The sequence below is a fragment of the Sus scrofa genome, chromosome X (genome assembly GCF_000003025.6).
Source record: "Sus scrofa isolate TJ Tabasco breed Duroc chromosome X, Sscrofa11.1, whole genome shotgun sequence".
NCBI classification, from domain to species: Eukaryota; Metazoa; Chordata; class Mammalia; order Artiodactyla; family Suidae; genus Sus; species Sus scrofa.
The window spans coordinates 3180565-3757280 of NC_010461.5; the positions used below are offsets into that span (position 1 = coordinate 3180565).

Sequence of the window (576716 nt, forward strand, 5' to 3'; positions counted from 1 at the left end):
GATTTTTAAGCCCTCTGTTCAGCCGTTCCTCTGTTAGGAGTAAAGGATGCATTAAAGGATCAGGAGAGAGGGAAGGGGATAGAAAGGAAATTGAGGCACAGTGTGGGAATGAGGCAGGATAAATAAGAGCAGGGTGGGTCAGTCTGGAAGAAAGGAGAAAATGCTTAGCTCTGGTTGGAAGGGTAGAAGATTTCATACTGACCAGAATTATCTTAATGAATTGTGTTCTTTGAAGTGGACATGTGGGGAGGAAGTTTTGTGGTCTGTGTGCAGAGTCAAGTTTGCTGCCCATCAGCTTAAGAGTAGGATCCATGTGTAGGTTGCAGGGCTTGAAGGTCAACCAGTAGGTCACAACAGATCTGAAAAAACAGGAGTAGAAGATACTAAAGAAGTCAAGTCTTTCAGGTAATGGAGAATTTCAGTGTCTTACCCATGGTGATTAGAATTTTATTAAGATCCTAATTTTATTAAGATTATGTGGAAGATAAGAAGGTGAGCCTGGAGAGAAGCTGGATATTAAAAGTGCATCAAAAGAGGAAAAGTCAACAATATGTGAAGTTTATATGCCACTGATAGCAGGCCAGGCATGTTAGGCTCAAGAAAAATATTATAACTTTAAACTGGTTTACAGGCATATCTCAGAGACATCAAGGGCTCAGTTCCAGACCTCTGCAATAAAGTGAATCACATAGATTTTTCTGGTTTCCCACTGAAAGTAAAAGTTTACACTAGACTGTAGTCTATTAAGTGTGAAACAGAATTACATGTAAAAAGTACATACTTTAACTTAAAAATTTATCATGTATATTTATATATAATAGAACTTTACTCAGCCATAAAAAAGAATGAAATGATGCCGTTTGCCAAAACTTGGATAGACCTAGAGATGATCATACTATGTGAAATAAGTCAGAAGGAGAAAGGGACATACCATATGATATCATTTATTGGTGGACTCTAAAATAGGACACAAAAGAAGTTATTTATTAAATAGAAACAGCCTCACAGACATAGAAAACAAGCTTATAGTTACCAAAGGGGAACAGGGTTGGGAGGAAAGAGGGAAAAGTTAGGAGTTTGGGATTAGCAGATACACACTATAAATACATATAAAAAATATATATATATGTCAAATCAGCAACAGGTGCTCATGTATAGCACAGGAAACTATATTCAATATGCTATAATAAACCATAATGGAATGAATATGAAAGAGAATATACATAATTTATATTCAAATCTATATATGAATTACTTTGCTGTACACCAGAAACTAACACATTTTAAATCAGCTATACTTGAATTAAAAAAAAAGAATAAAATAGGTAGGAATAAACGTATGCATGGAGGCAAAGACCTATACTTTGAAGATCATGATGCTGATGAAAGAAATCAAAGATGACACAAACAGATGGAAAGCTATACCATGCTATTAGATGGGAAGAATCAATATTGTTAAAATGACCATATACCTAAGGCAATCTGCAGATTCAGAGCAATCCCTGTCAAATTACCAATGGCACTTTTCACAGAACTAGAACAAATAATTTTAAAATGTGTATGGAAACACAAAAGACCCAATAGCCAAAACAATCCTGAGAAAGAAAGAGCTGGAAGAATCAGACTCCCTGCCTTAAGCCTATATGGCAAAGTTATAGTCATCAAAACTGTATGGTACTGGCAGAAAAATAGACACATGAATATGATTTTCTAGGGAACAAACAGCAACATATAATGTCAGATATATAATTGTAAAAGATTTTTAAAAACTTAGAGATGTCCAAAATGAGGGAAGAAAAAATATATATCAAATATAGAGACATTAAAGATTTACCAAAGATCTTACACATGTAATAGAATATTTGAAAATGATGAATTGGAGTATTATTTTTGCAAAAACAAAAATTATCAAAATTAACCCAAGAAGAAGTATAATTCTTAGAGTGATGACTCCAAAAGACTTTGAAAAGGTTGTCAAAAAATTGTCATAAAATGTAACAAGTTGTTCTAACTTTTGAAGAAGCATAGGATTCCTGTATAATTACAATTTTCCAGGAACAGAGGAAGAAACAGGAACATTAAAAGAACAAGGCCATACACTAAAAAAGGTAACATTCTTAGATCTATTTTTAACTCATTATTGTTTTTTATTTCTGATATCTAAAGACATACTGTGATCACCAGGCTGAGATCTGGGTGTAATTCACGGTGGCTTTGGCTGCCCTTGCCAGATGTGTGAATTTAGTTATGTGACTATCTGACTGTGAATTTTTCAGCGTTCTTTATGCTGAAAGAACCATGTCTAGATTAATTTCAACTTAAATTTTGATCTGTGGTTTAGAGTATCTTTCAATGATTACACAAAGATTCCATATTGCACAAAATAACATCATTACCATGTATGGTTTATTTCAGGAAGGCAAGGCAAGAAAGTGTTTTAAAATCCAACTATAACTTAATATACACATGACACATGGCAGAAAGAGCAAGAAGTTTTCTTTGTAACTTAGATAACTGGTTTTTTTGGTGGCTTTTTAGGATCATACCCATGACATATGGAAGTTCCTAGGCTAGGGGTCAAATCAGAGCCACAGCTGCTGGTCTACGCCACAGCCACAGCAACGCGGGATCCGAGCCACATCTGTGATCTACATCACAGCCCATGGCAATGCTGGATCCCCAACCCACTGAAGGCCAGAGATCGAGCCAGCATGCTCATGGGCTCGTGTTCACTACCACTGAGCCACAATGGGAACTGCATAAATTAGATAACATTAATAACTTTGATAAAACCCTATATTCATACCTAATAAATCTTCATAAAATAGCAAGAGAAAGAAACTCCCTAACATGATTAATAAAATATTTATTTCAGAGTTCTCTTTTGATGCAGCAGGTTAAGGATCCAGCATTGTCACGGCTGTGGCTTGGGTCACGGCTGTGGCATGGGTTCAATCCTTGGCCTGGGAATTTCCACATGCTGCAGGCACAGCCAAAAAAAAAAAAGTTTTTTTAAATTTTAAGAGATACTTATTTCAAAATACAGTCATGCTAAAGGTGAAACAGTAGACATTTTTCCTTAATGTCAATCAAGGATATGATAGGAATTCTCACTGTTGTGGTTTATGATTTTAGATAATGGGATACATTATATAGGAGAAGCAAAATCACTAAAAAATGAAGATGTTCTGATTTTTAACCAAAAGGCTGAACTTAAAATAATTAAAAGAGTTCCGTGTTTTATTAAAAACCGTGACTGTTAACTATTATAAAACAGAAATCAATGTTGCTTCTGTTCAACCATAACAGTTAGGAAACAATGTTAAAATGCCATTTGCACAATAACTACAAGAAGCGAGGAACAAAATTAATACATTTCTGGATCGACACAAGGAAAGAGGGATTTCCTAAACTCCGTTGGAGGACATAAAAAAACAGACCCAGTTTATTAAAATCCTTGACCAGACAGGAAGACAAAATCTGTGCAGGTTGAGGAAGACATTGTTACAAAGATGAATTCTACTGAAAGCGACTTAACACAAATTCCTTCAAAATATCAAAGTTTTCGCTTGAAGAAATGTTTTAAAATCCATGGGCAGAAATTACGTTGTGTAGATTATCGAATAAAATTTTGAACAATTAAGCAAGGAGACATGTTTAAAGCATTGATATTTTGCTAAGTTAAAATAATATGTAGAGAAATTCTTCACTGTCAAGGAGAGGGGTTATTAATTTCCTATATTCGCCTGCACAGATATAAAACAGAATATCAATAATGATGCAGATCTAAACTGACGGGGAAGAAATTCAGAATATATTAAGTAAGGACAAGAGGGAAAGTCCGATAGGGACGGTGTGATTTAACTTTTATACACACACGTGCGGAGCAAGTCAGAGAAAGATAAATACCATATGATATCACTTCTATGTGGAATCGAAAATATGACATACATGCACCTGTCTACAGAACAGAAACAGACTCACATAGAGAGCAGACTTGTGGTTGTCAAGGGGGAGGGAGTGAGATGGATGGGGAGTTTGGGATTAACAGATACGTACTACTATAAATAAAATAGATAAACAACAAGGGCTTACTGTATAGCACAGCAAACTACAGTCAATATATTGTAATAACGCAGAATGTAAAAGAATCCAAAATATATATATATATGAATAACTTATGCTATACACCTGAAACTAGCACATTATAAATCAACTATTGTTCAACAATATATATATGTATGTGTATGTATAAGTAAATACATATATACATTCCTATTTACACAGGGATAATTAAAAGTCTAGAAGGTTATATATGAAAATGTTATCAATGGTTATATTTGAGTGATGCCAAATAACTTAAAGTTTAATTGCTTCCTATTTGTTTCTCTTTGTCATATTTTCACTCATCATCATGGCAACAACTTAAAAAGAACTTTACCCATAAGAAAGAAGAGAATTTTAGGCAGTCTCTTTTCAATAGCCTCTTTTGTATCCAACATAGAAAGAAGACAAACAAGGTAAGAACTGATATGCGACCCCTGACTTTGCTAACTAGTTCTCTCTTGGATTTGTCATCATTAACAAGGAGAGAAGCCAGGCCAGAGGTGACATGCCCTTACAGTTTGCCAGACCTCACCACCTGCTAGAATCTGTTGGGAAAGGTGTGGGATGAAAGACAGGCTAGATTTCATTCTTTCCTCAGAGCGGCTGGTCATGTCTTCGTTTGTGGCAGGCAGGAAAGTGGTCGCCCCAAAGATGTTCAGGACCCGATGCCTAAAACATGTGACTATGCGATCTTACGTGGCAGAAGAGACTTTCCAGTTTGGATGACATTGGGGATCTTCAGCTGGGGCGGAGATCCAGGTGCTCTTTGTGTGATCACAAAGGTCTTATAAAGGGAAGCACGAGGCAAATGGATCATTCAAGGTCAGGAGTCGAAGGTGTGCTGCTGACTACGGAGATGAGGGACGGTGTCTCTGAGCTACAGGAGAGGAGCAGCCTTGACAAGCTGGGGAACACAAGGCACGAAATTCTCCCTTAGAACCTCCTGAAAGAACACAGTCTTTTTCTCCACGCCCTCCTCTGAAGGTAAATTGGTACAATCATGATGGAAGACAGTATGGAAGTTCCTCAGAAAAAGAAATATAGAACTACCATAGGAACCAGCCATCCCATTCCTGGGCATATAATCCAGAGAAAACTACAACTCAAAAGGATATGGGCACCCTTAGGTTGCAGCATTATTCACAAGAGCCAAGACATGGAAACAACCTAAATGTCCACTGACAGATGAATGGATTAAGAAGATGTGGTGTATATACACAATGGAATACTACTCAGCCATAAAAAGGAAATAATGTCATTTGCAGCAACATAGATGGAACTAGAGATTCTCATACGAAGTGAAGTATGTCAGGAAGAGAAAGACAAATACAATATGATATCACTTATACCTGGAATCTAAAATATGGCACAAATAAACCTACCTACAAAAGAAACGGACTCATAGACATATAGAGAACAGACTTGTGGTTGCCAAGGGGAGGAGAAGGGAGTGGGATGGACGGGGAGTTTGGGGTTCGTAGATGCAAACTATGACATTGAGAATGGATCAGCAAGGAGGTCCTGCTGTCCAGCACAGGGAACTCTATCCAGTCTCTTGGGATAGACCATGATGGGTGATAGTATGAGAAAAAGAATGTATGTTTATGTACGACTGGGTCACTTTGCTGCGTAGCAATGGGCTCAACACTGTAAGTCAACTATACCCTAATAAAAAACTAAATTTATTTATATATGTAATTACTCAATGAATTTTATTACATTTATAGTTGTACAACGATCATCACAACCCAATTTTACAGCATTGCAGCATCCCAAACTCCCAGCCCATCCTCCCACCCCCAAACATGGTCTCCTTTGGAAATCATAAGTTTTTCAAAGTCTGTGAGTCAGTATCTGTTCTGCAATGAAATTCACTGTGCCCTTTTTTTAGATTCCACATGTACGTGAGAGCATATGATGATGGTGTCTTGCTGTCTGACTAAAACTACATTAAAACTAAAATAAAACCGTAAAATTTTTTAAAAAGAATAGAAGATATTTAAAAAAAAAAAAAGAATGCTATCTTGTCAACACCTTGATTTTTAAGCCTGGTGAGACCTAGCATGTTGACTTCCAGAAACGTAAGATAATAAAATTGTGTTGTATTAAGCCGGTGAGATAGTCCATAGACTCTTTCTGTGTCCCTCTGAGCAAACGCCCCTCTCTGTAAAGGAAGACATGGGAAGGAATCAGTATTGATGAGGACTGGCTGTTTCCACATATCCATATAGATGGCACTGGACATGTCCTGACCAGTACGTCCTGACCGGCAAATTCCTAGATGTAATCCCCGCTTTGAAATCCCTGGGGCCAATCAACATAAGAATTGATTGTCCTTGATGGCGCTTTCAACCACATCGGATGTCTTAACTGAAAAGGGATTATGTGAGTACCCAAAGTGGTATGTCAGAATGGCTAACGTCACTTCATTTTAAGATGTAATCCAAGCTTATGCATCTTAAATGGTTACAAGTCCTCCATACTTTTCTTCTAGGAGCTTTTTCATTGATAGCTCCACAAATATATGCAAAGCAAGGGAAGGTTTCTCTTTATGCCTAAGCCATATCATTTCCTTTTTCCTTAATTTATTCTGCAATGCACATAAGCATGTATGCATAATTTGTATCATACAAGAGTAAGGAGAAAATTGAGAAAGTCTAATTGTAATTACTTCCTGCACACACATAAGAATACACTATGTAACCAATTGCTCATGCCATGATATAAAACAGTAGTTCTCAAAATGTGGTCTTTATTTTTGGGGGCTGCACCTGTGGCATGCTGAAGTTTCAGGGCCAGGGCTTGAACCTGGACCACAGCAGTGACTTGAGTCAGAGAAGTGACAATGACAAGTCCTTAACTATCAGGCCACCAGGGAACTCCCACAGACGGTGGTCTTCATATCAGCAAGATGAAAATGGTCCTGGGTACTTGTTAAAAAAGCAAATTCTCAGATCCTATCTCAGGTGTATTAAGTGGAAGCCAGAGAATCCCTAACAGCTGGACAGTGTGATTGCTTAAAAGATGCCAGAAAAGTGAAAATTAGTGCCAAGTCTTTGCTCAAGCCTCACACATATCCATATCCCAAAAATGGAAATCTCACTTGTCTTTATCCTTAAAAGTATATACTGAAATCTCACTTGTCTTTATCCTTAAAAGTATATATATTTAAAAAGTATATATATATATATATATTTAAATTTCATACATCACAGGTTATTTGCTTGATCTTTCCAATATTTTATGAAAAATAAAGGAAAATTAACTACTTAATAACGTCCTCAATCTAATTATCATTTCACAGATGTGACTATCAAATTTTTTACTTTTTATTATTATTATAGTTGATTTACAATGTTTCTTCAAGTTGTGTTTTTCATTTTTTTTCCTGTCTTGTGCTTACTGCCAACTGCTTGCAAAATATCATACACAATATGGGACTCACAGAAGCATGATTATATTTTCAAAGGGAAAAAATGATGGAGGACTTCCCTATTTTAAAGGGATTTTTAGTTATTTTCATTAATTTTTTTGGCTGTACCTGTGGCATTTTGAAATTCCCAGGCCAGGGAATCAAATTCAAACTGCAGCTGCAACCTATACCACAGCTGCAGCAACACCAGATCCATAATCCACTGTACTGGGCTGAGGATTGAACCCACACAGCCACAGAGGCAATGCTGGATCCTTAACCCTCTGTGCCACAGTGGGAACTCTTAGAGCTGTTTTTCAATTTTATTTATAAATTTAAATCACCCACAGATTAGGGAAGGATTCTGGATTTCATATGTTTTTGTTCTTAATCAGTTATCTTGTTTCAAAATGTCACTATTGTTTGCGAATGTGCTTTGTCTTATGTCTTTTATAACCGACCATTTGTTTTCTTTTCCTTTGCTTTTCCACGGCCAATCTGTTTCTTTTTCTTAATGCATCAGCTGTTCATTTGTTTTGTGTCAAAATAACCTTACTGCATCGTTCAGGTCTCAACATGCCTTGAGCTTCGAATTCATAAGATAATTGCAAAACTTCCACATCAATTTAGGGTGTCAGAATGTAACTAAAGAGTGTTTCAAAATTAGTCATGTTTTGTGACCATTCCTTTGAAGCCCTCATCTTGAATATTCTGCATGAGATAGGTAGATAAACTGGCACCTTAATTGAAGAAAACAGGTACCCATTTTACCATCAATTACAAATGAAGCTTTGCAGTGCATGTCTAAATTAGATGCAGAAGAAATAAAAGGATATGCAAGTTATTCATCACAACCACAAATCCTTTATTGCGAAGTCAGTGAGGAAAATTCAAAAACATTCATAAAAGCAGTGCCACCACATCTTGGCAGAGAAATATGTCCTGAAGATGTAACGTAGGATGTAATTAAGTCACCATACCCCTCACTTAAAAAGAAATACATTTAAAGAACTTAGGGATCCATGGTATTTTAAGGCCTTCCTATTAAGAAGTATCATACGGCAATCCCGTATCTGGAGGAAACTGTAATTTGAAAATGTCCATGCACCCCACTGTTCACTGCAGCCCTATTTCCAATAGCCAAGACATAGAAGCAACCTAAATGTCCATCCACAGAGGAATGGATAAAGAAGATGTGGTACGTACACACAATGGAATATTACTCAGCCATAAAAAAGGATAAAATCGTGCCATTGGCAGCAGCATGGGTGGACCTAGAGATTATTATACAAAGTGAAGGAAAACAGACAAAGACAAATATCATATGATATTGCTTATATGTGGAATCTAACAAAATGATACAAAAGAACATATTTACAAAACAGAAACAGACTCAAAGTGTTTGAAATCAAACTTATGGTTACCAAAGGTAAATGTGGGGAGAAGGGATGGATGAGCAGGTTTGGATTGGTATGTGCATACTGCTGTGTATAAAACAAATAATAAGACCTATTGCACAGCCCAGGGAAATCTGCTCAATATTCTATAACAACCCACATGGGAAAAGAATCTGAAAAAAAGTGGATATAGGTGTAACTGATTCACTTTGCCATACACCTGAAATTAACACAACATTTTATGTCAACAATATGCCAGTAAAATTTTTATTTTTAAAAAAGAAGCATGATTCTTGGACCAGTAATATTTTCACTACCCAGCAGCTTGCAGGAGTTGTAGGATCTGACGACTCACCTGCCATTTATTATAGAATCTGCATTTGGGCAAAGTTCCCAGGTGACTCAGGCACCCATTAAAACTGGAGAAGCATCATTTTAAGATGATATTCCCTGAAATATTAAAGATTGGGCGGATCCCATTCTGAAACATCTGACCAGCCCTTCTAGTCTGATAGGAACTGTCCTGCACATTAAATCATCCTCCTTGATGGGTGGTAGGGCATACGAGAATGGTGTCAGAGATGGGAGACCAATTTTGGATGTAAAGCTGCCACAACCACAAATCAAATGGATCTTTCTTTCTGAAGCCCATCCAGGAGAGTTCCCTCTTTGGAAATGTGAGGGGCTGAGTGGTTGTCCTCTTCTTTTTTGTTCTTCCTTTTATGGCTGCACCTGCAGCCTTTGGAAGCTCCCAGGCCAGAGAGTGAATTGGAGCTACTGCTGCCAGCCTATGCTGCAGCCGCAGTAATGCAGAATCTGAGCTACATCTGCGATCTGCACCACAGCATGCAGTAACGCCATATCCTTAACCCACTGAGCGAGGCCAGGGATCAAACCTGCATCCTTAAGGACACAATGCTGGGTTTTTAACTCATTGAGCCACAGTGGGAACTCTAGAGTTGTCATCTACCCTTGGTTACTTTCTGATCCAAAGCCATGGTATCCCTATTTACTTTTTTCCTCTTATTTTTAAGAAATGCAGGAAGAGGGAGCTCGATGGTGGCTCAGTGGGTTAAGGATCCAGTGTTGTCACTGCAGCAGCTTGGGTCGCTGCTGTGGTAAGGGTTTGATCCCTGGCCCTGGAACTTCCACATGCTGTGGGCATGGCCAAGAAAAGAGAGAAAGAAAGAAGGGTAGAAAGAGAATCTTCAAAGATTGTCATTCTCCCTATCTAATTTTGGCTCTTATAAACAAGTCTGTAACTCATTATCATTTTACCCTGTGTATGTTTCAAGTGGTAGGGGGGAAAATTGTATTTGTTATTATTTCTTAAGGAATATAAAATACTGTATCTAGGGAGTTACCATTCTGCATGAGGATGCGGGTTTGATCCTGGCCTTGCTCAGGGGGTTAAGGATCAGGTGTTGCCATGAGCTGTGGTGCAGGTTGCAAACACAGCTCGGATCCTGCATTGCTGTGGCTGTGGTGTAGATCTATAGCTGCCACTCTGATTTGACCCCTAGCCTGGGAACTCCCGTATGTCACAGGTGCAGCCCTAAAAAGAAAAAAAAAAAAAGACATGCATACGATGGTATCTATGTCCACAGTATATTGATAAATTATATACATAGCATGTAGATTTGTAGATTGATAAATATATATGATATATAAAGATACAGATATGACATATATTCCAACTAAAGAGATACAAGGCATAGCCGTCCATGTACCATATATATTCTCTATATCTCCATCATACACACACACACACACACACACACACACACATGTATCTCTCTATTCAATGTCATCTAGATCTAAATAGATAACTTGGCTGATACAGATATGGGAATACTTCTAGTCACAGTCATTACAGAGTTACCTACGATTGCAGGGATCTATTACAGAGCTCTGGCGACACCCTTGCCGAGCTGGTGAGCAGCCCCCATAAGGCTGGTGTTCCTGCCTCTGATGCTGGGGCAGGAAGTCCCCAGGGCAGCGGCAGGAAGGGAGGAGGCAAGCCCAGGGGGCGGGTGGGGAGCAGGCTGAGCCCACAAGCAGGGCCGGCTGACACAGGATGGACTGACCCTTGGCCTTACTGCTGCCTCTGACCCTGGTGAGGAGGGTTCCTGAGAACCCAGGGCCCCTCCTCAGGGGGCTAATGCATCCACACCTGCCCTGTGACGTGGAGAAGCTGAGGGGAAGGCAGGGAGGGTGGAGCTCGTGCAGACCCAGCCGCTGCCTCACACCAACACACAGTCAGCAGATGACCTGCAAGATGGGGGCTGCTTCCCTCCCACCCTCCTGACCCCAAGGATATTCTCCTTTGCAGTGATTCATACAGGAAGGGGATTTCTGGGAAGCGTAATTCAGCCAAGCCGAGCTGACATACTGCAAAGCCAACTCAGAGAAGGACATGGCTGAGGCTTCTATACCTAAATTTCAGTAGCGGCATCTTCAAATGCCCATAAAATTTCCCATGAATGAGACTGCATTTCCTAGTCTCCCACACAAATAGATGTGGCTTTTTGGTTCAGTTGTGACCAAGGAATAGAAGCAACGTATTACTCCTGGTTGATAGCTTTTGGAAATGAAGAGGGATGGGATTCTTCCTCTTTCTCTTCTTGTGTTCTGCTTTCTGGAATGAGTATGTGAGGGTTGGAGCCTCAGAAGCCATCTTAGTTCAGGAGGCATGGTGGAGGGGGGGCACAGGAAGAAGCCTGTGTTCTTTGGTGGTTCATATACCAAAGGGATGTCTGGGAAATGTAATTCAGCAGAGCCAAGGGGCCACATGACAGTGGTACATCTGCATTTTTCACTCTGATTTCTCTGCGTTCATGTAGCAGCAAGACCAGCACCTTGCCTCTTGAGATTGGAAAATTGGAACTTAGATAAACCCAAACTTCACCGAACTCTCGTCTACTCGAAAACCAAAACTGGCCTACATCTGGATGATGTTATTTTATAATGACTGCATTGGCATTAGAAAGATGCAAAGGAGGTGGCAGGACTCGCCTTCATAGGTAAAAGGATTCAAGGCAGAAAGTGGCTGGGTACGTAAAACCCTCCCCCTCGCTCTTCCCCTATTTAGATTATACCATCCTGGTTGGGAAACCTGGCCATTCTATCCTACACGCTTAGGGAACGCATGATAGGCACTCACTTTCAATCAATACACATTCCACTTCAACTGATACACATTCATGTTTAAAAAGCAGATCTTAGAAAATATATACACTCCAAAAGCAGATCTCAGAAACGGGGCTCTGTGGAATCTACCCAGTCTTTTGAGATTCCAGACAACTAACCTAATTCTTCCAGCAGATCATTTAACATTTCCTTTTTGACTACATGTTTATCTTTTACACACACACACACTGAACCTTTTTTCTTTTCCTTTTGTTACTGAGTAGCTGGAGGGCTGATAATTACTCTGTATATATTTAGCAGCAAGTATCATTACCATTGTGAATTAAAAATAAGATTAATGATTTAATTTCAATCTTGTCAGGATGACCCATTTAAAAAAAACACGGATGTGATATAATGCCATAAAAGATTTAAGCATAATTTATTGATAAAACCATTACAAGTGAAATGAGAGAGCTATTTGTCTACATAATGGTTCCTGAAATCACAGAGAGTACTTTCCCATTATTTTGCTGTAACATTTATAATTCCCTTTTAGATTTCGCATTTATTTTTTTTCTAACAACCACATGTGGTCTTTATTAAGCACCAGCCACTCTTCCAAAGGTCTTGCAAACAGTAGCTCCTTGAGGGCTCAGAATGGTCTTAAGAGGCTCGTCACTGTTCTCCCTACATTCTGCCTAAGAAGACGGAGGCATGGAGCGTCTGGGGAAGCTCCCCAGTGGAACACAGCAGGTCGGTTTGGGAACTAAGATACAAACCCATAGATTCGAGACCCTGACTCTAGCCTTATAAGCACTGCCTGACAGCACTTTTCCATTGCTGAAAAACCAAGGGGAACTTGCACTGAAGACAGTGGCAAATGTCCCTTTCATATGGGAAAGTAGCCAGGTGGCAAGATTCCTGGGGTTAAAAAAAATGGAGATCCTGCTGAGTGGTATTGAGAACTATGTCTAGATACTCATGTTGCAACAGAACAAAGGGTGGGGGAAAAAATGTAAATGTAATGTATACATGTAAGGGTAACTTGATCCCCTTGCTGTACAGTGGGAAAATAAAATTAAAAAAAAAAAAGAAAGAAAGAAAATGCTCTCAAATATGAAAAGTCAATATTCATCACAGTCAGATCAAATATCACAGAGATCTTCCCCTAACAAGGACTTATGTCATTTAGGTGAAGAAAGTCAACTTAGGACTTCTGCTTCTGGTGGAGAAGGAGAGGTACCTTCCCAAGAGAAATCGAAAGTAAAGCAATGGTTTTCAAGACATGGGATATCACTGAACAGTAACAGTGATTCCGGAAAGATGGAGGAGAAATGAGATGAGCTGCTGTATGAAGAGGGATGCTAAATCATGGTGCCTGGAGGGGGACCCAGACAGAACCCAGCAGCCTGCCTGTTTTGAGGCAATAGATCTGAGAGTTTCTAGAGAACAAGGCAATTAGAGTTGTCAGGGTAGTTTGCAGGAGATGATGAGAGCTGTAGAGGGAATCCCCTAAAGTTGCAGCATGCCCCCTTAGGTATTTAGCAGATGAGTAATCACTGCCTGCATATGGTCTACACATGTGGGTATATCCATCCAAAGGATTACACAGAACTCTGCTCACTGCTCACAGAGGACCACAAAGAGTGCTTGGCCCCATCGTTGGGAAGGCAAACATCTGATAACACCTGGAATGTTGTAGAGTGTTGAGGAAATCATTCACTGTAGCCCCATCAATGCTCAGCGTCTGCTGACCAAACCAGATCCGCCAGATGCAAAGAGATAAATCTGCTTCCATGTAGCTCAACTGCATTCCAGAAAAAGCCCAAGACTTTGACAGGGACACTTACCCAACTTCAACGTGGGAACATTCAGCATGGTCTATGTTCAAAGATTGGAGAAGGGGAAGCCTAGCAGAAGAAACTAGTCAACGTGAAATACCATTGACCCTGGACCAACAGTGGTTTGAATTTTTCAGAGCCACTTGTACATAGATCTTTTTTCTGTTACTTTTTTTTTTTTTTGATTTGAGTTTTATTGAGGTAGAGTTGATTTACAAGGTGGTGATACTTTCTGCTGTAAAACCAAGGGATTGATCCATTCTCTTTCAGAATCTTTTCCCACATAGATGATCACAGCATATTGGGTAGAGTTCTCTGTGATAGACCACAGGTCTCCACTGGCCAGTCATTCCATAGACCTCAGTGTGAATATGCTAATGCCAAGATTTTTTTTTTTTGCTTTTTTAAGGGCCACACCCAGGCCAGGGGTCGAATTGGAGCTGCAGCTGCCAGCCTACATCACAGCCACAGCAAGGTGGGATCCAAGCTATGCCTGTGACCCATACCACAGCTCATGGAAATGCCAGATCCTTAACCCACTGAGCAAGGCCAGGGATCAAACTCACATCCTCATGGATACTAGTCGGGCTTGTTTCCACTGAGCCACAATGGGAACACAACAAGATTTTTAAAAATAAATACTGGAGTACTATATGGTCTGTGGTTGGTTGCATCTGCAGAGGCAAAACCATGGGTATTTAGGGCAAACTATAAAGTTACAGGGGGCTATTCCAAATGCAACTGTCCCTAACCCCCTAAGTTCTTCAAAGGTCAACTGCATATACAGAGAAAAAAGAGCAGAAATGAACTATAGTACCATATCAAATATCCTAATACATGGGTGATTGGAATTGCCAAAGGAGAGGAAAGAGAAGAGGACTGAAAAATAATTTGAATGAATAATGGCCAGAAATTTTCAAGACTTTAAAAAAAAAGCTATAAGGCTATAGATGCAACAATCTCAACAAACTCTAAGTGTAAAAGATGAGAAAAAAATTTCCCAAGGCACATCATAATGAAATTGCTCAAAACGAATGATAGATATAAAGTTTTTACAAGTACCAGAAGAAAAGAAAATCATTTTGTACAGAGAGACAAAAATAACTTTAGATTTCTTCTCAGTAACAAACATATTTAAAGTACTTAAAAACAAACAAACAAAAGGAAAACAAAAATCATCTCATAGAATTCTATACCCAGCAAAAATATCTTTAAATCAAGCAACGGTGAAGAAAATGCATTTTCAGATATACAAAACTTGCAAGGATTCATGACCAGCACACCAGCACTATAATGAATGTCCAAAGAATTCCTTCAGGCAGAAGGAAAATGCATTTACATTCTGCATTTAAACAAGAGTGAAGAACACCGTGGTAGCTCCTTGATAAAGCCATCTATTTGTTCTTATTTTAATACCTTTAAAAATAATTGGTTTACTCAAAAATGACAGGAGTGTAATGGGAAATTTATAATGTACATGCAAAAGTAAAACATATGACAACAACAGTAAATGCTGTCACATACCACTGGAAAAATGAAATACACTGTCGGTCAAATTAATACCACAAGAACAGAAAGCTACAGACCAATATTCATCATAGAGTCAGAAATTCTAAATGCATATTTAGCAAGCTGTATTTAAGCTGTGTAATAAAGATAACATATCATGATGAAGGAGGATCATTCCAAGGATATAAGTTAACATTCAAAATCAATGTCATATTAAACAATTGAAAAAGAAAAAAGGATCACCTCGCTATTTGCAAAAAAAATTGTTGAAATTCACTATTTACTTTTAATCTAAAAGTTTGCTCAAAAAGTAAGAAAAGAAACACTCTCTCCACCCAATAGGTCACCTACATAAAATATATAAAACAAAGAATATTTTTTCTTTTGTCTTTTTAGGGCCACACCCAGGGTATATGGAAGTTCCTAGGCTAGGGTCAAATGGGAACTGCAGCTGCTGGCCTACACCACAGCCATAGCAATGCAGGGTCTGAGCCAGGTCTGAGACCTACACCACAGATGACAGCAACACAGGATCCTTAACCCAGAGCAAGGCCAGGGATGGAACCTGTGGCCTCATGGATACTAGCTGGGTTGTTAACCCTGAGATACAATGCAAATAGCATTCTTAATGGTGTGTTCTTCACCCCCCAAATTTCTGAGAGAATTTGAAAAAGCCGTAAATAAATGAAAAGATTAAATGTTCATAGGCTGGAAGCCTGTCGTACTGCCAAGATGTCAGTTCTCTTCAAATCACTTTAGAGACTGAACATAATCCTAGTCAAAAGCTCAGCAAGACTTTTTTCAGGCAAAATTAATCCACTTCTTCTAAAATTCACAATTAAATGTAATGAACCTAAAATAAAGAAATTTTTTTTAATTTGAAAAAGAAGAAACATTTGGAGTTCTCACATGAACTATAACTAATAGCATTCTTTTTCTTTTCTTTTTTTTTTTTTGTTTGTTTGTTTGTTTTGGGGGCCACTTTATGAACCATGTTGGAGTTCCTAGGCCAGGGATCAGATCCAAGCCACAGATGTGACTTAGGCTGCAGCTATGATGACACCAGATGTATGACCCACTGTGTGGGGCTGGGGATCAAACCTGTGTCCTGGTGCTGCATTGATACCATTGAACCTGTTGTGCCATAGCAGGGACTCCACGAACAGCATTCTTTTTTCTTCTTGCAGCTGCACCTAAAGCATATGGAAGTGCCTGGGCTAGGGGTTGTACTGGAGCTGCAGCTGTGACCAACAGCACAGCTTGCAGCAATGCTGGATTGATCCTTAACCTACTGATCAGGCCAGGGATTGAACCCAAATCCTCACAGAGGCAATGTTTGGGTCTTAACCTGCTGAGCCACAATGGGAACTCCACACCAATAGCATTCTTTTTTTAAAATGATTTTTATTTTTTCCATTATAGTTGGTTTATAGTGTCAGTTTTCTACTGCACACCTAAGTGACTCCATCACACATACGTACATACATTCTTTTTCTCACATTATCCTCCATCGTAAGTGACTAGATATAGTACCCTGTGCTACAGCAGGATCTCATTGCTTATCCATCCCAACTAATAGCATTCCTAATGGTGCATTCTTCACCCCTAAAATCAGAAATAAGCCAAGTATATCGGCTCTCAGCCCTTCTATTCACCACTGTACTAAAGATTCTAGCCAGTAAAATAGGAAAAAAAGTTTTTAAACCTCCAGATTAGAAAGAAAGAATTAAAACTGTATTTGCAGATGTTAAAATCATCTGTGTAGAAAATCTAATGGTATATATGCAGCTACTAGAACTATAATGTGCACTTAGCGTGCTTGTAAGTTAAAGAACCAGTATCTAAATTATATTTCTATATGCAATGAACACTCAAAAATTGAAATGAAGAAAACAATCCCAATTACAAGAATATCAAAAGTATGAAACCTTTGGAATAATTCTGAAAAAGATGTGCAAAGCCTGTGTGTTGAAAACTACCAAAAATAATTGCTGAGAGAATTTGAAAAAGCCCTGATTAAATGAAAAGGTTAAAATGTTCATGGGTTGGAAGACTATGTATTATCATGATGTTGAGTCTCTCCAAATCAGTCTTCAGATAGATTCAACACAATTCTAGTTGAAAGCCTAGAAGGATATTTTATGGTCAGAACTGGTAAACTTAGAGTTCCTATTGTGGCTCAGTGGATTAAGGACCCAGTGTTGTCTTTGTAAGGATGTGGGTTCGATCCCTGACCTCGCTCAGTGGGTTAAGAATTCAGCATTGCTGAAAGCTGCTGTATAGGTCATGGATGTGGCTCAGATCTTGTGTTGCTGTGGCTGTGGTGTAAGCTGGCAGCTACAGCTCTTATTCAACCCCTGGCCTGGGAACTTCCATATGTCACAGGTGTGGCCTTAAAAAGAAAAGACTAAAAAAAAATTGATAAACTTATTCTAAAATTCACCCATAAACTTAATGAACCTAGAATAACCAAAAAAAATTTTTTTTTTCAAAAAAGAACAACAAATTTAGGGGTCTCACGTGACCCGATTTCAAGACAAATTCAAGCTATACAAATCAAGACTGTAGAGTTCCCTGGTGGATCAGTGGGTTAAGGACCTGGTGTTGTCGCTGCCATGACTTAGGTTGGGGCTATGGCATGAGTTTGATCCCTGGTCTGGGAACTCCTGCATGCCACGGGCATGGCCAGGAAGAAGGAAGGAAGGAAGGAAAAAAGAAGGAAGGAAAGTTATATTGGCATTAAGATAGATGAATGGAATGGAATAAGAACTTGAGCAATGCATTCATATATGTACAGCAAACTTCCCTTCGCGCACACACACACACACACGTTAACTTGACTTTTGAGGGTTGTTAGGAAAAGTATTTGGGGCACCTGGCACCAGATGATCACTTGACTCCCACGTAGAGTACATGATCAATATTGCTTCCAGCTAAGCCTTTGTTCCTTCTCAACAAAGACTGTGATGACACTGTTTCTAACTGCTGGCAAATCCCACCTGCCGTCTGGGATGCTGACTAGCCCACATCTCTGTTTATCAGGGAGAAAACCAGGCTCGGGCAGTTCAGGATGATTCGAGGTTGTCCCTTCATTCCAATCCAGCCTGGAGATGACAGGCCAGAGGGCAGAAGAACACCCAAACTCAGTGGCACAGGTGGCCGAATTGGGTAAAAATAGAAACAGCTAAACTGTCTAAACTTAGACTGGCACCATAGAATACTTTGATTTAACCTGTCTTGGAATCTGCTGATGTAAGAAATTTCGGCTCCAACAGCATCTTTAACAAGAATGAAACTGGGAATGCTAATCATAGTTTATCTGTAAACATACACAACTGACAACGTGCTCTTTTATGCACTTACTGGTTTATCATACTCTGTAAAACGATTTTCTGATTTGCTAAGTCATACGCTTAAGAAGACTGACTTGCTTTTATAAATGCATTTTTTCTGATTCACCTACATGATACTCATACATTTTTTTCTTTTCTTCCTTTCTTTTTTTTTTCTGGCCACACGTGAGGCATATAGAAAGTACCAGGCTAAGGTTCGAATCTGAGTTATCCATGCTGGCCTACCCCACAGTCATAGCAATGCCAGATCTGAGCCACATCTGCAACCTAGGCCACAACCCACAGCAATGCCAGATCCTTAACTCACTGAGCAAGGCCATGGATTGAACCTGCATCCTCACGGATACTAGTCGGGTACTTAACCCAGTAAGGCACAATGAGAACTCCCAGTAATACATTTTAAAATGATGTGTGTAGATCAAATACACTTTATATCATTCTACAAAGGATATTAAGATTTATTTATAAGGAGTTCCCACTGTGGCTCAGTGGAAACAAATCTGACTAGCATCTATGAGGACGCAGGTCCCATCCCTGGACTCACTCCGTGGGTGAAGGATCCAGCGTTGCTGTGAGCTGTGGTGTAGGTCGCAGACATGGCTCAGATCTGGCCTTGCTGTGACTGTGGTGTAGGCTGGCAGCAGCAGCTCCAATTCAACCCCTAGCCTGGGAACCTCTGTATGCCGCAGGTGCAGCCCTAAAAAGACAAAAGATCAAAAAAAAAAAAAAAAGATTTATTTATAAAAAGAAGATATGCAATTCAATAGGTACAGACAACTTATTAATGATTTATATCCACCTGTAGTCTTTTCAGAATAAAATTGTTTCAACTTATTTGAAGAAAATTGAGAAGCCTAAAGAATAGGACAAAATAGGCCTCCTAGGTTTTTAAGGTCTATTTTTTTTTTTAAATCCTAAGATATTTTCTTTTTCCTCATAAATGTCTTTATAAAAAGAAAATATTTCAGGGTTTGATCAGTGGCTTTCCATTGGTCAGGATCTTCCTGTAATTATGCAGTCCTAATTACTGTCAACCAGAGATTTATCAGAAAGCTTTCCAGGAGTTCCCGTCGTAGTGCAGTGGTTAATGAATCCGACTAGGAACCATGAGGTTGCAGGTTCAATCCCTGGCCTTGCTCAGTGGGTTAAGGATCTGGCATTGCTGTGAACTGTGGTGTAGGTTGCAGACGCGGCTTGGATCCCTCATTGCTATGGCCCTGGTGGAGGCCGGTGGCTACAGCTCCGATTAGACCCCTAGCCTGGGAATCTCCATGTGTCACGGGAGCAGCCCTAGAAAAGGCAAAAAGACAAAAAAAAAAAAAAAAAAAAAAAGCTTTCAACATGCCATTGCTGGAACTATTAAAAATAAGCATTTGAACACCTTGGTTGCAAAGGAATTTTCAACAGTATTTCCTAACAATTCATTATCTATTATACCTATGGTAATAAACAATTGAGTGCTTTTAAGAGAGCATATGTTCCAGTAAAAACATACTCCAGATACCTCTTACACATGGAAAAATTCTTGCAAAATATCTGGTCTAGACATATGGGCTTCTTGGAGACAGAATGTTTTTGGCTAAAAATGTACTTCCCCAGTACAGTTCAGATGAGGTTATTACTGGATACACTAATACGTAAAAACCTGCAACAGGTGGCTGTGTGAGACGGCCTGTCCACACTCCTGAGATTGATTGGACATTAAACTCCTTGGTTTGGGGGTGCACTATAATATCAGCAAGTCTTACAATTCTCTATCAGGTTTTTGTGTGTTTTATAAAAGAGGACACTGAAGCATTTCTGTCTAAAACTTTAATGCCCACACTGTTCAATCACAGAGGAGAACATTTAACAGTCTGGGTCATGGTCATGAAAAAAAATCAAGGAAACCCTGAGCATTTTTTTTTTTTTGGCAACACCCACAGAAGGTGGAAGGTCCAGAGTCAGGGATCGAGCCTGCGCTGCAGTTATGACCTGCGTCACAGGTGAGGTGGCAACACTGGATCCTTAACCTGTTGTGTCTCCTGGGAACTTTTGTCCTGTTCATTTTTGCTGTGCAAATATAGAATATGGGTGTGCATATCCCCACAGAGGTCCACCAAACCTCGCAGGAGAAATGCAGTGGATGCATGGATTGGAGACTGCTTGGGTAAAGATACCTCTGAAAGATTTTATAAGAAGTCCCCAAGGCCAAGAGCAGCCCTGGATCTAAAGGGTCCCACCCATTCTGATTGTTTTCATTTAAAAAGCATGTTTTATTGCCTCAGTAGACTGCCTTGGGTAACATGGTCATTTTGACCATATTGATTCTTCTCATGAAGTCAGACAGAGAAAGACAAATACCATATGATATCACTTCTGTGTGGAATCTATACTGTGGCACAAATGAAGCTATCTACAAAGTAGAAACAGACTCACAGACAAAGAGAACAGACTTGTGGTTGTCAGGAGGACTGGGGGAGGGAGCGGGATGGACGGGGAGTTCGGGGTTACTGGATGCAAACTATGACATTGAGAATGGATAAGCAATGAGGTCCTGCTGTACAGCACAGGGAACTCTATATAATCTCTTTGGATAAACCATGATGGAAGATAATATAAAAAAGGGAATGTGTGTATGTATATATATGGAGAGAGAGAGAGAGAGAGTCACTTTGCTGACCAGAAGAAATTGCCACAGCATTATAAATCAACTACACGTTGATAAAACAATACATAAAAAAGCATGTTTTACCCTTTGCTGTACAGCTGACATGAACACAACATTGTCAGTCAACTATATGCCAATAACATTTTTTAATAATGATTTTTATTTTCTCCATTATAGCTGAGGTACACTGTTCTGTCAATTTTCCACTGCACAGCAAGGTGACCTAGTCACACGCACACATATGCATTCTTTTTTCTCACATTATCCTGCTCCATCGTAAGTGACCAGACATAGTTGCCAGTGCTACAGATATAAATAAAAAGTTAAAAGTATGGTTTATAGTGAAAAGAAAGCTCTGTGAGGGAAGTCTAGTCACACTGGATATTAGGGTTTAACAGCCAAGGCTTTGTTATGATGCTTATGTTCATTCAACTGGCACACAAAAAAAATGAATGATGTCATGGAACAGAATAGGTAGTAGGGAACAGACCGAATGCCATATAGAATTCTAGTATAGGATGAAGTTAGACCTCCAATCATGTGTGGGATGATGGATGTTTTGACGGATGGTGTTAGGACAAATGTCTGCAGGCCTTTGAAAGAAGATAAAAATGAGACTGATTTGGGGAGTTCCTGTTGTCATGCAGCAGGTTACAAACCTGACTACTGTCCATGAGGACGCAGGTTTGATCCCTGGCCCCGCTCAGTGGGTTAAGGATCTGGTGTTTCTGTGAGCTGTGGTGTATGTCACAGATGTGGCTCGGATCCCTCATTGCTGTGGCTGTGGGATGGCAGCTGCAGCTCCAATTTGACCCCTCCCCTGGGGACTTCCACATGCCGTGGGTGTGACCCTAAAAAGACAAAAAAAAAAAAAAAAGATTGATTTTGTACTCCAGATCCAAGAATGAATCCCTGAGGGGCCCAAAATCTAAATGTAAAGGAAATAAAGCCACATGAGAAATAGTGGGAAAGTTCTTTTATGACCTGGGTATAGGCAAATGGCTTTGGGGGGCAGAAGGGGAGGGCATGCTCATGGCATGTGGAAGTTCCCAGGCCAGGGATCCATTGAACCGATGCCAGAGCAGCAACTTGAGCCACAGCAGCCAGACAATGCCAGATCCTTAATCCTCTGAGCCACCAGGGAACTCCCAAGAGTCTGTGCTGTTCTGACAAGGGGACATAACTGAGGTGTGATTACCCTCTAAGAAGTGAAGGCCCAGTGGCACTGGATCCCCTTTACTGCAGGTTCCTTTCCCAAATTTCAAGTCAGACTTCGCATTGAGGGAGCCATCAGAAGTACGTCAGCATCATGTTCACGGAAGGATGATGGCAGTGCTGTCTCAGACGACCACCACCGTCATCAGAGCTGAATCAGTTTGTGGTCCTGTGTCTCAGTGTCACAACTGTGCCTCAGTTGTGTCTCCGCTTGTGGTCTTAACTGATCATCCCCAGAGCCTATGCCTGTCACTGTAGCCACCCTTCAGCTGGGTTCTCTCTCCCTTTTGTATGCATCGCTTGATGAAATATTGGTACATATGGTTAAACTTACCCAGGCAGGTAAGGTGACTTTTAAATGCTTGGTAGACCTCAAGGCAGGCCATGGGAGAACTGGATGGAGTGTTGGTGGGCAATACCCAGGCTTCCTAAAGAAAGAGAAAAAGAGAGACAAACTGGAATTAGAATTAGTCACACAGAAGAGGGAGAAAGGAGAGAGAGAGGAACTGGAATGGATCACATGGGAAAATTCTGTAACTATCAAATATTGCCCAGTCTATTTGGAGATGCACAAAGAATAGGGTAACTTAATTGTGTCACTTCTTTTTAAAAAATATTCTTTAGGCGTTCCCATCCTGGCTCAGTGGCAAGGAAACCAACTAGTATCCACGAGGATGAGGGTTTGGTCCCTGGCCCCGCTCAGTGGGTTAAGGATCGGGCATTGCCGTGAGCTGTGGCGTAGGTCACAGACATGGCTTGGATCTGGCATGGCTGTGGCTGTTGTGCAGGCTGGCAGCTGCAGCTCTGATTCAAGCCCTAGCCTGGGAACTTCTGTATGCTGCAGGTGCAACCCTAAAAAAGACAAAACAAAAAAACTTTTAATATTATAGTTGATTTACAATGTTCTGTCAATTTCTGCTGTACAGCAAAGTGACCCAGTCATACATATATATATACACATTCTTTTCCTCACATTGTCTTCTATCGTGTTCTATTGTAAGAGATTGGATATAGTTCCCTGTGCTGTACAGCAGGACAATTATCTCTCTGTTCAAGTATCTTCTCTCAAATATTATACTGGAAATAGCTGGCATCTCCTTTTCATGGCTTCTGCAACCATGACATTCCTCTTAGGGTATATGTTAGGGGATGGAGCAAGATTCCTTTGTGTCTTAGTTTTGTACTTTTTAGCTAAAATTCACAGGAGATGTGTTCCATTTTACATATGTGGATTTTCTCCCGAAATGCTGGGTATGCTTCGTGTTTGGACAAGCCTCATCTTTCAGAAAGAGAGAGACTGGAAGCTCAACCAATGGAACTGCCAACACCTGCCGCTGGCTGCAGGCAGGGATAGCCTTGCTCTTAGATGCTGTTGTTAGGGAAACCAGAAAACCAGAAGTGTGGGGTACAGCTTGCCAGACACTGCATCAGGTCAAGTACCACATGGAGTTCAGTAGAAATATTGCTGTCTCGGAATTTCCCGGGATTAGGATGACCTGGAGGCTTTTGCTACTTTTGCTTTTCTGCTTGGAGTGAGAATTTTCATCAACTACTTCTCAACTCCTGTCTTCTCTCCTTTTTGGAATAATTTTCTTTTTTAAAAAATTTCTATATTTATGTTTTTAAAATTAGTATAGTTGATTTATTACCGTGATGTGCCAATTTCTGCTGTACAGCATAGTGATCTGCTCATATATACACACATACACACACATTCTTTGTCTCATACTATGTGCCGTTGTGTTCCATCCCAAGGAACTGGATATAGTTCTGCACTGTACAGTAGCACCTCATTGCTTATCCACTCTAGATGTGAATTTTTAATCACTGTCACGAGCTAATCGGCACAGAAGGGCTCATCTAGAAACCAGGAAATGATTTGTGGATTGGACCAACAGAAAAGGCAGGCATGTGGCTCCCACAACCTCACACTCCTTTGCGCCACTCATCACCTAACCACCCACATGATTTCTAGAGCAAATTGCTAATGAATTCTCTGACCATGTGTGTGTGTGTGTGTGTGTGTGTGTGTGTGTGTGTGTAATTTTCATTTAGCTACATCTTTGCAAACAGCCTAGGCATAGTTTTGCAATTACAAACTTGATTTGAAAAATATCAATAAAAGGGAAAAGACCTTCCTAGGAGAGCAGTCATTAAGTGCATGCTTAGTGCACTCTTCTTTTAAAAAATTTTTTATTTCACTTTTATTAGAGTCTAGGTGATGTGCAATGTTGTGCCAGATTCTGCTATACAGCATAATGACCCAGTTATACATATATATACATTCCCTTTCTTATATTACCTTTCATCATAGTCTATCCAGAGACACTGGATAGAGTTCCCTGTGCTGTACAGCAGGATGTCCATTCTACTGCTACATAGTAGATTATCCATTCTAGATACAATAGTTTACAGTAACTTTGTTTCCTTTGATTTTCCTTCCTGTTCTTGGGCATTTTGTGAACACAGCTTCTAGGTTTAGACCCGTTTCTCCTGTGACCATTGTAAAATGTGGGTTTTTTGTTTGTTCACTTTTGTTTGGCCGTGACCGTGGCATGTGGAAGTTCTGGGACCAGGGATCGAACCTGCGCCACAGTGGCAACCCACGTTGCTGGATCTTTAATCCTCTGAGCCACCAAGGCTACTCAACAATGGAGTCTTGTTAGTGGATGATTATGCTGGGGTGGTAGCATTTGGGGCAGGGAATCTTAATTTTCCCTCCTTGTTTCCTTATTTTCCCTAGAGGGCCATGTCTTTAAGGGGACGTTATTTTGATTATTTCCCCAAAGCAATGCTGCATCACAGGTGCTACCCCTGTCCCCCTCACTTGGAAATCTGTTCCTGCCCATTCTGTGAGCCACCAACACTCGGGCTCAATATTTGGATGCTTACAATTTTCATAATTTATATAATATTTATATAAAATCTTTATTTTTTATTTTTTTGTCTTTTTGCCTTTTCTAGGGCTTCTCCTGCGGCATATGGAGGTTCCTAGGCTAGGGGTCCAATCAGAGCTGTAGCCACCGGCCTACGCCAGAGCCACAGCAACGTGAGATCCAAATCATGTCTGCAACCTACACCACAGCTCACAGCAATGCCGGATCCTTAACCCACTGAGCAAGGGCAGGGACCGAACCCGCAACCTCATGGTTCCTAGTCGGATTCGTTAACCACTGCGCCACGACGGGAACTCCTATATAAAATCTTTATGCAGTAGCTAATGTTCATATAAAATGTAACATCTTTGTGTTGTAACTGATACGATATTCACGTAAAACAGAAAGTTTACAATTTATGATTTAATGTTTATAACTACCTTGGGGGTTTTCAATCCATATACAGCGTGAAAATTTTTAATGGGAGGAGAGGTAACACACATCCCACTATCAAATTCTTTGGTAGGATCCTTGGGATTTTTTTTTTTTCATTGAAGAATTGATAGTAAAATCTCTTCCATTGTTGAAAACGGAACCTATCAGATGACACTGCTTGAATCAATAAAATTCATTTTTGATTCAAAACTGATAGAAAAGAATCTGTGAATTCAACTGGCATGAGATTAAGAGTATGCCGTTGCCTGGCTTTGGCAGGAGAGCCCGCAATATTTTAAGAAAATCAGAGTGATGTTGGTCCCACCCATTCTTTGAGAAAAGTGTGGAAGAAACAAACGTCTTTAAAAATAAGCAAATGTGGGGAGTCCCCGTGTGGCGCAGCAGGTTAAGTGTCTGCTGTGCTGTTGTCACTGCCAAGGCTCAGGTCACTGCTGAGGAATAGGTCCAGTCTGAGCCTGGAAACTACTGCATGCGGCACATGAGTCGCCACCCCCACCCCCCGCAAAAAAAGGTAAATTTGAAATGACTTCAAAGAAAGATCATTTGACTCTCAGCTATGATGGTGTAATAAAGTCTAATAGCATAACATGAGAAAAGCAGAATCAGGATTTTTCAAGTAAAACATTCCAGCAATATTTGGGTTCCAGTATTTTGACAACCGCCAACGATGGCAGTTGCCTATAAACTTAGAATCAACGTTGTCATAATATGCCATTGAAATTTTGTACTTTTTTTTTAACGAATTAGGAATGTGCGTTGCTATTATCTGAACAGAGAGCCAAATGTTCTTAACCCTATATTCTCCACAAGAAGGGCAAAGGCACGGCTGTGCCACAGAGACCCCTGGCCTCGGAGACTCACCTACAAGCAATGGGGTCTTTGCCTTCATGACTCTGGCTCATCAAATACATGGTATTCACGTCAATGGTCCTGCCTTATCCTGTCCCCATCGTAAGTCTCACATGCGGATTCCTCCCACCCTCCTCCACCGTCCCCACACCAACAGATTTCCCTACATCTGAATCCCAGAATGCTTTCCAAGTTCCCATCCCAGGGTGTGAACTCATACAATCCACAGCCTTGGAGGTACATACATTTAGAGTGAGTATCAGACCCAGCACAGGCATTTGAAGCATCTCATTAAATAACAAGTGGTGGCTTAGTATCCCAGAAGAAAAGATAAGTTTCTATGACTGCACGCCTTAACATTATAGAGTTGAGAACTCATCAGCTGTAGCATATGACTGCATGGAGGCATCTCTTACCCACTTTCAGGCGCTGTTTTATCCAGACCCCTGCTTTGCAGCATGGGGTCCAATTCATGGCTGTATCATAGTCACTCCCTCAGGAGACTTTCAGAGCTTTCAGGAAAACAAATACGGCAGATACAGATGTTGGAGAAGCAATCAATATTAACTTGAAGATGCAAGTGCTCTTATTTTGCAAGAAGTTGTGGATATGAAAGGTCCTTGTGACTTTTCCAGGTTTCTAAAATTATTCTTTGCTGAGAAAACTCTCTCAGACCAAGGCTGGGAAAGTCATTCTTTCATACCAACTCCCTCCCTCCATGTACCACTTCAACGAAATAATAGCTATAGGTAAAGCATGTGATTAGCCTAAGGATCATGCACCACCTCAACAAAATAATATCTATAGGTAAAGTGTGTCATTAGCCTAAGGACCATGCACCACCTCAACAGAATAATATCTATAGGTAAAGGGTGTGATTAGCCTAAGAGCCATGTACCACCTCAACAGAATAATATCTATAGGTAAAGCATGTGATTAGCCTAAGGACCACACACCACCTCAACAGAATAATATCTATAGGTAAAGGGTGTCATTAGCCTAAGGGCCATGCACCACCTCAACAAAATAATATCTATAGGTAAAGAGTGTGATTAGCCTAAGGGACATGCACCACCTCAACAAAGTAATATCTACAGGTAAAGTGTGTCATTAGCCTAAGGGACGTGTACCACCTCAACAAAATAATATCTATAGGTAAAGAGTATGATTAGCCTAAGGGTCATGCAGCGCCTGAACAAAATAATACCTGTAGGTAAAGTGTGTGATTAGCCTAGGGGAATGAGGGCCCATTACATTTGAAGATGATCTAAATGATTTGTAAGGCCTCTAGAGTTAACTGGCCATGCCCAGCTATGTTGTAGAAATAGAGGTGAATACATTATTGGGGGAGGAGGGTGGGGAATGGGGTTGCCATGTGAACCAAAGGCTTGAAATCATGTCAAGTCCAGGGTTCCTGAGCCAGGAAAGAAGGCATTTTTCTCCAATTAGTAATTCATCTCAACCAGCTTGCAGATGACTGCAAAAGAGATATTTAATTCACAGACCCTCTTTGCTTGGAGCGAGAACAATTACAGGGATAGAACAGACTTCAGGCAAGTGGATAAACCTGAGGTCTTATTCCTACTTCTGTATTTCTTACTGGAATTAAAAAAAAATTTTTTTTCCAGATAAACCATCTCATTTTATAACTCCATGCCCTCCCCACTTAGTTTCATCTTAACTGCCCATCTCCTTCCAATCCCTTTCCAGCCCCTGCTCTATCACCTTCCTCTGAAGTTTGGTTTTTGAACATCACCCCTCAGGGAAAACCTTGTGAACCTGCTCCAGACACAGCCAGATATGTCTCCCTTCTGATCCACACTTTGCTCTTGGTTTATGGTACACACTGTCCTGCCTTTTACTTTCAGATCTCTGTCATTCTGGGTGTGTGTGTGTGTGTGTGTGTGTGTGCATATGAGGAATACTTCTTTATGCCAGAAGACGAGATACAAAAGGAAAGAGAAAGCAGTAAACACTGGATTGAGGACTGCAAGGTGGTAGGATGGGGAACCAGATAATAGCATGTGGGTTATGTTTAAGCTTCTGTTTCTGTGTGGTTGCCTCGGTGATGCTTATAAACACACAGAGAAATGCATGAGCCATTTCTAGACTGTTGATGAAATCCTACTGACTATTGTGTCAAGATTTAGGTTTCTGTTGTTGGCTGTACCCACAGCACGTGGAGGCTCCTGGGCCAGGGACTGAACCCATGCTACAGCAGTGACAAAGCTGGATCCTTAACCACTAGGTCATCAGGGAACTCAAGACTCATGTTTGATGTATTTTTTAGAACCAAGGTCCAAATAGAAGGTGTTACATTTAATCATTATCTTCCTGTATTTTCTTTTTTCTTTTATTTTCTTTTCTATTCTTTCTGCCTGCCTGCCTTCCTACCTTCCTTGTAGTTTGTAGCTCTTGGGTTTATTTTCTCATGCAAAATCTAATTATTTTGAATTGCCTAAATAGCCTCCATAGTTTTTTTCTGGCCATGCAAACCAACATCAATTTACTTAGGAGTATAAAGTTGCAAAATAAAGGATTCAGCTAAATCATTGATAATAAGTAATATCTTTGCAAAAGGCGATTCTTTTATATAATGGTAAAAGAAGACACAGATGCGATGTGTCAAGTTAAAATTTAATTTCCATGTTCTTACTTAACTTTATGACCTTAAACTAATACTGTATTAATTTGTTAGTAATAAACAATCTTTAGATATTTGAACATTGCTGTGTTGACTATATGCCATTGATCAAAGCTCTTCAAGCACGTATGAGAAAATTCTTGGTTCTTGCATGAATGTGGGCTAACACCACATTTCCTCATCTGTGAAATGGGCATACTTTTAGTATCTACTTCATAAGGATATTGTAAAGATTAAAAGAAAGAGGACAGGAAATTCTAGAGAAAAACCTGACACATAGTGGAAACTGAAGAAAGGTCAGCTCTTATTCATGTGATTATTAAATGAATTTCTTCTGTTGTCATTTAACTGGAATTCTGGAGGGAGATACATGTCTACTTTGGCTCAGGGGTTGTAGTTACATTTGGTGCCACTCTCTTGGTCTCTCTTTTCTTGATGGTCACAACATGGCAGCTGTAGCTCCAGCAATCATGTCTCCATTCCAAACAGGAAAAAGGGAAAAGGGGAGCAGAGAAGGGAAAAGCCAGCCAAGTCCATTTTGGGTCAAGGCAACCTTGTGGACACCAAAGCAAGGTTTCCCACCTGAATTCCATTGCCTGGACCCATGACATGTGACATCACTGACCTTCAAGAGATGATGTACCATGGAGCTCTCTTGCAGTGGGAGATATTGCCACTCAGAACAAAGCATGAGGACCACTCAGGTGGATGCAAAGGACAATGAACGAATGATGGGCAGGCAGCTTTTAAGAGCTCCCCACCTTCCACACCTGTCTAACCAGGCTTGCTTTATCCTGTCCAGCTCGCTTTATCAGTCTCACTGAGGGGAAATCATAGACCAACTGCATTTTGTCCTCTTCATCCCCAAAGAACATGCTTTCTACAGCAAGCAGCCATTTGGGTCACATTGGTAGAACCATAAAATTATCAACATTTTCTGAGGTTCTTAGTACCTACGGAAGTGCCAGTTTATTTTGCAACTGAGTTTTCTTGACACCCAACCTACAGTCCATGCCCCTCTGCTGTGTTCCCTTGACGGTTTGTCCAATACAGTGGATTTATTTTTTGAACAGTCAGACACCTTCTTGACCCTCAGACTCAAAGGAGTGGGGTTTTATGTGCAAAATTTCATTTCTGAGAATACCTATTTGGCTTGAGTAATCTTTCTAAGAAGAATCTCAAACTATGAAAACATATGTATATCAGGACTTCCCATCGTGGCTCAGTGGAAACAAATCTGACTGGCATCCAAGAGGATGCAGGTTTGATCCCTGGCCTTGCTCAGTAGGTTAAAGATCCAGCGTTGCTGTGAGCTGTGGTATAGGTTGCAGACGTGGCTCTGGCTATGGTATAGGTTGTGGCTGTGGCTGTGGCTATGGCCAGCAGCTTCAGCTCTGATTCAACGCCTAGGCTGGGAACTTCCATATGCTGCAGCTGTGGCCCTAAAACGAAAAAAAAAAAAAGAAATATATGTATATCAATAAGTTCTTTGCCTAAAGTCAAGTGGAGGACACGCAAAGTTCTGCCTTGTATCACTATGAGGGACTCTGCAGAGTGTGAATTGTAGCCACCTCCAAAATATTAACTGTTTTAAATTAATTCTTCTGTCTTGGACAGAATTATGTCCTGAGTAGCGGATTTCTACTAGAAATCCAAGATTTAATAATTTAACCTATCTCCTTGTAAAATTGCTTTTACATACCACTTTTTAAATTTTAAATTTCACTTCATGTCAAAATGAGGGAGATATCCAGATAATTCAAAACTCAAAAAAGATATGAAATATGCCTTTTGATACTTCGCCCTCACACTTCGATTTTCTTCAGACAAGATTTGTATGCCTCCTTCCCGTGTTCACTTTATGCAAAGAAAAAAAAATGAATATATGATGCTTTTAACCTCTTTCCAACACAAAAGTTACTTTCTTATATGCATTACTTTATACCATGTTTTTGATCGAATACATCCTTAAGACTCTTTCTATGACTGTAAATTGGTGCAACCACTACGGAAAACAGCATGGAGCTTTCTCAGAAAACTAAGTAGAGAACTACCATGTGATGCAGCAGTTCCACGCCTGGGCATCTACCTATCCAGACAAAACTGCAGTGCAAAAAGATACACGCACCTTTTGTTCACTGAAGCATTTTCACAATAGCCAAGACATGGAAACAACCTAAATGTCCATTGATAGATGATTGGATTAAGAAGATGTGATATATACATATATGCAATGGAATATTGCTCAGCCATAAAAAAGAACAAAATCATACCATTTGAAGCAACATGGATGGAACTAGAGACTCTCCTACTAAGTGAATAAGTCAGAAAGAGAAAGACAAATACCATATGATATCAAATATATAGAATCTAAAATATGGCACACATGAACCTATCTACTGAACAGAAATTCACAGATATAGAGAACAGACTTGTGGTTGCCAAGAGGGAGGGGGAGGGTGTAGGATGGATGGGGAGTTTGGGGTTAGCAGATGTAAACTATGACATTTAGAATGGATAAGCAATGGGGTCCTTCCTTATACAGCACAGGGAACTCTATCCAATCTGTTGGGTTAGACCATGCAGGAAGACAGTATGAGAAAAAGAATATACATATATATATATATATATATATATATATATACACACACACACACACAATGGAATACTATTCAGCCATAAAAAAGAACAAAATCATGCCATTTGCAGCAACATGGATGGAACAGGAGACTCTCATACTAAGTGAAGTAAGCTGCTTATTTTTGTTTTTTGCCTTTTAGGGCTACACCTGCAGCATGTGGAAGTTCCCGGGCTAGGGGTTGATCTGGAGCACCAGAGCCCCAATAACATGGGCTCCAAAGCAAGTCTGCAACCTACACCACAGCTCATGGCAATACTAGATCCTTAGCCAACTGAGCAAAGCCAAAGATTGAACAGACATCCTCATGGATACTAGTTGGGTTTGTAACCCACAGAGCCCCAAAGGGAATGTCCCTCTTTGAGACAGTTTAAGCCCTCTCAATACGCTTATTTCCCGTCCTGTCACATTCCTCCCCCTAGCCATTAATTACTGCAACTTTCTTATGATCTTCTATGTGTTTTAAAGAGTGTTTGTCACCCCTTATCCAGAATTTCAATGTACTCTCCAGTAGGCATGTTGCTTTGGCATGAACACTCTGCCATATTGGTGAAACCAATAATCCTACATGTCTAAATAAAAACAAAAACAAATGGGACCTCATTAATCTTAAAAGATTTTGCGTAGCAAAGGAAACCATAAACAAAACAAAAAGACAACGCACAGAATGGGAGAAAACATTTGCAAATTAAGTGACTGACAGGGGATTAATCTCCAAAGTGTAAAAACTACACATGCAGCTCAATATCAAAAAAAAAAAAAAAAAAGGCAACACAATCAAAAAATGAGCAGAAGATTTAAGTAGACATTTCTCCAGAGAAGATATAGAGATATTAAAAAACCACATGTTCAAAAACCACATGTTTAGTGTCACTAGTAGTTAGAGAAATGCAAACGAAAATTGCTGTGAGGTATCACCTCACACCCTCCAAAATGGTCATCATAAAAAAATCAACAAATGATAGATGCTGGGAAAGGGTGTGGAAAAAAGAGAACCCTGTTTCCTTTCCTCGTGGGTGGGAATGTAAACTGGTGCAGCGACTACTGAAAACGGTATGGTGGTTCCTTAAAAAACTAAATATAGAAATACTTTATGATCCAGCAATCCCACTCCTGGGCACATATTTGCAGAAAACCATAATTTGAAAAGATACATGCACCCCAACGTTCATTGCAGCATTATTCATAGCCAAGACATGGAAGCAACCTAAATAGCCATCAACAGAGGAATGGAAAAAGAAGATATGGTACAGTGGGATATTACTCATCCATAAAATGAGTGAAATAATGCCATCTGCAGCAACTTGGGTGGACCAAGAAATTATCGCACTAAATAAAGTCAGTCAGACAGAGAAAGACAAATAGCACATGAGATCACTAATACGTGGACCCTTAACGAAACGTGATACACAAGAACTTAAAAAACAGAAATAGACTGAAAGATTTTGCACCCAAATTCATGGTTACCAAAGGGGAAATATGGGGCAGAAGGGACTGATTAGGAGTTTGGGATTATCATGTACACACGGCTATAGGGAACTCTACTCAGTACTGTGTAGTAACCTATGTGGGAAAAGAATCTGCAAAGGAACAGATAGGTGGATTTGTATAACTGAGTCACTTTGCCGTACGCCTGAAATTAACAACTTGGCAAGACAATTCTACTCCACTAAAATTTATTTTTACAAAATCCTACATCTCTTCCTTTCTGAGCATCATGTCTTACTCATCTTCTTGACTAAATGATGATGCCAGCAGCTGCTCAGGGGACTTCATTGACTGACTACACACTTTTTCTTATTTCTGTCTACTGGCAATGAGTTGTATGATTTTAACTGCACTGAAGTGTTTTATTTATATCCCAATTCCCTGCTCCAAACCTTAGTAGGCTCTTCCATTGTTTTATTACAGACCTACATTTTGGGATTTCTAGGTCTCTTCTAGTTTTTAATGTCTCTACTGAGACAGACGCATGTGGACCATTCCCCAGGGAGCAAATGGTTTTTTTCATCGGTCTGATTTAAGTAAGCTCTCTCAAAAAACCCTTTTCTAGCTCTCTTTGCCTTTGCTTATTTGATCCTTTTCTTCTATGAAAGGACTTCTCTTCCTCTTTATTTTGGAAGTAAATCCCAATCATTCTGCAAGTCCTTCTTTGTTGATAAGAGTTATTACTAATCCTACTGTGACCCCATACGAATCATAGCTCTGACCCCAATCATTCTGTGTAGGATTTACTGGCACTGGTCTGAAGAAACAGGTAAATGCTCTGGCTTTTTGTTTTTGTTGTTCATTGTTTTATGGGCATTTACTTCATTTCCCAATTAATTTAATTTGTAACCAAGATTTAAAAGCATGATCCATTCATCCCTAAGTGCTGAGCCTAATGTTTATTGTCCTTCATCAAAGAGCCACATAAGTCACACTTTAGGAAAGGTGTATTCACGTGGAGAGCCGACTTGGGGTTGCCAAGGGGGAGGGGGAAGGGAGTGGGATGGACGGGGAGTTTGGGGTTCGTAGATGCAAACTATGACATTGAGAATGGATCAGCCATGAGGTCCTGCTGTCCAGCACAGGGAACTCTATCCAATCTCTTGGGATAGACCAGGATGGAAGATAATATTAAAAAAAAAGAAGAATGTATATTGGTGTATGACTAAGTCACTTTGCAACAGAGTAGAAATTGGCAGAAATGGTCAATCAACTATAATTTAAAAAAGCATGGTCTATTTAAAGTAGATGTGAACTAATGTTCATTTACTTTTATTATTTTCTGAGAATGGAGAACACGACACTATGTCTTCAATTCACTGGAATCCTGCCTTCGAGGACTGGGGACCACCGGGTTCAGAGGCGACCCATGACTTGCAGCAAGGTGGCAGGGGTTGCGGTAAAACATTCGCCACACTCCCAAGTCTCTGATCTCCCCAAGACCATGTACTCATCCAGCTGACACACCATGTCTCTTTTCTCGTGGTTTCCCAGCTACCCTGCACTGCCTGTGGATTTCGTCAGAGCTGGACAAACATCCACCGAGCACCCAGCTGGGATCTTTGCAGGGAGGACTCCCGACACACAAAGGGAATCCCACCCCGAGGCTGGTCTTTTTGCCCCTTGGAATAGACGTTAGTTCCTCCCCTTCAGCTGACTTTGGTTGCATAATCCACTCTCCATTCAGTAGTTTAATATATCTAGTGACTAATAAATCTTTGTGTGTGTGTGTGTGTGTGTGTGTGTGTGTGCAGAGGGGCGTCTTTTGTCCTTTTAGGGTCACACCCACAGCATAGGGAGGTTCCCAGGCCAGAGGTCAAACTGGAGCTGCAGCCGCCAGCCTATGCCACAGGCACAGCAACTCGGGATCCAACATCTGTGACCTACATACACCACAGCTCATGGCAATGCCGGCTCCTGAACCCACTGTGCAAGGCCAGGGATCAAATTCATGTCCTCATGGATGCTAGTCAGGTTCATTACCACTGAGCCACAATGGGAACTCCTGTTTTTTTTTTGTTTTTTTTGTTTTTCAAATCTTCTGAAAAATAAACTTGACTTGGCATTTCCATTTTGGCTCAGCAGTAAAGAACCCCACTAGTATCCATGAGTTTGTGGGTTCGATCCCTGGCCTCACTCAGTGGGTTGAGGATCCAGTGTTGCTGTGCGCTGTGGCGCAGGATGCAGACACGGCTTGGATCCTGTGTTGCTGTGGTGTAGGCCAGCAGCTGCAGCTCCAATTAGCCCTCTAGCCTGGGAACTTCCATATGCCACAGGTGTGGCCCTAAAAAGCAAACAACAACAACAATAAAAAACAAAGCTTAGCTTGAATTTAAAATTTCTCTCTTTTTCCCATCAGAAGTTTGTTTTAGATGAGCCACTAAAGGATAAGTGGGTGATGGTGGTTCTGTTTTTCTGTCTCACCTTCTCTGCTATGTGGGGGCTGATTATTGTTTTGTTTTATATGGGACCTACAAGGAAGAAGAGGCTAGGTCTTTGCAAGCTCTTACTTGCTCATCACCGTCATACGCAGTTTTCTTGCTCTGTCTCTGCAATTAGCTGATTTCCAAGATAACCTTTTCTCCTGTGGACATCTCTGGGGGTTTTCACTAACTCCCTTTCCTCATGACAAAAGGCAGGTCTCTCTTGGTAGGATGGAGGCTCTGAAATCCCAGCTCCTGTTTCTGGAGGTCAAGGGTGGGCAGAGAGGCTGGCTCTGCAGGATGCCGCCTTGAGTATCACCTGCGTTAAAAGGACCGCAAGTCAACTCGGGTGCGTGGCGCTCACGTAGGTCCTGGCACGAGGGTCCTGGTGGCTCTGCCCTGGAGTTAGAGGGAAGGGAGAGAGGGCCCCCCACCTCCCTGGCAGGGCACTCGGCTGAACCTCACGGCACATTTTAAAATGCTCAGAGGACAGCCAAGTCTGCCAACTTCAGGGGATGAACATCAGGGCTGCAGAGGAGACAGGGGGCGTGCTATGAAAACAGAAATGGTCCTGATGGGAGCTTTTCTGTACCCTTGGGACAGTGCATGCGATAAAACGTAAAGACACGTAGGAGGAAAACTCAGACTCATAAAGAAAACATTATCTAGGTTATTTGGTTAATAAAAATGAATGCCACGTTTGACTTTCCAGTAAAAGAGAAAAGCCCACTGGTTCATTCAGAAAAGCAAAGATTACTCTGGAACGTGATGCTGTATTTTAAAAACTGGATATATATATATATATATATATATATATATATATATATATATATATATATAGTCTTTTTAGGGCTGCACCCGCAGCATATGGAAGTTCTCAGGCTCTGGGTCAAATTGGAGTTGCCGCTGCCAACCTACGCCACAGCCCCAGCCTCAGCCATGTGGGATCCAAGCCTCACCTGTGACCTACACCACACCTCCTGGCAATGCTGGATCCTTAACCCACTGAGCGAGGCCAGGGATTGAACCTGCAGCGTTATAGATATTCATCGGGCTTGTAACCCACTGAGCCACAACAGGAACTCCAAGATGGTGATATTAAAAAATGACTGACCAGGAGTTCCCGTCGTGGCGCAGTGGTTAACGAATCCGACTAGGAACCATGAGGTTGCGGGTTCGATCCCTGGCCTTGCTCAGTGGGTTAAATGATCCGGCGTTGCCGTGAGCTGTGGTGTAGGTCACAGACGCGGCTTGGATCCTGCCTGCATTGCTGTGGCTCTGGCATAGGCTGGCAGCTACAGCTCCGATTCGACCCCTAGCCTGGGAACCTCCATGTGCCACAGGAGAGGCCCAAAAAATGGCAAAAAAAAAAAAAAACACACACAAAAAAAGACTGACCACTTCATCCTTACAAAGAAACCACAGGCTACAAGGACATTGTGCTGCATCCTCAACAGACGCAGAAAATAAATACAGCATCCACAATAAACTTCACTGCCATGTGATGCCATTCAAGAAAATGTGCAAATAAACAGAGGCCAAGGAATTCTTGCTGTTGGAGAAATGTAGAAGGGGGAGGGGCGGGCGGCTACTTTTCTATTTAAGCCTCGTTAATTCTTCAGAATGGGTTTGATGGGAACTTGGGCAGGAGATACCGTGGAATTCTTTTTTTCTGAGAAGTAATTACAGTATTCTTTTCCCTGATACTGAAAAACAGCAGAGCTACATGCTTTAAGGAATGTGAAACACAACAGTATCCACATTCTATTTTGCAACTTGCAGATTCTAGGAGTTCTCTTGCAGCTCAATGGGCTAAGGATCCAGGGTGGTCACTGCAGGAGCTCAGGTCACTGCTGTGGCACAGGTTCAGTCCCTGGCCAAGGAATTTCCATTTGTGTGGACTTGGCCAAACAATAAATAAATAAATAAACTAAAGAAGACTAATTTGGGAGGGAGGTTGGGTGGAGGGAAAAGAGGCATTAGTCAAGCTGGTGAGACCCAAAGAATAAGAAAAAATATCATTAGCAATCTACATTCCTTCAGGAAGGTGAATATAACATAATGAACAAAATTCCCTGGTTCTACATCCTAAAACAGAGCCAAGAAGATAATGCATGCTTTGACTTTTATTACAAGAAGTTATTAACTCCATGCCATTTCTCAGAATATATTTGGTGTAGAGTTTGCCAGCTTTTTTCCTTTTTTTTTTTTTTTTTTTTGGCTGAGCCCACAGTATGTTCCTGAGTCAGGGATTGAACCCGTGCTGCAGCAGCGACCTGAGCCACTGGGGTAAGGGTGTTGGATCCTTAACTGCTAGGCCACCCGGGAACTCCAAAAGGTTGCTGACTTTTATCAACAGAAATCAAAGACTATATCTGCTTCACAGCAAGACATGCTTTGCAACATCCAGATGTGGAAATATGACCATTTTGGTGGAGGGGCATGCCCTGGGGATGGCAGGAGAGCACACGGACAAAACATGTTGACGGCAAGGTTGCAGCCACTGTGGGATGTGAGGCAGGCAGACCTGGGAACCACAGACTTCATGAATAGCCCCATGACAGAGAGTTGCACGGCCATTGTTTGCAGGGCACTCCTGAAGTGTCTTGTGTTGGAGCAAACCAGTTATTCGATGATGCAGGCAAAGGGCATCTCCGGAAAGGACAATCCTTCCCAACAACCCTTAGTGAATGTGAAGGAGACGGAGTTTTATGTAGTGAGTCAAAGAAAGGCAGAATGTTTAATTCTTCTCAACTTGGGAATGGCAGTTAAGGTTTTCTTTCTAGGTTGGAGGAACATGTCAATGATGTGAGAATCAAGGCGAAGTTCATGAAAGAGGAGTAAAGCTTCCCTACAGGTTTTTTTTTAACAACAGATATATTGATATGTAATTGACTCATCATAAAATTCACCCTTAAAGTATACAATTTACTGGAGTTTTTAAAAATTTTTTATTAGAGTGGATTTACAGCGTTCTTTCAGTTTCTTCTGTACAGCACACGGATCCAGCCATACATATATATACATTCTTCTTTTCCATAATATCTTACACCATGGTCTCACCCTTTGTTTCTTATCGTTCTTTCTTATCCACACTCTCGGCATGTGGAGGTTCCCAGGCTACGGGTCGAATTGGAGCTGTTGCCACAGCCATGGCAACACCAGATCCGAGCTGCGTCTGTGACCTACACCACAGCGCACCACACCACCAGATCCTTAACCCACTGAGTGAGGGCAGGGACTGAACCTGCGCCCTTATGGGTACTAGTCAGATGTGTTTACACTGAGCCACAATGGGTACTCCTGACCCTATCTTTTTAAAGAGAGACGTAACATCATTCAGTAGGAGGTAATTTTCCTAAAACAGCTCAACATGGGTTTAGCTAAATTTTTATTTATTTGTTTATTGTATTACTGTTTCTTGCTTTATTTTAGGGTCACACCTGCGGCATATGGAAGTTCCCAGACTAGGGGTTGCATCAGAGCTACAGCTGCCCGTCTACACCACAGTCACAGCAACATGGGATCCAAGCTGCATCTGTGACCCACACCACAGCTCACGGCAACGGCAATCCTTAACCCACTGAGTGAGGCCAGGGATCAAACCCGCATCGTCATGGATACAAGTCAGATTCATTTCCACGACACCACAACAGGAACTCCCTAGCTAAATTTTTAGAAACTTAGGAGGCACAAATTCTCCAAGGAGATCACAGTATGTTATGGATTGCTTTTATATGGTTAGATAACAAACATTTAAAATAGACCTCTTATTCTCCCGTGAATATGCTAATGTACATTAATGACTAATGCTGATACTGACAGCTAACTTTATATAGTGTTCACTGGGTGTCAGGCACAAATGCTTTACATACAAAAGAGAAACTCAGTTAATTGTCAAAAGCTCTAAGAGGCAAGTACTTTTTAATCACCATGATATAGATGCGGAAAGTGAGATGCAAAAGGTAACTGACTTGCCCAAGACCTCAAATCTTAAAAATGGTGAAACATGAAGCCAGCACTCCTAATCCTTATGCTATAATGTCCATACTATTTAATAGTTTCCTAATTACAATACAAAAAAGAAATACATGGAAAGAATATGTAATAATATGTATTTTCACCACATGACATAATGAAGTGATCCAAAGCTTTGGGGGGGGGGTAAATTGCTTGTGCCAGTGACTCAAATATCAGGAGCCATGTTGAATTCTTCTGAAATTCTGAATTCTTGGTACATTTTCAAACTACAATTTTTCCTCTAATTAAGTGATCCAAAGCCTTGGGGGGGGGTGTAAATTGCTTGTGCCAGTGACTCAAATATCAGGAGCTGTGTTGAATTCTTCTGAAATGTTTAACAATTCTTGGTACATTTTCAAACAAACTACAATTTTTCCTCTAATTACTTGGCAGATGTGTTCCTAGAAAATTCAGTGCCTATTATCACAGTGCAAAAGAAAAGACTCCTTGAGTTTAGATATAAAATGGAGTTAGGTTCTAGATTCAGATAATTACAGAGAATTTTTTTATGGAAATGAACATTTGGTGGAGTATTTTGAAGTTTGTGTGGGAAATGGCACAATTCTTTATTGTTTTTTTAAAAATTATGTTTGGTTTCAATATCCTGGACACCTCGGACCTTCTTATCATTCCTGGCTGCTGCTCCACCAAAGGACAGTAGTGACACTGAATTATTATAACAGGAATAATAACACAATCCTGAAACCATCACTGACGAGCTACTGTTCCCAGGATCCATGGCTACTATTCAGTTTATCTGGTTTTCTTGACTTCTTGCACTGGCTAGAACCTCAAGTACTATGTTGAATTAAGAATGGTTGTGTTGGGAGTTCCCGTCGTGGCGCAGTGGTTAACGAATCCAACTAGGAACCATGAGGTTGCGGGTTCAGTCCCTGCCCTTGCTCAGTGGGTTAACGATCCGGTGTTGCCGTGAGCTGTGGTGTAGGTTGCAGACGCGGCTCGGATCCCGAGTTGCTGTGGCTCTGGTGTAGGCCGGTGGCTATAGCTCCAATTAGACCCCTAGCCTGGGAACCTCCATATGCCATGGGAGCGGCCCAAGAAATAGCAACAACAACAACAACAAAAAGACAAAAGACAAAAGACAAAAAAAAAAAAAAAAAGAATGGTTGTGTTGTTCGCAGGTGCAGAGAGAAAACATTCAGTCTTTCACCGTTAAGGATGAGGTCTGTTGTAATTACTTAGGTTTTCAGGATGGCCTTGAACTCTGGAAATTCTAGGCAAAACATTGAGTGTAGGTACATTCTTCCTGGGGAGCAATCTGTAGCTTTCAGGTCCTTCTGAAATTGTAATTATCCCTATTCTTTCCCAAGCTGAGAACCACTGATCTTGAGGACGCCATGATATTGCAGACTATTTTTTTTCCCAATGCCCTTTTCACATGGGAACCATTCTTTCTGGTTGGCATGGGACACTCTCTGCAATGTTCAAAACTTGCCAGATGTGGCCCCTTGCCTCAGCATCATTCTCACCTTAGTAGCCATCGCAGATATTTATTTGCAGGCAGCTACGTCATTGCTCACCGCTGCTTTAAAATAAGCTAGGTAAGTGAAGTTAAGTCAGAAAGAGAAAGACAAAGACCACATGATATCACTCATGTCTGGAATCTAATATATGGCACAAAGGAACCTTTCCTCAGAAAAGAAAATCATGGACTTGGAGAACAGACTTGTGGTTGCCAAGGGGGAGGGAGAGGGAGTGGGATGGACTGGGAATCTGTGATGGAAAGTATAGGATCAAATTTCTCTTAACCTGGTCACTCCCAAATTCCCATTCCTTTCCTCCTCATTTCCTTTTTGTTTTCTAAAAAACCGTTTGTTAGCCATTTATAGAGACTCTCGAACACCTTTTCTCTGAGAGTCCCGTGGCATGTGGCATTTGCGTCATGACATTCATCCCTGACTATACGATTTTCAAACGTTCGTTTCATGTTTCACAATATTAACAAAGTATTTAATCCCTGCCTGAAAATTAAATCCATATTTCTTCTTGTACAACCAAGTGGCAGCTATTGAACCAGCTCCCCAGGTGCAAGACTAACGTGATCCCTCGCTGGGCATCACCACTACGTCCTGTCAAGCGTAATACATGCTTCCCGGCTGAAAGGTAGTTGCAAGAACCAAAGTAAAAGGTTGTATAGACAGTGAGATGTTGACACGAGGTCTGGTCTCCTCTCAGGGTGATGGAAGAAGGATAAAAGGAGTCAAATTTCAGAGCTTTGGTCTTTAGTAGGATGCTCTGTATAGGCAGATTTTTTTTTTTTTTTTGGCCACACCCATGGTAGGTAGAAGTTCCTGGGCCAGAGATGGAATCTGATCCACCGCAGGCACAACACTGGGTCCTTAACCCCCTGAGCCACCAGGGAACTCCTATGTATGAACACCTTGGAAAGAGAGATTCAAGTTGCCCTAGAGAGACTTTCCTCATGCAATGACTACTCAGGTCTACCCTAAAGTGTGCTGGGCTGGGAACATGAGGAGCCCTGGAAGTCAAGGTCGGGGCCAAGGTCACTATCTCAGCGACTTTGGGCAACGCCTTGGGCATCAGAGCCTGGGTTTCATGGACTTGTTTGCAAAAAGAAGTAGAGGCACCCTGCCTTTTGCCCAGTGTGAGAATAAAATAGAGAGGTAGGAATAAAAGCATAAAGTCAATTATAAAACCTTCTACAAGGATAAAGGTGAATGACTCCGTCATAATAATCATTATGAAATGGTGCTTTTTGGAGAATGGAAATGGATCTCTTTTAGATTCTGCCTTATCCTTTCTGTGTGGGGTTCAGTGCTACTATTGTACATTTTTCATTCATTCTCATGCTGATTGCTTCAGCTATCCTCTACAACTGTTAACAGGCGGGCAGGCTTCCAAGGCCCTCCAAAGGCACGCCTTCAGGATAACCATAAATCGACAGATATTTACTGAAATAATGAGTTCTAATTATGGATGTGAAATGGATTAAAAGACAAGAAGTATCTACCCAGCAGTGGATCAGATTAGTGAAAAAAAAAAATAGAGCTGTGGATACTCATTCTCATGATTTATTGCAAGGAGACATAAATCTGGGCTCTTAGGAGTTTAAACTATACATTTTGCACTTGATTTATAAAAACCTGCTCATAAATCCAGTTCAGCTTCTCATTGAGAAATCATTATTCTCAGCGTCAACGTCAACTAAGTATGAGGATTTATAAACCAGGAAAATATGTGTACAAAATGAACCCCAGGTTTTGAAATCATACCAATAAATCTTTTTTTTTTTTTTAAATCCTTTTTTAAAAAAACCAACAACAAATCCTTACCTTACCTTTGAGATGTAAGTGAAAGATTTAGAAGTCAGGACCTTAAATATACATGATTGCGGGACGTCTAATAAGCCATTACCTAATCTGCATTGAACACACTAGAATTTCAGAGTGGTAGCTATCAGGAATCACAGCATGAAGAGGAATTCTTTGAAAATTTTTTTTATTAAAGTATAGATGATTTACAAGGTTCCTTCAATTTCTGCTGTAGAGCAAATTAATCCATCATACATATACATACATTCTTTTTTCTTATACTTTCTTTCATCATGGTCTAGCCCAAGAGACTGGATAGAGTTCCCTGGGCTGGACAGCAGGACCCCATTGCTTATCCACTCTCAATGTCATAGTTTGCATCTACTGACCCCAAACTCCCCATCCATCCCCCTCCCTCCCCCTGCCCCTTGGCAACCACAAGTCTGTTCTCCACGTCTGCGGTCTGTTTCTGTTTTGTAGATAGGTTCATTTGTACCCTATTTTAGATTCCACATAGAATTGATATCATATGATATTTGTCTTTCCCTTTGACTTACTGCACTTAGTCTGAGAGTCTCTAGTTGCATCCATGTTGCTGCAAATGGCATTTATTCTTTTTTTCATGGCCAAGTAATTCCATTGTATATACGTACTACTTTTTCTTTATCCATTCATTTGTCAATGGACGTTTGAGTTGTTTCCATTTCTTGACTATTGTCAATAGTTCTGTTATGAACACAGGGGTGCTTTTGGAAGGAAAGTTTTGTTTGGATAGCTGACCAGGAGTGAGATTGCTGTATCATATGGTAGCTCTATATTTAATTTTCTGAGGGAGCATACTTTTAAGTGAATGTTTAAAGAGGTTTCTACTTTCAGGTGTTAGCAGGGTGAGAGATGCTATTCTGATCCATGGCACTCATCCTCTTCACGGGGCCAATACAGATACCTGCCAGCTGATGGAACTGGATACCAATAACAGTTCACACCTGGTCGCCTCTCTGGAGAATGACTCTTGGTTGAGACTAAGTTGTCCCCCACCCCCGCCCCCAGAAAGTTACCCTATCCCTACCCAGCCTGTAGAACTCTTGACTTCTGGGGGTCAGCAAGGGGCGGTTCTCCTTGCTCCAAAGCTGAGGGGTGCAGCTAGTATTCAAGGATTCGCCCCACATGGCATCAAATCAAGGCTCTGTTTCACCAGACACAGGTGCTTTCTCACTTCTCTGCACCTTCCATGCAGATTTTTTTCCTTGGAGAATCAATGGCGTTCAAATTCCTACGTTCAGGTTCTTCATCTAGGAAACCCAAGCCAAGACTCCAGTCATCTCTAACCCTTCTTTACCACCACCATTCCAATTCCCTTGGATCACAAACCCACACGGAAGGTAAACAAGATCCCCTCAGGAATTCCTTCCTTTCTCATGAAATTCCTTGGTCAGAGTCTCAATGGTATCTTCTTGATTTTCCATGTGGCGACTGCTCATACAAAATTCAGAGGTGATGGGATGGGCAATTATTGTCTTAAAAGGGATATTGATGTTTCTTTGGGTTTCTGTAGCTGAAGTCTTGGTAATTCGAGCTTTATGTCTCGGTATGTTTCAAGAAGGGTGGGGATGTCTCCACCCGAAAAGGAGGCTGCAAGGAGATAAGGACTTTCTGACTTCGAGAGCCCCAGGTCCCCATCACAACTTGGAACCATCGTCCAGAAGTGCATTAGGAGCACAAGATGTTCTGTAAGGAACACAAAGCACTCTGGGAGATGGCAAAAGCCTTTCCCATTATTGGGCCAACGATGATGAGAGTAGGAGCTGCTGCTGCTAATGTTGCTTAAATTATTCAGTACATAAAGAACGTTCCCGACAGGAGCTGCTTACACGGACCCAAGGCTCTTAGTGACTCTGTCTGGTGATGAACTGAGATGCCTCCAAAACCTTTCCTGAGCAATATCTGTATCGCTAGTGAGGGAAACAAGATCTACAGAGGAACTTCCATCATCCTCTTGGAGCTCCAAGGTGCAAAGTCACCAATTCTACAGAGGAGATTTGGTCCCGTGCCATGTAATAGCAAGAAGGGGTGTTGAAGGTATAGGGTGATGATTAATCTTCAATGCTCCATGCAACGTGGTGGATTTCTATGCCTCTTTGTAGCCTTGTGAGGCACCATCTGGCTCTTGGGGTAAAAGTAGAAACCAGGCGCCACTGCCAATAGTGCGTGATGGCTGGGAAAGGATCTCTGGACCATACTGCCTGGAATCGAATCTCTGTTTGGACCCAGCATGTCTTGCTTGGTATAGGACCTCAGGTAACTTGCATCTCTGGGTGTGTTAAAATGGGTGTAATGATACCTTCTGGTTCATGGCTGTTGTGAAGATTAAATGGCAATGCTCACAAGGGTAGCATGTGTAGAAAGCTCCCCGGAATGGAACACTCTATATAATCCTGTGCAAATACATTTTTAATGAATACAGTAATATAATTATTACACAAATATTATATGCACATATATCATTATACACTATATGCAATGCAATCTATAATGATAATGTTTGTAACATAAAATACATTATAAAAAGATAATAAATGTGGTATGCATTATAATGTAGTATGCATTTATTATAATATAGAATTATAGTATATATAGTATGCAATATAGAAGAGATTATATCTATATTGTGTTATATATTACATATTATAAGATAGTCTATATTACAATATACAGACGGGGCAGAGAGGGAGACTTATGTACAGACATATATATGGGTTGTATGTGTATAAATGGTGCATTCAGTTAAAAACATCAGCAACAAGCCTCTAACATGCTTCTTTTTCTTTTTTTTTTTTCTTTTTTTGCTATTTCTTGGGCCGCTCCCACGGCATATGGAGGTTCCCAGGCTAGGGGTCCAATCGGAGCCGTAGCCACCAGCCTACGCCAGAGCCACAGCGACGCGGGATTCCAGCTGCATCTGCAATCTACACCACAGCTCTCGGCAACGCCGGATTGTTAACCCACTGAGCAAGCGCAGGGACCGAACCCGCAACCTCATGGTTCCTAGTCGGATTCGTTAACCACTGCGCCACGACGGGAACTCCAACATGCTTCTTTTTCAAAGAATGATGACCTGACAATGGCCCATAAAGGATGGCATCCATTCCCTCTCATTGACCCAGGACATCTTGTGTTCTCTTTGTCAACATCCAATTTTATCCTACTTTACACAACATGAAATAGTTTCATCACCCCACCCAGAGAAAGGAAGAGAAAGCCCAGAATGGAAAGTCTGATCATGGGAAAGAAAGAAAGAGATTTAGCAAGAATAGAATGCTACCACGGCCAAGGACATAGGTTTGGTAAATGCAGGGAAAATTGGTACCTACACTCCTGCAACTGACTCTGTGAATGAAATCAGTGCATGCGTTTTAACATATGTCCAGGATCCCCAGGGACCCGGGTACTTAGAAAAAACTTCATATTTTCAAATAGGAAGATCTTTGCTATTTGTTGCTCATTACAGTGTTTGCTGATATACCAGAAATGACATTTGAACAGAAAAAGAACACAAAATGAATGAGAGGAAAATAAAGAAATAATTAATTGGATATTTGTCATGAAACTTGAAGCTTATGAGCAACCATGTCACAGGAGGAAACCAATGGATGCAGTTTTCCTCATGTCCTAAACAGATGGTTTTGAGAGGATAACATGAGCTGTGTGATCGTGTGGAAAGAGGCCATGCCGCTGGGGGAAGGGGGGTGAAATGGGTCTTGCAGCTGGTGCAGGGTGTGGAGGAGAGACTGGTATGGACAAACTTGCCATAGTTTCTTCCTGCCTTCTTTATGCTGAGTTTTTAAAACATAAAACTAGTGTGAAGTCCCCTGCATGCCATTTCATTTCCTTCCTTCTATTCCCACAAAACTCAGTTTGCTTTTAACAGTGTCTGGGATCACTGAATTGTCTTATCATTCTAACACATATGTGTGTGTGTGTCTATCATCTGTGTCCCGTTCTATCAACTATCTATCGTCTGTGTCTTTAACACTATCAGTCACCTATCATCTATATTTCTGCCTGGTTCTATATCTATCATCTTACTAGCTCTATCAATTATCTATCTATCTATCTATCCTTTGTTTAACGCAGTGAATTTTATTACATTTACAGTTGTACAATGATCATCACAACCCAATTTTACAGCATCTCCATTCCCAACCTCCAGCCCATTCCCCCATCCCACAACCTATCTCCTTTGGAAACCATACATGTATCAAAGTATATAAGTCAGTATCTGTTCTGCAAAGTTCATTGTGTTCTTTTTTTTAAATTCCACTTGTAAGTATGTGATGTTGATGTTTCACTAACTTCACTTGGCATGATCATTACGAGGTCCATCCATGTTGGTGAAAATGCCGTTATTTCTTTCTTTTTAAGGGCTGAGTAATATTCCATTGTGCAGATGTACCACATCTTCTTAATCCACTCCTCTGTCAATGGGCTATCATCTTGCTACATCCATCCATCCTCTCTCCAGAAGCGAACTACCCATTTTTAAAACTTAAGCAAATGGTGTCAGTCTGAAGGTCCCTTCTTTTATTCGCAATTCAACTTGAGACTTGATTCAGTTGATATTTGTAACACCAGCTTATTCATTTTAGTTATCATTAATTATCCCAGTGTGGGTGGTGTCTGATTTGTCATCATTATGAGCAAGAAACTATAAACACTCTTGTCCATACTCTGCACGTGGCCTGAGCTTCTGTGGAAGAGACAGCTGGCTGGAGGGGAGAGGGCATCTTCAACTCTGCAGATGCTCTGAGGAATCTTTCCAAAGTGCTCAGTCCACATACCCTCTAATAGTGTGGGGATCCCTTTGGCTTCATGATAGCCTCGATGCTTGAGACTATCTGACAAATGTTTGCCCAGACTAAGGGAGTCTTATTGTTTTATTTTAAATGATTTTTATTTTTTCCATGATAGCTGGTTTACAGTATTCTGTCAGTTTTCTACTGGACAGCAAAGTGACCCAGTCACAACATACATGTATACATTCTTTTTCTTACATTATCCTCCATCATGCTCCATCATAAGTGACTAGGCACAGTTCCCAGGGCTACACAGCAGGATCTCATTGCTTCTCCATTCCAAAGGCAATCATCTGCATCTATTAACCCCAGATTCCCAGTCCATCCCACTCCTTGCCTCTCCCCCTTGGCAACCACAAGTCTGTTCTCCAAGTCCATGATTTTCTTTTCTGAGGAAAGGTTCCTTTGTGCCATATATTAGATTCCAGACATGAGTGATATCATGTGGTATTTGTCTTTCTCTTTCTGACTTACCTCACTTATTATGAGTCTCTCATTCCATCCATGTTGCTGCAAATGGCATCATTTTGTTCTTTTTTATGGCTGAGTAGTATTCCATTGTGTTTATATATCACAACTTCTTAACCCATTCATCTGTCGATGGACATTTAGGTTGTTTCCATGTTTGGCTCTTGTGAATAGTGCTGCAATGAACATACGAGTGCATGTGTCTATTTCAAGGAAAGTTTTGTCTGGATACATGCCCAAGAGTGTGATTTCTGGGTCATACAGTAGTTCTGTATTTAGTTTTCTGAGGGATCTCCATACTGTTTTCCATAGTGGTTGTACTAATTTACATTCCCATCAACATTGTACGAGGTTTCCCTTTTCTTAAGGGAGTCTTATTGAGGTTTCAACTTGAATTTGTCTGTCCATAGTAATGGACATAAGATGTCATTGTGGAATTCATTTCCTCTTTTCTTTTTTCTTTTTCTTTTTAAGGCCACATCTGAAGCATATGCAAGTTCCCAGGCTAGGTGTCAAATTGGAGCTGCAGCTGCAGCCTATGCCACAGCCATGGCCACACCAGATCCGAGCTACATCTGTGACCTACCCTGAGGCTTGTGGCAATGCCAGATCCTTCACCCACTGAGCAAGGGCAGGAATCGAACCTGCATCTTTACGGATATTATATCAGGTCTTTAACCTGCTGAGCCACAAGGGGAACTCCCAATTTCCTATTTTCTATGGCGTTTTTCTCCACTTCTCCTTTTTTTGATTTGTGGAAATACATGCTTGTGTATACTTGTATGCATTTTTATAAATATGTATATCATTTACATAACATATATTCTTAAAGATATGAGTATATTATAATATATTCTGGATACTAATCAAAAACACTTGAGGTGAAGCCTTGACACATTCTTGGCTTTTCTCTCTACTGACAGTACATTTTTATTTTTAGAAATAGTAATCACCTTGGTGTTCAAATTAATTGTCTTTGTTTTAAAATAACTGGGTCTTTTCCTGTTTTAAGTTCAGGCAGGAATCCTCCATCACAATGCCACTAGACTGGCTTTCGTCTCTTTCTTGCACGGCGTGCCTAATCAGGCTTTTCCTATTATGCCTCTTACATAATGAAGCAGACGGGATGGCCATTTAAGATGATAACCAGTATTAAAAGCATGTTCTGTTGTTTTTCTGGGTTGAGCACTTTGGGCTATTTTTGGAAACGACTGCCCCATAAACACCCAGATCCTCATTATCACATTACACAGATATATCAGGATGTTTTCAAAGTACTTTTAAATCATTTTTATTCGTTATTACCCTGCACCCTCGCTTTTTAATTGGAAGGCATTGCCTCTCAGTACTAAATTCCTAATGAAGTCCCCAGATGCAACCTGCCCCCATCTTTTTTTTTTTTTTTTTAATAGCAAGCCGACACCATTTGAAGGAGGAATACATGCTTTTTAATGGTGTTGTTCATGTTGGTACAACTAGGAACCAATCCCTGGATCTCAGAAACATAAATTCCACCCAAGCTTGTTCTAGAGCTTTCTAAATGGGGGTTATTGCCTTTGACAAGTCTAGGTCTTGTGAAGCAAGCTTTAAAAAAAACTCCCTTTGCTAAGCCTGACGATGCTGTGGTGGAGTATAATGCAACACTACATGCTAGAGGATAGGACAGTCAGAGAAAGACACACTGGTCTGGATCCACTTAGACAAGGAGCTGAGAAGACTCAAAACCAGAGAGGGAGAGAGCAGACTGGTGGGTACCAGGGATGTGGGGAGGGGAAAAAGGGGAGTTAGGGTTTCACAGGCATACAGTTTCAGCTTTGGGACATGCGCATTCCAGAGAGCAGTGGTTGGGATGGTGGCTCAACAGGGTGGATGAACTTAGTACCGTTGAACCGTACAGTTAAAAAGTTACAATGGACATTTTTCAGTGAGGCTTATTTTCACCCCGACTGAAATGTGTTTCACTCCCTTTACAGCTGATCAACGCAGCGTCATCGTCCACAAGACAGTGTAGGTGAGCAAAGGAAGAAATGATACAGTCTATAGGCATAATTTCCACTGGCCGTTCCAGTATCTTTGTGCTTACTGCTGCTTGTTTGGATGGAAAACACACATGAAAGCAGGTCCCCATGCCAAGCTCTTTCCTAGGAGTGTTTTTCCTACCAAAATATATTCCACATGCAACATGGTGGACACTTATGGTGTGCCACATGAGCTTTCGATGTATTTCTATATCATAATGTGATGGCTACTGTAGCCATTGTTGGCATCTCTATCATGCTACATACTTATTTTTTTTCAAGATATTTTCTTGCTGTACAGCACAGGGAGCTGTGTCCAGTCTCTTGGGTTAGAAGATGATGGAAAATGGAAAAAAAAAAAAACAACAAAAAAAGAATGTGTGTGGGTGGCTGGATCACTTTGCTGTACAGCAGAAATTGAAGGAACATTGTGAATCAATTATGACTAAAAAAAGGCAGTTCGTGTGGACCTTCCTACACTGTAGGTGGGAATGTAAATTGGTCCAGCCACCATGGAGAACAGTATGAAGCTTTCATCTTTAAAAAACTAAAAATAGAGATATTATATGATCCAGCAACCCCACTCCCAGGCACTTATACAGAGAAAACCATAATTTGAAAAGATATGTGCACCCCAGTGTTCATGGCAACACTATTTATAACAGTCAAGACATGGAAGCCACCTAAGTGTCCATCAGCAGGGGAATAGATAAAGAATATGTTGTATGAACATACAATGGAGTACTACACAGCCATAAAAAGGAATGACATGACGCCCTTTGCCACAACATGGATGGATCTAGAGATTATTATACTAAGTGAAGGAAGTCAAAGACGAAATCGTATGACCTCACTTGTATGTAGTCTAAAAAAAATGATACAAATGAACTTGTACGTAGTCTAAAAAATGATACAAATGTTATTTACAAAACAGAAACAGACTCACAGACTTTGAAAACAAACTTACAGTTGGTTGCCAAAGGGGAAAGGTTGAGGGGTAGGATGGCTTGGGGATTTGAGGTTGGCATATGGACACTACTGTATAGGAAAAAGATGATCACCAGGGACCTGCTGTATAACACTGGGAATTCTATTCCATGTTCTGTGATAACCTACATGGGAATGGACATAGGTATACATATAACTGAATCACCTTGCTGTACAGCAGAAATTAACACTGTAAATCAACGCTGCTTCATTAAAATTAAAAACAGTACTTTCTGTGGCATAGTTATAGAGCGGTGCTTCAAGAAGCATAGACCAGGTAACGTGAAGACAGTCATTTGGGAGTTACTTCCTAAAAGGACAAGTTGGAGGAAAGAAAGGCACTGTAGCAATGTTCACAGCTGGCCAGCATTGTAGAGCTTTTCCACTCCACTTTCAGATTCCTGGCTGCTGAGTAGAGGGGAAAACAGGTTAATAACCACAAGAAGATTGTTGATCAGCAAAGAAGCTGAAGAGCTGGATCTCCTGACCTCAGGTTTACAACCTGCTCCACCTTCATCCTCAAGAAGCCAGTCACGCCTCTTCTGCCACGATATTGATCGATTTCTTGTATCTTTGATGAGATGACATTGGACATCACATCCATTATTTTTGTCCATAACATCAATGACGAGATTGAGCAGGACAAGTGTTCCCTAGCCTACTTTTTTTTTCTTTGATACACAATACTTAATTTGACGATGCTGATGGTCTCACACAGAAGGATGATTTTGGCAAGATGAGTTTGGGCTTGCTTTGCATGGGGCTTCCAAAAACTGCACGCAAGTGTCTGTGATACAAAAGGCACCTGTTCAGGGAGTTCCCCTTGTGGCGCAGGGGAAATGAATCCAGTTAGTATCCATGAGAATGTGGGTTCGATCCCTGACCTTGCTCAGTGGGTTAAGGATCCAGCATTGCCGTGAGCTGTGGGGTAGGTTGCAGATGTGGCTGAGATCCCAAGTGGCCGTGGCTGTGGCTGTGGTGGGGGCTGGCAGCTGCAGCTCCAACTTGACCCCCCAGCCTGGGGACTTCCATATGCCACGGGTACAACCCTAAGGAGCAAAACAACAACAATAAACAAACAAAAAAAAAAACTACCACAAAAACAAAATGTGCCTGTTCAACAATTGCTAAAATCTGCTGCTCGGCAGATGATCAAATGCAAGTTCATGATGGGAACCTGGCCACACGTTCTTTGCCTGGAAAAGTCCTTCTGAAGATCACATGGTATTGCGTACTGCCTGCTGTTTTTCCCTTTAAGTCCTGTTGTGTCCAGGACAATGTCCAAAAGACAGTGTACAGAGCTGCTCTGCCATCATGCATGTGCCAGCTGATCCCACACACCACATCCCTTTTATGAACATCTCAGAGCAAAGATGATTCTGTTCCCAGCAACTTCAATCCAACGGGTGCCTCCCTCAAAACTCCCAATGGAAGAGCATGCAGATTGGTAGCTGGGAAGCAGGGAAATGCAGTTGAATCAAACAAGGTCATGCATGTGAAACTATTCCATAAGCTGGAACCCGTGGACTTCCGTGACACTGAGGAGTAATGCTGTGACTACTATTAAAATCTCTACTTGAGAATAAAATAATGGCATTTGCAGCAACATGGATGCACTTGGAGATTCTCATGCCAAGTAGAGTAAGTCTGAGAGAGATGACTATATGAAACCACTGCTCTGTGGAATTTAAAATACGGCACAGGTGAACCTCTCTGCAGAACAGAAACAGACTCACAGAGGTAAAGAACAGACTTGTGGCTGCCAAGGGGGAGGGGGAGGAAGTGGGATGGACGGGGAGTGTGGGGTGAGTACATGCAAACCATGACACAGAGAATGGATAAGCAATGAGGTCCTGCTGTCCAGCACAGGGAACTCTATCCAGTCTCTTGGGAGAGACCAGGATGGAAGATAATATAAGAAACGGAATGGATCACTTTGCTGTACAGCAGAAATGGACTCAACACTGTAAATCAACTATACCCTAATAGAAAATAAAGTTAAAAAAAAGTATTGCCCTCAGACCACCCCCCTCCCCAACCCCAGGAGTGGGATGAATATTACACCCAGGTCACATATTATTTTGAGCATTTATACAGGAGGGCCAGTATCGGTGAATGATTACAAAGGCAGCCTCCAGATACATGAATGTGCTTTTTCTTTAGAGTCTATACACTTGGTGACAGAAAGAATTTCACTTGTGTTCTGCTCCAGAGGTAATTTCTCTCTTAAATCATTCCTAGTGAAGCGTTTTCGTTACACAGGAGTCAGTCATTTGGAGGAAACAATAATACCATTTACACAATTCTTATTAAGGTATCACCCTAATAAGTTTCTAAGAAAGATGATGGGTTAGGGGAAGGCGATTTCTAATTGCTCAGAAGCTCTTGAACTCCTGTGGGCTGCAAAGCATTGCTGCGTGTTCCACAAAGGGGCTCATGGAGACATTTCCTTCTGCTCTGGGTGCTCCAATTTTCAAACATTCTCCTATGTCTGTTGCTAAAACATCTTCTCTAGCCCAACCCTGTCATCCCCAGAAAGAGCGCCCGCAGGCAGTCACAAGAGGAATTAAAGAAGAAACCCCCGTCCAGAGAAGGCACATATGTTTGGCAAATGGCATCCATAGCGTCCAGGTAATGCATTTGGCCAGGCTGATGTGAAATCTGTGTGAACACAGTGTGAACACAGCCGACAGGAAGGTCCAACATCGAGGACATCCTTGTTTCCTCATTTGCCGAGAACTGGCTGTTTCGCTGAATGTGAAACAGCCCTGGGATCTGAACGAATCGTTTCTCCAGTGGTTATTTCCTCAGCGCATATGCTACATTGTAACACTGTGCTCTAAATAAATGTAACACACGATCTTAGGGCGCCAAGGTGTAACAGGAAGAAGGAAGCATCTATAGGAGAAGACCAAATTCTCTTCATCTGTTCCTATCCATGCCCCTACATGTGTTTTCCCACGTATAAAGGGGATGTTGGAAAGATGGGATCGTGGCTCTAAACATTTAACTTCGTCCCTTTGCTGTACAGCAGAAACTGGCCCAATATTGCAAATCAACTAGACTTTCATAAACAAAAATAAAGTTAAATAATTGCTTTGTTTAAGCTTGGGCAAGTGTCTTCAGAATAAAAGGCAGGGATGGATATGGAATACACTGACGGATAGGAAAGCCTTCGTGGTAGAATGATGGGAACTGAATGGGGTCTGAAAACAGAAAGAAAAGGGTGTTGGGAAGTGTGGTCCCAGCTCAGTTCAGTCCAAACCACCCAGGCAGAGACTGGATGCTGGGATGGATAATTTGATGGGTCAACATGAGGGGACCACAGGTGCCCAGGTACCTGGCTAAACGTTCACTCTAGGTGTGTCTGGGGGAGGTATTTCCAGAAGAGACGAGCATGGGAATCAGGGGGCCCTCCCCAGCATGGGAGGGCGTCACCCCCTCCCCATCCTTGAGAGCTGAGGAGAAGCAAAGGCAGAGGAATGATAAATGTTCTCTCTGCCCAAGTGGACCAACCTGCCACAATGGTCTTCTCCTACCCTCACTCTGGGCGTTACACCATCCACGTTGCTGGGTCTCAGGCTTTGCAACTCACTCATCTCTGGCTTGTGTCTATCCAGAGGACTGTCTTTTACCCAGAGGTGTCTGGTATAATTACTTCCAGGACCGTCACCCCACTTTTCATCCCTACAGCGCCTCCCCTATATTTTCTCCCTCACCTTGTGAACTCTCAGGGCACTCCCATCCCACAAAAGAAGGAATCCCATCCCACAATGAAAGCTACCTGCCCCCCTCAAGGCTCGAGAAGTCTGTCGTCCACTCAAGTCTTTGAAACGCTATTAAAAATAACAGCTCAGGGTTTTCCATATAATACCCAAGGCAGGACTTGTGGAAGGCTTTGCAGACAGTAGGGGATATGAAAAAGCAGAACCCACAGACCCTGCCCAGCAAGAACCTCCAACAAGGTATGCACGAGAGCTTGTCAACTGGATTTGATTCATGGAGTGATGGGAAAAGACATATCCCCCAGTGTTCACAGCAGCACTATTCACAATCGCCAAGACATGGAAACAACCTAAATGTCCATCGACAGAGGAATGGATAAAGGTGATGTGGTCCATATGCACAATGGAAAATGACTCAGCCATAGAATAGAATGAAATCATGCAATCAGGCCATTTGCATCAACACACCTGAACCTAGAAATGATCATACTGAGTGAACTGAGAAAGAGAAAGACAAATACCATATGATATCACTTATATGTGGCATCGAAGGTACGACACAGATAAATTTACTCGTAAAACAGAAACAGACTCACAAGCAAGGAGCGCAGACTTGTGGTTGCCCAGGGGGATGGACTGGGAGTTTGGGATTAGCAGGTGCAAACTACTGTGTATAGGACGGATACATAACAGGGTCCTACTGAAGAGCACAGGGAGCTATACTCAATATCCGGTGGTAAAGTGTAATGAAAAGAATACAGACATGCATGCATGCACAGGGAGCTATGTTCAATATCCTGTGATAAAGTGCAATGAAAAGAATACAGACATGCATGTAACTGAATCACTTTGCTGTACAGCAGAAATGAACACAACATTGTAAATCAACCATAATTTAAAAAGAAAAACAATCACCCATCAGCAGAACCTATGAGTCTCATCCCCGGTATAAAGATGTCTCTAAATTGCATCGTTTCTATGTATGTACGGCGGGCTTCTTAAGACCCAAACACCCCAACGCTCAAGGGCACAGGCCAGGAAGGGCAGAAGGACACCCCTGCATGTCCACTGTGTTTGATGGGCTTGCTCTTCAATCCAGCCTGTATCCTCATGTCTTGCTAGTCCTGCAGGTTGAGAGGGCCATTTTCATGGGAGGCTGGGGAGCTGAAGGAGGGAAAGATCCCTGCCTGGATGTACGGTCTCCTGAGAATTACAGAGTGTGTGTCTGTCAGTGTATGTCACACGTGCAAGGTGCACACAGCCACAGGGGTCCACTTAGAGTTCCACAGATGTGGCCTCGCCTCCCTGCGTAGTCTGCTCGGCACCTGTGTCTCCACCTGTTGGGAGCAGCTCCCACTCACCTGTGCCCTTGTCTTAGGCTTGTCGGCTGGTCCACCAGGCTTGTGCTCAGATGCACCTGCTCCATGGATGCTGAGATGGGGCTGAGAAGTGTCATAGAAACAGATATAAGTCAACAGAAAAGATTTATATATTTTATTTTGTCACCTCCCTTGAAACGTTCTTAGTCTGCTCTTTCCCGCTCATTTTCATTGTTGTCGTGGTGACTCTCTTTCGACTAACATTCCCTTTGGGGAAGAGACAGTTCCCCTACATACACACACACACACACACATACACACGCAGGAATCAGGCACAACCCAGGGCAATGTCCACCATGATTTTATTTATACTCACTGGTCCTCATTTCAAAAGTCCCTTTTACCAACCTTTCTCATCAATAAACAGCGTGCAATGCAGCCAACTTTTTATCCTCTCTATATTTATCTACATATTTTATTTTTAACAATTTTTAATCTTTAATGATGACTAATGAGCCTGTTAAGATACGAGTGGATATGGAGTCCCTTTCTGGCACAGCAGGTTAAGGATCCAGCATTGTCACCGCAAAAACTTGGATTGCAGCTGTGGTGTGGTTTGATCCCTGGCCTGGGAATTTCCGCATGCCACAGGCAGCCGCCCCCTGGCCCCCCCAAAAAAGGATATGATGGTGTGTAATTGAACATAAAGGTTGAAATATTTCCATTCTAGATCCCGACCCCACCCCCAGGATATTCTAGATATATCAGTTATTTCGTAAGGCTTCTTGTACATTCTATTTTCCAAGGCATTGTCCAGATGCCTATAGAAAACAGAGATAGTACCTGAGCAGAAACATTTTATTTTTTTCTAGGGCTGCACCTGTGGCATATGGAAGGTCCCAGGCTAGGAGGTGAATCGAAGCTGTAGCTGCTAGCCTACACCACAGCCACAGCAACGCGGGATGCAAGCCACATCTTCGACCTACACCGCAACTCACGGTAACACCGGATCCTTAACCCACGGAGCGAGGCCAGGGATCGAATGTGCATCTTCATGGATACTAGTCGGGTTTGTTAACCACAGAGCCACAACGGGAACTCCCAGGAACATTTAAAAAAATGTACTTTGGCATCTCACTAAATACACAGAGATTGAGTCCAATCTAAAAATAATGTGGTGGTAGTTTTCCTTTCTGTCCCTTTGTGACTCCATTGCTTTATAATTTTGAAGCCATTCTCACCAGTAACAAAAGGAGGAATTTTTTTGGTGCCATTGTTCGCTTTGCTTAAAACACCCTTTTATTCATTTAGTGTCTAAATAATTATGCAGGGCTCCGATGTGGAGGGCAGGGCATCTATCCAAAACAAGGCAACTGTTGGCCCCTCTTTGCCACCAGGGGCCTTTCTTTGCTTATCTAATCTTTTGGCACCAGTTAGCAGGACAGACCCTCTGAATGACTCCAGGCTTTCTGGAAAAACTGCCTCGCCACAGCCCAATTTCACTAGACCCCAGGCTGATGGGAGACCACAGGGGTCACCTGGGCTTCACGTGTGGGGGCCAAGCTCTCCTGATGCACAGGTGTGTGGAAAGATGCCCCAAAGCGGGGGTGTCACTCAAGCCTGAAATCAAGGCAGCTGGGGAAAATTAACTGGTCACTTGACATTTAGGAGATGATCTGGAGTATTGATCGGTCAACCAGCCTCGTAGAGAGACAGGTATTGATCCCGCAGGTGCTGATTGATTTTTCACCTGTCTTTCTCTTAAGACAAACAAACAAAAACAAAACTCGGCATCGAAATAACTTTGTCTCGTATGCAAATGATACACGCGTGAAAGACTGCCAGAGTGAAATGCTACGCGGAATTCCAATCCTTTGCATTTGTCGGATTGTTTCTTTGCTTTCTGTTTTTGCCTTTTTCTTTTTGCGGGCTGCACCTGCGGCATATGAAAGTTCCCAGGCTAGGGGTTGCATTGGAGCTGCAGCTGGGGTCTACAGCACAGTCATGGATGGCAACGCTGGATCCCAGCAGCATCTGTAAGTGTAACCTGTGCTGCTGCTTGCGGCAATGCTGGAGCCTTAACCGCGGAGCAGCCAGGGATGGAACGCACATCCTCAAAGAGATAATGTCAAGTCCTTAACCAGCTGAGCCACAACGGAAACTCCCTGCTTTATGTTTCTGAGGAGGAGGATCTGTGTTCAGGGCTGCAACTTCCCTCTCCTGGCAGGTTTGGGTTACATGGGGCAGGTGCTCACATAATTATCAAATGGAACCCCGGGCTGTCACATTCATGGCTCTGCCATACATTCCTAACAAGTAATACTTCTTCTCACCTTTCTCTGCTGACCACGGAATTCTTCTGTTGGATTCTGCCCTAATACGAGTCTCCAGGGACTAGAGCAGGTGCTTTCCAGAAGAAGGCAGTGGTGGGTGTTTCCAGAGGCTGGGTGGAGTGTCCTAATGCCGGTGTGGTTTCAGTGTGGAGGATGCAGCTTTCCTGAGGCGGACTTAATGGATCTCACGCCCCAGAGCACATCTGCCTCCTGGGGTCCCCTGGGCTCAGAACTGGGGCAGCCCCGTTGCCCCTGGAAACCCAGCTGGCGTCTGGACATCACAATGGGGTGTAGTGCCTGTTCCAGAGATCCTGTCCTGCTGGCGGGAGAGGAAAGGGCTGATGAGCACCAAACATTTCCAAGCTTCTCCACGAAGGAGAGGGCAGGTGAACTGGTATGTGCACAGTGCAAGCATGTGGTGAGATTTAAGACTCCAGGAGGAAGCAGGGGTGACGGGGTGCCCAGCAGGGTGGCAGTGGTATGCTGTAATCAGAACTGTGGGAACACTGCCCGTGTCAAGCTCAAGAAGGGCTCAGGGGTGAAAGGGGTGAGAGATGAATAGTTCATGAGTCTATCTGGGGAACCCAATGTTTTCATCCAGCTTCAGGGAGGGGAGAAGGGCATTCCAAGGATTCTAGGGGGCATTCTTGGCCAGGAAAAGGAGGCAATAAGAACCCTAAAAGCTGCAGGCACCCAACCCTGCATCTTTTTACAAACCCTAACAAACCTCAGTGGCGTCCAGTGGGTGAAGGGCTCTGAGGTTGCCCCTTATCTACTTCTTCTGAGGCCTGGGCTGATCACCACACAGCTCATTATCTCTAAAAGACAAAGGAATTCCACATTCAAGATTAAATCAAAACTCTTTTTTTTTTTTTTTTTTGGCCGCGCTTCCAGCATGCGGAGTTCCCCAACCTGGGCCACATCAGTGACCCAAGCCATAGCAGTGGCCAGATCCTTACCCCCCTGAGCCACCAGGGAACTCCTCAAAACCCTTTTAATCTCATTCATTCACTCTACTATACAGATGAACCTGATTCCGGAAGTTCCAGAAGCATTTTCACAGCCTGTAGGCAAAGCACATCACCTTGGCTTGGATCCCTACCCATGGGGGCGGGGGTGGGAGGCGTGGCTTACGCAGCCCCTGAGTAAATCCCCAGAGAGGCAGCGCATCTTCCGTGGATGCGCAGAAAGAGAAGGACGCACTCGCTCTCAGGCACTGAGTCGCCTGTGCTTCAAAGATCACGTTTGGCAAAGTGATTTGTTGCGCTGCCTGGCGTTTGAAGGATCCTGAATAGCTTCGTTTTATGGGGGAGGAGAGAGGGCAGCTTTCCTGGTCTCCCTGTTAAGCAGAGCGATCCTCAGGCTTTTAGATTTCTTACGGCCTCCTTTCTCCCCCAGCCAAGAATGGCCTCTGGAATCCTTTGAACGCCCTGCCAGTTGCAAAGGGCCCTCATTTTCATGGATGCACTTCAATGAGCCCATTCACGGCTTTCCCACAGCCCAGAATGCCATCCGGGCGCGCCTGCTCGGGTTTTGTGAGCTCTCGGTGCCAGGAAGAGAAGAGGCACAGGGCTCCTCTTGGCTCTGGATGGCATTCCTGGGCTGGTGTGTCATGGGTTTGAGACAGTGCCTGAAAGAGACTCCAAGGGAAAGCCTCACCGCCCTGTACCCCCCCCAAACAGAGTCCCTAACCCACCTTAGAAAGGAATTTTCTCTGAAAAATCTCACAGGATGGAGAAAGCCATTATTCCAGAGTTAGCACTGCTGAGCACAGTGGTGTTTACATGGAAAAGGAACCGCAACTTGTAAACATCCTCTGTCTCTTGCAATTTTATGTCCCAAATTATTGATGGAGAGGGTAGGGCCTTCATTGCATAACCAAGCCCACCTAGTCAAAAAAAAAAAAAAAAAAAAAAAAAAAAAAAAGCAATGTCTAGACTTTCCAAAAAATTATCCCTATGTTCATCAAGTCGTGGGAATGGGGGGAGCCTAGCATTTAAACCTTAGAGCCACCATTACTAGAAAAATAGCTTATTCATTCTTTTGATCATCCGAATGTGCTGTGCTCAGTGGCTAAGAGGGAACCACTGGTAAGGGGCACCCCCAGGGGACTTTGACAATGTCTGGGGACATTTTTCATTGTCTGACTGGGAAGGAGGAAAGGCCAGAGATGCAGCTAAACATCCTACGGTGCCCAGGACAGCCCATCACAGCAAAGATGTATCAGATCCCAAAGGCCAGGAGTGCTGAGCTGGAGACACCCTGAGGCTGGTGAAGGAAGATTCCTCAGTCTCTAGGAATCACTTTGACAGCTGACACTGAGAAATCGGAACTCAGTTTTTTTGTCTCTGTTGAGAAGAGTGTGATGCATGCAAAAGGAGGATCATCTAGAAATCCCTTGTAGTTAGTGGTTGGAGATGCAACAGGTACCTTTTAGTGCCTAACACATGGATAACTATGCAGGATTAGGGAAACTGCGTTTTCCGCCTAAATCCTCTCTGGACCCCTCCCCCATACCTCCACCCAGGGCAGAGCAAGCTGGACTAAAATCTGATCCCCTGAGGCTAATGCACACTTTGTCGTTTGCTCCGTTCTGCCACACCCCGTCTTTCTGTTATGTTCTTGTGGTTTGTGGGTACAGCTCTTCCCTGTGTTTTCTTGGTTGCTTTTGAACTTGTGTAATTTTAGCTGATACATGGATGCATTACTTATTGTAATTCTTCTGAGGGCTGATACTCTCCCCTCTTCCCAAAGTATCCCTGGACTGTTAACATGTTTCTAAACTTCTTGTCTCTATATGAAGAATTCTAGCACATCGTTTTGTATCTTGTTAGTGAGAGGTAGTATGGCTCCTTTAAAGCTCATAGACTTTTTTTTTTTTTTTCTTTTTAGGGCCGCACCTGTGGCATAAAGAGGTTTCCAGGCTAGGAGTCCAATCAGAGCTACAGCTACCAGCCACAGCCACAGCTATGCCAGGTCCAAGCCATGTCTGGATGGCCACAGCTCAGGGCAATGCCAGATCCTTTAACCCACTGAGCGAGGCCAGGGATCGAACCCTCAACCTCGTGGTTCCTAGTCGGATTCGTTTCCACTGCACCATGACGGGAACTCCTTATAAACGATTTTAACTTCACATATGATAGCACATTGCTACCTATTCCAGAAGGAGTGGGCGCTAATTGTTTAAGGCATTGCATCATTTCCTGGCTATGCCTATCAAGGAGTAACCTGTTGACACGTCATCCAAGGCCACATGAAATATGGCTGATGCACCTGTGTCATCCTTGACTGCTCTGACCTCTCCATGCACATCCTCTGTTGCACTGAGACTGGGGAAACTCACAAATAAATGAAGAAACAGTTCTTTCAGAATTTTCTGCTAACGTTCTCCCCCACAAAATGAGCTCACTCACCTGTCTTTACCCAGATGCTACATAGATTTGAGGTCCAACCCACGATCACTGCTTTCTGGTCTTCTGAGCTCTGGTGAGTTATATTCCCTTATGTGGCCCAGAGGATCACAAAATTTCAGTTGGAAAGCCTTTTACAAGCCATCTGCTTCTGTGACCGAGGAGGGCCCTATGGGGCTCCTGGGCACAAAAGGCTTTCTGTGTCCCCCATTTCTTGCTCTTGGGAAATGGGCCTCCTTCAGCCTCCATGGCTTTCCCTGAGTTTCAAGGGGCAGGTTCAGACAGGTGCTGGTCAGGGAAGGGAGGAGAGGCAGATTCTAGGAAGGAGCCATCAAAACACAATAGTGCAGCCTTGGGGCAAGATCCTGGTTCCCTCTCAAGGGATACACTTAATGACATAGGCATTTTTTCTTTTTTCTCTTTTTAGTCAAAGCTATAGCCACCAGCCTATATCCATAGCAATGCGGGATCTGAGCTGCGCCTGTGACCACCAGCTCTCGGCAATGCCGGATCCTTAACCCACTGAGTGAGGCCAAGAATCGAACCTGTGTCCTCATGGATCCTAGTCAGATTCACTAACCACTGAGCCACAATGGGCAGTCGTGACGTAGGCATCTTATACACCTAAGAGAAGAGTTATATTCCTTATGCTTCTTGTAGACATGAGGACTTTAAAACTGAACAGCTTGGAGCCCTTCCTTGGGCTTCTCCCTGGCTTTACTGTACCCTAAACACATCACCTGTGAGCTCAAGATCAGGCACCCTGAGCACAATGGCCTGTGGGTTGAAGATGACGAGCACATGATGTTTTTCAGGAACTTCCCTAGTTTGTTCTCATCTCTGATCAATATACCCTTTTCCCCAGGACTGGAATTCTAGGCGATAACCCAGGAGACCCCCACCAGGATCAGGCCAAGATATCCTGACAACCAGCTTCCATGACTAAGATTCCCCTAAGGAAAGAAGAACGCATGTTTGCCCCAATCCTTATTCTTATCTGAAATCTTGCTTTTCACCTTTTTACTATAAAATTCCCTAGTTCTTTCCAATGGGAGGCACAGTTTTTAAGGTCTTAGCCAGCTGTGTCCCCCTTTGCCTGGCAACGCCATAAAAGCTATTTTATTTCCTCCTTCACCCAAAACTCTCTGTGTTTCTGTTTAGCACTGGCAGACAGAGGCTGAGTTTCAGCAACACTTCTAGTCTTTCATTCAACGGGCGCAAGAAAACCCATCAAGACAATGTTACCCCATTGTCAAATATCAGGTTTCGTGTTGGTACCTTTCGTCCCAAGTTTATGTTCTGCTGCCCTGCTCAATGGCAGGGATGGTGTTGCATCTGTCTTCATATGCGGCTACATCGCAGTGAGCTGAGCATTTGATATGGGTGTGGATCCATCAGACACAGCGCACGTTTTTACATATGTGCTTTCTTCTTTTATGGGTGCTTCCTCGAGAAGGAAGTTACCTTACAAACCTCACGTGTTTAGAGGGATTTGGAAAGAAGTGGTGAATTTAGCCATCAAATGTCAAGTTCAAAGTGGGGATGCAAAAGAACTCTCTTTCCAACCAAGGCTTCTTTGTCTTGGCAAGCAGATTCATTTCTCCTGCTGTGGAAACCACCTTCATTTGCATCAACTTTTCCTTGTTTCCCAGAGGCAAACAGCTGGAAGCCACTGTCATCCTGAGATATACTTGCTTAAAAGCCTGCATCCCTTTTACAACCCCTCCCCAAATGATTCCCTTTCTCCCAAACCCAGCTACTTGCATTTTCCGTTCTGACCCTCATTGCTTCACTCAAAGGCATTTAGTGATGACTCATGTCCTTATTTCTAGAGCGTTGGGCTCCCTCTTGCCTAAGAGTTATCCTCTTAGATGACATGTGAGTTTTGACCCATTATCTTGTGGTCCTCATAGAGAATAGAGAATGTGTGACTCAGCTATGGTCCTTCTGGTGTCTCATTTTCTGTGTCTTATGTTTTGGTACTTGGGGCTGCTGAAAGCCTGAGAACTGGTCTGGGGGAATCGATGTTAATTCATCCAGAAATTTGAAAGTATTCTTTAGCTTCCTAAGGGACTATGGTTTCAGCTGATGCTCAGCCCAGCCTCCAGGCATCCTAGATTCCTACCTCACACACTCCAGATCTTCTCTCTCTTGAGGAGCCACAGGAAGGAGGTATGTGAATTTTCTCTTTCTGCTCATGATGGTTTGTTCAGTGGTACTCTTTCAAGAGCCTCAAAGCAGAACCAAGCTTTCAACAGCCACCCTCAGAGGGGTCACTGGGGAGTTACACGACCCCCATGCACATTATTATTCTAGAAATTTAGCTTGAGGTTAGGCAATTTAAAGTGCTTTTCAGTCATGTCATCTGCTGGTACATGGATGGACCTACAGATGATCATATATATCCAAGAAAGATGAAAATTCTAAAGGGAAAAGATAGATGCATCCCCATGTTCACTGCAGCCCTAGCCAAGAACAAGAGCCAAGACGTGGAAGCAACCTAAATATCCATTGATAGACAATGGATGAATAAGATGTGGTCCATATACACAGTGGAATATTACTCAGCCATCAAAAAGAATGAATTAATGCCATTTGCAGCAACATGGATGGACCTAGACATGAACATACTAAGTGAAGTCAGTCAGACAGAGAAAGACAAATATCATATGATATCACTTACACGTGGATCTAAAAATATGATGGAGTTCTCTTGTGGCCTAGGGGTTCAAGGATCCCTGGCCCAGGAACTTCCACATGCCATGGGCACGGCCAAAAAAATAAATAAATAAAAATAAAGAGAAAAATATGACCCAAACGAACTTATCTCTGAAACAAAAAGAGACTCTCAGATAGAGAATAGACTTGGGGTTGCCAACGGGGAGGTGGGTGGGGGAGGGATGGACTGGGAGTTTGGGGGTTGCAGATGTAAACTATTACACAGAGAAGGGAATTCAGTCTCCTATGGGAGAGCACAGGAGACTAACTTCAATATCCTGTGATAAACCATCATGGAAAAGAATAAAAAATAAATAAATCAATAAATAATGCTTTAGGAGGAGGAAAACCATTGAAAGTATGAACATTTGCAGCCAAACCTCACTCTGCTGGGAAGAAGTAGCCACAAAGATGCACGAATCCCCAGCAGCTAAGCTGTGTTCTCACCAGTCCTGCATACCTTGCTCACAGCACGTTAAAATGCATGGCTTGTAACCTCCCTGCAAACAGTTCCACCCAGGAGACACACTGCCACTGCTTGTCCCCTTCAGCTGTTGACAGAGACATGCCTAGGTGGATCGTTTATAAAAATACCAACAAATAGAGTGCATACAGATTCTACCAGGATGCTGGTTCCCTCCCGTGCCCTTCTCCACGGAAGGTACACCTGTGGACTCTTGCCTCCGTTCACACTCAGTGCCCCTTACACAAAGGCATCAACCATCTCTCTTAAATATTTCCTTTCCTTTTAGTGCGTGTTCACCACCTGAGACATGAGCGTCGCATTCGCAGGTGCAGGGATCCGAGACACACAAGGGATGAAGAAAAAGAACATGGCATGATGGCTCCCGATCTTGCTGGCTGAGCCCCCAGTTTAAAATATGCCTGCTGCTGACAGTCGAAAATGGGCTTTCATGACGAAGCTTCTTGGTCAGTTACATGGGCTCTCTTCTTTGTTCACTGGGTATAAAGTCCAGGTTGATAGTCTGTTCGTAGAGTGTCTCTTAAGTCTCGCTTTAAACAGGAGACACCAGAGCCTCTGTCAGAATTCTCCTCGTAGGTATTACACATGTGGAGTGGACTTAGGGAGGTGAGTGACAACAGAAAACCACACAGAAAGGCAACAGCCTGCCATCCCCAAGAACTCCGATGTAGGATATGCAGGGCTTGTTCCAGTTCACACAATACTGAATGAATTAAGGACTTTCCTTTCTCTGGAGAAAAAGACCCCCAAACCAGCTAGGGAAGTGACCTACTTCCTTGCCGTGAAAGACATGGAACTGAAAAGGTTCTGGTGACAAGGCCAAGACATAGGGTTTCTAGAAAATACACAACTGGACCCTAAAAACTTTACCTACCACACTATCGCTGTGGAATGAGCACCCCACAATTAGATGCCCCAACGTGATTTTTAAACTGATGCAGAACAGAGTAAATTCTGATTAAGTATGTCCTACGAAATTGCATGTACCCTGAGATGAAATAAACTGACCACCATGGTTAGTGAAGGCTATAGTTGTAAAGTAACTTGGAAAATATATGGAATAGGAGTTCCTGTTGTGGCTCAGTGGTAACGAACCTGACTAGTATCCATGAAGACGTGGGTTCGATCCCTGGCCTCACTCAGTGGGTTAAGGATTGGGTGTTGCCGTGAGCTGTGGTGTAGTTTGCAGACATGGCTCGCATCCTGCATTGCTGTGGCTCTGGCGTACGCCGGCGGCTACCGCCCCAATTAGACCCCTAGTCTGAGAACCTCCATATGCCGCAGGTGCAGCCCTAAAAACACACACACAAAAAAAATTGACAAAAAAATTTGCATTGACTTAAAAATCCATAAACAATTATATTACAATTGGTTCTTTTGGAAAGTATAATCATTTATTTTTCTCAAAATCCACCAATTGATCAAAGTCCAGTAATGGGATTTACCTACAATTACTAGCCTTGCTATTATTAGTATTCAACATCTACTTAGTGTTAAGAAAAATAGCCTAGAAAGCCATGCATTTTTCCTAGAAAAAAATTATTGTTAAAACAGCGTCACGGAATTTGGGGTTAATAGATGAAAAACTATAGACTTTGGAATGGAAAAGCAATGGGATCCTGCTGTACAGCACTGAGAACTATGTCTGGTCACTTGTGATGGAGCATGATCATGTGAGAACAAAGAATGTATATATGTATGTGTGACTGGGTCACCTTGCTGTGCAGGAGAAAATTGAGAGAATGCTGTAAATTAGCTCTAATGGAAAAAAATAAAAATCACTATTAAAAAAAGTCAGCTTCCTCAATCCATATAGAAGAGAGGGCAAATTAAAAGATTAAAATCCAATTTTCCACTCCCAACAAAAAAATGAATGGCTCAAAATAAAAAAAGCAGGAAACCGCTTACATAATAGAATAAATGAGTTGTAAAAATAGACAAAATAAATGTAAGTCATCATGGATTTGGGGTTGCATCTTCTCATATCTTCATTCTCAGAAGAGCAAAAGAAATAGCATTATTATCATAGAATATCCATTAATTAATTAAAGATCCAGAATCTACATAACTTAACAAAAGTTCAGAAAGACTGATTACCCCTTCTGTCTATTTATAATTACCCCGGAGTGCTTTTTAAAAATTTATTTAAAGTAGTTAAGCTTCTTGTCAGCCTCTTGGGTAATCTAAAGACAGATTAATCTTTCAATTACAAATATAAACATCTGTGTCAGGAGAAAAAACAACATTATAGTTTATGTGTTTCTTCTGTATTTAAGGTTAAGTAGAAGTCTATTTCTTTTTCTTTTTTTTTAAGAGCTGCACCTGTGGCATGTGGAAGTACCCAGGCTAGGGGTCAAATTGGAGCTACACCTGCCGGCCTTGTACCACAGCCACAGCAACGCAGGATCTGAGCCACATCTGTGACCTACACCACAGCTCACAGCAACACAGCATCCTTAACCGACTGAGCGAGGCCAGGGATTGAACCCTACATCTTCATGGATCCTAGTCAGGTTTGTTAATCGCTGAGCCACAAAGGGAACTCCTAGAAGTCTATTTCTTTTTTTTTTTTTTTTTTTTTTGTCTTTTTTTGTTGTTGTTGTTGTTGCTATTTCTTGGGCCGCTCCTGCGGCATATGGAGGTTCCCAGGCTAGGGGTCCAATCGGAGCTGTAGCCACCGGCCTGCGCCAGAGCCACAGAAACGCGGGATCCGAGCCGCGTCTGCAACCTACACCACAGCTCACGGCAACACCGGATCGTTAACCCACCGAGCAAGGGCAGGGATCGAACCCGCAACCTCATGGTTCCTAGTCGGATTCGTTAACCACTGCGCCACGACGGGAACTCCAGAAGTCTATTTCTATTTTGAGAACATTAGCGCCTTTTTAAAAACACGCCCAACTGAATTCAATCTTCCATGTAGTAAGATGATCTGTTAACAGAAACGAGAACCAGTTCCAAGAGGCAGCATTTTCCAAATCACATACTGAAAGAAGATGCCGTAAGCCACTCCCAAGACTGAGCGAAACCAGAGAGACTGGATATGGTAAAATGGAGATGAATGGATTTCTTGTGATCTACCATCTAATGGGTGAATACGACAGCAAACAGCTTCCCACACCAGTAGCCATATACCAAGAATTACTCGCAACAGTACGGAAAGGAGAAGCAAGCTGCCTGTGTGCATTGTAGGGAGAAAAAAATCTCACCCATAAACGCCTCTCTGTGTACAGCACAGGAGGTTGAAGTAGCTAAGAGGGACGCTTCCATAGGCTGACTCCTAGGACAGAAGAAGGAGCAGGTGCACTCTGCAGATTCCAGGTACCAGATATGGGTTGCTCCAACATCACTGAAAAAGCGATCCTGAGCCACTTCGGAGATGCTCCCTTCAGAAAGGCTCTTTATAAGTTGGTTGCTCCTTTTATTTTTCTGGATGTGCCCAGGGCATGTGGAAGTTCCCTGGCCAGGGATCGCACCTGTGCCACAGCAGCCACCTGAGCTGCTGCACAGACAATGCCTGATCCTTCACTAGCTAAGCCACCAGGGAACTCCCAAGTGCTCTTCAATAGTTATGGGGCTCATCTCACACTCATACAGGTCTGGGCTTACACTGAAAAGGAAATTTTAGAAGTGTTCAAAGATTTCCTTCATCCTTGCTGCTATCTGGCCAGGAGCACAACCTTAGCATGTTTACTGTCTGTCCAGCTCCCTTTTAGTCTGGAACGCCGATGTGTGTCTTTCAAGGTATTGTGTGAGATGTGAGGCAGTGATTCTTTTCTCAGGCTTTGGATTTCATTGCCTTTCTTTGCATCCATTAGGACCAGAAGCCAGTTCCAGCTTGCATGCTCAACAGTCTTAATCTGTTTACTCCTCAGACACACAACCAAGTTTCCTTTGCTCTGAAACATCTCACAGAGTGACCCTGAGCCTAGAGTCTCAAATGCAAATGTTGTAAAATTGGAGTGATCATCGAACAAGTAAAATCCACTGAGTTAAAAAAAAAAAAACTTAAAAAAATTATAGGTCTGTATTTCCAGATCTACTTTTGAATGGAAACAAAAAGTTACATCATAAAGTCAAAATTGAAACCATTTCATTTATTTTTTTGGCCACACCCGTGGCACGTGGAAGTTCCCGGGCCAGGGACCGAACACCAGCCACAGCAGTGACAATGCTGCATCTTTAACATGCTGAGCCATCAGAGAACTCGCACAAGTTTAAACAATTTTAAATGCAACTCAAGTACCTTTTAAAAGATGGGAGTTGCCATGAGGAAAAAATGGGTAAAGGGGACATAGTATCGAATTTTTCTTGCAATTGCATGTGAATTGGATTATTTATACACACACACACAGAAAAGCTTACATGAAGAAAAAAATAAAACAAAATACCATGAAGACTAATTCAACACTGTGAGCTGGGCGTTCTGTAACCTCTATCTTAGACCGATGTGTGAAAGGGTGGCTGGGGCCGAACTGCCAGAATATGATTGCTTTCTTTTTTGTGGCTATTGTGGACATACATTTGCTCTGGAAAATGACTGACCCCATGAAAGGTTTTAATGTTAAATCTGGCACAAAGAAGCTTATATTTGTAATGTATACCCATGCTGCCCTGAATGATACATTGTGTCTTGTAAGTTTCCCGACTGGTTTCTAAGGAGGCTTGTCAAAAGACATGCTATAATAGCCTTTTTTTCAACAAAAATGTGGACATTAAGCACGAAAATGAACTCAGGCTGTGGGGGGAGAAGCTACAAGAAACGCTTGTTGAGGCTTCAAAAACGCTTGTCCAAGCAAACCGTAGAATGAAACAAAACATCTAACTATATTTGAAATACTGACTTGGACATACAGCAAAATGAGGGAACCATGTTACCATGCCAAGGATACGCTTTTTTCTCTTTTTTTATGATTATTTTTTAAAGACAAATGCCATATGATACCACTTACATCTGGAATCTAATCTACGGCACAAAGAAAACAAATCATGGACTTGGAGAATAGACTTGCGGTTGCAAAGCAAATTTTGTTTTCTGTGATATATAGGTTACTTCCAGTAAGACACTTTTTTTTTTTTTTTGGTCTTTTTAGGGCTCTACCCACGTGGCATATGGAAGTTCCCAGACTAAGGGTCGAATCGGAGCTGTAGCTGCTGGCCTACACCACAGCCACAGCAATGAGGGATCCGAGCCGCGTCTGCCACCTCCACCACAGCTCACTGGATCCTTAACCCACTGAGCGAGGCCAGGGATCGAACCCACGTCCTCATGGATACAAGTCGGGTTGGTTAACCACTGGGTCCTGACGGATATTCCAGAGACATATTTAATCAAGTTGGCTGGTCTCTATGAGGAATTTCTGGACACCACTATTTTTTGAGATACTTTAAAATTTTTTTCCTAGACTCCACTTACAACGTTGTGCAAATTTCTGCTGTACAGCACAGTGATCCAGTCATGTGTATATATACATTCACTGAGATACATTTGTGGTTTTTTGTTTCTTTTTATAGTCTGTATTAGAGTATAGTTGATTTATAGTGTTGTGTCAATTTCCTCTGTACAGCAAAGTAACTTAGTTTTATATCTATATGTGTATAGATAGAGATAGAGATATATACATTCCATGGGATATTTTTTAAAATTTTTTTGTAGTTTTTTAAATCAGATCATAGTTGATTTACAGTATTGTGTCAATTTCTGCTGTCCTGCATAGTGACCCAGACATACTTGCACACAAACATATACAAAAGAATGAATACATACGCATTCTTTTTCTCCGATTAACTTACATCATGGCCTATCCCAAGAGATTGAATAGAGTTCCCTGTGGCGTTCAACAAGACCTCATTTTGATGTTCTAAGTTTCTTTGTAAACGTGTGTGTGTGGGGGGGTTCCAGAGTTTTCCCAATTGGGGTTTTGATGGTACGTACCTTCATGTGGAGACGAGAAGCGTGGTTTGATCAGTTCCCTTAGTTATGACTATGCTCTAGGCAATATGTTCTTATGAGTCAGTTTCTAATAAAAATGTGAGTATATGCAGTGAAAAGCACAGGGCAGTTTCAGAGGAGAGCACTTGCAAGCCGGCTGTACCAGCCCTTCGTGGGTTAAGATAAACTAGGTTTGGAGAAATCACACTAAGCTCACGGAGGATTTACCAGACCAGGCTCCCTAGTCTCATCAGCTCATTTAATTCTGTCTTCAATCCTGAGAGGCAAAGCTGGGTCTTCTATCTTCTCTCACTGAGAGGATGAAGAAACTGGGATTCAGATGGGTTATCCAGCTTTCCTAGACAGGATTCTGCATAGCAGGAATCGACCCCAAAGCTCGCAAATGCCTCAAAAAGCTGCCTAAAATTCCCTCACTTATTTCTTCATCTCTTTCTCTGTTAAAAAAAATTTTTTTTTCTACCTCCTTTCATCAAATGCTTTGGATCCAGGAATCTTTAGGAAGGTGTGGTCAACGTCGAATCACTAGAACTGTATGAGAGGTTACATTTACTCTTTTAAACCTGCAGGCAACTGTCTTCATTTATGTTGGAAAACGTGTCTTGTGAATGAAAGCACGAGGTCTGATTTCGCCTTTCAGAGCACTCATCCTGCTGGATCACTGAACTAAAAAAGAAAATATGAAATGGGGGAGTTCCCTGCATGGCTCAGTGGTTAATGAATCTGTCTAGTATCCCTAAGGATGCGGGTTCGATCCCTGGCCTTGCTCAGTGCGTTGAGCTGTGAAGGTCACAGATGTGGCTTAGATCCCGTGTTGCTGTGGCTGTGGTGTAGGCTGGCAGCTGCAGTTCTGATTGGACCCCTAGCCTGGGAACTTCCATGTGCTGTGGGTGTGGCCCTAAACAAACAAACAAATGAAATGGGATACGGGGAAAAGTTGATATGCAAACAGAGGGCATGTGCGGGAAACGGGCATTGCGTTTAGAGAACCTTTCTGTATGATGATGTTTCCCAAAAGAGATTTATTAGAACAAATTTTCTCAGAATTCTCTGTGGTAGAATGATCTATGGCCAAAGAAGTCTGCAAACCATTATGCATGATAACCGGATTCACAAGACACAATACTGTGCAAAATGCTAGTATGAAAAGCATGTGTTGCTCATGGAGCTCAATATCAAAAAAACAAACAAACCAAAAAAACCCCCCAAAAAAACCCATTCAAAAAAATGGGCAGATGATCCAAATAGATGTTTCTCAAAGGAGACATACAGATGGCCCCAAAGCACATGCTCAGCATCAGTAATGATTAGAGAAATGCAAATCACAACTCTAATCAGGTACCACCTCACGTTGGTCAGAACGGCCCTCATTAATAAGCCTGCAAATAACAAATCCTGGAGAGGGTGTGGAGAAAAGGGTGCTTTCCCACAGTGTTGGTGGGAATGTCAACTGATACGACCACGACGGAAAACAGTATGGAGGTTCTTCAAAGAACTGAAAATAGAACCACCATATGATCTAGAAATCCCACTCCTTGGGGGCACCTCCAGAAAAGATGAAAATTCTAATTGGAAAAGATCCATGCATTCGAATGTTCTCATTGCAGCACTACTTACAATACCCAAGACGTGGAGGCAACCTAAATGCCCATCAGCAGAGGAATGGATAAAGAAGGTGCGGTACATATATATGATGGAATATTACTCAGCCATCAAAAAGAAAGAAATTATGCCATTTCCAGCAGCATGGATGGACCTAGAGATTATCACACTACATGAAGTTAAGAAAAATATCCTATGATAGCACCTATTTGTGGAATCTAAAATGATACAAATGAACTTATTTACAAACAGAAACAGACAGATTTTTAAAAGAAACTTATGGTTGCCAAAGGGGAAATATGTGGGGGGGATAAGTTAGGAGTTTGGAATTTACAGATACACACAACTATAAATAAAAACAGATAATCAATGAGGAATTCCTGTAGAGCACAGAGAATCCTATTCAATATCTTATAATAACCTAGAATGGAAAAGAATATGGAAAATGTCAGAATGGCCATCATTAATTAATACGTCAGAAAATAGCAAATGCTGGAGAGAGGGTGGAGAAAAGGGAACCCTCCTGCACTGTTGGTGGGAGTGTAAACTGGTACAACCACTGTGGAAAACAGTATGGAGGTACCTCAGAAAACTAAATAAAGAACTACCATATGATCCAGCAGTCCCACTCTTGGGCATATATCCAGACAAAACTTTCCTTGAAAAGGATACATGCACGCACATGTTCACTGCAGCACTAGTCACAATAGCCAAGACATGGCAACAACCTAAATGTCCACTGACAGATGAATGGATTAGGAAGATGTGATATATATACACAATGGAATATTACTCAGCCAAAAAAAACCCAAAACAACACCATTTGCAGCAACATGGATGGAACTAGAGACTTCCCTACTAAGTGAAGTACGTCAGAAAGAGAAAGACAAATACCATATGATTTCACTTATACCTGGAATCTAATATACAGCACAAATGAAGCTTTCCACAGAAAAGAAAATCATGGACTTGGAGAAGAGACTTGTGGTTGCCAAGGGGGAGGAGGAGGAAGTGGGGTGGATGGGGATTTGGGGTTAATGGATGCAAACTATCGCCTTTGGAATGGATAAGCAATGAGATACTGCTGTATAGGACACCAGTCACTTGTGATGGAGAATGATAGAGGATAATGTGAGAAAAAGAATGTGTGTATATGTGTGACTGGGTCACTTTGCTGTACAGTAGAAAACTGACAGAACACTGTAAACCAACTATAACAGAAAAAAAATCATAAAGAATATAGAAAATAATATATAAATAAATATACATATGTAATATACATAGTATGTAATGGAATCACTTTGCTGTGCAGCAGAAAACTAATACAACTTTGTAAATCAACTAAACTTCAATCAAAAAAAAAAAAAGCAAACACACGTGTTGAACTGTAATTTAGTCTGTCTTCTCAACCTTTTTTAGCAAGGGGGACTACTTTTTGTGTTAGTTTACAAAGGTTGCTATAACAAAGGACCACAGACAGGGCGGCTTAAACCCCAGACGTTTTTTGTCTCACGGGTCCTGGAGGCTGGAATCTGCGATCCAGGTGTGGGCAGGGCTGGACCCTCCCAAGGCCTCTCTCCTGGGCGTGGAGACGTCCATCTGGCTCCCCGTGTCCTCACAGGGTAATCCCTCTGTTTGTGTCTGTGTCCTGATCTCTTCTTCTTCTAAAGACACCTGTCCTGTGGGATCAGGGCTTACCCTGATAACCTCATTTTACCCTAGGGACCTCTTTAAAGAGCCCATTTCCAAATGCAGTCATAATATGAGGTGCTGATCAGGATCTGAACATAGGACTTGGGAGACAGGGCATTGAATACGCCCAACCATAACAAATACCCACTAACAGTCTGGAAGAGGCACCCTGAGAACACTCTGTGTGTGCTGGTGTGTTAGGCAGTCAGACTGTCTTTGAAGCAGCTCTGCAAATGGTCTGCAGGGATCTGCCTTACCTCCATGCAATGCCAACTCTTCCTCTTGGACGTCATCTCCAAAAACATCAATAACATCCTGAATGGGTCCCAGAGCCTTCCCTTATCCAGGTGGTTACTTGTTCTTGATGCTTTATTTTCAAAAAAAAAAAAAAAGAAAAGAAAGAAAGAAAGAAAGAACAAAACGGATGCTTCAAACTGATCTTCTGTGTCATGTAACCTAAGAACCCACCCTCCAAGTCGTCACCGCAACACCGGCACTTGGCTTGTTAATTCACGACCACCACAGTCTCTGGGGTACCCGCTGCACGTTGATTCTTGTGATTATAACTCAAAAGATCTGTAAGTCCTGGAGTCTCTCAGGAGTATCAAAGGGAGAGGGATGCTTGAAGAGCAGCTCTGAATTAGGTACCCCTATTAAAGCAATTACGGGATCAACCATAAATCCAGCTGGATAAACTCCGCAAGAGAAAATCCTTTTAATGTCCCTTTACCTATAATGAGTTCACCAGCCTTCCTTCCTCCGGCTCGTATTTACCTGACGGAATGATGCTGAGAGCTGGCCAAGCTTGAAATTATCAAATGGAAACATTTCGTTCTGAAAATCCACAAGACTGAGTCTCAACAAAAACCCTTCTCTGGGAAATAACAGTCTGTCATTCAGAAATTATTGGTGATGATAAAAGCTGTCCAGATGGCTTATCCAGCCTACTTGCTGGTGGGCTAGTGTGGGCTGTGGGGGGTGGGCAGGGGTGGTAGATAAGGTGGAGAGAAAGAGGAAACCACTAAACCGTAGGAAATACTTGACAAGAAGAATGCTTTTCTGTTCACAAGGGCTATGAAAGCAAGTTAAGGACTGTCAACTCGTCTCTTCGTTCATAAGAATCAAAACAGGTGCCTGAAGGACTGCACAGAACACCTGAATCACTTCTCTCTGTTTTTAAACCTTTTCTTTTTCTTTTTTTTTTTTTTTTTTTTTTTTGGCTATGCCCATAGCATGTAGAAGATCCCGGGCTAGGGATCGAACCTATACCACAGCAGCAATCAGAGCCAAAGAATGAACATGTCTGATCCTTAACCCACTAAGCCACCAGGGAACTCCTTACCTGCCTTCTTAATGGACCCAAGAGGAGACCCTTGCCAGGAGAACCTGGATTTTTAAACCATTTTCCCTTTGTTTTCCAAAGAACAGTCTCACTCTATAAGCAGGTAAGCGCAGCATCAAGAGTATTTTACTTTTATTTCTTTCTTTTTCTTTCTTTCTTTCTTTCTTCCTTCCTTCCTTTCTTTCTTCTACACCACAGCCACAGCAATGTGGGATTCGAGCCACATCTGCGAACTATACCACAGCTCATGGCAACGCTGGATCCTTAACCCAATGAGCGAGACCAGGGATTGAACCCGCATCCTCATGGATACTAGTTGGGCTCGTTACCCCTGAGCCACAATGGGAACTCCATGTTTTCTTTTTTAATGCTTTCTACTGACGCATTAATACAAGAAGCTGAATGCCACGGTTTAGTCATGATTTTTCTATAAATTTAAGCCAATGGGCAAGCCTCAGAGGCTTCCAATATCAGGAAAGCAAATGTATGCTGCACAAATCTAGCATTCTGTTTACTGGAGAACAGAATATAATAGAAATCATGGAATGAAAAAAAATTCTCAAATCATTCAAAAGCCTCTATCATGGCGCCATTCGCTCCATTGGAGAGGTATAGGTCTATCATTTGTGTAGTCTGTCTGAATTAATGTGTAGGATTTCTCAAGCTGGAAAATAGTTAAAGCAACTCGTTGCTTGTTTATCCTTGAAAGAATATTTTCTTGCACAGAAGCAATCTGAAGCAGTGCAGAAGATCAGAAAAATATAGGTTGTCTGAGTGTTCTACAACTGGGGACAGAGCAACTGTATTAGGTACTCACTGTTGGAGTCAAAGGTGGGATGTTTTGTGATGTTGTGTATTAAAGGTATTTGCATGACTCACGTCTGTACCACTGGAAATGTCTCCTCCATCTTTTATTATCCAATCTCCTTTTCTTGTGTGTGTCCTGACCTCAACAGTTAGGAGAATGTACGTCTTTCCTTCATCTTCAAAGCCCTCTCTCTCTGACATACCTATTGTTATTTTCATTCTCATTCATTCCTTCATGTTTCCATCAGGTGTCCAGCTAACCTGCATCCATCCATTCACCCATCTATGTACAAAGCATTGATGAAGCATTGCCTTTGGGCTACAGATTTTTTAAAAAGTATTAGGGGAGTTCCCGTCATGGCGCAGCGGAAACGAATCAGACTAGGAACGATGAGGTTGCCGGTTCGACCCCTGGCCTCACTCAGTGGGTCCAAGATCTGGCATTGCAGTGAGCTGTGGTCTAGGTCACAGACGCAGTTCCGATCCTGGGTTGCTGTGGCTGTGGTGTAGGCTGGCAGCTATAGCTCCGATTGGACCCCTAGCCTGGGAACCTCCACGTGCTGCAGGTACAGCTCTAAAAAAATAAATAAATAAAATAAATAAATAAATAAATAAAAAGTATTGGGGAGAAACTCCTTCATTTGAGGACAGCGCTCATGTGCTGAGGGCTGAGAATGAAGTACTAAAAGGCAAAACCAAGCCAAACCAGCAATCCACAAGGAAAACCGTTCTTGCACCCATAGAGCATCCATCGGCAGTGCAAGGACCATGGTGATATTTTCTTCCCAAGTCCAAGACCCATTTTGACCTCCCTTGCTCAACTTAGGCGCTGAGATGGAAGAGTTCAGCTGTTGACTGCTACCCCTTCTCCCCCTCCCGTGGGTCTTCATCTCACAGTTCTCGGTCATTGAGTGTCTATGATGTGCCCGCCATAGATCAGTGTGCACGTCCCCAGTGGTTGTATCCATCAAAACCACAGGCTGTCTCCTAAGACACTGTCATCTGCAGGTTCCATGTTGCACAGCAGACCCCCGGAATGTCTTCATCTCACGTAACTGAAACTTTATACCTTCCGAATGGCCACTCTTCTTCAAGGACGTGATTTTAGATGCTGTCATGACATCATCTGGCTTGAGAGGAGAGGTAGCTTTCATGGGCTTTTAGAAGGTCCGTGAGGCCAGGTGATGGTGAAATGGGGGGAGGTCGTGCACCACAAAGAGACCTTCTGACAAAGCTTCTATCATCAAAGGATAAGACAGTACTGAGCATGTTGTGAAAACCAAATGCTTCTGTGCCTGCTCTGTAGAGCATGAAACATGAGGAAAAGTAGGAGCAAGGGTACAACTACTATGGAGAACAGTATGAAGTTTCCCTAAAAAACTAAATATAGCACGACCCCATGATCCAACATTCCCACTCCTGGGAATATATCTGGAGAAAACGATAATTGGAAAATGTACCTGTACCCCAATGTTGATTATAACATTGTTTACAATATCCAAGACAGGGAAACAACCCTGATGCCCACTGACAGAGGAATGGATAAAGAAGATGTGGTACATATGTACAATGGAATACGACTCAGCCATAAACAAGAATGAAATCATGCCTTTGCAGCAACATGGATGGACCTAGAGATGACCACACTAAATGGAGCCAGAGACAAATACCCTATGATATCACTCATATGTGGAATCTAATAAAAAATAATCCAATGGGAGTTCTTTACAAAGCAGAAGCACTCTCACAGATTTCAAAATCAAAGTTATGGTTACCAAAGGGAAAGGGTGGGAGCAAGAAATTAGGAGTTTGGGATTGAATATACACAGTATAATATATACATATAATTTAATATATATATTTTATATATGGAGAGAGAGAGGGAGAGAAAGAGAAGGTAATTAACAAGGACCTACTGTATAGCACAAGGAACTCTATTCAAAATTCTCTAATAATCTGTATGGGAAAAGAATCTAAGAATGGCTATATGTAGATGTATAACTGAATCACTTTGCTGTATACCTGAAACTAACACAACTGTGTAAGTCAACTATACTCCAATAATTTTTAAACAAACAAATGAAACAAACAAAGAGAAACAGGAGCCAATGAAACTCAGCCAGAAGTCGAAAAAGATCTTGAAGCACTGCCTGAGAACACTGCTGAGTCATGGGTGAGCTGTGTGACCTTGGACATGGCATGGAATAATTCCCTCAGTTTTCTCATCTGTATAGTGAGACAGCATTACGGTTTGGGGAAAGATGATATAAGAAACACACACGGTGTGTCATGTGTGATGATTCTGCACCTACATCTCAACATGGCTTGAATGCAGCCCTCATCAGACAGGAGACACTCCTGGCACAAACTGAAATCTTTGCCTTTTGAGTGTAAAAGGCACATCATGTTTGCTGATCTCAACACAGTGTGTGTTTACTGCAACTCTCCACGCAGTTCCATGGTTGCAGAATCTCTTCCAGGAGTTTCCGTAACAAGAGATATTTAAAATCACTCACCCTTTTCTCAGTTTCTCAAAGTTTAATCTTCACAGGGATCATAATAGAACACACCACGGTTTCCATGGAGATGGAAATCTTTTTTTTTTTCATGTTTCCATGCAATTAATCACATCGTATGTCTAAGAGCACACAAAGCATTATCTGGGGAACATAAGCAGGTGGATTCCAAAAGTGTCTTTTAAGATCTTCCTAACCAAGTGGCATCTATCATGCAGTGGTATCGAGACAGCCTCACCTTCGATTGTGCTAGGTGGTAAATAAAATCTATGGAGCACGAGCTGAAATTTGAACATGGACCACAGCCCATCAGCTGATGGCTTCCATTTAAAATATTTATTTATTCTCTTTTTTTTCTTCTTTTTTTTTTTTTTTTTGTCTTTTTAGGGCTGCGCCCATGGCACATGGAGGTTCCCAGGCTAGGAGTGGAACTGGAGCTGCAGCTGCAGGTCTACACCACAGCCATAGCAACCCCTGATCTGAGCCACACCTGCGATCCCTACCGCGGCTTGCGGCAACGCCGGATCCTTAACCAACTGAGCAAGGCCAGGGATCAAACCTTCATCTTCATGGATACTAGTTGGCTTCTTAACCTGATGAGCCCTTTGTAACTCCCTGTTTAAAAAATTTACAGAGTTGTTATTGTAAATGCAAATAATTCTAATTATTCTAAATTGAAAAACATTCATTGTTCTCAATGAAAAACCCTGGAGGGCTTCTACCAGAGATGAAAGATAAGCGTTTTTCTCTGGTACTAAAACTCAAATTTGGAAGAATGAGGTCCTACCTCTATCGGTCACTAACTGTATTTGGAATTTTCAGTGTGTCAACTTCACATCTTAAAATAAGGATATTCGACTAAGCTTGTCTTTGAGTTATTCATACCCTGAGATTTTTTTTTAGGCCTGTATTTTGGACCCTTTTAATTTATTTGCTAAATCAAATGGAAGCAAAAAAAATCAGCGTACTTCATGATAGACATTGCGTGGACCACACAGCGCAGTACTGTTTTTGGGTTTTTTTTTTTTTTTTGCCTTTTCTAGGGTCACTCTCATGGCACATGGAGGTTCCCAGACTAGGGGTTGAATCGGAGCTGTAGCCACCAGCCTACGCCAGAGCCACAGCAACGCGGGATTCGAGCCGCGTCTGCGACCTACACCACAGCTCCCGGCAACGCCGGATCCTTAACCCACTGAGCAAGGCCAGGGATGGAACCCGCCACCTCATGGTTCCTAGTCAGATTTGTTAACCACTGCACCATGACGGGAACTCCTACAGTATGTTTTTTGATAATTTGGTTTAAAATGCCTCATTATAAGCTGACACGATGGATTTGTATATGAAAATTAACTTGACTTGCTCTCTAATGCAGAAAGTTAGTGTTTTACATCTGGAATCAGAAATCTAGACCTATCCATGAAGGATATACTCCAAATGTCATCTTGGAATCTCTGTGAGAGGTTCCTTACTGATCATAAGATGGATTAGAGACCATTTTTCTCTGGTGATGGGTGGCGACAAGGTGAGCAGGTGCACGATGTGGTGAAGAGCATAACACCTCCTTTTCAAAGATGCTCACGTCCTAATTTCAGCACCTGTGAACACGTTACTTTACAGGAAAAGGGGAAATGAAGCTTACACATGGAATTTAAGTTGCTGATCCAGGGACCTTAACACTGGGAGATTCTCCTGGAGTGTCCACGTGGACTCAGGCATCGTAAAGATCTTTATGTGGAAGGAGGCAGAAGTGGTCAGTGTGGTGTCCCATGCTGGCTGCAGCTGTGGCCGCTGGCTTTGAAAGCAAAGGAAATGATCACTAGTCAAGCAATGTCGGCAGCCGCTCATGCTGGAAAGGGCACAGCTACACACAGTCCCCTAGAGCTCTGTCCACACCTTTATGTGAGCCCAGAGACACAGGCTGCATCTGCAACCTACAGATGTGCAAGCAAACGAAGTTTCAAGCCACCAAGCCTGTGGCAATGTGTCAGAGCAGCCGTAAAAGATGAACACTCAGAGCCAGCATGCCTGCTTTTGGGAGCCTGGCCAGCTTTGCGCTCCGTAACTCAAGAATGACGTTCCTGGTCTATAAGCCTATTAGTCTTATGTGCACCCCACGCAACACACACACACACACACACACACACACACAGCCGAAACTCAGCCTCTGTCCACTGGCGCCAGATAGAAACGTGAAGGAGAAAAAAAATAGCTTCACTGTTTTGCCAGGCAAAGGAGACCACAGCAGGCTGAGGCCCTAAAGACTGTACCCTCTCTTGGGAGACATTAGGAAGTCTTTTGTAGTTTGGGAGTAGAAGACAGCCACAGATAAGGATCATATTAAGCTTCATTCTTCTTCAGAGCTGGTATTTGGGGGCCCCAGGACTGATTCTGGTGGTCCTCCTCCCTGGCTTCCATTTGTTGGGGATTTTCGTCCTGCAGAAGAGCTCAAAGATATTGCTATGTGTATCCCTTGAGGAGGAACCAGGACCTACCCCCAGGCTGCACAATTGTGTCTGGATGGCTCCTCCCGGGTCTCTGCATGCCCTCCCTTCCCTGATCAGCACCGGTTGGCACCTGCCCTCTAAGGCCCAGGGAAGGTCCTGGAGCCTGAAGCTCATTCCCTCAAAACAAGACATAGGGACCACAGAAAGGCTTGTGTGTCCAGGAGCCCCAGAGGGCCCTGCTGGGTTTCACACAGTGACACACACAAACACACACCTCATGGAGAGACCTTACCTGAATCAGCCTAACGCTTGCCTAATCCCATCTCCAGCAGAATATCATTCTCTCTTGATGTGCATCATTTGTGCAAAGGCTTATGTCTGAAGACAGAAATTAGAACCTTTCTTGATTTCATCAAAATGTGCCTTGGGGGCTTATAAGTATTTGTACTGATGGCAGAGCCAATCTTCACTTGTGACTCAATGGGTCCAGAAAGTCCCGATATTTATCCAAAGCACCTGAGAATCACTAGACAGCTCCATTACCCTAGGTCAGGTGAGAAAAAGAAGGGGGGAAAAAAAAAAAGGAGAGAAAGGCTCTATATCTGACCATAATTAATTTAATGCAAATGAGCCTGTTCTGTTCATTATGTCAGTGCGATGGACGTATTTTTGCAAGCACTTAATGTGTAAAGGGGCATTCTGGAAATTGACAGTTTTCACTAATTTAGACTGACCTTCTCCATCCGTTAGGCCCCAGTCATGAATATTATATGTCACTAATTTGAAGCAATACTAATCAGCCCAGGGTCAATTAGACACATAATAGAACTCGCACGGACAGTCTTCTCATTATTGGGAATCAAATCCTCAGCTTTACTGAATGATAAATAGTGACAACGTGCATGCCGATTGGGTTAAGCCACGCTGAGATAATAGACATCATCTCACCATTTATTTAGAAAGCAATCTTCTATCTTCAATGTTTGAACTCCTTAATTGCTGGGGCTACCTTTTGCTTGCCATGGTATCTTTCTTTTTACAGCCTTACCTGTGGCACATGAACATTCCCAGGCGAGGGATCAAATCAGAGCTGCAGCTGCCCGCCTATGCCACAGCCCCAACACCACCAGATGTGAGCTGCACCTGTGACCTATGGCGCAGCTTGCGGCAACACCCAATCCTTCACCCACTGAACAAGGACGGGAATCAAACCCGCCTCCTCAGGGACACTAGTCGGATTCTCAACCCACTGACCACAACCAGAACTCCTGCTGTGGTGTCCTTCAAAATACCTATCCAGTGCCTTGGTTAGGGGAAATACTTAGATGGAATTCATCAAAAACACAGTGGTGCTTTCAGAATAGGAAGAGGGGCGTTCATGTGGTGGTGCAGCAGAAATGAATCTAACTAGTATCCATGAGGATGCAGGTTTGATCCCTGGTCCCTCTCAGTGAGTCAAGGATCTGGCATTGCCATGAGCTGTAGCTTGGATTGAACCCCTAGTCTGGGAACTTCCATATGCTGTAGGGGTGGCCCTAAGAAGGAAGGGAAGGGAAGGGAAGGCAAAAAGAAAGAAAGGAAAGAAAGAAGGAAAGAAAGAAGGAAGGAAGGAGAAAGAAAGGAAAAAGAAAGGAGGAAGGAAGGAAGACACAAGAATAAGATGCGTAAACAGATGAAAAATAATTGATGCATTGATGGGAGAGGGAAGAGGCAGGGAGGGGGTGCCTTTGGAGAAATATGATAAAGACTAAGAATGAATAACAAAGATGTATTCGAGATCCAACCTGATTCCAACGGTGTGATGACAAAGATTCAAGTTTGCCTATTAAGGGTCCGACCCGCCAGAGACACAGGTGTTTCTGAGATGTGTGTGTCCAAGGTGAAGAGATGAAAAAGAGGTGCTGGTACCCTCAGGCTGAGGCCAATCATGCTTCCGCCTCCAAATGTCACTCCTTTGTCACCCTAGGTCCCCTTCCAGGTTAGGGTGGCTCAAAGGACTAACTTGATTTTAACAGGCAGACTTCAGAGATACCACAGGTTCAACTCCAGACGGTTGGTGGTAAAGGAACACTGCAATACGGCAAGTCACTTGGCTGTTCTGGTTTCCCAGGGCACATAAAAGTTATGTGCACTCTCTGTTGTTGCCTGTTAAATACGCAATAGGATTACAGCTAAAACAACCCATGCACATAGCTTATTTTAAAAATACTTTATCACTTAAAAAAAAACCAAAACAATTACAATCCTAAGGTCCAAGATCACTGATCACAGGTCACCATAACAAATATAATAGTGGTGAAAACTTGTGAAATATTGAGAGAATTACCCAATGTGACACAGAGATGGGAAGTGGGCAAAGGGTGCCAAGAGACCGGCTGGAGGCAGGGTTGCCACACACCTTCGATGGGTAAAAAACGCAGACTCTGTGACTGTACTAAAAGGATGGCTGTATGTGCTCAAAACCAACAGCTGTGATTCTGAGAAGTAAGGACTAACCTCTGAGGATCTGTAAGAGAGGCGAAATCGCAATCATGAGAGGAGAGTCTATTGAATGAGAATTTCAGATACCATGCATTGATGTGAAAATGAACTCGGAAAAAAGAAACTTGAAACAAGCCAAAAAAAAAAAAAATTGGTGTTTACATTAGGAAATTCAGGAGTCATGAGTGGTTGTGTTTTCTGCTTTTTATTTTCTTTTCTGTACCCTTCTTTGTGTGTTTGTGTATATGTGTGTGTGTGAAAGTATTTTTTTAAAAACAATGTTTAAAGTATAGTTGATTTATAGTGTTGTGCCAATTTCTGCTGTACAGCACAGAGACGCAATCAGACACACACACACACACATATATATATATATATATACATTCTTTTTCTCATGCTATCTTCCATCATGTTCTGTCCCAAGAGACTGAATAGAGTTCCCTGTACTGTACGTTAGGACCTCACTGCTTATCCATTCTGAACATAATATTTTGCATCTACTCACCCCAAACTTCCCATTCATCCCACGTCCTCCTCCTCCCCCTTGGCAACCACAAGGCTGCTCTCTGGGTCTATGAGTCTGTTTCTGTTTCGTAGATAGGTTCATTTGTTCTATATTTTAGATTCCACATAGAAGTGATGTCACATGGTATTTGTCTCTTTCTGACTTCACTTAGTATGAGAATCTCTAGGTGCCTCCATGTTGCTTCAAATGGCAAGCTGTCATTCTTTTTTATGGCTGTGTAATATTCCACAGTGTATATGTAACCACATGGATTGGTATGCTGGCTACTGGCCTCCAAAATTCCTAAATGCATTTTGGCCTATATCTGAACTCTCCTAACTGTTCCATTGGTCTGTCTCTTTGTCTATTTGACAATCTCATGTGTTAATCACTGAGACTTTAAAATATTCTACAATAGTCCTTGAAAGTCTTTTCATCCGTCTCACTGTTGCTATTTTTCAAAAGTTTTCTAGTTATTCTTATTTGTTCCTTTTTCCATATGTTCTTTTAATTGGTTGTTCCTAGTCTATGCGAAAGTCATTTATTTTTATGCTGTATTTTGTATTCCACACTGAATTCCCAAATGGCACACAGGGAAAACAACATTGCCATTCATACCATAAGCAAAGGGCTCAACTCCTTACTCCCTGAGCAGCTCCTAGGAAGTGATCAGCATAAGACCAATAACCAGTTGATTGCAAATGGGGAAAGGATATGAATTGACTGTTCATAGAGGGAAAAAAAATACAGATGGATTTTTTTTTTTTTACAGATGGATTTTAAACAAGAGAAGGGATACTTGTTAAAATAATACAGTTACTAAATAACCAATTAGAAGTACACTGAAGATACTCTTTTCAATCTGTTAGGTGGGAAGAAGAGAGAGGTGGGCAAAGAGATGAGAAAGCAAAAACTGGCTACAGAACATTAATTACCAAGGGGCTATCATGTCTTTCTGGCATTCATGGGTTGGGGGCGGGGGTGCTGTCTTTCTGAATTTACCTGCACTCAACTTCCCAGAGCAACATACATGGTCAACAGCTCAACATAGACCTCCAGAAGCAATTGTAAGTTCTTGGAGGCTGGCTTCTTGTCTACAGACACCTCAGTGCCTTTAGAAAACCATTTCTGGGGAAGGGACACCATCCTGAGACCATGGTGGCTGGGACACATCCCATATTCCTACCACTTGAGGCTGTTTCTCTTCCTTTGATGGGGAGTGCGAGTGAAGCCTGATGTATGCAGAAAATCTGGATGTCTCTTAGCAGCTCATCCCTTTCAAGATGATGGTGTTTTCTCTTTTCCTTTTGCCAGGGATGGAGCTCCCAGGAGCAGAAGTATGGCCATGAAGAAAGGAGACTAGATGGGAAGAAGGGAGACCATTCTGAACTGTGTCACCATGAGGTAGGAGAAGCTGAGCAATTGGGAGAGAGGGGGCAGGATGACTCTCAAGGAGGACCCAACCAAAGTTTTGACAAAAATAGTTGTAACAAGTGATAGGAAGCAGGTAAGATAAAGTGGTGGGGGGAGAGAAAAGGTGTCGTGATCATGACCCCCTAGAGAGGTCATGGGGGTTGACTGTGGCTTTGAGATGACAGAGCAACCTCATTCAAAAGGCAGAGACCCAACCCAGGAATACGTTTGCTAGAACTGCACTATCCAATATGGTGGCCACTCATCACATGAAGTCATGAAGCACCTGAAATGTGGCGAGTCTGAACTAGAGGCATTGTAAGTACCAAAAACATACTGATTTCAAACGATGTAGAATACTTCCTTGGGTCATTTTTGAGGTGGATTACCTAGGTGGAGATAATACTTTGGATATACTGGGTTAAGGATGTTATCAATGTCATCTATCTTACCTACTTTTTTTTGGCTACACTTGGAACATGTGGAAGTTCCCAGGCCAGGGATCCAACCCTAGCCACAGCAATGACCTGAGTCACAGCAGTGACAATGCTGGATTCTTAACCATTGGGCCACCAGAGAACTCCATCATCTACATTTTTAAAATATGGCTACTGGAAAAGTTAAAGTGATCCATGGGACGTGTTTTGCATTTCCACTGGACAGCACTGTCCAATGCGACCCACATCAATTAATTCACTTCTCTCTTCAGCTCAGTTCCTCCTGGCATGGCATCTTATGAGGCGGGAACATGGTCTGGGTTCCCTTGGGTGTTTACAGATCCATCCCTAACTTTACCCTCTGAGCACCCTCTCTCCAAGCACCCTTTCTTTGTTCTCTATATAAGATAAGCAATGTCCTGTGTTCACTACATTTATACCTCTTAACTGAATCATGTGCTATTTCTCCCTTTCCATATAAAATATTTCCCTTTTGCTCAAAGCTCTATTTCAACATGCTTTCACCTGCTATACAACTGGCCCTTCTTGGAGTGAGAAAAGACTTGTTCTACGAGTTTCTAGTGTGGCGCCACATGATCGGCGGTATTTTGGGAGCATCGGGATACAGGTTTGACCCCTGGTCGCACACACCAAGTGGAGGGTCCAGTGCTGCTGCAGGTGTGGCACAGGTTGTAACTGCAGCTCAGAGATGATCCCTGGTCTGGGAACTCCATATGGCACGGCGTGGTTACCACCAAAAAAAAAAAAAAAAGTGTTCTAACATCCCTCCCTCCTTTCTCGGTTTAGAAGATTTGATCTCTCTCAAGACAAACTGATCCCTCCCCAAGCCACCCTGGGGAAAATTCCTTCTAAAGTCTTCTTCCTGGGCGAGCAAGATACGGTCATTGCTGTGTGACATGTTGCCAGCTCTCCACTTTTCTCACAGTTGGCCTCAGTCCAACCAGATCTACTTTCCATAAATGAAATGTTTTCCAAAATCCAGAAGACAGTGATTTAACACTTGGGCAGAACTGTCATGGACCAGTTTAAGGAGACTACAGAAGACTTTTTTTTTTTACATCTGGTATACCTAGAAATGGTGGACAAGGGTAGTTTTCAACATCTCAATATCTCAATCCACCCATTTGAACCTCTTCTTGGCCAGATCCAACCAATGGGAGTGTTTTAACCTCCCGGTGAAATGTAGATCTTAATTTAAATGTTCCCTCCAGAAGGTCCTTGTCTGACATAGAGAATTACTGTGAGACTTCGGTTTTAAACACGCATCTTTAAAACGTAATTAGTTGGCACACACGGCAGAGTGCTGAGAAAGCAGTAACCTGTAAAGAGAATCAGAGCTGACATTCTAAAACTTTGCAAATCACAATTAAGATCATCCAACAGAATAGGTCTCCTCCTTGCCTGATGTCTTAATCAGCTCCTGCTATCATAAAAAATACCATAGGCAATCCCCGTCACGGCTCAGTGGGTTATGAACCCATCTAGGATCCATGAGGATGCATGTTCGATCCCTGCTCTCGCTCACTGGATTAAGGATCTGGTGTTGCTGTGAGCTATGGTGTAGGTAACCGGTGCAGCTTGGATCCTGACTTGCTCATGGCTGTGGCACAGGCTGGCAGTTGAAGCTCCAAATTGACCCCTAGCCTGGCAACTTCCACATGCCTCAGGTGTGGCCATTAAAAAGACACACACACACACAAAGTACCATAGACCAGGTGGCTTAAACAACAGGCATTTGTTTCCCAGAGTTCTGGAGGAGAGATGTCCAAGATCATGGGGTGACAGACTTAGTTCCTGGCGAGGCCCCCTTCCTTGTTTGTACAGCTGCATGTTTGCTGTGTCCTCCCTCACAGGGTAGAGAAAGGCCTGTGGTATCTTCCTTATAAGGACCCTAATCCCCTCACAGGGACCCCACCCTCATAACCTCATCTAAAGCTAATTAAATCCCAAAGGCTCCACCTCCAAATACCATTCTGTTGGGGCATTAGGACATCAACGTACAAATCATGGGGTGGGAGACACAAACATTCAGTCCATAAAACCAGGGAAAGCGAGTGAGGACCGAGCCTATCTTACTTGTCAATTCTCTCTGAGGCAGTGTGAATAATGCCTGCTCCTCGCCCTGTAAAGTTGTCCATGTCTCTTTCCCAAGAATCTGAAAATACATCACCTCACAGAGCAAAAGGGATGCAGCAGATGTGATTAAGTTAAGAGCCTTGGGTCCGGGAGGCGTTCTTGCAATGTGCAGGTGGATCTTTATAAGAAAAATGCACAGGGGTCCAAGAAGGAGATGTGTTGGTTAGAATGATTCAGGGCCACAAGTGAAGGAATGCCGGCACATAAAACAGACCAATGGTAATAGGCATGTGTGAAATATTGTAAAGCAAAGGCAGAAACTACAGATGAGATGCTCATTGTGGGAAGAATAGGTGGGAAGGGCAGGATATAACATAGACCTTAAGAAAAGAATCTGAAAAGCTATATATGTGTGTCTATACATACATATTTATATACTTACATACGTATAACTGAATCACTTTGCTGTTCACCTGAAATTAACATGATATTATAAATCAACTTTACTTCAACTTTTTAAAAAGTTGGGGGAAAAAGTAGACCTTAAGACATAAAGAAGATACAACCACTGTGGAAGAGAGTAGGGTGGTTCCTCAGAAAACTAAATATAGAACTATCATATTATACAGCACTCTTACTCCTGGGCATGTATCTGGACAAAAGCTTCATTCAAAAAGATACATGCAGCACTATTCACAATAGCCAAGACATGGAAACAACCTAAATGTCTACTGACAGATGAATGGATTAAGAAGATGTGGCATATATACACAATGGAATACTACTCAACCATGAAAAAGAACAAAATAATACCACTTGCAGCAACATGGAGGCAACTAGAGTTTCTCAAACTAAGTGCAATCAGAAAGAGAAAGACAAATAACCATATGATATCACTTCTATGTGGAATCTAAAATATGGCACAAAGAAACCTATCTACAAAATAGAAACACACTCACAGACATAGAGATGAGACTTGTGGTTGCCAAGGAGGAGGAGGGAGGGAGTGGGATGGACGAAGAGCTCGGGGTTAGTAGATGCAACCTAAGACATTTAGAAAGGATCAGCAATGACATTCTGCTGTACAACACAGAGAACTCTATCCAATCACTTGTGATAGAAAATGTTAGAAGATAATATGAGAGAAACAATGTATCTGTATATATAACTGAGTCACTCTGCTGTACAGCAGAAATTTTGTACATCAACTATGATAAAACATTTCTTTAAAAAATAAAATGAAGTCAGATGTCCTGGAGGAAGAAAAAATAAAGGAGAAGTTGGTTTTACAAAAACTGACAGTCTAGATGGACAGAATGGAACGAGCAAACAGAACAAAGACAGTGTTTGAAGACATTCAGAAGAGGAATTAGTACAAGATGAAGCCAGGTTTGTCCGTGTCGGAACCATCAGCTGCGTATCCACTAACAATAAGCATGAGAACACCTAGGAACCACAGCACATGCTGTTGGTGTCACTGATGAGAACTGACTGTCCCTGCCCTGAGAAGGAGCGCTGCTGGCTGAGCGAATGCAGAGAGGTTAGAGCTTGAGTCTGCAGGGGAAGCAGGCGTGTGGAGAAAAGACCTTGGCACCACATGTGCTGCGAGGCACCTTTTTGCCATGAGGGCTTCCCACAGGTACAGCTCCTGAATGCCTGTTTCTGTCCGCTGAACAGATGTGCCTGTAGGGGGAACCCAGGGGAACGTCTTTTACTTCTGGCCAATTCCTCCATCTGCAGGGAGGATTTCAACTGTTTGCAACTTAGAATCCTATCCTTCTGTACTTCTACGTAAGGCAAATGTTGCTTCCGGTCTTATTCTTAATCATTCTTGCTGTGTCACAGACTCAACCGGTAGAAGGATGGCAGGTGTCTAATAACAACTCTTCAAAGGGGCAGGGGAGACGTCTGATTTGTAGTGTTTGCCACTTTCTGGGGTGGACATCCTAGCATCGTGGCTCATTTTGCGTTATGACTGTGACATCCCTAGGAGATGGGAAAAGATAGACCTGGTGGTGCAGGTGCTGGGGGAGGACATCCCCCTCCCATCATAAAGCAATGCCAGGAATCACTCATTGAAATCAAACAAGAGGAATACCAGTTGTGGTACAATGGGATCGGCGGTGTCTTGGGAACTCTGGGATGCAGGTTCAATCCCCGGCCCCCTGCACTGTGGGTTAAGGATCCTGCACTGCTGCAGCTGTGGCTTAAGTGCAACTGTGGCTGAGATCTGATCCCTGGCCCAGGAACTCCGTATGCCTCAGGTGGCCAAAACATGAGAGTTCCTAAGAGTTCCTAGAGGTGATTCCAAAAGAGATGGAAATCTAAGACTCCACAATCTATAACTCCAACAGAGTTGTGACTCAGAGGTTCTACACCGGGTGTGTCAGTATCTAATTGGGACGCACACAGAAGTGTGGTGCACACAGCAGAGAATTATGCTACTAGGCTTCAAATCTCGTAGCATACACCCACCAGCCCCGATTTGCATGAGATATACAGCCTTCTTCATGCCAAGAAGTACTTGGCACCTGCTCTCACGCACAGGACGAGGGAGGAGAGGAATGTGGAAATACTGACAGCCTTATCGCAGTCAACGAAAATGAGAGACACACTGCAGGCAAAAAGGCAGATCATTCATGCATGAGTGTCGATCCGACCAAGATTTCACTGAACAGATCGGGGCATCCGGGAAAAACAAACTGGCTGAAAACACTTGGCGCTTTTCCCCTTCAGGGGAAAATCTGGCCAGAAGAAAAGCATTTATATCTGCTGTGAAAAAAAGGAAAATCTGCTAACCCTAACCCCTAACCCTAACCTTAACCCTAAACCCTAACCCTAACCCTAAACCCTAAGCCTAACCAAAGTTGTTTTCAGGTGACTTAAAAAAAAAAAAAAAAACTTTAAGAAAGGCAGGGACAGGAATAGACTAGGGGTTTGGCATGGAAATGTTCTAAAATTAGCTTGTGATGAAGGTTGTACAACTATAAATATAATAAAATTCACTGAATTTAAAAAAAAACAACAACCTTAAGACGTCAATGAATTGGATTATTCATTCATTCTGTTGATGTTGGTGAAAACAGTTGCTTGGAAAAATGTATTTCTATTTTGGAACATTAAAGAAAACATGCATTAATAATAATAGCAGCCTGGTTGAGTGGAGGACAGAGCAGGGAAAGTGGTTGTTTTAAGGTTCCATTACCACGTGGCGTTGTGGTCAATGGATTCTGACAGTTGACTGTCATGGGACTTGAATGCAGTAGCTAGACCCATGAATTTTTTTTTTTTTTTTTGAATTTAGAAAGGTTTTCTTTCCCTCCCACGCATGTAGCATTCTTGGTATTCTGTGCTGAAGATCAAGAATGAAACATTTTGCTTTTATGTCCCTCCCGTGGGGTACTTTCGAATTAAGTTGGTCTCCGGCTATTATATTTATTTTAATCCTCTGAGTTTATTTTTCCCAACCACAAAGCCTACAGCTTACCCATGTACTGTCAGAGGCTGTTGAACGCTCAGAAGACAGAGCCATTATCTTCCTCAGCCAATGGGTTTTTCTCATGCCAGAGATAAGTGATTAGGTCTGCAAGCTTTTATAGCAGCTTGTTTGACTTGTCTTAGAAAATCGTAGCGGGGTGTTTTTGTTTGTTTGTTTGTTTGTTTTCTTTTGTGCATTTTCAAATACTATGAAATGCTGAGACTTAAAAATTAGGATTTGGGATCTAGGATCTCTTGAAATTAGGTTTTTAGATCAAGATCCGAATAAGTGTTTCAAAGGGCAGATAGCCAGTCTCCTAGGTCAGATTTTCTGGAAGGATTCCTGTGTGTGTGAATTGTTTTGGCGGAGGAGAAGTCTCAGGTGAGGGGCAGGACCAGATAGAGTTGGGGCGAGGGACGCTAAGGTACACAAGGTCCTACGTAAAAGTGGTGGTCCCACTTGGTCATATGCTTGAACCAGACCTCACAGGGTGGTGTGGCTCATACCGGGCACCTCACCAGTTAGGACCACAATTTTAGTGTCATCTGCTACTGTAACAGAAGCCCTTTGGCATCTCGTTCATAAGGACACGAATCCCATCATGACCTCATCACGTTCCAAAGACTCCACCTCGTCATGCCATCCTGTTGGCAGTTTTAGAGTACGAATTGGAGGTGAGGGGACACCAACATTCAGCCTATGGCATCCACCTTCAAGCCAAAGTCCAGTCTTGTCTACGCTAGGTTCAGCCTGTCATTGGTTGCAGGCAGCAGGGGTTGGTGGGCTGGCCAGACCTCCACATCACAATGATATTCGTGAAGGATTTGACTGGCAAAGAAAAATAAGGTTATGATGCATGTGAAGAAAACCAGAGTGTATACAGGAATCTACCAAGAGTACCACCGCACCCATGCCCAAAAGTATGCTGAGCCAAGATGAGAAAGACACCTCAGCATGACTAGAGATTGTCCCTGGAAGATGCATGATCATCCTTTTCCCTAATAGTCTGTGTTTCCAATGTGTCCACAGTGAATCCTGGGTAGTGAGAAAGAACACACACTGAGATGCAGTCAAAACCAACAGGGTCTGACTCATCATCTTTTACAAAAGAGGTCAGCAAACCATGACCCATGGACCCAGTCCTGCCCAATGTTGGTTGTTATTAATAAAATTTTATTGAGACACAGACATGGCTATTCAATAGTAACATCTGTGGTTGCCTTCACGTAGCACCGGAGTTGAGAGGACTCAGTGGCCTTGCCAACAACGGCTGTAGATGACTATTCCTCATCTGTAAGATGGGTAACAACTCTTACTCCTAGGATTTCTGAGTGGCTTAAAACAGAAAACCTAAGTCCAGCACTAACTCAGCCGTCCCTAGGTGCGAAAAGTCCACCTCTGCTATCATTTTGTCTCAGAAGCACAGCTCGTCAGTCCTAGCACCCAAGAGGACCTAGGAGCATGAAAATCTGCTTCAAATGTTCATTAAATTTTGGTTTCATCATGCACCCTTATGTTCATAGCAGTGCTAGTTGCAACAGCAAAGACATGGAAACAATCTAACGGTCCAATGACAGAAGAATGGATACAGAAGATATACATTTTACACTGGAATATATACAATGGACTATTATTACTCAGCCTTTGAAAAGAACAAAAGAATGCCATTTGCAGAACATGAGTGGATCTAGAGGTGATCACAGCAAGTCATTCAGAAAGAGAAAGACAAATGCTGTCTGATAAGACTAATACATGGAATCTAAAAATTAATACAAACGAATGTATTTGTAAAACAGACATAGACTCACAGGCATAGACCTTCACCTTATCGTTACCAAGGGGAAAGGTGGGGGAGGGATAAACGAGGAGTTTGGGATTAAAAGATACACAGTCGCATATATAAAAGAGATAATCCACAAAGTCCTGCTGGATAGCACAGGGAAGTAGACAGTGATAAACAATACTCGAAAAGAATATGAAGAATAATGTATACATATGTGTAACTGAATCACTTTGCTACACAGCAGAAATTAGCACAACTGATACTGTCCTTTAGCACAATAAAGTTTTTGGTATCATAGCTTTCCCATAGGATTGATGTACTCAAGTATCTTTTTTTTAAGTTTTTTTTTTAATTACTCAAATGAATTTATCACATCTGTAGTTGTATAATGATCATCGCAATTCAATTTCACAGGATTTCCATCCCACAGCCCAAGCACATCCCCCCACCCCCAAACTGTCTCCTCCGGAGACTGTAAGTTTTTCAATGTCTGTGAGTCAGCATCTGTTCTGCAAAGAAGTTCAGTCTGTCCTTTTTTCAGATTCCACATGTCAGTGAAAGCATTGGATGTGGGTGCCTCATTGTATGGCTGACTTCACTTAGCATGATAATTTCTAGGTCCATCCATGTTGCTAAAAATGCCAGTATTTCGTTCCTTTTAATGGCTGAGTAATAGTCCACTGTGTATATGTACCACTGATGTGCTCAAGCATGTTTTAGCTACCTATGGACAATGTGATTTTTAAAGAAAGTCCTGCTCAGTGATCAACACTAACCATGTTGAAAGAGTTTCTTCCGCATGGTGTAAAGAGATATAATTTTGTGCGTATATTTACATAGTAAGTTTTTGCTAGAAGTAAGAATACAAAGCATACTAGAATTCATTCCTTGCATTCCTCAAGACATATCATAGCATGCCTTTGGATTCTATCGCATAATGCTGTCCTGGGGAAGCCAAGGCAATCTGTAATGACATTTTATTTCCGCTGTTCCTCTGTAATCACTGGAATCCCATAGATGGAGGTAGGAACAAAAATCAATGTAGCTGAATGAAGTCTACATTCTACGTCTTTATGTTTCATGCAAAAATTTCATCTGGGGAACCCTTAAGTATGAAATGCGGGTAGTTCTAAACCTCTATGAAAAGCTGCCTCTCAATGGTGTTTCCATTCTCGTTCCTCCAAAAGGCTGTTATTGTCCCAAATAACCGAGCATCTCAAGAATGGTAAATTATCATGGCTTATACCTGAAGAAGGACAAACCAGAATGATGATTCATTCAGACACCAGCGATGGTGGGTGATACTGAGAAATGGGGTCCCCTTTCTGAAACAGTTAGTCCTAGATGTGAGACCCCGCTCAGAAATCTGTAAATGAAACTGCCCCTGAATTAAATGAGCATCACATATTTCTTGTAGGGCCACACCTGCAGCACATGGAGGTTCCCAGGCTAGGGGTCTAATCAGAGCTGTAGCCACAGCAATGCTGGATCCCAGTCACATCTGAGACCTACATCACAGCTCTTGGCAACACCAGATCCTTAACCCACGGAGCGAGGATTGAACCACATCCTCATGGATGCTAGTTGGGTTCTTAACCCACTGAGCCACAATGGGAACTCCAAATTTTTGGGAACTTCACATTTTTGTAGAAGATACACATGTTTTAGGCAAATGACTACAGTACAGGGCATAGTTGATACCTTCAATGTGTTCAATGACCATGACTGGGCATTTCTTATTTCCTGGGTCCTTTGCTAGAAAGAGAGGCAGAATCCCCCAATGTCCTCTGCTTGACATTAAAAACTGTCTGCCTTAAAAGAGTTCAAAGTTAGGAAAGTAACTAATATGGAATTGAGGAATTTCTCTCCATGGTGATGAGGGGAGAAGCTGAGCTTTGGATCAACCATCAGCATGCTAGGATCAGAGGGGAGGTTCTTTTATCCTCCTGCCCCTGAAATTAAGAGCTGGGGAGAAAACTGAAGACCATAAGTGAGTGAGCTGAGACAATAATCTACAACAGGCTGTCGTCCACACAAACCCGGAACACCTTGGACTCTATGTCATATCCCAGCCTCCCGCAGGGGTGAGTGATGGACTCTGGATGTGAGGTTGATGGTGAAAGATGCTGTGGGGCTGCCACAGCACAGGCGTTTCAACTGAATCCAACTCAAGAAATAGTTATGGCACAGCTACTTGGTGCCAAGCGGTGTGTTAGGTGGAAAGGACAGAGATGACCACACATGTATTATGTCCTTAAGATGCTTGTGGGGTTTAGGAGGAGAACAGGATTAAAAGGAAACCCGGGAAAAGCATCCAAGTGACCATCCTTAAAGTATGGTGGTGAATCCGTCAGGATCCAACCAGGAAGAGTGTGCATCACAGAGGGAATTGAATAGAGGGGATTTGTTTGTTGTTGTTGTTGTTGTGTATGTGTTTTTTGTTTTTTTTAACTTTTTAGAGCTGCACCTGCGACCGATGGAAGTTTCCAGGCTAGGAACTACACCACAGCCACAGCAACACAGGATCCAAGCTGCCTCTGCAACCTACACCACAACTCACGGCAATGCCAGATCCTTAGCCCAGTGAGCAAGGCCTGGGATGGAACCCGCAACCTCATGGATACTGGTCAAGTTCTTAGCTCACTGAGCCACAGTAGGAACTCCGCGGGGATTTGTAATACAGGTGATCTTAAGGGATGGTGAGGAAATTCAGAGACTAGTAACAATGGGAAGCTGCTACCACCCTGAGGGTGCGTGGTCAAGGGGCAAGGAGAGATGTTGGTAGCCTCAGGGAGCATGTTACCATGGAGGGGGCAGGAGTTTGAGTTAGGGCGGGGTGGAGATACATCAGAAGAAGGGTTTCCCCTCACTCTACCAGCCAATCTCCTAGGTGTGACCTAGGAGAAAGTCTGCTAACATGGATTCTGGAGAACACTGCCTGCAAGATCCTACCTCCCAGTGATGTCCCACAGAGCAGGAGAATGGAGAGAAGGGGATTTGGGGCAAGGACCCCAAGGCAGACAAAGATGCCCAGTGATGGACAAACACAGCATTATGGAAATTCAAGGTCAGAAACATCGGGCAAAGTGAAAGAAGGTCTCCAGGATTCTAGATGGTGCAGAGTTCTGTGTACATATTTGTTTAGTAATATTTCATACATTGTAAGGAAATTAAAAGTATCCATAACATCCTTCCAAAGAGGAAGTGCAGGTGGCCAACCGGCACACAAGAAGATTCTCGATGTCTGTAATTATTAGAGAAATGTAAATCAACACTGCAATGAGGTATCACCTCACAGCAGTCAGAATGGCCATCATCAAAAAGTCTACAAATAGGAGTTCCCGTCGTGGCTCAGCGGAAGTGAATCTGACTAGCATCCATGAGGACACAGGTTCAATCTCTGGCCTTGCTCAATGGGTTAAGGATCTGGGGTTGCCGTGATCTGGAGTGTAGGCTACAAAAGTGGCTCAGATCTGGTGTTTCTGTGGCTGTGGCATAGGCCAGCGGCTACAGCTCTGATTCAACCCCTATCCTGGGAACCTCCATATGTAGCGGGTTTGGCCCTAAAAAGACCAAAAAAAAGTTTAAAAATAAATGCTGGAAAGGGTTTGGAGAAAAGGGAACCCTCCCACACTCTAGGAGAGAATGTAAATTGGTGCCACCACTATGGATAACAGTATGGGCATTCTTTTAAAAACTAAAACTAGAGCTATCATAGGATCTAGCAATCCCACTCACTCCTGGGGCATGTATCCAGAAAACACAAAAACTCTAATGTGAAAAGATACAGGCACCCCAATGTTCACAGCACTATTTGCAATAGCCAAGCAACTTAAGTGTCCATCAAGAGATGAGTAAAGAAGATATGGTACATATATACATTGGAATATTACACAACCATAAAAAAGAATGAAATCAGGCCATTTGCAGCAACATGGATGGATGTAGAGATGATTGTACCAAGTAAAGTAAGCCAGAGAGAGAAAGACAAAGACCACAAGATATCCCTTGTATATGGAATCTAAAACATGACATAGATGAACCTATCTACAAAACAGAAACAGACTCACAGACGAGGAGAACAGCCTTGTGGTTGTCAAGGAGGAGGAGTGGGCTGGGCATTTCAGGTTGGCAGATGCAAACTATTACATATGTAATTTACACATCATGATAGCCAAGATATGGAAACAACCTAAATGTCCACTAACACATGAATGGATAAAGACGTGGTTTGTATATACAACTGAATACTACTGAGTCCTAAAAAAAATAAAATTTTGTTGTTTGCAGCAACATGGATGGATTTGGAGGGCATTATGCTTAGTGAAATAAGTCAGAGAGAGAAAGAAGATACTGAATGGTATCACTTACATGTGGAATCTTCTTCTTCTTCTTTTTTTTTTTTTTAAAGGGCCACACCCATGGCACATAGAAGTTCCCAGGCTAGGGGGTCTAAAGGTCAGTCAGAGCTGCAGATGCAAGCCTATGCCACTGCCACAGCCACAACAACACCACTTCCAAGCTGCCTCTGTGACCTACACGACGGATGCTTCACCAACTGAACGATGTCAGGGATCGAACCCAAATCCTCATGGATACTAGTTAGGTTCCTAACCCACTGGGAACCCAACAGGAACTCCCTGGAATCTTTAAAAAATATAAATAAGCCAGTGAATATAACAAAAAAGCAAACTCGTAAATATAGAGAACAAACTAGTGGTTACCACTGGGGAGAGGGAAGGAGGAGGGGCAACAAGAGGGCTGGGATATTAAGAGGTATCAGGTATAAAATAAGCTACAAAGATACACTGTCCAACAGAGGGACTCTAGCCAATATTTTATAATAAGTATAACTGGAGTCTAACGTCTAAAATTTGGGCATCACTATATTGTACACCTGTAACTTATACAATATTGTATATCAACTATATATCAATCAAAAAAAACCCCACAAAAAATACCTATAAATGTTTTTTTCTGAATCCAGGACCTAGGAAAGCAAATACTGAGCATTCATGTCTTAGGGACAATCTTCAACCAGAGATAAGTTGACCACCTACAACATTTAATACAGGGTTTCCCCTACTCCTACTTTTAGCCCTGGGTCTTGTCCAATGCCATCCATCCTGACACAGGAGGAAAATGATACAATGTTGCACCAGATAAAGGAGGACCCTGGTTGGTTTTCACGCCATTAAGCTGAGTTAACCATGTTTTGTCTGTCTGGTTGCTTAGGTTCTAGGCTGAATCTACACTGTGACATTCTGGTCTCTGTAATTTTTTTTTTCCAGCTGGGAGGAGATCTATTTCATTTCAAGTAACAATCTCAACGGTTGGGTGTGATTTCATGCCCTCTGTTTTCCTGATCTGAAGGACTCACAATGTTCCACATGATTTCCATCAGGGGAAAAATGTCTTGAGTAGAAACACTTGTCTGTGTTCTACATCAGGGATTGGCAGACTTTCTCAGGAAAAGGCTAGAAAGTCCATAGTGTGGGCTGTGCTGGAGTGACTCAAGTGAGCCATTACGGTGTGAGAGTAGCCAGAGAAGATATAGTAAGAAATGACCATGGCTGTGTTCCACTAAAGTTTTATTGACAAAACAGGCTATGGGCCACAGTTTGATGACCAGTGATCCAGAGGCTATTAATTTAGTGCCTATATGTATGCAACTGTGTCTGTTTGCCAGTAGCCATGAGCAAGTCTTACTGTAATTAGAAAATGAGAAAGAAAGTAGCTGTCCATGTTGACTATTTTTACAAATGTAGCATTGCTTTACAATGTTGTGTTAATTTCTGCTCTACAGCAAAGTCCTTCAGGGATACCTATATTTTCTTTGTCATTTTCATTTCCATCATGTTCTACCCCAAGAGACTAGATAGAGTTCCCTGTGCTGGACAGCAGGACCTCATGGTTTATCCATTCTCAATGTCATAGTTTGCATCTACTAACCCTGGACTCCCCGTCCATCCCACTCTCTCCCCCTCCTCCCCTTTGGCAACCACAGGTCCATGTTCTATGTCTGTAAACTGGTGTCTGTTTCAGAGAGAAGTTCATTTGTGTCCTGTTTAAGATTCCACATGTTAGTGGCATCATATGATATATGTCTTTCTCTGTCTGACTTAACGTCACTTAGTGTGGGACCCTCTAGGTCCTTCGATGTTGCTACCAAGGGAATGAGTTCATTCCTTTTTATGGCTGAGTAATATTTCATTGTAGGTATGTATCACATCTTCATTTCTCTGTGACATGTTGATTTTTAATAAAAAATCAGTCCTGTTAAGAGAAGACATCTTCTGTGGATGCCCTTTGAGATTAAAACTCTAATGGAACATTCTTTCTTTGGTTTTGTTGTGTTATAATATTTATTTTATAGACACATATTTTACAGTGTTATTCATCACTCATAATCATGGTAATGAGATGCTTTTTCTAAGCATAAGCTAAGCTATGCTTAGTTCTTGGAAACTAAGACTTGAGCATGACTGATTAAAAAACCCATTGTTATTAAGGGTGAAAAGCAGAAGTTGGACTCAGATCCATAGACAATAACATCATAATAAGGCTCATAAACCACCTTAAGCATCTTGTGAGAAAGCCCATTTAAGATCCCCTCCCTTATTTCATAATCATAATAAAAAGAGGAGATGGATACAGATTCCACTTAACAAGTGCGGTGTTTACACGTGTCCTTAATACGGACCACGGCGTATCAAAGCCAGGACGGATCTGTAGGAAATTCATCACTCATTCGGTTTCCACTTTGGGGAAAATTAAGTAGATGCCTGAACTCTCGCAGCATCGATGTGATACCCCATCGACGCCATCTCAATTACCTGCCGTTTCTGTTCAAGAATTAACATGTTCAGAAAGGCTGGTAGGTCGAGCTATGCTGCACCACTTAGCAAGATCCAATACTCAATTCAATGAGCTGAAATTAACTGCCTCTCCCCAGCTGCTGAAAAAACAAGCTTCCCAGACTATTTCTACAATAGTAAAGTGAATTAATTTATTTGCACACACTCTGGAGAATCTGTCTCTCTACCCGCCCTGAGTCTCCTTGAACTGGAACCAGCTTCTCTCTCCTCCCTTGACTAGTTTTTACTTAAAGGAGCAATTTGAGGGCAAATGGGGTTTGGGGGTGGTTTACGTAAGGAAGAGGCTGCAACCAGCACGGTCGCAAGCATCCTCAGAATTACGGAACAACTGGAGGTTTAGGTGGGGAAGAAGAGAAAGGATGCATCTCCTGGCTTTCGACGCCTTAAGAACTTTTTAAAGAAAATTGTCAAAAGACACTGTAAATGCTGTACTGTATTCTCCTTTCAAATCCCAGGTCTGACAATTGATAAAGGAGATGACAGATGGATATTTCACTTCATCCAATTTGAAAAGTGATGCATAATTTACCGGGTGGATATTTAATCGATTGAAAAAAATCAATGGATGCAACAACATCTAATCATCGAGCTCCTTCCATCAAGAGAGCACTATGCAAAATATAAATGGGGGTGCAGCTTATTCTTCTTTTGAGGAGGGATAGGAGTGATGATTTGTATGTAAGAGGTGCTTTTTTGTTTTGTTTTGTTTTTGTCTTGTTTTGCCTATGTGGTTTGATCTATAGCCATAGTGATCTGAGAAGGCTGGTGTAGTGAGCCACTTTTTATTTTTTAATTTTATTTATTGAGGGTTATTTTTAGAGCCGCGCCTATGGCATTTAGAAATTCCCAAGCTAGAGGTCAAATCAGAGCCATAGCCGCCAGCCTAAGCCACAGCCACGTCAACACCAGATCTTTAATCCACCGAATGGGGCCCTGGATCAAACCCACATCCTCCTGGATAGGCGTCAGGTTCATTACCATGGAGCCACAATGGCAACACTGTGATCCACTTTTTAGAGAGGAGAAAATGGAGAAGCAGCCGTATCATCAGTGGTTGATGAGGATTCAGAATCTGGCTTGCTTGCTTGACCTGGGCTTTGCCCGTTATCATGTGACTTCATCGTCGAGTGGAAAATGCAGGCGTGGGCTTGCTGGAATGTACACGAGCTATGTACAGACACACACACCCTCACAGATGCATGAAAACCAAGCCTAAGAGAGGGTCACCCAGGTGGGCTGAGGCGATACCACTATCTCCGCTGGCTTTCAATGCATGCCTGGACAGGGATCAATACAGCCAGCAGTACGCCAAAGTCAGGAGAAACAGAATATTAGGATTGGATGGCACCCATGTATAGGGTGGAGAAAGTCAGAGCACCCGGAGGCTTTGATTTGACCAGTTTGGTTGGACCCAAGATCTGTCTGGAAATAACATCTGAGGTTGAAGGCAGGAAGGGGAGAGGGATTTGACTCTTCAGCATCAAGGGGATGGAGCTTTCAATCAAGAGAGTGTCAGGAGGAATTATCCAAGTGACACACTGTCAAGTCTGTTAAGATCTTCACAGAGTCTATTTTAGCCCACAAAAAGTTATATTGTGTGTCTCATTATGCCTCAATGATTCCTGAATCATTTCTTACTTTCTCATGGGCAGAGAAAGCTCCATTTCGTAATGTCTAAATGGTAGAACCTACAAATGAAAACGTCATGAAAAGAGAACTACCATATGATCCAGGAATCCCATGTCTGGGTCTCTCACTGTAATTCAAAAAGATACATGTACCCCATTGTTCACAGCAGCGCTATTTACAATAACCAACACATGGGAACAACCTAAATGTCCATCCACAGAGGAATGGATAAAGAAGATGTCGTAGGTATGTGTGTGTGTGTATATATATAATGGAATATTACTCAGCCATAAATAAAGAATGAAATCATGCCATTTGCAGCAACGTGGAAGGACCTAGAGATTCTCATACTAAGTGAAGTTGGTGAAAGACAAACATAACATGATGTCACTTGTATGTGGAATCTAATAAAAGGATACAAATGAACTTACTTACAGAACAGAAACAGACTCACAGACTTTGAAAAACTCATGATTACCAAAGGGGACCGATGGGAGGGGGAGGGATGGACTGAAGGTTGGGACCGGCACAGGTGCACTGTGGTATAAGGAATGACTGGTCAACGGGGTCCTGCCATCAAGCACAGGAAAGTCTGACCAAAATGCTGTCATAATCTATCTGGGAAAAGATCTAAAAAGGAAAATGTATGTGTTTATACATATAACTGAATCACTCTGTTGTACAGCAAACTTGTCACAACCTTGTAAACCAACTATACTTCAACAAAAATTTTACAAAATTTTATTTTATTTTGACCACATCCAGGCATGTGGAAGTTCCTGGGCCAGGGATCGAACCCGCACCACAGCAGCGGTCCTCGCCAGAGCAGTGACAATGCCACATCCTGAACCTGCCGAGCCACCAGGGAATTCTGAAAAAGTCGTATTTTAGAGAGAGGAGGGGATTTTGTACCATGTGATGAAAAAAATCTTAGCAAGACCCATCTGAAGAAAAATTCCAGTCCAAACATATTGAAACAATTCCGACATGGAAACTAATTGCAGGAATCACAAGGCTTATAGCAAAGAAGAGAATGTATTTCCCTAAGAGCAAAAGAAAAGGGGAGGGGGGGGCTTTGCCTTAAGATAAGATTCCATCCTTGAAGGGTAACTATATCCTGCATCCCCAGCCTGCTATCCGTGATGGAGTTTGAAGATCCCCTGGCTTAGAGATCAAAGTTCATTCTCATTTTGTGACTTGGAAAATACTCTACTTCCTGAAAGTCTGAAGATGTTGATACCTACTTGGGGTATTTAAATTTTTTTTAATTTTTTTTTATTTTCCCACTGTACAGCAAGGGGATCAAGTTATCCTCACATGTATACATTACAATTACATTTTTCCCCCCACCCTTTGTTCTGTTGCAACATGAGTATCTAGACAAAGTTCTCAATGCTACTCAGCAGGATCTCCTTGAAAATCTATTCTAAGTTGTGTCCGATAAGCCCAAGCTACTTGGGGTGTTTAATACTCGAACGAATGAAGGTGACCTTCAATGGAAGGCCAGACCCCACCCACCACGTGTCATCAGAAAAATCAAATAATGCAAGAAAAAGGAATTGCAGGTGCTCCTGCCTGAAGAAGAGGTATGATTTAACAAGGACTGTGGAGCCCATTGTGTCCAAGCATTGTCCATTTGTACTGGGAGGAGATGCCAAAGGAAAAGAGGATTGAACATGATGACATGCTGAGGGCTATGACACTGGCAATGACCTTTAGAAAGAATGGATTTTCTCTTGGCCAATCTCTTTCATAATTCAACCAACGCTATCTTCAGTCTAGAGGGTGTTTTCATGCATGACTTAAATGAAAGCTCGATAAGCTCTCAGCATCCAAAATTGGTTGTGAAAAGAGAGGCAGGATGATAAGTATTTCCGAAGAATCTATCACATCACAGAAGGTTTTTATAACGTTTGACTCACAGGACTGTCTGCATTTCTAGGATGTATTTACGGGTAATTCCAGATGCAAGGCCATGTGAAACCTCTTTTTGTTTTTTCCCCCAAGGATGGAAAAAGAGAGCTACCGAAGTTATCCTTGCAATTATCTGCATTTAACCTATTGGCTTCATGACAAAGCTGAAATATAGATTGTTGGCCAGAAGGCTTTGAACAGTTTAATCATGAATTTTTCTGATGTTGTCTTTCTTTGTTATGTGACTCCTGTGAATGGATCCCCAGATTTCACTTGTCCAGCACCCATGGTTTGGACAGAGGTGTGGGCATATGATGAAAGGTGTTAATATAACATTCACACCATACACAAAAATAAACTCAAAATGGCTGAAAGACTTAACTATGACAGGACACCATCAAACTCCTAGAAGAAAACATAGGCAAAACACTCTCTGACATCAACCTCATGAATATTTTCTCAGGTCAGTCTCCCAAAGCAATAGAAATTAGAGCAAAAATAAACCCATGTGACCTCATCAAACTGAAAAGCTTTTGCACAGCAAAGGAAACCAAAAAGAAAACAAAAAGACAACTTACAGAATGGGAGAAAATAATTTCAAATGATGCAACTGACAAGGGCTTAATCTCTAGAATATATAAACAACTTATACAACCCAACAGCAAAAAAGCCAATCAATCAATGGAAAAATGGGCAAAAGACCTCAAGAGACTGTTCTCCAAGGAAGGTATACAGATGGCCAACAAACACATGAAAAAATGCTCAACATCGTTGATTGTAAGAGAAATGCAAATCAAAACTACCGTGAAATACCACCTCACACCAGTCAGAATGGCCATCATTAATAAATCCACAAATAAAAAATGCTGGAGGGGGTGTGGAGAAAAGGGAACCCTCCTGCACTGCTAGTGGGAATGTAAGATGGTACAGCCACTATGGAGAACAGTTTGGAGATACCTTAGAAATCTATACATAGACCTTCCATATGACCCTGCAATCCCACTCTTGGGCATCTATCCGGACAAAGCTCTACTTAAAAGAGACACATGCACCCGCATGTTCATTGCAGCACTATTCATAATAGCCAGGACAAGGAAGCAACCCAAATGTCCATCAACAGATGATTGGATTTGGAAGATGTGGTATATATACACAATGGAATACTACTCAGCCATAAAAAAGGATGACATAATGCCATTTGCAGCAACATGGATGGAACTAGAGAATCTCATACTGAGTGAAATGAACCAGAAAGACAAAGACAAATACCATATGATATCACTTATAACTGGAATCTAATATCCAGCACAAATGAACATCTCCTCAGAAAAGAAAATCATGGACTTGGAGAAGAGACTTGTGTTTGCCTGATGGGAGAAGGAGGGAGTGGGAGGGATCAGGAGCTTGGGCTTATCAGACTGAGTAGCATTGAGAACTTTGTCTAGATACTCATGTTGCAACAGAACAAAGGGTGGGGGAAAAATGTAATTGTAATGTATACATGTACGGATAACTTGATCCCCTTGCTGTACAGTAGGAAAAAAAAAAAAAGAAATGGGGTCCTACTGTACAGCACAGGGAATTATGTCCAGTCTCTTGGGGGTAAAGCATGACAGAAGATGGTATGAGAAAATGAATGCATATATATATGGCTGGGTCACTATGCTGTACAGCAGAAATTGACACAACACTGTAAGTCAACTATGCTTTAATAAAAAATTAAAAAAATATATACCATCGTTCACATGAGGATACCAAGTTGTAAACTTTAGTGCTTGATTATGGAAACCACGGATGAACCTTGTGTCTTTCACCTCCTCTTCTTTCAAGGTAATATGTACCCTCTCTATAAATGCTACAGACGCTAAAATATCCCAGAATAAATGTTCAAGCATGTGAAAAGGGAAGGGCACAGATTATGCCCAAGTTTTCGGCCATGGACTAGGATAGGCACTAGATGTCCACTCTTATCACATCCTTAGAACCATCCCAGAAGCTAAGTCAAGTCAGCCACCTTCCAAAACACTTGCTTGATGTCAGGCTGGTCTCTAAGAAAAATCCCATTTTGGCTTGTCCTAGGTGTTCTGAAATCTCATGAAAGATGTTGTCAGGTGCCATGTGGGTCTTACTGAAAATTGCAGCAATGTGGGGGGGGGGCGGGGGGACGTCACCAGAGACCTGGAGATTTCTAATACTGAGTCACTTGTTGAGTTCATCTCCATTCACTGAGTTGATGCTCTAAATATTTTTAGGATTCGATGAGAACATGTTGGAACTCGTTACAGCATCAGTTATTAACCTAGACTACACCAATGGGAAAGGTGATGAAAATATCCTGTGTCTTTTCCTTTCTTTACATTTTTTTGGGAGGAGACAGAAGGCTGAAAACAAGGAATCCGCAGGGAGCTACCTTCCCAGCATCTTTCGTTATCTGAGCGTATCCACACCTTAGATCAAAGAAATCCCTTAGCACTTAGGCAGAAATGGATACTGTTGGACACCCAACCAGATTTGCTCAAAATTACCCACATAGGACTCTTACCAAAACCTTAACTTGACCCTAATCACAGGAAGGAAGCAATCTAACAAATCCAGGCGGAAAAGCTGTCAAAAGAATAACCACAAACAGGGACTCTTCAAGCATGTCGGTTTTGGGGAAAGAAACCCAAAACTGCAGAGGGGCAATTCTAGATTTATACAGGGTAAAAAGACATGACAACCAAGTGTCATGCAAGAGTATTAACTGAAGCTTGGGTTTATATATGTATATTCAAATTAGTCATATATATGATATAGATCATTTAATGAGATTTGGTGATCCTGGAATTTTTTTAATTTTAGTTATAATTCTATCATTTTATTTTATTTTGTTTTATATTGTTTTGGCTTTTTAGGGCCGCACTTGTGGCACATGGAAGTTTCCAGGCTAGAGGGTGAATCAGAGCTGGAGCTGCCAGCCTATACCACAGCCACAGCCACACCAGATCCGAGCCGCATCTGTGACCTACACTGCAGCTCACAGCGATGCTGGATCCTTAACCCATTGAGCGAGGCCAGGGATTGAACCCACATCCTCAGTGGTACCCGTCAGGTTTCGTTACCCCTGAGCCACAATGGGAACCCCTGGTCTATCAATTTTCAGTATCTTGGATGTGCTCATGGCATTATGGTTATGGCTTTGTTCTTAGGAGATGCACGCCAAAGCATTTATCCATAAAATGTCATTACTTGCAAATGATTCAGAAGGATCTGAAAAATATACAGATATTTTTATGGAGATGGAAGAGCTATACAGCATAATGGGTTGACTGATGGACATCATGAGATGACTGTCACAGTACGTTTAGTGAACATTCCTCATCACAGGTAGACAAAAAAAAATTATCGAGTATTTTTCTTTATGATGATAAGTCTTAGAATTCACTCACAAAACAGCCTTCATATCTAATGTCTGCCATGACTAGTTCTATTTATCATGTTGTGCTTTACATTCCTAGTCTTTATTTAACTTTTAACTGCAAGTTTGTACCTTTTAAGCAATTAAAGTGATATCTAGAATATCCCATAATGTAATGCTTCATTGGGTTAAATAGCAAATCAAGTTATATATAGAATATGCCAAGAGATACCAAAGGATTTGCAAAAAAAATAACAGGATAACCATAAGACTGACCCATCACCCTTGGATTCAGGGGCTGCGTCAATTATTTTTAAAGAGTTGCATTAAATGATCTGTCATGCACTTCGGTGGAATTACATTTGTATGAACATAATATGCACTTATTATGTTCACAGGGATAAAATGCTTCGAGCAGTTTCCTAGAAGTTGCTAAGAAGTTGGATGTTCATGATGTGAAGAGGGGTGCAACTGAATAGAGTCGGGGTGATTCATTAATGCAGAATAAACCTGCAATTTTCAGTGGATACATTTGGGCGGATGATGAGAGTTTCAAGAGAAAATGAAAACATGGAAACTATTTGAGGAGACGGACAGGGTATCCAACCAAGAACTCTGTGGGAAAAAAAAATTGCCTTGAGGGTGATAACACCGTTTTCCCATTCATTCATGAGTTGTGTTTCTAAGGGGATTTTTTTTCATTGTCATCAAGAGTTCCTCCTTGAACCTTAAGAAGGAACCTTTAGTTTTTTCAAATTGGAAGGACACAATATAGCCAAAGTCTTCCCAATATCTTGTTCACGGTGTTATTTTCAAAAATCATTCTTCCTCTTTCCCCTCCATGCCCATAAATATCTATGAAGCTGAAGCAGGGTATGTTATTAATTTTCCCCTCCCATCACCTTTTATCTCCCCCCATCTCTGACTCCTGCATGCAACACTCTCCAAGTTCCACACTGGGCATCTGAGTCTGTTTTAACTGTTCATATCCAGAGAATACCCTTCCGGCTGTGGCTGTGAGGTTGCCACCCTGGAGTGGGAACACAGGGACCCCTTATAATGAACTCACAAACAGGAAGTGAACATGGAACTCTCTGGAGTTTGAAAGTCATGGAAGTACCCTGGGTTTTCCTGAGACTGATGGGGAAATCATGGCAGAAAAACCGGGCATGCCAGATTCATGTTAGCAGGTGCACCTTTCCACCATATGAAGACACTGTCATTAACTGTACAAATGTTTTCTTCGGTCAGTCTCCCAGGGAAACAGAAATAAAAGAGAAAATAAGCTAATGGAACCTAATCCAACTGACAAGCTTTTGCACAGCAAAGGAAAGCATTTAAAAAAAAAAAAAAAGACAACCCATGGAATGGGAGAAAACAGTTTCAAACGATGCAACCGATAAGGACTTTATCTCTAAAATATACAAACAACTTATACAACTCAACAGCAAAAAACCTAACAATCCAATTGAAAAAATGGGAAGAAGACCTAAATAGACATCTCTCCAAGGAAGATATACAAAGAGGGACAACAGGCACAGGAAAAAATGCGCAACATCCCTGATTATTAGAGAAATGCACATCAGAACTACTATGAGATACCACCTCACGCCAGTCAGAATGGCCATCGTTAACAAGTCCACAAATAACAAATGCTGGAGGGGGTGTGGAGAAAAGGGAACCCTCCTGCACTGCTGGGGGGAATGTCAGTTGGTACAACGACTATGGAGAACAATATGGAAGTACCTCAAAAAACTAAATATAGAAATACCATAGGACACAACAATCCCACTCTTGGGCATATATCTAGACAAAGCTTTCTCTGAAAAAGACACATGCACCCCAATGTCCACTGCAGCACTATTCACAATAGCCAAGACATGGAAACAACCTAAATGGCCATCTACAGATGAAGAGATTAAGAAGAGGTGGTATACACAAAAATAAATTAAAAATGGATTAAAGACCTAGATATAAGACCAGATACCATAAAACTCTTAGAGGAAAACATGGGCCAAACACTCTCTAAAATAAATGACAGCAACATCTTCTCAGATCCACCTCTTAGAGTAATGACAATAAAAACAAAAATAAACAAATGGGGCTTAATTAAAAGTTTCTGCACAGCAAAGGAAACCCTAAACAAAATGAAAAGACAACCCACAGAGTGGGAGAAAATATTTGCAAATGAATCGACCAACAAGGGATCAATCTCCAAAATTTATAAACACCTCCTACCTATCAATACCAAAAAAACAAACAACCCCATCAAAAAATGGGCAGAAAATCTAAACAGACAGTTCTCCAAAGAAGACACACAAATGGCCAAAAAGCACATGAAAAGATGCTCAACATCACTCATTATTTGAGAAATGCAAATCAAAACCACTATGAGGTACCACCTTACACCAGCCGGAATGGCCATCATCCAAAAGTCTACAGACAATAAGTGCTGGAGAGGGTGTGGAGAAAAAGGAACCCTATTACCCTGTTGGTGGGATTATACATTGGTGCAACCACTGTGGAAAATAGCATGGAGAAGCCTCAGAAAACTAAAAATAGACCTACCATTTGATCTAGCAATCCCACTCCTGGGCATCTATCCAGAGAAAACCACGACTCAAAAAGACACATGTACTCCAGTGTTCACTGCAGCACTCTTTTCAATAGCCAAGACAGGGAAACAACCTAAATGCCCATCGACAGAGGAGTGGATCAAGAAGATGTGGTCCATAGACACAATGGAATATTACTTAGCCATTAAAAGGAACGAAATACCAGCGTTTTTAGCAACATGGATGGACCTAAAAGTTATCATGCTAACTGAAGTCCATCAGACAATGAGACACCAACATCAAATGCTATCACTTACACGTGGAATCTGAATAAAGGACACAATGAACTTCTTTGCAGAACAGATACTGACGCACAAAAAAACTTACGGTTTCCAAAGGAGATATTTCAGGGGGTGGGGGGGGGATGTGCTTGGGTTGTGGGATGGAAATCCCATAAAATTGGATTGTGATGATCATTGTATGACTATTATAAAAAAGATGAGGTATATATACACAATGAAATACCACTCAGCCATAAAAAAAAAAAAAAACACAAAATCATGCCATTTGCAGCGACATGAGTGGAACTAGAGACCCTCATACTAAGTGAAGTAAGTCAGAAAGAGAAAGACAAATACCATATAATATCACTTATATATGGAATCTGATATACGGCACAAATGAACCTTTCCACTGAAAAGAAACTCATGGACCTGGAGAACAGACCTGTGGCTGCCAAAAGGGAGGGGGAAGGAATGGGATGGACTGGGAGTCCAGAGTTCATAGATACAAACTATTGTATTTGGAGTGGATAAGCAATGAGATCCTGCTGTGTAGCACAGGGAACTCTATCTAGTCACTTGTCATGGAACATGATGGGGGATGACATAAAAAAGAAAATGTATATAATATATGTGTGGCTGGGTCACTTTGCTGTACAGTAGAAAACTGACAGAACACTGGAAACCAACTACAATGGAAAAAATAAAAATCATTACAGATTTAAAAAAAAAGGACACTGTGAAAGACAGATGTCCATCAGCTGAAGAACAGAGAAGCAATGGTGCATATCCAGGGAATAGAATATTATGCAGCCATGAAAAGCAATTAAGTACAAAGACATGCTGCAACAGAGATGGACTTCAAAAACGTAATCCTCAGTGGAAGAAATCAATCATAAAAGGACAAGACTGTATGATTCTATTTACCTGATATGTCTAGAGTAGGCAAATCCAGGTAGACACAGAAAGTCTGTTAGTAGCTGCCTAGGGTTGGGGTGTGTGTGGGTGATCAGGAGTGAGACTGAGTGAGGCAGTTTCTTCTTCACAGGTAATGAAAGTGTTCTAAGATTGGTTGCCATAATAGTATGCAACTCTGTATATACTCTAGAAGATATTAGATTGTGTAGTTTGAGTGAGTTGTAGGACGTGTGGATCTTATATTTTTCTTCTTATTATTACTGCTTTTTTAGGGCTGCAAGTGGGGCATGTGGAAGTTCCCAGGCTAGGGGTCGAATCAGAGCTACAGCTGCCAGCCTATGCCACAGCCACAGCAACATGGGATCCAGGCCGCCTCTGCGACCTACACCACAGCTCACAGCAACACCAGATCCTTAACCCAATGAGCGAGGCCAGGGATCAAACTACGTCCTCATGGATACTAGTCGGGTTCATTACCCCTGAGCCACGACAGGAACTTCCATGGTTGTGGATTTTATTTCAATAAACTTGTTAGCAAAAAAAAAAAAAAAAAAAAGAGAAAGAGAGAGAGATTGAAAGCAGCCTTTGAGACAATATAAACAGAAGACTGGAAGTAGAAACATGATATTGCTCAGTTCCTGGTTTTTTGCTTTTCTTTCTTTCGCAGGCAGTGACGTGGTATGCGAACACACCTGCAAGGCTTCTAAACGATGTTTATGGTGTGGCTTAAATGTCCACTGACCTGTAGGAACTCAGGGTAGGCCACACTCTAACTGCCATCTCGAGCAGAGCTAAACATTCCTGTTTGTTGTCTCGGATGACTATTCACAAGAACTGGGAGCACTAATGCCCTGGGAAAGCTGCCAAAGGCTGGCCGTGCATGGCTTCCTTGCTTTTTCACTGCTACACAATGAATCCATCTGTGTGTGTGCAATCGATAAAACAGGAGAGGGGTTTTTTTGCCAATGAATTTTATTAATTTATATAATTAAAAATTTTGTAATGGTTGCCTAATAAAATCATTCAATGAAAAGCGATTAAAAAAAAACTTTACAGCTGCACCCAAGACGCATACAGAAGTTCCCTGGCCAGGAATTAAATCCACATCACAGCCATGACCTTTGCTGCAGGTGCGGCAGTGTGGGACCCTTGAAACCACTGCACCTGCCGGGCTGGGGTTTGAGCAGGCTCCTCTGCAGCAAGCCAAGCCCCTGCAATCGGAGTCATAACCCACTGTGCCACACCAGGAACTCTGAAAAGTGATTTTTTTTTGGGGGGGGGAGATATGTGGGAATAAGAAGATTAAATGATAGGTGACAGGTGCAATCTTATTTCTAACATTAGTTTTCATAAGCTGGAATTGAATTATTTTAGGATAGCTCAAATACACTTCCCTCGAGGCTTCTGGGAAACAAGCTGGACGAATGCTGTTCTAACTAGTGTACTCCCCATTAAAGTTTTGAGTTCCTCCCTCTCAGCTTCCCTTTCTTTAAAATGAGTCTGCTTTGGGTGTGCTGACCTGATTTTTTAAACTCCAGTTCTCCATATATTATATGGGCAAAGGGTCCATTCCTGAGAGATGAAATACACACACACACTATATACAGATTTATAGATTATATGTGTATATATATTTTATTTCATCTCTGAGGAACAGAGTGTTTGACCATGAAGTGTATCACAGAAACTTTTATAAAACATGATTTTAGGCTCACAGGAACTGTTACTGTTCCTTTTAGCTGTAGAATTTTCTTATAGAAAATGGGATTTACTCATGCAGAATCAAAATGAACCCAGTAATCATGCTTAATTTGAGTACGATGAATTATCCACCCCCTCTATGTCTTTCTCTCCCTACACACACACACACACACACACACACACACTCACACTCATGTTCAACTGTTTTTATCAGAGTTTTTCAAAATCCCTGAATCTTGCCTTCTCCATGTAGATAATTTGAAACAAAGTACCTCTCACAACTGAGTTTTCTTCTCCCTGCTATGGTCACTGCCAACCCTCTGCTGTCTCTTGATTTCTAAGGAACGATCACAAACTCCTAAAAGGTCTCAATTTCAGTCTGATACAGCCCATCTTCCTTTCACCACCACACAAACTCTTCTGAAATGTGTATTTTACTGAATCACTTGTTAGCTGAGACCTTCCTCGGTTTCTTTTTTTAATTAAAGAATCATGGATTTATAGTGTTGTGTCCAGTTCTGCTGTACAGCAAAGGGACCAGGCATCCACATACATACATTCCCTTTCTCATATGATCTTCCATCATGGTCTATCCCAAGAGAATGGATAGATTCCTCCTTGCTTATCCATTTTCAGTGTAAATCAGTTTCTTAATCGCTAACACCGGGGACCACCCCCATCCTGCTCCAATTATATTTCCAGCTCTCTGAGCTCCACAGCCCTGCTCACCATATCTTAACGTTTATTGAGCTTTTTCCCAGGTCCATTTCTTCCTTGGAAGTGGTGGTGCTTCCATCCCTGATGGAGACGAAAGAATCCCACCAAAATAAAAGGCTTGACTTTTCACTGCTTCGGGAAGATTTTCCCATCATCCCACAGTCTCCTTCTACAGACAACCCCAGCTCTGTATTTATGGCCACATGGTCCATTAGATATTTGCTATGTGCTGGTTGACTGTTGTCTTTCAAACTGACGTTTTCTAAAGTCGAATTTACACCCTATCATAGGTGAAAGATCCATGACTCCTGATGGTTTTCTTTTTTTTTTTTTTTTTTGTCTTTTGTCTTTTTTTTTGTTGTTGTTGTTGTTGTTGCTATTTCTTGGGCCGCTCCCGAGGCATATGGAGGTTCCCAGGCTAGGGGTCCAATCGGAGCTGTAGCCACCGGCCTACGCCAGAGCCACAGCAACGCGGGATCCGAGCCGCGTCTGCAACCTACACCACAGCTCGCGGCAACGCCGGATCGTTAACCCACTGAGCAAGGGCAGGGACCGAACCCGCAACCTCATGGTTCCTAGTCAGATTCGTTAACCACTGCGCCACGACGGGAACTCCCTGATGGTTTTCCTATATAATTTGCGCCCCTTTTATCCATGCACAGAGTATCACACCTGTTAGTGTGATAGCATAAACACAAGAGCTATCCGAGAGCTAAGTGGAAACACTCGCAAAACTTTGGTGTCCTTCAAATGGAACAGGACCCTGTAGGGCCCTCCGGGGGTACAAATACTTTCTGTTGTTCCCTGAATCTTGTCTGTAGGAAACAGACTTCATTAGGCCTCCAGGACCTTCCCTGAGCTCCAAAGGGCAGGTGCCCCAGGTCAAGTGGAAGGGAGATGATGCAGAGACCAGGGAGGAGCCATCAAGAGAAAGTAATGCAACCTGGGCAGAGGATCCTGATTTTGCCTCCAAGAACATATATAACAATACCTTTGAGGACTTCTAATATTGACTTATTTAAAATTTTATTGAATACATCAAATAATTTCAACCTTGTACTATAAATATTTCATCTGTCCACTGTGAGAGTATCTTTGGAGGTGCCTCTATTATAAATGCTTCAAAGTAGAATAGAGCAATCACTCTGCTAGGGTTTGGGGTCAGGCAAATCTTGCTTTATTTTTTTTTACTACTTACAAGTTATGTGATTTCAGGCGAATTACCTAAATTTGCTGCATCACATTTTCTTTATCTATAAGATGGGGATTGTATTACCTATTTCAAATCATGTTATATAAATATAAAATTAAATTACAAAAAACAAACAAACAAAAAAAAACAATACCTTTGAATTCTTTTGCAGAAGTAAGGCCCCCACCCAGGAGGAGGATGGTAATTTTAGGCTGAGTACCAGATTCCCGGAGCCCCACCCTAAATCCTCACCACAAGCCAATCAGAAGAAAGACTGCATACAGCAGAAGATAACACAGACTCTGATTGCCTCCCCTAATGATTTTCCCTTTAAAAACTGTCATGGTTCACAATAAAAAAAAAAAATTTTTTTTAACTGTATATCACTGAGAACTATGTCTAATCTCTTATGATGGAGCATGATAATGTGAGAAAAAAGAATGTATACATGTATGTGTAACTGGGTCACCATGATGTACAGTAGAAAAAAAATTGTATTAGGGAAATAACAATTAAAAAACTTTCATGGTTGAGCAGGATCTTCAGTGTTGGCTTTTGGACATGAGTCCACCTTCTCCCCAGGTTGCCAGGTTCCTGAATAAAGAAACCTTTCCTCTCCCAACCAATGCTTGCTTGAAAGTATTGGCTTTCAAGCAGCCAGCAACCAACCCTGAGCTTGGTAATGATACAGACAGCCTCATACACCTAAGAGAAAGTGCTCCTTTTAGAAATGACTAGTTTAAAATTAAACAGCTTAGAGCCCTTCCGTGTGCTTCTCCCCTGCTTAACTGCACCCTAAACACAATCACCTGTGAGCTACAGATGAGGTACCCTGAGCACAATCACCTGTGGGTCAAAGATGATAAGCACATGACATTGTTTTGAGGACTTTCCTAAATCACCCTCATCTCTGATCCATTATGCCCTTTTTGCAAGTATTTCTATTTTAGGAAAAAACTGAGATATGATAACCCAGAAGATAACCAAGATCACACTGTGATCTCATGACACTAACTTTGATGACTAAAGATTCCCCCAAAGAAAGATGAAGGCATATTTGCCCTCAACCCTGATTCTTATCTGGAACTCTGTTTTTGTTTGTTTGTTTCTTTACTATAAAACTCCCCACAACTCTTCCCAATGGAGAACACTTTAAGGCGTGAGCCTGCTGAGGCCTCCTTTGCCTGGTAAAGCAATAAAAGCTATCTCTTCCTCCTTCACACCAAACTCTGTCTCTGTGTTTCTATTCAGCACCGGTGGACAGAGACCAAGTTTCAGCAACAGTAGCATTTTCCAGTGAAAGCATAAGGCCTATCTGGGGACAAGACTAAATCACATTTAGGTAGGTCTAATTCCTCTGAAATTCCTATTATAAAAGGAGGTCAAGTATCTAAATACTGCACCCACCTGAAATTTTTTTTCTCTGTGTTGTGCTGATTGATGAAATCACTTTCATTCCATGTTGCCAGGGACCTCCAGGAAGTTAGGTATCCCTTTTCGAGGCTTCCAAAGCAAATGCATACAAGGTGAGCCCCTAAGAAGACACCCCTTTATGAGCTTGCAGTGTCTGTTGTGTGAGATTTCCAGGCACAGCATGGCTCAGCTGGTTCTCTGCTTTGAGTCCCATAAGGATACACTCAATCCCAGACTCACTGGGGGAAAGGGGAGGAATACAGGTGTAAGACTGAGGGCTTGTTTTCTTGCAGGCTTCTCAGCCTCCAGAGGTTCTTCTGATCCTTTGTCTAGTCCCTTTGATACCAGCCATGGAGGGTGGAATCCCTCACATGCTCTAAATATCCCTCTCTCCTCCTTTATCTGCCTCCCTTTCCAGCACATCTCTCTGAGCACCTCTCCTACTTTTAAAAGTTCCTGTGATTCCATTGTGGTCACCTGCATTATTGAAGATATTCTATTTTGAGGTCCCCTGATTAAATCTCATCTCCCTCTGTAAGATCCTTTCCCAAGTAGTTCTTAGATTAGGGTTTAAGGGAATAAATAGGAAACATGACTGGAGCAGATACCTTCTGAAGAAGGCAAAGATAGGTACCATGAAAGCATGTCCAGGGACTTGCAAAAGCTGAAATGAAACCATCAATGGAATGCTAGCAGAAGCCATGATCAAGGTGATGCAAACTGATGATAAGGATGGAGCCTCTTGATGCTCAGATCAATGGATGGTAAGGATTGAGCCACATGATGCTCAAACAGAGAAGAAATGTAGATCTATGGCCCTCTCCTCTGATCTGGAGAGGAAAAGAGGCAGAGTGGCTTAAGACTGGTTGACCTGTATCCCTACTGCCCAACCCTTCTCAAGCCATGTCAAACTTCAAGCCATGCTACACGTTCTCACACCTCCCAGGATTTTCCTTTGTTGTTCTCTCCTCCTGGACTGTCCTGTCTCCTGGAGAACCCCAACTAACTCTTTAAAACCAAGCATGTCTTCCTGTGACTGAGACCTTTAGGCTGGCCCTGTCTGGGCAGAGTTGGCCATATCATCTGCGATGCCACCCCATCTGGTCTCCCCATTTCTTTTCCACACAACGCACACTGGCCGTTTGTGCATGCCTCTCTCCCCTATTGGATTGTATACCCTTCTATTCATTGCCATCTAGATTTGCAGTGGTTCCTGAGATATGGGAGTCACTCAATCAATATTTATAGAATGATGTGTTACGATCATATGTGAGAGAGAAAAATGAGAGAGGTGATAAATCATGCTGTTGAATGTTGGTCGAGAAGAGCATGTGTAATTGTTGGTTGTCACGAATAGCAGGTGTAATTATGTCATGGCTTCGATGGCTTCATGATGAGCCAAAAGTTCAACACGTTTCTTGGGGGATAAATGTTTTCAAGATTAATAATGATACAGAAAAACACGATTAGGGATAAATGGTTTTGTTGATATCGATGGCAGAAAAATACGATTCAATTTAAATGTTTAAGGTGTATTAACATGCTAGGTCTATGTGGCAGAAGAGGAATGCTGGAGAAATCCATAAGTCGACCCCTCAAGGAAATAAAAAGCAACCCTTGCTCTGTAGAGTTGCGGCTCATTTGCTGTAACCTATACAATGACTTACAGTGACAACCTCAAGAACAAAGGTATTGACACCAGAGTCTTAGACCTTTGAGAGTTGGAGAGATTTACAACACTCTGGACCACAAAGGCAGTGTGGATAAATTAGCTTTTAGGAACTCCCCCTGTAGTCATTTTAGGTTGTTTTGAGTCAGGCCCTTGACACAAGGTGTATTTTACACAGAAGAAGTGCTTACCACTGCATAAAACCATTAAAGTACCATTGCATCTGTTCTTTGTGTTGGCCTTTGGTTACCTTCATCCCTGTTTAGAGTATGAGGAGGAAACATTAATGAATTCAGGACTAAAGTACCCAAAAGCTTGGCTGTTAATTAAAGGGATCCATAAACTGTGGGTGCCAGGTATGATTATTGCAGAATGATAAAGATTATATAGCTATGTGTTTATTGTCTGTCAATGTTGTAAACCATCTAGTGATGGTAAGCCCCATTCCTTTTTTTTAAAATTTTACTGAAGTAGAGTTGATTTACAATATTGTGTTAATTTTTCCTGTGTAGCAAAGTGATTCAGTTATACATCTATTATGTTCCTTTCCACCTTCTTTTCCCTTATGGTTTAGCACAGGACATTGAAGAAAGTTCCCTGTGCTACACAGTAGGACTATGTTGTTTATCCATCCTCTATATAATAGTTTGCATCTGCTAATTCTAAACTCCCAATCCTTCCTTCCCCCCTCCCGCCTCCCCCTTGGCACCCACAAGTTTGTTCTCTGAGAGTCTGTTCCTGTTTTATAAATAAGTTCATTTGCAAGGTATTTTAGATTCTACATATAAGTGATATCATATGATATTTGTCTTTGTTTGGCTTACTTCACTTAGTACAATGATATCTAGATCCATCCATGTTGCTGCAAATAGCATGATTTAATTCTTTTTCATGGCTGAGTAGTATTCCATTGTATATATGTACCACATCTTCTTTAACCATTCCTCTGTTGGTGAACATTTAAGTTGTTTCCATGTCTTATAAGCCCCATTTAGAATCTCAAGATTCTGTACACAAGAAGCCCGGGTAGTTCAAGTCCAGTTCTCTGCTCTGGGTCTCCCACAGTTGAAGTCAAGGTGGTAACTGGATTGGCCTCTTATCTGGAAGTTCCGGCAGGAATTCATTTTCAAGCTCAGTCATATTGATGGCAAGATTTGTGACCTTGAATAGAACTAAGACCCCTCTTCCCTAACTGGCTGTCACCTGGGAGCTGTTTTCAAATTCTGAAGGGCCCCACATTCCTTGCCTCATAACCCACTTCCTCCATCTCCAAAGTCAGCCACAGCTGACCCAGTCCACCTCATGCTTCAAATCTCCCTGCCTTTTTTCCCTTGGCATTTCTCAGAACACAACAAAGAACAGTTCTCATTAGATGGCTAATGCAGGATAATCTCTCCATCTTGAGGTATAAAGTCTTAGTTTCATCTACAATGTCCCTTTTGTGATTGAATTAGTTTGCCAGAAGACCTAAATAGACATTTCTTCAAAGAAGACAATGGATGGCCAGTAGGCACATGAAAAGATGCTCACCATCACTAATTGTTAAAGAAATGCAAATCAAACCTACAATAAGCAACCACCTCACACTGGTCAGAATGGCCATCCTTAATAAGTCAACAAATAACAAATGCTGGAGAGGTCATGAAGAAAAAGGGACCTGTCTAAACACTTGGTGGAAATGTAAATTGGTGCAGCCACTATGGAGAACAGTGTGAAGATTCCTCAGAAAACTAAATACAAATGTACCACATGATCCAGCGGTTCCATTGCTGGGCATGTATCTGGACAGAAGTATAATTTAAAAGATACCTGCACCTCTATGTTCATAGCAGCACTATTCACAATAGCCAAGACATGGAAACAACCAAAATGTCCATCGACAGATGAATGGATTAAGAAGACGTGGTACATATACACAATGGAATACTACTCAGCCATAAAAAGAATGAAATAATGCCATTCACAGCAGCATGGATGCAACTAGAGATTCTCATGCTAAGTGAAGTCAGGCAGAGACAAATACTGTATGATATCACTTCTATGTGGGATCTAAATTATGGCATCAATGAACCTATCTATGAAACAGAAACAGACTCACAGACATAGAGAATAGATCTGTGGTTGCCAAGGGGTGGGGAGTGCAGTCGACGCATGGGGAGTTTGGGGTTGGTAGATGCAAACTATGACATTGAGAATGGATAAGCAATGAGGTCCTACTGTACAGCACAGGGAACTCTATCCAGTCTCTTGGGATAGTCCAGGATGGGAGAGAGTGTAAGAAAATGAATGGGGTCACTTTGCCATACAGCATAAATGGGCATAGCACTGTAAATCAACTGTACTTTAATTAAAAAAATGAGTTTGTCAGAGCATGCATGACAAAATATGACAAGATAGGACAGAGTATGACATGCCAACCTTGGAAGTCCAAGACCAAGGACTGTCTCCTGGAAGTACAGAGAGGCTGTCTCCTCCTGGGTCCTCACGTGGTCGTGTGTGTGTGTGTGTGTGTCCTGATCTCTCCTTCATAAAAGGACACCACTCCTAGTGGTTTAGGGCCAATCCTAAAGACTTCCTTTTACCTTAATTACTTATTTAAAGACCCCATATGGAGGTTCCCAGGCTAGGGGTCCAATCGGAGCTGGAGCCACCAGCCTACACCAGAGCCACAGCAACGCGGGATCCGAGCCGCGTCTGCAACCTACACCACAGCTCACAGCAATGCCGGATCCTTAACCCACTGAGCAAGGCCAGGGATCGAACCCGCAACCTCATGGTTCCTAGTCAGATTCATTAAGCACTGAGCCACGACGGGAACTCCTATAATAAAAAATGTTTAAAAAGGTATTATTCAGTTTAATACCATTTAGTAAAGAGATCCCTGTGTCCAGTACAGCAGGACCAGACACATAAGCCAGTTGAAGTGGATATTTGGATTAGCTACAATGAAAGCTTAAAATTTGGTTCTTCAGAGTTGCCGGCCACCTTTCAAGAGCTGCAGAGCCACATGCGCCTGGGGTCTTTGATGCTGGAAGCCCACATCTAGAGCATTTCTGTTACCACAGAACGTCCTGTCGGACAGCACTCGTCTAGACAGTCATATTATGATTTTTTTTTTTCCGTGCGGTGATTCCTTCAAGATCATGGAAACTGATTAAGGGTATTACATGGTGACTGGTTATTGATTTCTTATTAGGGCAATATTTATGATGATGAATGTATATAATGGACTCATTAGCTATTAAATCCAGGATGAAAGAGACAAAGACCAGTCGTTTATATTAAGGACGTCCACCAACAGGGAAACGTAATTGCCCAAGATGGATCTGTCTGCCTTGTGCATTCCGTTGCACGTCCTGACAGATCTCCAGAAACGTTATGCCATGCTGGCTTTCATCCTTCATGACTGATTACGGCCAGGACTCTCCCACATGCCTGGTTTCCAGTTGTTTTCATATCTGCTCTTTCTTCACAACAAAGTTCAGGTAAGAGGGGGTGGGGGTACTGTGAGCACCACGTCTTGATACAGACACCGTCTATGCGTTGAATCAAGAAAAACCCTCTCCTTCCGAGGTCATTAGCACAACCTCAGGCTTTGAGGTATTTACTAGGTTCTCAGGCAATGCAAACCACCCTAAATAGTGCTTCCATTTCACTGATGGACAAACACCTCTAAACACTTGGATACATTGTGTTTGGATTCATACCCAAGAGAGGTTGGAAAATGATTTTTAAAGCTGGGCTACTCTGTGAAACAAAGGACATCTCTCTCCATAGGTCCTGGTGGTAAGATGTGGATTCACCATGCATATCTAGAAATTAGAATTTGTTGAGCAGAAGCACAGCAGGAGAGCTGAGAAGAGGTCCTTTTGGTCTGGATGGATGTGATGGTGGCAGTTCATGGTCCAATGAATATCTCTGTACCTGCACATCTGATTAACTCACTGATGGTATTTATAAAGTATGGGTACCATGCAAACGTATATTTCAAGTGAGCAGCCAACACACAGACAGGAGTGTACCTATTTATCTGGGTGCCCTCCCCCTTCAGGCCCCAAACTGATGTAGAAGGACCTTCTGCTCCATCTCGAGGGAAGTCCTGCTGAGATACCCTGGTTCGTTGCAATCTTGCCAGTATCCACTTAGTAGACAACTACAGCATCCCAGCATGTTACCCAATGCCAGATTCTTTCAACAGCAGCAGAGCCCTGATTTTCCAAACACAAGCCCAAGCGAGTTGCCTCTCTGTTCTGAGGGGTACAAGAAAGCTCCCCAGTGAGAATTCTAGGACCTCAGATCCCAACACAACCAGCTTGCTACTGTTTGTGTATTCTGATCGTCCAGGAGAAACTACAGACATGAACACCTATCAAGCAGGGTCCATGAAGTCCTAAAGACAATGTGAATAAAACGCCAAGGATGCTCGCTCAAAACATACAATAACCCACAGTAGGGGTCAGTGTTCATTCTCTGTCAAACAACAGAACATAAATATTTTAGGCTTTGTGGGCCATCAGATTTCTGCCTTGACTACTCAGCTCTGCTACCTTGGTGTGAAAGCAGCTATAGAAAATCTGTAAACAAATCAAATAGGTGGGATTATGTTTCTCTTGCAGGTGGTCCAAAGTGAAATTCTGTGATGATGATTTGGGATGAAGCCTTCTGTTTTTTGCCTCTCCATTCATTGTTCACACCACACAAAAAGAACCCTTGCATGACAAGGATAATTAAAATGATTGGGTTTTTTTTTTTTTGTTTTGTTTTTCTTTTTTACAGCGGCATCTGCAGCATATGCAAAGTCCCAGGCCAGGGGGTGAATTGGAGCTGCAGCCTACACCACAGCCACAGCCACTACAGGCTCTGAGCTCCATCCGGGACCTACACTGCAGCTTGTGGGAATGCCAGATCCTCAACCCACCGAGCGAGGACAGGGATCAAACCCATGTCCTCACAGACACTGCGTTGGGTGCCTAACCTACTGAGTCACGATGGGAACCCCTACAATGACTGTCACTATAAGCCTCCGAATGATAATAATCCTAAGCATGGTAACAGTGACCAAGCTCTTGACACCTGCCAGACGTGCAATCTTCCAAACACAATGAAGTGGATACAAGGAGCATCTGACACATGCACGAAATGAGAGGTAGACAGAGGTGGTCCATGGACATGCAGAGCTGTGCCAAGACCCCAAATGCTGAGACCCTTCCATGACACGGCTGGTTAGTTAACAGTGGCTCATATCAAGCTGCATGGGTTTGGGGGCAAATGTCAGGATCACGGGTATTGTTTTTCTCTCATCGAGTATATTTCAGGATCTGTCACTCACTGCTTTGCGATCTTGGACAGGAAGCTAACCAACCCACATCTCTATTTATTGGAAAAGTAAAAATGAACTAACGGCATGTACTTTATGGGGCTGATGTGATCTAGTCCATTTTTGAAATGCTCATAAAAATCACTGTACAGGGAGCTTAGAAGGATCAGCTACTGGAAGCCTTATATGTATCAGCTACTGGATGCATGGGTCTGCAGGTGGGTGAGAGATGCATACCAGGGATTTGGTAAATTTGGACGACAGCCCAGAGAGGTGCTATTTAAAGTCACGAGCCTGGGTGGTATGTCCTCTGACCAGGGTGTAAAATTTCTCTGTTTGTAAGGAAGTGAAAGACTACATCCATGACTGAAAAAGGACCAAGCCAAGGTTGAGCACTGTAATGCCCTTTCCAAATGAATGTACCATCTGGGGAGGAAATAATTCATCTCTCTGCAGAGGTGCCTTATTTAATTGCTGTGGACCATCTTTTTACTGAACATATTGGTTTCCTAGGGCTTCCATCACAAAATACCCCAAGATCAGGGTGTGGGCAGGGTTGGTTCCTTCTGGAGGCTGTAAGAAGGAATCTCTTGCATGCCTCTCTCCCAGCCTCTGGTGGCTGCCATCAATCTTTGGTGTTTCTTGGCTTACAGATGCCTCATTGCAATCTTTGTCACCGTCTTCACATGGTCTTCTCTTCTCTCTTTGTATTCGACTCTCTCCCCCACCACCAATTTCTCACTGGACTAAGGACCTAGCCTGCTCTAGGATGCTTTCACCTTCGTTACATCTGCAAAGACCCTCCTTCCCAAAAGGGACCTATTCACAGGTGCCATGTATTAGGACATGAACATACAGGGACACCATTCAACCCATTCCACCTGGTAATTACCCGCTGAAATAATATTTTGAGAAAATGGGAACAAGTGGTATAACTATGAACCCTAAATCTATAGCCTCAAGTCCACATTTTCCCCAGCTGAACATCATCACAGGTTGGGTCTAGAAGGTCTAGGTCTTGGCAGCCAACCAAGGCATGTAGGCGGGAGCTAAGACGTGGAGTGAGACATTTCTCTTACTAAGGATGAGGCAAGTGCAGACCTGGCTGACTTCCATGGCTGGGAGCAGATGGAACAGACGAGCATTCATCCAGATCACCAGGATGTAGAAAGCACCTCTTCTGGAAGAGGGGAGGAGGGAAGGCACAAGGACCCTGCAGCAGGGGCCTTCCCAAACCCAGGAGGACAGCCAGTGGATGTACTGTGTATTGGGAGTTAGCAGGGCCATATGCAATGGTCCACATCCAAGACCCACCTTCAAGGGTTGTGAGTGCAATGGAAATGTCAAGACAGGAACCCTGTCTTGATGGGTCCAAGGTTCTAAGCAAAGCAGAAAGGACCCAGGCAAAGATAGTGGTCTCCCAGCTTGGGGCATGGGGTGAGATTGGGGTGGGGGGTGGGGGGCATGTCTTGAGCCAAAAGCCAGTTATCAAAGGAGGAATGAAGGTCAAAAAGGATGGCAAGACTGTGTCAGAATGTCAAGTCCTTCAAATCTTTCTTCCAGAGGTGGGAGTGAGGAACAAGGCAATAGGAGGAGAAGTAAGGAAGCCAAGGAATGTTCAATTATGCAAAGTCAAGGGCAGCCAAGTGGCTGTGTACGTGTTGGAGACACTGGGAGAGACCTCTCTTTCCAAGCCTTCCTTTGATGAGCAAAAGTCCCTGGAAAAGGCTTCTTTGGGGCTTTCCTGACATCCTGAGGCAGAGTCCAAAGACCACAACCCTTTCCTTGTCTTGGGCCCTTGAACAGCAATATCCTAAAGTCAACCTGCACATAAGTGTGGGAGCTAAGGGCAGAGAATGCGTTCTTGAAAGTGACGCTCTAAAAATAAAATGCAACGGAAACTCATGTTTTAAACATGGACAGCCCTGGCACCCTGGCAGTCCTTTGATATAGATGTTTTGCTGTAGGCTGAATTAATTAATTAATTTGCATCAGGCCTCCGAACCCAAAGTGCTTCTTTCTAAAACTAATATGCATTTCTACACCCAAGTCTGTGAAACAGAAGGCGGGCAGGATGGCCAGCCCCACTTTGTCTCGAATCCATTAGACAGCTTTGGTTCAGCAAACCTTACCCAATCTTTTGATGCAGTGGTATCTTTAATACCTCACGGAGACATTTCTTTGTCACTACAAGGGACCCAAAATTCAATAGGGTGTCACTTTAAGCCCTTTTTATGTTGTGCATACATGAGACATGTCGTGGGGCAGAAATCTCTTTTCAGCTTTGTTCTAAGAGAAATTTGTGGATATTCAACGCCATTTGTGAGTAGGTATCTTGGATGGGAATGTAGATTTTTACTCCGAGTTTTATTTTCTATCCTGCTGGATGCTCATGATACGGAGATGAGTATTACTGAAATGTTTACCCTCAAGAGGCTTAAAGTCAGGGAGGGGAAAGACACTAAGAAACATTCTCACAATATGGTTTAGACCAGGGATCTGCAGGCTGTGCCTCTGCACCATATTCAGCCTGATGCCTGTTTTATATGGCCTGTAAAGTCAGACCTTTTGAAACAAAAGGCCAGTTCATTGCAAAGATAAACAAGATGGATAAACCTTTAGCAAGGTTCATCAATGAAAAAAAAAGAGGGCCCAAATCAATAAAATCAGAAATGGAAAAGGAGAGGTTAAAACTGACACCAAAGAAATATGAAGAATCACAAGAGATTACCATGAACAACTACACACCAATAAAATGAACAACCTTGAAGAAATGGACAAATTCTTAGGTACAATCTCCCAAGACTGAACCAGGAAGAAATAGAAAATACCACAGATTACCAATATGAAGTGAAATCAGTAATTTAAAAACTCCCAGCAAACAAATGTCTAGGATCAAATGCTTCACAGGTGAATTCTACCAAACATTTTTTTTTCCTCTCTTTTTGCCATTTCTTGGGCCGCTTCTGCGGCATATGGAGGTTCCCAGGCTAGGGGTTGAATCGGAGCTGTAGCCACCGGCCTACGCCACCACCCCAGCAACGCGGGATCCGAGCCGCATCTGCAACCTACACCACAGCTCACGGCAATGCCAGATCCTTAACCCACTGAGCAAGGGCAGGGATCGAACCGCAACCTCATGGTTCCTAGTCGGATTCATTAACCACTGAGCCACGACGGGAACTCTGATTCTATCAAACATTTAAAGAAGAATTAACACCTGTCCATTTCAAACTATTCCAGAAAATGGAAGGAGCATTTTCAAACTCATTCTGTGAGGCCACCATCACCCTGATACCAAAACCTGACAAAGATATCACAAAAAAAAGAGAAAAATTACAGGCCAATATCACTGATGAACATAGATGCAAAAATCCTTAACAAAATATTAGCAAACCAAGTCCAACAATACATTAACATGATCGTACACCATGGTCAAGTGGGATTTATCCCAGGGATGCAAGGATTTTTCAATAAATGCAAATCAATTGATGTGACACACTACATCAACAAACTGAAAAATAAAAACCATATGATCCCCTCAATAGATGCAGAAAATCAATGTCCACTTATGATAAAAACTGCATAAAGCTGTCATAGAGGGAAACTACCTCAACATAATAAAGGCCACATATAGCTAACATCATACTCAATGGTAAAAAGCTGAAAGCATTTCCTCTAAAATGAGGAACAGGACAAGGATGTCCACTGTCACCACTAGTATTTAGCAGAGTATTGGAAGTCATAGCCACAGTAATCAGACAAGAAAAATAAATCCAGATTGGAAAGGAAGAAGTAAAAATTTCTCTGTTTGCAGATGATGTGATGCCATCAGAAAACCACTAGAGCTCATCAATGAACTCAGTAGTTTCAGGAGACAAAATTAATGTACAGAAAGCTGTCACATGTCTAGACATGTAACAACAAACTATCAGAAAGAGAAACATGACATAGAGAAGAATAAAATACATAGGACTAAAGCTACTTAAGGAGGTACTAAAAGACCTGTACCTAAACTATTTTTAATAGTTTGAAAAAAAAAATCAGAAACTCTTTTTGTGGCATGTAGAGGATCTGCAACCATAATCTTTGGTATTAATTCAAAGGAGTCGAAAACTTAAGTCCCCCCCAAAAACCTATACATGGATACTGATAGCAAATTTATTCATAATTGTTAAAACATGGAACCAATTCAGATGGTACTAAAAAGAAATGAACTATCAAACCATGAAAAGACACAGAGGAAACTTAAATGCATCTTACTCAGTGAAAGAAGCCCATCTGAAAAGGCTACATACTGTATGATTCCAACTCTACGACACACTTGAAAAGGCAAACCTATGGAAAGGATGAAAAAATTCATGGATTCCAGGGGTGGGGAGAGGAAGGGATGAAGAGGCAGAACAAGTAGGAATTTTAGGGCAGTGAAGATACTCTGTATGATGCTACAATGATGGGTGCATGTTATTACTCATTCGCCCAAATTCAAAGAATGCGTAACACCTAGAATGAACCCTATACTAAGTGAAGTCAGAGACCACAAATGATACCAAAGAATTTATTCATAAAACAGAAACAGACTCTGAAGAGATTTTGAAACCAAGTGTACGGTTACCAAAGGGGAAATGTTGGGAGGGATAAATTAGGAGTTGAGGATCAACACGTACACACTACTATATATAAAATAGATAAGCAACAAGAACCCACTGTACAGCATAGGGAACTCTATTCAATACTCTCTAATAACCTATGTAGGAAAAGAATCTGAAAAGGAATGGATATATGTGTATGTACAACTGAATCACCTTGCAGGACACCTGAAACTAACACAACATTGTAAGTCAATGATATTAAAATAAAATAACAAATTTAAAAAAATTTTTTAAAGAATGAACCCTAATGCAAATTATGGGCTTTGGGTGATGGTGCAGTAATGTCATTTGCAGCAACATGGATGCAACTAGAGATTTTCATACTAAGTGAAGTCAGAAAGAGAAAGACAAATACCATATGATATCACATATCTAGAATCTAATATACGGCACAAATGAACCTCTTTGCAGAAAAGAAACTCAGGGACTTGGAGAACAGACTTGTGGTTGCGAAGGGAGAGGGGGAAGGGAGTGAGATGGACTGGGAGTTTGGATTTAGTAGATGCAAACTATAGCATTTGGAGTGGATAGGCAATGAGATCCTGCTGTGAAGCACTGAGAACTCTGCTTAGTTACTTATGATGGAGCATGATAATGGGAGAAAAAATAATGTATACATGAATGTGTTACTGTGTCACCATACCGTACAGTGAAAAAAAAATTGTGTTGGGGAAATGACAATAAAAAATAAATTAATTCAAAAAACCATTAGTTTCCAGTTTCCAGTTTTCTGAGGTAGCTCCATACTATTTTCCATAGTGGTTGTACCAATTTCCATAGCATTTTTTAGTTGAAATTTTTTATAGTTGATTTACAATGTTGTGCCAATTTCTGCTGTACAGCAGTGACCCACACATACACACACACACATTCTCTTATATCATCTTCCATCATGGTCTACCCCAGGAGACTGGATATAGTTTCCTGTGCTGTATAGCAGGACCTCATTGCTTATTCTGAATGTCATCATTTGCATCTACCAACCCCAAACTCCCAGTCAGTCCTACTCCTTCCCTCTCTCCCTTGGTAACTAGAAGTCTGTTCTCTATGTCTGCGAGTCTGTTTCTGTTCTGTAGATAGGTTCATTTGTGCCATATTTTAGATTTCACATAAAAATGATATTGTACAGTATTTGTCTTTCTCTGTCTGACTTATTTAGAATGTGGGGACTAACATGCATCCTGTGGGGGCATCAGAAGCTGCTTTTATAGAAAATCCACGTAGGACCATCCTATCACATTGATATGGGAAAGAGAACCTCACCTGTACGGCTGAGTTTTGGACAATAAAAAAATATTTTTTGTTTCAGTTAACAATTCTAGTTTAGAATTTTCATTCCTGTGCTACATAAAGGCAGGCGTCTATGAAGTTAGTCTTGCAAAGAAAGAGGCAGACATCAAAGGCATTGGGTACCATCCAAATACTCACACAAGGAGAATACTTCAGTCTTGTGACTTTTATGAGGTGTCTGCATGGCTGGACCAAATTATGTTTTCCAGAACTGTCCAAATTGTGTGTTTCTGACTATCCTTAGTGGTGGCTACTCTGGTCAAGACATTGAGGGCTCAGATGAAGCAGCCGCCATATGTCTTTTTCCGTCAAGACAGGGGCACAGGAGTTGTGGAAGCCCATACATGTTTACCCTCACCTGTGGCCTCACCGACTTAGCAGGGGGCAGCAGCAGGACCTGAAATGGCCCTGTTATTTCCCTGGATCCTCCTTCAAGTGAGAGATCAGCTCTGTGAAAGAAGGACCCACCTTGTCCTACACCAGAGTCAACATCTCACGACACCCTTTGTCCTTGCATCCCCAACTCTGCAAGTGTGATGGGATGGACTTGCACATATCTCTGTGTCTATCTGCCTGTCTGAGTACAAGTAACTAACTTACTCTGGAATAGAGCTGGCTGTTAAGGAAGGTTCGTGCCAGACACTTAGAAAAAAAATTAAGCTCCTTATGCCAAATGGTGTCTCAAGGAAGCTGAAAGGCACACCTACATTCCCCTCTTGGTAGCATGAGCCGTTAAAAGCCATCGAACCAAATGAGCAAAGCAGAACCGATGTATCTTCAAGGAATGACCAAGACTTGCACCCCAAATGCAGACAGATACGGGGCTTCTCCGTGGTCTGGTACAGAAGGAATATACTGAATTACAAGTAGTGGATTCGTGTTTTTCCTACAGTGCTTTGCAAGATGAGCAAGGATGGTTTGATTCTGCAGTGGGAGTCACTTACGGGCATCAGCTAATCAGGACCTCAGGACCAGGGGTCTTCGTTGTCTATTCTTTCTCAAGTGGCCAGATTTCTTTCTGGATAATGAACGTATGGGCCAAGGAGCATAAAATGTACATAAAATGTACAGATGTGAAAGGCACCTTGCTATGCTGGCTCTCTTGGAGGAAAGCCCCCAGGGAGTGCAGGTGAGCTCTCCATGTGTCCCTGTCTTAGGTTTTTTGTTTGTTTGTTTGTTTTGTTTTTTTTAGGGCTGCACCTGCAGCATATGGAAGTTCTCAGGCTAGGGGTCAAATCAGAGTGGCAGCTGCAGGCCTATGCCACAGCCACACTGTATCTGAGCTAAATCTGAAACTATACGGCAGCTGGCAGCTACACCAGATCCTTAACCCACTGAGCAAGGCCACAGATTGATTCTGCATCCTCATGGATACTAGTAGGGTTCTTAACCCACTGAGCCACAGCCAGAACTCCTGTGTCCTTGTCTTTGGGTGCAAATGCTTACATGTCTCTGTGGTAAGGGGCTGGAATGCCACAAAGAGGGACGGCATTGCTTTCTGGGACTTTGCCAAAAACAAGATCTTCATCTGATTTTCATAAACCATGGCAACTTGCTACTAAAGAACATGACTTAGTCATGGCAGTCAGCTCAGTAGAGCTCAACGCAACAGAAGACACTAAATGGACAGGTGTCAGAGGCAGAAATGATGCTGGTTCACCCAAAAACTGTGTATCTTTACTGCGAGGATGAGTTATCTTTCCAAAGCAGGGGCATCTTTTAGAACATCAAGTTCAGAGTAGTTACTGCCATTGGCTGAGGGGAAGGTGAAGAATTTGAACCCAATGCTTGCCCAAAAAAAAAAAAAAAATCCCTGCCCCTCCCCCAAACCCACTTTATCCCTTCTTGAGATGAGGTGAAGTTTGTACTGAAATGAAGTGATTTCTTCCCTCAACAGGGTGCTATCTCGAAGCTACAACAAGCTCTGTCTTATCCTCCTTCCCGAATAGGCAAAGCAGAAGTCAAAACTCACTTTGGTTACTATTTTGTTTTGGTGGGTTGTTTTGTTTGGTCTTTTTAGGGTTGTACCTGCAGCATGTGGAAGTTCCCAGGCTAGGGGTTGAATCGGAGCTGCAAATGCTGGCCTACGCCACAGCCACAGCCTGAGCAACACTAGATTTGAATTGCATCTGTGACCTACACTGCAGCTCATGACAACGCCAGATTACCCCACTGAGCGAGGCCAGGGATCACACCTGCAACCTCATGGATACTAGTCAGGTTCTTAATCTGCTGCGCTACAATGGGAACTCCCTTTACTGTCGGCTGGTTTGTTTTTAATGACAAAGGCAAGATGGGGGAAATGAGTGTTCATCATGCAGCAGGTGCCTATGAACTTTCTGCCACGGGGAAGTGCATACAGCTGGAGGGCTGTGAGGAACAGCTGGCCCTCCCCTCTCTTTCCCTCCACCAACCCCTCCTGCCAATCTGTGCATCCCCCTTTCCCTCTGTGCCCCCATCCCTGACGCGTTCCCACAGCATCTCCTACGTGTCCACACTCATTGATTTATTCAGCAGGCACGCACACAGTTTACCCTGAGTTAGCGGGGAAAGCAATTATGGTCCTAATCAAATAAAACGAATGAACTCAGGAAATAGACGAGATAATTTCTCGTTAAGAGCCAGCATCCCTTTGAAAAAGACCATGCCAGGTCTCCAATTTTGTATGCCAAATGGGTCTTTGAATGAGTCTAAACCATTTACCTCTCTTCCAAATGTGACAGGTAATTCGTCTCCAAATAATTCAATTTATTGGGGTTAAAAAAAAATCTTAAATCATCCCAACAAATGTGTCCAGCATATTCCTTGAAATCCGCTGGAACGTTCAATTCCAAAGCATAATCTTGTTTTCTTGGAAAGAGACCTGTAGAGTTCAGTTATTCACCCAGTCCCTTTTAGCACTATTCACAGCAACGCTGAAATCAATTTTTCATCCTCTGTTTAAGTTGGGCTCACTTGCTCCTCCCAGTATCCACTAGTTTTCCACAAGGCTTTAACAATGAAACAATAATCCCAATAAATCCTCTTCTCCAAGAAGGCTTGGCAACGTTGCTGCCTCTTCACTGTAAGATATGTGGGTGTTGTCTACATCAAAGATGAATTTCTCTGTAGAGAAGCCAGGCACTTTAACAGCTGCCATTCAACTGAAGGGCACCATCCTTACTGGGTGGCAGAAGGGCAGATTTTTATACAGACCAGAACACTGCTACGTGTCCTCTGCAGACCACGGATGCATTATCTGTTAGTCTGTGCAGAGTCCCTTGTTATATTTTCAATACAATTTGCATGCACAGCTATGATATTTTCATTCACAGTACCTTGGAGTATTTCAGGCTGAAACGTCACACAGAAGAATCTGAACACTATGGAAAGATCCACTTTTATTTATTTATTTCTGTCTTTTTAAGGCTGCACCTGCGGCTTATGGAGGTTCCCAGGCTAGGGGTCAAATTGGAGGGGCAGCCGCCACCTACACCACAGCCACAGCAACGTGGGATCTGAGCCATGTCTGCAATCTACACCACAGCTCATGGCAACACTGGATCTAAGCCCACTGAGCAAGGCTAGGGAATTGAACCTGCGTCCTCATGGATACTAGTTGGGTTCATTAACTGCTGAGCCATGAAGGGAACTCCATGCTTTTAAAGGCACACGTGAATAGGAGGTAATATTGCCTTCCCACAGTGAATATTCCCATGGCTTTCTGTGGAATTTATGTTTTCTTTCCTGGCAAGAAAACGTCTCTTGGACTATATTTATTTTTTTAAGATTTTAATTTTTTCTATTATAGTTGATTTACAATGTTCTGTCAATTTCTGCTGTACAGCAAAATGACCCAGTCATACATATATACACACATTCTTTTTTTCACATTATCCTCCATCATGTTCCATCATTGGAACTGGATACAATTCCCTGTGCTGCAAAGCAGGATCTCATCACTTATCTCCTCCAAATGCAATCGTTTGCATCTACTGACCCCAAACTCCCAGTTCCTCCCACTCCCTGCCTTTCTGGAGCTACCTTTAAAGGGAGGGTACATGAATATTTCAACTGAGAGCTCCGGCCAAAGGAACACGTTCCTTATGGAATGAACAGCAGAGGAATTCTCCACTTGCCTTTCTCTGGAGGGTTGCAACACTGTAAACCCCTTTTCTTGAAACACTGGTATTTAACACATGGGTTATTGACACAAACAGATTGGGAATAAAGAGCCTAATCCTAATCCTTTATATGACTGCATTAAGGAGACTATTGGATACACCCCCAAAATATGGATAGGGATCACCTAAAGTCTGAAACACATTTAGGATAATGAACATAAGGATTACAATGATTTTTTTTTTTTTTTTTTAGGGCTGCACCTGTCACATATGGACGTTCCCCTAGGGGTCGAATAGGAGCTACAGCTGCTGACCTACACCACAGCCACAGCCACATCAGATCCAAGCCGTGTCTGCCACCTACACCACAGCTCACTGCAACACCAGATCTTTAACACCTGGAGTGAGGCCAGGGATCGAACCTGCAACCTCATTGTTCCTCGTTAGATTCGTTTCCACTGTGCCACGATGGGAACTCCCCACCATGAACATTTTATGAGTGTATTCACAACGCCCATGCAAATGGATTGTGATAATTCTCCCTGCTTGTCATATAAGGAAACTGAGCCAAGGAAGGGGTCAAATAATTGCTTGGAATACAAACAAGAGTATTACAAGGAGATGAATTATGCACCCAGCTGTGTCTCGTGGGTATGAAGTCATAACCCTTCCTCAAAGTGTACAGCATGACATATCAGAGATTTAGTAAAAAAAAATAATTGCAGTAAATATTTAATAAGCACTTGCTGAATATAAGAACACCGAAAAAGTTGTGCATGGATGGGGAGGACAGAACCCCTTTCAAAGATTTGGATACATGGGAGAGAGAAATAAAATCAAGTAAGTGTAGAATAAAATTTTGCTAAATCCGAAGAAACATGTCATTAACCCAGATACTGCATTTGCTAAGGATTACCTCTAACTAGTTTTGGTGTTTCTTTTAAATGAGATCGTAATCTTATGCCTATAACATCAATTTTTAGACGTTGATTTCATGAATATAAACTTTAATTATAAAGGGCTCATTAAATTCATAGTTGACAAATCTTTCTTATCCCAACGTGCAACTCCTATCTCTCGTATTAAGACATAGGCTTAAAACCATTACCAAAGAATCTCTAGAATTGGCCAGCATCTCTCCTGGGTATTTTTTTCTAAAATTTACATAGCTGCCGATCATCTCTACTAACGGATATTTTAGCATTAAAAAGAACACTGAACTCAGAGTCAGAAGATAAGGAAAAATACTTATGATACTACGTGTAGTCTTTTAATAAAAATATTACTTGATGCCATTTGGAAATTATAGTATCTTTCCACCTTGCTCACAGGATACACACAGTCAAAGGTAGAGTTTGTGAAAGTAATTTGCTAATGACAGTCCAAAGGACATAAAACTAACTAGCACACTGAGGATGAGGCTCTTCCTTCATACAGGGAGCACACGACCTGGAATAAAACAAGTGGCCAATAAATGAGTGAAAGAGGGCATACATTTCAGCATCCTTCTCCTCTTAGAAGTTTGCTTCTGATGTTTTTCTGCAGACCTAGCACTGTTGACCTCATCCTGAATAATAATAAAATCAATTATTTTTTCTATTATAATTGATTTACATTGTTCTGTCAATTTATGCTGTACAGCAAAGTGACCCAGTCATACATATATATATACATATATGTGTTTTTTTTCACATTATCCTCCATCATGTTCCATCACAAGTCACTAGATAGAGTTCCCTGAGCTATACAGCAGGATCTCATTGCTTATCCATTCCAAAAGCAAGAGTTTGCATCTATTAAGCCCAGACTCTCAGTCCATCCCAATCGCCCCACCCCCTCTTTGGCAACCACAAGTCCATTCTCCAAGTCCATGAGTTTCTTTTCTGTGGAAAGGTTCATTTGTGTCATTTATTAGATACCAGGTATAAATGATATCATATGGTGTTTGTCTCTCTTTGATTACTTCACTTAGTATGAGTCTCTAGTTCCATCCGTGTTGTGGCAAATGGCAGTATTTTATTCTTTTTCATGGCTGAGTAGTATTCCATTGCCTATATAAACTACATCTTCTTAATCCAGTCATCTGTTGGACATTTAGGTTGTTGCCATGTTTTGGCTATTATGAATAGTGCTGCAATGAACATAGGTGTGCATGGATCTTTTTGAATGAAAGATTTGTTCAGTTATACCAGAGTCCCTCCGTCACTGAGCTCCTATTCCTTGTTCATCTGTCTCACCAGGTCCATTAATGCTACTGACAACATCCCAAAGGCAGAAATTAGAGCCACGACAGTCACATCAAGTACCAGAACCTATGAAAATGGCTGCAGTGACAGCTGCACAGATACTGATGCTGATAAATAACGCCAATGATGAGGATAAGGAAGATGAAAATGGCCATTACCAAGCAGACATCCTACACACAAAGCCACAGTGGGTTCAGAAACAGAAAGTCTTTCTTGAGCATAGATGGGGTCACGTATCAGGGTCTATGTCTACACCCGGTAGAGGGACGTTATCTGGCTAATTCCATTTTTCTCAGCTTCTAGAACAACAGTTGCTGTGTTGTTTGATCACCAGCAGATGCTGTCCTGGTTGGACCTTGAGTGTCACTTAGAAAAGGCTGCCTAGGTGCAAAGTGTTGCATTTGGGGTGAATAAGCAATGAGGTCCTGCTGTCAAGCACAGGGAACTATATCTAATCACTTGTGATGGCACGTGATGGAGAATAATGTGAAAAAAAAAAAAGAATGCATATAAAGGTATCACTGTGTCATGCTGCTGTACAGCAGAAATTGACATAAAACTGTAAATCAACTATAATAAAAAATTTTTTAAAAAAGGCAGCCTAAGCATTTCCATGTATTTCAAATGAGTGTATGAGTCTAACGCTGTAGTTTTTAAAATGTCTCCTTAGGGGGTGGTGGCCTCCAAACTGTAAAATATTGATAAATAATACTTTTATTCATCCTCTTTCACCTTTATTCAGGAGTTGAGTCAGAGAGAGTTGGGTGGTCCTGTGCTAATTGCAGTAAAATATGGATATTATAATTTAAACTGACTCCTTGCTCCCAATATGTCACTAAATCTTGTAGCTACACATTTAACCATGAATTAGTACACAGAGGTTCAATGATTACAGAAGGACAACCCCCACTGCGCCTGATTTTTTAAACATATAATTAAACAGAGCAATCTTGAGGGGTGGAGAGCCACTGAAGGATGTAATCGTAGGTCAAAAACAGGTTAATTTAAATGTCATTACAAGCAAATGTTATTAGACTAACAAATCCTTTACAATAATGGGATAATGTTAGAAAAAAAAATTGGTAGTATGTTCTCATTTGAGGTTCAAGATATGAATCCGTCCGTGTAGAGATATATGAGGCATATAACAGGCACTATGAAAGGTTAACAGAAGATAACAATTTATTTTTTTAAATGGCAAAGTGAAGTGGGCATTTGGAGAACAATGTCACAATTAGCTCTTCTGCAAAATGTACATCATGGCAAATAAAAGACCACGTGATTCTGGTTCTGTTTTTGGCCGTCTGGATCTGCTCTGGCTACGTGGGAATCATTCTCCCTCTACTGTGGGGGGCTGGCTGGATTTATTTTTTTGCCCCTTTCTTTCCTTTGATCTACCTTTTCCTCTTCGTTCACTTTCCTTCCTGCGGAGCTGCATCTGTAAGGTGGACGTACCCTTTACACGAGAAAAATCACAGCTTCTCTCACACAAAGGAGGCAGCCTCCCATACCCAAGATTTCTGCAAGGGCAACACACACCGTGTCTTCTGTTTTCTAAAGAAACGAGGGACTTTGCTGGGAATCCCCATGGATAAGCCAATGCCTGAAGGCTTTTTGGTGACAGACTAACCCGGGCAATTCTAGAAACGACCCGAGCTATATATTTGTAATGTGCCATGAGGCTCACCCAGAAATAATACCATGCTCTACACACTGAAGGGCAGACTGGGTCTGCACTCGTCAGGCACTGCGACTTGAAGGCACATTGTAGGTATTCCTGTCACCGTGTTTTTTGTTTTCATTTTTGATTTTTGGCTGCACCAAGGCATGTGGAAGTTTCCGGGCCAGAGATGAAACCTATTATGCCACAGCAGTGACCTGAGCCACAAAAGTGACAACACAAACTCCTTAACTGCTAAGCCACCAGGGAACTCCACCACAGTGTAGTTTTATTGTATTATATTTTTATAGCCGTATCTGTGGCATATGGAGGTTCCCAGGCCAGGGACTGAATCTGAGCTGCAATTGCCACCTACACTGCTACTGTGGCAATGCTGGATCCTTTAACACATTGTGTCAGCCAGGGATAGAAACAATATCTCTGCAGTAACCCAGCCACCACAGTCGGATCCTTTTTTATTTATTTATTTTGTCTTTTGTTTAGAGCCACACTTGCAGCATATGGAGGTTCCCAGGCTAGGGGTCTAATTGGAGCTGTTGCCGCTGGCCTGTGCCACAGCCACAGCTACGCCAGATCTGAGCCACATCTGTGACCTACCCACAGCTCATGGTAATGCAGGATCCTTAACCCATTGAGCGAGGCCAGGGATCAGACCTGCAACCTCATGGTTCCTAGTTGGATTTGTTTCCGCTGCACCATGAGGGGAACTCCAGCAGGTGGATTCTTAACCCACTGCATTACAGCAGAAGCTCCTAGTGTAATTTCCAAAATCAGAATTTAAGAACTTTGAGATATGTGGTATGTGAGATTATAGCTGATTTTAGCAAAATCCTGGGTATTGTCTAGTGCCTAAGACAATCTGGTAAAGTAGTAATAATATTTCTAAGTTGACAGAGAAAACATGCTCAAGTGATGTGGCTGAGAAAAAACATGTGAGCTATCTAATAGCAAAGTCACAGTTGATCAGATGGTCCTTGAGGAAAAATTCTGTGGTTGCCAAGGGGGAGGGGCAGGGAGTGGGATGGACTGGGAGTTTGGGGTTAGTAGATGCAAACTATTGTATTTGGAGTGGATCAGCAATGAGGTCCTGCTGTACAGCACAGGGAACTATATCTAGTCACTTGTGAAGGAACATGGTGGAGGATAATGTGAGTAAAAGAATGATTGTAACATATATTTATATACAAATATAATTTTTGTATATTGGTTGTATATATTTACATATAATTATAATAATATATAATACATCTATTATATATCAATTATACATTGTTAATATATATTATGTATACTTATATTAATATATTATTTACATATATTAATTATGTATTCATATATAATTAATATAATTATAATATGCCATACAATATAATTATATTATATAATTCTAATTAATTTATATGTGTAAATAATATATAATTTATATATTAATTATATATATTTATATAATTATTTTTATACACATGACTGGGTCACTTTGCCATACAGTAGAAATTCATCTAACATTGAAAATCAACTATAATGGAAAAATTAAAATCTTAAAAAAATTTCAGATTAAATTCTTCATGTTTTACCAAAGATGAATGATTTTCATTAAAAAAAAATAGTTTTTAGGGTGAACTTTCCAAGAAAAATCAAGGAACTTACTTTTGGCCATTAAATGTCTGGTTCTCTATGTTTTCTTTATTTCTCTGTATGTGAAAACTACTCTAGAGTATGAAACTTAACTTTGGAATCTTTCAGCAAAGACACTCTAATAGAGGAGTTCCCGTCATGGTGCAGTGGTTAATGAACCTGACTAGTATCCATGAGAACACGGGTTCAATCGCTGGCCTCACTCAGTGGGTTAAGGATTCAGCACTGGCGCTGTGGTGCAGGTGGCAGACATGGCTCAGATCTGGCATTGCTGTGGCTGTGGTGTAGGCTGGCGGCTATAGCTCTGATTAGACCCCTAGCCTGGGAACCTCCATATGCCATGGGTGTGGCCCTAAAAAGATCAACAAAAAAAAAAAAAAAAAAAAAGAGAGAGAGAGAGATTAGTAAATATAACCCAGACAAGATTGCTTGTTTGCAATGCATGTACTCACAAAGCAAATATCACAGTCTTTAAAATGAGACCATTTGCCTCACTGTGGGCACAATTTTTTGTAATCTGACACCATGCAAACACAGCTCAGGGTTGAGTTTTTATGATTTTCCATCAGCCATGTTGAGATAACCAGAAGTAAGATTCATTCCATGAAATACCTCATGCATGTACATTTACTAGAGAAATTAATGCCATTTAAAACGTGCCATATTTCACCAGATGAAGATGATCCCCGCCAACCTCCAGCCATACACCAGTCACTATCTTCCTTGATACAATGTATCTTATCTCATAAATGAGAGGATACATTGTATGAGACTTGTCTGGGATGATTATCTGATTATCTAAAGTTGTCCTGAATCCAGGCAGTAGAAATATAATGTAAGTCACTCAATACAGTCCACAGACATTACATTGCCTTCAAGTGACTCCGGGATTATCTAGAATATATGATGACACATTCTTCATCAAGACAGAAAACAATCAATCCTCATGTTACCAATTATTAACTCTATGCTCATATTTCAGCTACTATTTGCACAGATTTCCAAAGAAACCATCTGGACACTCAAATTTGGAAAATAGTGACTACACTTGGAACAGCAGTTTCATTCCAAATCTTTATTTTTGCTACATATGTGGCATTCCTAAAGATATGAAAATGGATGGCTTCTTTTCTTACATGAGCAAAGTGGAGGGGTGAGTCTCAGGTGGTACACGCCATCATTTTTCACTCCCAAATCACATTTCAAAAAAGACTTCAAGGGGTTCCAGCCATGGCTCAGAAGAAATGCATCTGACGAGTATCCATGAGGATGCAGGTTCAATCCCTGGCACTGCTCAGTGGGTTAAGGGTCTGGCATTGCTGCGAGCTAGGGTGTAGGTCACAGACATGGCTTGGATCTGGCATTTCTGTGGCTGTGGTGAAGGCCAGTGGCTACACTTCTGATTCAACCCCTAGCCTGTGAACTTCCACATACCATGGGTGCTACTCTAAAAATAAAAAAAAATTAAAAAAGACTTCCAGTGGTTTAAATATCCACACACCCCAAAACGGCCTGTACTGTGCTTCATGGAAGTATCTGAACATTTCACAAATTGGTGGAGAGAAAGAAAAATATCTTGAAACTGACATGACAGGGGGTGGTTAGAATGATTTCAGTGGAGTGGTGGGGTGGCAGGTTGCTCTGGTAATTAATCAGCCGTTAGTAACAACTACTCTTGAACAAACTTGACAGACTGGATTATTGTCATTTATTTCTTCAACAGTTATTGAGGGTAGGTATTATGACGCATAGATGACATGGTTCACTCTACGAGGCCAACACCACCCTGATAACAAAACTAGACAAGGATACCCCATAAAAGGAAAATTGCAGGCCAATATCATTGAAGAAGATAGATGCAAAAATCCTCAACAAAATACTAGCAAATTGAATCCAAATGTATATTAAAAGGATCACACAGGAGTTCCTGTTGTGATGCAGCAGAAACAAAAACGACTAGGAACCATGAGGTTGTGTGTTCAATCCCTGGCCTTGCTCAGTGGGTTAAGGATCTGGCACTGCCATGAGCTGTGGTATAGATCACAGATGCGGCTGGTTTCTGGCATTGCTGTGGCTGTGGTTTAGGCCAGCAGCTATAGCTCCAATTAGACCCCTAGCCTGGGAACCTCCATATACCGTGGGTGTGGCCACAAAAAATAAAATAAAATAAAAATAAAAAAATAAAAGGATCAGAGTTCCCGTCATGGCTCAGTGGTTAACAAATCTGACAAAGAACCATGAGGTTGCAGGTGTGATCCCTGGCCTTGCTCAGTGGGTTAAGGATCCGGTGTTGTCATGAGCTGTGGTGTAAGTTGCAGACGCGGCTCGGATCCCAAGTTGCTGTGGCTTTGGCCTAGGCCAGCGGCTAGAGCTCTGATTCGACCCCTAGCCTGGGAACCTCCATATACCACAGGTGTGGCTCTAGAAAAGACAAAAAGAGCAATAAATAAATAAATAAAAGGATCATACACCATAATCAAGTGAGATTTATCCCAGGGCTGCAAGGATTCTTCAATATCCACGAATCAATCAGTATGGTACCTCACATTAACAAGGTAAAAAATAAAAGCCATATGATTATCTCAATAGATGTAGAAAAAGCTTTTGAAGAAATTCAACATCTTTTTCTGATAAAACTTTCCAGAAAGTGGGCATGGAGGGGAACTACCTCAACATAATAAAAGCCATATATGACAAACCCACAGCTAACATTGTTCTCAATGGTGAAAAAGTGCAAGTACTCCCACTGAGATGAGGAATAAGACAAGGATATCCCCTTTCACCCCTGCTATCCAACATCATTTTGGAAGTCCTTGCCATGGCAATCAGAGAAGAAAAAGAAATAAAAGGACAAGAAGTAAAACTATCACTGTTTGCAGATGATACGACACTATACCTAGAAAATCCTAAAGACCCTACCAGAAAACTGTTAGAACTCGTCAATGAATTGGGCAAAGTTGCAGGATACAAAATTAATACACAGAAATTGACTTCATTTGTATGCACTACCAATGAATGATCAGAAAGAGAAATTAGGGAAATTATCCCATTTAGCATCACATCCAAAAGAATAAAACACTTAGGAATAAACCTACCTAAAGAGACAAAAGACCTGTACTCTGAAAACTCTAAGATGCTGATGAAAGAAATCAGAGATGACACAGTTGGAAAGAGATACCAAGCTCTTGGATTGGAAGAATCAATACTGTCAAAAATGACTATACTACCCAAGGCACTCAACAGATTCAGTGTAATCCCTATCAAAAGACCAAGGACATACTTCACAGAACTGGAACCAATAATCTTAAAATTTGTAGGCAAACAAAAAAGACCCTGAATAGCCAAAGCAATATTGAAAAAGAAAAACAGAAATGGAGGAATCAGGCTCCCAAATTTCTGGCTATACTACAAAACAACAAGGATCAAAACAGTCTGGTAGTGGCACAAAAACAGAAATATAGATCAGTGGAACAGGATAGAAAGCCTAGAAATAAACCCAAGCACCTACGGTCAACTAATCCATGACAAAGGATGTAAGAAAATACAGAGAAACAAACAAAGATCATTTCTTCAATAAGTGGTGCCGGGGAAACGGGACAGCTACATGCAAAAGAGTGAAATTAGAACACTCTCTAATACCATACACAAACATCAACACAAAATGGATTAAAGACCTAAATATAAGGCCAGATACTATTAAACTCCTACAAGAAAACATAGGCAGACCACGCTTTGACATAAATCACAGCAACATCGTGTTTGATCCACCTCCTAGAATAAGGTCAAGAAAAACAAAAATATATCTATGGGACCTAATTAAACTCAAAAGCTTTTGCACAGGAAAGGAAGCCATTCAAAAAACAAAAAGACAACCCACAGAATGGGAGAAAATCTTTTCAAAGGATGCAACAGATAAGAACCTAATCTCCAAAATATACAAACAGCTTACACAACAACAATAAAACATACAATCCAATCGAAAAATGGGCAGAAGACCTAAATAGACATCTCTCCAAAGAAAACAAACAGCCAGTAGGCACATGACAAAATGCTCAACATCGCTAATTATTAGAGAACTGCATATGAAAACTATAGTGAGGTACCACCTCGTACCAGTCAGCATGGCCATCGTTAGTAAGCCTACAAATAACAAATACTGGAGAGGGTGTGATGAAAAGGGAACCTTCCTACACTGTTGGTGGGAATGTAAATTACTGCAGATATGGTTCGAAAACTAATGTGGTTCTAAAACTAAATATGGTTCAGAAAACTAAAGACAGAATGACCATACGACCCAGCAATCCCACCCTCCTGGGCATAAATCCAACAAAACATTCATGTAAAAAAATACCCCAACAATGTCTACAAAACTTTTAGGACTGCAGGCAAATTAAACCATTTGTGAAGGAGTTCCTGTCCTGGCTCGGCAGAAATGAAACTGACGCCCATCCATGAGGACAAACCTGATCCCCAGCTTCGCTCAGCGTGCTGAGGATCTAGTGTTGCCGTGAGCTGTGGTATAGCTCTCAGACACAGCTCGGATCTGGCATTGCTGTGGCTGTGGTGTAGGCTGGTGGCTACAGCTCCGATTAGACCCCTAGCCTGGGAACCTCCACATGCTGCCGGTGTGGCCCTAAAAAGACCAAAAAAAAAAAAAAAAAACTATTTTAGTGAATAATCTCCTACTTGAGACCAAAAGTCAAATTCGTTGGATGGGAAATCATGTAGCCTTGTAAATGCATGTATCATCCAGCTTCCTCTGACCTCTCCGTGGTCCCTGAAACTTTGGGAAGAGGAGAGACTGTACCAATGGAAACTTCTTCCAGTTACAATTCTATCTACTCACCTCACTGAAATTCAGACTTTTTCAGCATTTTCCTTAACCTGGGAACCACGCTGTATTTTTCCATGAGAACCTTATCCTGACTCACAGCGCCAACTCAATATCCCTCTGTGGTCCTAAGAATGATTCCTCAGAAAGAGGGGGTGACACGTCCACTGTTCCCGACAGGACTAAGAGTCAGGATTTATAATTTTATTGGTGAACATTAAGGCCAGAAGGATATTCACAAAGGCCAGGGCTCGGAAAGGAGATCTCGGTTGAGTTTCACGGTTTTGGTTTATTTACTTTTCCTATAAATAGCACAAGTGGAGTATATTTTTGTATTCGTTCGCTGTAACTCCACACTAGAACATTTCTCGTAAGGTTTTATTTTTCCCCCCTCTCTTTTGGTTCTCAGTGATCCTATACAAGCTTTACAATGCTATTTACACTGTTGCGTTTGATACTAAAAAAAAAAAAACCTAAGAAAGTACTGTGTGTTCACATGAAACCATTCTCCCCTGTGCCTTGTTCTTTGAATGGTCTCAAAGACATGAGGTCTTGTTTTACAACTTCACATTTCAAGGTATTTTCACCCCAATGCCTGATAGAGTAAAACCACCCACTTACTCATCCACTGCAGCATTCCTTTATCAAACATCAAGTGATTCTTCCTTAAATCTTATTCACGTTTTCATTGTTGGAGGGCTGTTGATATTATAGGTCAGATCCTAGGCAAAACGTCCTAGGTCTATCATTTACAAAAGAAGAAAGAAAGACGAAATCTACTGCCCACAGTTAAAAACAACAAAAAAGAGAGCACATCAATAAAAGGCTGAAGGCATGTTTTCGGAACAGTCCTGGCATCTTTCCATGGCTGTCATGATACTGTGATCGGTCCTGGAGGGGCATACATACCTACATTGTATTACCCTTTTTATCTTGGGGTTGGTCGCTCCATCTCTAAGCTCACTGGCTTTCTTAGACTTGGATTATCTGCTCCATAAGCAAAGCTTTCCCCACCTCGGAGCCCCATGTTTCCACGGACGCTCTGGTTCTCCAACATGAATGACAGCTGTGGTACACGTGGGCACAGAGCCCCGTCTGCTCGCTCTGTACGATGAAACACAAGCCCCCCCCATCATCAGGTCTGCTACAGACTGAACGCCTGTGTCTTCCCCACGTTCCTGTGGAAATGTAACCCCAAGAAGATGGTATCAGGAGGTGAGGTCTTTGGGGTTGCTGAGTCTTGAGGGTGGAGCCTCTATCAACGGGAAGAGCGGCCTCATAAAAGAGACTGCAAAGAGCCCCCCTTGCCCTTCCACGCAGTGAGGGCGTAGCCAGAAGATGCCACCTGTGAACCAAGAAACAGGATCTCACCAGACATGGCATCTGCCCCTGCCTTGACCTTGGACTTCCCAGCTCCAGAATTGAGAGAATCAAGGTATCGTTTCTAAGCCACCCAATCCATGGTAGTTTGTCATGGCAGCTAGAAAGGATGAGGTCCCTTTGCAGTGTTCATCCACATGTGGTCGCAACCAGACACACCATCCCCTGTGCAACTCTGAAGGTCCTACCTCCCGCTGGGCAAGGACGGATTTTTGAAGATCAATAGCAATTGGCTCACCTGGGCGCTACATACTCCCCAGTCGCTCCAATTTGATCAGATTGCAGGAAACAGGCATGGACTACATTGCTTCCAAATGCCACACACACTGTCTAGAGCAAACAGCAAGGGTACGCCCTGTGTTCAATCTCCTGTCTATAGGGCAGAAGGTACATCAACATTGCCAGACAAACCCCCGCCTCCCACACACACCCCCAAGGCAACGTGTCCCAGCTCCTCACCTCGGCTTTCTTTTTCCTCCTCCCGACTGAAACAAAAACAAGCACTTCACAGAACAAGGATGGTCACACTAACTCTGTGACAAGTCCATGATGATAATAACAGCACAGGTGCTCAAAGACATATGCCAGACCCTACACTAACTATTTCACGTGGTTTACTGTATTGGTTCATAGCACCCATATTGTGGGCGTTTCTGTCTTTTTTAATTCTCCCTGGATGGTTGAGTCCATTGGGTTTTAGGATAAATGGCTTTCTTCAAGAGACAGAGCTTGGGAGTTCCCGTTGTGGCTCAGCCGAAACGCATCTGACTGGCCTCCATGAGGACGCAGGTGCGGCCCCTGGCCTCGCTCAGCGGGTTAAGGATCTGGCGTGGTGGTGAGCCCTGGTGTAGGTCAGAGACATGGTTCGGATCTCGTGTTGCTATGGCTGTGGTATAGGCCAGGGTCTATAGCTCCGATGTGACCCCAACAGGAACCTCCATATGCCATGGGTGCAGCCTTAAAAAAAAAGAGACAAAAAATAAAAGTACATAAAAGAAGACATCACTAAAAGCACAGAGTTGGTATTTGACAAAATTTTGGTTTAAAACTGTCCTGCATCCTCCTTCTCACATATGGAGTCCCTGGTGACATAAACCTGTGATATTTTGATTAACAAATTAAGCCCTTTAGCAACAAGCATATTTAGATGATTTGGGGGGAAATTACACTTTTTATGGGCACAGTCACTGCAGCTTAAGGCTAGCCAATGTACATACCTACATAATTGAGGAACGTTCCCAACGGAATTGTGAAACCTTTTGAGTTCCCTCTCTTTATTTTTATTTTAGTCATCAGGTGAGTATACCACGGCAAGGCTTTGAGTATGTGCTGCAATGAATGATGATCAGTCACCTCAGTCCAGTTCCCCATATTGTGTCATTTCCAGAAAATGCTGCGTCCCCCCCTTCATGAATGCAAACAAAGTCTCTTTTTGCACTTGACGAATTCTTCCTTCATCAACCATCTTGAGTGAATAAATGCACTCTTTGAGAAGAGGGGGTAGTTCGATCATATTCAAAACCAACATCATGATGAAGCAATGATGTGGTTTTCTCTTGAGGACAAAAATAGTTATGCGTCCATGGCAACACGACACCTTCCCTTAGACTAGATGTTGAATGCTGATTTAGGTGGAAGAGAAAATTGTGTTATGTTGATTTTTTCACTTCAGTTGGAATTCATTTTTTAACGAGTCACCACTTAAAACAGGTAATCCACATAAGCTCACCGTTCCCTCACAGGCATGTAATATTAAGATGACCATAGCTACTAAAAATGCGTCACACCCTACAAGCAATTGTATATTTTCCACTTATGGGATTCTGATTAAAAAAATATTATACTAGGCCAATGGAAACTAGCAATTAGACATTTTGGGGAATTATTCTGTAAAAACTTAGACTTGGGAGTTCCCATCATGGCGCAGTGGTTAACGAATCCGACTAGGAACCATGATGTTGCTCAGTGGGTTAATGATCCGGCGTTGCCATGAGCTGTGGTGTAGGTTGCAGACACGGCTCGGATCCCATGTTGCTGTGGCTCTGGCGTAGGCTGGCAGCTACAGCGTTGATTAGACCCCCCTAGCCTGGAAACCTCCATGTGCCATGGGAGCGGCCCAAGAAATAGCAAAAAAGACAAAAATAAATAAATAAAACTTAGACTTTTCCTTGTAAGTTATGTACGTGATAGAGTTCGCATTGTGGCTCAGCGGTAATGAACCTGACTAATATTCATGAGGACACGGGTATCCTGAAAAATTTAAGTGGGGTCAATAAAAAGTTTTACTTGTGCCTAATTTCATAGCAGATATAATTTCTTCTTCTTCTTTTCTCCTTCTTCTTCTGTCTTTTGAGGGCTGTACCTACAGCATGTGGAAGTTCCCAGGCTAGGGGTCGCATCAGAGCTGCAGCTGCAGGTCTACACCACAGCCACAGCAACACCAGATTTGAGCCACATCTGCAACCTACACCATAGCTCTCAGCAACAACAGTTGCTTAAGCCACTGAGCAAAGCCAGAGATGGAACCCTCATCCTCATGGATCCCAGCCAGGTTCTTAACCCACTGAGCCAGAAAGGGAACTCCCGTCCTGTAGATTAATAGAATTAAGTGAGATGTACAATGAAATGAGCCTTGCAGAGATCCTTGGGGCTCAGATTCTGAGATAGGTGGGGCTGGCGTAAATTCTGCTAAGGAATCAAGGCATTCTGTTCCTTGGCACCGCACCCCTTCAGCACCTTGCACTAGCATCCCGTGATTATACAATATCCAGAGGTGGTGTAAGAATATGCAATTCAAGGTCCCACTAGGTATCCAGATCCCACTGCTTCTTCTGACCATCCACGTACTTGACACTGGCTAGTGCCCTGCAAACACTGCAAGAGCACTTCTCTTCTGTAAAACACAGGTATCGCAGGACAAAATAGATGTGAGAAGAGTTCATTCTTTTCAGCAAAATGTCATCTTGGATCTGATCAACCATATCTTGGACACTGAGCTGAGTCCCGGTTCAACTGTCCTCTTTGTGGAGTGATGCTACTAGCACCTCCAAATTTTCCCAGGAAACACTGTCTACGTATCTCCATGGCACTGTCATCGGGAATGGGGCAGGAGCCCATCTAAAGGTCCAGCCCCTGCAGTGAGGAGCTGGGGTAACTGGTATCAGAGCAGGGAGCATTATGGGAAATGCTCAGAGGTAACCTTGTAGCAACCCAAAAGGAGCTGTTGATATGGGGACCCTGGGATGGAACCACTCAGGAGCAAGAATGACCACATCTCACAGTATGGACATAACTGAGTATCTACACACACACCAGGTAACCTCGAGGATTCCAGAGAGGTAAGAAAGAGGGGTTGCTAATTACAGTAGAGAGCTGCCTTGTACAAACCAAGACCTGTAGGCGGCTCTCCCACCTAGAAGAACCCTGAAGGAGGGGTTGGGGCAGGGGGGTGGCATCCTGGAGCTAGGTTTTGCTCAAAGATGCCTTGAGACATTTTGTGACAAAGTTTGCTTTGAAAAGGGTTAAGAGTGAATGTCAAAGGCAGTTCTATCAACCACACACCTACGAATGCACCATCAACCATAAATTTCTTAAAAACCTTAAAATGTGTTGAAATCTTTTCTTTTTTCTTTAGGATTACACCTGTGGCATGGGGGAAGTTCCCAGGCTAGGGACTGAAACAGAGCTGCAAGCTGCCGGCCTACACTACAGCCACAGCAACACGGGATCCAAGCCCTGATTCTATGACCTTCACCTGCCAAGAAAGGCCAGGGATCAAACCCCTTCCCCATGGATATTAGTCAGATTTGTTTCTGCTAAGACAGCAATGAATGGGAACTCTGAAATCTTCTATTTCTTGCTGGACTGAAATACTTCCTATCAGGAGGGGTTGCATGGCTTTGCCTACTTATGTGAAAACTGATACCTTTTGGGGCGTGTACCAACATGGCATCTTTCCCATTTGGGAAAGGCAATGATAGAGTATATGACTTCTCTATGGTGGTGCAGCCAATTATCCCAAAACACAGCGGCTTAAGACAATGCGCATGTACTATTAGTCAGCTTCTGCGGTCAGGGACCTCAGCACATTCATCTGAAGGCTGGACAGAGGAAGGACCCCCCCCTTTCCAGCTCACACCATTGTAGGTAGGACTCAAGTCCTCTCAGGTTCTTAGAGTCCGGCCCCTGGTTCTTTTATGATGGTCACCCAGAGGTTTCCCTCAGCTCCTTGCCTCATGGGCGTCTCACACGCTTCAACGTGTATCATCAAAGTTTTCAAGCCAAGAAGAGAAGAGACATGATCTTGTACCACGGTGGCTGTCACATACCTGGTTAGAGCAGTGGTACTGCCTCCCCCAGGCCCCTGCCCCCCCAGGCTCTGCAGTTTTGCATTTGTCGAAAGGAAGTCATCAGGTCCCATGCACACAAAAAGGAAGGACTTGCACCAAGGGTATGAACAGCAGGGAGGTGGGGGCCACCAGGAGCCATTCTGGAAGCATCCCAGGGACCTGCCTCATGCACTAGAAAGAGAAATGGATGCTAGTGCTTTGAATAGAGTATTTGATGCCACTGAGTAGATAACAACCAATGAATTAATACCCTATGCTGGACCAAAACCCTCTGCATTTTTTTCTTTTTAGGACCACACCTGTGGCATGTGGAAGTTCCCAGGCCAGGGGTCAAATCGGAGCTGCCGCTGTGACCTGAACACAGCCACAGCCTCACCAGATCCAAATTGCATCTGTGACCTGCGTTACAGCTCACAGCAATGCTGGATCTCTAACACTGAGCGCAGTCAGGCAGCAAACTCACATCCTCAAAGACACTATGGAGGGTTCTTAAGCCAAGGAGCCAAAGACAGGAACTTCCCTTTATATTTTTTAAGAGGTCTTTCTCAGTGTTTTGGATCAAGTTCTAAGTAGAGTTCTAAGAAAATATACTGGGAAATCATTTTCAATGCTCTGCTGATTCCTTGAAATGAAAGAACACCCACCACGGCAATCCGATTTCCTCACCCCAATTGATCAAGTGTGGGTCTTAAAAGGGTAACAGAAACGAAGTAAAATAAAGCAAAATGAAGTTTAAAAAAGCATATAGATTTACAAGGAGATCCTGCTGAATAGCATTGAGAACTATGTCTAGATACTCATGTTGCAACAGAAGAAAGGGTGGGGGGAAAACTGTAATTGTAATGTATACATGTAAGGATAACCTGACCCCCTTGCTGTACAGTGGGAAAATAAAAAAAATAAAAAATAAAAATAAATAAAAAAGCAAGCAAAACACCAAAAATCTCCTGTTTAGCTCATAGGAACGATAAATTCATACCAAATGTGTGTACTGAGAGAGAAATTCCAGTAACCGATGATGACCAGGCCAACGTACCACAGAGCTGTTTTCCTGCATGTATGTTTAAATTGCAGTCATAATGAGGTTTTTTAATCACAAGGTTATTAATAAGTACATGGTCACAGGAGAGAATATTGAAAAGGTTAATGAGGCCAAGAGAAATCTTGCAACGTCCAGAAAAACACTGTCAACTTGTATCAACAGATCTTATGGCGCTATAATTCCCACACTGTACAATTCGCCCACGTAAAGGACTCCACCTTCAGAGGTTTTCGGTGCATTCACAGAGTTGTGCCACCACCATCACAATTAATTTTAGTCAATTTACATTTTAACGCACAACCCCTAGCCACTTTGTCGACGCATTAACGTGTATTTTTCACAACCTGAATTTGCACTTCATACGTAGCTAACATTCCCCAAATCCATAAAGAGACTTCAATGCATGCTTTATAAGAGGAACACTGTCAATGAAGGAAAAAAAAAAAATCTTAGTCTTCCTGATGGTTTACTTTCTGCCAGGCACTTTGGTGAGCAATGGACTAGGTCACACTTGGTCTTCACAATGAACTTACGAAATGCTTGCGATCATTTATAGAGAACTGAGGACCACCGAGCAGGTTAAGGTTCTTGGCTCCATCTGTCACCGTGGTGACACAAGTATTGTTCTCCTTCAAGTGGTGTGACTCTGCTTTTTCAACACAGGTCCACTATCCTGCGGGTGGCCATGCCTCTGCTGTGGAAAATTTAATTGGTTTCCTATCTGGGATGTACAATAATAACCTTATTAATGGTCTAAGGTACATAAACAGTTATCCCCAAAATAAGCAACGCAAGCATTAATTTATGTTACATAATCCATAGGTCAAAAATCTAAGAGCACCCTCTATTTCTGGCTTAGGAATTCTTGCAAAGTTGTAAATAATTGTCCCCTGAGGCTGGGGTCTTATCTGAAGATGAGACAGAGAAGAACATACTTCTAAGCTCTACTTGGCACAGAATCCTGACACATTTTGACTCTTGTCTCTAGCTGCTGATGTTCCTGTTTCTATCCCAGTTATTTCCCTGTACTGGAAACTCCTTCACTATATGTTCCTACTCTGTGCATTTGAGCTGGAGGTCCTGCTACCTGAAATGCCACCTCCCAGGATCTGCATGATTTCCTCATGGGATCCTCCTGACAAATGGTACCCTCACAGGGTTGATGATGGGATTATTTTAAGGAGACCCATAAACCTTTATAGTAAGGGTCCATGCTATGGCTGTACAGTTATGAACTCTTCTCAGAATATAGGAATCAATGTACTCTATTTTATTCTCTTGTTTTATTGGGCTACTTCATGTTTGTTTGAAACATGAAGAAATATTTCAGACATGCAAAATACACATCAACTGGTTTGTACCAAAAGTCCACTAACATTGTAAGGTGATTTGGGATGCTTTCCTCCTTCTTGTATTTTAAAAAGAGTTTATGAAAACATTTTACCAATATTCACCTGTAAAACCATCTGGGTGTGATGCCTTTTTTTTTTTTTTTTTTTTTGAAGGGATAGAGTATGGTTTTGACTGCTAATTCAACACAGTGCAGTTCCTGATCACAGTGACTCAGCTCTATTTCTAGAACATTACAGGAATTTAAGAGATAAAGAGCTGTGTAAGAACTGGAAGAAGTTGCTCACCTCACTGAGCAACGTCACATTTGCAACTCAGTAGTGTGTAATAAACTGCAGTGAACCATGAGTCAGGTAGAATGAAGCTTCAAAGTTAGCCATGACAGGTTGACCTTGGGAATATCCTCTGAATAGTCCCTGTTTCTCCTAAGGACATCACTTATCCAGACCAGCAGATGCCTTGGGGTAACATAGGTATGTGAATAAAACCTGACTTCCCAATTTATGCCTGCTGTCCTAACAATTAAAAAAAAATGTTTTCATTTAGTTTGCTAGTACTGAAGGTTTTATTTCCCTGTTACCCTCCAGGCTATCCTTCTTTTTTTGGGGAGATGGGGGCTGTGCCTCATGGCATAAGTTCCTGGGCTGGGGACAAAACCCATGCCACAGCTGTGACCATGCTGGATCCTTAACCCACTGAGCCACCGAGGAACTCTCCCTAACAAAATATTAAATAGCAACCGTTTTCATTCTCAAAGCTTCCTCCTTTCCTTTGATGAGCTAATGTTATATACGTACCCTAGGACTGTATGACTTCTAGAGTTCTTTTCCTATGCAAGGATGAAAAGTGTCTTTACCATTCCTTCCAACTAACTGGATGTTTGCCATAACAAATTTCACGCTGTCTAAATCATTAATGATTAACAAACACCTTTCATTCCCTATTCAAGAAGCTTCAGGCAGTGGCTTACCAAGTGATTGAAATTTCATGTGTAAAATTTCTCTACGAATTAGGTTTGAAGTAATGGCATAATTGTATAATTTATAATTTTATCTTCGTATAAAACTGTGACGTAAACAGGATGCTTATTTACCGCATATCATTTTATAGAGGATGAAAGGTAAAAATATTAAAATGGCTGGCATATTGGAAGGGATAATCCAGTCCTGATGCTAACACTACGTTGCTTCCAAAATCAAAGACTCTGCGTCAAAGTGATTTCCTTTGGAAAACCATGGGATGGTCCTTGAACAAGACTAACGGTGGCAAACAAATGATCATTTTTTGAGTATTTTCCTGAAGTGCACTAAAGGAATGCCTCCTGATTTTCATAACTTTGACAGAAGTAATCCTGCGGCTAAAGGAGTTTTCTCTACCTAAATTTTCTATGCCCCTGTGTTCCCCTCCAGTCCCTGGCTTTCCCATTATAATGGCACTCATTAAAATATGCATCTGTTCTTCTCGAATGTCCGTGTTGTCATTCACGGGGTCAGGACGTGATCCCTAGCAAGAAAGGAATCGTTTGTATTTGAAATTCAGCCTGGTCTGTGGTTTAGTCATAGCGGCCATCCATCGCTGTAATAATGGATCTCTCCAGGGCAAACAGCATCAAAGAGAAGGCGCTTGGTTATATTAAAATCACTAGAATCCTGTCCCCCCAACCCCAGCCGCAACAAGGATGACTCAGGCAACACTTCCCTTAGGAGTTAGAGCTTGGTCAACCTATGCTGGAGATGCTACTTTTGTTCTAATGAAAACTCATGTTTTATTTCTTGTTCTCTGCCTCCAAGGCTATCGGTAAGAAATCACCCAAACGGTCCTGTTGCCCCCACTTCATGCACCCTCCTACCTAGGAACTGGACGTATACATAGAGCACAACCCAGGAGATACAGCAGTGGAGAAGGCTGCCCTATTCTGTCCTCTGAATGGTCAAAGCAACAGTATCTCATTACACGATCTGCTGCTACTATACCTGGGTCTCTTTAAATGAATGAGGTTACTCTCTGTGTAACTAATGTGCCATTCAGAGGGGCCTGTCTTCCATTCCAAAACCAAGCCCCTAAGGGTCCAAAAGCTCAAAGCCTCACCTCCCAGAAAGCACTGCCATTGTTGAAAAATCAGGGAACGGGAGTTCCCATCGTGGCTCAGTGGTTAACAAATCCGACTAGGAACCATGAGGTTGAGGGTTCGATCCTTGACCTCGCTCAGTGAGTTAAAGATCTGGCATTGCCGTGAGCGGTGGTGTAGGTTGCAGACGTGGCTCGGATCCCGCGTTGCTGTGGCTCTGGTGAAGGCCGGTGGCTACAGCTCCGATTGGACCCCTAGCCTGGGAACCTCCATATGCCGCGGGAACGGGCCAAGAAATGGCTAAAAGACAAAAAAAAAAAAAAGAAAAATCAGGGAACGGTTCATTGCTTCTAACCGTGTTTGTCATCCACATTCAGAGGCACTAGACTTGGTGAGAGGTGTTTTAAATGCGGCCTTCAAAGGAAATGATTTGAGTTTACATTTGAAAAATGGCATTTTCCTCCTAGATTTTACAGGAATAAATGGCAATGGCACCAGCCCTACGTTTTTCCTGGAATGATGCTGTTTAGTATTTCTTTTGGGGGGGGGGGTCCCAAAGGCTTATTTCTTAAATCACTCAAAGTATCAAGAGGTCTACTTTGCTGCTAAGACATGGGTTCTTGGAAATATATCAAGGATGTGTCCGATCTCCTACGACTGCTTGAGGATTTTATGTGAAGGCAAACTGTATGGCTCTGAGGCAACGTATGAATTCAGACTCAGAGAAGAGACATTGCAAACAAGAACAATTCTTTGCTGAGGACCCCAGCCCCAGGGAAATTGGCATCACCCGTCCAAGAGAGGGTGCAGATTTTAAAGCAATCTGTCCACAAGGGAAATTATGTGTCTCTTCTTTTCATGGGCTGCGTTAGAAATAGCTTCATGTAGGAACCAACCAGCCTGATTTCTGCCTCCCTCAAAATTCAAACGTGTCTTGGGAGTTTCCACCATGGCTCAGCAGTAACAAACCCAACTAGTATACCATGAGGATGTGGGTTCGATCTCTGGTGTCGCTCAGTGGGTTAAGGATCCCTCTTTGCCATGAGCTATGGTGTAGGTCAGAGATGCAGCTATGGTGTAGGTTTTAAGACTTGTGGCTCAGATCCCATGTTGCTGTGGCTGTGGTGCAGGCTGGCAGCTACAGCTCCAATTTGACCCCTAGTCTGGGAACTTCTATATGCTGCAGGTACAGCCCTAAAAAGACCAAAAAAGAAAAAAAAAAAAAAAAAAGAAAAGAAAACTCCTCAGATGTTTCCTGTCAGAATGGCCATCATCAAAAAGTCTACAGACAATAAATGCTGGAGAGGGTGTGGAGAAAAGGGAACCCTCCTACACTTTGGTGAGATGGTAAATGGGTACAACTGCTATAGAGAACAGAAGGAAGGTTCCTTTAAGAACTAAATATAGAACCACCGTATGATCCGGCAATCCCACTCCTGCATGTCTATCTAGACAAAACCATCATTTGACAAGATCCATGCACCTCCATGTTCATTGCAGCATTATTCACAATAGCCATGGCATGCAAGCAACCTAAGTGTCCACTGACAGAGGAGTGGATGAAGATGTGGTACACATACACGATGGAATATTACTCAGCCATAAAAAAGAATGATATAATGGCATTTGCGGCAACATGGTTGGACTTGGAGGGTACTATGCTAAGTGAAATAAGTTAGACAGATAAAGACAACTACTGTTCAATCTTACTTGTACGTGGATTCTAAGAAATAGAACAAACTGGTGAAGTAACAAAAATGAAGCAGACTCAGACATAGAGAACAAACTAGTGATTGCCAGTGGGGGTAAGGGACGGGGGAGGGGAGTGAAACGGACAAACAACTATGTGTAAAATAAGCTACAAGGCTATCACTGTACAACACCAGAAGTAGAGACAATGTTTGATAATAACTTTAAATGGAGGATAACCTTTAAAAATTGTGAATCACTACATTGTACACCTGTAACCTACAGTATCTCAACTGTACTTCCACACGAAAATTAAAGAGAAATAAAACCTGAAATGTACTCAAACAGCCCTCTGTTTTCCAGGGGTCAAGTCCAAGGTTACTTCATTTATTTATTATTTTCCATTTGGAAGTAAATTTTTTTTTCTCTGAAATCTGGTACTCTGCTAGTTCCTTTAAACTGCATGATTTATCCTTGGCCAGGAATTACATGTATTTGTGGGTTTGCTTTTTTAACACAAACTACGTCATCCTAGTCCATGTTTTATTCCAAAGCTCTTAGGATAGAGTCCTGCATGCAATACATGGAAAGATAAAGAGCTGTTTAATGAATTAATAATGTGCTTCAGTGGATCCTCAAATATAAATTGGGATCAACCAGTCATTATCACCAAGTTTTTCAAATATTATCAGGCCACATGAATAATTGAACATGTCTACATCACAAAGAATTTCTGCTCTCAGTATGCAAGATCTCTCACTCCAAGGAGAAAAACGGATACTTCAGGTCAATGCTCTCCCCCGGAATTCCAACACCAGCAAATTCACCTGTTTCTCTCTCTAGCCTGACCTGATGTTTAGCTCCATCCAGAATATCTCTGCTCAATGCACGATGTCGTTGCATTAATCCATTTACCAGGCTTGCCACCCTGATGTATTTTGCAAAATTACTCGTGAAACATAGGCTGCTTCCATGCAGAAGGCATTAATCCAGCACAAGTCTTCAGCTAAGACGACTAATTATGCTTAAGACTCAAGGATAAGCAAACAGTTAGTGAATTGGTAATTGTTTTTCCATTCTTCAGACCTTTGTATGGTCTCTGCGTTGTGGAAGATACTGTAATTAAGGGGAAACAAAGAGCAGCTATCTTCATACTATTTCTTTTACTTGGTTCTCATTTGTCTTTTTTTTCTACAAGTCAACAGAGCAGATGAAACAGAAAAAAAAATTTAGAATATGATTTTGTTCACTGAACAAAAAGGCAGTTTTGGTTACCAAAGGGGAAATTTAGGGGGCGGGAAGGATAAATTAGGAGGTTGGGATTGACCTATACCCACTACTCTGTATAAAAGAGATGGTAAAAGGACCTAGTGTACAGCACAGGGAAACCTACTCAAGACTGTGTAATAACCTATATGGGAAAAGAATCGGAAAAGGAATGGATGTGTGTGTAAGTGTCATTGAGTCACTGTGCTACACACCTGAAACTAACACAACTTTGTAAGTCAAGTCTACTCCAATGACATTTTATAAAAAGACAAAGGGCATTCATACTTCTAAAATTGATGCATAATTTCCGTTCAGTCATCCATCAAATACTTAGAGAAAGGCAAGCACTAAGATGGTGACCTGGTCCTTGGGAGGGTTTTGAGGGACCTACAGGCTAAGTGGGATGCACAAGGATGTGGTCCAGGTGCTCTGATGAAATGGGATGATGTGGAACAGGAGGAAGGGCGGGAAACTTTCTGGGGGTGCCCACAGAAGCAGCCCGCACAGTGACCAGGGGCAAGAAAGGAGCAGCTGAGACCTAACTGCAGGCTGACCGTGGCTTCTAGGAGGGGAAAAGGTGAGCAGGAGAGCTGTGTGGTGTAACATGCACTGCCCACGGGAAGAGCTCGGGCAAACCCTGAGAAGCAGGACAAAGCAGCATGTTGATAACCACTGGACATCAGCGTTCACCACGCCTGCAACCGCGGTGTTCAGGGGAGGAGCGAGGAGGCAGAATGGGGCAAGCTTATCACAGGAGGATGGGGATGGGATGGACAGAGAGGTGCTGAAGGTGTTCAGGACATGCTCAGCCACCACCGCAAAAATGTGCCGCTTTCGTATACCAATTACTTTGAGCTGCAGGTACCCGGAAAACCATAAATCCATGAGAAGGCTCTCTCTGAATCCCCTGGTCTGCCCAATAACGGGTCCTCCAAAAGGAACTCAGTTGTCACCTGTCCCCAGAAGACTGGCTCTTCTCACCAGGAGAAGACAAGAAACAGACAGCACACCCAGACAAGCTTTGGTCACAAATGATCTCATCTCCCATCTATTCTTTCAAAGGTCTGTTCATCGTTCCTAAAACTCCCTTTCTCTCCTCTAACCTACACCGTGGTTCCCTCTGAGGGTGCCATATAAGCACTCAAATATCACCACTCTTTTTTGAGTATTGGTTTTCCTCTGTGATGCCACCTGCACGTAATATTAAACATGAGTAAGTCAGTGTGTGTTTCCCGTTAACCTACCTGCTGCCAGTGTACTTCAGAGACCCAACTTTTTCCTTTTGGTCATGCCCACACCATGAGGAAGTTCCCTGACCAGGGATCAAACCTGAGCCACAGCAGTGTCATCACTTGGTCCTTAACCCACTGGGCCACCAGGGAATTCCTGAAGACCCAGCTTTTGAACTAAGGAGAACAGAGGGTCTCTCCTCCCTAACAGCATGACAGACATGCCTGAAGGTGTCAGTTGACACTCCTGACGAAGCACACGGAAGCTCACCTGTTCGGAGATAGCCATGCAAAGATGATGTCATCATGACCCAGGATCTTTTCAACAGAGACAGTGCCGCCTTGGTGCCTGGAGTTCCTGCCCAGATTATACCACCCACTCATGCCAGGTTGGGGCTTGGAGTCCTGGATGCCTTTGTATCAGGCTGGATCCTAGATGGAAGCAAATGCTATGAACAATACTCAATGCTTCTGCTTGGCCCTCTAGGACTGGGCCAACCAACACCACCTGCCCAAGGCAGATCCAGGCTTCAGGATGTCCTGAGGTGTGTTTCAGCAGCAGGAAAGCCAAGAGTGACAGGCTAAAACTGCCAACAGCTAGACAGGGTTTACCATCTGCCAGGAATTTTTTGTTTGCATCAGGCTAGGGCAAGTAATACTGCAATGACAAGAACCCACTTTAACTCTCAGGGACTAGATAGATAGATAGATAGAAAGATAGGTTATGGACAGGTGGCAGCTATAATGGATAGAATGAAAGCTAGACAGATGATAGATATATAGGTGATAGATACATAGACAGAGATGATAAATATGATAGATCAATCAATCCATCATAGATGATAGATATGATGGATAAAAAGATAAATAGATTATATATAGGTGATAGGTAGATAGATAAATACATAGATACATAGGTAGATAGATGATAAATATGATGGATAGATAGGTGATGGATAGACAAGTGATAGACAGACAGACAGACAGACAGACAAGGGGACTAACTTCTGATAATGTACCAAATAAAGTTATCTATCTATCTATCTATCTATCTATCTATCTATATATATATATATATATATATGTATCTCCTTTTCTGTTCCAGAAGCCCACTGAAGACCAAGGAGCCGTCTAGTGGAGACTCGGTGTTGCCGTGTTATAAAGAAACAACCAAGAATCCTAGGTGGTGTGTCCGTCTGTATGAAGAGACCTTCAGTAAGCCAAACCACACACTCCAATACCCTACGTTTCAGGGGCAAGCTCCCTAATGCCACAGTCCTGAGGATACATGGCTGGTACCCCAACCAAGGACAGGTGGTACTTTAAACGCAGCCTTCACAGACGACTGTGGTTTTCCCACAGTAGCTGGAAGGGTCCTCCATCTGGACCAGTTGAGGTCCACCTCACAACCAGGTGGACGTTTGAAGATCTGTCCTAACCCTCTACCTGGGTAGGTTCTGCCGATTTCCTGTGATAGGTTCCTTTTTTCAGGGCAGCCCATCCAATGAGACCACAGTCGATGGCTATGCTCATATGCTGCTCTTCAAAACACACCCCAGGTCTCCTGGTTGCCCTATGTACGGTCACTTTTCTAGGTCGTATTCAATTATCACTGTCTTAGCTTGACTTCTTTGGCTGTGCCATCACATTTCATGGTTTTACACATAGCAAACACCTTCCTGTATTTTATGGCAGATGGATAACTGGTCCAAATGAACATGATTTCAACAGAATTCTTGGTTTCCTCCTACACACACTAGGTATTTGGTCCATCTTTCCTACAAAGTGAAGGGCACATTTGCCACCTCTGGGGCACTGATAAACAACCAGGAAATTAAAAAAGCAAAATCACTCAAAAGTCACCCCACGGTATCAGCATCCCTTCCCTAATATGCTTACATGTCCAACGGCTACCGTTTTTGTCCAAGCTGCCATGAGTCTAAAGGGGGATCCTGGGAGACTGTAACATGGTGTATGTGTAAGAGTGACATGCATTAAGCTGTTACTGATCCCCTGACTAAGAGGGCTTCCCGCAGAAGACAGGACAAGGTCCAAGCTCCAGAGTGGGATATATGAGGACTGCATGACTCTCTCCCTGCCTACTTTTCACAGTATGACATACCACCTGCCCCCTTGTTTGAAGTCATCCAGCAACATCTACCTTCTTTTGCTCTTCCCGCATTCCTATGTCTGGGCACCTGAGTGCTCTGTCCACTGGTTCAAGGTCACAGCTCCCACTTCCTATGATGGGTCTTGGTTAGCACAGGTGGTGGGTACCACCTTCTAAGAGCTCTTGATCTAAATTACTGCCACCTTATCTTTCCTCAGCTAGTTTCATTTTCTCTTACCGGCATAACCAAACAAGCCTGTTCATTTATTTGTTTGCTCATGTATTGCTAGAACTCCCCTCCCCCGAGCCACACACACTGGAATATAAGATTCCCTCCCCAACTCACACACTAGAACATAAGCTCCACGGAAGCAGAGACCCCATCTGTTTACCCATCTCTATATCCCAATACCTAGAGTGACACCTGGACTTACGAGGCATGCAGTGAATGTTTGCTGAATTAATTATTGGATGTGTCATACACCATCTCTAATAGCCTGGGCACCCGTGCAGATGCCATGACGCATTTGTTTCAGTAAATACACACACAATGGGATGCTCAGACTGATCAATCAGTTAGGTGTGGATGAAAGTACCACTGAGACATTAGGGGATGTGGGGGAAGGGCTGTCTGATTATTGCCTGTTTCTTCCTAGGTCATCTTCTCATCTGATCCATTCTCACGCTGCAGCCTCAACTGTAGTGGAGCTGCCTTTATCAATAAGTCATTTAATCTAAGGTGCAATGGTCCTTTGGAGTTAAATTGTGATTCAAGATCAGCTTCCACACCCCAGTGCCTCATGCTTCATTAAAACACAGCGTTTTACCCACTGGGTGTTATTTGAACCTGCATCACTGAAGAGGGTCCTAGGTGACTTGGCATACAGAGATCTAAGGGTGCAAAGGGACAAACTCAATGATTTTCACTTCCTGAGTACGCAGTGACTGGGGTCTTACATTTACTTAAGCTGGTGGAGCAATTCCTTTGTGGTGGAAATGAACTTCCATGCAGTTTTAGAAAAATAAGACTTTCATCCTCAAAACTCTCTCATTTCTTTCCAGGGCAACCATTCTCTGGATGCTGGAAACTGAACAGCCCTGGCGGGATCACCTGATTTATGCAGAACCGTGGGTCGCCCTGTCTAGTGTCACACACAACAGAGAACCTTAGCCTGGAGGTGGCTGAATAACTAATTTAATATCAAACCTACTTCTTTTCATGATGTATCCATCACAGCCCCTCAAAATGCCCATGTCAAGTAAAAATACACAGCGTGGCTTTGGATTTAATTCCTGTATACAGCATTCATTTCCTTTAATGCACCGTCATAGAGGGAGACAGAGTACTTATGAATATACATGCATTTGGGGTCCAGTTTATCTATGAAAACGAAAGCCAAGTGAACTAAAGAATAACGTTATCTCATCAGTAAGACACGTGATACCCTCTTCCTATAAGGGGGTGGGGGTGGGGAATGAGGGATGGAAGAAAAAGAAACTATTTCTAGGTTGAAAAAGAAACCATTTCTATGTTGGTACTTGGGTTTTGAATAAATTTCCCCCCCCCCATTATGCCACAATGCCATTCTCGAGAGACGGGCATCAAAGAGAGAACATAACTGAATTCTCATAGGAGCCATGGGTTCTGGCCCCAGGTGTGTTGACTGCATGGTTCTGGGCAAGAACCTCAATTCTGGGAAAGCACAGTTTTTCCCTTCTTTACTTCCGTCTTAGATCAGGGTGGTGTCAAATGTTTAACTCCCACGTTCATAAACCAGCTGGTTTCAGAAGCGGTTTGTTGTTCATTTTTTGGGAGGCAGGCCATTGTCCTCTGTCTGAAGTACTGACAGCTAATATGGTCTGCTTTGGTTTTTCCTTAACACAGAAGGACTTGTGAACGTGACGGCAGAGATCCCACAGAGACACACATCAGAGGAGGTAGGCCTCCCTCGCACGGGTCAGAGGGACCCGAATCAATAAATCTACAAACCATAAATGCTGGAGGGGGTGCAGAGAAAAAGGAACCATCTGACACGGCTGGTGGGAAGGTAAATGGGTGCAGCCACTACAGAAAACCGTATGGAGATTCCTCAGAAAACTAAAATTAGAACTACCATAGGATCCAGCAATTCTACACCTGGGCATCTATCCAGAGAAAACCATAATTCAAAAAGATACAATGAAATGTGTCTAGTCACTTAGGCTGGAGCATGATCATGTGAGAAAAAACAATGTATACATGTATGTGTAACTTGGGCACCATGCTGTACAGTAGAAAATTGACAGAACACTGTAAACCAACTATAATCAAAAAAATAAAAATCAGTATACATTAAAAAAAAGATACATGCACCCCAATGTTCATAGCATCACTATTCACAATAGCCAAGACATAGAAACAATTGAAATGTCCACTGACAGAGGAATGGATAAAGAAGATATGGGACATATGTGCAGTGGAATACTACTCAGCCATAAAAAAGAATGAAATAATGTCATTTGCACCAATGTGGATGGACCTCAAGATTATCACTCTAAGTCAGAAGAGAAAGGCAAATACCACATGATATCACGTATACGTGGAATCTAAAATATGGCACAAATTTTACAAAACAGAAACAGACTCACAGGCATAGAGAACAGGCTTGTGTTTGCCAAGAGGGAGGGGGGAGGGAGTGGGACAGATGGTGAGTTTGGGGTTAGCAGATGCAAATGACATTTAGACATTTAGAATGGATAAGCAATGAGGTCCTATTACACGGCACAGGGAATTGTATTCAATCTCTTGGTTTAGACCATGATAGAAAATCATATAAGGAAAAGATTGTATGTATGACTGGGTCCCTTTGCTGCACAGCAGAAACTGGCACACTGTAAATCCACTATAATTTAATACTAATTTAAAAAGAGTAGGTAGACCTCAATGGGAGAGGGCAAAAGATATTTATTCACTGAAGTAAATATGCCAAAAAACTTAGTGCAGGAGTTCCCGTCATGGCTCAGAATCCGACTAGGAACCATGAAGTTTTGAGTTTGCTCCCTGGCCGTGCTCCGTGGGTTAAGGATCCAGCATTGCAGTGAGCTGTGGTGTAGGTTGCAGACATGGCTCGGATCGCGTGTTGCTGTGGCTCTGGTGTAGGCCTGGATTCGCCCCCTAGCCTGGGAACCTCCATATGCCACGGGAGCAGCCCAAGAAATGGCAAAAAGACCAAAAAAAAAAAAAAAAAGCCAAACTAACAAACAAAACCAACTTAGTGGGGTTAAAAAACTGACATTTTTCTTGGATGAACCTATCATATGTGGAGTCTGCAAACTAGGACAAGTTAAGAGACTACGTCTTTACCCATGTAGTGTAATTCAGATCAGTTGATTTTTTAAGACAAACAAAAGGGGAAGAGTAGAGGGTTTGGGTTCATGTCCTGGACCACATATACAATGTTTTGGTCCCTGCTTGTGTGGGAAGAGGAAGGAATGGAATTCCATGGAAAGCAACGTGGAGATGTGGAAAAGCCTTAAAGAGGTCGGTGAGGAGGTTGAGTAAGACTGTATTGTGCCCTCCAAATTTTGGTTAACAAGATATTAAGCATAGGTAAGCCAAACTCTAAAGCCATGAATGGATTTGACTTTCATCAATTTGTAACTAGTTTTCTTCACCAATGCATTTTCTGTTTTTTTTTTAATGACCAGGAGAGTTTACATAATAAATTCAGATAATACAGACTAGTATAAAGACTGCAAAAATCATCTAAAATAGTCAACATTTTGATAATACCATCTATACGCATACATACGCGTACACACACACACATATATAATATACACAAGTGCATTAAATGTAGAGAATTCCTTTTTTTTTTTTTTTTGCCTTTTTAGGACTGCACTTGCAGCATATGGAGGTTCCCAGGCTAGGGGTCGAATGAGAGCTGTAGCCACCGGCCTACACCACAGCCACGGCAATGCCAGATCTGAGCTGCGTTTGCAGCCTACCCCACAGCTCAGGTCAATGCCAGATCTTCAACCCACTGAGCAAGGCCAGGGATTGAACCTGCATCTTCCTGGATGCTCATCAAATTCATTTCCACTGAGCCCATGATGGGAACTCCCGGAATTCTTTTTTAAATGAGGTATGTCATACATGCTTCGAAGATATGATTTACTTTTCCAGAAGAAAATTAAAAAGGAGCTAAGTTGAAAATACTGATATTCAGAAAGGTCTTTCTTCTACAAAGAGTCTCCACATGAAAAAAAAAAAAAAGGCTTTAAAAGGGTTGGAGATATTTTTTTCTTAATGGCATGTTTTAGCTTTATGGGCATCAATTAACTCCTCACAATGAAAGTTGAAGGACTTTCTCGAAGTACTTTCCTGATTATCTCCTCTCTCCTCAACTTTCCAATTTTGCTAATTTTACTGTCATTTTGAAAAGGGCAGGTTCTGTAAGAATTCAATTTGGTTGGTTTCCTAAAGTCTCCCCATCATTTTATCCCAGAACTCTGAGGATGGATTCTGTGCATTCCAGCACGTCTCTCAATTGAGTCTTCCCAATTTCAGAATAATGTTCCCTTCACTCATGTATATGGTTTCACTCTTCAGGAAAGTTTTTAAAAGACCACGTCATGGTTACTGGCAGAGGCCCTTCGGGGTCCAAGGACCATTTTGAAAATCACATTCTTTCCAAAGGTAGCCCTTGCTGCATTACCTTCTGACATTGAGGGTCTCTATGAAAACGTCCAAGGTCAACTTGTTTTTCTCTGTGACTGCCTCTGTTGATTGTCTCTTTTCTGTTTCCCATTTGGCAACACTAGGCAAGGTTTTGGTGAAAGGTTCATTGTGGGGCGGCTTTTCCCGAAACCAATTTTTAAGCACTAGATCCAAAAGTTGCTTTATCTCAAGAAATCGCTCTCTTATCACATCTTTTTTTGGATGCCTTTGTCGTTCTTTTTTTTTTTTTTTTTCAAAAAATCTTAAATTGCTTTAAAAAATTTTTACAGGTCATGTTCCCTTTATAGTTATTACAAAATGCTGGTTGTGTACCCCGTGCTATATAACATATGCTTGTAGCCTATCCTACACACAATAGTCTGTACCTTATGGCTCCTTTCCCCTCCCCACTGGTAGCCACTGGTTTGCTCTATCTGTAAGCCTGCTTCTTTTTTTGTTATATACATTTGTTCCATTTTTCAGATTCTATGGATAAGTGATCACATATGGTATTTGTCTGATTTACTTCATCAAGTACAATACCCTCCTGGTCCACCTATGTTGTTGTAAATGCCACGATATCATTCTTTTTCATGACTGAGTAATATTCTGTTGTATATGTACAACATCTTCTTTATCCATTCCTCTGCTGATGGACATTTAGCTTGCTTCCATGTCTTGGCTATTGTGAATAGCACTGCAATGAACAGAGTGGTGCATAAATCCTTTCAATTAATGTTTGAGTTGTTTTTTGCTTTGTTTTGTTTTGGCTAAATGCCCAGTAGCAGAATGGCTAGCTCATAAGGTAGTTGTACTTTTAGTTTTTGAATTGAATTCTCCTTTGTTCTCATCTTTAGAAACGGGACTTTTATATACATTGTATCCTCTTTGTCTATCACTGCTATTGTCTTCCTGATTCGAAACATCCTTACATCTTTTTCATTTTGAGTGATTGCCTCAAAACCTATCACCTATGTTGTAGTTTTGTCTTTTAAAGTCTACTTAATCTTACTCCAAATGGCTTCTTTCACCTAATTCTTCTTTTTCTTCTATCATTTCTTTCACTAACTTTTCCATCTTGATTGACAAACTTTTCCACTGTCTTATAATCTTTTTAAGAGACACCTATCTTGCAATGCATTTTAAAGGAGAAATCATGTGTTGAAAATTTGTTGTCGATGATGAAGAATGAATTGTCTCAAATCATCATTTCCTTATTGTCCATTATTTTTGGGGGGGGGGTTTACCTCCTCATTCCCTTGTTCAAACCTATCCCACCTGCTTCCTTTGCCATTTAGACAATGTCCTGGTGGCTGTCTCTGATTCTGAGTTATCCTGGAATAGAAAGCTGGCAATGGAAGCCATCTGCTCTATAGCTTTGATCACTGGGTTACTTTAAACTCCCCCTTACCCAGTCTGTTATTCTTTGCCCTGGAGAGCATGTGTCTTAAGATTCAAAAGCTGAGGGGGTGGGTACAGATTATAGCAAGACCCTTTATCTCACAGACTGTCTGCGGTTATAGCTCTAAACTCACTTCTCACTTGCTTCACTTCGTACAATACCATAGAATGAGGAATCGAAGCTGTATGAAAATTCTGGGGGTGACAGCTTTAAAAAAAAAGAAAGAAAGAAGTGCTTGTCTTGTTTCTATTTCCATCAACAGTTGTAACTACATCCTGAGCCAGTCCTATGCATCTCTCTGATAGAGGTAGAGGGACGTTTACAGTCAGATGAAACGCTGAAACTAGGACTTGAGAAGAAGCAGGTGGAGTCTCGATAGGCAGGCTTTGTCAAGGGGAAGCATCGACACGTGCCCCTTTACCTTCGTCTCTCATTACTGGATGTGCCTTTCAGATCTCTGACGCTTGGTCTGGGACCTGTTTATCCTGATGGAGAACTGACTGTATCTCTCTCTCCTCAGGTACACTGCACACTTAAACAGGAAGCACTTTGTTGACTGGTCTGGAGTTATCATTTCTTGCTTTCAACGATGAGGTTTTCTTCCATTTGCTTTTTAAATTTTTTAAAAAATGTTTTCAGCTCAATGAATTTTATTATGTGTATAGTTGTACAACCATCATCACAGCCCAATTTTACATTGCCACCCCAAACCCCCAGCCCACCCCTCCCCCACTTCAACCTGTGTCCTTTGGTCCCCGCACATTTTTCCAAGTCTATGAGTTTCTGTTCTGCAAAGAAGTTCATTATATCCTTTTTTTTAGATTCCAAGTATAAGTGAGAGCATATGATGTTTGTGCTTGCTGTCTACCTTCACTTAGCATGATACTTTCTAGGTCCATCCACGTTGCTGCCTGGAGGAGAAAGAGTAACAAGGTTTTAAAAAAAAAATGCTTTATATGTCACAGGCATACTGGATTTTTTTTTTTTAATTGAAATGGTTCATCTTCAAAGAACGTCTATAAAAGCTTGACTCTTCATAGCTCAGGATCCAAGTGGTTCAACCATTTCTCCTAGAAACATTCACCCGTGCCCGACACAAGCCTGGGATTGTCCTGAACACGTGTCAGTGAATAAAAAGAACATGATCACCGCTTCTTAGCGTCTACGATCTTCATTTGAATTTCATCCCCTCCACAAATCCTCTCCAGATCCCTTATTTCCAGCAGAATTAGCTTGGTAAGCCAATTTGCCATTCTGCACACAACACATCTTTCTTCTTTTGAAACAGCATTGATTCCTCTTTGAAGTGAAATAAGCAAATCTCTGTTTGAAGAGTGCCAGCTAGTCAATGCCCTCTGCTCTTCGTTAAGTCCATCCACACGTCTTTCCCCACTACTGCCCCTTCTCATTTCCGATCTGAGATCTATAGATCTTTACACAGACACAGACACACAGGCACAGACACACACACACACACAGACACACACACGTCATTTTCAAATCAGTTCTTCACACAGCGTTGATTCTCTGAAAAGGTGTTCTTCGTCTATATGTGTCATGAGTATTGAGAATGTTTGTAAGCATTCAGTCAGCTTGGCATGGTGTTTGAGCTTCCAGTGCATCCGACATTCCATATACGCCATATATGTTGATAAACATGACCGCGTTTGGGTGAAGTCTTGATGCCCAATGGGGAAGGAGAAAGTCACCTTCCAGAGACACCTCCCCACCCCCCCAGTCTAAGGTCTTAACGGACATGTGTCTCAGATATAGCAATTCAGATTTGCATTCTTTCATCATTATGCAAGCACCAACGTTTCCGTTAGAAAATAAAGCCATTGAGGTGGCTACTGATCATTACGAACGGCAATTTAAAAGCATGTTTCCAGGGGGGAAGAGTGTTAAATACTTCAACAAAGCTCCTCCTCATTTATCCTGGCATCTCGCCTATTGATAAATGATGCTGACATAACGCATATATAAACACACTGCATTGTTTGGGAAACTGCATAAATGTTGAATTCGCGTTTTTAAATGGAAAGAAAACACTCTGAGGAAAATGACGAGTTATGCTCTAATTTCCTCCGGCGTGTCTAAAAATACTCAGAAAATGAAGTAGCATGTTTTCATTAGGGCCGAGTAAACTCCAGCATAGACTCAGGAAAAGAAAAGAGAGCAATTATTTATTTATTCGTTTTGTCTTTTTAGGGCCGCATCTGCAGTATGTGGAAGTTCCTAGGGTAGGGGTCGAATCAGAGCTGCAGATGCCGGCTTACACCACAGCCATGGGAACACCAGATCAGAGCCACATCTGCAACCAACAGCACAGCTCATGGCAATGCCAGAACCCACCAAACAGGGCCAGGGATCGAACCTGCATCCTCACAGATACCAGTCAGATTCATTACCACTGAGTCACAACGGGAACTTGAAAAGAGTACTCTTTAAAAACAATCCTAACTCCATTATTTAGGATTTAACGTAAAGAAGTCATTAGCTCTACAGAAAGATTTGTGTATTAAGCTATTTGCTACAATTTTATTGAGAGTAGTGAAAATCAGTAACACATACGAATCCTCAACAAAATGAAATGAGTGGAGTAGACCTTGTATTACGCATCAGCAGTGAAAATTCAGATTATAATAGCTATCACAATGGAAGTTTTTGAAAATATAGCATTATTTTTAAGGCAGGATGCAAAATTCCATATCAAGTATGATCCTAAGTTGTAAACATTTCATAAGATGTATATATCACGTCATATATAAAATATGCACTGTATAAGTAATTTAATATGGCCAGCGGTCATCTTTGAGATGAAAAGTATCAGAATCTATTCTTCTCCTTTCCTATGTTTTCAAAACTTAGTAAAACTGTGTTATCTATTTATTTATTTATTTATTTTGGTTTGCTTTTTGGCCACAGCCACGGCATGTGAAAGTTCCCAGGCCAGGGATGGAACTTGTACCCCAGCTGTAACTAGAGCCGCCACAGCAGCAGTAATGCCTGATCCTTAACCCACTTCTTTTTTAGGGCTGCACCCACGGCACATGGAGGTTCCCAGGCTAAGGGTCCAATCAGAGCTACAGCTGCCAGCCTACGCCACAGCCACAGCAATGCCAGATCTGAGTTGCATCTGCGACCTAACACCACAGCCCATAGCAAACCAGATCCTCAACCCACTGAGTGAGGCCAGGGATCAATCCCACAACCTCATGGTTCCTAGTCAGATTCGTTTCTGCTGTGCCATGATGGGAACTCTGGTATCACTTTTAAAAATGGCTGAGAAAAGCAATCCTTGTTCTCAAACACAGGCAGGACTGTATTTTCAAGCCTAAGACTGTAGGAGAAAATGTCCTAATAAAAAGGTAGAAAGGAGAGACCCTGACCATGATGACTAAGCAAAGTCCAGCCAACTGCCCCAACCACCCCTCCCCCACGCATCTGCTTCTGTAAACTCATTTCCATAGCTCCTACCTTACCTGACCTCTCTCTGGTCCACCAAGCATGGACCTGGAAGAACTAGCCCATAAAAGCCTTGTGAAACCCTTTGGGGCTCAGACTCTAGTGCGGGATCTCCTCTGAGCCCGCCAGCATAATACACCTGAGTTCTTCAGCTCTCCGAGTGCTCGCTTGGTATCTCACCAGGTAAAAGAGCTGATCCACTGCAGCCACAGAGCTGCTGGAGCTGATTCACTACAGCCACAGGGCTGTCACCAGAGCTGATACACTGTGGCTGTGGTGTATCAAGAGAACAGATCCTCTAAGCACTGCTGGATGGTCTGAGCTCCTGCCTCAGGCTCGCACACCTGCTTGTGCATGGGAGACAGAGATTCCAAAGGAAAAGAGAAACAATATAATATAATATAATATAGAGTATTCTAGAGTATGTTAAGAAGAGGAATGTTCTAAGGATAAACAAAAACAGGGCATGGAATGTGGGTGTGAAGTGTTGGATAGCAGAGGGGGTGGGTAAGGAGGGGAGATCTTGGCAGCTTCCCTGAGAAGGTGTCTCAAGTAAAACTCCAGACAGAGATGGTGGAAGACAGAGAAGAGAAACAGCACCAGGGAAGAGAAACTAGGAGGGGGGAAATGCAACCAACATCCAAGAAAAAGAGGGCCGCTGACAGGGATGGGAAGCCTTCTGCCATTTGGGGCAGATGGGTCAAGTTATCTCATCCATACATTCCAAAGAGTGCCCCTACCATCCCCTGCTGACCATGGAGCGTCTCCAAGATAAGGTTCCTACTCGCTCTGCCAGCCTGCCCCACCTGTCTTCTGCAGCTGCCCAATACTGGGTATGTGCTCCAGCCTGTTCCACCTGACCTCCCAAATTCCCCAATTCCACCTTGCTAGTGACCACACTCTACTTCTGGGCATTCTGGTGCCTCCAGCTCTGCACTTAGGTTCTCTAGTCTTCAACCAAGCCAGTTCTGACTTGGGCACTGAAACCACCAGGTAGTGTTGTATTTTAGCATCTTTTAACGTCTCTGCCTCTCATCCAAGACGGGGAGCACCCTGAAGATGAGCACTCATCTCAGAAGAACTCGTGGTTACATCCATGCATTCAAAGAAAGAAGGTTTGCAGAAGGAACCCCAACACTGAATTTGGAAAATGGTACAGAGTTTATACTGGGGGAAAAAAAGAATACTTGGGAAAAGACACTACAAAGAAGACATTATAGAGGGAAACCCCTTCCTCATTTTGCAGGTGGGACAGACATTTCTCTGTCCCCATATTATTCTGTCCTATAACCCTACATCCATCTTGTCCTGTCTGTAATAGAAGTTTTAGGGATGGGAAATTTGGTAGGGCACAGGATTCTGTAAGAAATGTACAATTACTGGGCTTCTTAGAGATGTTTTGACTGGACAAATGTTTGAAGATGTTGGGGAGCTTTTTAAAAAAATATATTTTCATGGACTTGGAGAAGAGACTTGTGGCTGCCTGATGGGAGGGGGAGGGAGTGGGAGGGATCAGGAGCTTGGGCTTATCAGACACAACTTAGAATAGATTTACAAGGAGATCCTGCTGAATAGCATTGAGAACTATGTCTAGATACTCATGTTGCAACAGAAGAAAGGGTGGGGGAAAAATGTAATTGTAATGTATACATGTAAGGATAACCTGACCCCCTTGCTGTACAGTGGGAAAATAAAAAAATATATATATATATTTTTTTTTTTAATTTTGCTTTTTAGGGCCATACCTACGGCATATTGAAGTTCCCAGGCTAGGGGTCAAGGCAGAGCTGCAGCTTCCAGCCTATGCCAGAGCCGCAGCAACACAGGATCCAAGTCACATCTGCAACCTACGCCACTGCTCACGGCAGTGAGGGATCCTTAGCCCAAGGAGCGAGGCCAGGGATCGAATCTGTGTCCTCATGGCTACCAGTCAGGTTCGTTAGCACAGAGCCACGATGGGAACTCCAGGGAGCTTTCTATTTTTGCATATAGTAAGTTTGTCAACTGGAAGGTAGTTCTGATCCCATCTTACTTGGAATGCTTCATGCCTTCTCCTTGGAAAAGTCTTAACTCATGAATGCAAGAGACCTGAGTGGTTAAATCCGAAGAGATAGGGTCCAGTCTCCTTGTAGAAGGCTACAGTCCTAACTAGGAAATTGTCTGCTGTGCATTCGCGTCCAGTTGAGCCAAAACGGAGGCTATGATGAGGACAGACAGAAGAAAGGAGGGCTGTGTCTGTGGGCTGGGGCCCCCTTATAGTTTGCCATCATTAATGTGGCATGGCAGACAGTCCAGGACCCTGAAGAATAGAAAAGAAAAAGAGAAAGCATGTTCCCCAAGCAATGCCTCCAAAGAGTCTCTCATTTATAGATTATGGGGACAAACTCACCTCGAAATCAAGAGACAGTCCAACAAGATGACAGACTGTTCAGGCAGTGTCTCATTGTACACATGGGTTTTTTGGTTTTGGTGGGGTTTTTTTGCCTTTTTTTTTTTTTTTTCCTTTGGTCTTTTTAGGGCTGCACCTGCCACATATGAAAATTTCCAGGCTAGGGGCTTAGTCAGAGCTGCAGCTGGCAGCCCACCCCACAGCCACAGCAATGCCAGATCCAAGTCATGTCTGCAACCTACACCACAGCTCACAGCAATGCCTGATCCTTAACCAACTCAGCGAGGACAGGGATCAAACCGGCATCCTCATGGATACTAGTTGGGTTCATTACCGCTGAACCACAACAGGAACTTGCAGTTTTTATTCTATGAAAACACTGTCTGACATGGTGGAATTAAAAGTAATACACCTTTGGAGTTCTCGTCATGGCGCAGTGGTTAACGAATCCGACTAGGAACCATGAGGTTTCGGGTTCGATCCCTGGCCTTGCTCAGTGGGTTAAAGATCTGGCATTGCCATGAGCTGTGGTGTAGGTTGCAGATGCTGCTCAGATTGTTTGCTGTGGCTCTGGCGTAGGCCGGTGGCTATAGCTCTGATTCGACCCCTAGCCTGGGAATCTCCATATGCCACGGGAGCAGCCCAAGAAAATGGCAAAAAAGACAAAAATAAATAAAAAATAAATAAAAAATAAAAGTAATACACCTTTAAGGTGTTTGTTATGAATACCAATTTGATTAATTTTTTTTTCAGGTGTGAATTCCTAGGGAGTGGAGTTAGATTTGCTGATACCTGTACGTCTGTACGTTCTCATGAATTAAGTTTGTGGCAGGCTCAACAGATATTCAGGAAAACATAGGGTGATTTATTCTGGGGAGCATGGCGGATACATTAAAAAACACCCATGGGGGGGTAGGGTCACTCCCACTTCCAGTCCCTGACAGAGACTGAGACTAAAGCATCACTTAATAAAGACCCCCTCGAAGACCAAAAAAAAAAAAAAAAAAACACCCATAATGTAATTGACCGTTCTCTCAAAGGTTTCATTTTCCTGACAAGTAGGTACAGATTTTTTTTTTTAAATATCTGGTTTGAATTTAAATAAATCCACCTCATATGTTCACATTCTAAGAGGCACACACACAAGAGTCCACTGGCATTCCTGAAAACTAAAAGGGGAACACATTCCAAAAGGGGTCTTGGAAATGCAAAGAAAGTTTCAGTCTGCTCGGTGGTCTCCGAGGAGTTCACTGAATCAAATGGTTCAGCCCGGTCATCTTTTTCCTCTCACCCCAGAAGCAGGTTCCAGCTGCTGGATCTGGGCTCCACTTTTCATCGGTTCTGGCACTCAGTCTGGGCGCCTAGGGAAATGCAGTCTCCGTTTCTATTCTCTCCTCCTGCGGCCACAGCAGAACTGTTTCCATTGCTAAGAGGGATTGGGAATGATTTCTAGCGAAGTGGATCCCGTCGATGTATGATCAGTAGCAGCAATGGATTTGCCGGGGCAAGATCGCTGGCAGTAACCATTCCCATTTCCCCTAGTTTTCCCATTCTCAAAACCACTTCACACACATTATCTCACGAGGAGATTGAATCCACGGAGAAAATGAACTGGAAATACAGGTGTTTCTATGATTTATTTGAGTGACGCCGCTTTGGGTGCATGTCTCTGAACAAAACTGGCAAAGGCAAAAGCTAGAAATACAAGCAAACGATTTACAAATATTTTTAAAGTCTGCTATTTACCAAAAAAACACATACCAACCCTCCCCTCGTGGGAAAAAAACAAAAAAAACAAAAAAACAAAAAAAACCAACTACTTGGACTGATTCTCTGGAGTCCCATATTTCAAGGCAGAATTTTCATTTTATGTATGGCTTTCAAGAGACACATAAACTGTCTCTACATTAATCTCTATATATAAGGTCTATGGTAACTACACATAGATGTTATATACAGATAAATATATGTTCTAATTTAATTTTTAAAATAATGAGCGAAATAGTTGAAGCAAATCTGAAGAATCGTGAAGAAAGAGACTTGCAATCGGATCTACACATACATTCATGTATATATAATTTTTATTGGAGAAACTTAGAAAAATCCCTATTAGACAATGTTCTAAAAACATCAGCCGTTATGCCGCCCCATGAGATAAAAACTGTACACTTTACTTCAGGTCTTTATTTCTTCATCACTAAACAAGACGTTTGATTTTATCTGTATTCACAATCAGATACAGTATTCTCTTAGATGGCTGTGTCATCATGAACCACTCCCTGTCCTGAGAAAGAAAACTCATGCTGCTATTTTGGCACTGGAAACGTCCCAGCAATTAGGTATTTCCCCACTTGTGTACCATTTTCCTTTGGGTGACATTCCTAAAATTATGCGTACAGAGACAAATTTAACACCTTTGTTTCAAGGTTTTTATTTTATTTTATTTTCCCACTGTATAGCAAGGGGATCAGGTTATCCTTACATGTATACATTACAATTACATTTTTTTCCCCAGCCTTTGTTCTGTTGCAACATGAGTATCTAGACAAAGTTCTCAATGCTACTCAGCAGAATCTCCTTGTAAATCTATTCTAAATTGTGTCTGATAAGCCCAAGCTCCTGATCCCTCCCACTCCCTCCCCCTCCCATCAGGCAGCCACAAGTCTTTTCTCCAAGTCCATGATTTTCTTTTCTGTGGAGATGTTCATTTGTGCCAGACTTTAGATTCCAGTTATAAGTGATATCATATGGTATTTGTCTTTGTCTTTCTGGCTCATGTCACTCAGTATGAGATTCTCTAGTTCCATCCATGTTGCTGCAAATGGCATTAAGTCATTCCTTTTTTATGGCTGAGTAGTACTCCATTGTGTATATATACCACTTCTTCCGAATCCAATCCAAGGTTTTTATTATATATGTTCAAGTGGCCTACCCGAAAGGTTAGACAAAATTAGTCGGTGTGCAAGAGTTCTACTTTTGGCCACACAGCCATACCCACAATTTCTACTGTTCATGATAATACGCAGTCATCTCATCATAGAAAATTTACAATGTTTAAATATCAGCATTTTTTTTTTTTGCAAATGATTTCCTTTGGAATGGAGAAGGAATGAGATCCTGCTGTACAGGACTGGGAGCTCTATCTGGTCCCTTGAGATGGAACATGCTAATCTGAGAAAAAATAACGGGTACATGTATATGTGACTGGGTCACCTTACTGTGCAGTAGAAAATTGATAGAACACTGTAAATCAGCTATAATGGAAAAAAATCATTATTAAAATAAATAAAAGTTAAAAAATAATAAGCATTTTTGTGTACTAGTGAATTTAAACATTTTCCTATGTTTATAGGCTGTATAAATGCCTTTGCACATAGCTGTTTTAACCTAAACCATCATTTGATTTTTACTAATATTTTCCTATCAATTTTAAGGGCTCTTTATATTACATATATATTGTATGTGTTAAAAAGCTATTCTCTGTTCATTTGTCATGGATATTTCCTTCATATTGTACAGAAGCTTGCTTTTTTTTTGGGTTTTGGTTTTTTTTTTGTTTTGTTCTGTTTTTTAGGGCTGCACCTGTGGCATATGCAAGTTCCAAGGATAGGGATCGAATCAGAGCTGTAACTGCCGGCCTATGCCACAGCCACAGCCATGCAGGATCCAAGCCATGTCTACAACCTATACCACAGCTCATGGCAATGCCAAAGCCCCAACCCACTGAGTGAAGTCAGGGAACAAACCCACATCCTCATGGATACTAGTCGGATTTGTTTTCTTTGCCCCACAGCAGGAACTCCCTAGAGAAGCTTTATAACTGGACAGTGTAATGTACAATTTTTTTCCATCAAAAAATATTTTTAAGCCCAATCAATGGGAATTTATCTGGACAGTGAAATCTATTATCTGGAGAGTGAAATATATAATTTTTTTCCATCAAACAATATTTCTGAGGCGTTCCCATCGTGGCTTAGTGGTTAATGAACCCAACTGGTATTCATGCGGCTGTGGGTTCAATCCCTGGCCTTTCTCAGTGGGTTAAAGATCCTGTGTTGCCATGAGCTGTGGGGTAGGTTGCAGATGTGGCTCGGATCCCGCATTGTTGTAGCTGTGGTGTGGGCTGGCAGCTGTAGCTCAGATCCGACCCCTAGCCTGGGAACGTTCACATGGCCGCGGGTGCAGCCCTAAAAAAAAGACAAAAGACCAAAAAAATTTTTTTGAGTCCCATTGATGGGAAAGAGATGCCAGTGCTGGGGTATCAATGATGAGTACAAGACATCTTATTTCTTCCTTCCACCATTAATGTACTGGAGGCGAAACATTGTTAAGTAAACTTAAACACACACAAACATACACATACAGAAATAAATATGTAGTTATCCATTTTGGTAAGTGTGTGATGGGGTATGATTGGTTCAGTTGTTTCCCAAGGAGATCTGCTGTGTTGGTGGGCAAGAAATATATGAGTTATAATCTGAGGTTGACCTGGTGTCCCTTGGATGTGGAGGGCGGGAGCACTGAGGCTTGGAGTTTGGGAAGAGGTTGGTGGCAGTTGTGGATGGGGCCAGGCAGCTTCCTTTCTGTCTTTTGTATTTAGATTCATGCTAACAACATCTGCCAGCATCCCAGTGTTCTATCGATACTTAAGACAATATACTCCATTGATTTCTTTTCTCTTGAAATTACATCTTTCACCTAAATGCAATTAATTTGGTGTCGTGCGTGAGGTAGGGATTGAGGTACCTAATGGTTGTGTGTGCTCATTTTGATGTTTTCCCACCAAATGGCTCACCTGCCCTGGGGACATTAAAAGACAGTGCCCTCATATTATTACATTCTGATAAATATTTGGGTCTCAAATGCCTCTAAAATGTCAGGAACAACAGAATGGACTTACAAGTAATTTAATCACGAAAAAGAAGAGGTCTATAATACAATAATACCTGGGTTTTCATAGATGGCATATGGTCATCTTGAACCTACGACTAGAATAGACATGAAATATTTGTATGATGACCTTCTTTTAGAATCTCAGGGGAAAGAGTCTGCCTCCATCAAAGTGACACATTACTGGAGGTCCTTTTGGCTGAGCTCCATCTGTATGTTCCTTTTTCAATGCATGGAATGGTTAATATTTCCCTTTTCTACAATATCCATGGATGTATCCATCTCAAGAAATGAACACCTTGCATCCTTGAGATAGGCCAATTTTTCACACACAGCACACAAAAAGCACAGACCTTAGAGACTGGAAAATTTATGGACTCAAAACAAACACTCTCTATTCAACAGGGGTCACTCATACGTTAGTGAAAAGGAAAGCAGTACACAGGAGTGGGTATTTGCAACACACAGAGCTGGGAAAGAGCTCAATATAGCAGAAGAGACAATCCATCAGACTGCTTCCCATCCATCACAAAAAATGTAAAAAGATAGGTAACCATATAAAAATGCAAGGAAGACACTTTAATAGGTACTTTACAAGAGAATCTCTAAATTTTTAGGAAACAAGAAGAGTTACCTGAACTTCTTACCAACCAGACAACTGCAAATTCAAAGCACAAAGTATATGCCCACATACCTTGCACAAAAATAAGCTTAAAATGGCTTACAGCCTTAAATATAACACATGACACCCTCAAACTCCTAGAAGAGAGCACAGGCAAAACATTCTCTGACATAAGTTGTATCAATATTTTCTTAGGTCAGTCTTCCAAGGCAACAGAAGTAAAAGCAAAAATAAGCAAATGGGACCTAATTAAACCTGTAAGCTTTTGCACAGCAAAGGGAATCATAAATAAAATGAGAAAAAAACCTACGGACTGGGAGAAAATATTTGCAAATGATGTGACTGACAAGGGCTCAGTTTCCAAAATATACAAACATTTCATACAACTCATTACCAAAAAAAAAAAAAAAAAAAAAAAAACACCCAGTTTGAAAAATAGGCTTAAGACCTAAACAGACAATTCTCCAAAGAAAATACTGTATACCTGTGGTACATGTATACAATGAAATATTACTCAGCCATAAAAAAGAATTAAATAATGTCATTTGCAGCAAACTGGATGAAACCAGAAACCCTCATACTAAATGAAGTAAGTCAGAAAGAGAAAGAAAAATACCATATGATATCACTTATAGGTAGGATCTAAAATAGGGCACAAATGAACCTATCTACAAAACAGAAACAGACCTCACAGACATAGAAACAGACTTGTGGTTGCCAAAGGGGAGGAGGGGAGTGGGATGGATTGGGAGTTTGGGTTTAGCAGTTCCAACTATTACATACAGGATTTATAAACAACAAGGTCCTACTGCAGAGCACAGTGAACTATATTTAATATCCTGTGGTAAACCATCATGGAAAAAGACACAGAAAAAAAATGTGTGTGTATATAACTGAGTCACTCTGCTGTACACAAGGAACAAGGACAGCACTTTAAATCAAGTATGCTTTAATAAAATATTTTTTTTCTTTTTAGGGCTGCACCTGTGGCATAAGCAAGTTCCCAGGCTAGGGGTCAAATCTGAGCTTCAGGTGCCAGCTCACACCACAGCCACAGGAACACTGGATCCTTAACCTCCTGAGTGAGGCCAGGGACAAAACCCACATCCCCATGGATACTCGTCAGGTTCTTACCCCTCTTAGTCACAAGAGGAACTCCCTAAAAATAAAATTTTTAAAAAGGCACAAAGTGATACCATTACACACTTATCTGAATTTCTAAATTTACAGAAACTTAAAATACCGAGCCTTGCAAGGATATGAAATGGTTCTACCTAATGGAACTTTTTTTTTTTTTTTTTTTTGTCTTTTTGCCATTTCTTTGGCCGCTCCCACAGCATACGGGAGGTTCCCAGGCTAGGGGTCGAATCAGAGCTGTAGCCGCCAGCCTACGCCAGAGCCACAGCAACACAGGATCCGAGCCACGTCCGTGACCTACACCACAGTTCACGGCAATGCCGGATCCTTAACCCACTGAGCAAGGGCAGGGATCAAACCCACAACCTCATGGTTCCTAGTCGGATTCGTTAACCACTGCGCCATGACGGGAACTCCCACTAATGGGAGTAATGTTAAGTTTCTCCTCTATGCTATCGAGTGTGGTAGTAACATGCTGCCAGTGTGTACTTGAAATGTGGCTACTCAGACTGAAGAACTCAATTTGTTTTGTCTTTTTGGGGCTGCACCCACAGCATATGGAAGCTCCCAGGCTATGGGTCAAATCGGAGCTGTAGCTGCTGGCACACACCAGAGCCACAGCAACGTGGGATCTGAGCCCTGTCTGTGACCTACACCACAGCTCATGGCAATGCCAGATCCTTTAACCCACTGAGCAAGGTCAGGGATAGAACCCACATCATCATGGTTACTAGCCAGATTCATTACTGCTGAGCCACCATGTGAACTCCAGAAGAACTCAATTTAAAATTTTATCTTTAGTCATTAAATTGAAGTGATGATGTGTGACTGTGGCCACCACGTGGGATAGCACAGATATAGACTATTACGGGAATGCTGGGGGAGAGTGTAAATACCAGCTCTTTGAAACATGTATGTACAGATGGACATAGATATCCGTGAAAACTCACCCATTTCACTTTTAGGCATATATGCACAATTGTGTTCACCAGCATTATTTATAATAGCCCCCAATGGGAAACACATCAAACATCCATCAATGATAGTTTCAACCAATAAATGACAGTATTTGTATAGCATAAACCATCACATGGTATTGAAAATGAACGTACCACCACGAAGCAAACAGTACTGGAGAATGCCACAAACGTAGCATTAAGCATTAGAGGCCAGATGCAGAAAAATATTCTATGATTCTAGTTTTATAAATATTACCAAAAATAATCTGTGTCATGACTGGAAGAAGGTGGGGGGAGTTAGTTACAGGGAGAATTTCTTTGCCATGGCCAACTTTTTGACCAAGGGAATACACACCACAGTGTATTTTTTTGATCACTGGACCTTTCTATGAATGATGTGTGCACTTTTCAGGACCTGGTTGTATTTTCATATAGGTAGTGACCGCATAGCCCAGAATGACACACTAACAAATACTAGTGACAGGGAAGATTATACCATGAATGACACATTAACAAAATACTAAAGACATGGGAGATTATAGCATGGTGTCAAGATGTGAACAATCAAAATCTAAAGTTTGCAAAAAATTTCACGGACCCCTTATGTGATTTGCTTTATATGTGTGCTGTTTTATGAACATATGAATATGGCCTAACATCCATTTGAAAGACTTGTTTGAATTAAGGATAAAAGAAAAATGGTGTGATAAGAAAACCTTAAGCCACTGGTTTGATTGGCAATGTTTTTTCTTTCAGAGAACCATGGAATAGGGTGTGTCCTATGACCAAGCTTTCTTGGGTTCAAGGAAATAAGGTAGCTACTGCACTTCTGAGGTTTCCTAAAGCAACACAAGACACCTCCACAGAGAGGGCACCATATTATGGGATGGGTCATAAACCCATTGTACATCAAATACTATTCCCATCAAGGGCAGATGGGAAGCCAAAGAATTGACAAAGGATGCATTGAGCTGTGGTTCCTGAAGGGAATTTGACACATACATCAATAGGTATAAAAATGAAACTTCCCTTACTCATTCCATCAAAACTTCCAGGAAAGTTTTCTCCATCATGTTTTGTCACTCCTAATGAATCATGGTACCTAAATTAACAATTTTGCCAAAAATAGTGCCTTCGTCTATGAGTGGGTCAAATCAAAGACAGATGTTTCATTTAAAAAAAGAAAAAAGGTTAACAACTATGTTGCCAAAAGGAGTGTCTTTGTCTAGGTGGGTAACGCCAAAGAGAGATGTTTAATTAAAGAAAAAAGTTAGTGAAAACTAGATTTGCATGTACCTTGGTAACTCATTCAGAATAGCCTTTGATACTTATGCATGTGGATATATTACCAAGATGTTTTGGGAACATTTGCCCCGTGTCAAAATAACATGCATCTTGCTTGGGAGAAACATGCGAGCATGCTCCCTTCATTTCCCTAGTCCTACAACGGAAATGGAATCAGAATTCCAAGTTTACATTTCAAACATTGATTGGTTTGGATTGGAGAAACCAGGCATGCCTTGAGTCTCTTTCACCTGAATTCATAATGCTTTATTTTGATTCCTCAACCCAAATGGACTGTCTTTGGCAAGCTCAGCATCACAGAAGATACTGTGTAAAGACTTTCAAATCCTGAGTTGGTGTCTTTTATGAGATAATTATGATGTTGGATACCCTTGCAGAACCAGAAGGCTTTGAGTGTTATTTCAGCTTTGTTATTTCCATTCTTCTGACAAGAACGTGGCCACTTGAAAAGCACCATTTTTTTTAAAAATGTCATGTTCAGCAACAAAAATAAAATCCAAAGAATGCACAAACTTTATCATGCTTTTTTCATCCCCCTGAACCTTCCTAAGTTCTACTTGATTTGATGTAAAAAAGACTGGCATTCGTGAACCTGTATCATTGAGGATTTTAGTCTGTCAACCACACAAGCGAACACACCATCTGGACATCTGCACTGCAACACTGGCCACATCCTCCCAGGATGAATTTCCCCACTTCTATTTCCCCACTTCTATGATGCATGACTTTGTTCATGCCTTTATCCCCAACTCCACCCCATGTGGCCCAATGTCCATAGAAAAGCTGATTCCATCCTCTGGAATTTGGGGTATTGGATTGAGCTAGAGACAATCCCTGGAATCGTGCAAATGCCCAGCTCAAGAACTTAGCGGTTTATCTGATTTTTGTGATAGAGGTAAGGGTGTCTTCTGCAGTACTCTTGAGAGTATCCTCCTAACTCGCAGAGATGCACAGAAGAGTTGACCTCTTTGCTGCCCCATCACAGCTCTCTGTCCTGAAGCTGAGCCTCTGACTACCAAGCTCAAGGCCACCACCTCCACAGACTGCAGCGCAGAAGACAAAGAACACCTGGGTTCTCTCTGACCTCACCTGATTCTGTCACCTGAACTCCGCCTTATTCCCTGGGCCACCCATGAACGAAAATCTGGACCCAGTTGATGAGCTTATCAGACCCAGGGGCTGCTGGCAGGCGGATGGAAACAAAATTAGAGCATTTTGTGGTGGCTGACCAAATTCAGTCCCTGTTCCCTCCCTGTGCTGAAAAGTGGTGCAATGAAACATTTGTTTCCTGATAATGTTTGACCTACTTACCTCTTAAAATATTCCTCAAGAGTGGGAAAGATTCAAACAGGTAGAAAGGATTGCATGCCAAGTTCACAGACGCCCACAAAACCCACCCTTGCGCATGTGATTAGAAGGATGGCTTTAACGGAGAAGATGCTCAGGAGATTTCTTCCGCCTTGATAAGAAGCAAACCAGGCAGGCTAAAAGAAAAGATCTGCCCAGTCGGCACGTCATGCTGAACCAGTTTTTAACAAAGCCAATGCTTCCCTAAGAGATCTTCGTGTGAATTTAACAGAATGTCTAAGAATTAAAACTGGTGTTTCCTTCAGTCTTATGGAACACGTTAAACAAAGTCACTTCACCAAATAAGAACTTTTTTTTTTTGTTCTCCATGAAGGCTATGTCTCTGAAGGTGAACAAGACAGGAAATGAATCAGTTTCTAAAGGAGAACGTATTCCATTCATTTCACGTAATTTGGGGGGGACTCTCATGCCCAAGGCACTGTGTGAGGTCCTGGGACATCACAGGACAGGTCACAGATGCTGCCATCACTGGAGACAGCAGGTGTAACTGCAGAGAAAAGGAGCTTGTGGCTACGTGAACACCTCTCTGGGCACACGGAGTTTGATTATGTGGGACCAGCGAGGTATTCTTTAAGGAGAAAACCAGGTGATGAGGTCTCCAGCGAGTGGAACACCGTTGGAAAGATCCAGCCCGTGGAAGAGGTACGATGGTGGCAAGAAACCCAGCCTACTTTCCTCTCTCATTACCCTCTCCCGTCACCCAGGCACGAAACCCTCTCTCCATCCTTCTGTACTGCTTACACCACCGGCTTAAAACTGACTAATATTTAGTTCTTAAATGTATCCATCAGTATGTAAAGACAGGGACAGGCAATAGCACTACCTAGAGCTGGCCGAGAGCCTGATTAGGTCACACATGTCCACACCCTCCATGAATTTTCACACCAAGAGTAGTTGCCACTCTGCCTCCAATTCCTGGAGATGGTGTCCTTGGTTGGGTTTGAGCTCCCCTTGGGTCTCTGTCTCAGGGGATGTGATTGACCTCACTACCCAAAGCCCACAACAGTCAACAACATCGAGGTGGGCGGATGAAACCAGGAAGCAAACATGGATTTTCCTCATACGTAGGTGTATTAGAAGTCCCGCACAAGAAATCAAAGCCCCAGTGGAGAGAGGAGGCACACCTGTTGGAAATGACAAGGCAACACTGGATTTATTGACAGATGCCAGCACTGTCAGCCTTGCGAAAGCAAACGGCGCCACTCTTAGATGGCTGGGCACGCTGATTAGTCCCCAAGTACTGTAACCGCTTTCCTATGTCAGACGTACGTAATAAGAACACACGGTCAAGGTCGTGAAGCACTAGAACATGGAGTTTAAGCTGGACATGTAGCACGTGAGAGGTGATTTCCACCAGCCCCAAAGCGTGTTCCCACATCCGTGCCCGCCCCCCACCAGCTGCCCCGCCTCCGTCCGCAGGGCAGGTGAGGCCATTTGTCCTTTTTCTAACAGCCATGAAAACCGCCAAGCATTTTAAGCACATAGGGAGACGATCTAATTCGTGTTTTAGAGAATTCTGATTACAGGGAGAAGGACGGGTAACTGGGAAAAGGCCCAGAGCAGAGGGGTCCGCCAGGAGGAGGTGTCCGCTCCAAAGGCGTATAACTGTTTCAATTGCTCAAAGAAGACTGTTTGTCTACACCTAGTGCTTCTGACACCCATCGTGTGGCTTTTCCACACCCAACAATGATCCATTTTCCTTCGGACCCCAGCTGGGTGTCCTACAATTCTATTCACCTCTGAAACTGCCCAGAGTTGGCACGGACACCACAGGGAAGGGCCCAGCGCCCCAGGACGAACGGCACTTCACCACCAATCACAAAGGGGGGCCAGGTCTCCCACACTTCCGTCCAATGCGGCTACAGAGGGAGGGTCCCCACGGCCCCCTTGTCACAGAACTAAGGAAATGCGTGACTTACCTGTGGATCCTAAAGGGATGTACAGGCAGATGAGGAAGTAGGGGCCAGGTGTGCGAGAGGTGGGATCCAGGAGCTTCAGTCTCTGTGGAGTTCGGGGTGCGTCACCCTCCCAACTGTGGACACTTCCCCAATGAGAGGCTCTTGGAACCCCTTAGGGTTTTCTTGGGAGGGTCCACCAGGGATGACTGATGAAAGCCTTGTCCCTCCCTGACTCACTCTCACCCCAGTCCCTCCGCCAGCGCTGGGGTAGGGGGCAGCGCTAAACCCTCTAATCACGTGCTTGGTTCCTCCGGCAACCAGCCCCACTTCATTAGCATAAACCTCATTAGCAAGAACTCAGGTGTGCTCAGGTTTCTTATGAATAACAAAAGATGCTCCTTCAGGAAATTGCCAGGGTGTTATGAGCTCGGTGTGAGGGACCGGATCCTCACGGTTGAGGATCGGCCCCAAATCCACTAAGTTTCCCTGTAATGAAAGACACAGAGGAGAAGCCAGGTACAGACAGAGGCAGCCACAAGCTCAGGGCTGCCTGGAACCCCCAGAAGCTAGAAGAGGCAGGAAGTGTTGCCAGAATTGGGCCTCTGTCTGCTAGTGCCTAACTGAAATGCAGAGACAGAGTTTTGGGTAAAGGAGAGGAAAAATAGCTTTATTACTTTGCCAGGCAAAGGAAGGTCCCGGCAGGCTAATGCCCTAAAGACTATGCCCCTCCCCCTCACACCCGCATTGGAAAGAATTTCAAGGAGTTTTATAGTAAAAAGGAGAAAAACAAGTTTTCACATAGGAATGAGGAGTGGGACAAACATGTGTTCTTTCTTTGGGGGAATCTTAGTCCTCAAAGCCGGTATCAGGAGATCTCACTCTGATTCTGGTGGGGGTCTGTTGGGTTATCGATGAGAACAACAGCCCTTGAGAAAAGGGCATATGGATCAGAGATGAGAACAAACTAGGGAAGCTCCCAAAAAACATCATGTGCTCTTCATCTTCAACCCACAGGCCACTGAGCTCAGGGAGCCTCATCCTTAGTTCACAGGTGACGGTGTTTAGGCTGCAGTTAAGTATTCATTTCTAAATGAAGCATGAGGAATGTAACTTCTCTCTTAGGTGTATAAGATGCTTTTGTCCCTCGAGAGGGAACCAGGACCTGCCCCACGGCGGTGCTATTGTGTCTTGATGGCTCCTCCCCGGTCTCTGCCTCCTCTCCCTTCCCTGGGAGAGGAACCTGCCCCTGGGAACTCAGGGAAGGTCTTGGAGCCTCAGAGAGAGGCCCATTTCCTAAGAACAAGAAATGGGGGACACAGAAAGGCTTGTGTGCCCAGCAGCCCCACAGGGCTGTGTTTGGTTTCAGAAGGACCCTCCCCTGGAGCTTCTGGAGGGGCCCTGGCCCTGGGACACCTTGCGACAATGGGGAGGATGGAGGCCTGTGGTTTAAAGACACCTGCTTCTCGTCACTCTTGGCAGCAATCCTAAAAAATAAATACAGTCCTGTGGTGTAGCCGTCATATCTTTTACTCGCTACCTCACCTCCCAGAGGTCATTCAATTTTAACTTTTTGTTTCAGTTATTGAATAAAAAGACTTGGTAATCGAATAAAGACGGAAATTCAGAGAGCGACAAGTGGGTGGGGGAGATTTTGTGGGGAAGAGCAAACCTTGGCAGGCACACCCCTTGGGAGGAGTGGGAGGTCCCCGTGACATCTCTGCAGACCCCTGGGTTACCAGGCACAGGTAAAAGCTGCCCTGCGGGTGTGTGGGCCACTACCAAGGGCACCTGTGAGCCATGAGACCTGACAGGTGCCTCTTATGTCCAGGCAGAGACCTCTCTAAAGTATGCCATCATTTTCAAACAAGGGAGGAGGGATTTTTAAATTAATTTTAATAAGGGGATAAATAACCTCTACTTACCAACGTCTAAGAAGAAATAATGGCTGTGAGGGCATCATCAGGAGGGGAGCCTACACCGGTTTTATTCTGCTCTTAAATTCTCGTTTATCCAAGCCAGAGAGGAAATACGGTCAAATACCAAGGCGTGGATAACGACACAATAAAACTGTGATCAGAACCCCTACATAAAGTGAATCATGATGGATCAGCAGATTGAAACACTGAATTATTTCAGCTGTTGAGTGTAATGATTCAGTTATAATGGGAGAGAGACCTCAAACGTTCTCCAGAAGGAGGCTTGGATATCAGCCTATCAGCCCCACCTGGGAACTTGTTGGAAATGCATATTCTTTCTTGGGTTTTGTGTGCTTCTTTGTTTGTTTTGCATGCAGAAGTTTCCAGGCCAGGCATCGTGAACCTGTGCCACAGCAGTGACCTGTGCTGCTGCAAGACAACCCAGATCCTTAACCCCCAGGACCACAAGGGAAATCCAAAAATGCAAATTGTTGGGCGCAACCCCAGGCCTGCTAAGATGCTCAGGAGTGTGGTCTCCAGCTTTCTCATTTCTAACAACACCCCCCACCACCACCACCACCGAGGTACCTGCGCCACACCTCTGCCTGTGGTTACAATGAAACATTTACTCTTTCATCTCTGTGAGCAGTGCTACAGAGTATATGATCCTTGTAGAAAATGGATATGATGCTGTTTCTTAGGAGAATCAAACACATAACTTTTAAATGGTTTGTTAAAGAGACTGGCAATTTGGAAATCTGCCCTTTATTCTGAATCCTTGGTCACAGAGATGAAGTATGTGCTTGAAAATGGGGAAAGGCTGGCCATGCGATACAGCAGCTGATACCTAGCAGAGAGCAGTCAGCTGCACGGGGTCTCAAGGCTGCCAGCTGCCCAGGGGAGGACCTCGAATCAAGGCTGATGGTCTCCCCGCCAGAAGCCAATGGGAGCAAAGGTACCCCAGCTGATTGCTTGTCCCTTGACTCCAGGAAATGTCATTATTGGCTCCAGAGGATCAGACTGATCTCAGAGAGAAAGCAGTGAGCAATGGCTTGGAGCGAGATCTTAATTCCCACTAGGAGTGGAACCTGGGCAGCCTGGGTGAAAACCAGAAATCCTGGCCACCAGACCAGCAAGAGGCTGAGAGCAGACTCACTCTGATTCTTGCCCCCTCTTGAAAGCAAGAATGTTTCAAGGAGGCAAAGCCTGTAACACAGGTACAAAGTGTATTATTAGAGACACAGTACAACTTGTGAGAGAGCACAGAGAAGAAGTTTATTTATCTAAGGCAGAAGCAAAGCAGTGACACACAGCCAAAGGAGGAATGAGGGTGCAGGCATTCCCCATGAATGAGGAGCAAGCCAGGGAGGTGATTTAAACCACCTATACGGGGAGTTTCTTCCAGGTCTCTGTTTTCCTTTGGCCAATTATCCTGTTGTATTTCTCACATCTGACCTGTTGGGGACATGGCCCGATCATCAGTGTCAGAACATGAGACACATGGACAAGGAGAAATCTCGACAAGGCTCTTTACTTCTGCAGAAGGGCATGGGTCCTCCAAAAAGCATGTGTGCCGAACAAAGGACCCTCCCCTATTTGTCCCTAATGCAGGTGATGTACCTGTCCCCTTCCCATGGGTCAGGTCAGGGCACACATTCTTCCCAGTTGGCTCATTGAAGCAAATTGTTCTTGGGAGAAGAGGGAAAGAGGAGGGGGGTTGCAGGAAGGCGTTTCGGCTGAAACCAGAGCAAAATGGAGTCACCAAGATTTCCTTTGATTAGAAAAGATATTATGTTACTTTCCACAGACTGGACCCAGGGCCCTCCCCAATATGCATGCACATTTTTGGCACAGACGGATCCCAGAACAGAGGGTTTAGGGGCAGCCAACAGGACTTATTATGGCCTGCCCCCTCCTTTGACCCCTAAGAGTCTTACTGTTCATGTGCACTTGGGGAGCTCTGCTTTACCCCGGGAGTGACAAGTCGCCTTATCTTTCGCCTCCCGCAGAGTCAGCTCCTGCTATGAACTTTTCCTTGACGTGTCCAAGAGAAGCAAGGCCAGTTTACTCAGCCGGACAAGTCCCAGCTGTTCTCCTGCTTTCCAGATCCACATGTTTCCAGCACCCCATCCTGGGAGCCGCACAGCTATGCTGCCCTAGTGAATGTCTGGATGATTGGAGGGGGCAGAACATTCCCAAAAGATGCTGAAAAGTTTATTTTCCATCCCGTCCACAAGAAGAGCGATGCCCCTGGGTTCCACATCTCAGTCTTCCAGTCTTTGTGAGGTCTCAGAAATGCTTCGCAGACCCAGCAGTGTGGGTTACATAAAACCTGTTGGGCTTATTACTGATGACAGGCATGGCGCGAGTCAAAGACCATGCACGCGAAATTACATTATCTCTCTGATAACGACGGGGTGGCACTCAGCGAATGGGATGTGTTTGCTCATCTGGTTATATCCAAAGGGCTCCATTCGGCTGTCTTTCCCCTCATCTCACATGGAAACCATGGGGAGTATTTGCATCTGTGTGCTTAGGGAGTTCTCGGACACAGGAGCACCACATAACAGCAGGCAGGCGGAAGTTAGATGTACTGTTCTGAGTGTGAGGGGCAGCTGGGGAGAGGCAGGAAACTGTTAGGGCAATGCCAGGTCATTGGAATTCACAAGCGAAGTCTTGTTTTTGACTTAATTATGATACAAGGCGAAGTGAGGAGAAGCTTGGAAATCTTGAATATTGACATTCAGTTTTAAAAATAATGAAATTACATGTTTCTGATAAGACATTCTCTCTCTCTCTCTCACACACACACACATACACACCCACCCTATCTCTTCAGTTTATATACACACAAGAAACAGGTAGAATTGCTCTGAGTATCATATTTATAATGTAATACCTGTGATTTTGACCATTCTTGACATTCTTTTTCTGCAAAAGCATATAAATTGGAAATAAATTACATTTGGGCATCCATATACCCTCTTCAAATATGCAATCCAAATGAGAATATTTCCAGTGAGGCTAAAAATAATAAAACTCCATGTAATTTGAGAGGTGGGGAAGAATTTTAAAATGTATATTAGAACATCATAAAAATAGAGATAGGAGCTCTCCCAGAAGGCCTGTTTCTCTCTCCTGGAGTGTGATTTTAAGGAACGATGAGATAAGATGCCTCCGAGAAAGAGGATAATGATTTTAGAAACTAAAGCAATTCCCAGGATGGGTCTTTTGAGGGAAGGAGTTGTAACTATACCTTCAGCAAACTTCTGATGTCCCATTCGTCTCTGGGGCGTGGGTGGGGTGGAGACCTGCCCCCCAGTTAGAAGGTGCTCATACAGCATGAGTCCAAGACATATGTCAATTGACGGAGGAAAAGCAAAAATATACACAGTGGGATCGTGGACTTTCTCCATAGATTAGATGTGACTTCTTATAGCTATGGCTCTTTCTATCTTTTGAATTCTGTAAGCATTTTCTAGACAAAACAGAATATTTCATATACCCTTAGAATTCCATGAGCACATTAAATACCAAATATTAAAACCCCACAGCTACTATCACACTCAACAATGAAAACCTGAAAGCTTTTCCTCTAAGATGCAGTTCAAGACAGGATATCCACTCTGACCACTTTGATTCAACAATGGACTAGAAATCCAAGCCACAGCAATTATACAAGAAAAAGAAATAAAGGGCATCCAAATTGGGAAGAAAGAAAAAATGATCACTTACTGCAGAGGGTATGATTGCCTAAGGAGGAAACCCTAAAGACATAACCAAACCAAAACGAAACAAAAACTCTTAAAACTGATAAATGCCATAAAGTTGCAGGATCCAAAATCAACACACAAAAATCAGTGGTATTTCCATACACAACTAATAAGCTATCCCAAAAGAGAATCAAGAAAACAAATCTCATTGAAAATACCATCAGACCTAAGATACAGCACAGGGAACTATATCCAATTTCTTCAAATAGAACAGGATGGAAGATAAAATGAGAAAAAGAATGTATGTATACGTATGACTGGGTCACTTTGCTGTACAGCAGAAACTGGCACAGCCTTATAAATCAACAATAATTTTAAAAAAATACCATCAGAAACAACAACATAGGAATACATTAACCAAAGAGATAAAAGTTTTGTACACGAGAAATGATAAAATATCAATGAAGGCAATGAATGAAAGCACAGATAAATGGAAGGATAGTTATGTTCATCAATTGGAAGACATAATATTGTTTAAAATGGCCATACCAGCCAAGTGATCTACAGGTTCAGTATAATCTCTATAAAATTCAATGGCACTCTTTCTTTCTTCCTTCCTTCCTTCCTTCCCTCCTTCCCTCCCTCCTACCCCCTCCCTCCCTCCTTTCTTTCCTTCTTTCTTTTTCTTTCTTTCTTTCTTTCTTTCTTTCTTTCTTTCTTTCTTTCTTTCTTTCTTTCTTTCTTTCTTTCTTTCTTTCTTTCTTCTTTCCTTTAGGGCTGCACTCACGGCATTTGGAAGTTCCAAATGAATCAGAGCTACAGCTGCCAGCCTACACCACAGCTACAGCAATGCAGGATCCAGACTGCACCTGCAACCGACACCACAGCTCATGGCAACACCGGATCCTTAACCCACAGAGCAAGGCCACGTCCTTATGGATACTAGTTGGATTTGTTACTGCTGAGCCACAATGGGAACTCCATAATGGCATTCTTTTTAGAAAGTGAAAAAAAAAAATCCTAAAATTCATGTGGAACTACAAAGACCCACAGTGATCAGAAAAATCTTTCTCTAATGAAAGTGTGACATGAGGTCATGTACAAATTAGGAGGCCAGTGATGTAAGCTCCCCAACATTCTGGATATGCTCTGAAAATTGGTATAATTTACATCCTTCCAACAAGTCCCTATTGTTTTCCTGTAGCCTGAAATGATCCTTAAAATCCAGAATTTCAAACTTGAGGTACTTTGTGATTTTAGGTAACATATAACCATAAATATTCATGACCAATAGGAATGAGTTTCTTCAAGAAGAAAAAAAATAAATAAATCCAAGATTCCACTGAATACAGAATTGGTTCTAACCTCAGAATAAATGGGATTACTCATAAGAATATTGAATTACAATCAATTATGGCTTCCAAGTACAGTGATGGCTTGCAGATAGAAATGTTTCAAATGCTTAGGCTTTTTGTTTGTGTCTGACATTTTGAAATGATCTGAACATTTTGCAAAGTTTCAATAAAATGCCATCATGAGTTTCTTATTTCTATAGATACCTTTGTCATATTTAATGAAGCTGGCAGTGAACCTCCATTAATTCAAAACAGACTTGATGAGTATGGGAGACAGGGAGTAACATTTTGAGACCAATTTTTCTCATCCTACAAACGGGAATAATGAGGATTTTGGAATTTTGTCAGCCACATTTACAATAGTGCCACTTTTTAGTTTAAACATATGTGTTGAACCACTCTCTGTAAACTAGATAATCAACAAGGACCTATTACATAGCACAGAGAAATCTACTCAGTATCCTGTGATGACCTATATGAGAAAAGAATCTGAGAAGGGACAGATATATGTGTATGTATAAATAACTCACATTACTGTACACTTGAAACTAACCCCATACTGTAAATCAACTACACAGCAATGTAAAATAAAAGTTAAATTTAAAATGCGTTGAGGAGTTCCTTTCATGGCCCAGTGGGTAATGAACCTGACTGGTATTCATGAGGATGTGGGTTCGATCCCTGGCCTTGCTCACTGAGTCGGGGATCCAGGGTTGCCGTGAGCTATGGGTACAGCCCTAAAAAAAAAAAAAGGAAAAAAAGCATTGAATTAGCACATTGCATTTATCACCAAGGAACTTATATCAAACCCTTACAATGTCAATTATTTCACTCTGTATATATGATACACACATACACGGGAGATAGAGAGAAAGATTTTGCTATTGTCCTTGAGCACTTTTGAAGGTCTCATTAACTAGAAGGACAAGCAAAGAACACAGTGGCACGACTGCATAAATCATGTGTCTATTTCCAAAGAAGATGCCGTACCCTGGGTCACCTCCGTAAGCTATAACCATCACAATTTATATGTGTATACATGTGAGATCACACACTCTGTATGTATGATGTCACATATCTGTATATCTATGCACCTCTCTCTATAAATGCATAGACAGATGGACATATAGGTAGGTGGATGGATGGGTGGATGGATGGCTAGATGGACAGGTAGGCAGATGATAGATAGATGGATAGATAGACAAAGAAGATAGGTGAACTGGCTGGCTGGCTGGCTGGCTGGCTGGATAGATGGATGGAAAGACAGATGATAGATAAGTAACAGATGGATGGATAGATAGATGATAGATAGATAGATAGATGATAGATAGATAGATAGATGATAGATAGATAGATAGATAGATAGATAGATAGATAGATAGATAGATAGATAGATAGTTCTCTATATATCCTATTGTCTCTCTCTGGAGAGTCCAGATTCACACAATGACCTTTGATTTTAATCCATGAACTAATATGAAATATTTCAACAGAGTAACATTGTGTCTCAGTGGAGATGGAGACAAGCCCCAGCATTTCTTTCCTTTTTCCTGTTGCTGACTTGCTATTAATAACAAGGTAACCAAAGCAGCAATGAGCAGGTAACTCCCCCTAAACCACCAAGTCAAGAGTGAGAAGGGTGGGAGCAGTGATTTCAGAGAGGAAGCTTCTCTGGTTGCTGTGACTAATACCTTTCACCCCAAGGAGGTGGGATCTGGCTTTCAGACCACCAAGGTTGTCCATTCGAGTCAGGTTCAAACCCTGATCTGTGCCTTGGACCAGAAAGCAGCCAGGATCCAGGACCTAGACTATTTGCAAGATATACCAGAAGAGAGAGGTGTACGTCTTTGGGGGGGGCAGAGGAAAGAGACACTCACTGACCCCCACTCACAGCTGTTCACCCCACAGAACACTTCTGAATCTGCACCCAAAGTACAGCCCCTTGGGCTGGAAATGCCTCTGCTTAATCCTATTTCTTTCCCTCTCCTCCTGAGAGAAGAAAGATGAGCTTTGGACCAGCAATGTCTAACAAATAAACTGCATCTACCTTAATCTTTCCTTGATAGATGCTGTTCTCCCCAACACACACTTTTATTTTTTATTTTTAGGGCCACACCCAAGGCATATGGAAGTTCCCCCAGGCTAGCGGTCGAATCAGAGCTGCAGCTGCCTGCCTGCACCACAGCCGTAGCAACGCAGGATCCAAGCTGTGTCGGCGACCTACACCCCAGCTAACAAGGATGAGCAAGGCCAGGGATGGAACCCGCATCCTCAAGGATGCTAGTCAGGTTCATTACCTGCTGAGCCATGAAGGGAACTCCACTAGTCAGAATCTTAACCCACTGAGCCACAAATGGAACTCCCTTGCCTTTCTTAAGAGTCACTTTTAGGTACATTTTAAAAAAGAAAAAAGACATAGGGAACATCAATGATTCTCAACCTTGGGGAGAGTGTGCCCCCCCACCCCTGGCCTCAAGGGGGTACCTGGCAGGGCCTGAAGACATGTTTAGTTCTCACACCCAGGGGGAGGTTGATTCCTGCTGTTTTCTGGTGGATGGAGGCTGCCTACCATCCTGCAATGCACAGGACACCCCACAGCCAAGGATGGCCCAACCTCAACTGTCAACTCAAGGCTGAGAAACAGTGCTGGACTGCAGACACCGAACTCGGACTCACGGTGAAGGAAGCATCCCAAGAGAATTCACAGGAGCCCTGGCTCCCTTGGTCCTTTACACTAAAATCTGACGTGTGTGTGGGATCCTTGCAATGCCTAGAATGTTTAAAAACAGTTCCTTTTCTTTCTTTCTTTCTTTCTTTTTTTTTTTTTTTTTTTTTGCCTTTTCTAGGGCCGCTCCTGCGGCATATGGAGGCTCCCAGGCTAGGGGTCTAATCGGAGCTGTAGCCGCCGGCCTACACCACAGCCACAGCAACGTGGGATACAAGACGCGTCTGCAAACTATACCACAGCTCACAGCAATGCCGGATCCTTAACTCACTGAACAAGGCCAGGGGTCGAACCCCCAACCTCGTGGTTCCTAGTCGGATTCATTAACCACTGTGCCATGATGGGAACTCCCCTAAAAACAGTTTCTGTCCTCTAATTCCATTTTTTTTTTTTTTTTGCTTTGGTTTTGCTTTAGAGAACCTTTAAAAATCCTCAGGGGTGTCCCAGGAGCTGAGGGCACAAAGGTAATTACAATAAACAAGATAAAATAAAATAACATATCAGGCGATGCGTGAACTCTGGTGGAGGAAGAAAGCCCACACTGCAAACCCAGCTGATTTAACCCCAGGGCGATCCCAGGCTCTGTGGAGCCAGGAGAAGGAATTAACTCTCCTAAGGAAGCTCGGGCATCTTCAGAAAGTTGGTGCCTTGAATGCGGGCCTTAGGGGATGGATGGAGGGTACCAGATGAAAGAGTTGAAAAGCAGGAAGCCGGATGGTGAATGCAAACTCAGTGACTCTTGAGACGTGAGATGCAGTGTGGGGGGAGTGGGGGGAGATCAAACTCAGCGGGGCGGCGGAATCAAACACAGGCTGCATTGTCACGGTTCTAAATGGGACTGGCAGCCTGGGAAGTTCACACAGTGACCTCAGACGCCACTTTCCAAATGTGTGTCAGTCACAAAAGCAAGAGCCTAAGCAAATATTTTTTTTCCTCTTATTATTTTGCAATGAAAGAGCTGGTTTCTTGCCATTGTTGGGTGTCCGGCAAATACGTCTTTCATTTGCGTTGCATTTTCTTTAGTTCTTAACTTCAAGGAGAGTAAACAGCTTTCAGGAGATGTTACAAAAACTGGGGATGCTTTTCTGTAGCTGCACATTGCCCTGTGGACCCCCTGATGGGCTGGGGGCATGAACTGTGGAGAAGGGTTTAAATCCAGAAGGCGATTTTGGCAGAGCAAGCCAGGAACACCAGTCTGCTGTCCTGTGGATGGTCAGTCTGTCCCCTAAGGCTCCAGTCTCAGCTCTGTGTCTGGGTTAAAGATTTCTGGGTTTCCTGCGAGAATGTTCTGTTCCTCCCATGAGTTTCTACAAGTTACTGCTTCTGCCTGAACAGCTCTCTCTTCTCGCTCAGAAAGAGTTTTGCACCTGAACCCTGTCCATCCCTCTCTTACCTTCCCGCTCTGTCCTATGACCAGGGCAGTTTCTGAAAAACCAGTTCTAGGTTCCTCTGAAAGGTCCCAGCAAGACAAGCGAGTGATAAGGACAAAAACAAGCCAGCAGACAGGAGAGGGAGGGAGAGGGAGAAGAAGAGAAGAAAAGGGACGAGAAGAAATAAAGGAAGGAGAGGAGGAAAGAAGGGAAGGAAGGAGAAAAGAAAGAAGGTAGGAAAGAAGGAAGGAAGAGAAAGAAAGGAAAGGAAATATGTAAGGAAAAGAAGGAAGGAGGAAGGGGAGGGAGGAAGGAAGGAAAGGAAGGAAGGAAGGAAGGAAGGAAGGAAGGAAGGAAGGAAGGAAGGAAGGGTGGGTGAGTCTCACCTCCTCTGCCCAGCCCTCCCTCTGCAGTCTGGTACCCAGGCCCTTCTCCCTCTTTGGTCTGGTACCCAGGCCCTTCTCCCTCTGCCGTCTGGTACCCAGGCCCTCCTCCCTCTTTGGTCTGGTACCCAGGCCCTCCTCCCTCTGCCGTCTGGTACCCAGCCTACCCTCTGCAATCTGTGATGCCCTTACCTGCTGTTATCTCCCATCTCCAACAGCCAGGCCAACTCCTCTGCCTCCTCAGAGGTATGTCAGATCTGTTTCTGCCTCCTCCAAGTTCAGGGCTGGATGAGAGGATGGTCCCCTGTTTGTCATCTAGATGCAGGGAAAGGCATGGCCTATTTCTGCTTGTGACCAGAGAGCAAATCCAGGGGAACCTTCACACAGCCCCACCCCAGCCAATCCCCTCCTCAGCTGCAGTCTCCATCTCCCTGTCGGCCACTGGCTCTGCAGAATCAACAGAGGCCATCAAGCTCAAAAAACTCCTTGAAAGGAACCACCATTGCTTGAGAAGATGCAAGCACATGTACTGTGATGGCCGGGGAGGCTCGTGAGAGGCTGAGCTGCTTACTTCTTAGCTTCTCATTTGCTAGCCTTGTTATGGAAGTACAGAGGTGTGGACACTCTGTATTAGGAGGAGAGATTGGGCAGGAGGTGATATGTGCATCATAAAGAGGAGGGAGCAGAGGCACCTGGTGGTCAGTTTGGGCTGTGGTCACGGTCACGGTGTGCTGGGCGTCTCTACGTCATTCTTCACGGAACTGAGAGCAGTCAGACGTGATCTCTTTATGGCCTGGGCAATTCCTGCGAACCAGCACAGGATCTCATTCTGACATGTACCGAATCATTATGGCCAAGAATGTGGTTGTAAAATCATGAGGCAGAATGTCTGTTACACATTTCATGGCCAAACAGTATATGGTGTAGACCACGGATAGTTAGATGTAGATAGATAATAGAGATAGATAAATATATAGGTGATAGACAGACAGATAGACAGATAAATAGGTAGACATAGAGAGACAGACGGATAGATAAATAGATAGAGACAGACAGATAGATAAATAGGTAGATAGATGATAGACAGATGATAGAGACAGATATATAGATACAGATAGATAGGTATAGATAGACAGATGAATAGATAGATAGGGATGGATGGATAGATAGACAGATAGATGGGGATAGATGATAAATTGATGATAGATACATAGAGTAAATGATAGATAGGTAGAGAGATGACAGATTATAGATAGAATACATGACAGGTGTCAGATGATAGCGCCTCACTCTCAATGGAATGGTAAAGGGATCATAAAGTTAATATGGAAATTATCAGTGGAAATTTTAAAAAGCTAGAGTACAACATCAGGAGGCGATGCTTTCCTTAGCGTTCTTTCCAAAGACACTCCTTTCCCGTTTTTACCCTAGACTCAAGTGCCTCTATGGTACCACAATGATTGATGGCCGTGACGGCAAGGCTGTGGCTGTGCAAATTCCTAATACATCTCCTTGAGTTGTCAAAGAAATACTAAATTATGAATTCACTCTGGATGGACGTGAGATTAATTGTCGTTGTCGTTTATAGCCCAGTAACTACACGGTATTTATTTGGGGGAAGATCCCAGGGGCTGTCAGCCTTCATTTAGCTGTAAAAGGCGGTACTAGGTGACCCTGTGAGAAAGCAAACGGTAAAGAAAGTCAGGTGATGTGGGTGACTCATTTCTTTTTTCGGCTTTCCTCTGTTTTTTTTTTTTTTCAATTTTAACTTGATTTTTAAGAATAAAGGGAATGCACATCCATCGCAGGAAAACTCTCAAAACAAAAAAGGGGCGTGCAGTGAATAAAAACACGGACATGACCCAAGACCCACAGCCTGTGTACAGGTGCGGATGTGTCTATACGGATGGATGCATATATACGTTTATACATATTATGTTTCCACAAGGGGTAGATACTATACACATTCCTCTGCATTTTGACGTCTCTTTAAACAGCTGATCTAGGAAAACTTTCCGTTTCATCCCAGATACAGCACTGCATCAGAGGAATCTTTTTGGGGGGAAGGAATCATACTTTCTTTGACTAATCCCCAATCAGGTCCACTGAGGTGGTTTCACGTCCTTGGTATTATAAATCGCGTCAAAATGAGCCTCTTTGCTGAGCTGCGTGCACGTATCTGACTCTAAGCCAGCATGAATAACCAGACTTGAATTGCCAGACCACATAGTTTCCTAAAGAGATCAGGCCAGTTTACATCTCCACTAAGAGCTCCTGTTTTCCTACTTCTTTGCCGATACTGTATATATTTCCGAATCCTTTGAGCGTCCTCAAAACAACAGGGTAAAAAGATGACCCTGGCACGTCTCTATATCTACATCTCTATATCTCATTGTTTTAACATTCCTGTTAATATTATGAATGTGGTTGGGCAATTTTTCCTATTTTTCTGAGCAAACAGTATTTATTTATTTATTCTTCTGTGAAGTATCATTCACATCCCTGGTCCATTCTTTCTGCTGGGATCTTGGTCTCTCATAAAATTGAAAAAAAAAAAAAACTCTTTCAAAAGCAGGCATATTTTTATTTCTATTTTTACTTTTTCTCTTTATAGCTGCACCCATGGCATGTGGAAGTTCCTAGGCTAGGGTTCACCTTGGAGCTGCAGCTACTGGTTTATGACACAGCCATGGCAACACTGTATCCTTAACCACTGAATGAAGCCAGGGATTGAATTTACATCCTCCTGGATACTAGTCAGGTTCTCAACCTGCTGAGCCACAATGGGAACGCCAAGATTTTTTTTTTTAATGGTTTTTATTTTTTCCATTATATTGGTTTACAGTTGTTCTGTCAATTTTCTACTGTACAGCAAAGTGACCCAGTCACACATGCATATATACATTCTTTTTCTCACATGATCATGCTCCATCAAAAGTGACTAGATACAGTTCCCAGTGCTATACAACAGGATCTCATTGCTTATCCACTCCAAAGGCAATAGTTTGCATCTATGAACCCCAGATTCCCAGTCCATCCCACTTCCTCCCCCTCCCCCTTGGCAACCACAAGTCTGTTCCCCAAGTCCCTGAGTTTCTTTTCTGTGTTCCAAGATTGTTGTTTTCAAATATTATCCCATCCCTGCTCGTCTGAGTGTTTTTCCCCCCTTTATCTTAAATCTTTCACCTAGGTACACTTTTCCTTGTTGGAAGGAATGAGCTTGTGTTCCCCCACCTCTACAAACTGTTAGCTATTTTTGATACATTACACACAGGGGTGGGTGAGTGTTCTAGGTGTCTGGGATTGGTTTGAATTGCTATCTATTTAAAAATACAATTTCAATGCATACTGGGGCCAATTTCAGGATTCTCTATTCTTTCACTGAACTGTCCAATCACACATCTCCCCTCAACTTTTTATTAATATTGCTGAATGCCATGCTTTGATATATACTATGATGTATTAATATGTTCTACCAGTTCTGATTTAAGGTCTACAAGTTCATATGTATTAACAGCATGTGTAAAAGCTCTGAGGATTATCAAAGATTTTCTTTAAAAAGCAACAGCAGATGTAGGAGATCCTCTATATAGCACTGAATACAATTACTGAATTTTCTTTTTCTTTTTTTTTTTTTTTTTTGGCTTTTTAGGGCCACACCCGTGGCATAAGGAGGTTGCCAGGCTAGGGGTCTAATCGGAGCTACAGTTGCCAGTCTACGTCACAACCACAGCAACATCAGATCCAAGGTGCATCTGCAACCTACACTACAGCTCACGGCAATGCTGGATACTTAACCCACTGAACGAGGCCAGGGATGGAAGCTGCAACCTCATGGTTCCTAGTTGAATTCATTTCCCCTGTGCCAGGAGGGGAACTCCTTACATTTTTTTTTTCCAATTACTGAACTTTCATAGGTTCCATTTAGATCACATCAGCATCTGCCCTTTATCATCTCCTCCTTCCCAATTGGCATTCCCTGTTTCTGTCTTTTGCATAACTGAATTGTCCACTCCTTTCACAGCAATGTTAACTCATAACACAGGGCACCCACTTTCACAGGAATTTCTTTAGTGTTCCCATTGGAATTCAAGGCGGTGTTTCATGGCTGAAAATAGTGACTTTTTTCATAATAAAATGGTCCTCTTTTTTCTATTTTTTGAAATAATGATTTTTATTGTTTCCATTACAGCTGGTTTACAGTGTTCCGTCCATTTTCTCCTGTACAGCAAGGTGACCCCGGCACACACACGTATGCATTTTTTTTCTCCCATGATCATGCTCCATCATAAGTGACGAGATACACTTCCCAGTTGATACAGTTCCCAGTTGATACAGTTCCCAGTTGGATACCGTTGCCAGTATTGGTTCTTTTTGATTACTCATTTGAGCGGGAGGAGACAGTGAATTTACCAGCTTTGTTTGGGCACGTACCATTTCCCTCGACTTACGTCCTCTGTGATTTATGATCCTGGTGCCTGGCATTTATAGATAGGGAGTCATTCTTGAATTTTATGGAAGGAACCTGGTTAGAGCTTCATCATAACTTTGACATTCAATAATTCTACAGGGCACTTATGCTGCAGTGTACAGAATATGGGCATCGATGCTGATGCAGGTCTGGGGCATCTGAACAGAATTGTGGTGTGTGATCTCCGTGGTGCTGGGTTGGTTGATTTTTATCACCCAGACAGGTGTTCACGTGAATGGTGGGCAGTGGGCACGAGGAAAAGAACTAGACAAGCCCCTGTCTCACCACACAGAACCCAGAGGGGAGTTTCATCTCCCCTTGCTCATCAATAAACTAATTTGTGCTGGTTCTTGGTCCTCGTCCTCTAAGATTATTTTCATATTTATTTATTTAGGCCATGTCCATGGCACGCAGAAATTCCTGGGCCAGGGATCAAACCTGTATCACAGCAATGACCTGAGCCAAAGCAGTGACAACACTACACCCTTAACCACTGCGCCGCCAGGGAACTCCCTATTTTAATTTTATTGAAATTATTTAAAAAATTTTTCTTTTTACAGCTGCACGTGCAGCACATGAAAGTTCCCAGGCTAGGGGTTGAATCAGAGCTGCAGCTACCAGCCTACACCGCAGTCTGAGGCAATGCCAAATCCTTAACCCACTTAGTGAGGCCAGGGATTGAGCCCGCATCCTCCAGACACTATGTTGGGTTCTTAACCCGCTGAGCCACAAAGAAAACAACTATTTTTATTTTTTATTTTACTGAGGGCTTTTAAACATATAATGTGATTTTTACATCATCTGAATGATGTAACCTCTGTAAATGTTTTGACTAAATTTATTTGAACACTTTGGAAATTTCATATGCTTGTCTGAGAACAAATGCCTAAATTTTAATTCATTGGAACTCAAAAAAATTGAATCCCTGGAGTGATGAGAGTAGGAATTCTATTTGCCTATTCCCACTATTCCCCGCCCCCAGATATTTGATCATATTTCCCTTTAAATGTTGCAGGGTGAAGCAGACTCTGAAATGTTAAATTCATGCTTCACGCAATGACCAAGAATATGAATTTATTCCAATGATAACACATCACAAGACAAATCTTGGAAAAATATTAAGAATGAGTCAAAGAGTTCCCACAATGGCTCAGTGGTAATGAACCTGACTAGTATGCACAAGTACGTAGGTTTGATCCCTGGCCTTGCTCAGTGGGTTAAGGATCCAGCATTGCCGTGAGCTGTGGTACAGGTCACAGATACAGATCAGATCCCACATTGCGGTGGCTGTGATGTAGGCTGACCGCTGTAGTTCTGATTCAACCCCTAGCCTGGGAACATCCATATGCTGTGGGTGTAGCCCTAAAGATAAAAATAAAATAAAAAAGAATGAATCAAATATCATTAAGTGGAAAAGCATAGCAATTATCGTCACTTTTACGTGGCCCGTACAAGTGGTACCATAATGCTACATTTTCACTTTTTAACAAAGAACATATTAAATTCTGCATTTTTGCTGTTATATATATATTTTTAACTTTGAGAATTAAAAAAGAAGGTTTATGGACTTTTCTCATACAAAATGTAAGTTAATTATTAGCACTTACACTTTCACCATACTGCCTTACATCTCAGGGATAGAGTAGAAAGAAACATGTCTGAAATACCCCATGAGCTTCTAACGCAGTGGAGAGACCCTGGTTATTAAAGATATAGCCCTACAACTCAATAAATAAAATCAGAGATCTCTTGTGGCACAGCAGGTTAAGGATCTGGTGTTGTGACTGCAGCAGCTCAGGTCTGATCCCTGGTTTGATCCCTGACCTGGGAACCTCAGCATGCCATGGGCATGGCCAAAAAATTAAATAACCATGAGGGCAAATGTAGCTCAGAAGAATTTTTTTTTCATTAAGGGCCACACCTGCAGCATATGGAATTTCCCAGACTAGTCCTTGAATCGGAACTACAGCTGCTGGCCTGCACCACAGCCACAGCAACACAGGATCCGAGCCACATCTGCGACCTACACCACAGCTCACGGAAACACAGGATCCCCTACCTACGGAGTGAGTCCAGGGATCGAACCTGCATCCTCATGGATGGATACTAGTTGGATTCGTTTCCGCTGCACCACAATGGGAAGTCCCCAGAAGAATATTTGGAAGGATGAGTGCCATTTAGACCCAGAGGTCACTCTTGCTTAGCAATTGTATGAAATAATTGGGCAAAGAGTAAAATGTCAACTATAGTTTTAGTATAGCTTTTGTTGAGTGATCTAGATAGCAGGCACTAGGAGTTCCTACTGTGGCTCAGTCAGTGAAGGACCTGACATTGTTTCTGTGAGGATGAGGGTTCAATTTCTGGCCTTTGCTCAGTGGGTTAAGGATCCAGGGTTGCCATGCGTTGCAGTGTAGTTCGAAGTTGCAGCTCAGATATGGCATTGCTGTTGCTTTGGAGGTAGGCCTACAGCTCTGATTTGACCCCTAGATGGGAACCTCCATATGCCACAGGTATGGCCCTTTAAGGAAAGGGGAGAAAAGAGAAAAAGAAAAGAAAAAGAAAAGAAATGCAATAAAGCAGAAGTATGTCTCTTCCACAAAGCTCTACACTTTCTGAATCATACTCGTAGGAAACATAGAAGGTTTATTCATCCTTTTGGCGCATCTGATATGAAATAATTTATCGTGCAATCTGTTCTCTGCTCACTCCACAGATATTTACTGAGAGCAAGGAATGTTCTCTAATGCCCAGTGTACAGGCATGAGACGAGCATTTTCTGTATGGGCCTCATCTGAGAACTGGGGAGGTAAATTAAAATATTCGAGGTAGATTAAAATATTCTCATTCCATGCCACCAACGCAGAAGGTGGGTGTGTGAAAAGGCCATGAGTGCAAGAGGCTCCATTAAATTGTGGAGCCAAAGAGTTTGTATCCTGTGTCACAGGCTCCCCTGCCATGGCTTTTTTTCATGTCAACATGGCTCTAAGGAGTTAGCACCGGCTTGCAATCATGGAATTGACGTCTGGAGAATTTGAAGGACTAGATTCACGACCAGCGAGTGGCCTGTCCTCTCCTGTCAGAGCTGTCTACCCATCCTTACATGATATCACACCCCATCATGGGTATCTAAAAAGCATCTTTTAGGGGCAAGCCATTCATGCAACCTCTATAATGTCTCCTGTAAGTGCATTTTCTCCTTTATCTCTTCTGTTATGGAGGTCACCATGGGGCCCTCTCTGCTCTAATATTTAATGGGGAGGTTAAAAGGGATTTGATAACATGGGTGATTACATGGAGTCCCACCGCATGGGCATACATCATTATTTTGTGCACAAAAAAAAAAAAAAAAGCCAAAGTCTAGAGGACTGCTTTCATCAACATTGGGCAACCCATGACAGTCTTAAAAGACCTCCCTCTGAAGATGAAACAAAAGAAAGCAAACAGATGGTGGTCCTGAGCTGGCAGATGCAAGTCCTCTTTCACTCCAAGGGCCCTAGTGGTAACTGATTCCTCGATCTTAAAGGCAGTAATCAACGTTGGCGTGACTCAGACAGAAAAACACAGGCAAAGGACACGGAACGCATGGGCCTATAACGTTATGGATTCTCTGTTCAGGACTGAATAGGTCTCATTGTGATGACCCAGAGTAGCCCTTGACGTACGATAGAAAAGTCTTCAGTTAAAAGTTCAACTGTTCTTGACCTTCCTGTGAAAACACAGAAGGAGAAAGTGGGGAGACCTCCCTAAAGGTCTCCCTTCTTCAAGTTGACCAGGCAATTGTTTGCTTTGTATAACTCGGGCTTTAGCTTTTCAAGGTAATTTGGGAAAAAGAATTGGGATATATTTTTACCTACAAAAGGTTCACTGGTTTCTGGCATAAAAATTTCATTTGTAAATAGCTGAAAGAAAGATCAAGGGGAAAATGGAAAAGCAGTGCTCCCACGCTCTCTACCAACATTGCTACATGCTTTTTTTTTTTTGGACTCTATTATTTGAGAAATATTTTTGAGATGAGTTATATTTTTTTGGATGAATTCCTCCAAGGTGCTCTCTTTTGTTAGAGTTGTTCTTTACCACCAAATGGAGTAAAAATGCTGTCGGTACAGGTGCAAGATGGGCAGGTCTTTGGAAAAGTCCCTTCCATTGAGCCTCTTCGCAGTCCTATGCTTGGCCAGTGTCACCTGCTGGTTCCCCCATTATGCTCACAAGAAACACCCCCTCTAGACATCAAGAGCATCTGCTCAGAAATTTAAATCAAAACTACCATGAGGTACCACCTCGCACCGGTCAGAGTGGCCATCATTACAAAGTCTACAAATAACAAATGCTGGAGAGGGTGTGGGGAAAAGGGAACCCTCCTACACTGTTGGTGGGAATGTCAATTGGTGCAGCCACTATGGAGAACAGTGTGGAGGTTCCTCAGAAAACTAATAGTAGAGTTACCATGTAATCCAGCCATCCAAAACTAATAGTAGAGTTACCATCCCACTCCTGGGCATATATCCAGACAAAACTATAAACTGAAAAGGTCCATGCACCCCTATGTTCATAGCAACACTATTCACAAGAGCCAAGACCTAAATGTCCATCAACGGAGGAATGGATGAAGAAGACGTGGAATATATGTACATAATGGAATATCAGTCACAAAAAAGAATGAAGCAATGCCATCTGCACAACATGGTTGGGTCTAGAGATTACCATATTCAATGAAGTAAGGCAGATAAAGACACATACCATATGACATCACATATATGTAGAATCTAAAATATGACGCAAACGAACTTATCTACGAAACTGAAATAGACTCCCAGACACAGAGAACAGACTTGTGGTGGCCAAGGGGGGTGGGGGGAAGCGGGTGGGAGGCTAGGGCTAGGGGATGCAAACTATTTCATTTACAACAGATTAGCAATGGGGTTCTACTGTTCAGCACAGTTTACTGTGATAAACTGTAGCAGAAAAGAATATGAAAAAGAATATATACATTCCTGAATCACTTTGCCGTACAGCATAAGTTAAGGCAACACTGTAAATCAACTATACGTCAATAAAATAAATTTTTAAAATAGAGCACCTTTTCCGACGTTACTGCGGTTTTCCTAAAAGGTGAAACTTGATTAAATCTGCTTGCCTTTGAAACCACAGTGGGTAGACGGAGCCAAACCTCCTGAAGTGGATTAAGTAACAGACTGAGCAAAGAGGGACGCTGTTGTATTAAGTAGCAATACTATTACTGGCATTATTTGTAAGCCTCCATGATTTCAGACCAAACATGCTTCTCAAGATGATTTTTAACCTATACAGAAATATTTCCATCTATATTTTGAGGTGCTCTCTGCTTTCAGCGATTCCAAGAGCATCGCCTGCTTCCCTGGGGTTATTTATGGTTTCTTTTGGGAGTTTCATGCCCTATACAGTGAGTCCTACCACAGTGGTCCAGGCATCATAACTGGTAGCATGTGTCTAAAGAGGGAACTTTTATCCTCAAAATTGTCAAAATCTGTGAAATACACATAACTCCTGGAAAATCCATTGATAGGGGTTTCCGATTTCATACTTTACTCTGTTACCCAGACTTTAATTAAAGAAACCTACATGTAACTCCGAGCTGTAGTTAAAGAAACGTATATGAGTCCAGGTAGCTGGTTATGAGATTCTATTCTAAGTAAATATACACATTATGGGAAATACAGGCTCTGCTTCATTCAACCCTCCAGCAACCTGTTGGATCATTTTATGGATTTAAAAAAAAAAAAAAAAGGTGTGGAGAGATGGAATAACATGCCCAGAGTAGCATTTATAACAAATGATGGGACCAGGACAGGAATCTCATTTGCAAAACTGGGCCATGCTGTTCACCTAACATTCTCTCCCCTTTCAAAGTCACAAGGTTTATGCAGGTCTGTGTGGTTTACCAGCAGGGAGAGGCAATAGTTCTCTTTGCTAAACTGGATTTTCCATCTTATTGGTACAACTATTTCATTTAGAAGTACTTGGGGTAAAAAGAATACATGGAATAAAGCCAAAAGAAAAAAAAAAAAAAGACATCCAAATAGCTAAATACACACACACACACACACACACATAATATTTTAAATAGAAATGTTTATATAACACAAATACGTTGATTTGTTCATATATATACATATTATTATATACAATGTGCATTGGCACACATTTATATTATATATATTATGTGTATTTTATACATCTTTCTTGCTCATTGTGACCTTCATGTTGTATGTTATATATATTATATACATATTTTAAAGGGTCCTCAACTTGCTTCGTCTCAAGGAAATGAAAATTAAAACCACTACATACCAGAATGACTGAATCACTAAAATTTGGTAAGACTGGCAACATCAAATGTGGAGAAAATGTGGATTAACTGGCCATCTATCGGCGTCTGCTGACCCCAAAGCATATTTTAAAAGAGAAATTTTTCAAATGGAGTGGGTGTGTTCTGCTACCAAGGCTGCGAAGGAATCCAGCCCACGGTCTCTTCGGTCTCTTCGTGGAACCAACGAAGAGCAGCGTCTGAGCAAATATTACATTTGCTGTTTCACCACAGAAATGCTCCAGCTCAGACCCAGAACTGCCTTCAGATTTAATCATCCTTATCTAAACCCAATCACTGGCTGCAGTTTAAACTAATTTGCTCTGCATTAAAACTTCACAGGGAAAGAGAATTTTCCTCCTGATAACCGGGCATCGACAGATAGTAAGTTAAACTCATAGAGAAAAAAAACCATACAGACTTCGTACCAGGTGGTTTTCTATCACACATTTCAAGGCTGTGTTTTATTCCCTCCTAGCTGAGGAGCAAAGAATGTTTCCATGTATCTTGGAAATGACCGAGCCTGCCTTTTTAAATAAAGAGAAAAAAAGTACAAGCATGTTACATCTGATGTCATCTCTGCTGGCCCTTCAGCCTCCTCTGAACTTCACTCACTTTGTAACACACTGGTTCGGAAACAAGCTAACACTCCCTACCTCCACGGATTACCTATCACCAGGTCTAATCTTTGCTTACCATTTAACTATCCCTATAGTTCTGTGTTTCTATACCTGTGCCACTTAACTATCCCTATAGTTCTGTGTTTTTATACCTGTTCCGTAAGACACTTGATTATAAGGTACCCCAGGTTAATTTAACTCTAGGACTGGGTATTTTAAAGCAAACATTTAGCTGACTGACGTATGCATGGATTGTCTTGAGTTCTTCATTTCTGGTTAGTAATGCCTTAGTCTGTGGTAGGGCAGAGAGGGTGCCTCCATTTGTCTCTGAAGCAACAGCACACACAGTATGTCACTGGTCCTTTCCATCTGTACAAACAGAAATGCCTTTTTTTTTTTTTTAACACAACCAGCCAGCATTTTTTAGTGTTTACGTATTTTTCATTTTTATTGAAGTATTATTGATTTAGAATGTTGTGTTAATTTCTGCTGTACAGTAAAGCAATGCCATTATATATACACACTTTTAAAATATCCTTTTCCAGTATTGTTTATCATAGGACATTGAATATAGTTCTCTATGCTACACAGTAGGATCTTACTGACTAGCTCTTCCATGTATAATAGCTTATATCTGTGAACACACCAACCTCCCACTCCATCCCACCCCCAAATCCCCCCCTTGGCAACCACAAATCTGTTCTCTAGGTCTGTGAGTCTGAGAAACCCTTCTCTCTCTCTCTCTCTCTCTCTCTCTCTCTTTTTTTTTTTTAATCTTTTAAGGGCTGCACCCAAGGCATATGGAGGTTTCCAGGCTAGGGGTCAAATCAGAGCTGTCACTGCTGGCCTATACCACAGCCACAGCAATACAGGATCCAAGCTGCATCTCCAACCTACACCACAGCTCACAGTAATGCCAGATCCTTAACCCATGGAGCGAGGCCAGGGATTGAACCTGGATCTTCATGGATGCTCATCAGATTCGTTTCCACTGAGCCACAACAGGAACTCCAGAAACCCCTATTCTTAACAAAAGTTTAACACATGGTGGTATCCGCAACTCCTCTGAAGAATGAAACACCATCTCCTCTCTTTTCTCTTCTTTTTATTGAGTTTTTGACTGTGTCCTGCCATCCCTAGTGACTGATTTCAGTAATCAAAAAAATAAAAAATAAAAAAATAAAAACCAAAACCCGAAGGAATTGAAAACAGAGTCTCTATATAATGAACAAGCGGTTCCCATTTCTTTCTTTTCCATTTTTGTTTTGTTCATGTATTTGTTTTACTAGATTCTGAAACATGTCTTATATTAGCTAAGATTGTATTAGTCTGCCTTCCAGAGAAAGGCCAAACTATAGTGATTTTTGCCAAGTAACAACAACAACAAAAAAGGGGTGGGGGGGGTGGGGGAAGACAGTCAAAGGCTCAACATAGCCATTAAGGACTCAGGGTTAAGTCTGTCTTCCTGCCATTCCAACCTTAGAGTTTGGCTTTCTTCTTCATGATCACACAATGGCTGCTTCACCTCCAGGACTGCATCCACATTCCAGGCAGACATCCTTGAGAAGTTTTGTTAGGTACTTCAGGAAAAGCATCTCTTTCCAGCTGACAAGTCTTTGAGTGCCCTGCTCCTATGGCTTCTCAAGAAATCCCCGGGGCTTCCATCCTCGTCTTAGAGTCTCCTGAAGAGGCAGGGCCTGGCTTCGGCCTATCCTGAGGACACAGAGACGAGTGGCAGACACGTTGACCAACATTCAACATTGGGAACACCCCCTGTGGCTGCCATCTCAGCTCTGGTTCCAGTCTACTTAAGGGGACGTGTTGGGGGCTGATTCCATTTGGTCATCTAAACAGTAACATCTATCTCTCACTCACTCTCTCAGGCTACCTTAGTTTCACAGCACGGAAGTTCAACTCAGGTCAATTTCTGATTGAAAGTGAGACTTCTGTAGGATTGATTTTCCACCATACCTTTCAGGTTCTGTTGTATCAATTCCAGAAATCAAAAATTTTTATTTCTTTTCCTGTGGATCTGTTTCTAAAATACTGACACAAATATTAAGATAAAGACAGGAAACTTTCACTGAAACCGTCATTGGCAGAATTTTCTCTATATCACTGATTTTTTTTTTTTTTTTTTTTTGAGGGCTGCACCTGCAGCATACGGAAGTTCCCAGGTTAAGGGTCGAATTGGAGCCATAGCTGCCCACCTACACCACAGCCATAGCCACACAGGATGTGAGCCACATCTGTGACCTACACCACAGCTCATAGCAACGCTGGATCCTTAACCCACGGAGAAAGGCCAGGGATCGAACCTGCATCCTCATGGATACCAGCTAGGATTTTTACCACTGAGCTGTCCTGTCAGGAAAACTCAGGTGTGTTAGAAGGTGCCTTCAGCTCAGTTCTGCCTGAAGAGGAACGACTGAGAATTCCTGCATTCAGATTTTATGTCCCTCTTTGGGCTGAACCCTGCGTTGTAAGTGACTTGTTTGTCTAAGTTTTGTTTCTGCTGTTTTTTGGCCTCACCCACAGCATGCAGAAGTTCCCAGGCCAGGGACTGAACCCACACTACAGCTGTAATTTGAGCTGCTGCGGTGGCAACTGCTTGATCATTAACCCACTGTGCAATGTGAGAACTCCTCAGTTTAGTTTTATTATTTAATTTAATTTAATTTTTTTTCTATTCTATTTTGTTTTATTTTTTTGTCCTTTTTTTAGGGCTGCACCTGAGGCATGGGGAAATTCCCAGGCTAGGGGTCGAATTGGAGCTGCAGCTGCCCGCCTGCACCACAGTCCCACCAACGCAGGATCTGAGCCGCATCTGCAACCTACACCATAGCTCATGGCAACGTTGGATCCTTAACCCACCAAGTGAGGCCAGGGATGGAACCCAAGTCTTCATGGATACTACTTGGGTTCGTTACTGCTAAGCCATGATGGGAACTCCCAATTCAGTTTTGTTTGTTTGTTTGTTTGTTTGTTTTTTAGTTGTAAGATGAAAATGCATCGTAGGGACTTGGGGAAATCATTTTGCAGCCCTCACATCTTGGACTCAACTCTAAATCCTAGCATCTCCCTGGACATATCACTTACTGTTTATTCCCCCAGGCCTCTGGGCTTGGCCCGGGCTTTCACCTCTGATGAAGAACCACTGTTCACCTACAGCAGTGATTCTCAAACTTGACAATGAGCTCAACCCCACCCTCCCCCCACCGAGATGTCTTCAGACAGACTGACAGGCCCCTTTGCTGAGGCTGCTGCATCAGTGTGTCTGGGATGGAGCCTGAGAAAGGAGATCACTAAGAAGTACCAGGAGGTACCGATGCAGTGGGTGTGGGTCTTGCCCCCCGCCCCTGCCCCACCGCCCAGTGAAAGCCTCTTCCCTCTAAATCAATATACTTGGGTAAAATAAAACAATAAAAACCACCTTCCCTCCGCCTTTCCTTTTCTTCTCAGATGCTACTTCTCTTTTAAAATATAAAACACCAGAGTTCCCTGGTGGTGCAGCAGGCTAAGGATCCAGTGTTGTTACTGCAGTGGCTCACGTCACTGCTACGGTGTGGGCTCGATCCAGTCCCTGGCCTGGGAACTTCTGCATGCCACGGTGAGGCAAAACAAAATATAATATATATTTAAGATTTAATATATGTATATAAGATTTCCTACCCTCTACACTTCTCTCCCCAAACGTACAAGGATGGCTTTGCATGTTCTCCATACCTGCGTCCTGGTCTTTCTTTATTTTTGTCTTTTTAGGGCTGCATCCACAGCACATGGAAGTTCCCAGGCTAGGGGTCAAATTGGAGCTGTAGCCGTGTGCCACCGTCACAGCAACCCAGGATCTGAGCCGTGTCTATGACCTGCACCCCAGCTCACGGCAAAGCCAGATCCTTAACCCACTGAGCGAGTCCAGGGATGGAACCCACGTCCTCATGGATGCTAGTCGGGCTCGTGAACTGCTGAGCCGTGATGGCAACTCCATGCATCCCAATCTTTAGACTGGACTTCTCGGCCCTCATGATTAATTTCCACATCAGACTCTGCAGAACTGACATCGTGGTTTGCTCACTAGGACTCTCCTCCCTGTTGTCTGTATGCTGTATGGGTCTCTCGGTGGTCAGGGCCTCTCACAGATGAGGGTCTTGACAGATCCATAGTGGATAGACTCTATCGGTCAGGCCAAGAGAAAACCCTTGTGGTCCAGGCAGAAGTCTGAATCCCATGAAAACATCCAGTGATTCCCCCAAATGTGGAGCTGGAAGTTGGGAGAATGGTTGGCAGCCTGGGCATATCTTTGAATTTGATGTACGAAGCATCAAATGGCTTCTCTCCGTGGAGTGGGGACCAGAAGAGGCATTCTGGTCCCAACATTGAGGTCTCAATTTCAGATCCATCTCCATCCCTCTGCCTCCTCCCCTTCCTCCTCTTTCCTTCCTCCTCCCCAGTCCCCCTCTTCCTTCCTCTCTTCCTTGTCCTCTTCTTCCTTCTCCTCCTCTCCCTCCTCCTCTCCCTCCTCCCCCATCCTCCCTCCTTCTCCCCCTCCCTCCTCTCCCTTCTCTCTCTCTGCACATCTTTCCTCTTGCTCTTAAAATTCTTAATCCACCATCTTCTCCCTTATCTGCTCCTCCAGTTCCTCTTTCTCCTTCCTCTGATTCACCTCTGATGTTAGCCTGGAGGTAAATTCTTGAGGTCTGCCACCTGTGCGAGGAGACCAAGAGCCCTGGCAGGTGGAGACAACCACGTGGCAGGTGTATCCATCAACATGTTCACCCACAGGCTGGCTGCTCCTCTGTGGGTCTGGGGGTGGGTGTCGGCAGACTGGCTGAAGCCTCCCCAATAACAAGGTGAGGAAGGACGGACCCTGGAGAGGCTGATCCGGAGCCCCCCACCCGTCTCTGGCCCTGTCCATCACGTACAGCATTCTCTCTTCACTGAAGATTTGGTTTTAGGGCTTTTGCCTGGGGACTTGCACGGCAGCTTGCTGCTCCAAGAGGCTAGGGAGGAAGGGCTGCAGGGCTGGGCCAGGGGCTCTGTAGACAGCCTTTTGCCCTATTTTTTAGTTTTTGCCCTGTTCTTCTATGTGCGAGGGCCAGCGTGGTCTCAGGAAGGTCTCTCCTGTCCGCTTCCTTCTAGGTTAGGGTTTCGTCCTGCTCACTTTTGCTGCTGTGCCCGTGTGTTTGCACCCCCCCCCACCCCAGTCTTCAGGGTCATCCTGCATGTTTTCCTCCTTCCCCTGTGTCAAGACTCATTCTCTTCTATCATTTCTTTTCATTTGGAGACATTTTCCCTGGAAAGTGAGGTAATGGACTGGTGGGGTGGATTCCATTCAATCCGAGTGGGCATAAGACTGGTTTTCTTTGAGATATAAATGAGGGGGGCTGGAATTGCTAATTCAGTGAGGATGTGCATTTTATGAAGGGGGCCATCGGATTTTCACAGTGCCATCCAGAAGGGGTGCGTGTGCACAACCTCGAGCAGGGGGAGTGAATTTAGCAACACTCACCCATCCTGTGGATTGACACTGACTGAGTCCTCCTGGTTGTCAAGAACATCTAGTAGAAAAAATATGAATCCCCTCTTCCCGATGCTGATGTTTTGGTGAGAGGAACTTAGGGTAAAGAACAAACCCAATATGAACTGCCAAGACATGGAAGCAACCTAAGGGTCCATCAACAGAGGAATGGATAAAGAAGATGTGGTATATCCAAGCAATGGAATATTACTCAGCCATAAAAAAGAATAAAATAATGCCATTTGTAGCAACATGGATGGAGCTGGTGGGTATTATGCTAAGTGAAACAAGTCAGACAGAGAAGAAAAATACTGTATGATATTATGCACATGTGCAACCTCAAATCTATAGCCAACGAGTGAATATGACAAAAAAGAAGCAGACTCACAGACAGAGAGAAGAAACTAGAGGTTATCAGTGGAAGAGGTGGGGAGGGGCATTATAGAAGTAGGTGGCAAACTGAGAGATAACTGCTATGTATAAAATACATAAGCTACAAGGATGTAGGGCACAACATGGAAAATAAAACCAATAACTCAATGGAGAGCAAGTGTTACTAATTGTATATATTAAAAAAAGACAAACAAAAAACAATACAAAAACCCTCCTGTTAAATCCAATATGTAACTATGTTATTACAAATCCTGATAAAAGTCATGAGGTACAAATCTTGGATATTATATTTTAAAAGTAAGCATCTGGGAAGGACCTACTCACAAATGTGGACCACTACATATTTCAAATTTTTCAAAATTTTATGGCAAAAATTATTTAAAATTCTAATTTTAGTTTGTCTACCTCTGAGTTCCAAGGAAGTTAAGTATTTAGTCTTTATGTATTTATTTTACGTTGTTTCCTTTCTGAACAGGCTTTACATATTTAATCTTTTTCTATTTGAGCATTTTGGTTGCTGCTCTTTATTGACTTACAGGAGCAACTGATACGTTAAGGAGTTTAACCTTCTGCCTTGGATAAATGTTGTGATCATCTGTATGCTTTTTATTTATTCAGCTTTATACTCAAAAGCCTTTCAAATTCACTTTCACGTTCCTCTTAGTGTAAAAGCTTTCTCTAACACAGATCAAGATAAACTTTCCTTTGTATTTTCTTATAATTGTTTTCTCTATTTTTATTTTTTCAGAGCCCCACCTGTGGCACATGGAAGTCTCCAGGCTAGGCTTTGAATCGAGCAGCAGCTGCGACCTTCACCACAGCTGAGGTAACACCCGATCCGTTGACCCATTGCAATGGGCCAGGGATAAAACCCATGCCTCTGCAGTGACCCGAGCATACGGCTATTGGATTCTTAACCCACTGTGCCCCAGTGGGAACTCCTATATTTTCTTAGATTTCTTTTGCTACTTCCTAAATCAGATTTGTATCCTCCCTGGACCACTTTACTGTTTGGTGTGAAGTGTTGATCTATCTTTTCCTCCCTTCTCTCAGTGATTGGAGACATTGCCTGTCTTTTAAAAAAATTTTTTTTAATTAAAATATGGTTGACTTACAACGTTTTGTCAATTTCTGTTGTACAGCAAAGTGACCCAGTCATATATATATATATATAAATATTCCCGTTCTTAGGTTGTCTTCCATCCTGGTCTATCCCAAGAGACTGGACACAGTTCCCTGTGCTGCACAGCAGGACCTCATTGCTTATCCATTCTCAATGTCATAGTTTGCATGTACAAACCCAAATTCCTCATCCATCCTACTCCCTCCCTCTCCCCCTTGGCAGCCACAAGTCTGTTGTCTATGTCTGTGAGTCTGTTTCTGTTCTGTAGATAGGTTCCTTTGTGCCATATTTTATTTTACATTTTTGCTTTTTAGGGCTGTACCCACGGCATCTGGTGGATCGCAGGCTCAGTGTTGAAGTAGAGCTGCAGCGGTTGGCCTATGTCCCGGCCACAGCAATGCCAGATCTGAGCCATGCCTGTGACCTACACGACAGCTCACAGTCATGCCAGATCCTTAACCCACTCAGTGAGGCCGGGGATCAAACCTGTGTCCTCATGGATGCTAGTTGGGTTCATTACTGCTGATCCCTGACAGGAACTCCCAAGGTCCTTTTTGAGTTCCTTTCTTGGTTGTTGGCATTCTATCTCCCAGTGCAGTCTTTTCTGGACAGCGTAGACAGCATAGGCTTCCTCTTCACTTGGGCTGGTGTGTCTCCTGAGAGATCCTCTGCCTGTGGGGAACCCTCTGTCCTGAGCTGGCTGCTCCCTCCAGATTCCAGGAGATGTTCCTGCTTTGTTCTGAGGTCTGGGGTCACCAGCCCAGGCTACGCTCTACGCGCTGTGAGAGGCGTCTGCAGGATTCTGTTTGGCCGTACGTGGGTCCCCTTGACCCGGAGTCCAAAGTTAACCTCTTTGATGAAGCTTTCTTCTCTTTCCTGTGCTTCTATGGCTTGTGGTTGGCAGGTTCTCCTTGGCCCTCAGGTGGAATTCTGAGTCAGGGATCTATCTTCACTCACTTTAAAAATTTTTATTTTATCTAATTTTTATTAGCGTATAATTGATTTACCATGTTGTGTCCTTTCTGCTGTACAACAAAGTGACCCAGTTATACATAGATATATTCTTTTTCTCATATTGTCTTCCATCATGGTTTATCCCAAGAGACTGGACAGAGTTCCCTCTGCTGGACAGCAGGACCTCATGGCTTCTCCATTCTCAATGGCATAGTTTGCAACTACGAATCCCAGATTCCCCATCCATCCCACTCCCTCCCCCTCCCCCTTGGCAACCACCAGTCTGTTCTCCATGTCTTATGAGTCTGTTTCTGTTTTGCAGAGAGGTTCATTTGGCCCTATTTAGATTCCACCTAGAAGTGATATCATATGGTGTTTGTCTTTCTCTTTCTGGCTTACTTCACTTAGTATGAGAGTCTCTAGTTACATCCATGTTGCGGAAAATGGCACTATTTTATTCTTTTTTATGGCTGAGTAATATTCCACTGTATCTATGTACCACATCTCCTTAATCCATTCACCTGCTGATGGACACTTACGTTGTTTCCATGTCTTTGCTCTTGTGAATAGTGCTGCTGTCAACATAGGGCTGCATGTATCTTTTGGAATTGTAGTTTGTCTGGATAGATGCCCAGGCGTGGGATGCTGGATCATCTGGTAGTTCTATATTCAGTTTTCGAGGTAGCTTCCTCATGTTTTCCATAGTGGTTGCACCAATTTTCATCCCACGAACAGTGTGTAGGAGGGTTCCCTTTTCTCCACACCCTCTCCAGCATTTATTTGTAGACTTATTAATAATGAAATGCACATTTTCTCACCTTTCTGTTTGTTGTTGTCTTACATTTTTTACTTCCTGGGTTAGGTGTTACTTCCTCACGACTGTTTTTCATTTCAACAACTTGATTTTCTTTAGCACAAGTCCTCTGTTCCTGTCTCCATGGCTGTTATTTTCTTCTCTCATTTTTTTTGTCTCCATCCTCTAGCCTTTGATTTCAATTTGCTTCTCCAGGGTTTTCATTTCTCATGTATACATATGCTTCCTCTTGAATCGTGTGTGTGTGAAATGATGAGAAATTGTCAAACGGCTCCCCTATCTCTTTGCATAAGTTCTGGTATATCGATAATGCCCACTGAGCGAGGCAACTTGTTCAAATTTGATCTTTAGTCGCTTAAAGAGGGAGAATCTGAGTGGGTTCATGGATCTGGGATGTCCAAACTCATATTGCTATGCTCACCAGAAATCTCTCTCTATATTTTTAACAGAGTGGTGATCATACCGCATACATGTTTTTATATCCTGCTTTTTTCACATAATCATAAGCACGGTGTCCTTCTGTGGCTACACTACATACATCCAAGTAGGATTATGCTCTTTCATCAGTCTACATTTCACTTCTCAATTTAGGGATAATAATACGAATGTGATTAGGCATGCACACACATCTCGTGCTGCATCTCTAACAGTTCCTTTAGGAACTATTCCTAAAATTGAAATTCCTTGGTCAAAAGTTATAAATGCTGTAAAGACGCAATACCAGTGCCCATATGGCTTTCCAGGAGCATTATAAAATGTTTCCAATTGTACTAAGAGCATCTGAGATGCCAGCTTGTTACGTAAAATGTTTTTCGTTTTTATTACTATAATGCAAGAAGTTGTTTTTCATGCTAACAGCCATTTGCCTTCCTCCACTTTTTTTTTTTTTTTTTTTTGGCCCCGTCTGTGGCATATGTAAGTTCCCAGGCCAGGGATCGGATGTGAGCTTCAGCTATTATCTAAGAGCTGCAGCTGTGACCTAAGCCACAGCTGTGAGAACACTGGATCCTTAACCCACTACACCACAGTGGGAACTCTCCCTTTTATGATTTGTGTTGCTTGCCCATAGCAGTATTCTAGTGTTAGGTAATTTTTACTTCTTTTCTTTTCTTTTTTTTTTTTTTTTTTGGTCTTTTTTTTTTTTACGGCTGCACCCAAGGCATATATCCAATCAGGGCCCAACTGGAGCTGAAGCTGCTGGCCTACACCACAGCCACAGCAACTCAGGATCCAAGCCGTATCTGAGACCCACACCACAGCTCACGCCAACACTAGATCCTTAACCCACTGAGCAAGGCCAGGGATTGAACTTGTGTTCTCATGGATGTGAGTCAGGTTTGCTAACCACTGAGCCACAACAGGAACTCAGTTGTTCCTTCTTTTCTAAATGTTCCTATAAGATGGAAAACGAGTACAATATCTATTTTTACATCTATTACAATTGATTTTCTTTTTATGGAATGGTGTCTCTGATACACTTGTTTTTTAAATAATGTCATCATCTGGGATTAGTCAAATCAATTAGGCTTGAACTGCCAAGACCTGGGATGGTCCTGTTGGTGTCTTATCTTTTTTATTCTTTGTTGTTTCACAAACAACTGTCCATGGGGCTGCAGATCCAATTGCCTTTATAAGTGTCACAGCTGTATTTTTGGCAAAGAACAATTTCCTATGTTTCTACTTCTATCTTTTCCTGAAGTCATTTTTTTTTTTAGAGTTAGAAGGAATAAAAAAGAAAAGCATGAAAGCCTGGTGTATTCCATATATGGCTTCATCACATTTCTTGAGCCACTGGCTACAATGACGTGAATCTTTGTAGGTCTATCACGACCCCTTCAGTTTCTTCGACTGCTTATAATTCAGAAGGAATGTCTGCTTTGGTATTATTTTCTCACAGCCCTCAACTTATTTGGCTTATCTGGAGGTACATTCAGTAATTTTCACTGGGCTCTGTGTGTTGTGTTCAGTTTACGATGGGTTAGAACTTGAATAACAGACCTATGAAGCTGGACCCACCACGTGTGTAAAAGAGTGTCTCCCAAGGTATGTTTTGAGGATTCATGTTCTGCAGATGAACAAAGTGTGAAAAACACTCATCCTGGAAGTTCTGCCATGGAGACCTTCACATGGAGCATGAGCAGATCCAAGACTCAGCATCTCTGGGTGAAGAGGACAGTTTTAACTTAAAAAAAATTTTTTTTCTTTTTATGGACACAGCTGCAGCATATGGACGTCCCTGGGCTAGGGTTCCCACTGCAGCTGCAGCTGCAGGTCTACACCACAGCCATGGCAAGGCTGGGTCAGAGCCACGTCTGTGACCTACACTGCAGCTTGTGGCAATGCCCCAGATCCTTAACCCATTGAGTGAGGCCAGGGATTGAAACTGCATTTTCAGAGACAACGTCGGGTCCTTAACCTGCTGAGCCACAGTGAACGCCAGTTTTAAGTTTTAATCCAGCACTGCACAAACACATCTGTCCTCGAAGCCCTGGTTTGCTTGTGTATGTTGCGTATGTGAGTGTGTGTAAAACACTTCCTAATATCATGAAGGAGTTTTGGCATCCACAGAACACTTAGGAAAAAGCTCCTCTACGCCATACGCAAGCAACACCCTCAGAATTTTGCTCTTCTTTCACTGAAATAGACTCCCCAGAGCAAGATATACAAGTCTCTTGGGATAGACCACGAGGGAAGATAACATACAAAAGGGAATGTATATAGGTATGCTGGGTCCCTTTGCTGTATAGCAGCAATTGGCACAACACTGCAAACCAACTATAGTCTAATGCAATATGTAGTGCAATAGATTTCTGTTGCCAAGTCAAAAGGACATCACACCCAGCACACACCATCCTGCTTAGACTTCTTTACATTCATGCAGAATCTTACTGCAATGACCCCAATGTTCACTGCAGCACTCTTCACGTGAGCCAAGACATGGAAGCAATGGAAATGTCCATTGTCAGATGAACGGATAAAGAAGACGCGGTACATACACACGATAAAATACTGCTCAGCCACAACAAAGAATGAAATCATGCCATTTGTAGCAACATGGATGGACCTAGAGATTCTCATACTAAGTGAAGTAACTCAGATAAAGACAAATACCATATGACATCAATTCTATGTGGAATCTAAACCACGGCACAAATGTAAAAAAGAACAAAATCATGCTGTTTTCAGCAACATGGATGGACCTAGAGATTCTCATCCTAAGTGAAGTAAGTCAGAAAGAGGAAGACAAATACCATATGATATCACTGATACTGGAATCTAATATATGGCTCAAATGAACCTTTCCACAGAAAAGAAACTCATGCACTTGGAGAACAGACTGGTGGTTGCCAAGGGGGAGGGGGAGGGAGTGGGGTGGACTGGGAGTCTGGGGTTAAGAGATGCAAACTATTGCCTTTGGAATGGATAAGCAGTGAATCCTGCTGTAGAGCACAGGGAACTATGTCTAGTCCCTTATGATGGCGCATGATGGAGGATAATGTGAGGAAGAAGAATGTATATATGTATGTGTGATTGGGTCACCTGGCTGTAGAGTAGGAAATGGACAGAACACAGTACACCAGCTATAACGGGAAAAAAATAAAAATCATTAAAAAAATTAAAACTACAACGTGGCACAAATGAACCTATCTACAGAACAGAAACAGACTCACAGACATGGAGAACAGACTTGCGGCTGCTAAGGCCGACAGGGAGGGAGTGGGATGGACGGGGAGTTTGGGGTTCATACAAGCAAACTATTGTATTTGGAGTGGGTAAGCAATGAGGTCCTCCTGTTCAGCACAGGGAACTCTGTCCAGTCCCTTGGGATAGAACACGATGGAAGAGAATATAAGAAAAAAGAATGTATGCATGTGTGTATGAGTGAGTCACTTTGCTGAACAGCTGAAATTGGCACAACATCAGCTATACTCTAATGAAATATATATATATGTTGCAATATATATATATGTTGCAATATATTTCTGTTGCAAAGTCAGAGGCATGTCTCATACAGTTCACATGACATTGCTTAGATATTTTTGTATACAGGTTGCTTTCCCTAACACAGTCCAGAGCTGACTTCGTTGTCTTCCCTAGACCTTTCTCAACCTGCAAAAGATGGGCAAAGAAGATTTTTCCAGGAACTCCTGGGAACCAACACTCTATGGAGACACAGGAACAAGCACTCTATGGCTTTTTTTTTTTTTTTTGGTCTTTTTAGGGCCACACCCAAGGCTCGGGGTCGAGTCAGTTATGGCTGTTGGCCTACGCCAGCCACAGCCACATGGGATCTGAGCTGCATCTGCAGCCTACACCACAGTTCACGGCAACCCTGGATCCTTAACCCACTGAGCAGGGCCAAGGATCAAACCTGTGTCCACATGGATGCTAATCAGATTCATTTCTGCTGCGCCATGACAGCAACTCCTCTGTGGCTTTTTAGGTGGAGATCAGTCTGGCCCATAACGTGTTGCTGAAGGAGAATTTGGAGCCTTTTTGGGGAATGTGCTTCAGGTCAAGGAAGGAGACACTTGTGTTTTGTTCTCCATGGAGAATTTCATTATCCTTGAATACCCTCTGCCGCACTACTGTAAATACAATATATAAATGTAATACTTATATTATATAAATACAATATATAAATATATTTATATTTATATAAATACAATATATAATATGTAAATATAAATATAAACTGTAAAATATGTTGTATTCTGGAAGCTCCCTGCACGAAAAGTAATTTTCCCTCTTTGCCGTGGTTTTGTGTTCATTCACTTTCCTCCTGTATGCATTTCTGTGATTGCATTGTTTTCCTCTTCCAATATTAATGTGATATTCTAATAGATCACCTAATATTGAACACCCTCACCTCGCTGGAATAAACTCCACTTGGAAACTGTATTTTCTGACCCATGCATTAAGATTGCTAATGCTTTATTTTTAATGAAAAAAAAATTTTTTTATGGCTGCACCTGCGGCATATGGAAGTTCTGGGGCCAGAGATTAAATCTGAACCATAGCTGCTCCCTATCTGGCCGCTACAGCAACCCCAGATCCTCAAGCCCCTGCATCAGGCTGGGAATCGAACCCATACCTCCATAGCAACCTGAGCAGTTGGAGTCCCCATGTATGTGCACCATGGCGGGAACTCATAATTTTTTATCTTTATTGTTGCCTATGTATGCTTGATGGAAGTTGGAGTTTCATTATTCTGTATTTCTTCTTCTTTGCATTTAAAAATTTAAAAATTTAATGGAGTTCCCAAGTGGCCTAGCTGGTTAAGGATCTGGCATTGTCACTGCCACAGCTCAGGTCACTGCTGTGGTGTGGGTGCTATTCCCAGCCCTGGCCTGGGAACTTCCACATGCAATGGGTTTGGCCAAAAAAACAAAAAAACAAAAAAAAAACTTCAGTGTATTTTTTAAAAATCCATGTTGGAGTTCCCCTTGTGGCTCAGTGGTAAGGAGCCTGACTAGTATCCCTGAGGATGTGGGTTTGATCCCTGGCCTCACTCAGTGGGTTCAGCGTTGCCATGAGCTATGGTGCCATGAGCTGTGTTGCCATGAGCTGTGATCATGGCATTGCCATGATCTGGCATTGCCATGAGCTGTGGTGTAGGTTGCACATGCAGCTCAGATCCTGTGTTGTGGTGGTGTAGGCTGTCAGCTGTAGCTCTGATTCAACCTTCAGCCTGGGAACTTCCATATGCCGCAGGTGTGACCCTAAAAAGCAAAACAAAAACAAAAAAACATGTTATAGCCACCTGATAGAATCATTGAGGAAACGTACTCTTTAGAACTACACTCACGGAGATTACAGAATGTGGGAATAACGGGTAACTTGAAATTTCCATAGAACTTGCCCTCATGCAAGTTGGAGGGTATATTTCTTCACTGCCTTGTAATTCACATTGTGAATCGGATTAAGAAGGTTTCCCCTTTCTTACTGCGTTAAGACTGGTAACTCAAGCTTTTTCTAGCGAACAAGCCATTTATTCCAGATGAATCGTTTGCGGTAATCAAGTTTATCACTATTCCCTTCGGTGATTTAGTATCTGTCCTAGTACTTGGGTACTTAAAAAGGGATGATGTCATCAAAAACCCTCCAGTTCCTGGTGGCAGAGAAGGAGTTTCATGAGGCAGTGTCTTCTTCCTTCCTGAGAAGGTGCCATTTCTTTGCACCTGCATATAAATCATTGAACACTGTCGTGATTGTTCTTCTTTCTCTTTAATTTTTTTTTTTTTCTGCTGCGCCCTTGGCATAGGGAAGTTGCCAGGCCCGGGGGTGAATCTGAGCCACGGCTGAAATGCTGGATCCTTTGACCCATGAGCAGGGCCAGAGATGGAACCTGCACCTCCACAGGATCCTGAGCCGCTGCAGTTGGATCCTTAACCCCCTGTGCCACAGTGAGAACTCATTATCTTTTTCTTTCTTGGGGGGGGGGGCGAATCCTTGGCCTATGGAAGTTTCCAGGCTAGGGGTCCAACTGGAGCTGCAGCTGCCAGCCTACACCACAGCCATAGCAATGTGGGATTCCCCGCTCTACAGAGCGAGGCCAGGGATCAAACGCACATCCTCATGGATCCTAGTCTGATTCATTTCCGCTGCGCCACAACGGGAACGCCTCATGATTGTTGTTATTCCTTTCATTAAAAAAAAAAGTTCACTGGGAAAAGATGAAGGTTTTTAACTCATCCAATTGCTATTCATCACTTATTTTTTTTTTTTTAACCTGAAGGCAATTTTCCTGGCAATTTCATTTCCAGGCTGTCACGAGGGAAACAATCTTATCATAGCCTCCACTGCCTTCTGCCAATAGTTCTGGTGACAATACGTGTCAGCAGGCGTGCCCAGAGAATGGCGCTGATGCGCCCCGATTATTAAACAAAATCTACAGGAAGAGCCAAGCAGTAACAACAAACTCATTACAGACGTCTTGATCCTGAGGGCGTGACTCTTCAGAGAGGCAGAGAGGGAAATCTGATGGATCAGGTGGCCGGAGTTCATGCCCTGGGAAAACCAGAAGCCTGGGGCCCCACCCCGAGGCTGGGAGCGAGACCACCAGAGCCGCTGGCGAGTTTCGAGTTTCTTTCGTAGGCACTGCCTTCCTTCTGGACAGCCCCACCTGCACAGATTCTGCTCCTGCAGGTGGGGAGCAGGGCCCTAGGGTTTGCAGTTCTCACCAGTTCCCATAGAATGCTGATTCTGCCGCCAAAACTCAGCCTCTGTCCACCCCATGCTGCACAGAAATGTGGAGACAGAGTCAGGGGTGAAGGAGAAAAAAAATAGGTTTTATGACTTTGCTGGGCAAAAGGAGGCCACAGCAGGCTCCTGCCTTAAAGACTGTGCCCTCCATGGGGGAAGAACTGCAGGGAGTTTTACAGTCTAAAAAGGAGAAAAACAGGGTTTCAGATAAGGATCAGGACTGGGGCAAACACACCTTCTCCTTTCTTTGGGGGAATCTTTGTCATGGAAGCTGGTGGCAGTTGACCTCAGCCTGATCTGGGTGGTGGTGTTCTGGGTTATCGCCGAGAATAACAGCCCTTGAGAAAAGGGCATATGGACCAGAGATGAGAACAAACCAGGAAAGTTCTTGAGAAACATCATGTGCCCATCATCTTCAACCCACAGGCCATTGTGCTGCAGGTGCTTCTAGGTGATGGGTTTAGAGTCCACTTCAACAAGGGAGAAGCACAAGGAAGGGCTCCATACTATTCACGTTTAAAGTCCTCATTTCTAAGAGAAGCATAAGGAATATCACTTTTCTCTTCGTTGTATACGATGCCTATGTCCTTACGTGGTGAACTGAAGTTTGGTGCTTGCCCTCAGCCTCTCCCTGGATTAAATCACGAGCTACGGCAGCGGCTGACCCACAGCATCCCCTGAGCAGAGTTCAGGATGAACATGACAAGTGAGGTGCTCTGTGCTCTGGGAAAACGGGAAGAACAGATAGTCAGATATTTTTAGGAGAAGATTTTATGAGCCCAATTCTTGCATCACCTCCTATCTAGAAAAATCACTAAAAATCCTTCATGGTGATGCCTGCTCCTTGCGAGCTTCAGGAGACCAGCCACAAACCTTTGTAAAACGTGTGTATGCTGCATGCACCTCCCTCTCCCCTTGATCATATCCTGATATCCCCCGTTTTCCCTCTTTGGGTGGTATTTCGGAGTTGTAGTTAAGGATGAAACAAAGAGAATGTCACAGTTATCTCTGAATGCGGTCCGCTCCAAGGTGAGTCCTGCAGGCTGTGAAAACTCAGGATCCTGGCCATGAGAGTGAAGGTGCACCCAAAGGAATGATTTCAGTGAGATGCTCTGTTGTTCCTGCTCCGTGCCCCTTGTAGCAAACACTCTTGTATCTCCTAGCTCCCCCCTTGCCTCTCCAGAGCAGTTTCTCAGGGCCACCTGAGATGCGGTCTTCCAGGCTGAAGTCCTCCCTTTGCTCCAAATAAAACTTAACTTTCAACTTTCAGGCTGTGAATTTTTTTAAGTCGACAATGTGTATCCCTTGACAGGGAACCAGGATCCTGCCCCAAGGCTGTACAGTTGTTTCTAGATTGTTCCTCCCTGGTCTCTGCCTCCCCTCCCTTCCCTGATCAGCCGCTGTCTGAACCTTTCCCTAGGAACTCAGGGAAGGTCATGGAGGCTGAGTGAGGCCCATGTCCTAAGAATAAGAAACAGGGGACACGGGAAGGCTTGTATGCCCAGGAGCCCCACAGGGCTCTGCTTGGTTACAATCCCAGGATCATGGATGGAGAACCACCAAAAGAGGCTACTTCTCAAGGCTCCTTGAAAAGCTGAGAATATCTCCAGATGGGTTCAAGATCTTTCCTCTTGTCACCGAGTCACGGCTAGGGTCAGGCAGAAAGTAACCACAGACATGCACACAGAATTATGTATCAGGACCCTTCCTAGTTCGTAAGCTCTGAATTCTGGATCACACCCTCATTGCGTAACCCAGTGGGCTTAAATCATTGCTTTTACCCCCGTGACATTTTATCTGGCAGCAGGAAACTTCTATTATGCTTTTCTTTTTTCTTTTTTTTTTTGTATTTTCATGGCTGCACCTGCAGCATATGGAAGTTCCCAGACGAGGGGTCGAATCGGACCTACAGCTGCCGACCTACACCACAGTCACTGCCACGCCAGATCCGAACCACATCTGCAACCTACACCACAGCTCACAGCACCACCGGAGCGAGGCCACGGATCAAACTCGCATCCTCATGGATCCTAGTCAGGTTCGTTACTGCTGAGTCACAATGGGAACTCCTATTATGCTTTTAGATAAGTCTTCTTGTTCCAATAACTTGGCACTGGAACTCCCAAGGTTACCTTGGCTGTGGCACTACATGGAATGGGCACGCAGGTGGCCGGGAACCCCCTTTTCTGCAGCTACCTTCCATTCCCGCGCTTTCTGCGTGCGCACAGCCCAGTGTCACACTGTCTCCGTTCCCTCGAAGGTCCTGATTTGTGACTCTTGGTCCTCTTTATCAATTCCATAATTGTGGGCTGGCCTTGCTTCACATGGACCTGCCTCTTTCCTCCGAAGACCCACATTTGCAGATGTCCTGCAGAGATTCTTAGGGATGGTTTATGTTTGGCGGCTCTGTTTCTTATTTCTTCTCTATGGTGTACCCACACTCTCCAAGCAAGGAAATCTCATGAACAGCCCTGAATCTGGGGCAGTTAGGAGTGCCCCCCTCCTTCTTCTTCTTTTTCTTTTTCTTTTTTTTTTTTTTTTGCTTTTTAGGGTTGCACCCGTGGCATATGGAGGTTCCCAGGCTAGGGGGTGAATGAGAACAGCAGCTGCCAGTCGACACCACAGCCACAGCAATGCAGAATCTGAGCCGCATCTGCAACCTACACCACAGCGGACAGCAACTCCACATCCTTAACCCACTGAGCAAGGCCAGGGATCAAACCCACATCCTCATGGATCCTAGTCAGATTCCTTACCGCTGAGCCACCACGGGAACTCCAGGAGCCCTTTTAACTCAGCTCATTCGTTTTCCCTCCAAGAGGCACTAAAACACAGGATTCCCCCGACAAGTCTCAACAAACATTAATAGAATCCTCTAAATCCTTTCATTAATGCAGAAGTTAATAGATTTCAAGTGCCATTAGGTATTGTTATCTTATAAGGCCAAGAAATTTAGGCTTGATTGATAATTGACCTCTCCTTTAAATACGAAGCTGATTAAAAGCCATTCTTTTCATCCACTTCACGGCTGCTCTATTGGGCTCCGTTTTTTCCAACTGGATTTAGGTCACATAATTTTGAGTCTAACCTAATGACTATTCAACGAGAAGATGTCTTGATAAAGAGATGACTTTGGACATTTTCTTTTTTTTTTTTTTCCCAGGCGAGGGGTCGAATCGGACCTACAGCTGCTGGTCTACACCACAGCCACAGCCAATACAGGATCCAAGCTGCATCTGTGACCTACACAACAGCTGATGGCCATGCTGCATCCTTAACCCACTGAGCGAGGCCAGGGATGGAACCTGTGTCCTCATGGTTACAAGTCAGGTTTGTTTCTGGTGAGCCACTATGGGAACTCCACACTCTGGCCATTTACAAGGAAAACAGCCATTCAGCATTGCTTCTTTATCTTGCCTGGGATTGTTGGTGCTTTGAGTTTCTATCTTGATTTTTTTTTTTTTTGTTCTTTTTGGATCACTCTTGGTTTTGCTTTGTCTTCCTCCAGCCTCCAGATGCCATGAAGGGATTGTTTGCTGCATATGGGAAAGCTCTGCTTCCTGGAGATTAAATTTGTTCACTCAAGACTCCCATCACCTAAGGTGATTTTTAGTAAGCTTCCCTGCTCTGTATAACGGAGACCAAATGAGAAGGAGCAGACTGTCGTCTGTAATGACTTTGACCTCCAGGATTCTAAGTCATGGCCTTGGCCTTGACTGACCCTAGAAACTGGGGACAAATGACCAGTCTGCCTCATGTCTCGTTTCTTTGGCAACCAAACAGTGGGAGTAAGACTATCCTGTCTGCCTGCCTAACAATTTTTTTTTTCTTCTGTTGGAAAGAAATAAGACTGTAACACTATGAGAACTCAGTAGATGCTAAAATGTCACTTCATCACCAGCTGGGTTTTGCCGTTTGCCAGAGGCATTTTCCTACCTACCACAGCTCCTGCCATACCTCTAGCCGGGTCTACAGAACAGCACAACCACCACAACAGCCACTGACAGACCTCTCTGATGTCTATACTCTTCATTTCGGTCTCTGCCAGTATCGGGAGATGTTTCTGCTTGTTCCCTCTGTTTGCACACATTTTTTTACAAAAGCACTTCTTTGTCTGACACTGTATCAACGAACCCCAAGAGTTGCAACAAACATTCACGTCAACATCCAAGTGGATTCACTGATTTCTTGTCTCAGCGATGCTGAAGGCTATCCTTATAGCTAGAAGCAACCGTGTGGGGAAAGATAAACATTTTCGTACCATGCAGAACCCCTCTCCCTGTTTTTCTAAGGTCAGTGCCATAGACACAGAATTTTCTGCAGAGGATGGCACACGGCTGATGGATTGCAGGTCTGGATCCCAGACAACTTCGGAGACCATCCACTGTTTGCCTGGGATCCGCGAGAGGCAGGAAGCACGCAAAACCCAAATGTGCTTCTCCATGATAGAGGTCCTGAAGCACTCAGGTGTGTAGACTCAATTATTCTGAAGCCTGTGATTAATTAGAGATTTATAAGGGAAAAAAAAAAGGAGAGGCCTTAAATCTATCTAGGCTGCGTACATGATGTATGAACATATTCACCTGCCTGCTTCTATTAAGGATTTTTGTGAAAAATCTTACGTTTTCCTCCCGCAATAGAGCCCTTTCGCCATCTCAAATTCTCAGAGTCAAACAGCTCATTCTTCTTCCTGGGCTCATTAAGCCCCTCTCCCATGTCTCGATGAAATAGGTTCTTGCCTTACGGTTTTCTATCATAATGAGTCATTAGGGGGAACTTGAGAAGCTCTAAATATTCAAAGGCAACCCTGCCCCCATGAACTGGATTTTGGAAAGAAAAAAAAAAAAAAACAAAAAACTAGCATGTATGTAGGAAACATGAAGATGCTATCAGACTCTCTAATGCAAATCCTCCTCTGAGGGGAGGATTTAGGCTCGATTTTTAATTAAATCCAAATTGGGGATTCAAAGGCGTGAATCCAGGAACAAGGGCTACGTTGTTAGAGAGCTGCCCGCTGCTGCTTAGTCACTGTTCCCCCCACCCCGCCCCGCCCCACCTCGCACATTCTGACCAGAAGTCCCTATATTTAGGTTTGTTTGGTCGCTTCACTTGCGCCGCGGTTGATTACTTTTATTTATTTAACTTTTTTTTTCAAGAGTCGAACGAGGAAGGATGAACTTCAGTATGCCGGTGGCAACACCTCACGATCTGCTTGATGGATGTCAGTTGGGTAAGACCATCCTGCGGGGACCAGTTTTGATGCTCATGCGAAAAACCCCGCTCACATCACTTGTGCTTCTCAGTTAAATCCCATAGCATCGTAAAAGGAACGAAATATGGCTGCTGGCGTTGCATGAACATGAAGAATATACCCTTAAATGAAAACTGCCCACGTAAGCACAAACGGGGACATGTGGAAGTCTGGGGGTAGGATGCAATTTGGAAAATGGTTACAGATGCCCCATGACCAACCTAGAGGCAACTTTCAAGGTACTCAGAGTTTCGGGCAGCGAGGATTAGGTTTCGAGAAAGAAGTTCACAGTAGAACCCAACCCAAGCATGGAAATGAATACTCTGTGTATTCATGAGAAGTATATCCTGGTAGAACTATCTCTTTGGGGGGCCGTGCCCATGGTATGTGCAAGTTCCTTGGCCAGGGATTGAACCCGAGCCACAGATGTGACCATGCCAGATCCATAACTACTAGGTCCCCAGGGAACACCTAGAGCCATCTTTTAAAAGGGCCCTTGGCCACACATTGAAGAATCTGCCTGAAGCAGCTCAGTTGTGGTCACAGCAGAAGACCTTAGCAGTTCCTCCTGAGATGGAAAGAATTCATCCAACTGAGTGGTGATTACCCATACATTTCAACTACAGACCCTGCCTGGATAAATTTATCAGGAGGTAAGTTGACTTCCAGGAAAAACTTACTTAACTCCGGGATAAAGTTACCAACCATACATTGAATTTTTTTAAAAAAAGCAAGTCAAAGAAATTGTCCAGGAGTTCCTGCTGTGGCTCAGCAGGATAAGAACCTGACACCGTGTCTGTGACGATGCGGGTTCCATCCCCGGCCTTAGTCAGTGGGTTAAGGATCCAGTGTTGCCACAAGCTGCAGCGTAGGTTACAGATGTGGCTTGGATCTGGCATTGCTGTGGCTGTGGTATAGGCCAGCAGCTGCAGCTCTGATCCGACCCCCAGCCTGGAAGCTTCTATACGCTGCAGGTGCAGCCATAAAAAGAAAAAAGAAATTGTCCAGTGTTATCATCTTTATATAAATGCATGAAAAGCTGAATAATGCATTTATCTATGTTACTAACATATTTACCTATAGTATATTTATGTTGCTAATATATTTACCTGTAAGCATAGACAACTATGTAGACGTACTTGAACTAATATTGGCTATAGATGAACATGAACAGGAGGCACCGTGAGGAGAGAGGAGAACACGGCTTCCCGCTTTGGGTGCTCTGTGAAACTGCCCTGCAGAAATGAGGACCTCAGGCTCTGAGGCTTGAGAGGCGTGGAGAGAAGTCCCACCCACCCAGACAAGCGACTGGGGCAAAGCGTGGAGGTGAGAGTGAGAGCACAGAGCAGTGGCACGAGAAGAAAGCTGATGTTTGGGTAAGCTGGGGGAGATGCTGTGAAAGGAAGGTGAGGGAGGAAGCATGGAGCCAATGGATATGTGGGTGAAACTTTCTCTCAAGGTTTAATGAGGATCTGGTACCTGCCAGGTAACATTTGGGCAGTGGTTGGGGTCCTGCAGGGTTGACATCCAAGTGCAAAGGGTCTGACCTCCCATGCAGGTTGGACTCCAGAGGGTGGAGTTACACCCTACAGCCATCTGACTTTATTTCTTTTCAGACTCTCCCCAGCCAGGCAGTGTTGGCGACGATCTAAGGAAGATTCCGAGGAAGGAGGGAGCTCACAGGAAGAGGAGGAGACTGTGTATTTTCTTTCTTTTCTTCCTCCCCACCCTCTCTTTCTTTCTCTTTCTTTTTTCTCTTCCTTTTTTTCCCTTCCTTCCTTCCCTCCTTCCTTCCTTCCTTCCTTCCTTCCTTCCTTCCTTCCTTCCTTCCTTCTTCCCACCCTCCCTCCCTCCCTCTCTCTCTCTTTCTCTCTTTCTTTCTTTCTGCTTTTTAGGAACACACATCTGACATATGGAAGTTCCCAGGCTAGATGTTGAATCAGAGCTGCAGCTGCTGGCCTCCACCACAGTCACAGCAAAATGCTGGCTCCAGATCGAGTCTGTGATGTATACCATAGCTCACAGCAATGCTGGATCCTTAACCTACTGAGCAAGGCCAGGGATCGCACCTGCATCCTCATGGTTACTATGTCAGGTTTGTTACCGCTGAGCCACAAGAGGAACTCCAGAGGCTGTGTATTGTGATACAAAAAGCATGTGTGAAAACAGCAGGTGCCCAGCTAAAGGTCAGGTGGCAATGTGGCAGGGGCCCTCCCAGAAGAAAGAGAAGGCAGCTTGCACAGTCAGCATCTGTGTGGGCAGGTGCAACTTTGTGGCAGGATGACATGATGTGTATCCATGGGCAACTTTGCAGCAGTATGACATAATTCGTACCAAGGTGCAACTTTGTAGCATAGACCATCCAACCAGAATTTACAGAATGTATGTTACCTTATAAGGGGGCCAAAGGGACCACAAAGAAAAAAATAATGGAGAGTATACAAGACAGCACCCCCCTGTGTTCGGGGCTTAGCCTCTGGATGCGAATCCGTGGAGCCAGTGCCTGCATGAATAAATGCTGCTTCCTGGCAAAAAGCCTCGGGGTCCTGTCTCCCTGTACAAGAATCCTGCAACAGCAAGGACTCTGCTCACTGGCTGAGAGGAAGCCAAGGTAAACAGGTCTAGTCATATGAAACCCCTGGAGGTGGGTGTGTGCCTCATATTATTGTGAGAAGAATTTAATTTGGAGCTCTAATAGGAGAAGACAGAGGTGACACTTCTAATTTAATTTTGCAACTTTTTTTTTTTTTGGTTGTACTCATGGCACATGGAAGTTCCTGGGCCATGGATCAAACCCACACCACAGCAATGACCAGAGCCACAATAGTGACAATGCTGGGTCCTCAACCTGCTGAACCACCAGGGAGCTCCAATTTTGGCACTTTTACTCAGCAAGCCTTAGGAAAACCTACTCTTTTTCCTAATAAGGAACCATAGAAAGAGAAACCATCATGCTTTGGCTCCAAAGATACCATGGCTCGTTAAGATAATAGCATGCAACAGGACAGTCACAAGAGAGGGAAAGAAAGCATCCAATACTGAGCTATCTCCATCTGGCATTAGAAAAAGGTTTAGTCCATAAGAAGGACAAGGCCAATCTTAGATGTGGTTAAAGATTTGACCCAACTGAGACAAACTAGGACCTGGGACCCAGGACCAGGGACCTTCTGCTGCAGCGGTGCAATGCTCACACCAGGACAAACATTTCCTTGAGCAAAGGATACAAAGAAACTATAAGGGACCAAAAATAACTGTCTGTATGCCCAGTTGGGGCAAATTATGGGCAAGAAGATACAAAACAATGAAAAAACCCAAAGGCCACTTCTCAAGAGCCGAGAGCAAAAGCCAAGCATCTGGAGCAAAAGCAGGTACAGTGCATGCCCCCTCCATGGGACACCACCAAAGGGGTGGGCAGACCACCAAAGCCACCCCTCTGGCCCCACCCCTGGACACGCCTCTATGCTCACCCCATGCAAGAAACCAGCTTGCTCCAGCCCTCAGGGAACAAGCAAGCAAGGGAACTTGTTGCTTATTTTTCTCCCCATCCTCATGCTGCAGCAGGGGCCATGATAAAGGCTTGCCTGAATTTTCCTGTATGGCCTCTTACTAGTTTCTATGGCTTAAGGAGTGCAGACAACTTCGAAGTCAGTAACACAACTACAAGCAGTGGTCAGAAGGGCAGCCTTACGTGTGTTCTCTGTTAGGACTGGGCTGTGTGTTATATTTTAGGAGGCAAAGGACATGCCTAGTCTAGTCATGCTGACAGTCCTCATCAGAAGAGGTTTAGGACCAGGACGTGCCATCTCCAGGGGTCGGAGTTGGACATGAGGATGTCTAACCTGAAGAATTCAAGCCAGTCACGTGAGGCCACCACGGGAGGTACTAAAAGGCAGCCAAAGGGAAACATGGGAGAAAACGAAAAGATGAATTTCTCACCTGGACAGAGCGAAGCAAAAGGAACACAGTGAGGATGCAGGGAAGGCATGGCAGAGAAAGAACCAGAGGCTAAGCAGATTCCCTTCAGAAAGGACCATGGCCCCACGGGTTACCATACTACAGAGCTCAGGGAAGGGAAGAAAAACACATATGGGTTATTTTGTTTAAATTTTTAAAAGGTGGTGACTCAAAACACATATGTGCATAAATATGAAGAGTGAATGAAGACATCTCCAGCATGTGACTCTGTTTGAGTCGTGCACAACATGGAAGCATGGAACTGCGAGAAAAGGAGATCGACCCAACCATATCCAATTGTCGTTCTAAGAAGCTAAAGTTCTAAAACCAGCCAGAAGAGCACTGCCCAGAAAGATGTGTTTGAGCACGTGCATATTGGTTGAACATACATATGGACTAGAGTTATAGGAAAAGTAAGTCAGTCCACAGCAGGATTTTGACCAAAGCATGGAGGTGGTGCATGGAAAGTGTAGGGCTCAGAAAACAAAATTTCCCATTGATCCCAGAATTTCCCATTGATCTGGTAATGCCACACCTAAGTAGCTACCCCAGAGAGACGAAAACACAGCTCCATGCAAAATATGTATGTGCATGTTCATAGCAGCATTATTCACAAGAGCCAAAGGGCGAAAACACCTACCTCTCTATCAACAGATGAATGAATAAGCAAACCACAGTCTCTCCATACGATGAAGTATTATCCAGCCTCAACAAGGAATGAAACACTGACAGAGGCTACAATGTTCATGATTTTTGAAAACATGATGCTCGGTGAAAGAAGCCCATCAACAAAGGATGCATGTGGTCTGATCCCATTTATGTGAGATTTACACATTAAATCCATAGGGAAGGAAAGCAGATTCCTGGTTGCCCAGGGCTGTTGGGGTGGACGCAGAAATGAGGCGTCACTGCTTAATGGGTGGAAGGCGGCCTTTAGGGGCAATGAAATTATTTTGGACCCAGATAGTGGTGATGGTTGCACAACATTGCAAACGTCTTAAATGTCACTGACCTGTAGCCTTCAAAATGGTTCATTTTATATTATGTGAATTTTGTCTCAATTTTTTAAGAGCTCTTCCATGTGCCATACAAATAATATGAAACAAAACCCAACCTATCTGAGTATCCTCTAAGGACTATACATAAATGCTTACAGAGCATTTTTTTTTAATTTTTAAATTTTATAAATTTAAATATTTTTCCTCTTTTTTTTTTTTTTTTTTAGGGCTGCACCCGGGGCTTATGGAGGTTCCCAGGCCAGGGGTCCAATTGGAGCTACAGCTGCTGGCCTACACCACAGCCACAGCAAAGCCAGATCCAAGCTATGTCTTTGACCTACACCACAGCTCACAGCAATGCTGGATCCTTAACCCACTGAGCAAGGCCAGGGATCGAACCCGCAACCTCTTGGTTCCTAGTCGGATTCATCTCTGCTGCACCACGACAGGAACGCCATAGAGCATTTTTTAAAACTTAAAGCCAAACACAGGAAAAAGAATACACATCCTACTTTTAAAATGCCAGAGAGTGAGTTGCAGAATGGTTTTTTTCCTGTTAATTTTAGCTTTATTTATAACTTTTTAATGTTGACATAATTCTAAGTTCCTTGAAAGTTGCCAAAGTAGACATGAGAGTCCTGTATACCCTCTATATCACTTTCTCTTTTCTTTTTTCTTTTTTGGCCACCCCGTAACATATGGATTTCCTGGTCTTGGGGTCCTATCCGAGCTGCAGTTGCAACCTACACCACAGCTGAGGCAGTGCTGGATCCTTTAACCCACTGTGCGGGACCAGGGATCAAACCTGAATCCTGGCATTGCGGAGATGAATACTATTGCTCCACAGCAGGAACTTCTACAGCCGTTTTTCTAACATCAGCAGTCCTTCAAGTATTATGACAAAACCAGGAAACTGTCATTAATATGATGCTATTAACTCAACAAGGGATCTCATGAGAATTTCTCCAGGTTTGCTGCTGGTGTTCTGTTTATGGACCAGGATGCAATGCAGGATTCCACCTTGTATTTACTTGTGTCCTCCAAGCTCTGACAGTTCCTCAGTTTTTTGTTTTTGTTTTTTGTTTTTTTTCTGTCTTGTGACCATGGGTGACCCCTTGAAAGAGCAATAGTCACTTATTTTGTATCCTGCCTGTGGAGTGTGTTTACAAGCTGTGAAGATCTCCAAAGACAAAGAAGATATCAAGGGCTTAATATTCAGGGCACAACTGAGCAGCAGTTGGCTAGAACATGGGCAGAAAGACATGGCAAAAAATTAGAGTTGAAAACAGGAGTGGGGTCGGGGGGGGGATAGTTTTAGGTGGTATGGAGTGGAACTGCAAAACCAAATGTGGACCCTGCAAAATGGTGGACGGGCACGTGGAGAGGATGCATGAAGCCTGACAGGGAGGGTAAGAAAAGAAGATCTCTGACACATGTCATTCTATATGGACCTTGAGCCGTGGTCTGTGGTACAAGGTTCCCAAGAGCAGTTTTGATCCAGCTCTGAGCATCTCCATATGTCTCTGCTATGACAAGACCATTTGTGATAGAATCCCTTGCTTCTTCTCCCTGGGTCAAGTGTTTTGGTCCATCTCCGCATGTCACCACGTTGCCATGACAACACCATTCCCGATATGGCCCCTCCCTGCTTCTTCCTGGGTCAAGTGTGGAGCTGTGGTACAAGGGTCTCAAGAGCAGTTCTGGTCCATTTCAGCATCTCTGCACATCACCACGTTGCCATGACAATACCATTCCCGATATGGCCCCTCCCTGCTTCTTCCTGGGTCAAGTGTGGAGCTGTGGTACAAGGGTCTCAAGAGCAGTTCTGGTCCATTTCAGCATCTTCCCATATCACCACGTTGCCATGACAACACCATTCCCGATACGGCCCCTCCCTGCTTCTTCCTGGGTCAAGTGTGGAGCTGTGGTACAAGGTTCCCAAGAGCAGTTCTGGAACATCTCAGCATGTCATCACGTTGCCATAAGACCATTTGTGGTAAGATCTCTCACTGCTTCTTCCTGTGTCAAGTGTTCCCTAGACTCTAGGGCTTCACAAGCCCTGAGCAGTGGCTCTCCCACACCCTGGCTCTCTGACTCTTTTTTCTGGCCAGCTCTTGCCTGTGGGTTTCCTATTTCCATATCTTCCTCCAAGACTATCTCCCCTCCATCAGTTGCAAGCTCACTGCCATTTATGAGCTCAGCTATCTCTGTCAGAGTCTCCCTTGATGTTATTCTATCATGGAAGCGTGTTTTGAGTTCTTCTATGAAGGTTCTTCAAACCTCTCATATTTTTCTTATAAATCCAATTGATTTTAAGTGGAGGACTATTTATTGCCAAAAACAATGAGACAATTTCCTCTTATTTCATTATATGGGGGACCCTATCTCTGTCTTCCAACACCACATTTATTTTAACTCTCATGGTCTGATTCACACTCAAGGATATTGCCTAACTCCTGCTGTGCATACGTATGACCAGTCACATTCCAAATAAGGTATCTGCAGACAGATTTTTCAGATGCATACTTGTCAGCAGCAATCCCCAGGACCATCTGACATTGCAGAAGGGTGTCTCTAAGCTAGAAGCCATCCTCCAAAGCATTATCAGCTGCAGGCTCATTTTTCTAATTTATCCTCTTAGCCTTTGACATGAATCATTCAACACATTTCAGGAAAGCTTAGTGATCCTTAAGGCGTGGGCATTTTCTCAGCCGTTCCTTTGTAACTCCCCTTGCTGCAATCCACTCTGGAAAATTCCTGGTCAAATACATTCAGGCAGGAAGTTGAGCCAGGTGTGAACATCTCCCACAGAGTTCAACTGTCTACCCTGTGAACCCCACCGCGCACGACTCCAGGAAATATGAACCGTGTCAATGGCGAGGCTGGACAAATTCTGCCCAGTGAAACCATTTCCAAACAGTTCACGGGGATGTGACACGGGTCCAGTGCATCCTTCTGTTCCTTTGCCTCGTCTGCTTTGGTGTTTCATTGTCACAGCCAAGGATGGTGGGTGGTGAAACTTGGAAGTCAACATGAGGAAGCTCAGCCTCGCCAAAGACAGAAGAACGTGCTCTTGGAAGAGCTGGGTGTGTGCGTGTTTTAAAACACACATGGCTCTCAAAATGTAGAGAAAAACTCACTGTGTGTTCGCAACAATGTACAATAAGAACTCACTGTCCACTCGACCTTGCATTATCCTCAAGTAGTTACACTTGAACTATAAAGAAACGACCCAACAGAGGTGCAACTCTTTCCCTTCCTTTCCTAGACACACCTGAGACTGTGTAGACAACAAGGCACAGAAATTTCAACATCTAAAATAAAATCTTTCAGGGGAGGGGGAAGGAGGGGGAGGGACTGGGAGTCTGGGGTTGATAGATGCAAACTATTGCATGTGGAGTGGATAAGCCATGAGATCCTGCTGTAAAGCACAGGGAACTACATCTAGTCACTTATGATGGAACATGATGGAGGATAATGTGAGAACAAGAATTTATGTATATGTGTGACTGGGTCACTTTGCTGTACAGGAGAAATTGACAGAACACTGTAAACTAGCTGTAATGGAAAAAAACAAAAATTATTAAACAATAAAATAAAATGAAATATTTCAGAGTTTCACTGTAGCTCAGCAGGTTAAGGCAGCATTGTCCCTGCAGCTGCTCAGGTCTCTGCTGTGGCTTGGGTTTGATCCCTGGCCTGGGAACTACCACATGCCATGGGTGTGGCCAAAAATAAGAATAATAATAAAATAAAAAATAAAATAAAATATAAAATAAAATCTTCCTCCTCCCCCTACTTGGAAAAGAAATTCTTTATATTTTAAGGAAATGTGTTCAAAGGACCAATAATAGTTTATTTGACCAATGTTAATTTTTTTCCCATCTAACATAGCTGTTTAGCCCAGACATTTAAAAGAATTCTCCTCTGGGACTTGTGGCTTCCTGATGGGAGGGGGAGGGAGTGGGAGGGATCGGGAGCTTGGGCTTATCAGACACAACTTAGAATAGATTTACAAGGAGATCCTGCTGAATAGCATGAGAACTATGTCTAGATACTCATGTCGCAACAGAAGAAAGGGTGGGGGAAAAAGTGTAATTGTAACGTATACATGTAAGGATAACCTGACCCCCTTGCTGTACAGTGGGAAAATAAAAAAAAATATTAAAAAAAAAGAAGACGAAGATGAAGAAAGGGGAAAGGGACACTGGGGAGGAAAATAAAAAAAGCAAAAGCAAAAAAAAAAAAAAAATTCTCCTCTGGGAGCTTCTTCTGTGCTCAGCAGGTTAAGAACCTGACTAGTGTCCATGAGGATGTGGGTTTGATCTCTGGCCTCACTCAGCAGGTTAAGGTTTTGGCATTGCTGAAAGGTGTAGCAGAGGTTGCAGATGTGGCTCAGATCTGGCGTTGGTATGGCTGTGGCGTGGGCCTAGAGCTGAAGCTCTGACTGGCTCCCGGTCTGGGAATTTCCATATGCCGCAGGTGCAGCCATAAAAAATATATATAAAAAACATCCGAAACACCAATATCTCATCACTTTAAAGGGAAAAAAACTACCTTTGGGAGAGTAATGTAATATTCCAAGTGTTTGCATGGAGACAAAAATGTCTTGCCTATAAAACTGTCCATCACTTATAGAAATATGACTAAAAACATTGGTCTAGAAGTGGAATGATAAAGCATGCAGCTTTGGGGAGTGGGGTGATGATAAATCGAAGCATATGGAGCCAGAAAATAGTTTTGCTACTTCTAGCATAAGCACTGAAATATCCCCTGTTCTCCAGGAACAGAATGAGGTATATTCCAAAAAGCCTCCCGTTATTGCAATTTAGGTGGATGATATTTGAAAAAATGAGGGAATCGAACATTTCCAGCTTCCTTTAGAATGTATTTTGAGGCACAGACATGACATTGATCTCAATGGAGCAGACCACTGGCAATGAGATGTGTCCATCCACACAGCTGCACCTGTTCAAGTTTATCATCCTATGAACATGTTCATACCTTTGAGATCTCGAGAGCTTCCAAAAGGTTGATGAATTCTACTACCCCATCCCAACTTTGGGGGAAATCGCTACTACGTTCAAGTTGATACCTTTTTTAAAATTTTTTTATCTTTTTCAGGGCTGAAACTGCAACATGTGGAGGTTCCCAGGCTAGGAGTTGAATCGGAGCTGCAGCTGGTGGCCTATGCCATAGCCACAGTAACACAGCATCTGAGCTGCGTCTGTGACCTACACCACAGCTCATGGCAACACCAGATCCTCAGCCCACTGAGCAAGGCCAGAGGTTGAAGCTGCATCCTCACGGATAGCAGTCAGATTTGTTTCTGCTGAGCCACGATGGGATAAAGTTGATCCCTTCTTGATCTCCCGTAGAGAAAGAAGTATTTATGTGTCCCACACTGCTGTGAAATGATTAATTAGAACTGTTACAGAAGAATGGAGTGTCTGGGTTCTAGACACGGGCCAGAACAATTACCAGTATGCTGTGTGGGTAATACTTTATAAACCCATTTGTCACACCAAAGAGGTGTCACGTGCAATCTGATTCATTGCATATAACGGATGAGGTGAAATTTACTTAGAGTTTTCAGCATTGTGTGTGAAATAACTAACTCAACCCATCGGCAAACGGTATCTTATCTCTTAAATCTTATTAGGGTCAACGGAAGGCTGGGTATTTCAACGGATGCTGGGAGTGGAGAACAGCACAAATCTTAGTCAAACCAGCCCCGTTTAGGTGGTTTGCTGGACATCGAAGACTCACCTGGCCATACCCACTGAGTAATCATGGACACACGCACGTGTCTTGCGTCAAAGAAACGTTTCTTTCCTGAGGCAGATGTTATCACTCGGATAAGAGCCACACCAGTTAGTCTAAGTGTTCGATGAGCCAAGAGATGTGAATGCTTTTGCATGGGCAAAGCAGGAGGTGGTACCCAAGCCCTATTTTGGGTTTCTGAGATCTACCAATTATGCAGGCTGGGGGGTCCAAGATGAGGGTGCCAACACGGTTCCACTCTAGGGTCCGATGAACCCTCTTGCTGGTTCACCTACTGCACCCTCCCCTGGCAGAGAGGGGGAGAGAGAGGGACCTCAAGTTTCAAGTCTCTCTTTGGAAGGGTATCGATCACATCATGAGGGCTCTGCTCTTGTGACCTCATTCCCTCCTAAAAACCCCGTCTCCAAAACCCATCGCACTGGGGTTTAGGGTTTCAACAGATGGATGTGGGGGGACATAAACATTTCACCCATGGTCGTGTCTCAATGTCCTTTGGGGAGGAAGCATCTTGCTCCCTTTGTGTGAAAGCTGAGCACAAAGGTGCATCGAGCGACCAGCTCCCTCTTAGGAAACCACAGAGGGTAACGTGCCCTCTTCCTGAGAGGTGAGCTTTGTACCTGAGCCCCCTTTCAGGGCACTACCTCTCGAGCAAGTGACAAAGATCAGTGGGTGGTTGAAACAGTCACAGCGGATCTGCCCGCTGGCAAGAAGGCTTCCAAGGGGCTCTGAGGATGGCTTGGTTGCTCGAGTGCTCAGCCCCACCTCACACAGCTGTCACAAGCCTTCCTGATTGTCTTTCTACCAATCCCAAAATGTCCTTCTCCTGGTTCCAGCCCAAACCCAGACTCGAGACAGACATGCCCAGTGGGAAGTGAAATAAATTGGGAAGACTTGTCTACGATTCTTCTCATGAACATACATTTCCTTCCTAAGAGGACTGGAAACCCAAACTGTATGGGGAGTGAAGTATCTCTTTCTCATTGTCATTGAAAAAGATGGCCCCCTGCAACAAAACATCGGACCAAAGGCTCGTGTAATTTTTCAAAAGGTAAACTGTACGTATTGCACTCAGAATGGATAAGCCATGAGGTCCTGCTGTCCAGCGCAGAGAACTCTATCCACTCTTTTGGGACAGACCATGATGGAAGATAATATGAGAAAGGGAACGTGTATATATGTATGACTGGCTTGCTTTGCTGTACAGCAGACACTCGCACAGCACTGTGCCTCAACTATGAACTGTACATCAAATATAATTTAAAACACATAAAAAAAGGTAAACTTTCATGTTGATTCAAGGTATATTTCAGTGTGAAGATGGCTGTTGGATGATGTGGGGTAGAATATAAAATTGTGACGTTGATATGGTCACTACGAATGCTATTTTTGGCCATTTGATGGATGGCACCTTTTTGCTTGGATGGGAACCAAGGATGAAAGTTGTGACAGAAAATGGTACCTGAAGAAGAGAATCAGAATCTCATGGTTCTCTTTATCAGGTAAGAACACTATCTGCCAGATCTCAAGGGAGGTCTCCAGCTCATTTTGTTTGTTTGTTTGTTTTTTTATCTTTTTGCCTTTTTCAGGGCCGCTCTCACGGCATATGGAGGTTCCCAGGTTAGGGGTCTAATCAGAGCTGTAGCCACCGGCCTGCGCCAGAACCACAGCAATGCAGGCAGGATCCAAGCCGCGTCTGCGACCTACACCACAGCTCACCGCAACGCCGGATCCTTAATCCACTGAGCAGGGCCAGGGACCAAACCCGCAACCTCATGGTTCCTAGTCGGATTCGTTAACCACTGCGCCAAGACGGGAACTTCTCCAGCTCATTTTTATTTGCTGCTGTCATTTCTACCAGTTTCATATGCCTTTAGTCTTTTTTTTTTTTTAAATCTATGTTGTTTATTTATCATCATCATTTCTTTTTGTTTTGTTTTTTTAAGGCCACACCTGCAGCATATGGAAGTTCCCAGGATAGGGGTTGAATCAGAGCTGCAGCTGCCAGCCTACACCACAGCCACAGCCATGCCAGATCCTTAACCCACTGAGCAAGGTCTGGGATCGCCCCTGCATCCTCATGGATACAGTCAGATTCATTTCCGCTGAGCCACGATGGGAACTAGCCATATGTCTTTCGTCTTTACCTTTCTCCATCTGGTCTCCAAACTGCAACCAGAGAAGTCTCTACAGATAGAAATCTGATCACGCTGCTCTTTGACCATAACTTCCACATCTTCCCACACCTTTCAGGACGCGCTTTCAAAAGTGCAGGGCATGACGTTGAGAATCCGGCCCCTGCTACTGCCCTGCCTGTCCTCTGCAGGCTTCTCAGCACTGCAGCATTTATCTGTGGGTCCGAGCATCACCACGGCCTCTCACATCCCTGGGCTCCCGCCCTGTGGCTCATGTGGCCTGGAATGGAATACCTGCAACCTCAGTCTCACATGTTCCAGTTCCAAGCTCACCTCCAATGCCCAACTTGTGCAAAATTTCCACTCATTCTTCCTGCACTCAGCATGCTCTTTCTCCCATTTTCCTTCTGTGTCCTTTGCTGTCACTGATTGCCCTCCTCTTCCTCCTCCTCCCCTCCCTCCTACTCCTTCTTCCTCCTTCCTCTTCCTCCTCATCCCCTCCTCCTCCTCCACTTCCTCCCCCTTCCTTCCTTCCCTCCTTCCTTCCTCTCTTCCTCCTTTCCTTCCTTCCTATGCATCTGGACATTCCCAGGGCCAAGGATCACACCTAAGCCACCGCAGTGACAATGCCAGGTCCTTAACCTGCTGAGCCACCAGGGACCTCCCCCCCTCTCCAAGTTCCCTTCTGACACACAGAGCCCACTTGGCTGTACCCTGTAGGGGAAGCACCAGGGGACTCTCATTTGCCATTTCAGTCCTAGCACCCAACATCACATCCAGCTCCGTGCAGAGATCGGGAGTGTATCTGTGGTCAGCAAACCACTGAGGGGACACCAAACTCCAGCCTAATGATGGGTTTATAGACAGTGGAACCCAGAGTGTCTCCTTCTAAATCCTCCACCCCAACGACTTTCTGAGAATATGACTTCAGTCCCGCAGTGAGAAGGAACTCTGCCCACTTACCAGGTACTGAGGGATAGTTACTCAGGCCAGATGGGCTATTTGTCACTACCATAAAGATGTCACAATAACCCTGCATTAAAGCACCAATGATGGAAGCCTCCTCACTGCCCCATCATGCATAATCCTGGGACAGAAGTGAAAACGAAAATGCTACGGATTCCCATCATGGTGCAGAGGTAATGACTCTGACCAATATCCATGAGAGCGCAGGTTCGACCCCTGGCGTTGCTGAGTGGGTTAAGGATCAGGCATTGCCGGGAGCTGTGGTTGGGTCGTAGACACGACTCAGATCCGGCATTGCTGTGGCTGTGGCATAGGCTGGTGGCTATAGCTCCGATTCAACCCCAATCCTGGGAACCTCCATATGCCGTGGGTGCAGCCCTAAAAAGCAAAAAAAAAAAAGAGAAAAATCGGGCCAGATGGACATTTTTTCCTGAAATCCTTAGGAGAATTTGCAAAGTAGTCATTTTGGTAATTACCAAATGGTGAGACTCTCTCCCAATAAAGCCTATGTCACATGACATGAAACACATCATTAGGGGGTGCTGCCTTTTGAGGGTGTTCCATATATGGCACACAAGTTTAGATACACTCATGCTTCGCCCCCATAGTGCATCTAAGTCATTTAAAAAAAAAATGAGGTTTATTTAGTGCTCTGCAGTTTCACTGCTTCTATGAAATTTCAAGTTCTGAGAGTTTCTTTTGATCTCTCCCCAGTGATTTTTTTCAGACAGGCATAGCTCCTTTTTTTTTTTTTTTTTTTTCCAGAGACGTAGTGTGGGAGAGGGTGTACAAGAGAGATGCTGAGGAGTTTTTCTTCCTCAAGAAAGCAGAGCTCTCCGTATCTCATGCGTGGAGATGACACTTTCCACGCCTTCTGGAAAGAGGACTGATAACTCATCATCACGGAAGCACGCGCTTACTCCTGTGCATTCCTCACACACAGATCAGCCACTACGTACTCATTAGTCTATTGTTGGAAAGAGGCTATTCTTCAATACAGAAATACCCTGTATTGTCTTGAAGATATGCTCTGGATGCACAGATGTCACAAAGCATGAGGTTTCTCGGTCCGTATTTTTTTTTTCTTTTTCTTTTTTTGGTCATGCCCACGTCATGCAGAAGTTCCCAGGTCAGGGATTGAACCCAATCCATAACAGTGACCCGAGCCAAGGTAGTGACAACACTGGATCCTTGATAGGCTATGCCACCAGAGAATGCCTTCGCGTTCTGTCTTTGTCCTTCTGAGTGATGGGGGTGGCTACTGATTGGGAGCGCTGTAAAGACATCTACTCGCTGGCCATGGACAAAAGAAGAGAAACTGGCCAAGGCAAGGGGAGACTTTGGGGTTTCTTCATAAACACCCCCCCGCCACCTGGCTAACTGGAAATGAGCTCCCCAAGGTCTTGCAAACAATTTGAGAGAAAATCAAAGTGACTCTTCTCTTTCAGAACAGGAGCATCTATGGGCTCAGAGTCATGGAAACAGGAAAATGTAGAAATAGTTTCTATTCGTATGAAACACAGACTTATCTCCATGCAACCAGCCCCGAGAGAAGAGCAGATTTCCCGACAGGTGTCACCGAATAAACCCCACGTCACAGACTACGCTCGTCCCACACTTGTTGTACATGCGTCAAGGTTGTGGCTCAAAAATTAGGACGCTGCTATTGGACCAAGAAACGCTTATATTTACAAATCACTCCAGTGACAAGGGTGCACTTCCCAGGAGAAGCCGCAGCCCCACTGCTAAGGACTGGATTGTGCCTCCCCCTCCAACCTGATGGTGAAGCCGCAGCCCTCAATGGGGTGGGAGGTGGAGGTGGGGCCTCTGCAGGGAAAGGAGGTTTAGCTGAGGTCCTGAGGATGGGGCCCAGGATGGGGTCTGGGCTGTAGGGCAGCCGTAGAAGCAGCAGCAGCAGAAGCAGGGGAAGGAGGAGGACGAAGGAGGAGGGGGAGGATGAGGACATGCAGGAGGAGGGGGCAGGAGAAGGAGGGGGAAGGAGGAAGAGGAAGGAGGGAGGAGGAAGTGGAGGAGGAGGGCGGAAGGGGGGCAGGAGGAAGGAGGGGGAGGAGGAGGAGTGGGGGGAAGGAAGGAGGAAGAAGAAGAGGGAGGAGGAGGAGGAAGAGGAAGCAGTGGAAGTGGAAGAGGAAGCAGTGGAAGTGGAAGAGGCACCAGAATTCTCTCTCCATCCCGAGAGGATACAGTAAGAAGGAGGCCACACGTGAGCCAGGAAGAAGGCTCCCCTCAGAACTCAAGCAAGCTGGCACCCTGACCTCAGGTTTGCAGCCTCCAGAACTGTGAGAAAGAATGTCTGCTGTGAAGCCGCCCAGCCTGGTGCTTGGTTAGGGCAGCTCACACTGTCTGAGACAAAATAATCCTGGGGTCATGGCACACACCCGTCCTGAGGTGCCTTCAGCTTCCCAAAGCCACAGAAATCACCCCCCCCAGGGAGCCAGACCATCACCTGAGTTCCTTTGTGCCGGGTGAACTGTGCTAATAGAGCCACAAACAGACTGGTGCTGAGGGATGGGAGAGACCATGTTTACCAGGTGCCTAATCATGCAGAAGCAGCCCAGACTGGCTGAGTGAGGTGGGTAACGTCACACACCTCGTAGGTGGCAGAGATGCCAACAGAACCCAACCAGTGCCGCTTCAGCTATACGAGGGCATGTGAATCTTGGGTTCTCCCTCTGTGGGTGACCATGCAGAAAAGGTTTCGGGGATTCCACTCACCCTGTGATGGAGCCTACCCCACAGATGTCCCCTCACTCCCACAACCTCGGGCTGCCTCTTGTTTGTCAAACATCTTTAGCCTCCTTGGCCTTCCCCAAGTTCCAAAGATTGAATTTAATCAGAGACATTGCAGACACCAAGGAACACAAGTCAAGCAAGATAAAACAATAACAGCATAGCCGCTCAGCAAAGTCAAGGACCTTTAGTTCCTCCTCAGGGGCTATAGACCATATTCTGAGCCATGTCCTTGGAGCTGTTTTGCAGAGTCAGAAACCCCCAGCAGGTGGAAGAAATTAAGTGCATGCTGCCCACCAGCACGGAGACCCCAGGTAGGTTGGAACCCGTTGGAAGGTGGATGATGTGGACGCCTGACTGTCTCACTACCAACCAATCGGAAGAGACTCTATAGGAAGAGACGCTACAGGCTGATCACACCCTGCAGTGAAGGCTGCAGTTTCCTCCCCAACACTCAGGGCAGTAGATTGGCTATGCTGCACTTCAGGGCAAAGGGACCCAAGTTTGGTTCAGTAACAATGCTGCACATAATTAAATATGTGTGTATGTGCATGATGCATGACTATGTGTATATATATATCAGCACATACCTATAAATATGCATGTTCCAAAGGTGTTCACATGCCTGTTTGATAATAAATTGCTAGGGGATACTATTAAAACCATCATCCTAAGATAAAAGGAAGGTCACGTCGTGATGCTTTGATCCCCCAGACTCCTGTCTCTCTCCCTTTTTTTTTTTTTTTGGCTTTTTCAGGGCCACACCCATGGCATATGGAATTTCCCAGGCTAGGGGTCGAATTGGAGCTGCAGCTGCTGGCCTACAGCACAGCCACAGCCATGCCAGATCTGAGCCACGCCTGCGACCTACACCATAGCTCACGCAACACCAGATCCTTAACCTACAGAGCAAGGCCAGGGATGGAACCTCCAACCTCCTGGTTCCGAGTCGAATTCATTTCTGCCGCACCACAACGGGAACTCCTCGAATTCCTTTTTGAATGGATAAAGATCTCAGAAGGGAGCGTTCAGGCAAATCCTCAGGCACTGCCCCTCAGCGGAAGATGCCCCAAAGACACACAAGGTGGACGGGTCCAGGCAGCCCTGGCCCTGGGAACGGAGGACAGAGACTTCAACATAGGCCTGGGCAGAGCCCACTCTAGGGCCCCCAGGCCAAGGCCCACTAGCGGTTGATAGTTGGGGAGGAAGGTGGGGGGCAGGACAGAAATAAAAGTGGAGGTGGTTTCGTTGGGGAAGATGACAAAATGTCCACTGAGCAAAGAGACTGGGAAGAAAAGGGCCAGTATTCTAGGGGTGCCACCTACAGCCACTGGCCCAGCGATGCCCAGGAAAAATGGGGGGTGGAGGGATGGGTCACTTCCATCTTCTTATTCTGTTTAATATTTTTTTAGGGCCGCACCTGCAGCATATGGAAGTTCCCACGGTACGTGTCAAATTGGAGCTGCAGCTGCCAGCCTTCACCACAGCCACAGCAACGCCAGATCCAAACCATATCTGTGACCTATACTGCAGCTTGTGGCAATGCCAGATCCTTAACCCACAGAGCAAGGCCAGGGATGGAACCCACATCCTCGTGGATGCCAGTTGGGTTGGTTACCGCTGCACCACAATGGGAACTCCCATCTTTGATTTTAAACCCCATATGAGAAGGAAGGCATTCAGATCGAATGAGGATTTCAGCATTTATGTCATGTCAGGAAGAGTGCCCAGGAAACGGGCATGGCTTTGAAGCAGACACCCTCGGTGGTGTGACCGTAACCCCTCGCTCACTGGAGGGGGCAGGGGGTCCACTCTGGCTTCGTGGGGAGCCCTTGTAAAGATGTCCCAAATCTGGAGATGTGAGAGGGCGCACGGGACCCTGGAGAGCAGAGTCATACAGAGATACGATGCAGTGCAGCCGGAGAGAGACGGAGAATCAGAGACAGACGTAGTCCCAGAAAGAGACAGACAGATGCAGAAGACAGCCGAACCATCAGGTACCGTCTCCGTGTTTGCTATTCACACACAGACTGTGTTCTGACCCAGAACCAAACCATCAAGGTCCATGCAAAGCATCCTCAGAGTTCCCCTGGTAGCTCCGCGGATTAAGAACCCAACTCGTACCCATGAAGATGTGGCTTCGATCCCTGGCCTCGCTCAGTGGGCTCAGGATCTGGCACTGTCAACGAGCTGTGGTGCAGATCGAAGATGCAGCTCGGATCCCGTGTCACTGTGGCTGTGGTGTAGACTGGCAGCTGCAGCTCCAATTGGACTCCTAGCCTGGGAACCGCTATATGCCACAGGTGCAGCCCTCAAAAGAAATGAGAAAGCATGTTCTTCTTTGTGAGAGCTCGAAGCTTGTGTGTCCAGTAAGCGATTGTGCTCCTCCAGCCCTGTCCTCACGCCAGCCCATCAAGTCAGTGCAGGCAGATTGCAAACCACTGATGAAAAGAAACAGCCGGGGAGGTTCTCCAGGTGGGGTCTGGACTTGACAGAGGGTGTTTTAAATCCCATGGCCCTTCTCTTGACCACACTGCCAGGTGCTCCCAGGGGGCAGGACAGCTTTTGCAACGCAGCCATAAAGCAGGTCCCCCTGGCAGGCCTGTCCTGACGGGGCTGCCAGCTTCAATGCTGGAGTCCCTCTGTCTGGGGCTGGTAGGGATGGGTGTGCTGGACTGGTGGGTGCTGTGGTCCACCAACTCAGGGGCGGGGACACTCCGAGCACCTTGCTTCCTCACCCCTGAGCAGGGCCATGTCGACATGCTGACCACCAGAGTCACCAAGGAAGTTCCACAGAGACCCAGTGGCCTGGCACAAACACATTTATGGGTGTAGGGGTGGAATTCTAAGCTGTGCCCCCAGGTTCCTGTGTTCTGCTGCACAGCCACCACCCTCTTCTCTTGAGAGTGGGTGGGACCCGTGAATATGCTGCATGTCACTCTCTGGACTAGGTTCCTCCTTGGATGAATTCTGAGTCCACCAGAGACTCTGGGTGGGCCTGACCTCATCAGAAGAAGGTAGCATCAGAAAGCCTGCATCCTGCTGGTCCGGAAGGAAGCAAACAGCCGTGATGAGAAATACCCATGGGGTTATCCAGAAAGAACTGAAGGCAGCATCTAGAAGCTGGGTGTGGTCCTCGGTCAACTCTGAGCAACTTTTTTTTTACCATGGTAATGAAATGAAGAGTCACACTTTTGCCAAAAGTTGTTACTTTGAGTGGTAAGCGTTGCCTAAGACTCCTGGATATATTTTACGTCTACATTGCTATGGACAATGCGACGCTGAATGTCCCAGAGCAGAGGCCATAACCCCCCTTTCCACCTTCCAGCTGGGATTACCCCCTGGGGGAGGCTGGCTTTGCAAAGGTTCCTGCTCAGAACCACAGGCACCCCATTCACCCCACTCTGCACAGACCTCCGTGGACCCCAGCATGGACAGGCGTGGGCCACAGGAAGGCGGAAGGAAACACAAAAACAAAGCTGCATCTGTTTCCTCCACACCTTCCCCTCCGTTCTGTCCCAGTGCCCACGAGCCTTGGCCGTGCTTATAAAAAGAACCTTGATAACGCCAGATCCCAAGAGCATCCTGGCACGCTGTCACAATCACCGTGCCCGTCTAGGGTGGGGGGCACGGCAGGATCTAGATTTTTTTTTTTCCAAAGTAATCACATATCTTGAGGTGCAGGGTGTGACATAATTAAACTTGTTTTTGTCACAGCGTGGTTCGGTGCCAAAAAATAAAGATGAGGAGGTTGTGTGAAAGACAGGCTTATTTTCAGCTCTGGGCTGTTAGTCACCTGCTCTCACCCTGGGGTCCTGCAGGGGATCATCTTATTTCTTCTCCGTGCAAAGAAAACAAATAGGCAATGGTTCAGCCTTCCCAGGTTGTCAGCGCCTGACTCCACGTCTCTGCCTTGTGCCAACAGACTCAGGATTCAAGGACCTTTGACAGCATCTTAGCTGTGGGGCACAGACCATATTTGAGATTTTTAAGGAAAATCGAGTTCAATAGAAAGGGAACAGCCTCTGGGGTTCTTGCGATTTTTTAGTTTGGACGGTAGCCTGTCGCCACGACCTGAAAACAAGTGTTGGCTTCATCCAAGGCGCCAGTGTGGGGGCTTGTGTGTGTTTCTCGGGGCCACCGCAAGGCACTTCCTCAAGCTGGAGGTCTTGGAATGAGAGACACGCACCTCCTCATGGTGCTGGAGGCCAGAGGTACGTCCACATCAAGGTGTCAGCTCGGCTGCAGTCCCTCCAAGGAACCGTCCTCCCCTGGGTCCCCCTAGTTCTTGATCACTGGCTATAGTCCTTGCTGCTCGCTAGCCGGCTCATGGCCATGTCACTCCGTCACTGCTTCCCCATGGACTGGGGCTTGCTTTCTGTGTATTTCTCTGCCCCAATCTCCCTCTCTTTCCTTGGATAAGGACACCAGTTACTAGATGGAGGGGTCACCCTAAACCAAGGATGATCTCCGGCGGAGATCCTCTGTCAAGGATTTGCAGAGACCCTATTTCCAACGAAGTCCCCACTCTGAGATTCCCGGTGACCATAACCTTGGGAGGGGAGCACCATCTCTACCCGCGACAGGAAGTCCCTTTCCTGGTCTCTGTCCCCTTTCCCTGGCTCTCACTCTATCCTGACCCCAAGGAGCTGAGAAGTCATCTGGGGCATGAGGAACAGGGGCATTTATTTATTAACAGGGGCTGTTATTTATAGCGACACTGTGCTGGCATCACATAGCCGGGGCGAGAGCCAGGCTCAACCACCTGTACGATGGCAGGCAGGCATCAGAACAAACACTAAAACCTGCAGCGCTGGGACTGGGAACCAGGGCCACCAGGCTCAGGCTCCGGCGGAGGCTCGTCTGACTAATGAGGCTGAATGTGACATATCAGATTTTTTGTCCCCCCCCGTCCTGGGGTAATGTCTACCCTCGCCATCTTAATCAGCTCTGCCAGGACCGTTCGTTCAGCCCAGTCCCTTCTTTTCTCATTTGCGTCTGTTACTTCTAGGTTGAAAAAACACCCGACACTCCCTTCTGCTGTGTTCCTTTCTGGGAGCTGGGTCCCGCGGGAGTGCGGCAGTGCCTGTTCCTCAAAGGCACACAGACACAAAAGGTTTGCTCTGGGCGCTGCCGGCTGGACCCAGGGGTGCCGCCCCCGTGCCAGGCTCACATTCAGGCTGGATGAGCTCTGCTTTGGGGAATGCTGTTAGAGGTCATGGACATGTGTCTAGGACGCCCTGAGATCTTGCAGCCCGTGGCGAGAAGGCGGTGGTGCTGAGCCAGCCAGGGCACAAAAGCAGAGGGCGACCCGCAGAAGGGTATGTTGGGCGAAGGGGCAAAGCTGAGCTTGTGCTCTGCAGAGCTGGGGTGGGGACATAATTGCCAGTTTCATCTCCTACAGGTATTGATTCAAGTCCACCCAAATGATACTCACGCACACACAAAGCTATTGCCCTGACGGATGAAGGCGCGAGACACCGGTGGCATTTGCCTGCCTTTCTGGAAATAGATACCTCAGCAAACGTGATAATCACAGTGATTGTGGGGATGGCGCTGTGCGTATGTGGTGATTTTCTTTATAGGGTCAGAAATGATGGAAGTTCTGCTTCCCCTCCTCCCCTCAGCTTACAGGGAATATTCATGCTTTTATTCTCTGGGCTGGGGTCTCTACCTTCAGAATCCTGTCCCTCCCAAGCTCTACCTGGTAGCAGATTGGATGGGTAGTAGGACTGGAAAGCATTGATTTGAAGGCGTAGCCCTCTGGTCTCCCCATCTGGATGGAGCAGATGGGTGGTTAGCTCACAGAATCAGTCTGTTTTACCCCCCCCCCCATGCATGCCTGCATCCGTCCACTCAGCATTTTCTGAGCATGGGCCACTCAGAACTTGAATGCTCGCTGTGGGTCCACCAGGGGTAGGGAATGAGCCAGGAGCTAGGAAGACAGCGTCCAGCAAGGCAGGTGGTTACAAGAGCAATGGTTCCCCCCGCCACGGTGCAGGCTTTGGGGATGTAAAGCAGGGTGGCCTGAGAAAGGCTGGGAGGATGGAAGAGAAAACTGAAAGAACGTGACTTCAGGCACAGACCCAAATAATAACCAGGAGCACAAGAGGAGAAGAAGAGAATAACATTTTGGATGCAGGTGTCAGTAGGGCAAAGGTTAAGAAAGCTGGATTAGTCAGGGTAGGCTAGGGGATGCCGCTAAAAAAAAAAAATGATTCAGTGTCATCACTGGGGGTCTTGATGACTGAAAGAATGAGGCAGGGAGTCCGCATGAGAAACAGATGGAGAGGGTAGGGTGCTGGCTTTGCACAGGGAGGAGGGGGTCACGAGGCAAGGCATGAAGGCCTCTGGTAGAAACTGCAAAACGTCGCAGAGGATCCTTCCACTGGCCCTTCCACAGGGAAGGGGTTCCAGGAACTAGGACAGATTCTGTTTTCCATGCACAGGGTTTGAGGCGGAGATGGACGGTGGGCAGCGGGAGGTAGGTACAGAGTCCATAAGCCAGGTCTAGGCTGAGGTTGAGGATTTCGGCGCAAGGATCTCCATGCATGTGTGACTTTCCGCTGGCTGCAGGGAAGCGGATGGTTCCATCCCTACAGGAACACCCATCAACCGTGCTTTGGCGTCCTTCTCACAGCAGCAGACGTGGAAGCTGTTGGGGGCTCGAAGGAGCACGGAGGATGCGAGACTACTTGGGAGGCAGTGATACATACACACCAAGCTCTGTATTAGGTTCTTGAGGTACACCCCCACTGTCCTAGGGTGGCTTCCAATATTTCAACCTATCGGCCATTCTTTTTCCGTCTAGACCAAGATTTCCTAGCCTCCTAAAAATGCACTGTCAAGTCCTCTGCATCTTCAACACCAGAAGAACGCCTTGTGGTTTTGAGAGCCTGGCTGCCATCAGTGACGTGAGGAAGAGATTCCTGGGGAGTCCAGCAGAGCCAGAATCAACACGGCAGCAGGTGTGGAAGGCAGCAGACCAGAGCTATGCTGGAGAGGCTGCAAAGGAGAAAATGCTGACTTGGGTATTGGTCCATGGCCACAAGATCAGCAGGTGGGATGTCTTCTCCAGTTTTGATGTGGTGCTTCATGGCTGATTCCAGGTTTGCTGATACTGAACGGAGGCTTGCACCCTAGCTGGTCCATGCACTGATTCACTTCCATGCAAATTCTAAGCAGGGAAGGAGGCTGGGCACACACACACATCTGTTTATACCCACTGCCATCAACACGTGTGACAGTACTTTGTATATTCTCCGGGCCCTTTCAGCTTGGGCAGCCACTCAGTCTCCTGTTAGCCACGATCACCAGCAAGCCCAGTTGTCTAATAACTAACTCGACCTGATCGTTAAGATTCCTCACCTTAGCCTTCTCCATCTATGAATTTGTAGACCTTGAAACCTGCATGTTCTAAGGTGGTCAGCATTTCCTCATCCTACAACAAAATTAGCAGAAAGAGGAGAAAGAGGGGAGGAATTTTCTTTCCTCTAGGGCAAGAGTTTCCAAACTCTGGCACTAGCCAAACCCAGCCTGCTGCTTGCTGTCTTTTGTAAATAAAGTTTTATTAGCATGAAGCCAAGTCCCATTGTTTATATATTGCCTGTGGTTGCTTTCGTTCTGCAACAAGAGATGTGAGAAATTACGAAGGGGCTCTCTGGCCCTCAAAGCCTCAAACCTTCACTAACTGGCCCTTTATAGAAACTGTCTGCGGATATCCTCTATAGGGAATCAAGTCTTGGGGTGCAAAGAGTGTCACTAAACAGATGCCTCCTCTGTGATGTGCTTCAGATACAGCTGTTTCATAGCTTCATAGTTGTTATGATGTGAGTTGAATAACCAAATAACAGCAAATCTCAAGACCCTCGTGAGCACTTAGGAGTAGAAAGAACGAAAAAGGCATACCAGGAGCAATGGACAGAGGCAGAAAGACTGAGTTCTACCCCAAAGAAGAACAAAATACTGAGGAAAAAAAAAACACCCATTCCCATAAGTTAAATCTCTTCCCCACCTGTAAGATGTCCACCTGCACCATGAGATATAACCCTCTAGCTATGTGCAGATACGCCCACAGTCCTCAGAATTTACATCTGTCTTCTGACTCCAGTTTCATCCTCCAACATTTTTCTCAGTGATATGAAACTAATTAAGTCTAATGTCTTTGCCGTTCTTGGAAAAGATTATTGTTTTAACCACATCTAATAACACCTTATGTGCTGTCCGCACTGAAGAAAAAAATATATTCTCATCTGAAAACATGGATGAATATTCTGCTCCAAAGTGGGGGTTCATTTTCTGCCTAGAGAGCTGCCATTTAAAAACAATATAGGATAATGTGAGAAAAAAAATGTATGCATGCATGTGTGTAGGACTGGGTCACTTTGCTGTACAGCAGAAATTGACAGATTGCAAATCAGCTATAACAAAAATCTTAAAAAGTAAAACATAGAAACGATTTCACATCCGTTATGTGAGTATAGATTTTCACACAGCCCACTCTAGCCTTTTTACGAGAGTGGTCTTCCAGGCTGCATACGTATCTTTCTGGGACATGGGCGGCATGAAAAGATTTCTGTATTTATGCGGGTCAGACCTACCCTTTTTGATGCTTCTAATTAGTGAAGATCTGGTGAATACATTTCACAGTGGTTTCTAATTGATATCCATGTTGGAGTGTCTGTTATGTCAATCCTGAGCTCAGCGGATGTCAGCTCCGAGAACTTCGTAGATAGCTTTTCTTTTTTTCTTTCTTTTTTTTTTTTTTTGGTATTCTCCTAGCTCCTGCTTCATGCATGATAATACTCTTCAATAATGCAAAATCGTACAATAGCTATTCTTCAGCGCCAGACCTTAACAACCAAAATCTTTAGCACTGGATTCAGGCAGCATTACACGTTCCACATTTTACAAGGTCATGGAGTTAATAGTCACATCCATTTTTCTTCATTTGTCTTGAATGTTCTAACGGTTGTATATGACCAGACCATCAAAATTTTCCTATTAAAATGCATATTAGAATATTTAATAATAGGGTAAAAAAATTTTTTTTCTATTTCTGGAAAACGTACAGTTGGGTTTCATTAGTCAATGAAGAACGCATTTACTCGGTGCAAAGAAGAAAGCGGTCACAGACAAATGTGCATGGGGCCTGGGTTTGGAAGACGAAGGTGAAAAGCAGAACAGCAATGTCAGGAGTTCCTGTTGGGGTACAGTGGGTTAAGGAGCCTGTGCTGCCCCCTCCCCTGTAGCGTAGGTTGCAGCTGCGGCTCGGGTTCAATCCCTGGCCTGGGAACGACCATATGCTGTGGAGAAGGTCAAAAAAGAAAAACAAGAAACAGCAGTGTCTACTGTAACATTAGAGTAAAACAGACAAAGGTAGAGTTAACACAGAGCAGAGACCAAATCTTTTTCACCAAGGCTGCCTTAGGCACACAAATGTGCCCAAGTCACTCCTCACACAGTAAACTTACTCTGCTGTCCATTGCTCTTTTATGTTTTCAAAAATAAATTCTTTTTTTTTTTTTTTTGTCTTTTATCTTCTTAGAGCAGCACTCACAGCATATGGAGGTTCTCAGACTAGGGATCTAATTGGAGCTGTAGCCACTGCCCTATGCCAGAGCCACAGCAATGCATCTGTGACCTACACCACAGCTCACGGCAACACTGGATCCTTAACCCATGGAGCAAGGCCAGGGATTGAACCTGCAACCTCATGGTTCCTAGTCGGATTCATTTCTGCTGTGCCATGATGGGAATTCCTCAAAAATAAATTCTTTATGAAGAAAAGCCAAAATGTCATGCAGGATGCAGAGGAAAAAAAAAAAAAAAACCCTAAAATCCACAAAGCCATGATGCATGTTTCTGGATCAGATTACACCATTGCATTAACACAGTATTGTTTTCAAAAGGAATATAGGCTTGACACAAAGTGAATGCAAATCCCAGTGGAGTTCTTTTTCTTTGGGGGGGGAGTCCCAAAATCATCCTAACAATCAGCTGGAAGGATACACATGCAGGAATCGTCACGGTGAGGAGGGAGAGAAGAGCACTGGAGGCAGGAAGCAGAAGAATGAATGATCTCGAGTATCCATCTGATTATTAAAACAGTGTGATATTAGAACAGCCATGGAGAGACTGATTAATGAAGTGAAAGACACACCGGAAGAAAGACAGATGCACCAGAAGACAGAAAGGCCTGTGTGTAGGAGAAAACCTGGCACACAGGAATGAGTATTTGGGTGGATGACTTAGGGGACAATCTCATTTCCCCCTTCATGAAAAACCCGAACGACACATAACTGCTAGGATGCCCGCTTCCATTTCAGCACAGAACGTCCCTCTCATCCTCCTCATCACTCATCAAAACCTCTGCTTGAGACATATTTTTCAAAATCATAATTAAAAAAAAAGGAGATTCAGGAAAAGGGAAGGACACAAAGAAACACAATAAGCTACATCCAAAGAGCGGCAAGGTCTTTCTAGGAGTGAAAAGACCCACGTTTCCCCTGATCTCTGTCTCAGTGGACAGGCGGGAGGACCCTGTTCTAAGGGGTCATAAGGCAAAAGAAAACACTTTTCAAACATGGGTGGGCACATTTGATTAGAAATATGAGGGTGTCCCAGCCTCTGCATGTATGGTGGCCACCTGCTAAATGCTTCCCAAGAATCTTGGTGGAAGATAGAGAGAGTTTTCCCAATGTTGGGGGGGACAGGAAGAGGATAGGGGTAAACACTAGGGAATCTTGACAAAACAAGCCTTCAAAAAGATAACATGCACCCCAATGTTCATTGCAGCACTATTCACAACAGCCAAGACATGGAAACAACCTAAATGTCCATCAACAGATGAAGGGATTAAGAAGATGTACATATGTACAATGGAATACTACTCAGCCATGAAAAGGACAAAATAATGCCATTTGCAGCAACACAGATGCAACTAGAGATTCTCATGCTAAGTTAAGTAAGGTAGAAAGAGAAAGACAAATGCCATATATCACTTCTATGTGGAATCTAAAATAGGGCACAAATGAGCTATCTACAAAACACAAACAGACTTACAGACATAGAGAGCAGACTTGTGGTTGCCAGGGGGAGGGGGAGGGAGTGGGATGGACGGGGAGTTTGGGGTTGGTAGATACAAACTATGACCTTGAGAATGGATAAGCAATGAGGTCCTGCTGTCCAGCACAGGGAACTATGTCCAATCTCTTGGGTTAGAACATGACGGAAGATAGTATGGAAAAAAGAGAGTGTATATATATATACATACATATATATATATGTATGTGTGACTGAGTCACTTTGCTGTATAGCAGAAATTGAAGAAACATGGTAAATCAATTATACTTTAATAAAAAAAATTTTTTTAAAAAAAGAAAAACCCGGAGTTCCCGTTGTGGCGCAGTGGTTAACGAATCCGACTAGGAACCATGAGGTTGCGGGTTCGGTCCCTGCCCTTGCTCAGTGGGTTAAGGATCCGGCGTTGCCGTGAGCTGTGGTGTGGGTTGCAGACGCGGCTCAGATCCCGCGTTGCTGTGGGTCTGGCGTAGGCCGGTGGCTACAGCTCCGATTCGACCCCTAGCCTGGGAACCTCCATATGCCACGGGAGCGGCCCAAGAAATAGCAAAAAGACAAAAAAAAAAAAAAAGAAAAGAAAAAAAGAAAAACCCAAAGCAAAACAAACACACAAGACCACCAGGGGTTCTCGCCCAGGTGCAAGGCAGCCTCCCTCAGAAGGTAGGGATCAGATCCCCTGGGTTTCTCTCAGTGTAGCCTTCAGCCCTCCAAAGACAAAGGCTGTGTCACAGGTGGAGAGGGTTCTCCAAGGTGCAGAAATCTGGATGTAAGAGACGAGCAAGCAGACACCTGCATTGGCATCTTGGTGGTAGAGGGAAGGAGTGATCTGGGGGCTTAATGGACAGGCCCAGGGAGATCTCTGGCACCAGATCTGGGTCAGACCCCAAGCCCACCTGCAGAAGAAGTTCTGACCTTGTCTTCAAAACATTAGGAGTCTACAGTGGCATGAAGCACACGGAAGCCAATGGGTTGTCTCACAGAACACAGACGGTCTCCTGCATTGTCCCCCAGTCTCTCTGCTCCCTAAATTTCAATGTGCGTACTTTCTCCTGGAGTTGGACTCAAAGGAGCAAAAGAATGAAGTATAAGAAGGATTCAAAGAGACAACCACCAGGAACTTTTGCAAATTCGAGGAACGGGGCATCCATGCAAAGACTGATGGTGTTCAGGAAACCACAAGCAGGACACACTGCAAGGAAACAGCCCCTGAAGATTTCAGAGACAATCCTGAACACCAAAGATGGAGAGTAAATCTTCTCAGCAGCCTCGGAACAAAAAGACAGATTACACACAAGCAGATGCCCTGCTGAATTACAGTGACTTTTCACCCGAAGAAACAAAGGGGCCAGAAGCAAGGGAAAGAGATTTTTAAGTGGATGAAAGAGTCCTGTCAACTTGGCGTTATAGATCTGGTGAAAATACCCTTCAAACCTGAAAGTGAGATAAAGACATTTTCAGGTAAAATGAAAGCTGAGCGGTTCCTTGTCAGGGACCCACTACGCCACAAGACAGGCTTAAAAAAATTAAAAGCAAAAGGTCTTCAGGAAGAAAGCAGAAATATCAGGTAAAAACCCAGTTATGCAAAATGAATAGCAAGCAAGTGTCAATATCTAGGTAAATATAAAATAGCCTTTAAAAATATCTATAGAGTTCAAAAACCATTCACTGTTTAAAACAAAAGGGACAGGTTTTCTTAGATGTATGGTCTGGGTAGGAGTAAACTGCAAACTAACGAGAAGGTGGGGGGCAGGGAAGGAACTAAGGCAATTAATCTGCGGTAAATGTCTTATGCTGTTTGTGCCCATTTATGAGGGTAGACTAAGTTTTCAAGGTAGACTCTTGATATGTTAATGACAAATATTGGACTGTCAGAGCAGTGCTTTTATTTTTTATTAAAGTTGATTTACAGTGTTGTGCCAATTTCTGCTGTGCAGCACAGTGACCCAGTCATACATACACATGCATTCTTTTTCTCATGCTATGTTCCATCATGTTCTTTCCCACTTCTATGTGGAATCTCACACACGGCACAAATGAACCCATCTACAGAGCATAAACAGACTCACAGACGTAGAGAACTGACTTGTGGTTGTCAAGGGGGAGGGAGTGGGATGGATGGGGAGTCTGGGGTGAGTAGATGCAAACTATGATATTTGGGATGGATAAGCAATGAGGTCCTGCTGTCCAGCACAGGGAACTATGTCCAGTCTCTTGGAATAGAGCACTGCTTTTTTTTCAAGAGAACTTTCTGAGATGATGGACAGCTTCTTCTGTGTCATCCAAGAGGGCAGCCATGAGCCTCGTATGGATATTGGGCACTGGTGAGGTGACAGGTATGATGGAGGAATTAAACTTTTAATTTTATTGCATTTTAATTTACTTCAGTAGCTACTGATGACAAATGATTACCATCCAGGACAGAGCAGTTCTAGAGGACCAGGGAGGCGGGGTGAGAGCAACCATTCTCTGTCAAAGATCAGGTAGGATGTAGTTTTGTCTTTGCAGACCAAGAGGCAAAGTGGAGGATTTGGGAGGTACATATACAACTATTTATTGTGACATCTAAAAATGTAATAACCATTCTTTTTTTTTTTTTTTTCCTTTTTTAGGGCCGCAGGTGCAGGGTATGGAAGTTCCCAGGCTAGGGGTTGAATTGGAGCTACAGCTGCTGGCCTGCACCACAGCCACACCAATGCCAGATCTGAGCTGCGTCTGTGATGTACACCACAGCTCTTGGCAACACCAGATCCTTGACCCAATGAGCGAGCAGGGATCGAACCCACATCCTCATGGATACTATTCGGATTTGTTTCTGTTGAGCCATGACAGGAACTTCCCGTAATGACCATTTTTAACTAGTAGAGCCTACAAAAACAAGTAGTAGGTTAGATCTCCACATCAGAGCAATCACAAACCATCACCTATCTATCTATCCATCTATCTACCTACCTACCCATCCATCCATCCATCCATCTATCCATCCATCCATCATATATATTCTACTATTGACTATCTGTCTGCCTGTCTATCTATCTACCCATCCATCCAGCCATCATTTTTATTCTACTATTGACTATCTGCCTGTCTGTCTGTCTTTCTATCTATCTATCTACCTACCTACCCATCCATCCATCCATCCATCATATATATTCTACTATTGACTATCTGTCCATCTGTCTATCTATCTACCTACCCATCCATCCATCATATATATTCCGCTATTGACTGTCTGTCTGTCTGCCTATCTATCTATCTATCTATCTATCTATCTATCCACCTACCCATCCATCCATTCACTTGTCCATCATATGTATTCTACTATTGACTATCTGTCCATCTATCTATCTACCTATCCTCTATATCTGTCTATGTATGTATGTATCTACATATCTATCTACCTACCATCGATCTGTCAATACCAATATCTATCATCTACATCTACCACCTATCTAGTACCTATCTACCTACTTACCTACCTATATGTCTATATATATGTATCATCTGTATCTACATCTATCTATCTATTTACCTCTCTCTCTCTACCACTACATCTATCATCTGTCTATTACCTGTCTGTCTACCTATGTATCTGTCATCTATCTAACCAAGAAAGGAGATAAAAGAGAATACTAAAAAAGATCCAATTAATCCAAAAAAAAGGCACAAAGAGAACATAGTAAGCAAAGCTGAAGGGAAGAGTGGTTGTCAGCTGTGCAGGCTGACATCTAACTGGAATTCATTCATACGCTCGTAGTGGGACAGTCAATGACAAGGCTACTTAGGAAGACACTCAGAAGCTTTCCTCTTTTTTTTTTTTTTTTTTTTTTTTTGGCTTTTTACATCCACACCCACGGCATATGGAGGTTCCCAGGCTAGTGGTCGAATCAGAGCTGCAGCTGCCACAGCCATGTGGGATCCAAGGGACCTACACCACAGCTCATGGCAACGCGGGATCCTGAACCCGCTGAGCGAGGCCAGGGATTGAACCTGTGTCCTCATGGATACTAGTCGGGTTCGTGACCCCCTGAGCCATGATGGGAACTCCAGGCGCATTCTTTACAAGGCCAAAGTACGATGATGCTATATGCCAGCAATTCCTCTCCTAGACATTTTTGGAAGACAAATGAAACAGCGATGACAATGCACATCCTCAAAAAGACTTGTTCACGAATGTTTCTAGCAGGTTTATTCATAATAAAGGAAGACAGGAAACAGTCCAAACATCTGTGCAGAGGAGAGCGAATAAACAAACTGCAATATGGTCATATAATGCATAATGTTTTGCCATAAAAGGCAGTGAAAAAAAGCGTAAATCTTGGTACACGTTCATAAACTGTAAACACCTGCATAGCCATGATGTCAGCTCCCTTTGTCTCTTTCCAGGTAGAGCAATTTTGCTTCCTTTTTTATATTTCCAGATTTTCCAGATTTTTTTTACCATAAAGGGAAACACCTTAGAATAAACATTTTCCACAAGTTTCCACTGTCTTGTGGAAGGACTTTTGGTAACTCTTTCTTCCCAGAATAGAGATCCTTCGGCAGCTTGTACATAAAATGTAACACATTTCATATAAAACGGGCTCTTTTATTTTATTTTTTGTTATGATTTTTATTTTTTCCATCATAGCTGGTTGACAGTGTTCTGTCCATTTTCTGCTGCACAGCAAGGTGACCCAGTCACACATATATCTATACGTTCTTTTTTCTCACATTATCATGCTCCATCACGAGTGACCAGACATAATTCCCAGGGCTACACAGCAGGATCCCATGGATTGGAATTGAAATGGGCTCTTTTACATGATTATCCTAGAAATGGCCTCGAAAGCAGTTCAGAATAAAACTGAAGATTGTATTTGATTTCCATAAAACTTAATTCTTAATGGGACATATGCTGAAAATTACTAGCATACATTCGTATCTTTTCTCACTACAGTGGTCCCCCCTTACCCGTGTGAATCGTCCCTTGGTCCTGCCTAGTGGTCACTCAGCAACCAGCTTAGTTATCAGATCAAGGGTCACTGCATTCCAGCGCTTTTGCCCAAGTCATCTTACTGTACTTAGTAACGGTCCCAAGCACAAGAGTGGGGATGCTGGCAATTCAGATATTCTCTTACTTTGCCTAGTTTATAAATCAAACTTTGTCCTAAGTACGTACATACAGAAAAAAACAGAATGCATATGGGGTTTGGTACTATCCACGGTTTCATAGCTCTTGAAACATAATTTCCCACGGACAAGGGGGGGACTATTGTATACGTAAATATACTATATATATATACATTGTTTCTCAATGCAATAGATGGTACTCCAAACATATATACACAATATATATACTGTATTTCCAACGCAGTAGGTGGAGTTCCAAATATTTATACTACACACACACACACACACTGTATTTCCAATGCAATAGATGGAATTCCCATACATAATACCATATATTTATATAATACTATATTTACATATATATACACACTGTATTTCCAATGCAATAATTATTCTTAATATGTATGCTATATATATATACTGTATTTCCAATGCAATAGATGGAATTCCAAATATTTATATACACTATATATACTATATTCCCAGGGCAAGAGACAGTAATCCCAATATATATACACAATATGTATACTATATTTCCAAAGCAATAGATGGAATTCCAAATATTTATACTATATGTGTGTGTGTGTGTGTGTGTATATATATATATATATATCCATATATATACTCAGTATAGTTACTGTATCCCCATTGCAAAAGATGGTATTCCCAATATATATTCCCAATATATATACTGCATTCCTAATGCAATAGGCAGTATTCACAATATACATAAAATATATATATCTACATGCATATATACATGTATATATATGTATAGATATACATGTATATATATCTATACATATATCTATATATAGTATTCCCCATTTTATACACACACACACACACACACAATACTCCCAGTCACTTGGTAGATTAACCCAATCCTTCTTGACTTTTGCACCTATGCAAAGCACACTGCTAAGAATTGACTTTCCTGTCAATTCATTAAAGGCTTCCACATTCCAGTGACACCTTAGAAAATCTGATACTCTAAGTTACCCAGGACAATAACAGTTCCAGAATGAAATCTCTCAATACCCCCACCTTCACTCCATCAGAAGCCACAATAGTGCTGTGGTTGCTCTTACCTGACCTACTTTAGTATCGACACTATGCCGACCTAAAATCCTAAGGTCCTGGGCTTGGAAGGAACTGTGGGAGTTTTTCCAATCCATCCTCTTACATGTGGGCAGGACCACGTGTCCACCGCGCTAATTCCTAACACCGGCAAGGAACTTCCACCATTAACCCGGACGGTCTATCAGATTTGAGAGGGCTGTATGGCCTCCTACTTTCTATCATGGAGACTGATCTAACAATTTCACCTAATAACATTACCTAGTTACAGAGGGAAAGAGGGATAAAGTCCAGGCCATTTGGAATTGTTGTTTTCTCTGTCACGCACTATAATTCTGCTGGGACTTTGTGGTACCCATTTCTAAGCATCATTATTACATTGATATCCATAAAGAAGCATAAACATCCTTCAAAGGATTCCAGCTGATCTGGTCAGACACCAGTCTGGAGCGTACCTGGGTCTCCAGGTTTGACTTGGTTCCCACGGACATGAGATGGTCACGCACTTCTTTTCAGAGCTCATAAACCTGACTCCTGACCCCTTCCTTCACCCTCAGGCTCCTCCTGTTCTCAGCGTTCACGCCCTCCCCACCTCAGATCTGCGATTATCACCTACAGACAGGCAAGTTCCTACTGTTCCCCTTCAACCCAGACTTCAGAGAACCAGCCTCACAGCTGAACTCCTAGTTCACAGGCATTAACCCACTCCATCTTTTTTCAGGATGCAACTGTTTACTCTCCCCATCAGCATGCTCAAACCTCTGCATCACTTTTCAGGCAGAGTCAGTAAGTGCCATGGATCCTGATACCCAGATACGTCTGTGGGTGTACTTTGCTTCAGCTGGTTCATGTTCATTTCTGCTTGGACACCTAACTGCAATCCACTGTCTCCTGCCTGCATTGTGCAAGACCCTTACACAGGCTTCTCACATCCCCCTATGCTTGTCAGTAATCCATTCTGGTCTTTTTTTTTTTTTTAACATTAAGACAGAGTCTAAAAATGTCCATCAACAGATGAATGGATTAAGAAGACATGGTACATACATATGATAGAATACTACTCAGCCATAAAAAGAATGAAATCTTGCCATCTGCAGGAACATGGGTGCAACTAGAGAGTCTCATACCAAGTGACGTTAAGTCATAAAGAGAAAGACAAATATGACATGATACCACTTATACACAGAATCTAACATACAGCACAAATGATCCTATCTATAGAACAGAAACAGACTCACAGACATGGAGAACAGACTTGTGGTTGCCGAGGGGGAGAAGGGAGTGGGATGGATGGGGAGTTTGGGGTTCGTAGATGCAAACTAGTACATTGAGAATGGATAGGTAATGAGGTCCTCCTGTACAGCAGAGGGAACTCTATCTAACTGCCTGGGATAGACCATGATGGAAAAGAATATATATATATATGTATGTATATAAAATTTTTTAATGTTCAAAATAACTTCCAGGTCCCATTGGATCCATCTTGCCCCACCCCTGTCCTCCAAAACACTACACTGTAAAAATACAATGTTCCTAAGAGACAAAAAAGCTTATGAATGGAGCGACCTTTAAGTTAGTTTTTCAGCCTTGAAACAAGATGTCTGGTTTCACTGCCGAAAATTCAACCCACAGGTGGTCGTTGTTGAAACCAGTGTAAGATGAGCTGCTGCCTAATTCTCAACAGAAGGCAGATGATGCGTTCAGATGATAAGCCTGTTGCAGAAGACAGGTGGATGGATGGATTCTAGAGAGCCTGAAGATGCCTTGTGGAGTCAGAAAGAGTTCCTCTCACCTCCCCCAGCCTCTTGTCACCGTGTTCCACAGACCCTGTGGTCACAACACTGGACATCAACACTTTTCACCATTTAAAAATATCTGTGTACAGAGTTCCCACTGTGCCTCAGCGTTACGAACCCAATGAGTATCCCCAGATCTGAGCCGTGTCTTTGACCTCCACCATAGCTCATGGCAACGTCAGATCTTTAACCCACTGAGCAAGGCCAGGGATCGAACCTGCATCCTCATGGGCACTAGTCGGATTTGTTTCTGCTGAGCCATGACGGGAACTCGCATCACACGTTTCTTGTCTCCAGTCCTGGAGGCTGAAAGTCCAAGATCCAGGAATGGGCAGGGCTGGGTTCTCCTAAGATCTCTGTCCTGTGTAGACAGCCGTCTCCTCCCTATGTCCTCACAGGGTTGTCCCTGTGTGTGTGTATGTGCCCCGGTCATCGCTTCTTCTAAGGACCCCAGTCCTATGGGATCAGGACCCACCCTAATGACAACATTTTACCTTCATCCCCTTCTCCAAAGACCCTCTCTCTAAAAAGAGCCACATCTGAGGTCCCAGGTAGGACTTCAACATGTGCATTTGGGGGGATGGGGGAAGGGGTGCACAATTTGGTCCCTGACCACCACTTCAAATGTAGGTGTAACTCCCCACGCTTTCTCCTGCAGCCTGCCTACAGCTTAGTGTGATGAGAGCTTTCTGACAAATGACTGTGCTCAGGTATCAATCTTTGATTCATGGAACAGGCTTGGAGAAATAACCAACTGACCTGAATACGTACAAACGGATGCTAAGGACCAATCTTGGCTTCTGAGTTTCCTGAAAATTTTAGGGTGGATTAGATGTATGTCTTCACACGTGTCCTTTGAATGCCAAGGACCATCAGTGACACTGGCTTACCACTGTATCTCCTGGAATCCTTTTACTAGAATGCTGAATGAAGAGGAATCTCTAAACTTTGGGCAGGGGAAAATTCGTTTTCCCAAACCCAAGTCTCTGGTCAACACATTCAATAAAACCAGAACCAAACAATCTAACCACGTTTCTGAAAAAGTTTTTCTTTGAAGGAAAGGTCAGGGGAAAAAAAATATCTCTTCACCCTTTTTTGGCCACACCCACAGCAACGGAAGTTCCTGGACCAGCAATCCATCCCATGACACAGCAGTGACCTGAGCCTCAGCAGTGACAATGAAAGATCCTTAACCCAGTGAACTACCAAGGAACTCCTATATTGTCCTTTAAATTTTAAAAATACTTTTATTATTATTATTTTAATCTGTACATCCACTGCTAATTTAATAGTTGCCATAGGGTAGGGCAAAGACAAGGGGTATTAAGTCAGAGAGTCAAGATGAAACTCAGGGCCAGGTTACTTCCAAGTCAATGACTTTGGGAAAGGCACGTACCTGTTCACTGTGATTAGAAAATGAGCTAAATATACATTGAAATAATCTTTAACCCGTCGAGAAGTCTAGAGACTTCTTTGTAAGTTTACAACAGTCTCACCGAGAAATGCCAGTTTGGGGAAATATCAAGACTCACTCCCAGCATTCATGGGCAAAATCTCAACCAATCACAACAGCAGTTCTGTTACCTATCTCAGTAGGTTTGTTAATGCAATTTGGGTCAGCCCCTTCCATGAACCTTGTTAGGACTTAGCTTATGGTTCAGAAGAACCACAATGAAAGAGATATTTCCAGCAGGATATCTATTTTAAAGTAAGCATGGAAATTAAAAAAAAAAAATCTTTATTTTTGGAAATTTTACCTCTCCCACCCCTACCACCTGTTTGTTTCTCACTTGAGCATAATCCTCAATTTGTTAAATCACAATTGGTTGCCGTGGAGATGATTGCAATGTCACAAACAGGATTATGACTTCAAGTGGGGAATACACAGCAGGCACATGATACTCTTCACAAAGAAAATCCTATTATTGTGCAAATCACCCTCAAATAATCAAGGGTAACCCCAAAATGCATAATTTTCTTTTGTGGAATTCCCCCCACCTCCCACCCTGTGTAGAACCATGCCGCATGGTCTGTTAAATCCAATTCTAAAATACAAATGTCACAGGACTTTCGAAATGTATTGGAGAGTGGCGCACATGAGAAGATAACGACAATGGCAATCCCTGTCAATACGTTGCTAAGACCATTTTAGGAAATGTAGCGAGGGGTCCAAATTTAATCAGAGAAGCGTTTCCGAATCAGAAGAGTAATTGCAATCATGGTGCATAATTGCCAAACGACAGATATAACTTGCAATGGATATTGAATACACCTGCCGTGGCTTCTGAGACGGTACTAATTGCTGATCCCTAACACTGACCTGAAAGAAAGATGGAGACATGGGGTGATTTCTGGGAGACCATCAAAAGCTCCTCTGACCAGAAATATCATTCTAATGAATCCAGAACAGCACTGACATCTTCTGTGTGAGTCAACAAACATGTATAATAAGCAGGAGAAGAAGGGAAGGAATACTCAGTGAGTGAGGCTAGTTACTATAAGTTCAGAGTCTTCACAATCATCTTTACACACACATGCATAATCTATTATCTGCATTTTTTATGTGATTTTAAGGTTTAAAGAGATGAAGGACCCTGTTGTGTCTGTGGTTAAATCTGGAGCCAGTATTTCAACCCACACTCAGCTCCACCGCCTGACTCAAGCCACACCCTCAGGCTGAAAAACCTTTGTGAAAATGCAATTCTACAAAGCCGCAATGATCAGTCATAATTACCCCCTGGACTCCACATAGGTATTGACTGCTGGGTTTTGGTGAAAAAGAGCATCAATCCCTAAAAGTGAGAGGAGGAGGGATCAGAAAGGAAGAAAGGAAGAAAGGAAGAAAGAAAGGAAGGAAGGAAGGAAGGAAGGAAGGAAGGAAGGAAGGAAGGAAGGAAAGAGGGATCAGAAAGAAAGAGGAGGAGGGACCAGAGAGGCAAACCAAGTTGAGTATGTGGCTGGTAGACAAGATGTCTGTAGGGATAGTAGCCTTGGGAAACTTTGTTGCAAGCACCCTCAGTTAAAGTCCTACAATGAATCATTTCAGGGAATCACAAGTGATCTTTTCTTGTCTCTCCAAATCTCACGGATTGACTCACCAGAAAGGAGGCAGGGGGATGTAGGATCAGGGGTAACATCCCAGCCGTCTTGATGCAGAGTTCATGGGCTCTTTAGCATCGATAGCACTGTGGCTCCTTCACAGCTTTGCAGGGGATATAACAATCATTAGACCCCTTTCGTTCACCAGTTTTAAGTGTACACGTCAACAGCATGATTGACAGAGTTGTGCAATCATTACCACAATCTAATTTTGGAAGCTTTCCATCACTGCAAAAATAACCCATGCTCATTAGCTGTCACTCCCCCTTTCTCACTCCTTCTGCCAGATCCTGTCTCCATTGCCAGCCAACCGCCAAAATGCTTTCTGTCTGTACAGACTTTGTCTTTTCTGGGTGTTGCCAGCCAACCACCAAACTGCTTTCTGTCTGTACAGTCTTGTCTTTTCTTGGTACTGTCAGCCAACCACCAAATGACTTTCTATCTGTATAAACTTGTCTTTTCTTGACATTGCCATCCAAGCCCCAAAGCACTTCCTGTCTGTATAAACTTGTCTTTTCTTGGCATTGCCAGCCAACCACCCAACTACTTTCTGTCTATATAGACTTGTCTTTGCTGGGCGTTGTCAGCCAACCACCAAACCACTTCCTTCTGTCTGTACAGACTTGCTTTTTCTGGGCACTGCCAGCCAACCCTCCAACCCATTTTCTGTCTACACACATGTCTTTGCTAGGTATTTCATATAAATGGAATCATACAATATATTTTACAATCTGAAGTGTGATGAAATCCGCATGATATAAAACTTGCCAACCATTTTTTAAATGCACAGCTAAGTGGCATGAGGCACAATTACAATGTAGTACAACCATCCCACCATCCATCTCCAGAACTTTTTCATCTTCTGAAACTGTGTACTCAACAAGAACTCCTTTTTCCCCATGTTATATGTGGTTTCTAGCAACTGGGATTTTTGCCAAAATTCAGCCATGTTGTACCCTGTATCAGCACCTCACTCCCTTTTATGGTTGAATAATATCTCCTTCTTTGGAGACACCCTATTGGACTATGCATTCATAAGCTGGTGGACATTTGGAGTTGGTGGTGGTGGTTCCACCTCTTTTGGCTATTGTGAATAAAGCCTATGTGAACATTTGTCATGCACATACAAGTTTTTATGTGGACACATGTTTTTCTTCCTCCTCTCCAAGAGTGGAATTGTTGGATCTAATAGAAACTCCACATTTAATACGTTGGGAAACTGCCAGCTTGTTTTGTTGAAACAGGTGCACCATTTTACATTCCCAACCAATAGATGAGGGTTGCTGGGTTGGTTGTTAGCTTGCTTGCTTGCTTTTTAGGGTGGCACCTGCAGCATATGGAAGTTCCCTGGCTAGGGGTCGAATCAGCTATAGTTGCCAGCCTATACCACAGCCACAGCAATGCCCCCATCCAAGGTGCGTCTGCAACCTATACCACAGCTCATGGTAACGCCGGGGCCTGAACCCAGTGAGTGAGGCCTGGGATCAAACCCACATCCTCATGGATATTAGCCGGGTTCATTACTGCTGAGCCACAATGGGAATTCCCACATGATTGTCATTTTAATTTTAGACATTCTACTGGATGTGATGTGTTAGCTCATTGTGACTTTGACTTGCATTTTTCTGAAGGCTAATCAAGTCGAACATCTTTTTAATGTGAGTATAAGCCCTTCATATATCTTTTTTGGAGAACTGCCTGTTAAGTTCCTTTGCACTTTTAACTTGGTTTTTCATTCTTTCGTTATTGAGTTATGTATGTGCTCTGAATAAAGTCCCTTACTGGACACATGACTTTGCAGTATTTTTGTCAGTTTTTAAGTTGCCTGTTCACTTTCTCGAGGATGACTCTTGAAAACATATTAAAGTTTGATGAATTTCAATTCTTCCCTTTATTCTTTTGTCACTTGTGCTTTTAGTGTCATATCTAAGACATCACTGCCCAACCCAAGGTCATGAAGAAATATTCATGCTGTCTTCTAAGAGTTTTAAAATTCAGCTCTTACATTTAGGTTTATGACCCATTTTGAGGTAAGGCTGCATATGAGGCAAGGAACCAAATATAGCTTATATGGGGAATTTACCTACAGCACCTAATCCATCGCTCACAGAATGGCCAATACAGAATAGATACCTACAGGATAAACAGATTAATTTATATTTGCAGATGCCACAGCTCTGATCCCCAAACCCAAATTTCATGCTTTAATTGTAACTAAAACAGTCAAGAGGAAGGTAGAAGAAGCTCGAGATAAATACCAAAAATAAATCTGCACGTCTCTTCTACTTAACACACTACATGAACGGCCATTCATTTTTCTTTATTAAACCCTTTGCACCAGTGGAGAAGGCACATATTCAAAGAACAAACTCTCACGGATGCCAAAAGACCTACTCAAACACCTGTTTGCATGGAATCAAAACAAGCACTGGCCCCTTGAAACAACAGTGAATGTGTGCAGAATTAATCCTAATGTCTTTAACGGGAGTTCTACAATCAGTTCTACCCCCGACCCGTGTGGAATTGCAATAGTTTCGACAGCAGCAAGCAGGAGCCGCAGGGAGGCTGCAAAAGCCACTTAGGGAACCGTACACGATGCATAATTGATGTCTAGTCTAGAAACCAGGAAATGATTTGTGGACTGGACCAACATAAAGGGCAGGCATGTGGCTCTCACACCATCACCCTTTTTTTGTGCCACTGATCACTTGACTATCCACATGATTTCTACAGAAAATTGTTAGCACATTCTTATATACCCAGGTGGAATTCTCCTTTCATCCCATCACTGCAAACAGCCTATGCAGAGATGTGCAATTACAATCTTGATTTGAAAAATATCAATAAAACAGAAATGGTCTTCTTAGGAGAGCTGTCATTAAGTGCATACTTATTGCACTCTTTTTAAAATTTTATTTTTATTAGAATTTAGTTGATTTACAGTGTTCTGCCAATTTCTGCTGTACAGCACAGTGACCCAGGCATACACATATATACATTCTTTTTCTCACACTATCTTCCATCACGGTCTATCCCAAGAGACTGGATAGAGTTCCCTGTGCTGTATGGTAAGACCTCATTGCTTCTCCATTCTCCATGTCATAGTTTGCACCTGCTAACCCCAAACTCGCCATCCATCCCACTCCCTCCCCCTCCCCTTTGGCAACCACAGGTCTGTTCTCTATGTCCGTGAGTCTCTTTCTGTTCTGTAGACAGGTTCATTTGTGCCATGTTTTAGATTTCACATAGAAGTAACATGATATATTTGTCTTTCTTGAACTGACTTCCCCTAGTAGGAGAATCTCTAGTTGCATCCATGTTGCTGCAAACGGTATGATTTTGTTCTTTTTTATGGCTGAGTAGTAGTCCATTGTTGCACTCTTCAAATCTAAACGCACATTTTCCCCCAGCTTTTCTACCTGATGAGAATTCCTTTTAGACACCAGATTGCAAACACTGCAGAACGTCTCTGCTGTACACCCTCTAACACATAATCATGTAAGGGAAGGTGCTTCCCCCAGCAGAGGTAGCTCAATCTCAATTTTGCTCAAACAGCATCCACTTAGCTGAGTGCCATACACCCCCCAAGATGCACACACAGCGTGTGGAGCTGCTAATTGGAACCAATGAAAAATTTCGTCTAGGAAGTGATCCACTTGGCCCAATATTCCCGTGTTATTTAGTTGCTAAGAGTTCTGCATCAACTGGAGGCGAACAGCTCCATTTGGCCAGAGAAGGTGTAGGCTGAGACTCGCCAGAGTTGACATACGAGAATCAATGACTTGAATGCCCTCCGTTCTCCTGTTTCTCCCCTGTCTCATCTTTACAGCATTTTCCTCCACACGCCTTTTCCCCGGGTCTTTCTGCGCATCTCGATTTGTAAAAGCATGATGGAAAATGCTCAGGTGGAATGGATGGCTCTGGCCTGAACCCTGTCACATCAGGGCTGGTGACAGCTCTCCTGGTGAGAATGAAGGATGCGTATAAAAATTCAACTTCGTCTGCTCTCCTGAAGCCACAGATCACAGAGAAGCAGAACACCGCGCCTGCTGAACCCTGGAGGACATGTCCCCAATCGACGTTTTTTCCTGCTCTTTTAGGATAATGTGCCTTCAGAGTCAGGGATGCTCACTGCAGAGGGCTTTTCCTGCTTTCTTTCTGTTATTACCAGAGACAGAGGGTTTGCTTCAGGGGGTCCCCAAACTCACTCTTACTTCCTCCCAAATGAGCATTCCTGCCCCACTCCTGAGTAAACAGCTTCTCCTATTCCCTTACTGAGAGCTATTCAGAATGAAAACTATCAGCTTCAAGAGTCAGAAGCTGGAACCGTCATCAGACTATCATTTTTTTTTCTATTTTCTCCCCACCCAAAGATATCCTGCAGACTGTCTACAATGGGCTTGGGATACCACCTTTCTGAAATTATGACCCAGTTTTATTTTATTTTATTATTTTTTAATAATGATTTTTATTTTGTCTATGATAGTGGGTTAACACACGACCTTGTTTGATATCATGCCTACAGGAACTGATGTTTCAACTGGAAGAGTTCATAATACTGCATGGAAAATATTCCTGCCTCTTTTAAAAGTTACTTTTGTGGAGTTCCCTGGTGGCACAGTGGGTTAAGGATCTGGTGTCACTGCTGTGGCTCTGGTCGCGGCTGTGGTGCAGGCTTGAACTCTGGCCTGGGAGCGTCCACATGCTACGGGTGTTGCCCAAAAAATTTACTTTTGCTTTATACCTATCTCCTCCTTCCACAAATATATGGAATTCAAAATATGGCACAAATGAACCTGTCTGCAAAACAGAAACAGACTCACAGACAAAGGACAGACTTGTCGTTGCCTAGCGGGGAGAGAGTGGGATGGACAGGGATTTTGGGGTTAGTAGATGCAAGCTATGACATTTAGAGAGGACAAGAAATGAGGTCCTACGGTCCAGCACAGGGAACTCTATCCAATCTCTTGTGACAGAACATGATGAAAGATAATATGAGAAAAAGAATGCACATGTATATATGATTGGGTCACTATGTTGCACAGCAGAAATTGGCACAATGCTGTAAATCAACTAGACTTTAGCAACATTTGCTTATCAGACACAACCTAGAATAGATTTACAAGGAGATCCTGCTGAATAGCATTGAGAACTATGTCTAGATACTCATGTTGCAACAGAAGAAAGGGTGGGGGAAAAACTGTAATTGCAATGTATACATGTAAGGATAACCTGACCCCCTTGCTGTACAGTGGCAAAATAAAAAAATAAATAAAAAAAAATAAAAAAAAAATTTTTTTAATTTTAATTTAACATTTTAAAAAATGAAAGAGACCAATAGAAAATTATAAGTTTATGATTAAGACAAGGCATATGCATGTGTGTGTGTGTGTGTGTGTGTGTGTGTGTGTAAAGAGGAGTTCCCATTCTGGCACAGCAGAAGCTAATCTGACTAGGAACCATGAGGTTGTGGATTTGATCCCTGGCCTCGCTCAGTGGGTTGAGGATCCAGCATTGCCGGGAGCTGTGGTGTAGGTCACAGACGCAGCTCGGATCTGGCGTTGCTGTGGCTGTGGCTGTGGCCAGCAGCTGTAGCTCCGATTAGACACCTAGCCTGGGAACCTCCATATGCCATGGGTGTGGCCCTAAAAAGACAAAAGACAAAAAAAGAAAGAAAAGGAAAGAAAGAAAGAAAGGAAGGAGGGAGGGAGGGAGGGAGGGAAGGAAGGAAGAAAACAGTAAAATCTTGAGAGAACAAAGGCAAGGGAGAAACCAGGATGGTGGAACCTGCTTCTTTTGCTCCTTTTCAAGTGTCTTTTACAGGCTGGGATTCACCAATCCACAACTGTTGACATTTGGGGCCAGCTAGCTCTTTGTTGGGGGGTGTCCTGGGCACTGTCGGGTGTTGAGCAGCCTCCCTGGGCTCCACCCACTAGACACCAGTAGCACCTCCCCACCCACTTCTGACAGTGACACATGCCTTTAGACCCTGCCGCTACAAAGGGGAAACTCAAGGTTGGCTGAGAAGTTTACAACAATGGCTCAAATCTATGGACACACAGAATAACTCTTATTATCCACCTGGCTATCTCAAAGCCTCCATTTTTAGGAAAGCATGACACAGCAGAGTTTTCTCTGTGATGCTTTCATACACATTCCATCCATTTGCACTTCTGAACAACCAAGAAGGTGTGTTCTGTTGACATCCTAGTTTGGAGACAGTCAGGTGGTCCACTGGACCAAAATGTCAGAGTTCCCCTTTTAAGCAGTAAACCCTCACCCTGACTTTCTAGGGGATAACTGTCCACCTATGTTGTTCGAAGTGCTGCTGAGAAGTGATGCGTCTTCTGTTCATTCTGCAGCCAGGGTGAAGAGCCTGGAATCCCTTTGCCACTTGGTTTTGTTATAGCTGTTCTTCTCCAGTATGACAATTGGAATGAATTTACAAGACTGCAATTTAACCAGCTTGGTGAGATGACTTCTGGCCTCCAACATATGCTACTTCCCCAGACTGGTTCTCCCGATCCTCCTGCATAAGCAGGTGCCCAACCATTCAATTCAATGCAGAGACTAACTCTCAGAGTTCTCTCAAACCCCATGGCTGAGACACTCAGTCTCCCAAGACTTCCCTGACCTCAGACACCAGCAGCCAAGGCAGTGCCCCAGGCCACCCAGACTTGTGCCTTGCCAACCATTCGTTTGGGGATCCCATACCCGCCCTCTCAAGGTCAGCAATTTCCTATAATGGCTCACAGAACCCATAAAAACACGTCTCCTTACTTTCACCAGCTCACCATAAAGGATACAGTTCAGAACAGCACAGGGGAAGAAACGCACAAGGAAAGCTAAGACTCCATGGGGGATGGGGCTGCCACCCTCACCGCGCCCCACTGCGAGCTCCCCTAATCTCACAGGAAGGTTATAGAAATCAACCTCCAGGCTCCCTTCCCTCTCTGAGGTGAGAGGTGGGGCTGGAAGTTCCAACGTTCTCACCCTTGATCTTCCTGAGGACTAGTCCCTATCCTGAAGCCTCCTAGGGACCCCACCTTGAGTCATCGCATCAGCATAAACTTAGGTGTGGTCCAGAGGGCTTATTATAAATAACCAAAGACATGCGTTATCACTTGGGAAATTCCAAGGGTTTTCACCTGCTGGCACCGAGGTCCAAAAACCCTTGGAATTTACATGTGTATATATATATTTTTTTTCTTTTCCTTTTTATGGCTGCACCTGCAGAATATGGAAGTTCCCAGGCCAAGGGCTGAATTGGAGCTGTAGCTGCTGGCCTACACCACAGCCACAGCAAGGCCAGATCTGAGCCGGCCTGTGACCTGCATTGCAGCTCATGGCAACACCGGATCCTTAACCCACTGAGTGAGGCCGGGGATCAAACACATATCCTCATAGATACTAGTCAGGTTCTTAGCCTACTGAGCCACAATGGGAACTCCTAAACACACACACACACACACACACACACATATATACACAAACACATATATATTTTTTTACACTACAGAGATAGAAAGAATTATCCCATCCAGTCACGGTATGTGGACCTCAGACCCTTTTGAAAGCAAGGAAAGATGCCTCTCTGCTGCTAATTCCCGGTGGTTTTACTGAGGTTGAAGCAGTCAGATACTGTATATCTGTCCTGTGTAACGTCTGTAACAAATGGCTCCCCCAGTCTTAGAGCCCCACCAGCTAAATGTATCGTGCTGCTCCTTTCCAGTTACAATGAATCCCAGCCTGTGCAAAAGAACTGCAGCTCTTTGGACCATCACTGCCAGGCTTTAATGAAGTCACACACTTTAATGAAGGGCTGTGTTTTCTCCACACCTTTCCTCCTTATCCTAAAGGCTGGTTTCCAGTGAGTATTCCAGACCCATAGCTTCCTCCTCTGTACAGTGTTAGAAATGATGTAATCGAGAAGCCGACATCCCATGGTTCATGTACAATAACAGGATTACAAACAGGAAAAAAAAATAATCCATTTGGTGAAAACACTGTTTAAATAAAAAAGTGTATGGAAATGAACTCACAGAAGGCACGGTAAACATGGAATTTGTGTGGTTTCCAGGGCCTCTATCTACTCAAATCACTGTAATCAATGCTCAGAGTTCTTTCTATTTACAAAGCTCTGGGGAAATCAATGCAGGGGAAGCTTTCTCCTCTGGGGATCATTATCTTATCTTTATCCAAATGTATCTAAGTGTCAGCAGTTTTATTTTCTGAAGCTGATTTTAACTACACGTTGCCCATTTTCCTCAAAAAACGAAACTATCCAACAGTCCGCCTTCTGGGTGTATAGCATCCCACATTCAAAGCAGGATCTCCCAGACGTATTGAAACCATGCAGGGCCTTGTGGGGCTCCTGTGCACAAAAGCTTTGGGTCCCCCGTGTCTTGTTCTTAGGGACGAAGCATCAGCCTCCTGGACCTTCCCTAAGCTCCAAAGGGCAGCTGTTAATCAGGGAAGGGAGGGGAGGCAGGGAGCAGGGAGGAGCCGTCAAGAAGCAACAGTGCAGCCTTGGGGGCAGGTCCTGGTTCCCTCTCAAGGGACACACATCACAGCATCTTTGAGCTCTTCTGCAGAACTAAAATCCCCAACAAATGGAAGATGTTAACTACTGGAGGAAGCCTTCTGCATCCCCGAAAGAAGGAAGACCACCAGAACCAGTCCTGGGAGGACTAAACACCAGCTTAGAGGAAGAATGCAGGCTTGCACCCACTCTGATCCTTATCTGTGGCCCTATTTTCCACTTCCCCAATCCCCGAACAGACGGCACAGTCTTTAAGGCCTTAGCCTTCTGTGGCCTCAGCCTGCTGTGGCCTCCTTTGCCTGGTGAAGCAATAAAAGCTATCTTTTTCTCCTTCACCCAAAAACTCTGTCTCTGCATTTCTATTCAGCGCCGATGGACAGAGGCTGAGTATCAGCGGCAGTATCTGCCATCCCATGTTCACTGTGTCTTCTACACATTTCAGAATGCTTGGATGCTTCTTGGCAATTTTTGTGGGATGGCTGGTTGCTTGCATGCTACAGGGATGGGGTCTAGACGAGAAAAGGTTCCCTCTGGATGATGATGGGCAGCCGGTAACTCCAAATCATGTCCCAGCCAGTATCAACTATGATCTTAATAAGTTTTCTTTTGTGGGTTTCTTTTTGTTTGTTTGTTTTTGTTTTTGCTTTTTTAGGGCTGCACCCATGGCATATGGAGGTTCTGAGGCTAGGGGTTGAACTGGAACTGCAGCTGCTGGCCTATACCACAGCCACAGCAATGCATGATCCAAGCAATGTCTGCGACCTATACCACAGCTCATGGCAATTCTGGATCCTTAACCCACTGAGTGAGCCCAGGGATTGAACCCGCAACCTCATGGTTCCTAGTTGGATTCGTTTCCGCTGCACCACAAGGGGAGCTCCAGATCTTAATACGAATCGATGCTATGCCTTAATAAACAGGGATGCTGCACACAAACACTACAATTGCACGTGAAACGGCTAAGCTCCCAGAAGGATGAAACACCGTGTCCATCAGAAGGGGTAAAAATGAACACACGTTAATCACTATATTTACCTCAATGACACCGGGAAACCAAAGCCAATGTCATCACTGGTTCCGAGGAACAAGTTTTAAAATTCGTAAAATTATAGATGGGGAATGGTGATATAAATATGCACATGGCAGGTCATGTGGTTTTCCTACGCAGCGTGGGACACGGCTAATTAAACCTCATTAAGCCTGAATTGGACAGGAAGGAATTTGGGGTCTAAGAAGTACTTTGCATTCCTTGCTTGCTTTTTTTTTTTTTTTTTTTTTTTTTTTTTTTTTTTTTGTCTTTTTAGGGCCATACCCATGGCATATGCAGGTTCCCAGGCTAGGGGCTGAAACAGAACTGTAGCTGCCAGCCTACACCACAGCCACAGCCACGCCTGATCTGAGCCACATCTTTGACCTACACTGCAGCTCACAGCAACGCCAGATCCTTAATCCACTGAGCGAGGCCAAGGATCGAACCTGGGTCCTCATGGATACTGGTGGATGCTAGTCAGATTTGTTTCTGCCAAGGCACGACGGGCACTCCTGCATTGCTTTCTGTTCCCTACAATCTAGAAAGTTGTAATACAGTTCAGGAAACTCAGGAAACTGTGCTGAGTTTGGAGGCAATGCATCAATTTCTTTGAAGCACCCCCCCCATATCCCTAAACTCACCTTCCTGGGAACCTCATTGTTTCAGATTTGCTTTGGGTTTACTCTCACACTATTTTCCTTCTGAAGACCATGCAACTCTAAGGTTAAACTGGCGCATTTTTAGTGACACGGAACATAAACATACAGATGTGTGCTGTGCTCTTCAAAAAGCCACCATGCTTTGTGGACCTTAAGGGCTTTGTCAATGCTCAAGAGAGGTGTGGAAGTCCTTGCTCGGGATTATCCATAAAGAGCATCACACGTTCCTTTCAATAACCTCATCGGTGGCAAATCTATTCTCTTCATGTTCTGGTTCATTTTCTGGAAGCAAGCAAAAGCCATTTATGGGTAAGTGACAAAAAAAAAAAAGTAGGATGGATGGCCCTGGAGATGATCATATTAAGTGAAGTAAGTCAGACAGAGAAAGACGAATACCATACGATATCACTTCTATGTGGAATATTCAAAAAGCAAACGCAGGTGCCATATGATATAGCAATCCCACTCCTGGGCATCTATCTGGAGAAAACCAAAATTCAGAAAGATACATGCACCCATATGTTCATAGGAGCAGTATTCACAACAGCCAAGACATGGAAGCAACGTAGAGGTCCATTGACAGGTGCATGGATAAAGAAGATGTGGTACATATACAGTGGAATATTCCTCAGCCATAAAAAGAAGGAAATAGTGCTATTTGCAGCAAATGCATGGACATAGGGATTCTCATACTCAGTGAAGTCAGAAAGAGAAAGACAAACATCATATGATATCACTTCTATGTGGAACCAAAAAAATTGATGCAAATCTTCTTTACAAAATAGAAACAAACTCACAGACACAGAAAACATTCTGTGGTGACTAAAGGGAGACAGGGTAGGGGAGAGATAAATTAGGAGTTTGGGATTCGCTACTATATACAAAACAGATAAGCAGCAAGCTCCTTCTGTATAACACAAGGAACTGTATTTAATACTTTGTAATAAATCTTAACAGAAAAGAAGCAGAAAAAGTATATATTGTGTGTATATGTATATACATATGTATATGCATAACTGACTCACTTTGCTATAAACTTGAAACATTGTATATCAACTATACTTCTATTTAAAAAATAAAACAGCAGGATTCCAAGCTGAAGAACAACCTTCTGAATTTAAAAGCAAGGAAGACTGTCACTGTAGCCTAGACTAGGTTGTTTCCTTTTGCACCACACTCAACCAGTAATATTCTCCCCCAAACTGAAGGGTTACACAAGGTTCCCAGCAAAAGAAAAATGTAAACACCATCAGACCAGATCACGGTAAACCATAAAATAAAGCATGTATAGGGCACCACTTGTGCTTCCACAGGAAACCATGCCTCGTTTAGAGCATCTTCTTCCTGCCTAGTGTATTCTGATGGTCTCCACTGCCTCGTCTTGCTTTTGAGTGATTCTACAACTAAGCAAGTACCCAATGCCCGCCAGCTATGCAAAATAATTCTCCGCCATCGACCTGAAAATCCCGCCTTGGGAAATTCGACTGTCCTCCCTCCCCCACAGAAACAGAAGTTGATTTGCTTCCACTTGTTCACGCATGTCCACATCTCTGACCTGTAGACAGGACTCTTCTCTGGATTGTTCAAGAAAGAAGCTATAACAACCCCCAGTGGTTCACTCAGCAACAAGGAGTTAATGCCAACTTTTTGGGTGACTTTTTAAAGATTAACGTATATTTGATTTACAATGTTGCGCCAATTTCTGCAGTACAGCATAGTGACCCAGTTATGCATAAATATATACATTCTTTTTCTCATACTATCCTCCATCATGGTGTATCCCAAGAGACTGGACAGAGTTCCCTATGCTGTACAGCAGGACTTCATTGCTTATCCAGTCATACATAAACTTTCTATCTGGTGGAATCTGGTTTCCCATTTGGAAATTATCCTTTAAAAGACAATTTTTCATAGAACTTCCTGTTAGGGGAAAAAAAGTGCAACAAAACCTTCCCCAGGAAGATTTATGGCCAAAGTCACACCTACCTAGTTCTACCTAGTGATGTATCTCAACTTTCCGCTGAGAAAACAATTACAAGATAAAACTCTCTTTTACGACGCTGCATTCTTGTCTTGGAAGAAGTTTGTCAGTTTCCTGACCTTTCTTGTCTCCTACGATGGCAACTCGGAATGGAGCTTGAATGTCAAGCTTGTGCTAAATCTAGTTTTTTTAAAAATTGATAATGCTTGTCAGCAAAATGGTTTTTGTTTTGTTTTGGGCTGTTCGTCTTGTCTCGCTGTTGATGGGGTTCGGGACATGCTACTCCCCAAATATGACACATCGGCAGATTGAGTGTTTCAAGGTGAAGGACTTTGAGGAAATGGCACTAGCAGGAGGGTCATTCAAGTGTCCTCCATCACCCCTTAAGCTTGAACTTCCTCAGCAAAACCGGTTACAAAGCTCCCATATGAGAGGTGCTGTTCTGGTACCAGGAGACAAGAACACATTCTTATCACCAGAGATGGGAACTGGGGGGGGCTGAGAAATTTGCACAGTCAACCTCGTTAAACTAACCCTCACCTCCCTAGGTGCTTCCCCACCATTCACTAATCCCCAAGTTCTCATCAACTCTGTATAAATGTATTGTTTGTCTGGAAGGTATAAAAACTTCCTGGTCTGGTCACTTGATTGGGTTTTCATCCTCCTGTGAAGACTGCCAGGTAAACACTGAACAAAAGGGGTGTGCTTTTCTCCTGATCTCTCTGTGACTAATTTTCAGACCAAGGCTGATATTTAAAAAGGGTGGATGAGGGGAGTTCCCTTGTGGCACAGGGGGTTAAGGACCCAACAAAGTGTCCATGAGGATGCAGGTTTGATCCGGTGTTACCATGAGCTGTGGTGTAGGTCACAGACATGGCTTGGATCCCACGTCGCCATGGCTGTGGTCTCAGCTGCAGCTCTGATTAAACCCCTAGCCTGGGAACTTCGATATGCTACAGGTGCAGCCATTAAAAAAAAAAAAAGGAAGAAAGAAAAAAGAAAAGAAAAGGAAAAAAGAGTGGAAGAAGATATTCCACTGTATGAGAGGAATATTCTGAGAAATCAGACCTCTCATCTGATGTGCTCCTTCTTTCATCTTTCCCTTCAAGGACTGAGTAAGAGATCTGGCAATGCTGGCCAGGGGCAACAGAGAAGGGGGTTTCTACATGGAGACCCCCAACATTGACAGGGGACCAGCTGGGCACCAATTTGAAGCAGGTGTCACACCCTGGAGAGGCTGACTTGGCTGCTAACACCAGCTTGGGTCCTGGCTCTTGGGGGCCATTGCCTTGGTCTCCTAAGATCTATGGGGGGAAGAGAGAGGGGCTGTATTCTTATGTGGACAAGAGGATTCTCTTCCCATCTGTCTGCATGTTGGCAGAATTCAGGTTTTTTTTGTTTTGTTTTGTTTTTTTTTTTTTTTAAGGGCTGCACTCAAGGCATATGGAAGTTCCCAGGCTAGGGTCTGAGCTGGAGCTGCAGCTGCTGACCTACACCACAGCCATAGCAACACTGGACCCTTCACCCACTGAGCGAGGCCAGGCATCAAACCCTCATCCTCATGGATATTAGTTGGGTTTGTTGCAGCTGAGCCACAATGGGAACTCCAGAATTCATTTCTTTATGGCTGTCAGGCTCATACTGGTTGGCTTCCGACAGGCTCTGCCGTTTCCATACCTGCCCTCTACGTCTTCTTTGAAAAGGCTCACCCAACTGGTCAGGCCCATCCTGGCACAACCTGCCTCTCGATCCACTTGATGTCTATAGAGTTGGGTTCAACGTAATCTCAGCTGAAAATGGCAACTGCTAAAGAAAGACCTCTGCTCCACACCGAAACCCAAGCACTGGACGGACCTCCACCACAGGAAAGGCCATACCTACACTCAAAGGCTGGGATTCTACAGAACCAATAATCTTGGGGGGGGGGGCCTTCCTCTGTGCTCCCCTACAGTAACCAATAATGAGATCTTCTCTCCCAGATGCTAGGCCATGCCGAACAGGCCTGAGAAAATCAGCTTGGGAGAGTCCCGAAGTGGCTCAGTGGTAATGAACAAAAAGGGTATCCATGAGGATACGAATTCAATCCCTGGCCTCGCTCCGTGGGTTAAGGATCCAGCGTTGCTGTGGGCTGTGGTGTAAGTCAAGGAAGTGGCTTGGATCTGGCATTGCTGTGGCTGTGGTGTAGGCCGGCAGCTGCAGCTGCAATTTGACCCCTTGCCTGGGAACGTCCATATACCATGGGTGAGGCCCTAAAAAAAGAAAAGAAAAATCCATTTGTCTACGACGTGAACAAAGGCCATTTGGTTGTAAAGGTCACCTTTCTTCCTACCTTCCCCCAGAAGACTTAATTAAGCTGCAGACACCGAAAGGAGAGGTTTTGCTGGCGACTAAGAAATGAGGAGCCTGTGGAAGAATCGGGGTCCTCTGTCCACTGTTTAAAAAGCTGTTCTTGGGGACTGCCTTATTTCCAGTTAACTCAGCCATTCAGTGCAATGGACAGAATGTGTATGTTCCCCCCAATTTATAGGTGGAACCCTGACCCCCGTGGCATGGTGTGAGGGGTTGGGGTCTCTGGCAGGTGAACAGGTTCTGAGCCCTCATGATGGAATTGGGGTCCTTGTAAAGGAGGCCCCAGAGAGACCTCTTGCTCCTGCCCCCCACCACGTGAAGACCCAGCAATGAGACGGCCATCCATGAGCCAGGAAGTGGGGGGTCTGCCCCAGACAGTGAATCTGCTGCTGCCTTGACCTGGGACTTGAAGCCTCCAGGGCTGCAAGAAATACATGTTCATAATGAAGCTGCCCAGCCTGTGGTACTTGTGTGCTAGCAGCCTAAACAAAGACCTTCTGATTCAGCAGAGAGCTCCTAACTCTTGGAGGATAGGTTACTGTATTTGTCCAAGAGAGGGAAATGAAAGAAGATTATGTACTGTTTGCATTTATGGCCGAGGCTTTTAACCATCACAGAAGATGTGGAGTGAAGCTCTCAGGTACTAGGCATGATGCAGGAATGGGAATCCAGAGGATAAACTGGAATTTCAGACCTGAAAAGGACCATATATGCAGTTCAACTCAAGTACCGTCATGCAAGATGAAGCAGCTGAAACCCTGCCATCATGGGGCTGCCCGCTGGTGTCCTGGGGGCGGGGGGGTTGGGGTGGAGCATGACCCCCAGCCTCAGAATCCCAGTCCCCTGAGTGGTCCGTTCTGCTTCTGTCCCCTGTGGCTTATAGATGACAACACCGATCCACCAGGAACCTGCACTGCCAGGGCGTACAAAGCCTCGGAGTTGGAAAGGAACAGAGCCCAATCTTTCCATGAAACGGCAATGTATCTGCACATGCAATTTTCTGAGCACAGTTCTAGCTTTCCAGCCTCCAGAGGGACAACACAAGACTGACCAACCCTAAGTCAACAATACTGACGACAGCAACAACTTACTTCATAAGAAGAGCCAAGTCAAATCATAACAGGACAGGGAGGTCCCGCTGCGACTTGGGGGAAATGAACCTGACTAGTATCCATGAGGATGTCCGCTCAATCCCTGGCCTCGCTCAGTGGGTCAGGGAGCCAGCGTGGCCATGAGCTGCAGTATATGTTGCAGCTGTAGCTCCAATTCAACCCTAGCCTGGGAACTTCCACATGCTGCAGGTGCAGCCCTAGAAAAAAGCAAAAATAAAATGTATCAGGACAACTGAAGCTGAACGAAGGTGGGAGGGGGTATTACACATGGATGCATGGAAACGGTTAGAGTCCCTCTGGTCTAGAAGGATGGAAAGTACAGAGATTTATCTACTCAGCAAATAGGACCCCCTGGTTCCCTCCTATCCATTCAGCCTCGACCGAGCACGGGTTCTAGGTACCTCTGGTCCTTGTCCTGGACTCAGCTTCAGGCCAGCCTTCAACCTGATTCTACCAGCCTTGTGTTTCAGTGCCCACTGGTGGGAATACCACCTCACCAGTGGACCCGGTTCTCTACCCTGCCCTGTACCATCTCACACGCCTGGGTTAAAAAGGAAGCCCTGTCCTCTTCTTCCCGCCGCAAATATTTTCTTGCAAACTTGCCTCATCTCTCGGTTTCTCCCAAACATCGGTTTTGTTTTCTTTTTCTTTTTTTGGTCTTTTTGCCTTTTCTAGGGCCGCTCCTGTGGCATGTGGAGATTCCCAGGCTAGGGGTCTAATTGGAGCTGTAGCTGCGGGCCTACACCAGAGCCACAGCAATGTGGGATCCGAGCCGTGTCTTCGACCTACACCACAGCTCATGGCAATGCCGGATCCTTAACCCACTGAGCGAGGCCAGGGATGGAACCCGCCACCTCATGGTTCCTAGCTGGATTCATTCACCACAGAGCCACGACAGAAACTCCTAATTTTTTTTTTTTTTTTAAACCAACAAAGTCCTCCTTCTAAGCCATGGCGATCAACCTTGACCATGTACTTGAATCTCCTTGAAGTGCTTTTTCATGCAGATACTCTTTGCAGCAACATGGATGGACCGGGAGGGGTATCATGCAAAGTGAAGTCAGAGAAAGACAGATACTTATGACATCAGTTATATGTGGAATCTAAAAGAATACAACAAACTAAGTATAAGAAGAACAAAGCAGACTCACAGATCTAGAGAACAAGCCAGTGGTAACCAGCGGGGGGAGGGGCAGGGGAGGGGAGGGGAGTAAGAGGTACAGACTCTTAGGTATAAAATATGCCACAAAGAGATACTGTGCAACACGGAGAATATAGCCAATACTTTATAATAACGACACATGCAATAGAACGTTTCAAAGTAGGGAGTCACGATGGTAGATACCTGCAACGGACATAAACTGTGCAGCAACTAGACTTCAACACACAAAATAGGTTTTAAACGAAAAAGAGTAGTGAAACCACTCACTGCTGAGTTCACGCCCTCGTGCCCACCTGTCCCACCCCGAGTCCCTGACTGAGGCGGGGGCATCTCGAGTGGGGCTGAGAATGTGCACTTCCAAGAGGCTCCTGGGAGGAGGTGAGGCAGCTGGGCTGGAACCACACAGTGGGCGCCAGGAGGCTCCCAGGCAGGATGGCGTCCCCGGTCGTGCATCCTGCTGTCTGTTCTCTCTGGTTTCAACCGCCTGGTTTCTGCAGCCTCCCCTCTGCCAGCATCAGCCTAGGGAGCTAACCGTCTCTACGTGGTCCTAGCGGGTACCCGTACGCCTGCCCCCTCAACCTTAGGCAGCATGACCGCTGTCCCACCCACGGGGAAGGCGGGCTTGGGGCTGCGGAAGAACAGAGCTCCGCACAGAGCTTACCTACCAAAGGCCGCCGGCTCAGTCCTTTCTGCCTCCGCTTCTTCTCTTCGTTCCCGCCATACTCTCAGACCAAAGGTATAAAAGTCAAAGGGTGTCCTTTTAGAATCGGGCTCCTGACCAACGCCAGCTTCCTCTCTTCTTCCCACGGCTTCCCAGCGCGCCGAGGGCTCCCAGGCGGCCCACGAGGCGCGCGGCAGGGCTCAGCGACGTGGAACGCGGCACGGTCAGCTCTTCCTCGTGCATCCAGGACCACGTCCCCACGGCTCTTACACTGCCCTCAGCCAGCGTCCCTCTGCCCTGGCCGGGGGCAGGAGCAGCGTTTGAAGACGGATCCAGATTCCCCGCTTTTCCTGATTGGCAGGTGGCGTTCCCCAGAGGTATTAGCGCGCCTAATGGATCCAGGTGGCCGCGGTCTGGAAATGAGCCACGAAATGAGCAATGAGGGGTGAGGAGGGGGCGGCTGTGCCCTGTGTGGGCTGCACAGGTGTCCTTTATGGAATTATAATTGGTATTTCCTGGGTGGCTTTTGACCTTATGACCCCTGTACATTCAAACGGACCCTCTGCGCTTAGGGTGGACTTTATGGTAAGTTGGGAAATAACATTTACTCACAGAAACCCAGCAGGTGAACAGTCTCACGCTTATTAGCTCACCGACAGTTGAGAAATGTGTGTCGAGAGCAGCAGTCTCTGTCTGCAGCTACGCAGAGCAACGCCCGTCTTGCAAGGAGAATTACAGCGGGAGAAAGGACCTGTGCCTTCGTGGGAAAGCCGTTCCGTGACTCTGTGCACGAGGCGATGGCAGGGCTGGTGTGTCAGCTCCCACCCTACCTCCCGCCCCAGCCAAGAGAGACACACGTTGAGACCTCCTGGCTCTCTGCAAACGGCAGGGGAAGGAACAACCAAAGAGGAGATGTTGAAGATGCTCCTTTTATCCCTCCAGAAACTGGACCAGGCAGTTAAACGTCACCCAAACTCCATTCTCACTCAGTCCAAGGCAGCACGCTGCCATTTCCTGGTGGCCCGCTGTGGGTACCCCCCCCCAACCTGATTCGTTGTCAGAGCAAAATGCCCTACTTAAGTGTTGGGAGCACATGTTTCAGTTTCCTACTTTTGATCTGTGTTCGTTGTACCCCCATTGTGTCATCAGAGCCCACTGAGCTAGGCAAGACGAATGGAAATGTTACCCAACTAGCTTGCATTCAAAAAACAAAACCAAACAAAACCAATGAGCCTAGTTTTTAAGGTTTATCATTAAGTCCTGTCTGTGTATATATATATACACACACACACATACATATATATACACACATACATATAATACGTATACACACACTTATATACATGTTATAGATATGTTAATGATATATATGTTACTTCCAATAGGTAATATATTTACTGAAAGTAGCCTGTATCACAATTTTTTTACCCTAAACACCTTACCACAGAATTAAACCATCACAAATATGTAACCCACTTTTTTTTTTTCTTTTTACAGCCATATCCAGGGCATATGGATGTTCCCAGGCTGGGGATGGAATTGGAGCTGCTACTGCTAGCCTACACCACAGCCACAGCAATGCCAGATCCTTAACCCGCTGAGCAAGGCCAGGGATCGAATCCATGTCCTCATGGATGCTAGTTGGGTTCATAACCCCTGAACCACAGGAGGAACTCTTTAATGCAGGGTTTGAACAAATGAATAATTTAATCTCTCTGCTGGGTGGTTAATTCCAATCTTTTCCCCTCTTCCGTGGACAAATTTATCTTTATTTGGAAACAGGATGGAAATATGCATCCCGGCTGGCTGAGGATGTTGGGGCTTAGCATGGAAAGTCCTGCATCCAGAGAGTCAGATGGGTGGGGAGCCGACTTGAAAAGACTATGCTTTCAACGTTTTTACATTGCTTTTCCTCAATTCTTGATACTTTCTTGCCCCTACCCAACCCCCTGTGTTCCTGTTTATATGTCTCCGACTTGTTCTAGCTACAGAAGTGAAACATATGTTTCATCCACTGAATGAAAGCCCCTAGGAGTACTAGGTATCTACCTGAACTTACCACATCCTTTAGAGAAACTGTGCCAGTTAGAGGAATATTTCTTCACTCATCCATTGACAGACACTTGGGTGGTTTCCATGAATTGGCTGTTGATGTACATAGTGCTGCAATGCACACAGGGGTGCAGGTGTCTTTTCAAGATAGTAATTTTGTCTTCGTTGGATAAACACCCAGGAGTGGGATGGCTGCATCATACAGTGATTGTATTTTTAATTTCTGGAGGTACCTCCGTACTGTTCTCCGTGGTGGCTGCACCAAATTACATTCCCACCAGCAGTGCACAAAGCTTCCCATTTCTCCTCATCCTTGCCAACATTGGTTATCTTGTATCTTTTTTTTTTTATAAAGGTCGTTCTAACAGGTGCGAGGTGATAGCTTACTCTGGTTTCAATTTGCATTTCCCCGATGATTAGTGATGTTGAACACAATTTCATGAATCTGTTGGCCATTTGTGTGTCTTCTTTGGGAAAATGTCTATTCAGATTTTCCTTTGATGCTCATTTTTAACAGATTCATTAGCTCTTCAGGCTAAGTCCAGAAAAGATGCAACACCTGCTTTGCTGGTCTACATGCCTCAGCTTGTTGGACACACACGAAAAGAAGCATCCCCAGTGACCCAAGCTTGATCCCTTAATCAAAAGAGTGCCTTCCCAAATGGAATATTTTAGTTTTTTATCCGATCTTCACTTTGCTTATTTTCCCGAGGTGAAATGCTATTCATACATCCCCAACTCAAACTACTTTTTCTGATGTCGCTAAGGAAAAAAGTTATAAATATCAGCAGGAGAATGCAAATATTGGCATGCCGTTGCTCTTCCACTGATTTTGACCTACAGAGAATATCAATTGCACATAGTTCAACCCAGAAATAATTCAGTAACCTTGTCTGAAGTGGTTTGTATTGAATCAGGAAGTATCGATACATGGATTTACTCATTCTTTCCAGGAAGATGTATGAATATTCATCGTGGGCCCATAAATATGCTGTGTGGTATGCGTACAAAACAGGATGAAACACCATCTCTGCCCTACACGAAATATCCTGTATGGTTTGATTCTGGCATGTTCTAGAAAAGGTGTTGACATAAGGAAGGAAAAGAAGCTATGTAGACCCCTCTTCCACTGGTGTCGTAAAGTGTTTCTTTCTTTTTTAGGGCTGCACCTGCAGCATATGGAAGTTACTAGGCTCAGCATCAAAGTGGAGCTGTAGCCACTGGTCTACACCACAGCTCCAGCAACGCAGGATCTGAGCCATATCTGCATCCTACACCACAGCTCACAGCAACATCAGATCCTTTTTTTTTTTTTTTTTTTTTTTTTTTTTTGCTTTTTAGGGCCACATCCATGGCATATGGGGCCCTAAAAAGCCCCATTTTTCCTTTATAAATACATTTATACATTTTTCCTTTAGTAAATGCTGCTAACAGCCAAGGAGTAAAATGGGTTTTCAGGGGGAAGTGTTTGAACCCAGGCTAGGGGTCAAATCAGAACTGCAGCCGCTGGCCAACACCATAGCCACAGCAACGCCAGATCTGAGCCGTGTTTGTGACCTACATCACAGCTGACCACAATGCCAGATCCCTAACCCACTAAGCAAGGCCAGGGATCAAACCCATGTCCTCATGGATACAAGTCAGATCATTACCTCTGAGCCACAGTGGAAATCCACTAGTCAGATTCTTGACCCCCTGAGCCACAATGGGAACTCTGTGAAGGTTTGAGTATGGCCTCAGAGTATTTTAAGAACCCTGGAAAACATACACAGATTCTTTCTAATGTTCAGTTCAGGACCCCCAAATTACTACAGCATGAAGGAGTCAGGTTAGACATACGAAAGAACTTCCTAACGACAAGGCAAGCTCTTCTCCAGAAGCCCATACAGTGTTTTCCAGGAGAGGGTTAATCTCCACGCGGGTTCTTTTCGAGCACAGACAGGAGACAATAACATCTCAAGGATTCTTGGCTGAGTTCTGCGCTTCTCCAGTGCATCCCATTTTTGTTACTCCCCTGTCCCCGTGGGGACAAATAAAGATACGGAATAGAGCACTTTTACAACTTTGATTAACTTTACGTGGAAGGACGAGAGCATGCATTTGGAAGGTGAACTTGGTTTTGGGTTTGATGAGTATATTCAGGAGCGCCATAAAGAATAATGACCGTGCTACGGCAAACGGCTAAGGGCTGGCATGATGTCTCCGACGCTTCATTTTCTAGGGGGGGAAAGAGGCTGGATAACGATGAGTGTCTTTTATAAGGGGATTTCGTGGCTGCCTAACTGTGTTTTGATTTTCCAGGATTAGTGCTTGGTGCCATAATTGTAATTCCTCCTGATTGCAGACGGTACCACGGTTCCCCAGCTTCTTGATTCCTCCAGAGCGCCAGCCTCTGTCTTCTTTTCGGGCTGATTTGAAGGTAATGAAGCAATCTATATTTAGGTATTTTGCAGAGTTTTTTTTTTTTTTTTTTTTTGCGACATGTTAAGTATACATTTTTCCTTTAGTAAATGTGGCTAACAGCCAAGGAGTAAAATGGATTTTCAGGGGGAAGTGTTTGAATCCCGACCCAGGTGTCATCAGCTGCATCTTGCCTCCACGGCCCAACTCACTTTAGATGCTGGTGAAGGATAAATGGGGAGAGGGAGTGTATTTGTCAGTGTCTGCTCAAATGCCACCAGGTGTTTGATGGAGATGAAGTACAGTCAACACGTTAGGAGATGCCTCCCTTTCGACTTCAGTCATTTCTCTGTAGTCTTGTCTGAACACATAGAGGCCACCTTGGAAGCAGAAGCAGCCCCACAGGTTAGCAGGCCAGATGTAGGACCCTCATCTGGCAGTATAATGCGTCACAGGGATGTGTGCTTCTATACACCGAATCCCTGGCTCTCCTCTGTGTCCCTATTCAAGGTTCTCTCCTTTCCATGCTGACCTGATTTCTGTATTTGGTTTGTTTATCACACTGTTGGTTTATTTACGTATTTTTAATATATATATATATATATTTTAGGTGTCTTGCCAAGCCACCTGAAAACCTCTGTGGAAAGAGAGATGATGAATGTATGTAAGGATGTGAATGGTTGGGAGGAGAGGACGGGAAAAGGAGTAAATAAATGGATAGATGGATGGATGGATCTGAGGGTGGATGAAGGGACAGACGGAGAGCGTGGGAGAATCGGTAAATAAATGGATGGATCAGTGGGTGGGTTGATGGATGGCTGGATTTGTGGATGGATGAATGGGTAGATGGAAGAAAAGAAGGATGGGATGGGTGAATAAATGGTAGGTTTGTGGATGGGTGGATGGGTGGGTGGGTGGGTAGAAAGGTGGATTGGTGGTTGTAGGGGTAGATAGATGGGTGGCTGGATGGATGGAGAGACGGGTGGGGCTATAGGTAAGTGGGTGGACGGGTGAGTGGGTAAATGGATGGATAAGTAGATGTGTGCATGGATGGATAGATGGACAAGTGAATGGGCAGAAAAGTGGACTGGTGGATGGATCAGTGGATGGGTGGATAGAAGGATGAGGTGGATGGACAGATGGATAGAAGGATGGGTGGGCAAATGGACAGAAGGATGGGCAACTCAGGTCTATGGAGAGACAGATGGAATGATAGTGGGTGGATAAGTGTGTAGACGAATGAATAGATGAATGAAGCAAAAGAAACCTGAAAAAGCACACATTTCTGCCAGCAAATTTTGGGGGGAAATATCATGTTCTACCACGTGGTGACCTGTCTCATCCTCTTCTTCCTCTCCATCAGTCACTGCCGTTGCTTGCGTTCCGTTCTTCCTTCCTCAGCTCTCAAATGGATTCTCATTCTTCAGCTCTCTCTTTTCTCTGAGAAACACCTCCTTCTCCTGTTCTCCTCGCTCCTCCTGGAATTTTAGGCACCCCCTTTTCTCTATGCCCCAATCATCTCGACTCTAACCTTCTTATAGCACATACCGTACCTTCTGTCATTGTTCTGTCTCCTTTGACAAAGCCTCCTTGAGGCTCTCGTTTTGCCTTGGTATTCCCGGTGCTAGGCATGGTGCTTTGCACGTTGCAGGAACAGAAGCCAGGAGTTATTATGCTCTTCCTGCCGACTAAGTCTGTCCCATGTACGTCACACACACTGTGTCATTTTTATCCCCGTAACAACCTTAAGTGGTAGATGTTCCTGTGATGCTCCTTTACAATTAAGAAAGTTCATGAACGTGCAGAGGGGTTTGGGGACTTGCCTAAGATCACCAAGCTGGTAAGTGGTGCAAAGGAGAGAGAAATCTAGGCAGTCTGACTGTAGGGTATGCATTCTTTAAAGATGTTACTGTCCCAAATGGGGTGAAAATTCAGTCTTGGGATGTGAAAAGAGTCATACTTGGACTTCCTGCTGTGGTCCAATGGGATTGGTGACATCTTGGAACTGGTATGCAGGTTCAATCCCTGGCCAGGCACAGTGGGTTAAGGGTCCTTAGTTGTCACAGCTGTGTCTTAAGTCATAACTGCGGTTTAGATCTGATCCCTGGCCCGGGAGCTCCATATGCTGCAGAGTGGCCAAAAAAGGAGAGGAAAGGAAATAAAATAGTTAAAAATCTGTGTATTTAAAACAAAACAAAACAAACCTGTGCATTAAAAAAAAAAAAAAGAATCATACTGATTTTATGTACAGAGTTCAGAAATATAGAAGAGAGAAGCAGTATATTTGTTAAAACTTCATCAAGGGTGGATTTGGAACAGGTGTGTGGAAAAGCACTTTCGGGTCCAATTGTGGAAAAGGGCTGAGAAGCACTGGCTTATACCACTCGCGTCCAGCTGTCATGCTGTCTTGTCTCTTGCGAGGAGATGGATAAGGTGGGTTCACCAAGGCAAGGACCGTAACTTCAAGTTGGTGGACTTGGGGCGTGCCATGAGCAGACTCCAAGATAAGCCTACCTCCTGATTTATCCTGTTTCATCCCTTCCTTTGCACGTGGACTCCCCTGGTGCCTTGATTCTAAGCAATACAGCAAAGATGGGTTGTCATTCTTGTGATTAGGTGACATCCAAGGGTGACTTCTGTCTTTCCAGCAGATCCTTTCTCTTGTGCTGGACTTTGGAGAAATAGGCAACCGTATGGAGAAGTCAAGAGAAGAGCTGTACCCAGAGGACAGCTCCAGGTAACAGCCATCCCTAAATCCCTGGGCTCCAGCTAACAGCCATCCCTAAATCGTCAGGACTCAAAAATCCTGACGACAGTCAGGTGACTCTGGAAGCTCATCCTTCAACAACATCCAAGTCTTTGGATGAAACCACTGTCCTAGCTGACCCCCTGGCTACAACCTCATGACACCCAGTGGGAGCTGCACTGGGGGGCCTGACCCTGAGAGACAGACTCCGCATGTGATAAGTGTGTGCTATTTTCAGCCAGTGATCTTCTAGGAATGTGTTACACAGCAAGAGATCACGAAGACAAGGAGTTTAAGTCCTTGGCTTGGAAAGAATGTATACGCGTATGTGTACCTGGATCACTTTGCTGTACAGTAGAAAACTGACAGAACACTGTCAACCAGCTAAATGGAAAAACTAAAAATCTTTATTAAAAAAAATAAATAAATTCCTTGGCTTGGAACCACAAGAAAGTCAGATCCAAGACATCTCTGTAAACTGGAAGTGGGTTCTGTGAGATTATTTTCCCTTCCCATGACAACAGCTACACAGATTGGAAAGTTACATTTGCAAAAGGTTATGTTGGACTTGAGGTGTGGGGAGAACCCAGGGTTTAGTTGGGAAGTTGGGAAGTTAAATAGTTTGAGGTTGTCTTTCACAACAGTGGCTACGTTGCTTTGTGTGTGTTTCACACGTCACTCCGTGACAGGTGTTTTTATGTAGCGATGGCTGTGTGCTCAGCTAGCTAGGGTGCTGTTTGATTTGGGAGAGCAGCAACCCCTGAGAGATGCTAGTCAGCCACCTTCCCAGGGGTATATGTAGGTAAGGACAAATGACACACAGGCTCCCATGTGTTGGAATAGTTTGTGACTCAGACAGAAGCCAGCAGGAGCATTTCCCGAGGAGAGAGTCTCCGGGTTGATCTAAAGTGAAATGAGAGTGGGAGGGAGGGAGGCTCTAGGTTTTATTGTGTCGGGGGCTGAGCCAGGGTAAGCATCCCTACATGCCCGAGAGTTGGATTTTCCTGGCTTGAATTTTCCTAACGCCTTCTGGGAAAGTAGCTCCTGACTTTTTTTTTTTTTTTATTGGATTGTCCAGAGGTAGGACAAAAGAGAATGCGGGGGAGGGTTGGCTTTGAAAGCTATCAGTAATCAAACCACAAAAAAGGGAGTCACTACTCAGTGGGTTAAGGATCTGGCTTTGCTGTTAGCCATGGTGTAGGTCACAGATGTGGCTCGAATCTGCTGTGAGATGTGGCATAGGCGGTGGCTGCAGCTCCAATTTGGCCCCCAGCCTGGGAACTTCCATATGCTGCAGGTGTGGCCCTAAAAAGCAAAAAAAAAAAAAAAAAAAAAAAAAAAGGGTGTCACGTATCTTTTTCTGGGGAACTCCTACTCAACCTTCAAGACCCAGCTGAAATGTTCCTTTCTCTGATGCACCCAAGCAGAAACTTAACTCATAGGGGTTATTCTCTCCCCTGACCCCCTAAATCTTGGTAAAAGTCTTTACCTTGTTTTTTGTTTTTTGTTGCTGTTGTTGTTGTTACTTTATTTATTTATTTTTGCTTTTTAGGGCCACACTTGCGGGCATATGGAGGTTTCCAGGCGAGGGATCTAATTGAAGAAGCTACAGCTGCCCGCCTACACCATAGGCACAGCAACGCCAGATCCGAGTTGTGTCTGTGACTCACACCACAGCTCACGGCAATGCCAGATCCTTAACGCACTGAACGAGGCCAGGGATTGAACCGCAACCTCATGATTCCTAGTCGGATTCATTTCCTCTGTGCCACAGTGGGAACTCCATCTTGGTTTTTTTTTTTTTTTTTTTTTTTTTTTTAAATAGAGTCAGACCCTTGACTACAGTGGTCACCTAGCAACAGGATACATTGAAACAGTCAGTATGATACATGGTGTAACTGATTAGCATGGGCGACATGATCAAGCGTTGGTCTAGACTTCACCCACATGCAAGGATTCATAGGATCACTGTTGAGACCCCAACACAAGCACAAGGGTAGACCTGCCAGCAGAATCCGGATGTGGAATCCTGGACGTAAATCTAAATGTCACTGTCATCCTGCTGGCCATTTTCTATTTCTGTCCTTAAGATAAGGTCACCACAGGCCCTGACTTGCCTGTGATAGTCTTGATTTACACCTGCTTCTCCAGAGGACTGATTACCAGTGTTTCCTTTCTGAAACGTCCCAGCTTGGTTGAAAGATGGGAAGCCTTCCCTCCCAGCCTCTGTGTTCCAAGGAATCACCACAATCCACACCAGTATTGTGAAGAACCAAGAAGCAATGGGTTTCTTCCCACCACAATCAAACTTTCCGTCTAAAGCAAAGACTTTCAAAATGGGCAGAAGGTCTAAACAGACATTTCCCCAAAGAAGACAGACAGATGGCCAAAAACCACACGAAAATATGCTCAGCATCGCTCATTATAGAGAAATGCAAATCAAAACTACCGTGAGGTACCACCTTACACCAGTCAGAATGGCTGTCATCAAAAAGTCTACAAACTACAAACATTAGATAAATGCTGGAGAGGGCTCAGAAAAAAGGGAACCCTCCTGCACCATTGGTGGGAATGTAAACTGGATGCAGCCAGTATGGAGAACACTGCGGAGGTTCCTCAAAAAACTAAAAACAGAACCACCATATGATCCAGCAATCCCACTCCTGGGCATCTATCCGGAGAAAAGTATAATTTGAAAATATACATGCAGCCTAATGTTCATTGCAGCACTATTTCCAACAGCCAAGACATGGAAACAACGCAAGCGTTCTTTGACAGAGGATTGGATAAAGACGTATGTATACATACACAATGGAATATTGCTCAGCCATATAAAAGAACAAAATAAAGCCATTTGCAGCATCATGGATGCAACTAGAGATTGTCATACTAAGTACATCAGAAAGAGAAACACAAACATCATATGATAGCACTAATATGGGGAATCTACAAAAAGGATATAAATGAACTTATCTGTAGAGCAGAAACAGACTCACAGACTTTGAAAACAAATTTATAGTTACCAAAGGGAACAGGTGGGGGAGGGATGGACTCGGGGTTTGGGACCGGCATATGCACACTGAGGTCTATGGAATAATTGGCCAACAGGGACCTGCTTTCTAGCACAGGGAACTCTACTGAATATTCTGAGATCATCTATTTTGGAAAAGAATCTGAATGAGAATGGATGTGTTACATGTATAACTAAATCACTTTGTACAGCAGGAATGATCGCAATATTGCAAATCAACTCTACCTCAATAAAACTTTTTTAAAAATGAAAAAAAAAAATACAGCAATGCAGTTCAGGGTTAATTGTGATTACGCTCAAAGGATGATTTAGCTGCTTCAAGCCTGAAGAGCTGTTTCACTGGGAAGAACACCTGGGCTCAAGATCTCAGGGGTCTTCAAACATAACAGCAAAAGCCCTTTTGTCTATTTGTCACCATCAAGCCAGAAAAATTGCCTGGTGAGGCAGAACAGGTAACATTATGCCCAATTTAGAGATAAGGAAGCTGAGGCTCGGAAGGGCAGGTGGAAGGGGGGTTTACCAAAGTTGAGTGGCAGAGAGAGGCTTGACTCTGGGTGGTGGGAGTTCTACCCAAGTGGGCTTTCCAGGCTCACACTTCTCAGATCCACCTGCTCTTCTCACCAGTGTGTCTGACTTGCCTTGACAGGAAAAAGTTGGGTACCACACCCTGGAGGCAGGACTCCTGTGCCACACTTTGGTTGAGAAATACCATGTGGAAAACTCTGAAGGTTAATTGCGAGGAGTCCTAATAACCAACCCAGAAAATATGCAGCCATGACTTCCCTCTTCCCTGACCCACCAAAGACACTCAAGGAAGAAGACACATACTTTTGTATTTGTTTGACTGTCCTCATTCTGTTGCCCTACATAGTTGCTGTGGGATGTCTCTATTATTTCCCGGATCTCTACAAGCACAGCGAGGTCTGATGATGGGTGCGGCAGGCTTTGAACGTGCCTTTCAAATCTCAAAGCTCGACTACTAAAAAGGTTACAACCAATGAGCGACCAAAAATGATGACTGCTCCAGCCAGGCTAAGATCAGACATTTCTCTTAAACCAGTTGTGTGGCTTTGCATGGAAAGGGTAGGGTGAAGGGAGATTTTTTTAAAAAAGCAGAAACTGGAGGGGTTGCTTGTAACACATGGACTTCCTTTGGTTTACAGGGGATTTCTGAAAAGTTCTGTCTCTTGGCTACACCTTAAAAAGGATATGGCCCCTGTGCATCCTGGATCCCTGGGTGAAAACAAAATCACCTAAGATTTTGCCAGACAGATAAAATCTATCCATTGTATTTCGTCATCATCACTGTGACCTCCTGATTCTGGAGCAGCATGTGGCCGCGAACTGGGGGAGAGGCGCAGATTTTTGGTAGCCATGAATGACTCAGGGCTGCTGTGTTGCTAGACCCGATAGCCATAGCTTCTTTTACCCTGACATCCTCTGGCGTGCACATGTATAAAGAATGGTTTCTGCCAAACAGACTCGCAGTTTCCCCAGGGATGTAAACTCCCAGGAGGACCCAGTAGACAGCAGAAAGGAGAAAAGGAGCTTAGGACGTTTATCTGAGGCTAATTGCGTGATTTACACAAGGGCTGGCCAGCTGCAAAAGTCAGTGGCCAGCGTGGACGGCATTTGCTGAACTTTAATCTTTACTTAGAGAAACCCCAGGATGCCCCAGGAACTTCGCCTCTGTAAAGACTGGAACATATGGTCCATTTGCAGGGACATATGTTTGAATTCTGAGCCCTCAAGCAAAACTTTCACAGATTCCTCTCTTGTTCCAGTCTCAATTTCCAGCACAGAAATGTAGAGTGGAAAGCTGTTCCCCTTTTCTCCCTGGCTCCTCATGGTAGGATCTGCATGATGTCATCAAGACCTTTCTCTCTGATGATCTGTTGCCAACAGAATGAAAAAGGAAAGCCACTCATCACAGGGCTGCACTTCTCCTGCAAGAGGGCATTTTAAAAAAAATATGTCACGTAAATGAACAACTTTCTTGCCTTTGGCCCTAGAAGATCAACCATCTGTTCTATACGGTCACAGGTGGCTGAGTTGATGTGCTCCAGGCAGAAGTGTGAGTGGACACAGGCTTTGGCAAGAAAGTGACTCAACTCTTGATGGCCAACTGGAGCATCTGGCCCCCAGCTGGCTTCTTGCGTCTTCTGTCAAAGCAGAATCAGGAATGAACATACCATTTCCTGCTAGAGATAGAAGCATCCCTTCGGCTCTACATTAGTGAGAGGTCATTTTTGGTCTCTCCCTGGACTCCAAGCCCACCAGGATCAGAGGCCTCCCAGGAGTTACCAAGGTACACAGAGAAGACAGGTTTCTTGAGCTTGCAGGCTGTCAGTAGTGTCTATAAACCAGGAGGTCAACTTGGACAGAGAGCCAACACCCCCCACAGCCCAAGGCATTCCCACACTCTGTGGCATATTCTACAGAGCTGGCTCGGTCCTAATCTGAGGATGTCCCCCCCAACGGAACCAATGCTATCGTTACATCACCGTAGCTATCGTACTCTTGCTTTCTCATTTGAAACTGAAAATACCTAGACGGTCTCTTCCATGTGTGTTGGACACTAAGAAATTATAGCCAATAGGACGGACATGGTTCCTGCCAACAGGGAATGAAAATTGCAGACGGGTTGTATATAAAATAAGGAGCCTCACCAAAGGAAAACCAGAAGATTGTAGGGGAACATGTAGAAAGGGAGCCTTACCAAGACCACAGACATGGGCTTCCGGGAGGTCTTGCACCAGCCCTGACACACACACACACACACACACACACACACACACACACACACACACACACGAACCTCTGCACCTGTTTTCATGCAGTTTAGTGAATTAAAGTAACATTGCAAGAGAGTTTACACTTGAAAGTAAATGTGTCTACCAGGCACAGCTACCAGGAAGACAGCTGTAAAGTTTTGTTTTGTTTCTCACTGGAGTGAAGGGAGCAGACAGTAGGAGAGAGTAACAGGGCAGGGGGACAGGCAGGCAGAGAATACGACAGAGAGACCTGGGGGCCAGCAGGAAGCATGGGAGTCAGCACTGCTAACCACCAACTGTGCGTTGCTACTCCAGATGGGACCAGACTTGCCTTCTGCATGTCTGCAGGCTTGCCTTCTCCTAACCCTAACTCCTAATTCCTTCCTGGGGGTTAGGAAGGAAGATGAGGGGGGCGGTGGCAGCACTGCTAACTGCTGACTGTGCCTCACTATTCTGCCTGGGATTGGACTTGGCTTCTGCATGTGTGCAAGCTTGCCTTCTTCTAACCCCACCCTTAATCCCTAACCCTAACCCTGAGGTTTTCAAGGAAGGATGGGAGCAGCACAGCTAACCACAGACTGCACTTCGCCATTCTGCCTGGGACTTGGACTTCGCTTCTGCATGTCTGCAAGCTCGCCTTCTGCAGAAATCTACAGCTGGGATCGTGCCCAAGCCCTTCTGTCTTGAATCAGAGCTTCTCTCCATTGAATCAGAGCTTCCACTTTGTAACCCAGTAAACAGAGTTTTATTAAGACATCTGTCTAATGTCAACTGCTGATCTGCATGGGAATGCAACTGCAAAGCCATCCGCCAACAAAATGAATGTACACCAGGAGTGCGCACACAGCCACACATAGGGAAATTTTAAAAAAAGACAACAACAGGTCACAGAGAATGACCAAGGGATCGGAAATAATTTTCTAGCTAGACCTGGAAATATTTACATAAGGACTGGAGCCTGGTAAATGGGTCCTGTTCTTTCAGAGACCTGTGCGTTTATTAGGGAAAGAAAGCAAACAGAGGTGGTAATGCAAGATAGCCCTGCAGTGGTTCTTAAGCGGTGGCGTCTGCACCATTTCTAGCTTGTCCTTGTCATGGTCATGGCCGGGAAGCCCTGCTTTCTAGAGCGAGCTTTCTCAATGCTATCACCATTCCCTAAGTGCCACACCTGATTCTGAAATGCTCTCTTTTGGCAACTTCCTTGCTTTACCCCTGTGGTGCCAGTCCCAGCAACAGCTGCCCACGCCTCCTACAAATCCCTTGATAAAACTCACATATTCTGCTCAGCCTAGCAGTGCCGTTAGCACTGCTCTTGCCTGCTTGCCTTCTGTTTCCCCCAACTATCAGGCAGTGCATAGGGAGGTGTTTGCTGCTGGCCTTGAAGTTGCTGCCTTGGGTAAATGACTCGCCAGCTACACGAGGTGACGCATCGTGATCATGGCGGGCTGCCCACCCGTGTGGCGTGAAAGGGGAAAGGGGTGATTCTCTCCAAGCGACACGACACGGGCAGATGGCAAGGGTATCAGATGCAAGGGCGTGTGGAGAAAAAGGTTTCTTTCCTTCTCTCTCCAAGTGCACTTAGACAGAACTGTTTCTGATGGTCCCTGGATGATCCAGACGGATGAGGGGGCCAAGCTGTACCTCCGAATGGTGCAGCGCTGGAGAGGCTGTGAGTGAGTGTAAGCAAAAGCAGTTTTGATGCCTCCGTCCCAATGTCTCCGCCTCCACGGTCTCAGGAGGCTGAGGGAGGGGGAGAGGGGAAGACGAGGGAGGGGCCATCCTAGGACCAGATCCACAGATTTCAGGTTGGTTTCTGTTTTGTTTTTCCCTAGAAAGAGGTTGTGATTTGCATGTAAAAGAGTGAAGGAGGATGTGCCCTTCCAGGAGACCTGAATCTAAAAGGGGGGGGGGGGATTTGCAATTTAAGAATGATAAGAGGAAGCTGATGATGGGTTATCATGCTAAGTGAAGTGAGGCAGAGGGAGAAAGACAAGCATCCTAGGATATCACTTCTATGTGGAAGCTTTAAAAAAAAAAGGATACAAATGAACTTATTGGCAGAAGAGAAACAGACCCACAGACTTTGAAAACAAACACATGGTGACCAAAGGGAACAGGTGTTGGGCAGCGGGGGCAGGAGGGGGGGGATGGACTGGGGGTCTGGGACTGGCACATGCACACTGAGGTCTATGGAAGAACTGGCCAATGGGGACCTGCTCTCTAGCACAGGGAGCTCTACCCACTATTCTGTAATAACCATATGGGAAAAGAATCTGAAAGAGAATGGATGTGTGTGTGTGTTACTGAATCACTGTGTTGCACAACAGAAATTATCACGACATTGTACATCAACTCTACTTCAATCAAACTTTTAAAGATGGAGAAAATCAAACATTCTCCCTTGCTGTATTTCCCTGTAGTTCCCCAACGCAGGGAGCAGCCTCCACATGACAGATAGGAACTAATGCAACAGTGTATCGAGCAATATTCAGTACATTCCTTGTGCCTGGTGGGTGGTTAGCAAATTGCTTTCACAGTTGGGCTACAGTGGCAATTCTTTGCACATACCAGTCCAGCCTCCCCTTGGAGGAGAGGGGCTTAGGGTTAGAAGGGTCCTTTCCAAGTCTACTCACTTTTGCGGATCACGAGGGAGGACAACTTTGTTTCTAAGGCTCGTAGGGACCAGGAGCTTCAGGTAAGCGTCAGAAGTAGGGAAGTGGTAATGATACGTGGGGAAGTGAGAGGATGCAGACAGCTCCTCTCTGTAGGGGCAGCGGTCCGGTGGGAGGCAGTGGTAGGCTTAAGAGAAAGCCCTGTCCTTCCTTAGTTGGAGAAAGGCAAACGCCTGCATAAGAATGATGTTCTCAATCACGTGTATCACTGGAGTCCCAGCACAGTCTCAATTTGCTGTTTTGGCCATGCCCAGGCAGGAGGAAGTTCCCGGGCAGGCATCAAACCCAAGTCACAGCAGTGACCTGAGTCACAGAAGAGAGAGCGCCAGATCCTTCACCCACGGAGCCACCAGGAAACTCCTCCATCACAGTGTTACAGGCGTGAAGTATTGTAACTCCTATTTAAACATAAGGAAATCAAGCCCAGAAGATATGTGACTTTCTCCAGGACACGCACTGGCCTGTGTTTTTGTTCGTAAGGTTAGGTCCGAAGAGAAGTGCGTTATTTCCTCCAGATGGTTGAGATTTGCTGGTTTCAAATGCTGACCCTGTTTCTTCCTAGTAGCACTTGGACTTAACACCGTAACTGATAAAGGACTATCCAGAGCTAGTTTGGAACATACAGTTATTTCGCAGCCATGGAACTGCGGCTCTGTCTTGCCCCTGTCACAACAGCGGTGTAAGACCTACCTCCATCTCCCAAACCCTCACTGGCTATGTCTACTGCAGTGGCTCTTTCAGAGGTAGCCTTTCACTATCTTTTACAAAATCATTTCTAATCTGTTTTCCCCACTGTAGTGGAAACTATAAATGCTCACTATTGATCTTCTTATTGACAAATGCCTTATGCATGTGGCTTTAGAAGCCTGAATACATCAGACAAAAGAATGCACAGAATTTAAATGATCGCAGACAGAGGAGAGCGGATTGGATTTTTAGTCTATTGAAAAAATAAACTTGCAAGTCAACTATACGCCGATAAAATTTTAAAAAATCAAAGAAACTTATGTGCATGGGCTGTTTTTCCACGTCTTTCATCCCATGTGGTCTCTAAGCCACGGTGAAATTTGGGGTTAGTTCTAAGATGTGTCAGGGAAGGAATAAAGAGAATGACATTACGTGGGGGCTTTTGCCAACAACTATTTCAATGACACATAATTTGATTATATCTGTATTATGTTCAGATATAATCGGCACATAAATATTTGGAAGGTGGCCTCGCAGAGTCCCGAGTGAGGCCATTTAGTGACAAATGTCGCCATCAGGACTGTGCACAGGGAAATAATTGCGTTACTCACTGTGAATAGGCATTAAAGACTTGCCTTTCCTGTTTTTGTTTTGTTTTTGTTTTTTTTTCTTCTTTGAGTGTTCAGACTAAGGGCCAAGTTAGTGAGTTTCAGTGACTCTGCTCAAAATAGGTTGACCAGAGTTCCCACTGTGGCTCAGCAGGTTTACAACCCAACATTGTGTCCGTGAGGATGTGGGTTGAATCCCTGGCCTCGCTCAGTGGGTTAAGGATCCGGTGTTGCTGTGGCTGTGACTGCGACATAGGTTGCAGATGCAGCTCCGATTCGACCCCTGGCCTGGGAACATCCATATGCCACAGGCACAGCTAGAAAAAGAAAAACAGCTGTGTAACAACTATAAAAAAGCATCTCTGTCATTAAAACCAGCCTAGCGAAAACAGTGTGTGTGTCTACACAGTCCTTGATCTCGCTCACATGTTGGTTGAAAATCACTGAGCCCAGCAAGCCTCACCCACTTTGAGGGTGTTGGGCTTGAGGTAAAAACGTCACGTGTAACATCGTTTCTGGAAAACCACGTCGTACCATTTTAATACTGGCGAAAGCTACAAAAGAAGAGACGATTCCAGTGGGGAGGGGGGGAGCGGGGCGGGGGGGGGAGAGAAAGAGATGGAAAAAAATGAAGCTCATAGAAATCTCAACAGAATTATCTTTACCTTTGGCTTGCGATGAACAGGAGTTTTGGTTTCATTCAAAGTCAATCCTTCGGTCCAGGACGTGGGTGGCTTGAACACGTGGCATCACAAAGTTTATAAACTTTTGGTGAACATGACGAAGAACAGGGCGCACGTCATACCTGCTCAAGGAAATGAAAGATGGCAACGTGAACAGGGCCACGCCACCACCCTCCAGGTCAAAAAACAGGCATTACCTGCATCGGGGAAGCATCTTCCAGTGCCCTCCCCATAATTAACACTCCCCATGCCCGAAATAACTGTTTCCTCAATTCTAATGCCATAGATTCAACCTGCCTTTTGGAAACAAGACTGTAATTCAAAAAGATACCTGCACCCCTAGGTTCACTGCAGCACTATCCACAATAGCCAAGACATGGAAACACCCTAAGCGTCCATTGACAGAGGAATGGATGAAGAAGCTGTGGTACATATATACAATGGAATAGTATTCAGCCATAAAAAAGAATGAAATCATGCCATTTGCAGCAACATGGATGGACCTAGAGATGATTATCCTGAGTGAAGTAAGTCTGACAGAGACACACACCATATGATATCACTTATACGTAGAATCTAAAATACGGCAAAATGAACCTATCTGCAAAACAGAGACAGACTCACACACATAGAGAACAGACTTGTGGTTGCCAAGGGGGAAGGGGGAGGGAGTGGGATGGATGGGGCGCTTGGGGTTCGTAGATGCAAACTATGACGTTTAGGATGGATAAGCAATGAGGTCCCACTGGACAGCACAGGGAACTCTATCCAATCTCGTGAGATAGACCATCATGGAAGATAAAAATTTTAAAGACTGTATATAAAAATATAATAAAGGCTAGATGAAATAGAGAAAAAAGAAACGGTGTATAAATGGACTCACAGTATTTATTACTCTGCCTAGTTTCTCTCACTTAATATTATAGGATTTATCTATGTTGTTTCATAGAGTGGTTCATTCACTTTTTTTTTCTTTTCAGGGCTGCACCCACGGCATATGGAAGTTCTCAGACCAGGGTTCAAATCAGAGCTGCATCTGCCAGCCTATACCACAGCCACACCCATGCCAGATCTGAGCTGCGTCTGCAACCTTCACCATGGTTTATGGCAACGCCAGATCCTTAAACCACTGAACAAGGCAGGGATTGAACCTGCACCCTCATGGATACTTGTTAGATTCGTTTCCGCTGAGCCACGACAGGAGCTCCTCATTCACTTTTTAGTTCTATGTACTATTCTTTTGTATGAATACACTTCAATTTATTTATTCCTTCAATTGTTGACAAACATTTTGGTTCCTTCTTGTTCTTGACTTTAGTGAATAGTGATGCTGTGAACATCCTTGGACAAATCTTTGGGCAGAGGTATGTACATGTTTATGTCAAGAATGGAACCAGGTGTATCTATGATCACCTTTCACAGGTACCACCAAAGCATTTCCCAAAAGGCTGTACTAATTTATACCCTCCCACCTGAAGCAGTGTAAAAGAGTTCTTCTTGCTCTGTATCTCTGCAAGCACTTTCTGATGTCAGTCTGTCTACGGTCACTGTTTCAGTGCTTGGGTAGAGGTCTCTTATTGTGGCTTTAATATACATTTTCCTGGTGCCAAATGAGGTTGTGTATCATTTTCGTGGCTACATCAGGCGTTTGGATGCCCCAAGTGTGAGCTGCTCGTTCAAACTTTGGCCCACTGTTCAACTGGGTTGTCAGTCTTTTACTTATTGATTTGTGGGAGCACTTTATATATTCAGGCTATAAAGAGTTGCAATTTTAAAATGGTGTAATTATCATCTCCTAATCTGTGGCTTGACTGTTTCTCTTTTAAAAATGGCCCAATGGTTGGGAACAACACACCTTGTTAACATATCAGTCTTTTCCTTTACCAGGAGTGTTTTTGTGTCCAGTTAAAAATATCTTGGAAAATCATGATGTTTCTGATGGCTCTCTGATCTCTTCAATCTCTTTGTTTGTTTCTCTTTGTTGTTAGCCGGATGGATTGTCTGAGACAACTAGGGAGATGCTGCTAGAAGTACAATTTCAGTCAAGCATTAGTATTTTGATGAAACTACAAAGCTTCCTCAACTCTTTATTTCTTTTATCAACTGAATCTTCTTTTTCCTTTGTATTTAGTTAAAGTAATAGAACTTAATTCCTTTCTTTTAAGGCTCTGCCTGCTAATAAAATTAAAATACACTTTACAAAGAGAACCAGTGTCCGTCCTTTGTAATTTAGTACAACCAGCTTATGGGAATTCATCTCATTTTTCATGATATTACGGATATACATTTAATGAAGCAAAAAAATTACCATGTAAATTTACCCGACTTTCTTAAGGTAGAAAAAAGGTATCAAAAGCAGTTGGAGAAAATGAAAGATCGTTTTAGCTTACTTCGATAATGGGCAGATTGTGAATTCTTGCCACAGACTGCTAGGTTGAAAGAATGAAATCATTCCTTCTATAGCAGCCTGAATAATATGAGTAAAAACTATTAGAATAATGAATACCAGCAACAATCCAGTAAGTACTATTCTTTGTTAATATTGGCAGGCGGGTTCACACATTGATCTCAAAACTCCCTGGTCATTGCTTTGTAACTTTGTAACAAATCGCTGACAAAGTCGCCACATATTGTTCACACAAATAAGACAGGAGTTGTGAAGAATGGCCTTATGTACTTTAAAATGGTTGCATTTATTTTAAACTGAAACCATGTCATCTTCACAAGCTTCTATCATGCGTATAGAATATGGATCATGATTCCAAGTATTTTTACAAATAATAGTCCATTTTGGCATCTCTTACGCCACATTTTCCATAGCCTGATTATTTTCTTTCTTTTTTTTTAAGAATCAAGTGTACTAAGCCATCCTTTTTTAATTTAATTGAAAAATTGAGGTAAATCCATTTTTAACTGATGTACAATCTTTTGTTTTTGTTTTTTAAGGCTGCACCTGGAGCAAATGGAAGTTCCCGGGCTATGGGTTGAACTGGAGCTGCAGCTGCAGACCTACACCGCAGCCACACCTATGCAGGATCCGAGCCACATCTGAGACTTATGCTGCTGCTTGCAGCCATGCTGGATCCTTAACCCACCGAGCAAGGCCAGGGATCGAACCTGCATCCTCATGGACACTATGTCAGGTTCTTAATCCGCTGAGCCACAATGGGAACTCTGATTTACAATGTTTTGTTAGTTTCTGGTGTAGAGCAAGTGATCAAGATATATACATATATACATAAGACATATACATATATACATATCCATATATATTCCTTTTCATATTCTTTTCCATTATGGTTTATTATAGGATATGGAATATAGTTCCCTATGCTACACAGCAGGTCCTTTTTTCATACCCTGATTGTTTTCACATGTCTTTTACTGAAATGCAATATGGCTCTTTAAAGAACAGATGAGGAAAAGGATTATATCCTTTATTTTAAAAGAAGGAATTAACCAGGGCAAAGAAAATATCAATCATCAATTCAAAGTTGCAGCTACTTTTCAGTGCCAGTCCTTGGCCCCATTCGTGAAAGCATTAAGTCTTCCAAAATGTGTGCTTTTCTTAAATTGTGCTGCCAAAAACCTTAGATTTTTGAGACAGATAAAAACTGACCGACTTCTGCTCTGGCCAATAATAGAATCTGTCGCAAGGCGACATACTTGATTTGTGGTGACTCTTAGACAAAACAGATGTAGAGATGGGATCAAAATGTCTCTTCCTTCATCTGTATTCAAACCTACCCTTTATGAGAGTTTAATAAGTTTCATTGGTGTTACATCTATAGATGTGCTAAACCATACAGCAGTGATGCACGCCTCCATTTAAGGCTTCCTTTGCACCTGGAAACTTATTCGTTAACATAGGGTGAAAAGGAACTTTATTCTCAAAAGAGGGGGGGCGGATTTCCTGTCATGGCTCAGCGGTGAGGAACCTGACTAGTGTCCATGACAACGTGGGTTTGATCCCTGGCCTCTCTCAGTGGGTTAAGGATCTGGCATTGCCTTGAGCAGCAGTGTGGGGTCGCAGGAGTGGCTCAGAATCTGGCGTGGCTGTGGCTGCGGTGTAGGCTGGCAGCTGCCACTCTGATTCCACCCCTAGCCTGGGAACCTCCATATGCCATGGGCGCAGCACTAAAAAAGGGGCAGAGGGGTGGTATTGGCAAAGGAGGAAAAGCAGAGTTGATAGAGGTGAATTCCAGTGACAGAGTGGGTTTCAAATACACAGAAAATAGTGATGTGAGAGAAAGGTAGGGTGTAGCTTATCGACTGCATCCTACTGTAGAGAAATTCCTTTGGTATTACTATGTTTAGCTTTTAAAGCATCTTACCGACTTACATTTCAAAGGGTTTCAGTGCATCACTCTTATTCAAAGTAAGTTCGAGACTGCTGGCAGACAGAAGCAGTTGGCCACCCATTCAGCTGGCATTTGCTCCTTTTATCTGGAGGAGAGATTGAAAATACTTGGAATCTGGGATGTCCTGCCCTGGTGGGTGCTGAAGCCACCCGTCCTTTCTAAAGCCTTCTCTCTAGACACCTGGTTCTTCCAGTATATTTCTCTTCACTTCGGGAGTTCGTAACCCAAGGGACTGGAAATAGAGAAAGACGCATGCACGTTTGGGGAAGGAATCAGGAAGGAAAGTCACAGGTAGACGTAAAGAAAGGCTTTGCACCTTGTGAAAGGTTCATGGGAACGGGGCAAAGTCCAGCCTCTTGGAGGGAACGTGCCCCTGTGGGCAGGAGGGAGCTGGACCCCGGCAGAGTCAGCTGCAGGAATGGACACAGCTGGTGTGTGCAGAGCTGGCTGCTGGCTCTCACAGGAGACAAGGCAGACGGTGATCACCAGGGAGCTACATCACCCCGGGGTCACGGAGGGGCAGTGAACAGCACTGCTTTTCCGAGTTGGGTAGATGAACAAACACCCCCAACATCTTCATCTTCAACCAATCAAATAGTGTCCTGCGGAGGGACCAGGTTTAGTTCTAATTATAAAATAAGAACACATTAAACATGAAGAGGGACCAGCAGGTTAATCAATGGATCTTACACCACAGAAGTATTGATTAAAAATCATTTGATAAATAGTTATTCAATACTTACTCGAAACAGGTGTCTTCTTTGACAGAAATATTGATAAGGACTTCATATGGTCGGTGACATCCTAGGTCTCTAAAACCTAACTGTACTTGAGTCCTGTTTATAGGAGTTTTAAAGAAAAGTAACATTGGTAGCCAAAATGTGAATACAGCATTTCCCTCCCCCCCCCTTTTTTTTTGGAAGTGGTTAATGGGCTTAATTTATTTTTTAAACGATTTTAATTTTTTCCATTATAGTCGGTTTACAGTGTTCTGTCCATTTTCTACTGTACAGCAAAGTGACCCAATCACACATACCTATATACATTCTTTTTCTCATATTATCCTCCATCATGTTCCACCACAAGTGACTAGATATAGTTCCCAGTGCTATACAGCAGGATCTCACTGCTCATCCATTCCAAAGGCAATTGTTTGGATCTATTAACGCAAACTCCCAGTCCATCCCACTCCCTCCCTCTCCCCCTTGGCAACCACAAGTCTGTTCTCCAAGTCCACGAGTTTCTTTTCTGTGGAAAGTTTCATTTGCGCCATATATTAAGTTCCAGATATGTGATATCATATGGTATTTGTCTTTCTTTTTCTGACTTACTTCACTTAGTATGAGAGTCTCTAGTTCCATCCATGTTGCTGCAAATGGCATTATGTCATTCTTTTTTATGGCTGAGTAGTATTCCATTGTGTATATATACCACATCTTCCTAATCCAATCATCTGTCAATGGACATTTGGGTTGTTTCACGTCTGGCTATAGTGAATGAATACAGCATTTTTCAGAGTTCCCGTTGTGGTGCAGTGGTTAACAAATCCAACTAGGAACCATGAGGTTGTGCTTTGATCCCTGGCCTTGCTCAGTGGGTTAAGGATCCAGCATTGCATGAGCTGTGGTGTAGGTCAGATGCAGCTCAGATCCCACGTTGCTGTGGCTGTGGCATAGGCCAGCAGCTGTAGCTCCAATTAGACTCCTCCTGGGAACCTCCATATGCCGAGGGAAGCGGCCCTAGAAAAGGCAAAAAGACCAAAAAAAAAAAAAAAAAAAAAAGAATACTGCGTTTTTCTCCATGCCTCGGTGCTTTTCTCAATATACCATATCATGTGATTTTTTTTTTTTTTTTTTAAGACCTAGACACAGTTTTGATGGGTCAGTGTCAGGTATCTTATACTCTCCTGGAAATCTCCTTATGGTGAAAACAACTGTTTAAAACTCAAAGGATAATTCTCTTTCTAAAACATCTACTCTGTGCCAGGAGCTTGGTTATGCACTCTGTACATAATTGTGTTTATCTCTTTCACCTTCACCATGACCTTGCCTAGGATGGATGGCTTGTCATGTTTTACAGACAAGGAATCCAAATAATAGGGGATGTAAGGTTCTAAACTTCCAGGGAAGGAGCTGAGCATCTGAACTTGGTGCATCTGATTCAAAAAACTTTCTTACTTATCCACCTGGGGGCACAAATGGCGCTCCATGCACGTACAAAGGAACAGTCCTATCTTCTTCCCTTCTCCTCGTTGGGATCAGGTTTCAGCGATGGTTGACAAGAGGAAGGTTCTCAAATGAGGACACACACCAGCATCTCCTGCTGCAGGGGCCACAAGGTATTCTGGAAAAAGCAGTGTTATGAGTATTTCAGATTGTGTGGTCCACACAGACTCTGTCTTAACTATTCAGCTCTGCTGTTATCACATTAAAGCAGCCACACATCAAAGGATGTGACGGGGCGTGGTTGTGTTCCCATAAAACCTTATTCATGGATGTGGAACTTCATATAGTTTCCAGGTATTAGAAAATAGGATTCTTCTTCTTTTTTCTTTTCCTTTCTTTCTTTCTCTTCCTTCCTTCCTTCCTTTCTTTCTTTCCTGCCTTTTTTTCTTCTTTTTTTGGTTTTTGGTTTTTCTTTTTTTGCTTTAGGACCACACCCGCCCAACATATGGAGGTCCCAACATAGGGGTCAAATCGTAGTCCAGTAGCCACTGGCCTATGCCACAGCCACAGCAATGTGGGATCGGAGCCGCATCTGTGACCTACATCCCAGCTCACAGCAATGCCAGATCTTTCACAGAATGGGAAAAAATCTTTGCAAGTGAATCGACTGACAAGGGATTAATCTCCAAAATTTATAAACAACTTTTGCAGCTCCATACCAAAAAAAAACAAACAACCACATCCAAAATGGGCAGAAGATCTAAACAGACAATTCTCCAAAGAAGACATACAGATGGCCGAGAAACACATGAAAACATGTTCAGCATCACTCATTATTAGAAAATGCAAATCAAAACCACGATGAGGTACCACCTTACACCAGCCAGAATGGCCATCATCCAAAAGTCTACAAACAATAAGTGCTGGAGAGGGTGTGGAGAAAAAGGAACCCTAGTACACTGCTGGTGGGATTGGAAATTGGTGCAACCACTGTGGAAAGCAGTATGGAGATGCCTCAGAAAACTAAACATAGAACTACCATTTGACCCAGCAATCCCATTCCTGGGCATCTATCCAGAGAAAACCATGACTCGCAAAGACACATGTACTCCAATGTTCACTGCAGCAGTATTTGCAATAGCCAAGACATGGAAACAACCTAAATGTCCATCGACAGAGGAGTGGATCCAGAAGATGTGGTACATATACACAATGGAATATTACTCAGCCATCAAAAAGAACGAAATACCAGCATTTTTAGCAACATGGATGGTCCTAGAAACTATCATGCTAAGTGAAGTCAGCCATACAATGAGACACCAACATCAAATGCTTTCACTGCCATGTGGAATCTGAAAAAAGGACAGATGGAACTTCTTTGCAGAACTGATGCTGACTCACAGACATTGAAAAACTTATGGTCTCGGAGGAGACAGTTTGGGGGGTGGGGGGATGTGCTTGGGCTGTGGGATGGAAATCCTATGAAATCAGACTGTTATGATCATTATACAACTACAGATGTGATAAATTCATTTGAGTAATTAAAAAAAAAAAAAAAAAAAAAACCCCAGCAATGCCAGATCTTTAATCACTGAGTGAGGCCAGGGATCAAACCCGCATTTTCATGGTTCTTAGTGAGATTCGTTTCTGCTGCACCACAATGGGAACTCCAGGGTTCTTCTTTTGCTTTTGTTTGTTTCCTGACCACTTAAAAAGGGAACAGCCATTCTTAGTTCACGGCTGTACAGAGGCAAGTGGTGGTTCAGATCTGGCCCCCTGGGCTTAGTTTGCAGCCCCCAACCCAGAGGGCCTGTTCAAATTCAGATGCTGGGCTCCACCCCAGTGTTTCTCTTCTGTAAGCACAAGGGGGGTGGGGGGCAGGGTGGGGGGGGACAGGAGAGCTGCATTTCTAACAGGCTCTGGGGTGGTTCCACATGGAGAAGCAGCCATCAGAAGGGTGGAGGAGAATTAAGAAGTCAAAGGCAGTAGCTTGGAGGTCAACCCTTGTTCAAAGGAGGCATGTTTCTGTTATTTCCCACATGCTTGTGCCGCTGAATGTTTTCCTTTAATCGAATCTGATGCCAAGGTTTGAAAAGTGGGATGCTTACAGAAGAAACGGAGTTTCAGACTGTCCTGGAAAAATGCAGAAAATAGGCAATGGAGACTCTCCATTTCCCCATGGCGAGCCTTGCTATCAAGGGAAGGTGGCCTTGGGAAACAGCCCTTACCACTACTCACTGGTTTGGCCTAGCCTGTCCCTCATGTCCTGCCTTTTCCTGGCCCCTGCGGGCATTGGCCTTCACAAATTCCTCAACTCCACGGAGAAGAGTTCCCGTCGTGGCTCGGTGGAAATGATCTGACTAGTAGCCATGAGGACGCAAGTTCGATCCCTGGCCTCTCTCAGTGGGTTAAGGATCCGGCATTGCCGTGAGCTGTGGCACAGGTCGCAGATGCAGCTCAGATCCCTAGTTGCTGTGGCTGTGGCATAGGCCAGCAGCTATTTAGTTCCAATTTGACCCCTAGCCTGGGAACTTCCATATGCCACTGGCACAAGCCTAAAGTAAAAAAAAAAAAAAAAAAAAAAAAAAAAGACTAAACTCCATGGATAAAGGTTATCTCACATCAGAGAACTGAAATTTCAATAACATCTCATTTGTGAGGCCCTGAGCCATAAAATTTCCCTCTATTTAGTAAATTACACACACAAATATACACATGTATGAATATATACACACATACATACATACATATGGATATGCATTATGGAGTTAATAGATATATAAATATAATACTACATAAACAATTATATGTAGGTAACTTTCCTAATTTTTACATTGACCTCTGAGGTGGGCATGGCTGCCTCTATTTTCTAGGTCCACAAAGGGCATTACGAAGGTCAAATAAATTGCCTATGACTACCGGGCTAACAAGTAAGAAAGACAATTGTATGCCAAAGCTGTCTGCCCCTAAGTTGCGTGGCTTCTTCCATACATATTAAACCCCTTTCTCTTCAAGCACAGAGAAAAAGAACTGTTTCCTAGAGCAAGTGCTCCATACGAAAATGAGGTCTGCCTCCCACCTCTTAAGTGCATTCAATAAAAAAAAGAAAGAAAGAAATAGGGCAGCAGATTATTTACCAGAATAAATATCAAATTTTATAAATTTTGTATCATTATAGGCTCATGGGTTTTTTTTTTTTAAATGCAGCAATAACTTGTCTAAAAAACGCTTTGCTTGGCAAATCTGCTGTAATATATTTTATTCCCCGACACGTAATTGCATACCGATCAGTTTTGATTTTTTATTCTTCAACTGGCCATATTTGTTTGAAATAGCTCTGATTTGATTCTCCCAAGAACAAGCTAGTGTGTTGAATAGGAGAATCAGAATGGCTGTTTTTGTGGGAGATGGGCCATGCTGTTTGCCGTTGGAGACAGGTTCAAAGGTTAGATGTCAAAACCATTTCAGGGATTCATTAGTTTCAGCACGCTAGCGAAAAAAGAGGTTGCAGAAATCAGGCATTTTAAAGTCGAGCTGAAAATTTACAGAAAAATCATCATGATTAGCAATTGTTTTAATCCATATGTTATCAAAGTGCATCAAAATATGTTTGCAATATATAAATACATATAAAACAGTAGATGTGCTACATGTTATATATTTTTCAGATGTATAACAGAGTATAACATGTATTCAAATATTCTTATAGTTATACTGTTTGTTTTATATATAGGTTTATACATATTACAGTTTATTTTACATGCATTTAATAACATGGATTAAAACATGTCATGTTATACATGTATAAACTATATATATATAGATATATAAATATCACAATTGTTTTAATCCAATGTTATAAAAATGCATTTAAAACATACTCTTTGTAATGTATATAACTATGTATAAGAGTATAACGTTCACCTGTGCAGCTAACACATAGTCTTTTGTAATCTGCACACAAATTATAAAGCAGTATGTGTTAGGTGCACTTTTATTTTTTATTTTTTTATTTTTTTGTCTTTTTGCTATTTCTTGGGCCACTCCCACGGCATATGGAGGTTCCCAGCTAGGGGTGAATCGGAGCTGTAGCCACCGGCCTATGCCAGAGCCACAGCAACGCGGGATCCAAGCCGCGTCTGCAAACTACACCACAGCTCACTGGCAACGCCGGATCGGTTAACCCACTGAGCAAGGGCAGGGACCAAACCCACAACCTCACGGTTCCTAGTTGGATTCGTTAACCACTGCACCACGACGGGAACTCCCAGGTGCACTTTTATAGCAGCCTATGGGTTAAAACAATGGATATCATGCTGGTTTTTCTGTAAATACCACCTGTGTGTCTAAGACATTCCTATCAGGTATGAAAACGATCATCCTGGAAGTTACTCTATATTCAGAGATGCTCAATAAATCCTCAGGAGCTTTACCATCCCACAGCGTGAGGGTGTGTATGGGATGGGGCGAGGGGGGGTGGACGCGGACTGGAGACCAGCCCCTGCCATATCTGCCTCTACAGGGATCGAATCATGAGCCACTGCTGACCCTTTGAAATGCTGTCTCCCAGCCTAGAGTCCTCATTTTGCTCCAAATAAAACTTCACTCGGGACTCTCAGGTTGTGCATTTTTAAAAGTTAGTGTGCGTGTGCGTGCGTGCACACGCTCTGGTTCTGTACCCTTAGGCGCTGACTTCACAGAAGTATCTGCCCCCGCCCCCGCCCCCGCGTTTGACGGCTCCCAGCAGTTGGCAGGTGCTGCGCTCCATAACCACTGAGTAAACGAGCAGTGGCACTGCCTCCAGAAGGTGTCCCTACACTTACACAATTCTGACGTGCAGCAAACACCCTCAAAGTTGCAAGAAAGCCTCTTCCGGCCCCCATTCTGTCACGGTGAGTAGAACCCAAAGGAGAAACCCATTGATGACACTCTCCAGAATCCTTAAGGCAAAGATCATCTGGAAGAAAACCAGAGTTGAATGGAAGTTTTCTAGGATGATCCAGATGTCTCTTCATTTTCGTTTGTGCAAAACCTGTGCTGCCTTCAAGGAAAGACTTTATTCAGACCCCACGTTGGGCCAGCCGGGTCCTTCTGCAATTGACAGATCAAAAGGCATGGAGATTTTCCCCAGGAATCCTGGCGTCTTGTACTGTTCGGGACACTCCGGCCTGGCATGTCTGGAGGAGAACAGGAAATGGCTTTGAGGAGATGCAGAAGGAGGCAGAAGTGACTGATGGCCTTAGTGTTGAAACCCAGGGAAGGGCAGGCCCACGGCATAGACTCAGGATGCTCAGCTTTTCTCGGCTGGTTCAATTCAGAACACGGTCCAAAGTGCGGCCATGATTGAATTTCCCTTTTATCTAATCTTCAGAGGGACGTGTGTTGGGGTTTGTACGAGGACTATACATTCTCTCTTGAGTTTTCAGGGCAGTCGACGGACTGCAGTGCAGCGATTGATTATTGCACATGGATTCTTCATAGGGAAAGGATTATTAGAGTGACAGCCCAGAAGTGGAGAAAAGGAAGATTTGAAAAACTCAGGCCGGAGTGCTCCTCGTGGCGCAGCAGAAACGAATCTGACTAGGAACCATGAGGTTGCGGGTTCGATCCCTGGCCTCGCTCAGTGGGTTAAGGATCCGGCATTGCCGTGAGCTGTGGTGTAGGTTGCAGATGCAACTCGGATCTGATGTTGCCGTGGCTGTGGTGTAGGCTGGCAGCTGTCACTCCGATTGGACCCCTCCCCTGGAAACATCCATATGCTGCAGGTGCAGCCCCAAAAAAGCAAAAAAAACAAAAGCCGAAAAAAACCCTCCAATAGGCTGATGTGGCGAAAACCCCACACCATCACATGCACAGCATCTAAGTCATGTTTAGTGAGGCTATATTTTCCAAGGACAAAAGCCTGGAGTTTTGAAAAGGAAATTTTAAACTTTTGCTTTGAACACATCAATGACTGAAAATAACTATGTTTTTATCTAAACCTCCGTAAGTACAGGGCAGATCTTTTTGTGCGTTACAAGCCCAACGGCCTTCACTGAAAGTGCTGTTTTTTTTTCCCGTCTTGGTGCATTTGCCAAATTTCACGTCCCTGGCAGAGCCACGCTGAAGAATCCCACCAGCTCCCTCCGTCCAAGTGTTGCCAGTTTGGATCAGGATTCGAGAAACAGAGCAAAAAGTTCAGTGGGCACATCATCCCTCAGTTACTTGACCCCAAGAGGCCAGAACAAAGCCAGCTCTCGGCTGAGCTGATTACCTTTAAACTCATTATACCGTCTCGGCTTTTCATTTTCTTTCACCTCGTTCACTCTGGCAAGAACAGAGAGCCTGTACTCTTCACCACCTCCCAGGCAGCTTTCCTGGCCTGTCTTTTAAGATACAGACAGAGCTCTCTTAATATGAACATAGAAACCTTTTTGCACGTTCCTTATTTGACTTACAAGGTCACTGAGCTGACCGTGGATTGAGTGCTGATGAGAGGAGTGCTGCAGAGACCGAGGTGCCTGGGCTGGCCAGGCAGGTGCAGAGCGTCAGGGTCCCACCCACGCCCATTTCTTCTGACCCCACCCCCTCCCCCAGGCTGGCTGCCCTGCACACGCGCACCGCCCCCCTCCGCCCCACTCCACCCCTGCCTCTGACACAGTCAAAGGTCACCATACCAGCATGCCACTGCCCATTGGAGTTTCTGCCTCGCTCTCCTTATATCAAATTCAGGCTCCCGTCTGGATTGAACCTTGGTCTCCACGCCTCAGGGACCAGTTTAATATGTATTCACTGGAAAGGACAGCGAACAGAGACACAAATGTATCGTGATGGGATCATCTCCAGTTATGTCACTGTGATGGTTTGCAAAAGTGAGCAATGAACGTAGAGTGCTATAGATACATTCGTGTTTTTCCAGGGTCCTTTTTTTTTTTTTTGACTTTTTAGGGCTGCACCCCACAGCAATGGAAGTTCCCAGGCTAGGGGTTGAATCGGAGCTGCACCTGCTGGCTTCTACCACAGCCACAGCAATAGGATCTGAGCCACGTCTGGGACCGACACAACAGCTCACAGCAATGCCGGATCCTTAACCCTTCACACTGAGCGAGGCCAGGGATCAAACCGCATCCTCACGGATACTATGTCAGGTCCTTAACCCAATGAACCACAACAGGAACTCCTTTTGGGGTCACTTTAAAAGCACATGCCCAGCTCTGCTATCCACAGTGGAATGAATAATCCGGACGGCCCCCACCTAAGCCCCGGGGTCTCCAGCAAAGCATGATGGGTACAGCCATTTGAAACCTGCCCCCCCCCCACAAGGGGAGGGGGTGACTCTGGGAGATGATGGGCGAAGTCACATGGGCTGGCTCCTGTAAGCATCCGGGTTCAACACATTTCGGGGAAATGTCCTCGGATCCATCGCCGTGTGCAGAAACTTGCGGAATTCATTAGGAAGACACATTCGGACGGGCGCTTCTCAGATGTTCCTGTTCAAGCCCCCTGGAGACCTGGCCACAAGGCATGTCCCAATTCAGCAGGTGTTGGGCTGAGCCTGAGAGCGTTTCTAGGGCTCTCTGTCTGGGGATGCCAGCATCATTGCTCTTGGACCTCATGCGGCCAGACTGTCCTCAGTTGCCCTCGGTGGTGGAGTCCGGAGGGGTCTGCAGATGGACTGACATCCAAATGCCACGATGCCCGAGGGCTTTGCAAGGAGCCAGCATTGAGGGTTAATCACGTGCATGTATGTGGTTGTGAATTACACAAAACGCTTTCGCATTCGATGCTCGTGTCAAGCTCAAAACGGCTTTGCGAAATCACTAAGACAAACATTATTTCCTCTTCTTATTTTCAGAAAAGCCACCCAAAGAAAAGCAAAGCAGATGGAGAAAATCATGCTAGACCTTCATGTTCCCTGTACTCTCAGCCTTACTTTGGGGATTTTTCCATAGATGGTTTTCTGTCCCCAGAAGCCCAGTCAAAATCTTGTCCATCTAGAAATCTATTAAAACACAAATAAGTGGGATGGACTCTGATGAAGCTGACTTAGTTATTCATTAGAAGCCAAGAAGAGGAGTTTAGCTAGAAATGTCCCTGGAGGAGCGGGGGGGAGAAGTTTTGCCAAGAAAGAGTGATATTGGTTTTAGGAGAACTCCCACTGTGGCTCAGAGGTAATGAACCTAATAACCATGAGATCGTGGGTTCAATCCCTGGCCCTGCTCAGTGGCTTAAGGATCTGGCATTGCCCTGAGCTGTGGTGTAGGTTGCAGACACAGCTTGGATCTGGCGTTGCTGTGGCTGTGACGTAGGCCTGCAGCTGCAGCTCCGATTCAGTCCCTAGCCTGGGAACTTCCATATGCCATGGGTACAGCTCAAATTAATACAAAAAATAATGCAGTGATATTGGTTTTAAGATGCGAGCCAGTCAGACACACCACAGGAGAAGCATCGAATCTCGTCTCACAGAGAGAGCGGTGACATGCTACAGATGTGAAGTCTGAAGTCATTATCTGGCTCCTGTCCCCAGGACGGTACTGCTGGGTGGATTGACAGGGAAAGAAGTCGCAAATCTACCTTGTTGCATCAGCGTATTCCTCTGCTCAGTGTGCCTACCACTCCATTCTTCTGCATCAAAGAGGCATAGCTATTTTCAACTCAAGGAGGAAGGACTGGGTCAAGAGAAGGGAAGCAAAGAAGCAAAGGCTTGGATAATGAGCTGCGGTGTGCTTGGGACTTACAGAATCCAGCCAAAGGGAGCTCCCCAGGAGCCCCAGAAAGGGGGTAGAGGCAGAGCCCATCAAAAGCAGTTTCCCAGAATTGGGAGTTTTCAATCCACAGGCACTTGCGGGTCTTTTAGGTGCTCCGTGCTGTTTTGAAAGTGCGTGGCCAAGCGAGTCTGATTTCTCTGGTTCACAAAGAGGTGGCACCAATATACACGCCCTGCGATCTTTCTCTTGCCATCTCTGCAACCCACCCTCTCTGGGAGAGGGGATGTGCTGGCTTAGGAACAAGTGAAAGATGAGATGTTTGTAGGGAGGCTTTAATGTCCCCGAAGCCTGAGAAAGCAAATCTTTCTTAATTCTAAACGTTCAAAACAGCAAAGAAAACCGATACAGTGAAAACACACTGCATTGAATGTAGAAAACAAAAGTTATGTTTCTGGTTCTTTTACTTATGATGATTGGGAAGTTCTTGGCTGGGCAAACACCCCTGTTGACTGAAAAAAAAAGCACAATGTGAGAGTAGTGAGTTAAGTTTTATTGGGGCAAAATCAGGCCCGTAGCCTGGGAGGCCGCATTTCGGAGAGCTCTGAGAAACCGCTCCAAAGAGGAGGGGGAGGTCAGTGTGTATGAGGTTTTGGTAAAGGGGGGGATGTTCATGCAGCCAAGCACACGTTCTGCACAAGTTTGCTGCTCGTCTCATGAAGGTCACTACGCGTCATGAGGAGCAGGTGTCACCATGAAGGATTTTAATGGTTTTCTAGACATGAGGCGATGCAAGAATTGAGCTCATAAAATCTTCTCCTAAAAATATCATAGTCGCTGAAGACAAGTTCTGCCAGTTTTTCCAGAGCACAGAGCACCTCACTCCTGGTCTCCATCCTGAGCTCTTTCAGGGGGTTTTGAGAGTCATTGGCTGCAGCGGCTCGAGATTTAATCCGTGTAGAGGCTGATGACAAGTGCCCACCTCCAGCTCACACACATAATAATTTGCATATGTCAGCGTGTAGTTTATTGTGGGGATCCCAAGCTTTGGAAAGGATAGATAGCTAGATAGCTACATAGATAGATAGATAGATAGATAGATAGATAGATAGATAGATAGATAGATAGATAGATGGATGGATGGATGGATGGATGGATGGATGGATGGATGGATGAAAGGAAGATAGGATAGACAGACAGATAGATGGCTAGATAGATAGATAGATAGATAGATAGATAGATAAGGACAGATTATGCACCCCAAAATATGCTGCTTTGGCATAAGAATTATTTTAAGATGAAGGCAATTGAGAAGCAGAAGATGCAGGAAGAAATCTCTGTCCTCTTCCTTCCTGCCTAAGAGCAGGGTGTAAACTTCCCTCCCTAAAGGGGACAGAAAAAATTCCGTTTGTAAAGGTGTACTCCTGTCCCAAACCAGGAGAGGTGAGTGACCCTGATCTGCATCACCAGCCTTAGTAAAGACCTCTTAACTACCACTAACTAGCAGTGGCTACAGGAACCCACTGCTAGTCGTCTGTGCCCAGTTCACCACCACTAGGAGCTCAGCCACCTTCTCCTCTGTCTGCCCATGTCTCCAAATTGATCACCTTCTGCTAAGAGGGTATATAAAGCCCAACCCCACACCTGAGTAATGACCTCTTTGGATTTTCACTTCTTTCATGAATTCCCCAGGTACACAAAAACATTTACATCAATGAAGAATCCAGGTTTTCTCCTGTTAATTTGTCTTTTGTCAGGTTAATTCACCAGCCTCAATAACAGACTGTAAGAGAGTAGAGAAAAAGTTTTTTTCCTTCCCATACAGTTTGGGTGTAAGAGAGAGAAACACAGATGGGAAAATCTGTTTGCATTCTTTGCATCTCAAACTTCCATATATTTCATTTCTTGCAGTGCCACCAGCTCAAACGGAGACACGAATGCAACAAGACTCAATTACCGTAGGTTATGTTTTAAGACACACAGCGAGCAGTCAGCCTGGGGCGTGTGGTTGCACCTCCTTTCCATGCAAACTGTCCTCATGCACCAGGTCTGGTCATTTCCTATCCCCGGCTCCAAGGATGGGACCACATAGGGCCAGTGAGTCACAGGAAGAGATGTGTTGGATGGGGTTCCTGGGTGACAGAGGCCAGTCACACTTTCTCCATCAGGATGTGGATGGGGAAGCTCTGGTTGCCATGGGCAACAGCCCGTGGCCACGAGGAAGCTGATGCCCTAAGAGAAGTAAGTGGAAGGGCCTGGACCCTGAAGACACAGTTGAGCTGCGGAAGCAATCTTTCCTGAAACCTGCTCTACCCTGGACTTAAGTCAGATGAGATAATGGCCTGGGCTGCTGAAACCAGTTTGAGGAGGTCTGTCTGTTTTCTGCACCTTGCAGTTTTCCAATGGAGATCTATTATTAAAGTATCTCTCCCACTGAGCTAACATTGATTGAGCATCTACTATACGCCTGGACCTTACAGATAAAATGATGCATAATGCACAGTCTCTCCAAAGATCTTACCACAGTATTCATCCCAAGCTCATTTGTTGGAAATGCAAACATTTCATTACAAAAGTTGTTCCTTTGCAATTTAAATATCTTCTCAAAGAGGGAAAATATCTTTTTCCTTAACTGAACTGAAAATGTACGTTGTTTTATGTCTAACAGTTAATTTTCAGTTATCCAAGGTAGTTTTCTAATATCTTTTTTCAAAGGGTTTTCATTGGTACATTCATGTTTTCTTCCATCTCAAAATAGAAAGATGAAGGTATCAATATGTATAACTATCTATGCTAGAATTGCTAAAGAAATAAATTATATGGTATTTGTCTTTCTCTTTCTGACTTATTTCACTCAGTATGAGAGTCCTAGTTCCATCCATATTGCTGCAAATGGCATTATTTTGTTCTTTTTGATGGCTGAATTATATTCCCTGGTGTATATATACCACATCTTCCTAATCCAATATCTGTTGATGGACATTTAGGTTGTTTCCATGTCTTGGCTATTGTGACTAGTGCTGCAATGAACATGCAGGTGCATGTGTCTTTTTTAAGGAAAGTTTTGTCCAGATATATGCCCAAGAGTGGAATTCCTGGGTCATAGGGTAGTTCTACGTATAGACTTCTAAGGTACCTCCATACTGTTCTCCATAGTGGTTGTAAGCTTCCATTCCCACCAAGAGTGCAGGAGGGTTCCCTTTTCTCCACACCCCCTCTGGCACTTGTTATTTGTGATGGCCATTCTTACTATGTCTAGATACTAACATCGCAACACAATGGGAGGAAAAATATGTATACATATATGTGTAACTTGGTCCCCATGCTGTACAGCGGAAAAAAAAAAAAGAGATTATAAGCCCGGGATGATCCCACCATTTTAATATATGTATTCTGTATAGAAAGATAAATTTCTTATGTACATGTATACACATATACAGTTGTACATTTTTCCATTTGCTGCCACCTGCATAGCAATAGATTGTTTGCAGAATTATCTGGCAATTAAATTAGAGGTTTTAAACAAAACTATATCTTTTGATTTTTTTTCTTCATGGAAGCATATTTAACATGTGAAATAGCTTTGCTAAATTTTAGGTCATGTCCAAAATAACACTTAATATGTATTCAAGGAATGTAATTACCTTTTATTGGAAAAACAAAACATAATTAACTGGATGAGGTTGATGCCAAATGAATGGATCCCAATGATTTTTATTTTGTCTGCTTCTGTAGAACGCCTCCCCTTCCGTAGCTCCCCATCACACTGGAAATAAGCTATGGTTACATAATTCTCCCACACCGTGTGTATTTGTGTTTTTACCTAGCTGGTCTCTTAGACACTCATTAAAGTCACCTGCATTATCAAGAACCTTCAAGAGAAGGGGGGGGGACTCCTAAAAAACGTATTCATCACTGAGCCCTGATCCTGATGTCTTCAAATCTACAGGTTTTCCAAGTTTCATACAGTGCAGTAGATTATAGATTAGAAGGAAAAGCTATGCCATTTTCACAGGTAAATGTGATTTTTATCACTAATTTATCTTGAGAACCTTTCTGGAGCAGGTATGCCAAAGTGAAGCAAATTTCATAATGAATTGGTTTAGGTCAAGAGGTGGAAATTACTGTTCCCACTGTTTTTTTTTTTTTTTTTTTTTTTTTTTTGCTTGGTAGGAACTATTTTATGAAATTGACCCCTTATATATCACTGAGGAAATGTCTATGAATGCTTAAAAAACGGTCACATTTGCAAACATATTCTTTACTTTATCTGGATTTACAGATGTCCCTTTGGTTTCGTGAGCATTCTTCTTTCTTGGTGAAGACAGAGACTAATTTTCTTTTTTTTAATCTTTTCTACAATTAGAGTTCAGAACACTTCTGTTTACAGCCTTCCTTTACCCAGTGATTCTCAAATTAGGGCAAGTTGGAGTCATCTGGGGAGCTTTTAGAGCTCTTACCTGGGTCATTCACACCACTAAAAGTTGTCTGTCATGCTACTGTATGGTGTGTTTGTTTTTGAGTTTATTTCCCCCCCCTGCATAAGCTAGACATTCACCCTGAAAATTCGCTACATGGGTTGTGTCTGCTTCTTCACTCAGCAGGGACAAACTTCACTGTTCCTATTCCTAATCATGAGCAGACAGCTCTCTTACCTAACCAGCCATCCAATAATTTCATTTTCTGCTTCATTTTTCTGAAGGATACTTCATTAAGCAATGTGTACTGAACTATTGGAACATTATTGACAAATACAACGTGGGGATCTGAAGAAACTCTCACTGGGCCGTTCAGAGGGGAAATAATTTATTTTGAGAACAGAGGTTTAATCTAAGCTGCACTGTGCATGTGACAATCTTTCAAACAAGACGCATGGGCAACAACTGAGGTAAAGATTCTGAAGGGAGAAATGGAAGGATTTGGGCTTTTTCTATAATTTCCTGAAATTCAGTTAAATAAATTCTCTCCTGGCAAAAGAAACCAATGAAAGTAGACATCACCAATTACACACTATTTTCGGGCTAACTCCATCTCCCTACACACTAGATAAACAATGTGTCTTTGTAATCCAATTACTTTAACTGTCACAGTAATAAAATGTTGGCATTGAAAGTTTAAAGCCAGAACATGGTTCAAGGTTACTTAAATAATCAACAAAATGTGGTTTATCCATACCGTGGGATATTATTCAGCCTTACAAAGGAATGAAATTCTGACCCATGCCAGAACTTGTATGAATCTTGAGGACATTTCAGGAAAGGGAAAATCATTTTCCCTCTCTCCTTCTGAGCTCTTGGCTGAGACCCTAGAGTCAATGACAGATTAACAAGAGAAAACTCGAGTTTATTAACAGAATATGCCTTGTGTAGGCATGGGAGAGACCCAGGGGAAATGAATAACTCAAAGAGGTGGCTTAGAACTCTGGCTGATACAGCATCCTCAGTAAAGAATGACAATAAGTTTAGAAACAGCAGAGCAAAGGAAAGCAATTTTAGGCTTCCAAGATCAAACTATGGCACAGTTCACTAATAGTATAAAGTCTAGTTAGAAACGCTTATGTAGATTCCTTTAGCACCACATCCAAGCTGATAGAGTCTAAAGTTGTCTCTGGTAATTAACTTTCGTCTTTCCAGTTAGAAAGGGGAGGAAGAACATCTTTGCAAATTTAGTCCCACTTTTAGGCAAATAGAGGGTCAAGGGAATTTTTCTTCTATCTGCCTCTTCTCAAAGGCCTCTAGCTCAAAAGAACTGAGCTGGCATATTTCAGGGTTGGTGGCATATTCTGCTACCCTTCAACACTGTGCTAAGTGAAATAAGATAGACATCAAAGGACAAATACTGCATGAGTCTACGTATGTGTTGTACTGAGGAGAGTCAAATCCATAGAGACAGAAAGTCGATTAGTGGTTTCCGGGGGCTGGGGTGGGGGATGGGAAGAAGGAGGAATGAGGAATTTTTGCTTAATAAGTATAGAGGTTCAGACTGAGAAGATGAAAAAAGTCCTAGACCTAGAAAATGGGGATGGCTGCATAGTACTGTGAACGTGCTTAATGCTACTGATCTGTACTCTAAAAAACAAAAGATTAAAATGTTAATGTATATGTTATGTATACTTGACCTTACGTTTTAAAAATTATTTTATTATAGTTGATTTATAGGGTTGGGTCAATTTCTGCTGCACAGCAAAGTGACCCAGTTATACATTATTTTTCTGATCTGATCTTCCATCCTATTCCATCACAAGAGACTGGATGGAGTTCCCTGTGCTATACAGCAGGACCGCATTGCTTATCCACTCTGAATGCAATCATTTGCATCTGCTAACTCCCCAAACATCTTACATCCTCCCCCTTCCCCCTCGGCAATTTCAAGTCTGTTTCTCTATGCCCATGAGGTTGTTTCTATTCTGTAGATAGGGTCATTTGTGCCATACTTTAAATTCCACATATAAGTGATATCATATGACCATATGTTTTAAAAGATGACCTAACTAAATAGCGGGAATGATGTACAATGAATCCAGTAAGAAAGGAAAAATGAGGTGGTAGAAATGGTTCTAGAGGGGTACATCCTATGTACACTCTAGAACCATGATGGATTGAGTCCTTCTCAACCACAGGATGGATTGCAACAGCGTAACAAGAACTACAGTCAGACACCCTGTTTGATGTCAGCCTACAGAGCTGGTACTTTATTTTACAAGTTTATAGTGACTCTGGAGAAACATCTATCACCATTTTCACAATCTCTATCATCGGAACCTTTGAGTCTAACTCCACTGTTCATCTTTGGCAGTGTCTGCCCTAAAGGAAGAAATCCCAATGGGATTTCCAGCAGTCATGGCTGGGTTACCCAGAAATTACACTTCCCATCTGCCCTCCCCAAACAAGTTGAATTCCTAAAATAGTTTAGCAGCTCAAACAATTGCCAACCATGGAGAGATGCCTTAAGGAAAGAATAGCCTATCTGTTTCCACATTCCTAAGTTGAGTCATCTTTTTTGCCAACCTCATGGAAAGAATTCTTCTGAAATGCCAAGTGCCTATGGTAGCCTTCTGGGAGCCACTGTCCCCCAAGCAGTGTGGGAACAACTGTGTAGAGAGAATTTTCCAAATAAGTCTTGTCTCTCTGCCAGGGCACAAAGAGATTCTGCCGCCTGAGTTAAGCTGTTAAACTTAAGTTAAGCCTGTCTGCGTCTGCTCTCCCTAATCTGTAAACCGTGACCCCGAAGCGGTCTTGCTGCTCCTAAAAGTGATGAGGAGATGAATGAGATGACATCTGTGAGGTCCCTGGGGCTTTGAGAAAATGTATGGCACACATCAACGAGCTGCATTTGAATAGCAACCTGCAGAGTACCAGTGTTCATACTAACTGGATCACTGAGCCCACAGCAGGAAATGGTTAAGTCCTTCTCAGGATGATTCATTATTTCCCCCAAACGATCTCTGCTCTAACGGCGCTCTAGTTGTCATTATTGTGATTACGGTTAGTCTACATCACCTCTATGACCAGGGAGCCCGAATGAGCCTCAGAGGATGGATGGCAGCACCAAGGAGCAAGCTGGGCCAGGGGCCCAGGGGATGCCTCACCTGTCTAAAGGTATCTCCTGGTAATGCTGCCTCCCTGCCTTACCTGCAAACTGCTGAAGGTAAGGGATCCAGACCAATGGCTTCAGTTCAAAAGGCAGCAGAGACCCAGAGGCAAAGACTGGCCCAAATGCAGCCAGTCTTCAGCCTCCATCCTCTGCACAGGTGTCTACAGGGAAGCCTCTTGAAGACATGGCCCTGGACATGAGGCCCCTTCTCTTAAAACACAAAAAGGCGAGCACAGCTCGAGGGGTGTGCAGATCTGAAAAGGGGTGCATGCTCCCTAAGCTTGTTGCCAAGCCTGCTAGGATCATCCTCTTAAAAGATTAGGATTAGGGAATGCCACCACCGGCCTCAAGTCCCTGAGGGACAGTGCATGGCCTAGGAAATAAAACCCATTTGCTTAGCACAGCACAGAGCATTTTCAAGGCTCTGCCTCCACCTCATCTCTCTGCAAAGTGCCAGACCGCGCCTGTAACCCAGTGGCAGTCTAGTCGAGGCAGGATCCCCTGGGATAGCGTCCAGGTTCTGGCCCTCCAGCCCAGGCTGGATGTCTGAATGTCCTCTCACACCACTTCCTTTCTGTGTCTCCTATTTATCCATCAAGACCCAGCCTACAGGCTCTCTCCTTTGGAAAGTTTCTTAATGCCCCCAAGGAAAGGAATATTTTGCTCCACTGTCTTGCATCACCCAAAGCGTGGCAGGATGCCTCCCTTGCTGGTCCAGCAGGAGAGCTGCTGGCAGCCTCTCAAATCTTAGTGACATTAGACAGGGGTATTAGCCCCCCCTCCCTGGGCACAGCACAGCACCTTATTCCTAAGAAGCATTCAACCAAGGTTGCTTGGGCAGAGGGGATTACCTCTGATGGGAGTCCTTGAAATGATGGAATCTTGGCTCAGATCCTGGGCAGGCACAGTCCCACCGTCTGCAGGGCATTAGCTTTGAAGGCAGGGACTCAGATACACATCATTCACAAATTTCCCTTATGTCATTTCCTCCACCTTCAGGCACTAGCAGAGAAATTGGACCTCTTCAAAGGCTGAATGTGAGATCCTGGCATACAACATACAAAAAATCTAGATAAGCCATCCCAGGCTTCATCCACATGGATGCTACAGTCATCAGTATCATCGGCCTCAGTCAGATGAACTCAGCTCCAACTGGAAGCAAATAAAAGCTGGATACAAGAGCTTTGGCTTTGACCCATGTGTTAAACCACTGCTCACACGAGCATCATAAATGACTTAAAACAGAGCTGAGTGAAAGATGTCGGTGCCCCTGGGATAAAGTGTGAGTCTTTATTTTTTTTTTTTTATTTTTTTGTCTTTTTGTCTTTGTTGTTGTTGTTGTTGTTGTTATTGTTGCTATTTCTTGGGCCGCTCCCGCGGCATATGGAGGTTCCCAGGCTAGGGGTTGAATCGGAGCTGTAGCCACCGGCCTACGCCAGAGCCACAGCAACGCGGGATCCGAGCCGCGTCTGCAACCTACACCACAGCTCACGGCAACGCCGGATCGTTAACCCACTGAGCAAGGGCAGGGATCGAACCCGCAACCTCATGGTTCCTAGTCGGATTCATTAACCACTGCGCCACGACGGGAACTCCGAAAGTGTGAGTCTTTAAAGGAAGCTTCAACTGATTCCTCATTTCATGCATTCTTGTTACCTTCGAGGTCTTATAAGCTCTACACTACCCTTAGTCTAGACCTGGGAGGAACTGCTGGTGTGAAATGTTCAAGAGGAATGCTTGGCGATGTCATTATTATTAACTGCAACAAAACGAACTGTTAACACCATCTGTTCCTTGTGGTGGATGTCACATTTTAGCTCCAAGTGGTGCAGGAGCTGGTTCTGCTGGAGGGAGCAGCGTCAAACCCCCTTTTGCTCTCCTTGTTGCCCCATAACACTGTCACCACATCTCCCCCTCACCCCATCACCCCATTGTCTCATCACCTCATCATCACCCCATCATCTCATCACCCCATCACTTCATCACCCCATCATCTCCACCACATCACCCCATCACTTCATCACCCCATCATCTCATCACCCCATCACCCCATCATCTCATCACCCCATCACCCCATCATCTCATCATCCCATTACCCCATCATCCCATCATCCCATCATCTCATCACCCCATCATCTCATCACCCCATCATCTCATCACCCCATCATCCCATCACCCCATAACCCCATCATCTCATCACCCCATCATCTCATCATCCCATCATCTCATCACCTCATCATCTCATCACATCATCTCATCATCACCCCATCACTTCATCACCCCATCATGTCATCACACCATGACCCATCATCACATGACCCCATCATCTCATCACCCCATCATCTCATCATGCCATCACCCCATGACCCCATCATTGCATTACCCCATCATCTCATCACCCCATCACTTCGTCACCCCAGCATCTCATCACCTCATCGCCCCATCATCCCATCACCCCATAACCCCATCAATCTCATCACCCTTCACTTCATCACCCCATGATCCCATCATCACATAACCCCATCATTTCATCATCTCATCACCCCATCATCTCATCATCTCATTACCCCATCACCTCATCACTTCATTACCCCATCACCTCATCACTGTCATCACCCCACTGGAGACCAGGAGCTCATGACTGCACACAAAATGTCCTGCTTCTTTGTATGACTTGTAATTATTTTAGTTATCCTGTTTCTACTGAAGCCAATAAGAAGCAAGCTGTGTGTCCAAATTTTTCTGATGATAATCTGCAATTCTGCCATGCCATTGAGGGAGTCTGGGGAGCCATAAGAAATGGGGGTGCCCCAGAGGGTTGGGGTCCCCAGATCCAGGAGAGGCAGATGCCGCAAAGAGACGTCTTTACTGGGCCTTTGAAAGAAGCAGCAAGGAGAGGCTGGTCATGCCAAGACTGCAAGCTCCTCTAAGCCAGGAATCCTATCTTTTCATCTCTGTGCCCCTGGCAAATTTTTTTTTTTTTTTTTTTTTTGGTCTTATTGCTATTTCTTGGGCCGCTCCTGCGGCATATAGAGGTTCCCAGGCTAGGGTTCGAATCGGGGCTGTAGCCACCAGCCTACGCCAGAGCCACAGCAACGCAGGATCCGAGCCGCGTCTGCAACCTACACCACAGCTCACGGCAACGCCGGATCGTTAACCCACTGAGCAAGAGCAGGGATCGAACCTGCAACCTCATGGTTCCTAGTTGGATTCGTTAACCACTGCGCCACAACGGGAACTCCGCCCCTGGCAATTAGTACAATGGTGGCCCATGGAGATTTACAAGTTAATGGAAAGATCATTACTTGTTTAGCTTTGTCTTTTCCTCTCAAAGTACAGTGTCCAGGGAGTTCCTGCCGTGGCTCAGTGGGTCATGACCCTGACTAGTATCCATGAGGATGCGGGCTCGATCCCTGGCCTCACCCAGTGGGTTAAGGATCTGGTGTGGCCAGGAGCAGTGGTGTAGGTCACAGATGAAGCTTGAATCCAGCATTGCTGTGGCTGTGGTGTAGGCCGGCAGCTGCAGCTCCAATTTGACCCATAACTGGGGAACTTTCATGTGCTGCAGACCCTAAAAAGCAGAAAAGAAGAGGGAAAAAAAAAAAAAAAAAAAAAAAAAAAAAAAAAAAAAAAAAAAGGACACTGTCTGGAAACGAGACACCATTTCAAGAAGCTAGCACTGAAGGCTAGCCCCCCAGAAAGACCAAATGAATCTGTCCCCATCAGGATGACAGCCCTCCCTCTAAGCCAGCACAGCCAGTCCCGGGTGGCAGCAGACTGTGGAATGGGAGTGAGATGGGGGAGGGCTGTGTGTTGGGCAGGCTGTGTCCAAGGAAATATGCAGCAAAGGAGCCTTGAGATGAAGGGGGGAAAAAAAAACAAGGCTCAGCAGGGGTCAAGTCATCATTTCAAACAAATAATGCAGATGACAGGATCTCAAATGGCTTTTGTTTTACAGGAATCTTACCATGTGTTTATTACCGCAAATGCAAAAATCTGGGTTGTCAATAATTCAACCATTAAGCGATAATCATAAAAAAATTTATGAAGATGGATAGCCAGGCATACAGTAGACAAATAGATACAAAGATAGAGGGATAGAGACAGACACAGACAAAGATATTTAAATAGCTAGATACATAGATACAATAATAGTTACATAGATAAATACACAGATAGACAGATACATAGATAGTTACATAGGTAGATAGATACATAGATAGAAAGACAGACAGATACATAGATAGATACATAGATACACAGATAGATACATAGGTAGATAGATATATACATACATAGATATATAGACAGACAGATAGATAGATGTAGGATATGGATGATCGTTATAAATTGATACATAAAAAATATAAGCTCTATTTTGGATATATGCTGGTCACTCACGCAGGCCTCTTTCCAGGGTGTGTGGATGGCTGTCTCTTCCCCGCATCTTCACAGGGCCATCCCTCTGTGTGTGTCTGTGTCCTGACCTCCTCTTCTAAGGACCCCTGTCCTGGGGGATCAGGACCCACCCTCGTGACTCCTTCATCCCCTCTTGAAAGACCCATCTCCAAATACAGCTACATTCTGAGGTCCTGGGGGTTAGGGCGTCAACCTATGTTTTGTAGGATTTGGAAGGACCACACAATTCAGGCTATAAAACCATAAAATCAGCTTTGCCCAGATTCCGGACCGACAGAAACTAGGAGATAATCAAGTGTGTTGCTTGAAGTTGCTGAGTTTGCAGTAATAATTTGCACAGGAATGGAAACCTAACTGGACCTCCCAGAAATGAGAGGAAAGTGCTTTGATCCGAGAATATTCCTTCAATCACTTCTGCCCCAGAAGAAGTTTATAGTATGGCCTGGAGTAGCTCTCTCCACTTTGGAGTGGACCCAGAGGTTAAGAAAAACAAAATGCCAGATTTGTTAAGAAAAACAAACATGCTTAGCAAAATCACCAGGGGTACATGACTGGGCTGTGGATTAGGTGCCTGCCAAATCCAAGGTCAAAAATTTTCTTTCCTTCTTTATTTTTTTGAGATGAATATTGAAGTGGATGTTCCAGACCTTGAGATGAACATCTAAGTGGATATTTCAGACCTTTAGATGAATATCAAAGTGGATATTCCAGAACTTGAAATGTATATCTAAGTTGATGTTCAAGAATTTAAGACAAATATCTAAGCGGCTGTTCCATAGCTTGAGATGTATACTAAGAGGGTGTTCAAGAATTTGAAATGTTCTAAGGAGATGTTCCAGCCCTTGAGATGACTACAAAAGTGGATGTTCCAAACTTGAGATGCATATCTAAGTGGATGTTCTGGAATTTGAGAGCCATCAAAGAAGTCAGGTTTCTTTCCTATACCCCACTATTCTCTCTTTGCTCTCAGTCTACTTCTGGAAGCCCATCTAAGAGAACTTCCCATTAACCATTAGAAAAACACGCTAGGGAGAATGGTTCAAGAATGAACTTTTTAGGAGTTCCTATCGTGGCTCAGTGGAAATGAATCTGATAGTATCCATGAAGATGCAGGTTCGATCCCTGGCCTCGCTCAGTAGGTTAAGGATCCCGCATTGCCATGAGCTGTGCTGTAGGTCACAGACATGGTTAGGATCTGGCATTGCTGTGGCGTAAGCTGGCAGCTACAACTCTGATTCAACCCCTAGCCTGGGAACCTCCATGGGCCATGGATGTGGCACTAAAAAAGACAAAAAAAAAAAAAAAAAAAAGAAGAAACTTTTTCAATGTTGCAGCTCAGGGCAAGCCTCCCCAAATATGCCTTCTTGGCATGTTGATTATTTTGAATTAAAGTTACTTACGAAAAAGCCAACATAAGACAGACACTTTAACCCTCCTCTCCTCCAAGAAGCAGGAAATACATCTGCCCTGTGAAAGGTGCTCGTCCTGCATCTGGAGGTAGAAGGAGTCTCTTATCACCAGAGATGGGGAATTTGGGGTCAGAATCCTGTAGAAATAAACCTTGGGGCACATTTAACTGACCACCCTAAGCCCAAACTCTCTTTAGATCCTCTAAGCACCCAAAACCTAAGTTTCTTTGTCCTGTCAGTTTCTCACCAATGCATCATTTCTTTGTCTACAAAGTATAAAAGTTGCCTCATTTCATCACTTCTTAAGTTCTAGTTCTAGGAGATCTCCACATGCATAGACTAAAATATGTTTCTTAAGGGGGCCCTCCTACACTGTTGGTGGGAATGTAAACTGGTGCAGACACTGTGGAAGACAGTATGGAGGTTCCTCAGTGAAACTAAAAATAGAGTTGCCATATGATCCAGCAATCCCACTCCTGGGCATTTATGCAGAGAAAACTCCAATTCAAAAAGATCCATGCATCCCAATGTTTACTGCAGCACTATTTTCAATAGCCAAGCTATGGAAGCAACCTAAATGCCCATCGACAGATAAAGAAGATGTGGTACAAGAGTTCCCGTTGTGGCTCAGTGGTTAACCAATCTGACTAGGAACCATGAGGTTGCAGTTCGATCCCTGGCCTTGCTCAGTGGGTTGGGGATCCAGCGTTGCCGTGATCTATGGTGTAGGTTGCAGACACGGCTCAGATCCTGAGTTGCTGTGCCTCTGGCGTAGGCTGGCAGCTGCAGCTCTGATTAGACCTGTAGCCTGGGAACCTCCACATGCCGTGGGAGCAGCCCAAGAAATGGCAAAAAGACAAAAAAAAGAAAAAGGAGAAGAAGAAGAAGAAGAAGAAGAAGAAGAAGAAGAAGAAGAAGAAGAAGAAGAAGAAGAAGAAGAAGAAGTGGTACATATACACAATGGAATATTACTCAGCCATCAAAAATGGAAACAATGCCATTTGCTTCAACATGGACCTTGAGATGATCATACCAAGTGAAGTTAGTGAAACGACGACAAATATCCTATGATATCATTTCCATGCGGAATCTAAGAAAAGGATATAAATGAACGTGTTTTAAAAAACAGAAACAGGTCTCACGGACACAGAGAATAGACTCATGGTTACCAAACGGGAAAGAGCAGGAGGGGTAAATGAGGAGTGTGGGATTAGCAGCGACACACTACTATATATAAAATGCTGTACAGCAGAAAACTGACAGCACACTGTAAGCCAGCTATAATGGAAAAAAATAAAAATCATTCTATAAAAAAATAAATAAATAATAAAATAAAATGGATGAGGGACAAGGACCTGCTTACAGCGAGAGAACTATAATCAATGTCTTGTAATAACTTATAAGGTGAAAGAATCTGAAAAAGAATATATATATGAATGTACGTGTATATATAACACACGCAACTGATCACTTTGCTGTACAATTGAAATTAGCACAACATTGTAAGTCAACTCTACTTCAGTTTTTAAAAATGTGTTCCTTTTCCTCCTGTTAATCTGTTCTCTGTCAATTTTGTTATTGGCCCAGCCACAAGAAGTCAAAGAGAGAGAGAGAGAGGGGGAACTCCCCGGCTCCTGGATGTCAATACGGCGCAATGTGATATTTCAAAGCACATCACAATTTCATGCGATCAGAGTCAAATTCCTTTATCCTGGCTCACCTGTACACGCTTTCTCTCTTTTTGGAAAAAAAAAATGCATATAGTCCATTCTGACCTTGAACTATGATTTCCAGGTAAGTCACAGCAGAACCTCAGAGATGTTCTGCAGGAAGATAACTTTCACACGATTGGGAGAGAGGAAAAAAAGCGCCAGGCTTGCCAAAGCTCCCGTGGGAAGTCGTCCTTCAGAAACCAGCCAGCTTCCTGCTGAAGCAGGAAGCGCTCTGCCCACCGATGCCTCCTTCAGTGATGCGAAGCGTTAGGACCTGTGAATGTCCTGTCCATCATTTCCACCCCAGAGAGGTCAGAGAAGAGGATCCCTTTACGTTTTCAGTTTACCTCTCTACCTGCCTCTCCACTGGCTCAGAAAAATGAAGAAGAAGCACAAACCACAAAAATGGAGGTTGGTACTAGCTGAATGACACCTGAGTTGGTTCTGAATGGATCAGAAAGTTTAGTAGAATGAGAAGGATGCTCAAGGGAAGGTTCCTATGATCTCAAACATCTCTTCAACAGTCCACTTAAAAAATATTAAAGATTCGGGAGTTCCCTTTGTGGCGTAGCAGGTAAGGAACCTGACTAGGATCCATGAGAATGCAGGTTTGATCCCTGTCCCTGCTCAGTGGGTTAAGGATCCCGTGTTGCCGTGAGCTGTGGTGTAGGTCGCAGACACGGCTCGGATCCTGTGTTGCTGTGGCTGTGGCGTCGGCTGGCAGCTGTAGCTCCGATTCGACTCCTATCCTGGGAACTTCCATATGCCCTGGGTGCACCCCTAAAAAGCAAAATATAAAAAACCCAAAATTTTTAAAAAATGAAACAATAAAATTTAAAAATATTAAATATTCCATCTTGCCTTGGGTGGGTACCTGAGGCACCCAGGTTCACGCTGTTTATTTATGATGGAAATAAACACACAGCAAGCATCAGCGGTGGGGCTATAGCCACTGCTCGAGGTGTGGGGATGATGCAAAGAGGGGATGGTTGGACCGTCCTTTCATGGGGTTTGAATTCTGCAGGACAGAGCAGACCATCATCAGACAGTATAATAACAAATAAGCGGGGTGCTTTCAGAAGGGGAGTCATGTGATGTGGAAAATTAACCAGGGACTGGGCAGGGCTGGTGTGGGTTGAGAGACCAGGAGAGATGGGTCAGGGGCCCCTGAACTTGGGTTCTGGGATGCAGGACCGGAGAGGAAGACCCATCTTGAGGAGGAAGACCATGAGAGTGGGGGGAGGGCTTCCCCCCCAGGGCCAGACGGAAGCAGACAGCCCGGTTTGTTCTTGGGTTCAAAAATGGGGCTTGTATCTTCTTCAAGGAAAGTTTTGTCTGCATATATATATGCCCAGGAGTGGGACTGTGGATCATATGGTAGTTCTATATTCAGTGTTCTGAGGTACCTCCATACTGTTTTCTATATGATATCACTTATATCTGGAATCTAATATACTGCACAAATGAACCTTTCCACAGAAAAGAATTCTTCATACATGAATGAATTTTTTATACATGGACTTGGAGAACAGACTTGTGGTTGCCGAGGAGGAGGGGGAGCAAGTGGGATGGCCTGGGGGTCTGGGGTTCATAGATGCAAACGATTGCCTTTGGTGTGGGTAAGCAATGAGATCCTGCTGTGTAGCACAGGGAACTGTATCTAGTCACTGGTGATGGAACACGATGGAGGATAATGTGAGAAAAAGGATGTGTATATATGTGTGCCTGGGTCACTCTGTGGTACAGTAGAAATTGACAGAACACTGTAAACCAACTATAATGGAAACAATAAAAATCATTTTTAAACATGGGGCTTGTCGTTACATTTATTAATGTGGATGAATGAAGAACTCCAGGATATGCCCCTGCTGCCAAAAGGTTACTTTGAGCTGCAGACATTTGAGCCTGAACAGATGCGAGAAGAGGCATGGTTGGAACCCTCATTTTCTGTTTCAAAACAGAGCCTTCGGAAAGAGGCCAACTGCCATAAATTCCCCTTCAAGGAAGGTTTCCTGAACTGAGGAAAACTGACTCCTAGCAGCAAGGCACCAAGATTATTAATCACATAAAGCTACATTGTTGCCACAAACTGCCACATCTTCTCCTAAAGGCTTTTTATCTTGCCCAACTGTTCTCTGCATTTCCCTGACTTCCTATCTCCCTCTCCCCTACAAAGATGGACTATAAGCTCTACATTCCAGCCCCTTCCTCGAGCCACTTTCTGTGTGACTTCCCACGTGTGTAAACTGCCTTTTCTGTTAATGTGTCTTTCTCAGTTAACGTTGCACCACCTCAGTCACGGACACAATTAACCACCTAACAATTTACAGTAGAATTTTTCATACATGAATGAAGCTAATCAAAAGCCACAGTCAACACCAAGTATCATTTGATGCAATTCAAGACACACCATCCACTCAGACGTCTATGGGACGCACGAGCCAGGCAAGGAGACAAAACTCTTCAAAGCATTTACACACTACTGTATATAAAATAGTTCATTAACAAGCACTCAGTATATAGCACAGGGAACTCTACTCAATATTCTGTAATGACCTATATGGGAAAAGATTCTGAAAAAGAATGGATGTGTGTATTTGCATCACTGAATCATCTTGGCCGTACACTTGAAACTAACACAATATCATAAGTCAACTCTACTCCAATATAAAGCAAAAATTAAATTTAAAAAAATGTTCAAAGCCATGTGAAGAGTTCAGAGGAGGAGAAAAAATTATCATGATGCGGAGACAACGTGATTATCTACAAAGAAAATCCATGAGAATCTTTAGGGAATCTATTAAGAAGAGTGTTCCACAAAGCTGCTGCAGACAAGAGCAATATACACAAAAGCAATTTGCATCCCTTTATACCAGCCACGCATAATTAGAAACCATCACTTACCAAGCACTATATTAAAAATACAAACAGATTCAATTGTGAAATGCCTAAAATACACCTATCGTAAGACATGAAAGCCTATTATGGAGAGAAACGAACAGCGTTATGTAGAATATAAAAGAACACGTAACGAATGAAGAGACAGACTTTGTTCACTGAAGGGCAGATGCTGGAGCTTTAAAGCTGTGTATTAACCTCCACATCAGGCATCCGTGCAATGCACATCACCTGTCATAGTCACAATAACAGAGTATTTCTTTATCCTGGAAAGGATGGCAGTTATTTCACATAGCAGGTCATCATTCAAGAATTGCCAATACCATTTGGAAGCAGAATCAGAAGGTTAAACAGCATTCGAAGAGGAGGTATTACATTAGAAGGTTTATAGTAATCAAAACCGTGTGACATGGCAGCGTCAAATGGCCTAAAGGAACAGAGTGGAGGGGCAGGCAACAAATGAAGGGATAAGAAGAAACACGTAAGATGTCAAAAGTTCAGGGCAGCATCACGGGATGGGATGTGGACAGGCTGTTCAAATCATGATGCTGGGAAAGTTCCGTGTACAGCTGTGGCGGGGGGAGGGAGGAACCACACCCTCACCTCACACGACCAAACACAAAGCTGCGGAAGGAAAAAAATCCGACTTGGAAAAGAAAATGTCCAAACAATTAGAAGAAAGTACGTGAAAATACGTTGGAGACCTCGGACTAAGAACACTTCCCAAAGATGCCAAACACAAAAACCCTCTTTAAGGAAAACCCTGGCATCCTAAATCACCTTGAAACCGAAGTTCCTGCATGGTAGAGGATGCTCTGAGCCACGCTGAAAGGTAAGCCATGGATTGCGAGACTTCTCAAGAGAGAAAACTCCAAATGGATTACTTTCTGCCTTGACAAAGAAGTCAAGAAGCACAGGAGAACAGTCAAGGAGAAGATGATCAAATTAGCCAAAGGTAATTGACAGTGCTCTGGGGGGCGGGGGTGGGGGAGGTGACTAGCAAAAAAGCATTAGGAGAATCTGCTCAAACTTGGAAAATTAAGAAAGCATGCCTTTAAACAACAGGGAGCTGCCATCTGATACCAATTAGATTGGTTTAAAAATTACGCATAAGGCTTTCCAAGACTGTGGAAAAAGGAATGTTTCATACGCTCCCAAGTCTGAAATACCTCACTTTTTTTTTTTAAATGTAAGAAGCGAGGTTGATTGAGTTTCACAAAACATGTCGATGGCAGATTTCATTCGAAACGGGAAAGAAATCTGTTGCTCCCCTCCCCACCCCCCGAGAATAACCTTATTATTTTTTCTTATATTTTAATCCCCTATATTTTTACTTCCCTTTAGGGCATATTATCATATTATCACACCTTCATGTGTGATGTAATTTATTGTGCAGTAATGTCAAAAGTCATATCCCATGGTGAAGACTAAAAAAAGCACCATTTTAGCATGCTCTCCAAAAAGACATTTCCTGAGTTACAATGTCTTATAGAACAAAGTGGATATATTCACAGCCCGAAAGGTCAAGGAATAATAAAACCATCTCATTATGCACTTACCGAAATGAAATAAACTTCTATTTCACAAAACTGATGCATATCTGCCGTTTGCAAACCTATACTCCTCAGTTTTCTTTCTCTTTTCTATTTTTTCATGACATTTCCCTGATATTTGAGAAGAAAAACACAAAGACATGCCTAGGAAACGATCCATCTGCAAAACATAATAATAATGAAAATAAAATAACTAAAGTCTTCGACAAGAAAAATCCTGCCAGAAGGCGCTCATTGCACCAGGAAGGAAACCTGTGATTTCAGAACTTATCTTAAATGAACTCAGTTTGACCTTCTCAGTGTTATACTTTGATGATGTGTTAATGAAACGGGGTTCCCCATGTAGGGAAAAATCACTCTTTTATGCAGAATCACTTGACACGATCTCAGTCGGTGACAACTTGGGGAAAAATATTTCTATTTGTCACAATGCCCCCACCTCCACCCCAAACACAGCTCATGTGCATGGATCCAAGGACCCTCCAAACGTAAATGGACAATGGCTGTGTCTGTCCCTGCCCCTGGTCTCCCCTGCACGCACGTCTCTGCTGCAGGTGTGTCTTCTTGGGGTCAGGGCGGCTGGTCCTGCATTGCTAGGGACCACATGGCACAGGTGTGTCTCTTCCCAAGGATGCCACTGGGACACAGAAACAAGAAGACAGGGCTCTTTCTCTGGATGGATGGGAGGCACCCAATGTTCGGATGCCGCCCACATATTTTCCAATCCTCTCCGCTTCTGAGCAAAACAAGCAGAGACATTTGGCTTTTCCCCATGGTCTCCACTGCAGAAGGGGCTGTCTCCCTCCCTGACTTTTTCTCCATCAGAGAAGGAGGAGGCACGAACATCCGTGGCTCTTCCTCCTCATCATGCTAAAGATGACACATTTTAACATCACGTCAGGAATTAGGGTCTTTATGACCATGGGCCACCACATCATCTCTGGGACAGATGTTTTAAAAAATGTATTCTAAAGTGAATCCTCACATGATTTATCCCGTTCTTCTCGAGCGGAGACGGTCATAAAACACACACGTCCGGAAATGTCACCCACCTACGAAACCAGCTCAAAGAGTTGTTTACTAATGTGCAAAGACACTCAAAACATATCCCTCATAAGTCTTCCTGGAAATAAATAAACATTTGGAGATGTATTCCAGTGACAGGAGAGATCAATCAAAACCAAAATTTAAATCTTACCCTTAATGGCTTGATAAGAAGCAGCAACGAGAGGAGCCACCTGTAGAATTACATCTCATAATGGTGATACACACCACTGTAAAACACAGGGCAAATATTAACGTTCTCGAAAGAACTTACGGGTGCAAGGATGGTGAAATAATTTTGGAAAGGTAGGAACATGATCGTTTGGAAAGTGGAAGACATAATGCAAACACATGGATCCAATTTAATGGGTTACAAAATGAGAACGTAGCAGAACTGATAAATAAATCCAAAACATAAGTCTCTGACTCCACCTAAAACATTCCAAGAAGGAAAAAGATAAATTTGGAGGTGGAGGAGAGCGAGAAAGAGAGGGAAAGAAGGAGAGAGAGAGAGAAGGTTAAAACAAAAAACCTTGAAATTGAGAAATGAGCTATAACCATAGAGAGGATGAGATTAATCTTGAAAGTACTTAATAGGACACTATTCTATGAAGTCTGAATATCTGTATGAAATCCATGCCTCAAATGTACATTCATATATTGAAAAAGTTTAGCAAAACCCAAGAGGCCAATTATCATAAAAGAAACTGAACGTACAGTCAAGGAACTGGGCTTTAAAGACAAATTTTCTCTTTCATGAATTACCTGTTCATTTCTTTGCACTTTTTCTATGGGAGGTGCTTTCTTTTCATGTTGTATCCAGGTGGCTTAGAGTGGGATGACGGTATTTAAGAAATTGAGAAATCATCAAGGTGGAGGAAAAAAATCATTTAAAAGCCAGATGCCTGCTCCTTGTTTTGCGGTTTTATTATTTTTTATTTTTGTTTTTTTTGATGATCTTTATTTTTTCCATTATAGCTGGTTGACAGCGTCCTATCAACTTTCCACTGTACAGCAAGGTGACCCAGTCACACATACATGTATAATTTTTTTTCCTCACATTATCATGCTCCATCATAAGTGACGAGTTATAGTTCCCAGGCTCTACAGCAGGATCACATTGCTTACCCATTCTAAAGGCAATCATTTGGATGTATGAACCCCAAATTCTTAGTACATCCCCCTCCCTGCCCCTCCCCCTTGGCAACCACAAATCTGTTCTCCATGTCCATGATTTTCCTTTCTGGGGAAAGGTGCATTTGTGCCATACATTAGATTCCAGATATAAGTGATATCCTATGGTATGGTCTTTTGGTCCTTGTTTTTAAAAGCACTGTGGTTTCAGCATGGGCATGAACTAAAGAATCACCTGGAGCTATCTACCTCAAAAAGAAGCAGGACCCCTCAGAAAGGGTTCAAGAATGCAGGTGGTCAAAGATGCAAAAGACGGTTTTTGACCGAACAAACAAATGTAGAATTCAAGCTACAGAGGTGGTCATGAAACCTGACATTTAACACCTGTAGGGAAGTCAGGGGTAAGTATAGCTGACTGCTCAACAGATCAGGTAATGATTGTTAAGTTGTAAAATGAAGCAGAGAATGTTCTAGAATTCCTCCTGTTTGTCACCCTATTTAATGATGTGAAGGTGTTTGGGGAGCTTCCAGAAAGTTTCCACGTATGTAAAACACGCGATCGCTGCTGAAAATAAAGAGTCGCCTCCAGACAATAGCTCCTGTGATGGCGAAGTCATCAGAAAAATGTGATTTTTGAGTTAGTCCTTGTGAGTAAAAGTCATTATTTTTGGCAGGTGCCATGAAAAATTTAATTGGGTCATATTTGATAACCTGTGGCTACGAGCTAATTCATTTGCTTGCCGAAGAATACATTTAGCCAATAATTTATTCTGGGAAGTTGAGAGAGAAAATTTATTGCTTGGAAATCATGCTACTAGAATAGCATAAGAGAGATTTTTCCTAGAGCCAGGTGGGTCCGTTGTGGCACAGTGGAAACGAATCCGACTAGGAACCATGAGGTTGCGGGTTTGATCCCTGGCCTCACTCAGGAGGTTAAGGATCTGGCGTTCCCATGATCTGTGGTGCAGGTCGAAGACGCAGCTTGAATCTGGCATTGCTGTTGGCTCTGGCACAGGCTGGCGGCAACAGCTCCAATTAGACCCCTAGCCTGGGAATCTCCATATGCCGCGGGTATGGCCCTAAAGAGACAAAAGACAAAAAAAAAAAAAAAAAAAAAAAAAAAAAAAGTTCCAAATTATCTTGATCATGCTTCTGTGAAGAAGAACTTTTGTACTAAAGCTGCTTCACCCCACCCCCACCCCCATAAGCTAGAGGGGGTGGCTTTTGTTGTTGTTGCTGTTTTTGGCATGTGGAAGTTCCCAGGCCAGGGATAGAACCTGTGCTGTGTAGCAGCACACGAGCCGCTGCAGGTATAACACTGCATCCTTAACCGGCTGAGCCACAAAGGAATCCTTGTTATTTGTTTTGTTTGGTTATGATAAAACGGCCAGCATTCCTGCTATCTCCATCCCTGAAGATATTGATCTTTTCTTTCATTTATCCATTTATTTATTCACTACAATGACATTACTAAACCTTGACTATAAATGAGTTGGTGTGTTAGCATCTAGTAACGCTGCCGTTAAAACCTCAGATACACGAGAATCACATAATCCTAAATATATAAAGCAATCACATCATACAATACCAAAGCATTTATGTTGATATTTTATCTTATGAAGTGATTTCCCAGAAACAGTTCTAAGTGCTTTAGTTCCTGACACCAGTACTATTTTAGAGGTGAGAAAACTAAGGCACAGAGAGGTTAAGGAACTAGTCCAAGGTCACACAGCTGGTGAGAGGCAGAGCTAGCTTGAACTTTAAACTCTAGAATGCTTATCTGGAATCTCATATATGGCACAAATGAACCTTTCCACAGAAAACAAAACTCATGGACTTGGAGAATAGACTTGTGGTTGCCTAGGGGGAGGGGGAGGGGGGGATGGAGGGGGATGGCCTGGGAGTCGGGTTAATAGATGCAAACTATTGCATTTGGAGTGGATAAGCAATGAGAGCCTGCTGTATAGCACAGGGAACTATGTCTAGTCACTTGTGATGAATCTATACATGTATGTGTCACCGGGTCACCACGCTGTACAGTAGAAAACTGATAGAACACTGTAAACCAGCTATAATGGAAAAAACAAAAAATCATAAAAAAATTCTAGAATACTTTTACTTTACAGAAAATTTGATACGCTAGCGCAAAGAGTTCCCACGTGCCCCTCATCCAGTTTTCCTCTAATATTTGCATCTTGCTACCAATTGGGATATACCGACAGTCAGTCACCAAAGTGGCAAAGATTTGTACACTAAAAATATCCTCGAAAATATCATGCTTGGTGGTTCCTGATCGACATTCAAAATGCAACTATCCTCTGACGTAACGATGTCATTTTCATAGCACAGCCTCTGAAGTCAGCTACCTAGGTCCTCACCCAAAGACACAAATAGGTTTATACAATTGTTTTTCACAGGGTCATTGTTACCAGCAGTGAGATACTGGAGACAATGCAAATGTTCCTCAGTAGCATTATCCATTAAAGCCTCAGGTACTTGTCCCTCTGAGTTTCTGGGTTTCTCACTGCGATGACAATGAAAAATGCCCCAGAGAGACTGTTAAATAAAGGAGCAGCTACAAAGTAACAAGGGGAGAGCCCATTTGTGTCACATCTCATGTGGTATATTGTACAAAGAACAAAAGCACAGGATAAGTATGGAAAGACACACCATTAATTGTGCAGTGTTGTTATTTCTGGAAAGTAAGATGGGATAGGTTAGTTACTTTGTAGGAGGGAAGGAATGAAGGAAGGAAGGGGGGAGGAGGGAAAAACGAGGGAGAAAAGCTTCTACATACGATGACTGTGAATATAACTGAATACATGAATTAATAAAGTTGTGATCTGAGTGCCCTGATAAATCTGTCCTACTTTATTTCCATTTATCATACGTTTTTTTTTTTCCTTCTGCCAAACCAGTCTAGCAGTTGAGCACCATTTTTCTTCCTTGCACCGTAGCCTGCCTCCAAAGATGCATTAGTGGTCCACCACCAGGAAAGGATGCTAATAGCAGTGGCCGGCACTGACCATCAATACACATTTCCAAGAGAGTGATGGCATCTGTCTCTCAGACTGTGTCCCAGGAGGGGGTGCGGGGTGCAAAAGGCAGGGGAGAGACTGCAGGGCAGTGTGAAGCAATGGGGACTGAAGTGCCTGGTGAGGGCTGGACCTCCATGGATTCAGGCCTGTCATTCCACCTTGGAACAGGGCTCCTGTGACATGCATGGGGGCTGTTGCACTACAGGGCTGGGGATGCTGGGGGCAGGCAAGCAGGAACCAGGAGGCAGGATTTTGAGGAGGATGCAAGAGGAGCAGGAGGCAACGAGGCCAGCGAGGTGAAGTTGGTGGGGAAGACACCCAGAGGTGCAGTGCCTTCGGAATCCTGGGACTCTGGAGAACCTGACCCCAGACAAATGGTGGCCACTGCAGGGCTCTAGGGAGAAGGTGGTCTAAGGCTCCCTGGGCTGTGGTGGTGACAGGTGAGATGAGTTTGCGTGAGATGAGTCAGGGGCCCCTGCAGCCACCCTGGTGGAGGAGGTCTCTGGGGTTCAGACCACAGCATTGAATGAGGATGGATTCTGATCAACTGTGAAGACTTGGACATTCAGAGAGACTGAATTTGGGTCTGTCCCACAGAATTCATGCGGGAAGGTGGGAGAACCACAATTTAAACTGACTTAGAGCAAAGCCTTTGAGGAAGCCAGACAGAGAAAGGCAAATATCAGATGATATCACTTATGTGTAGAATCTTAACAAATGATACAAATGAACACAAGTAGAACCAAAGACATAGAAAACAAACTTACCCTTACCAGAGGGGAAAGAGTGGGGTAGGGATAAATGAGGAGTTTGGGATTCATAGATACATGACTTATGTATCAAATAGATAACCAATAAGGATCTCCTGTACAGCACAGGGAACTCTACTCAATACTTTGTAATAACCTATAGGGGAAAAAATAAAAAAGAATATATATATAAAAGAATGTATATGCGTGTGTGTAACCGAATCACTTTGCCATACACCTGAAACTATCACAACACTGTAAATCAACTCTACATCAATAAGAAAGAAAGGAAGAATGAATCCACTCCCCGCGCCAACACCTTCAAACATTTCTCAGCACTGTGAGTAGTTTCTAGGTGTTAGGAATGATCTTTCTTAATACAACTAATGCCATCTCTCTGTAGGGTTTTCTCCTTTTGCTAGAACTGGACCTGCTTCCATCCTGGTAAAAGTCAGCTAAAAATCCCTCCTCAAGAAGACAAATACCATATGGTATCACTTCTATGTGGAAGCTAAAATATGGCACCAATGAACCTGTCTGCAGCACAGAGACAGACTCACAGACACAGAGGACAGACGTGTAGTTGCCAAGGGGGAGGGGGAGGGAGTGGGATGGATGTGGGGGGGTTGGGTTGGTAGATGCAAACTATGACACTGAGAATGGATAAGCCATGACGTCCTGCTGTCCAGCACAGGGAACTCTATCCAGTCTCTTGGGATAGACCAGGATGGAAGACAGTATGAGAAAAGGAATGTACAGCAGAAATTGACATGATCCTGTAAATCAACTATAGCCTAATGATCATGATAAAAAAGAATGTTGCCTGGGTCTCACAGCTGCCGGGGGCCGGCCAACACCATGTATTTTGGGGGCTCCTCCGGGCTCCCTGGTTTCTCCTAGATATGGACCCTTGGGTGCACAGAGAGGAAATATAAACAGCAGACTCCATGCCAGGTGTTTATAAATACAATGCTGCAAAGTTCATCGCAAGCTCATTACATATGAATTAATCACGTTAATACCCAATGCCCAGTGGACCAGATTTGCAGCCTGACCTTCAAGGGCTCCCGTCCGCACCTGCTCTACATCCAAACAAGTTCTTTACGCTCTTGCTGATGAGAACCCGTGATGCCCAGGGACAGCCTCTGCTGTTTGAACGTTCCCAGTGCTCCCACAGAGCACTGATTATACCCCGAGCAGGCTGGATTCTTTTCAACCAAGTGAAAGTTGCATTCTGAGCAACTTTAAGAGATTAAAAAAAAAAAAAAAAAGATTATCTTTATGATTTAGGAAGACCGAGGGTCAGGCAGTTCACACCTGGTCACAATTCTACACACACCATGTTGTTTTCATACGCTTTCAGGGACCGACTGACCCTGGCATTGCACAGTGAAAGGAAGAGGGTTGTGTTAGAGTTTTTAAAAAAGCTTGGAGTCATTTAAAAATACTGTAGAAGGAGGGAAACGTAAACCCTCCATAAAAGCAAAATATTTATTTTTGCACAGAAATAAATTCACACATAAAACCACTATGGTTAGCATAATGATCTCTCTACTTAATGAAGAAATAAAATATGACTAACAGAGGTGAAAGTCCCTGGGTATGCCTTTGTAGTCAATCAGTGACCACTGTTGTCCATGCAAGAATTAATCCCTCTCTTGAATTAGTTGTTGTTGTTGTTGTTTTTAATGGCTGCACCTGCTGGATATGGAAGTCCCAGGCTAGGGGTCAAGTTGGAGCTGCAGTTGCCAGCCCACACCACACAGCCACAGCAACACTGGATCCAAGCCACATCTGCAAACTACACGGCAGCTTTTGGCAATGCCAGATCCTTAACCTACAGAGTGAGGCCAGGGTTCAAACCCACATCCTCACAGAGGCAACGTCAGGTCTTTAACCAGCTGAGCCACCATGGGAACTCCCTGGATTAGCTTTTTCACCTGTGTTTTGCCCTGACTTACGTGTTTGTGCTATAGGATGAGCTACATTCCACTTAAGCATCTGAGGCACGCAGCCCACATGTCCACATGTGTGTACAAACTCTGCTATGTTCTCAATGTCATGCTGTTTGCCATTCAACCTGTGTGTTCCAGGACGTGCTCATGCGTGGGTGTTGGGGAGGCTCAGGCAGGTGGCTAGCTCAGTACTTGTTCGTTCACTTTCCCCTGCTGTGCTGTCATCCAGGCAGGGCTCCATCGCAATTTCTTGACATGTTTCTGATGGAATATTTAACTTAACTGGCAATGAGCATTCTCCCACACAGGTCCCCGTGCAAATGTGTGAAAAGCAAGACCTCAAGGGGACATTCCTGGGTGCCCCCAGTGGCTCTCTGACAGCAATGAAAACTCCTACCTGCTTGCGTGCTTTTTGGAATAAAGAAAATTTCTTTTCTTCCAGGGTTTCTCTTTGTTAGAAATTATTCACTCAAGTTCTCCTCTCTCTCTCTCTCTTTTTTAATTTGTTTTTAGGCCTGCACCTGTGGCATATGGAAGGTTCAGGGCTAGGGGTCAAACGGGAGCTACAACTGCCAGCCTACACCACAGCCATAACAGTGCCAGATCTGAGCCATGTCTGCAACCTACACCACAGCTCACGTCAATGCTGGATCCTTAACTCACCAAGTGAGGCCAGGGATCAAACCTGCGTCCATCATGGATACTAGTCAGGTTCTTAACCCACTGAGCCACAGCAGGAACTTCCTGGGACACTGTATTGGATTCTTAACGTGCTGAGCCACAACAAAAACTCCTGTATCCTCTATTTTAACAGTATGACTCTGCCATGTCGGTTTATAATAGCCTGTGGGGGTTGCAGTGGTGATGTTTGGGCTGAATCATATAATATTAAGTAATTGTATAAATATGACTTAATTATATAATAATAGTGTATTAATTAATATAATAAATACAATAATTAAGACCAGATTATTATTATCGTGCAAGAGATCCTGGTGGAAATTTGGCGAAGGGCAAGGGCGAGTGGCACGAGACAAGGTCATATGCTGGACGGCATGCTAGGAGCACTCAATACATGTGAGGTATTTTTTTTTTTCTGGCTGTGCCTACAGCATGCAGAAGTTCCCAGGCTAAGGAGTGAACCCGTGCCACAGCAGTGACCCGAGCCATAGCAGTGACAGAGCTGGATCCTTAACCCATCAACTCCCAGACGTCATGTCCTGGATGTATTTTGAAAGTTCAACAGCTGGGACATGAGGCTGAGAGTGGGTGAAGAGTCCATCACGGCAGGCTGGAAAAATGGGGGCAAACTCTAGAAAATGCACATGCAGAAGGTGGCTGATACATTTGGATCTGACAGCCCCCCCGCCCCCATCCTCTGCGTCAGCCCATGGACAACGCAGAACTGCCATCTGGCCCCAAACTCACGAGGATGCTAAAGGTTATCAGATCATCTTGGAGGACTGTCACTAGTCAGTGGGGTGGGCTGGTGCCGTGTGTATGGAGTCCTGAGAAAGTCTGTGAAGCTTCTTCTGAATTCCTCTCATGATTGTCTTTTTCTAGATCAGAAGACTCTCAGCCTCATCTGTGTCTTAGAATTACCTGGGAAGATTTGTTTTTTTTTAAATCCTAGGCCCACACTGAACCCCACACAATTCCTTCCAAACCTCCAAGGGAGGGACCCAGGCAAATGCATTTTTGAAAGTTCCCTGTAGACCTTCTCCTAAAGGTTTCAAGTCACTGTCCTTCTTTTTCTGTTAGTCCTTAGTCCCCTCCACCAGTGTTCTTCCCCTGGGGTGATTCCACTCTTCAGGAGACACTGCAGTTTGCAAGAACCCAGGCAGCATCTATTGGGTAGCGTCCAGGGATGCTGTTCAAAACCCTACACATGATGCACACAATGGTGCCCACCACAGAGAATCATCCAGTGCCACATGTCAAGAGTGCCGAGGTTGACAAACCCTGCCCCAAGCCCCTGGAATTTTATTATCGCATCGATAAGTCTGTGAGCAACTGCCAGATTGTTAAGCATCTTCCCCCCCCCCCCACTTTAGACTGTCATTGACAAACTGAAGGTCACGGAGGGCACAGTGGAAGTAGGAAAGAGAGGGATAAAAAGTGGCAAACACCTGGGTTGAATCACCATCTCCGGAACACCCAAGTGCCTCTAGGAGGAAGTCAGGAAGACAATGAGGGGGTTTCAAGAGTGAGGAGAACCGCTCTTTGCATGCTCTTTTCCTTCCTGAATTGTGCTCGTGACAGCTGAGTTAATTACCTGACAGCATCGTACAGACACGCCAGGTGTTGGGGCCAGGCGCGGATGCCTTTGCTCTGCTAAGGTTTTGAACACGGTGCATCAGGACCAAAGTGCCTGCTCTTCACTGAAACCAAGCACGTGGATGGAGGGAGCATCTCCACTTTCAAGGAGAGCATGGCATCCTTCAGGAGGCTACCGATGACTAGCTGGGACTCTGGGGCCATGTCCTCATGTCCTCATGTGGGTTTCAGTTTCTGAGAAGGGACTGCCTCCTTACACAGCTTCTCTGTTTGTGCAGGGACCACTTCTTGCACCTGCCCCAGTGGGTTATCAACTAGAGGTGAATAACTCTCTCTAGGGACTTTTTTGGTCATTGTAAGCTGGGGATGGGGGTGCTTCTGACATCTAGTGGGGGGAGGCCAGGGAATGTGCTGCTTCATGTCCCACAAGGCACTGGATTTTCCCCATGATCAAGAATGATGCAGCCTAGGGCACTCTTCTTCACTGTTGGTGAGAATGTAAATTGGTAAAACCACGACGGAAAACAGTATGGAGGTTCCTCAGGAAACTAAACAGAGAACCATCATAGGATGCAGCAATCCTACTCTCAGGCATTTGTCTGAAGATAACCATAATTCCAAAAGATCCATGCACCCCTATGTTCATTGCAGTACTATTCGCAATAGCCAAGACATGGAAACAACCTACAGGTCCATTGACAGATGAATGGATTCAGAAGATGAGGTGCATATACACAATGGAATACTACTCAGCAATAAAAAAGAACAAAATAATGCCATTTGCAGCAACGTGGAACTAAAGACTCTCATAGTAAGTGAAGTAAGTCAGAAAGAGAAAGACAAATGCCATATGATATCGCTTATATGCGGAATCTAAAATATGGCACAAACGAACCTATCTGCAAAACAGAAACAAACTCACAGACATGGAGAGCAGACTTGTGGTTGCCAAGGAGGAGAGGGATGGAGTGGCATTGATGGGGAGTTTGGAGTTAATAGATGCAAACTATGACATTTAGGATGGGTAAGCCATGAGGTCCTGCTGTATAGCACAGCGAACTATACCAAGTATTTTGGGATAGACCATGATGGAAGATAGTATGAGAAAAAGAATGTAGATACATATATGTGGGTCACTTTGCTGTATAATAGAAATTGGCACAACATTTTAAATCAACGGTACTTTATTATTATTATTATTTTGTCTTTTGTCTTTTAGGGCTGCACCTGCAGCATATGGAGGTTCCCAAGCTAGGGGTCAAATCAGAGCTACAGCTGCCAGCCTATACCACAGCTCATGGCAATGCCAGATCTTAACCCACTGATCGGGGCCAGGGATTGAACCTGCAACCTCATGGTTCCTAGCCGGATTCATTTCCACTGCACCACGACGGGAACTGCTCAACTATACTTTAAATAAAAACATAACAATAAAACATAAAGCCACCATGAACTACTAATTAAAAAAAAAAAGAATGATGCAGCCCAAATGTCAGGAGAACAGCAGAGAATGTCAGAGAATGCTGATGTTGAGAAGCCGTAGAAAGAGAACAGCAGGATAAAGATGAGCAGCCCTGCCGACAACCTCTACAATGTGATTTAGTTACAGGCTGACATCCTCTCCTTGCTTCTCTACATACTTGCTCTTTCACCACTGTCCTTAAAATCATGCTCTTCCGGGGCGGGGGGGGTTATAATAAAATGTTGAGTCAGCGTTCATATTCCCAGAGGATTAGACCATGGACTAGCACTGGACACTCAGCCACACTTGGACTTGTATTTTAGTTTCCAGTAGTGGGTACACAAAGCGCCCAGTAAATGGTCCTCTTGTTTCTTCATGCACTACTGGGACTCTGAATGGCTCCTGTGAAGACAATGGTTGGACTTGACTTATGCAGAATTTCTAGAATGGGTTTCACCACGGAAACCTGTGGCAGGGTCATTCACCTAGTCCCAACTCCACTGCTGTGGTCAGCTCACTCTGTTTGCCCAGCTCTGTCCCCCAGTTCTATGGCGGCAATGCCCACATTGTAGGACTGCCCCAATCTCAGGGAGGGGACCTGGCTTTCCAAGCAATGCTTTTTGGGGAGCCGGGGGGAGGGGAGGAATGCTGCATTTGCATGTCCCCATAGAGTCCATGTCAGTGATGAGCGCGCCCCCATTCAGAGGTGAAACGATGAAATACCTACCTCTTGTCATGAGATAAATACTTCTTTTATACACAGTTGGCGTTTTTTTTTGTTTATTTGTTTTGTTTTTCTTTTTGTTTTTTAAGCTGGGGGAAGGAGCATACCCTGAACAATTACAGATATTTGTTTTAGAGACCTGCTTTAAAAATATTCCAATGCTCTTATTCTGAGATTAAAAATTACTTTTTGGTCTTTTTAGGGCCACACCTGCAGCATATGGAAGTTCCCAGGCTAAGGGTCAAATAGGAGCTGCAGCTGCAGGCCTATGTCACAGCCACAGCAACGCCGGATCCATGCCACATGTGTGAACGACACCAGAGCTTGTGGCAATTCTGGATCCTTAATCCACTGAGCAAGGTCAGGGATCGAGCCTACATCCTCATAGATACTAGTGGGGTCCTTAACCCGCTGAGCCACAATGGGAACTCCTCTGAGATGAAATTTTATTTTTGTCCAATTTAATAAAGCTCGAGGACCACCAGAGATGTCCTTAAGGTAAGAATGTTCCTTAAGGTAAGGTACAATTTAAAGCGTCTCTTTTGCCTCCCTGTGAGTACTGACTTCTTGTTTTCACCTCCAACGGGAGGTCGTGCACCCCATTTGAATAATAGTTCTGTTAATAATGGGAACCCGCCACAGAAATCCCTGAGAAGTCCTCCAGTGTCATTGGCTCCAAATGAGCTCATCCGGTGAAAAATCACATCCGCGGGACCAAGAGGGCTGATAAGGATCCTCCCGCCAGAGTGCCTATCATCTCACTCTTCAGAAACATCTTATCAAGGCGTTCTCATACAGTTCGCTCCTGCCCTCAATAGAGGGATGCCATTTAATTAAAAAACTCAGTGGCACGCCTTTTCAAAAATCCAGGTTATTTGTACCTCCAAGTATCGGCTTGCTTCTGCAGTCTCAGAGAGAGAAAAACTGACAAATTTCAACACACCTGTTAGAATTATGTGTGTGACATCAAATACGTTGTATGACACACCCAAAGTGCACCCCTGTGTGCGTATATTCGGAAATGGTTACGTGTATAAGTGCAGTAAGAATTCAATATCAGTGTATATATACAACCACATTGTATATATACAATATACACACAAACATACGTGAGATATATATATACACACACACATAGTGATACATATAAATACACAAAGGCATAAATAGATGGCTAGAAACAGATATATATGGAAACACATACACACAAACAGATAAATGGATACATAAAAATACACAAACATAAATAGACAGGTAGATACATACATATATAATAGCTACATAGATATATATATGGACATAACATTTATTCATAAACAGACACGTACGTATATACCTAGACAGATGCACACACAAACAGTTGCACACATATATGTAATAGACATATGCATACATACATAGATACATACATATATACGTGCATAAACAGATACATACAAACATATAAATAGATGCATATACACATATATGTAAATATATGTGTAATACATACACAGATACATAGAAATATATAAATAGATGCACACATACATACATAAACGTAGTAAACACATAGATACCTACATACAGAGATAAACTGATAGGTAGACACATATATACATTTATTCCATGACACAGCCTCAAGTTTTTAAATACAAGTAAATTCCTAATATCAACTTGTTTTCACGCCATTTTTTTTCCTCCTCAAAATAGAATCCTGCATGCTAATAGGAATACTTCTCTTTCTTTCTTTTTTTAAAGTTGTTGTTTGGGAGATTCTAGATAAAGAATAGGGAGACAGTACAACTGCATTTTTGGAATTACCTCACAAACCTCTTTTCTGATTTGGATATTAGGAAGGTTCATTCAGGGCACAGCCAGCAAACTTTAGACCCCAAGCCTATTCTGGCTCACTGCCTGCTTTTTATAAATAAAGGTTATCAGCACACAGTCACACCCATTCATGTAGGTTCTGTCTGGGGCAGAGCTGAGTATCTGTGAGAGACTGTGTGGCTCAAAAAGCCAAATTAACTATTACTTGGTCCAAATTAACTATTACTTGGCCCTTTAGAGGAAACTTTGCCTACCTCTAGTCAGACTGAAGAGAACGTGATTCTATCATTCTTAAGAATAAATAACAAGGAAACTGAAACACATAGCTTTCACTCAGGAGCAAAGGCTCGCATCCTCAAATAGCCTGCTTTCAAAAAAATAGGAAAACAAAATTCCCTTCTTCAAATGCTGCAGCTTTTTTGCTTGAAAAATGTAAGGTCTGTGGTTTTGATTCTGCATGAGCGTCATTCAACGTGTTTCCAGTGGGGGACAAAACCTTCCTGTATGTCATTTTGTGTGTGTGTGTCTTTTTGCTATTTCTTGGACTGCTCCCGCGGCATATGGAAGTTCCCAGGCTAGGGGTCCAATGAGAGCTATAGCCACCGGCCTACACCAGAGCCACAGCAACTCGGGGATCCGAGCCACGTATGCAACCTACACCACAGCTCACGGCAACGCTGGATCCCTAACCCACTGAGCAAGGCCAGGGATCGAACCCGCAACCTCATGGTTCCTAGTCTGATTCATTAACCACTGAGCCATGACAGGAACGCCTCCTGTATGTCATTTTGTAACTTCCTATCAATCTGTAACTTTTTAAAAATAAGAAAAGTGTGCAATCTAAAACATGGCACAAATGAACCTATCTATAAAACAGAAGGAGATTCACAGACATAGAGAACAGACTTGTGGTTGCCAAAGGGGAGGGGGAGAGGGTGGGATGGAGGGGGAGTGTGGGGTCAGTAGATACAAACTATGACATGGAGAATGGAGAAGCAATGAGGTCCTGCTGTACAGCCCGGGGAACTCTATCCAGTCCCTTGGGATAGACTATGATGGAAACGAATATAAGAAAGAGAATGTGTATACATGTGCATGATTGGGTCATCTTCTGGACAGTAGAAATTGGCACAACACTGTCAATCAACTCTACTTTAAGAAAAAGTTAACTCAATTCCACCTTCTTCTCTTGTTACTGCCATGACTGTCTTCTTCATCATCAATGTGGCTCCCATATGAGATGGTCAGCCAATGGCCAACCCGTCAACAAGGCATAGAACAAAATTCCTCCTTTTTGGATATCATAGAAACCACGGCGACCTCAGCAGCACAGGCTACCTTGGGTCCCCCAGGCTGTAAACTTCCCTACATTAGGAAGATGAGGCCCTCCAACCCACACCTAAAACTTCAGTCTTTCAGAACATGTACCAGGCAGGCACCACCAATGATCTCATGGACATGTGGCTAATGGACTAACCAATGGGCCAGGGTCTTGCAGGCACATCAGGTTCCACATGCTAAAATGGAATGAACTGCCTGCCTCTCCCTCAGTGCTGCTCTGCCCTACCTGCAGGTGAGAGTATGGCTAGGTGTGATCTATGTGGAACCTGAGTGTCCAGCCAACACAAGTCAACCTAGGTGAGAAGGCGATGGGAAGCAGCTAAGAAACATGAAAGGGGGCCTCTTGTAACGTACCTGACAAATAAGGGTGCCTCATGGGCTCCCCACCTTTGTCACAAAACCTGGTCCTGGGAAACGCACCTGCATAACTGTGCTTCACATGGGGAACCTTCCTACTGGGGACCATGATTGGGCTGGGACATACCCCTGCCCAGACATTCCCAGGGCTGGAAGTGTGGAGACTAGAGCACCCTCTGAATGCAAATGCTGTGCCAATGTCAGCCATCACATCGCTGGTCCCTGGCAAAGCTCAGATTTTTACCTTTCTCTGCTCAGACCTCTCAATCCCCAGCTGTCACCACCGGCCCCTGCATGAGATCATGCTAAGCTCTCTATTGACCCGTCTTCTTTAAGGCTGTGATTTTGGATGAAAGGGTCAATTTCCAAGATGGTTATTTCTGCCTCAAACCAGGTCAGAGAAGTCAGGTTGGCAGGCTGGGATAGGTGGCAGGAAATGTGTGGAGAGAGAGAACCTTAATTCATCATTAACTCAATCATGTCATCTTGCTTAGGTTGATACAGTTATTCATAGTTAGGCATGAAAAGATTTTGGTAGGTAGCTTATGCTGATCACATTGAAATTATTTACAATATCACTGTACATTATGAATAGACATACTTACTTTGTGTCCTAGGTCAGTGTCTACCGAAGCAGGTTCTGAATCAAGACTGAGTGCAAAATAGTTTATGTACCAGCGAAGGAGTAAGAAGAAGCAAGACAGGGCAGAAAATGCAACCAGTGAATGGTGAGTTCATTCATGAGTTTGTAGCCCTGTGTGCAACAAAAGTCCATACCCATTTGGGAAGTCTGAGAGACTGAGATGGTGATGGAGACTGGGATACTGATTTACCTCCTGCCTGTATGTCATTGTTTGATGGATGCTTATGAGGTCAGCATCTCACTATCCCTTCTGGCTTATTTTGTACTTGGTCCAGGCGTGTTCCCATGACAAGAAAGTGACCCCAGGCAGGGAGTGAGAGGTGGAAGCCGTGAGCAACGATTGGCACGCAAAGGTGGGTGCAAAGGCAACGGGATGGACCACAACAATCAAATCTATGCACATTCAGGTTGACTCTGGTACTCCAGATGCCTGATGTAATACACAGTATTCAAGATACTCCAGATAATTGTGAGATGATGGTGCCATTAGCTTTTATCTCAGAATATCCTACTCTTTCTCACTTCTTCCATGGTTCTCCTGCCACAATCACTCTCTACACTCTTTTTCAATCTCCACATGGGATTATTGTGACAGCTTCCTATTTCTGTCCTGGTTCTTCTCCTTGGATCTTCAATCCGTGGCCACGCAAGCAAGCTTCCAAAAATGCGAACATCTTCTAAAATGGACTTATTTCCCTGCTGTGACTCTATCTGTGAATTTCAGTCAGTGTAGACTAAAATCCAAATGACTGGTATGGCATGTAAGATGTTCCATCATCTGAGCCTACCTTTCTGGCTCACCTGTCCACACTCTCACATATGTCTCTGATGCTCTAGCTCAGCAATCAGAAAACTTTTTCTGTCAAGGGACATGTAGGAAATATTTTAAGGTTTGGGGGCCATTTGGGCACTCTCATTACAACCTGACTCTGCTGCTGTAGTGGGAACAGAGCCATAGACACAACAAATGATACCAAATAGCAGGGTTGGCTGTCCTCCAATAAAACATCATTGACGGACACCGAAATCTGAATTTTGTGTAATTTTGTGTAGTCTTCTTTTGACTACTTTCAATTAATTAAAAAGAGGAGAAGCTTCTATGTGGCATCTCAAACATGGCACAAATGAACCTATTTATGAAACAGAAACAGACTGACAGACATACAGAACAGACTTGTGGTTGCCAAGGGGGAGGGGGAGGGAGTGGGATGGATGGGGAGTTTAGGGTTAGTGGATGCAAACTGTGACATTTAGAATGGATAAACAATGAAGTCCTACTGTACAACACAGGGAAATATACCCAATCCCTTGGGCTAGAATGTGATGGAACATAGTATGAGAAAAAGAATGTGTGTGTGTGTGTGTGTGTGTTATATGGGTCACCTTCCTATACAGCAGAAGTTGGCACATTACATATCAACTATACATTAATTTAAAATAATCACAAAAAAGGTGGGAGGCATTCTTAGCTCAGCGGCCCTTAGTTTAATGACTCCTAGCTGGCAACACCCAACAACATAATGGAAATGCTCCCTCAGGACCTCATGCTTGGCACTGCTGGCCCATCAGCCAGGCACAGCTCTTCCTTGAAGGGCGTCTTACTCATCCTTCAGGAATGAGCTCAGATACTCAAGCCCTGGATCTTCATAGCCCTGTGGTGTCTCCAGAGAACAGGGTCACACTATAGTCCTTTCAACTCTACCATAAATGGAGAACATTGACCGTAGACAACGAACTCAATACTCAACTGGAATATTGGAAAGGAGCAGGGACCCAAGAGTACCCGTGTCCTCTTAAGGGGGCCAACTTTGACTCCTGGGAGCATTTCCACAGAGATGGGCAAGACATTCACCCATCAAAAAACCCCTGGCACTGGGACTTCAGATTTACATGGTCGATGAGATGGAGCATCTCTTGTTTGACTGCCCAGTGCCTGCACCTTCTTCCACGCAACTCAGAAGGTAGGCTCTGGACTCATTTTCCAAATCTGACCCCAGCTACCCCCAGCCACCTCCAATTAGAATCCATTGCTATGGAGTTTCCATCGTGGCTAAGTGGTAATAAACCTGATGAGTATCCATGAGGACACAGGATTAATCCCTTGCCTCAATCAGTGGGTTAAGGATCCACCATTGCCGTGAGTTATGATGTAGTCGCAGACGTGGCTCGATCCCACGTTGCTGTGGCTGTGGTGTAGGCCAACAGTTGCAGCTCTGATTTGACTCCTAGCCTGAGAACTTCCATATGCCAAGGGTACAGCCCTAAAAAAGACACCCCCCCCCAAAAAAAAGAATCCATTGTTATGCCTGGGAATGGGAAGGGCTCTCTCTCTTTTTACCTCTCATAAAGAATGTATCTAATTGTGCCTTGTGCCACACACTTACTTCTCTGTGTCCTCCTTTGGGATGGAAGTGACTTTAGACAGGAAATATTTCTTTTTTTTTTTCCAGCCATGCCTGCAGCATGTTGGAAGTTCCTGGGCCAGGGATTGAACGCATGCCTCGGCAGTGACCCAAATGGCTGCAGTGACAATGCTGGATCCTTAACCTGATGAACCACTAAGGGGAACTCCTGGGAATGTTTCATTTGTCATTCCTTAGCTCAGCACATTGGTCAACACGTAGTTTTTCGTAATGCATGAATGACAGAGTGAATGAATGATGCCCCAGGCTGGGTGCTATGTCTCCCCCTGGATTTGGTACAGAGGCAGCGTCTGTCCTTGCATTTCTCAGTTTGACCCACGGACTGGAGAAGCGCATTACACATATTTTTCAACCTTATTCTCAAGAAGTCAGGTGCCATCTTCTGAGTCATCCTGACCTTTTCAGCTCCATACATATGCATGAGACCCTTGTCAATATTTAAATCCTCTTTAGATTCAAATAGACATTGCTCGGTTGTTGCCCAATTAAGTGCAGGCATCATTTCAGAGGGTTTTCCAATTAGCGATGGGCCTTGGGATCATTGGCTAATGTTAATTAGACAATCAGAATCGTTTTTAAAAAGATAGGAAATGATATCCGCTTTAAAAAGGTATATTTAAGTATCAATTTAATCTTTGAGGTACTTAGGAAAGTGCCCTGATGGGAATAACTTTACAGGATCATAATGCTCACTAAAAATCCTAACTGTTCTCTGACTCATTATTAAAATTCAAGATTGCAAAGCACCACAGACCAAATGATGTATTGTACATAATGACTTTCTTATTCAATTTTTCTAATCTCTATTTTTCATCCCCTGGGTTTTTTTTTTTTTTCCTCCCCTCGGTAATTGTCCAGAGCTTTAAATAAAAGAATAGTGGTGATTGAATCTTCATGCATCTTTATTTTTAGACTCGCATCTTGAAGTCTGCAGAATGAGCGGCAGAAAACGGAGGAGAAAAATGTGTGTGTGAAGATGGTGTACGGAAATCATCCTAAAATCTTAGATGTCCTTCAGTTCAGCCTGAAAATGAAGGGAAAACCTTGGAGGGGGAAAAAAGAAAAATAACTCCTCTGTTCTGCAAGAGGCTGCCTTTCGGTATTAGGCTTTGTCTGTTTAGCAGCTTGGGGGCCTCATCTGTGACAGCCTGCCCACATAACGTGGTCACATTCTTGAAAGCCCAGGTTCAACATCAGGCCCTAGGCAAAATCCTGTGAGTATGCGATGCACAGGGGGGCCCCAGTCACCACCCCTCCCCACATGCATTTTTAGTCTCTAAACACAGAACGCTTAATGCCTGGATCTGAAGAATTCTTGGATTTCCTGCGAGCTTCTTTTATGTTCAATCATATAGATTTAATACAGAGCCTTACTGCATAGCCATGATGATACCACTGCTAACAACACCATGTCCTCAGACCAAAACAGTCAAGCCCACAAGCCCACTCCTCAAATGCAGTACAGGCGAGACTGTGGAAAACACCACGAAACAGACCCATTGTTTCCTAGCTCTCAGAGCCACAACCTGCCTGCTGCAGGCAGAGCTCGAACAAATGCTAAAAATCCTAGAACAGAGTGTTGTTTGAACAAGCAGGGTTTAGCTTAAAAGCGTTAACTCCTTTACACAAGAGAAAGGAACTTTTTAAAATTTATATTTTAGATGAAAATGATTTCACTTTATTTTCTATAGTTGATTTTTTAATGTTCTGTCAATTTCAGCTGTACAGTGAAATGACCTAGCCATATAGCTATATCCATGGATATCCATGGATATATATATATATGGATATATATATATAAATATATATATATATACACATTCTTTTTATCACATTATCCTCCATCATGTTCCATCACATGTGGCTAGCTATAATTCCCAGGGCTGTATAGCAGGATCTCATTGCTCATTCACTTCAAATGCAAGAGTTTGCATCTCCTAACCTCAAACTCCCCGTCCAGCACCCCCCACCCCCCGCTGCCTTGGCAATCACAAGTCTGTCCTCCATGTCCATGAGTTTGTTTCTTTTCTGTAGATAGGTTCAAAAACAAAAAGCAAGTGCCCATCTTGTGATCACATATGCACCGAGACGGGGCAGATCTAAGACCTAAGAAAGGTTATTATGGTTGTGTTTAACAGGTCACTGACGACTGACCATGAAGATGGCTGCAACCGACAGAAACGTCGTGAATTCTGAAAGCAGATGGAAGTGGGCTATGGAATAAGCAGGAGTTAAGAAAGTTGTGACTGTGAGGGCAGAGGATTTTGTGCACGTGCTACAACTGGAGCAATACTGAGAGTATGCGGCAAGCATGTGGAGAGACGCATGGAGAACTGCTCATTCCTAGATGCCCCATTCCTGAAAAGGGTGGTGATACAAAAGAGGAAGAGATTGATGGGGTCCATCCTTGGGTGTGATGAAACCCACAGAGCAGATGGGGGGATTCTCATCTCTGGTCCCAAGTTTTCAGGCAACTAGAGGGAAGAGAGGCTGCAGGTTTGGAGACTAGAGATAAGAAAGGATGCAGGTCCAGAGAGTGGATGGAACACAGGATGCAGCTCTGGAGACTAGAGGGAAGAAAGGGTGCAGGTCTGGATATAAGAGAGAAGACAGGATGCACGTGCTGATGGTTTTGCAGGAGAAGTGAAAAGCTAAGGAAGGGTATTCCTGATGGTGCCCACTTTCTCTTTGCAGTAGAAAAAGAGGTTGACCTGGGACTGGGGACTGGTGGGATGGAGCTGACTGGACGGAAGCATTAGGAGACAAGGGGGATGGGTGTGGTCCTCAGACTGTGAGGGTCTAGCAAGAACAGTAACTGAAGTTACATCTGCAAGTGGACAGAAAGAGGACTGGTGGGTGAGACTCTGCAGACAGAAGATCTTAGAGGTGAGTTCAGGGTGGACAGTTAATACAGGATTGACGGCTGAGGGTCCTGAAACAGGAAGCAGACTTGGATGAGTTTCATATGAGTGCCAAGGGTTAGGTGCCGGTCTGAGACTTTGTTTCCATGATGCCTTTGCTTCCGAGAAGGGAAGGGATCCTTTTTGTTGCTTCTTCCTCTTCTTTTCCTTCTTCTTCCTCTTCCCCTTCCCCCTCTCCTTCTTTTTGTTTTACTGCAGCATATGGAAGCTCCCTGGCTGGGGTCAATTCGGAGCTGCCGTTGCAGGCCTACACCACAGCCACAGCAACAGCAGATCTGAGCCATGCCTGCAACCTACACTGCAGCTGGTGGCAATGCCGGATCCTTAACCTACTGAGTGAGGCCAGGGATCGAACTCACATCCTCACGGACACGATGTTGGATTCTTAACCCGTGAGCCACAATGGGAACTCCTGGGAAGTGGTCCTTTTATGAGGTGCTTTTACAGCCACAGGTCTCATTTGTCTAACAAGCCATTTAAAAATCAGGTCCCCGCATCGTGAAGGAATTGGACATGACCTGTGACTAGCATCATTTCTTACACTCGTCCGTCTCACCACACCGTGAAACCTGCCCTTAAGATCTGGCCATGGATCACAGAGAGGCTGAGCATCATTTTTTTCTTCCCTTTCCTTCCAGCAAGGACTTTTGCCCTGAAGCATGAGATTTGATTATGAAACGGCTACCGACTTGAGCCCACTCAGAGGCTGAAGCCCGAGAGTCCAGGATAAAATAAGCAGTGATGTTAAATGGGTGTGCTCTGCACGGCGAGGCTCTGAGAAGCTGAGGAATGGTGCGTGCAGCCAGCTTCTTCAAAGCATCTGGGGGCTTGACAGGTCAAGGCTACCCACAGGGATCATGACCTGTGTCCCACTGGAGTCCAGAGCCCTTCATGTGCAAAAGGCTGGGTCTGCGTCTCCCAGATGTAAACGTGTGACAGAGAGGGAACCCTGGAATGTTTTCATCAAGTGGGTGGTGTTGAAGCAAGTGCCTCTCGTGGGGGACCCTGGGTCACACAGGCACTGGTGTGTGTGTGGTGTGTGTGTGTGTGTGTGGTGCATGCACTGTTCCCCATCAAAGCCAGCACGCGGTTGAGGTTCCCCTGACAGGCTCCCACACACGCGGATGCTATTTTCCACACGTTAGGTGCCTGATGAGCCGGCTGGCTGACTACGGACAGCTGGGTTTCTCTGTCGGAATCCGTGCCTGATGCTCGCCCTGCTGGAAACGGTGGGGTTTTTGTGTTTCCCTCAATGAAACAATTAAATTAAACATGTCAAGGAAATCGCGGGAGGTTTCCAGCCGGAAGAGGAGAGGCGCTGTCGGCGTCCCAGGCAGACGTGTTGAAATCCGTTGGGGTTTGGTAATTAATGCAGTAACCACTGCAACCGAGGGACCTGAAGGGGACGCAGGGCTGATGTCTGTGCCACCCTGACACTGGCAGTAATGCCCTGGGGAGTTTTTAGGCTCACGACACCGTTGCAACAGGGGAGTTTCTAGGCTCACGACACAATGCAAAGGGGCCATGTGTGTGTGCAGACCTCCCAAAACCATGCTGTCTGCTTCACCCTCTGAAAGAAAAGGAAGAGATCAGAAGCCCTGCCTGGCAGTCTTGCTCATTTCCAGCCGCAGCTCACTTGGCAAATCCCTCAGCAAACTCCTGGTTTGCAATAAAGAAATCGCCGTGGCTAACGATGCAAGGATATTTTTGGTCCCTGGTCATGTTTTTATAATTACCTCCTCCAGCTCTCCATTCTATGAATTTATTTGGTAAACAGGCTGCTCATCAATTCTTTAGCAATGAAAACATTGAATGCTTCCTTTAAAAAAAAAAAAGGGACACATAATAAAGTAGCACGAAGCTGAAATTCTTATTAGGTAAGGAGGATCGCTTTGAAGGCCATTAGATCATGTTTCACGATATAAGGGCAACCTTTCATCTCACTTTAAGAGCTGTCAGAAATATAAAGCTCTTATCAGCCATGCTCAGGTGAGTGTTTCTTCTTGCTTCCTAAATCAGAAATCCCTGTGTTTGTACGAGTGATATTTTAAGTGTGAAAACCTATACATTATGCGAGATATTTTTACTGCAGGAGGAATTTGGCTGGGTGCATAAGCAGAAGTATGATTGGTGTTTCTGCAGCCTCATGAGAGGTTTAAAAAATAAGAATTATGGTCAAGCATCACCTGCGTCTCTCTCTCTTTTTTTTTTCTTTTATACATTTCTTGGAGTTGACTTAACAACACGGTTTTAGTTTCAGGTGCACAACAAAGGGAGTCTGTTATGCATATATATGTATTCGTTCCTTTTTCAGATTCTTTTCCTGTATAAGTGATTACACAGTATCGAGTAGTTTTCTCGGGCGGGCTAGACAGTAGGTCCCTGTTACCCAGCTATTTTATATACAGTAGTGTGTATATCCTCCCTCGGTCTCTGCTGCATTCTTGCTCTCCCATCCATGGCCCTCTCCTACTTTCTAACCTCCCCTTGCCATTTCTTAGCCCCCCCTTCTTCGCAATCTGGGATGCAGGCTTTTCGTTACCTCTCTCAATCTGTTTCACCAAAGGAATTAACACATGAGATCAGAGGGAAGTTGTGAAGGTGGGAACAGGTGCACGTCATGGGACGGTAAGAACCGGGCGTACTAGCCAGGCGCTGAGCAAGCTCGCCCCAGGACAGCCAATGTGCTCGCTGAGGGCCGAACACGTTTTACGGAGAGGAAGGCAGAGCGACCACGAAGGGGCGGAGCGACCACGAAGGGGCCGAGGGATCACGAAGGGGCGGAGCGGCTGGAGCAAGGTGATGGGGTGTGGCATTGCTTTGCGGCACACCCTCCGTAAAGGTCACAGACCTGCAAGGACTGCTGACGCCGTGGGGGTTCCCACGACTTAGAGGGAAAGAAAGTAGTTCCTTAGCAATTTCTGCAAACACAGTGAGAGTTGGAGAGGCAAGGTGGTGATTTTAGGCAGGGTTCAAGAAATTACAGGGCAGAGGTGGGATCAAGATGGTGGAGGAGTAAGACGCAGCACTTAACTTCCCCCCCAAACACATCAAAATAAAACCATCTACATGTAGAGCGATTTGCACAGATCCTCTACTGAATGCTGAGAGAGACCTCAGGCCTCCAAAAAGGGCAAGAAACCCTCCACATAACTGAGTAGAACAAAAGGAAAAAAAAAAAAGAGAGAAATCAGGATGGGACCAGCACTCTGAGAGGGAGCTGTTAAAAAAGGAAAGGAACCCACACCCTGGAAAGCCACCTAACCAGCCTGGGAGATGAGCTGAGACAGAGGGGGGGAACCTCAAAGTCTTGGAGAAGAAATTACAGGTCAAGGGAATCAGAAAAATGTGCGTTATGGAAACTGAGAATACTCAGGAAAGAAATGCTGCTGTGAAAAGGTTGGGATCAGAACCTGCTGGAAGGGCAGTAACTCTCCATGGAAGGTGGGATGTGGGGATGAGCAGCAGGGCTCATCTGGACCAGTCAGCGAGTGGCTAGAGGCACGAAGCCACAATTCATCAACAGCAGGATTTTCCTGGAAGAAAACTCAAGGAGAAGTGGTGAGTGTGGTACGTGTCCTTGCAAGAGATGCAGTGGGTTTTAGCGATTTTATTTTGAGGCATGAAGTACAAGGTCTGAACAAGCTTCCAAAAGAAATGGTGTCTCCTCAAAATCAGACACATACATTGAAATGAACCATAGGAGTGGACGTCTCTCAGGAGGAAAAGGATGGCAGTTGATGAAGAAACATCTATTAGGTCTATTGATCGTCAAATTATGGATTTCAGTTTGCAGTACGTTTGGAGATGACGGTGGGCAGGACTTGTTTTGAACAAGGGAGGTTGTACAACTCTCTTGTCTGAGTCCCATGTCCAAACATTCAGCTATTTTTTTTTTTTTTTTTTTTTTTTTTTGCTTTTTAGGGCTGTACCTGCAGCATAGGGAAGTTCCCAGGCCAGGTTCGAGTTGGAGCTGCAGCTGCCAGCCTACACCAGAGCCACAGCAATGCCAGATCCAAGGCGCATCTTCGATCTACACCACAGCTCACGGCAACGCCGGATCCCGGACCTTCTGAGTGAGGCCAGGGATGGAACTTGTGTCTTCATGGATGCTAGTCGAGTTCATTGCTGCTGCACCACAACAGGAACTCCACATTTAGCTCAGTTGAATCATTTTCCAATGACATCCAACTCTTCCACCCTTGAGTTGTTTCTTGGATGAGAAGCTGTCAACTCTCAAGACGGATACCTTTCTGATGTTCTAGGAGAGACTCTTTGTGGAGAGTCAGGACGTGTTTTCTCTCTGCCCAGAGGGATTCACTAAGAGGCACGTTTTCACCCAAACTACTTTGGTAAATAACTGTGTCAATCTAGACACGGCCGGGACCACACAATCACCTCTCAGAGAAATATCCATCTTTGAAGAGTGTCAAGCTAGCTCGGTGAAATAGTAATGAGAAGAGAGCACACACTGCAAACAAGCTCATCCTCTGCTTGGCCAGCCGCCAAAGGGGAGAATCAGCGGAGTGTCCTTCACACAATCAAGGAGAAATGGAGCAACGTGCTGTGTGATCAGAAGCCAAGGACCTGCCAGGGAGCTTCTGCCATGTTTTGAATCCACACCCAGAGAGCAGAGCAGAGGAGGGCTCACACAATTCTAGAGGGGTGTTCCTCTGACTGCATGCAAGCTAAGCCCTCAGGAACCCTCCGCTCTGGGTCGGAGGATGGCGGAGACGGCAGCCAGCTGACTTCACTGGCTCTGGGCAAAGCTGATGGGAGGTGGCCCCTCAAAGGTGGGCGTGGGAAGCCCGGCAAGGCCATGACGAAAGCTGCATCTGGCTGTGCGATGTGGATGTGAACCCCAGAGAAGAAAGCACTATGGATGAGCCCCCACTGCAGGGTTGTGGTCCTTGGCTAAACACCTGGTCTTCACCAGAAGCATCACACGGCTGTTCTGAAATGGTGCTCACAGCTCCTGCTCAGGGAACAGATGATGTGGGATGTGAGCCTTGGTCTTGTCTGCAAGCCTCTTCCTCAGACAGAAGCTCTGACACATACACGTCTTCCTTGACGCTGGAGGGTAACTTGAGAGACACACCCATCTTACCAATTGATTGCAGCCAAAGACTTGCTTCTTCCCTGGTGAGCTGGGTCACTAAATGGGTTCCGTAGTTGGCGGTTTCCCATGTCATCAGTTTAATGACATCTTTCTGTAGCTTTAGGATGCTTCTGGGAGTTGACATCAGTGCAACTTTTTTTTTTCGTTTACTTAACTTTTTTTTTTTTTTTTTTCCTGAGCCCAAACTCTTTTGTTTCCCCCAGGATGCCATGAATTCATAGGGAATAAAGTCTAACAGATAAGATCTCTTATATATGGTTCTCAGGAGAAATTCTTCTCTGCACAGAGCATGTGGGGCCAGATCACTGTTGTTTTTTCTTTCCCCAGGGAGCTGCCCTGGGTGTTATATGATGTTTAGCAGCACTTACCCACCACTACCAGATGCCAGTAGCCCCTACAGCCCTCTGTCCAGGTATGACAACCCAACGTGACTCCACACATTGGCAGGGGTGACCCAAAGATAAAGCTGTGCCCAGTGGAGACCCATCAGCATGGAATACGTTGATATTTAAATCCACAGGTAATTTTCTCTTTTGTTTTTCTTTCTTTTTTTTTCTGATCAGTTCCTTTCAGATGCTTTAAGACACTCCCCTCTGGTCCAGGAGAATTTAATATACAACATGCCCACAGGTCCACGGTGGGCATAAATGCTGGCCTTCCTGGGATGGTTGACAGCCGTGCTGCCAGCAAGCTCCACGCCTTTGTGGATGCTTCTCCTTTTTGCTCTGGCCACATGGGGCACTCCTGGTTGAACAGTCTATGTGTCCTTGATGTCCGCAAGAGTATCCTGGTTGCCCCTTCAGAAGGAACTGCCCCAAAAAACAGTGGGGGAGGGGTGACAAAAACTCCCCTCTCCTGGTCCATTTTGGGTCACTCCATTTTGTTTACTGATTTATTTGTTTTTATTGTTTGGCTGTGCTCACGACATGTGGAAGTTCCTAGGGAAAGGATCAAACTCAGAGCCGCAGCTGTAACCAGAGCCACAGCAGGCATCATGCCAGATCCTTAACCTGCTGAGCCACCACGGAACTCCTGTCTACTGATTTATCATTAATTTAGGTTTTTTTAGGTGAATTCCGGGAAGTCTCTGGACCCAAGTGCCAGGCAATGGGACATATCTGCCAAATGTTTCCAGGAGCACCTGTCAGGAGGGTTCTGTGTCAATGAGCTTTTCTATCTTGGTGGCGAGATCACTCAACCTTGCTCGTCTCATCTTCCTGTTACCCACAGGGACGAAATGCATTCCATTCTCACCTGTCAGCCCGTGTCTGGGTTGAACGTGAGGACGTGACTGTGTTTCTTCTGTGTCCTGGAGCTCCTGTCCACCCCCAGCCCACATGGTTTTAATTGTCCTGTAGACTTGTATATACTAGGGAGCAAAGTGAAAAAAGTGACACCCCGGTGGTTGAAGGTGACTTGAAGGACGAGCCTCAGCCTTTGAATGCGGGAGACCTGACATGACACGCATTTGCATGACTCCATAATCCTTCCTGTTAAACTGGAGACCTGGCTGATTCTGGGCACAGGAGTCATGAGGAGCTACTTCAGCAGAAGCAAAACCCGTCCCATGTGCAGCCTGGGGAAGCTCTCCACTCAGATGACCTCAGGTTTGTGTTGACTTGTAGATCTCCATGAACTTATATGGAGGCAAACTCAGCAAAGACCTTTTCTGCAAAGCCTTGGGCTGGAAACCAGTCTCTGTTTTCAACGTCCAGTAAGCTTTTCCTTGAGGCAGTCATGCTTTCTGGGCAAAATTACGTCCTTACTCTGCTTTTCTTATACTTGTTCTCCCTTAAGTTTAACAGAGAGGTCGTTATACCTGTGGGGGCATTCCTTTCTGAAGAGGATATTTCAGCACTGCCTGAACACGCATGCCTGCAGCTGACACTGGTCCCGGGGTCAAGGTTAGATCATTAACAGACTGGACTCCAATATATTTGCATGGAGCCATGGGGTGGAGGAAGGGCTTGATACATATGATAAAGTCATGGACTACTGAGTTCTTATATCACATGGGTATAGACGGGTTCTGGCTCCATTGCCAGCCAGTTGTGTGACAGAGGATACATTAGTTAGACTTTCTTGCAAGGACTCGGTGCCTTCATTTCAAGGAGGGCATGGTGGTTCGTTTGACGTGTCATCTGGACTGGGCGAAGGGATTCCAGGCAGCTGGTAAAACGTGAATTTGGGGTGGGAATGCGAGGGTGTTTGGGAGAGATGAGCAGTTGAGCTGGTAGCCTGAGTAAAGCAGACCCCCCCTCCCCCAGTGCAACGTGGGCAGGCCTCAACCCATCCACTAAGGACACGAAGAGAACAAAAGGGCAGAGAAAGAGTGCGCTCTCTGTCTGCTTGAGCTGCAACATCCATCACTTCCTACCCCCAGGAACCATCACCTCTCGTTCTCCGTCTTTTGGACCTGGACTGAATGACGGTGGTGGCCTTCCTGGTGTCTTAGTTGATACAAGCGGCTGTGACAAATGAACACAGACTGGAGAGCTTATAAACACCGGATATTCAGCTCTCACCATTCTGGGAAGTTCAAGGTCAAGGTCATGGCAGCAGGGTTGAGTTCGGGTGAGGGGCCTCTTCCTGGTTCATCTTCTTTACTTCATCTTCTCACCTTCACCTTCTCTCATGGTGGAAGGGGCACGGGGTCTCTCTGGGGTCTTTTTATCAGGACTCTCATCCCATTCTTGGGGGGCTCCACCCTCATGAGCTCAGCACTTCCCCCCAGGCCCTGACTCCTGAGCCCATCGCATTGCAGGGGGTTAGGGTGTCAACATCTGAACTGGGCGGGGAGACAGTGAGACCGTAGCACCTTGCAGAGAGCGGATCACAGAAGTTCTTGGCTGCTGGGACTGCCTGAGCCGGTCCCTATAATAAATCAGTCTCTCCCTGAACTGTGATTCAGACAGATGGTGTGAAGCCAGTACTGAGCCCGTGTGGTTGTCCTATCAGTTCCGTGACACGGTTCTGGTACAGTGCACAGGAAGGCCCAGCACAAGGTACGGGATGAATCCGTGCGTTATTCCTGCAGGGCCCTGTCTCTACCTTCCTCCTTCACACCCTCTCTGCTACCATGGCATAAAAGTCAAGGGACTGAGCCAGGCTGTGGGGCCCTGCAGGGCAGGGTTGTCCTGAGAAGCAAGGTACAAAGCATGCTGCCATTAGCTGGCTCCCGCCAAGAATGGGCTCCCAGCATCCTTCCTAGTGTGTAAGCCCCCTGACGCTGTTTTCTGGCACAACTATGAACAGGCGTCCTGTTTCCTTTATCTACAGCCGCATCTCAACTCTCACCGGGGACGGTACGATTGCACCTGAGCTGCCCCCAGTTACAGGTCACCGGTGGCTGCACTAGAGACTGTGCCCGGATAGGGCAGCTGGCTTGCTCATCTTCTCCATCCAGGCATTTTTGTCCTTGGAACATAGTCCGTTGCAAAACAGGTGCTCAGTAGATGTCTGCCACAGAAATCAGGAGCTGGGTCAGTGGACCGGTAACTTCGGGGTGTTCCACGCCTGGAGTCTCCATTCTGACGGGATGTGAAAAATACTCAAGAAGGGCTCCCCTTAGGGGACCAGGATTGAGACACAGATGGGGTAGACGGTCACACAGCAAGAGAAGGGAAGCTCCGTAAAGCCCTTCGTCCTCCCCCAAGGACGAAGGGCCTCGGCTCAGTGGGTCAGTACACACAAAGCAGAAATCTATTTTTAACCATTTTTGATATGGTTAAATTTTCTGTTGAAAACGTCGCGGTCACAACACTGAGGCCTCTCTTGATCCTTAAAATGTTAAAATTAGAACAGTGGTGTTTGAAAGCTTAGTTCCCCTATAATGAATATGTTTCATATGTTTCCCCTTTGGGCTCAGAATAGAACTTTGAAAAATGTCAGACATGAGAAAGATCACTGGGAGAGAGAGGGGGAAACAGGAAAAGAATGAGTAAGAAAACGAATGAAGGATGTTCTTAAAATAGATGGCAAACTTCCTCCAAAGAAGAAAACAAATGACGGAGAAAGGAAATAAATTTCAAAATATGGAAAATGAATACTTAAAATGCCAGGAGAGAGAACCCGCTTGAGAATAATTTTTCAAAACAGCATTTTTCAAAGTAATGTTACTTATTATAAGAACAATACTCACACGTTGGAAAGCATTTAGCAAATACAGAAAAGCATACAAAGGGAATAAAAAATCATTGCAACGCTGCCCTACGAGAAAAGCATTTTAATGTTCTGGGGTACTTTTTTCCAAGTTCTTTGGATATGCCTTTATTTTTACAAAATGAGGGCATATTGGAAAAATGGTTTTAGATTCTGCCTTTTTTTTTTTCACTCAAGATTCTGTTGCTAGCATTTTCCCAGGTAAAACTCTCTTTGAAAACATGATTTTATTAACGATACCAGGGTAAACAAACGACACCCCATGGGAACAGAGCACTCCCTGGTTTTGTGCAGTGCCCGAGTGACGCGTGGTTTTTATCTTGAAATTCAAGGGTTGAAAAAATAAAAATGAGGCAAGTATGTCAAGACATGGGCAAGGGATATGAAATTCAGATTCCAGTGTCTCTAAATGAAATTTTATTGGAACACAAGCCATGTCCATTCTTTTACAGGTGGACCGTGATGGCTTTTGCCCCATAAGGGCAGCTAAGGACTTGTGATGGAGCCTGTAGGAGCCTCAAAGCCTGAAGAATTTACTATCCATTTATTGACTTATTTAAGTACTTTTATTGACGTATAGTTGATTGACAATATCTTGTTCGTTTCAGGTATGCAACAGTGATTCAGTTATATGTATACAGCTGAATATACACATATATACATAACTAACTTTATATATATACATATGTAAAGCTTTTCAGATTCTTTTCTCTTATAGGTTATTGCAAAATGATGAATATCGTTGCCTATGCTGTACAGTATACAGTAGGTCCTAGTTACTTGTCTATTTTATGTAGCGTAATGAGTATACGATAATCCCAAACTTCTAATTTATCCCTCCCTCCAGGAATTGTTTTTTGTTTTTTTGTTTTTTTTTTTTGTCTTTTGTCCTTTTATGGCCACACTCGCGGCATATGGAGGTTCCCAGCCTAGGGGTCTAATGCCAGAGCCACAGCAACGTGGGATCCGAGCCACATCTGCAAACTACACCACAGCTCACAGCAACACCAGATCCTCAACCCACTGAGCAAGGCCAGGGATCGAACCCACAACCTCATGGTTCCCAGTCGGATTCGTTAACCACTGAGCCACGACGGGAACTCTGGCATTTTTTTTAAAAAGAGTGTTTTGCAGGTGATTCTCATGTGCAACCAGAGTTGGTAACTTAGGTTTGTTTTTGCTTTTAAATTTTACTGAAGTCTAAGTGATTTATAACAATTGTGTTCGTTTCAGGGGTACAGCTAAGGGAACAAGTCTTATGTGTACATATATCCTTTCTTTTTCAGATTTTTTTCCCCGTATAGGTTATCTCAGGGGACTGAGTAGATCTCCCTGTGCTCTACAGTAGCCCCTTGTTAGTTTCCTGTTTACATACAGAGTGTGTATGTGTTAATCCCATCCTCCCCTTTTATTCCTCCCACCCCCTCCATGGTTTTATTTACTCATTGGCTTCTTGTAGAAAAAGGTCACTGACCCCTGAGCTACATAATTCCATCACCTTTGTGTATTTAATAATTCATATGCTTTATCATATTTACAGCTAATTAAATGTTTCCCTGGTCTGAAGCATGGTAGATTCTTCCCTTGCTCTTTTAGCTAACATTGCTGTGGATTTTCTTGACCTAAATTATGGTTGACGTCCCTGAATACTTTTCTGGGTAATTATGGATCAAAGTTTATCTTCAAACTTCTTGATGTGTGGTCCTCCAGAAACACCAGTACACCCTGTTTCACACCAAAGATGCTACAAATAGCGGGAGCTCTGAATTGGAACCGTGGTGCTTCTGTACATGGAGGTTTATCATCTCCAACCCCCACACCACTAGGGGGTTCCTGGCTGGTGCCTTTCCCTCCATAGGATCCTTCCAACTCTTTCTCCTCGCACATCCACCTGTTCCAAGCACACAGAGTGCAGCAAAACTTTCATCCCAACTCTCAGCAGACACTTTGGCCAGTAAAACAAGCCATTCATCCAGGCAGGCATCAGAAAGTCAGAGAGTAACAACAGAGAGATCCCTGCTAAGGCAACAGAGCAGACAGATTGAAGAGGTGGACGGCTCGCTGAGCAGAATGCAAGGCAGATGGTTTCCCATCCTGGGCTGGGCGACTAGGGTAGGAAGCAATTAGAAAGAATTCAAATTTCAGCGCAAGGCAGATCTTTCCACGCCATCCAGAGACCCCCTGAAACAAAGGCACCGCTGGACACTGGTACAGTTCAGCGTGTTAACTTGATAGAGAAAAATGGTATAGGAGTCCTCTGCGTTATTCCTGTTAGTTGCCTATTTTTCGTACTGGGGGAGGTCATCATTTTTAGATGACGTTGCAAGATCTCTCTATATTATGAGAATATAAACATTTTGTCTCCTAAGGAACATTTATGCAGGATTTCTATGCATCTTCCATGGGTTTTTGATATATGTGACTTGAAAATAGAAAACACCTGATTAAGCAAAGTTAAAGTTTAATGTAAGACTCCTCAAAGCCTTTGATATGATAATGTGAATTGTAAATCAGTAACTGAGGAATTAAAATGTGGCATTTGCCCAAGTCATTGACCATGGGCAACTCTGTTTAGAAGCATTATTCAGAATATGCTTTAATCTGTTTTGCAGCAAAAATTTGAGAATCCATAGTAGGAAGCAGAAAATATGTGAGAAATACTCTAAAAGAGACTAAAATCTTACTGAAAGATAATTAGTAATAATTATAATATTTAATGAAATGGCTAAATAAAATAAAATGAGTTTACATATGTATAAAAAAACCTAATTTTAAAATATTACTTGTGGAATTCCCATTGTGGCTCAGTGGTTGACGAATCTGACTAGGAACCATGAGGTTGTGGGTTCAATCCCTGGCCTTGCTCAGTGGGTTAAGGATCCAGTGCTGCCATGAGCTATGGTGTAGTTCACAGACGAGGCTAAGATGTGGTGTTGCTGTGGCTCTGGCATAGGCTGGCAGCTACAGTTCCAATTAGACCCCTAGCCTGGGAACGTCCATTTGCTGCAAGAGCAGCCTTAGAAAAGGCAAAAAGACAAAAATAAATAAATAAATAAATAAATAAATAAATAAATAAATAAAATATTACCTGAAAAGTACCCATCCCAATAAAGAACAAACAAAAAATAGAAATGCTCTTAATAAGACATACATAAGAGCTATCTAGAAAATCATACAAATTTACTAAGCAATATAAAATTAAATCTGTACAAACAAAAATCATGTTTCAGGTTTTAAAATATGACTATTTTAACTATGCTCACCCCCCCCATATATTGCAGATTTATATGACAATAAAAATCCTTAACTAGGACCTTTTAAGTTTTTTTCACCAAAAGTCATCTGAAATCATTAGTAAGTGATCCTATCTGTGAAACCTTTAAAAAATTAGTAGGAGAAGGTGTGATACCAAAATATCTTATCAACAAGGAACACAGAAGATTCACACAGAGGTAGCCACAAAGAGAAACCCGCATCCCTCTTTGTGCATACTAAGTGGGCTGTCTCTCCCAATTTGAGATAAGACAATGGACAACGTCCTTGAAGGAGAATAGACAGAAGGTGAGACTGGAAAAACTCTTGAAGAAATAATGGCTGAAAGCTACTCAAGTTTGACAAGAGATATAAACCTTGAATTCAAGAAGCTGAATGAATACTGAAGAGGATAAACCCCAAGAAATCCTTGAGAAGACATAGCTTAACAAACTTCTGAAAGCCAAACGCAAAGAAAAATCTTGAATGCAGCCACAGAAAAACAACACCTTATCTATGGCGGTGGTGGGGGAATTAAAAGAAAGATTTCTCATAAGAAACCATGGAGACCACTTGGAGGTGACACAGTATTTTGGGGGGGATGCTTAAAAATTCTTCAGGAGTGAAAGGGAAATTAAGACATCCTCAAATGAAGTATATTTAAGGGAATATGTCAATGGCAAACCTATACTAAAGTGCTAAAAGAAATTCTCTAATGATAAATGAAGACATACCAGAATATCACAAAGAAAAAAAAAACCACAAAATGCAAAAATATGGATGATTATGCTTTTGGTCCCCTTTAGAGTTTTCTAAATTATATTTGTGAGTTGAAGCAAAAAATGGAATATTGTTTCGTGTAGTTCTAAGTGACTAATGAAAAAATATGTAAGATAATTATAACATAGATGGGCAAAGATAAAGGGACTTCTGTAGTTCACTAAAATAGGTAAATGGTGTTACCAGTAGACTGTGACAGTTATGAATTTACAATATACCAGCTGGAGAAAACGCTAAAAAAAACTATACAAAGAGACACACACACAAAAACACTATAGATAAGCCAAAATCAGATTCTAAATAATGTTCAGGTAAGCCACAGGAAGGTATCCCTTACATCTGGAATCTAATATACAGCACAAAGGAATCTTTCCACAGAAAAGAAAATCAGGGACTTGGAGAATAGACTTGTGGTTGCCAGCGGGGAGCAGGAGGGAGTGGGGTAGATGGGGAGCTTGGGGATAATGGATGCAGACTATTGCCTTTGGAATGGATTAGCAATGAGATGCTGCTGTGTAGCACTGGGAACTATATCTAGTCACTTACGAGGGAGCATGATAATGTGAGAAAATAGAATGTGTACATGTATGTGAAACTGGGTCACCATGCTGTACAGTAGAAAATAAAATTGTATTGAGGAAATAACAATTTAAAAAAATAATAATAAAAAATAAAGAAAAATAAAAGAAAAAATATACTTTATTAAAAAAAGAAAATACAAAAGTGAAAAGCCAAGATAATAAAAAAGGAGTATAATTTAACACTGGCATATCAAAAGTATATTAAATGTGAAGGCTCTAATTATCCTAATTAAATGACATTGATATTCCTTTCTGGTCAGAAATTCTCAGAAAAGTAAAAATAGAGGGAAACATTCTCAACTGGACAAAGAACAGCTACAAACTACTTGCAGCTAAAAGTATACTTAGAGGTAAAATGCAGAATGCTTTCCCCTAAGAGAGGGAACAAGGTAATGATGCCCACTCTCACCACTCTTATTCAACACAGTGGTGGAAGTTCTATTCCATGCAATAAGAAAGAAAAAGGCATACAGTACAGAAAGGAAGAAATAAAATTGTTCTCGGACCCGACACCAAAAGCATGATCCATAAAATATTAATTAGTCTTCATCAATTTCAAAAGTTGGATGATGAAAAGACAAACTATAGACTCGGAGAAAATATTTGCAAGTCATATACCTGACAAAACACCTGTGTCTAGAATACACAAAGAACCTTCAAAACACAACAGTGGAAAAGCAAACTGTCCAATGAGAATATGGACATAAAGACATAAAGGGATGTTTCACTGAAGAAGAGATACAGAGGGCAAATAAGAGCATGAAAAGATACTCAATATTATTAGCTGTTACAGAAATGCAAAATATAACTACAATAGCTATCACTATACACCTATCAAAATGGCTACGATGAAAAATACGGACCATAGCAAACATTGGTACAGATGCAGCGAAAATGAGTCCCTCACACATCACAGGTATGAATGCAAAATGGTGAACTCACTCTGGAAAACAGTTTGACAGTTTCTTAAATAATTGACCATGCCACTACCATGAAACCCAGCAATTTCACTTCTGGCCATTTATCCCAGGGAAACGAAGACTCATGTTCACATAAAAACGGATACACAAATGTTTGGCAGCTTTATTGGGAAGAGTCAAACAGTAAAACAACCCAGATTTCCTTCAGTGGGTGAATGGCTAAAGAAAAAAAGTAGAATAGTATTCAGAACTTAAAAGCATCAAACTATTGATCCAGAGGACAACCTGATGAATTGATGTTCAGAGAGACGGAGGCTGAATGAAAACAGCCAATTCCAAAGTCATGGATCATTGACACAATGTTTCTGATATGATAGTGCTGTGAGAATGGAGCCTAAATAAGTGGCTTTCAGGGGTTAAGGAGAGGGTGGGGCAGGAGGGAGGTGGGTCTGGGTTTTAAAGGATAACGTGAGGGACCCTTGCGGTGGTGGACATATCCAACATCTTATCGTAGCCGTGTCAGCAGCTCAATGGTCTCTCGTTTGGCAGGAAACCAGGACATCGCATATGTGATGTCTTTTTTGTTTCTTACAGTGCTAGGTCTATAACTGTGTCCAAATAAAAGGTTTAATTAACATAGAAAAAGAATACAGTTACTGTCAACAACAGCAACAAAAAAGCCCTTGAGAAACGGGAGGAAGATGCATGTTATGCTCCTGGTACCTCCTGCTTCAAGAACTGTAATAATACATCAGACCTTTATCAAAAACTGTTGAGATTTTTCTTCGCTGACTTCATTTAGCAAAAAGAGTAAGTTACATTTAAAATGAGAGAATTTTTAGCCCAGCCTTGCAAGGCTGTGGAGCTGTTCTTTAGCGCATTAGGCTAACATCACATAAAGAATTCGGCCAACGACGCACGTGTGGGGTCCATTGTCCACAAACTCGAAAGTGGTACCATCACGGTTTGACATGCACCTGCTGGGGAGCGGGCTTAGCTTCGGGCAAGCCCTGCCATTTGTCCACATGCTCGCTTGATTATGAAACAAGCTCATTAATGAGGCCCCACGTTGTCCTGGATGAAGACCTCACAGGAGAGGAGCTGCTCTCTGTTTTCCTGTCCTCATTAGTCGGCGGTGAAAGTGGACCACGCGGCTGGACAGGAATCATGATGCATTTTAATGGGCTCACCTTTGTCCTAATGAGCCTTTCTGGCAGGTGCCCTCGTCCACACTGGAACACAGCCCATAGCGACTTAACACATGGCTACAAAGGATGAATGGGCTCAGAACCAGCATCCACAGTCCCACTTGGTGGTGTGTTAGGAACGAGAAAGATGCAGATGTGCTGGAAGCACACTTTAACAATAGGAGGCATGGGACAAGCAATTCAAGTTCTGTTGGTTTAAGCCTTTAAGAAACCGCCTTGAGTTTTACACCGCCACTCAAAGCCACACTTCATGCTTCCCCGAGGACAATTTATCTCGACTGTGCTTCGAAACCCTGAGTTCAAAGTCCATAAAGCGTGTGACTTCTCAATGAGATCTGTCCCGCGCCATCGGGGCTGTTTTGGAGAGCAAATCCCACGCTATGCTTTCTGGGTTTGAACACGCTTTCCAGGTCTCCTTGTCCCCTTATTTGTGACTCGGCCCACCCCCCCTCTACCCCACCTGAAAAACAAGCCCACCAGTCCAGCTGAGGGGAACTGCTGAGCGACTCAGATGGGACCACGTGAACCTGCCACTTCAACAGCTCGGACATAACCCAGTGTTGGCAGCACCACGGGGGTCATCCCACAGCTTCTCCTTCCAGGGCAGTTCTGTCTTCCCTGGGGACATCTGGCAACGTTTGGACCCACTGTGTGTTGTCAGAACCGGGAGGCGTGGTACGGGCATTTGGGGGGTTGAGACCCTGGATGTGGCTAAACATTCTACGATGCACAGAACAGCCCAGCCCCACGTCCCTCATGTCCCTGTCAACACAAAGACTCAGCCAGTCCCCAATCTGGTGAATTCCAAAGCTCATCGGGAACTGCTTTTTTAAATTTAAGTGTCATCTCTCTCTTTATTCTCAAAATGGGATAGTATCAAAGTCCAAAACATATGAGCTGTGTCTCGTGCTTTGAGGAGGCAGAAGAGAGCCCCCAGATGTAGGAGGGCCATCCCAAAATCTTGCAGGAGCTACTGGGCTGAGGTGGCAGTTTGAGACCCAGACCCACCCTTGGCAATAGGGCCACGGTGAAGACATCTTGTTTGAGTTCATGGAATCACAAAAAGGCAACCCACAGGCCAAAGATAACCCCTGCAACAACAGGGGTTGTTGGTCCCAACAAGTCCCATCCCCAGTAGATGTCATTTCTTGCAGGTAATTTTGTTGGGCTCCTCCTTTGTTCTAAACCCCATGGAAACTCAATAGCTCATGGTACAGCCAGGTGAAACTCTTGTTTTTTTGTTTTTGGTTTTTCTGGGGTTTTTTTTTTGGTCTTTTTAGGGACGCACCTGTAGCACATGGAAGTTCCCCAGGCTAGGGGTCCAAGCAGAACTGCAGCTGCCAGCCTACATCACAGCCACAGCCACACTGGATCCGAGCCACCTCTGTGACCTACGCCACTGCTGGGCTCCTCAACCCACCGAGCGAGGCCAGGGATCGAACTGGCCTCCTCATAGACACTATGTCAGGTTCTTAACCTGCTGAGCTACAACAGGAACTTGATGAAACTCTTGTGACAATGAGCCGGCTCCCTTCTGTGTATTACCTGCCTGGGCGCTGGACACGTGTGAGGTTACAGCTCTCTGGTTTTGAAGAAGCATACATGAAGTTAGTGGTTTGAAAACAGGGGTCATTTTGCATTTGCATTTCCTGTGCTCCTCCAAGAGACAGTTGGCCATGTCTGGAGACATTTCTGGTTGGCACAGCTGGGGAGAAGGGCACCCCAGACGTTTGGTGGGTGGAGACCAGGAATGCTGTTCAACCCCACACCCGGTGCCCAGGATGCTCCCATCACATCCTCCAGTCCCAAAGGTCAGCAGTGCTGAGATGCAGAAACCTGGGTCCCACCCACATGATCCAGGATTTACCAGCAGAGCCTTAAAGCCACTCTCCCTGGTTCGGATGGCGCCTCCACTTACTGTCCGTGGCCACCTGAGCGTATTGGCTACAACGGCAGCAATGAGGATTTCTGCCTCAGGGCTGCCGGGAAGATGGGTATGAGAATACAGACTACTTCCTTTGATTAGGCTCGAAGGCATAGATATTGGCTACTACTACATAGAAGGATCTTTGAGGTAAAAACGGCAAGATCCAGAATTCACAGATAATTCATCAGAAGTATTGAGATTGCAGGGTTTTTTTTTGGTTTTTCTTTGGTCCCAACCCCGGCCCGCACTCTCAATAGATGCCGTTCCCTTTAATCCAACACATATATTTGAAAAAAGTAAATCATGGACTTGGAGGACAGATTTATATTTGCCAGGGGGGGAGGGGGATGGAGTGGGATGGACTGGGAGTCTGGGGTTCGCAGATGCAAACTGTTGCATTTGGGGTGGACGGGCAATGGGATCCTGCTGTACAGCACAGGGAACTATATTCAATCACTTGTGACAGAACAGGATGGAGGATAATGTGAGAAAAAGGATGTGTGTGTGTATATATATATATATGTATAACTGGGTCATTTGCTGTACAGCAGAAATTGGCAGAACATTGTAAATCCGTTATGATTAAAAAAGTATATACCACATCTTCCTAATCCAATCATCTGTCAGTGGACATTTGGGTTGACTCCATGTCTTGGCTATTGTGAATAGTGCTGCAATGAACAGGAAGATGTGGTATATACACAATGGAATACTACTCAGCCGTAAAGATGAACAAAATAATGCCATTTGCAGCAATAGGGATGGAACTAGAGACTCTCATACTGAGTGAAGTAAGTCAGAAAGAGAAAGACAAATACCATATGATATCACATATCTGGAATCTAATATACGGCACAAAGGAAACTTTTCACAGAAAAAAAAATCATAGACTTGGAGAACAGACTTGTGGTTTTCAAGGGGGAAGGGGAGGGAGTGGGATGGACTGGGAGCTTGGGGTAAATAGATGCAGACTATTGCCTTTGGAATGGGATAAGCAATGAGATCCTGCTGTGTAGCACAGGGAACTCTGTCTAGTCACTTATGATGGAACATGTGATGTGAGAAAAAAGAATGTATACATGTATGTGTAACTGGGTCACCCTGCTGTACAGTAGAAAAAAATAAATAAATAAAAGGTTTTAAAAAAAGTAATTTTTTTTGTTTTTTTTTAGGGCCACACCTGTGGCATATGGAAGTTGCCAGGCTAAGGGTTGAATCAGAGCTACAACTGCCAGCCTACACCACAGCCACAGCAACATGGGATCCGAGCCACATTTGTGACCAACACCACTGCTCACGGCAACGCCAGATCCTTAATCCACTGAGCGAGGCCAGGGATCAAACCCTCGTCCTCATGGTTCCTAGTCAGGTTCATAACCTGCTGAGCCACAAGGGAACTCTTAAAAGTAAATAATTTTTCTTTTCTTTTTTTTTTTTTTTTTTTGTCTTTTTGCCATTTCTTGGGCCGCTCCCACGGCATATGGAGGTTCCCAGGCTAGGGGTCTAATCGGAGCTGTAGCTGCCAGCCTACGCCAGACCCACAGCAATGAGGGATCCAAGCCGCATCTGTGACCTACACCACAGCTCACGGCAACGCTGGATCCTCAACCCACTGAGCAAGGGCAGGGATCGAACCCGCAACCTCATGGTTCCTAGTCGGATTTGTTAACACTGCACCACGATGGGAACTCCAAAAGTAAATAATTTTTCAACAGGAAGTTCCCAAGGGCAGAACATGAGTATACACGTTTCATATACAGAAAACCAGCTCATCACAGGCAAACAACGAGTTTTCTTTGTGTTGTTCATCCTTGCTCCAGATGCAGAGTCCCCGTGTTGAATACATACAGCCCAGGATGTATTCTAGTAAATGGATGCATGGAAGACTGGCGTACCACTTTGTGTGTGTGGAGGGCATGGGCAGGGTTGGCCCGCAGAGAGCGTGCAATGGCAGGTAAATTATGCCCACAGTCCTGAGGGTGAGTCTTGAACCTGGTGTGTAAAAGTTTACTGGTCCCCCCACAAGTCCGTCGCTCCCCCAACCTGATTCTATGCGGTCTGCCCAAGGGGCACCATCCCTGAGGGCACCCGCTTGATTTTCACATGTAAAGGAGGGGCTGGTGCTGCAGAAATTACAAGCATGGGACACAGAGAAGACAGCGGGTGAAGAAGCAGGTCGGTGTTTCTCATTAAGGCGTGGGGAAAACCGTCAGCTGCCTCCTGACGGCCGTGCTCACCTCTGGCGGGGAAGACAGCACAGTCGCATCGGGTAAGGTCATGGCGCCTGGCACGTCTGCAACTCCTGTCTCGCCCTTCATTAATCCACAGGGGCAGGCGGGAGGGGACCTGTGACTCTTTATCACCCAGACACCAATTGCAACAAGGCAGCCTGTCAGGAGCCTTGATTTCACTCGAAAAGCAAAAAAAGCAAAGAAAACACAGGACGATTTTTTCCCCCCTCTCTTGCTCGCTTCTGGTTTATGTTGTCAGGACGGCTCGCTGGTGTTCTGAGTTTGTCTTCTACGGTTGCCCAGGTTTCCCCAGATTGAAGAGAACTGCCGAGCTGTGTCATCCCTGCAGCATCTTCTTGGAGAGCAGCTTTACAGAATCATCATGGGCTCGTCAAGGCGGTGGAACAGGACTCAGCGGGTGCCCAGCCGCTGGGTTCTCAGTCATATTTAAATAAAGAACATGTTTCGAGGGCAAGAAAACAGCCACGTGACACAACAGTTTCCGGTCCCTTGCTGGGGTCCGTTTGCACTCCGGCGGAGTACAATTAATGCGAAAGGAAGACCCCTCTGAAGCACAGTCTGTTCCAAAAAGGTCTCCGTGGCCCTTCCAAGGTCGGCCTTGGTCATGACCAGCTTAAAGCACAGGGGACTGGGGCAAATACATCAGAATCCTTCCCCTCTCTGGGTTCTCTTGATTCTGTATCTTTCCCTATTCCAAATATTTTACCTTGGTGGAAGGGGAGCTCTCTCCCATGAGAGGAGGGAGATGAAAAGCGCAAGAAAATTCTAAACATCTCCTTGGGTTCCCATCACAAGATATGAATAAGAGATCCAGTCCAAATCTGGCCACCCCAGATTTGATCGACATGTTGTCTGTGGCTGCTTTTGCTCCAGAAAGGGAAGGGCTGAGTAGGGGCAGAAGCGACCTCATGGCCCCAAATGCCCAACACATTGACCATCTGGCCTGTTACAGAAAAAGTCTGCCACCCTGCTGTTTTGGAGTTGAAGAACCAGAGACCCAGAGGGGGGAAAGGGGGGAGGTCATTTGTTTAAGACCATGTGGGCAGGTAAGGATGGAGGCGAGAGCCATGGTTGTTGGCAGGGCTTTGCAATGGATCCATTGTATCTACAGGAAGTGACGCTTCACATAGTAGCACGATTCCCTACACATTAACACATTCACTGAGTGGATGAGAAATGCCTCTGTCTTGTGAGAGGTAAGGAAGAAGGAGATGGACGGACTGCAGCTTTCAGATGGGGTTGAATCCTCCCTGATGTTTCAGGCCACCCCTGAGGCATGCCATGCCCTCCTGCCCGAGGAACAGAATGTCAACTCCCAAGTCGTTAGGGTAGGACCTGGCCAGAGGCCAGGCAATGTCAGGCTGTCCGTTGGGTTTCAGCAGAAGAGCCCCCCCAGAAAGCCAACCTCTCACATTCAGTCTCAGATGCTGAGGAAAAGAGAGACACCTCAGTGTCTCATGAAGACAAGGATGGAGAGATGGACGAGTCCCCTAACGGAAGAGTAAGGCTTTCCTCCTTCTAGTCCAGCCCACTCCCCAAACATGCACAACAGCTGCATCATGCTCAGTAGCTTGTTGCTTTGCTGTCTGAAATTGGTCCTCGATGCTAAACACCAAGTTCCCCATCCAGGATGTCGAACCTGCCCCATCCCAGGGCAGTGCCACCTGCCTCACTCCCACCACTCTTCCTTTCTGTGTATCCCAGGCTGAGAGCCTCGGGGCATGGACCTGTCACAGCAGACACGGAGGAGGTGCCCCCCTAGGAGATGGGGTGGGGGGGGCTTGCTCTGTTCCACAAACCCAGTGGCCTGGACTCCTCTGACACCACGTGAGCACCCTGGCATACCCTTTCCTTCTCACACATTGCTCTGTGGAAGACAACCTGAGACACGTCTTTATGGAACCGTGGGCAACACTGTTCTGTCAGGGGTTTTATTCCTCTCGGATCCATCGTCCAAAAGTAGACACTTTGTGAGTCTCTCTCTCAAGGCATGTGCATCGTGCCATGTCAGTTCATTGCCTTTCGCATCTCACCTATTAGACCACCTTCGGGACAGAAATGTTCCCTTCATCGCTTCATCTTTACCTCAGCATCCACATAGTTGCTCAGAAATGTAGAAGAGGATAAGAACATGAGAACACCTAAGAAAACTTAATGGATTCCTGTTTGTATGAGCCAGGGTGTTCCAGAGGAAGGAACAAAGCCACTGGGAGATAGATGTCTGTGTGTAGAACTATCTATCTGTAATTTATCTATCTATCCATCCATCTATCTATCTATCTATCTATATCATTATCTGTCTTTCTGTCTATCAGTAATTATCTCATTAGCTATCTGTATCACTATTATTCTTTCTATCTTCTGCTTATCTGTAATTATTTATCTATCTCATTCTATCTATACCATTATCTTTCTATCTTCTATCTCTAAATATCTATCCATCCATCCATCTGTAATTATCTATTTATCTACCTATCTGTAATTATCTATCTACCCATATATACATCTATCGATCTATTTGTAATTATCTATCTATAATTATATACCTGCCTATCTACATGCAGTTATCTATCCATCCACCTGTAATTACCTATCTATTTATAACTATCTATCTATCTATCTATCTATCCATACATCTATCCATCTCTCTGTAATTATCTCTCTCTCTCTGTAATTATCTATTTATTTATCTATATATACATCTATCCATCTATCTGCAATTTATCTATCCATCTATAATTACCTACCTACCTATGTATCTATATGCAATTACCTATTTATCCATCTACCTACCTCCCAGCCTATCTATTGAGTGATCATTTATATAAGGAATTGACTGACCTGCTTATGGAGGTGGAGAAGTCCCAGAACCTGCCTTTGTAAGCGAGTGGACAAGCCAGTGATGCAGTTCCATCTGAGCGTGAAGGCCTGAGAGCCAAGGTACCAATGGCATGCATCTCAGTCCAAGGGCAGGAGACTGGCGTCCCAGCTCAGCAGTCAGTCCCAGAGACTGAGAGGGAATTCAGCCATGCCCCATCTTTTGTTCTCATGCCCTTGATGGATTGGCTGATGCCCCTCCACCCTGACAAGGGCAATGAACTTTGCTTGGTGTGCCTTCACAGACATACCGGGACATAATGTTTATCTATCATCGGTGGATACAGGATGTTGGGTTTGTTTGTTTTTTTAATGTTGGTATTCCAACGCTCCTCACCATGAGGTGCATGCAGAAACGACTTCATCTGCAGAAGTATTCTGAAAAGGGCCAGAGAGTGGCTACCTTAGGCTTTGCTGGTCTCTGTTGCAAACGACACAAGGGCTGTGAAGAGCCGCCAGAGACAAAATGCAAATGAATGAAGGTGCCTGTGGCCCAGAACCATTTTACAAAACCAGGTCGGGGGGTTGCCTTCGGCCCCCAGGTTGTGATTTGTGGATCCCTGCAAACGCTCAGCCAAGAAATTGTGCATGTTCCCAGGAACGCAGAACCGCAATGACGGTTGAACAGATGATACCTTGACATATGTTCTCTACCCAGGAAATCGATAAATAAGCAGATGTTCATTTTCTCACAATAAGGGCGTCTTTAAAACACATTTTCCTCAATGCCTCGCAGCCTCACAGCAACGAGCATCATTTTCCCGTGTTTTATTTGCTGCTGCTCACGCCTTGCTTAGCACTGTTTGCTCGGGAACCACTGCTTTCCTGTCACCATGAAATCTGCAGAAATTAACTGGGTTCTGAAATGTGGGCTCGAGCTGGAAATTCGTCTTTCGACGACATTTAAATGGGAAAAAAAAAAAAAACCCGGCTTCATTATCGACAGTGGTTATTGTAATCGATTCATGAATCCTGAGCCGAAGTGAAAGCCAAGGGGCAGCTCTGGTGTGGAAGGGCTCCAGAGAGAGCCACCAGCCCATCTATAAACTTGTATTGACAGATGGATACATGGAAATCACCTTCCATCCCTCCAATATCACAAGCAATCCCATCTTTGACCTCACAGCTCCCCGTCCACATCACCTCTGGAATCCATCACTTCAGGTTAAAAGCGTGTCGGTATTTCTAGCCCTTGCCAGAAAAACAACTTTGAGGACAGTTTATCAGACATTCAGAGAAAATAGACAAGCAAAACATCTATCCATTGAACTCAGAGGACTGTGGACATTTTTTCCCGAATGTTCCTGAGCTTTTCTCTGTCTGGGTGGAAATTGAGTCATCTCAGGATGGATGTGAAAAGCGCCTATTAAACTATTTCTTAGACCTCAGTTGGGCCAAACAGAACCTGGAGATGTTTGCTAGAAAAGTCCACGGCGCTGGGAGATGATGGAGAGTTGAGAACTGCTCAGGATGGGGACACCATCTCACCTTTCTACGTCAACTTGACGGTGGGGCTGACGTTTCCAGGGAGTCTTCTTGGCTTAAGGCCAAAGACAAAAAGCCACGTTGCAAGAAATCCTGCCCCCCTCCCCCGACTTCCACATTTTCTGTCCTTTTAAAGACTCGGGTTTCAGGGAAGTCTGTGGCTCATCTACACCTACCACGTCTCACTCAGTCTCTTTAGAGCCTCGAAGGTAGGCTGACTCTGGAAGTTTTACGACTTTCAGGGTAGTTTCTGAAGTTTTACGGGATGGAGCAGGTCCTGGAGATGCGGCAACTTCTAGATTATCCCGGTAGAAGATGAGCACCCATCACAGGTAAGGTGGTCCTTCCTTTTATGGACTGACTGATTGATTGATTTTTAGGGCCACACTTGTGGCATATGGAAATTCTCAGGCTAGGAGTTGAATCGGAGCTGCGGTTGCAGCCATAGCAACGCCAGATCTGAGCGTTGAGATATGAATGCCTATCAAACCCTGAGATGCTCATGGAGAGGAGTCAGATGCCGGAGGTTCTCAATGCAGAGGCACCAAAGGATAAGAACATGATCCACTTTCTTCCCACCAGCACTTCTGAGACCCCTTGGGTGACAGAAACCCTTTGTCTCAGGAGTTGAATAGCTTTTGGCACACCAGTTCCATGAAGCACTGTATTGGAAAGGCTGTGCAAGCTCTCCCATGCTTTGGAAGCTCCAATCCGTAGAGGATACTGCTAAAAGGTAGATGCTGACTCAGCAGGTCTGGGGGTCAATGATGAGGATGTGGCTAAAAGGTAGAGGCTGACTCAGTAGGTCTGGGGGTCCACCATGGGGATGTAGCCTTCTGTCAAATCGAGATACACCTTAGAATCATCCCAGAAGCTTCCAAAAGAGCCTCTTTCCACAAATCAGATGTTCTCAGCTGCTGTCTGGACTATCTTTTATTGAATTCATGTAACATAAATTTCACCAAGTTCAAATGGACAATCCCGGAGCTTCTAGGATGTTCACAGGGTCGTACAACCATCACCCTTCCTCCATTGCCAAACATGTTTATTGCCCCCAAAGAAACCCTGTACCCTTAGGCAGTCACTTCCCATTCCCCCCTGCCCCCAGCCCCCAGTAACTGTATGTCTGCTTTCTGTCTCTAAGGATTTGCCTATGCTGGACATTTCCCATAAGCAGAATCCTACAGAATGTGGCTTTGGGTTCTGGCTTCTTTCCTGAGCCTAATATTGTCAAGATTCATCCACAAGGCTCACACTGATGCTCTACTCCTACTGTTCCATTGGGAACACAGACCACATACGGCTTCTAAACTCTTGATAGACATCCGGTTCTTTTCACTTTTTCACGCCCGTGAGCTGCTCTGCTGTGAAATGCGTTTGTGCATGTTGGTTGGAACACCTGTTTTTATTTCTTCTGGATACATGTCCAGGAGTGGCATTATGAGGCCACGTCGTGATTGTATTTATTTCTCTCTCTTCTTTTTTAAGGTTTTTTGCCGTATAGTTAATTTACAAGATGATGAGTGTTTCTGCTGTACAGCCGGTGATTCCATTATACATGTCCACGCATCCATTCTCTCGCAGACTCTTTCCCCACATAGGTTATCACAGAATATGGGTAGAGTGCCCTGTGCTGGACAGCAGGTCCCCGTTGGCCAGTCATTCCATAGACCTCAGGGTGCATGTGCCAATCCCACACCCCCAGTCCATCCCTCCCGCCCCATCACCTCTTCCCTTTTATAACCATAAATTTTTCAAAGTCTGTGAGTCTGTTTCTGTTGTGCATAAAGTTCATTTGCATCCTTTTTTTTCTTAAAGATTTTACATATTGGTGATGCCATTTTTAACTGACCAAGGAAACGCCAAATGCTTTTTGATAGTGGCTGTACCACTTCCTAGTCCCACTGGACACTGATGTTTTTTGAGAGATCCCCGTGGACTCCAGTTGCCAGCCAGCGCTGACAAGCTCTGCCCTATTAGGAAAGGTGTCTTTGTTAACACTCTGGGTATACATTTATCTAAATCAGGGAGGGTCCTGGACCAGCAGCATAAGCATCCCCTGGGCAGAGTGCACATGTCTGGTTCCTGCCCCTGGACCACAGCACAAGCATCACTTGGGGACTAGACAGAGTACACACGCCTGGTTCATGCCCCTGAACCAGCAGCAACAGCATCACCGGGGGACAGGACAGAGCACACATGCCTGGTTCTAGAGTGCGCATGCCTGGTTCCTGCCCCAGACCTACAGATCCCAGAGCTCTGGAGGCAGGTGGAGTCAGCCCTCTCCCACCCCCTGCCCTTGAAGCAAGTCCTCCAGGCAATTCTACACTTTGGGAACAGATGCTTGATGTACCATTTCATAATTTTCATAACTTGCAGTATTTTCACTTTACATCTTGTACAGTTTCCCACCTCATGAATCTTTTTTTTTCTCCCCTCCCACCCCCAACATATGGAGTTCCCGGATCAGGGATCAATTTTGAGGCACAGTTGTGACCTACACTGCCCCGCCGGCAAAGCCAGATCCTTCATCTGCTCTGCCAGGCCAGGAATCAAACCTGAGTCCCAATGCGTCCGAGATGTTGCTGATCCCACTGTGCCGCAGTAGGAACTCCTTGAATCGTTATTTGAGAATATAACTGAATACCTATCTATGATATTTTAACACAAAACGAGCCCACGACGCACTAAAGCGTTCCTTTTGGGGGGGCCTTTTCACCTTTCCCAAATATAAATAGCGCTCAGTAAATGGTGTTGACAATTACTCTTTGCAGACCTCTCTGAATATATCCTTGGGTTCAAGACTCTGAGAGAGAATGGTGATGTGTATATGTGTGACTGGGTCCCTTGGTTGTATAGCAGAAATGATCACTGCCTTGTAAATTAACCACACTTGCATAAAACGTTTAAAAAATGAATAAAATAGGTAACTAGCAAGGATCTCCCGCATGGCACAGGGACCTCTACTCAATACTTGTGCAATAACCTATAAGGGAAAAGAATCTGGAGAAGAATGGATGTGTGTATTTGTGTGTATATGTGCCACTGGTTCAGCTTGCTGCTCACCCAAAAGTAACAGAATATTGTAAGTCAACCATACTTTAATTTTTTTAAATGCAAAAAAAAAAGGCAATAAAAAATCATAAGCAGATTGTGGGGTCTGCACGTTTGTCTCTTTACACTGTGCTGGGTACACGTTTGGGTAGGAGCTCTGCCTGTGGATAGAAAACCTACACACCACGAATGAGGGAGAATCTGTGAATTTTTGGTTATGTTGAGTGTTTTGCAAATATTGCTGTATCACCACCAAGGGGCTGATTTTCCTCCCAAACGGGGGCGGGGGGGTGGGGAGGGGGAGGGAGGAAATACAGAATCACATTTCTTCTCTGAGATTTCCAGTCTCCCTCTGTTCCTTCAGTATCTACGATGCTTCAGCCAGCCATCTCAATATTCCGTCCGATTTCTCTCTGCACAATGCAAGGAAGGGGGGAAACAGAGTCTGCCTTCTTTACGGGGGCCACTCAGAACCGTCGGAGGAGAGGAGTGACGTGTGGGAAGGCACTGCATGACCGCAGAGCGTACTGCACACAGGAGGTTTTTATAACTACATTCATGGCTTTGTAAAGTTCCCTGTCTGAGAACGCCTCCATGGAAATATCGTCATTATGAAGTTCCCATCGTGGTGCAGTGGTTAACGAATCCGACTAGGAACCATGAGGTTGCGGGTTCAATCCCTGGCCTTGCTCAGGGGGTTAAGGATCCGGCGTTGGCGTGAGCTGTGGTGTAGGTCGCAGAAGTGGCTCTGATCCTGCGTTGCTGTGGCTGTGCTGTAGGCTGGCAGCTACAGCTCCGATTGAACCCCTAGCCTGGGAACCTCCATATGCCGCGAGGGCGGCCCAAGAAATGGCAAAAAGACAAAAAAATAAAAAAAAAGAAGAAAAAAAAGAAAAGAAAGAAAGAAAGAAAGAAAGAAAGAAAGAAAGAAAGAAAGAAAGAAAGAAAGAAAGGAAATATACTCATTTGCTTTGAGCTGACACTTCCAGAACCCTGACCCATGTCGTTTTATTTGCTCTGAATTCTTAAGGGGCCAGCTCTTCACATATGCATGTTTTGCTGGCTGTTTGAACCTCCTTCAACGGCTGGGTGTCCATTCAACTTGGTGAGATGTAAATAGCTTATGTCTGGCTTTAGCTTCCATTTCTTTAAAAAAAAAAAAAAATAAGCCATGGGTAAGGACATACATCCCTCTTATGTGACCAGATTTGGTTTGGAGTCCCAGAAGGTGTGTATGTTGCCTGAATTCTCATTTGTATACAATGTTACTGTCTTCTTGGCTTATATTAGGAGAGTCCACAGGAGAAGATACACCGGAAGAAGAAACCAGTAACAAGCCCTAGGCACCTGGAGAGCCTCACGTCAGAATAAGTCAACTCTACAAAATTTAGTCTGGGGAACGTGCGGGTATTCTTGACAGTGTATGCAAAGTATCAGAAACATCCTACGTAACACCCTTCCCAACTGAAGAAATCAAGGAAGCAAACCGTGTTCCCAGCACTAGGAACAGTCAAAAATACCCCAGGTATGAGGGGTCACTCAGAGTTCTGCAAATTCACTGATAATGAAAATACGAATAATTTCTCTCTCCTGTCTCTTTTTGTCCCTGACCCAGCAGAGTTAAGAGGACAATCTGACCTTCTTGGTTAACCTGTTTTTCACATCCCCTCCTCCCTATGCCCTTGACACAATGTTTCCATTGAAGTCATCTTGATGGGGGTTACCGCAAATCCTTTGGGGGCGGGAGAAAGGCAACAAAGAAACACAGCAACAAAACCGAAAAAGCCCCAAGACACAGTCCTGGGTTGGATGACAGACTGGATATGGTAATTTCCTTTTTAAGCCTTCAGAGCAGGTTCCCTATTTAATGGTAACTCTCACACCAACGCGAAAACAAGGAATGGGGTCCATTTCCACAGGTGGCTGTAAAAAGCCTTGGCTTTCCTTCTAAATGAGAACCATTTCCAGACCTCGAGAGGGGCCTTGATCGATCACCTGCTGTGGTTGCGAGGGATACCCATCTCCCATGGCAGGAAGAATACTTCTCCCAAAAAACATCCATTTTGAAAAGCATCTGAAGCAGGGAAAATACGCGTTGGGCATATTGTAATGAGCCCAAATGAGAAAGAAGGCAGAGGCTGTGAGCATCAGAGATGCTCACAGCCTCTGCCTTTTTGTCGCCTTTTCTCCCTGAAATGCTCACTCTGCAAAGGGTCAAAGCTAAGGGGGCAGCAAAGGTAAGGCTGAAAACGCCCTTTATCTGCAACGGGACCCACACCTCACGAACAGGACTGTGTCTGCTTTCTAAGGGGCCAGTGGAGATGAACCACCAGAAGTGGGATGCAGATCCACCGGGGACCTTGGCCCGGGGCCGAAGGCCAGCACTCACCCTGCGGCGGCACTTCATTGATTTCAGGAGATGAACCCTGTCCCTGCTCCCCTGTGCACCTCCACCAGCCTGGAAGGAACAGGGGGCCTGGGGGCTTGCCATGGGCGGAGGTGATGTGTGATCCCGCCCCCTCTGAAGCGTTTGCCTCTGTAAGGATCAGGAGCAGGGAGCAGGGCGTCCTTTGCATCCTTCCTGCTGAAGGCAGCCTCCCCAGAGGGAGCGGTCCTCAGGTTGGGGGCTTCTGACTTGGCTGGGGACCCCTTCCAGGTTTTAAACTCAGAGGGTGGTGAGGAGAGGAATTTTTTAAAAAAAGGCAATTTGCAACAGAGCTGACAAAGGAAGGGTTAGAGGAAAACAGTGGTGTTGGTTTAAAAGCGGGGAGAGCTGGCGGCTTCAGCCGGGGTCTCACGTTAATCACTGTGTATTTGCTGAAGCCGGGAAAGCCTCATTGGTTATGCAGACGGCGTCGGTCCCAATGCAGGAGAGCCTGCCACCGAGCCGCGACTTAGCTCTCGGAATACCAAACTGGAAAAGCCACCGCACCCAGAGCGGGCCACACTGGCTCCGGCTGGACGAAAATACACCCCGCGCGCATAAGAGCGTGCATTGTGGCCACGCTAATTAGCCGCTATTTTTAGGGACAGCGCTGAGCAGGGAGGGGGCCGGGGGGGCGGGGGAGCGGCAGCCCAACAGCAGGTCCATTTAGGACGCCGGCGGATTCCCAGGCTCTGGGCCGGCCTTTCTGGGTGACGCGGGAAGCTGTGATCTATCTTCCTCGTGAATGTTGGGAATTTCAGCAATTCCGAGCATGCTACAAAAGACGACCTGTGCTCTGCCGCGGAAGGAAAGCAAAGCAATGGCACAAACAAAGGGCCCTGGGGACATTCGCTCCCTGCCCTGGGTGGGGGGAGGGGTCAGCCAGGAAGAGGTGACGGGGGAGGGAACTGCATTGCTGAGAACGGGTGTGGGGGGGAGGCAGCAGTTCTGAAGGGCCATGGGGGCGCCAAAGGCGTGATGGCTGGGCCTGGGGGGCCCACACCTAGCGGGGGGCGGGGCGCAGGGAACTCCATCACCCCCGACCAGGCTCCCTCGTGCCCCATTCAGATACCTGCCATCGGAATCTGAGCTCAGATCCCCGGCAGGGCAGCCGCCCCTGCAGCGGGCTTAGCACCACCACTTGACCCCAAAGCCCTGCAGCTTCAAGGGCGCCACGGTGCTGCCCTGACATCAAGGGCAAGACAGCAACCTGTAGCATGTTGTTGTAGGCGTGGGACTCCATTAATGAGGACAAATGGATCCAACCACGTGTCTCATTTGAGAAGGATGTGCGCACACACACACACACACACACGCACACACACACACACACACCCCACCACCACAACCACCACCAATCACCAAGAACAACAGCAACAATGAAAATCCAAATAGAAAAGACGTAATATTCATTGAGAAGAAATATCCATTCAAGCTTCACACACACACACACCCCTCCCACAAGGACGGAAGGGGGCATTGCCCTGTGACCTCCTGGGGAAGGAGGCCATGCATTCACCCACTGCGTTCTGGGTCTGGCTGCCACATGTCCGGGTGATGCCAGTTTGGCTCGTTCTGGAGAGATGTGTCTCTGCACCCGAGAGGCTGGGGGTCACCCATCACAGGCCCTGTTTTAGGATTCCTCTGCCATGATTCCGTGTCAGGTGGTGCTCTCCTCGGGATGAGCCTGCACACAGCATTCCCAATGCGCTCTTCCTTCCAGGCTTGAGAGATGCAGGTCCTGACGTGTGAGCAAAGAAGGCTGGAAGCCCCCTGGAGGTTAAACGTGAGGTGACGGAGCTGCCTGCCTCTGGATTCCTGATGAGGCTTTTGACTTGGTTGCAGGAATAGAAAAGGCATGTCTTCGAGCCCCCAGAAGTCCTTCTGCAGGGGGTAAGTCTCACAATTCCCCATGGCTCCTTTGCATCCGCTATATAGTGTCCCAGGGAGAGAATTCCTGCAGGGAAGTGGTTCTCAGGACACTCAGTAAGCCTGGGATATTTTTGGTTTCCACAAGGGCTGGAGGTTGGGGGATGCTGCTGGCATCTAGTGCCGAAACCAGGCTGCTTAAACAGATGGCAATGCGCAGGACATCCTGGCCAGGGCAGAGCATCGCCTCAAACGTTACCATGTCAAGTTCCACTCTAGGAGTGGCACAGACGGACACCTGGGCAGGTGGAGTCCCACCTGCAAGACAACTGCCTGGACCTGGCACATCACTAGGCAGAACCACTTAGAAAAGTCCTTTCTGCAAGAGCCTTATTTCTTATCAATGATGCAGAGAAGCTTTCCGGGGACCATAAAGCCACATCACATCTGTACCACCTAAGACAAGGTTTAGGCTCTACAGACTGTTAGAAATATGCATGTAGGAAGTTCCCATTGTGGCTCAGCAGTAATGAACCTGACTAGTATCCATGAGGACCCGGATTTGATCCCTGGCCTGACTCAGTGGGTTAAGGGTCTGGCATTGCTGTGGCTGTGGTGTAGGCTGGCAGCTGCAGCTTGAATTTGACCCCTAGCCTGGGAACCTCCATATGCTGCAGGTATGGCCCTAAAAAAAAAACAAATAAAAAAAATGTGCATGTAGTTTGTGGGAACACAGGGGTACTGGATGTTGCTGCCTCTGTGCCAGGCAAGGAATTTCAGACCCCATCTCTGTTTTCTTCTCTGCGACCCTGCCTGGAACACTACAACTCCATCCCCAGGCACCAGGCACGTTTTAAAACACATCGGAGCTTTTGTAGCATACGTGGTGATGTCTTCTGCCCCAGGACTGGCCTTCCCCTGGTGTCCCAGATGCTAAAACACAAGAGCCAGCCTAGGAACCCACAAACAGCGGTCTGGTCATCTTTAACAGTGTCATCTGAAAGAACCTTAACGAATGGATGTTCTCTGTGTTACTGTAACTGAGCAGGTGCTATGGAACCTTCCTGGCACTGAACCCCCCCTCCCCTCCCATGTTCTGGCTGCCCCTTGTGTACAGAAAAGCTTTAGTCAAAGGATAAATTTAATCAGAGATGAGAGAAAATGCAGAAGTAAAGGAAAGCAGTCAAACCAGACCCAGTCGTAACAGCTGAGTCTTCTGGCAAAGTCACAGAGCTTTGGCTCCTCCTCCAGGGCTGCAGGTCATATTTTGAGCCACGTCCTTCGTGCTGTTTTATATAGACGGAAACCCCAGCAGGTGGAAGACGTTAACTGGGTGATGACCAGATGGGAGCTGGGACATCAGCTGCCACTATTCTGAGAACTGGCCTCGAGGACATGGGAACAAACTGACCCAGGAGCTGAAGAGGAACTGCGCTGAAGACAATCAAGATGAACTGCTGGTCTGACCACCCATGACCCATGTCACAAGGACTGTCAGAGCTGACTGCGCTGCTCTGCACGGAGCCCCCTTCCTCTGCCCATTCACTCCCCCCAAACTCCCCTTTGAAAGCTCTTGCCCCCAATCAGCAGGGTGGGAGTTGGCTTTTGGACATGAGTCCCCCTTCTCCTCACATTGCCAGCCTCCTGAATAAAGCAAGCTTCTCTTTCTTACCAACACACATCTTTTGAGTAGTGGCTTTCAACTGTGAGTAAATGAACCTGAGCTCCATAACATTATGTGGAATGAGATTCGCTAGCATTTGCAAACCACAAGATCTGGTTGGTTCATCAGGAGTTCGAGTTTACCTTATCGGAATTAGTTAATTTCTCACGATGTCTCCCCTGCTAGAAAGTACACATGCATCTCTTCCAAAAAGAGCTGCCCCCGGCCCCACAGAGATCATCAGCCCACCCCCTCAGCAGACCATGAGAGGAGAGATCTAGTGGGTTCTGGATTCCCAGAGCCTGGGGAAGCTGCACAGGATCCCTAACCACCAGGCCACCATTTGGCCATGGCTGCGAGTGGTGATATTTTTCCGTTAGTGAATACTTAAGTGACGCATGGGTTAGCACATGATTCAATTTTCCATGTAGGATTCAGGACTGAATTGTGTCTGGTTGGGGGCAATTTAGGTGCCCTCAAGGAGAGGTTTCACAAATGCATTTGTGTAAAATCACCTTTGGGAAATCTGCTCCCCTCTAATTGGGGCTTCTTCCTTGTAACACTGGGACAAGGGGCAGGTACGTCCTTTGTGTGTTATGCTGCTTGTCCCCACTGGATTGTGCAGACACAGGTCCCCCCAGGCGGCACTGGCATCCTCCTGGAATTATATTCTCTTCCTGGGACACTTCTAGAAACTGCCTCCCCAGACCTGAGAGGACAGGGATATTAGGGAAGCAGACCTTTCTACAGCATCAGTACCACCAGCATCTGTCCCCAAAGCGAAAAGCATCACTTGTTCATTTCCCTGGTCCTACAGATCCTCTCTCATCCATTCATGAGTCTGAGTGTGAATTCAGGAAGTTATTTCCTCATCAGCAGTGATACAGACGTGCTTCCTGACAGGCTGTCAAAGTCCTGCTTGATGGCTTTGCTCTCCCTGTGCTGTTCCAGTTACCCTGACTTTCGCTAACAATGTTTTTGTCAGGTTATTGCTTAATCGCTGCAAACTCCAGAGGGGAAAAAAAGAGTGTGCCAGCTGGTGTGTGTGCCCCTGGTTTCCAGCAACACCAGGAATATCTGAGAATTCGTCTCTGTGAGCACGCATGGCAGAGACATGCAAGGATGGGCGAGATACAGAGAGACAGATCCAAAGCAAGACTCAAGAGCTGCTTGTTGTAACCTGGTTTTACCCAGTCTTCCATAAACACTCACCAGGGCTCTGGGACTCCGCATGCCACTATACTTTAATGATTGCCACGAACAACCATGTTTAACCCCCCTCTCATAGATGCATGCCAGACTTTCTTCCACCAATGTGAACTTTTTTGTTGTTCATTTCCTTTTACCACCACACCTGTAGCACATAGAAGTTCCCAGGCTAGGGGTTGAATTGGAGGTGCAGCCAGCCTACACCACAGCCACAGCAATGCCAGATCCGAGCCGCATCTGTGAACTACGCCACAGCTCACGGCAATGCCAAATCCTTAGCCCACTGGGCGAGATCAGGGATCAAACCCGAATCCTCTTGGTATACTAGTCTGGTTCTCAACCCACTGAGCCACAATGGGAACTCCCCAATGTGCACATTTTATCAGATGGTAATTCATTATTTCCGGTTTGATCTGATTCAACCCATGATAACTCAAACAGTTAAATAAGTGCCTCTTACAGTCACTATGAGCTAACTTTACAGGCAGTCCATTCTTTCTAGGCACCTGCTTACATTGGTAAATCAAATGACGTTGTGTTACCTGTGGTTTTGTTTTGCTTGGAAGATTCCTCCATTCTGCAAATGCTTTGCATGTGGGTAAGAAAACTCACTAACTAATTTCCTTACTACTTAGAGGTGCATTTCCAAGCAATTTTCCATTTCGATGTGTGAACATTCCTCTTCAAATTCCATTTCCCTTCTGAATGTTTTTCATGTTCATAGAAATTGCGCTTCTTGCACCTTCACGGCATAAGTTCCAACCTTACAGACATCAGTTAGGTTGAATGCATCTTCACATAAAACCATACTCATTAGATAACTTGATTAGATTAGATTAGATAACTAGATTAGATTAGAGTTGAAACCATACTCATTAGATAACTTGACTGTCACAAAAATTTCACTTTCTCGACTTAATGTTACAAACTTGTAGCGTGTTTTGGGGTTGTTTTGTTTGTTTGTTTATTTGTTTGTTTTCGGTGGACCGTGCCTAAGGTGTGTGCAGGTTCCCAGGCCAGGGAGGGAACCTGCACTATGGCAGTGACCACGCCAGATCCTTAACCTGCTGAGCCACCAGGGAACTCCTCAAACTCGTGTTTTGACTTGTTTTCCCTCCATAGATTAACTTGGAATGAGAAATGATCAAGATGTCAAGCACTTGCATCTTACTATGCTTCCATCACTCCTTCCCCTGACCACCCCCGCAACCAAATACAGAACCCTTGCAATTTTGTAAGGAAGACGTTTTATATGTAGTGACTGAATGGGGAGCAGCCTCTGTGATGAACAGATACGGCGTTTAAAGCCAGGTGTTTGTATGGCTCTGGTGTCTTACGCACTATATGTGTCTCTGTCTCAGATTAATGGGACTGTTTCCTGTCCACTTGGAACCAGAATATGCCACGTTCTTCACAAACCCCATCCCTCCTTGAGAGTTTCAACCTGACCCCACCCCTCCTTGAGAGTTTCAACCTGATCCCATCACCTCCATGAACATACGGCTTCCCTGTCCCCTCCTTTTCCAACACCTGTAACATCTATGGCACAGGCTATTCATCGAGTCCACTCAAGGCCCCTTAACTTGTCATTGTCTTCTTCAGTAATTATTTATTGCCCATCTACTATGTGCCAGTTTAAATGCCTGGCCCCAGGCACATGCCAGTGAAAGAGATGAACTCAGTGCCTGGGTCTTAGAGTTCAAAATCTTGATGCAGAAACAGACACTATGCAGAGAAACATACAAGGTATTTTTTGTTTTGTTTTGCTTTCATGGTGGCACCTGCAGCATAAGGAGCTTCCCAGGCTCGGGGTCCCATCAGAGCTGCAGCTGTTGGCCTTCATTGCAGCCATGGCAACGCCAGATCTGAGCCACATCTGCAACCTACACCAAAGGTTGAGGCAACCCTGGATCTTTATCCCACATCCTCATGGACACTATGTTGGGTTCTTCACCCACTGAGCCACCACAGGAACTCCAGCATTTATCACTAATAGCATGAATCCCACATCCAGAACAGTCTGTCTGTACAAGACACACCATATGAAGCTGACGCAGCTTCTCTGACGGAAACGCCCGGCAGTTGCTCAGATGCAAAAAAAAGAGAAAGAAAGAAGTGAAGAGCCACAGGAAAGAAGCAAAAGGGAAGGAAAGAATGAGGTGAGCTCCAGGGGACGCTTGCTGTTATCAGGTCCAGACCCTCACCCGTTTTCTCTGTGGCAGCGCCCACCTGCCCTGGCAGTCCTGCCGTCCAAAGGCAGCACTCAGATTGTAAAGAGCTCACGCTGTTCTTTGACGCCTGGAGTCTATGCAACCTTCCAAACAAGGTGGGATGATGTACGCGTCTCCTCCAGACACCAGATTAAGGAATCAGACCTACTAAACATAGGGTAACCCTCACCTGCCCACCCGTGCATGGGGCATCCCTCACCTGCCCACCCGTGCCCCGTTTCCTGCTGCTTTTCTTTGGAGCCTGCATCCAATTACATTCCTTGGGTGAGGACTGGTTCCTCAGCATCTCGGAAACCCCCCCCCCCACACACACACCATCTACTCCTGCTCATGAAGTCGACGGCAACCTGTTACATACCTTCTCCCTCTCTCCCTCCCCCCCAACGCCTCTCGGAGTCACACTGGACAATTACGACAAGGGTCTGTCACCATGTCATGGTCAATTTTCGCACTTTACCTCGTTTCTGTGTGGGCCTCTCAGTGAGACGGAGCTTGGCAATGACGTGATGGCTGCTCCAACATCCATTCGAGAATCCGCCAACGTGTCTTGAGAAACGTGAAGAGCCTAGAATGAAATGCAACGTAAAATGATGGCTAGAGCACAGCAACAGAACGCAATGTGTAATTATGACAAGAGCATGAGCAACGCCTCGCTCTGGCCTCAGACCAGCATGTGCCCTTTGGACTTGGGGCAGGTGTCTGGACATAAGAGGAACCATATCTCCCATGGGTGGCTTTGAGCTTGATGGCAAAGCTCACCCAGCAAAATGCACTGCATGCCAAACCCTTTTCATTAGAGAGCCGGGAAGAAACAGAAAGTACGCCTCAGGGTTGGAGAGAACCTCCCCATTTCATGGTCTCTTATCATCACGGGGTTGTGTTTTTTGTGCTGTGGAATATTATTCTTTTCTAAGATGCTGTGGAATTAGGGTGGGAAATACGCCAAAGGATGCAACGGAAGGGGAGCAGAGTGCCACCCCAAGATGTGATTTAGGGGTTCAGGATGTGTCACCCCAAGATGTGACTGTGGGGATTGAGGACATGTTACCCCAACATATGACTATAGGGGTTCGGGACATGTTACCCTAAGGTGTGATTGCAGGGGTTCAGGACGTGTCCCCCCAAGATGTGACCATAGGGGTTGAGGACGTGTCACCCCAAGATGTGACTAGGGGTTCAGGACGTGTCCCCCAAAGATGTGACCATAGGGGTTGAGGATGTGTCACCCCACAATGTGACCAAAGGGGTTCAGGACATGTCACCCCAAAATAAGCCACCTGGTTTTTTGAGCTGTGGGCACTTGAAAACCAGCAAACAGGGGGAAGTTTGTCTGCACTCCCCTTTATCCGCCCAGAGAGGGTGCTCCCAAAGGAACTCAGGTGCCCTCAGCCCCTCCCGGGAAGTGTCCTCATCAGGCAGGTCTGCCTCGCATCACAGCAGAGGTGTGTAGGGATGATGTCACCTACATGTGCAAGGTAGATGGATACAGACACCGCGGAGCAGCCCCCACCACACCCAGCCAGACCATCACAGACCGTCACCCCTCCTGTCTGTTCCCGTGTGGGCTCCGTCACCTCTCCTAAGAGCCACTTACTCGCCCCAAAGGGGCCCACATGCCATCTCGTCTTCACCAAAGGCTTCCTGGGGGACTGCTCACCTCCCCTGGGCTCCCCCCACAGGGATGCGAGCAGGACACATCATGAACATCTGTGTGTTTTTCTCTTGTTAAACTCGTTTCACTGGGGTCTCACAAGAGAACCGGGAAGCAAAAGGGGGAACCTTATTTTTCCTCTGCTACATACTCCTATAACGTCCCTGCCGGTCCCTATTTTCCCCTGAAACACTTTTATGCAGTTTGCTGGTATTCAGAGCATCAGTACCTGAGACCAAGGCTTGGAACATAATTTCTAATTGGCTGAGAATAGTATGGTCATTAAGGGGCTTCTCCTCAAGACTAACTGTCTTTGATCCTTGAACTTATTTCATAGTTATGGGTAGATTGTTTCCTCTGATTTTAATCATCAGATTCAAGCAGATTATCTCTGTAGTTACGGCCACACGCTTGGGGAAAGCTCCATTTATAAGCTTTGAAGCAGACGGGCGTTTTCTACACGTTGGGCAGCATGATGTTATTGCTCAAGCTCGTGAGGAATGCCCATTCAGAATGTGGCAATGCTGGACAGGGAAGACTGTTAGCAGGTGTGAACTGGAGTTTGGCACCTGCCATCAGCCTCGCTGTGGGTTACATCATGAGCTGCTGCAGCTGCCGACCTGCAGAGCTCAGGGTGGAGACCTGGAGTGAGGCACTCTGAGCTCTGGGAAAACAGGAAAAACAGGTCTTCAGATCGTCATTTATTTTTTGAGAAGATTTTATGCATCTCATTCTTGCATCACCTCATACCTAGAAAAACACTAAAATCCTTCAATGAGGACTGATGTTTGTGACCAGTAGTGACCGTCACCTCTCCGTCACTAGCAGGCACCTCTCCCTTCACTGTTCTGATGTCTGTCTTGATATCAACCCTTTCCTCTTGGGGGAAGTATTTCAGAGCTGTCTGAAATGCTGCCTCCTGGGCTGTAGTTAGTGGGCAAAATCAAGGATGTCACAGTCATCGGTCACTGCAGCCACTTCCACTCCCAAGGATGAGCTGGGGAGCCCTGAGGGAACTCAGGAAAAAAATAATCCTGGCCCAGAGCTGAGATGCATATCAAAGGAGTGATTCCAGGAAGCCCAGACCTTTACATCTTCCCATAGAAACTGGTTTTCTATAAATCTTTTTCTGTAAATCTGGTTTCCTGTAAATTTTTTGTTCCTACCATCTTCCCCTTGTTGCAAAAACTCATAGACCCTAGCTTTCCCCTTACCTCCTCAGAGCAGTTTCTCAGGACTCTCTGAGATGCTGTCTCCCTGGCTTAAGTTCTCATTTCATCCCAAATAAAACTTACCTCTCAACTTTCAGGTTGTGCTTTTTTTTTTTTTTTTTTTTTTTAAAGTCATCAGAGGAATAGCAACCAAATTAATGGTGGATGATGGAAATGGGCAGTTTTAAGCCCCAGAAACCTCTGTACTGGTTAGGAAAAAGGTGAAATTGTCTGGACCTTAAAAACGCTGTTGGATACCACGTGCTCCCGAGTGGATATGGACTTTCGAGCCTTCCTCTGGCCTAATTCTATCTACTGCTTTCTCGGCCACTGTCCCCACCCTCTGCTGCCTCACCGGGAACTAGGGGGCTTTGCCAGCATCAGCTGAACAAAGCGTGACACGTTAGGTGAGGAGTGACCCCAGGGAAGATCCTAGCTGCTACAGGACATGCTTCTTCCTCTACAGAAGTGGATTGAAAGAGCATACTTTGCTTCATGGAGGATGCACGTCGTTGCATCACTCCTTGTACTTCAGTTGCCATGCTTTGTTCAGAAGCATGAAGGATGAAGGATGTCAGAAAGAGAAAGAGAAACACCTTAGCATATCACGTATATTTAGAATCTCATATATGGCACAAATGAACCTTTCCACAGAAAAGAAAATCATGGACTTGGAGAACAGACCTGTGGTTGCCCAGGGGTAGGGGGAGGGAGTGGGATGGACTGGGAGTCTGGGGTTCATAGGTGCAAATGATGGCCTTTGGAATGGATAAGCAATGAGATCCTGATGTTCAGCACTAGGAACTATGTCTAGTCCCTTATGATGGAGCATGATGGAGGCTAATGTGAGAAAAAGAATGTATAGATACATATAACTCAGTCACTTTGCTGTGCAGTAGAAAATTGGCAGAACAGTGAAATCCAGCTATAATGGAAAAAAATAAAAATCTTTTAAAAAAAAAAAAAGAACCACGAAGGACCTCAGATTTTACCATTCTGGTCCAACGGGTGTGCCTACTAGAGCCTCACAGAGGATGGCAGAAGACAAGAGACTCCCAGGTCAGAGACAAGACTCTGCTTGTTCTCCCAGGGACAACAGGACGCAGAGTGGCAGTGTTGGGGCTGGCTCCCACAGGGAACAGGAAGAGGGCTCTCGCGTGGGTACACAGTGAATTGTGACCCAGGAGAGAAGCCTGTGCTTAGGGAACAAGCTGGCACTGCTAATGGGCTACAAGCCTGCCTGCAAAGGATCCTCTCCAGGAAGACATTATCTTCGTCAAGGGGCGGGCATACGAAGCAATAAACAGAGCAAGCCTGCCGTTTGCTTTAGAGGAGATCCTACCTCTGGCTCCCAATGGCTGTTGGCTATACAAACATCTGAAACCCAGCAGGACCCTGTGGTGGGCCTCCTGGGCACAAAATCCTTTTCCTCTTCTCAATTTCTTACTTGCAGCATAAAGGCTTCAGCCTTAGGATCTTCCCTGAATACCAAAGGGCGGGTTCAAACAGGTGCTTCTCAGGGAAGGGAGGGGATGCAGAGACCAGGCAGGAGCCGTCAAGACACAATAGTGGAGCCTAGGGGCAGGTCCTGGTGCTGCCTCAGCCTAACACTAGATGCCACTACCTTGGAGAGCTTCTGCAAGACTAAAGCCCCCAACCCAGGCAGAGGATGGTACCTTCAGGCAGAGCCCCATCCTATGACCTCACCATCAGCCAATCAGAAGAAAGCCACACCCCTGCAGCCCTCACCCCAAATGTTGCCTATAAAAGACTCCTCCCCCAGAAACCTTCAGGGAGTTTGGGGTTTTCTTGAGCACAAGCTACTCATTCTCCTTGCTTGGCCCTCCAGTAAATCTTTCTCTGCTACAAGCTCTGACATTCCAGTTTGTTTGGTTTCACTGAAATTTGTTGCACACATGAAATTGCACTTGATCACATATCCTTGAAAAGATAGCCCAGGAGAAAGGCCATCACAACCTCTGCTTGCCACACAGGCAAAGAATTGTCTGTCCACAACTTTATTGTATATTTTTTTTTTCCAGGACTGCACCCATGCCCTATGGAGGTTCCCAGGCGGGGGGTTGAATCGGAGCTGCAGTTTCCAGCCTACACTACAGCTACAGCAATGCAGGATCCGAGCCACCTCTGTGACCTACACCACAGCTCATGGCAACGATGGGTTATTAACCCACTTAGCGAGGCCAGGGATGGAACCAGCATCCTCATAGATACTCGTTAGGCTCGCCACCCACTGAGCCACCACGGGAACTCCTGCCCACCTCTTTTTAAGGTGACTTCTTGAATAAATAGGAAAATGACTTAAAGGGATCAGAGGGCCTAGAAAGTCAAAAACGGACACATAGGGACTCTGAGTCCTCGCAGAAAACAGGGTGAGAAGGTCCCCACGGTTGGTCTCTGTCCTTGAAATGGGGCTTTCCTCTTCCCCTCCACAGGGTTGCAGTGTTGCTTTGGGGCTTTCCAGTGCAACCCTGAAAGAAAACTGATGTTCAGACAATCTAGCCAGCTTTCAACTGTGAGGCATCTAGACCAGCTGAATGGTCAAGCTAATTGCCGCCATAACCTCTCCGAAGAGAAGCAAAGCACAGCCATTCAACATCATTAGCAGTCCCAAGTCAATGTCTTATTCATTGCGTGAGTGAGTGCCGGCTTTCTGGACCATAAGAAAGCCCTGGACGGAAGGCTATTATTGCCTGTCAAATGGGACACTTTTTATATCATTAGAGATGCCTGAGGAATGGAAATTGATGATGGGTTTGTTTTAATGACTTTCCGAGAGAGAGTGTGTGTGTGCGTGGGCATGTGCAGGTGTGCGCAGGTATTGATGAGCCGTCATTTTCAATGAGTGCTGCTATTAGGACTAACATTATTTCTTAAGAGCCATTCAATTATGGATGGGGAAGAATGAATAAAAAAAAGAGAGCTCCAAAGTTTCCTGGCCACTATGGTCCCTCCTTCATCACCTTGTTTTAAATTGTAAACTGTCTTGACCCTCCTACTTAGCGCATACAGAACTGAGTAAAGAAATCACTTTAAAACATGTTCTATTTTGCACTTTACAGCTAGCTGTCAGAATCATGGGAGCATCCAGTTCTTTTTGAGTTATATACTGCTATGTGTATGTTTGGAATCTAAGACAAAAGAAGACAGACAGAGAGAGAGAGGAAGAAGAGGAGGAAGATAGAGGGAGGGAAGGGGGAAAGAGAGAGTGATGAAAAAGGACAAGAAGCATATCACTCAATCATCCCAACGTTATCCACTCCATCCGAGTTTTCTGGAACAAAGGAGTGATCTTCTAAACGGAGGCAATGTGCCCAGTGAAAAGGCAGGATTCCTCCAGACTGTTGGAAATATTCACCATGTAGCCCTGGTGAGTACATAGCAGATGGTAGACTCTCTGGTGCCTTTGACAGAAACAATCTGAACTCTTCTGGTTTAGCGAAATAATTTTCAACCTCAATGAGGAACTCACTGTAGAGGGTGTGGAGGGAATGAAATTGTGAAGTGTTTAAAAGAAGGAGGCTACAAAGGAGATGCAGGATGCTAAAAGGAGACCTTGATGAACGAAGAGACTGATGTCAGAGTAACCTTAAGGGGATTTTGACCACGTTCTTAACTGCATTGCCCATATAGCTGGTGGCACCAAATTATAAAAAGAACTCACTGGGCCATATGCAATTGAAAATGGGTGAAACATCATCTGTCACTGGCTCCAGAGTGAGAACTGAAAGTATCAGTTCCTCATCATGGCAGTAGCTGCTCTAAAGAGCTCCCAACAATCCCTGCTCCCTGCCATTCACACACGTATATAATTCTTTGCTACACTGTATCGAGGACAATAGAGTACTACTGTTTATAGGGTGATGGTGCATGACTCCCAAGGTTAGGTCATAAAATGCATCATGGTTTCTGTGGATCCATAGGTCTTGCCTCACTCATGCTGAAGAAAGCCAGCAGCTGCCATGCAAGGACACTCAAGCAGCCCTGTGGAGCAGGTGGCATGCTGAGCAACCAAGTCCTTCTCCACGACGCTAAGGAACTGTGACCTCCAGCCAACAGCCATGCAAGTGACGTGTCTTGCAGGCAGATGTTCCAGCCCCACTCAAGCCTGCAGATGAATGCCATCCCAGATGCCATACCATAAATACCCACTTCAGCCCCGGCAAGGCTCCCAATCCCCAGAGACTGTGAGCAATGGCTGTGTGTTACCATGAGCCACTCCAGCTTATGTGGCTTTATTCTGTCGCATCAGGAAGCTAAGTGATATGATGATCAATACCATTCTCTATGTTGCGAACGAGATGAAAGTATTGAAACTGGAACCAAGCAGGACCCTGTGGGGACTTCCAGGGACAGCTCCCCCACCAGCAGTGTCCTCTGCCTGCCTCTTGTTTATAGAAGAGCTTTAGCCTCAAAGGCCTTTCCCATGTTCCAAAGGGCAAATTCAATCAGAGAGGTGAGAACATGTGGAAACAAAGGGAAACAGCAAGCCGCAATAATGATAGTTTGGCCATTCAACAAAATCAAGGGCCTTTCATTCCTCTTCAAGAACTAAAGAGAATATTCTGGGCCATGTCCTTGGAGCGGTTTTGCAAGCACTGAACCCCCCACCAGGCGGAAGAAGTTAACTTAAGACCACACAGAATCCAGACGGGTTGGAAGCAGAAGGCGGATGATGTTGATACCTGATGACCCCACCATCAACCAATCAGAAGAAGGCCCATCAGCTGATGACACTCCACAACCACCCCCTCCCTCACCCTGGCTTTAAACGCCCTTCCCAGAAAACCATAGGGGTAGTTCAGGTCTCTGAAGCACCAGCTACCCCTTCTCCTTGCTCGGTGCCTGCAATAAACACCATCTTTCCTTCACTATGCCCCGGGGTCAGAAGGTAGGCTTTGTGGCGGCGTGTGGGTGAGCAGACCCCAGTTTGGTTTGGGGAGAAGACTATGGCTGAGATGAGAAATCTGCCGTACTTCACCGTTTCTTGGACCCTGGTGTCAGTGGCATGGATGGTCACGCTTCTATGATAGTCGTGTGTGCACAGCTCATCAGCTGGCGTCATTCCATTCTTGCAGCTATTGTAGCCAGGGGACTACAAGGCAGAGTCTCCCAGAAAGGGAGGATCAGGGTAGAAAACATTCTATTTTTCATCATTAATACATGTCCATGTTCACACTTGAGAAAAAGATAATCAGATTTTGTCTGAAGTAGACAAGCTGCTTCCAAGGTTCCCAAGAGGGAGAGAAAAAAAAAAAAAAAAAAAAGGCAAAAAAGTCAGTATAATTCAGGAAGAGAAATTTAATGTAGAGAGAAAATGATGCCTCAGAGATATGAAATCATATTTTAAAGCAACAGTAATGAAAACAGTTTGCTTCTGGTTCATGGGATACAGCAATAAAAAAGTTTGGAAATTATTTAAATGTCCACCAATAGACTAATGGCCAAGAAAATTATGGTCTGCCCATTCAATAAAATGCCATACAAACATTTAAAAAAAAATGAAGCGTCTCAGGAATGTAATTATGGAGTAATCTCCAAGGGATCACTTGATGTGGCTAAAACAAGATATAAAACAGATGACTTGGCGATATGACATGTAGTTAGCTGCTAACCATTATCCTTGCTTCTATAAAAACAGATCTTCAGTTCACAACAATTCTTTTTTTTTTTTTCTATTTTTTTTCGCTCTTTTTGTCTTTTATTTTTAGGGCTGCATCCAAGGCATCTGGAGGTTCCCAGGCTAGGGGTTGAATCGGAGCTACAGCTGCCAGCCTACACCACAGCCACAGCAACACAAGATCCGAGCCACGTCTTTGACCTACACCATAGCTTGTGGCAATGCCGGTTCCTTAACCCACTGAGCAGGGCCAGGGAGTGAACCTGTGTCCTCATGGATATTTGATTCTTATTTGATTTGACATTGATTCTTATTGATTGATTTGATATTGATTCTTATTTGATATTTGATTCTGATGGATGTTGAGGCATTATGGACTTGTGAGGTGATAGTTTTAGTGGTTCAAAGAGACTAAATTCTTTTAGAAAGAATTCAAAACACACTTGGTAAACTTGCAAAATAAATAAGTTAGGGATTTTGAGATGTAATGACCTCTAGATATTTAAGACCTGGTTGGAAGATTTTCTTCAGGGCTTTATTTCTATATGTTCAAACACATTACAAAGCAAAAAGATGACTAGGACAATTGGCCATCAAACTAATCTTGGGATAAACAGCATCAGACTTTTAGGTATTTCTTCTTTAAAAACGTCTTAGGAAGAAAGAAATAGAAATTGAACGTGATTGATTTTTAAAAAACAGTATCCCTATTCCATCGAAGATTGTAAACAAATTAGGCCTTAAAACTATGATACACGAATTATGTAGAGTCTATCCATTAATATGACTTTAGCAATAATTTTTTTTTTTTTTTTTTTTTTTTGTCAGGTCCGCACATGTGGCATATGGAAGTTTCCAGGCGAGGGGTTGAATCAGATCTGGAGCTCCCGGCCTACAGCACAGCCACAGCAATGCCAGATCCGAGCTGTGTCTGTGACCTACACCACAGCCCACGGCAACCGTGGATCCTCAACCCAGTGAGTGAGGCCAGGGAAGGAACTCGCATCTTCACGAATCCTAATCAGGTGTGTTACACACCTGAGCCACAACAGGAACTCCCAGGATAACTCTTTATATCTTAATTAGCTTCTCAAGAAGATGAAATGGATACCTATTTTGAAGTGCGGTGCACAAGACGAGGGATGTATTATTTTGGTAAAGCCTCCAAAATCCTAACAGAGAGAAGGTACTTAGTTTAAAAAGTTGCGTCATTGACAAACTGGAATTCAACAGGAAGGAGTATGTTTTGTACAAATCGCATATGCAAAACACAGGTCTGGTATCCCAAAAGAGCCAGAGAGTTGATTAAGCTTTTTTGTTTCTGGTCTACATCGAAACAGAAAAAATCTTCCCCACTCTGCCTTTGAAAAGGTTAGATAATGCCCTTCAAATTATTAGAATCTTCTTTCCTGATGCTACCAAATGGTACTAAGTCTTTTCTAATGAGGGAACAGTCTTCATTCTCACCGGAGGAAAAATAAAAGAAAATAGCCACTATACCTAACCGTTCCTCACGTTAGCTCTTTCAGGTATTTTGTTATTATATTTAAAAATGGGCTCTGGGCCATAGGGAGAAAGGCCAAGTATTTGTTCACCTGACACGCCCCTGCAAACTCTTAAAAATCTTTCTTTTCTCCTCTATCAGAGTCCCCGCTTCTGACCACTTGAACTTGATTGTCCACTATTCGGTGAAGGATGCTCTGACAGCATCCCATTAATTTTGGTGGCACTAAATTTCATCCAGTTCAGCCAACAAGCCTCTGATAATTCGGCTCCCAGGACAGGGATGGCCAGCCTGGCTCTCACTGTGGCTAATGGATACCCACAAATCAAGCGGTTCTGGGGGTCAGTTACACGGGCTGTTGAGCAAGGACCAGAGTCCGTTCTCGTTCACAGCACAGACTTGCCTAAAACCACAGGGCGAGAGGGCCCTGGCTCTTGCCAAGAACCTCCAGGGCTGCGGGTAGGGAAGGAAGAGGGGGAAGTCCGCTCCTTGCCAGAGCCTCCTCGAGGCCCCTGCCCTCCAGCCCTGAGCTGACTCGGGGAGGTCGGGGCCGGCCTGCTGACGGGACCATCACAGGCACAGACCTGCGGTTTGATCCCAGGATACAAGTCTTGTTTGGTGAGGCCCCCGCAGGTGGACTATCCAGAGCCTAAAGTAATGTCATCCCACTCTGCAGCGAGGAGAAGGACTAGGAAGTGCTCTCCGCCCATGTTTTATTTCCTTCCCGGTGGCACGTCTCCGCAAAGAGCCCTATGTACACGCTGCCTTTGAGGCCAGCATCCACCCACGCCAAGGGTTTAAAAAGGCACCCCTCGGTTACGTGGCCAACTCTGGTGTCCCAGATCGTCACACGGTCCCAGCCCACGTTTCTCTCGGGGAAGCAACCCCAAGAAGCTCTGCCATCAACCCAAGGAACTGTGGGGTTGCCCTCCCATGGGGAACCCATTCCCGCTGGCGGGGCCAAGGTGGGGCCTGAGGAAGGGTGGGATGGGGGAAGAGCGAGGAAAGGACCTTGCTGGCCGGTGGGGAAGGTCGTCGTTGATATACATCGCTTTTTCCCCAAAAATAAGGTGATGAGGCCACCTGCCCTGGGCTTTGTGCCTTAGGACAGGCGGTTTTCTCCCGGAGAGCTAGCTGACTCCCTGCTGGGCTTGGGCATGTTCCATTTCCCGAAGGGTCCCCTTTTCTTTCTTTCTTTCTTTCTTTCTTTCTTCCTTTCTCTTTCTTTCTTTCTCTTTCTTTCTTTCTCTTTCTTTCTTTCTTTCTTTCTTTCTTTCTTTCTTTCTTTCTTTCTCTTTCTTTCTTCCTTTCTTCCTTTCTTCCTCTTTCTTTCTTTCTTTCTTTCTTAAATTAAACTATCGTTGATTTACAAAGTTCCTTCCATGTCTGTTGTCCAGCCAAGGGGCCTTTTTTTCTAAAATATAGAAGAGACCGGGTTCTGAATCACCTCCCCTTGTAGGTTGATGGGCACGTCTTCACAATTAATTTCATAATTAATTTCTGTGGCTACAATTAATTCACCTCCTGGTGGTGAACTTGGTTTCTAACCGAGGGAAGAGAAAGACTCGGTGGCCTCCTGGGAGGGGGCATGGCCGGCGAAGGAAAGAATGTGGCGGTCAGAACAAAGTGTTAAAGGCAGTGACAGCAACCCCGGGGATCACTGAGGTAGGCTCTCCTTGTCCCCAGATGGATGATTAGCCATAACCAGGACCGAGGACCTGGGGCTGGACTGCGTGCAGGTGTCTTTGTGTATATATTGCTCTGGACAACCAGGGTAATTAGTCTGTGCATCACATCATCAGTTTACAAAGCCCACCAGCCCCCACTGTGATCAAAAGATGAAGGCAACGATCACACCCCCTGGACAGGTGGGAAATGGAGGTGCTGAGAGCGTGAGAGAATAGACCCTTTCACACCAAGCACAAAGCTGAGATGAGACCCTCCAATGGAAACAGGGCAGGACATTATGGTCCGTCCCCAATCCCAGGTCCTTGTCTGCTTTTTGCCTGTGGAAAAACTTTACTCAAAGAGTAAGTTTAAGCAGTGCAGTGAGAAAATGCAGAAGCAAAGGAAAGCAGTCTAATGGGACATAATAACAATAGTTTAGTCCTTAAGCAAGTCAAGGACCTTTAGTTCCTCATCAAGGGCTATGCAGATGATATTCTGAGCCACATCCTTTGCACCATTTTGCAGCGACTGAAACCCCCACCAGATGGGAGATGTTTACGGCTTGATGACCAGACTGTAGGCGTGGCATCGGCTGCCACTATTCTGAGAGCTGGCCTCAAGGAAATGGGAGCAAACCAACCCTGGAACTGAAGACCAACTGTGCTTAAAACAATCAAGAGGATGCTGGTTAGACCAGCCATGACCCGTGTCAAGAGGACCGCCAGAGTGGCCCGTGCCACTCTGCACGCAGCCCCCTCCCTCTGCCTGTTCGGCCCTGAACGTCCCCTTTATAAGTTCTTGCCCCCTGATCAGGAATGGGGCATTGGCCTTTGGACATGCGTCCACCCACTCCCCACATTGCAAGCTTCCTGCATAAAGCAACTTTCCATTTCCTACCAACTTTGTCTCTCCACTGTTACCTTTCCAGTGGTGAGCAGCCAGACCCCGCTTTTAGTAACACCTGCCCCCGCCCTCCAGATGCTCCGCTTCCCTCTTCGGTAAAAGGAGTCTCGGAATGCTGGCCACTGAAGGAAGGACCACTGCCCCCATTTCACAGATGAGCACGCCGAGCCCTGGAGGATTTGAGTAAGTTGCTGAAGAGCATGCAGGGGGTGAGGCGTATGCGTGGTGTGGCCCCAGAGTCTGTGCTCTTAGTTTCAACGCCAGAGTCAATGGAAGCAGATCCCAGATAGGGGACCAAGTAAGGAGGGTACAGTTGGTGGGCAGGGACCTCCCCAAGGTCACCTGGGGGCCATGAAACGGAACTGAAGGTAAGTATGAGCTCTCTGCCCCTTCTCCTGTGTCAGTGGAAACCCAGAAGATAGTCTTTTTTTTAACTCAATGAATTTTATTGTATTTATAGTTGTACAACCATCATCCCAACCCAATTTTACAACATTATCATCCCAAACACCCAGCCCATCCCCCCCCACCACCTGTCTCCTTTGGTAACCATAAGTTTCTCAAAGTCTGTGAGTCAGTTTCTTTTCTACAAAGAAGTTCACTGTATCCTTTTCTTAGGTTCCACGTATAAGTGATGGCATATGATGTTTGTATCTCACTGTCTAACTTCACTTAGCATGATAATTTCTAGGTCCATCCATGTTGCTGCAAATGCCATTATTTCATTGCTTTTTATGGCTGAGTAATATTCCACTGTGTATATGTACCACATCTGCTTTATCCACTCCTCTGTTGATGGACATTTAGGTTGCTTCCATGTCCCAGGCAATATTCTTGATGCTTGTCAGAAACTATCTTTTAACCACAAGCAGGAGGCTGCAAACTCTAGCCAACCAATCAAGAGACTGGAGGAGGAACAGGCTGATGAACCATGAGCCATTTATACCTCAACCAATCAGGAGGCTGGAGGAGGGAACAGGCTGATGAGCCATTATACCTCAACCAATCAGGAGACTGGAGGAGGGAACAGGCTGATGAGCCATTATACCTCAAGCCATTATACCTCAACCAATCAGGAGACTGAAGGAGGGAGCAGGTTACTGAGCTATTTATACCTCAACCAATCAGGAGACTGGAGGAGAGAACAGGCAGGGAAATACAGAAGGGGAGTGGAAAATGGAGAGGAAGAGGAAGCAAAGAGGAAACAGGTTTTTCAGTGTTTAGGCAACAACGACATCACACCCTCACCCTCAACACCACCAGGGGGTTTGCCTGTGAGCCAGTGGAAGGAAGCAGGAGAAGAAAGGAGATTCAGGCATGGCAGGAGAACTGTGGCCCTTTTTTGAAGACTGCTTTATGGGACTCCAACCTTATCTTGAATTTCTCTCCTAGGGACAGGATAAATCCTAAAGTCTTGACAAAAGGTTTATATATCTCCACGTCTGATGCTTTTCTTTGCTGGGGAAGCAAACAGCACAACCCTGTTTCATGCTGCTGAGGAATTTACATGCTAAGAGATAAGAAAAAGAGGGGGAGCTGTCTGAGGACCACAGATGAACAGTCTGCACCAGGCAGCTGATCAGAAACTTGAATGACCCTTCATGCTACTTTGTAGAGCCATGGCTTGGAGGTAAATAACAGTGATGCCTCTTTTTGTGTGATATCTTTGTGATATTGGTGAGAATTAACTGTGGGGGAATGTTCTCATTATTTCAATATTAAAATTCATATTTCTTCATTGATCATTCTTTTTGCATTTTCCCATGTCTTTTTTAAAAAAAGTGTAGTTGATTTACAGCATTGTGTCAATTTCTGCTGTACAACAAAGTGACCCAGCCTCACACACACACACACACACACACATTCTTTTTCTCAAACTATCTTCTATCCTGTTCTATCCCAAGAGACTGGATAGAGTAGAGTTCCCTGTGCTGTACTGTAGGACCTCATTGCTTACCCATTCTAAATGTCACAGTGCATCTACTAACCCCAGACTCCCTGTCCATCCCACTCCCTCCCTCTCCCTCTTGGCAACCGTTTTGATGTGACCTGAAGTAGAGAAAAGTAGGGAGCTGCTTGAGAGGATGAGCTGATCCCAAATGCTCCAGGATTAGCAACGCATACATGAGCATTGAGGAATGAACGCTGTGAGCTGAGAGCAAAGCACTGAGTCCTAACCCCTAGACCGTCAGGGGGCCTGAGAGCTGAAAGAAAGGTTCATGGAGTTCCTGTTATGGCTCAGCAGTAAGAACCCAATTAGCATCCAGGAGGACTTGGGTTCGATCACTGGCCTCGCTCAGTGGGTTAAGGATCTAGTGCTGATGGGAGCTATGGGGTAGGTCGCATGTGTGGCTCGGATCCTGTGTTGCTCTGGCTGTGGCATAGGCTGGCAGCTACAACTCCCACTCAACCCGTAGCCTGGGAGCCTCCATATGCTGCAGGTGTGGCCCTAAAAAGAAAAAAAGAAAAGAAAGGTTTGCACACTCACAGCTGGAGGGCAGTGCACACGTGTGTATAGAGACCACGGCAGGTACTCAGGAGAGATTTCCGTCATATGACAGCTCTTAGGTTTTGAGCTGATCCATGTGACTGAAGTTCTCAGGGAAGGGAGCACAAAGGTGGAACCCTCTTCGAAGCATTGACGTCTCAGAAAATGCACGGAACTTTGCAGCAGGTGAATTTCCATAGCTTCCAAGGGGGGGGGATCATTGTTTCTGCCCATCCAACCTCAGGGGGCCTGTTGAAGGGACAAAGAATGGTGCCCAGATGATTCCTTATTGTGTGGGGCTCTCCTGGGCATGGTGGGATGTTTATTTATTTTGTATTCTTTTTTCACCTGTGAAAAGATGCAAAGGCATCTTTTCATAAGTTGCCTGACAGTATCACATAAGATGCAGGTGTACAATCAGAGAGTCACACTTTCAAAGGTTACACTCCATCTGTAGTTATGATAAAATATTGGCTTTATTCTGCGTGGTATACAATATATCCTGTAGGTTATTTTATACCTAAGAGTTTGTACCTCTTACTCCCCTCCCCCATTATGTCCCCCCTCCCCCCACTGATCGCCACTCATTTGTCCTCTAGATCTGTGAGTATGCTTCTTTCCTGTTTGTTATTTTGTTTTTTATTTATTTGTTTGGTCTTTTTAGGGCTGTACCCATGGCACATGAAGGTTCCCAGGCTAGGGGCTGAATTGGAGCTGCAGCTGCTGGTCTACACCACAGCCACAGTAACGCCAGATCCAAGCCGTGTCTGTGACCTACACTACAGCTCACAGCAACACTGGATCCTAAACCCACTGAGCGAGGCCAGGGATCAAACCTGCATCCTCATGGATACTAGTCAGATTCATTTCCCCTGAGCCACGACAGGAACTCCTTCCTTTGTGTTTCACTAGTTTGTCCTATTTTTTAGAATCCACAAACGTTCCCTGGGGAACAAAACTGTCTGTGATTGAGAACCACTGCTTTAAGTGAACCAATCTTTCCCATGCATTTGTGGCACTTTGTTAGTTTCAACAGACAGAGCAGAAGCAAAGGGATTTTTTTTTTCTGTCCTCATATCCAGAGAGGAGGCATGGGACAAAAAGGTGTCACACTGAAGAATCACAGAGGTATTGGGGGTCCTTTCTTTTTCTTTCTTTTTTTAAATTTAATTTCTTTGAAGTATAGTTGACTTACAATGTTGCATTAGTTTCAGGTGTACAGCAAAGTGAGTCAGTCATATATATATATGTGTGTGTGTATATATATATCTCCATTCTTTTTTCCCCATATAGGTTATTACAGACTCTTGAGTAGATTTCCCTGTGCTCTACAGCAGGTGCTCATTAATCATCTCTTTTATATGGTCCTGTGTAGATGTTACTCTCACCATCGCAGTTCTTCCTCCCCACATGGTTTTACCCGTGGTAACCACAAGATTGGTTGTGAAATCTGTGTTTGTTTCTCTTTTATAAATAAGTTTCTTTGAGTCTTTTTAAAAATCAGATTTCACATATAAGTGATGTCATATGGTATTTGTCTGCCTTCCTGCATCTCTAGCAACATGTCCACCCATGCTGCTGCACATGACATGTCATTATTTTTTATGGCTGAATAATATTCCATTGTATAGAGATAGCACATCTTAATCCATTTCTCTGTTGACGGACCTTGAGGTGGCTTCCAGGTCTTGGCTAATTGTGAATAGTGCTGCTATGAACCCTGGGGTGCATGTACGTTTCTGAATTGTAGTTTTGTCTGGATGTGTGCCCAGGAGTGGGATTGCTGACTCCTACGGTGGTTCTATATTTCATTTTCTGGGGACCCTCCTTACTGTTTTTTCATAGTGGTTGTACCAATTTACATTCCCATCAACAGTGTAAGAGGCTTTCTCTTCTCCATGCCCTCCCCAGCATTTATTGTTTGTAGATTTTTTTTTTTAATCTTTGTGTCAATTTATAGTTTTTCATTTTTTTTAAATTTTTGTTTTTTCCATTATAGTTGATTTACAGTATTCTGTCAATTTCTGCTGTACAGAAAGTGACCCAGTTATATATATGTGTATATATGTGTGTATGTGTGTGTGTGTGTGTGTGTATATATATGTATACATATATATATATATCCTTTTTCTCACATTATCCTCCATTGTGCTCCATCGCAATTGAGTAGATATAGTTCCCCGTGCTGTACAGCAGGATCTCATTGCTGATCCACCCCAAAAGCAATAGTTTGCATCTATGAACCCCAAACTCCCGTCCATCCCACTTCCTCCCTTAATGATGGCCATTCTGACTGGTGAGAGGTGGTACCTCATTGTACATTTGATCTGCATTTCTCCAATAATGAGTGGTGTTGAGCACCTTTTCAGGTTCTTTTTGGCCATCTATCCATAGTTCTTTTCTTGAATGTGTGTCTCCCTCTTCTTGCTTCTTGTAGCCACACTGCCAGCCCCAAGACGGGGGGCATTCTGAGAGTCAAGTAGGCAAGACTTTATGGTACATTTCAGGTTGGGAGGGGAGCAATGCGAGAAAATCCTGTCCAGGTTGAATCCCAAGTAGCACAAATCCTGGATCTATAAGCGTGTGTGGCCTGAGGGAGACAGAACGCAGAAGGGTCAGGCTGCAGCAACGCCCAGGGAGACGAGAGAGGTCTGAGGATCCAGTGTGCGCCATTGTTCAGGCTGACATTCCTCTGAGGCATCAAATGGGGTCATGTCCGATGTACCGTCTTGGAGTCCTCCAGAGACACTGGCTGGACACGGGAACACAGGATCCTCCAGAGACACCGGACTGGACACAGGAACACAGGATCCTCTTAGCAGCCAGAAGGTAGGAAGGATCAGAAACAGAAATAGGAGAGAGAGCCGGGCTCTGAGAATGCCAGGACTTGCTGCATCCCTTGTCAAGGAAGAGCAGGAAATGGAGAAGGAACTGTCTGAGAGGTGGCCAGTTGCATGTTTCTGCATTTGTTTTTCTTTTCAAGAAGCTAGATCATCTTTGCATAGCTATGCTCAAGAGCTGCTTCCACAAAGGGTGTTGTCATCAGTGTGTGTTTCTGGTTTGCTTTCATTTCTTCCTTCCTTCCTTCCTTCCTTTCTCCCTCTCTTCCTATCATTCTTGCCTTTTTAGGGCTGCACCCTCGGCATATGGAAGCTCCCAAGCTAGAGGTCCAACCAGAGCTGAACCTGCCGGCCGACACCACAGCCACAGCAACGTGGGATCCGAGCCAGGTCTACACCACAGCTCAAGGCAACGATGGCTCCTTAACCCAGTGAGCGAGGTCAGGGATCAAACCTGCATCCTCATGGATACTAGTCAGGTTTGTTATCACTGAGCCACGACAGGAACTCCCAGCTTTCATTTCTTCTGCTGTCCCTGTGATTCTTAAGGGAGGTCATTCCACAAGTGGTCAGCAGTGGCCAGGCAGAGTAACCACACAGACCCAGCCGTGTGACCCATACGCTGGCCTGGGATGGCGTTCTTAGGTCTGGGTAATTGCAACGTCACAGAGCTATTAACAGATGCCATGGCATTACTCTTTTCCCTGGCAAATCAAAGCACCCATCTCAATGAAATGGCTCAGTAAATTATTATTATTATTATTATTTGATTTTTAGGGCTGCATCTGCAGCATATGGAAGTTCCCAGGCTAGGGGTCAAATCAGAGCTGCGGCTGTCAGCCTACGCCATAGCCACAGCAATGCCAGATCCTTAACTGAGTGAGCAACTCCAGGGATCAAACTGGCATCCTCATGGATACTAGTTGGGTTTGTTTCCACTGCGGCACAATAGAAAATCCAACAGTGAATCATTTGTGAGTCAAAATTTAGTCTTCAGTGTCTCACCGTTAGTACCCTGTGTCTGAGTTTGTCACGTGCATTTTCAGGAGAAATTGTGCCCTTGCTTCTATGGATTTTGAAATTGAAACAGGAGTTTTGTTGGGCATAGTGGAATTTTTTTTTTTTTTAAGGCTGGGATAACATATTTTATTTAGGCCACAGTGAGAGATTCCTCACAGGGCTATCTTAGTTTTGTTTTGCTTTGTTTTGCTTTTTAGGGCCACACTCAAAGCATGGGGAAATTCCCAGGCTACGGGTTGAATCAGAGCTGTAGCCGCCAGCCTACACCACAGCCACATCAACACCATATCCGAGCTGTGTCTTTGACCTACACCAGAGCTCACGGCAATGACGGATCCTAAAGCCACTGAGCGAGGCCAGGGATCAAACCTGCATCCTCATGGATACTAGTCAGATTCCTTTCCTCTGAGCAACGACAAGAACTCCCTGAGATGTCTTTTTTGTGGCCACGTTCCAATAAAACTTTATGTACAAGATGGGAGTCAGGTGGATTTGGGGCATGGATTAGTGTGCTGCCCCGGTCCAGATTCATCCTGCTTGTCAGGCACACGCAGGCATCAGAATCACTTCGAGGACTTGTTCACCCCTTCGGTGCTGGCCCCACTCCACACGTTCTGATTCTGTGGCTTTGGGGTAGGGAGGGATAATCTGCAAGTGTAAGCAGCTCCCAGGAGATGCTACACTGCCAGTCTCAGGACCACACTCTGAGCACGAGCCACCCCAACCGAGGCGCAAGTTAAGACCGGATAGAAGGGAAAACCATGCACACATTCACACACCTGCTGAAGAGCAATGCTTGGGTTTCCGGGCTCCTGGCATTCTACATAGTGGATTTTTTTTTTGGGGGGGGCTACTCACACAGCATGCAGAAGTTCCTGGGCCATGGATCGAACCCATGCCATAGCAGCCACCTGCACCGCAGCACGACCAAGAACTTAACCTGCAGTGGGCCCTTAACCCTCTGAGCTCGCAGGGAACTCCACAGAGTGGATTTCTCCCGGGTAGGATTTTGGTAGAGAAGGCGTGCGTTGGGAGGACCAGGCTTGTGAGAGGGGCGGATAACATGCGACACCCATTCTCCGATGACAAGGACAGGGGAGCCCCACCCTAGCAGAAGGGCAGTGGCTGGCACAAAAGGTCCACGGGGACTCAGGCTGGCCGTCCCTGGGCTGCGCTCTGCATGAGTCCTCATCTCTATGGAGGACGACTGATTATGCAAAGCGAGCCCTGATTGGCGGGAGGTCCCACGTGCCATATGCAGAGAGATGGGAATACAAGCATCCTTATTATAGATCCTGGGAAGCATTTGTGAACCACGACAGACAAGGGAAAGCAGCTAAATTCGACTATGGAGAAACATGTTCTTGGAGGGACGAGCCAAAACGATGGGACACGTTCCATTTGGGAAAAGGAAGCCTGGGAGGATGGGGAAGGGGAAAAACAAAAGAAGGACGTCCCGTAAGAGAGGGGCAGAGGCTGGCAGAGAACTGTCTTCGGAAGCAGGAAAATCTGGCTTGGACCTGTCCATCATGTCTTCGCACTGGGGCCACCCACCTGGGCCCCGTCCCCCTCATATATAAAAAGGACAATGAGCTCCACCCTAGTCGGTTTGAGAAGCATTAAATAGGATAATCCATAGCCAAGTGCCTCATTGCACAGCCCGGCAGGGCCAGGAGTGGAAAGTCTTTCTTCCGAAACCGTTCCGACTATTTCTATGTTTACGCTCATATCTGAGAGAATCGTGGCGGAGACGTCTCCCTGCTGTAAAATATTTTTCACACCTTGGCTAAACTTGAGGCATCGTCTCTATTAGAGAACCCATAAAAATTTCATAAATACAAAATTAGAGCCTGCAGGAGTGTACCTTTTACCCTGCGATTATGCTGTGTGACTGTAGGAAAGGAAGCCTGTCTATGCACAAAGGGGTACCATCTTTATGGCCTGATGGGGACGCCTGCATAAGGGAAACAGAGCCACCCTTGGTATGACATAATTCCTGCCCGGTCCCCCTCCTGTATCATCTAAAATTGCCCAAAGAAGGGAGCATAATTAGAACTACCATGGTTCCCAAGCAGGTTTCTTTTTTTATTATTATTATTTTTTTTGTCTTTTTGTTGTTGTTGTTGTTGTTGTTATTGTTGTTGTTGCTATTTCTTGGACCGCTCCCACGGCATATGGAGGTTCCCAGGCTAGGGGTTGAATCGGAGCTGTAGCCACCGGCCTACGCCAGAGCCACAGCAACGCGGGATCCGAGCCGCGTCTGCAACCTACACCACAGCTCACGGCAACGCCGGATCATTAACCCACTGAGCAAGGGCAGGGACCGAACCCGAAACCTCATGGTTCCTAGTCGGATTTGTTAACCACTGCGCCACGACGGGAACTCCCCAAGCAGGTTTCTGATCATTACATTACTTCAGCGTGACGATGGTTCTCCTGGCTCATAAAAATCAGTCAAGTGAAGGGCGTGAGAAGTCTAGATGGACACATACTCACCCTTGGGATAAACACACAATTTATTTACTTATTTATTTATTTCTGTCTTTTTAGGGCGGCACCTGCAGCATATGGAGGTTCCCAGGCTAGGGGTTGAATCAGAGTTGCAGCTGCCAACTTACGCCCCAGCTATGGCAACGTGGGACTTGAGCCGCAGTGTCTGTGACCTACGCCACAGCTCACGGCAATGCTCTGGATCCTTAATCCATGGAGCGAGGCCAGGGATCGAACCAGTGTCCTCATGAATGCTAGTCCGATTTGTTTCGGCTGAGCCATGATGGGAACGCCACCCATGCAATGATTGTGCAGGCCCATTGGAAGCATCGTGTGGTTTTCAGGGCTCAAGTCCAAGGTTGCAAGGATGAGCATGACATTGTCCCCATATCCAACAAGAATATGGGTTGTGTTGCAGAGCCATATCCGGGAACAAATCACTGCATACAAGTGTGACAAGAACCTGAGAACCACCCTTCGTGGTTGAGTGGGTGTCCACTGGCTGGACATGTGTGCTTAGCCTTAGGAGCACGAAGAGACCCGAAACTAGATCTGTGCATGAGTCTATAACCTGTGGCCAAGGTGGCCCCACTGCCGCCCCCACTCCCAAGTTGGAACCTCCCTTTCAGCCAGGGGGTGGGCCTGTCTTCCTGCAGGTACCACTGAGAAATGTTTCTTTTCAACAGAGTAAGCAAGCCCTTGGGGGGTGGGGAGTGAGTTCCCACTCATATGCCCTTCATTTATACATGTGCCCAGAGGTCTTTGGCATCACCCCAATCAGGACCCCCCTTTTCTTTGTCTTTTTAGGGCCACGCTCATGGCATATGGAGGTTCCCAGGCAAGCGGCTGAATTGGAGCTGTAGCTGCCAGCCTACGCCACAGCCACAGTCATGCCGGATCTGAGCCACGTCTGCGACCTACACCACAGCTCACGGCAATGCTGGATCCTTAACTCACTGAGAGGCCAGGATTGAACCTGCGTCCTCAGGGATACTAGTCAGATTTGTTACCGCTGAGCCCCAACAGGAACTCCCCAGGCTCCCTTTTCAATACCCATAACAAACATAATGCCTTCTCTACTACCTTGAAATAAAATTCCTGTATCATCTAAGTTACCACAATCACAGTTGGAACAGAAATCAGTCTAATGCCGGGGCCATGCTGCCAAGGAGAAAAGTTAGCAAAGTGTTTCTCCTGAACGTTTCTACATTCCCATGTAGAAATGAAGATTGCCATTGCCTGGGGGGAAGGACGATCCTGCTTCCTTCAGATGTACAAGTGTGGGTTGGACAGGAGACCCTGTTGCTGAGCGAAAATGCAGGAAATGGTAAGAGGACAAAGCAGAAGGTGCCAGGAAAACAACGAGATTTGAGATAAGGACCAACAGACAAGATTTCTCCCGTCCCTCTCTTCCTTCCTTTCTTTCTTCCTTTTCTTTTTAGGGCTGCACCTGTAGCATATGGAAGTTCCCAGGCTAGGGGTTGAATCAGAGCTGCAGCTCCCGGCTAACTCCACAGCCACAGCCACAGCAACACTGGATCCTTGACCCCACTGAGCGAGGCCAGGGATCAAAGCCACATCCTCATGGAGACTAGTCAGGTCCTTAACCTGCTGAACCACAATGGGAACTCCAACAGACAAGATTTCTTTGACAGCAGTTAGAGGCAAAGGGGAATAACAGCAAACAAAGTAAAGATAACACGCCAAGAAAATTACAGACTCTCCAAGAGGAGAATACAAACATCCCGCTATTTCCCAGTTGGAGTTCAGGTTGCCTTCTTGAGAAGTGTTTCAAATGCACCTGCTGGAATATGGAACGAAATGGGCCCTGACCCAGAGGAAACACAGTCCTAGATGGAAATTCCTCTCTGCGTGAAGATGATTCCAACAAGGCAAGTAGGTCCCTATCTGTGACACGGTTTTCCCAAATGATGCTTGAGATGCGGTAAAATCCTAAACAATACAAAGCATCATCTTATTTGTCCTTATACGATGTTTAGACTGAAGAAAAACATTTTATTATTATTTTATTTCTTATTAAAGTATAATTGTGCCAATCTCTACTGCACAGCAAAGTGACCCAGTCGCATACATATACATTCCGTTTCTTCTTGTAGTATCTCCCATCATGGTCTATCCCAGGAGACTGACTCTAGTTCCCTGTCCTGTACAGTAGGACCTCATGGCTGATCCATTCTAGATGCAATAGCTTGCATCTACTAACCCCAAATGCCCCGTCCATCCCACTCCCTCCCCTTTGGCAACCACAAGTCTGTTCTCTATGTCTGTGAGTCTGTTTCTGTTCTGTAGATTGGTTCATTTGTGCCATATTTTAGATTGCACTATTTTAGATGAGAATGATCTCATATGGTATTTGTCTTTCTCTGTCTGAATCGCTTCACTTAGTATGAGAATCTTTAGTTGCATCTGTGTTGCTGCCAATGGCATTTTAAAACTGCGGCGGGGGGGGGGAAGTATTTGAGTTTACAGGGAGAATATAGTTGGGTTCTAGACTCAGGTGTTTGGGAAAATGTTCTTTACCTACTGGGGTATCTGGTAAGGCTTTTGAAAATCACTCAAGATGTGGGTGATTCTTTGTTGGGCACCACCTCCGACCCCTGGGATATCATGCACAACTGACCCCACCCAGAAATGCCTGAAGGGTTGCCCTTCATTGCAACGGCTATAAAGGGCCCCACGAATTTCCAAAATTCCCCCAGGTGCAGCCTCGTCCTTGATCAGAATCAGACGTCCCCCGTGTCCATTCCCCCAGGTGCAGCCTCGTCCTTGTTCAGAATCAGACGTCCCCCGTGTCCGTGATAAGATCAGCTACTTATGAGGTAGGAAAGCACGCCCCTGTGTGAGGATGGATGAGAGGGGAATATACGGATGGAAAGAGGGAAAAGGAGCATGATGTGTGTTGAGTCTCAGCTGAGGCCCTGGACTTGATGTTGCACCCAGAGCTGCACATCTGCTGAGCTGCCAACTGCTGCTGCCCCCAGGTCTGTGCCTAGACCCCGAGCCTCGCACATCCCACTTCGGTCAGGGCCAGGGGAGAACATCTACACTTTGGTTCACTGCACGTGGGCTCCATGGCAGGATCTGCGTGTCACGTGCGCCTTCGTGGCGAGGCCCTACACCAACAAGGTGCCTTTGAAGGCACTGCTCTGTCCTGAAGCAGAACCTGGCAAAATTCCAAACCCTGACGTACTTATAGGTCAGGTAATCACACTTCTGTTATGAAAAAGACAAATTTAGCCTCTGTATGGTTGAGATACCATTTGTGTGGATGGGGTTCTTTTTTTTTTTTTTTTTTTTTCCTTTTCTTTTTAGAGCTGCACCTATAGCATATGGAAGTTCCCCGGTTGGGGGTCAAATCAGAGCTGCAGCTGAGGCCTATGCCACAGCCACAGCAACACAGAATCTGAGCTGCATCTGTGACCTATACCAAAGCTCATGGCAACACTGGATCCTTAATCCACTGAGTGAGGCCAGGGATTGAACCCGCATCCTCATGGCTGCTAATTAGGTTCTTAACCCACTGAGCCACAATGGCAATGCTAATGGAGCTTGTATTTGTCTCAGCGTCTTTCATGTTTGGGGAAGAGGGGCTGGCTCGTGTGGGCAGGGACCTCTCGGTCTGAAAACAGGGGAACCATCCTCTGTGCCTGTCAGTTTCCTCTGCTAATGCCTGCAACTCATCCTGTGAGCAGCAGGTGGCTTTAAATCAGAGGGCCCATCGCATCCTTGGCATCCTCAGAGTAGATATGCAGGGAGGGAGGCCAGGATTCTGACATACAGCTCAGAAGCAGAGAGGAGGAGAAAAGAGGTCCTGGGCAGAGGAAGAGGAAAATAGGGGGGGGGAGGATGATGACTAAGAAGCATGAGGGGCTGATACTTAGATGCCCCCAAGGCTGGTGTCATGCCCGGAGACAGCACCATGGGGGCCTTGTGACTTACTGGGTGTCCCCCTCCTCCTCCTCTGGGGATTTGCACCTCTGGTGTGAATCACTGCTGTAAATTATGGGGAGAAAGGCATGCGGGACACAGGTGAATCTCCACCCCAAGACTCAAAGCACATGGATGGGAGCAGTGCAGAAACACGTGGGGAAGAGCCTCAAACATGTTGCTTCAAAGAGCTCATCTTGCAAGGTTGAGGAGTGGGACTTTGAACAACTCTATCAAACCCTTGGGGATTATGTGAAAGTGCCAGGAATCTTTTCATTAAAACCAGGGCACAAAAGACTTATACTCTGAAAACTATAAAACATTGATGAAAGAAATCAGAGACAATGGATGAAAAGATACACCAGGCTCTTGGATTAGAAGAATCAATATTGTCAAAATGACTATACTGCCCAAGGCAATCTACAGATTCAGTGAAATCCCTATCAAATTGCCAAAGACATTCTCCACAGAAATAGAACAGAATATTTTAAAATTTATATGGAAACACATGAGACCCCAAATAGCCAAAGCATATTGAAAAAGAAAAATGAAAATGGAGGAATCAAACTTCCTGACTTTAGACAATACTACAAAGCTACAGTCATCAAAACAATATGGTACTAGATCAAAAACAGAATTATAGACCAATGGAACAGGATAGAAAGCCCAGATATAAACCCAAGTACCTATGGTCAAGTAATCTATGACAAAAGGGGACAGAAGAACATACAGTAGAAGAAAGATAATCTCTTCAATAAATGGTGCTGGGAAAACTGGAAAGCTACATGTAAAATAGTGAAAGTAGAACACTAACTAACACCATATACAAAAACAAACTCAAAATGGATTAGAGACCTAAATATAAGGCCAGACAGTATAAAACTTCTAGAGGAAAACATAGGCAGAACACTCTTTGACATAAATCACAGCAACATATTGTCTGATCCACCTCCTAGAATAATAACAATAAAGACACAAATAAACCAATGGGACCTAATCAAATTCAAAAGTTTTTGCACAGCAAAGGAAATCATTAAAAAAAAAAAAGAAAAGTGATTTCCTGTTGTGGCACAGCAGAAATGAATCTGACTAGGAACCAGGAGGTTGTGAGTTTGATCCCTGGCCTCGCTCAGTGGGTTAAGGATCTGGCACTGCTATGAGCTGTGGTGTTGGTTGCAGATGTGGCTCAGATCTGGTGTTGTTGTGGCTCTGGCTTAGGCCGGCAGCAACAGCTCTGATTAGTCCCCTAGCCTGGGAGCCTCCATATGCCGTGGGTGTGGCCCTAAAAAGACAAAAGACCAAAAAAAAAAAGCCAACCCACAGAATGGGAGAAAATCTTTGCCAACAATGCCACAGACAAAGGCCTAATCTCAAAAATATGCAGACAACTCATCCAACTCAACAACAACAAAACAAACAACACAATTGAAAAATGGGCAGAATACCTAAATAGATATTTCTCCCAAGAAGACATACGGATGGCCAACAGGCATATGAAAAATTTCTCAATATCACTAATTATTAGAGAAATGCAAATCAACACTACAACGAAGTACTACCTCACACTGGTCGGAACGGCCATCATTAAGAAGTCAACAAACAGCAAATGCTGGAGAGGGTGTGGAGCAAAGGGAACCCTCCTACACTGTTGGTGGGACTGTACTGGTACAACCACTATGGAAAACAGTATGGAGGTACCTCAGAAAATTAAACATAGACCTACCATATGATCCAGCAATTCCACTGCTGGGCATCTATTTAGACAAAACTTGCATCGAAAAAGACACATGCACCCCTGTGTTCATAGCAGCACTATTCACAATAGCCAAGACATGGAAACCACCAAAATATTCACTGACAGACGAATGGATTAAGAAGATGTGGTCCGTATATGCAATGGAATGTTAGCCATAAAAAAGACAAACTAATGCCATTGACAGCAACATGGATGGATCTAGAGACTCGCATATTGAGGGAAGGAAGTCAGAAAGAAAAAGACAAATCCGTATGATATCACTTATTCATGGAATCTAAAATATGGAACCGATGATCCTATCAAAAAATAACAAACAAAACGGAAACTGATCATGGCCAGGAAGAGCAGACTTGGGGTTCCCAAGAGGGAGAGGGGAGGGAGTGGGATGGACAGGCACTTGGGGGGTGTTTTAGATGCACACTCTTATATTTGGAATGGCCAGGCAGTGGGATCCTACCGTACAGCACAGGGAAATGTGTGCAATTCGGTCACTTTGCTGTACCACACAACTTGATGTCACACAGTCAATCAACTGTACTGTAATAAAAATTCAAATGATAATAATAATGAACAAGGGAACTGCGTTCTTCCATTGCATGCAAATTGTCTCCCCCAGCTGTGCCTTTGAAGGTTCTGGGGCAGCTTCTTCACGCCTTGGGTGTGGGGATGGGGCAATGCGAGTGCACAGAGCTTTCGAGGAGGGATCCCTTCCTTTGGCACGTTTGCAGGGCTGCCCCCTGAGGAGAGGATGTTATGTACGAAGGAGCTGTGTGTTTCCATGAACGTGGGACGTCCCCAGTATGAGGGGAGTCGAACCCGACCTGCCCTTTCCTGTTGGTCTCGGTCAGGACACCGAGCAGCCTCAGGTGTTAAAGAGCTTGGCTGACATTGTGGAGCATCTGCTCTGGATACAGGACCCTTCTCAGGCTTCAGACGAGTAAGGTGTAGGTCTGAGCCACCTCCAGAGTGACCACGGCAGGTCCAGGGGGAGACTACTATGGTCCTGGGATGTGGCCTCCATGGACCTGCGTGAGGGGCCTGGCGAGAACAATGCCTGGGGGACATGGGGGCCCGTGACCCACATTACAGGGCAGGGCCAACAGTATTCTGTGAGCCCCTACAGGGGGTGACAGGGACATCACAGAGCAGAGTCACGGGGGACAGCACCAGTGGGGGGACACTCAGGGGCCCCTTTCTAAGGGGGAATGCTTCAACCCTGCCCACCTTACACTGCAGATCAGACACAGACCTGGAGGCTCCTATGCCAGCAACGAGGGAGCAGACAACACCCCTGATAGGGTGGTGACAACCAGAGAGCAAACAGGAGGACCCATGCAACATCCCGTGCCAGCTCTGGTCACCTCCTGTCAAGGGGATACTGGCCAGCACACACGGAGGAAAGAAGCGGCAGGTATCCACATAGCAACGGCCCCCACACCAAAAACATCCATCCCTCACAGGCTACAGAGGGGTGCACACACGTCATGATGGCCCTCCAACCACAGTAGATGACGGTTTCTCCTAAACTCATGGAGTCAGTGAAATAGAAGCAGAATGAAAAAGTGGAGGAACCACTCCTAGTTCAAAGACCAAGAGAATCCCCCTGAAAGAACAAACCATGACACAGCCCTCTTCAGTCTAATAGACACTGAGTTCAAAAAGGAGGCAAGGAAAAACTGAAGGAATTAAGGACTATGGGTAGAAAGGCAGATTACTGTAAAAAAAAAAAAAAAAAAAAAAAAAAAAAGCCAGAAACTATACAGAAGAGCCAAGAAAAATTAGAAAATAAGGCTTGGTTCAGAATGAATGGGACAGCGAGGGCAGGAAATGGAATGATGGTGGCCCAGGGCTGGGGAGTAGGGGGATTCAGGGTTTTGTTTAAAGGGTACAGATTTTCAGTGATAAGATGGGAGTTAAAATGTTCTGGAGTTTTCGGAAATCTGTTCTTGTGGTTAACCGCTCCATCACCACCACCACCACCAAATAGCATCTGATCTTGAGGAGATGGCGGGTTGTGGTTTTGCATTTATTTTGGGGATTGCTTTAACACCAAGAAGCACTACCTCTAAACAATAAAAGAGCACATAGCTTCCCCTCGATCCCTGAAGGAACAATAAAATCATGCATGGCCTCTAGGACAGGAGTTAAAGTGGGAAAGGCCAGGAAGGGGGACAGGTCAGTGATTTGTCTGTTAGCAATCTTTTCAAACAATAATGGACCTTTTTAATGAAGTAGAGTTGATGTACTATATTCTATTTTTCTCGGGTATACAGCAGAGTGAGTCAATATTTTTATAGATTATACTGCATTTAAAGTAATTACAAAATAGTAGCTATCTTCCCTGTGCTGTAGAATATATCCCTATAGCTCATTTATTTGATACATATTAGTCTGTACCTCTTACTCCAATTCCCTTACCTTGCCCCTCCCCCTTTGCCTCTCCCCACTGGTCACCACTAGTTTGTTCTCTCTATCTGTGCCTCTGTTTTGTTATATTCCTTCACTTGTTTCATTATTTAGGTTCCATAGGTAAGTATTAACATTTGGGATTTGTCTTTCTCTGACTTATTTCACCAAGAATCTGGTCCGTCCACGTTGTTGAAAGTGGTATGATTCCATTCTTTTTCATGGCAGCATACTATTCCATGCTGTCCACATTCCAGTTATTCACATGTAATTCTTCAGCTACGATGAAACACCACATCTTTCTGGACCACAAGTAACCTAACGTTTCTGAACCATGATGGTATCCCACCTGAGACCCTTCCTCACAGCTCAAAATGCCTTTAACATCTTGATGCTCTAATATGGTCCAAGGGCTGCTTGCATCTCTCTTCACCACTCCTTCTCCTCGGCAATTCTGTTTGCCTGTCTCATGGCATGTGGATTTCTGCTTTCACATCGCAGCTTCTCTGTGCCTCCCTGAGCATGGACCCTGTGCCTCTGTTCATGACTGTTGCAGTGCCAACGACACCGCTGAACGTCTATGAGGTGAGCGGACACATGAGCTCGCCTCATCTCCCTGACTGATGCTTGGCAAAAAAAAGCAGATTGTCTGAAAAGACACCTCGATGAGGGCTGATGGAAAACAGAGAGAACTGGGCGTTTCTATTGGCTGAGGTGATGAAAAGAATATGTCCCCCACATCTGCTGGGTCTGTTAGCACATTTGTTTCAAGGAAGATTCCCAGTCTGACATCTCTGCATGCCCACTCTGTCCTGAATGGAAGGAACAATGGATGTAGGAAAAAAAAAAAAATATATATATATATATATATATGGGGAAAAAAAACCTGGAAACAATAGAGCATCAGCCACAACTGTTGTGCTCATTTATGTGGGAACTTAAAATCCAAAGTGCCAACATCAGTCCTCAGAAGCACTGCATCCAAGAGAGAGAGGAGGAACTGGTCAGATACATGCAAGCCAAATGCCATTTGGAATGGATAAGCAATGGGATCCTGCTGTACAGCACTGGGAACTGTATCTAGTCACTTGTGATGGAGGAGAATGTGAGAAAAAGAATGTCTGTATATGTGTGACTGGGTCACGCTGCTGTACAGTAGAAAACTGACAGAAGACTGTAAACCAACTATAATGGAAAAAAATAAAAATCATTAAAAAAAAAAAATACATGCAAGCCAGAGCCTCACTGCAAACCTGCTACATCAGCATCGCTGGTGGGGAGGCTTAGAGTGTGGCATTTTCTAAAATGTCTCCATGCAACTCTGATGGGTCTCCAGTTTTGAGCACAGGATCCAGTCCAGCCTGGATCACAAGACTTGGAAACCTCAGAGCGTTTCTGAGGCTGGTTGCTGCGCCTCTGCCTGCAATCCTTAGAGGAGAAACGGTTCCCTGAAATTAAAAAAAAAAAAAAAATGCCTGACGTGGGACCTCTGTGTTTCAGTTTTACTCGGGAATCACACTGAGGGCACAGCCTGGGAGACGGCCTCTCAGCAGCTCTGAAAAACTGCTCCCAAGATGCAGGGGAGGAGCCAGGATACCTAGGAATTTGGGAGGGCTGGGAAAAACGTGCATACATCTCAGTAAAAGATGACTTCTGGTCAGGAAAGACCAGACCTCTCAGGGTATTGACTTGAGTGCTTTTCCCTGAATAGGAAGATGCAAGAATCTGGGGGTCACGGAAATCCTTCCTTCCAAATGCATCTTCACTATCTAGGAGCCCATGCAGCCCAAAGACCAGACTACTTCATCCTGTTCCCCCCCCTGAATTCCTTCCAGGGTTTACCGAAGGTCAGTGACAGCAGCGGGTAAGGATTTGATCCTTGTTGAACTGCATGGTAGGCATCAGTCTTTGTTTTACAAAACCCCTGGCTTTTCATGGAAGTTTACTCTATTTTCAGAAATCTCAAGTGCTTAGAAAGCATGTGTTTTCAATTACCTCTAGCTAATTCCCTATAACAATCTTTTTTTGATTTAGTTATTTTTATTCTACTTGTATTGGAGTACAGTTTTATTTCCTATAACGTTCATTCATTAGCATGTATTTGCTCTTGGAGAATCCACAGAATTAAGTCTATACTTTCTTATCACGGGAGGGTGAAATATTTGAAAAGGGCTATCATGTTGAGCTATGGCCATGTATTCGATTATCGCATCAGCTCAAATCTGTGTCTCAAACGACGTTAGTGATTTGACATGACACCACTTGTTGCAATGTCTGCATTTCGAGGCTCTTCCACACTGGCGAGGTCTCTCACGGGCTACAAATCAGACTTCTGGTCAGGGCTGTGGTCTCGTCTCCAGAAGCCACCTGGCAAAAGGATTTACTCCCAAGCTCACTGATGTTTTTGAAAGGATGCACCCATCCCCGAGAGCTGGTGCTCCGAGCACCTGTTTGTTCATTGACCCACTGGGTGAAGGTTGCACTGGGATCCCTGCCAGGTGGGCTTCTCCAGGATGGCATCTTGCCTCATGAAAGCACCAGGCAGAGAGGGTGACAAAGACTGAAGGGTGTTTTAGCAAGAGAGAGTCCTGATTTTTCATAACTGTTATGGACTGAAAGTTTATGTCCCTGCCAAAATCATATATTAAAGCCCTAATTCCTCATAGGATGATATTTGAAGATGGAGCTTTTAGGAGGTGATGGCAGTTAGATGAGATCATGGGTGTGGTCCATGATGGGACTGGAGTCCTTCTAAGAAGAGGAAAAGATACCCTAGCTTGCTTTCTCTCTGCCCATGTGGCTCAGTGGGTTAAGAACCGGACCAGTATGCATGAGGATGCAGGTTTGATCCCTGGCCTCACTCAGTGGGTTAAAGATCCCGCGTTGCCGTGAGCTGTGGCATAGGTCATAGATGCGGCTTGGGTGTTGACGTGGCTGTGACATACGCCGGCAGCCACAGCTCCAATTCAGCCCTAGCCTGGGAACTTCCATATGCTGCAGGTGCCGCCCTAAAATGAAAAACAAAAGCAAAAAGGAAAAGAAGAAGGATCTCTCTCTGTCTCTTCTTCCCCCCAAGTTCCAGGGATTTTATTTTAGGAAACTGTATTTCGGTCTGCCCACAGTCATCAAGATATGTTCTGCCTAAGGCCATAAGCAGCTATTCAGGAGGGATGAACACATACCTGGGAAAGGGTGTTCTGACACCCACCATCCAAGCCTCCTTTTTGGTCTTGTGGTTTCCGCTTGAAGTCTCCAAGCCTGTATTAAATATGACATCTCATCGTTCAGGCTGCGAGGCTTTGTTCTCCAATAGCCTTGAAGCTTCAAATGCACCCAGGAGCTCCGCAGTGCCCCCCACACCCCGTTCGGTAGCAGCCTTTGCATTATTTGGAACTCTTCAAAATCCCCGCAGTTTGAAATGCACATGCTGAGTAAGTCTGGGCAGAACTGAGAAAGGTCTATAAAGATCATCTTGCAGTTAGCATCGGCAAGGGGATTTTATCTTTAGTTTCCTTTGGTCTGTGTTGAGTCACCGACAGACCGCCATGGTAAGGACACAGCAACATATTTTATTTAAGATTTCTTTAAGATTCTGGTTGATCTGCCAGCCAGAGCTTCCCAACCGAACATGAATGAATGCGTAAACACGCTGGGCTCCCAGGACAAAGAGAACAAACCCTCTGCTCTTCCAGTTTCCTCCATACGAGAGTTTGTGTATTAAAAATGTACAAGGCCAAATTTGTTCCTATCTATGCCCCCCTCCCTCACCAAACAGGAATACAAATCACGGTCATTAACATTTTGTTAGATCCATCCAGGACTTACTTGGGTGTCTATACAATGAATGTGCCTTGGGAAAAGCGGAGAACACAGCTGGCACAGATGATCCATGAAATGCCTGCTTGCTGGCTTTCTTCGGCTTATATCACCTGTCACAGGTAAAAATACGAGGGCCAGGTAGGATGGGGGAAGAAAAATTCACGTGCTTATGAGTTATATAGCTTTGGGCGTGTAGGTGAATTTCATTCAAGCGCATGAGAAATGTCTGCAGATGATGGATCCTTCTGAGCCTCTTTTGTTCTCCTTGAAGAAAGGTTTTTTTACGATGACCATAGTGGTGACCCTTTCAAAAGGTCAATGAGAAAACAGACAGCAGGTGTGCAAGGGTTGTTTGGGGTCATTCCCTTCCCTGTTTCTACAGCTTGCTAAGATATTCCTTCCCAACCACAAGGACCTCCTGTACAGCACAGGGAACTACACGCAATATCTTGTAATAACCTACCATGGAGAGAAAGAGTCAGAAAAAGAATAAAATATACACACACATGTATCACTGAATTACTTCGCTGTACACTTGAAACTCAAACAACACTGGACGTCAACTATACATCAACTTTTTTAAAAAAAGGGAAAATAGGAAATTCCTTCCAAAAACACATCCTTTTTTTTTTTTTTTTTTTTTTTTTTTGCTTTTTAGGGCCGCACCCTTGGTATATGAAAGTTCCCAGACTAAGGCTCGAAGAATTGGAGTTGCAGCTGCCAGTCCACACCACTGCCACAGCAACACAGGATCTGAGCTGCAACTGCATGCAACCTACACCACCAGCAACCCTGGATCCTTAACCCACCGAGCGAGGCCAGGAATCGAACCCACCTCCTCTTGGATACTAGTTAGGTTTGTAATCCACTGGGCCACGACGGGAACTCCAGAAAGACGTACTTGTTTCTGGAAATATTTGGCACAATGTGCTCAGATCCCCTACAGCGAACACTTAGGGGACACTGCTTGGGTAGTGACAAGGAACGGCAACCTCATCAATAAACTGAAGGAAGGAAGGATTTTTTTGTATGTTTGTGTTTGTTTTGTTTTTTGTTTGTTTGTTTTTTCCACTGTACAGCATAGGGACCCAGTTACACATAGAGGTATACATAATTTTTCCTCCCATTGTCATGCTGCCAAGTAAGTATCTAGACATAGTTCTCATTGCTACACAGCAGGAACTCATTGTAAACCCATTCCAAGAGCAATAGTTTGCACCCGTTAACCCCAAGCTCCTGATCCCTCCCACTCCACCCCCCAGGCAGCCACAAGCCTGTTCTCCAAGTCCACGATTTTCTTTTCTGTGGAAAGGTTCATTTGTGCCATATATTAGATTCCAGGTGAGTGATATCATACGGTATTTGTCTTTCTCTTTCTGACTTATTTCACTCAGTATGAGAATCTCTAGTTCCATCGGTGTTGCTGCACATGGCATGATTTTGTTCTTTTTTATGGCTGAGTAGCAGTCCATTGTGTATATGTACCACATCCTCCTAATCTGATCATCTGTCAACAGACACGTGCGTTGTTTCTATGTTTTGGCTGTTGTGAATAGTGCTGCAATGAACATGTGGATGTATGTGTCTTTTTTAAGGAAAGTTTTGTCCAGGTATATGCCCAGGAATGGGATGGCTGGATCATATGGTAGTTCTATTTTTATTGTTATTTCCCCAATACAATTTTTTTTCCTACTGTCCTGCATGGTGAAGGATTTTGATGAGATCAAGTAACGCCAGGTAACACCACGATCATCAAGATGGGTCTTCCATCCAAGAGGAAGATGGGCTTCTGAAAATTCCTCACTGCTTCCCATGAAAGCTCAATTCCCACAATGATTTCACCCCTCAGCCTGAATTCTGCTAACACCTCTCTCTCTCCCCTTCTCCTCTCCCCCACCCACTTCTTGCTCCCATAACAGTAGCCCACATGGAGGCTGCCTGGACTCAGAGTACGTCCAGTGCAAAGCTGTGTGTGGCTGACATTTCTCCTTTCTCCCCTTTTCACCTCCACGGAATGAATGACACAATGGAAGAGCCGACTCACTTGACACTGTGTTTTAAAAAGTCTTCTTGGCACCAGGCTAGGTTTCCTAAACCCAAGCCTTCGGGGAAAATGGTCTGTCTCCCGCCACAACTGCAGGGTTCTGACGGAATGCTGCGGTCTCACGGCTTTTATGAGAATTTTCCTTTTCTGTGCCTGTATTTGTGTTTGGTCACAGGCTAGGTGTAGTTTGCTACCTTTGGTGCCTTGAGCCTCTGCATCATATTTTGAGAGAGGAAGACAGAACATACAAGAAAATTTTTTTTTTCTTTTTAGGGCCATTCCTGCGGCATTTGGAAGTTCCCAGGCTAGGGGTTGAATCAGAGCTGCAATGGCCAGCCTATGCCACAGCCACAGCAACACAAGATCCAAGCGGCATCTGCGATCTACACTACAGTTCATAGCAATGCCGGATCCTTAACACATAGAGCAAGGCCAGGGATGGAACCCACATCCCCACGGATACTAGCTGGGTTTGTAACCCGCTGAGCCACCGCTGGAACTCCCAAGAAATAATTTTTTAAAACAATGAGAATTGACTGCCCTGGGTGAAAGACTGGTGCATAAACCAGCGAGACATCTCGATGTGAGTCTCGTATGGTTGCATCATGGTGAGGTGTGGTTGGCCTCTTCTAGGGGTGTGGGGTTTTGTGAGCGACACCCACAGGGATGCAGACTAAAAAGAACCCTATAGGAAGTATGCATGCCATGACACTGATGCTCTTCTCCATAAAACTGTTTATGTCATGGGCACATGCATCACAAAATTAAACCTTACAAGGTTAAGTTCTTAAAACCTCTAAGTAAAAATATGCATGTTTCAGAAACCAACCCTTCTGTGGGTCAAGGGACCATTTCAAGGCTGGTAAGCTGGCTACAGAAGGAAGGGCAGCCCTGGCCTGGCAGAGAGAGCTGGAGACTCAGAGGGGGCCCATAAGAGGACGCAGGAGTCACTGCATGTTGCTAAGGCACAGAATGTCTCAGGACCACACGCGGTGACAGGAAAAACACCTGGGCACTTTCTTTCTTGAGGTGCTTCAGAGCTGCTCTTCAAAGCGCCCTAGGAAACCCTTGCCAGGCTTTGCTGAGAGCAGTGAAATAAAAAACACACCTCGCCTTGGGGGAGACTGGCTCCCGAGCCAACAGGGAGAATTAGGGCAGAAAGAAAGCATTTCGGGGGCGTCACTGCCAGCCCACCCGCCTAGTCTCATCAAATGGAGCAGTCAGCCCCAGGCGCTGTCGGGAAGGGGCTGTGTTGAGCAGGAAAAAAAGACCAGGCATCCTTCTTCTCTGGGACCTGGTGGAAGGGGCTTTAACCGCGGCCAGGCCTCCTGCAGCGGGGAGAGGAGCAGTGGAGGCAGACTGATGGGTCCCCAGCATTCCCCATAGGAGGGTGTGGGGAGGAACCCCAGCAGCAGAGCTGAGGTGAGGGGGCAGCTGTTCTGGAGCCGCCAAGAGAAGCCCCACTTCTCCCTTCCTCCTGGCCCTACCTCTGGGTCCTGCCCCGGCTGCTGGGAATAAGCTGATCCTATCACCCACCCACCCCAGGCCCCCACGTCACACACAGGGCTTATTTCTCAGTTGTGTGTTTACACCTAAGAATCTCAAAGGAGCAGGTGACAGCTGGGCTGGGAACACTTGATGACACTGCACTTACTGACTTGATCTGACTTCAGAAAACAGTGCAATGAATCCTAAGAATTGAAAAAGAAAACGAAACCCTGTCAAGCCACTTCTCAGTGTCATTACAAAAATGCTTCTGATCTAATACATATTCTCAACCAAAACATTTATGACTGCTTTTACAAATTCTCTTGAGCTCATGAGACACAGCATTCAACATTTAAAAAATTCTGCCATATGTAGACTGGCACATCCTCTTCTTACTTCCCAGGAGAAGATGATCTTAGCTGGAGCTTTCAGAAATCTCAGATGTACTTTTAATGGAGAGTCTGCTTTACTTCATGTTATAACATTTAATGTTCTTCTGCAGAAGAATAACTTCATTGCAAAGTTTGACACGAGAAAAACAGTACCTATGTGAAAGGTGATGTACCACTGTAACAAATGTGCACTCTACAGCAGACGGCAAGAATGTCCACTTCATTTTCATCTTTACTGAGGAGTTTAACTGAATCTCTAGAGAGGCACTTGATGTCTTATGAAATAAGATGGTTCTTAACTTAGATATTCTCTAAACTCCCTTCTCTGCAACCAGAACACCAGTTAGGATCAACTGGAATGCCAGGAGTTACAAGTTTTATGAAGACTCTTACTGCATAGTAGCTGAAAACTTTCATGGGTATTATATGCATATACACATATAGGCATAAACTTTATGCACATACAAAGTAGCAGAAACTCAAATGTATATACATAGCAGTGTAAACTTCCATAGAAACAGAGTAGCACAAGCTAGCATACACAGATGTAATAGCATTAACTTAGGTGGACACGCAGAGGCGCAAACAAGAAAAACTTCCATAAACCTTGATCTTCATGTCAATTTAGGAACATGGAAACAACCCAAATGTCCATCAACAGATGATTGGATTAGGAAGACGTGGTATAGATACATAATGGAATACTACTCAGCCATAAAAAAGAATGAAATAATGCCAGGTGCAGCAACGTGGATGGAACCAGAGACTCTCACATTGAGTGAAGTAAATCAGAAAGAGAAAGGCAAATACCATATGATATCACTTATATCTGGAATCTAATACACGGCACAAAGGAACCTTTCCACAGAAAAGAAAATCATGGACTTGAAGAATAGACTAGTGGTTGCCAAGGGGGAGGGGAGGGAGTGGGATAGACTGGGAATTTGAGGTTAATAGATGCAGACTATTGCCTTTGGAGTGGATTAGCGATGAGATCCTGCTGGGAACTATGTCTAGTCACTCATGACGGAGCATGATAATGTGAGAAAAAAGAATGTATACATATACATATAAATGGGTCACCATGCTGTGCAGTAGAAAAAAAATAATGCATTGGGGAAATTAAGAAAAAACAAAAAAACAAAGTTATAGTGAAAAAAAAATTTAGCAACAAACTAGTGATATGTCCTAGGCTTGACTATCTAGAAATAAGTATATAAAGTCTTTCCACCAATCCAGAAACACAGGCACAGGGCTGGTTCTTGATCTTTCGTGGTTTGACCAGATCGCCTGAAAGGCTTCTTCTGTCTTCCCAGAACTTTCCATGTAAAGGAAACCCCTCGCCATCATCTCCAGGGGACATCGGGGTCCCGTTCCCCCAAGTGCTCTGGAGGCCTCTTTGATACCCTAAAATATCCTGGATGTGGTATAGAGGCCAGCATCCAGCAGGTGTCTGGGAAAGAAGAGAGGTGGGGCTGAGACACCCCAGACCTGGAGCTGAAATCTTTTCTGAGATTCCTGGCCCGTGTCTTCTGCTCTCAGAGTAGGATACAGACTGGCCAAGGATGCTTGATCATTTAGGGGTCCCACATGGTCTAACTCTTCCCTACCCTAAACCTCAATGTTAGTAGAAGTCTTTTTTGGATCAGCGACCTAAGCCCACCACTGTTATGAAAGGGCAAGACTTCCATCTCTGTCTGAACTGGAAACAAAGGCGCACATGATCAGAAAAGCCACGTACACACGAGGTCTCCAAAGGGGAGGCGGGGCAGCCAAAAGCCTCTCCTTCCAAAGTCCCACCTCCGCCCCATTCCATCAGCTTCCACAACCTCGTTAAGTTAACTGGACGCCGAGCAGCCTGGACAGTGCCACTTCTGGGCCCGCCTGTAACCTGATTCACAGCTCGCAGGCAGGTACACTGCGGTGAGTGGTGTGCCAGCGTTTGCGCTGGACTTTTGCAGGGCCAAACGTGTTTCTCTGATTATTCCTGTAATAGCTGCTTTTGGGTCTGGTAGTAGCATGGGGAGGCAGACACCATTGGAAGCTACGGAGAAAAATGCTTCGGCTCTTAGCCCGTGCTTTAATAATTTATCTGTGGACAAGACAATCTATCAATAGACCTATATGCATGTACTACTTTCGCATGGCTGCGGGCACCAAGCACCACTGAGTGGCTTAAAATAACGCACACATATCTTATAGCTCTTCAGGTTATAGTGCCGGCATGGGTCCCCTTGGGTGAAGATTGAGGTATGCGTGGGACTGTGTTACCTCTGGAGGGAAGAATCTCTTCCCTTGCCTTTCCCATCTTCCAGAAGCCACCCGATGCCTTGGCTCATGGCCACTCGCCATCTTGAACCCAGCAGAACCTCACCTCTGTTCATTCTCCTGTAATCACAGTTCTTTCTCATAGAGTCACCCTTCATGTGCTTTTAAGGACCTTTGCAATTCCACTGGGCCCACCTGCATAAATCCTAAGAGTCTCCTTGGCTGAAAGCCTGGGGGCGGGGGGGCTCGCCTTAATGCCCCTTTGCCAGGTAATGAAGCACAGAGTTCCAGAGGCTGGGGTGTGGACCTCTCTGGGGAGCTCTGACTCTGCCTGCCATAATACACAGGCACCTATTCATGCGTATCCGGGACGAGACCTTGTTACAACCCCTTTTCATAATCTATAGCAGCTACACCTGTCTCCTAATGCCTATTTTACAGTGTGTAGTGGAGCAAGCAGGCCAGCTGAAATAAGGGAGACAGACACATACGCCATCCCAGGCTGTAAAATGGAGCAGAAGATAGAAAACCACACATACACACAGTAGTCTCGATTTTTACTTTTTTTTTTTTTTTCTTGTTAAGGCCATACTCACAGCATATGGATGTTCCCAGGCTAGGGGTTGAATCAGAGCTACACCTGCTGGCCTGTACCAAAGCCCCAGCAATGCAGGATGTGGGCTGCATTTGTGACCCACAGCACAGCTCATGGCAATGCCGGGTCCTTAACCCATTGAGAGGGGCCAAGGGTCGAACTCGCATCCTCATGGATTCTAGCTGGATTCGTTTCCACTGCACCACAACGGGAACTCCCTCCATTTTTCTTTTTTCTTTTAGGACCACACCAATGGCATATGGAAGTTCCCAGGCCAGGGGTCGAATCAGAACCACGGCACAGCAACACCAGATCCAAGCCACATCTGTGACCTATACCATGGCTCACGGCAACGTTGGATCCTTAACCCACTGAGTGAGGCCAGGGGTGGAACCTGCGTCCTCATGGATGCTAGTTGGATTCGTTTCCACTGAGCCACGACGGGAACTCTGTATTCTCGATTTTTAAGACAAGACTATGGGTCCCTCCTTCCTCACCCAGCTCCTCTGCCCTTGGAGGAATCTCAGGAAAACAACAGAGTGAAAAATACGGAGGATCCCGAGAACATCGAACCCAGGAGAGGGGGTGCTGGGGGGCGGAGGGTGGCAGTGCTGTGACAGTCCCGGTCCAGCAGGAAGGTGGACCCCGAGCCCAATCCATCCAGAAAGAAAAAGGAAAATCATCTATTCGTGGGGTCAGAGCCATGTGGACAGCAAACAGCAGCACTATGTGATTACGCCTGCGGGTAGGAGGAGACACGCTGCCGCCGCCGTGTGAAGGGAAGTGGCGTTCAGCCTCCCCCAGGAGGCGGGCACCGAGAGAAAGCAAAGGAGAAGCTGCAGACCCCGTCTGTTGGCACAGATCAAGCCTGGATAAACCTCTCTTCATTCAGAGACTTAAGAAAAGCCGTGAAAATCCACATGGATCCACGAAAGAAAAGGAGGCACAAGGAAACACAGTATCAGCTCGAAGATTTAAAAGGACCCACTGGGACCGAGATGTAATCTGGAATTTTTCTGAACGATGAGGATAAAGGAGAAATAATTCTTTAAGAATTCAGGCAGAGAAAAGAAGAATAAAAAGAGGCTACCATCAAGGAGCCAGAATCATGGGGTGCTCAGATATTTCATACAGAAGCCTGTATTCCCAATGTCCTTTTTTCCTCTTAAAGTAGAAAAATTGGTTTCTGAAGATGTTTCTATTTACACAAGAAATCTGTGAGAGAGAAAAGCAAAGAAGAAAATACTTCTCAAAATTCAAGTTTTAACAAATAACCCAAATACTTTTCTCAAAAGTACAAGCTACTTTCAATTCACCAAGAGATGAAACACCGAAGCCCTCAAGAATGAAGAAATGATGGGATGCAAGGTCAAGCAGCGACTCTTAATGATCAATAATCAATAAGCACAATGTTTTTTACAAGAAAAGTGTCCAAGACAGGTACCCAGATGAGTTAAACGCCACGAGTCGTGACCCTTAACCAAATTTTTACTAATTTGGTTACAAATTGTTGTAACCAAATTAGTAAAAATAATTTGGGTTTAACATTCTCAAATCATATGAGAAAAAGAATGTATATATACACGTATATGTGTGTCACTGGGTCACTTTGCTGTACAGCAGAAATTGACAGAACTCCGTAAATCAACTAGATTAAAATTGAAAAAAAAAAAAAAAAACCTCCTATTCTGTAAGGAAAGAACTTGAAAGTATGAGTCAATACAATATAAATTGCCCTCACTGGATACAGTGGGACTTAAAAGTAGGATCGTCATTTCATTCATGATCTTGAACCATGAAAGTATTGCTATAACGAAAATAACTAATATTTATGAGGCACTTGGCAGGTCCCAGGCATTGTCATCAGCATGTTTTCATGCAGATCTGTAACACGGGTTCCCATATGTGTCTTCGTCCCTTTGGGCTGTTACAAGAAAACGCCACGGACTGGGAGGCGTATAGACAACAGACACTGGTGACAGCTCCTGAGTCTGAGAGGTCCAAGAAGAAGATGCTGGCCGATTCCATGTCTGGTAAAGCCCAGCTTCCCGGGTCACAGATGGACGTCTCTTTCCTATGTCCACGTGGTAGGAAAGGTGAGAGGGCTCTGTGAGGTCTCTCTCTCTCTCTCTCTCTCTCTTTTTTTTTTTTTTGCATGTATTTTTTTTCTTCTTTATAGGGCTGCACCTGCAGCATATGGAGGTTCCCAGGCTAGGGATCAAGTCAGAGCTGCAGCTACACCACAGCCTACATCACACCAGATCTGAGCTGCGTGTGCAACCTATGCCACAGCTCTCGGAAACACCATATCCTTAACCCGCTGAGCAGGGCCAAGGATCGAACCCGCATCCTCATGGTTACGATGTCAGGTTCTTAACCTGCTGAGCCAGTGGGAACTCCTCTAGGGACTCATTTCTAAGGGCACTAATCCCCCTCATGAGGTGGGGGGAGATGAGGGTTTCAACACATGAATTGGGTGTGTGTGTCGAGGACACCACAGGTCTGAAGTCCTGATGTCTTAAAAACTGAAACAGAACCACAAGTGCAGTTTTAAAAGCAAGCTCTGCTTTCCCACCTCTGGTACAGATACAAACAAGACACAATCAGACACAAAAGACCGAAGACAAAGGCAACGAACAGCAAGCAGTCCTGACAATCCCTCCTTAACAAGGAGACAGAGGCAAAGCCAATCACAGACGTTATTGTGTAGGGATGAAAAAAACGTTCACCTCCACCTCACCAGGCAGCGTCTCGCACATGGGGCTAAAAAAACAAATCCAAACATTGGGTGGAAACTAACCACTTAAGGACATGTCTCTTATGCCTCGGCTCCGAGATAACACAAGCTATAGAACCCGCTGAGATTTACCAAAGGAAAAAAGAAGAGAAAGAAGAAAAACCGTTGCGATGTTCAGATCTGCCAAGGGCACCAAGAAATGCCACCGACTTCAAGGACATTCCGCCTTATTTACAGCAAAGGGGCCCAGCGTCATGAGGTCACCAGGAGCAGCTCAACACGCTTCCTCCTGAGAAACAAGTGTAGTTGGCTACCAAACAAATGGAAGGTATTCTGGGAAACTCAAAGGGCATCATCAACGCTGGACCCACAAGGACAGGACCCGTTTGCAACATCTCAGGGCTGGTACCCATGGAGGTTCTGTGCTGGGGGGCAGTTCCTCTCCTTCTGCCTTCGCTGGCTGGTGCTGCCCACATTCTGAGTCTGCCTGGCAGGTCAGCACTCTGCAGGTCTCTGAGGCTCGGTCCTCATTGCTAGCCCGGCTGGGTACAAACCAGAGCCAACCCAAGAGCTGCCTTAGAACAGATCTGAGGTTATCTGGGATCTCTTCCTCACCTCCCTCTCTCTTTGTCTCTCTCTCTCCCACACCGACCCCTGCCCCACCCCACACAGGCATGCACACACATACACATACAATAGATAAGCAACTATTACAAATGGCCGTTTTCAACCACCTGAAAAGGAGATGATAGGAAGTTAGGGTGAAAAGGAATGCAAACCTACATTTTCACCAACATTGTTTAAGAAGCTCATCTCTGCTACACACATAAATACAATGTGAGTGGATGGCTAGATAGATAAGAGACACAGAGACAGATAGGCAAAGAGGGATAATATAGACAGGCATAGGCAAGGACACTCAGCTATCTGTGTGTGTCTGTGCAGAGTCCCTCACCGATGCAACTGTGTCACTTACAGCTGCCTGCCCTCCGGAAAATGATCTCACTCTCTGAACTTAAGTTTCCTCATCTGTATAGTGGAAAAACTAATGTATATTCAATCCAATTCTTGTAAAAATCAGATGCTATCAGTGTCACACGGCTGACCCATCAGAGTGTTCCAATAAGTAATAGTTTCTGCCTCTAACAATTTAGAATTACATGTACCCATAAAGACATTTTTCAAAACAAGCAGCATTAAGTCCTGGACCATTTGGAGCCCATAAAAACCAGATCCCAAACTGTAAGTGTATCTGTCCTATAATTGTACACTGTATTTTAAGAACACTGTCTGAGATAACCAAAAGTATTACATAACTGCATTTCTTCCCAGAAAAGGAAAAGTGGAATACAAAGAAAATTAGGCTGTAAACACATCTAGACTATCCATCTTTATAAGACAGGGCAGGAAGGGAAATACAGAGAAAAACCGAGCTCTCATTTTTCACCCACCCATCGCAATAAGTCGCAGGTACTCCCTCCTGAATGGGGTGGATCACTCTGCTGCATGAAAGGCTTCAAGCATCACCATATCCAGTGCTGATTTTATAGCTGTTTTCTTGTTCTGCAATCAATCAGACCATCTTACATTCCCGAGGATCTGATTTCTAAAATACCAGGTAGGGGAGTTCCTATTGTGGCTCACCAGTAACAAACCCGACTAGTACCCATAAGGATGCCGGTTTGATCCCTGGCCTTGCTCGCTGGGTTAAGGATCTGGCATTGCTGCGGCTGTGGCGTAGGTCGGAAGCTGCAGCGCTGATTCAACCCCTCACTGGGAACGTCTATATGCCGTGGGTGTGTCCTTAAAAAGAAACAAAGAAAAAAAAAAAAAAAGAGGTCATTGCGTTTGTAACTTCTGGTTTTGCGCATGTGGTCTGCCTGCTGTATTTCATTTCGTGATGTTAAGATAAAAGTGATCCCCAAGGCTTGTCCCAACCTTGATCCTCTAGACTGTGAACGTGAGACTTCACCTGTCAAGAGGGGCTGTGCAGAGAGCACTGACCTTAAGGTAGCCATGACCTTAAAGATGAGAGAACCACCTGGATTATCTGGGTGGGCTGTGGCTAGAACAGGGGCTGAAGCAGGAGGAGGAGGCAGGAGACTGGGGGCCGGAGACATTGGAAGCATGAGAGGGATTCTTCCTGTGGCTGCCAACTGTGAGGATGGAGAAAGGGTGTCCCAAGGCCAAGAATTCTGGGGTCTCTAGAGACGGAGAACAAGCCTGCCTCAGAGCCAGCACGGACACGGACACCTCCCTCCAACGCCTACACGGACCTGACTGCTGACTGGAACCTGAGTGAGCCTGGAAGCTGATTCCCAGATTAGAGCCCAGCCTGGCTGACCAACACCTCGATTCTAGCTTTGTGACTGGGTGAGCAGAGAACCCAGCCATGTCACTGCTGGTTGACAGAACTCAAAATAACAAATTCCCATTGCTTTTTTTGGAGGGGGAACACACCCTCTGCATACGGAGGGTCCCATGCTGGGGGTCGAATCAGAGCCATGGTGCCAGCCTACGCCACAGCCACAGTAATGCCAGATCTGAGCCGTGTCTGCGACCTACACGGCAGCTCACAGCAACCCGGGATCCTTAACCCACTGCATGAGGTCAGAGAATGAACCTGCGACCTCATGGATGCTTGTCAGGTTCGTGAACCACTGAGTCATAACAGGAACTCCAAATCTGCATTGTTTTAAGCTGCAAAATGTATGGTTACTTGTTAAGGCAGTAATAGAAAATTAATATAGAAATGTAATGCATAACATGGATTATTTACAAGCAGAGACATACGAAAAAAATCTAGTTAAAATGTAATAAACGGGGGGAGATGGATATATGTGTATGTATAACTGATTCACTTTATTGTAAACATGATGCTAATACAACATGGTACACCAGTTATACCCTAATAAATTTTTTTTAAAAAATCAAAAAAAAAGTAATAAACAACAATGAAGTAGCTAACTCCTGAAAAATCTGAGGCTTGCCCAAGAGAAAAAAGGGTGCTGACTCTCCCCTGATAGAAAAAAGATTCCTTTGTCTTTCCCAAATAGATACTATACACTAATTTCACTGATTTCAACTCATGTTATCATGAGTTCTCATCATAACTAGGTTACAACAATGTTAAAATAATTACACGGTATGTGTAACAATATATATCATAGTGATAAGTGGTACATTCCAATGGTCCTCTTTTAAATGTTGCAATTTTATGTACATATCATTTTGCATTTATTTCATAGGGAACTGATACATTTATATTTAACATCCAGTAACCTGTAAATGCTATGCTACAGGTTTAAAATGTGCTTTTTAACTTCTCTCTCAACTCACCCCACCCCTTGCTGCCTATATCAATTTTTCGATTGCTGGTGGAAGAAGTTACTACAAATTTGGTGGCACAGGATAGAAAGTCCAGAATGAACTCCACACACCTACGGCCAACTCATCTAGGACAAAGGAGGCAAGAATATACAATGGAGAAAAGACAGCCTGTTCAATAAATGGTGCTGGGAAAACTGGACAGCCACATGGAAAAGAATGAAATTAGAACACTCCCTAACACCATACACAAAAATCAACTACAAATGGATGAAAGACCTACATATAAGACCAGATGCTATAAAACTCTTAGAGGAAAACATGGGCCAAACTCTCTCCGACATAAATGACAGCAACATCTTCTCAGATCCACCTCTTAGAGCAATGACAGTAAAAACAAAAATAAGCAAATGGGACTTAATTAAACTTGAAAGTTTCTGCACAGCAAAGGAAACCCTAAACAAAACAAAAAGACAACCCACAGAATGGGAGAACATCTTTGCAAATGAGTCGACCGACAAGGAATTAATCTCCAAAATTTATAAACAACTTCTGCTGCTCAATATCAAAAAAAAAAAAAAAACAACAAACAACCCCATCAAAAAATGGGCAGAAGATCTAAACAGACAATTCTCCAAAGAAGACATACAGATGGCCAAAAAACGCATGAAAAGATGTTCAACATCACTCATTAATTGAGAAATGCAAATCAAAACCACTCTGAGGTACCACCTTACACCAGCCAGAATGGCCATCATCCAAAAGTCTACAATAAGTGCTGGAGAGGGTGTGGAGAAAAAGGAACCCTAGTACACTGTTGGTGGGATTGTAAATTGGTGCAACCACTGTGGAAAATGTATGGAGATGCCTCAGAAAATTAAAACTAGAACTATCATTTGATCCAGCAATCTCACTCCGGGGCATCTATCCAGAGAAAACCATGACTTGCAAAGACACATGTACTCGAATGTTCACTGCAGCAGTATTTGCAATAGCCAAGACATGGAAACAACCTAAATGTCCATCGACAGAGGAGTGGATCAAGAAGATGTGGTCCATATACACAATGGAATATGACTCAGCCATTAAAAAGAACGAAATACCAGCATTCTTAGCAACATGGATGGACCTAGAAATTATCATGCTAAGTGAAGTCAGCCAGACAATGAGACACCAACATCAAGTGCTTTCACTGACATGTGGAATCTGAAAAAAGGACAGACTGAACTTCTTTGCAGAACGTATACTGACTCACAGACTTTTAAAAATGTATGGTTTCCAAAGGAGACAGTTTGGGGGGTGGGGGAATACACTGGGGTTGTGGGATGGAAATCCTATAAAATTGGATTATGATGATCATTGCACAACTGTAAATGTAATAAATTCATTGAGTAATAAAAAAATTTTTAAATGCAAATTTGGGAGTTCCCATTGTGGCTCAGTGGGTTAAGAACCCAACACATGTCCGTGAGGATCATGGTCCAACCCTGGCTTGCTCAGAGGGTTAAGTATCTCGCGTTGCCCTGAGCTGCGGTATAGGTTGCAGGTGCAGCTCAGATCTGGCACTGCTGTGGCTGTGGTGTGGGCCAGCAGCTGAAGCTCCACCTGGAGCCTAACCTGGGAACTTCCATAGGCTGTGGGTGTGACCCTGGAAAGAGAAAAATAAAGAACAGGGGGAAAAAAATGCCAATTTGGCATTCCCTGGTGGCCTCTCGGTTAAGGCTTCTGCATTGCCACTGCCATGGCTCAGGTTCAATCCCTGGCCTGGGCGTTTCCATAGGTGACAAAAAAATAAATAGAAAATGTATTACTTTATAGTTCTGTGAATCAGAATGCTGATGTGGATCTTGCTGGGCTACAATGAAGGTGTGAGCAGGGCGGAGTTCCTTCTGGAGGCTTTAGAGAGGAATTGTTTCCTGGCTTTTCCAGCTTTAGAGGCCCCCAACATTCCTTGGTCTGTAGTCCCCTCACGGTATGGCCAAGGCCAGCAGTGGTGCATCTTTTAAACCATTCTTCCATCATCCCTTCTCCCTCTGACCACAGCCGGGAAGGGTTCTCTAATCTGGGGAATCATTGGATTGATAACCCAGCAAAACACCCCAGCTCAGTATTCATAACCCACAAAGTCCTGTTTTCTAGGTAAAGAGATGTGGTCACAACAGTAAGTCAAGGACATGGGCCCTGTGGTGTAGACTGGGCAGAAAGCCAGCACTTGACAATGACGTGCTTATACATTTATCCACGACTGGTCTCTACCCAAAACTCACACAGGACTGTGTGGCCCAAGTGCCTCTTTTCTGTCCTTGCCACCTGTGACCAGACCACGGCAGAGGCAGAGAAGAGATGAAGTCGGGAGAAATCCTACAGATTGGCCAAATGAATATCCCAACACAGCTGGAACATGTATATTTTGGCACGACTAAGGTCATTTTTTTTCTTCTTTTTACAGCCACACCTGCGGCATATTAAAGTCCCCAGGCTAGGGGTTGAATCCGAGCTGCAGCTGCCCGCCTACACCACAGCCACAGCAATGTGGGATCCCAACTGTGTCTGCAACCTACACCACAGCTCACGGCAATGCTGGACCCTTTAACCCACTGGGCGAGGCCAGGGATTGAACCTGCATCCTCACAGATACTCGTCCAGGGTCTTAACCTGCTGAGCTACGACAGCAACTCTCTAAGTAAGGTCATTTAATCTATACCACCAATGTTCTAAATGTAGTTTCCATGTCCTATTTCAACAAGGATGTGGATGGTGGGAGGTAAAGTGAGTTAAGCCACTTGTCTGTGACACACAGAAAATAAGCATAAGCTTTTTTTTTTTTTTTTTTTTTTGTCTTTTTGCCTTTTTCAGGGCCGCTCTCGCGGTATATGGAGATTCCCAGGCTAGGGGTCCAATCGGAGCTGTAGCCACTGGCCTACGCCAGAGCCACAGCAACGCTGGATCCAAGCCGTGTCTGCAACCTACACCACAGCTCACGGCAACGCCGGATCGTTAACCCACTGAGCAAGAGCAGGGACGGAACCCGCCACCTCATGGTTCCTAGTTGGATTCGTTAACCACTGCGCCACGACGGGAACTCCAGCATACGCTTTTAAATGTTGCCAAGAGCACAGATTTTCCACTCGGAGATCCCTGTTCCTCAATCTTTCGGTACATCTTTCACCTCTACTCACAGTTTGGGGTTAATAGACACAAACTATGACATTGAGAATGGATAAGTAATGAGTTCCTACTGTACAGCACAAGGAACACTCTCTAGTCCCTTGGGATAGACCATGATGGAAGAAAGTATAAGAAAACTATGACATTGAGAATGGATAAGCAATGAGGTGCTCTTGTACAGAACAGGGAACTCTATCCAGTCTCTTGGGATAGACCATGATGGAAGATAATACGAGAAAGGGAATGTACATATATATATATGACTGGGGCACTTGGCTGTTCAGCAGAAATTGACACGACGCTGTAAATCATCTATCACTTTAAAAAGAACGAATAATACACTCTGCGGATTGAGGGGAGAAATGTCTCTACCTTCACACCAAGTTTACCCCCAGTGAGAAGAGGGTGGCCAATGCAGCCGTCTGCGTTTTACAGGGAAGCTGTGACGGAGGGAAGAAGGCAGCCACCATGATGGATGTACATGAAGATGAATCAAGGTTTCAGGGCAGACAGAGTCATAGCTCCACACTGGAGCTCTTCCTCCTCATGTCAGGCTAGTTTGCCACCCTCTAAAAAACTCAGAGGAAAGTCAACTTTCAGAAAATTGTGCTCTTATGTGCACGCGCGTGTGCACACACACACACACACACACACACACACGAAAGGTACTTAGAATTCCTGTATCCCACCCCTGGCTCCACCATCCACCCTTGGGGTGCCTACATATTTATTTCATCCTTCTGGTCTTGGATTCCACACTTTTACATGGGAAGTTAGAGTCAAGGTGGTTAAGAGATCCTTTAGACTTGGGGCTCTAGAATCTGCAATTCTATAAACACACAGTATGGTGAGCAAGTGTTGAGAGCAATGCTAAGCCTGTCTTCTGGCTCTCAATGGGCCTTTATCACTCTATGCTGAGTGCGGAGTGAGGTCACAGGACAAACTTCTCCCCAGCTAGGGGACCTGCCATCCCAGGAGACTCATCCTGCTCCATGAGACAGCAGATATGATGTAACACCCATCCATCCATTTATCCATCTCTATCTAGCTAGCTAGCTCTCTCTATTCATCCGTCCATCCATCCACCCATCCATCAAACCATCTATATCTGTCTATCTATCTATCCATCCATCTATAACTGTCTATCTCTCCATCCATCTATATCCAGACATATTGATACCTAAATATATCACTATATCTGTATAAAAAGAGTGAACTCTGACTCAATAGATTTTTCTTTCAAGTTCAAGCATAAAAAAGACTATTTATATATACGAAATTCCTACCAAGACAGGCAGAACAATCTTAGAGGTCTGAACAGGGATGGCTAAAGAGCTTTTGAAATTTTCTTTGTTAGACTATATACATACATACATGTTAAGACCATATATATGTGTGTGTGTGTGTGTGTGTATGAAACAAAGAAATAATATATGTATGTGATGTATTATAAGATATAGCACACCTCATACATATACCTGTGATCTATCATAATTATCTCCACACAATAGAAATGTAAATACAAAATTAAAATTTAAGTACGGGCAGATATGCTCGGGTTCCTATTAACTCATGCTTTTCTACAAAAATAAAGAAGAAACCCTCTCATCCACACTTAGTTCCCAGAGTTACATGTGAATCCATGACGGCAAGGTCAGAAATGACCTATTAGCTTAGTTCTTTATCCCTGGTCAGTGAGGAATCATTAGAGAAACCAGTCTGTCCAGAGCTGATTTGGAAAGAAAATACAGTGGCACATCGGCAGGGAGAAAATCGTCCCAAAATATTCCTCCTCCTTCTTTAGAATAAGCTTTCAAGATCCAGGCAATTTAACCCATTTGCCTCTGCAATTTCAAGCTCGGCCAAGTGCTCAAAATACGGGAAGTGGATAGAAGCATGCAGTCCCCGCCATCTGTCTCCCAGAATTAAAATAGTCACTCGGATATCGCAGACCTCAAAGCTCGGAGAAACTCAGGCGAGAACGCGCTAGAGACTGTGTGGATGACATCTCAAGTCGCCCATAGTGGATGGGTGTAGGCTGGATGGCTGGGTGATAGATACAATGAAACAGTTTCCAAGTGCCGCTGACCACGTGAACTTGCCTCTCCAAACTTAGCGCTTGACTGGGGTCCTCTGATAACACATCACATCATCCCCAAGTCGGCACATAGTACATCCATCCAGATAGGTGATAGGAGCTGGCTGGAGAAGGGGGGGATTTTGTCGTGGATACAACATCAGAACAGGAATTGTGCTGTTCAAGGATTGTTTCTCAGTTGCTATTCTGCCAGCAAAATGTCCCCATTAGACCTTCTACTTTTTCTGAGCCTCAGAATTTCTTGGGTATGGGGGAATGAAGAAGTTGAACTCCAAGTCATCTGGGCTTCCTAAAGTTGTGTCCCTCATAAGAGGATTTCTTCCGCAACTGTCTAGCTCCCTTTCAGGGGATGGGGTCAACCACACCCATGGTACGTACTCCAGGCCCTCCTGACAGGTGAGGGCAGAGAACACCCAGGTGGCTCCCTGAGGCTGCGCCAAGCATCCATCATGGGTTCTATGCCCTCATGGAACGGTCCCTCTCAGCAGGATGAAACCCCAAGGTGCTGCCCCCTTCAGCACGCCAGTGTTCATGGTACCTAGTTTCACTGCCTTGTCTTTAAAAAAAAAAAAAAAAACTTCATTAAAGTATAGTTGATTTACAGTGTTCTGTCAATTTGTGCTATATAGCAAAAGGACAGTCATACATATATGTAGATACATTCTCTTTCTCATACTGCCTTCCATCATGGTCTGTCCCAGGAGATTGGTTCCCTGGACTGTACAGCAGGACCTCATTGCTTAGCCACTCTATATGTCATAGTTTGCATCTACGAACCCCAAACTCCCCATCTATCCCACTCCCTCCCCCTCCCCCTCCCCCTTGGCAACCACACGTCTGTTCTGTGTGTCTGTGAGTCTGTCTCTGTTCTGCAGACAGGTTCATCTGTGCCCTATTTTAGATTCCACATATAAATGATATCATATGGTATTTGCCTTTCTCGGTCTGACTTACTTCACTTACCATGAGAATCTCGAGGTCCATGCGTGTTGCCGCAAACGACCTGATTCCATTCTTTTGATGGCTGAGTAGTATTTCATCGTGTATACGTACTGGTCACCAACCACCAGGTAATACAGCATATTCATAGGTTCTGGAAGTTAGGGTTGGAATCTTTGGGTGGCTACTCTTCTGACGACTGCAGGTACATTACTTTGTCCAGAGATGATACGACTCAGACCCTGCCATCCAGGGCTTCCCAGCAGAAAGGGATAAAAAATATATAACAAGTCACAAGATCCCACTGGACCACAGGTGAGGAGAGGCCAGAGGATGGAAAGTCTCCTTGAATTGATAATCTTTGAGCTACATCTTCTTTTAAAATTTTTTTTCGTATTGTAGTTGAGTTACAATGTTCTGTCCATTTCTGCTGTACAGCAAGGCGACCCAATCATATATATATATTATGCATTCTTTTTCTCACATTATCCTCATGACGTTCCATCACAAGTGACTGGATAGAGTTCCCTGTGCTCTACAGCAGGACCTCATTGCTTATCCACTTCAAAGGCAAGAGTTTGCATCTACTAATCCCAAACTCCCAACGAGCTAAGTCTTAAGGAACCAGAGGGCCGTTGGCAAATGAGTGGAGATGGAATACAGACTTCCAATTAAAAGGTGTAATTGGAAGGCATTGAGGCAAGAGCTGAGGAGCTGAGATGCAAGTGGATTTTGATGCCAATTTCTTACCAAAAATGGGGTGAAATTGAGCGTTTGTCATGCTAGAAACTCTGAGCTTTGTCCTATAGGATTATAAACAGGGGACTCTATTTTTTTCCTAACACAGTCTCATGGGGAACCTTCCAATAAAATGAAGGAGAGTCTCTCTGGTTGGGAGAAGGAGTTAAAGGACGATGGAGAGGTGGTTGCTACACGTACCTCTAAGCAGCGGCACGACTATGGAATATCTCACATACCGGGAGTGTTAAACAGAGCTGTCATTTAGGAGACAGTAGGGATATGGAGAAGCTGGAGGACGTGATCGGACGTGCATGTTAGAACAATCACTCTAATGACACAGGGGAGAGGGCACCTCTGTGGAAAGAAGGCAGGGCTGGAGGCACGAATATCAGGTATGCTTCTCCTCCCTGACTCCAACCTCAAGGTCTCAAACAAACCTTGATGGATTACAAACTACCCTCCTTGCCTTCCAGCCCCCGAATGGGAAACCTTCCACCCTTAGCTGCATGCTTGCATGTACCAACTAACCTTCTAAGTCCTCCAGAGCCTGCCTTCACTTTCTCAAAGGCAGGTTGTCAGGCTCTTGGTACACGATGAAATCCGGGTCCACCTACCTAGAGGCCCCTAAGTTCCGTTTTGGAGCATCTCAGCAGGAAGAATGGTTGTCTGTCAACCTGGTCCCTGATTCCTGTGTTTTCCAAATCCTTACTGAGATCTTGGAAGGATAAACGGAAGCCTTGCGGAAACAGCAGAAAGCATCGCGTGAAAATACAAGGGGGCCCCCCCTAGAAATATTCAAACCAGTAGTGATGGTTGTGAGGCAAAGGTTCATGCCACTATCTTTCAGGTCAGGGCCTCCCAAAGTGGGGTCTGTCATCAGCTGCCATGCCCAGCACATCAAGGACAGATGGAGAATAAGCCTTTGGAAATCTGTAGAGTCACTGAGTACAGTCATTGCGTGTCGGCTCTTGTGATGAAAGTGTGAGCCTATGTTGTGGAGGTCTTTTTATTTCCTCTTGCCCATAATTTCTTTTGGTTTACAGGTGTTGGTCCAGCAAACCCTGGACATTTGTGGTTTTTTTTAAACAGTGTCACTCTAGAGAGTGCGGAAGTGTTGTTCTCATCTTCCCAAGCCTGGGACTCAGGGAGACTCAGGTGTATGGCTGTGAGATCCCTCCACCCCTGATCCCTGTCTCTGGTCTTCCATGAAAGCTCAACGCCAAAGCCCACCCAACCTTCCAGGGCCATCGTCCTCACGCTCTGACCTTAGCCTTGGTTTAAACCCCAGGTCCAAATAATAGCATGTTCTCAAGGTTCTAATTTGTATCAATAAAACGTTACTCCCTCTCGTGAGGCTGGTATGTTGCAAGCACCACAGACCCCGTTATATACGTTATTTTATCCTGTAATGACCACCGGGGAAGTGAGTCACTGTGTGGACGAGGAAACGAACTCCACAGAGATGAACGGCCCAAGCTGGTTTGAGGACCAGTGCACAGACTTTTCACTCTGCCACCCTTAATTTATACCAAAGGATTATGTCTGGCTTCACCAAATAATTATAATTTAATCTTTTCCAAGTTCAGGGTCATAATCAATCTTAAGTCCAGTCATGCTGACCTAAAACTATAAAAAATGTTCTACAGGAAGCTCAGGGGCCACTTTTCATGAAATCCTTTGAAGAGCTGAATTCTAAGTAGCTAATTGCAAAGGCTCTTTGCTAAACAATAAAATTAATGATTTCAGAGGCATCATTGAAATAGGATATAAATTTTGATAAAAGCTCAGTGCCTTTTTCAGAAATCATGAAAATGTCATTTACATGCCTTCACTTTCTCAAAGGCAGGTTGTCAGGAACTGACATTGGATGATGCAGATCGATCTTTCGAGACCACGGAGGAATAATGAAAGGATCTGAAACAGAAATGATTTTCAAGCTGTGCCCCACCACGCCCCAAAAAAAGAAAAAGAAAAAAAAAACAACACTTTACTTAAATCCAAACTTTTAAAAGAATTACCATAATATCTGAAATTCAAATACAGTAAAGCCAAGGAGAAGATAAGAATTCCTGTATCACATTAAAAATCTGTTCTGTTTTAATCAGAATCTCTCTTCTAAGTGACACAAAAAGATTCCAGTCTTTCTACATCAGCATCTTTAAAGTCATAGTTACCAATGGGAGATCTTGTGCATCCCAGATAATCACAAAAATCTTTACATACATTTATACTCACACAATCCATATGCAGTAAGTATTGTAACCCCCATTTCACAATGAGGATATCAAGTGTATCAGTTAGCTACTGCTGTGTAACAAACCACTCCAGACCCATGTGGCTTAAAACTACAGCCCTTTGTTACTTCTCACATGTTCAGGAGTCTGCTGGGAAGTATGTCTGATCTAGAATGAGATGTTTGACTGGGGTAAGGTCTATCCTGCACTGATAGTCAGGTAGCGGGGTCTGACCAGTGGGCTGGCTGGTCTAGGGTGACCTCTCCTGGGATCTTCCCATAGACTATCCTGGGCTTGTTGCCATGACAGTGACTGCAGTCAGAGAAAGGAAAGAAAAGTTCCAGAGGGCTTTCGGAAACCCTGAATTCTGTCGCATTGGCCAAAGCAAGTCAGAAGACCACTTCGAAAGTCAGAAGCAAGATTAGACTACGAGGTGAGTTCTGAGCTGGTTTTTCACATTGGGTCTAAACCCAGTGTGTGTTTTTTCCATTCGGCCACACTTAATTTATACCAAGGGATCATGTGCATTTTCACCAGGTCAATCACCATTAATCCCCACATATTTCAGCGTCATCAGACAACTGACATCCAGCCCTTCTGACCCAAGTGATGAAAGGGCAGGCACTACAGGAAGCAGAACAGAGCTTCTCCTAAAGCACGTCAAAGTTCTGAATTGTAAGTAGCTAACTGCAATGGACAAAGATTTAGGGAGGCCATTAGGTGATCAATCTGCTCCATCAAGGCTCAGAAAATTGAATGCATTGTCCAGAGACAGGCAACTAGCCACTTGAAACAACATCTGTAGGAATTCAACACCACGCTGTTGGTTTCCAGAATGCCATCTTTCATATCTGAAAACTGCAAATACACTGTAGACGTGAGGGTGAGGATACTGCAGCTTTGACTGGGGCACTGAGGCGTCACCAACACCTCATGCCAACACCAGGTGACAGACGGGGATGCCAAATTTAGAGGAACTGTCCCCACTCTCAGCCCTCCTCCAGATCAAGCCCATACCAGTGGATGCTAAGGTGGAAGGGATGTTGTTTTGTAGAAGTGACAAAGAGGAAAAAGCATGGGTTTATTGGAAGCCCTGAAGGTAAGACCTCCTGAGAAGGGCCTTGGGGCCTGACCCACACCTGGAAGTGGACCCGGGCATGGGAGCAGGTGGCTACGTCAGGGCTGAACTGCACACCCATGTGTCCACTCCTGTGTCTGTTACCTGTGGGCCAGATGCTGGCTGCCCGGAAGAGAGCCACCCAGGCATTCCCCAGGAGGATGGCTGAGAAGGCAAGAGAGCGCCAACAGGAAGAATCCACATGAAGCACAAGGTGGTAAGGGCAGGAGCAGAGAAGGAAGCAGAGAAGCAAGGACACTGACCACCTGTATCCAGGTTGTTCAGGGCAGATGCCCAACACCGTGGGAATCTCCTGGGAGCCTGCTCATCTCATGGGAAAGATTTCCTTCCACTTCTGTGAAGCCCAGCATGGCAGGTAGAAGCATGCCCCTCAAAGATGTCCACATCCTAGTCCCCAAGATGTTCCTGTCTTGGTTGTCAGAACCTATGAATATGGTACCCCAGCTGGCAAAAGGCACCCTGCAGATGGGACGATGTCAAGAACCTTGAAATGGGGAGAAGGTCCTGGAGCATCCAGGAGAGTAGTCACGGGGTCCTTATGGGAGAGAGGCAGGGAACCTGAGCAGACAGGAGGTTTTGCGAAGACGGGATGGGAGATCAGCGTGGCAGGGGGGCGGGGCTGCCAAAGGATTGAGGATCACTCCCACAGCCCCCAGAAGGAACACAGCCCTGCAGACAGCTTGGTTTTAGCTCCCTGACACAGTTTTGCATGTATAGCCTCTGAAACAGTAAGATACAACACCTGTGCAGCTTTCAGTTTATGGTAATTAGTTACAGCAGCAAGAAGAGACTAATACCTGCACCCCCCATCCCGAAAGCACGTAGCCATTCTAGTAAGTCAGAACTCCTCGGAGCCCTTCGCATTTCCAGCCCCCACCCCGATCCCAGCGGATTCTGAAACATGCAGCTCATAACCAGGGGAAGAGAATTGCACCAAGGACCCCTTTTCCAAAGACCGGCAGCCTCCTAACTATCATCCTTGGCTATGGAGGCAAAGGATGTCTCAGCATTGAATGAACTTGAAACCGTGGTTAACACCTTGGACCAGACTGTTTCACAGATGAATCAAGACCGCATGTTTGGACGTAACTTATCTCCTTGTCACCTAGAAGTGAGTGTCAAGCCTGATATATGGTATTCCCCCCTTAAGTAACATCTCGAGAGGAAACAGAGCTGTGATCAACATGCATTCTGAATTCCAGCATAACAGCTGTGCATTTGCAACTGATTGGGCGGATGTGAGAACTGGGAGCCAATAGATGAATCACACTGGATCTTTCCATCGTTGCCTGGCACCTTCAAGGCTGCTCTCTCTTTTTCAAATTGAACCAAGGGGAAGAAACGCAAGATTCAGCAAGTGCCTCTTGTGCGCTGCACATAGAATGTCTGCTTAAATCCCCTGGTCCTGTTTGGAAGTTATCCGTTATCCCCGTGTGACTGGTGAGGATGCTGAGACTCAGAGAGCTGCAACAGCAGTTCCATTTGTCTCTTTCCAGACCCAGCCTCGCCTCCTACCATCCTTGTTTAAGTCAGCTCCCATCACCACGGCTTTGAATCAATCGTGTTTTTGCCCAAAGGCACAGTGGATGGGGGCAGGGGGGTGGCCCCACCATTCACCCCATCACCTGATATCAGCCTAACAACTGTTCCGTCCATGTCCTATTGGCTGAACTCACTTCTTCACAGCTCCACCCATGAACAAGACGTGGCTCTGCCTACTGTCGGCCAGCTTCTGTGGTTTCCACCCTCTGGGTCTTTCCACCTTTCCATCCACTCTTGCCTCGATTCACATGTGCAGCACCTCACATTCACAGCCACAGATCCACTGAACGTGAGCACCCTCTGTGTGGGGTACCACTGATGCCTCCACAGGACTCCTCACGTCGTTTGTCAGAAAATCACACTGATAAGCATCTCGGTCTGCTAGGGTTAGCTGCTCAGCCTCCCTCTGGGCAAAGGTACATCTCTCCAGGTTCCCTCACGTCCACTGCTCCACAACGTGCATCTTGGATGGAATTTCCTCCAGTGAAGGGGGACCATTTAATGACTGTCTTCCCATGGATTGATGTTTGGGTCCACTTTGGTCCATCTTAGGAAAACCTCAAGGTGTGACAATCTGGCACAAGCCCAAGAGTAGGAAGCCCTCCACAGAAACACAGTGGCTTCTGCCATCTTGAGCTGTGTGACCCTGGGCAAGCCATTCAACCGCTCCCTGTCCTCGTACGAAACCCAGACGATATGGATCTGGCCAGAGTCACAGGTTTTGTCAGAGGCTTATGCAGAGTGAGGAAGGGGCAGGTCTCACAAAGGGTCAAGTGTTACACAAATACCTGTAGTCACCCCTTCAATAAGAGTGAGGCCATGTGTCTTGCAAAAGCCAGTTATAATTTTTTAGGTCCTAAGGGCTTTTCAAGCAAGCACTGTATCTGTGATGTGATCTGGAAAACTCTGTTAATAAGCCTAACCATACAAGAATGTGTATATACATACATATATATATGTATGTATATATATAAAAATGAATATATATAAATATAAATGAATATATATATAAATGAATCTGTTTGCTGTACAGCAGAAACTAACACAACACTGTAAATCAACTACATCGTAATGAAATAAATTTTTAAGGAAAAAATGGCATTTCTGTATGTTGAATATGGAACAGGCAGTAAAATGTGAAGTGGTTAGGTGCACAGCACAATGCAAAAGCAGTCAAATGGGAGTTCCCATTGTGGCACAGTGGAAATGAATCCACCTGGTGTCCATGAGGACACAGGTTCAATCCCTGGCCTCGATCAGTGGGTTAAGGATCTGGCGTGGCCATGAGTTGCAGTGTAGGTCACAGACTCGGCTCAGATCTGGCATTGCTGTGGCTGTGACATAGGCGGGCAGCTGCAGTTCCAATCAGACCTGTAGCCTGGGAACTTCCATATGCCATGGATGTGGCCCTAAAGCAAAAAAAAAAAAAAAAGTGAAAACAGTACAGTGTCCTGTGCCCACATCACACCGTACAGTATCACATATTCCTGAAATGTTTCTGTTCCAGTCATGTAAGATATCATCTTTCTTTCTTTCGTTCTTTTTTTTTTTGGCTGTGCCCCCAGCATACAGAAGTTCCTGGGCCAGGGATCGAACCCACACCATGGCAGTGATGATGCTGGATCCCTAACCTGCTGAGCCACCAGGGGACTCCTAAAATATCATTCTTCTTTCTTTCTTTTTCTCTTTTTCTCTTTCTTTTGTCTTTTTAGGGCTACACCCACGGCATATGGAGGTTCCCAGGCCAGGGATCAAACCAGAGCTGCAGCTGCTGGCCTACACCACAGCCACAGCAACACTGGATCTGAGTTGCGTCTTCGACCTACACCATAACTCCTCAACTCACTGATCGAGGCCAAGGATCGCACCTGCATCCTCATGGATACTCATTAGATGTGTTTTTGCTGAGCCACAATGGGAACTCCTAAGAAACCATATTTCTAACACCCTAAATCCAAGTTGAAAAGTGTTGGTTGTTTTTTAGTGTGTTTTGATTTGCCTTTCTTAAGACCTATGTGACTTTCGCTAATTCATGCTTTGAATCAAGACTCTGCATTCTGCAGGCACATGGATGAGCTTCTAGAAGAGGTGAAACATTTGTTAAAAAACAACAACAACAAAAAAAAAAAAAAAACAAGGGAAGGCTGAGGTTCCAAAAGAACAAGAGTTTCAAATGCCCCCCCTTCACCAGGCCACAGACAATGTATTTTTTTGGGGGGGGGGTCTTTTTAGGGCTGCACCTGCAGCATATGGAGGTTCCCAAGCCAGGGGTCAAATGGGAGCCGCAGCTGCCAGCCTATGCCAGAGCCTCAGCAACGCCAGATCCGAGCCGCGTCTGCGAACTACACCACAGCTCACAGCAACACCGGATCCTTAACCTATGGAGTGAGGCCGGGGATCGAACCTGCTACCTCATGGTTCCTCGTCGGATCTGTTTCCACTGCGCCACCACAGGCACTCGGGCCACAGGCGATTGAAATGTACTTGACGACGCCCATTTCAAGGAGTCCTCTCTATGTCCTCACCGGTCATCACGCTCTACTCAGAGTCCCTGGTTAGAAAAATTGTTCAGAGGCTTAACATCTGGCTGGCCGAGGGCCTTTGCTATGGCTACATTCATTTTTAAGAGTCAGGATCGAAAACATACAAGGTTGGGGTCGGTGGTGGCAGCTGTGGCAGACGACGTCCAGGGTAAAGGATGCCGGTCTTTAGACTGAAAATGGAAATTCAGGGCAACGCCAATTTGTCACAGATCCTAAAGAAAACCACTGAGTCGACGTATTTAATTAATCTAGATGATAAATTACCTGTGATCTCCAGCCAGGCGAGCAGCACCTATGCTCGGGAGACCCACGTGAGAAGGAGAAATAAATGAGAACGCCGGTGTGAGGAGTTTACCTTACAAACAACATTATTCTAAATTTACAGCCTGATACTTTGGAGTCTCATAATGTGTTTGCTCATGATCCCTGAAGGAGAGAAAAATTAGGAGTTTGCTTTGGGGCCTCTCCAAAGATGGACGGCCCTGTACGTTTGCTATTACCGACGATACCCGTTAAAATGAAAGAGCTGACACCACGCTCACCCTCCAGAGATGCATATGAACAAATTAATCTGAGGTTAACCCAGCAACCCAGTGTATACATAATGTATCATCTGGAAAAATAAAATAAACAGCCACAGTGATTAGTCATCTGACAAAAACAGTGTAGCCTCTTTAGGGAAAAAAGACAAAGGGGGAAAAAAATCAATGGACTATTTTGAAAAATTCGTGTTTAATAAAATCTTCGGAGCATCTAACTTATGTGTGGGCTTTGCAATCATCCAGACATGTTTATATACAGATTTCTTTTTTCTTTTTTTGTGTTTTACGGCCACGCCTGTGGCATATGGAAGTTCCCAGGCTAGGGATCGAATTGGAGTTCCAGCTGCCTGTCTACACCACAACCATAGCAACACCAGATCCAAGCTATATCTGTGACCTACACCACAGCTCACGATCATGCCGAATCCTTAACCCACTGAGCAAGGCCAGGGATGGAACCTGTATCCTCAAGGATACTAGTCGGATTCGTTTCCACTGTGCCACAACGAGAACTCCTGGATTTCTATACATATATTTGAAATCTCTGCTGGAAAATTTCCATTCTTTGAAGGTTGATACTTCCTAGAAATTATACCCACCTCCCCACCCACCACAAACACCCCATCCATGGGGCAAGATGATTGCTTTTCCTGAATTCTGAAGCATCCCTGAAGAGGGGGGAGATGGTACAAAATCAGGAAAAAGCAGCTCTCAGAAAACCCCATCACCGTTCAAGCCACAATACAACGCCAGATGGTGAAGTTTCTCCGAGCATCTCCAGAGAAGCGAGAGCAATTAGGCGTGAGCCTTCATGTCTTCTGCTCAGCATCTCATTACCAACGACGGCAGCCGCAGCCGTGGTGTTGGTGATGTACAGAGTGCAGGTGGCCCTTTGTCACTGCGAGCATCAAGTGCGGGCAATATTTTACTCCAAGTTTCTTTGAGGGAATGAGGGAGGGAGGGAGAAAGAGGGAGGAGAAAAGAGAAACAGACGGAGAAGAGAGGGAGAGAGAGGAGAGAAAAGGGGGGAGGAAGAAGAGAGAGACAGAGAGAGAGAGAGAGGCAAAGAGAGAGGCAGAGAACGAAAAAGGAGGAGGATGCTACACATAGACGGTAGCGCCCGTTAAGTCCAGGATATTGAAATGGTACTTCACAGTCACTGGAACCGAGGATCATTTCGAAGCCTGTTCCAGGTAAACGCAATGGTAAACCCTCCTCCACAGACTCTGCACGGTGTGGCCATGAGACAGGTGCCTGAGAACATGAGATGCCCGCTGTCCCATAGGCACTGGGGCACGTGACAAAACCTGGGCACGGCTATGACATCGTCCAGCCCAAACGTGGAGTCAGGGGCACGCATTCCTAAACAGCAAGAGCCCTTGGCCGAGTGGCCAGTTCCTTGTGCCCTGAAGCGATGGGGTGACAGCAAACTGCCCCCAGAGACCTCCTGGAGTCTGTGATGTGCTCATTCTGAGGCGTCAGGCGGAGGTTTCTGGCCACAAGGTGCATGTCTGAGGACCACAGTGTGCAGAAGAAGGGAGCTGGGGCATCTGCTGAGGGACAGGCCAACTCCTCCCCTCTGTGTGTCACATGAAGGCTCAGGCGCTGTGCTCCCTCTGGACAGCTGAGATCGCCAGCAGAGGCATCTTTCTACTGCACCCCAACATCACCCATGTATCTTTCTACTGCACCCCAACAGTGGATCCCCAACTGGGGATCCCGCCACACTTGGCTGCTGGAGAGCTGGGAAACAAGAGGCAAAGCGTGCTCTCCACTCAGGTCCAGCTCTCCTGCTGGCCAGAGAGTGGACTTCACAGGGCCACCCCACAAATCAGCATGCAACGGGCTCCTGTCCGCATGGAGGGGACGTGGCTCAGCCCCATCTGCCCTGTGACCATGGGCGTCCCTTTGGGGGGGCTGCAGGGATGTGGTTTCCAGGCTGGAGGAGGCACAGTTCCTTTGGCAGAAAAGCTACCGCCCGTGGATGTGGGACCCACCGGGAACAGGACCCCCGCCCTCCCCGGCTTCTTCAGTCTTCAGGTGGAGCCGAAGCAGTGTTGGGAGTTTTGTAAAACAACGTCCCTCAGCTGCTGTCGATTCCTGCTCAAAGCCATAACTGCAAAAACCTTTCACGAAGCTCCTGTTTTATTCAGAGAGCGAAAACAAAGGGGATGGTTTCTATTGTACGCCCCCCCCCACAGCAGCTGTAATTTTATTTCTCTTGCAAAAATAAGTCTGTGATGATAACATGTTTTTAGCTATCTTTTCCACAGGGATAATGTTATTTTTCGTTTTCTTTTTTTGGAGTAAGAAGTATTTTTTCATCTTTTCAATGGCATATTGTAATAGCAATTTATTATTTTTTTATTAGAGTATAGTTGACATACAGTATTCCTTCAATTTCTGTTGTACAGCAAAGTGAGCCAGTCATATGTATACGTACATTGTCTTCTCATAAAGAGATGAATATCATCCATTTATTGTCTGTGAGACATAATTCAATACGGCAACTTCATGGGGTTCTCGGGCTCATGTTAAAATCTCTCCCTGGGCACCCATGCCCAGAGTCAGTGGAAGTAAGAAAACATCAGCAGTTTTTCCAGCCTTACCATGCTTTGTTCTTTAGGCTTTTCTTCTCATTATTATAACTACATTTTATTGGAGTAGAGTTGGCTTCCAGTGTTGTGTTTGTTTCAGGTGTTCAGCAAAGGGCCTCAGTTATACGTGTATCCATTCCTTTTCAGATGCTTTTCCCATACAGGTTATTACAGAATATTCAGCAGTGTTCCCTGTGCTAGACACTAGGTCCTTGGTACTTCCTTACCTTATATACAGTAGGGTATATATGGTAATCCTACACTCCTAATGTGAGGTTAAGTTCACATCACATAAAATTAACTGGTTTAAAAATACATCATTAACTCCCTTGCAGGTAGTACCATTATGATGTTGTGCCACCATTACCACTAGCTAGTTCTAAAACTGTCTCATCCCCACAAAAGGAGCCCTGAACCCCTTAGCAGTCCTTCTGCATTCTCCCTGCGCCACCCCCACCTCCCACCCCCAAGTCCCTGGCAACCCATTCATCTACGTTCCATCTGATGGATGCACCTGTTCTGGACATTTCATGTAAATGGACCCTACAACACGTGACCTTTGGGTGTGCCTCTTTCCACGGCATGATGTTGGCAAGGTCCATCCGTGTGGTAGCATGTATCAGGACTTCCTTTCTTTTTATGACAAACCAATACTGTCCTTCCTTTAGTTTTTCGCCTTCTACCATGCATATCAAATAACCATGCTTCTTTTTTTTAACACTCCGGCTCATAGATGACTTTTCAGCTCACAGTCATTGTAATAGACACGGGATTTAAAGGAATGAGAATCCCAACTCGCCAAACATTCAGAATCAGCAAAAAAGGAGTATCTGCTAGAGATGTAGAACTATGTATCATCAACCATCTCAGATGGCAAAGACCATTTTATTATTTTTTCCCTTTAGGGGGATTTGAAAATGGAAATTGATGTTTTCAACTCAGGGCTGAGCCATTTCTAAATAATTCATTTCAATGACTAGTTCTCACAAAATAATACCAAGGCACCAACTGTATTACTCTAAGCTGGAAAGTTGAACTTGACATTGATGTTGCATATTTGCTTGTCCTCTTTAACCTTATTCTCAGCTAGTTTCACCCAATGCATGCAGAGAAAGTGTAACCTCCACCGTCCAAGATGTGCAGCTACGTTAGGTCCTATACACTCCCTCAATGCATACTGAGTCTTGAGTTCAAAACCGTGCTGCAGGATCAATGCAAACATCTGGGTGGGCAGGGAAATTGGACCAGCACTTTCCAAAGGACAGTTAGGGGAACCACCGTCTAAGACATTAATAGATGTTAGAAAGCAAGAAAAGAAGAGGCTGTGATCCAATGAGCCTGAGATTTTTTGAATTAAATAAGCTTCAACCAGCTTCTTATCTCCAGGATCTTTTGATTTATATATTTTCAGTATGCAAATGCGGCATGATGGGGGTAGACATTAGAACACATTTGAGTTTTATTTAGTCTCAGAAACCTTCCTTTAAGAGGCCTCTATCAGTTAGGACAAATGATCCACAGTACAGGCCATGGAGAATTTGCTCTTGACCTTTGTCAGATATTTATGTCTTGGGATAAAAAATAAATTCAGGAGCAAGAGTAGCTTGCATTGGGGGAGGGGAAGCGTTAAGGGAGAGGAGGAAATACAGATACTAAAAAAGGGTCTGGGAAGCCCTGGGGTTTTTGAGGTCAGGTAACAGAGCGCACGCTTGACCGACTTCCTAATAACGGGAGCGTAACATTTGTTATGTGCATCCAGACTGTGGAAATGAACAAGATCTGAGAGATAAAACAGGAAAAGGAAAGCTGCTCTATTTAAAGAAGGAATGGGGGGTCTGGACACCTCTCCACCTGTGAGGGGCAATTTTCTGTGTCAGCTTGACTGAGCCACAGGGTGCCTAGCTCTTTGGCCAAACGTTATTCTGGGTGTTATCTGTGAAGGTGTTCCTGGGTGAGATTAACATCTGAATCAGTAGACTGAATACAGCAGATGGCCCTCTCTTGTGAGTGGGTCCCACATAATCAGGTGATGAAGTGAATAGAAAAACAACCACACACACACAAAAAAAAAAAACAGAGTAAGAGGGAACTTTGCCTCCCTGACTGAACTTGAACATGGGTCTTTTTCTTCCCTCGGTTTAGATGTGACACCATTGGTTCTCCTGGGTCTCTCTCAGTCCTTCTGACTTGGATTAGACCTACATTATTGGTTCTCTTGGGTCTCCGTCCTTCAGACCTGGACTAGAACCACACCATTGGTTCTCCTGGACCTTGGTAGCTTCAGACCCGGACTAGAACCACACCATTGGTTCTCCTGGGCCTTGGTAGCTTCAGACCTGGACTAGAACCACACCATCGATTCTCCTGGGTCTCCGTCCTTCAGACCTGGACTAGACCTACACCATTGGTTCTCCTGGGTCTTGGTAGCCTCAGACCTGGACTAGAAACACAACATTGGTTCTCCTGGGTCTTGGTTCTTCAGAATTGGACTAGAAACACAACATTGGTTCTCCTGGGTCTCAGTCCTTCAGACCCGGACTAGACCTACACCATTGGTTCTCCTGGGCCTTGGTAGCTTCAGACCTGGACTAGAACCACACCATCGATTCTCCTGGGTCTTGGTAGCTTCAGACCTGGACTAGAACCACACCATTGATTCTCCTGGGCCTTGGTAGCCTCAGACCTGGACTAGAACCACACCATTGGTTCTCCTGGGTGTTGGTAGCCTCAGACCTGGACTAGAACCACACCATTGGTTCTCCTGGGTCTTGGTTCTTCAGAATTGGACTAGAACCACACCATTGGTTCTCCTGGGTCTTGGTTCTTCAGAATTGGACTAGAACCACAACATTAGTTCTCCTGGGTCTCAGTTCTTCAGACCCGGACTAGAACCACACCATTGGTTCTCCTGGGCCTTGGTAGCTTCAGACCTGGACTAGAACCACACCATTGGTTCTCCTGGGTCTTGGTCCTTCAGACTTGGACTAGGACCACACCACTGGTTCTCCTGGGTCTTGGTCCGTCATACCTGGACTAGACCTACACCACTGGTTTTCCTGGGTCTTGGTCCTTCAGACTTGGACTAGGACCATGCCATTGGTTCTCCTGGGTCTCCACTTTACAGATAATAGATCATGGGTCTTCTCAGAGTTCATAATTATGTGAGCCAATTATCATAAATTTTTTCATATGTATCTCTTATCGGTTTAGGTTCTCTGGAGAGCCCTTTCTGATACACTACCCTTTCTCATAAAACGCCTCCTTCCCTGCACCTCTGGGTTTCCCCAAAGTCTTGCTGAACATCACGGATGACTCCCGACCACTTCCAGCTCTGAAACGCATTCACTAAACCAACACATGTGCAAGACAGTAATGTCAATGCACGGCACTTCACACAAGCCTGTTCTATTGACTTATTCGATGGTACTAGTCGTGAATTAATATTGCAACTGCTCTTCCTCCTTCTCGCCTGCCTTTATGAATGAATTACCAGCAGACACTGGCAAAGCCGACTGAAGATATTTGAAATTTCACACCTTCCGTCTGAACATGGAAAGGACCTCTAAAATAACCCTACTGTTGTGTCGAAATACAGAACATAGCATCTCCCTGGAATCTACAGATTATACACCTCTCTGGAAAAGGGAATAACTCAAAGAGGACGGGGCAGCGGTTTTATGAAACAGAACAGAGGTTATTTATATCCACCATGGGCCCCATTTTCTTGTTTTAGCTTTGATTTTCCACTTGATTCCTGCCACTTTGACTTAAATAAGGCAATTAAGAAGTCAGATGTTCTGACACCAACACATATTCGAATTAAACTAAAATTTCTTTGCACCTCATAGTCAACAATTTTAGGAATGAAACCATGACTAGTCACTAGGATATTGAGATGATGTACATCTGGCTGCTGTTTTAAAGACATTAAGAGATGACAAAACATGCATGTTTATTCCATACAGATCTGCTTAGAATGAAAGCTAAAGGTTAACATCTGTAGAACCATCAGCAACCATTGATTCACTTATTCAAACAAACAAACAAACAAAAAAATCGCCCAGCATTTACTGTGGGGCACAGGAAATATTCTTGAGCAGATGGAATGAAGAATGAAAATGTCCCCCAAAGAATGGAGGCGTAGAATGAACAGAAAACAATGCAGTGAATTGCAAAAATGTAGAGAAGCAAGTATTTGGAGGAGCTGGGAAAGAAAGGGTTGATAAAACTGCTCTCATGGAATTTCTCCTGCAGGGAGAGCAGAGAGGGAATGCAGAAACTTAACTGCACCGGAGCACGGTTCAAATGAAGGACACTTCAAGATGCGATGCGAAATGTCCCTTGATACCTGCCTCCTTTCCACTCTAACCTTAGTTGCCATAAAATCAGCACTGACTGGGCCAGAGTTTATTGTGGATACTCAACACACAGAGGATATAAAGAATTTGCCTGGCCTTTGTCCCAGGCTCCTGACACAGACGTCGAAAACCCTTGGAATTTCCTGAGGGATAGTCTCTGTTAGGCTAATGAGCTGCCACTCGGTGGTCACCAGAAAGATCAAGCACAAATGAGAGGCTGGGACGGTCAGCCTCTACCCCAGATGCCAGAGGGGGTCAGAGACTGAGTTCAGTCCTGTGGCCAGTCACTCAGGAGTGCTCCCAGATGAAACCTCAGTAAGAAAGAATTCTGGATACGGATGCTCCGGGGAGCCTCCTGGTTGTTTAGACTTTGACCTGTGCGGAGGGTGAGGGCTCTGCTTCCTCGGGGAGAGGCACAGAAGCTCTGGGTCCCCAGGCAGACCTCACCCTGTGTGCATCCTTTATAACAAGGCTGTAATTCTATGTATGGCACTTGCCTTAGGGCTGAGGGTCATTCTAGTGAATTTTAGAACCAGGAGCTCGTGGGAAGCCCTCAAGTGATAGCACACTGGTCCGAAGGGCAGGAGCCTGGGGACCCACATGCTGCGGCCGGCATCTAAAGTTAGGATGGTCTTGTGGGCGTCTAGTGGGGTCTGCCCTCCTTTTGGGGGGTAGCTCCACACTTGAACTGCCATACGCACGCTGCGGTTGAAACAGAGGAACGCATATTCATACAACTCTCTCTTCACCCCTGCAGATGGAAACTGCTATGAATTTCACTGGCAGATCCAGAAACACAGGTGCAGGGTTAAAGGCATCAGCGCAAGGCTGTGCCTGGCCTGGAACCTAGGCAGGTCATTTTCAAACCCCCATGCTTACTGCTCCCCTGTTCCACCTCCTGACAAAATCCTTCTGCTTCAGCCAAGATCCAGAACCATGTATCGTTTAGGTGGTGACCGCAACTTCCGAGAGAGAGAACAGCAGGATTACTTTGGGGGCGTGCAGTCTATTGTCTGAGGATGTTCAACTCTTGACAGAGAGAGAGAGACAAAGACACAAAGGTACAGTGACATGAAAGCTAAAGGAACAGGCACAAGCATGTGGACATCTTGCTTGCTGTAAATCTGAGTAATTTTCCCGGGATTTTATAGAAAGAGCAATACAGCTGATTTGAACCCTGTAGCCATATTTGCAAATGCCGACAATTTCCAATGGGATAAAAGCCTTGAAAATCCCATCTCTATTGACTTTAGTATAGAGAGATCTGATGAAAGTTTCATGAAGTTATACTCTCGGCTTCTCCTGCAGCTGGTGCATAATTTACATCCCGATGGAGAAGCCAAGTCTTTGATCTGTCCCCAGGGTTTTTTGGGGTCCAAGTCCCCCAGGCTGTGTCCCGAGCCTGGCAACTTTGCTATTCCCCGATATATCCCCATGCCATGAAAAACAAGACATGTGTGCAAAATTGGAAATGCTGGAAGAAGGGAGAGGGTTTCTAATTAGTTTATGAAAGAGGGATTTTTTTAACTGTTGTATGAAGCTCCTTTTTCTCCCCGAATGCCTCATAAAGAAATTCTGTAACAATACACAGTGATGCTTAACACGATCAATCCCATATGTCAGTGAGGTTATGTGCTATTAAAAATCAGAATGAGGGTATTTGAAATGCCCACCTATGACCATTTCAGAAAACATGGCTGGTTTGAAACGATACCATTAGTGGATGGAGTCTTGCCTTAGAAGCTTGTTCCCAGCGATGTCTTGGTTTGAATCCCGCCAGGGAGCAGATGCCTAGACAAAGGGGTTTGGCACAGAGTTTTTTCAAAAGATGATTCCAGGAAGCACGTGTGAGGAAGCAGATAAGGTGAAGTGGAGAAGGAGGTGAGTAAGAGGGTGGGATAACAGGTGGTGACCTTGAGGGAGTTCCCGTCGTGGCTCAGCGGAAACAAATCTGACTAGCATCCTAGTGAGAGGACACAGGTTCGACCCCTGGCTTTGCTCAGTGGGTTAAGGATCCGGTGCTGCCATGAGCTGTAGTATAGGTCGCAGGCATGGCTCAGATCCGGCGTTGCTGTGGCTGTGGCGTAGGCTGGCAGTTACAGCTCCGATTGGACCCCTAGCCTGGGGACCTCCACATGCTATAGGTGTGGCCCTGAAAAAAAATAGGTGGTGACAGTGGCAGCTCAATCATGCTATGGCAGGTCTACCGCCGGAGGGAAGGTGTGATTCTGGAAACATCATCCCGACCCCTGGAGGCCCTCAACGTCTGACTCTGTCCACTCAGCCCCCAGTTGTCAGCCAGCTAAGAATCACCCACTACACCCACCTCTGAACTCAGCAGACCCAGGGGACATGGTGGGGCACCCATAGCACCTGCCCCATAAACTTCAGACACCACGCTGACTGTGCTTCCTGACGCACTTATTTGGGGTCCTGAAGTTCAGATGCTCAGGATGCTAAAGAAAAGTCTGTCTGTTCTGATGATGCATTGCAGCACCGTCTGGATGAGAGAGACCCCAAGTCTATGCTCCTGGGTCTCCCCCCTACTTCACCGAGTTCTCTCTGCTCACCTGCCTGCATGGGAAGACCACAGAGGCGGTCTCCGCATTTCCTTTGTGGGCACCACGCCCCAGACACAACTGCAGGGAAATGGTCATTATTTAGTAAAACGAAGCTGTGAATGGATGGATGGTCTTAGGATTTTGCTTGAGGGAACAGCAGGAACAGGAGCTGAAAGTCCAACATAGGTTCCCTCTCCATCCAGGAGTCTGAGACGAGAGATGAGTGAGTTTTCCTACCACTTTCTTTTTTCTTGTCACTTTAGGCTTAGACTGCACATAAAAGGAGTCATTCAAGGGAAAGCTCTGAATAGAACCACTGAGAGATACTAAGTATCTCCCAAATGCCTTGTGAATAACTGGCTGTGCGTTCTCTGCAGGGAGAGAAGCCTGCCTCGCAATGTCTTGAGGGTCAACATAAAGGGTACGTCTAGCACAATCATTTTGTGTTTCACACGCGCACTGGAGTGATTTGCAGAGAGTCTGTCCCACAATCGGATCTACTGTTGAGATTTCACGTGTTTATCATTTCTATTGCCGAGTCCACAGATCATTAATTTGCAAAGGTCAGAGGAGGGAGTGATGATCCCTTGCAATATGAGTTCAAGGCTCTTGACGTCCCATAAAGTATGACGAAAGCCACAAACACAAGGCGCGTAGGGATTTTATGCTTTCTAGCAGCACCATTTAAGAAAAGTAAAAAGAGATGCTGCTACGTTTATGAGCCTATTTTTACAGGAACCAGATATATATTATACCCCAAATATAATCCTTTCAACATATTTGAGGAATTATTGGGCTACGTCCCATCCTCTTTTCTGCACAGAGTCATTGGAATCTGGTGTGCATTTTGCACGTAAAGCACCTCTCTGCTGGAACCTAGCACCTAGGAAGTGCCAGTGGCCACCCGTGGGGAGTGGCTGCTCTAGGGGATCGTGTCAAGCCAGCTCATCTTGCAGTGGACGGTGATGGATGGCAGCCTTGACAGTGGTCGCTGGGCTTCCAGATGGAGAAGGGACTCTCCTTCACAGACGGTCCACAGGCTGTCAGCTCCTTCGTGTTACATGACACACACCTCACTACCCCCAGGACGATGCGGGTGCTCTCTGCTGGCATTCGTGTTGGTGACGCATCGTTGTGGAATGGAGGACAATTCTGGAAAACGGAGCTCAGAAGACATGAAAAGACGACGGAGGCTTTGAGAAGAGAAGATGTTTCATCCTTGGGAGAAGGACCAGCTGGTCAGTGTGCAGCCCTGCTTGGTGGAACCACCTATCCAAGAATGGTTCCCATTTCCCACTCAGCCGATGCTTGTCTTCTGTCCATCTTAGGGAAGAAGGAGCCTTGTGGGTTCCCAAATACACTGCCTTAAAGGCTTGGAGGACAGAAGTTTGAAATGGTCTAGACGCCAAGGGCCAGCAAGGATTCACGGAAGTGGAGCCTCTAGCAAGGAATCCAGTTCCTGGAATCTTCTGGCTTCTAGACTCCATCTGCCCCTCTGTGTTCCTAAGACAGCAATGCTGGTGGAGTCTTTCCCGAATAACCTCCCTCTGCTGCTTCTTCCTTCCTCTTCTTCGTTTATAAGGACTTTTGAGATGCTACTGGACTCACCTGGAGAATCCAAGACCCTTTCTCCAATGCAAAGCCACCTGACTAGCAAACTTAATTCTGCCAGAAACCTTTATTCTCTCTTTGCCATAAAAGGTCACCTATTCCCAGGTTCTGGGGATTAAGCCATAGATGTTTGGGGAGGGAGCATTAGTTTCCAACCTCAGCCTCCTTCATTTATAATTCTCTTTGATGGTTCATGTTATCATGTTTTGAGACGGTATCTTCCGAAATAAAAATGTCCAACTAGAGCAGTAAATGCTTTCTTCCCGAGCATAGGTAAACTGGAAATCTATTGGGAACTATTACTTACTATTTGGTTTTCATTCTCATCATGGCTTTTATCGCTACGGTCATGAACTAATATGATTTCTTAGAAGTCTAAAAAAAATCGTAGGTTTAAAATAAGTAGCTGATTGTCTATTGAGGACAAGCATGTATATCCTGTCCTTTTCAACCTTCCCATTAAGACACTTCCCACCGTAGTTTTATAACTCTCATTCAGAGACTGGCAAACGTTGCATCAGAGCACAGGATGAAGTTTCCCCGTAAGACATATGGAAGAAGAGATGCCGGGAAACATTTTAACACTCTTCTATCCTTGATAAATGTTATCAATTTGGGGAACAGAAAGACATAGTCCACACTAAACAGTCTTACCATTAGCAACCTCTTCTCCAGAGCTTCGCTATCAGAAAGACACATTCCTTTTTAAGATTATGTGAACGGGTCATTGAATTTTAACTAAGAGGGTAACTTCTCTTCTAGGAAAAAGAATTAATTGCCATTCGCCTGGGAATTCTCTAAGACACCTGTAACACGGCAGATATGTAAAGGATGGAACACATCTACAGGCACTTCACAAGTAAAATTGATATACATGTAAGCAATTAGGTTGATTCAGTTCAAAAAAACCTACACTTTTTCTTCCCCTTGGGGGTTCGAGATAAATCAGTTAAGTAGAAGTCAAATAGAACATGAAAGGTGCTTTCAAAACAAGTGCTCACAAGAATGGGAAGAAAAGTTCATTTGTCCTGACTTAATACTTATGTTTTTGCTCTTTCAGGCTAGTTACGCTGCACCATAGATGTGAAATAGCACACGATTAATAAATTAAAAAAATTAATTTGAAGCCCAAAATGCAAATATTCAGAAAAGGTGTGTGTGTGTGCTTTTTTTTTTTTTTTAATTCAATTTGTAGTGAGGATAGGACCCCTCCAAAAGTGTATTTGTAATACCAAAAAAGGGAAATTCGTTCACCACACAGATGCTTATTTCGCTCCAGGGATGCTCATAAAGTTGGGGGGATATTTCCTATAAAAGAGGTCAAAAGTGCAGACGGAGAAGGTGGGGAAAGCAGTATGACATGGGGCCATGTTGATCTGTGGTGTCGCACCAGGAAGGGGCATCTTTTTGTGATCTCTCTTCGGAGGAGGGAGCCTCGTTGTGATCCTCACCCAGGACTGCACACGTGAGTGGTGTCTCCATCTGCAGAGGGCATGCGGAGACTGGCACAAAGAGGATGAGGACCAGGAGAAGCTCAGGGGCAAGGAGAGGAACATATCATAGGTTCATTCCACTCTTTTGACAAGGATGTGTGAGGGCCTTCTCTGCAGGGGGCACCTTCTGGGAATGGGGGACATTCTGGACCATTAGTAAGGTGGCTGAGAACTTCAGGGATGTGAAACTCACATTGTGGTGAAGAGGGATGAAGTGCTATAGAACGAGGGGGGGGAGAGAGAGGAAGAAGGGGAGGGAGAGAGAGAGGGAGGGAGAAGTGGAAGTGTTTGTTGGAGGGAGAAAGAGAGAGAGATCACTAAATTTGCTCTACAAATGAAATTTGACCTGGATGAGGAAAAGAAGTCCTCTGGTCCTCAGTGGGTGCCTCTGAGGTCACACTAGAGGATGACACAGGTTTCATTTGATGAAGGAGTTTGGGGTATCCACAGTTTGGGTGTTTCCAGGTTCTTTTCATTACTCTAGGGGAGGGCACTGGTAATATTCCAAAATTCTTTCCTCTGCTGAATATCTCCATTGGTTTTACCATTTCTGATGGCTGAGAGCCCTGAGAAGTGCTCTGAGGGTAAGATCTAGGTCACTGCACCAAAGCTTCCTTGCAAAACACACTAGCCCCTGCTCGTCAAAGCTCTTGGCAATGCTGCAGGATCACCATTGTTTTCTGGTTCAGCAACAAACATCTATCTACTCAGTGCCTTCTTGGAGCTGGGTAAGTGCTCTAGGCATTGAAGATTCAGCAGTCATGGTGGAGAGGAGAGAGGTGGTGGTAGAGGTGGAAGTGTTGGTGGCAGAGGTGGAGGTGGTGGTGCTGAGGGCGGAGGTGATGTTGGAAGTGGTGGAGATGAAGGTGCAGATATTGGTAGCTGGGAAAGAGGTGCTGGAAATCACGGTGGAGGTGTTGTGGTGGAGGTGGCATTGGAAGTGCTGGAGATGAAGGTGGAGGTGTTGGTGGAGGGGGTGGAGGTGTTGGTGGTGGGGTGGAGGTAGTGTTGGAAGTGGTGAAGATGAAGACAGGTGTTGGTGGTGGAGGTGGTGGAGATGAAGGTGAAGGTATTGGTGTTGGAGGTGGTGGAGATGAAGGTGGAAGTGGTGGTGGAGGGAGTGGAGACGTCGGTGGTGGAGGTGAGGTGGTGGAGGTGGTGGAAGTATTGTTGGTAGGGGTGGGAGTGGTGGTGGAGGTGGTGAAGATGCATATGGAGGTGGAGGTGGTTGTAAGAGTCATTGTGGTGGTCGTGGTGCTGGTGGTGGAGGTGGGCAATAAATAAATAACGCACAAGAAAAGCACCAGGGAGCGGTAAGTGCTGAACAGAACACACACACCTTGATGAAGCGGACCTGAGTAACGCCCCTGGATACATGGTCAGGAAGGACCTCTTTGAAGCTGTGACACGTATCAAGCTCTCAGAGCTGAGGGCCCCGACAAAGGGTGCCCTCTGCTCCCTAATCATGATTAGGATTTTATTGGGCAGGTGTAAAGGCGCAGGTGTCTTAGCAGTAGAGTGTAGACTTTTAGAGAGAAAGTTCATGGTGAGAGTATGAATGGGATGGCTCTCCTATAATCTTGTTCTCACACTCCATAAACACTAGAGGATTTGTCATGACAATTTTCCCATCACATCACCTAAACTCTACGGGGAGGAGAAGATTCCGGTTAGCCTTTAGATTTGTTTTAAAGTTCCCTTTGCCTCTCTACTCAAAAGTCTTTCCGTGGGCCTCTAGCAAGTGTTTCTGCTCCTGTTAACTTGCTCTCAATAGGACCCCACTTCCTTTCTTCTGGCATCCTTATAGTCTTAAGAATATCTCTGCCAAAGTCGATGTCATCTGCAAAAATAATCTTTTTCTAGCAATCTTCAAACTACTGATTTAGCTCTCCTCGTATGCCTTTAAATGAGGAACCAACAGCCTCGTCCTGGGGAGAACTGAGAAATAGAAAAAATGATAGACTTAGCATCTCATTCACGCTTCCCTTTTCCCTCCGTTTCAGTCCCCACTCCCTTTCCCGATCTATTTTCAACTTGACACTATTAATTGTCACGCAAAATACTAATTCATAACCCAGGAAAGAGGAATTACTAACGTGTTCCACAGTAGTTACTGCTGGTGCCCACTCAGGTATGGTTGTTGCCGCATTAGCGTCTGGGGTCTCCACTCTCCAGGTAAGAAGATTGGAGGCTAGCAACTCAGAGCTACACCAGCTGCCCTCTGCCAAATGGCAAATACCTGGGAAGTGACGTTCCTCCCCGGGGGTGCGGGAGGGGGGCCCTCAAAGCATTTACTGATGTGAACGAGCTCCAGTTGTCTGTTGCTTCACAGCAAACCACCCTAGAGTCAGTGACACACACAAAAAAACTCATTTTATGTGGCTCGTGGACTTGAATCTTGATGAAGGCACCTGTATGTGACCTCTTGGGCTTCCTCACAGCATGGCCACCTCAGGGCACCTGGACATCTAACACAGTGAATCAAGGCTTTGAGAGTGAGCGCACTGGCAAACCAGATTGGGGCTCTTTGCCCTTTTATGCTCTAGCCTCAAAAGTCACACGGTTTTGGGTAAGCACAGAAAAAGATGTTCACCATTATGGCTCATTGGAGAAATGCAAATCAAAACTCCACGAGATACCATCACACAGCCATGAGGATAGCTACCATTTTAAAATAAAGACAACAAACAAACGAAAACCCAGAAAATAACCAGTGTGGTCGAGGACGTCGAGAAAGTGGAACCTAAGTGTGTTATTGGTGGGATAGTACAATGGCGCACCTGCTCAGGAAAACAGTAGAGTGGTCCCCTAAAAAATTATGACTAGAACTACCATGGGATCCCGCAAGTCCTCAAAAAGTTAAGAACAGAACTACCAGGTGATCCAATATATAACTCAAAAGAAATGAATCAATGGATATTGATGCACCCACGTTCATAGCAGCCAAAAGTAGAAGCAACCCAAGTGTCCACTGATGGATAAGCAAACTGTGGCCTTTCCCTGTCACAGAGTACTACGCATCCAGGAAAAGAAATTCTGGCACTCAGTACAGCATGATGAGCCTTGAAGACACTGTGATCAGTGAAAGGAGCTGGGCATAAAAGCAAACAAACAAACAAAAAATGTCTGTGGGGGTCCACTTATATGAGGCACTTAGAGCAGTCCAACTCATGGGTTGGAAAGTAGAGTGGCGGCTGCCAGGGACTTGGGGAAGGGGAATGCTGAGTTGTTTAAAGGATATCAGTTTGGAGATACCTTAGAAATCTATACATAGAACTTCCATATGACCCCACAATCCCACTCTTGGGCATCTATCCAGACAAAACTCTACTTAAAAGAGACACATGCACCCGCATGTTCACTGAAGCACTATTCACAATAGCCAAGACATGGAAACAACCCAAATGTCCATCAACAGATGATTGGATCCGGAAGATGGGGTATATATTCACAATGGAATACTACTCAGCCATAAAAAAGGATGACATAATGCCATTTGCAGCAACATGGATGGAACTAGAGACTCTCATACTGAGTGAAATGAGCCAGAAAGACAAAGACCATATGATATCACTTATAACTGGAATCTAATATCCAGCACAAATGAACATCTCCACAGAAAAGAAAATCATGGACTTGGAAAATAGATTTGTGGCTGCCCGACGGGAGAGGGAGGGAGTGGGAGGGATCAGGTGCTTGGGCTTATCAGACACAACTTAGAATAGATTTACAAGGAGATCCTGCTGAGTAGCATTGAGAACTATGTCTAGATACTCGTGTTGCAACAGAACAAAGGGTGGGGGGAAAATGTAATGTATACATGTAAGGATAACTTGATCCCCTTGCTGTACAGTTGGAAAATAAAATAAAATAAAAATAAAGGATACAGAGTTTCAGTTTTGCAAGATGACAGAGCTGTGTAGAGGGAGGACAGTGATGGTTACACAATACACCACCAAACTGTACCCTTAAAAATGGTTGAGATGGTAAATTTTATGGTACATGTATTTGACTACAAACAAATTTTTAAAGTCATATACTGTCACGTGTGCCATATTCTATTGGTTGAACCAATCACAGAACTGTGATTCAAGGGGAGAGGATGCAGGGCCCCCCCTCCCCGCTTTTTTTTTGGCCACTCCTAGGCCAGGGATGGAATCCATGCCGCAGGGCAACCCATGGCACAGCTGCAGCAATGCCAGATCCTTAACCCACTGTGCCCGGTCACGGATCTAACCCGTACCTCAGCAGTGACCGGCACCGCTACAGAGACAATTCTGGATCCTTAGTGGAACTGTGCCACCGTGGGAACTCCCAGACCTTCTTGATGGGAAGAGGTCACAATACCTGCGCATGGCTAAAGCCACCGAGATGTCCAAGGCACCAGCCCCGTGGAACAAAGTGGGCAAATCCCAAGGAACACTTACGGTCCAGAGGTCTTCCAGAGATCACGCTGAGGGGACTTGAGACCCCTTTCCACGTGCTCCCCCCTCGTTTCCTGGGAGGCTTCTCCTCAGAGCCCCCCATCAATAAATCACTTGCCCAGGCCTCCTTCGCTCAGCTCTGCTCCCAGGGAGTCTGACCTCAAACAGACTCTGAGACAGAAACTCTATTAAAGATCCAAGGAGCAGGGGAACCTTAGGTGTTTGCAGGGCTATGGGGAATATATCCTGAAACCGGCAGGCTTTTCACTGCGTCTTCTGAGGGAGTCCTCAAGGAGACCAGCGAGTCACACGACCGGACCTCGTCCCTTAGCCGTGTTCCTCCGCGGGACACGGCGGCCCCTCTGCCTTTCCACCGCTCCTCTGAAGAGCTCAGCGACCCCCTCAGGGAGACGGCCCGGGGACCAAGGACGGGGAGGGCCGTGGGATGCTCAGTGCCAGCTTAGAGCCACCAGCTGGCCTCGTTTGCTCAGGACCAGGTCCTCCTGGAGGCGGGCCTTGCCGCGTCCACCCGAGGAAATCTACACGCAAGCCAGGACGTGTCGGGTGAGCAGCACCAGCTTGTGCTCACCCCCACGGGTGTCTAAACCCTCACGTTATCGGGGCCCTACATGCCTGGATGTGCTCCCTACAGCTGCCGTAGCACAGATCCACAAACTGGGTGGCCTGCAACAACCTAAATCTGTTGTCTCAGTTCTTCAGCCTAGAGGTGTGACGGCAGCGTGGAGCCACGGTGGGTTCCTGCTCAGGTGTCCTTCCTCTGTCTTCACAGAGTCTTCCTCTGTCCATTCATGGGTCCAAGAGCCCCCTTTTTATAAGGACACCTGTCCTACTGGGTTAGAACTGACCTGTATTACCTCATTTTAACGTAACGATCTGTCTTCCTCTCTTGTTTTTCTTTTTAGGGCCGCACCCCTAGCACATGGAGGTTCCCAGGCTAGGGGTCGAATCGGAGCTACAGCTGCCAGACTGCACCACAGCCACAGCAACAGGGGATCCGAGCTGCATCTATGACCTACACCACAGCTCACACAGGCTGGATCCTTAGCCCACTGAGTGGGGCCAGAGATGGAACCTGCATCCTCACAGACAGTAGGTTGGCTTTTTTAACCTGCTGGGCCACAACGGGAACTTCTAACTATCACTTTAAAGACGTTTTCTCCAGATAAAGCCACACTCTAGGTACTGGGGGTTAGAACCTCAACATACAAATTCAGGAGGGATGGGAACACAACTCAACTGTTAAAAATGCATAGCTCAGTGGTTAACAAACCCGACTAGGAACCATGAGGTCGCGGGTTCGATCCGATCCCTGGCCTCACTCAGTGTTGGATCCGGCATTGCCATGAGCTGTGGTGTAGGTCGCAGATGCGGCTGGGATCCCACGTGGCTGTGGCTGTGCTGTTAGCTGGCAGCTGCAGCTCCATTTGAGCCCTAGCCTGGGAACCCCCATATGCTGCGGGTGCGGCCCTAAAAAGACAAAAGATACACCAAAAATGCATAAAGCAAGGGCCAACACGCACAAAACGAATAGGCTCACACATCTCCCTCACACCAGCTCCAAGCATCCTTTTGCATACAACACACTCGCTGGGAAGATGAAGGAGGAAGTGATTGCACTGCTCACTGCAGTGACCAGGGTAAATCCCGTTTGAGACATGGGGGCGTGCGTGAGGGATGGATCAGGCTGCAGGGATCCAGAGGAAGAGCCAGCCATCCTGAGTGCCTGCAGGAACTCCCCACACCCTGGGGCACACGGCTGCATTAAAAATGAACTTGACCCAATCCACAAACTGCAGGACTTGCAGCGTTATCTCCGCCAAAGCAGGCTTGGGTGCCTCCGGGGGGGGGGGGGGGGGCGGGAACACACCTCCCGAGTCTGATAGAAAGGCACTAAGTCAGGAGCCCCCACAGTGCACAGGAAACGGCACACAGATGTCAAGAGTGGAGCATGCTGGGTATCACTCTGCATAGAAGTGCCTTGAATCAGGAGACCTTGCATGCATTCCTGACTCTGATATTTAACAGTAAATAGCTTTAGCCACACCATCTTTTTCCCCGTGTCACTTGCCAAATCTATAGCAAGAAATCCATCTCCATCTTTAGTTCGAGGATACGGTGCGGGAAAAGGCAAAAGCCAATATTATATTTTTATGGAAAATTAATCTTTTCAGCTTAGTAGAGTGCCATCAAGTCTCCATAGGTTTCTATAAAGGGTGACACACTGATAGCCTAAAACCATGCATTCATCATCCCCAAATGAGTCGTCACCCCCACCAACTCGTGAACAGAAATTCATTAAGTCCACGTTCCAAGACCTCATAGATTTTTTTTTTTACAAAGTAAGCCCATTAAATGAATCAGTACTATGATCAAATAATGAATTGGCAGTTACATAATGTCATATCCTATGTGCATTAAAAGTACGCTGGGAGCAGAAAACCCACACATATATTTCATTCACCCTACATTAGATAGCCGTCAACACCCGCAGGCAGCAGGTAATTACGTGCTTCTTACTGGCACTTCCAAAACTAGTTGTCATTCCACCAGTTTGTTCTTGTACACGGCCCTTACATCAAACTGCATTATGTCCTGACATCACCTAAGAATTTACAGCCATTTTTCCATTAGGCAAATCTCTGATCAGAAAAATCAAAGTTGAAACACCTCGAGGAGAATTCAAGCAAGTGATATGACCAGGATTTCCTCCCCTCCATGGAGCTTTTCCTGAATCATAAATGCTGCCTGTGCATCATGCCTCTTCCCCCCAGCCTCTATTTTTTGGTCCCAGGCTATTGCAGGTGTGAAAAAGATCTTCTCCACTTGATGTGAAAGCTGTGTGGACAACGTTACGCGCACCCTGCAGCAAACATCACTCCACGGAGAAAAAGAAAGCAAGAACCTTATCTGATTCTATTAACAGGGTTCACTGATGATTGATGGTTACATTCCCCATAAATTGTTTCAGACCAAGTAGAGAGGAAAGAGCCCACCAAGACAAAGGTGCATCTTTTGGGAAGATGAGAGGTTGTCTGGCAGACGACTCTGTGACTAGTACGGATGTCAGTCAAATTACGGTGAGGTGTAACATCCAGCTACCCAGGAGGGCACGCCAAGTAACAACTATAGGTTGTGCTTACAGGCAGCAAATGAAGTGTGAAGTTGTACCATCCTGGGGATTCACCTAGATGCCAATCAGATACCATAAACGGAAAGGAAAGGGCATTCTTTCTTTCTCGGGTAAATTGCCTTTTATGTAGCTCAGTTCCCCACTGTGTCTCCTCACTTGGGACAGTGGTACCACCGATTAAATTCCTTCTGGGTGACTGAAGTCACAATCATGTTTCTCTCTAGAAGATGCTGTAACATCTTTTCCTCTGAGATAGGACACTATTCGGATACTGAAACTTAAATTTCCAAATCTAAGAACATCACCTATTAGGCCTGAAAGACTTGGAGGAAGAGAAGACATATACATTGTTGCAAATGTTTTCTCCTATGCATCCCAGCAAGTACTGATCATTTAACTAGGGGCTGAGCCTGGCACGTTCCAATTCCAAATTAAAATGAGTTAAGAGAGGAGTGTCATCAGGCGTACTGCCCACGTCCATCCCCTGAGCATTCATGCACCTTTGGTTTTGCATCACTGTGTCTGCTGGGTTCGGTGGCAGATAAGAGGCACCACGCCAGCTGTTTTCTGCAGCAAACAATTAATACGGAGTGTGTGTTTGTACATCACTGGCTAGACCTCTATGAAGGACTTCCAGGCCAAAAGTATTTAAAAAAAAACCAAAACATCCTTTTGCTTAGAACGGGAGGGTCTGCCACAGCTGGGGGACCTGAGGTCTGTCTCTATAACTTAACCCAGAATTCCACTTCCCCTGCCTGACCACCCTGGCCTGGCCATTTTTCTCCCGACCCGCATCAGTTCCCAATTCAAGCCTTAAGAGAATGCCTCGGATTGGTGAACCCAAGTCACATTCCAAAATCAAGCTGCAAGGGAGTCTGGGAAATGTAGTTTTGGGCCCTCCAGCTCAGGCAGTGTAGGATGACACACTTGATGGATACGGAAGAGATGGTGAGTGTGTCCCTTAACCTCAGCATCCCACATAACTGTGTGTGCAGGTTTATTCTCTACACAAGAGGTTTGTTATCTTCTCAACTGCCTTTGGGTCTGAGTGACCCATGTGTTCTGGATCTTGGGATGAACTTTCATCAGTGTGCCCTTTCAACGGCATCATGTTTAAGCATGCAGAGCTGTGCCATCAAGTTCTGACACAATCCTTTATTTATTTGAATGCCTATCCCTTTGGGTACTCTCTCAGAGGACAGCACTCTCAATGATTCATCCTCAGAGAAGAAAGACTAGGAAGCAATTAAAAAAAAAAAAATCCTATAGTGCCCCAAATGGTTTCTGCAGCACAGCTGAGACTTGCGGGATTTCAGCAAGGCTGCACTGGGCGTGGAGGAGTTCCGACCATGTGAGAAGCTCCTCTGTGGTATTATTGAGGAAGATTGGGTTTCCCTCTGAGGACCGTGCAGCAGCGTTTGAGGGGGAACGGGGTGAGGTCTCAGCAGACAGCTGATGAGTGGCCCTGGAACAGCCAGGTCCATAGCAGCATCCGCACGTACTGATCAAGGACTTTCCAAGTCCCCAACAGACTGGCACTCCCCAGGGACAGAGAAACAGTGACGGAGCTGGTCAAGGAATGACTATGCCGTCTTCTGTGAGCATCCGCATCTCGGTAAAGAGAGCAGCTTATAAATGAGGGTTCTCCAGCCCCGCCTCCCCAATTCCTGCACAGGGCGCAAGGACCCTCCTTCCAAGAGATGCTGGGGAGGGTGGTCCCAGAAGCCACAGTGGAGAAGCTGGGTACCATCCTAAGGAAGGTTGGGGGGAGGCACCGAGATGCATGCGATGGAAAGAACAGGCCCTCTCTAGTTTCAGATTTTCCTCTAGGGTGGAAACTGGAGCTGAGCTGACTGGGGTGCAAAAGGCGTTTTCCGCCCCTGGCTTAGAGTCTGAGGTCTCAAAGCTAAAGCGACGGCACGGTGTCTTTGGGGACCTACTGCGTCCTCCACATCCTCATACGAGGTAAGCACACAGGAGTGCCCGTGACGACTGGTACTGACGCTGCCACTCTCCTTTCCAGGGCATCTGTCTCAGGTCACGTGTATGTAAGAGCACAGTGCCGCTGTGCATGTGATACAACCAACTGGGTTTCTCCCTGAATCTGCCATCATTCACGATCACAAGAAGCTGAAATGCCTGCCCCTCTAGTATCCTCTGAGGCATCTGAGATGGAACGTTCACCCACGTTTCACGGCTTGTCCTGATGGTGTTCGCCACACACCTTTTGGCAGAGGGAACTGCCCAGGTTGTAATGAAGATTCCATCAGATATAATCTAAATCACCTATCACCCATAGCAACGGAGGTCTCCTTCTAATAATGGTAATAGCTGGCTGGGTATAGACAAGAATATCAACTTTCCTTCCAGGGCAGTGCAGCTTCCTGAAATCCTTGCATCTCACCTTAAAGATCAAGGGATCTCTGCATTAGAGGAATGGATAAAGAAGATGTGGTATCTATACACAGTGGAATACTACTCAGCCATGAAAAAGAATGAAAGAAGGCCATTTGCAGCAATGTGGACGGGCCTAGAGATGATCATACCAAGTGAGGTCAGTCAGCAAGGGAAGGACAAATACGAGATCACTCATATGTGGAATCTGGAGAAAAATGATACAAATGGACTTAGACATAAAAGAGAAACAGATCCACAGACGTGAAAAACAAACTTATGGTTACCAAAGGAGAAAGGGTGGGGAAGGGATGAATTAAGAGTTTGGGATTGCCAGATACCCATGATGATATGTCAGATAAACAACAAGGGCCTCCTGTCGAGCACAGGAAACTCTACTCAATATTTTGTAATAACGGACATGGGGGAAGAATCTGAAAAGAAATATATCTGTAGAACTGAATCACTCTGCTGTAACAGCAGAAACTAACACATCATGATCAGTTGATTATACTCCAGTACAATTTTTAAAAAGATCCTGTGCATGAAATCACTCGCAGCTCTGTCCCCACATCCATAGCAATTGCTCAAAAGTCAGATTCTTGTTCAATCACAGCCTTCTCTCTCTCTCGTCACGACGTGTCAGGAACCAGGATCAGCAGTGAGGAATAGCGTGAGGATCTCGAAAATCATTTTCTCTGGTCAGTTCCATGGTACGAAGTGTCTACGGGAGACCCTCCGAGGGGCCTTTCTAGATGAGACCTGAAGGGCATGTCACATCGACAACCCCCACCCCCACCCCGCCGTCTGTGGAAATGGTCTAATCCATTCTGTTTGGTCCAGGATCACCACCCGCGCGGTCCTCGCCCTGCCAGGAATTAAGCAGCAAGCAGCAGGCAAGCAGGAGGCAGCTCCCAGGGAGGGCTCCCACCTGGCAGTGCCTGGGGACAAACAGCTCTGAGCCACATCCCTCCCTGTGCCAGGATGAGATGACAGCACACCTCGTCACCACGACACCATGTCACACATAGGATGCATGATCATATGTATTTGTTGGACAGGAAGACACTGGATTCTGCCGAGGCAGTTCCTCCCTCTGCATTCAGCAGGCGCTCAGGAGCTGAGTATGTGATGCAAAAAATTTGCACGTGCATGCACACACACAGACACACACACACACACACACACACAGACACACACACACAGACACACACACACACACACACCCCATGTGTTCAGTGCAACACAAGAGCAACTATCCAGGCTCAGAAGACGGCTTTCAGTTCAACTGCTTCTCACTGAGTCGTTTTAGGCCTCTGGGTCTTGGTTTCTCACAGGGAACAGATGGACTACAGTTTATTTAGGATGACTGGGGAAACGTGAAAGTATGTTTTTCATGTCTCACTCATGTAATATACTGTCCACCCCAGAATTTAAGATTGTCCAAACAGCATCCTTCAAATCTTATTGCCATCATTTGTCGTTTTTTAAGAGGAAACAGTAAAACCTATTTTTGCATGACTTTTTTTTTTTTTTTTTTTTTTGGCTGCACCCACAGCATGCACAAATTCCTGAGGCCAAGTATGGACCCATGCTGCAGCGGTGACAACGCAAGATCTTTAACCCACTGAGCCACCAGGGAACTCCTAACTATTTCTTGTTTAGTTTCATTTCCCAAGCAGCTTGGCACTGCCAACCTATCTTAAGTCTGGTCCAGAGCATTCGCAAGTCTACAAACTCTATTTTTGTGTGTGTGTGTGTGTGTTTTTGCCATTTCTTGGGCTGCTCCCACGGCATATGGAAGTTCCCAGGCTAGGGGTCCAATCGGAGCTGAAGCCACTGGCCTACACCACAGCTCACAGCAACGCCGGATCGTTAACCCACTGAGCAAGGGCAGGGATCGAACCCGCAACCACATGGTTCCTAGTCGGATTCGTTAACCACTGCGCCACGATGGGAACTCCCTACAAACTCTATTGATAAGAGATTGCCCTTTAAGAAGCAATTTTAGGAGTTCCCCTGTGGTTCAGCAGGCTAAGGATCCAGTGTTATCACTGCATCAGCTCAGGTCACTGCTGTGGCATGGGTTTGGCCAGGAACATCCACATGCCATGGGGACAGCCAAAAGAAAAAAGACGTTATTTTAAAACAGAAGCCTGCTTTAAATAAGGACCATAGAATCTGCAAATAACACAGGATTTCAGCTAATGTGAGATAACTACAATTACACGGTCTTGGCTCTGCCACTGGCTGTACGCCTTTATGCATTCACTCATTCATGCAGTTAGCAGACATAAATTAACTGCTTCTAGGTATTTTCACCATAAGCATCTCTGCCATAAACATCTTTGCCGCAAGCATCTTTGCTGCAAACATCATCACCGCATACCTAATTGGCCGTGAGGCAATTTTTCGGTGAAAGACACACTAAGTGGTCGATGGCCTGGTTTGAGTCTGGTTTCATTTCTCCATTGACCCAGCCTCCCCACGTTTATAGAACATGATCCGAAAGATGCCAAGGGCCTCGAAGGTACAGCGCTGAACCCACAGTTCCCACAGAACCATGGAAAGTCTGTCCATGGACCCGGCCAGATGCCAAGAACACACGGCAGGGCAGAGGCTTTAACAAGGCAGCACAGACCTCAGGTATGAACTTGCATCCTCGTGTTTGGAGACTGCTACCTCTGTTAATGAAGGAAGAAATGTTAGCCAAACAAAAAAAATTTTGGTGCCAAACGAGGAGATGAGTCAAAAGACAAAAAAAAAAAAAAAAAAAAAATTATGCTCCTACAAAAGAGAATCAGAGGATCGGTGCCTACCTACGACCTAGAAAATACAATCAGTTATTTCCCCATTTCTGCCCACCTTTTAACTGTGTCCCGATATTTTGTATTTGGCCATAAAGCCTTTGTAATCTTGTTTCTTTTTTCTTTTTTTTATATAATGATTTTTATTTTTTTACTATAGCTGGTTTACAGTGTTCTGTCCATTTTCTACTGTGCAGCAACGTGACCCAGTCACACATACACGTATACATTCTTTTTTCTTACATGATCGTGCTCCATTGTAAGTGTTTTGTAATTCATTTTTCAGGTTTCACTATGTCCCTTTTCATGTCCCTTTTTTACTTTTCGTTCGTTTATCTTTTACGACAAAACTGCCTTCTGGCCCATTTATTATGCGGGAAAATGGGTTCAGGTAAAAATACCTGCAGCAAAGATGTTTATGGCAAAGGAGCTGAAGAGGAAATTCCAGGCAGAAAATTAACCAGGTACGGGACACGGCTAAACCGTTGTGCACACAATTCCTAGTGTCCGTGGTCTCTCTTCTCGGGAATCTGACATCCCAGCAGAGGAAAGGGTTAACAAATAAAGAAATTGAAACCTGTCGTTGGAAAACAAGACTTCACTTTTTGGGTCTGTATCCACCTGACGCTGCTTGCTTGCAGCTGGCCAGTCTGCAAGCTGGCTGCTCTATCCAGACGCCTGGACCTGTCCCAGGACACAGCATCTCCGCCACGTTCAAAGCTACGGGTCCACGACCCAGGGTCCGTTGGGCTCCTTTACAGCTTCAGTCAGCAACCTCCACATCCCATTACGGAGGCTCCATGACTTAGGATGGCACACGCATCTTTCTCTAAGGAAGAGCTTCGGAGCTGAAGTGGTCCAAGGCTGAGAAGGCTCATGTCCACTCATCAGGCACCTGGGGAGACCATCTCAGAAGTAGAGGGGGGTGTGTTTTGTTCAGTCCTGATGCTTGGCTCCTGATGCAAGAGGCTGTTTCTAATATTTCTGGCATCCCCTGCATTCTCAATGCCTGTGCTCTGCCCCCGGGGCTCGCATCCTGGGGGTTCCCAGCTTCGGGGGCTTGCAACGCTGTCCCTTGGTGCACAGGAAGCAACGATGAAATTTCCGTCTCGTGTCTGATAAGGAGGCTCAAAGTGGAGGGTAGTTTGAAGAGGTTTAAATCCAGGCGAACGCTTCTGCCGTCACATGGTTCCCAAGAGGCCAGGGATCGAACCTATGTCCTCATGGATGCTAGTGGAAATCATTAACAGCTGACCCATGATGGGAACTCCGTCCACGACCTTTATGAGCAGCGTAATGGTTGGTGGCTACCTTTGAATTTCAGAGCTGCCTTTGATTTTAGGTGGATCCCTAGGAAACAAAGGCCATGCAAGCATTGGGGGTCTGCAAAAACAGCCGTTTCCTGGGTTCAGTTTAATACATCCAACACCCGAATCAAAGTCCATGAGTATTTGAGCACCTTCTTTATAAAGCCCCTGAGCTTGGTGCTGGACATACAGTGGTAACAAGACACCCCGTCCCCATGCTTTTGGAGATTCTCAGTAAAGATGAGGACTTTTTAAATCACAACCTATCACAATGCATGAGGAGGAAGTGGGTCAAAAATGTCTCCTCTGGCGGGACAGAGTACTAGGTCTGATGAAAAACTGTGTGAGCCAGGTGCAAACTTTAGTGTGTTCAGTGCCTCGTAGAGCAGAGCTGCTTTCAAGGTAATCCCCAGAGAGGTGTTTGCAGGCGTTCCTGCTGTGCCTCTGTGGGTTAAGAACCCAACTAGTATCCATGAGGATGTGGGTTTGATCCCTGGCCTCGCTCAGGAGGTTAAGGATCAGGCATTGCCATGAGCTGTGATACAGGTCACAGATGGGGTTCAGATCTGGTATTGCTGTCGCTATTGTGTAGGCTGGCAGCTGCAGCTCCGATTTGACCCCTAGCCTGGGAACGTACGTATTTCTCAGGTGCCGCCCTAAAAAGAGATGTTATCAAAACAAATGAAGTCACTCACCAGGTCTCCTTTCCTCCAACCCAATAAAAACTGAGAAAGACTGTCCGGGTGGTTAATGTTTATAAATCAGCCCAGAGGCCAAGTCCAGCCCATCACCTGTTTTTGGAAATCAAGTTTTATTAGCGTATGGCCAGGCCCACTCGCTTGGTAGATGAAGAAGAATCTTTCCTCTACCCTTGCAGTTCTGTACCGAGGTCTGCGAACTAAAGTGATAAGAGCCAGAGAAGCAGTAGAAAGGGGTTATGTATACATATAGAGGCCTTCACAGAAAAGAAAGGGTCACTCGAAGAAGGAGTCAGAGTTGGGGGCTCATGTACCATTTTGACAAAAGGTGGTAAATTACGGACAGAGCTTAGGAAATGTCCATGGGAAATGAACAGAAGAGAAGGGTTAGTTTAGCAAGGTCTTTGAGGCAGACCGGTCTTGGTCTTGGTGTCTTGTCTCCAGCAAGGAAAGACCTTCTCCTCTCCCTGGAGCAGCCAAGGCACATTTCTCACAAGCAATTTATGCCCTGCTTTCAGGCAGTTACAAGGGGCAGTGGAGTCTTCCAGTGTCTGCTGTTTCTCTACTGCTTTCCGCCCAAAGTAGCATCTTTTAGGGGTGACCTAATCTGGCCCCCTTCAGTGTACATATTGTCTGTGTTATCTTCATGCTTCAAGACAAGTCGTTCAGACAGAGATTAGACAGCCTGCGAAACCCCAAAAACTGACTCTCTTGGTCCTTTCCTGATAAGTCTGCTGGCCCTATTTCTATAATGGCAGAATAGCCTGCAGGGGGGAAAGAAAGGCAGATGGATGACAGGGAAGGTGCTGATCTGAAACAGAACCAACGGAGCACAATAAAAGACATATATTTACCCTTTTATGGATGTTCTCTATCTCCTTTCTAGGAAGGCATGAAATGATTTTGATCATGTGCAAAGGATCATTTGAACTTTTCTAAGATTTGAAGTTGCACATATTTTTCTGCTGTTTAAAAAAAAAAAAAAAAAAAGAGTGTGTTTTGGTCCTTCGCATGAAGCAGAGAAAAACAGGACTGTGGCTCCTATTACATTTCTATCAGGTCCCCAAGCCAACAGCCTCTAACTGTAAAAGAAACAGCTACCCAAAATACCTACGCAAGTATAACTCCCTCTTCTGATGTCATTTGCATCACGTGGAATCATCTCCCAGGATAACTGAAGGGTATTTCATTTTAAACCCTCCTTACTGTAGTTGTTCTCGAAAGAGGTCTATCCATAAAGAGGCAAGTCCTTTATTAATTTGCACCAAATTTTTCGTGAGGCTGATAATTGAAATTCTGAAGGGAGTAAGTTCAGTTCTTGTGTCACCGCCTTGATAAAAAGAGAAGAACTGTTTACCTTGAAAGGAACAAGAAGAACGTGTTAACTTTTTTCCAAAGAAATTTTCAAAAACGGGATGAACAGAAACCATTTTTCTCTCGCCTCTAAGAGGTACCCCTGATCCAAGAAGTTCTTAAACCTGACAGATTTCTCCTCTGAGTAAGCGCGACCCCTTATCTTTGTTTTCGAATGGATGGGGTTCTCGTTTCTTAACACATTCAAAAGGCTTTTCTCGTGCGTGAGCAATTATTAATTCAAAGGCCCCACAATGACTAACTCTAAGCCGCAAAAAGTTGAACAGCACTAGGACATCCCTAGGTCTCTTCCAAAAACACCACAACATTGTGTATTTATAATCCACGCATTTAGGTGAAGTATCAGCTCATGCATCACACGTGCTTTGTGACACAGTGTCATTGTTCCCAAGATGAAGCTGATGCCATGGATGGATGCTGGAAACAAGACATTTACTGCATCGAGGGGGACTGTTCCACCAAGGAGGATCTTAGGTTCTTAAAAGTGACAAGGGCTTCCCTCCAAATATAAAAACCTTAGCCCTCCCGTGGAGCAGAGAAAGGGAGAAACAGGAAAAGAGAGAAACAGGAAAAGTGCCAAGTGGACTTTTCGTTGGTGTTGATGGATGCTTCAAAGTCGGCCTAGGTGACGTCTTGAAAGAAATTTTCCTGGGTTGCTCTTTTATAAAAAATTTTATTGAAACATCATCTAAAGGGACAAAAGACAAAAACAAACAAACAAAAAAAGAAACATAGTCTATTTATAGGGTCGTGTTCAGGTATATGGCAAAGTGATTTCGTTATACACACAGACATATATCTACTTTTTTTTACATTCTCTTCTCTATCACAGGTCATTGCATGATATTGAGCAAGTTTCCTGTGCTCTACAGTAGGTCCTTGTTGCTTGTCCATTTTATATATAGAGTAGGGTGTATAGATTAATCCCAAACTGGATGCTTCTCTGAATGGTACAAAAATGTTGATGGCTAAGAGAAGATCTTATGAAAGCAGAAGTCCTTGACCTTGGCCTCACTTAGGATAATCTCCTAAGAAGGCTGAAAAATCCCGTTGGCCCTGGGATTCTTGCTTGAATCTCATGGGTAGGACTCAGGCATCGTATTTTTAATTATCCAGGTGATTCCACGTGCAGTCGAGTCCCAGAGCCCCCGGTGAGAGCCAACCACAACATCCAAGCTCAAGGCCATGGGAAGAAGGTAAGAATGAACAGACACAGTAGGAAGGATCTCTCCTGTGTGAGGTTTTCGTCACTTGGTAACAATGGTTTGTAAAATACATCTTCAAGGAGTTCCCGCTATGGGGCACTAGGATAGGTGGGGCGCACAGGGTTTGATCCCTGGCCCTGCACAGTGGGTTAGCTTGCAACTGTGGCTCGGATCTGACCCCTGGCCCAGGAACTCCCTAGGCTGTGAGGCGGCCGAAAAAGAAAAAAATAAAAATCTTCAAAAGCATGTGTTTGAAATACACCTCTTCCCCCTATCATGGCAAAGACGGCTACGGGTCTGACCATGATCCAGACCTGTCGGATTTGGGACTTGAAATATGGCAGAAGTGGAATGGGCTTGCCTTTGGGGAAAGAGGCTGCAGGATGTTAAAGCCACGGGTTCTAAAGAGTCGAGTCAGAACCTCACCTCAGTGACATGACAGATAGGCTTGCCCAAACGGTAGGAACAATATTTCTTCTGGTCATTTCTCCAGAAAGCGTATCCAGAAAAACCCAAGCTGCGATTTCTGCGAGAGAGCACAAGAATTCCAAAATATTCATCGTGGTTATTTTGACCAAAGTTTGAAAGCTGAGACCATGGTAGTCAGCAAACATGAAGTGTTAAAATTCATGGCTGAAGGAATAACTTCTCCTTGGAGCACGCACGTCGCTCACGTGGGCCGCGGGGTGATGACTGCGGGCTGCCCCTCTCTGGTTCCGTGTGGGAAGGAATACTGCATTAAATTTGATTTAAATGGCCCCAGAAAAGGCAATTTAGCACATGTGCGTGAGCATTTTATTATCGAGAGGAAATTCATTTCACAGGCAGAGAACCCACAACAAGACATATCATGGTTGACAGTATTCGGCGTCCTCGTTAATGATTCCAAGAGAGCCGCAGCGCCGAGACGTGACAAAGAAGCCTGACATCGCAGGTTTGGGCCGAATGCAAAGCGGCCAGGTCCTTGCAGCAATGCTTCCCAGCGCCATTTCCAGATGCCCTGCCTTTTCCCGGCTGGATCCCTGCCCACGGGACATGGCACCGCCCCCAGGAGGACGCCTCCTAAGGCGCTCTGGATAAAAAGATGGGTTGGAGACTCTGTATTGATTCTGACAGGGGAAGCGCCCCATCTGGCCATCATCTCAGAAACGGGGGTTTTGGAAACCCAAGACGAATGAAACCCGATTCAGAATTAACCCAGGACACACACTATGAATTATGATACGAGACGCAGGCTCGGTACAATAAAAAGACCCAATGTGCCAAATGGGAATATGACTGCAACTCATGACAATTGCCTCTTCTGCGTGGGAGGCACTGCACACAGGCTGAGGTCTCTCCTTTCTGGATGCATGTGAGCGGAGATACAAGTGTGTCCTTCGTTCTTGAACGCTTGTGATGTTTTCTCTTGCTTCCTCTCTGCTACTTCCAGGATTCACCTTTTCCTTTAGTTTGCTATTCACTTTGATAGAACCGAGCCCTGTGTCTCTGAACGTCTGTCTGGCTTGGATGGGCCACGTCTTTCCCCAGGCTCTAACTCAGCACCCTGCCTACTCAACAAACACACCTGTAGGGGGAGTGCGTGACTAAAGCTGGGAGGCATACTGTCTTCTATCTTTCCAGTCTGTTTTACCTGCACTGACTTAAGGACCTTGTCCTTTACTACTTCTAGAGCTTCCTCAAGACTCAGGGCTCAGGGCTCTTTCCAGCCGTGGAGCCCTCATCAGTTCTCATGGACAACAGGTGCGGTGAGCCGCAGCGCGTGTGGGTGCAAAGACCCCCTCGAGGCAACAGAGAGAGGTGGCAGGGAACCAGGTATGTGGGGCTGGGATTGAACAGGTAGCCTCGGGGGAATGTGGGCAGACGGGACTTGGGATTCGGTGAGCTGGGAGGCCACTTCTTAGCTGTGTAGGAAGGCTGGATGTGAACTGGACATGAGCGTGGTGAGGAAGGAGAAAGTGCACCCATGGGGACGGCAAGGCAAGGCTGGGGCTGGACCTGACCGAGGCTGGAGATGGAGGAGAGAAGCTTTGTCTGGTTCAGAGGTATGGTGGCCGGGAGCCACATTCCACAGGGCTTGCTCCCCCTGGTGCTGAGGGGGTATCCCACTGGAGCAGCCCAGGGATGGGCCGTGCTTAAGGAAATGCACGAGGCAAAAGCCTGTGCTGTGATTTTTCCAGGGCATGATTATAGTCACGGGTGCAGAAATCTCTGCCCTTCGAATAGCCTGAGCATTTGGAAAAATCTCCTGCCTATGTAAAGTCCCAGGCGAGAGGTCCAATCGGAGCTGCAGCTGCCAGCCTACACCATAGCCACAGCCCCGCGGATCTCAGCCTCGTCTGAGACCTGCACCATAGCTCACAGCAATGCCGGATCCTTAACCCACTGAGCAAGGCCAGGGATCCAAGGCACATTTTCATGGATCCTAGTGTGTAACCTGCTGAGCCACAATGGGAACTCCCCAAAAGCTTCTTAAGGGCACAACGGGGAGCCTTCTTGTGCTTCTTAGATCATCCATAGAGTTCTGCATGGCTGCTGATTAAACTTTTCTCTTGTTTCAGTTACATCAAGACCTCCAACACTTAGCATCGCCTTCTGGACCAACTAGAGGACACTCGGTTAAATTTGAAATTCAGATAAACGATGAATGCCTTTTTAGTCTTGAAGTCTGTCCTGAATGTTGTAAGAGATATGCTTGTATTAAAAAATGACTCCTTGTTGATCTAAAACTCTCAGTAGGCATTCTGCGGGGTTTTTTGTTTGTTTGTTTTTGCCTTTTATTTTTTTTTATTTTATGGCTGCACCTGCGGCTATGGAGGTTCCCAGGCTAAGCGTCCCATCGGAGCTGCAGCTGCCAGCCTACACCACAGCCACTGCAACACCAGATCCGAGCCGTGTCTGCGACCTACACCATAGCGCATGGCAACACTGGATCCTTAACCCACTGAGCAAGGCCAGGGATGGAACATGTGGTCCTCATGGATGCTCGTCAGATTCGTTTCCACTGAGCCCCGATGGGAACTGTTCGGCATTTTTATTTACCACATCTGGGAAGCCCACTCATGGCAGATTTAATGCCCAATACATGACTGGAGTGCAGTACTTTCTAAGGAAATGCAAAAGTAGCAGGTGTCTCACCTTCCACCAGTGAAGAGGGGGCACAGAGAAGAAGCGCCTTGAGCCAGAGGGAGGAGACCAGACTGAAAGGCAAATGTACAGAAACCATCCCCTGAAGCTAAGATCTGAGGACGCACAAGCTATAATTCAACTCAGGTTGGATCACTGATGAGGGCGTCACGGACGTGGACGGAAAGCTGCCTTAAAGACACAGATTTTCAGGCAAATGGGGAAGCCAGGTGTACTGGTCACCGAGAGCTGCCCGAACAAGGACCACAGACGGGGCAGCTTAAGCAACGGACATTCATCTTTTCAGTCATGGAGGCTGGAGTCTGAGACCCTGGTGTGGGCAGGGCTGGTCCCTCTGGAGGCCTCTCTCTTGGGCGTGTCGACGGGCATCTCCTCCCCGTGTCCTCACAGGGCCGTCCCTGGGGTTGTGTCTGCATCCTGATCTCCTCTTCTTCTAAAGCCCCCTGTCCTGGGGATCAGGACCCCCTCTAGGGACCTCATGGTACATTCACCCCTCTGGAAAGACCCATCTCCAAACACAGTCACATTCTGAGATCCTGGAGGTTCGGACTTGAATATGTGAATGGAGGGGTGGGTGTCATTTAGCCCAGAAGAACAGGCGGACGTCCTCAGAGAAGACAATGCTGTCAACACGACCAGCCAAGTTCACTCACCACTTACTAGACAGTACCGGCAACACGACCAGCCAAGTTCACTCACCACTTACTACACAGTACCGGCAACACGACCAGCCAAGTTCACTCACCACTTACTAGACAGTACCGGCAACACGACCAGCCAAGTTCACTCACCACTTACTACACAGTACCGTCAACACGACCAGCCAAGTTCACTCACCACTTACTAGACAGTACCGGCAACACGACCAGCCAAGTTCACTCACCACTTACTACACAGTACCGGCAACACGACCAGCCAAGTTCACTCACCACTTACTAGACAGTACCGGCAACACGACCAGCCAAGTTCACTCACCACTTACTAGACAGTACCGGCAACACGACCAGCCAAGTTCACTCACCACTTACTACACAGTACCGTCAACACGACCAGCCAAGTTCACTCACCACTTACTACACAGTACCGTCAACACAACCAGCCAAGTTCACTCACCACTTACTACACAGTACCATAAACACAACCAGCCAAGTTCACAGCTCACTTACTAGACAATATTGTAAAGACAACCACCCAAGTTCACTCATCACTGACGTTTCCACTCCAATGCCATTCATTCATTCTTTTTTTTATAAATTTTTCCAAAGCACCAAAAACTCTTTTCCCAGACTGTTAATGCCAGAGCCTGACCTAGATGTCACAAAGAGCTACTAAAATGCCCTGCTCCGAAAGCTGGGGAAGTAAAAAGAACTCACCTTTCTGAGACAAGTGTGAACATAATCGCTTCATCACAATTACAAAAGGAGGGGTTCATACAGGTTACAGAGGGGGGGTTCCTTACAGTGGAAACTCCTACAGGAAACAGCACTCTATGCAATCAGTGTAAACTTAGAAAAATGAGCATAGAAAACGTTGGAGCACAAAGGCTGACTCTCGACTCCCAGGGAGGGAATGTGGTACTTGGAATGTTGGTAGGGTTTTTAATTTTTTTGCTAACTTTTTTTTCTTTTTTTAAGGCCATGCCTGCAGCATGTAGATAGTGCCGGGTTAGAGGTCGGAATTGGAGCTGCAGCTGCAGGTCTACGAGACAGCCACAGCAACACCAGATCCGAGCCACACCGGCAACCGATGCGACAGCTCACGGCCACGCCGGATCCTTTACCCACTGAGCGAGGCCAGGGATCAAACACACATCCTCACAGACACTATGCTGGGTCCTTATCTTGCTGAGCCACAAGAACTCCATAATTTTTTGCTAATTTTACTCCCCATAAGCACTCCCATCTGGAAAAAAACTGTTCAAATGCAGTATTTTACTTATGTTATGATCCCAGCCTCCAAACCTTTAGCTCTCCGTGACTTTAATGACGTTTCTGTCATCGAGGCTTCCAGAGTTGATCTCCGTCAGCCCTCGCTGGAGAGAGATCTGTGGGACAAGGTTCCACTTCCTGGAAGCAAGCAGACGGGGCCGCCGTGTCCCCAGCACCGTGTGTGTCCCCGTGGGAAGCTCAGCTCCCAGCGTGCGCCTGCGCTGGGAGTCAGGACACAGGCACTCTCTTGTTGTCTGAAAAGCCCCCCTTCTCTCGAGGGCGCCTGGAGGAGCTCCGTCTTGGCCAAACCACATCTGCGGTCCTGCCATCCCACCCAGGATGCGCTGCCTGGCCTCCGCCTTCCTAAGTCTCTCTCCCTAAGAAGTCTCGCAGTCTCACGGGAGTCAATGGGTCCTTCAGAAGCTCCTTTTCCAGGTACACATACATGTATACATTCTTTTTTCTCACATCATGGGTGACCATGCTGTACAGTAGGAAAAAATAATAATATATGGGGGGAAATAATAATAAATTAAAAAAAAAAAAAGCAGCAGCTCCTTTTCTGAAGGTGGCCTCGGAAAAGCAGACGAGTTGGGTCCCCAGGCAGACACAGGCGAGGGAGTACCTTTCCCAGACGGACTTCTTGTTCATTTAATGCCACCATAAGGAGGAGCCTGCCCGTTGCTACAGGAGACATGGAGAGAGAGAACGGCCTCCACCATAGGGAGCCCGTGGGTCCCCAGCCTTTGAGATCTGTTAGCTGCGGAATGGACTGAAAGTATCTTTTTAAAAAAATTAATTATCCTGGGAGTATCCATCGTGGCTCAGTGGAAATGAATCTGACGAGCATCCCTGAGGATGCAGGTTGAATCCCTGGCCTCAATCCGTGGGTTAAGGATCCAGTGTCGTCGGGAGCTGTGGTGTGGGTTGCAGACGCAGCTCGGATCTGGCGTTGCTGTGGCTGTGGGGTAGGCTGGTGGCTACAGCTCCAACTGGACCCCAAGCCTGGGAACCTCCACATGCCGTGGGTGCAGACCTAAAAAGACAAATGACAAAAAAGACATGAATTATATTGGCGTAGAGTTGATTTACAACGTTGTATGAGTCAGCAAAGTGACTCAGCCTTAAGAGACATCTGTCCATTGTTTTTTTTCCCCCATAAAGGTTAGTTCAGACTATGGAGGAGATTTCCCCACGCTCCACAGTAGGTTCTCAGGGACCATCTCTTTCACTGTCATGTGTGTCCTTTCATCCCACTTCTGCCAGGGATCCCAGCTCAGGAGTCACACCTCCTACGCCGAGCCTGCGCCCTCAAAAAAAAGCCGTCAGGGACATTCACGATGTGCAGGCTCTGCCCACCCCCAAATGCCCTGTCCCTCTGGGGAACAGAGAGTCCTCGGAGCCCTTTTTTGGGAAACGGACAGGCTCGTGGTTTCCTGGCCCCACAGACAACGGCCTCTCTAGCATGTGCTCTTCTCGGAACCCGAAAGTATCTTCGACTGGCAAGAGAGAAGAGAAACCGCGTATGCAATCCGAAGAGGATTCCTCCCCCAGCACCACCAAATACTGTCCATCACTGCACAGTGCATAGGTCTTTGAGGGATGACCTCTCTAGGGACATAAAGTCAACGGAAAGGGGATGATTATTGATTTATTTATTTGTCTTTTTAGGGCCACACCTGCGACATCTGGACGTTCCCGGGCTAGGGGTCGAACCAGAGCTGCAGCAGCCAGCCTACACCACAGCCACAGCGATGTGGGATCCGAGCCGCCTCTGCAACCTACACCACTACAGCTCATGGCCATGCCAGATCCTTAACCCACCGAGCAAGGCCGGGGATCACACCCACTTGTGGATACCTGGTGGGTTCATAACTCACGGAGCCACAATAGGAACGGATGTTGAAACTGCAGCCCTGACATGGGAACTAAAATGAAACATTGCCCACTCCGGATGCCCAAGGACTGAGTAAACTCGCCAAATGACTAAGTGTGGTGAAGGCATTGTGCCGGCCAGCGGGCTCTTCCTCGTGGTAGCTGATATCCCAAACCGTCCCCTAAGGGGGACGCGTTCCTCTTCCCTACTGGACTGCGGGAGGTGGAGGCAGCGGTCACAGCCAACTCAGGGGCGGGCTTACCCGCCTGTGTGTGTTCTAGATTTGGGTCTGATTCTGTTTTCCTTTAGAAGCAGAGTTATGAGACAGGTTCTGAAGTCTGGAGTGGTTCCTGCTGCTTTGCACTCTGATGCCCCCTCCGACGGTCAGCAGCACAGACAGAAGATACATGCAGGTACCTGGAGAGGCTGGGGGCCTCTCCTGACTGCCAGCAGAGGGGTCAATGGACACATCGGAGGCCCAGCAATGGTGCTGTTGTACGTTTGGGGTTTCACATCATTCATTCAGAAAAGGAAGGGTTTTGTGGTCTGAACCAAAGACCTTTTCACCTTCACGCCGACCCGGGCAGAGCAAACTCTGGAACGTGTCGTCCACCCAACCTGAGTCTGGCTGGTGCCTAAGTCCTAGTGCAGGGGTCCTGGGATGGGAGCCACTTTAAAAGGGGGTCGTGGGCTTGTGCCCTGGGATGTGGTTCACTGGCTTTTTCCCCAACGAGATGAAGGGGCTGCCAGGTCCTTTCCCCGAGTGAACCAGTTTCACTTTGGCCATAAAGTCACCGTGGGATTTTTATTTTCTGCTTTACAGACGACGCCTCCAGAGTCCTGGACTTGGAGTGTAATGTTCATGTGACCTTGGCGTCCACAGGTGAGAATTTTTTTCTAGCTCTGAGTCCCTCTGGCCCTGGTTTCTACAGATGTCTGGGGAGGGCAGATGTGACAGGACAGAGAACGGCTCACAAATTCTGTTCTTCGGTGGACGTCTGGAGAGGACAGTGACTGAAAGTCCACGGCTTGGGAAATGCTGCTAAATATGCTGCAAGTTGTGTTTTTCAAGTCCGGTTCAAATCACGTATCTCAGCAGGTTTACGAGTTTGCAGATGTGGGCGCTTGTGTTCTAGGTGTGGTGTGTCTGTGGGCCACACTCAGAAGGCAGTGAACCTCTAGGAGGACAGGCCTGCTTCCTGTCCTAAGCCTCAGACAGTGCCCAGCCTCCTGGACTTCCCAGAGCACGAGTGGACACACCAGGAGGAGGGGAAATAACACGTTGTAGAGAGACAGGACGTTATTCTGAGGCTAAGTCCTTCAAGCATCCTGTGGGGACAAAAACCAGCACAGGCTGTGACGGATACTTGGTTTCTGGGTCTCATAATTTGGCATCCTTTGATTTCTTGAATGCATGATGTGTCTGAAAATTAAAATACGTGCATCTGTGCATGTGGAAGCTGATAGATACTGGCGTGGGCTGCAAATCTCTAGGTATCATTGAACTAAAAAGGAAGGCGTGTGCCCTGACAGCAGCCCCACCACCCGGCACGAGGATTAAATGTTCCTCTACCTCCTCTGGGAGGTAAACGGTCCTGGTTCCCCAGAATGAGTTTCAGTTCTGACATCCAAGTTCAAGGTCACCGTGAACTAAGTCTATGGTCTTGGACAGATCACGTAACTCCTCTGGGAGGTAAACGGTCCTGGTTCCCCAGAATGAGTTTCAGTTCTGACATCCAAGTTCAAGGTCACCGTGAACTGAGTCTATGGTCTTGGACAGATCACGTAACTCCTGGTATCTCAGGTTACTCCCCTGTAGAATGGGATTATCATCTACCTGGGGGATTGTAAGTTCTACATAAGCCCGTTTATACGGAAGAGGAGATGTGTCAACCACACACAGGGAAAAGAACCCCAACAATAGCAGGTGCTTCTCTTCACAACAGGCAAGACATGGAAGATCCCTAAGTGTCCACTGACAGAGGAATGGATATCACTTATATCTGGAATCTAATATATGGCACAAATGAACCTTTCCACAGAAAAGAAACTCATGGACTTGGAGAACAGACTTGTGGTTGCCAAGGGGGAGGGGGAGGGAGTGGGAGAGATTGGGAGCTTGGGGTTCATAGATGCCTTTGGAATGGATGAGCAATGAGATCCTGCTGTGTCGCACTGAGAACTATGTCTAGTCACTTATGATGGAGCATGATAATGTGAGAAAAAAATGTACACATGTATGTGTGACTGGGTCACCATGCTGTACAGCAGAAAAAAAAATAATGTATTGGGGAAATAAAAAAAATAAATACCAAAAAAAGGGAAGATGTGGTACATATACACAATGGAATACTACTCAGCCATAAAAAAGAATGAAATCGTGCCATTTGCTTCAACATGGATAGTAGACATAAAAGGTATTATGCTACAAGAAACAATAACAGTGGTTCAAAAAGATACATGCACCCTAATGTTCATTGCAGCACTATTCACAACAGCCAAGACATGGAAACAACCCAAGTGTCCATTGACAGAGGAATGGATAAAGAAGATGTGGTCCATATACACAATAGAATACTACTCAGCCATAAAAAGAACAAAATAATGCCACTTACAACAACATGGATGGACCTAGAGATGATCATACTAAGTGAAGTCAGAAAGAGAAAGACAAATACCTTATGATATCACTTTTATGCGGAATCTAAAATTGGGCACAAATGAACCTAGCTACAAAACAGAAACAGACTCATAGACATAGAAAACAAACTTAGGGTTACCAAAGGGGAAAATAGGAAAGAGAAGGCTAAATCAGGAGTTTGGGATTAACACATACAAAATACTATACCTAAAATAGAGAAACAACAAGGATTTACCACATATCGGCATGTCGTAATAACTTACAATGGAAAATAATCTGAAAAAAATATGTATATATAAAACTGAATCACTATGCTGTCACCTGAAACGAAAACATTATAAAACAACTATGCTTTGATTTTTAAAACAGGATGTCAAGAAAGGACAAAAAAAAATAGCAGGTGTTCACTCTACACTAGTTAATATGTTGCTATTATTTATTAAGGACATTCCCATAGGAGAACCCCCTCTGGCATTTTTCCCGTATTACCGCCTCCTGCAGGCCACGCCTGTGAAGCCTCAGGCCACCCATGGACACAGGAGCCCACCCTGTTCAAGGGCCTGAGAGTTCTGAGTACGGTTAGCTACAGGCCAGGGGAGTGTGCCCTTTGGCGGCACCTGCATGAACCCATAAATAACACCTGACTATCTTTCCAGCCACCCCACCCTTCTTCTCTTCAAAACGCCTGTCAAGGTTGACCAAGTTCATCTGTTTTTTCGAACATCAGGAGGTCTAACCCACACGGAAAAGCTAAACCCACGCAGGGCTTTTCTGGCTTTGCCAAAACAGCCACCGTCACCGCTTAAATGGCTACACCTGATGAAGAGATGTGATTAAAGGGTTCAACCTCCCGCGTATCAGATGAAACAACCCTGCTTGCCTTTTAAATAGCTAACGCAGAGCCATAGCGTGAAAGCTGCCATAGACAATGTGGACACAACTGAGGGTGGCAGGGAAACAGTAAAGCTGTATTTGCAGGCACTGAAATGTTCATTTCATGTGACTTTCATGTGTCACGAAATGTTACTTCTTTTGATTTTCGGGAGGCAGCTATGCTCACCACCATACCACCACACACACGGTTCTTTTGATTTTTTTCAATCATTTAAATATATATATAATCAATATATATTTATATATTAATATATGTAATCAATATATATCAATATATATGTATATATTGATATATAATCGATATATATATTAATATATAATTTATATATTAATATATAATCAATATATATTAAGTATATGTAATCAATATCTATTAAACATATAATCAATATATTTATATATTAAATATATAACCAATATGTTTAATATATTAAATATATAATCAATATATATATTAAATATATATATAATCAATCATTTATGTATATATAAAACAGCTAGTCTGAGTTCGTGGGAAAGAATGCTGAAAACAGACGGTAGACTGGATTGAGGCTGTGGGCCACGACCCTCTAAATGACAGAACTATGTTCTTTAGCTTGAGATTCCAGGGCCTCTGAGGTCTCTGTCTTGCTGGCCCAAGGAAGGGGTCCTTCATCTTCACTTAGTCTAACACTGTCCTTCCAGAGCTGGCTCAAGACCCATGTGGTCTGTGACACTGGTCCCACTCCCTCTAGCCCTTCGAATCGCATTTATAAACACCCGTAGTGCCTTCCATGTGATACGCCCTTTATAAGGACATGGAGACAAACCCATCATGGTCCATTGACCGCTCTGTCTCTGTTCTCTTGCCTGTAAAATTGTCATAATACTTATCTGGTAAGACTGTTGTTGTGAGGATTAAAAACAGGCCATACTCTTAAAACACCCAGTATGGTGTTCGTGTGGCATAGAAACTCAGGAAATGGAGCTGTGACAGATGTGACGATGGCGATGGTGGGGATATGATGGTGCTGCTGCTGGTGATGCTGCTGATGCTGATGGTGATGATGGAGACTGTGATGATATGATGATGCTGCTGATGGTGATGCTGCTGATGCTGATGGTGATGCTGCTGATGCTGATGCTGCTGATGCTGATGGTGATGCTGCTGATGGTGATGCTGCTGATGCTGATGGTGATGCTGCTGATGGTGATGATGGAGACAGTGATGATATGATGATGCTGCTGATGGTGATGAGAGGATGATGGTGATGCTGCTGCTGATGCTGATGATGGTGCTTGTGATGATGCTGATGGTGGTGATGTCTTGTAACATCAGTGACTGAGGTTGATTATGAAGCTTTGTAAACCTGAACTATCCATACCCTTCCATGCTAAAGCTGACTGGGGTTATACCAGGTGTAAAAATCCCTTTTAGCTTAAAAGTGTTCTAAGTTCCAAAACACGCCTCCCTCCCAAACTGCTACTTCAGGCTTACATGGAGGAAAATTAAGAGATTCAAATCTATGTCACCTTAAAGTAGCAGTTCATAAACAGGGCCATTTTTCCCTCCAGGGGACATGTGGCAATGACAGGAGACGCTGCCAGTGCCATAGCTGGAGAAGAGGATATATACTGGGAACTAGTCAGTAGAGGCCAGAGAATCTATGAAGTATTCCTACAATGCACAAGGCAGCCTTCAACACTAAAGAACTGTCTGGCCCCAAATGACCATATTAACGAGGTTGAGAAATGGAGACATAGAGAAACTCAAAAATGCACACGCTTCTCTTTAAATAGATTTTTGGGCCACCAAGTCACTTTCTGTTCTTAAATTACTATAACCTAGAAATGACCCTTTTTTGAAAAGCACTGTCTAAACACGAATGATAATATGGTATACCAGATGACGAAGAATTTTAAAAACTGTTCTGTGAAGGAAGATACAGGAATTGACCCAAAGCAAAGGATCATGTCTCAGCAGCTGGGCAACTTTCAACTAGGGATACAGCAGTCTGTCTCTCATGGGATGAGATGACCTAAGATTACAACAGATGTCAACCCATTCCCTAGACATAACTGGGACCAGGAAACCAAGACCAGTTTTCTCTTACCATGATGATAAAAATATTCAGGGAGATACTCTGTACAAGGAAAAGCCAAAGGAATGAGCAAGGGACCACCCAGAAGCCCAAGACCAAAAGCAGAGGTCCCTGTCGGCAGGAAATCCACAGGAAAGCCCGTGATTACCAACCCAGTACCAATCCTATGCTGCCATCTTGTTTGTGTGGTTATTTAAAACTGTGCTGCACTTAACTCTCCATGTGCCTGTCTTATCTCTCTCCCTGGATGATAGATGCATTGAAGGAAAAATGCAGGCCTTACATTTATCTGCATGCTTCACAGGACACGACATGACCTGTCTTACTGCTGAATCTATTTAATAATGCACTCAGCAAGAAGGATTCTCCACTGCTCTGAAAAGCCACAAGGGTGGTTTCCTAGACAGTCACACGCTTGTTAAAACGTCAGACTCCCTGGACTTATATAAAGCATTACCCTCTCTAGCTCAGTCTACCTAAATACAAGAGATGACCACATCACCACAAGTCCCTGGACTGGGCAGGGATGATGGCGAAATGGATAAAAACTTGATTTCAGCATTTTAAACATTTCTAGGGAAAAGGTAGCTGGCACCATGGAGGGTGAGGGCTGCACTGATGCAGAGAAATACTCTTTACTAACCCTTTGGTTTGATAATTGGGAAACTGAAGTCTCCAAGGTTAAATGAGATGCCTCAAGCCACACAGCTCTTGTGAGCCAACCAACATAAAAGGCCAGTCCACAGGTCTCCCATTCAGTGCTCTTTGCTTAGGCGGGGCTTGTCAACCCAGGCCCAGGGACACGTGGATCTGGATGATTCTGTGATGTGGGACCATCCAAACATGGGGGTTTGAGCAGTGTCCCCAGACTCTGCCCACTGGACACCAGTAACACCCGCCTCCTTCCAGTTGTGACAACCAAAAATACCCCCACACATTGCCAAGTGTGCCCTGGGGGTGGAATTGCCATGGGTTGAGAATCACTACCTTAGACCCATCTTACCTTGACCTTTTTTTTTTTTTTAGAGCCACACCAGTAGCATATGGAAATTCCCAGGCCAGGGGTCAGATCAGAGCTGCAACTGCTGGCCTGTGCCACAACCACCACAACTCAGAATCCAAGCTGCTGTATCTGAGACCCACACCACAGGTCATGGCAATACTAGATCCCCAAACCACGGAGAGAGGCCAGGGTTCAAACCCACATCCTCATGGATACTAGTCGGGTTCATAACCCTCTGAGCCACAACAGGAATTCCTACCATGACTTTAATAGTTTAAAAAAAAATGCTTCTAAACTAGGGGATACACATTTTGAGTACCGTTATATTTCTAAAATCCAAAGGCTTTAGCAAAAGAGCCCAGTTCTCTTGCAGGGAAGTCATACCATTTTAGCTTCTTTTGAAACCCTTTCCTTCTGTATCTTCTTCAGTAATATCTATTCAGAATGCTTTTGTCTCACGCTTTCACTCTCTACAGAATACGTGCTCTCACATTCTTTACTCTTTCCTCACTGAACCAGGCAGGGCCTCAGTGGCATACAGATCATCAGAGAAGGATGGAGAAAGAAAAGTTATGTTTGTAAAGGTGTGGATGCAGAGCAGCGGTTCTCAACAGCGGGCAAGTCTGCTGCCCAGGAAACCGTTGGCAACTTGGCAAGGTCTGGAGACGTTTTGGGTTGCCACACCAGGAGCAAGCGGGCGGTGGGGGCACCACTGGGGTCTGGTGTGGAGAGACCAGGCATGTTGCGAAACAGCTGACAACACACAGAACAACCTTCAACATGCAAAGAAAAGGATGACCCATCGTCCAATGTCAATACCGAGGAGGCCGAGGAAGCACCACCCAGGGGAACAGAGGAGAGCTCGCAATAACCGAAGCCCATGGCATCGGATGGCTTGACCCCCGAGGCCTACGTGGACATGAGGACTAGAATCAGAATGGTAGGACCGCGTAGACGCAGCTACCTTAGAGCAGCAGCAGTTGAGGGGCTCAGCCAGCAGCAAGAGCCCAGGCAGGAAGGCAGCCCAGGCAGGAAGGCAGCCCAGGGGACAGCTCCCTTCCCTTCTCCCTGACTCCCTGTCCAGCTGGGGCTCCCCATCAGCTCACCTCCCAGGAAGCAGAGACATAGAGCTGTGGAGACGGCAGCCCTGCAGGCCAGCCCACCAGGGGCAGAGAGCAGGGCAGTGATGAGGGAGAGAGAGCCTAGAGGGTAGTGCAAGCCCTCTGGAACGCTCAGCTTCTGAACACTCACTCACCTCTCTGCTGCGGGAGCCTCACGTGGGGTTCCTGGATGCCAGCCTGCTTCGTCCACTGCCTTGGGGTCTGCACAGTCCATGCCTGTCCAGCCTTCTTGAGGACATCCATCCACAGCCCCCAGCCTCACTCCACCTCCTTTGCAGCGCTCCTTCCAACAGCCACCCGCATTTTTCTGAGAGCAGTAAGTGACGTCCTGGGAAAAGCCACGTCTGAGAGTCCTGCAAGTGAGAGCCGGGATGCTGAACCGTCTTTCTGCAGGAAAATAGTGGACGTGACGTGAGGGCTCTTGAGGGTGAGGGACAGCTCTGATGCTGGCTGGCGTCTGAGTGTCTGGCATGTCCTGGCTGGATGATCACAGGTTGCCTCATGGCTAACTAGCGATGGAGAAGGTGATCCAATGGCATCTGCGCAGCTATCCACCCAGAGGCTGCAACAAAGAAAACAGCAAGCTGTGATTACTCTTTGCGTGGTTATAGTGCAGAAGTGATGTCAGGAAGGTCCTTTTCTGTGTGTGCGTGTGTCTTTTTAGGGCTGTACCCTCGGCACATGGAAGTTCCTGGGCTAAGGGTGGAATCCAAGCTACAGCTGCCGGCCTACACCACAGCCACGGCAACATGGGGTCTAAGCCTTATCTGCAACCTACACCACAGCTCATGGCAACGCTGGGTCCTTAACCCACTGAGCGAGGCCAGGGATCGAACCTGCATCCTCATGGAGACTAGTTGGATTCGTTCCCACTGCACAGCCATGGGAACTCTCATGAAGTTTCTTAAATACAAAAGCACAGCAATGATACTTATTATTTTTAAAGGCTTTAGACTCGAACTCTGAGTTATGCTGGACTCTTGAAACCATTCACTGATACTGGCCTTTTTTTTTTTTCCATCGGATTATACAGAATCAACAATTTTTCCCACCGATCCTATTGAATTGACCACTTTTTCCTCTGATTTATAATGAAGTGGCCATTCCTCCCTCCAATCACGCTGAAGGGTTTTCTTTACTACACTCCTCAGGAAGGAATTGTCGTGTTTTCTAAATCAGGGCATTTTATTCGTGAGGGCTGCTAATCACGAATCGCATTATCGCTCCGTGGCCCCACACCCCAGGGCACAGTTCGAAGAGCCCGGTGTGAGATCTCTGACTACCCAGCGGCTGGGGGTGAGCGGCTGCTTCTGTAAAGATACGTCCGTTTGGAACCACCTGCTGCTTCCCACCACGACTGAGCATCCAGAAGGAGACTCGACACTGACCATCCTGCTGGGGAGCCCTCGGAGCTTCCTGCCCCAGGACCCGAGATAACTGACACCAGCCGTCACAACGTTCCAATAACTTAGCACGAAATGTAACACGCAGCTCCTAGGGACGGTGAGTTTCGAAGACAGAAAGTAGATGAAGACAGAAGATAAAGAAGTGACTGTGAACTCCTCTGGGGCTGCGCCAACCCCTGCTTTGAGTTTAGAGAGATGCTGAGATTCTAAGTATGTGCCCTGGGCAGAGAGCCCCAAGGAAGGGTGATTCCTGCCAGGGCTTCTCCTGTCGGGGTTAGGACACAGGGCCGTATCCGCGTGGGGCACGGACCCCCGGGCATGATGGAGAAGCTGACGCGGGCAGGCGTGAAGGGTGCAGAGGACCTGAAATTGCTGGGGAAGGGCCTCTGTGCAGACGGGCTGGCAGTGTAAGTCAAGGGCCCAGCCCGGTGTGACTGTCCCACTCCAGGTCCAGAAGACGAGAGGCTGCTCCCCAGAGGGAGGACTGCACGCGCTAGGAAGTGGGGGACCTCCGAGGACGGTGCCAACACCTTTGAGGCGCTTCTCCCACGGAGAAAACGAAGAACTCTCCTGAGTAGTCAAGCCTGTATGTGGTCCAGCCCTTTCCTGCTTCTCTGAGTGCTCAGCTCACCAGGTGTGTCTTTGACTTTGTTTTGTCTTTTTGCCTTTTCTAGGGCCTTACCGGAGGCATATGGAGGTTCCCAGGCTAGGGGTCCGATCGGAGCTTTAGCCGCCAGCCTATGCCAAGACCACAGCAACGTGGCGACCTACACCACAGCTCACGGCAACACAAGATCCCCAAACCACTAATTGAGGCCAGGGATCGAACCCACAACGTCCTGGTTACTAGTCGGGTTCATTAGCTGCTGAGCCACTACAGGAATGCCAGTTCTTCTATCTGGCCTAGAATTTAGGTTTCCCAGCTTCATGAGATATAATTGAGATATAAATGACACACAACACCGTGTGAGTTTAAGGTGTACGGTGTGCCGATTTGATACTTTTTAAATATATTGCCAAAGGATTCCCAGGATGAAACTGGATCCCAATCTTCACCGCTCACCAAAATGAAGTCAAAATGAAATTAGGACTTAAAACGCCAGACCCGCAAGTGTGAAACTCCTCAAAGAAAACACAGGGGGAAAAGCCCCCTGACATTGGTCTTGGCCCCGATTTCGTGCATTTGACAGCAAAAAGGCACAAGCAAGAAAAGAGAAGAAAAAAAAAAAGGGGGTGGAGGGGGAAGGACTACATCCAAGCAAAGGGCACAGTGTAGCAAAAGGAGCAAGCAACAAAAAGACGGCCGACAGAAGAGGAAGAAACATTTTCAAATTGTCTATCTGATAAGGGTTTAATATCTGAGATATAAAAAGAACTCACACCAAGAGCAAAAAAGATACAACTCAAACAACCCGATGAGCAAATGAGCAGACGACCCAAATAAACAGTTTTCTAAAGAGGGCATCGAAACGGCCGACAGACATGGGAAAGGTTGCTCGTCCTCATTATCAGGGAAACGCAGACGAAAACTACGGTGAGGTCTGGAGTTCCACGGGTTGGAGGAGCCATCCCGCCAGGCTTGTCCTTGTGTTTCTGTGAAGGTGCTGAGCAATCTTTCTTTCCTTGATCCCCTGGACTAGAACCCTCTACCTTGGGTTGTTTGCAAGGCTCCTACCTGCACTTTTTTTTGTTGTTGTTTTTGTCTTTTTAGGGCTGCGCCACGGCATATGGACGTTGCCAAGCTAGGGGTCTAATCTGAGCTACAGCTGGCTGGCCTACACCACAGCCACAGCAATGTGGGATCGGAGCCACATCTGTGATCTACACCACAGCTCACGGCAACACCGGATCCTTAATCCACTGAGCAAGGCCGGGGATCGAACCTGCAACCTCGTGGTTCCTAGTCGGACTCCTTGCTGCCGCGCCACAATGGGAACTCCACGCCCACACTTTTCTGATCTCTGCTCAAACCACACGTCCTTCCTGAGCCTCCGGCCACTCCCATCCTCACATCTGTCCATCACTCCGAATCCCTGATGCTTTATATCCTTTTCACGGCATTTCGCAGGACCCGGCACACCATGGATGGATTCTGTGTCCGTTTCCGTGGATGCTCCGTGAAAGCCAGATGCGCTTTGTTTATGGCTATGGCCCCAAATAGACGACCCCCTCGCACGTAGAGAAGACCTCAGAAAGAGTCAGTACATGAACCAGCAGAGCTGGAGCATGATCAAGTCCAGGATTATCTCACAAAGGAAGGAAAGGAACATCAGAAACACAGGTGGAGCTGAGGCAAACTGGGCTGGCGTGGGCGACGCAGGAAAATCTCTCCAGCTTTACCAGGAGGATGCAGGGTGGGTGGGGGGTGAGAGGGTGGAGCAGACCAGCTCCTGAGAACAGGGCTTATGGAGAGAGAGACGCAGAAAAGTGAGGAGCCGGTGGAGTGTCCCGTGAGCTGCGGGCTCCCGTCTGAGGCCCAGCTGCACAGGAGCAGGGACCTGGCTGGTTTGCTCACTGCCCTCTTCGCAGAGGCTGGCTCCAGGCTCACCCCGTCAGGTGCTGGCCAGTGTGTCCCGTGGATGAAGGGATGGGGGTGTAGCTGAGCATCCTGTGGCCTGTGCTCTCCGGCCCTGTGGACGTCAGGACCAGTGAGGCTCACATAACTGGAAATGGGGGGTGCAGGCCTGGGTCAGCCGCCCCTTTGATTCCAGGGAAGGGGGCGTCCCATGGGGTGTGGAGGAGCTGGTGTGTTGCAAACTGCTTGCAATGGCCTTTCAACAAGGCAGGGATGATAAAACCCGAGCGCTCCTGACACGCACTCCAGGCTTTGACCGTCCCAGTCCTGAATAAGGAAACGGAATATGCAACACTTGGGAGTTCCGGTCGTGGCCCAGTGGAAACAAACCTGACCAGCATCCATGAGGACATGGGTTCAATCCCTGGCCTCCCTCAGTGGGTTAAGGATCTGGCATTGCCGTGAGCTGTGGTGTAGGTCACAGACACAGCTGGGATCCCATGTTGCTGTGGCTGGGGTGTAGGCTTGAAGCTGCAGCTCCAATTCAACCCCTAGCCTGAGAACTTCCGTATGCTGCAGGAGCAGCCCTAAAAAGCCAAAAAAAAAAAAAAAAAAAGCAACACATGAGGGACAGTCCACAAAAGCATCCTCTCTTCCGAAGCCAACGGCAAGTTCCGAGGTCCTCCAGACCAGCCTGGGGTTTAGGAATCTGTTGGGAAGAGGCACAGAACGTGCTGAAAGCTGTCAGACTCATGTCGTCACAGCAAAAGGACACAGGTTAAACTCAGCCAGTGTCAGAAGAGCATGGAGCGGAGGCCTGGAGAGTCTCACGTGAGAACTTGCACCCGGCCTCTCCCGAGGTGCCAGCACAGCATCCGCTCCTCCCTGAAATGATGGACCACATGACAGGCATGGAGCAGCACTGGCCAGGGACACAGGCCTGAGCTCGGGGTCCACCTTCACGGGGCTCCAGCAGGTGAGCTGGTCGACTGTCCAGGTGGCAGCTCAGCCTGCAGCCGTCTAGCGTCCAGGGATCCCGCCTGGCCCACGCTCACAGCGCGCTCTTCCTGCAAATGGCACTGTCCAGAGTTTGAGGTGAAGCTTTCCAATCGTTCTCTCTGCTTCCTTTTGCAAAAAGAGTTTATAAAGCACCATTGCCAACACTCCCGCTTCCTCTTAACACCGTACACATCTTTCCAGGTGCTTAAATCCTTTCTATATCATAACTCAGGAGTGTATCAGAATTAATTTCGGCAACCCACAAAGGCTGGGCATATACATTGTTGCCTGTCTTTCATTTTTATAAGTGATACTTTGACAAATATCCCGGGGCCTACATTTTGAGACAAACCAAGACTAACTGCTTAAAGTTGAATTTCTAGTCATGGAATTACTAGGTCTAAGTGATCAATACACTGGTGTATTATTTACATTATTAGTGACCCCCTTCTGTTACCCCTAGAGTAATTGTTCACTGTTATGTATACAATTTGAATTGGAGAAAGCAGCATTTCTCTGTAGTAGATGATATACATTGAATACCTACTATATTTGGGATCTATAAAGTTTACCAAGTTATGTCAAAAGCACTGCGGAAAAGCTAAGAAATTTTCATAAGGGAAACACTGCTTAAAGTTTTAAATTTTCAAGAGCCTTTTTTAGAGAAAGAGCTTCTCTGCCTTAGTTTTACCATGTGCTAGACATGTTGATCATAATCCTTTTACAAATGTGTCATAATTGTTATTGAGACAATCATATAAAACTTATTCTCTTTTTTTTGGGGGGGGGGTACCGCCACACCCATGGCCTATGGAAGTTCCCAGGCTGCAGGTCTCATTGGAGGGGCAGCTGCCGGCCTCTACCACAGCCACGGCAACTTGGGATACAAGCAGCGTCTGCAAACTACACAGCAGTTCACAGCAACGCCGGATCCTTAACACACTGAGCCAGGCCAGGGATCGAACCCGTGTCCTTATGGATACAAGTCGGGTTTGTAACCCTCTGAGTCACAACAGGAACTCCATATAAAACTTGTCTTGCGGGAGTTGCCGTCATGGCACCGCAGAAACAAATCTTACTAGGAACCATGAGGTTTTGGGCTCCATCCCTGGCCTCACTCAGTGGGTTGAGGATCTGGCATTGCCATGAGCCGCAGTGTAGACAGATGCAGCTTGGATCCTGCATTGCTGTGGCTGTGGTATAGGCTGGCAGCCATAGCTCTGATTTGATCCCTAGCCTGGGAACTTCCATATGCCATGAGTGAGGCCCTAAAAAAAAAAAAAAAAAAAAAAAAAAAAAAAAAAAACCAAAACCAAAACCAAAAAAACAAAAAACTTGTCTTGCATGAAACGGTTTTCTAATCTTCACACATGCATTCTTTCCCATCTGCGTGCATGGATGCTCCATCAGAAACTTCTTTGAAAATACCCTGCCTGAAAATGACGGTACCTCTATTCTCCTGGGCTACACAAAACTGTGCCAGGTGTGAGATCCTTCCAGGGATGATGAAAGTCCAGATGTGTGGTACGTCACGCTCGCTCTCAAGAAAACCTAGGTCAAAAAGCAATGCCAGCTCCCCCTTCCAAGCTCCGTCACGGGGCAGCCTGACAGTGCTCCTAAGTGGTAGGAGGTTTAGCCCCTCCCTCTGATATCTGAATCACAGGAAAGTCACAGGAGTGAAGGGTCTGAACATGCCTGTCAACAGTGACAGCAAAAGAGAAACAAACAGCAGGTGATGTCACTTACATGTGGAATTCAAAAAAAAAAAAAAAAAAAGGATACAGGTCAACCTATTTGCAGAACAGAAACAGACTCACAGACTTTGAGAAGAAACTTACGAGGGGACAGGTGGAGGGGGATGGGTGGACGGGGGAGGGGTGTTTGGGACTGGCACGTGCACACTGAGGTCTATGGAGTGACTGGCCAATGGGGACCTGCTGTCTAGCAGAGGGAACTCTGCTGGTATTCTGTGATCATCTGTGTGGGAAAAGCATCTGAAAGAGAACAGATGTGTGGACGTGGGTCACGGCGTCCCTCCGCTGTCCAGCAGAAATGATCACAACTTTGTACATCAAACTCCACTTGGATAAAACTTCAAAAAATGGAAAAAAAAAAGTGTCAAGATTCTTCCATCACCAGCCTGGTTCTAAATGGGGCAGAGCCAGGGAGCGGGGGGGGGGTGGGGGGGGAGAATAAGGCTAGGTTATACAATCTGGACAGGACAGCAGACGGCCAAGAAGCTAAAGCATCCTGAAAGGACAGAACAGGTTTTTGTTCATCTGCTTCAGTTGTTAACATCTGTGAGCTGCATACAGAGCCCTAGACCTAAAACTCTGACAGTGACAGAACAGATTCGCTCAGGGAGATATTTTGTTTCTTTTGGGGGATGCAGCCTGCTGCAAAATTCTGTGTTTTGACAAGGACTCTCAATAGCATCTCCTTAGCCTTGGAGAGTGTCATGCGTGTTTTATCTTTTGTGCGCTCAAAAAAAGTTTAGATGCATCTTTGAATGTATTTAAGTTGCCGGCGCTGCCTAGAGAGGAAAAAAGGTCACCATCTGAGACCTAGAGTAAGCTCAGACAAGGCAAAACTAGTCAAAAAAAAAAAAAAATTATGTGCCCAAGTCACAAATACATTGTTTTCAGTTATTACAAAGAACAGTCATGATATCTTTCCACCACTATTCTGCATTAAAGGTTTAGGCATTTTAAAGGCATGATATGTCAGTTGTGATGATGGTTGTACAACAGTAAATATAATAAAATTCATTGAATTATTTAAAAAAATAGAGGAATGCTATGTATCTCTCCTCCGTGAGATCTACTTCCTTCCATGAGTGTAAACATTTCAGCTGTAAGATCTTTTGAATGAATTAATGAAGGCCCCTGCCCCCCCCCCACACACACCATGCTCTGCTGATGTCCAGCTCCACTGGTCCACCTTAGAGAAAGGGGACAGAGCACTAGGGGACAGAGGGAGGGAGGGAAAGGGAGAGAGAGGAAAGGCAGAAGGAAGAAAGGAAGAAAGTGACAGTCACTTTAAGAACATGTGACTCTCTGGACCACAGAGTGAACCCTGAATATATTCTGTCTTCCCACCTCTTCTCCATGTGTTCTAGGCTCACCTCCTGAGTGTATTTCCAGACCCTTGAAAGCTGAGAGCATCTCCTGCAGGTTTTGCTAACCCCATCTCACAACAAAAGAGGCAGTCAATGGCAGTATCTGATTACGTGATGCTCTTTTAAGTGGCAGACATTCAAAGCTTCTCATGGGGATAATTCTGACTCTGAGACACTGTTCATAAGAGCATCTCTCTGGTAAACGATCACTGCCCTGTTTTTGCTTTTGTTTTTTTGCTTTTTAGGGCCACACTTGCGGCACATGGAAGTTCCTGGGCTAGGGGTCGAATCGGAACTGCAGTAGCTGGCCTACACCACGGCCACAGAAACTCCAGTTTGGAACTGCATCTGCAACCTACGCTGCAGGTACAGCATTGCCCTATCCGAGCTGCACCTGTGACCTACGCCGCAGGCGGGTCCTTAACCCACTGACCAGGGATCAAACCTCCCATCTTCATGGATACTAATTGGGTTCGTAACCCGCTGAGCCACAGTGGGAACTCCTGCCCTGGATTTTAATATATGATCTTATGTAATATTCCTCATCTCTGGGGCAGGGGTTATTACTGCCAACTTGCAGAAAAGGAAGCTGGTTTTTGTCTGTTTGTTTGTTTGTCTCTTTGCTTTTTAGGGCCACACCCAAGGCATATGTAGGTTTCCAGGCTAGGGGTCTAATCGGTGCTATAGCTGCCAGCCTACACCACAGCCACAGCAATGCCAGATCCAAGCTGCGTCTGCAACCTACACCACAGCTCATGGCAATGTGGAACCTTAACCCACTGAGCGAGGCCAGGGATCAAACCCGCAACCTCATGGTTCCTAGTTGGATTCATTTCCTCTGCACCATGACGGAAACTCCCGGAAACCCTGAGAGATGTGCAGTAGCTTGCCAAGGTCATCCAGCAAGAGGATGTGGGGGGCAAGGATTTTAACCCGTTTTCACATGAAACCAAAGCCCTGTACTGCTGTGTCCTTCATGGAGACACAGTGTTTCAATTCAGCAAACTGGCGGGGCTTCCTCCAGGCTTCTCCTCACTACCCAGTGTCCGGCCGCCCCTCACGGAACTCTCCCTGGACACTGAACCAATACCACCTACAGATGCAGACAGTATGTGCCATTATATATTCTTGACCTATATCCTCTATAGATACATATATCCTTAGATGTGTAGATATTTATATAAGTCTTTTACATACATAGATCCTTCATGGTTATATGCATCTTTTATGTATATAGCCTGTATGTTTAGGTATCTTATATATATATCCTTTATATATCCCGTATATGCCCTTATACATATCTCCTTTAAAAATAGAGATCTCATATATATATATATAACCTTCATATATACATGTATCTTTTATGCATATATCCTGTATGTTTATGTATCTTATATATATCCTTTATATAGACACATATATCCTTTTATATATCTCTTTTAAAAAATGTACATCTCTTACATATGTATAAACTTCAGATTTATATGTATCCTTTATAAGCATGCTTTATGTTTATATATCTTATATATATTCTTTATATATACCTTGTATATACATATGCACCCTTTTATATATCTCTTTTAAATATATATATCATTCCTATTTATATGTATCCTTTATATATATATCATTTATATTTATATATCTTCTATTCATATATGCTGTCTATACACATATATGTTCTTTTATATTGATATCCTTTATATATGTATATATCTTTTATATACATACATCCCTCATACTTGTATGTATCCTTTATATATATGTATATATATATCCTTTATATGTGTGTATATATATATCCTTTATATATAAAGGCATTGATATATCTTTTAAATATCCTTTATATGTGTGTATATATTCTTTATATTTACACACATACATATCTTTATGTTTATATAGCTTCTATATATGCTCTATATATACAGATGTATCCTTTATATATATAAGTATATATCCTTCATTTTTATACACACATATATATTCTTCATATCTATACACATAGATATCTTTATGATTATATAGCTTCTACATATCCTTTGTATCAACACATATAACCTTTCTATATTCATGTATATATCCTTTATATAAATATATGCACATATATATTCCTTTTATTTACACACATGTAGATATCTTTATGTTGATATCTAGTCTGTATCCTTCGCATATATAGATGTATATCCTTATAATTATATCCACTATGTATCCTTTATTTCTACACATGTAACCTTTCTCTTTACACCCACATATATATTCCTTATATTTACACACAGATATCTTTATGTTTATGTCGCTTCTGTATATGCTTCACATATATAGACGTACACTCTTGTGTCTATAGACACTAGATATCCTTCATGTACACACAGAAAGGGGGTGGATTATGAGGAATCGTGGGGGCTGAGACGTCCACAACCTCCCCTCGGCACCTGGAGGGTCACCAGAGCCAGAGGTGTGACGTGGAGCGAGTCTGAAGGCCAGAGGCCTGGGAGAGGCGATGCTGGGTGCCAGGGTGAGAGAAGGTGAGGCTGCACTAGGCACACAGAGCAGGGCACCACCCCTCTTGGTGCTCTAGGCAGCCCCAGTGGACTGGAGGAGGCCTACCCACACCCAGGAGGGCATCTGCTTTACCCAGTCCACCGATTCTGTGCTAATCTCTTCTGGAAACACCCTCCCAGACACATCCCAGAAATAATGTTCAGCCAGATACCTGCAATGCCGCAATCCAGGGGACGTGTGCAATTAGTCATCACGCCTGCCAGTGTCTACCCAGCCATCAACCTGGCACGCATTTTCCTGCTTACACACACACACACACACACACACACACACGGTTAATCGAACCAACAGGTCTGGGACTCGGGTCTTGCCTGCTGAACCCCGCTTATCACGCTGTGTAAGTTGTGCGCGGTCTGACAATCGTGCACTCTGTGTCCTGCCTTCCCAAACCATTCACTCCGCTTTTTCATTCCCTTCTTCTCACACCTCCCCAGATTTCTTTGCAACTGATTCATCATCGGACCCATCTGCACAATAAGATGAAAAAAAGCCATAAAAATTATAAAGGGCTGAGCTCTATTTTATTATATTTACTAAGAGAGCCAGACTCAGTATATTTCTCTCAGATCTTTTACCCTCTGCCCTGTTCTTCCTTCTTGAAATGTGGAGGCGATGCCTGGAAGTGCAGCAGCCACCATGTAACCATAAGGCCAACACCCGCAAGGTAAAGAGGACAGTAAGACAGACAGAGTTCGGCTTGCTGACGCCATGTGGGGGCCGCAGAACCAACCATGTAAAGCTATAACTTTGTTCACGGATGCACCTGGTGTTTGAATTGATTTTGACATCTTTTGAGTAAAAAGCTTGTCTACTTTGAAGAAACATTGTGTAAGTTAGTGTTAATATCCATTGCTTTTGTTCGATGCTAACTGAAAAACATTTATAAAATAAGGTTGCAATTAATAAAATTACTATTCCTATGTCTATGCATCCAGGAAAATGAAAAAAAAAACATTCAAGATACACACACACACACACACACACACACACACAAACCTTAACATTTTGTTGTTTCTATGTTTACAGAAAGCATGCATTAAAATACCTTAAAAACATGCCAGCAGCAAACAAAAATGCTAGCTTTTTTCTCCTGACATTATATTTATAACACTTTGACTTTGATTTTAAATTAGAAACTTCCTACATCGTGCCGACAAATTAGCAAGTTGGAAAACACCAAGGGAGTAAACCAACAGGAAAAAAACAACGAGGGAAGCTACTGAAAAAATTCTCTAAAAATAAAGCAGGGATGGTATAAGGATTCCGACTGACAACTTGTGCTCATTCAAAACTAACACAGTGTTGCTTCAACCATCAAGGTGTGTTTCCTTTAGAGTGGATAAGCAATGAGATCCTGCTCTGTAGCACTGGGAACTATGTCTCGTCACTTATGATGGAGCGTGATAACATGAGAAAAAAAATGGATACATGTAGGTGTGACTGGGTCACCTTGCTGTAAAGTAGAAAACTGACAGAACACTGTAAACCAGGTGTAATGGGAAAAAATACAAATCACTATATAAAAAAAGTCAACATGCAATGGCTTTGTGATGATTTAAGTGAGTGGTTAAATGTGAACAACTGTGAAAGAGCATGTAATGATACTGCTCTTTGAGAACTTCAGATTCGGTGACCATGGCAACTATACAAAGTTGCCTTTTTGTTTCGTGACTTGCCCATCACCCCCAGCAAGGAAAGCCTCATGGGGCGGTGGGTAGGTTGAGGACAGACCGGGAACACAAACAGAAGTTCTGCCCCGTGGGCTGATTTTACATTAAAACCTTCCTGCGTCATGCTGACAAATTAGCAAGCTGGAAAACACCAGGTCAGTAAACAAATAGAAAAAAAAAAAAAAATGATGATTTGTAAGGAATCGTAGCTAAAGAATAAACCACAGCCCTCTGGCTAAGGTTTGCACCCTCTCACCTCTAACCATCCTCAAGCCTTCATCTTCCCTCTGAAACACTCTCTGTTTCTGAACAAGCCCCCAAAGGATCTATTAATTATGGCGGAGCCCAGAGCTACCAGGCTTACCCCTCTGCTCTTGGCAGGGCTTTGATGTCCCACTGTTCCTTACACAGCTCCTGGCATCTGGACAGTCAACAAATGCATGTTGAATGAGGAAGCCTGAACATCTAAAATCGGAGACTGCTAGAAATCTGTGACCCCTCGACTTTCAGTGTCATGGATGAGCCTCCCAGCACCACCACCAGCTGTGGGCCAGTCTTGCAGAAACTGAGTCCAGTTCCCTTGGTTCTAGGGAGAGTCTCCTAGTCCTACTCTGTGTCTGCCAAAAGGCAGCACAGCCAACTAGTGCAAATCCTGGTTTATCCGAGCGTTTCTTTGCTGAAAGCTTCCTGATGCCATGCCATCAGGACCCGCTCCCTCTCCTCCCAGCCCAGGGTAAGCAGATCTCATTGTGCGAGGGGACAGTTCTCCTTCACACGCAGAAGCGAAATGAGGTTTTGCGGCACAGCCATCTGAGTGGTTTATCTCGGTGCCTTGGTGATTTCAGCCTTAGAATGAGAAGAGCATGTGTAGAGCCAAGTGAAAAATTGAAAGAGAAGCCTCATGGAAACGGAGGCTTCTGTCTGCATCTTTGGAATCGCCAACGTCTTCAGCTTAAACAGACCCTGACGCCCCCTGGGGTACACAGTGGGTCCCAGCGTTCCTGCCCGCGCCCCAAGGATCCTAGTGGACACGTGCCTCAGCTATGCCTTTTGACGGCCAGATCACCAACAGGTCCGCTCCCACCGGACCACACATCCTCCTGTTTTCCTACAGATTCTCTCTGGAACCCAAGTTTACAATCATCGATGCGCAGACACAACCTTCTGTCCCTGGAGCCCACCTTCCGTCCATATGCGCCCCCACCAAGCCTTTCGCTCCTTTGAGTCTCACCTACGGTCAAACACTGCAGGGCCCCTTCCGACCACCTCTCTTCTCTACCTCCTCCCGATTTTCTTAAGCTCCTGTGTCCCGCCAAACACTTAAATTCACCGACGCCGCGTTCGAAGGGAATGTGGTTGGAACAAATGGGCGAGGTTGGGCGGGACGCTTCCCTGCAGCTCCGATCACAAACTGCACACAGGTCTTCAGCACAGGCTGCGGAGCGTCTGACATTTCTCAGCAGCTTTGGTTTTCCCCACGGTCCTCACTCACCTTCTGGCCGGTTCCCAATTCCGACGTCACCTCGATGCCCACGGTCTGTTCCCAATCCAGCATCCCATGCGTCTGACAAGAGGAAGGATCTGGGCTAGGATGGGACAGGGTCCCGGCACTTCCTGTGCCCCTCTCCGTGCCTCTGCTCCCCGCTCCCAGGGCCCCTCTGCTGCCTGCAGCATCATCCACTCTTTGCCCTGGACCCATCTCACACAGACCTGCTAGCACCGCTTATCGTCACCCAAAGAAGTACAACCCCCAGGAGTGCCCTTCAACCTCCGGCCAGCACCCCATTCCTCTTTGCTCCTTGGGACAAAGGGCCTTGAACGAGTTGTCTGCGATCACGTTTCCAGCCTCTTCGCACCCTTTTCTGACTCCTCCCCAAGCCCTTCACCCCAGCAGCGGTCACACCCCAGGTCACGGGCAAGGACACCTGCCATCATCCCATCATCTTGAAACCCAGCAGTTGCTTCTCAGGCCCCTTGACGTCTCAGAGCTGTCAGTGAGGAGGCTGTCCCTCCACTGTGAGCACCACTGCTGCGTCCTCTCCTCTTCTGCCTGCTGGATGTCTGCGGGGCCCTTCTCTGTCTGTCCTCTTGGCTCCCTCAGTCCCAATGCCTCTTCTCTGTCTGATGGATTTTGTTTGGTTTGCTTTCTGAAGGCCACACCTGGAGCATATGAAGGCTCCCAGGCTAGGGGTCCAACTGGAGCTGCAGCTGCAGGCCTACACCACAGCCACAGCCACGCCAGATCCAAGATGCACAGCTCACGGCAACACTGGATCCTTAACCCACGGAGCGAGGCCAGGGATCAAACCCGAGTCCTCACGGATAGTAGTTGGGCTCTTAACCTGCTGAGCCACAGTGGGAACTCCTGTTTTATGGTTTTAAATGCCCCCCCCACACTGATGACTTCCGAATTTGCATCTCTAGAGAGGCCCCCTCCCCTGAGGTCCAGAAACATACACGCATCCCTCATCCTGTCTCTCGTGGGTGCTTCGGTGGTAGGATTCTTGCCTGCCCACAGGTATCCTCACTTAGACATGTGACAGCCAAACAGAGCTTGCTCTCGGCCCCAATCAGCAGCTCCCGCACCTTCTGCTGATGTCCACACTGCCTTTTACTCCCGCCGCTTGGCCACAGCCCCACCTGTGATCCTTGCATCCCTCCATCCCCCAGAGCCCTCATCTGTGAGAACATAGCCCAACCGGAACATCTTTCTCCTGGACGCCCTGACACCAGGGTCTCCCTTGGTGCGAGGCGGGGGGTTCCTGCCTGCCCTCTGCTTCTTCCTTGGCCCCAGCCCACCTCCCTCATCCCATCAGCCTATAAAACCTGGGGACACGGTGTGAGCCCTCTCCATCTGGCTCGGTCTCTGCAGCATCCTCTGATGCTCACGGCCGCCTGGTCTCTCTGTGGTGACCCCTGCGAATGCACCTTACACCCACATGCTCCTCCTGTGCTTCCGCCCCCACTCTCTCTGTGGCTGGCCCCAAACTCCCCATCTCCACAGAGGCTCTCCCCCTGCTCCCTGGATCTTAACGCCAACAACCGTGTGAACTGTGACATGCTTCTTGCCTTCCTGCAGGTGCCTGCAAACTCCACCTCCCAGACACCTTGTATAAAATGTCACCCAGAGCCTGCATAGCTCCCCCCCCATGCTGATCTGACCCCCAGGCACTCAGCTCTAACATACTACATATTTTATGCATTTATCATGTCTACCACGTGACTCGCACATCAGCATGTAAGCCTCATGACGACAAGGACGTCCACCTGCTTCATTCACCACCGCATCCCTTGTGATGAACGCTGGTACCCATGGAAAAAGCCAAAGGCAGATGCATAGGAGGACTAGAACTGGTAGGCGAGGGACCCACGGAAAGAGCTGGAAGAGCTAAAGGTGGCCTCATAAGAGGAATAGAATCAGGGGAGGCAAGGGACCCATGAAAAGAGCTGGAAGAGCTGAAGGCTGCTGCACAGGAGGAACAGAACCTGGAGAGGTGAGACTGCAGTCTGCATTATTGGCTCTTTGGAGCTACTTGCATTTTTTGTTAAAATGTATCATCTAGATAGAACAACAGCTGGCGCAGGTGCTAACAGGCTTCCTCTACTCTGTAGGCATCTGGGCGTTATCACCGTTTGCCCCAGCGCCTGGGATTTGGGTGGGCATTTGTCAGAGGCCACAAGGTTCTAGGAAAGCGAAGCTATGCTGTTTGAGATTGAAGTCACTTGGTGAATGATACCCAAGTAGACATATGATGCACAACGTGTCTCAGAGAAACAAAATGAACCAACAACCAGAAAACCTCTTTTACCTTCTCTTTCGACTTCTTTCATTGTCTGCTTTTAGGGGGGACGTTTCTGCCTGTGATGAGAGGACTGAAAGTTATCCTCTTCATAAAGACACACCGAGTCAATCCTATAGATTCAGTATCGAAACCACGGCCCCCCAAACCTTGGGTGTCCATATGCAGAAGGTCAGGGGATTAATTTTTATGTTTCCTTCATCTTTCTTTTCCCCCCCTTTTCTCTCATATACTGACCTACCAGGAGCCCGGGATCACATTTCCTCATTTGTGCTTCTCTTCTGTTGAGCCACAGGTAAACTACACTGCCTCATCAGGGCTCACCAACAAGGGGGTGACCTTGAGAAAAAGTGTGGGTGCTGAACCGTAAAGGGCGAAGGAACAAGAGTGGGTCTCAGGCTTTCTTGAGTAGCTTCCATCATGGCCAACACACTGCTTTCCAAGATGGGGCTATGGCTTAGGATGCAGTACAAGCTCCCTCGAGGACCTTGCCAGACTAGATGCATCCTTCGAACCAGTGATACACCTGTGTCTGCCGCTCTGCCTTCTTGTAACAGCCAGACAGGAGCGTGCTCTGGAATCAGTGTGTCTAAAAATACAGCGGAATAAACACACCCTATAAAACACAAAGGGAGCGAGAGTTACAGTTAGATGGGAACAGCAGAACTTCAATGACAGGTCCAAAAAGCATGATCTTTGAAGGCTCTGTTCTCGCTCTCTCTTTTATATTGTTCTATTTCCACGAAAACGGAATGCAACACAAAGTCTCTGAAGGGGAAAAAGGAGGCCACGTAGCATTCACTCAGGTTAACGAATGCCAGCCTGTGCTCTAGTCTACAAACAGTTATTGAAAAGGCAAGACGGGAGAGGACAAGATGGCGGAGGAGTAGGGGGACACGCTCGCCCTCTCCCACAAACACAACAAAAAAAGCACATCTACAGAAGAAATGACTCGCACAGAACAGCAACCAATCGCTGGCAGAGGAACCTAAACTCCAATAATGGCAAGAAGTTCGTGACATTATTGGGCAGAACGGGAGAAAAGAGGAGAGTGAGAGAAGGTGAATCCGAGCGGGACGGGCGCTCCCGAAAGGGAACTGCGGAGGAGAAAGACATCCTGCACCCTGGAAAGTCACCTACCGGGCGAAAGATCAAATGAACCGGAGGAATCCCCAGATGCAGAGAAGAGTGTAGCAGTAAGTCGGAGTACGGAAAAACGGATCAAGAACCCAACGGACCATCTGAACTACGGGCACAGTCACCAAAAATTGAGACGCCTGGGTGGGGGCTGGGCACCGAGACCTCGGCTCCAGAGATTAGTCCCCGGGCTAGGGGGGCGGGGAAGAGCGGAAACTGCTTGGGAGGTCTCTAAACCATTTGACGGGGCAGAGACTGCCTGGGAGACTAGAAAACAAAGCTGTCGCAGAGGAAGGGAGCAATACTCTAGGGGCGGGGAAGTGGAAAGCCGCCTCAGAGGGAACCTGGGAGAAGAGCCTGGTCTGCGCCCGTGCTGGGGAGCGGAGAGAAGAAGGGGTGGGTTCCCATAGAATACCCCCACGCCACAGCAAGCTTACAGGCCCGCTAGCTAGCAGAAAGCTGTGCTTCCCAGTGCATTCCCTCCCCCATCCCCGCCACCCCCTACGCTCTCGCGGAACCTGGGGCTGCCTGCCATCCAGGAGGGCTGGCCTCAACAATTGCCTGAAGCCTACCACCGCAGGGGCTCTCCCTGCACAGGCCTGCTTGCCCTTTGGAGGGGCTACACTTCCACAGAGCAGCACCAAACACCACCAGCCCCCTAGAAAAGGCCTGCAGCCCAGAAAAACTAGAACAAGCCTAGCCAGGCCGTGAATAGATCGACCTAATTCTCCGACGGTTTTTCTGAGACGGGCTCCCCCGGGGAGGAGCCTCTTGGGTCTCCAAGGGCCTTGCTACCCGCCCAAGACCCCAGGGGGTGCTAAGACCTAGTGGACCAGCTGCATAGGACTGCCAGCTCCAGGCAGGACCCCCTGCAGCCCAGAAAAGCTGCAACAAGCCTGGCCGACTTAGGAAAAGATCTCCGAAGGTCTTTCTGAGTCGGGCTGCCCTGGGGAGGAGCCTCTTGAGTCTCCAAGGGCCCTGCTACCCGCCCAAGACCCCAAGGGGTGCTGAGACCTAGTGGACCAGCTGCATAGGACTGCCAGCTCCAGGCAGGACCCCTGCAGCCCAGAAAAGCTGCAACAAGCCTGGCCGAGTCGGGAAAAGATCTCAGACGGTCTTTCTGAGTCGGGCTGCCCTGGGGAGGAGCCTCTTGAGTCTCCAAGGGCCCTGCTACCTGCCCAAGCCCCCAGGGAATGCTGAGACCTAGTGGACCAGCTGCATAGGACTGCCAGCTCCAGGCAGGACCCCCTGCAGCCCAGAAAAGCTGCAACAAGCCTGGCCGACTTGGGAAAAGATCTCAGACGGTCTTTCTGAGTCGGGCTGCCCTGGGGAGGAGCCTCTTGAGTCTCCAAGGGCCCTGCTACCCGCCCAAGACCCCAGGGGGTGCTAAGACCTAGTGAACCAGCTGCATAGGACTGCCAGCTCCAGGCAGGACCCCCTGCAGCCCAGAAAAGCTGCAACAAGCCTGGCCGAATCGGGAAAAGATCTCAGACGGTCTTTCTGAGTCGGGCTGCCCTGGGGAGGAGCCTCTTGAGTCTCCAAGGGCCCTGCTACCTGCCCAAGACCCCAGGGGGTGCTGAGAACCAAGTGAAATCTGCTACCATCGTGGGGTGGACCTCCCAGTCCAGTCTGCCCTCAGGAAGTCCTCCTTTGCTTCAAAGAAACACTGTTAGTTCCATCAACACTCCAGGAAAGCCACACTGCCTCAAAAAAGATTGACCAACAACGCCAGCCCTCAGGAAATATTCCACGGCAGTGACAAGGCAAACAATACCCGATAACGGAGAGTACAACTCCCTCAGGAGAAAGAAGACAACAAGCAAGATGAAGAAGCTGAGAAACCACCCCCAGTCAAACCAACAGGAGAACTCACCTAAAACAGTCAACAATGAAACAGATCTCTGCAGTCAGACAGACCTAGAATTCAAAAGAGAAATACTGAAAATACTGAAGGAATTAAGAGAAGATATGAACAGTAATGCAGATACCCTCAGAAAGGAGCTAGAAAATATAAGGAGGAGCCAAGAAAAACTAGAACATTCATTTGCAGAGATGCAAACTGAACTAGGGGCAGTAAAAACCAGAATGAATAATGCAGAAGAACGAATCAGTGATGTGGAAGATAGAATAATGGAAATCACTCAATCTGGTCAACAGACAGAAAACCGAATCAAAAAACTGGAAAGCAATATAAGAGACCTATGGGATAATATAAAGCGGGCCAATCTACGCATAATAGGAATTCCAGAAGGAGTAGAAAAAGATAAGGGAATGGAAAATATATTTGAAGAAATTATCGCTGGAAACTTCCCAAATCTAAAGGATACTGGATTCAAGATACAAGAAGCACAGAGGGCCCCAAACAAACTGAACCCAAACAGACCCACACCAAGACACATCATAATAAAAATGGCAAAAGTTAGTGATAAAGAGAGGATCCTCAAGGCAGCAAGAGAAAAACAGAATGTTACCTACAAGGGAACCCCCATAAGAATATCAGCTGATTTCTCTACAGAAACACTACAGGCCAGGAGGGAATGGCAAGAGATAGTTAAAGTGCTCAAAGGAAAAAATATGCAACCTAGAATACTCTATCCAGCAAGAATATCATTTAAAATAGAAGGGGAAATAAAAATTTTTTCCAACAAACAAAAACTTAAAGAACACAGCAACACAAAACCCAGGTTAAAGGAAATATTGAAAGGGCTTCTCTAAACCAAAAAGAAAGGAAGGAAAGGGAAGAAAAAAGAAAAGAAAAAAAAAAAAAAAGAAGAAGAAGAAGAGGAAGAACTAGGACTGAGGAAACCGTAATCAGAGAGAAGTCACTCAAATAAGCCAGCATACAGATTTAATCATGAACATGCTTCAAACAAAATAAAATTAAAAAGAAAAAAATAAAAGAGTCATCAAAACCATAAAATGTGGGCAAGGGATGTTAGGAGGTAAATAATCCTTTTTGTTTGTATGTATGTCTCTCTTCTTAATTTTAATATAATAATGAAGTGTTTGAACTTACAGGACCATCAGGCTAAAACACACAATTATGGGAAGGGGTTAGCATACTTAAAAAACAGGGCAACCACAAGCCAAAACCAAATATTGCATTTGCAAAAAATGAAAAAAAAAATACACTCAAGCAGATAATAACAGGAGACCATCCAACCAAAAAAAAAAAAAAAAAAAAAAAAAAAAGAAGAAGAATGGAGAACCATAGAATCAACTGGAACACGAGGATCAAATGGCAATAAATAATCATCTATCAATTATCACCTTAAATGTCAATGGACTGAATGCCCCAATCAAAAGACACAGAGTGGCTGAGTGGATAAAAAGGCAAAAACCTTCAATATGCTGCCTACAAGAAACTCACCTTAGGACAAAAGATACATATAGATTGAAAGTGAAAGGCTGGGGAAAAATATTTCACGCCAATAGACATGACAGAAAAGCAGGAGTTGCAACACTCATATCAGACAAAATAGACTTTAAAACAAAAGGCATAAAGAAAGACAAAGAAGGACACTATTTAATGATTAAGGGATCCATCCAAGGAGAGGATGTTACTATTGTCAACATATATGCCCCAAATATAGGAGCACCCAGATACATACAACAAATATTAACAGACATAAAGGGAGATATTGATGAGAATACAATCATAGTAGGAGACCTAAATACCCCCCTCACATCAATGGACAGATCCTCTAGACAGAAAACCAATAAAGCAACAGAGATCCTAAAGGAAACAATAGAAAAGTTAGACTTAATTGATATCTTCAGGACAGTACATCCAAAAAAAACAGAATACACATTCTTCTCAAATGCTCATGGAACATTCTCAAGAATCGACCACATATTGGGACACAAAGCTAACCTCAATAAATTTAGGAGCATAGAAATTATCTCAAGTATCTTCTCTGACCACAATGCCATGAAATTAGAAATCAACCATGGGAAAAGCAAAGAGAAAAAACCTACTCCATGGAGACTAAACAACATGCTACTAAAAAACCAATGGGTCAATGAGGAAATCAAGAAGGAAATTAAAAACTACCTTGAAACAAGTGATAATGAAGACACAACCTCTCAAAATCTATGGGATGCTGCGAAAACAGTGCTCAGAGGGAAATTTATAGCAATCCAGGCCTTTCTCAAAAAAGAAGAAAGATCCCAAATTGACAACTTAACCCTCCACCTAAATGAATTAGAAAAAGAAGAACAAAAAAGTCCTAAAGTCAGCAGAAGGAAGGAAATTATAAAGATCAAAGAAGAAATCAATAAAATAGAGACTCAAAAAACAATAGAGAAAATTAATAAAACCAAGAGCTGGTTCTTTGAAAAGGTGAACAAAATTGATAAACCCCTGGCCAGACTCACTAAAAAGAGGAGAGAAAGAACCCAAATCACCAAAATTATAAATGAAAAAGGAGAAATCACAACGGATACAGCAGAAATACAAAAAACCATAAGAGAATACTATGAACAACTGTATGGCAACAAGTTTGACAATCTGGAAGAAATGGACAATTTTCTAGAATCTTACAGCCTGCCAAAACTGAATCAAGCAGAAACAGACCAACTGAACAGACCGATCACTAGAAATGAAATTGAAGAGGTCATAAAATCACTCCCTACAAATAAAAGTCCAGGACCAGATGGCTTCACAGGTGAATTCTATCAAACATATAAAGAGGAATTGGTGCCCATCCTCCTTAAACTCTTTCAAAAGGTTGAAGAAGAAGGAATACTGCCAAAGACATTCTATGAGGCCACCATCACCCTCATTCCAAAACCAGGCAGAGATAACACCAAAAAAGAAAACTATCGCCCAATATCATTGATGAATATAGATGCAAAAATTCTCAACAAAATCTTAGCCAACCGAATCCAACAACATATCAAAAAAATTATACACCATGACCAGGTTGGGTTCATCCCAGGTTCACAAGGATGGTTCAACATACGCAAATCAATCAACATCATACACCACATTAACAAAAAAAAAAGTCAAAAATCATATGATCATCTGAATAGATGCAGAAAAAGCATTTGACAAAGTTCAACATCCATTCATGATCAAGACCCTCGCCAAAGTGGGTATAGAGGGAACATTCCTGAATATAATCAAAGCCATTTATGATAAACCCACAGCAAATATAATCCTCAATGGGGAAAAACTGACAGCCTTCTCACTCAAATCTGGAACAAGACAGGGATGCCCACTCTCACCACTGCTCTTCAACATCGTTTTGGAAGTCTTAGCCACAGCAATTAGACAAACAAAAGAAATCAAAGGCATCCATATAGGAAGAGAAGAGATCAAACTGTCACTGTATGCAGATGACATGATTCTATACCTAGAAAACCCTAAGGACTCAACCCCAAAACTCCTTGAACTGATTAATAAATTCAGCAAAGTGGCAGGATATAAGATTAACATTCAGAAGTCAGTTGCATTTCTGTATACCAGCAATGAAACATTAGAAAAGGAATACAAAAATACGATACCTTTTAAAATTGTACCACACAAAATCAAATACCTCGGAATACACCTGACCAAAGAGGTAAAGGACCTATATGCCGAGAACTATAAAACCTTAATCAAAGAAATCAAAGAAGATGTAAAGAAATGGAAAGATATTCCATGTTCCTGGATTGGAAAAATCAATATTGTGAAAATGGCCATCCTACCCAAAGCAATCTACAGATTCAATGCAATCCCTATCAAATTACCCATGACATTGTTCACAGAACTAGAACAAACAATCCAAACATTTATATGGAACAACAAAAGACCCAGAATCGCCACAGCAATCCTGAGAAACAAAAACCAAGCAGGAGGCATAACTCTCCCAGACTTCAAGAAATACTACAAAGCCACAGTCATCAAACAGTGTGGTACTGGTATCAAAACAGACAGACAGACCAATGGAACAGAATAGAGAATCCGGAAATTAACCCTGACACCTATGGTCAATTAATCTTTGACAAGGGAGGCAAGAACATAAAATGGGAAAAAGAAAGTCTATTCAGCAAGCATTGCTGGGAAACCTGGACAGCTGCATGCAAAGCAATGAAACTAGAACACACCCTCACACCATGCACAAAAATAAACTCCAAATGGCTGAAAGACTTAAATATACAACAGGACACCATCAAACTCCTAGAAGAAAACATAGGCAAAACACTCTCTGACATCAACATCATGAATATTTTCTCAGGTCAGTCTCCCAAAGCAATAGAAATTAGAGCAAAAATAAACCCATGGGACCTCATCAAACTGACAAGCTTTTGCACAGCAAAGGAAACCTAAAAGAAAACAAAAAGACAACTTACAGAATGGGAGAAAATAGTTTCAAATGATGCAACTGACAAGGGCTTAATCTCTAGAATATATAAGCAACTTATACAACTCAACAGCAAAAAAACCAATCAATCAATGGAAAAATGGGCAAAAGACCTGAATAGACATTTCTCCAAAGAAGATATACAGATGGCCAACAAACACATGAAAAAATGCTCCACATCGCTGATTATAAGAGAAATGCAAATCAAAACTACCATGAGATACCACCTCACACCAGTCAGAATGGCCATCATTCATAAATCCACAAATAACAAGTGCTGGAGGGGCTGTGGAGAAAAGGGAACCCTCCTGCACTGTTGGTGGGAATGTAAACTGGTACAGCCACTATGGAGAACAGTTTGGAGATACCTTAGAAATCTATACATAGACCTTCCATATGACCCTGCAATCCCACTCTTGGGCATCTATCCGGACAAAGCTCTACTTAAAAGAGACACATGCACCCGCATGTTCATTGCAGCACTATTCACAATAGCCAGGACATGGAAACAATCCAAATGTCCATCGACAGAGGATTGGATTCGGAAGATGTGGTATATATACACGATGGAATACTACTCAGCCATAAAAAAGGATGACATCATGCCATTTGCAGCAACATGGATGGAACTAGAGAATCTCATACTGAGTGAAATGAGCCAGAAAGACAAAGACAAATACCATATGATATCACTTATAACTGGAATCTAATATCCAGCACAAATGAACATCTCCTCAGAAAAGAAAATCATGGACTTGGAGAAGAGACTTGTGGTTGCCTGATGGGAGGGGGAGGGAGTGGGAGGGATCGGGAGCTTGGGCTTATCAGTCACAACCTAGAATAGATTTACAAGGAGATCCCGCTGAATAGCATTGAGAACTATGTCTAGATACTCATGTTGCAACAGAAGAAATGGTGGGGGAAAAACTGTAATTGTAATGTATACATGTAAGGATAACCTGACCCCTTGCTGTACAGTGGGAAAATAAAATTTAAAAAAAAAAAAAAAAAAAAAGAAAAGGCAAGACGGCTGGACAGGTCCTGCCTCAACGGTTTCTCCGTTCGGTCACAAAACCACTGCATCACGCATCCGTTGCTACTGACGATGGAAGTCTAAACTTTTCCGACGGCATTTCTGCGCTTCCAAGGGAATGACTTCATTTTCACTAATACGCTGGAGGAGGTGGGGAGCGCTGCCCTTTGGACAAGTCTGATAAACCCCCCACCATCGCTAAAATCATTCTTTATTCAAAAAGCAACTGGCAACATTTTTCCCAACAGGTGGTTTTAGCCCTGGCCGGCGGTGGATACTAAGAAACGGACTCTTCCATTTGCAGCAGCATGGATGGACCTAGAGGTTCTCATACGAAGTGAAGTCAGTCAGAGAAAGACAAATATCTTAGTACATCAGTTATATGTGGACTCTTAAAAAAATCATACAAATGATCTTATTTGCAAAAGAGAAAGAGACTCGCAGACACAGAAAACAGACCTGTGGTTACCAAGGAGGAACATGATTCATTAGGAGTTTGGAATTAACAGATACTCACTACTCCACATAAAATAGATAAACAACCAGGACCTACTGCAGAGCACAGGGAATGCTACCCAATATTTCATAATATCCTATAAAGGAAAGGACTCTGAAAAAGTGTATCTATGTATACTTTTGACTGGGAGGCTTGGGGGGCGGGGTGTTCTCTCACACTGGCCTCCCTCACGGTCTCAGTTCTACCTTGAGCACAACCTTGCTTTTCGCTCTCATTTTTCCCCCTGGCGATGCTCAGCGCCACGGCCATTGTGTGACCTGGTGGAGGACGCCGTGGATGGTTTAAGCTCAGGGCGGGCTCTGTGAAAGCTTTCTGGCATTCTGCACGAGTGGAGTCCCAGCCCCTGAGCTGGGGCAGCCCCTGCCGCCAGGGCTGAGGGTCAGCGTGCGCAGGGTCTCAGGACCCTTAGAGGGCCTGTCGCGGGGCCTGGATTCCCGGCTTATACAGCCAGAGACCAGTGGTCTTGTTCACGGAGACAGCGTGCTGGAAAACAGACCTGACTTCCGACCTCATGTGTTGGGTTTCAGACTGGATGAGCGTGAAAAGGTGTGGAGGCATCTGGATAAACAGTGCTCGGAGGCCACGTGGCAGGTGCACAGAGGATGGAGTTGTGTCGTGACTCTGCCACCTGCTAGGTGTTGTTAACCTGGTCAAATTACTTTGCCTGTACCTGCCCTGGTTTCCACCTCTGTCCAGGGGGGCTGCAGTAGCAGGGCTCACTTCCTGGGCATCCTCTGAGGGTCAGGGAAGGTGAGTGTCTGGAGCAGACGTGAAGTTACCCTTGGGTGGGAACCCCTCCCCCCCCAGCCCCGAAAAAGCTGTGTCAGTGAAGCAGTGGGACTGAGGAGGGCGGCTGGGGCAGAGGCCACAGAGGCAGAGGAGGGGCGGCCCAGGACCAAGACCTGCCCAGCTCCAACACACCAGGGTCCAGCAGGGGAGGAGGCGCCCCCCAAAAGGGACAGGGAAGGACCTGCCAGCAAGGCAGGATGTGAGAGGGGAGCGCTGTGCCACGGGGACGTGGCCGGTGGCTGACACTCCCACGAGACAAAGCTGTACAGTACGGCTCTGTGCAACAAGCGAGTCAGAGGGACCGGTGGCCTTCCTCACCACTGCTGGGGTGGGGGTGGAGGGAAGGGGCCAGAAGCCAGACGGAAACTGGGGATGGGAGTCAGCAAAAGGAGAGGGGACCCACAGACCACTCTGCCGAGAAGCTTGTTCCAGAACTGCGTGGAGAGAAGCACAAAGACGGGAAAGGTTCGAGCTCGTGTTAGAGTGAGAAGCAAAAAGGTCTAACGTAAGGGAATAATTAGGGAGATTTGTTATACATCCTGAGAAGCGTCTGGAGCCGGGGACATCAGGGCTTTTGTGACTGGCTCCTACTTGCCCCCGAAAGTGGGCGTAAGTCAGGAAACGGCAGGGCGGCACCCCCGCGCACAGGGATCCTGCACCGTGAAGAGGCCTGGCTGCGCGTGGACGCTGCCCCTCTGGGCAGGAGGCAGCCTGCGCTGCCCAGCAACGCAGCCCGAGATAAACAAGACGCATCAACCTGCGCGGCACCCCTCTGCCTCTCAGCGGCAGGGAGGAGGTTTATGTCTCTCTTGCTATTAAAACAAAACAAAACAAAACAAAACTTCACTGTTTAAAATACGAGCTTCAAGATATTTAACTCTTATGAGGCTTTATGCCCGAAAGCTCTTAGATATTAAGTGTGCAAACACCTAAGGCAAGCAGCTTCTCCTTTAATGAAATATGTGTTTATAAATAACTGTAGTTGTGTGTATTTATGTGGACGCTGTGTAGAACGTCTTTTTTTATTTGGAGTTCTACTCAATAGTCTATGATAACCCATCTTGGAAAAGAATCTGAACACGAAGAGATAAGAAATTGACACAACATTGTAAATCAACTGTACCGGAATACAAGAAAAAAGAAGGGATATATGTATAATGGAATCACTCTGTTGTACAGCAGAAATTATCATCAACTATACTGCAATAACACTTTAAACAAAAAATGAAAAATTACAGATGAAATTTCAAAAAAATTAAAAATGCAGAAATAGAAGCACTTCTTAGAGCCAACATTCAAAGCCCTGCCAGTCTTGTGTCCTCAGCGTAGCAACTGGGTGTGAACTCAGCTTGGCAGTCGAGCCAGGGGCCAGCCAGGTAGGTTGGTGGCTTCATACTGAACAGGTGAAGGCAGCGCACCTGTGCTCTCTCACCTGTTACCATCAAGCATCTGAGCGGTGATGGATGGTTGTGGCCGAGAGGCCCCCTTCCCCTGAGATTCCACAACCCGAGGCATGAGTTCCTGCGGCTCCTAACTGGACAAGTGGAGGTGCATGGATTTGTCTCCCTTCTGCCACCTTCTTGGAAATGCACACCTCACCCACTGATAAGGCTCATCCTTCCATCTTTGCGGAGCTGAGCTTTGTTCAGCTGGAAGGATCCGAGGTGGGAGCCTGGCATTTCCAGTCAAGGGTCATGTGAATTATGTCAACTTAAGAACAAGCTTCATAAAGCACCTTTTTTCCCTCTTGCATACCAGAAAAGCTAAAAGGTGCAAAGGTGAACACTAAACCTTTATGCAGATGTCACATTTTACTTTCAAATTCCTAAGCACAATTATCAGTTATGTCCATGAAAATTGATAGTAACTAAAAGAAGCAGATAACAGATAAGTGCTCCAGCAGACCAATTTTAATGTATGCTTGAAATTATCTTTTTGCAAACCTGTTCTCAGCTTTTGGGTTCTTTTGATTTATTCGGACCGTGACTTTTTATCTCTATGTTCCATCCTTCGTTTTAAGGGATCTGGTGACATCTTTACTTTTAAGGAAGGGAAGGAAACGCAATTTCTTCCCCATTGACACGAGAGATTTTTATCCTTATCAACATACTTGCCAAAGCATGTGTGAGTCATTTCCTCAGAGGGGTCATAAAAGCCCCAGCATTCAAGAATCTTTCATTCTCATGGAATTTCCCAGCACTTAACAGACATATGTTGTTAGAATGTGCAGGTGCTCTTCCACCAAAAAACTTAAGTGTTCTCAAGAGCTGGTAAGAAATCCCACAAAGGTCTTTCCAAAGGCACAAAGATTTGTCTGCTATCGTTTTTACGTTTGGCATCCCTGACATTGAATTAGCTCTTGCGGATAAATGGCTGTGCTCCCTGAAATTTCGGAAATAAAGGACATCCCGGTGAAGAAGTCTCAGAACACTGAATGGAGTCTTGGGTTCTCTAACCTTTAGCCTCTTCTTACCTCCAAAGGGTTTTAAAATTTTTTTCCTTTCTTTTATTTTTTTTTTGGGGGGGGGGAGGAGTTCTTGTTATGGCTCAGCAGAAATGAACCCAACTAATATCCATGAGGACTCAGGTTCTATCCCTGGCCCCACTCAGTGGGTTAAGGATCCAGCGTTGCCGTGAGCTGTGAGCTAGGTCACAGACGCGGCTCGGATCCTGTGTTGCTGTGGCTGTGGCGTAGGCTGGCAGCTGCAGCTCCGATTCGACCCCTAGCCTGGAAACTTCTGTATACTGCAGGTGTGGCCCTAAAAAGCAAACATAAATAAATACATTAAATTAAGCTTTTTTTAGGAGGGGGGCTTGGTTTGATTCATGGCGTATTGACCAGCTTGGCAGACTACAGTCCATGGGCCAAAGCTGGCCCTCCACCCTGGCTTTTGAATAAAGTTTTATTGGCACACAGCCAAACACACTGAATTCCATCCTGTCTATGGCCACTTTCTGGCTACAGTGTCTGAGTTATTATGACAATGACAGGCGTTGGTGAGAATCAGCGCGGTCAGGCCAAAGTGCCATGCTTACAAGAACTGAATTCCAGGAAAGAAAGAAGAAATTGTTCATCAGCCACAAGCTGGAGGCCACTGCCACTCAAGTTTCCCGAAAACTTTAAAATTACAAATTTCATTTCATCCAAGCTAAGCTACATCAGAGAATTACCCTTGGGTCACAGAGAATGGTGACATGGTCTGGTATGTGAGCTCATTTGGAGACCTGGGTGAAAGGCTCCATCATTTTATTAAATATTTTGTCAGCAGCTTCCAGCACGCAGGGCCCATCAGAGAAGAATGGTTTCCCTTTTGGCTATTGCAGGGAGGGTCCCTCTCTAATTTCTCCTTCCCCAAGGCTAGGGTGGTCAGCTTCTTTCCTTCTTCTTCTTTTTAGGGCTACACCTGTGGCATATGGAAGTTCCCAGGTTAGGGGTTGAATCAGCGCTAGAGCTACCAGCCTATACCACAGCCACAGCAATGCTGGATCTAAGGCACATATGTGACCCACGCTGCTGCTCACAGCAACACCGGATCCTTAATCCACTGAGCGAGGCCAGGGATTGAACTCACACCCTCACAGAGACTATGCTGAGTCCTTAGCCTGCTGAGGCACAAAGGGAACTCCTCTTTTGGCTTCTTTATCTCTCTCTTGGCTGCCCTGATGAAGAAAGCCTGATTGGCACGGATCCCCAGTGCACCCCAAGCCATCTGCCCTGACCCCCTGTGAAGAAACGCAAAGGCTGACTGTCCTAGAGCCTGGGCCAATTTTTCTCTGCATGGAGGAAGATCCTTTTTTTCCAGTATGAGGAACTATCCCCAGCCTTGAGTGTGGGATGGCAGAGAGGGAAACCTGTGCAAAATGCTTTGGTCCCAACTCAAGGTCTCTTCTGGGTTGGGCTTACAAGAGTGGCACATATGACTTTGTGTGGTCCATTAGGGCTCCCTTTTGGGGCTTGGGGTGAATGAGAATGGAGTATTCCCCTTCCAGCCACAGTGTTCTGTGCTTCCGTTTAGTGGGGAGAAGCTAAGGAGACAATTTTGCATCCCTGGCTATGTAGGGGAAGAAAACGGTTTCCTCCACCCTCTTAAGTTCTTCCCATGAGGGCTGTGAATTAAATTGATAAAAGACAGGTTAAGAGTCAAAAGAGTGCATATATGCATAGAGGCCTTCATAGAGAAGAAGTAAAGACCTCAGAGAAGCGGTTAGACTCAGGAGCTGATATGCTGTTTTAACAAAGGCCAAGGAATTGTAGGTGAGTGAGAAGAAAAGAAAAAGAGATGTGGGCTTTTAGTGGGAAGATCAATATAACCTAATGGAAGATAAAGGTTATTTTAGTAGCATTTGTGTGAGCAGACCCATCTCAGTGCCGATCTTGAGTCCAATGACAAGGGCTCCTCTCCTCCTGGTGCGGGGGGCACTTCATGGAGGGAAATTCATGCTCTGCTTTTGGGAAGATGCTGGGATGGCACAGGGCTCTTTTTGCACTTACTGCTCCTCCTCCTCCTTCTCCTCCTCCTTTTTTTTTTTTTAAATGGCCACACCCATGGCATATGGACGCTCCCCAGGCCAAGGACTGAATCCAAGCCACAGCTGCAGTAATGCTAGATCCTTTAACTCACTGTGCCAGGCCAGGGGTCAAATCCATGCCTCCGCGGTGACCTAAGCCGCTGCAGTCGGATTCTCAAGCCCCTGTACCACATTAGGAAGTCTGCATTTGCTGCTTCTTAATTGCCTTCAGCTCCAAGTAACCCTTACACCACAGTGGCATATTTGGGGGTGGCATGATCTGCCCCCCCACCTCAAGCTACCCTAAAGATGAATCATGTTCCCAGCATCTCAGAATGTGAACGTCTCTGGAAGCAAGGTCTTGGCAGTTGCCGTTCGTTAGGGATCTGGAGATGATTTCATCCTGAATTTCACGTGGGCCCCATATCCAGGGACGGGTGACCTCATAAAACGAGAAGAGGACCCAGAGACACACAGGGACACGGCCACGGGAAGACGGGGCACAGACTGGAGCGGCTGGGGCCCCCTGGAGCTGGACAAGGCGGGGAACCCCATCTCGGGTTTTGGACCCTTGGCCCCTGAACCATGAGAATAAATCTGTCACGGAAGCCACCCTGTGAGGAGCGCCTGCTGTAGCAGCCACGGGCAACGAGCACATAAAGGGACAGCTCGTGGTGATGCTGGAGTGAGCGCGCTCACAGCCTTCTGGAGGTGCCCAGAGTCCCAGCACAGCCTCAGCATCACGACCTCTATGTACGAGGCAGCCAGGTCTGTCTTGCACACAGGCCGGGTGCTGCCAGGGCCTTTTTCCACGACGTTGGCCTGAAGACTATCATGCAGATTTCCAAATTGTGCTCCCATCCCCGCCTCTCCAGGTAGTTTTAATCACCAGGACTGCTAATTTTTTTTTTTTTTTTTTAGGGCCTCGACAGCAGCGTATGGACGTTCCCAAGCTAGGAAATGTTCAGAGCTGCAGCTGCCGGCCTCCGCCACAGCCACAGCAATGCGAGATCCGAGCCGCATCTGCGACCTACACCACGGCTATGGTAATGCCAGATCCTTAACCCACTGAACGAGGCCCGGGGTCGAACCTGTATCCTCAGTGGATACTCATCATAGGCATTACGGCTGAGCCACACGGGAACTCCAGGGACTGCTAAAACATTTAATAGAATAAGAGCAAATTTCCTCCGCTGCCAATTAACATTTCAGGAGTTACCTTAATATCTAAGATCCTATAAAGGTTTCCTTCATCTCAGTAGAAAGACTTTTCACGTGGGGAGCTGTGACTCAATGTGCATTTCAGCTCAGAGGCAAAACCACCTCCCTCCTCACTCCGCGTTTCTGTGGTTTGGGTTTTTGTGAGTGTGGTTCACAGACTGGGAACTGAGTGAACATTCGCAGCCGACCCTTTGATGTCAAGTGCTGAGGAAGCAAGCAACATTTCCCCCAAATATTCCACGTTCAGACAGAGGGGTGAGGGGTGGAGCCTTGACATTCTGGAAGACTGTGCCCTTGTTAGGACCTGAAATGTCCAGTGGGCAGTTGTCATCGCCCCTCACAATACCTACAAGTCAAAAGGAGGAAGCTGGCATTTCAGCCGCGAGAAGAAACCACCTTTCAGCTTGAGCGTTAAGCCCTCTGACCGGGTACCAGGCTTCCAGCACTTCACAAAGCATCCCGCACACTGCCCCCTGGAGGCCAACGTGAGTATTTTATCCTCCCGCCACGAAACACCCAAAGCACATCCATTCCCTGCTATTCAAGGGTGTATGACCTCAGGCCACACCAACATCGTTCACCAAGAACAGAGACAGGGCAAAAATGAAGCAGCAAGAAGACCAGAGTCAGTTCCTTTGGTTGGGTCGGTTTCGTGGGGCGTGTTTGTCCAGTCTAGGCTATTGGTACTGTCCTGAAAGGCTTACAGACCTACCCCCGTCAACCGTGGGCTATGTCCCTATCAACCCACCCTACTGAAAATACTGTAAGGAGAAAACACGCTGCAGACGCCTCCGCGACCAGACCTCACAGATAAGCCCCGCCCACCTTAAACAGGCCCCAGACACTCGCGGGAGCCCACCATGGGGCAAAGCCACGATCACACAGTCTGTTTTATAACAACGGGCTGCATGCCTCCTGTACTGGTTGAAGACTGCGCTGAACGTGGGGAGAGAATCGGTGTCAGTGTCTGGGAGGCTCTCCCCCGAATCCCAGGGGCGGCGCGGGAGTCGCCGTCTGGCCTCAGGAGGAGGGCAGGCTGCACCGCCCCAGCAGGGGAGAAGTCAGCCTGCTAAATAGGAAGACAGCTGGGTACTGGATGCAGATTGCAGAAGTTCCCAGGTCGGGGATTGAACCCACGCCACAGCAAGGACAACGTCAGATCCTTCACGCTCCATAGCACCAGGGAACTCCAGGAAACACCGATTTTAAAAGTGGGCAGAGGAGTTCCCATTGTGGCACAGCAGAAACAAATCTGATTAGGAACTATAAGGTTGCAAGTTCTATCCCTGGCCTCTCTCAGTGGGTTAAGGATCCGCATTGCCATGAGCTCTGGTATAGGTCACAGACACAGCTCGGATCTGGCATTGCTGTGGCTGCGGTGTAGGCCAGCAGCTGTAGCTCCCATTCGACCCCTAGCCTGGGAACACCCATGGGCCACTGGTACGGCCCTAAAAAAGCAAAATAAATAAATAAGTAAATAGTGGGCATAAAAGATGAAGGAACAACTGATGATGGAACTCTGGCTGGCAGCACAAGAAAAGCCAAGAAACGCATCCTCAGATGAAAATTCAAAACTTAAACTCTATGAAGATGCCAAGTCCGTTTTTGAGCAAGTTCTCAAGGGTTGGTGTCAGGGTGTAAAGCTTGCCTGTGGGGACTTCTAGACCCTCCTGGGCAAAGGACACACAGCAAAACGGACCATCAAAATCATCAAGTTACGGAGACCCTTGGGATTCATCTGCATAAATAAATTCAACCTCTAGGAATTTCTCCGAAGGACAGAGGCACAGCTTTATGGACTCATTTGGCAACGACGTGGTTGAAGCAGAATTGCGGACACCTTAAGTGTCCAACAAAGGGAAAGAGGAAGGAACACGTCTGTAATAGGCACACAGGGAGGGAGGGCCGGCCAAGGAGAATGATGGCAGCGGGTATTAGGAAATCATACAGAAAGGTGAGAATAATAGATAAAAGACGGAAAAAAAACCCACACACAAAGCAGTTTTACAGAATGATGCCATTTTGTGAGAAAAACGAAAATAAGAAATGTTCTATGGGTCTTGCTATATTCTTTATATATTGCATATACATATACATATATAGAGAGCTGTATGGCATATACATATTTACTATATATATAGCACATAAATAGCAATGCTGGGTGCGTGTGCGTGTGTATATATATATACACATATATTTTGGCAGCAGCATGCAGCAGCTTGATGTGCAATGGACTGAAACCAGGCTGCAGGGGAGAAAGTGCTGAGTCCTAACCGCTAGGGCCACCAGGGAACTCTCCCAGCCTTGCTCCAGTGAATGGGAGGGTCCCTGATAAACTGTGTACGTCCATCGTTCCAGCAGTGGGGGCATCTCCACTGCGTCCTTTACGCTTACATGTACTGTGTGGCCTTAAAATGAACACATCTTCATCCAACACGCATTGAAAGAGAGACGGGATTTTCAGAGTTGCGTCCCACAGACTTGGTCTAAGATCAGAACACGGAACACGGAACATGGCAGAGCTGGGCCTGGGGCGGCTACAGATGGGGGCCGACACAACCCCATGGAGGTGTCGCATGTTATCACCAAGGTGGACCCCAAAGCTACGCGTCTAAGTAGGAACTGCACAAAATGGGCTTTGACACATATTGAGCCATTTTAATCAAATGTAAACCCAGTGGAAATTGTGGGCCATGCCGCTGGTAACTGAACAGTGCTGAGAGTTGCAGAGAACTGCTAAGACGAGGGCAATCCTATTTGTCCTTTTAAGAGGACAAGACGCCAAACACAATACGCTCTTTCAGGGTGTGAAATGACGCCGGCTTTCACAGTGGGTCTCTTCAAAGGAAAAGGAGGAAAATGAGATGGGGGGTGATTGCCTGCCCTCCACGCCCCCATGACTCCCAACCGCAGGCAAAACGAATGAAGAGGTGCCCGCAGGAGCCGCTGTCTTTGTCCTGCACACAAAAGGACTATTTTTACACTGACTCAGGAGAGGACTCACGTAAGAAATGATTCTGTGGTTCCGACAGCGAGGTGCAGGCTTTGGGAAAGGGGAGGAAGGGACTCCGCTCCTCAGGCAGGGTTTGAATAAGGATCCTGGCGTTATGCCACATCTTGATCTTAGAAGCCAATGCCTCCGAGGCTCTGGGGCCATGATGCAGCCGGGGAGGCTGAGAAGCTGCTCTTCCGACCACAGGATCAGAGTCCCAAAGGCCAGCCTGCGTCTCCGTGGTTCCCTTCTCATTTCATGGGAGGGGGCAGCTGACGTGCTATCTTTCGTACTTGGGGGCAAAGCTTGTCACACTTGTATGTGCCCACAAATCCACCGGGAGTCTTATTAAAGTGACAGATCCTGCAGGTCTGGAGTGGGACCAGAGACCCAGTTTTCTACCAGCTTCCAGCTGAACCAGTGCTGCTGGTCCCAAAACATGCCTGCATAGGAAGGTTTTTCCACGAGTGCAAGAGAAAAAAGTAGTATTTTCTTGCCTATGAGAATTTCCCATAGTTTGCATCGCATACACGGAACTCAGGCGCTGTTTCTGCATGTACCCATCTTCTTACCCCAGAATGTAGATTGGTTACTTGCAACGGAACGAAATGTGCTCAAAATGGGTAACACAGTAGAGAAATAGATGTTCCAGGATGTGGGAAGCTAGCAGGTCTGGAAGCTGAGGACAATGTCTGCTTACATGGAAACTGAAATAAGAAGCTGGTACCATGCCCTCCAAGGACGCAGGACAAAAATAGGATTTGAGGGAGTTCCCGTCGTGGCGCAGTGGTTAACGAATCCGACTAGGAACCATGAGATTGCAGGTTTGATCCCTGCCCTTGTTCAGTGGGTTAACAATCTGGCATTGCCATGACCTGTGGTGTAGGTCACAGACGTGGCTCGGATCCCACGTTGTTGTGGCTCTGGGTAGGCTGGCAGCTACAGCTCCAATTGGAGCCCTAGCCTGGGAAACTCCATATGCCGCGGGAGTGGCCCAAGAAATGGCAAAAAAAGACCAAAAAAGGATTTGAGGCCGTAGTTAGGATGAGCCAGTTGGCATCTGTAATGGAGGCGCACATCACATGGGCATGTCCTGGCACTTTATCATGGCACGGAAGTCAAAAAGGGAAGCATTAAGCCAACCCACGACTCCATGAGACACAGGAATGTGTAAAACAAAGGCCATTCATTTTTAGGTTTAGGTGCCTATCCACAACCAAGAGGAAAGAGGTCCCTGTACCAGACTCACCCAACATAAACAGCACACAAGGCATGTCCCTCTCATCAATTTCTACGAGAAATCCACTCACACAAAACAGGCGAATTTCTCAGGCTTTATTAAAGCCATCCTAAGGGATGGAGAGGGGCTTAGAGTTCACATATTTCACAGCTTCTAATCCTCCAGATCTTTATTTCCCTGTGTGCCTTTTAAAGTTGTCCTTCTCCTGTTCTCCTTCCTTTAATGATCTGCATCTTCCCAATGAAGCAGAGCCATTAAACACATACGCACCACCAAACTCCATGCTCCATAAAACCAAAGGGTGCTGCTTTCCTTCGTGTGGCTATTTAGCAACCATGTAATATTTCTCTTGTACATTGGTATCACAGTTAATTTTATGTATCCACTTGACTGGGTTATGGGATCCCCAGATAGGTGGTAAAACATTACTTCTGGGTGTGTCTGTGAGGTTGTTCTGATGGAGATGAGCATTTGAGTGATAAGACTGGGTAAAGAAGATCTACCATCACCACTGTGGGTAGGCATCATCTGAATCATGTGGGCTTAGATAGAACAAAAAAGGCAGATGAATGGCGAATTCCCTTTCTCTCTCTCTCTCTTTTTTTTGGGGGGGGGGGGGCTGCACCTGTTGCATATGGAAGTTTCCGGGCTAGGGGTCAAATTGGCAGCTGAGCTGCAGCTGCCAGTGTATGCTGCAGCCACAGCAACATGGGATTTGAGCTGCATCTGCAAACTACACCACGACTTGTAGCAACACTGGGCAAGGCCAGGGATCAAACCCACATCCCCATGGATACTAGTCAAGTTCTTAACCCACTGAGCCACAACAGGAACTCCCCTTCCTCTTCTTAAGCTGGTGTGTCCATCTTCTCCTGCCCTCACATATCAAAGCTCCTGATTCTCAGGCCTTTCGACTCTGAGATTGACACCAGCAGCCCCCTCATAGTGAGAGTTAAACAACCGGCTTCCCTGATTCTCAGACCTGATTTGCACTAGGCTTCCTGGTTCTCCAGCTTGTAGACAGGACACAATGGGACTTCTCAGCTACCACAACCATGTGAGAAAATTCCTATAACACATGTCCTCTGATTGATATTTATCTATCTATCTATGTACCCATCCATCCATCTAATCTATCTCATCTATTATCTTTCCATCTAATCTATCTCATCCATCTACTATCTATCTATCTATCTATCTATCTATCTAGTCTATATCTATCCCTCTATCTGTACCTACCTACCTATCTATCCTATTGGTTCTATTCTCCTGGAAAGCCCTGACCAATACAGATGGTAGGGTCTCATCTCCAACCCCAAGTTGTTCATAGTTTGCAGGAATCTCCCTACAGAGAATTCTATTAGATAAAATTTTCTCAGAGTTCCCATCATGGTGCAGCAGAAACGAATCTGACCAGGAACCATGAGGTTGCAGGTTCAATCCCTGGCCTCGCTCAGTGGGTTGAGGATCCGGCATTGCCGTGAGCTGTGGTGTAGGTCACAGGCAGTGTTCGGATCTAACATTGCTGTGGCTGTGTTGTAGGCCAGCAGCTGCAGCTTTGATTTGACCCTTAGCCTCCACATGCCTCCACATGCTTCTAGTGTGGCCCTTAAAAAAAAAAAAAATTCTTTCATGTATTTTTTGTTTACAGAAATTGCTTTCTGTTCCCTTTAGGTAATGTTCAAACTCCATGCATTAGTTATCTACTGTAGCATAACAAATGATGCCTGACCTTTAGCAGCTTAACATAACACCTATTTATTATCTTACAGTTTCTCTGGGACAGGATTCTGGTCATGGGATGGCCAGGGCTTCTGCTTCAGGATTTCTCATGAGGCTGCAATCCAAGTGGAAGGCAAGGCTGGGGTCTCCTCTGAAGGGTCTGAAGAGGAAGGACCACCTCCAACCTCACTCACATGCTGTTGGCAGAACTTAGCTCCTCATGGGCCACTGGCAAGAGTGAGCCTGAGTTCCCTGCCATATGGAAACTTGTCATGACTCCAGCACCGTTACTTTTGTCCCAGAGAGACGCTGCTCCAAGATGGAGTCCAGTGTTACATCCTAATCCTAAAAGTGACGTCCCATCCTTTGCCATATTTTTTGGTCAACTGTTATTCTGAGTGTTTCCATGAGGATGTTTTTGATGAGACGAACGTTGAAATAGGCAGACTGGGTCAAGCCGATGGCCTTCTCCAATGTGGGTGGGCCTCGTCTAATCAGTTGAAGGTTGACAAGACCCAAAAGGCTGTTCATAGCAGCCACAACTCAGCAACAAACCAATGTCCATCAACTGATGAATGAATAAACACCAAGTGCCCCCTCCGTGCAATGGGACATGATTTGGCCACAAAGAGGAATGACATTCTGGTACCAGCTACAACATGGATGAAGGAACCTCAGAAACATGATGCTGCATTTGCAGTCAGACACTAAAGTTACATATTGTCATTCCACTTATAGGAAATGCCCAGAACAGGCAACACCAGACAGACAGGAAGAAGGGTGGTTATGCATCAGGGACTGGGGGTGGGGGAGTGCCCCCTGAAGGGGGGCTTCTCTGCAGAGAATGAAAACTAAATGTAGAACTACCATAGGATCCAGCAGTCCCACTGCTGGTCATATATCCTGACAAAACTGTGACTCAAAAAGATCCATGCACCCCTATGTTCATAGCAGCACTATTCAAAATAGCCAAGACATGGAAACAACCTAAATGTCCATCGACGGGGGAAGGGATTAAGAAGATGTGCTTCAGGAGCCCCGCAGGCACATCTTCCCTCTCCATTCCTCTGCTGGTGGACATTTCATTGCCTCCCTGTACCCAAGTCAATGTTGAACTTGACCTAAATCTTGCAATCCTGGAAAACAGGGAAGGTTATGGAATCAGCACCCCCGCTTCGTGTTCTGGAAAACTGTGGATGGCAAAGACCCTTCCCCTGGTGAGTTCGTTCCATCAGACCCACCGAGAGCCCCTGGTTCACCTACAGCAAGGCCAGACACAGCCCCTTCGGGTTCCCAGCTTCGGTCTCATAAATGACATACGGAATGGTTTGTCCCTGCTGACCAAATGGAACTAAATGCTTGTTCACCAAACTTTGGTTGGGCTTCTGTCCTTCCTCTCCAGGTCCCTGGACTTTGGCGCATCCTGGCCCAGAGCCGGCAGCCGTCACAGAGGAAAGGCTGCTCTCGAGGACGCTCTTAGCGGGAGATACCCTCTGGGCGGTGCGGGATGGTGCTGCCCTTTGGCCCCAGTTCCCCTGCCTCATTCTCTCTAGAATACACCTCAGGAGAGCCAGGTTTGCTCCTCCCTATAAAAACACAAAGAGAGAGAGCCCCCTTTTGCTAACTGTTGGTTGCTGACCTTATAGACAGAATGCTCTCCCAAGGCAACAGCCCTTATTCACCCCTGCCCCCTTTTTTAAATTTTTTTATTTTTTTAATAGTTGTTTCCCCAATAAAATTTTTTTTTTCTATTCTACAGCATGGAGATACTTGGCGTTGCTCCTATAGTGGCTGTGGCTCGATCCCTGGCCCTTTTTGCATCAAAGTCTCTCCTTGCTAAGTCTGCATGTGTTTCCTTGTTTCATCTCTCTTTTTGTGTTTTTGTTTTGTTTTGACATCCTTCACCTCCACGGGACTTTTAGGATTAAATTCACAAGGGGAGCGTCCCAAAGGTCAACTGAAGTTGGTACCCGGCCTCCTTGTTCTCAGTCGTGATGGCATCGATGTGTCAGTATACCACCTTGCTTCATCCTGCTTCATCCTCTCTGGTTTTTTTAACAAGCCGAATGGGAGTTCCCATCGTGGCGCAGTGGTTAACGAATCCGACTAGGAACCATGAGGTTGCGGGTTTGGTCCCTGCACTTGCTCAGTGGGTTAACGATCCGGTGTTGCCGTGAGCTGTGGTGTAGGTTGCAGACTCGGCTCAGATCTCGTGTTGCTGTGGCTCTGGCATAGGCCGGAGACTACAGCTCCGATTCGACCCCTAGCCTGGGAACCTCCATATGCCGCGGAAGTGGCCCAAGAAATAGCAAAAAAGACAAAAAAAAAAAAAAAAAAAAAAAACAAGCCGAATGACCCCAGTAAGCAGAGTCCCAAAACGAAAGAGTCTGTGCAGCAGTTCTTTAAAACATGGAGCTTTGGAAGAAGGCACGGGTGCTTTCCGCTGGGCTGGGGACAACCATCTGCAAGGGGCACTAGGGGCTTCTGAGGTCTGTGAACACGAAGATCGCAGAGCACACCCCGTCATTCTCACACCCCCACGGAGCAGGGATGAGCGGGTACCATGGCCCACCTGCGCTCCATTCTTCTCTGGGTCCTTTCTTCTCCTTCACCAGCATCTCTGTGCCCAGAACTCCTCCTTTTGGCTGAGTTCATTTTTATTTGGCATTTTTCTGGAAGTTCTCAGTGTTTCTCAAAAAAGCATTTGTAGCCAATGGTACTCTGGCCGCTGCGGAGAGATGTGTGGGAATCTGTTTACGTCATGTGGACCGTTGGAAGGGGAGATGAGGTGGCCTCTTTCGGCAGGGCAGTTCCTCCGTGGAGGTGAGAAGAGATTTTTCCACTACAGAGAGGCAAGGAGGATGGGCCACCAGCCCCTCGTGTGGTACCCAGGAGTGTTCCCCCAGGAAGTCACTTGGGTTGTTGGTTTGAATCCTTACATGCCTGTTACTCTGTGCGCTAGAAGCAATGAGGTCCTGCTGTACAGCACAGGGAACTCTCTCTAATCACTTGTGATGGAACATGATGGAGAGAATGTGAGACAAAGGATGCATACATATACACACATATATGACTGAGTCACTCTGCTACACAGCAGAAATTGACAGAACATTGTAAATCAACTATGATAAAAATAATAAATAAATAAAGGTATTTTAACCTCAAAGAAGAAAGAAAGAAGGAAGGAAGGAAGGAAGGAAGGAAGGAAGAAGGGAGGGAGGAAAGAAAGAAAGAAAGGAAGAAAGAAAGGAAGAAAGAAAGAAAGAAAGAAAGAAAGAAAGAAAGAAAGAAAGAAAGAAAGAAAGAAAGAGGACCCAGAGCCCTCACTGCAGTCCCCTGCAAACTGACTGTATGCATGAGGGAGGAACTGAACATTTGGTGATGCTCTGTAGGTCCTTCACCTGCCTCCGTTTCCTCCCCCAAGTCACAAATTGTTCCAAGCAGGCCAAGCTGCAGGGCTTGCACTGGGCTGCCTACCCTGGTCCTTTGTCAAGAGCTGTGCTCTAGGTCGTGGACCAACGTCTTTATTACAGGCCACGGGGAGCTTCATTAACTAGCCAGGTGCTTTAGACAAACTCTTTTGCATCATGCCAACAGCGGGCTGTTCGTTTCAAATGACCATAATCCTCTTAGTCGCAAGCTCTTTCGATGGACACGGTATTAGCATACATGTCATTTTTCTAGAGACGGGGTGGGAACCTGCAAGAGAAAGGCACCGGCTCTGGGCCGTGGGGGAGACCCGAGCTACCGCATCCAGAGGAAAGTCAGCTCGTGATTCAAAGACCTGACCCCTCCCTTTGGGCATGTTCAAGACCTCCGTTCAAGCCATGAGTTGGGGGGCGCGTGCTCGGTGGGTACAGTCTGAGCAGCCAGATATACGATGTTGCGTAAGATACAGTCCTGTCTCCCAAGACATTTCTCATCTGCTTTTACTCATATCGCCATCAAGAATTCTCACCTGCCACACGAGTTTGGCTCTTTTTTTTTTTTTTCTTTTCTTTTTTTTCCTCCTCATCTCTTAATACCATCCCATTTCAGTGCCTGGACCAAGAAAACCATGACAGCTGCTTGGACCCAGACCATAGTCCAAAGAATCAAAGCCGACAGAAGTTCGTTCTCTGTGGGATATCTGCCGGACGATTTAAGAAAACAGAAGTTGATGCGTGTGTTTTGTGCTAGTCACAACCCAAGACTCTCTTCTTTGATTTAAGGCTCTTTGGGGTCACTGAAGTGTCATTTGGAAAATTGCTTCCTGACGCATAATATTACGGTAATGATCCTCAAAAGCCCTCGTAAGGGCTCTGCCATGAGAGCTATCGATTTATTTCCTTCCAAGTATTGTTTTAAAATAAGAGGCAGCTCAGGGGGGCGGCAGAAGGAGGCTCTGTGTTATAAGAGGCTTAAAGCAACCCTTGGAATTTTTCTTGACACACTTGAGAGGATCGAGGTTGCTCATAAATACTCATTGAGAGAACAATTTAAGAGACGTAGAAAAGACACAATTCTCTCACATCTGAGCACACGATGAGAACCTATGCCACAACATCAATAACGGAAAGAGTAGAAGGTGCTAGACTGACAGTGTCGAGGCAAGAACCCAAGAAATGTGGAGGCCAAGCCCAGCCCCCGCCCCTCAATGATGATAGCCGCTTGACTTATAAATCAAACGTTTTGAGTTTGGTCACCTGCTTCAAAGGCAGCTGTGAGCACTGAATATAATACTGCAGGCAAAGGCCAGAGAACAGAGCCTTGTACATGGTTAAAAACCCAATACACTGTACGGACCACTGCCACTCTTACTGCCTTACTCAAGTACTTACACATGTGGTGCTAGGTACAGTGCTTGGTACTCAAGATGGGTGGTGTGAGGTCAGCATGAATTTTTTAAATCGACGGACTAGGTTATGGGGCCCAGATATGTGGTTAAAACACCAGTCTTACAGGTGGTTTTTTCCAATGTGATTACATGTAAACCAGCAGACTTTGAGTAAAACACATTGCTCTCCATAATGTGCTTGGGCAGGGGATGGTGGTGGGTCTTATCTAATCAGGTGAGGGGCTTAAAAGCAAAGATAAATGTTTCCCAAAGAAGAAGCAATCCCCTCTCAAGGCTGCAGCTGTAGAATCTCTGCCGGAATTTCCAGCCTTCTGGTTGGCCCGGCAGACTTGGAATCCGTCAGCTCCCACAATCACATGAGCCAATTCCTTAAAATCAGTCTCTTGATAGATAAATTTATACTTATCTAAAGTTATAGCTATAAAGTTGTCCTAATCTCTACTATTCATCTATAAATATACCTATACCTATCTATAGAGACAAAGATGGATCCATACAAATAGATGGATAGGTAGGTAGGTAGGGAGAGAGAGAGAGAATTACAATTATCTCTTGTATAGATAAAGATCTACTGGATCTGTCTATCTATCTACCTACCTATCCATCCACGCATCCATCATATGTATTCTACTATTAATCTATCTCTATCCATCCATCCATCCATCATATATATTCTATTAATCTACCTCTCTATCCATCCATCCATCGTATATATTCTATTATTGATCTAGCTACCTACCTACCTACCTATCCATCCATCCATCCATCCATCATATGTATTGTATTATTGATCTCTCTATCTACCTGTGTATTCATCCTTCCATCCATCATATATATTCTACCACTGATCAATCTACCTACCCATCCATCCATTCATTATATATGTTCTTTCTATCTATCTATCTACCTATCTATCTATCTATCTATCTATCCATTCATCACATATATTCTACCATCGATCGATCTGTCTATCTATCTACCTATCTATCCATCCATCCATCCACCATATATATTCTACCATCTATCCATCCATCCATCCAGAGAAATCTGCCTCTCTCTCTCTCTCTATGGTTAGACAGATGTATCTATAGACAGATAGATGTAAACACCTTGGTCCATATATCAACATCCACAACTGTCCCCTTGGTTCTGTTTCTCTAGGGAACTTGACTGATTTGGGTGGAGAGAATGACGAGTAAACCGACCCTGTGAATGCTCTGTGGTGGGTCTCCCCACAGCACAAGGTGCTCTGGGGACGTACAGGATGAGAACCATTTACTGCTGTCTGGGAAGGCTGGATTGGACAAGCTGCCTGGGAAGACGGCTGAAAATGAGGACAACAACCTTCGGTGCTGGACACAAGGCTAAGAGTCCCAAGGACACAGATGAGGGACAGCTGGAGGATTAAGAAGACCAACAAGACAGTGTGACATAAGAGGGCAAAAACGCCAGGGGGAGAGCTGTGCCAAGAGCAGGACTCTCTGCCGGGAATACTGCAAGGAGTGCAAGGTGTCTCTGCACTTGGATTTCAGGAGGGTCTCGGCACTGCACAAGGCTCCCGTGGAACGCAGGGCCGAGGATGTGGCCAGAGTGGGATGACGGAGAAGGTCCTGAGTGAGGACCCCCAGAACTCAGTGAGTGACGGTACCCCAAGGTGCTCAGGGCAGAGATAATTGGCCGTGCACTGGCGAGATCCATGGGGTAGTGGCAGCCTCAGGGAAGAGCCAGACAATGGGAGGAACATGGGGTGAAGATGCTGAGAAAGGGCAGGAACTCAGGGTAACATAAAAAAAAAATGCCTCAGAAGCAGGAACGCAGAACGAGGCCAGGTCAGGAGCCAGGCCAGTGGGGCGCAGGGCTCAGGAGATGCAGGTGTGATGACCATATGGGCTCAGCTGTCCAGGATGTCTCAGGATGTCCTGATCCAGGGGTCTCGGGCTCAGCGACACGTTGGAGCCTCCCAGGGAGCTTTGCAAATATTTCCGCCAGGGTCCTGCCCCAGAGATGCTGTTGTCCCCAGGCTGGCGAGCAGCCTTGGGGCCAGACAGTTCAGAAAAGACTGCCCAGGTTGTGATAACGTGCAGTCAGGGCTGAGAACCATCCCCCAGGCCAAGTGCAGGCTAGCAGCACTTTGCTTCCCAGGGGGCTTACGCTGACGGAAGCCAGCTGCATGCCCCAGCCTGGGGGATTCTACCTTGACCCAGGTCAACTGTAATTCTGAATGTGTTCTGACATGTGTGGGTGAACAGACTCTGAGCTCCAATAAGGGGCCTCTCAAGTCTGGGATGCTTTACCGTGGAGGAAAGGAAAAGCTTTAGGGTCCTGACCAGTGACGTGAAAGCTCTCAGGCAGAGGCTCTTCTCTTGAATCCCCTGAGAAAGGCCGATGACAGAACCCTCACTATATAACTGAGAGCGCTATAGCCTCGGGTACCAGGGAGATTCCAGACTTTCTAGAAGGAACCATCCACCATTTACAAGATAGCCATCATTATCTCAGTGTTCAGGATGAGAAAACCAAGACCTGGGGAGAGAAAGCCAGTGCCCCTGGGTTACCCATCTAGCAGGTGACACAGTGTATGAGTTACCTACTGCTGTGTAACAAACTGTCCCCAACCGTAACAGCTTAAAACAATGTACATTCATTATCTCACAGTTTCTGTGGGCCTGGGCCTCCTTTACTCACTGTCTTTGGGCCTGAGGCTGCCCTCAGCTTCTCCCTGGGTGGGCCTCCCACCGTGGCAGCCTACTTTGTCCAGGTATGCACGCTCAGAGGGCAGTGGAGAGTCCGCTAGCAAGACAGAAGTCAGGGCCTTTTAAAAGCTTGTCACAGACAGGACATCCACCTTTGGGCCTAGTTCTGTCCAGCCCACCTTCAGATTCTCAAGGTCATGGCTACACGGAGGCAGGGGGCCATGGGGGCTGCCTTAGAAGTCTATCCCCCACGAGAAGCTAGGACCTCCTTATCTCCAAAATGAGAAGGTAAGCCTTGGTTCAAGAATCCAGCCTGAAATCTGTTTGTTTGTTTGTTTTCAAGGAAAAGAACAGAAAGAAAGAGAGAGAGGTGACTGATGTTGGAAGCACAAGCTTCATGTGCCTGGGTGTGGTCTGGCTGGCGGCAAAGCGTGAAGGAAAATTTAATCTTGAAGACCCCTCCACATGGGAAGGCAGTGCACCTCCCCCTTGTCTGGACCATGGAGTTCTGGACTGGTGACATAGGTCTGTCATCTGGGGAGGACACAGACCGAGGAGCTCTAGACTGGTGACATGCCTCTATTATCTGGGGAGGCAGGAGACCACGGAGCTCCGGACTAGTGACACGGGTCTGTCATCTGGGGCGACAGTGGACCACGGAGCTCTGGCGTGGTGACACGGCTCTGACATTTGGGGAGGACGTGGACCAAGGAGCTCTAGACTGGCGACATGGCTCTCATCTGGGGAGGCAGGTGTGAGTCAGAATCCAACCACAGCTTAGAGTCTGGGGTCCTCAGACCACTGGGGAGCCAGCCCATCTGCTGTGGAGGGAGGTTGGGTTTCATCCATCACCCTGAAGGCCAGGGCTGGCTGGTTTCATGTCTAAGGTGCTGGGGTAACGTGACCACACTTAGGGGTCAGGAGAGGGACCATACTTCCTCTCCTCCATGATGATGTGCCACAGACAATGTTTCATCATCAGAAGCCCTCACCCATGTCTCCCAGGGCTGGCCAACGCTGCTGACTCACATCCAGGACTGAGGGAGACCAGCTGCTCCCACGAACACTGTCCTTTGCAGGGACTGCCCTTCCTAAACCTACAGCGGGGTTTAAACCCATATGGCCTGGGCCCTAGAGCATCTATGAAAGGAGGCCGGGGAGTCCCCGTGAGCACAGAGGGTGAGGAAGCCTCCAAACCACACAGGGCTGAGAGACCAGACTGCAAGCCCTGTTGCTCCCATAAATGCCCTGAAGGCACCTGCTCCTGAAGTGGGCACAGGCACTGCCTCTCACTGTCCTAGGAGGCAGGGAGGCCTCCCCCAACGCCATGGGGTCAGTGTCTCCTGGCGGCTGTGTCAAGGCCGACTCTATCCTAGTGAGCGACCAGAGGTGTCCGAAGGCACATCCCCATGGGATCCCCGTTCTAGGAATAAAGGCCCATCTCGCCTGCTCTTGGAAGAGGCCCTTGGCAGAAGCTAACTAGCCTGTCGAACCCTAATTACAACTGAGGACTCAGTCTACGGCCTCTGGTCCCGCTGACGGTGTAACCATACTTTCCAAGCACAGACTACTTCACCTGGTTAAGCAAATCTGAATGGAGGAAGAACAGAACGTTTGATAAGCCTTCTACTAAATACCCGAAGTGCTAGACAACAGATTTTGAATTAGCTCAGCCATGAGTCACCACTCATCAGCCATCTAGCCGTTTTGTAAAAACCAGGTGTTGGAAGGATGCTGTTATTTAAAGCTAAAAGCTGATACAATACTTACTTTGTGTTGTTTAAACAGCAGGATGCAAGAAGGGACCTGCATAGGGCCTCTTCAAATAAACATTTCTTTCTTGGCTGAAAAAAAAAGTTAATTTGGGGGCTCCCTATGGGTAGGGGAGTGGGCCGTGAATGGTAGATGGACTGGCCAGGGTTTGGGCACAACTCAGAGAGCAAAGGACATACCAAGGCGGGGGGGGAACATGTCCAGGATGGACTGCGCTGCTTCTATGTGCTAGGCCTCTCTGTATTCATTATTCTAAAATGAAGCTTCCCCTGAGAATAACTATCCATCTTTTCTTTTTCTTAGGGCCGCACCTGAGGCATATGGAACTTCCCAGGCCAGGGGTAGAATTGGAGCTACATCTGCCAGCCTACACCACAGCCACAGCAATGCAGGATCTGAGCCACGTCTGCAGCTCTGAGCCGTATCTGTGAACTACACCACTGCTCACGGCAATACCGCATCCTTAAGCCACTGAGCAAGGCCAGGGATCAAACCTGTATCTCCATGGAGACTATTCGGGTTCGTTACTGCTGAGCCACAGTGGGAACTCGCATCTTTTCTCTTTCTTTTTTCTTTTCTCTTTGCTCAGGGCATGAGGAAGTTCTCACGTCAGTGATGGAACCCATGCTGCTGTAGTGGCAATGCCAGATCCTTAGCCCATGAGCCACCAGGGAACTCCCTATTCATCTTTTCAAAGAAGGGAACACCCATTGCTCTCCCAGTGGCTCCAAACTCAGAATTTCAGGGTCTAATTGCAATGTGCTAACTTATCAAGCCAAGCTGCTCATCCATAAAGTTACACTGGAGGACAAGAGAGAAAGATTTGCATGATGGGTGGGGTCCATGGATGTCACAGACACTTCCAGACTCAGCTCCCACTTTGGAGCCCTAGGGTCAAGGTCACAGCACCAAGATGGTGGACCAAGTTCACTGGGCCACTCAGTGGTGTGTTTACAAAGACCCCCATGGCCAGAGCGTTTGGAGCTTGAGACAGCAGCTTCCAGTACAATTCTGGACATGCTGTGTCTCAGCTACTTCCTCAGAGAAATCTGAACGCAGGTTCCACTCCAAGAACAACACGGCAGCACGGGGTGGTGCTGCTACTGCTTATCTGGACATTTCAACCCCTCCTGGTACTTCTGGCATGAGAATCAAAGCTTGTCGTGTACCGACCCTTCTAGGAGCCCACAAATCAAGGTGGAAACTCTCCCCTCCGATTGTGTCAGTGTGGAATACAAACCAAATCGTTAGCAACTCAAGAGGCATTTCAAACATTCCCCAGTGTGGACCCATGCAAAACAGGGCATTCCTGCTTGTGAATTCGGATCACTCCTCACACAGACCTGAAGGATGCATATCCTAGGCAACAGAAATGTGCTGTGCAAAAGAAATCTTCCCAGATGCTTTTCTGTACTGGCCGCAGTTAAGCTTACATTTAAACAAACGGCAGAGGTGGGGGGGCGGGGATGGTTCTTACCTCTCTACCAAGTGGTCCTTCTGCAAATCAGCTCTCTGGCCTCCGAGTCACTCCATGAACGGGCAGAAAGAAGCGGATCTCATTGTGGGGGCTGCAGGCTGCCCTCCTCACCTTAGGGGGAGTAGAAACTTGGGCGCCAAGGCTTCAGGATGTAGATGCCCAAGTGTCACGTGCAATTATCTCAGAGGCGAGGGTTTGGCTGGACACATCGACATCCCGCAGATAGGAACGTGGCGTCTTTGACGGAGAATCAATAGTACACACATTCGTGGAATTTGTGCCTCATAAGAGAGACCGTTTCTCTGCTGACACACATCTCCTCTACTTTAAAGAATGATCGATGGCTTACGTTCAAGACATCGGACTGCATTTACTGCGCTCATGAGATAAATTATTCTTCTCTTCTGTTGTGGTCTGAGTCGGTGACTTCAAATGCCTGGGTCATTCCGGCAAGGCAGGTACACCTGTTTACAAGCTCTCAGCAGCACCCAAGCTAGGACATCTGCTTGGAGTCCCCGTGATGGGGCTCCCAGGTCAGTAACTTGCAGAACCAAGAGCTGGGAGGCTCTCTGCCAGCTGAGGCTAGACTGCGGGAGCCCTTATCTTGCCAGGTCTTATAAAGCTCTGCCATGGCAAAGCGAGTCAGCCCAGTGGGAAAGGCACAGGGTCCCTACCGAGAATCTGAACCTGTGCTCTGTCGTTTGCAAGAAGGGGACTGTGGATTCAGCAGGAAGACAGCCAAGAACTTCTGGGAAACTCCAGGGTTCCAAGGCCTGGGGACCTCCTGGACTGGCCTGGACCCTGGAGCTGCAGCTGGGTCCCAGGTTACCATGAAACGGTACTTCCTCGATGCATCCTCACGGAGTAGGGGGCGATTAAACACTGCTTCAAAGCATGGACAGCATTAGGGAAAACTCCTATGGATGTGGGTTCAAGAACATTCCAGTGACAGAGACACCTGTCTGCCGCCTTTGTTTTTCAAGTCCAGTTCTGCAGGGTGCACTGCATATATCAGGAAATGCTACCGCCTAGAAGCCCTCTGGTTTTTCAATGATCTCTCTGATGGAGCCCAGGAGGCTCTTCAAGCTGAATTCCATCTTCAGTGGGTAACACTGAGTCAAGTTCTTCCTAAAAAAAAAAAAAAAAAAAAAAAGGAAACAAACTAGAATCAACCATGGAAACCTCAGGAGTTCTCACTGGGGCTCAGGGGTAATGAACCCGACTATGATCCATGAGGATGTGGGTTCGATCCCTGGCCGCACTCCGTGGGTTAAGGATCCAGTGTTGCCATGAGCTGTGGTGTAGGCGCTGATCCTGCGTTGTTGTGTCTGTGACATAGGCCAGCTGCTGTAGCTCCAATTAGACCCCTAGCCTGGGAATTGCCACATGCCAAACATGTGGCCCTAAAAAGCAAAAGAAAAAAAAAAAGTGTATCTGTTTTGCTCTGTGTGATTAAAATCATTGGGATAAAGTAGCCTGAAGTTTAATTTCAGTTTTAATTTGTTTTTAATAAATTCGTATCACTGACCAGATTGAATTCACCACTAAGGAATGAGAAAGCAGCAGGAACAGGCTCAATTTAGGTCAATTGTTGGTGATGATGCCTAATCAAAGGCAGATTATGTAAGAAAAGAGCAAATGCCAGTAATTCTGCCAGACTAAAAACAACAGCAAAGAAGCCAAAACCAAAATGGAAAACAAAAAACAAAAAACAAAAAACAAAAAACTTTCAAGAATCAATTCTGTGCCATCTTAGCCAAGGGTTATTTTTACAGATTATACTTCACAGATGGCCAGTCATGACAGTATTATGAAACCACCAACAGCAAAAAGGTAAGACTTTTGGAGTTTCCGTCATGGCACAGTGGTTAATGAATCCAACTAGGAACCATGAGGTTGCGGGTTCGATTCCTGGCCTTGCTCAGTGGGTTAAGGATCCGGCGTTGCTGTGAGCTGTTGTGTGGGTCACAGACGCAGCTCGGATCCCGCTTTGCTGTGGCTCTGGCATCAGCCGGTGGCTACAGCTCCGATTAGACCCCCAGCCTGGGAACCTCCATATGCCACGGGAGCAGCTCAAGAAAAGGCAAAAAGACAAAAATTAAAAAGGTAAGACTTTCAGTATGGCCAAAAATGTGAACTACATTCTACAACCTGGGTTTCCTGTCTCTTGATAACATGGCCTGCATTCAGTCCATTCCCAAGCCCTTGGCTAAGCTCATAACCTCTGAACTTTAGATGTGCAGGCTTATACCTTAAAACAACTATCAAATAGGACTGCTTGTAAGAGATCTGGAGCAGATCAAAGAAGATACTGCCATGATCACATATCAAGCAACAGGCACAGGATAAATATCTCTAGACAAGAAATAAAGACTCAAGATTCATGGCTTAGAGTTGCTTCTCACTCAGTGTTAGATGTTGTGGTTTTTGTTTTGGTTTTGGTCTTTTTAGGGCCATACCCACAGCATATGGAGGTTCCCAGGCTAAGGGTCGAATTGGAGCTGTAGCTGCTGGCCTACATCACAGACACAGCAATGTCAGATCTGAGCGGTGTATGCAACCTACAACGCAGCTCATGGCAATGCTGGATCCTTAACCCACTGAGTGAGGCCAGGAATCAAATTTGTGTCCTCATGGATGCTAGTCAGATTTGGTTCTGCTGAGCCATGGTGGGAACTCCCAATATCATGACTGTTAGAGAATATTATAACATAATGTTGTAACTTATAAAATATAATGCAATTGGTGTTATATTCGATAACACTGTTATCTTCCAAAGTATGTCTTCTTGCAGCTCAATTAGCAGCCATTTGCCCGTACAAATCAATATACTGTGATTAAAATATTTCAGAGTAGATACATGCAGGATTTTGAGAAAGTGCCTTTTTAAATTTTCTTTAGCGATTCAATCACATTTGGTCACTACGCTCCCCTGTCCTGACCTAGATACACTGACAAGAATATCTTCATGATTCAGACTTTCCCAGACATATTGATGAAGGGAACAGAGTGAAATTGCTAATTAGAGAGTTTGAGATCATGAGTGAGTGTGTTCCACAAAATCCTTGTAGATAAAAATCAAAGTGATAAACGAGCTGTTACCACTTTGGAAATAAAGACCGTGGCATCGTATTGTCATGGGCATTGCTTCAGAGGCACAAATGGCATATTGAAGGAGTGGAATCCAAAGGGGGAAATACATATGAATGAAAAGGGAGGGCACTGAATCCCTCATGCGTGAGATATCCTTTGGTGTAAAAAGTTTGGTTTTACCGCTGTGATCCGGCACGCACGTCTGTGGGTACATGTGCACACGTTCTTAGAACCATGTTACGGCAAGACGGAACAGAGCAGTGGGTCTGTGCTTCCCTGCCCTTCTCAGAGCCAGAGGGGAGCATCTCCAGATGAGTGACACCCATGCGACCTGAGGTCGGTTTTGGGAATTCATGCTCGGTCCTTGCTGAAAACCAGCAACGAGTGACAGTCCAGGACTAAGGAGAGGTGGGCTCCTGACTGTTTGGGCTGGTCCTCACCTGTGAGTTCTGGGTGAAAGTCACATTGTTAACGCTGCTATGACACTGTTATAACTCCTTGTTAATGTTTCCCTTATGGTTTTTCAATATAATTTTAAGATTTCCTCATAGAGTCTTATCACTGGTTTTTTTTTTTTTTCTATTCATTACTCATGCGTGACATTTTGGGGACTTCTGTGAAAGATATTTTCTCAAAGTCTAGGTTCTAATTATTGCCGGCATAGAGCTACACAAATGCTGGTGAATATGTACGTTGTATCCAACACCCTTGATGAAAGTGCATGAAGTGTATCCATTTATCCAAATAGTCTTTGAGGTTTTCAAGGTAGACAGGGAATACGCTCTGAGAGATAACAACTCCTTTGTCATCTTCTTATGTTTCGTTTTACTTTTTTCCTTATATGATCGAGCTGGCCGTTAGGACTGCTAATACAAAGCTAAACGGAGATGGTAATAAAAAGTCTTCTTCCTCCTGACCTTCAAAAGGAATACTTTTCACCTTTTCACCATTAAATAGGATGCTTCATACAGAGAAGGGACTTGTGGTTGCCAAGGGGCAGCAGGAGGGAGTGGGATGGATGGGGCCTTTGGGGTTCGTACATGCAAACGAGGACATTGAGAATGGATCAGCCAGGGGGTCCTGCTGTGCAGCACAGGGAACTCAATCCAGTCTCTTGGAAGAGACCAGGATGAAAGATTCCATGAGAACGGGAATGGATATATATGGACGACAGTCCCTTTGCTGTACAGCAGAAATGGACACGACATAGTCAATCAACTATACTTCAATGAAAACATTTTAAAAATATGATGTTTCAACGCGGTTTTTTCAACAGGTATTATTTACCTACCTAGGAAAGTTATTTTCTATCCCTAATGGCTAAGGATCTTTTCTTTTTTTAAGTCAGAAATAGATATTGACTTTATCAAATGGTTTTCTTAATTTAGTAAAATGATCATGTAACTTTTCCCTGGTAATTAATGGGCTGATCTCTTTAATCTAGGTTTGTATTTATAGGATAAACCTAATATTTCCATGATAATTATTCTTTAAACACTGCTAAGCTGTTTTCTTAACCTCTTATTTAGGATTTTTGTCCCTATATTTATTCTCCTTGGGGAATTTAGTTATTAAGTTAGGTAGTCTCAAAAAATGTGGTGAGTTTCTTATTTTTCTGTTCTCTGGAAGAGTTGTGTTGGTTTGAAATTACTTGTTGATTGTTAGAATTAACATATAAACTCATCAGCACATCTTTGTGGAAAGATTTTTTTTTTTAACTACTGACTCAAATTTTTATTTATTTATTTATTTATTTGGTCTGTTTACGGCTGCATCCTCGGCATATAGAAGTGGCTAGAGGTCGAATCAGAGCGGTAACTGCTAGCCTACACCACAGCCACAGCCACACCAGATCTGAGCCATGTCTGCAACCTATACCGCAGCTCAGGGCAATGCCAGATCCTTAACCCACTGCACGAGGCCAGCGTTTGAATCCATGTCCTCATGGATACTAGTTGGGTTTGTGACCACTGAGCCACGACAGGACCTCCCCAACGCAACTTTTAGTGTTGATATCTTCTTGGGTCCGTTACATTTTTCCAGAGTTTTGGACATCAATTTGTCAGTGGAAAGCTGACAATGCTGTCATTATCTTATCTTGATCTTGCAGTGTCTATACTTTAAAAAAAGTAGTTTATAGTTATTTGTCCCCTGCCCACCTCTTTCTCTTCCCTTCTCTCGCCCCCTCCCATCTTGTCAGATGTTTTCCAGTTTTACTAACTTCTTGTTTGTGATCCAGAGAAGTTTAACCAGTTGTTCTTTCCCTAACTCCTCATGCTAGATGCTCAAGGCATAAATTTCCACCCTACTTCTCTGTTATTATGAATATCTAAGGCTTTAAATCTTCTTCTGCTTATCATATCCCCATTTTAAAAGTATATGGTGTTACTGCTGTTTATCTATATTTTCGGTTTCCATTATGCCTTCTTTTAGGCGTCCACATTTTTTAAATGCATGCTCTAAACGTTCCATGTGGAGGTTTCCAGTTTATCGCTTTTCTGGTTTCTAGCATAATGCATTATGGGGAGAGACGGTGACTTACACGCTACCAGCCTGGTAAGACTTATTGATACTCTGCTCTACAAACGAAATACTCAATTTTCATAACTATTCCATCTATTATACTGAGATATGTATTTTCTTTCTTTGCAGGCTGCAAAGTACTTTTACTCACGTGAAAGGTATGATTTTCATGGCATTTTCTGCTTTTAAAATTTGCCCTCTGTTCGAGTTCCCTGGTGGCCCAGCAGGTAATGGCATGGTCCATGCTGTGCCTCTGGCTATCGCTGTGCCATGGGCTTGATCCCTGACCCTGGAACTTCTGCATGCTGTGGGGTGTGGCCAAAAAAATTAATTTCCATTATGTAGAGAAGTAACTAAATTGCTGCAAAATGTTCAAAAATTAATTCAAGTATGTTGAAAGAGTGTAGCATATGCATCTTACAGCTGTTCACCAGGCATTAAGAATAAGTGACAAAACAGATGAACAAAATGCTTGTCCCTGTGGACTTAGCACGCAGAAGGGGAGAGATGAGTGCTCACAAAGTTTCTGTTGTGTTAAATGCCCCTGAAGGAAAGTACACGATGCGGTGATCAAGCTTCTCTTCGTGAGCAAGGCCTGTGGCTATAACCTGAATGTCATCACTAGCTGGACTCAGCAGTCTCCACACAGAAATAGAGAAAAGTCACCCAGGAATATGACTCATTCAGAAAAGTTGAAAACCTAACTATCCATGGAGAGATGAAGGGATTAAGAAGATGTGGTACATATACACAACGGAATACTACTCAGCCATAAAAAAGAATGACACCACGCCATTTGCAGCAACACGGATGCAACTAGAGATTCTCATACTAAGAGAAGTAAGTCATAAAGAGAAAGAGAAATACCATATGATATCACTTCTATGTGGAATCTAACATAAGGCACAAATGACCCTATCTACAGAAGAGGAACAGACTCACAGACAGAGAATGGAGTTGTGGTTGCCAAGGGGGAGGGCGGAGGGAGTGGGATGGACAGGGAGGTTGGGATTTGTAGATGTAAACTATGACACTGAGAATGGACAAGCCATGAGGTCCTGCTGTCCAGCACAGGGAACTCTATCCAGTCTCTTGGGATAGAACATGATGGAAGAGAATATGAGAAAGGGAATGGATACTGGGTCACTTTGCTGTGCAGTAGAAATTGACAGAACATTGTAAATCAACTCTACTTTAATAAAAAGAACTTAAAAAGAGAAAGGTTCAAGGATGGGTGTATCCCTCTCTCTCGCCTGCTGTGTGTTTCATGCTCGTTTCCCTCCCATCTCCCTAGTTTCTAGCAACTCGCCTTCCTTTCTGCTTCTGCCACTTATCTGTCCCTCTGTTTTTTGGTTCCTCATCACCATCATTGTATTTCTCTGAACACCCAGGTGCTCAGGACAAAGCTCCCGCATCTCTGCAGATGCGACTTGCTCAGGAGTTTCTAATGCCACGCACACTCCGTGAACTGATTTTTTTTACCCAAACCAAAAGTTACATGGGTCGTCCGATGTCTTCCTTCATTGAGAACGTGGATCTATAAACACGAAAGGGTGTTTTAGGTTGTCCCCATGCTCTCTATATTTGTGACGAATGCGATCACTCCAGATGAGGTCCAAAGTGATGTTCCTTCCATCTCCGTCATGTTCAACATCAACGTTTGTTTATAGTGTAGTGGTGTGAGGTTATGTGAGGCTTTCTGTGCACTTCTGTTTGTTTCTTTGCCTTTGGTGAGACTGATGACTCTGAAGATTCATACTGCTCTGGTACTCAATTAAAACGTCTGGTTATTTCTATTTTTACTGTTGATCCACCCTGTTCCCCCCCAAGTTGGTACTTGAGTGGCTGGTGTATTTGACCAATAAAGAGACTTGGCAGCTATCCACCTGCACCTTGTTAAATTCATTCCATTGATCCAAGCCAGCAAGACTCCTCTGCATATTTCTTTCTGTCTTTCTTTCCCTTTCTTTCTTCCTTCCATCCTTCCTTCCTTCCTTCCTTTCTTTCTTTCTTTCCTTCCTTCCTTCTTTCTTTTTTCTTTCTTTCTTTCTTTCTTTCTTTCTTTCTTTCTTTCTTTCTTTCCTTCCTTCCTTCCTTCCTTCTTTCTTTTCTTTCTCTCTCTCTCTCTCTCTCTCTCTCTCTCTCTCTCTCTCTCTCTCTCTCTTTTCCTATATTTTTGCCTCTCTCTTTCTTTCTTTTGTCTTTTTAGGCCTGCACTTGCTGCATATGGAAGTTCCCAGGCTAGGGGTTGAATCAGAGCTGCAGTTGCCAGCCTACACCACAGCCACAGCAACACCAGATATGAGCCACGTCTGCGACCTACACCACAGCTCACGGCAACACTCGATCCTTAAGCAAGACCAGGGATTGAACTGGAGTCCTAGTGGCTAGCAGCCAGGGTCGTGACAGCTGAGCCACAACAGGAACTCCTGGATCTTGATTCCTTTCTTCAATTCCTAGTTTCTTGGGGTCTCAGTTTGCTTAGTCCATGGATTAGCTCCTCATTCCCTTACTCTGCAACCGTGATCAGCAGGCTATCCTTTTCCTTGTCCAACTCTCACAGATGAAAATGGTCAACAGGAGAGGACCAACCAGCAAGCAGGAAAGGGACCAAGAGAAACTCCCCTCCAGGTGGACCTCCATCCCCTAAGCATCAAAGTCAATAGCGTTAAATTGACCTTAATTTTAGCACCACTCATTCCTCAAAGCTAGGACGGGAAACATCAAAATTCTGCACAACTGGAGATCCTGTCCTTCAAAAGGACTGCATTTCTCCTCTTTACTAGTCCAGGGAAGCCAGTGTGCTCTGACATGACCTGTTCATAAGAAACTCACCCTGACTCACAGTGACCTCCACTTTCTTAGTGAAGAGCTGGCCAGCCGTCTTTTAAAATACTCCATTTCCTAGATGCAAAGTATCACCTTTGGAATGGATAAGCCATGCGATCCTGCTGTACAGCCCTGGGAAGCATATCTAGTCACTTGTGATGGAGGGTGATCATGTGAGAAAAAGAATGTATCTATGTATGTGTGACGGGATCATGTTGCTGTCCAGTAGAAAATTGACAGAACACTGTAAACCAGTGATAATGGAAAAAATAAAAATCATTTTGAAAAATAGTCCATTTCCAAATACTCCTTGGGGATGACATGAAGCGCATGTCCTCTCAGAGCCCAAGGAACTCCTCAGTGATCTCACGTGAGTTCTGGTCCCCACCGGCTGCCTCCCCCACCTCACCCCCGCCCCCGGCTGCCCCCACCTGACTTCTTCAAGGCATTTGACACTGTCAACCACCCCATCTCTCTTGCTTGCACATGTGCGCCATGCATCTTTTTCTTGGGGTTTTGAAAAATCAGAATAGGTGTTCATGTTCAATTTTGAGGATGGAACTCTCTCCTGTCTTATAAATGCCTTCTCCACACTGCCACTGATGATTAGTCCAGACAGTGTGTAAGCGCTTTCGTGAACTGGACAAGCAGCTTATCCAGGCTAGAAAATCTCTCTTCCATGATGAGGTTTCCCTTGGAACCTCCCTGTGGTCTTAGGAGTCCCATGTTCTTCCATATGTTAATTTCACAAGGACCAGTAATTATCTGACTTCGCCAAGTCACAGAAGAGGCAGTGAAAATGAAAGTCCAGCAGATAGGCTATCTTGTTCTGAAAGAATTAGTCAATGTTTTCTGTTCTTCTTTTTTCTTTTTGGTCTTTTTAGGACTGCACCTGCAGTATATGGACATTCCCAAGCCAGGGATCGAATCTGAGCTACAGCTGCCAGCCTAGACCACAGCCACAGCAATGTCGGATTGGAGCCACGTCTGCAACCTACACGACAGCCACAGCCACTCCGGATTTGAGCCACATCTTCTACCTACACTGCAGATCACGGCAACCCCAGATCCTTAACCCACTCAGCGAGGCCAGGGATTAAACCCGCAACCTCATGGATACTAGTCAGAGTTGTTACCGCTGAGCCGCAATGGGAACACCCGTCAATGGTTTTTTAGCAGCCTTTGGGTGATGGATGGTACACCTGGAATTTAAAAGGCTGTCTGTGAGACAGCTTGACGTAATGCAAGACCGCGATTATTCATAGCTATTTCCAACTTATGATCAATTTGGCCAAAGGTATTACAGATGTGGCGAGAACTCTAAAGAACATATAAAACTACAGGAGTGAACAAATGCACATAATTCCCCAGCACAAGTTACCAAGTCATCCCATGCTGGCGTTTTCTGTGAACACAGGCATACCTTGGAGATATTGCAGATTCCAGTTCGAGACCACCACAATAAAGTCAATATCACATTCAGCAAGTACGACAATTTTTTTCCCCAGTGCATATAAAAGTTAGGTTTACGCGGCACTGTCATCTATTATGTGTGTGACAGCATTGTGTCTAAAAACAATGTACGTACATTAATTAAAATACTTTACTACTAAAAACTGCTAACCCTCATTTGGGCCTCCATCGAGTTGCAGTCTTTTTGCTGGAGGAGCGTTTACAATGTTGCAAGAATTACCACACAGGGAATACACAGACATGAAGGGAGCAAACGCTGCTGGGAAAATGGTGCCAATAGACTGGCTTAATGCAGAGCTGCCACCAACCTCCAGGTTGTAAAAAACACAGCATCTGTGGAGTGTCATATCATGAGGTATGCCTGTAGTTGCTTGCTTCGTGTTTATTATTATTTTTTTGAATGGGGAAGTCAGTAATGAAAAATAAGAGAAGGCAGGGAATGCCAAATAATCAGGAAAAAGAATTATAGGAGGATCCAATTAAAGTTGAGACTTTGGAGCTCCCAAAGTTGTGGCTTAGCGGTAATGAACCTGACTAGTATCCACGAGGATGTGGGTTCGATCCCTGTCCTCGCTCCGTGGGTTAAAGGATCCAGTGTTGCCATGAACTGTGGTGTAGTTTGCAGACATGTCTCAGATCTGGCATTGCTGTGGCTGTGGTGTAGGCTGGTGATTCCAGCTCCAAATCAACCTCTAGCCTGAGACTTTCCGTAGTCTGCACCTGCAGCCCTAAAAATAAAAATAAAGTTGAGACTTTTATGCATCCTGCCCTTTCATCCCCACATGGCCTTTCTGAGCAAGCTTCTGCCTTTGGGTCTTCCCCACCTAGGGTGAAGAATATATAAGAGGAGTTCCTGTCCCTCAACTCCTAAGTCTTGCTCCAACCGAGAGCCTTTTTTCAGATACTGTGGTTTGGCATCTGTGTGGTAATTCACCTCCTCAAAGGTGGAGCTTCATTTTAATTTTTTCTATTCCTCCTTTGTTTTCTACTGTGTGGATCAAGAAAGGAGAGACATCAGTAGCCAAGCTGATCAATGAAAAACTTGTTATTTTCTGTTTGCTTCTAAAATTGGGACATATACAACCAATGTAGCGTGCCCATTTGCTCTAGTGTAATTGGCATACAGTTTCATATGGATATATTATATGTTTTTAACATTTAAACGGTGCAGTCCACAGCCCCTACTCAACTGCCAACTCCAAGAGGGTTGATCCACTTCGCACACATTCGTTGAGCTGAGTTGAATCAGCCCAGTTAGAGAAGTAGTCTTGGGAGTTCCTGTTGTGGCTCAGTCGGTTACAAACTAGTAGTAGTACCCATGGGGATGTGGGTTCGATCCCTGGCCTTGCTCAGGGGGTTAAGGATCCGGCGTTGCCTTGAGATGTGGTTTGGGTCACAGATGCAGCTCAGATCTGGTGTTACTCTGGCTGTGGTGTAGACTGGCCGCTGCAGCTCCAATTCGATCCCAGCCTGGAAACTTCCATATGCCATGGGTGCAGCCCTAAAAAGATAAGAAAGAAAGAGAGAGAGGGAGGGAGGAAGAGGGGGAGGAAGAAAGAATCAGTCCTATGATCTGCTCATTTCATATAAGAACCACTTGGACTTCCCGTGTGTTCACAACATCATATAAGAACCACTGTGGGGAGTTCCCGTCGTGGCGCAGTGGTTAACGAATCCGACTAGGAACCATGAGGTTGCGGGTTCGGTCCCTGCCCTTGCTCAGTGGGTTAACGATCCGGCGTTGCCGTGAGCTGTGGTGTAGGTTTCAGACGCGGCTCGGATCCCGCGTTGCTGTGGCTCTGGTGTAGGCCGGTGGCCACAGCTCCGATGAGACCCCTAGCCTGGGAACCTCCATATGCCGCAGGAGCGGCCCAAGAAATAGCAACAACAACAACAAAAGAGACGAAAGACAAAAAAAAGAACGACTGTGGGGAAAGGAGCAATAAAATTTTGGTCACATGCTTCAAGAACAGACACATGCACCCTCATGTTCACAACAGCACTACTCGCAATAGCCAAGACATGGAAACAACCTAAATGTCCATCGATAGATGACTGGATTAAGAAGATGTGGTCCATATACACAATGGAATACTACTCAGCCACCAAAAAGAACAAAACAATGCCATGTGCAGCAACATGAATGAGTGGAACGAGAGACTCTCATTCTGAGTGAAATAAGTCAGAAAGAGAAAGACAAATACCACATGATATCACTCACACCTGGAATCTAATATACGGCTCAAAGGAACCTTTCCACACACACAAAAAAAAAAAAAAATCATGGACTTGGAGAAGAGACTTGTGGTTGCCAAGGGAGACAGGGAGGGAGTGGGATGGATTGGGGATCTGGGGTTCATAGATGCAAATGATTGCCTTTGGAATGGATAAGCAATGAAATCCTGCTGTGTAGCCCTGGAAACTATATCTAGTCACTTATGATGGAGCATGATCATGGGAGGGAAAAAAGTGTATATATATATGTATGACTGGGTCACTTTGCTGTATGGTAGAAAATTGACAGAATGCTGTAAATCACCTATAATGGAAAAAATAAAAATCACTAAAAAAAGAATGTGGGTCACATGTATTTTTCTATACAAGACTGACAATATTAGGATAATGGATATCATCCTAAGTGGCTGTTTTTCCACTGTTCTCAAAAAGAGCTGCTATCAAACCTACTTCAGGCTGATGTTCTCTGAGTACAAAAAACGTGTGTGGGATATAATCATGCAGTTTTACCAGGTTCTAGGGAAGACTCTGGGTGGCCTCTGTCCCTCTTTCCATGGAACCATCCCTTATAGGTCTTCCTGAAGAGTTTCCCATGCCCAGAGGTACCTGCTGGGCCGTGAACAGATGCAGCCTGGTTATAACGTGCTTCACCTTTTTGGGCATTCTTTTCTGTCTTCCCATCGATACATCACAGCAGGGACTTGGGGAACAGGAAGCCGTCTCAGGAGCTGTCGACTCCAGCTCCTTTACAGCTGGAGGCACAGAGGCCAAGAGGCTGAGAGACTGACAGCCGCGTGCACGCACATTCTCCCAGCTGGGGAGCGGTAGGGCTCATTTTCCTGAGATCTACTCTTGTGTCCTTTCGACTCCACCCCACCGCCACTATTCTGAACTGCAGCCTCAGCCGAGGAGGCAAACACCTCAGAGGCCACTGCGATCAGGTCCTTGGAAATATATAGCCCCAAGCGCATGCTCAGCCACATGCTGGCAGCCACCCGAGCTCCAGCTTTACCTCCGAGGAAAAATAAAATATAACGTGTGTCATTTGCATAAAGCGGACATTCAGGTAAATTCAGGGCACGCAGAAGACTTCGTGTTTCTGGATTGTTTTCCTTTCCACAGAGATGCCCTTTGTGTTTGGCACCGTTTCCAATCCCTCTCTTCCCAGAAGGTGATAGACTCTAAGCAGCCTATGTTTACCTTGTGACCCTTTTTTTTTTTTCCCTCTCTCTTTTAAATCCTTTTTTAAAAGATAGGAAATAAATGGTGAAAATAACAGTTGAGTCAGGTTATGTAAGCAGCTGATTTGGGCAATCACAAGGCACATCATTTACTTGCAGGGTAGGCAAGAAAAAAATTCCTAAAGACGGACCAAAACTCAAGGGCACATGACCTGGGCATGCGCGGCCAACGGAATTAACACGAGGCAAAAGGCAACTCCATCTGTGGGAGTCAGAGAAGAACACACTTCCCTGGAGTGCAAGAGTGCTGGCAGGCTGTGTGCTGAAGAAGCGTGATGGCTGAAAGGTCAAGGGCTTCTAAGATTGTAGGCACCCCCACAAACCCAAGCCTGAGGTCTTTAGCTACAAAGTGGAAGATAGACAACTCAAGTAGAGGCTCTTGAAAAGGTGAATAAAACATGTGACAAAAGCAACCTTCCATGCACGGTGATAAGCACCAAGAGCCAATACACCTGTGGCAGGGCTTTCCATGCAAAGTCTCCCCAAGCCAAGAGGCTGTAACAAAGGAGAGTCTTACATTCTTTATACTTGATGCTCAGGACCCTGGACCACTGTTCCTATCTGATGACCCGCCTATTGTGGGGAGGAGGGGGTGGGGGGATAGAAAGCCTGATGTTCTAACTTCAGGTCTTCAGCCGTGCAGAGTCTCCCCAAGCCAAGATGCAGTCACAGTCAAAGAAGGTTCCCAATCTAGTGTTCTTTACACTGGTGCTCAGGACCCTGGACAGCGGCACCATCATTTCTCCTATCTGATGGCCTGCCAGTTGTGGGGATAGGAACCTTGATGATGTTCTAACATCAGGTCTTCAGTAGGACAAGCCGTCCCCTGCAATTCTCCCCCACCCCCGCAAGCATTGCCACTTTCAACACAGTAAGCTCTCCCTCTGCCTCCTGCTCCCCATCTCATCAGCTACTGCCAAGAAGAGGTCCATTTGCTACCCTCCCTCTCTGGAGCTTGGAAAGCCCTTCCCTTGTTCTGATGGAGATGTCAGAAACCATTAGCATGGGATGAGGGGAACCGTCAAACCCAAAAGGGTGCTTTTGGTTAGGAGAGAGAGATCAAGAAACTGGAACTTAATTTTCTACAGATGCCTCTTTTTAGAATTTCCTTTTCTTTGACTAGAGACTGCCAAGGGTGGTTCAAACAAGCAAATTTTTCATAACTAGAGACTGAGCTGAGCATCGCATGCTAAGAAAAGAGATGGTGTTTGTTGTCGAAGTGCCCCCAGGCCATGGGGATAGATGGATAATAGACAGTGCCCTTGATGTAAGAATGTTAAACAGCCAATGATGGAATGCACCAAGAGCCCAGAGGGGAGCATCTGCTTCAATCTGGGGTTAGCGAGGGGTGCTTGAGGACGTGACCCCTTGAAGGAGTTCAGGATTTAGGCCTCTGTCTAAACACTTCTCAGGAATGCAAAGGGGAAAAGATGGAGAATAACACCATGTGTGTATGTGTGCAAACCCCTGCAGGACATTTGGTCCTGTCCAAAATGTCCACCAAGATATTTGGCCCATGCCAAAAGGTCCTTGATAACTGGTCCTCTCCAAAGCATCCATAAGATAGTTGGACCCTAAGACATCTGGTCCACGCCAAAAGGTCCTTGATGCTGGTACTGTCCAGAACATCCATGAGACATTTGGCTTGTAAGACATCTGGTCCACGCCAAAAGGTCCTTGATATTGGCCCTGTCCAGAATATCCATGAGATATTTGGTCCATAAGTCATCTGGTCTACACCAAAAGTTCCTTGATAACTGGTCCTCTCCAAAGCATCCATTAGATATTTGGACCATAAGACATCTGGTCCACGCCAAAAGGTCCTTGATGTTGGCCCTGTCCAGAATATCCATAAGACATTTGGTCTGTAAGACATCTGGTTTATACCAAACGTTCCTTGATGTTGGCACTGTCCAGAACATCCATGAGACATTTGGCTTGTAAGACATCTGGTCCACGCCAAAAGGTCCTTGATGTTGGTACTGTCCAGAACATCTGTAAGACATTTGGTCTGTAAGACATCTGGTTACGCCAAAAGTCCTTGATGTTGGCGCTGTCCAGAACATCCATGAGACATTTGGCTTGTAAGACATCTGGTCAAGCCAAAAGGTCCTTGATGTTGGCCATGTCCTGAACATCCATGAGACATTTGGTCTGTAAGACATCTGGTCCGTGGAACAAGATCCTTGATAGCTACTCCTGTCCAAAATATCCATGAGCATAGTGGGTCTGTGCCAAATGGTTCTGGACAGGACCAAATGTCAAGGACCTTTTGGCCTGAACCAAATGCCTTAAGGAGCAAATGTCGTATGGATAAAATGTCTTTATTCTGAGCAAGGCCAAATGTCTGCTCAGCGTGTGACCTTAGGGTGTGAGTGGATGGAAGAGTGCCCTTTCATTGGGAGGTAACAGATGATGATTCCCGGGGTGTGTAGGATAGGCAGTGTGGCTGGCTGAGAGAAGGGATTAAGAGACCCAAAGTCCTCCTTTGCCTGCTTGCCCCAAGTCCTGGAAGAAATGGGAGCCCTGCCAGGGTTCTCTATGGCTCTGAACACAATGACCCCCAAAGGCTGGCTGCTTCTCTTGAACAGTGTCCTACCTTCCATCAACCAGATGAACAAGCTCCACTTTCATCTAGAACTTGTTGGGTTTTTTTTTTTTCCTCCTTCTGCATTGCATCCTTATGTATTCATTTTTTTTAAAAAATAAAAACGCCAGTGAGAAACAATGAAGAATTGCCGTTGAAGCCATGATTTTGGCTCCACGACTTTTCATTATGTGACTTTGGGGAAATGACTCAATCCCTGGGGGCCTCAGTTTTCTCAAAACTGAAGTGGCGATAGCAATACGTCTCCTAAGATGAGATGAAGTCATCATTGACCAGACCTAACAGGTCATTGACAAGTGGGAGCTTATTGCTGTTCCCATGTAAATAGTGATCAATGGATGGACGAGACCAGAGTTAGTGGGATTTTCCTATAAAGGGCCAGAGGGCAAATATCTCCAGCTTTGGGGGCCCTATGAGCTCGATTTCAACTATGTTTTCAGCCCTAGCAGGAGTGCAACAGTGGACAATAATATGTGAGGAATGGGCAGGATTGTTTCCCGGAAACTTTATTGACAAGCACAGACAGGGGGCTGCATTTGGCCCAAGAGCATGGTTTGCAGACTCCCATTCTAGAACACTGTCCATGCGTCATGATATCGGAGATTTCTGTTATTTAAGCAGTTCGTCTTGGTTGCCATCACAGATACAGCAACAACCCAGCAACCTGTGGGGTAGGTCTTAGCTGTCTTTCTTTTGGCAAGGAAAGCCCAGTGATGTTAAGAGATGCACTGCAATCCCGTGATGGATGCCAGCAGGAAAATGGAAGCCCCAGGTCTTAAATTTCCACAGCCAGGCTCTGGTTCCCCCTAGGATGTTTCCTTCCTAACCAGGGGCTTAATGCTCCTTGATGATGGGGGTGGTTTGGGAGGAAAGCAGACTTCCATCTTTCTTGTGGCTCTGATATTTCTAATCTAGCCTCTTCCTCAGGCCTCCTCCAAGCTGGATTTTGCATTTTTCTTAGCAGACTCTTGGAATGCATACCTTCCAGGCTTTCTCTCTGTGCTGTGTGAATTCATCACGTCCAACCTGCTTGGCAGTCACACGTGTTATTGTCTTTGCTGGTGATTTCCAGCTTCCCGCATAAGGGGTGGCTGCCTCACAGCAGACTCCCCAGCCCTTAGTTTTATTTTGCAGAAGAAACAGTGGCCTCAGAAGCTGGAGGAAAGGGGGGCGTGCACCGTGTCTGATGTGTAGGGTCCCCAAAGGCCATCTCTGCCTCCACCCAAGGCTGGAAATGAAAGTCAGCTTTCAGGACACTGGACAATATGGTGTGAACCCAGTTTAATTTCTCCTGATGCCTTTAAATCCATATTTCAGATTTGCTGGTCCTTATCACCCTCTAGGGCTGGCAGCTGCCCAGGATGTGCATTTTGTGGGAAGCCTGAGAGAGGACTATAAATTCAGAGCAAGTCTGACCACTGAAACAGCAAGAGGTGAGGGTGACGTTGAGACCAGAGCCCCCGGCCCCTTTCGGAATTTTCTACCTCATGGTGAAGTTACGCTTTAACATGCTTTCAAGGGCGTCCCCTCTTCAGAGGATGGTTTACAACATCTTTAGGGAAGTACAAGGCCACTTCTTTCACGCTTTGTGGGGCCGGGGTGGTTGTGATCTGCTGGAGGTTGTGCTGTAATAAAAGTGTAACCAGGAGAGCGTGCGGGGGCACCTGGGCTGTTTGGGTTTGAGGCAGCAGACGCTCTGGATGCAGGAACTGAGTGACAGGGGACAGACAAGCCCAGGCTGGCTGGTGGGGCAGCTGCTCACTGCTGCAGGGGGGTGCAGTCCCAGCAACTTTACAGGGAACCAGTCTGCCTCCAGGGTGACCAGTCTGGGGGAAACTTCCTGAAGGCTTTGGACAAACCAGAAGCACTCTTAAATAATTGAATTTGAAGACATACACAGCACTTTCTTTTTTTTTTTTTTTTTCTTTTTTCCCTTCTTATAGCTGTACCTGCGGCATGTGGCAGTTCCCAGGCTAGGGGTCAAATCGAAGCTGCAGCTGCTGGCCACAGCCACAGCCACAGCAACTCAGGGTCCAAGATGAATCTGTGACCTACATCTGAGCTTGCAGCCATGCCAGATCCTTAACCCAGTGAGCGAGGCCAGGGATTGAACCTGTATCCTCATGGACTCCATGTCAGGTTCTTAACCTGGTGAGCCACAACAGGAACTCCAAGCGCATTCATTTTTAAAAACCTTGGCCTTTTAAGATCCAGAAAGGGATGATGTGTAACAATGATGTGATGGCCAGAAAGGTGTTGATTTCTGGATTCTGTGGATCCGGAGGGGCTTGTTGCTATTAAACTACCCCATTTTTGTTCAAGTGCTTCTGTGAAGCAGAGCCCCTGGGAAAGCAAACTGTGAAGCTCAGAGAGTCGTTCAATAGAATTCTGCACCTTGAGGCAGGTTTTCCATGGATTGCCAGGCAAAGTTCTCCTGGTCAAGCACTGTACCTCCTGGTGGACAAAAGAATTGGGGTGTTTTTAAAACCTGTGGTGAAACAATTTCATTAATGTCGCAGGAGGGCAGTGGCTCTCTCTTGCCATGTTCCTAGTTGATTCTGATTCAGAGACTCATTTGCTTATTTATAGGAATTAGAGAATGCTAGGCAAACGCTGAACTAAAATGTAACCCAAATGACTCTCCTTCATATATGTCCCATTGAATGGTTCGGCACAACACTGATGGCCCTATGTAGTTTACTTTCTTTTAAAAAAGTAACAGCTTTTCTGAGACAGAATTCACCGGTCATACAATACACCCCGTTTCAGGCCTCCATCTCCATGGCTTCTGGTACATACACAGACTGCGCTACCATCCCCACGTCCATTTTACATTTTCCTTACCCCACAGAGGAACCCTGCACCCTGTAGCCCTCACCGCAGGCCCTGAACGTGCCTCCAGCCCTAGATAACCATTCATCTAGTTCCGCTCTCTGTGGATTTGCTGTTCTGGAACATCTCCAATAAAGAGACTCACAGAACATGTGTTATTCTATGTCTGGCTTCTTTCCCTGAACAGAAGGTGTTCTTGGTGCACCCATGATGAAGAGTGTTGGAGCTTCATTCTTTTTCACGGCTGCATAATATTCCACTGTACGGAGAGATCCCATTCTACTTATCCAGTCATCCATGGGTAGGCAATGGGTTGTTTCCACCTTTTGGCTCTTGTGAATAATGCCACTATGTTTGATGGCATGTGAGTTTTTGTGTGTACTTGTCTTCATTTCTTTTGGCCCTATACCTAGCCGTGGAATGGCTGAGGCATATAATTAAGTGAATTTTATCCACAGTAAAAAAAAAAAAAATCAGGGGGAGCCGAAGCGTTGTTATTGCCAATTCATTAATCAATTACTTTGCAAGGATTCAATATTTAATGCAAAAGAACATTTAATAGGAAACTCCATAAAACTAGAGGACAACCTGTGTGTCACCTGAAGACCAGGAAATTCTGTCATTTCATTTTGTCTAGTCTCAAGTCCCCTGATACAAAATATAGTTTTTATGCCACTGGTGGTCCAGGTCACTGATGCTTTTAGGCTTCTTAGAGGCAAAGGAAGGGAATTTTTTTCACTACAGGCCATTCTTATATATTCTTCAGGCAAGGAGAATATACCTGAGAAATTTTTTGAAAGGGGGGTTAGGGTGGGTGGGAAAGAGGTTTGTGGGGAGGCTGAAAACATCATTAAGACTTTAAAAATAGCAAGAGTTAACAGAGATGATCTCCAGATGGTAAAGTCGTTGGTGATTTATAGTTTTACACAATGCCCTATTGTTCCAAGGTTTTTACGATGATAACGAATGGACCTGTGTTACAAAAAAAAAAAAAAAAAAAAAAAACGGATGATATTGCAAGTGGCATTGTTTTGTCCTTTTTTATGGCGGAGTAGTATTCCATTATATATGTACCACTTCTTTTTTTTGGGGGGGGGTCTTTTTAGGGCCACACCCATGGCATATGGAGATTCCCAGGCTAGGGGTTGAATTGGAGCCTCAGCTGCCGGCCTACGCCACAGCCACAGAAACTCGGGATTCGAGCCTCATCTGTGACCTACACCACAGCTCACTGCAATGCCAGATCCTTAACCCACCGAGCGAGGCCAGGGATCGAACCCACGTCCTCATGGATACTAGTCAGGTTCATTTCTGTCAAGCCCCAACGGGAACTCCATCTTCTTAATCTATTCATCTGTCGAAGGACATTTAGGATTTTTGTTGTTTCTACATCTTGGCTATTATGAATAGCGTTGCAGTGAACATAGGGGTGCATGGATCTTTTTGAATGAAGCTTTCATCTGGATGTATGCCCCGGAGTGGGATTGCACTATCCCACTTAGAATGGATAAGCAATGAGGTCCTACTGTACAGCACAGGGAACTCTGTCCAGTCGTTTGGGTTAGAACGTGATGGAAGATAATATGAAAAAGAAGGATATACATATGTGGATGACTGGGTCCCTTTGCTCTACAGCAGAAATTAAAGGGGCATTGTAAGTCAACTACAGTTCAATAAAAAAAAATTTAAGTTAAAACAATAAATAGAAATTATTCACTTTGCATGCTCTCTTCTCATGTTGACAGAGAGCATGCAGAGGGCAGGAACTCAGTCTCCCATTCTGGGTCTCAGCCTGGTGTGCGAGCCGTCACAGACAGCCTAAAATAGCTTCTGGATTCAATAGGGCAAGTGGACTTGCCATCCTCCTCTTCCATCCACTGAAGAGAGTCACATTCAAATAGCAAAGCACAATCCCTCTCTATTGCTGTGCTCGTGTGCCGTCGCCATCAGCAGCCATTCTGAGAGCAAAGGTGACTAACGAAGTCCTTTCGTGTGCTTCTCCTGCAGACTTGGATACAATGTTTATTAAGTGTACGCAGTAAGTAGCTATTCTTCATTGAGTACACCTGTATGGCCCGCTGTAAGTCGTAAGGAGGCCTAAGATGTAGATGCTGTAAGTGGAAGTGTCTCTCCCCTTTGACGGATGAGGGGAATGGAAAGAGATTAAGTAATTTGCCCGTGATGATTGACGTGATGGAGCAGACGAGCAGGTTTCCAGCTGTTTAGATCTATCTCTGTGTGTGTGTGTGTGTTTATATTTCTGAAGTCTCCTTTAAAGCAAAAGCCACTAGGATTTATCCGCCCTGGAGGAATTATGCCCTGTGTGGACGTAAGCTGCTTCTTTATTTTTCTCCATCCTCATCACAAAACCTGAAGCCCTTTCTGACCTCAGGGATGACTGGGGCCTTCTAACTCCCTGGGCTGCATTCACCCCAGCCCTCTCCCACTCCATCTTGGGCAGAGGTCTGTGCCAGGTCCTGCCGGAACTCCCGAGTGCTCCCACCAGGCCCATGTCCGTCTTGTTCACCAAAGCACACATTCTCTGGGAAGCATGGGTCAACATGGGTGAGCTTCCACCTGCGGCTGTAGCACATTCCCAGAAATGCAGGCTTAAAACGACCTGCAGTTCACTGGGCCTGCCTTCAACCCTCATCCCAGGAGATTATAACTGCTGGCTTTACCTTTCTGCCTCTCTTGGGGTGGGAACTTCTAAAAGAGACAGGGGGATTGGCATGTGTGCAGGAGAATGAATGAATGAATGAATGAATGAATGAACGAGTGCTTCTTCTTGTGTTGACTCTTGTGGTTTGTCCACTGGCTGAAAATGGCTTTCCCCACCTTGGCAGGATGTGAAGAGTTAACCAAAATTTTCTTTGCAAGCCACTTTTGGCATGCACCCCCAGAGAGATAAAGTCTCTACAGTCAAGACTTATACCTTCTTTTCTCCATCAAGCTAGATGACATTTTTAGCTGCTTCAGTTAGAATATCTAGAAATTGGTCTCTGAGGAGCGGTGTTCGGTCAGAGCTAAGGAAACATCTGGATGGCTTTGGCTGGCGAGCACTTGCTGTCCTGTGACCTATGAAAGATGCCCCCCGTCTCTCTCGAACTGTCCCAATGTGGATGACAAATTCAAGTCAGTTTACAAATATTAATATTTTCAATGTCCATTACACCACTTTGCTTAGAAAACAAACAAAAATAAAGGAAGAGGGGAGGAAATCGACGGACTATCTGCAACAACCGTAATTTCACACATGCTACATCCTCAGAGCTTTGAATAGTCACCATGATTCCTGAGAAAGTTAGGCACAAGAACAAAATTATTACCAACATTCTTCTAAGAAGTGACAGGTGTTCAAGCCATTGTCCGGTATCAGTTGCTTCCACGTCTACATTGCGTGTTGATGCCCTGAGCTTTTTTCTGACACGCTTATTGGCTACTAAGACGCAGGGCGGCAGCATGATGCTCTTACTTCTGGAGAGGCACAGAAAGGGCTATCCTTGGACAAGATCCAAGGGGACGGGCAACACAGGTGCTGGAAGAGCAAGGAGGAAGGAAACAGCACCTGCACCCTTGAAGGCAGAGAAGAGAGGGAGGAAGCCCAGGCAGGGAACTTAGGAAGAGACCAGGTCTGCCCACGGTCCAAACAAGCCACGCATGTCTCATCTTGAACGCTAGACAGCACACACGAGGCAATAAAGGAAACAGAAATGGAAAGAAGGTGTTCAGCCATGAGCCTGGGTATGGCGGCTCCGTGCAGAAGGATCTTCCTTGGAGTCATCTGAAAATGAATAAATGCAGCTTAAAATATTAGGAAAGAGCCGGGGGCAGGGGGAGTGGGTAGATGGAGAATGCAGGAGATTTGAGATCATCTATTTAAAGACTGAACCAATTTTCTTAAAAAATAAGGACAGTATTTTTAAAATGTAAGACAAAAAGGCATTGTTCAAGGCTTCTAAAAATTTCTTATTCAAACACCAAAAAAAAAAAAAAAGTGGAACAATAAATATTTACTGTGAGCAAGATCTATCAAGTTGAGTCAGGCAGACTTACTAAGTCCGCTTGTGACAATTAATAAACACAGACTTATAAACAAAGACTGAGATGAAAGTGTTCACCCATCCCTAACATCTGACTCATTTTTCACAGTTGCCTGTATCCCCTATACGAGGTACCGCAAATGAAGATTATAAATAAAGCCTTTCCTTCAATAAGCCATACATCTCTATCTGGGCTCCAGACAGAGGCATCCCTCCACATTAAACAGAAACCTAATAATGTTCAAGAAATAGCAATTTTATATTTTGATGACACTCAGATCTGCTGCCGCAGGAGAGGAAAAAAAGGGAATTATTGCTAGAAACATTATTTAAAGATTAGGGTATGAAAGAAGCATTAAGAGGTCAGAAAGTTCTTTCTTCAGAAAGGAGATTATCTCAACTCATTCACACAGCTTTCTGGCCAGTTTGAGGGCCTTCCCCAAAATTTAAATTGCTAAATGAGAAACCCTGTGCAGCCCACTGTGGATGGAATGCAAAGCCTCACAAGCAGTGGAGATAATGCCAATATCTTCCCCAAAGCTCTGGCAAGAAGGAAAAAAGGGAGAAGAACCAGTACAGCCTTTTCTGCCTGCGTGTGAATGGTGGACACGTCCCCAAGCTGGACACAGAGTGGAGTCATGACTCTTAGCTGCGAGGGGTGGACACTGTTGTGGCAGTAGCCAGCAGGGGCTGGTCAGGGTGCTCTGCCAGGCCAGCACTCCCTAGTAATACACAGACCTCTGTGTCAAGCACGATGATGGAAACCTACATCAACCCGCACCACTCAGACAAAGGAGTGTGCCACGCAGCTGTTTGCAAAAAGGACTATTTTGTGGAGAGGGTCTCATTTGAACTCAAGACCTTTAGGAGCTGGTAGGAATCTACAAGGAAGGACATTCTACAAGGAAGGATACTGAGAGACACAGAAGGGAGGCAGAGGGAGCAATCTTGAAATTTTTTAACTGTACAATATATCATCAAGTGTAAGCTCCTCAATGGATCAATCTTGAAACTTTTTAACTGTGCTACAATGTATCATCAAGTGTCTGTTCCTCAATGGATCAATCTTGAAATCTTTTAACTGTGCTACAATATGTCAACTGTACGCTCCTCACACTTTTGAAGTGCACAGTTGAGAAGCATTGAGAACGTTTACATGGTTGAGCAACCATCACCACCCTCCATCTCCAAAAGAGTGGTCATATTGCAAAACTGAAATTCTGTCCCCACTAAACAACATCCGCCTCCCCTCCCAACCTCGGGCATCTATCACCTGCCTTCTATGCCTACAACTACCCCAGGACTACCCCAGGGACCCTATATAAATGGAATCATTCAGCATAAAAAAAAATTTTTTTTTGTCTTTTGTCTTTTTAGGCTGCACCCGTGGCACATGGAAGTTCCCAGGTTAGGGGTCGAATCGGAGCTGTAGCTGCTGGCCTACACCACAGCTCATAGCAACGCCAGATCCTTAACCCACTGAGCAAGGCCAGGGATTAAAGCCACATCTTCATGGATACTAGTTGGGTTCTTTAACCACTGAGTCACAATGTGAACTCCCATTTTTTAAAAAATTTTGATTGGAGTATAGTTGACTTACGATGTGTTATTTTCAGGGGCACAGCCACATGAATCAGTTATACATATACATAGAAGTATGCGTTTTCAGATTCTTTTCCCACACAGGTTATTACACAGTATTGAGTAGAGTTCTCTGTGCTATACAGTGCATCCTTGTTACTTATCTATTTTATATACAGCAGTGTGTACATGTTAATCCCAACCTCCTAATTCATCCCCCCCCCCCAACATTTCTTCTTTGCTAACTATAAGTTTGGTTCTGAAATCTTTGAGTCTGTTTCTATACAGCATCTTTTGGAGTGGCTCCTTCCTTCCTTCCTTTCTTTCTTTCACCTTTTTAGGGCTACACCTACAGCATAAGGAAGTTCCCAGGCTAGGGGTTGCATTGGAGCTGCAGCTGCCAGCCTTCACCACACAGCCACAGCCACGCCAAATCCAAGTGGCATCTGTGACCTACACCAGAGCTTGCAGCAATGCCAGATCCTTAACCTGCTGAGCAAGGCCAGGGATTGAACCTGCATCCTCATGGATACTAGTCAGATTCTTAATCCGCTGGACCACAACGGGAACTCCTGCATATCCTATGTCACTGACAGAATGTGCTCAAGGTCAAGCCATGTTGTAGCCTGTGTGAGACGCTCCCTCCTTGTAAAGGCTGAATGATATTCCATTGTGTGCATACATCCCATTTTGTCTCGTCATTCGTCCACTGATGGACATTTGGGCTGCCTCTACCTTTTGGTTACTGCGAATAATACCGCTACGAACGTGGGTGTGCAGATATCTCTGGGAGACCCTGCTTTCATTTTCTGTGGGAAAGACGCAGAATGGGAACTGCTGGATCACCTGGTAACACCAGTTTAAGGTTTTGAGGAGCTGCTGAACTGTTTTCCACAACGTCTGCAGCATTATGCATCCCCACCACCAGGGCACAAGGATTCCGATTTGTCCACATCCCTGGTGACACAGTTTTTTAAAATAATAGCTACCCTAATGGGTATGAGATGCTTGGATTTGCATCTTCATGGGTACTAGTTGGGTTCATTACCGCGGAGCCACAACAGGAATGCCCTCGGCCCACTTTTTAATCAGGTTGTTTGTTTCTTGGTTGTTGATGTGGGGGTACCTTTAAGTACTAGTGATGGCTCAGGGAAGCTGGCTCCCTGAGTCCACGAGGAGCTGGGTCAAACAGTAAGTCTGGAAATTGACTCTGACTCAGACCGTGGTTGGCATGGGTCTGAAAGCCTGGTCCAGGATGCAGTGCGGGTCTCATCCAAAGCCAAGGAAGTCCGAGGGCAAGAGAGCACCCAGACGGTTTTGTGACTCGGGAATTTCAGTCTAATGACAGTGTGCAGGCTGGACAGGAGGGCGTCAGACACAGGAGCAGGCTGAGAGGGAGACAGGGCGCTCCATGGGGAACGGTAGTTGTCACATGTCGTGGCCGTCCCCGGAGAGCTGGCCAGCAGGAGGCAGAGGAGGGAGTGATAGGGATGGAGTAGGCACAGGTGGTTGTAGAAGCCCCAGTAGGGGGTCTAGATAAAGAGAGAAA

At 44.7% G+C, this 576716-nt stretch overlaps 1 protein-coding gene and 2 long non-coding RNA genes across 8 annotated transcripts in view; all 3 read right to left on the reverse strand.

Moving 5' to 3' along the window:
* On the reverse strand, positions 22497–185391 carry LOC106506882. Its single transcript, XR_002340669.1, has 6 exons — positions 184826–185391; positions 75120–75229; positions 59734–59824; positions 59007–59322; positions 56716–56796; positions 22497–23044 (listed from the first exon to the last, which is right to left on the reverse strand). It is a non-coding gene; the product is annotated as an uncharacterized LOC106506882 (long non-coding RNA).
* LOC106506881 lies at positions 188636–309551 on the reverse strand. Of its 6 annotated transcripts, XR_002340813.1 has the most exons (5): positions 309395–309551; positions 307961–308053; positions 307199–307302; positions 302839–302978; positions 284240–285616 (listed from the first exon to the last, which is right to left on the reverse strand). It is a non-coding gene; the product is annotated as an uncharacterized LOC106506881 (long non-coding RNA). The 6 variants fall into 6 exon arrangements; XR_002340812.1 differs by lacking the exons at positions 307961–308053; positions 309395–309551 and adding an exon at positions 188636–189335 and having other exon boundaries at positions 285208–285616; positions 307199–307752; XR_002340814.1 differs by lacking the exons at positions 307961–308053; positions 309395–309551 and adding an exon at positions 282074–282962 and having other exon boundaries at positions 285208–285616; positions 307199–307752.
* Positions 396923–576716, reverse strand: part of PUDP (pseudouridine 5'-phosphatase) — a 298656-nt gene continuing 118862 nt past the window's right edge. The window contains exons 4-6 of the transcript XR_002340816.1: positions 550710–551837; positions 502487–502914; positions 396923–397108 (exon numbers count right to left, since the gene is read on the reverse strand). The gene's annotated coding sequence lies outside the window, so the exon portion shown is untranslated. The remainder of the gene's footprint in view (positions 397109–502486; positions 502915–550709; positions 551838–576716) is intronic.